This window comes from Pleurodeles waltl, chromosome 3_1 (genome assembly GCF_031143425.1).
Source record: "Pleurodeles waltl isolate 20211129_DDA chromosome 3_1, aPleWal1.hap1.20221129, whole genome shotgun sequence".
Lineage (NCBI taxonomy): Eukaryota > Metazoa > Chordata > Amphibia > Caudata > Salamandridae > Pleurodeles > Pleurodeles waltl.
The window spans coordinates 1,898,072,022-1,898,547,890 of record NC_090440.1 but is presented as its reverse complement, the minus strand read 5'-3'; the positions used below and the strand labels follow the sequence as shown (position 1 = coordinate 1,898,547,890).

At 46.2% G+C, this 475,869-nt stretch overlaps 1 protein-coding gene across 2 annotated transcripts; it reads right to left on the bottom strand.

Moving 5' to 3' along the window:
• Positions 1 to 86,949: 86,949 nt before the first annotated feature.
• Positions 86,950 to 457,012, bottom strand: ICA1L (islet cell autoantigen 1 like). 2 transcript variants are annotated; one of them, XM_069226037.1, is made up of 13 exons: positions 456,890 to 457,012; positions 384,264 to 384,432; positions 383,544 to 383,616; positions 381,687 to 381,810; positions 364,137 to 364,335; positions 312,910 to 313,035; positions 310,356 to 310,454; positions 307,393 to 307,469; positions 271,915 to 271,964; positions 269,662 to 269,736; positions 172,868 to 173,101; positions 130,547 to 130,645; positions 86,950 to 91,617 (listed from the first exon to the last, which is right to left on the bottom strand). In XM_069226037.1, the coding sequence occupies exons 2-13, from the start codon at positions 384,420 to 384,422 to the stop codon at positions 91,502 to 91,504; spliced, it is 1,431 nt and encodes a 476-aa protein (XP_069082138.1). In that variant the 5' UTR covers positions 384,423 to 384,432; positions 456,890 to 457,012; the 3' UTR covers positions 86,950 to 91,501. The 2 variants fall into 2 exon arrangements, with proteins under 2 accessions (XP_069082138.1, XP_069082140.1); XM_069226039.1 differs by lacking the exon at positions 456,890 to 457,012 and adding an exon at positions 421,340 to 421,466 and having other exon boundaries at positions 88,290 to 91,617.
• Positions 457,013 to 475,869: the final 18,857 nt, after the last annotated feature.

Here is a 475,869-nt window from a genome sequence, read left to right as displayed (position 1 = left end):
AATTTCCAATGTGTGACAGGTTCAATGGTGACTTAAGAAACATGGCTAGTGATGTCACAACCTCAGTGTGTTCCTGTTGACATGTTGCTGTTGTGGTGTATGTGTTGTGTGTCCTAGAGGGTTGCTGTGCAGTCAGTATATAAGTAGGCTTTTGTACTTACCAACAAGTAGTCCATTGCCATACCGTCCATCCTGGAAGTGTTCATTGATGGTGCAGTGACAGGAAGATGTATGAGTCATGTACACTCCCAGGATATTTAGCCACAATGTTGGTGATCAATCCCTGGTGATCGACTATGGCCTGCACGTTGATGGTATGTGTGCTTCCTGTTGCGGTAGAGGTGTTCAGTTGCAGCAGGTGGCAAAAGGCGTACATGTGTGCAGTTGATTGCACCAAGGACGTGTGGGAAGGCACTGATTGCGTAGAACCCCTGTTTTGTTTCCTGCTGCTTCTGCAGTGTGTTAGGGAAGCAGATGTGGCGGGGTGTCAGTCGAATGATGGCATCCAGTACTTTGGGCAAAAAGGCGGAGAATGATGGTTGTGATATTCCGCCAACCAGGGCACCAGTTGTTTGGAAAGAGCCACTTGCCAGCATATGAAGTACGGCAAGCAGCTTTGTTTCTGTTGGGATGGTGCGGGGTTTCACCAAAGTGGGGGCCAACTGCTGTTCAATGTTGCGCAGCAGCTGCTGAATGGCCTGCCAGTTCAACCGGTACCTCTGTATGATGTCCTGTTCCCTGAGGCCCTGAAGGGTTGTTCTTGGGCGGAATATCCTCTCCTGCCTTCTGCGCTGCCTTTGGGGTCCCTGCTGGTGTTGTAGCTGCGGTTGTTGCTGCTGGGCTCTGCGTCTGCATGCACGCTGGATTAGAATCACCTCCATGGCTCCCTGTTGCTGCTCTGCTGTTTGTTCTGTGTGTTCTGATTAAATACAGGTGTGTTTGCCTCATTTTAACGCCTGCCCTGACCCAGGCGTTAATTTTTGACACAAATCGGGCTGTGTGTCATTTTCTGGCTCCGCCTCCCGGCCGTGCGTCATTTTTGCCCGAAAGCATAAATACGACGCACGGCCCTTTAAGCCATTATTTGGACGGGAACGCCTACCTTGCATATAATTAACGCAAGGCGGGTTGCCGCATTCAAAAAATGACGCACACAGCGGAATTTTGTCATCTGCGGGCGTCAAAGTTTAAATACGGGGCAACGTATGCGCTGATTGTGCGTCAAAATTTTTTACGCACAATCGGCGCAGACGAAGTATAAATATGTCCCTAACTGTCAATGTGATGTGTTAGTCGGCGGCCTGTGGTCCTTGAAAGCATATTACTTAAGTCCCTAACAAATAGGGCGGTGTGTTACTCTAATGGTCGTTGCTCAGAGAATTCCTCTAAATCTATCAGACATGTCACTACCCGAAAGGACGTGACTGTGTGCTGAGACATACTGTGAGCGCCCTGTAGGTAATTGGAGCTGCCCGGAAAAATACATCTGACCATGCGCTGCAGGGATCACACTGCAGGAGCAGTGGAAATTAGAGTTGGGCTCAGTCAATCTCATCGGTCTTGGCCCTGCAGGGAGATGGCCCTGGGCCAGCAGGCAAAGATGGCCTGGGATCAAGTTCTTGGGATACCGGAGCGGATAAGCTCTGCTTCACGGAGGTCGGGTTCTTTGGAGACTGGAGCAGAGACGCTCTGCTTCACGAGGTGAGCTTAATAAGTTTTCAACAAATAAAGTAAAAAATAATATAAAGGAAGTGATCAGTTAACCAAGTAAATAAATATATCATAGAGATAATAATTGTACAGAAAAGGGTTCCATAAATTGAAATCCACATGACTAAACGTAAGAAAAGCAAAATACCAAGCATAAGTAAAATTTAATATAATGAGACATAATAGGGTACTTACCTACGAGAATCAGTATTTAAGCGGCAGATTATTCACTGCATGGACTTCCTATATGTAGTGAATGTTCTGTTCTGGAATGTTTCTATTATCATGTTAACTTCTTTCAAGTGCTGTTTGGAGTGGCATTAAAGGAATAATGCATAATGTTAGCCTGCGGTCATGTCATTAAATTTGTGAATTCTACTTTTCCAGATAAAGGTGTTACAGTAATATAACTTCTTGAGATAGGATAGGGTTGGAACAGTTTTTATTTTCTTATACAATGACAAAAATGCATATTTGAGTCGGACATCAAGAAATTCAGTCATGCCGTCTTTTTCTCAAGTAAACCATCCCCACGCAGCAGGCTACATCGGTGGGAAGAATTGGACCACTATGCATGCATGCTGTCCCTTTATCCTCAGAAGGTGGTGTCAGTTCAAGCTTATCCTGGGCAAAACACAGCTTTGTAGGAACTACTGATGGCCCAGTCATCACCTCCCGTTTGATGGTAGAGACCCACTCAATTCTGTCACTAGTGTATTCCAGCAGTAAAAAAAAAATCAGCGCCACCCAGACAGCCTGTCTAGATCTCCTTAAAACAAAAAAAATATTTTTAGTCCTCCTAGGACAGAATCTTATATGTCTCCAAAGTTTACTCCACTTGGTGGAAGCATGGGAAATTTCCCCACCTCTATCATTGGTATAAATCACCATTATGGCATGGGCTCTCTTCGAGGTATTGAAAGGTCTTGCTTTACCGCTGCTTCCATTCAAACCATCCCAGTCTGCATCTCAGGAACTTCTAAAGAGTTGGGATGGGGAAACGCCCTGAACCACGACTCCGTGACAACAAAGTCGTGGACAACGAAAGCGGAACAACGCTTTCGTTAACCACGACTTCATTGTTTTGTGCCTTAACCACGCACATGCGTGGTTAAGGCACAGAACAAGGGAGTCGTGGTTAACGAAAGCGGAACAACGCTTTCGTTAACCACGGCTTCATTGTTTTATGCCTTAACCACGCACATGCGTGGTTAAGGCACAGAACAAGGGAGTCGGCTGAGGAGGACGACGTGATGAGTCAGGTAAGTGGGGCTGTTTTAGGGGCTGTGGGGTTGGGGTATTTTTTAGTTTTCGGGGCGGGGTTGGGGTTTTAGTTTTAGGGGAGGGGTATTTTTAGTTTTAGGGGCGGGGCGGGGTGGGGGTTGGGGTTTTAGTTATAGGGGCGGGGTGGAGGGGTTGGGGTTTTAGTTTTAGGGGAGGGGTATTTTTAGTTTTAGGGGAGGGGTATTTTTAGTTTTAGTGGCAGGGTGGTGGATTGAGGTTTTAGTTTTAGGGAGTTGGGGGTCGGGTATTTTTAGCTGTAGGGGCAGCGTGGGAGGTTGGGGTTTTAGTTTTAGGGGCAGGAGCATCGGGCGGCTTAGGTTTAGGGGCGAGGGAGGGGAGGAATCTTTTTAGTTTTAGGGGCGGGGTTGGGGTTTTAAGGGCTGGGGTATTTTTAGTTTTAGGGGTGGGGTGGGGGTTGGGGTAGGGGTTGCGGTAATTTTAGGGGTGGGGGTTGGGGTGGTTTTAGGGGTGGGTTGGGGGGGTCGGTAATTTTAGGGGCGGATTGGGGGGGTTTAGGTTATAGGGGTGGGGGGCACGGGGTAGTTTTAGGGGTGGGGGTTGAGGTAGTTTAGGTTTTAGGGATGGGGGTTGGGGTGGTGTTAGGGGTGGGTTGGGCTGGTTTTAGGGGCGGGTTGGGGGGTTTAGGTTTTAGGGGCGGGGTAGGGGGCTCGCAGTAGTTTTAGGGGTGGGTGGTTTTAGGGGTGGGGTTGGGGTAGTTTTAGGGGCAGTGTGGTGGGTCATGGTAATTTTAGGGACGAGGTGGGGGGTTGGGGTAGTAGTTTTAGGGGCAAGGGTGGGGGGTTGGCATGGTTTTAGGGGAGGGGGTCAGGGGGTTGGGGTAATTTTTAGGGGTGGGGGTGGGGGGCCAGGAGGGACGCATGCTGGAACCATGCATGCCTATCATTAATGCCTTTACCAGGAATGCCTTTACAACGAAAAATCGTTGTTAAGGCATTCGTGGTAAAGGCATTAGTGGTAACAATGCGTAGTTTTTCCGACATCGTTGTTCAGGCATGCGTTGTTTCAACATACATTCCAACTTCCTTGTTAGAAGCAATGCTTAAGGCTTTCACCCCCATCCCGGATCTTTACAAGCGAACCAATTCCTCTTGCTGCAGAAAACGTCGACTATTGCACAGGAAGTGTCATCCACATCCTGACTGCAGCATTTCACTCCATGGTGGGAGGCTGCAGTATTCCTATCAAATTGAGGCTATTAAAGACACCAGATTTTGTGAAGAACTATTTATGACAACTTCAGATAGTAGCAAACTGTGAATAGTGACTGCAATAGAAACAGCAAGAAAGCCTTCAATATTCTATCTCCCTTGAAACACAGCCTGTTTTCAAGATTAACATGTTACTCACATTTTGGTAACACTGTTCATGGGCTTCATTTAGGGGCTGCTACGAGTGGCAGCTGTGATCCCTGGTACTGCCTTTGCCACCCTTGGTCTTAGAGGTGGCAAAATCAGTGCCAGCAACTTAGGGTCAGTGGCTTCTTATGGCCGTCAGGACGCCACCCTCTTGGATTTCTGACGATTCTTATTATACTTATTAAGACTAATACTCTTATTCAGTGTTGAAGCAATAAACATGGAGCACAATTAGCTGCACGCGATTTCGCTGCCAGTTGTGGTAAGAAAAAATGCAAACATAAACGTGTAAGAGTCAGTGATAGGTACTGAGTGAGACTGACAGACCGAGTTTCAATAGGTGTGAATGAGAGTCAGAATGAGTTAGTCACTGCAAGTGAGTGGGATTGAGTAACTGAAAATAAATGTGTGTAAATGAGAGTGAGAGTGTGTTGGGATGCGAGTGACAGTGAGTCAGTGTAACTGTGAGTGAGTCAGACTGAGTGTGAGTGAATGTAAGTAAGCGTGGATGAGACAGTAGTGTTATGCTCCAGAGTCTGGCACACGCATAGTAAATGTAAATTGTGTCCTGTGGAAGTACCCGTGGCACAACACTGGAAAAGGCATACTGGGGGTAAGTCCTGGCCACCCATTGTAAAGTATTGGTACAGTAAAGGTCATTCTTGCCATGTGGTGCACTTGTGGAATAATGTTGGCATGCTTGAGGAAAGTCTTGGCATAGTGGGTACAAATGTGGGTTAACTGTTGGCATAATGGAGGACAACCATGGGATATGTGACAGGGGCAACCAGGACAAAATCCTGGCCCTGACATATTGATGTAAGTTTTGACATAAGGGTCCTGCATGATATATTGATGCATTAATGTCAAAATTCGGACATTTACATTTTGTATGTCATTTTTGGCATGGGAGGGACACATTGCATATGGGGGGGGATGATCCATAACAAATTGTTGGCCCAGGCACGATGAGGGTCATTTTTGACATTTAGGGACAACCATGGCATATTCGGAAAAAATTGATTCCCCTCCTAGGGGAAGTCAGAATCATTGGCTTGTCACATTAAAGAACTTGAATATTTAATGAGAGCTCTGTCAGAGCCCATGTAATTTTAGCACATTTATGTGAAAATTGTGTTTTAAAATGCACAATTTCACTACCTTATCTTGCAAAACTTTCTCATGAGAGAATACCCTTGAACCCCTGTAAAAGAGGCCTGGCTCACTCGCTTTGTTCACTAGCTCTAATTCAGGGCAAGTACTGCACCCCACCACTTTTTAGAGGCCATGTGAGCACCCTAATAGAGGTGGCTTCTAAAATAGAGATTTGTCTGTGTTGTGGTGTGGTGTTAGTCTTACAGTTATTATGAACCTTCAGTTATTGTGATGTCTTCAGGGCTAAGCTCATGTGAAATGACTTCCTGGGAAGATTCAGGGTCAAAAGGTCATATGATGGCACTTTCTGTGATGTCATGAAGGGCAAAAAGTGTGTGATGTCATTTCTGCTACCCCTAATATCTTGATTAATTAATGTCCATAGCTCTTTCTGGTGGATACTCTAACTCAGGGTTCTGAAAAGTTGGTCCTGGAGAGCCGGGTCCATGCCAGATTTTAAGCATATCCACATTTAGAAAAATGTAGATTTCTGAAACATCTTTTTCCTAAATGTGGATATGCTAAAAATCTGGCATGGACCCGGCTCTCCAGGACTGACTTTGCAGAACCCTGCTCTAACTGAAGAGTTAAGAATATTCCTCAATCGCCGGACTGGGTCTGGAAACTTCTCAGCAATGTTTCTGCACTCCGTAAAGTGCACCCTACATCTCCATGCTGGCTTCATGCCACCCTGGAAATGTCAGAACGGAGCTGCTTATAAGCACCACCCATGCATGCTGCCATCAGTTTCTTGCTTGACTATTTCCATGCCCTCAGACAAAGAGCATGACACAATCATCAGTATCAGTGGTCAGAATCTGTTAGAAATGGGGTCTCTAGTTGACGGTCGGTTTGCACCATGTCCAAGTAGGGACCCTCACTCTAGTCAGGATAAGGGAGATACCTGCTGAGATAACACCTGCTCACCCCCTTGGTAGCCTTGCATGAGCAGTCAGGCTTATCTCAGAAGCAATGTATAAAGCATTTGCACATAACACACAGTAACACAGTGAAAACACTACAAAAGGACACCACACCAGTTTTAGAAAAAATAGCCACTATTTATCTATATAAACAAGACCAAAACAAGAAAAATCCAACATACAGTAATAAAGATATGAATTTTGCAAGTTCCTTGAAGTCGATAGCTCCACCTAGGGCTATCACGGCGTTGTGAACAACAAAACCAACAGTTCAGGCCGGCTGTGGCATTGTGTGCCAGCAATGGTGTCAGGAAGATCTGCAAACAGTACCTTGGAAATGCAGGGTTTTGTGAGCCTCACAATGAGATCTGGAGAGTGGCGTCGCAGACGTCGGTTCTAGAGGTCGGTGCGGGTGTCGTTGGGCCCTTGAAGTCACACGTGTTGCAGATCGAACTCCGGGCTGATGAAGTCAGGAGCACTGGCAAGGATGGCGTTGGGGCTGCAGTGCGAAGCGGGACGACGCGACGTGCGGTGCCCACAGGTCATGGTTCAGGCAGCGTCATCGTCGTTGCTGAAGCAATGTCGTTGGTAGGCCCAAGTTGGCGGTGCGGGACAGGCTCCGTGTAGTGTCCATGGGTCACGGTGTAGACAGGGATGCCTGGTGACGATACTGGAGTCGAGGGTGCTGGCGTTGGTGGACCTGGGCTGCGGTGTTTCGTGTATCACACGAGTGGTGTCCACAGGCCACGGTGCAGGCAGCGGCGCGGGTGTCAGCAGGAGCGACAGGGTCAGGGATGCCCAGGTTGCTGTGTGAGCAAGGTGATGCAGGAGTGTGGGTCCCAAAGGTCATGGTGCAAGAAGTGGCTCGGTGGCAGCATCAGATGGCGACGGCGAGACCATGGTTGCGGTGCACAGCGGGGCGGTGCGGCTCCGTGCGACGTCAGCAGGTTACGGGGCAGGCCAGTGGCATCATTGGTGGCGTCGCAGTGGCTTTTTGTCCTGAACAGCACAAAACATACAGTTCCAAGCACCGCAGGCCAACCCAACAAAGCAAAGGGGCAGTACTACTCCAGCTCTTCAGTTCTTATCCCTGGCAGCGTTTTCTCTTGAACCAGAAAGATTTTCAAAGTCTGGAGTTTTACCCCTTTCTGCCTTTGAAGTAGCCATAATTCAAAGGAAAGTCTTTGTGGTCAGGCCTGACCCAGACACACTCCAGGGGGTTGAGGGACTGCATTGTCTGAGGGCAGGCACAGCCCTTTCAGGTGTAAGTGACCACTTCTCCCTCTACTCTAGCCCAGATGGCACATCAGGATATGCAGGCTACACCCCAGCTCCCTTTGTGTCACTGTCCGAGGGAATTCACAACAGCCCAACTGTCAGTCTGACCCAGACGTGGAATACACAAGCAGGCAGAGGCACAGAATGGTTTAAGCAAGAAAACTGCCCTTTGAAAAGTGGAATTTTCAAACAAACAATTTAAAAAACACCTTTACCAAAAGATGTATTCAGAGACCCCAAACTCCAAATTTCTATCTGCTCTCAAAGGGAAACTGCACGTTAAGGGTAATTAAAGGCAGCCCCATGTTAATCTATGAGAGAGATAGGCCTTGCAACAGTGAAAACTGAATTTGGGAGTAGTTCACTGTTAGGACATGTAAATCATCAGGTCATGTCCCCCCTTTAACATAAACTACACCCTGCCCATGGGGTTACCTAGGGCCTACCTTAGGGGTGCCTTACATGTAGTAAAAGGGATGGTTGCAGCCTAGCAAGTGGGTACACTTTCCAGGTCGATTTGGCTGTACAAGACCCGCACACACAGACACTGCAGTGGCAGGTCTGAGACATGTTTACAGGGATTCTTATGTGGGTGGCACAATTAGTACTGCAGGCTCACTAGTAGCATTTGATTTACAGGACCTGGGCACCTCTAGTGCACTTTACTAGGGACCTACCAGTAAAACAAATAAGCCAATCATGGATAAACCAATCAACGGTACAATTTATATAGGGAGCACTTGCACTTTAGCACTGATTAGCAGTGGTAAAGTGCGCGGAGACAATAAACCAGGAGGTCAGAAGGCAAAAAAGACAGGGGAGACAGGCCAAAAAGCTGCCAGGTCTAACAGGTTCCTTACATGGATTTTTTTTAGATGTTAAAAAGAGGCCACTCAACAGAAAGGGGAGGTGACGAATATGCAGTTAGATCCACCAGAAGGATCGTTACTGAAGGAAAGTAACTTGTTCTTCAGACATATACTTCTCACCTCAGATTCCTCACCTTTAGAAAAGCAGTATCTATCCAAGGTGGAGGGTCTGTGAAGTGGACTCGGACCAAAAAGTGTTGCACGATCAAATGGGCAAAATATCCTTCCCGTCAGACCTGGCTGTCAAGACAGGAGTGTTTTGAGAATATGTGCCTAACGCCCACGTCGTAGTCTGGCTGATAACAACAGGAACTCAGGAGCCAACAGAGTGGTAGCAGCCTTAGCACTGGTGGAATAGGCTCTCACTCCTTCTGGAGGCAGCGTTTTGGCCAGTGCTTAGCAGATTTTAATGTAGTGGACTATTCACCTTGACAGAATCACCTCCTGCCCATCCTTCCTTTTCTTTGCCCCAGAGAACCCCACACAAAAAATGAGCGTTGGTGTGATTGAAGTAAAAGCTTAAATCTCTTTTTGGGCTGAAACGCTGGAGACTCTTTTCCTATTTCGAGTAGCGGCAAAGAATGCTTGGAGAACTCTGGATTGCCTAACAGACAGGAGTCATGGTTTTAGGCAAGGAAGCCATCCGAGTCTTTAGCATCAGTTTATCTGGAAAAAAAGGTAGTGTAGGGCAGTAGTACTGATGACTCCTAGAGTTCACTCATGCAACAAGTTGACATGACCACGATAAGGAAGCCAGTCTTTAAGGTCTGAAGGTGCAATGAGCAGCTGTACATCATATGAATGGGAGTACACATAAAAAAGCCAAGACCAAGCTAAGGTCTCACTGTGGCATGACAATGGGTTTTGGAGGAAACATGTCAAACCATCAACAAACTATGTCACAATAGGTGATTTAAACAAAGACGCTTGGTGCCGGTAAACATTAAATTGACAAAAGGGCAGACAACTAACCTTTATTAGAGCACACTGCAAGGTTTTGCTGGGCCAAACAATAAAACATCCAACACCAGGCCAGAAATGTGTCCCAGTGCCCGCCATAACTGGATTTTGTAGATGGACACTTGATAGCAACCACAACTTCAGGTGGTAGATCGAACGGAGTCAGTTGCCACTGCTCAACCCCACACATGGGGATGGAGCAACCGCACAGGTTTGTGTGCAAAACCCTGCCTTGCTGCTGCAACAGAAGATCCACCCACAGTGGCAACCTGATCGGGGACAGACGCTCATGCTCAGAAGAAATGTAACACACACTACTGGCCAAATCCAGAGCAACTAGGATAACTTGCACATGGTCAAGCCCTGCGAATGCAGGAGGGCTGCTGTAGTCTGAGGTAGGAGATGACAGACTGGGGGGAGCCCACCTTCAACAGCCAGTCTTCGAGGTAGGGGAAGACTGAAACCCCTAGCCAGTGCAGATGAGCTGCGACCACCACTATCACTTTGGTGAACACATGAGGGGCGCTGGTAAGGCCAGATGGGAGCATGGTAAACTGAAAATGCTTGTGGTCTACCCTAAACTGCAAGCAACATCTCTGGGCAGGCAGGACGGGAATATGGAAATAGGTGACCTGAAAGTCCAACTCTATCATCCAGTCGCCTGGGTCTGGGGCAGATGGAACCTGAGCCAGAGTGAGCATTTTGAACTTCTCTTTCCTGAGGAAGAGATTGAGGAACTGGATGTCTAGGATAGGGCGGAGGTCCTTGTCCTTTTTGGGCACCAGAAAGTAGTGGAAATAACAACCACAACTTACTTCTGGAACAGGGACACACTCTATGGCTCACTTGGCCAAGAGAGCTGTAACCTCCTCACAGAGAAGTGCCAAGTGATCCTCCATTATCCAGTCATAGGATGGTGACAGTGATGGAGGAGTAGTCTCAAAGGGGAGGGAGTATTCAGACTATTTGCAAAACCCACCTGTCTGACATGATGGACTGCCAGTGGGGCAAGTGATGGCGAATCCTGCCTCTGACTGGTCCCTGGTGGGGAAGCGTCAGACTAGGAAGGTTTGGAGGGTGCGGGGGGCAATGCCAGGCTGGAGGAGGAAAATGTTATCTTCCCAAGCTGATCCAGCTTCTTGGATTCCCTCTCTGGGGGTGCAGAAGGGAATGTGCCTGGCGACATGGAGCCTAGATAACCAAGCTCTCAGGGGTCGGTGTTACATCAGGAACACTGGATCCATGTTGGCAGGAGATTGTCTTTTTCACAGGAGCCCTGTGCTAGGTCTGGACCAAGTCCTCAGCTGGACATCAGTGAGGGCTGCATTAAAGGGCAAAAGGGGTTCAGAAGAAGAAGCCCCAGTCTGAAGCACCTTTGTCAGGAGGTTAGTCCTGACTGACACTAACGGAAGCTCGAGGCCCACAACCTCAGCCACTCTCCTTACCACCATAGAGTGGGACACTCCCTCCTCTGTAGCCACGGTAGGGGGAGGAAGCATGCCAGCGTCAGGAGAAGTGTCCAGACGACTTACCCAATCGTCCCAAGGACTTGGAGTGGGACAGTGAAAAAATGGGGGCTCCGAGATTGGGAGCAATACAGACTGGAGAGCTGGGTCACAAGTAGCTTTAGGGACTGCTCCCTCAAAGCTTTTGGATTCATGACCCGACACTTGGAGCACGACTTTGGATTGTGGTCGTGCTGCAAACAACACAAATACACAAAGTGCAGAACTGTCAGGGACATCGCCAATGACAGGATTTGCAAGGCTTGAACCCGGTCTTGCGTGACAACATCTCGATGCACCAGGAGTGAAAACACTCAAAAATCTTCAACAGTGTCGAAAAAGATCAGTCAAAAAGTGACTGGGGGTAGCTCTTCTTCAGATCTGCACTTGGCTGGTGCAGAAAGAAAAGAAATGATGTGAGCGTGCTGGGATGGCGCCTATATAGGTCCTGAGACGTCATATCTGGCACGCACGACAGCGACAGATGTGGAGCCGACTGACGCCACCTAGCGGCACACAGGGATACTGCTCAAGAAAATTATCCAGATCTAGACTGACGCCTGGGGGAAATTCTAAGATAAGGAATCTGCAATTAGAACTATCTACCAGATAACTCTAGCAAACAAACATTCCAGCTGTAATGGAGCAGGGGGGTCCTGCATGCTTCCTGCCTCTGCCTCCCCTGCACAGAGTTCAGAAAAAGATTGGGAATGACCGTGTGCAAGTCATCCTAGTAGCTCTGTGTAGGAGGCTGGCCTGGCTTGTAGTGGGTACCTTGGGTACTTACACCTTATGAAAAAAAGAGAGGGACTGGGAGAATTGTGGACCAGTGTACGATCTCCCTGAACATGAACCTCCAAATAAACTGAGTACACTGTTCCAAAAGATCTATACGCAGGGACGAGAGGAGTCAGTACTTAGCAGGAGAGCCCTCAAGCATCGACTAGGATGCTAGGCATCATCATTGGGCTGTCTCCTCGTCAGACCGGCACTGCAATGTCTGGCGGACCACCCCACATATAGTGTTGGCACTCAACCGGAGATGGTATGGCAGATCCAATTGGGTCTGCAGTACGTACTGACAAAGAAAGGGGAGGAGAGTGAAAGATAGGTTAAAATTGGCTCTGAGCCCCCGGCATCATAATTTAATCACTCAAAATGAGGATCAGGCCAAGATTAAATAACAAATAAAGGAGTTGTTGAAGGGAATAATGTCCCACTGTGCTCCTAAAAAGTGAAAGGAAAGGTGGTGTACCCTGTCCTAATACATCGTGGTCAACATGTTTCGCGCCTGCAGAAGTCTGCAGAAGAGCACCAAAGAAGATGGCGGCAGGTTCCTGCATGATGCAAAGGATGGCCCACGTCGAGATGTTGGATGCAGGCAAGTTGCAGCGCTGGATTCATCCAACAAGCCTTGGTTCAAGCAATGTTGCGGGTTGCATCAAAATTGCACTGCCTGGTCCCAGGAGGGACCTGGGGGCCTCAACTCGGACTGAGGAGGCAGAGTGGGCTCCCAACACCAGTTCCAGGTCTTGGCGGCGAGGAAGGAGAAGGATATGCCGCCAGAGGTCTTGCGCTGGATTCGGGGGACGATGGCGAGGGTGAGGTTGGCAGAGCGGAGTTGACGTGTGGGGACGTAAAAGTTGAGTCTGGTGTTGAGGTAAGTTGGGTCCGGTGTCGTGTAGAGCCTTGTGAGCGTGGATGAGGAGTTTGAAGGTGATCCTTTTTTCCACGGGGAGCCAGTGGAGGTCTTTCAGGTGGGGGGAGATGTGGCATCGGCGGGGTATGTCGAGGATCAGGCGGGCAGATGCGTTCTGGATGCGCTGGAGTCGTTTGATGTCTTTTGTTGGGATGCCTGTGTAGAGTGCGTTGCCGTAGTCAAGTCTGCTACTGACGAGGGCTTGAGTTACCGTCTTTCTGGTTCCTATTGGAATCCACTTGAAGATTCTGCGGAGCATTCGGAGGGTGTTGTAACAGGAAGAGGAGACGGCGTTGACCTGTTTGGACATGGTGAGAGCGGAGTCGAGGATGAATCCGAGGTTTCTTGCGTGGTTGGCTGGGGTGGGTGGGGGTCCGAGTGCAGTGGGCCACCAGGAGTCGTTCCAGGCCGAGGGGGAGCGTCCGAGGATGAGGACTTCCGTCTTGTCGGAGTTGAGCTTCAGGCGGCTGTTGTTCATCTACTCGGCGATGGATTTTAGTCCCTCGTGGAGGTTGGTTTTGGCGGTGAGAGGGTCTTTGGTCAGGGAGAGGACGAGCTGGGTGTCGTCGGCGTAGGAGATGATGCTGAGGTTGTGTTGACGGGCCACTTTTGCAAGGGGGGCCATGTAGACGTTGAACAACGTTGGACTGAGAGAGGAGCCTTGGGGGACGCCGCAGATGAGGTTGGTGGCTTTGGAGCGGAAGGGGGAGAGCCGGACTCTCTGGGTTCTGTCGGAGAGGAAGGATGAGATCCAGTTGAGGGCTTTGTCTTGGATGCCGGCTTCGTGGAGACGGGCCAGTAGGGTGCGGTGGCAGACTGTGTCGAAGGCGGCTGATAGGTCGAGGAGGATGAGGGCTGAGGTTTCGCCATTGTCTATTTGTTGTCTGATGTCATCAGTGGCGGCGAGGAGTGCGGTCTCGTTACTGTGGTTTCGTCTGAATCCAGATTGAGAGGGGTCTAGGATGGAGTTGGCTTCTAGGAAGTGGGCGAGCTGTGCGTTGGCGATCTTCTCGATGACTTTCGCTGGAAAAGGGAGGAGAGAGATCGGTCGGAAGTTTTTGAGATCGTTGGGGTCAGCCTTGGGTTTCTTGAGGAGGGGTTGGATTTCTGCGTGCTTCCAGCTGTCCGGGAAGGTGGCGGTGTTGAAGGAGAGGTTGATGATCTTGCGGAGTATGGGGGCGATGGTGGCGTCGGCTTTGTTGAATGCGTGATGTGGGCATGGGTCCGTGGGAGAGCCTGAGTGGATGGAATTCATGGTTGTTAGGGTTTCGGCGTCGTCCACTTGGGTCCAGGCGGTGAGGCGGCAGGCGTGGGCGTCGTCGTCAGGGGTGGGGTCTGGCGGAGGAGCAGTGTTGAAACTGTCGTGGATGGCTGCGATTTTCTGGTGGAAGAAGGTGGAGAGGTCGTCGCAGAGTTTCTGGGAGGGTGGGACGTCGTTGATGTTGGCGTTAGGGTTGGAGAGTTCCTTCACGATGCCGAAGAGTTCTTTGCAATCGTGGGCGTTGTTGTTGAGGCGTTCAGTGAAATGGGCGCGCTTGGCGAGTCGGATCCGTTGGTGGTGATCACGGTTGGCGTCTTTGAGGGTGGCAAGGTTGTCGGGAGTGCGCTCGAGGATCCATTTCTTCTTGAGCTTCTGGCAGGTGCATTTTGAGGTGGTCAGTTCTTCTGTGAACCAGGCTGGTTTTTTCTTTCCTTGGTTGGTGGTGGGTTTCTTGAGTGGAGCTAAGGTGTTGGCGCAGTCGAGGATCCATTGATGGAGGTTGATGGCGGCGGCGCTCGGGTCGTTGGAGTCGGGTGGTGGGTGTTTGACGAGGGAGCTGGTTAGTTGGTCTTTGGTGACTTTTCCCCAGCGGCGGTGAGGTGGTAGAGGGATGCGGTGGTGTTCGGTGTTTTTCTTGAAGGTAAAATGGACGCAGTGATGGTCGGTCCAGTGGAGTTCGGAGGTGTGGCTGAAAGAGATGTGGTTGCTTGAGGTGAAGAGGGGGTCAAGCGTGTGACCGGCGATGTGGGTGGGAGTGTTGACCAGTTGGTGGAGTCCGAAGTTGTGGAGGTTGGTGGTCAGTGAAGCGGTGTTGGCGTCGTTGTTGTTTTCAAGGTGGAAGTTTAGATCTCCCAGGAGGATGTAGTCTGGAGAGGCGAGGGCGTGGGTGCTTACGAGGTCGGAGATGGTGTCGCTGAAAGGGGCTCTTGGTCCTGGAGGGCGGTATATGAGGGTTCCTCTGAGGGTCGTGTTGGGGTCCGTGTGGATCTGGAAGTTGAGGTGTTCGGCTGTCTTGAGAGTGTCGTCCGTGTGGGTGTGGATCTTGAGGGTGGATTTGTGGGCGATGGCTATTCCTCCGCCGATTCCGTTGGTTCGATCTCTTCTGGTGATCTTGTATCCGTCCGGTATGGCGATAGCGATGTCAGGGGCCGAAGAGTCGTTCCACCAGGTTTCGGTCAGGAAGGCCACGTCTGGGGAGGTGGTGTCGAGCAAGTCCCAGAGCTCAATGGCGTGTTTTCGTGCGGAGCGTGTGTTGAGGAGGATGCAGTGCAGGTGGTTAGTGTTGTTTGTTGCTGGCTTTGTTGTTCTGTTGCAGGAGAAGTTGCAGGTGCGGCAGGAAAAAGGTCCTTTGGTGTGCTTCGGGGTGGCCAGGAAGCTCTCTATGGAGGGGCCAGGGTTGAGGGCGAGGAGATCGCTGGCAGAGTATCGGAAGTAGGAGTTGCGGGGGGCGTGAGGACCAGGGGGGGTGGTGCTGGGCGCGGTCCAGGCGCGGACGGGCGCAGACGGGCTTGCCAATGGTCAGAGGATGAAGCAGGAGTTGCAGAGGATTCCTAGAGGAAACCTGCAAGCTAAATCTGAAGATGAACCCACATGAGAGACCCTAAATAGCCCTGAGAGAGGGATTGGCTACCTAACCAGGTATGCTCCTATCAGGGGGTGTCTCTGACATCACCTGCTGGCACTGGCCACTCAGAGGTCTCCAGAGTTGTCTCCACACCTTGGAAAACAAGATGGCTAACGCCAGGGATACACTGGAGGAGCTCTGGGCACCACCCCTGGGGTGGTGATGGACAGAGGAGTGGTCACTTCCCTTTCTTTTGTCCAGTTTCGCGCCACAGCAGAGACTGGGGGTCTCTGAGCCGGTGTAGACTGGTTTATGCAAGGAGGGCACCATCTGTGCCCTTCAAAGCTTTTTCAGAGGCTCTGGGAGGCTACCCCTCCCAAGCCTGTAACAACTATTTCCAAAGGGAGAGGGTGCAACACCCTCCTCCCAAAGGAAATGCTTTGTTCTGCCTTACTGGGACTGAGCTGCCTACCTGTCTGTGAGGTGTCAGTAGCTGCAGTGCAAGCCTCAGAGAGCTGGTTTGGCAGTACTGTGGGGGTCCATGGTGGAGACCCCAGGATGCATGGGATTGGCCCCCCAATACCAGATTTGGAATCGGGGGGGGACAATTCCATGATCTTAGACAACTTACATGGCCATATTCGGAGTTACCATTGTGAAGCTACATATAGGTATTGACCTAGATGTAGTGCACGCGTGTAATGGTATCCCCACACTCACAAAGTCCGGGGAATTGGCCCTGGACTGCATGGGGGCACCTTTGCTTTGCACCTAGCCTTCAGTAAATGAAGGTTAGACATATAGGTGACTTATAAGTTACTTAAGTGCAGTGAAAATGGCTGTGAAATAGTGTGTGCACTATTTCACGCAGGCTACAGTGGCAGTCCTGTGAAAGGGTCTGGCAACTAGAAGTCTCTATCAGATAACTAACAAACCAACATTCCAGCTGTAATGGAGCACGAGACTCCTGCATGCTTCCTGCCTCTGCCTCCCCTGCCCAGAGTTCTCAAGACAATTGGGAATGACCGGACCCAAGTAATCCTTGTGGCTCCGGACCTGGCATGAAGAGTCTGGTATCACAAGCTATTAAGCATGGTCCTTGATCTTGTGTGGCAGCAGCAGGAGGGGTTCTTCACCAGAACCTGTCAAGTCTCCACCTTCTTGCATGGAGACTGAGTGACGGCAGTTGACAACTTTTGACCTTCTGCCCAAAGTCTGTTACGTTACCTTGGCAGCAAGGCGTCCCTCCACCAAAAAGGTATGCACCTGTCAATGGAACAAATTTGTGACATGATCAACAGACAAGTCTGTTGACCCCCTCTCGGCCCCTCTTTCTGGGGTCCTTTTGTTTATACTTTCTTTGGCCCAGCAGGGCTCTGCTTTGGGCACCTTCAAAGTTTATTTATCTGCTATCTCTGCTTTTCTGAGATTACCTTACCAACCCTCTTTGTTTAAATCTCCCATTGTTAGTAAATTTCTTTAAGGTCTTACCCATAAGTTTCATCCATCCCCATTCATAATGCCCCAATGGGATGTGAATCTGACTGTTACTTTCTTAATGGGCGCTCCATTCCAGCCGCTTCATAACTGTGCTCTCAGGCTTCTGATGTTAAAAAAAAGCCTTCCTTGTGGCCATCACATCTGCCCGTAGGGTGAGTGAGCTGCAGGCATTGTCATTCAAGCCACCTTCCCTTTCTATCTATCCTAACCTAGTGATGCTTTGCACCAGGGATTCCTTTTGACCAAAAGTGGTCATGCCTTTTCATGTAGGCCAATCCATCCCCTTGCCTACTTTTTATGCACCCCTCATCCTTGTAAGGAAGAGGAGAGACTCCACCACTTGGGCCCAAAAAGAGCATTGGCGTTCTACCTTGATGGTACCAAGGGGTTCCGGGTGTATGATCAACTCTTTGTTGGGTATGTGGGTGCAAAGAAAGGACTGACAGTGCAGAAGCGAACCATCTCTAGATGGGTTGTTCTCTGCATTCAAATGTGCTACGCATTGGCTAAAAAGCAACCTCTGGAGGCGTTCATTCTACTAGAGAGACGGTTGCAATCACTATGCTAGCATGCGGAGTTCCAGTCCAGGACATCTGACAGGCAGCAACATGTGCATCCCTGCACGTTTACCAAACACTGCTGCCTGGACATTCAGGTCCGTAGGGACAGGTACTTTGCCCATTCGGTCGTGCAGGACACCCTAGTATGATCTTGATACGCAGACCCTCCTCTGGGGATGGTATTTCTTGGGTATCTATTCCAAGGTAAGGAATCTGCAACTAGAAGTCCCTATCAGATGAAGAATTCACTTACCTTCGGTAACGCATTATCTGGTAGACATATTCTAGTTCCAAATTCCTTACCGAACCACCCACCCATCCTCCCTGCTCTGATTTCTAGGGACAGGGACTTCTTTTTCAGGGCCCTTGTTCTGCCACACTTGTGGTCAGTGTTCTTCATGGCTCAGCGCTTCTGGCGTGGAAAGTCGTGAAAAGAAACTGACGTCAGCGCACAGGGGCAACACCTTTATAGGTCCTACAATGTCATATCAGGTGCACACAACGCCGATGACGGATGCAGAGCTGACTAATGCCACCTATCGACACACAGGGGTACTGCTCGAGAAAAATCACCAGATCCGGACTGACACCCTGGGGAAATTCTAAGGTAAGGAATCTGCAACTAGAATATGTCTCTACCAGGTGGGGTGTTAACAAAGGTAAGAAACTTGTTCTTCACGGCAAGTCCAACGAGCAAGGGTTTTGATACTGCCAGTGTGATGAAAAGATCTAGTCAGGGTTGCCTCACTGTTGGAAGATGCCCTTTGCCACCTAGCGATGCAGATGCCTTTGTGATCCGCTAAAGCAGGGGTGTAGGAAAATGGCTCCCTGTTGCAGTTGCCCCCCCACACTTTTTGCCTGATATCGATGCTGACTTGACTGAGAAGTATGCTGGGACCCTACTAACCAGGTCCCAGCACCAGTGTTCTTTCAATAAAAATGTCACACAGATAAGTCCCTTGTAAAAGGTACCAGTGGTACCAAGGGCCCTGTGACCAGGGAAGGTCCCTAAGGGCTGCAGCATATGTTGTGCCACCCTAAGGGACCGCTCACCTAACACATGCACACTGCCATTGTAGATTGTGTGTGTTGGTGGGGAGAAAAAGGCGAAGTCGACATGGCATCCCCCTCAGGATGCCATGCCTTCAAAATACTGCCTGTGGCATAGGGAAGTCACCCCTCTAGCAGCCCTAAGGCAGGGTGCACTATACCACAGGTGAGGGCATAGCTGCATGAGCAATATGCCCCTACAGTGTCTAAGTCTATTCTTAGACATTGTAAGTACAGTATAGTGTGGCCATATTAAGTATATGGTCCGGGAGTTTGTCAAAAATGAACTCCACAGCTCCATAATGGCTACACTGAATACTGGGAAGTATGGTATCAAGCTTCTCAGAATAATAAACCCACACTGTAGCGTCTTAGAGATGCCCCCTGTATTTTACCCAATCCTTCAGTGCAGGACTGACTGGTCTGTGCCAGCTTGCTGCTGAGAGACGAGTTTCTGACCCCCTGGGTTGAGGGCCTTTGTGCCCTCTGAGGCCAGAAACAAAACCTGCTCTGGGTGGAGGTGCTTAACACCTCCCCCCTGCAGGAACTGTAACACCTAACAGTGAGCCTCAAAGGCTCAGGCTTTGTATTACAATGCCCCAGGGCACTCCAGCTAGTGGAGATGCCCGCCCCCTGGACACAGCCCCCACTTTTTCACTGGAAAGTGTAGGGATAGACTCCTCACAATCTCTGGTAAAGGTGTAGAATCTTATGACCTCATGAAGGCTACCCTGATTGAGGGCTTTGGATTATCCACTGAGGAGTACAGGACTAGGTTATGTGCCCATAGAAGTGGGTGGGACTTTTAGCTGGAGAAGGGTGGTAGTCAGTACAGACCTCCCCCTTGATTGTCTCCTTGGAAATGACTACCCAGAGGTTAGTCAGAGCCCAAGAGAGGAACTGGTCCAGTGCCAGCCCTCTCCCAAGGATTCTCGAGGTGCTACTCCTGCAGTAACTGCAAGTAGGCCCCAGAAGAAAAAGAAATAAAACAGTGTAGGAAAGGTGGACAACCTTTAGCCAAGGTTCCAGCAAGCCAAAGAGATTCTGCTCCAGTAGGGGAGAACTCCAAAAGTGGCACTGGTAAAGTCCATCCTGACCCACAAGAAGTCCTGGTTAGTCCGGCAACTGTTAAACCTGAGTAGGTGGCTCCTCAGTTAACAGAAGAAAGAGTGGAAGAAGGGTGTTTACTACTAGATGTAGCAACCCCCCACTCTAACACAGCAGACAGGCACCCTGAACCCAAAGAAGCCTGTAACTTAGCCCCGTCCCTTGTAGGTGAAGAGCTAAAGGTGTGGTTCCGGGCACTGACAGCTGTCAGTGGGCCCTGCTGGGTGTTAGCCTTTATGGCTGCACTATCCTTGGCATGGTGGTCTGACCCCATGCTAAATAGTAAGTTAGGTCCCCTGACCCTGTTGGTCATGGTGGGGTTACTCCAGCTCTGAGTAACCTCTTTGGATAAGCTAGGGGTGACCCTGGCTGAGATAAGATTAGCAGAGGTGGATACCTCTAACCCCAAAATAGAGAGAATGGGTGAAGACATTAAAGACACAGACAAGAGGCAATTCAGACTAGGTCCTATCACTGTGGAAGTGGGTCAGTTCCCCAGAGGGAATGACCTGAACAGGAGGATGTAAGGCAGAGTAAGCCCTGCAACAAACCAGCCTATGTTCCCTACTCTTCCTCGCATGACAGACTAGGAAGACTCTCCCAGCTTTGGCTGAGTCTCCTGGCCTGTGGGCTGGGGGGGGCTTGTGTAGGAAAATGGCTCCCTGTTGCAGTTACCCCCCACGTTTTGCCTGATATCGATGCTGACTTGACTGAGAAGTATGCTGGGACCCTACTAACCAGGTCCCAGCACCAGTGTTCTTTCAATAAAAATGTCACACAGATAAGTCCCTTGTAAAAGGTACCAGTGGTACCAAGGGCCCTGTGACCAGGGAAGGTCCCTAAGGGCTGCAGCATATGTTGTGCCACCCTAAGGGACCGCTCACCTAACACATGCACACTGCCATTGTAGATTGTGTGTGTTGGTGGGGAGAAAAAGGCGAAGTCGACATGGCATCCCCCTCAGGATGCCATGCCTTCAAAATACTGCCTGTGGCATAGGGAAGTCACCCCTCTAGCAGCCCTAAGGCAGGGTGCACTATACCACAGGTGAGGGCATAGCTGCATGAGCAATATGCCCCTACAGTGTCTAAGTCTATTCTTAGACATTGTAAGTACAGTATAGTGTGGCCATATTAAGTATATGGTCCGGGAGTTTGTCAAAAATGAACTCCACAGCTCCATAATGGCTACACTGAATACTGGGAAGTATGGTATCAAGCTTCTCAGAATAATAAACCCACACTGTAGCGTCTTAGAGATGCCCCCTGTATTTTACCCAATCCTTCAGTGCAGGACTGACTGGTCTGTGCCAGCCTGCTGCTGAGAGACGAGTTTCTGACCCCCTGGGTTGAGGGCCTTTGTGCCCTCTGAGGCCAGAAACAAAACCTGCTCTGGGTGGAGGTGCTTAACACCTCCCCCTGCAGGAACTGTAACACCTAACAGTGAGCCTCAAAGGCTCAGGCTTCGTATTACAATGCCCCAGGGCACTCCAGCTAGTGGAGATGCCCGCCCCCTGGACACAGCCCCCACTTTTGGCGGCAAGTCCAGGGGAGATAATGAGAAAAACAAGGAGTCACCCACCAGTCAGGACAGCCCCTAAGGTGTCCTGAGCTGAGGTGACCCCTGCCTTTAGAAATCCTCCATCTTGATTTTGGAGGATTCCCCCAATAGGAATAGGGATGTGCCCCCCTCCCCTCAGGGAGAAGGCACAAGGAGGGTGTAGCCACCCTCAAGGACAGTTGCCATTGGCTACTACCCCCAGACCTGAACACACCCCTAAACTGAGTATTTAGGGGCAACCTGAACCCAAGAAATCAGATTCCTGCAACCTGAAGAAACAAGAAGGACTGCTGACCTACAAGCTTGCAGTGAAGGAGGAAGACGACAACTGCTTTGGGCCCCAGCCCTACCGGCCTGTCTCCAACCTTGAAAAACTGCTCCAGCGACGCATCCGACAGGGACCAGCAACCTCTGAAGCCTCAGAGGATTGCCCTGGACTAAAGGACCAAGAAACTCCCGTGAACAGCCGCTCTGTTCAAAACCAGAACCAAAAACAAAGAAGCAACTTTCAAAGACTGAACGTTTTCTGCCGGAAGCGTGAGACTTCACACTCTGCACCCGACGCCCCCGGCTCGAGATTCAGAGAACCAACACCTCAGGGAGGACTCACCGGTGACTGCGAACCCGTGAGTAACCAGAGACGAGCCCCCTGTGCCCCTACAGCGACACCTGCAGAGAGAATCCAGAGGATCCCCCTGACCGCAACTGCCTGTAACAAGGGACCCGACGCCTGGAACCAACACTGCACCTGTATCCCCCAGGACCTGAAGGAACCGAACTTCAACGCAGGAGTGACCCCCAGATGACCCTCTGCCTAGCCCAGGTGGTGGCTGTCCCGAGAAGCCCCCCGCTGGGCCTGCCTGCACCGCTAGAGTGACCCCCGGGTCCCTCCATTGTTTCCTACCTAAAACCCGTCGCCTGCTTTGCACACTGCACCCGGCCGGCCGCCCCTGTGCCGCTGAGGGTGTGTTTTGTGTGCATACTTGTCCCCCCCCCCCCCAGTGCTCTACAAAACCCCCCTGCTGGCCCCCCCCGAGGACGCAGGTACTTACCTGCTGGCAGACTGGAACCGGAGCACCCCTGTTCTCAATAGGCGCCTATGTGTTTTGGGCACCTCTTTGACCTCTGCACCTGACCGGCCCTGAGCTGCTGGTGTGGTAATTTTGGGGTTGCCTTGAACCCTCAATGGTGGGCTGCCTTTGCCTCAGAACTGAGACGTGTAAGTGTTTTACTTGCCTCCTAATCTAACCTTTATTTACCTCCCCCAGAAACTGTTGATTTTTGCAGTGTCCACTTTGAAAATAGCTTATTGACATTTTAACAAAGACTGTATATGATATTGCTTTTATTCAAAGTTCCTAAAGTATCTAAGTGAAGTACCTTGCATTTCAAGTGTTTAATGTAAATCTTGAAGCTGTGGTTCTTAAAATAAACTAAAAAAATATATTTTTCAATATAAAAACCTATTGGCCTGGAGTAAGTCTTTGAGTGTGTGTTCCTCATTTATTGCCTATGTGTGTACAACGAATGCTTAACAAGCCTACTGCTCGACCACACTACCACAAAATAGAGCATTAGAATTATCTACTTTTGCCACTATCTTACCTCTAAGGGGAACCCTTGGACTCTGTGCACACTATTTCTTACTTTGAAATAGTATATACAGAGCCAACTTCCTACATTGGTGGATCAGCGGTAGGGTCTACGACTTTGCATTTGCTGGACTACTCAGCCAATACCTGATCACACGACTAAATTCCACAAATTGTCATTAGAAACTGATTTTTGAAATTTGAGCTATTTTTCTAAATTTTTAAAATTCCTGCTAGGGCCTTGTGTAAGTCCCTGTTACCATTTCTTTTAGAGTTAAACATTTTGTAAAAGTTTGGATTTAAGTTCTAGAAGTAGTTTTTAGATTCTTAAAAAGTAATCCCAACTTTTAGAGAATTAATGTCTAGCATGGATGAGATGGTGGTGGAACTCAACCTCACCCCTTACCTGCATCTAAGGATGTCAGAGTTAAGGACTCTCTGTAAGCTAAAAATAAAAGATAAAAACTGGGTTAACCCTACCAAAGCAAAGCTCCAGGAGCTTTTGGCAGAGTTCAAAAGGGATTACCCCTCTGAGGATAATCATTCAGATGGGGAAATTAGTGAACAGGAGGATGAATTCCCCCCTCCTGTCCTAAATAGGGAGAACAGGGTCCCTCAAACCCTGACTCCTCAAATCATAGTCAGAGAGACTGGTTCTTCCATAGAGGAGACCAATACCTCTGAAAACATTGAGGGCAGCCTCAATGAAGATGACCTCCTGTTAGCCAGGATGGCCAAAAGATTAGCTTTGGAGAAGCAGCTCCTAGCCATAGAAAGGGAAAGAAAAGAGATTGGTTTAAGTCCCATCAATGGTGGCAGCAACATAAATAGGGTCAGAGAGAATACTGACATCCTAAAAATCCCCAAAGGGATTGTAACAAAATATGAAGATGGTGATGATATCACAAAGTGGTTCACAGCTTTTGAGAGGGCTTGTGCAACCAGAAAAGTAAACAGATCTCACTGGGGAGCTCTCCTTTGGGAAATGTTCACTGGAAAGTGTAGGGATAGACTCCTCACACTCTCTGGTAAAGGTGTAGAATCTTATGACCTCATGAAGGCTACCCTGATTGAGGGCTTTGGATTATCCACTGAGGAGTACAGGACTAGGTTATGTGCCCATAGAAGTGGGTGGGACTTTTAGCTGGAGAAGGGTGGTAGTCAGTACAGACCTCCCCCTTGATTGTCTCCTTGGAAATGACTACCCAGAGGTTAGTCAGAGCCCAAGAGAGGAACTGGTCCAGTGCCAGCCCTCTCCCAAGGATTCTCGAGGTGCTACTCCTGCAGTAACTGCAAGTAGGCCCCAGAAGAAAAAGAAATAAAACAGTGTAGGAAAGGTGGACAACCTTTAGCCAAGGTTCCAGCAAGCCAAAGAGATTCTGCTCCAGTAGGGGAGAACTCCAAAAGTGGCACTGGTAAAGTCCATCCTGACCCACAAGAAGTCCTGGTTAGTCCGGCAACTGTTAAACCTGAGTAGGTGGCTCCTCAGTTAACAGAAGAAAGAGTGGAAGAAGGGTGTTTACTACTAGATGTAGCAACCCCCCACTCTAACACAGCAGACAGGCACCCTGAACCCAAAGAAGCCTGTAACTTAGCCCCGTCCCTTGTAGGTGAAGAGCTAAAGGTGTGGTTCCGGGCACTGACAGCTGTCAGTGGGCCCTGCTGGGTGTTAGCCTTTATGGCTGCACTATCCTTGGCATGGTGGTCTGACCCCATGCTAAATAGTATGTTAGGTCCCCTGACCCTGTTGGTCATGGTGGGGTTACTCCAGCTCTGAGTAACCTCTTTGGATAAGCTAGGGGTGACCCTGGCTGAGATAAGATTAGCAGAGGTGGATACCTCTAAACCCAAAATAGAGAGAATGGGTGAAGACATTAAAGACACAGACAAGAGGCAATTCAGACTAGGTCCTATCACTGTGGAAGTGGGTCAGTTCCCCAGAGGGAATGACCTGAACAGGAGGATGTAAGGCAGAGTAAGCCCTGCAACAAACCAGCCTATGTTCCCTACTCTTCCTCGCCTGACAGACTAGGAAGACTCTCCCAGCTTTGGCTGAGTCTCCTGGCCTGTGGGCTGGGGGGGGCTTGTGTAGGAAAATGGCTCCCTGTTGCAGTTACCCCCCACGTTTTGCCTGACATTGATGCTGACTTGACTGAGAAGTGTGCTGGGACCCTGCTAACCAGGTCCCAGCACCAGTGTTCTTTCACTAAAAATGTACCATTGTTTCCACAATTGGTACGCCCCTGGCACACGGATAAGTCCCTTGTAAAAGGTACCAGTGGTACCAAGGGCCCTGTGACCAGGGAAGGTCCCTAAGGGCTGCAGCATATGTTGTGCCACCCTAAGGGACCCCTCACCTAACACATGCACACTGCCATTGTAGATTGTGTGTGTTGGTGGGGAGAAAAAGGCAAAGTCGACATGGCATCCCCCTCAGGATGCCATGCCCTCAAAATACTGCCTGTGGCATAGGTAAGTCACCCCTCTAGCAGGCCTTACAGCCCTAAGGCACGGTGCACTATACCACAGGTGAGGGCATTGCTGCATGAGCAATATGCCCCTACAGTGTCTAAGTCTATTCTTAGACATTGTAAGTACAGTGTGGCTATATTAAGTATATGGTCTGGGAGTTTGTCAAAAACAAACTCCACAGCTCCATAATGGCTACATTGAATACTGGGAAGATTGGTATCAAACTTCTCAGAATAATAAACCCACACTGATGCCAGTGTTGGATTTATTACAAAAGGCACACAGAGGGCATCTTAGAGATGCCCCCTGTATTTTCCCCATCCTTCAGTGCAGGACTGACTGGTCTGTGCCAGCCTGCTGCTGAGAGACGAGTTTCTGACTCCCTGGGGTGAGGGCCTTTGTGCCGTCTGAGGCCAGAAACGAAGCCTGCTCTGGGTGGAGGTGCTTAACACCTCCCCCCTGCAGGGACTGTAACACCTATCAGTGAGCCTCAAAGGCTCAGGCTTTGTATTACAATGCCCCAGGGCACTCCAGCTAGTGGAAATGCCCACCCCCTGGACACAGCCCCCACTTTTGGCGGCAAGTCCAGGGGAGATAATTAGAAAAACAAAGAGGAGTCACCCACCAGTCAGGACAGCCCCTAAGGTGTCCTGAGTTAAGGTGACCCCTGCCTCTAGAAACCCTCCATCTTGATTTTGGAGGATTCCCCCCACTAGGAATAGGGATGTGCGCCCTCCCCTCAGGTAGGAGGCACAAGGAGGGTGTAGCCACCCTCAAGGACAGTAGCCATTGGCTACTGCCCCCCAGACCTAAACACACCCCTAAATTGAGTATTTAGGGGTCGACCCTGAACCCAGGAAATCAGATTCCTGCAACCTGAAGAAACAAGAAGGACTGCTGACCTACAAGCCTGCAGAGAAAGAGGAAGACGACAACTGCTTTGGCCCCAGCCCTACCGGCCTGTCTCCAACTTCGAAAACCTGCTCCAGCGACACATCTGACATGGACCAGCGACCTCTGAAGCCTCAGAGGACTGCCCTGGACTAAAGGACCAAGAAACTCCTGTGAACAGCGGCTCTATTCAAAACCAGCTACTTCTTTGCAACAAAGAAGCAACTTTCAAAGACTGCATGTTTCCCGCCGTAAGCGTGAGACTTCACACTCTGCACCCGACGCCCCCCTGCTCGAGATTCAGAGAACCAACACCTCAGGGAGGACTCCCCAGCGACTGCGAACCCTTGAGTAACCAGACACGACCCCCCTGAGCCCCCACAGCGACTCCTGCAGAGAGAATCCAGAGGCTCCCCCAGACGGCGACTGCCTGTAACAAGGGACCCGACGCCTGGAACCAACACTGCACCTGCAGCCCCCAGGACCAGAAGGAACCGAACTTCAATGCAGGAGTGACCCCCAGGCGACCCTCTGCCTAGCCCAGGTGGTGGCTGTCCAGAGAAGCCCCCCCCTGTGCCTGACTGCACCGCTAGAGTGACCCCCGGGTCCCTCCATTGTTTCCTACCTAAAACCAGACGCCTACTTTGCACACTGCACCCGGCCGCCCCTGTGCCGCTGAGGGTGTGTTTTGTGTGCCTACTTGTGTCCCCCCCAGTGCTCTACAAAACCCCCCTGGTCTGCCCCCCGAGGACGCAGGTACTTACCTGCTGACAGACTGGAACCTGAGCACCCCTGCTCTCCATAGGCGCCTATGTGTTTTGGGCACCTCTTTGACCTCTGCACCTGACCGGCCCTGAGCTGCTGGTGTGGTAACTTTGGGGTTGCGTTGAACCCTCAACGGTGGGCTGCCTATGCCCCAGAACTGAGACTTGTGTTTTACTTACCTCCTAATCTAACCTTTATTTACCTCCCCCAGGAACTGTTGATTTTTGCACTGTGTCCACTTTGAAACTGGCTTATTGGCATTTTTACAAAGACTGTATATGATATTGCTTTTATTCAAAGTTCCTAAAGTATCTAAGTGAAGTACCTTGTATTTAAAGTGTTTAATGTAAATCTCGAAGCTGTGGTTCTTAAAATAAACTAAGAAAAGATATTTTTCAATATAAAAACCTATTGGCCTGGAGTAAGTCTTTGAGTGTGTGTTCCTCATTTATTGCCTATGTGTGTACAGCAAATGCTTAACGCTACCCTCTGATAAGCCTACTGCTCGACCACACTACCACAAAATAGAGCATTAGAATTATCTACTTTTGCCACTATCTTACCTCTAAGGGGAATCCTTGGACTCTGTGCACACTATTTCTTACTTTGAAATAGTATTTACAGAGCCAACTTCCTACAAGGGATCCCCAACCTTTTCTGTAGTGAGAGCTACTTCTGATCAGTGAAAATCACTGTGAGCTACTGAAGGCCAAGCAACTCATGCACTGTTACTTACACCCCCATGCCCAGCTTCATTGACTTTAAGCCTAATGTCCATAGAGCCAGCTACTACGGGTTTGCACAAAATACTTTGACAAGAGACACTATGACAGGACTGCAATGTGTGTCAGTGAGAGCGTGGTCTTTCAGAATGCATGCACATTTGTGCGTATGAATGGGGTATGTGTGTATGGATGACTGGTGCCTGTGTTGCTGTTCTTGTGGTGGCACAGATCATAGTTTTAGTTATATATGTACCGTTACATGCATAGCACAAACGTACAACCATTTTTTAAATGGGAGAAATTTAAAGTGCAGAAAAATGTTATGCAAAAATGTACTTAATATGGAAAAACTTCTGCACTTTAAATTCCTCCCACTTAGAATAATGGCTGTATTTTTCAGTTATGGCACAGTGTCTACCAGCCAGTGGGAGCAAGATGCCTGCTCTGTCTAAAAGTGACACTTTGAAATGGGAGAAAATTAACCTGAAGAATTAACTTAATGTTTATATGTATTTCATTAAACTCATAATTTAAATTTCCTCCCATTTCCAAGTGTGAAATTTACAAACAGCAGCCATCTTGCTCCCAGTGGACTGTAGACATAGTGCGAGTTTGAGACAATTAATGTTGTGATCACACTTTACTTTCATGCCATTACATTCTTTCACTTCACAGTACACCCGTTCACAAACAAATGTGAATGCTGAACTGTTTCTGAGAGAGCATGGAGGCACTCTGGTGCCTCACTGTAGCTCTAGGGCACACCTACGAACTCCCACTTCACTTAGGAAGCTGAAAAAAGTTCTGGGCCTAATGCTGCAGATGGGACTAGTCCACAAACAAACAGTACTGTCCTATTGGTCTACTTTTGTTGTTTAGGTACCTGCCAGACGCTAGTTAGCCAGTTATCTCACCAGATTGACTAACCTGAGATCCTGAACCTGAGAAAGATGAACAAAGCCTGAACTTGGATTCCTAACTGCGCTCTCCGAATTGAGTACTGGATACGCTTAACCTGAAACAAGACGGAGGGGAAGGAGGTAAATGAGAGGAAAGAGAAGATATGACAACTGCTATGTTTCTTCACGCTGCCCTGCTTGGAGATGTCCCTCACTGTTTTTAATGTGCTGCCTCTCTTCTTTTCAATTAAATTCTCTGGGTGTATCACAAAGCCTCTTTTAGATGGTGGGCAAAGTATGAATGTCCAACCTCAAAAAGTTTTTCAACTGTAGATCCAAACTCTGTACTTGGTGCTTGAGAGTTTGCCAAATGCACCTTAGTCTCTGAGCACCTAGAACCTTGCACTCTCAATCATGCTAACAAGTTGTTAGGTTTATTTTGCTGTTAGCTTAGCTCCACACAATGTTCTCTTAAATCAAAGATTAGTCTCTCCTATTTCTAGTTAAGCGTGCATACTGTAGCTTAAGACAAATTGTATTCATTTGAGTGTTTTCTTTTGCAGGTTTCATAGTGCCAGAACTGGTAAAGATAGGGGATTCTTGTATGCCGTTCGCTGGGATGACTGGGCAATCAAGACTAAAGTCGTTCCAGTAAGCTGGACAGCGTTGTGCAGGTTAAGTGTGACAACCGAACCAGAGCTTTCTTCTGCTGCTGCTGAGTTCACAATTGCCAAGCAGGGAGTGGCAGATAGATGTTCCTTTTATAGGCTCTGAAATCAAAAAGGCCACTAAGGAGATTCTAGAAGGTTCCGGATTCAAAAATGACCCCTAGAAGATTCCCAGTGTAGGAAACCTAGTGCAAGTGGGCCAAATCGGAATGGTTTGTAAATTCTGTGGACAGATGGCCCTCTAAACTCTTAATAACGTAATTGCTATGATGTTAGGCCTGACCACTGTGTGTGCCCCAGGCTACACATGGGAAGACTATGTTCCTGACTGCACATACTGGCTATGACACTACCCCCTTGTTTTTGTGTGTGACTATTATGTTTTGGGGCCCCCAGGTGATATTTCAGGGATAGCAGCAGCAACTTGGGGCAGAGCACATGAGACTCTGGTGGTCATTACAACCCTGGCGGACGGTGTTAAAGCGGCGGTAAGACCGCCAACAGGCCGGCGGTAAAAAAATTGGAATTACGACCGTGGAGGAAACCGGCAACAAAGACAGCCACTTTAACACTCCGACCGCCACGGCGGTACAGACAAACAGCTTGGCGGTCACCGCCAACAGACAGGCGGGAGACAATGTACCGCCCACACTATTATGACAGGCCAATCCGCCACCTTTCCGGGGCGGATTCACCGCGGATAAAAAACACGGCGGAAACAGGAATTTCGAAGGGAAAACGCTCACCTCATCACACTCCACGAGGAAGGAGGGCACCATGGAGCCGCAACTCTGTACCAGGAGCACCAACGCCGGCGGCGAAGACCACGGTGAGTACTGCACCTACGACATAGGGGAGGGGGGAGGCAAAAAACAGAGACACACACACGCAACACCCCCACCCCCACCCTCACCCACTACAACACACACACTAATACAGCATGTCCAAACATTACAGTAACACCCCCCAAGCCCCCCAGAAGAATGCAAAGACAAAAGGAAATGAGTGTAACCATTGTATAATATCTAAATAGAGTAAGCAAAAATATACATATCTACACTATTAACAAAATATACACCACGAATAGTAGTCCAGGTAATACACCATTCATAGTTCGTGGACCACTGGGCCCAAAATGCATGGGCGAGGCCCACACAAGATACCCGAACATGACGGAGAGAACACTGCAGAGGCATCAGATAGAAATACAACAGGCACCTCAGGGGGAAGGGGGGGCACCTCAGCCGGATGAGTGCACGACGCCAGATCCACGAGGGGGCTCCATGCCCATTGATGTATCCTGGGGAGTGCAAAGCCACAGTCTCTCAAGTCTCTCCAGTGGGTGGTTTGCCCACTGCTTTATCCTGGGGAGTGCAAAGCCACAGTCTCTCAAGTGGATAACAGTCTCCACTGGTTCTGGAGGGGGACTGGTGCCCAGAGTGCTTCATCCTGTGCAGGACAGACGGAGTGGATGCACGTCTCCACTGGTTCTGGAGGGGGACTGGTGCCCAGAGTGCTTCATCCTGTGCAGGACAGACTGAGTTGATGCATGTCTCCACTGGTTCTGGAGGGGGACTGGTGCCCAGAGTGCTTCATCCTGTGCAGGACAGACTGAGTGGATGCATGTCTCCACTGGTTCTGGAGGGGGACTGGTGCCCAGAGTGCATCACTCACTCCGTGACGGTCCCTGTTGCGTCACTGCCCCTGCCGCTCATGGGCTAGCGGTGCTTGACTTGGCGGTCCTTGCCCTGTTTAGCGGTGCTTGACTTGGCGGTCCTTGCCCTGTTCAGCGGTGCCTGCCCTGTTCAGCGGTGCTTGACTTGGCGGTCCTTGCCCTGTTCAGCGGTGCGTGCCCTGTTCAGCGGTGCTTGAGTTGGCGGTCCTTGCCCTGTTCAGCGGGGCTTGCCCTGTTCAGCGGTGCTTGAGTTGGCAGTCCTTGCCCTGTTCAGCGGTGCTTGACTTGGCGGTGCTTGCCCTGTTCAGCGGTGCTTGAGTTGGCGGTCCTTGCCCTGTTCTGCACTTCTGGTGCTTGACAGGGGGGGGGGGACTGGCTGTGCTCTGGCTCCGTGTTACACTGGCTGGCCTGGTGGCCGGTGCACTCCACATACCTGTCACAACAGGCACCACTGGTCCCGGAGATTTTGTGGCTGAGGTGCTAGTTCGGGACCTATGAGTTGGACGGGGGGGGAATAGGTTAAGGGTGGACAGGAAAAGTTGTTTGGACACACTGGGACAGGTAGCTGGAGGGGGTTTGGGAGTGGAGGAAGAGGTGGTGGTTGTAGGAGGTGTACGTTTTGTGGCTTTGGGTGCAGGTGCATGCGCTGGAGGCTGTGGTGAGGTGGATGTATGTTGGGTGGGTGTGTGCCTGCGTTTGTGTATCTTCAGAGGGGGCGTCACAGACACACTGGGAGAGGACACAGGGGACGTGTGAATGGTAGTGGGGTGGTGACTGCACGTGAGCGGGGTGTGGTGGTGGGTGTGCTGGTGCGGGACGTAGTGGCTGTAGTGGTAGTGCATGCAGGTGTGAGTGTAGACGAGACTGGGAGGGAGGAGGTAGACGACGAGGAGGGGGACACAGTGGAGGCAGTGGATGTTGGTGTGTCTGTATGTGTGTGATGCTTGCGTGAGTGCCTGTGGGATGTGTGGTGCTTATGTTTGCCTGTGCTTCCCTTGTGTGGTGAGGTGTGTGCAGGCTGGTCTGAGGGTGTGCTTGGGATAGGCAGAGGTACAGGGGATTGGGTCTGGGTGGAGGAAGTTGGAGGGGGGAGGCTAGACACAGGGACAATGGCTGCCATCAGTGCTGAGGCCAGAGTTTGAACGGTTCGATGAAGGGCAGCCTGACCAGAATGAATGCCCTCCAGGAATGCATTTGTGTGTTGCAACTCCCTTTCTACACCCTGGATGGCATTCAAAATGGTAGACTGCCCAACAGTGAGGGACCTGAGGAGGTCAATGGCCTCCTCATTGAGGGCAGCAGAGGTGACAGGGGCAGGGGCTGAGGTGCCTGGGGCGAAGGAGATGCCCACCCTCCTGGGTGAGCGGGCACGGGGCGAAGGCTGAGGGGCTGCTGGGAGGGCGGTGGTGGTAGGGGGGGTGGCGGCTGTACCTGTTGAAATGGGGGGCACAGATGTTGCCGCCACCACAAGGGAGCTCTCATCGGAGGACGAGTCCATGTCGCTGGTTGCAGATCCTGTGACCGCCGTGGTGCTCCCCTCACCCTCCGTCCCACTGGTGTATTCCGAGTCCGTAGTGTGGGCCTCCATGGCCATGTGGGATGCAGCTCCCTCGTGCTCCGGTGCCACTGCTCCTCCGCCTGATGATGCTAATGCACACAAGAACAGGGAGACCGCAAAAAAAGGGGGGGGGAACAGAAGAAAGACAGGTTGAGTGCATGGCTTACCGCTACCGTTGGCGGACAAGACAGACACAGAAGCCCCCTGCACTACGCCGCGCACTTGGGCTCTACAGTGCACTTCCTGGGAAATGGCCTACAAGGCTATGGACGACATCTGCACACATAGATGGGACAGGGGCATGAATAGCTGTACTTGGCACTCTACAGAGGTGGGGTGGGGGGCCACAGGGCCATGCCTTACGAAGGGGCCTAGCCTACGGAACTCGCCCTAGCCCAGGGAAACCCACAGCCCTCCTCCCCCACCCAGACCCCTCCTCTGCGTGCAAAGTCAGCTGAATGAGAGTGTACTCACCCCCTTGTGTCTGCTATGATGCCCTCAAGCGCCCATCCAACTCAGGGTAGGCCACCACCAGGATCCGGAACATCAGGGGGGTCATGGTTCGACGGGCACCCCTCCCACGTTGGGAGGCCATCCCCAGCTGAGCCTCCGCCGTCTTCTTGCTCCATCGGCGAATGTCCTCCCATCTCTTCCGGCAGTGGGTGCTCCGTCTGCCGTGGACCCCCAGGGTCTGGACGTCCTTGGCGATGGCACGCCAAATATCCTTCTTCTGGTGGGCGCTGACCTACATGAAATCTACAGGGGAAGAAGAGAAGTCATTACCCACTGCACCGTCAAAGTGATTGCCCCCCATCCCTACCCTTGCCATGTGGCACATGCACCCACCGTCTCTCATGCACGCAGGACTCTGCCCCCTTCCTTCTTACAACCAGCCCTCTCCACACAGGCATAGCCCATACAACATGCTCCCTGTGTACTTACCTGTTGGTCTGGAGGACCGTAGAGTAGCGTGTACTGGGGGAGGACCCCGTCGACTAGCTTCTCCAACCCCTCCGATGTGAAGGCAGGGGCCCTTTCCCCAGACGCACGAGCCATTGTCTCTTCCAGACCGAGGTCACAACAGCACTTGCAGTGTAGGTCCTCTCCTGTCGAAGATCAGGTATCGAGTGATTTAACAGATAGAAAATGGCAGTCACGTCCGCGGCGGTGCGTACCATCACCGCCGGCGTACATCGTCATTGGCTCCTGGGACCCATAGGGTCCAATGTTAACCAATACAGCATTGCGCCGCGGTCTTCGACCGCCTACTGAGACGGTGTACAACGCCAGCGCAGTTACCTCACATTGTCCCGCTTTAGAGGTCAGGCAGCCGCCATTTCAGGGGCCCACATGGCCTAATTACCAACTGCGCCACACATACCTAGGCCTACTCTCAACACACATACAGGACAGATTTTGTGTATGAATCGTGTTCTGTGTAGACTGTGGGTACATACCTCTGAGTTGTTTGACTCTGTGCTTGCTGTTGTCCTTCATAGGCACCGTCCGCTGGGACATGTGAGGAGATGGCGGAATCCTCCGGTGTACCGACCGCTGGTGGACTTGTCGACAATGGAGGAAAGAAATGTGATCATCACCTACAGGTTTGACCGTGCCACAATCCAGGAACTGTGTACCCAGTTGGAGCCAGACCTGATGTCAGCAATCCGCCATCCCACAGGAATCCCCCCTCAAGTGCGAGTGCTGTCAGTGCTCCATTTCCTTGCAAGTGGGTCATGTCAAACAACTGTGGCCATGGCATCAGGGATGTCCCAGCCTATGTTTTCCAACGTATTGTCCAGAGTGTTGTCTGCCCTGCTGAAACACATGAGGAGCTACATCGTTTTCCCTCAGGTGGAGGATTTGCCTACAGTGAAAGGTGATTTCTATGCCCTTGGACATATCCCCAACATCATAGGTGCCATTGATGGGACCCATGTGGCTTTGTTCCCCCCCCAAAAGGAGTGAACAGGTGTACAGGAACCAGAAGAGTTATCATTCCATGAATGTACAGATGGTATGTTTGGCCGACCAGTACATCTCCCATGTGAATGCCATGTTCCCTGGCTCAGTGCATGACCCCTACATCATGCGGAATAGCAGCATCCCTCATGTGATGGGTCAACTACAGAGGCACCGGGTGTGGTTATTAGGTGACTCTGGTTACCCCAACCTGTCATGGCTACTGACCCCAGTGAGGAATCCCAGGACCAGGGCAGAGGAACGCTACAATGAGGCCCATGGGCGGACTAGGAGGGTGATCGAACGCACCTTTGGCCTCCTGAAGGCCAGGTTTAGGTGCCTCCATATGACAGGTGGATCCCTATTCTACTCACCAAAGAAGGTGTGCCAGATCATCGTGGCCTGCTGTATGCTTCATAACTTGGCTTTGCGACGACAGGTGCCTTTTCTGCAGGAGGATGGTCCAGATGGCGGTGTTGTGGCAGCTTTGGAGCCTGTGGTCAGTGATGAGGAGTAAGCAGAGGAAGAAGACATTGACAACAGGGACTCAGTCATCCAGCAATATTTCCAGTGAAACACAGGTGAGAATACATTCCTGCCTACCTCATGTACTTTTACACTTCTACCTCTATCCTGTCTGTCGTTTTCACCCAGTGTAAGGTCACTGAGTTGTCACTTTCCCTTACGGTTTCACAGATGTGGATCCCAACGTGTGTCATCTGCTTAGATTCCTCATGGACTAGAGCTGGGTGATATAGGTATGTTGACATTACTAATTCCTGGACATTTTGTCACTGTCATTGCAAATACACTATTTCAAAATCACAGACAGACTCCAGCTCTTTTGGTGCTTTAGGTGTGTTTATTTACATACAAGAAATTGGAGGGTGAAGTTAAATGGTGAGGAGTGATGGCGGAGGAGTGTCCATGGCAGAGTCCAGTCTATTTGTCTCATAGGTGCATTGCTCATATGGGCATGGGAAGTGGAGCTGGGGCAGTTCCAATATGGACAGGGTGACAAAGTGGGACAGTAGGATGACAATCAGGGTGGTCTCATTTCTTGGCGGGGGTCTTGGCATCGTGCTCTGTCTTGTTCCTGGATCTCAGGGACCGCTTGCGCGGTGGTTCTCCATCTGCAGGGGGTGGGGTGCTGGTGTGGTGATCCTGTGGCGGTGCCGCCTGTCCACTAGCGCCGGCGGAGGTGGTGGGCAGTTCATCGTCCATGCTAGTGTCAGGGGCCCCTTGTAGTGCCACAGTGTCCCTCCTGGTGTTGAGTATTTCCTTCAGCACCCCTACGATGGTGCCCAGGGCGGAGCTGATGGTTCTGAGTTCCTCCCTAAACCCCAAATACTGTTCCTCCTGCATGGCTGGGTCTCCTGAAACTTGGCCAGGACCGTTGCCATCGTCTCCTGGGAGTGGTGGTATGCTCCCATGATGAAGGAGAGGGCCTCGTGGAGAGTGGGTTCCCTGGGCCTGTCCGCCCCCTGTCGCACAGCAGCCCTCCCAGTTCCCCTGTGTTCCTGGGCCTCCGTCCCCAGGACCGTGTGCCCACTACCACTGCCCCCAGGTCCCTGTTGTTGTTGGGGTGGTGGGTTGTCCTGGGTTCCCTGTAGTGGTGGACACACAGCTGATTGACGTGTCCTGGGGACGGAGGTATGGGCCCGCTGGGTGGGTGCTGTGCTGGTGTTACCAGAGGGGGGTAGGTCTGTGGTGGCCTGTGCCTGTGTGAGGGGAACCAACTGTCCCGAGGCCCACGATGGTCCGGGCTGGTCATCTAGATCCAGTTGGACAGAGCTGCTGTCATCACTGTGGGCCTCTTCTGTGGGTGGAGTGGAGATGTCTGGACCCTTCTGTCTGGTGACGTTGGGTAGTGGTCCTGCAGGGGTGTAAAAGCATGATTATTGCATCTGTGTGTGTCATGGTGTGCAATGGGTGGGTGACCGTGTACCCCAGTGCTTGCATTCCTGTGTGGGGGCTTGTGTGATGCTGGTTTAGGGGGGTGTTTGGGTATGTGCAGTGGGCATGCTTTAGTGATGGGTGTCCATGCGTTGGTGTTGCATGCAGGGCTTAGTGTTGGGATGTGTGGTTTGTGATATTGGTACATTTGTGAGGAGTTGGAGTGATAGGGGTGGGGTCGAGGGTGGGGGTATGTGATAGCATGCAGGTAGGGTGGGGGATATGGTAGTTAAAGTGTTGACTTACCGGAGACCATTCCTCCACCGACTCCTGCGAGGCCCTCAGGATGCAGAATCGCCAAGACCTGCTCCTCCCATGTTGTAAGTTGTGGGTGAGGAGGTGGGGGTCTGCCGCCAGTCCGCTGAACCACGATGTGGTGTCTTGAGACCACGGAACGCACCTTCCCCCGTAGGTCGTTCCACCTCTTCCTGATGTCGTCCCGATTTCTTGGGTGTTGTCCCATTGCGTTGACCCTGTCGACTATTCTTCTCCATAGCTCCATCTTCCATGCAATTGAGGTGTGCTGCACCTGTGCTCCAAATAGCTGTGGCTCTACCCAGACGATTTCCTCCACCATGACCCTGAGCTCCTCCTCCGAGAAACTGGGGTGTCTTTGCCGTGCCATGGGGTGGTGTAGGGGATGTGTGGGGTGGTGTGTGTGGTGATAAGTGTGGTGATATGTAGTGGTGTGTGATGTTTTGTGCGTGGAAGTTGTGTGGGTGATGGTGTTGAGTGCCTGAGGCTGCTAGTTTGTGGATGGTGGTGTCTCTCTCTGTCCTTCTCTCTGTAATAGTGGTCGTAGGGGTTTGTGGGTGATGTGGGTGTGTGTTTTATATTGTATTGGGTGTGTGGGAGTGGTGTGTGTATGTGTATCAGGTGTGTGTATTTTGAATTGTCCAATGTGGCGGTGTTTTGTAGAAGTGTGTGTATTTTGAGCGCGGCAGTGTGTACCGCCAATGGAATACCGCGGTTGAAAGACCGCTGCGTGGATTCGTGTGTCGTGATAGTGTGGGCATATTTCTGTTGGCGTGACGGTGGAGGTTTTGTTTTCGCCAGTTTATCACTGACCTTTGGTGTGGCGGACTTGTGTGGGTGTCTGAATTTTGTTGGATTTCGAGACGTGGGTCATAATAGCTGTGGCGGAATTCCGCGGCCGCGGCGGTGTGTTGGCGGTCTTCTGCATGGCGGTAAGCGGCTTTTACCGCCAATGTTGTGATGACCCCCTCTGTGTGGTCATGACAGTAACACCCTGTTTTGCACCAGTCATGAGCAGAGACAGGTTTTTGATTTTGCACCATATGCTGAATGACAATTCTGCTGCACTGCCCCAGGACCACCCTGGTCATGCAAGGTTATTCAAAATTCGGCCTGCCGTTGAACATGTGTCTGCCAAGTTTCCAGAGATTTTTACTCCAGGAAAGAATATAGCAGTTGATGAGTCCTTGATATTGTACAAGGGAAACCACTGTTCAAGTTGTACATACCTAGTAAAAGAACTTGTTATGGCATTAAGATGTACATGGTGTGCAAGACCTCTAATGGTTATGTATACAACATGAGAGTATACACAGGAAAGAACTCAGCAATAAATCCTGCAGGTTGTCCTTCCACTGTAGAAATGAGTGAGAATATTGTATGGGAGCTTGCCCAATGTCTTCTCCAAAAAGGTCATAACCTGTTTTCAAAAAGGTCATAACCTATTTGTAGCTTACTTCTATACAGGAGTCCAGCTGTTTAGTCAACTGTGCTAAGCTGACACTGTGGCTTGCAATACCATTAGAAAGCACAGCAAAGGATTCCCCCAGGAGCTTGTTTGCAAGAAGCTCCAAAAAGGACAAAGCAGTGTGTTGTGTTGTAATAACCTGGTTGGTGTCAATTTCTCAAGACAGGCGGGAAGTATATGAGCTCACTACACTTCAAGATGAGAGCACTTCTCCCATCAAGGTTTGGGGGCAGTTGGCTCACGCCCACCTGGATACTCAATTACAACAAGTACATGGGTGGAGTGGATTAAAATGACCATGTTCTTTAAATATATAAACAGAGTCATAAAACCCACACATCGTATAAGAATATGCTACTCACCTAATTCAGCTGGCAACATACAATGCATGTTACCTATCTGAAGACCACCACAGGAAGACTGATGTCCTTCCTTGATATTTAGAACCAGATTTATACTCTGTTTGCGCCAAATTTGTGTCTTTTTTTTTACGCAAATTTGGGCAAACCTAACTCTAGATTTATATGGCGCTAGACCCGTTAAAGTAATTTTTTGCCTGCGGAAAACAAGCTTGCGTCAATGAGATGCAAGGTAGGCGTTCCTGTGCAAAAAAATGACTATATGGCCTTAGCACCATATTTATCCCAGTGCTAAAATCACGCACGGAGGAAAGGAAGCATTATTTAATGGCTGGATCAGGGCAGGCGTCCTTTTATATGACGCTAGCCGGGCCTTACCGCAGGCTTCCTGTACTCCATAAATATGACGCCCAGCCGGCGTCTTGGAATGGTGGTAAACTTTTTCATGCACAACTGTGTTAGCGCAGTTTTGCGTGAAAATGTATAAATCTGGGCCTTAGTTGTCTGTTACTGAAAGCCTTACTGCTGTAGAAGCAGTATCTTCTACTTTGTCTGCTGTGGAGGACGTTGCAAGACTGGAGGATGGGCACTTAGCTGACTAGGTTCCTGCAATAGAGCAAAAGATTCATCAATATCGCCTATGGAGAGTTTGTTCTGGGCAAGGAGAGAGGCAGGAGAGTAGATATTATTGCCCCCTATGCCCATCTCAGCCTGGCCTGTGTTTGCCAACTGGGTTCATTTTGTACCGTACAAAAGTGAAGTTCTGGAAATTGACGAAAGTGGAGCACGCATTTAGGAGTTACTATCTGCCCTAAATGATTATTTGTGGACCTTCTATGGACCATTACATGAGCAGCTGCATAGCCTTGAATATTAGTCCATCAAATTCTGAAAGAACTGTAATCTAAGATTTTTTCTTTCTATATTGGATTTTACCCACCCTGCATTTACTGACTACAGTAAAGAGGCACACATCAGTCTTGCCTTTGTCTGCTTGCCACTTTCATCTCCCATCAAAGATGTAGCGGACGTTCTGTCCCACCATATTACAAATGCATTCTAGTTAATACACTTCACCTAATGGTCAACAGGACATGCGCCATGTTTTGACTGAATACCGTGGCCACCAAACCGTAAGCCCCTTGGTCTTTCCAGAAGTATTCTTTAAGGAATTTAGCATAATCTGCCCCAGAATGTTTAGCCCCATTTTCAAAGGTAGATTTGCTGACACTGTCTGTGTAAATAGGCTGAAAACGCATCCTTAGACACCCCTCAACTTCCACACACTGGACGGAGTTGGATTTACTGCATTGTGTGCATGAAGGAACATGAAAGAAAACTCGTTCTGAGCCTAATAAGACTTCAACAGTGAGGCTTTAGCAAAGGTGCACCTGGCAACCTCGCAGTATTTGGACTGTGGGTGAGAATGGACATAAACAGGTAGTCAAGCCATAACTTAGGTTTGCTTTTTATGGGAATCTTGTGTAGGTAGAAGCAGATGTTTATGGTTGAAGTGAAACTGTTCAAGGCACTAACCCAACCACAGTGGGCAGTATGCATGTTGGGCCAATTGTGTGGTTGCTGGCTGGTGGAAAGTGTGACTGTTGGCTACTGGAAAGTGTGGCTATTGGCTGGCGGAATGTGTGGCTATTGGCTGTTGGAAAGTGTGGCTGTTGGCTGGCAGAATGTGTGGATGTTGGTCGGTGAAATGTGCAGATTGGTTTGCAAGAGGCGTGTTTCTATAATACGTTGCTGATGAGTGGTTGATTGGTGATTTATTGACCCTATAACTACTGGTAGTGCCAAAACCAATCAGTATGAATTTGTGTTTGAGTTCTGGATAAATTCAAAAGGAACATTTATGTCCCTGCACATTTTTGAAACTGGAAAAATGTTGGAGTCCAGGGTGGTGTGCCTTGTGAATCCCACAAAGTTTTCTAACCCCCCCCCCCAGTGCTTACAACCCTCAAACTGTGTCTAAAAAGACATATTTTCCTCACATTTCTGTAAGGGAAAAACTTCTGGAATCTGTGGGAAACCACACATTTCCTACCACCTAGCATTCCCCCTAGTTTCCCGATAAAAATGGTTCCTCAGTTCTGTGGGTAGCACTAATGGCCAGAACAAGAAAGGGGCCCAAAATGTGACATGGCTATACCACCCAGCGTTACCCCACTTGTTACGACTCCCACTGACCTTGGTTTGATCCCCTGTCATGGGCACTAGGCCCAGCCACACAAGTGGGGAAGGAGATTCTGTGGATTCCTGCTGATTCTGGAATTTTCCATCACAAAAATGTAAGGAAAATGCATAATTTTAGGGAAAGTTTGAGGTTTGCAGGGCATTGTAGGTATGAAAACCTTGTGTGGTTTAAACAAGGCCCACCACTCTAAAATCTCCTGGTTTGTCTACATTTAAAAAATGTCTGAGGTTAGTAGGTATGCATGAGTGGTGCCACAGTACCACCCCAAATACCGCAGCTACCCCTATTGCTTATCTCTTAGTGTGCAGCTTTAGGGCATTTTGTGTGTGCGGTCTCTTGAACAACCCACACAAGTGGGGAACTGTTCTTATTGAGAGATGTGTGGGAAATCGGGTGGTAGGAAATCTGTAGCTCCCCGCAGATTTCAGAACTTTCTGTCACAGAAATGTGAAGAAAATGTGCAAAAAAAAGGTCGGTTTTCAGTGGGAAAATGATATTTTTGGGGCTGTTTCCCGTTGTGGGGACAAGGCCTACCCACAGAAGTGAAGCATTATTCTTATTGGAAGACTTAGGTGAATGCTGAATGGTAGGAAATGTGTGGCTCCATGCAGATTCCAGAAGTTTCCCTCAGAAATGTGAGGAAAATGTGTATTGTTAGCCAAAGTTGGAGGTTTGCAAAGGCTTATAGGTAAGGAAACCTGGTGAGAGCCACACAAGTCACCTCCACCCTGAAATCCCCTAAGTGTCTAGTTCTAAAAAAATGTACAGGTTTGCTGGGTTTCCCCTGGTGCTGTTTCAGCTAGGGACCAAAATCCACAGCTACCGACATTGCATAAAAAAAGGATCAGCTTTCAGTGGAAAAATCTGGTCTCCTTGTTGGGATTTGGGTGTTTCTAGTTTGGGGGCACTAGGCATACCCCTCAAAGGTACCATTTTTATCAGAAGTCTTTGAGAAATGCGAGGTGGTAGGACGTTTGTGGCTCCCCACAAATTCCAGAACTTTCCATCAAAGAAATGTGAGGAAAATGTGTTTTTGTAGTCAAAGTTTGAGGTTTGCAAAGACTTAAGAGTAAGGAAATCTTGTGAGAGCCACAGAAGTCACTCTACCCTGAAATGCCCCAGGTGTCTATTTAAAAAAAATGTCCCGGTTGGCTAAGTTCCCCTAGACGCCGGCTGAGCTAGGGCCCAAAACCCACAGCTACAGACACTGTTCCCATGTTCCGTTTTGGGACATTTCCTGTAGCCTGCATTCGGCCGACCCGTTCAAGTGAGATACTATTCATATTGGAAGATATGTGGGAACACAAAATAGTAGATTTTTTTTATTATCAACTGGACTCTGCTTCATTTCTGCCTTCCAAATGTACGCCAGTGTGTAAGAAAGAAGACATTTTGAAAAATGCTTAGTCACTTGCTAGTATGGGTATCCATAAATTCAGAGATATAAATAACCACTGCTCCTAAACTTTATATCTGATGCCTATTTCAGAAATACATAGGTTTCCTTTATACCCATTTTTCATCCTTACATATTTCACCATATGAATTGGTCTATATTCAGTACAAAATAAAAAAGAAACATTGTAAGCTGCAGCTCAGTTGTTGGCTCTTCATATCTCGGGTTCTTGGACAACCTTCAAACCCAAATATACCCACAAGTAGAAGGGTCTAGCAGACGTAATGGTATATTGCTTTTGTGAATCAGCCATTGTGACAAAAAGTTACAGATTAAAACACTGCCACTAATGGCAATTTTTCATACTCATTCTCAATATTTCTTTATTTCAACAGTCATTTTCTTTGGACAACCCTTGAAATATCTACACATATGACCCCTTGCTGAATTCAGAATTTTGTTACTTTTCAGAAATCTATAGCTTTTCTGGGTCACGCCGGATTGCACCACAAACTGGAAGTAGGTTGAAAGAACAAAACATAGGTAAAATGGGCTACCTCTTTGAAATATGGCAAAACGTGGTTAAAAAAAGGTAGGCATTTTGATTGAGCTCTGCATGTTTCTGAAAACTGGGAAGATGGTGACTTTAGCACAGCAAACCTTTAGTTAATGCCATTTTTAGGAACAACTAGACACCTTTTTGCTGAGCCCTTTTTTCCTATTTTTCTCAAAAAACTAAAACTTTTGCTACATTTTTCCTATTTTCTTGGTCCCCTCGAGAAAAATCCACAAACCTTGGGTACCTTCAGAATGCCCATGATGTTTGGAAAATGACACGTGGATACCTTGTGGAAAATAGTTTATGGAGGCCTAAGTACAAACAACCCCAAATAGCCAAAAAAGGCTTTCGTGGAAAATGCTCAGCAGCTAAGGGGTTAAAGAAGTAAGTCAGAAGATAAAATCTTTAAATAGGGCAAACCTGGTTGGTGTATATGACCCCGCTGAGCCTCAAATTGCCAAGGTCGCAGTCTACCCGACCATTGAGTATCATTGGCACTTTGTGCTTCTTGATGCTATTCTCTCTTTAAATTAATAAAACTTCATATCTCTGATTCCCCTTATTTGATTTTTATCATGTTGTTTAAATTGTACTCTGTTTTTCTAATTTGGTTTGGGATATTTATTGTTTTGACTTTCAACTCTATTACTGTCTTGGTACTACGTAAATGCTTTACACGTTGTCTGAAGTTAAGCCTGTCTGCTCTGGACCATAGCTACCAGAATGTTGAGCTCAGGTTAATTCAGTAACTGAGGGTCGGGGAAGACTGGTGTCCGAATGTGACCACCACCATCACTTTTGTGAACACCCGAGGGACACAGGTGAGACCAAACTGTAAACGGTCCTGCCCTATCTTGAACCTCGGGGAACGTCTATGGGACTGCAGTGTTGCTACATGAAAATACGTATCTTGTAGGTCGCTACCATCCAGCTTTTCCAGGACAGGCAGAACCTGGGCAAGCATAAGCATTTTGAACTTGTCCGTCTGTAAGAAGACGTTCAGAGGATGAAGCCCTCTGTCATCTTGGGGAGGAGGAAATAGAGTGTGTACCAACCCTCTCTTATTTACCAATTCCAGAACCCTCTCGATAGCTTCTGGAAAGCAAAACTTGCACTTCTTGCAGCATAATAGACAGGTAGTCCTCTGAGATTTGTTCTGATGTTGGGGGAAGATTCAGTGGAGCAGAAATAGAGTCGTTTTAGTTGACACATCTGTCAGATGTGATGTATCGCCACCCTGGGATAAAATGCAGGATTCTGCCTTTAGGTAGGTGTGTGACAGACTAATGGCATCCATACTACATAAGGAATAGGATTGAAATCGGTCTGTATGCGCTTTGTGATTTAAAGCTCAATATCAGTCGAGACTGTTGTGATATCAGTTCATAATCAGACGTCCGAGCCAGCAACAGGCCTTCCACCGACACCAATAATGTCGGTACCGGCACCAACAAGCAAGGGACCCATGCAGGTCATAGTGCCAGGGTGGAAGTCCTGGCTGAAGCTCATATTGAGCATATGACAAATCCAAGGGGGTCAGTCAGTACTGAGGATGGAAGAGCCTGTGGTAACCTGACAGATGGCCCCTCCAAACACTTGGGTCCCAAAGGCATGCCAGAGGTAGCCAGAAGAGTGATAAATATCTGCAACGTGGCCTACTTAAAGGCTTCAATCTTTGGTGGCATCCCCTATGGCCAAGGGAATTTGGGTCACACCAGGACCAACTGGTGAATCAGCTCTGCAATTGGAGATTCACATAGAGACAGGCATCTTGACACGCTTCAATGAAGTTGAGTACTGCTTCACCTAATTGCGTTTGTTTGAACTTCAACTTACCAGAGGGCTTTGACAGCAAAGTAGACCTCTTGTGGTAACAACCTCTGAACCAGGAGTGGGTCTGCGCGCCACAACTTGGAAAATGATCAAGATCTATGCTAAGTACTCAACTTCTTGTGACATACAGCTTCGTCTCCTCAATCACTCTAGCAATCAACTTAGTATGTGGGCCTGGCAGGCAACACTCAGGTCAGCAGGGCCATCAGACCTACAATTCTCCTACATTTGTGGCAACAGCCACTAAGCTGTTTTACTTTGGCGTTAGTGTCACACACCAATCCTGTGTGAACGGGATTCAATGTTTCCTCCTAGGGCGGTGAGCCATCATGTCCGACCAATGAATCCTACAAATAGTTCAGCATTGGTATGCCCTACACTTTCCTTTTGTCCTGCTAAGTCTTTCCTGCCACATCAGAAGAGCACCTGCCCATTCTGTTACAAGAGGTGCATGTGTTATGCTCCAAAGATGCTCCTGAGAGGTTTCCAGACTTTGGAAAAGAAAAGGGTTGTTACTTTTGCTATTTCTTGTGTTGTAGAGGGATGGGAGTCTTTGACCTAATTTTCATCTTTGACCTCAGAATGCCTCCCAGTGGAAAGGGAAATTCAAAATGCTTACACTGGCCCAGACCATCTGTTCTGGACTCAGGGGACTGAATAGTGTCCTTGCACCTGCAGAACATGTATTTTCAGGAACCAGTCCTGCAGTCTCACATGTGTTACCTGTGTTTCAAGATAGGCCAGAAGCATTTTCAGTTTGTTGTACTCCCCTTTTGCTTCACAAGTATTCACAAAAGTGATGGTGGTGGTACAAGGTAAGGTGGCGCAGGACATCTTCCTGTTGTGGGAAGAGGCCTGGCTAGATCTTTTCGCCACTGTCAAGAACATACAGTGTCAAAAAATATGCATTTTGAGTTCCTAGTGGCTTTGGATTGGGCAAGTAGGATCTGGTACCTGGAATGTCTACTCCTGAGCACCTTCCCTCCAATCAGGCCACCACTTTGAGTCAATCTTCTATTGCAGCAGTTTGAAAGGGTCCTCCAACTGAACCTGTGCAATCTACACCCCCTGGTGAACATTGAGCGGCAGCAGTTGACTGCATTTGATCTTTCGCCTGAAGTGGTGGACAATATCACTGCCACCAGTTGCCCTTCCACAAAATGTATTTCTGCGCTGGGATGAATTTGAGGCCTGCTGTGGTGTCTGCAAGTTTCATACTTTACAAGACAAGCTGTTGGATGTTTTTTTGTTTGTTGTGTCTTTGGCCTACCAAGACCTTGCAATTGGACTATTAAAAGTTAATTGCTGTTGTTCTGAGGTTTGTAAACGGTTTAACACACGTTTGTTCTGAGACAACTTGTGACGCCACAGTGAGACCTTAATTTGGTCCTGATAGTTCTTGTGTACGCCCTTCAAGTTGATGCATAGCTGCTCATTCTGCCTCCTCCCTTTAAAGACTCTTTCGTGGTTGTTTGCAATCCATCAACCCAACAATAAAAAGTCAGGCTTCATTGGCTGGGCCCCAAAAGTGCTTTAAACTTTTATATTGATCCTATTAAAGACCATTTTGTGGATGATCACCTTTTTGTGGGGATCTTCAGTATGTTAAAAGGGAAGGCTGTGCAGAAGAGGACCCTGTCAAGATGAACAGTCCTGTGGATTAAGACATGCCTGTGCAATAGCCAAGAAGGCAGCCACCTGAATGTTTGAGAGCTCACTCCACCAGAGCTAAAACTGCTACCACTGTGTTGGCTTGTGGAGTGCCTGTCCTTGACATTGGCCAGGCTGTGATGTGGGCGTCAGTGCATACATTCAGGAAGCACAGTTGCCTTGACAGCCAAGTCTGGTGAGAAGGGCATTTTGCCAGGTCAGTACTGCAGGACTCCACTCCAAAGCCCACTCCAATGCTCTGGTGTCCAGTTGAAGGTTAGGAATGTGCAGTTAGGTGTATCCATCAGAAGAACAAGTTACTTACCTTCTGTGGTGCCCTTTTTGGTGGATACTCTATCTAACCACAGATTCCTGAACTCCCTCCTACCGCCCTGTTCTGTGGAGTGGCCTTTTTTTAACATCTAACTAGGTCCCAAATTAGAAATCAGCATACCAAACAATTGTTCATGCTCAGTGTCTGAGGGCATAGTAAAGGAAAAATAAGAAACTGACATAGGGAAGGTGCCTATATCTGGCTCTGTTCCGTTGATATGGAGCTAACACGGAGCCGCACTGTGTCACCTTGTGGTGCTGCATTCCTGGAGAAAGGTTATTGCCTCTAGTTTGGCTCCTATGGAGTATTTTAAAGTAAGTAACTAGTTCCTCTAGCACAGAATTCTCCAACGAGTAGCTTGTGAACTACTGGTAGCACTCCAGCTGCTTGCCAGTAGCTCTCCAGTGAGCAACCCAGCCTACTAAATTAAAAGCTTTTTCTCGTTTGAATCATTGTACATATCCCAAAATTGAAAAGCCACTAGTTGATTGTTCAAATATGTGTCTTTGGAAAGATTTATTATTCCTATTATTACATTGGTGCCAAGGGCATTAATGCTATGGTTATGTATTAATTATAAACAGGCCTTCCACATGCTTAAAGCATTTTTTGCATTACTGCTAGCAACCCTGCCTGATATGTGGTGATTGCTGCTGTTAATCTTGCATGGGTGGCAAGTAATAGCCTGTGGCCGTCCCTCTTACCACACTAATAATATTAGTAGCTCATGATGATTTTCATTTATCATAATTAGTTCTTATTACAGAAAAGGTTGGAGAGCCCTGTTCTTGCATCTTAAAGATCCTCTGACTTCAAGAGAAGCTCCTTCAGATCAACCTAAATAAAAACAAAAAAAACAACTTCAAATAAATTGCAAAAATGCCTATGTTTAACTACCATAAAGAGAACACACCCTAAAACCTTCACAACGACTTCATCTCATCAAAGGGATGGTAACACAGGGGAACTATAAACTAAGCCTCAATGTCTTAAATAAAATGTGGATTTTCTAAACAATGAAGTCTATGTAAATAGATTATATGCAAGTTGTTAGAAATGGGGTTTCTAGTTGGCTAGGGTATGCACCTAAGCGAGACAGAATCCACCCACTCTAGTCAGGGCGAGGGAGTTACACATCCAGGATAGCCCCTGCTCACACCCTTGGTAGCTTGGCACGAGCAGTCAGGCCTATCCCAGAGGCAATGTGTGAAGCGATTGCACAACACACACAATACACGTGACACACTATATACACCACAAAGGAAACACAACACCAAGTTATATAAAAATAAACTGTATTGTAGACAACATCATTAGACCAAAAAACAACATGTCAGTAATACCCTGCTACACAAGCAGTTGTCAAAACATTACTCAGTTTCTAGTACTCTGCACAAAACCCAGCATTGGTCACATAAAACTCATAGGTTACTGGTTATTCTGCAACATAAGCAGTAGTCAGGAAAACAATATCAGTAGAAATGCATGTCATGGAAAACACATCACCAGAAAGGTCAAACAACCATGACTGCACATATCATAAACAACATTGTGTAAATGTCACAACAACCTCATGAATGTGCACTAAATGAAACATTCTTATGTGTCATAAAAACCAGCGAGTACCATCTGCTACCCACCCACGCGTTAACCAAAGGAATGCTGGGCATAACGGGGATGTCCGTGTCCCAATCTGGGAGCTCCGATCCTGATACTTGTGGAGGCGGTAGATGTATTATTGGCAGGACCGGGGACTTCCATCGAGGGTCACCACCCCGGCCTGCTATATACCATCAAAAACAAGTGGGGATGGGCAGTGAAAATGGGGGACCTCCGATGAGGTTTCTTGCCCGCAAGCCACAATCCCTACCAAGGGGTGGCCCAAAAGTAACAGGGGAACCTCAGATGACGTCGCCTGCTCGCGTCTCTCGCTCACCAACAGTGGGCCCAGCAGGAACGGGGGACCTCCGATGAGGTCTCCCTCCAGTCTGCAAACTACAGCAGCATGGAGGAGGCCCGGCGGGAACGAGGGACCTCCGATGAGGTTTTCCTTCTTCCAAACAGCCGCTCTTGCGCCGGTCTGTCGTGCTCCCACACAGTGTTGCCAGATTTTACAAGCCTTCTATAGCCCAAAGCTGTTGAAAAACCAGCCCAAAGTAAGCCCAAATGAACCGGTCCCAGCCCAAAAAGTAGCCCAAACTTTTAACACTGAACTAATGCAATCGTAGGCAGAAGCAAACATTTTAAAGCATAAATCTAATTTCTATTGTAAGCAAATATGTGAATATGTTTCAGGCAGACAATTGACTCTTTGGATTTGTCATGTTTTGAAATGGGGAATGAGCCAAAGGATGGCAACTCCCTCGTATTCAAGGTTAAGTAAGAGGTATGCTCTAGCTTTCAAACTGGTTTTACAATAAAGCAACAATTCACCGATAACAGCAAAAAGTTATACATCTTAATGGACTACCCCTCATACTTACTCAACTTTTCATGCCGAACTCAAGTTTGTGGAAAGCAGACTCAATGCTGTTTTCCCTTTGCATTTTACAGTTCAAGTCCTGTTAATCCCAATATGTCAGCCCCAACATGCAAAGATAACATTTGCTACATTAGCTCAGTCATTAACCTATGATAATCAACACCCCCCAAATGGATTGAAAGCACAACCTTTGTTCTTTTCACTGCCTTTCAGATGCACACGGTAGATAAAGGTGAAATGCAAATAGCCATCTAGCATTCACAGTGTTTATCTGCAGTCTGCTCTACTACTGTTCTACTTTCTGGACTTTTCATTAAATGGGCAGCAGACCAACATTTCACTCATTTCCTGCCTCCTTCGGACGTACTCAGGCACTACCCCTACACTTGTTTTAGCGGGCTACCTCTACCCTGGACAGTGGAGGTCAACAGGGCCCTGCAGAAACATACATCCTTGTGTGAGGTGAAAAAGGCTGTTTGTGCGAGGCGATAAACACCCTTTTGCAAATTGCTACCACAGGCCAGAACACAGTGACCCAAACTCCGTGAACTTGAACTTAAATTATTGGTAAAGGCTAGTGTTTTGTGTCAAATGCAAGCAATGGCTACGCTGAGCAGAGCATGACTACAAGTGATGTCAATAATTTAGGCACTAAGATCACAAACAGAACCATGCAGTGAGGCTGTGCACTGACCATGTACCCTCATTTCGCTTAGCTCAGCCAATGAGACCACATTTGTGCTTGCACTGCCTGCAACTGGAGGGAAATAAATGGATAAATCAGCTGAGCACACAGCTCAAAGTGCATTAAAAAAAGTATGGGAACAGTGATGCTGCATGCAATGGGGCAGGGTTAAACGTGTGGCTAAAAAAAAATATATATATATATTCTGTTTTAGGCAGCCACATACATAACTCATGCCTTAAAATAAAAAAAGTTAAGTTAATCACTGTATATTATGAAACCTTTATTAGTTAATGCACTGAAAGGTCTGTGTGTAACCAAAAAGCCTCAGAATTAAATCTTCACTGCTGCAATGGAGAGTTGTGTATTGTGCAAATGTAAGTAATTAGGTTAAACTTGCATTACTGGCAGTATAAGACAGACTGCTACCAAACGTGCAAAAAAGTTTTAGATAAAATGGTTTAAGTAATACCCAAACTGAATGATTTATTTTTATTTAAATGCCCTGCAAAGCACACACTGCACAACTCAGCTGATAACCCCTTTGCATTACCAGACGAACACAATAACTCTTTGTCATCACCAACCTTCATGTGATTCCACCACGTGCTTAATTTGTGCTTGTTGTTTCCGGTGCAGAGTGCTGGCACTTATTTTTGAGGGACAGCACTCTTTTTTCCTGCCTGAAGCATTTACTGCAAGCAAAAGACACATATGGGAAAGACGGAGGAATGCAAAAATGAAAAAGAGCGCCAGAATGGGAGAGAGCAGAAAGCTGCAGGAGTGAGGTGAAATGGCTTAAAATGGACTAAAGAGGCCCAACATGGCTTTAGGATTACGCTGCCCTAGTATTCCGTGTCTGCAAATTTAATTGCAGCAGCTGTGTGTTTAAGAGGAGAGCTGTGGACACTGGCACGTTTTTATTTACAAATTAAGCACTGGCTGTGCCACTCATTCTTATTCAATCCTGCCATGCTTTAGATCCTATGCACTGTCAATCCACAATTAGTCCCTGAATATTAAAAATAAGGAACACATCTACTCACAACAAGTCACAAAGGTACAAATTGAAGGACACTTACCTTGTCTTACGCAGCTGCGCACCAACCGGCCGCACGTCAGTGTAGGTAGGGGATGTAGGTAGCACCTACACAACAGGAAGGGGCCAGGGGGGGTGTCTCCCCTCTACCGGGCCCCAATCACGCACTCTGGGGCTGGGCGCTGGCTTTAATTTGGGGTCCAAGACTGAAGCGCACAACAAAAGAGACTTTTCCAGGGGGTGTGGGGGGGCACCACACCTCTGCAGGCTGAGGGCTGAGGCTCACAGCAGGGCTGAAACAGAAAAGAGCCACATACCATAGTACACCACCACCTGCTCAGTGCAGCCAGTGAGTCAACAGTGTGCCACACACTGGCTCTCTCCTGGCTCACCACTGTTGGCACCCACCCACGCAGGCATTGTAAAAAATGCAGCGGGGGCAGGCCAATACTTCTTCTCAGGGCCATCAATTGGTAGCGCTTTCACGCGCTACTAGATTGATGGCCCTCTGCCCCCATCATCAGCTAATGTGGGGCGCGCTGCGCCCTGCTGCCAGCTGCTGTGTGGAGTGCCGGGCGGCGTGTGCGCCGCGCAGTGTCTCAGGTGGCTGTCAATTGGTAGCACTTTCGCGCGCTACTAGATTGACGGCCCTCTGCCCCACTGAGAGCTCCATCGAGCTCTCAGTGGGGCAGAAGGCCGTCAATTTAGTAGCGCGCGAAAGCGCTACCAATTGACAGCCCCCTGTGACACTGCGCGGCGCACACGCTGCTTCCTGCTGCTGTGTGCGCCGCCCGCGAGTCCCAAACTCGCTATCTCACGGACGGGGCCTGGCCGGGGCACCAGTATCTCCGGCGGCACCGCCCCGCCGTGATTTTAACGCACAAAGGGCTAAAAATAGCCCAACAATCGGGTCCCCGCAATTGGGTTTTTTTCCCGCACAAATGGGAAAAATATCGCCCATTTGTGCGGGAAACCGCCCAATCTGGCAACACTGCTCCCACATGACCTGGTGCGTGAGCCACCTTCCACAGCCCTCCCAGGCCATGGTGGAGAACGCACCAAAGCATGTACCTGCCGGTGCCCCAGGGGCACTCTCCCACATGCTCCTGTGCCCCGGGGGCACCAATCCGAGGGTGTACTTCATTTGCGCTGGTTTTCCTTGACCCAACTGGGTTGCAGCGGTGATCCTTCACTCAGGCAACGATAAGGTGATTTTAATGCACTTAAATCCATTAAAGCAAAGCGCTCTTCACGTGCTCAGGCCAATACAGCAAAACGCTTTTCCTGCGCTTCAGAGATTAATTCGGGCCAGATGAAAAAGCACCCTTCACTCGCTTAGGCAATTAAAGTGAAGTGCTCTTCCTGCGCTTCATGGTACAACAGTAAACGCATTCTTCCTGTGCCATGGCAATAAGGTCAATGGAGCGCTCTCCAGTGCTGTGAGGCAGGAAAAAGATGCAGGGGAACAGCGGATACACCACCTAGCCCTTGGGGACAATGCATGGGGGACAGGGTGGCAGGGCCCAAGCAAGCAGGCCAGCACAAAGGGTTGCAGTCAGTGGTAGTTCCTCCTAGTGACCCAGCAGGTCACAGGTCATCACAACAGCAGCAATCCAAGGCAGTTCCTGAGAAGGCCCTCCAGCAGCATCATGTGTCCAGCTTAGTAGTCCATTAATGTCTCTCCAACATGGGGAAACCCCCCCTGTACTTATACTCAGTTTTGCACAAGCTTTCACAAAAAGGGGATAAGAAGAGGTTCCAACCAGTTCCAACTGGTTCTAGGAGTGTCCCCTCTCTCCTCCAGCACAGGCTCCAGGCATCAGCTGGGGGGTAAACAAGTCCTTTGTGTGAGGCCAGGGCACAACCTTTACAAGTGCAGGTGTGCCCCGCCTCTCCTTCTCCCAGCACAGGAAGGCCATTCAATATGCGGATGCACTCTTGTTACACCTCCACCCTCCCTGTGTACAGACTGTCTGAAAAGTATGCACAAACCCCAGCTGTCCCTCTGCCCCAGACTGGTGTATTGCATCTTGACTCCAATCCACCTGAGTCATAAGCACAGATAAATGCCAACTTTCTAGAAGTTTCTCTAATGGTAAAAAACAAAATCCACCTACACCAGTAAGTAGCATTTCTCACTACCATTACAACCATACCAAACAAGCCTACACTACCCCTCATAGATCAGACAATACCCTCTAGACATAAGGCATGACATTTCCAATGGAATCCTATGAGTAAGGCAGCATTCGCAGCAGTGAGAAACCAAATAGGCTATTTTTCACTACCAGGACAGGCCACACAACCAGGCACATGTCCTGCCTTCCAATACATAGCACCCTGCCTATAGGGCTAACTAGGGCCTACCTTAGGGGTGACTTACATGAAGTAAAAGGGGAGTTCCAGGCCTGGCAAGTAAATTTAGATGCCAGGTCCCTGTGGCAGTAGACTGCACACACAGACCCTGCGCTAGCATGCCTAAGACAGGTTTGAAAGGCTACTTCTGTGGGTGGTGCAAGCAGTGCTGCAGGCCCACTAGTACCATTTAATTTCCAGGCCTGGGTATAGAGATATCACTGTACAACACCTTCTTGCAAAAAAACAATCTTAAATGGCGATTTGCCCTTTCTAAGTGTGCTGCAAAATGAAGCACACATAGAAAGAGCAAAAAATTAGAAATGCTGTGGTGGAGTTACGATTTTTGCGCTGCCTCGGGTTTACGAAAACTTGTAAATCTGAGGCAGCGTCAAAATGCTATGGGTGTTGCTGTGGCACGCCCACAACAACACCCACTGCATGCCCCTTCCAACACACACAATCTGCAATGGCAGTGTGCATGTGTTAGTTGAGGGGTCCCTTAGGGTGGCACAACATATGCTGCAGCCCTTAGGGACCTTCCCTGGTCACAGGGCCCTTGGTACCACTGGTACCGTTTACAAGGGACTTATCTGTGTGCCAATTGTGGAAACAATGGTACATTTTAGGTGAAAGAACACTGGTGCTGGGGCCTGGTTAGCAGGATCCCAGCACACTTCTCAGTCAAGTCAGCATCAGTATCAGGCAAAAAGTGGGGGGTAACTGCAACAAGGAGCCATTTCCTTACACAAGCCCCCCCCCCCCCAGCCCACAGGCCAGGAGACTCAGCCAAAGCTGGGAGAGTCTTCCTAGTCTGTCAGGTGAGGAAGAGTAGGGGAAATAGGCTGGGTTGTTGCAGGGCCTACTCTGCCTTACATCCTCCTGTTCAGGTCATTCCCTCTGGGAAACTGACCCACTTCCACAGTGTTAGGACCTAATCTGAACTGCCTCTTGTCGGTGCTTTTAATGTCTTCACCCATTCTCTCTATTTTGGGGTTAGAGGTATCCACCTCTGCTAATCTAATCTTAGCCATGGTCACCCCTAGCTTACACAAAGAGGTCACCCAGAGCTGGAGTAACCCTACCATGACCAACAGGGTCAGGGGGCCTAACTTGCTATTTGGCATGGGGTCAGACCACCATGCCAAGGATAGTGCAGCCATAAAGGCTAACACCCAGCAGAGGCCACTGACAGCTGCCAGTGCCCAGAACCACACCTTTAGCTCTTCACCTGCAAGGGAAGGAGCTAAGTTACAGGCTTCTTTGGGTTCCGGGTGCCTGTCTGCTGTGTAAGAGTGGGGGTTACTACATCTTGTAGTAAACACCCTTCTTCCACTCTTTCTTCTGTTAACTGAGGAGCCACCCACTCAGATTTAACAGTTGCCTGACTAGCCAGGACTTCTTGTGGGTCAGGTTGGACTTTACCAGTGCCATTTCTGGGGTTCTCCCCTACTTGAGCAGAACCTCCTTGGCTTGCTGGAACCTTGGCTAAAGGTTGTCCACCTTTCCTACTCTGTTTTCCTTTCTTTTTCTTTTGGGGCCTACTTGCAGTTACTGCAGGGGTAGCACCTCCAGAATCCTTGGGAGAGGACTGGCACTGGACCAGTTCCTCTCTTGGGCTCTGACTAACCTCTGGGTAGTCATTTCCAAGGAGACAATCAAGGGGGAGGTCTGTACTGACTACCACCCTTCTCCAGCTAAAAGTCCCACCCACTTCTATGGGCACAAAAGCCACAGGCCTATCAGTGTCCCTGTCTGGGCTAACTCTTACTCTGGCAGTCTCACCTGGGATGTACTGGTTTTAGAACACCAGCCTGTCATGCACAATATTGTGACTGGCACAAGTGTCTCTCAGGGCAGTGACTGGGATTCCATTCACCAGTAGGTGGTGGAAGTGACTACTTCCCTCTGGAATCTCCAACTCACCTGTTGGGCCCTTTTTCCAGTTAAAGACTATGAAGACCTCCTCATCTGAGGAGTCATCACCAATGGCTACACTGGTCACCCCTGGGACTTTGCTAGGGGGTTTGTTTTTGGGACAAGAAGTGTCCTTGGTGTGGTGCCCTGTCTGTCTACAGTTTTGGCACCATGCCTTAGTGGCATTACAGTTCTTACCCTGGTACCCACCTTTGTTTTGGGTTGTGTCTTGGGACCCACCCACTTGGTCTGGTTTTTGGGGGCCTACAGAGGACTCTTTTTCTTTGTTTCTAGTGTCACCCACTTTCTCCTGGGGAGACTTTATAACCCCTTTCTTTTGGTCACCCCCAGTGGAAGTTTTGGTTACCCTAGTCTTGACCCAGTGGTCTGCCTTCTTTCCCAATTCTTGGGGAGAAATTGGACCTAGGTCTACCAGATACTGATGCAACTTTTCATTGAAGCAGTTACTTAAAATGTGTTCTTTCATAAACAAATTATAAAGCCCAACACAGTCATGCACTTCATTTCCAGTTACCCAACCATCCAGTGTTTTCACTGAGTACTCTACAAAATCAACCCAGGTCTGGCTCGAGGATTTTTGAGCCCCCCTGAACCGAATCCTGTACTCCTCAGTGGAGAATCCAAAGCCCTCAATCAGGTTAGCCTTTGTGAGGTCATAGGTTTCTGCATCTTTACCAGAGAGTGTGAGGAGTCTATCCCTACACTTTCCAGTGAACATTTCCCAAAGGAGAGCTCCCCAGTGAGATCTGTTTACTTTTCTGGTTGCACAAGCCCTCTCAAAAGCTGTGAACCATTTGGTGATATCATCACCATCTTCATATTTTGTTACAATCCCTTTGGGGATTTTTAGCATGTCAGTAGTTTCTCTGACCCAATTTAAGTTGGTGCCACCATTGATGGGAGCTAAACCCATCTCTTTTCTTTCCCTTTCTATGGCTAGGAGCTGTTTCTCCAAAGCCAATCGTTGGGCCATCCTGGCTAACAGGAGGTCATCTTCATTGAGGCTGACCTCAATGCTTCCAGAGGTACTGGTCTCCCCTATGGAAGAACCAGTCTCTCTGACTATGATTTGTGGAGTCAGGTGTCACGGTTTACACTGGGCTTACCGTCGGAGTTGATGAGAGTTGGGGAACGACCCCGATTCCGGCAGGTTCTGCTCTGGCCGAAGTAGGGGCGACCCCTTCTGGTAGCCACGGTGCTGTTTGACAATAGCAAGCCACTACAGTCCGTGCCCCCCAGAAGGAGCCCCAGAGGAAAAACCCCAAAAGGGTAAAAAACCTCCAACAGGAACTCCCTGAAACAGAATGAGGACACAAGGACGTTAGAACTGAAGATCCATGAGTACAGGAAAACTGGAGACGAAGACAGGTCAAGAATAACTGGATCCACAGGAGGAAACCAGCTGGAGCGTGACTACCACCAAAGGAGTGTTGCAACGCAATGAACAAGAAGCTGAATTCCCCTTATATACCCCTAGACAGGAAGTAGAAAACAGGAAGTAGAAACACCACCATCTTGGATTGGGGAAGAGGTTATAACAATGAATAAAGAACATGGTCTAAACAATGCATTCTGGGAAGAGGGGAAGTGAGCAGCATGCTGGGAAAGAGAAGGATAGGCATAAAAGGGAGTCATGTGCAAAAATCCGTCTTTTGCTTGTGTGGCCGGTAAGTGGTGAAAAGGAGGGGTAATGGGAATCCCACTGTAAGAAAAATAGCACTAGCGCGCTAAGCGCGGCAAGTGCGGCGAGTGCCGAGACCCGATTCGGGTCTTTTGATCCTGCCGCGTCCTCCACGGAATCCACGGCCGCAGAAAAGGGAAGGGCGAGTGCCGCGACCCTTGACTGGAGCCGCGGCTTCCCCGGCGGCCCACCCGCGGGCCGCTGCAGCTGCAGAATGTTGCGCCGCCGTGGCGCAACAGTAGGTCCCCCCGCCGAGGCCCCAGGTTTGTGAGGAAAAAGCCATAAAAAGCGACGGACCAAAAGAGGGGCATGAACTGAATGGGCATCTTCCCAAGAACATTCACTCATCGGGTAGCCTTTCCAGTGAATAAGATATTGGAGACGTCCATGGAAAAACCGAGAGTCACAGACTTCCTGGACCTCGTATTCAGGCACATTATCAATCAACAGAGGGGGAGGACAGGAGAACTGTCTGTGAAAAGGATCAGGGAGGTAAGGTTTGAGTTGAGAGACATGGAACACGGGATGTATCTTCCAAGTCTGGGGCAGACGAAGACGCACAGACACTGGATTAATCTTCTGGAGAATCAGGAATGGACCATAATAACGAGGTTTAAATTTGTTCTGAGTAAGTCGGAGAGGTAGAAATCTAGAGGAAAGCCAAACTTTATCATGGACCTGATAGTGAGGAGCCTCACAACCTCTTTTATCAGCCATCTTTTTCATGCGTGACTTAGTGGCCACAAGGTTTGAATGGATAACACGTTGGACACCCCGTAACTGTCGAACATAGGAGGAGATGGCAGGAAGATTGGAAGTATCTTTCAGGGGAGTTGGGAAGGCCTTAGGATGGAAACCGTAAGAGCCATAGAAAGGGGAGACTTTCGAGGCACTGTTTATTGAGTTGTTGTAGGAGAATTCTGCAAGTGGCAAATAGGTAGAACAATTACTCTGCGTAGCATTGCAGAAACTACGTAAATATTGTTCGAGGCCTTGATTGAGTCGTTCCGTCTGCCCGTTAGTTTGAGGATGGAACCCTGATGATAAGGCCACTTCGATTCCCAAGGTCTTACAGAATTGTTTCCAGAAGCAGGAGATATATTGAGGACCCCTATCCGATATAATGACCTGAGGTAATCCATGGAGTCGAAAGATTTCTTGTGTAAAGATTTGACTTAATTCTTTTGCCGTTGGTAACTTTCTTAAGGCCGTGAAATGAGCCATTTTAGTGAAGGAGTCCACGGTTACCATAATTACCTGATTGCCCACTGAAAAGGGTAAAGAGCACATGAAATCCGTGGAGATAGTGTGCCATGGACCTGGGGGAGCCGGTAATGGGCGAAGTAATCCAACTGGTTTAGTACGGGGTGTCTTGGCTTGAGCACATATAGGACAGGATGATACATAATCTTCAGTATCTGTCTTGAGAGTTGGCCACCAGAAGGAGCGAAGCAAAAGTTCTTGAGTAGCTTTTATTCCTCGATGACCTGCGATGGGGGAATCATGGCACATTCGTAAGGCTTCAGTCTGTACTAGCTTATTGGGTAAGAACAGGGCTTTATCATGGTAATAATACCCTTGATCTATATGAAGTTGCGGACACAACTTATTCAGCTCTGTATCCTCTAGACGGGAATATTCGGACTTGACTTGGTTTAAAAAAGTCTGTACTAAACCAATGATCTTATTATTGTCAAATAGGTTCTGCACAAGAGAATCGCTACACTCAGGATAACATCGAGACAAGGCATCCGCTAGAATGTTCTGAGAACCAGGGATGTATGTGATATAAAAGTCATATTGGCTAAAAAAGAAAGCCCATCGAGCCTGCCGGCTATTCTGACACTGGATGTTTCTCAAGCATTGTAGATTTCTGTGGTCTGTCCGGGCTTCAAAGGGTTCTTTTGAGCCCATCAGAAAGTGTCTCCATTCTGTGCACGCGGTTTTTAAGGCGAGTAATTCACGTTCTAGCACGGAATAGTTCCGTTCTGAAACGGATAAAATGTGTGACAGGTAGAATACAGGGTGCTCTAAATTATCATCGTCTTGTTTTTGCAGTAAGGCAGCCCCAATGGCTCTTTCTGAGGCATCTGCGACAACAATGAATTGCTTGCTGGTGTCTGGGTGTCGTAGAAAAGGAGCTTGAATAAAGGCTTTCTTTAAGTCTTGAAAGGCTAACTCTGCTTCTTGTGTCCAACAAAAGCCCTTCTTTAGATGGTCTTTTTTAAGGGTTTGAGTAATGTAGCTGGTTCTCTGGGCAAAGTCTGCTATAAATTGTTGATAGAAATTGGCTAATCCCAAAAAACACTGAGTCTCTTTGATGGAAGAGGGTGATGGCCAATCCAATATAGCTTGCACCTTGTCTGAATCCATGGCGACCCCAGTTTGGTTAATGCAATATCCAGAGTATTTTACCTCTGTTTGATAAAACTCGCACTTCTCTGGTTTGCAAAATAAATGGTGTTGTCTGAGTCTCTCTAGAACTTGGAGAACATGTTTAGAGTGTTGCTCTGGGTGGACAGAAAATATTAAAATGTCGTTGAGATAAACAACCACTGTTTGTTGTAGAAGATCGGAAAAAATAGAGTCCATGAACTTTTGAAAAATGGAACGGGCATTGGTGAGTCCGAATGGCATTACTCGAGATTCGTAGTGACCGAAAGGTGTTCTAAAAGCGGTCTTCCACTCATCACCTTCTTTGATCCTTAAAAGATGGTATGCTCCTCTGACATCCAACTTGGTGAATCTCTTTGCCCCTCTGACCGCTTCCAGGATGTCCTTAATAAGGGGTAACGGGTACCGATCCTTAATAGTGATCTTGTTTAATCATCTGAAATCAATACAGGGACGCAAGTCTTTCGTCTTCTTAGGCACAAAGAAGAGGGGAGCCCCTGCAGGTGAAGAGGAGGGAGCAATCAGTCCGCTCTGTATGTTCTCATCAAGGTATTCCTTAAGAATCTGCTTCTCAGGTTCTGTTAGAGAATACATTCGCCCAAAAGGAACCACTGTATCTGGTTCTAAAGGAATGGCGCAATCGTATTCTCTATGGGGTGGCAGTTCAGGTTTTTCTGGCTTCTGGAATACATCGGCATATTCTTGATAATGACTGGGTACTCCCTGTAGGACGTTAATAGAACATCCCACCTTAGGGGGTGCTGCTAATAGACCTTTTGGGGACCAATAATCTCCTGCTACGTAGCAGTGGTGTTGGCAGAAGTGAGAGGATAAAGAAATAGTTCTTGTTTCCCAGTTGATGTAAGGGTTGTGCCGTGTGAGCCATGGAATTCCCAGGATCATGACGTGATGTGGTGATGAAATTAAATCAAACGAACGATTTTCTTGGTGTTTCCCGAATTGGGGACAGAAAGTAGGGGTGGTGTACTGTATGGGTCCTGAGGCCAAGAGTGATCCATCCACCGTGTGAACTTGTTCTGGTACTTCCTTAGGTATTAGTGCTATCTGTCGTTCCTTTGCCCATGCTTCATCCAAGTAGATACCACTGGCCCCGCAGTCCAATAAGGCCAAAGTTTTTTCTTCACGGCCATCAGTTAAGTGAAGTATAACTGGTAAAAGGAAAAGAGCAGTTCCCTCCTCCCTGGAAGAACAAATGGAAGGTATTTCACGATATCCCGTCCTCACCCTTCTCACTGAGGACGGGAATTGGCGTTTCCCAAAGGCTTGGCTGGACGAACGGGGCAGGTACGAATTAGGTGACCAGCTGTACCACAATACAGACAAAGTCCCTTCCTTTGTCTGTGTTCTCGTTCACTAGCTGATAAAGGTCCCCGAGCCGTATCGATTTGCATCGGCTCTTCCTCGGTAGCCCCCTTAGGTTCAGGATGGACTTCTTCGGTACGATGGAGGAAGGTGCGAGATGTCACTGAATGTGATGGCAAACGACTCTTCTTTTTCTCCATTCTTCGCTCATTCAACCGATATTCTATCGTCAGGGTCTGATCCATCAACCCTTTAAGGTTCTCTATTCGAGCAGAGTGCACCAGTTCATCCTTAATGTCTTCTATGAGACCCCTGCGAAACAGAGTCACCAAGGTACGTTCCACCCAGGACGTTTCTGCTGCCAATTGTCTGAAACGGGTGATGTATTGTAATACATCTTGATTTCCTTGTTGGATATCGCAGAGAGCTTCTTCTGCGGAAGACTCGAGTCCAGGGCGCTCAAACATCTGTTTAAAAGTAGTGACAAAGTTCGAATAATTAGACAGGCAAGGGTCATTTCTTGTCACTAAAGAAGTGGCCCACGCCAAGGCTGGCCCAGATAGGGCGCTAATCAAATACCCCACCTTGGTTTTGTCTTGCACAAATTGTGAGGGGCGAAAAGCGAAATAAACCGTCAAGGCATCCAGGAATTCTCTCAATTTGTTAGGATCTCCGGAGAAACGAGGTGTAGTGGCAGATCCCGAGGGAACATTAGTGATCCTGGATGCAAAGGCTTGTCGATAGACGGTGTTTTCAGTACGTAGCTGTTGGAGTTCTTGAGCCTGTTGTTGTATGGTCATGAGCAGGGTCTGGCTGGTTGGTTCTGTATTCACCACTGGATTATCCATGGTTCCGGACTGCAACTGGATTTTTGGACGTTGCAATCTGTCACGGTTTACACTGGGCTTACCGTCGGAGTTGATGAGAGTTGGGGAACGACCCCATTTTGGCAGGTTCTGCTCTGGCCGAGGTAGGGGCGACCCCTTCCGGTAGCCACGGTGCTGTTTGACAATAGCAAGCCACTACAGTCCGATCCCTCCAGAAGGAGTCCCAGAGGAAAAACCCCAAAAGGGTAAAAAAAAACTCCAACAGGAACTCCCTGAAACAGAAGGAGGACACAAGGACGTTAGAACTAAAGATCCGAGAGTACAGGAAAACTGGAGACGAAGACAGGTCAATAATAGCTGGATCCACAGGAGGAAACCAGCTGGAGCGTGACTACCACCAAAGGAGTGTTGCAACGCAATGAACAAGAAGCTGAATTCCCCTTATATACCCCTAGACAGGAAGTAGAAAACAGGAAGTAGAAACACCACCATCTTGGATTGGTAAGAGGTTATAACAATGAATAAAGAACATGCGTCTAAACAAGGAGAAACAATGCATTCTGGGAAGAGGGGAAGTGAGCAGCATGCTGGGAAAGAGAAGGATAGGCATAAAAGGGAGTCATGTGCAAAAATCCAGCTTTTGCTTGTGTGGCCGGTAAGTGGTGAAAAGGAGGGGTAATGGGAATCCCACTGTAAGAAAAATAGCACTAGCGCGCTAAGCGCGGCAAGTGCGGCGAGTGTCGAGACCCGATTCGGGTCTTTTGATCCTGCTGCGTCCTCCCCGGAATCCGCGGCCGCAGAAAAGGGAAGCGGCGAGTGCCGCGACCCTTGACTGGAGCCGTGGCTTCCCCTGCGGCCCGCCTGCGGGCCGCTGCAGCTGCAGAATGTTGCACCGCCGCGGCCCGCGTTCGCGGCCGTGGCGCAACATCAGGGTTCTGGGAACCCTGTCTTCCCTATTTAGGACAGGAGGGGGGAAATCATCCTCCTGTTCACTAACTTCCCCATCTGAGGGATTATCCTCAGAGGGGTGGTCCCTTGTGAACTCTGCCAAAAGCTCCTGGAGCTTTAGTTTGGTAGGGTTGGACCCAGTTTTTATCTTTTTATGTTTACAGAGAGACCTTAACTCTGACATCCTAAGATGCAGGTAAGGGGTGAGGTTGAGTTCCACCACCATCTCTTCTGTAGTAGACATTAAGGTGGTCATTAAAACCCTGACGGACGGTGTTAAAGCGGCGGCGGAAAAAAGTTTGGAATTACGACTGTGGCGGAAACCGCCAACTAAGACAGCCACTTTAACACTCCGACCTCCACGGCGGTACAAACAAACAGCTCGGCGGTCACCGCCAACAGACAGGCGGAGGACAATGTACCGCCCACACTATTATGACAGGCCAATCCGCCACCTTTTCTGGGGCGGATACACCGCGGATAAAAACACGGCGGAAACAGGAATTTCGAAGGAAAAACGCTCACCTCTACACACTCCACGAGGAAGGAGGACACCATGGACCCGGAACTCCAAATTCTCCCTGCAATAGTCTTCCTGCTCCTGTACCAGGAGCACCAACGCCGGCGGTGAAGACCACAGTGAGTACTGCACCTACGACACAGGGGAGGGAAAAAAGAGGGACACACACACGCAACACCCCCACTCTCACCGACTACAACACACACACTAATACATATTTATACATTATAGTTACACCCCCCAACCCCCCCGGAAGAATGCAAAGACAAAAGGAAATGAGTGTAACCATTGTAATAGATCAAAATTCAGTAAGCAAAAATATACATATGTACACTATTAACAAAATATACACCAAGATTATTAGTCCAGGTATTGCACCATTCATAGTCCGTGGACCAATGGGCCCAAAATGCATGGGTGAGGCCCACACACGATACCAGATCAAAACAGAGAGAACACTGCAGGGGCATCAGATAGTAATACAACAGGCACCTCAGCGGGAAGGGAAGGGGGGGCACCTCAGCCGGATGAGTGCACGACGCCAGATCCACGAGGGGCCTCCATGCCCATTGATGTATCCTGGGGAGTGCAAAGCCAAGTCTCTCAAGTCTCTACAATGGGTGGTTTGCCCACTGTTCAATCCTGGGGAGTGCAAAGCCATAGTCTCTCAAGTCTCTACAGTGGGTGGTTTGCCCACTGTGCAATCCTGGGGAGTGCAAAGCCATAGTCTCTCAAGTCTCTACAGTGGGTGGTTTGCCCACTGTTCCATCCTGGGGAGTGCAAAGCCACAGTCTCTCAAGTCTCTACAGTGGGTGGTTTGCCCACTGTTCCATCCTGGGGAGTGCAAAGCCACAGTCTCTCAAGTCTCTACAGTGGGTGGTTTGCCCACTGTTCCATCCTGGGGAGTGCAAAGTCACAGTCTCTCAAGTCTCTACAGTGGGTGGTTTGCCCACTGTTCCATCCTGGGGACTGCAAAGCCACAGTCTCTCAAGTGGATAACATTCTCCACTGGTTTCTGGAGGGGGCTTTGTGCCCAGAGTTCTTCATCCTGCCAAGGACTGATGTAGTGGATGTATTTCTCCACTGGTTCTGGAGGGGGATTGGTGCCCAGAGTGCTTCATCCTGCCAAGGACTGATGTAGTGGATGTCTTTCTCCACTGGTTCTGGAGGGGGACTGGTGCCCAGAGTGCTTCATCCTGCCAAGGACTGAGATAGTGGATGTATCTCTCCACTGGTTCTGGAGGGGGACTGGTGCCCAGAGTGCTTCACCCTGCCAAGGACTGATGTAGTGGATGTCTTTCTCCACTGGTTCTGGAGGGGGACTGGTGCCCAGAGTGCTTCATCCTGTCAAGGACTGATGTAGTGGATGTCTTTCACCACTGGTTCTGGACGGGGACTGGTGCCCAGAGTGCTTCATCCTGCCAAGGACTGAGGTAGTCGATGTATTTCTTCGCTGGTTCTGGAGGGGGACTGGTGCCCAGAGTGCTTCATCCTCTGGTGCCCAGAGTGCTTCATCCTGCCAAGGACTGAGGTAGTGGATGGATCTCTCCACTGGTTCTGGAGGTGGACTTGTGCCCAGAGTGCATCACTCACCCCGTGACGTCCCTGTTGCGTCAGTGCCCCTGCCGCTCATGGGCTAGCGGTGCTTGAGTTGGCGGTCCCTGCACTGTTTAGCGGTGCTTGCCCAGTGCAGCGGTGCTTGAGTTGGCGGTCCTTGACCTGTTCAGCGGTGCTTGAGTTGGCGGTCCTTGCCCTGTTCAGCGGTGCTTGCCCTGTGCAGCGGTGCTTGAGTTGGCGGTCCTTGACCTGTTCAGCGGTGCTTGCCCTGTTCAGCGGTGCTTGAGTTGGCAGTCCTCGCCCTGTTCAGCGGTGCTTGCCCTGTTCAGCGGTGCTTGCCCTGTGCAGCGGTGCTTGAGTTGGCGGTCCTTGAGTTGGCGATCCTTGCCCTGTGCAGCGGTGCTTGAGTTGGTGGTCCTTGACCTGTGCAGCGGTGCTTGCCCTGTTCAGCGGTGCTTGAGTTGGCGGTCCTTACCCTGTTCAGCGGTGCTTGCCCTGTTCAGCGGTGCTTGAGTTGGCGGTCCTTGCCCTGTTCAGCGGTGCTTGCCCTGTGCAGCGGTGCTTGAGTTGGTGGTCCTTCATTGCCCAACTCGGCTGGGGCTGGCGGTCCTTCATTGGTCAGCTGGGCTGTGGCTGGCGGTGCTCTCCTGGGCAGGTGGGCTGTGGCTGGCAGGGCTCTCCTGGGCATCTGGGCTGTGGCTGGTGGGGCCCTCCTGGGCATATGGGCTGTGGCTGGCGGGGCCCTCCTGGGCATCTGGGCTGTGGCTGGTGGGGCCCTCCTTGGCATCTGGGTTGTGGCTGGCGGGGCCCTCCTGGGCATCTGGGCTGTGGCTGGCGGGGCCCTCCTGGGCAGCTGGGCTGTGGCCTCCTGGGCAGCGACGATGGGGCTGGCGGTGGCCTCCTGGGCAGCGGCGATGGGGCTGGCAGTGGCCTCCTGGGCAGCGACGATGGGGCTGGCGGGCCCTACTGGGCAGCGGGGATGATGGCGGGCTTCTCCGCATTGCTTCTCCTCCCAGACTTGCCGGGTTTCTTGTGGCCCTTCTCCACCTTGGGAGGAGTCACAGATGAGTCCACACTCCCACCGGGACCCCTGGGAGCGTCTTGGGTGGATGGAGTCTTCCCCTCTCCCGCCGGGCACTGGCCAACTTCTGGTGCTTCACAGAGGGGGGACTGGCTGTGCTGTGGCTCCGTAACACACTGGCTGTCAGGGTGGCCGGTGCACTCCACATACCTGTGACAACAGGCACCACTGGTCCCGGAGATTTTGTGGCTGAGGTGCTAGTTCGGGACCTATGAGTTGGACGGTGGGGGGAATAGGTTAAGGGTGGACAGGAGAAGTTGTTTGGATACACTGGGACAGGTAGCTGGAGGGGGTTTGGGAGTGGAGGAAGAGGTGGTGGTTGTAGGAGGTGTACGTTTTGTGGCTTTGGGTGCAGGTGCATGCGCTGGAGGCTGTGGTGAGGTGGATGTATGTTGGGTGGGTGTGTGCCTGCGTTTGTGTATCTTTAGAGGGGGCGTCGCAGACACACTGGGAGAGGACACAGGGGACGTGTGAATGGTAGTGGGGTGGTGACTGCACGTTAGCGGGGTTTGGTGGTGGGTGTGCTGGTGCGGGACGTAGTGGCTGTAGAGGTAGTGCATGCAGGTGTGAGTGTAGACGAGACTGGGAGAGAGGAGGGAGACGACGAGGAGGGGGACACAGTGGAGGCAGTGGATGTTGGTGTGTCTGTATGTGTGTGATGCTTGCGTGAGTGCCTGTGGGATGTGTGGTGCTTATGTTTGCCTGAGCTTCCCTTGTGTGTTGAGGTGTGTGCAGGCTGGTCTGATGGTGTGCTTGGGATAGGCAGAGGTACAGGGGATTGGGTCGGGGTGGAGGAAGTTGGAGGGGGGAGGCTAGACACAGGGACAATGGCTGCCATCAGTGCTGAGGCCAGAGTTTGAAAGGATCGGTGAAGGGCCGCCTGACCAGAATGAATGCCCTCAGGAATGCATTAGTTATTTGTAACTGCCTTTCTACACCCTGGATGGCATTCAAAATGGTAGACTGCCCAACAGTGAGTGACCTGAGGAGGTCAATGGCCTCCTCACTGAGGGCAGCAGAGGTGACTGGGGCAGGGCCTGAGGTGCCTGGGGCGAAGGTGATGCCCACCCTCCTGGGTGAGCGGGCACGGGGCGAAGGCTGAGGGGCTGCTGAGGGGGGCGGTGCTGGTAGGGGGGGTGGCCGCTGTACCTGTAGAAGTGGGGGGCACAGATGTTGCCGCCACCACAAGGGAGCTCCCATCGGAGGACGAGTCTGTGTCGCTGGTTTCAGCTCCTGTCCCCGCCGTGGTGCTCCCCTCGCTCTCTGTCCCACTGGTTTATTCTGAGTCCATAGTGTGGCACTCCATGGCCATGTGGGATGCAGCTCCCTCGTGCTCCGGTGCCACTGCTCCTCCGCCTGATGATGCTAATGCACACAAGAACAGGGAGACCACAAAAAAGGGGGGGGGGGCAGAAGAAAGACATGTTGAGTGCATGGATTACCGCTACCGTTGGCGGACAAGACAGACACAGAAGCCCCCTGCACTAAGTCGCGCTGTTGGGGTCTACAGTGCAATTCCTGGGAAATGGCCTACAAGGATATGGACAACATCTGCACACATAGATGACACAGGTGAATGAATAGCTGTACTTGGCTCTCTACAGAGGTGGGGTGGGGGGCCACAGGGCCATGCCTTATGGAGGGGCCTAGCCTACGGATCTCGCCCTGGCCTAGGGAAACCCACAGCCCTCCTCCCCCACCCAGACACCTCCACTGCGCGCAAAGTCAGCTGAATGAGAGTGTACTCACCCCCTTGTGTCTGCTGTGATGCCCTCAAGCGCCCATCCAACTCCAGGTAGGCCACCGCCAGGATCCTGAACATCAGGGGGGTCATGGTTCGACGGGCACCCCTCCCACATTGGGAGGCCATCCCCAGCTGAGCCTCCGCCGTCTTCTTGCTCCAGCGGCGAATGTCCTCCCATCTCTTCCGGCAGTGGGTGCTCCGTCTGTGGTGGACCCTCAGGGTCCGGACGTCCTTGGCGATGGCACGCCGAATATCCTTCTTCTGGTGGGTGCTGACCTACATGAAATGTACAGGGTACGGAGAGAAGTAATTACCAACTGCGCCGTCAAAGTGAGTGGCCCCCATCCCTACCCTTGCCATGTGGCACAAACACCCACCGTCTTTCATGCACTCATAACTCTGCCCCCTTCCTTCTTACACCAGCCCTCTCCACACAGGCATAGCCCATACAACATGCTCCCTGTGAACTTACCTGTTGGTCTGGTGGACCGTAGAGTAGCGTGTACTGGGGAGGACTACATCGACGAGCTTCTTCAACTCCTCCGATGTGAAGGCAGGGGCCCTTTCCCCAGACGCACGAGCCATTGTCTTTTCCAGACCGAGGTCACAGCAGCACTTGCAGTGTAGGTCCTCTCCTGTCGAAGATCAGGTATCGAGTGATTGAAGTGATAGAAAATGGTGGTCACGTCCGCAGTGGTGCGTACCATCACCGCTGGCGTACATCGTCATTGGCTCCTGGGACCCATAGGGTCCAATGTTAACCAATGCAGCATTGCGCCGCGGTCTTCGACCGCCTACCGCGACGGTGTACAACGCCAGCGCAGTTACCTCACATCCCATTGTCCCACTTTACAGGTCAGGCAGCCGCCATTTCAGGGGCCCACATGGCCTAATTACCAACTGCATCACACATACTTAGGCCTAGTCTCAACACACATACAGGCCAGATTTTGTGTATGAATGGTGTTCTGTGTAGACTGTGGGTACATACCTCTGAGTTGTTTGACTCTGTGCTCGCTGTTGTCCTTCATAGGCACCGTCCGCTGGGACATGTGAGGAGATGGCAGAATCCTCTGGTGTACCGACCGCTGGTGGACCTGTCGACAATGGAGGAAAGAAATGTGATTATCACCTACAGGTTTGACCGTGCCACAATCCAGGAACTGTGTACCCAGTTGGAGCCAGACCTGATCTCAGCAATCCGCCATCCCACAGGAATCCCCCCCTCAAGTGCAGGTGCTATCAGTGCTCCATTTCCTTGCTAGTGGTTCCTTTCAAACAACTGTGTCCATGGCATCAGGGATGTCCCAGCCTATGTTTTCCAACGTATTGTCCAGAGTGTTGTCTACCCTGCTGAAACACATGCGGAGCTACATGGTTTTCCCTCAGGTGGAGGATTTGCCTACAGTGAAAGGTGACTTCTATGCCCTTGGACATATCCCCAACATCATAGGTGCCATTGATGGGACCCATGTGGCTTTGCCACCCCCCCCCAGGAGTGAACAGGTGTACAGGAACCGGAAGAGTTATCATTCCATGAATGTACAAATTGTATGTTTGGCAGACCAGTACATCTCCCGTGTGAATGCCATGTTCCCTGGCTCAGTGCATGACGCCTACATCCTGCGGAATAGCAGCATCCCTTATGTGATGGGTCAACTCCAGAGGCACCGTGTGTAGCTATTAGGTGACTCTGGTTAACCCAACCTGTCATGGCTACTGACCCCAGCGAGGAATCCCAGGACAAGGGCAGAGGAATGCTACAATGAGGCCCATAGGCGAACTAGGAGGGTGATCGAGCGGACCTTCGGCCTCCTGAAGGCCAGGTTCAGGTGTCTGCATATGACAGGTGGATCCCTATTCTACTCACCAAAGAAGGTGTACCAGATCATCGTGGCCTGCTGTATGCTTCACAACTTGGCTTTGCGACAACAGGTGCCTTTTCTGCAGGAGGATGGTCCAGATGGCGGTGCTGTGGAGCCTGTGGACAGTGATGAGGAGGAAGCTGAGGAAGAAGACATGCAAAACAGGGACTCAGTCATCCAGCAATATTTCCAGTGAAACACAGGTGAGAATACATTCCTGCCTACTACATGTACTTTTACACTTCTACCTCTATCCTGTCTGTCGATTTCAGCCAGTGTATGGTCACTGAGTTTGCACTTTCCCTTACGATTTCACAGATGTGGGTCCCACTGTGTGACATCTGATTTGTTTCCTCATGGACTAGAGCTGTGTGACATAGGTATGTTGACATTACATTTGAAAGAGCATTTTGTCACTGTAATTGCTAATGCACTATTTCGAAATCAGACAGACTCCAGATTGTTTTGTGCTTTAAGTGTGTTTATTTAAGTGCTCAATATTGGAGGGGGTAGTAAAATGGTCAGGGGTGATGGTGGAGGAATGTCCATGGCAGAGTCCAGTCTATTAGTCTCACAGGTGCATTGCCCATATGGGCATAGTAAGTGGAGCTGGGCCAGTTTCAATATGGACAGGGTGACAAAGGGGGACAGTAGGATGACAATCAGGGTGGTCTCATTTCTTGGCGGGGGTCTTGGCATCGTGCTCTGTCTTGTTCCTGGATCTCAGGGACAGTTTGCGGGGTGGTTCTCCGTCTGCAGGGGGTGGGTTGCTGGTGTGGTGGTCCTGTGGCGGGGTGTCCTGTCCACTAGCGCCGGCAGAGGTGGTGGGCAGTTCAACGTCCATGCTAGTGTCAGGGGCCCCTTGGAGTGCCACAGTGTCCCTCCTGGTGTTGAGTACTTCCTTCAGCACCCCTACGATGGTGCCCAGGGCGGAGCTGATGGTTCTGAGTTCCTCCCTGAACCCAAAATACTGTTCCTCTTGCATGCGCTGGGTCTCCTGAAACTTGGCCAGTACCGTTGCCATTGTCTCCTGGGAGTGGTGGTATGCTCCCATGATGGAGGAGAGGGCCTCGTGGAGAGTGGGTTCCCTTGGCTTGTCCGCCCCCTGTCGCACAGCAGCCCTCCCAGTTCCCCTGTGTTCCTGGGCCTCCATCCCCTGGACCGTGTGCCCACTGCCACTGCCCCCAGGTCCCTGTTGTTGTTGGGGTTGTGGGTTATCCTGGGTTCCCTGTAGTGGTGGACATACAGCTGATTGACGTGTCCTGGGGACGGAGGTATGGGCCCGGTAGGTGGGTGCTGTGCTGGTGTTTCCAGAGGGGGGAAGGTCTGTGGTGGCCTGTGCCTGTGTGAGGGGAACCGACTGTCCCGAGGCCCATGATGGTCCGGGCTGGTCATCTAGATACAGGTGGACAGAGGTGCTGTCATCACTGTGGGCATCTTCTGTGGGTGGAGTGGACATGTCTGGACCCTCCTGTCTGGTGACGTTGGGTAGTGGTCCTGCAGGGGTGGAAAGGCATGATTATTGCATCTGTGTGTCATGGTGTGCAACGGGTGGGTGACTGTGTACCCCAGTGCTGGCATCCCTGTGTGTGAGCTTGTGTGATGATGGTTTAGGGGGGTGTATGGGTATGTGCAGTGGGCATGCTTTGGTGATGGGTGTCCATGCGTTGTTGTTGCATGCAGGGCTTGGTGTTGGGATGGGTGGTTTGTGATATTGGTACATTTGTGAGGAGTTGGAGTGATAGGGGTGGAGGCGAGGGTGGGGGTATGTGATAGCATGCAGGTAGGGTGGGGGATGTAATAGTTAAGATTTGACTTACCAGAGTCCATTCCTCCACCGACTCCTGCAAGGCCCTCAGGATGCAGAATCGCCAAGACCTGCTCCTCCCATGTTGTTAGTTGTGGGGGAGGAGGTGGGGGTCCGCCGCCAGTCCGCTGAACCGCCAGGTGGTATCTTGAGACCACGGAACGCACCTTTCCCCGTAGGTCGTTCCACCTCTTCCTGATGTCCTCCCGATTTCTTGGGTGTTGTCCAACTGCGTTGACCCTGTTGACTATTCTTCGCCATAGCTCCTTCTTCCTTGCAATTGAGGTGTGCTGCACCTGTGATCCAAATAGCTGTGGCTCTACCCGGACGATTTCCTCCACCATGACCCTGAGCTCCTCCTCCGAGAACCTGGGGTGTCTTTGCCGTGTCATGGGGTGGTGTAGGTGATGTGTGGGGTGGTGTGTGTGGTGATAAGTGTGGTGATATGTAGTGGTGTGTAGTGTGAGGTGCGTGGAAGTTATGTGGGTGATGGTGTTGTGTGCCTGTGGATGCTAGTTTGTTGATGGTGGTGTCTCTCTCTGGCCTTCTCTCTGTAATTGTGGTCGTAGGGGTTTGTGGGTGATGTGGGTGTGTGTTTTATATTGCATTGGGTGTGTGGGAGTGGTGTGTGTATGTGTATCAGGTGTGTGTATTTGGAATTGTCCAATGTGGCTGTGTTTTGGAGATGTGTGTGTATTTTGAGCGCAGTGGTGTGTACCGCCAATGGAATACCACGGTTGAAAGACCGCCGCGTGGATTCGTGGGTCGTGATAGTGTGGGCGTATTTCTGTTGGCGTGACTGTGGAGGTTTTGTTTTTGCCAGTTTATCACTTTGGTGTGGCAGACTTGTGTGGGTGTCTGAATTTTGTCGGATTCCGAGATGTGGGTCATAATAGCTGTGGCGGAATTCCGCTGCCGCGGCGATGTGTTGGCGGTCTTCAGCACGGCGGTAAGCGGCTTTTACCTCCAATATTGTAATGACCGCCCAATTCTCTAAAAGTTGGGATACTTTTTAAGAATCTAAAACTATCTCTAGAACTTAATCAAAACTTTTACAAAACTTTTAAACTATAAAAGAAATGCTAACAGGGACTAACACAAGGCCCTAGCAGGACTTTTAAAATTTTTGAAAAATAGCTCAAATTTAAAAAATCAGTTTCTAATGACAATTTTTGGAATTTAGTTGTGTGATCAGGTATTGGCTGAGTAGTCCAGCAAATGCAAAGTCTTGTACACCACCGCTGATCCACCAATGTAGGTACTTGGCTCTGTATGTACTATTTCTAAGTAAGAAATAGCATGCACAGAGTCCAAAGTTTCCCCTTAGAGGTAAGATAGTGGCAAAAAGAGATAATTCTAATGCTCTATTTTGTGGTAGTGAGGTCGAGCAGTAGGCTTATCAGAGGGTAGTGTTAAGCATTTGTTGTACACACACAGGCAATAAATGAGGAACACACACTCAAAGACAATTCCAGGCCAATAGGTTTTTATATAGAAAAATATATTTTCTTAGTTTATTTTAAGAACCACAAGTTCAAGATTTACAAACAATACTTTAAATGAAAGGTATTTCACTCAGGTATCTTAGGAACTTTGAATCATCACAATAGCATGTACAGTTTTGGCAAAAATGGCTATACGTTTTTTTTTTAAAGGACACAGTGCAAAAATCAACAGTTCCTGGGGGAGGTAAGTAAATGTTAAGTTTAGAGGTAAGTACAACACTTACAGGGTTCAAAGTTGGGTCCAAGGTAGCCCACCATCGGGGGTTCAAGGCAACCCCAAGGTTACCACACCAGCAGCTCAGGGCCGGTCAGGTGCAGAGGTCAAATTGGTGCCCAAAACGCATAGGCTTCAATGGAAATAGGGGTGCCCCGGTTCCAGTCTGCCAGCAGGTAAGTACCCGTGACTTCGGAGGGCAGACCAGGGGGGTTTTGTAGGGCACCGGGGGTACACAAGCAGGCACAGAAAGTACACCCTTAGCGGCACAGGGGCGGCCGGGTTCAGAGTGCAAACAGGCGTCGGGTTTGTAATAGGATTCAATGGGGAGACACGGGGTCTCTTCAACGATGCAGGCAGGCTGGGGGGTGAGGGGGCTCCTCGGGGTAGCCACCACCTAGGCTAGGAAGAGGGCCACATGGGGGTCGCTCCTGCACTGGAGTTCGGTTCCTTCAGGTCCTGGGGGCTGCGGGTGCAGTGTGTCCAGGCGTCGGGTTCCTTGAAGCAGGCAGTCGCGGTCAGGGGGAGCCTCTGGATTCCCTCTGCAGGCGTCGCTGTGGGGGCCCAGGGGGTCAACTCTGGCTACTCATGGGCTCGCAGTCGCCGGGGAGTCCTCCCTGTAATGTTAGTTTTCCGCAGGTCGAGCCGGGGACGTCGGGTGCAGAGTGGAAAGTCTCACGCTTCTGGCGGGAAACGTGTGGTCTTTAAAAGTTGTTTCTTTGTTGCAAAGTTGCAAGTTGGTTGAACAGGGCCGCTGTCCTCTGGAGTTTCTTGGTCCTTTTAGATGCAGGGTAGTCCTCTGAGGCTTCAGAGGTCTCTGGACCCTAGGGGACGCGTCGCTGTTGCAGTTTTTCTCCAAGTGGGGAGACAGGCCTGGAGGGCTAGGGCCAAAGCAGTTGGTGTTTCCGTCTTCTCTGCAGGACTTCAGGTCAGCAGTCCTTCTTTGTCTTCAGGTTGCAAGAATCTAGTTTCCTAGGTTCAGGGGAGCCCCTAAATACTGAATTTAGGGGTGTCTTTAGGTCTGGGAGGGCAGTAGCCAATGGCTACTGTCCTTGAGGATGGCTACACCCTCTTTGTGCCTCCTCCCTGAGGGGAGGGGGGCACATCCCTATTCCTATTGGGGGAATCCTCCAAAATCAAGATGAAGGATTTCTAAAGGCAGGGGTCACCTCAGCTCAGGACACCTTAGGGGCTGTCCTGACTGGTGGGTGACTCCTCCTTGTTTTTCTCATTATCTCCCATGGACTTGCCGCCAAAAGTGGGGGCTGTGTCCAGGGGGCGGCATCTCCACTAGCTGGAGTGCCCTGGGGCATTGTAACACGAAGCCTGAGCCTTTGAGGCTCACTGCTAGGTGTTACAGTTCCTGCAGGAGGAGGTGTGAAGCACCTCCACCCAGAGCAGGCTTTTGTTTCTGTCCTCAGAGAGCACAAAGGCCCTCACCGCAAGGGGTCAGAAACTTGTCTTTCAGCAGCAGGCTGGCACAGACCAATCAGTCCTGCACTGAACAATTGGGTAAAATACAGGGGGCATCTCTAAGATGCCCTCTGTGTGCATTTTTTGAAAAATCCAACACTGGCATCAGTGTGGGTTTATTATTTTGAGAAGTTTGATACTAAACTTCCCAGTATTCAGTGTAGCCATTATGGAGCTGTGGAGTTCGATTTTGACAAACTCCCAGACCATGTACTTAATATGGCCACAACTGTATTTACAATGTCTAAGAATAGACTTAGACACTGTAGGGGCATATTGCTCATGCAGCTATGCCCTCACCTGTGGTATAATGCACCCTGCCTTAGGGCTGTAAGGCCTGCTAGAGGGGTGAATTACCTATGTCACAGGCAGCATTTTGTGTGCATGGCATCCTGAGGGGGATGTCATGTCAACTTTGCCTTTTTCTCCCCACCAACACACACAATCTGCAATGGCAGTGTGCATGTGTTAGTTGAGGGGTCCCTTAGGGTGGCACAACATATGCTGCAGCCCTTAGGGACCTTCCCTGGTCACAGGGCCCTTGGTACCACTGGTAAATTTTACAAGGGACTTACCTGTGTGCCAGGGGTGTGCCAATTGTGGAAACAATGGTACGTTTTAGGTGAAAGAACATTGGTGCTGGGGCCTGGTTAGCAGGGCCCCAGTACACTTCTCAGTCAAGTCAGCATCAGTATCAGGCAAAACGTGGGGGGTAACTGCAACAAGGAGCCATTTCCTTACACCTGCCCACACGATCATCAACAGCTCCGTCGAGACAGCCACCTTCCTGGAGAGCTGGAAACACGCCCATGTCAACGCCCTGTTGAAGAAACCCAAGGTGGACCAAGATGACCCCAAGAACTACCGTCCCATCTCCCTCCTCCCCTTCCCAGCAAAGGTCATCGAGAAAATCGTGAACGGCCAACTATCTCGCTTCCTGGAAGACAAGAAGACGCTCGACACCTCCCAATCCGGATTCCGCAAGAACCACAGCACTGAGACCGCACTCATCGCTGCTATAGATGACACCAGGACCATGCTCGACGAAGGCGAAACCTCAGCGCTCATCCTCCTGGACCTCTCCTCAGCCTTCGATACCGTTTGTCACCATACCCTTCGCACATGCCTCCACAATGCCGGGATCCGCAGCAAGGCTCTCGACTGGATCTCTTCATCCCTCTCCGGCAGAACCCAGAGAGTCCGCCTTCTGCCGTTTTTGTCCTAAGCCTCCAAGACAATCTGTGGCATCCCCCAAGGATCCTCTCTCAGCCCGACGCTCTTCAACGTCTATATGGCCCCACTCGCCAACATCGCACGAACCCACCACATCAACATAGTATCCTACGCAGACGACACCCAGCTGATCCTCTCCCTCACGAAAGACCCTGCAACCGCAAAAAACAACCTCCACAATGGAGTTCACGCCATCGCCAACTGGATGGAATCAAGTCGCCTCAAGTTAAACACTGACAAAACAGAGATCCTTATCTTCAGCACTGACCTCTCAGCTTGGAATGACTCCTGGTGGCCTACCTCCCTAGGAACTGCACATACACCCACCACTCAAGCACGAAACCTAGGATTCATCCTGGACTCAGCACTCAGCATGACTCAGCAGGTCAATGCAATCTCCTCTTCCTGCTACAACACCCTCTGCATGCTCTGCAAGATCTTCAAATGGATTCCCGTTGAAAGCAGGAAAACAGTCACCCACGCTCTTATCAGCAGCCGACTAGACTACGGAAATGTACTCTACGCAGGAACCACGGCCAAACTCCAAACGAAAATGCAACAAATCCAAAAAGCATCCGCCTGCCTCATCTTTGAAGTCCCACACCGCGACCACATCTCCTCCCGCCTCAGAGACCTACACTTGCTACCCGTAACGAAGAGGATCACCTTCAAGCTCCTTACCCAGGCACACAAAGCCCTCCACAACACTAGCCCGGCCTACCTCAACGACGGACTCACCTTCCACACTCCCACCCGCCATCTCCGCTCTGCCAGCCTCGCCTCCTTCCCCCACATCCGCTGCACCACTGCTGGAGGAAGATCCTTCTCTCACATCACCACCAAGACCTGGAACTCCCTACCGCTCCACGTACGCCAGACCTAGGATCTCCTGACATTCAGGAAACGCCTCAAAACATGGCTATTCGATCAGTAGCTTCCCCCTCCCCCAGCGCCTTGAGACCCTGACAGGTGAGTAGCGCGCTCTATAAATTACTTGATTGATTGATTAAAGTCTTGAATTGGGATTTACTTTCCAGTGTGAATCTTGATTTACATTGGAAGGAAGCCCTAAGGTAATGTAAAGTAGTGCTCCGTGCTACTTTGCATCAAGGGTGTGTCCCATGCTTGGTACATTGTTTCTCATGTAACTACCCATCGATCTTGATACAAAGCCCCAAAGGTAGACAAGGTTTGTGTAATGTAAAACAGATATAAATTGAGAAACGTTTTAAACTATATCTAAGGTTAGTATTCTGTATGCTCAACATCACACACCCTAGAACTATTATTCAAGGATGTGTGCGTGGCTCAAGGTAGCCTAAAGTGAGCAAGCACCTTTCATGCAATGCATCACAACAGCTTTGGTTGCTGCGCTGCACTGCGTCAATTGTAAGTACATTTGGTCCTAGATTTGTATTAGATGTGTAGCTGCCAGAACGAAGAGTTTGGAGATTAGTGCCAATATTAAAGAGTAGGATTAAGTACCAAGTCCTTCACTTGCTCCATTCCCAACACCTGGCTTTATACCAACCTCCTTCCATTGGTGAGGAAGAAATAACATTGGCTGGCTACAAATATGGGCTCACCCCCACTGAGGCCATGGCAATAGGAAGAATACTGCTTTTTGATGCAAGTTGGCAAGCTATCCTAGTAGGTGGCAAGACGGAGCCTACGAGTAGCAAAGGGACCATGGATACAACTTTACCTCTTACAGTTATGTAATCTCCAGCCATATGATCCAAAACCCAGTTTAGAGTGCTGTAAAAAATGTTCATGTCCTAGAATGGGATGGAAAGTTGGTATTCCTTCGTAAGACTGCCAACCAATTCAGGACACTTGTTATTAGTGTTACAACATATTGTCGCACAACATCCTGAACAAGCTTATCACTCACTTTCTTTATTCACTGCTGCAGGTACTGTTCTCAATCAACCAATCAGTTTTTGTAAAGCGCAGCTACTCACTGTGAGGGTCTCAAGGCGCTGTTCTCTTGTAGGCTGGGGTCTCTTGTGCAAAGTATCCCAGGTAACCCACACTGTAAAGATAGCTGAAAAGAGTGAACATTATTCTTTTACAAAATACAAAACACCTTCACTAGTGGTTCCAAAATATTTTTTGAAATCCTCAAATGTACAAAGGATAACACATCGAGTCCCCTTTCAACAAAAGATTCATAGCCATTTATTACATAGCCATTTATTACATAGCCATTTATTACATATCCATATGTTAAGCAAAAATAATTAGGTTTATTACAATATTATAGTCATATATTCAATGCAAAATGTTCCTGCCCTCCTGGGAGGAAAGCCACTAATAATAAAAATAAACAATAATAAATACATTCATACCATCACATGCATACAATTGAAGCCGAAAAGACACGCTTAAACAAAATGATGAAAAACACTCCTAGACCATCCACCGAAGAGGTCACTTACCTTCTTCAGGGCACACAGTCGTTATCAAATTATATACAACCATCCCAGGAGGAGCAATGATGGATATAGGTTCTACACAAATGTACAGTGGAGCCACCGTGCACTATGCTCCGCACAAGGGTTAAATTCTTCCTGTGTAGTCTTTTTATAATGCAAGGTCCTTAGATAAGGGATAATAGCTCATATGCCTTTATTATGGTGCTTCGGAGTCTAGCCCAGCAGGGTTCCTACTCTCAGGTCACGGAGACGAAAGGCACCGTCTGTGCCGTCGATCAAAGAGACGCCAAGCCCTCGCAGTGGTAGCCCGATTGTTCTTTTACAACCCTAAAAACATATTACAGAATCCAAAGAGTATCCTGCATCTTAGACAAAAAGTGGCAATGGTTGATGTTATTGGGAGACGATATATGCAAAAAAAATAAAGAGCAGAGGATACAGAATTTCCTTCTTCCTCCAATATTACTGATATCTCTGTATTCTTGGCTGCACTGAGATTTGATACTCCGAGAGGCGCGCACATGCATTACAAACATGGATAAAGTGGTGGAACTGTTCAATAATTGTCTGGACAGGGGAGAGTCTGGAACAGGTTGAAGGATTAGGAACGTTAAGCTCTTTTCCCCTGCCTAATTTTTGTACATGAGTTTAAATCACTATCTATTGTTGATATTACGGACTGCACTTTTAAGCTGGGTTTGTTCCATGTAGGTACCAGTATCAATAACTAGGCCACATGCCAGAAACTTTAGGCCAAGATCCACAGCCCACGTTCTTTCTCGTCTCATGCTTTGTACTGACTGATAGAGTGCAAGAACGTTTGGAGGATGTGGCTACAGCCTCTCCATCCCCTAGAAAAACTGTGACCCTCTGACCATTGGGAGAAAACAGAGCCATGAAGACACTTGAACTCTGCATGATGTGGTAAAGGACCTCCACCCCAGGATTAGCTAGTAATAACGAGGTACATGGGGCCCTTTTTGCACTGTTTAGAACATCATAAATCAAAGTCCTTAACTGCGCATTGAGGTACACTTTTAATGTCCATCCATGTCAAAGACTGGCCCTGTGTGGTATTTGCCATGTTGGAAATGCTCTCATTCAATATCGGACATGTTCTACCCATTATTAAGAAAACATAAACATCTATTTGAATTCTAAAAGAGCTAATTTTTTCGCAGATTTCCACAAAGCCATTTTTTCCCATTACAGGAAACTTTAGAAATGACCTTTGGTTTTTATTCATTAATCATACATGTGGAAATGTAGAAGGCACTAGTTGCGGTAAGCTGCATTCTAAGAGCCGCCTAACCTTTGTCCCCTAAACATTCCATCCAACAATTAAAATGCGTCCAGTCTCCTCTCTACCAGCCTGGTTGAGTCTCACCAATATCTAAAGATCCACACACAAGACACCATTCCAGGAAAATCTACTACTCAACCAGAAAACATGATTATGCACCAACCTCTCCAAATAAAGAACAATTTGGGCTCTGCCACCCCCTGCTACCCCTCCCCCCACCACACCCCTTTACTATGGTGATCCCATTTCAGGCACAAAATCATGTTTGTGCTTAAAACAAAAGAACACTTTGGGGTAAATTGCACTCCATACATATGTTCAACCTTCTAATGTGCAGCAAATTAGCTAGTGATTAATGTGCACCCACATTTTGCAAGACGTGCATAAAGAAGGCCTCGAACACTGAGTTCTCAATAAAAATGAATTGTGTACATCGAAATTACATTTTTATAAAACGCATAATTTGTCAGTTACTTTTAGTCTAATTTATTTTCAAATAGTGTTTTTATTGTACAGCTAATTTGTTATAGGCCCTATGATCTCATGAATGATTTGGACGCTGAATGGAGAGGGAAGATGACCTTTTTACTCACCAAAGAAGTAAACAAAACATTTATGCACTGTTGTAGCTTTATTTTTTTCAAGAAAAGAAACAACTAAAAAGACGAAAGTCAATAAATATTAAATACCCCAACTTTTTCTAGTTCATACAGTTTGTCCCCACTAAACAGTAACAAAGTAACATTCATAGAGTAAACTTAAGACCGTCTTTTGCTCTCTTTCTTGATATTTGTGCTTTGTCACATTAGCAGATTGCCCTAGTCTTTGTAGTCCAAAGTAGTGTTCCATTGCTACAAAATGTAAACAATTACAGTAAAAAAAAGTACTACATTCATAAGAACCATGTGCAAAGTGTCATCCCACCATCTTCCTCATTGGTCAAATCATACACAACACTGAACGGAGAAAATCTGTGTTAGTGAAGAGACTAGGCACAGGTGTCTCATAGGCGATAGTAGACCATTCAGGGCACGTGTGGTTACAGAGGCGTTTTCAAAACAATTAAATGCTGCAATGCACCATAATGAAACTTTAAGTGAGAAAGCTATTAGACTCAACAGAGTATCAAATAAAATGTGTATGTCATGCTGAAAGCCAACACTTGTGGTAGTGCTGGGGTTTTCCTAATTTTATCAGGCAAGACAGCTATTGTTGTTACTGCCAAGGTAGCTACAAATGTCCTAACAATAATAATTTGACAGTATTCTTATGATTTTGCTATTTACAAACTGGAAAGCTATTCCTCATATCACTCCAACGTGAAAGAAGAGTCAATTAAAATAGGTTCCACAGAGAGAGAAATCGAATATTGACTTGGACGCTAAAAAGCAACTAAAGTAAGTCATACAATTTGTAATCTACACCAAGCAGGTAGGTCATGTTGAATATTGTAAATCTTTCACGTTACGCCACAATAAAAATTCCATGGATATCTATTTAGTTATAAAATATAACTCTGTGAATCCAATAATTTGTATAAGTAGGATCAGCAACAATTTTTAAGTATTCCAGCACGGAATCCACTATAGACTGAAAATTCAATTATAGCCACACCCCCCTGTGGTGTTATTCCGCACATGTGAATCTACAAATGATACCCAAGACGGAGAAATAGTTGTTCACACAGGTATATTGTAGAAGAAACGGTCAGGTGGCAAATTCCCCATCGAGGGAGAAATGCTGCAGCTGCTGGAAGTGAGGATTGTTGAGTACTTGAAGCACACATGTCTCTGTTCTAAATGTAATGTTTGAAATCATAAACCCTCATAAATATTATTCAATAATTGTATCACTTGCTTTTAAGAGAAATACATGTTCGAAAACACATCCATGTCTGAGCTTTTTATTGCAATGCAATTTCTCTACTAACACGAGCTCCTTAAATTTAATCAAAGTCATGAATATGTTTGAAAGCATTTATACTTAAAAAATAAATGTCACCGTGTTACAAATGGTATTCACCCTAGCCCACTGGAGAGGCTACCTCTTTTTTTCCCTGTTTTGTGATGTGCAGTTCAGAACTAAATATTTTGCACAGGAACCACTTCATTAATCATTGTGGTGTGCATTAGGCGTTACTTACGTTATTTGCATTTAAGCCCAAAATATTTATTGATTATTCATCTGTGATCAACATTCCCACGGATATTCTTTGCAGAAGCTATAACCCCTCAAGCAGTGTTTAATATGTTTAATCAAAGTTATAAAAAAAAAGTGCTGGGGCCCAAACCTGTTTTAAGACGAGCAACAGCCTACAACTGGCCTGCTCACTGTCTGACCTAATAGGTGAAGGAAACCTGCAAACCTGCGGGCACCCAAAATCAGGTATGCAAAAACAGATGCAGTGACATATATGCACAAAGTTCTTTCAATTAACTACACCATTGTGCAAATGCAGAGTAAATCCGCTAGAAAAATCCATGAATAAAGAGCAAAATCGGAGATTTTGCCAGTTAGGGTGGCCTGTAAATCACCAGCACACCTTGTGACTAAATAGGTCTGTGATCCATGGTGGTGCAGGCTGTGGATGTTGCTTCTCTGTATGTAGGTAGCAAATGCCGAGGCTTCCAGAGCTTTAGTGGTCTTCGGCAGGGCACCTTCCTCGCGCACCCAGCTGCCTTCGTGGGCGAGGCTAGAGTAGGCAGCACAGCACAGACCTGATCATGTATGCAGGAGCAGGGAAGGCCACTCGGAAGTACACTGCACACATTAATGCCCCACCCCAGCTAAACCTGCCCAGCAGAATTTGTCAGCCAAAAGGAGGCTGTTTGGGTAGGCCTTGGCAACAGTCTTTCTCTTTACATACAAAGCCTTGGTGGTATGATCACAACCTTGACAGTCAGTGGTTGCAGGAGTTTATCATAGAATGTGAACTGAAATGAATGACTGCTCCGGTTCCACCCTAAGCAGAAGAATACGTCAAGTTGCCAAGAAACGAGTGCCACTGCCCATGACTATAAGGTTGAATAATTTGAACTTCATAAGTATGGTTTAATTAATTCTATCCCACTGATGATTTGATTTGTGCATTCTTTCGATGGGGAATATATCTAGTTCTGAGAGGAATTAAAAGGCTTATTGTAAGTCTCTCAGAAGCACTTTATGACATGGTTTGTATGTATTTTAATGTATTTTTAAGAAGTTTTAAATGATTGAATGTATTGGCTAGTTCTGCTTTGCAGAACCGAGGATTTGTGTGCATCCCTGTCAGAGACTTTATTTATATGGCCAAAGATATGTACTTTGTTATATAAAGCCTATTGAATGTAATTTTGTGATTCAATTTGATTGTTTTTAATGTACTAGTAGAAGACATTGTTAAGGTTTTTTAATTCGTTTTTATCACCTTGATTATAAAAATTTACTACTTTGTGATTTGATGGATGTAACTGTCGCTGGATGATCTTTTAATATGAACTGACAATAAAGATAACAAAGGCAAAGACTGACACAATGTAAGCACAGTCCTTAAGATGCTCCCTTTGTAAATTATTGCAATTGAGAACATGTTAATTCAGGTAATGAGTGCTATCAAATTGGGCAATAATAATCCAGGTAACACCAGGGCTACAAATCTGCATGACATGCAGTAACAAGCACCTTACAAAAGCACAAATTATTATTTGCATTTCCCTGGGTCAGCGAACTGTGAAAGGCTATGCTCTGGTTAGTTTCTCTAGCTGGGTTATTGGACCACAGGAAAGAATGGCACAGGATGTTTCTAGAATGTGCAGGAAAGGAGCAAATAATGTGATCATGTGTTGTACCAGCCTCAAACTCCCAGTTATAGGAACAAGCAGCGGCGTAGGCAATAGGTCTTGCCTTTTGGACCTTATAAGTGTTTAGACATGCAGCAAATTATCCAGGAATTTAAATGCTATACAGTTACTACACACTGGGTCATGCGGTCTGATTCAGGAATACATGCTTGCCTCAGGAAACATTTATGGACACATTCCAAGGATTTTTAAGGCACAAGACAGAAAGACAGGTGCCTTGATGCAAGCCAGCATCACTATAACATTCTGTGTACCACTGCATCAATAAACTATTAAACAGCCTAAAGAATCAGCGTCAGGTGTACTTAGAAACATATTAGATGGTGAAGTAATATATCTTAAGGAAAGGAAGAGGAGGTGGCCAGAGCTGCTGACGTGAGAAAAATGCATTGTTTTAGGCCTCTTGGTGCGTGCTTACTTCACCTTGTGACGGCGACCCTCATCTACTTCTGGTACAATAGCACAGCTCAAAAATAATTTATTTTTGAATGACAAATATGTACACCTCTATAATGATTCAGTTGAAGGGCACTGATTTCACACTTATTTGTATCCAAAACAGCCGTTTTCTTGACGTGACCACCCCAGATGTTCAGTCCAAAACATTTCAATAGAAAGGAAAATGCGATCAGCATTCTGACACCTGAACACACACAGATGGATGTTTTTGATACAAAACTCGATCAATCTCTTTACTCTGGAGTGAAACTGAAACCAGTAACATAACACAAAACCTTTGAGAAAAATTAGCATTGGGCCCGGCTTACAACATGATACCAGAGGTTAGAGAACGACAGACACGCCATGGCATCACACAGATTGTACAGAAAAATATATTCCTCCTTACTTCATGACAGGGCCATTGGAATTACGTGACAAGGGAGGAACAAATTATGTGGCAAGAAAAGGCAAATTATGTGGTATACTGCACATTTTGTGTTAGCATGATGCATTGTGCTATTTTTACACATTACAAACTAACTGGGCAAACATTTTCAGCCTCATTAGTACCAGTTTAGCACCCAAATACAGCAATAAGCAACTAAGGCCCTGATTTATACTTTTTTTGTGCCGCATTACTGTCGTTTATTGGTGCAAAAGCGGCGCAAACTTACAAAATACTGTATTTTGTAAGTTTTTGTGGCTGCATTCGTAAGGACCAATGTGGGCAAAATGGGCCTACATTATGTGTATATACATATATATACATATATATATATATATATATATATATATATATATATATAATCAATGTGTGGCTTTGATGTTACATAGATGGCAGGTGAAGTGTAATACAAGCCATTTCAAGTAAAGAAAGAAGCTTCTGGGACCCTGTCTCTGGCAGCATCCTATCTGCATATGATTTTGAGTTTGTCTTGTGTAACTGGGTGTCACAAGTGCTCGGGTGGCTGCTATCCAGTCTTCCCGAGCCACCAGGGGGGAAGGGGAGAGGGTGTGGGACAGGGGGGTGGTTTGGGACATCACGGATTTGCAAGAGCCTGTCTCCGGCCTGTAAATAAGATATTCTCTAAATACCCAGTAGCATAAATGTGTATTTGCCTTACAGAAACTCACGGTGCCACAGATACACTGAGTTATGTCTTATAACGTTCAGTTTGTTGATATGTTATGTATTTGTTTCCACGAGTGGAGCAGAGACTCGGTCTTGATAGCTTGCCAACCAAAAAATTAAATTAAGACTTTTGTAAATACCATGCTCTAAAAATATCCAATACTCTTTATGACTATCTTTGTATATATGAAAGCACCGCACGCCATCCAAAGGCACTTTAGGGGCCTAAGAGAGTGAAAGCAGACAATGTGTAAAACAACTGACAATGAATACTGAAGCCTTAGCTGCTGCCGCGACTGAATGTGTGGTCACCACATGCCTCCTCGTCTTGGTCACAGTTGTAAACCGATGAGAGAAAGAAGCTACAACCGACCCCAGCTAACACACCATCACACACCTTCTGCAAAGCCTACGAAGGTTAATGCTACTTCACACCTGGTGGTCATGTGATGCCTCGACGTCTACCGAACAACCAATCAAGACAGGAAAACTGTTGCTTGGTCCAGCTCTTTCACGTGATGATGTTTCTAGAGCAGGCAGAGCAGCAGTTATGCATATGTACATGCACGGTGTGGGGCCATGTTGGGTGTATATTACCTCACACGTATTGGAGCTTTCACTACACCTAGCATGTCCTTTAATATTGCGCTGGCTAGTTCTTAACATGTTATGCTGACCCTATGACTGATGTACCGAAATGATGAGAAGTTCAGACAAACCCTGCATGCGGTCTGTGTGTATAATCCAGATGCTATAGATGATATACAAATATGACTGTAGAGTACACGCAACAAAGATCAGTGGCAAACCTGTTTCATCCTCACAGGAGCGCTGAGAGAGTGCCGCTCCAGCTGTCAAATAACATTAAAATTCTCACAACATTCTACTGATGTTGCATGGGAGGGACTTACAAGCCAATGCCAAATGTCTGAAAGTCTCAAGTAAAGCAATGGAGCGGGAGGTACGGTAAGGATGGCAGCAAAAGCAGGATGAGGAGGGGACGGCAGGGCAGATGCAATAAAATAGAGGCACCGAAGCTGAAACCACCCATATGTAACAGAGCAGGAAAGAAATTTCAAAATAATTCTCCCTCTCCCTCAAACGACAGATAAACAACCAAGGTGTAAAGATACAGTAGTCGGTCCCTGCTCCATGCAAGGACACAAAATACAACAAACAAAAAAAAAGGGAGAAAGAGGCAAAACTGACCACTAGTAAGCCACGATTTTTAAAGGACACAGATAAACAAATGAAAAGCAGTAAATTCCACACAGAAGTATATAATAAAGTATACACAACAGGCCTTTAAAGCTCAACCTAAAAATGGCATGCCTGCCCAAGAAAATGAAACAGGCAGCAGGAAGATGACAGTCCCTCCAGAATTAATCACTCTATGTTGCCAGGCACGCAATTTTGCATAACAAACAATTGCATTCTGGGAGTTGTGTTCCTGGTCACCATCAACTAAACCAATTGGACTAACACATCTAATTATGATGATTTGAAAAAGAAAACCCAACCAGAAATGGAATATGGTCTCATCAGGTATAACGCTGGCAATTCTAAAACTCTGTAAAGCATTTTTTATCTTTCTGGATTTGTTTTAACTGATGCACACCTCCTGAATAATTGTGCTTTTATATTCTATTTTAAGTGCCAAGTTGCACACAATGTGGTGCTTGATTTTATGTAACCTTGTCAAACATACAAAACTGAGAATGGCTGGATGGAGAAGTTGAGGGATGTGCTCTTCTATGAGGTTGTAATGCTACTGATATCAACTCCTGGTGCTTGCAAGCCAAACTAAACTTCAGAAGTGATTCTAGATATATATTACAGGGGATCTGCCATAAAACACAAACTTTCATAGACTCTATAGTCTCAGGGACACTGAATCAGATGGTTTTCTCTATGCTGAGTGCCTACGTGGCAACATTTCTGACACGTGTCCCACGGCTTGTAATTCGGCTGGTAATTACATTTCAGGGAAAACTTGGCAGAACGTGTAATGAGAAACAACCACTGTAAAATTTCCAGTACCATAATTCTTGAGATACTCCAAAATCGACTTCACTTTACGTTTTTTACCTGTTAGAACACAGACTTCACTTACTGCTGAAATTGGCACACCCTAATTCTTTGCCACCTTGTGTTGAATATATATATGCTATGTCCAGCCAAGACTCACTTCAAAATGTTTTGTGAAAACAGCCTCTCATTTCAGTTGTCATGAAATGAACAATTGTTTTGGCCTAAGACACTGCTGGTAACAGTTCATTTTCACCAGCAAATCACAGCCATATACTTGGCTGCTTCTACAAATTGGTGATTCTTTTCTGTTTGCTGCACGCAGATGCAAATCATAAGGTTTAATTAAATTTTCCTTCTGCACCCACTGAAAGTGAAAAATCACAGCAATATTTTGAGAGTACATTTTTTTTGGAGCCAGGTCACGAAACAGATTTTGGCAGTTTATCATGCAGAACACCACTATGAAGGTTGCCGACCAAATGACATGAGATGGATTCATCTTTTTCACTTCTTGGTGAAAATTTTCAGCTGCCCCCAGTTACTTCAGTGACACCATAAACTAGATTGCCCCACAGGCGAACAAAGGATTTTCCAATGGTACTGTGCTCTGTGAACTGCAAAACAAAGGAGTATGCATTTTCAGGATATTCATTTTACGGGGCAAGCAAACTAAGGTCGGAATAGGGATTAAAGCCAGGGCAGTCAATATTGCTGCTGCCAGGACTAACGTTGGCCATTTAATCTTACCTACTTCACTCTCACAGTGAAAAATTGACTCTCCGCAGAGGCTGCAGAAGAATATGGCAGACATTTCTTTTTAGGTACACTGTAATCTCGAAACCTTCACTGTAGGTCAGCCTGGACCTCTTGGATTCTGCTGAAATACTTGCAGCTCAAGGGGCTGTCCTGTTTGGTCCATACAGAATCGACCAAAAGTTTCTTCTACACTTCTAAAAGCCAGGGAAAAGTTACTGCTCTTTGATGGACACTGGTTCATGGTCAGGAGGGCAGACTATCTTCAATCATCTTTATATTTCCCTCCTGTTCCTCTCATGAACAGTGTAGCAATTCAGGCTAGACGATGGTAGCCATGCTTAATCCAGGCAGATGTTGTGTGCATCAAAATACATTCCACTTTGCCCTCTAGCCGTATATCTTACATCCTTAAGTAGGCAGCCACAGTTGCAGACAATAGTTACTGGAAGGCTACAATTTAAACAAATCCTATTTCCATATTTGTACATTAGGAATATTCTGAATGGCTTTTTGCTAGCATCTGCTTGGTGTGTTGTGGAGTTACAAGACTCACAGAATATTAAGACAATTGCAAACTTTGGAAACAGTTCAGATGATCAGGCTGTAAGGAGTGTGCATTGTGTTGTATTTTGGTGTTAACAGGAAATGGAGAATATTTCAAGTCTAAATTAGAATATATGCACAAAGTCCTATTGCACTGAGGTGGCAACCATTAAAAGGATTAATTAATTGAGCCAGTCCTTTACTAAGGTCATTTCATAATCACTGTGTATGCTTACGTTAGTATAACTTATTAATGCCAAAAATGAACATTTTCATGAAAGAAATCTGCAGGTCTGGTAGACTGGCATCAATACATAGATTCAGCTTACTGTCATGGTTGCTAATGGTGGACCAAGTAAAACAGTGATGTCGGGTATCAATATGTCTTCCTTGCTTTCAATAATAGCTTAGAGATAGTTTGCTATTCATACTGGTGTTGAGACCTAGAATTGAAAGGAGAGTCATTGTGATCTCTGAAAGTGGCACTAAGGTCCAAAAAGGAGTGGGGTGGGGAGAAGGTATATAATGGAACTGTGGGGAAATGGTTTATGCTTAACTCACATTTTTATTATTGAAATGATAGATTTAAACAGTGGTTAATATGTTTTATCTCTGCAATGGCTTATTAAGAAATGAGATACCTTAAAAGCAACCAATATAAGGCTGTGGGGATCCATATTTAAGTTCCTTCACCATGGATCTTCATAATCATTCTTAAATATTAGGGTATTCCTGTGGCTCCAGGAGTATCCGAAACAATTATAAAAATCATACTGAATGCTAAAATAATGTTTGAAAATAAAATTAAATGGATACATAATGCAACTTAAGCGAAATGCATTCATGCAGAGGCTACATGTGAAATTTGTCGCTGTCCCTTTAAAGCCACCAGTGTCTCAACTCTACTGCAGCCACAGGCTTATGCAACAGCAGAGTCACAGCCTTCCATTTTTTGCTCAACCAGAGAGGAACCCAAAACATTCACTCTTTAAATGTGAGCCGAAGTAGTGAGAGGAGACTCAAAACTTGTATGAAGATAGGCACTATAAAGACAGGATGGGCCCATGGTATTTTGGGAATATCTCCACGACACCGATTACATTCGCTGAAAGAGAAAGGAAACAAATCGCAGGTCAGTCTCCTTGTAAAAGTAAAACAAGGGGTATCTCATCCCTACTGCTGCACTCCATCTAGACCCCCACAGATAGTCATCTGGGTTCCTGTCAAGATACTACAGTGGCCACCATTAGCCACGACCCTGTCACTTCAAAGCCATCATCAGTGACACCATTGTTCTTGAGATAGCCAATGACAATTAGACTACCTCGGTGCCCAGACTACTTTCGTCAGCACCTGCAAAGGTGAGCGGGCAGTCACCTTCAAAATCATGTTTAGCATAGAGATAATGGTCGATGAGATGTAAGGTGTAAGTTACTCAAGGTTGAGAAACAACGTCGATTTCGAGAAGACACTTGCCCCTCTGAGCCACAAACCCTTTACCAGACAAAGTTGTGTCTCCTTCTCACTAAAGCCAGGCATGTACTGTGGGGGGCTGAGTACTTAGTTTCTTGTATAGTGGGTTCCGTGCCCTCGAGTCTATTGGGGAATGTTTACTCTTGAATCTGGGAGAGCAGCTGTTGGTTGGGGAACAATGCGGTAGCAGCCCCTCTGGGTGACTGCCTTGTAACTTAATCACTTGCCACAAATCATTCACAACTTAATGATTTGGCTTTGCTATAGACATTGTAATATATGCTGCACTCTGTACAAAAAAGATCTTGGATTCTTCAGAGGACAGAAGACACCAAAGTCCTCGATCTTGATCTGAAAGCTACTCTGTTTATGTTCCCTCGGATACTGCAGATAGAGAAGAATACTGCAGTCACAGCATTATTTCCCAGTACCCAAGGGCCGGTTCACTGGCAAAGATGAAGTCACCAACTTGATGACAATCCTCGAAAAATAAGGTGAATGTAGAAGAAGGAGGAGGAGGCAATATGTTCTTGTGAAGAATCTTCATGGTTTGTAACCTAATCTGATAAAAATTCTTCCTGCAACCTTCCTCTATGGTGAGCTATTAAATATATCACACATGCTTTGTAAACGGGTATTTTCTTAAATTTAAAACTGCTAGCAGCATCCTTCAACAACTAACGAGCACCACTGGTGTAATAACAATACATCTAAAAGGTCATGGACTCGGCCTGCTGCAGAAGAAAAAAAATGCTCAGATACCGAAAGCAAAACATAGGAAGCAGCGTAGGAAACAGGCAGTTAATGCCAAATATTCATTACAGTATGACGTTCCGTCCCTTTGCGGTTCCTTCTGAGTATCACCGAAGTTATTTTTCCTTTCTCTCTGGGGAACACTGAATTGTCAGTTCTACGCATTTCAAACAGAAATATTGCATTTAAAAAAAAAAAAAAAATTACAATCTAAACTATCCTTCAAATAGCTTAGTGCTGAGAGGTTCACGCCTCAGCCCATTTCCAGTTTTGATCTACTACCAAATCCTGAGCATGCTAAATGTAGCCCCTTTGCCTTTTTTAAGTTTAACAAATAAAACCAATGAAACACAGGTATAAAGACGTTTTGCTGCACACATTGATGCTACAGCACACTGTCCCAAAACATCCTTCACTGGACCTTGAGACGAAAGTGTTGTTTTCCTAAACAAACATGAAGGCTGAACGATATGTAAATCAATATATTCTTATTCCACGTACCACGTAGCTGGCACGTATAATTGAGAAAGATGCTACTTACCAGCTCCATCTCCACAGTTTACCTCACTAGTTCTGGATGTGTCTTGATGAATATTTACTGTTGTGAGACAAATCTGCCACAACCGATTGCTGCTTATCTCATTAAATGGTTAGAATGAACACTTTGCCTATTGAAAAACAAATTTTGTGTGGTTTGCGGAGCACAGTCTTCTGTGTTCTGAACATCAATGTTGTATCGTTCTGACTGGTCGAAAGGTTCTCTGGTGGGTGATGGGATATGTTCTGAACCTTGTGCTGAAAAGTGCTTTTGGGGAAGATTCTCAAAATGTGTTTTCATTATTGTGCCTTGCAATCACTGTTAAATGTATAAAAAGGAACTTAGAGGCAAGACTCATTTGTCTGAAATGATGAGCATCCTCCCTTTGTCATGCTGAACAGGGCATTGAATATCTGCTCATCAGCTGTTCACATTATAGGTCAGTAGGTCACAATGTTAAAAGTCTAACACAGTTGTATTAAATTCTCATCAAACGCTAATAACAGGCAGACATTACTGGCCAGTGTTATCTGTGTCAGCGCCATCAAGTGTTGAGTGTCCGTGACCACAAGATAAGTAACTCATTGACTCTAACCTGAAAGCAACATCTGGTCACCCTAGGTAACACTGGCATGTAAAGAAGAATGTTCTTAAGGTAGAGAGTGGACAAGCAGTCATGTTAGTAACAAAGTGGTACAACGACCTTAGTTTACAGGAGGGTGAGGAATGACCTTTAAACAAGAACCAGTAAAAATTTACAGGAAAAGCCTTCCAGCTTTTTTAGTGTTGCAATGGTCCCTTCACATGGCTTTCTCTCTGCTTTCACTTCGACACCGGTGGAAGTGGAATGAAAAGTTCACCATTGACAGTTGCCTGTTATAACGAGGAGTAGCTCCTGTTGTACAATTTAAGCTTTTCTCTCCAATAATTAAAAACAAAACTTTACTCCAAGACCGTGGCAGTGATGTACATGTGTAGTGAGATGTTGTCTAGTAGACGTCATTATGCGCTGAGGAGGTCATCATCTGAACGCCCAATGGCATCTGGGTTTGAAAGTGGATCGAGGTCTGCAAACAGATCAAACCATGCCGACATGTCCTGCTCACCGCTCTTCGTGGCTGGAGGGGAGGAAGGCAAAGAAGCATTGTCACTGCTTTGAACAGCACAGTGTTGTTATTTTTACTCTTTTCTGACTAGCATCCACCACACAGAGTCTGCTGTCTTACTGGTTCACTTACAAAATAAAGGGTGCAGCGTACATCAAAAGGCTCGATAATCCAACGCACTCTTTGGTTGGACATATTCTCAACGACATAATGGCACAAGTGTCACCAAAAACTGTGAACTATAAGTAGCAACCATATTTAAAGTTTGTAGTCATTTCAGGTAATTGTTACCAACAAAAACAATACTTTCTTATGGAACACCGGATTTTAAATGCTGTTATTCAGTTAAAGTAGCAACAGTGGAAAACAAAGATGTTTCTCATGGCTGCTATGTCACATGGGAAAGTGCTGGCTTCCCCTGTGTTCCCCCACCTCACCCAGGTATCCAGAGACGAAAGCGCAGCAGCAGTGAAATGGCAGCTGGTAGGCTCAGCCTTCTTCTTACACCTCTTTCTGGTTTCCACAGACCAGATGGATTCTGGAGAAATCAGGTGGTACTCATCCTCCACCAATTGCCCCATTCCCGATCAGCCACAGGTCTCGGCTGACCCACGCTCATAAGGAATGGAGAATTGCGCAGACACAACTCTCAGGTCTATGTAGAGCAAAGAACAAGGGTTTGATGGGGAGAGAAAGCAGCGAGGGTGATAGGACTAGGTGGCAGGATGCCAGGTATTTTTGGGATGGATGGGGTTACATGCTGAGATTGGAGGGGATTTGTGGCAGGCAACCGGGTAAGTTAAAAAAAAAATGGGATCGGAAAAGGCAGGTATTGCTGACGGTAGTTCTAGAGCAGAGGTCTTCAAACTGGGGGGCGGGCCCCCCTAGGGGGGCCTCAAGTGGTCCCAGGGGGGGGCGTCAAATTCTGACCAAAAGAAGCATTATACAAATAACAGGCCTTTGTTTTAAACAAAAGCATGTTATTGCATTTAAAAAAAAGTAACAGTACCTAACTGCAATGTTTAAATAGGTCTGGACATATTTAAACATTGCCATCTTCATAAAATATTTGTGAATAATTCTGAGGGGGGGCCCATAGATTTTAATTTTTCAACTGGGGGGGTGTGGCATTAAGAAGTTTGGAGACCACTGTTCTAGAGGGTGGTGAATTGCCAGAAACGACTTTTAAAATTTGTGTGGTGGAGAGGAAGCATGGAAAGAGTGTGGTGGATGGCAGGACACCAGCTCTAAGACGGGGCAGAGGGATGAAGCAGTTAAAGCTATGTTTTTATGGCTCCTGCGTGACTCTTCTACCTGCCCACAGCTGATGAGAGCAGAAGATGAAATTGGGGGACCATAGCATAAAACTGCAGTTGGCCAACTGCTAATTGTGAAAAAAGTGTCAATATATTAAGACGGTCTCAAAGGAGATGAAGACTGCAGATACAGAATGCAGCAACAATATATGCTGATTTCCAGGGATTTTATACCACAATATCAAGTTTTTAATAATAACCTAGCACAATACTGAGTGCAGCATATCAACTACAGATACAATGTAAGGGAGTGATACGCTGGTAAGTATAGACTTACTATTATTAACCTGAAATCCACGTACCTGTGAAGATATACTTCTATATATTGGAGACACATAGATATGGAGTTACACTTTCCTACATATACTTACTTTGCAGATACAAGCCCTAATTACTAGTTGCATAGTGGGGCAATATTAGTGCAAGGTAAATCGCTTGCGATTTTAACGCTTCTGTGCAGTAAAATCGGCCACGCACAGTACATACACAATGGGAGGGTAATTACTGTCAGGGGCTGAGTTTCCCGGCAGTAAAACCTCACGGGATCCCCTACTCTATGTGGATTTAGCACATTCATTTACCACCTCTTATCAGCAGGTACTAAATAGAGGGAGAGAGAATGTGTAAAAAAACAAAAACAAACTACTATTAATCAATAATCAGAAGGAATGGAATAGACGCATGCGAGTAAGCATTACTTTCGTTCTGTCTGACATGTAACCAGGTCCAATGTGTAATCAACATTCTGCAATTATTAGACTATCAGTCAATTTTTTTGTAATTTAACATTGTGACTTAGAGTGATGGCTGGACTCCCAGTTGTGGAGAGCAGCTATAAATTATATCCACCTGTTACCTAGCTTAATGTCTAACATGGTCCATACGGATCACTAGCAGAACTCATGGTGGTTACAGGGTCCATCGCTGAAGGCAGCAGAGAACTTACTTCCGAAGTAGAATTTTGCATGGCGTTTCATAATGGCCAACGGTTGTTTGCACGATATAAAAAAACATAAAATACATACATTTATTTCTTAGGATTTTTTTGGTCAGACAGCAATGAACACATTTCAAACACACTTGCAAATTAATAATTTTCTACAACATATAAGCAAAGAGCCTGATTTATAGTTTGGAGTACCGTAATTACTCGGTCAGGGCACAGAGTAAATAAAACACTCCATTGTTCCTAGGGTGTTACCGGGCCCCAAATTTAGAGATTTCTGCCGGCCCAGCAGACAACTCTTAACAGAAATTCCTCTCAATGTATTAAAAGTTTGAAGGACAACTATGCCAACATGCCGGTACAGTCATCAAGACTTATGACATGTTTTTGTATGTTCAATCGGGTTTTGTTTTTGAAAATATAAAAATGAATGAACCCACACCATGGGAGTTGTATCCAATTGGTATGGGGACAATTTGCAGGTTCCACTGTCCCTTCCTGCCAGGATATACGCAGTGATGATGGACAATGAAAACTGCTCATTCGAGGGCCCACTCTAAATCGGGCAAGTGGTCAAATGGTCAGACCTCTGACGGTCCTTACTCCGTTGAGCCGTCTGAGGAGTATGTCAGTGACAGGGAAAGAGTAGTTTCCATCCCTGACATACTTAAGGTCCGTCGGTCTGTACGGCAGGTGGGGGGACCTTTAGTTTGGCAGACTGGGTACTCCGGTGCCCTTGTGATGGGAATTCCACCCCACACACCCCCAACAAAAATCTACATCAGCCCGAGTCTAGAAATGAGAGACCACCCACCTGATGGTAACATTTTTTACAATGTAGTCCATTCATTCTTATTGCTATTAGATTCACACACATTAAGGACGTGAGGCTTGTATAAATAAGGCTGAAGATAATTTTATAGATCAAGATTTTCTCTAAAGGTTACTTTTTGCACTGCTTTGTGTAATTCCCTCTTAACAGAACAAAATTATTTGTTGGCTACATGAGTACTTGTTTATCACTCATATACACTGGCTTCCTCTCCAGTTAAATACTGCCTAAGTACCTATATATCAATAGTATACCTTGGCTTCACTCCGGTCAAATATATTGGATAATTGGAAACCAATGAGAAATTCTTTCTCGGAAACAAAAGGATGAACTAAGGGGCATATCTGTAAAAGTAACTAACATTTTTAGGTAAACTAAACTAAACCATCACACATAAGTACTAAAATTCAGCCACAAGGGACGAACTATGTCAAATTAATTTAAATCCATTTTTACAGGAAGGTCATTTATCCCAATAGATTACACTGATATAACTCTGAAAGATAGTTTCATGAAGGGCCATCGGATACTTTCTCACAGGCTTCACTTGCACCTATAATTCTTTCGCCGTCCAATAGTGTGCTGCATCAGTATGTCTGCCAACATCACTTATAAAAGCTAAACTGTGAAACTTGTTTTGACTGTAGCCCACATTTTGGGGCATGTGATTCTTATTACAACTGTGCCTCCCAGATGGAGCAGAGTTACCTCTGAGCGCTTTCCAACGTTTGCCTATTTAAAATGGATTTGACCAATACTAGCTGCTGCGTGCTACCCACGCTGGAAAGAAAAATACATATAATTAGCATGCTTTACATCGCGAGGAGGCAGAGGATTTGCAGTATTGAGGTTATATTGTCAGATGGGAAACCGCAAGACCCAAGCTAAAATGCCAGAGTCCCCATATTGTGTGATGTTGGGCAAATCTTTTCATTTCCCTGGGCCGCCGTTCCCTTAATAACACAATTACCAGCCAGTACAAAGTGTCTGATTATAGGATTTGTTGTGCAAAAAACTGACAAACACAATACTTAGGTACTCTACACTTTTTGGTTTTCCAACTTAATCCGACCATCTGAGAGCAGAAGACCTCCATCTCTTAGCTACCCTCCGAGCACTCACTACTGAAGACACAGCACACACAAAAATAGCACACAATTACTTCCAACCAGCTGTCTCTTTTCTGTCAAAAATCTACCTTCGCTCGATGACTTAAGTCACACTATGATGAATATCCTTTTACCTCCCAAGCCACTGATCTTTCTACTATTGCAAGAAAACATGTTTGTACCATGTGGCTTTTTTCTAATACAACATTTACAAGGACTATCACAAGACATTCTGTAACACATTACACAAAGCAAACCAACAAACATTTGATACACACCTTAGCCTACACATATTCTTTCCATCTATTCCATGTCAACAACCCTGGGACACAATGGACTACTGCCTTGGACACACACTAACTCTTGACAATGCCACAGATACATACTTTCAAAACATCATCTCATCGCTATACCCTCATCCGCAACATCTCTCATGAACAATTAGTAATTAATCTCCCACAATTCCCTCACACACTCAACATACTTTGTGTCATCCTTTTCTCTCAAGACCACAAATGTGATTCCCCTCAACCTGCATCCTTCACCCTCACCACTACCTTCATTCAACCTCTCACATTTCTCTAAAGCTCATCTATAACTTCCCTTTTCAGTCACTCCCTCCTACGTTATTTACCTAAGCTGCTTTAAGTGCGTTGTTATCTTACCTCTACTAAAAAGAGGCTTAATGCTGACTTTTCCTCTCCATCCAGCTATATGGTATTATCATTCCTCCTTTTCTTCTCAAACATATTGGAGCACCTAGTCTTCAACCATCTTCTTACGTCCAATACAATAACCTACTCAACCACTTCCAATATGGCTTCCCTGCCCTTCATTTAATAGAAATAACATTCCCTAACGTCTTCACTTTAATTTCCTCTACAAACCTTGTGTCCTCTTCTTCCTGATCAATCTCAGGTTTTGACGCTTTGGATCACCTCAAATTACACTGCTACATCCAAATCATTGGTATCAACAATACGGCTCTTCAAGTTATTCTCATTTGAATAGAAATGTTCCCACCTTTATTCTCATCACTCAAATCACATATCTCGGACTGCATTTCAAACCTAATTGGCATCTAAGTCCCTTACTATGAATTCTTCCAAGTATGAAGTCCTCTACTTTCCCTCATACTTTACTCCTATAATGTCTCTAACGTCTATCTACTTCCCACCTGACAGTGTGACTTCATATGCTGAAAAAAGGGCGTACTATTCAATACTCCAATACACATGACTTCATTACTTCTAATGCTAGAGCAACATAATACCAGGTTATCAACATGCATAAAATTCACCCATGTCTCCCATTCCACACTAAAGCATTACTTAATTTCCCCCCACATAGCAAATCAGACTATTACAACAGCCTGCTGATGGGCTTCCCACAATAGCCTTTCTTTCAGCTGGACAATTCTGCAACCAGGACCTTATTCAACTTCCACAGATGCAAGCCCACAATTCCCTTTATCCAAAATGCTCAGTATTAATCACCCAAAAACTGGCCTTTTACAAACTCCTGGCATTTGTGTTCAAACTGATTCAGAGCAATTTGACTTGTTGCAAACCCCCCAGAAAACTATCATCCTTACACTACAAGATACTTGTCACACCAAAACCACCATATGTGGCATAGAGATTCTGGTCTCTTCAACTTGTAAGCCCCCTCACTGCAGCGCCTTAACTCCTGATATCTGTGCCTGAAACACACATGATGACTTTAAAATTAAACTTATAAACCTAATGAGAGTGGAGCGGAAAAATACCTAGACCGACATCATTGCCAATAACTACGTGTTTCAAGCTTGAGATAATACCATATAATCTGTCTATTTGTTGTTTAGTTTTGCTTACTTTTCACAAATCAGCATCTATATACAAATGCTTCAAGGTAGGCTTTCAGCCTATATTGCAAAGGGCTTGAGAAACTATGGGCCTTATTTACAAGCCCCTTGCGCGGCCATAGCATCACTTTTTTTTTTTGACATTCTGGCGGCACAGACTGCAGACCCATATCTATGAGGTCACCCAAAGTCACTTTGCGTGGCTTTTCATGGCTCATAGATATGGAGTAAGGCAAAGCAGTGCAAGTCGGTGTGTTGCCTTACTCTATGTCGTGGACGTTCCATGGGCATTGCAGTGGGTTTTCCCACGTAACATCCATGGGTTTCGACGCATTCCCAGATTTACAAGGACATGTAAACCTGGTAATGCGTCAAAACTGTACTCCTCCCCCAGGGGAGGCATAAGGAAGAGAAATACCTTTATTTCTCCTTGTTTTTTTCCTCTTTCTATGTGTTCTGCAGCACACATAGAAAGAGGAAAATGCCTCCATGGATTGTTTTTGAGCAGGAAGGTGTTGGGGCTAGGCACTGCCCTTGCACAGTTGTGCAAGAGTGCCTGCGTTGGGGCTAGGCAGCCAAAAGGGCACCAGCGCAGGGGGGACAGAAATGCACCATATTTTGTAAATATAGTGCATTTCTGCCCTTTCCATGTGGCGCAGGGCAGTGCAGGGCAGCGCAGTAAGATCACTTGCTGCACTGCCACGCGCCACCACTGCACCACCATTTAAGTAAATATAACCCTATGCATCAAGATGCTTATTTGTTATTGCTAGGCATAGTCATGTTTTCCACGTGTAGCCCAGCACTAATAAGTCTTCTACTGGTATTATGATCAATCGCGAAATACAGCAATAATTTCTCAGCCTGCAAGACAGTGGCATTCATACCCAACCAAACTGCCCACTCAGACTTACCCTGAGATAGTGCTATGGTCCTGCACTACTATTTTCTGTCACGCCTTTGAAGAAGGCAATACTGACGGTGATCAGTGTCCTATTTGGGTACCTTGTATTGCCACATATTCCTCAATTTATGGATATCTTCAAGATGCCATTCTGGATCCAGAACAACTTTCTTCCAAGCAATAGTTCTCCATTTCCTCCTGCAGCACCACACTACTCCGTTTGTGGCTCGTTTGACCAAAATGTTATAGCACTGGAGTATTTATGGCACCTTCTAGAGCACTTGCATCAGTTCATAGCATTTTCTCCATGCCATACTGAGAAGTGCAGAGATGAACCAAGAGGGCTTATCAACACCTATATTAACAGTAGAGAAATAATTGCATATCATGAAATCTTATAATCATGCCACTAACTCATGATGAGAGGAGGGTGGGTGAGGACAAATCTGTGGAAGTAGATAGTATCCACCAGAAGTATTGTTACCAAAGGTAAGTAACTTTTTCTTCTGATGGAGACTTGGTCCCATAGATTCCTGACCTTGTGGCAGAAGAATGCCTTCACAAGAGGTGGGAATGAGTGGTACTGATTAATCAGGGGAAGCATGCTATATGGTCCTGGCAAAGTATTTGTCACTGCATGCCCGAGCCTTCAGACAGTAATGTTTGGCAAAGGTATGCAAAGAACATTGTCGCCACTAAGGAAATATCAGATACTGAGATGCCCATGCTAAGAGCAGTAGGAGCCGCCATGGCCTCATAATGCACATGAATGCAGAAAGGAGGGTATTTCTGACCGAAGCATAAGAAATCTTAATACAAATAATAACTGTCAGACTGTGACTGGGGGCATCTGAGCAGTCAGGAACTATTGGGTCACAACTGAGGCGGTTGGGGCAATTTGCCTCTGGTGTTCTAGGATCATTTTTATTATGGTTCTGCAAACTGGGCCAAGTACACCCTTTCTCTAGTTGACTCTCAGGGTAGTGGGGAAGATCATTTAAAGGCCTTTCTGAGAGGTAGTGTGAGGAGCAGAGACTCAGAACTCCAACTGTGAAACAAGACCCCATTCATGCACTGTTCAGCCCAGTGCTGGTCTTTTAATAAAAATAAAGTATTTTAATATCACAGCTAAATGAAATACTGCACATTTAGACAGGAGGTACAATTACAAGGTTAGCAATCCCATCCACAGGCTCTTAGCTAAACATCACACCCCTCTATGGTGCCCTATTCACAAAATCCGTGGTGTTCCCTGAAGTCTATTGTGACTTCCCCGTAGTTCAGTCGAAGGCAAGTTTAGACTGAGGGGCATATTCAATAAGTCGTCACCACATCGTCAACTTCTAGGTCAGTCTGAATAGTTCTTAAGCCCAAAGTGTTTTTAATGGCAAAGTTAACTTCTTAAGGCAGGATTATCCCTGTGCATTTTTACCACATCTTTTGAAGTGATGCCTTGCTTTAGTTGCTCATCCGAGACATTTCTTAGCTGGTGTATTCATCAGTCTCCCACAGCTGGCATTTTCTTTGGCGCCGCATGATGGTATTGATTGACCATGACACAGGCCTAACTTGGGCTGCTGAAGGGAATGACAGATGCTTGTCTTCGGTCTTGCAGTCTCTGGGCGCATCCGCTTGTTTGAAGATGACAGCTCCTTAGGAGATTGCACCACAAATCAGTAGTAGCATCAGTCCATCTGGCATGCTGCAATGGTGGAAAATGTCACTCTTGTTTTGTAAAAAGTTCTTTTTTACAGTTTTCACATAAGCCACATTCTGAGAGATCAGCGTACTCCCCCTCTTAACTTAGGTCAGCTCCGGCAACGCTACCGCTTCACAGCTGGCTTCTTCTGTGTGCTCCGCACACCAGGACACAACTGGGTTTTACCTCTTGAAGTGTCTCTCCTCTTATAGGGCAGGCACTCACCTTACGTCTCTGAGTAGATAGACAGGCTTCTAGGTGCGCACCAGGCCCCCAGCTTCTCCAGCTCAGACTTCAGGTGGTGTCTCCACACCTCTGGACGACTGGCTGTCCTGCAGAAACCAGCAATGGTCACACAGCAGCTCTTTGAGTACTCTATGAAGCACTACCTTCCATTGTCAAGAAGAAACTGGAACAAAGTGCGGTGGTTTAGGAACCACTTTATACTCATTTTATAACCGGGAATGTGGATCCTTGGTCTAAGATTTTGGAATCAGTTTAGAGTGGGTCTCTCAAATGTAATTTTCTAGCTGTATTGCAGACATGGTCTTTTGCAATGGTATGGATCTCAAAGCAGATAGTGCTAATGCTGGCTCCAAGAAAGACTGGTTACACGCCTCTTTGACTCAGAAAAAAGGTCTGATCAGGAGTATCAACTCACACAAATTGATAAGCTGCCACCACTGCTGCATGCCAGCAACACAGGACATAGACAGTAGCCCCAGTTCGAAAGAAGGGTATGTTTGGTATGCCCTTCCAGACCACAGAACCAGTTCTGGACCTTGCCCTTGCCATGGACAGGCTTTGGGCTCAATGTGCATGCTAGGTTACTGCATTAGCTCGGCCGGTGGAGTCACTTAGTGCAGGTGTGCACTCACATGTACCCTGCAAAGGACATTCACTTCCCAAGTGTAACCAATTGTGAAATGGTATGCCTAATCATCACTTTGCCTCTCCTGACTGGTGAAGGTCACAAACAGCTGATCATCCACCCAGTTCTGTCTTTTACGATCAACGCAGTAAGAGCAGGACCCCTAGGGTCCAGTCTCTATTTCTTAGCAGTGTGAGGAGGTGGAAAGGATGGAAGCGTTATATATTGGCTCACGTGGAAGGCACATACAACTTTTAGCAGAAGGGACCGGCAGGTATGAACGACCACTTGTCTGTGTAAAAAGTGAATGATGGCCAGGATGATATTTGGCGACAATACAGACTGGTCATTGTTATTAGACATACATTTTTATGAGTAATCAGGCAAACTGAACTACTGTGAATCAGTTCAAACAGTCAACACTAAATTTAAATCCCACTGTGAAACAATAAACGGTCTGGGGGAAAATAGGTACAAAAGCCTTTAACAAATCGAAAAACTAAGGCTAACATCAATAAAGAGAGCTGATCAGGAGGGAACATAAAGGTGGAACAAGTGGCCAAATAACTTCAAGTTAGTTTGCCAAGTCTTGTTCAGCCAGGGAAAGGACAAAATGCAGAAAGTGAGATTTGTTGGGACTTAATCTTGCAGGCTTGCACCAAGAAACCTATTTAGACCACTGCACGTGTAGAACGAACTTGTAGGCCATTTTATGGCAGCCATGATGACATCCGCTACTCCTGATGGCTCGCAAACGCTCTCTAATTGACATAACGCAAGTGTGTAGATAAAGTGCCTGAGAACTGGGGTGGAGGACCAAACCATTCTGTTGTGTGGGAGCGGAAGAGAGGGCTGAATGACGAGTCCCAATAAATTTGCCACTTCAGGATGAAGTTCCCATTTGTTACTCACCAATGACGGGCATCTCAAGGTATCTGTCTTCACATTCAGGGTGCCCACCAGATAGGCCTCCACTGGGAAAATACCCTGCTTCAGAACTCCTGCCACAAATGCGAGGCTTCCTAATAGGGTTCAAGAATTCACACCACCACATCGGTCAATGTAATGGCTGGAAGTGACATTCTACTGATGTAATGGTCAATGGTGGTGTGCAAAAGTTTATCTGGCAAACTGTCATCTAATCCGATGCATTGTGGGCCAGAAGGATCTTGGAGAGTTAGGATTTCTCCTATCCATAACATAATTTTTGAGTCAAAGAGGCATTTTAAATGCACTCTACTTGATAGGCATCTATTGAAGATCAAAGTGTTCAGCTATGACATGGCTAAATTCATGCAGATTTTTGACAATATTAACAGAAACCTTATGAAACTTGAGCTCTTCTCAGCATTAGTTATTAAAGCAATCGAGGTGCTGCATAAAGTTCAGCCTGGGAGTTTGAAGCTCAAACTCTATGAGGAAACGGGTGGAATCGTAAAATAATCGAATACATGCCATAGAGTCGTGTCTGCACAAGTCAGTACACATTGATTTCTACTGGTGAGGCTGATCCGGTGTATTAACACTGGGCACCGCAGCTCATTTTTATTAAAACAAATAGTCATGCCTTTGTTCAGGTATGCCGTATTCTCGGCCTCTATTTCAGAAAAGTTGCAGTTTTTGAATCGCATGAGATATTCAGCCACACATTATAGATCTAACTGGTCTTCTACAAAGTTCAAAGTCCCTGCATATGCAGATACCGATGCCCATTGGTGAGGAACCCCTGATTTCTTTTCTTTATTACGAGTTTTGTTCCTAATATTAATATGAAACACAGATACACCTGCTGGTATCATTGTTTTAATTTTCTTTTTGTTAAAACCATGTTATGCACACTTACATATAATGAATTAAATCCAAATGTAAGTGAGAGACATCAGTAAGTAACAAGAAGTTATACAACAACTCTAAAAGTACATCCCTTGTTGGCACCTTTACTGATTCCACAATCTTTACCCAGCATTGCAAGGGCGACTGAGTCACAGACGAAAATCATCCTCATCTGGGCAAATCTCTTTCGGCCCTTGCGAGGTGCTCTGCCGAGGAAATATCATTAAAGTGCTCCTTTAAATTTCTCCTTGCCACACAGATTAAAAAAAAATCTGGGTCAGTACTAAGATAGGCTTCAAACTAAAGGTTCAACGCATTAACAGGCTTGGACTTTTTAGAAGAAGCAGGGTCGGTCCACAGACAGTGAAATGCTAACCTCACCTGCGTCAGTTTCTGCTTCAATGGCAAGGAGGAGTTAGGCGTCAGGAAACTGCTTCACATCTCTTCCTTCTTATGGTGCTTTCTGTGTTTTTGTATTTTTATGGAGTACATCCTCTATGAGCCATCTTCCTACGAACCTCAATGGGGAACAACTTGGCCTCCTGCTTCCTGATGGACCATGGGTGCAAAAAGGTACAAGAGTTGCAGGCTACAGTGTCATGTTCCTATCCAAGATATCACATGCAATTTCTTGCAACACGGCTTGAAATCCCCAAATTTTGGAGGAGATCTTAGACACAGTCACTGCCTAATGATAAGGAATTTCACTGGTGCGACACCAAAGCGAGGGCTTCAAACTTCGTCAATGAGGTTTGGAAATACAGGAATGAATGTCAGAGCACCAGTTTGCGTCTAATATACTCTGGTGTTATCATGTCAAGAGGTGATGTTAAGACTAGAGCCACATAGCTACACCTGGTGGCACTAAAGGGCTATTGCTGGGGGAAAAAGCTTTTCCATAGCAGTCAGAAGAAAAATTCTTATGGTGAGTAGTCGCAGGAAGATGCATTTATCAGAATGGTTGAAGACTGAATTGGGAACAGTAATTGCTTGCTTCTTAAGTGAAACATCATGGACAAATATGGCTCCTAGAGACTCAACACAGGAGGCCATGCCACATAGTGTTTGGCGTTCTTCCCTTTGATAAGCATCTGCCTCTTCCTCTGGTTCAGTTTCAGGTAATAATATCCCATTCCACAATCACAGCACAGAAGTTGGAGCCTGCTTGAGAAGCCTGACAATAAACATTCATAACATCAGCAGAAATAAACACCCTGAATATCTAGCAATACTTAATTACAAGGCAATGTACTGAAATATTCTTCAGAATGACACATTAATGATAGTCACAACATTTCTAAAAGAGATATTCAAGGTGCCTATGTGGGCTTCATAATGAAAAGTATAACTATGGCCCTTAAGAATAATATTTTTTATTTAAGGATGCTCTTTTTCTCCATCTTAAAGAGACCAGCATTGGAGCCACCTGTGCTCTGAGCTTACCATTCCTCTATGTTGGAGAATGTGAAAAAAAACACGTTTCCATCAAGGTGGTGTAATAATATGTAAGTTTTGACCACTGACTCCATGTTGCACTTAGCCTAGCTGTACACCATCACATTAGTGACCACCAACTTCATTTTACCTATTGACTTTATTTTAGCATTAGCCACTGCCACGTTAAAAGCTGCAAGTAGTTTTCCACATTGTACAATGTGCACATGTTTTTATTCTTCATGTTCTTTCCCACCAAGGGCTTAGGCTGATAAGAATGACAGCAGGGAATGGTCTTGTTTTGAATTGGCACCTTGGGATTGTGGCCAAGTCCTGAAGTGTTATTTTCAAAGCTGGCCTAAAGCAATCAGCATTTTTTGAGGGAGTTTCCAAAATGTTCCTCTCTTGTTTGTTCAAAGTATAAGAGGCCGAGACCAGATGGACCGGGGACAGTGTTTGCAGATCTCAGACATATCCAGGACGCTGGAGTGTGTCATCCTTCCCGTGAGGATAATTGGTCTCTCTCTCCTCGATCGATTCTGGGATCTGGCGATCTGATGTTGATTAGGAGGGAGATGAAGGAGTTTTGCCCTTGCCTCATGGTGATGCATATTTTATAATTCATTATTTGCTTTGCATTATAATATAGATACATATATTTGCTGTGTATATTGCAGTGGAGAATCATTTGTACACATTTTCATTTCATTGTTGTGACCATTTTAAAACGTGTGCTTTCAGCATGCTAATCTCCTTTTAGGAACCTTGCGTAGTGAAATGATAAATGTCTTCTTTGGACTAAGAAGCGCATTCCAGAGATTTTTGTCAGTGTATGGGTGTTTCAGCTCGGTCATTAGTGAAGCAAAACAGATGGCCCCTTTTTTTTAAAATGTGAAGTATTGGTCATGCTTCATTGATGATATATTTTTCATTTGAAGTGGGTCGTAAAATTTAGGAGATACTAGTATGAGGTTCAGCTACAAGAAAAGCAATGTAAAATATGAGTTTCTAGATATAACCACCAAACAGGTCTGACCATTAAGAGTTACATACTAAATCTATGGATAAGAACAGATTATTGCATTACAATAGTTAGCAAGAATATTTATATTTACTTATTTGTCACTGTCATAAGAAATACAATGGAGAAACTAGTCACAAATTGCATATTATAATTAATGATCACAAGTCTGCCATTAGGACTAAGAAAACAAACCCCATTAGTAGAACACCATTCTGAGAATAATCATAAAGACAGTGATATTAGTTGATTTATATTGGAAAAAAAAATGAAATAAAGAGTAGAAGAGATGAATGTTGTTTATGTCAACATTTAATTCATATAGATTGTAGTGAAACATCACAGGACAATAGGAGAGCATTATTCATTGAGAAGGTCCCAGGAAGAGGTTATTTATGGTGAGGAATGAATGAATAAATACAAGAACTAATGTCATTGCTAATGCTGAAGAAGAAGTCTTTACTTGAGCCACGGGATCGAATTACTCCTCCTCTCGGTGATAGTGCGCATGGTCATCGACTCCTTTGTTAGATTGTTTTCCCGCAGAAGGGTATAGGAAGGAGTGATAGAGTGAAAGAATGTAAATGTACAACTATATGTAATAAGTAAATAAGATGTCCATGCAAATATATATATATATATATATATATATATATACATATGTACAAATAAGTACTGCAACGACTACAGGCTTCCGGGGAGGATGCATGTGAATCTGCAGCACTACATGCCACGAACGGATGTACATGGCATTTTCCGTTCAATGACGTGTAGCTGCAGATACACATGCTGTGCATAGACTAAAAAACAGTCCTTCTCCCAATAAAGCGGTGGCTAGCCTGTAGGGGTTGTGGTTTGAAATAGTGTTTTTAGCACTGCTTGTTCAACACTGGCTTGTTTTGATAATACATCCACACAGTAATGCATTGTGCATGTATGTGGTGTGGACCATGTGGCAGCTTTGCATTTGTCTGCCATTGGTATGTTCCCTAAAAATGACATAGAAGCACCATTTTCCTAGTGCAATGTGCTTTAGGAGTTATCAAAAGTTGCCTTTTTGCTTTAATGTGACATGTCTGCATACATCTCACAATCCATCTAGCTAATCCTTGTTTTGAAATGGGATTACCTTTATGTGGTTGTTGGAAAGAGCTGTTTAGTTTTCCTAAAATCTTTTGTTCTGTCATTGTAGTATATCAGAGCTCTTATAAGGTCAAGGGTGTGTAGAGCTCTTTCAGCAGTTGAGTCTGGCTGTGGAAAGAAGACTGGCAAGTCCACTGACTGATTAATGTGAGAAGGTGAAACTACTTTTGGCAACAATTTTGGATTTGTCCTAAGTACAACTTTATGTTTGTGTACTTAGAAAAATGGTTCCTCTAGAGTAAATGCTTGTATTTCACTCACTATTCTTAATGAAGTAACTGCTACCAAGAAAGCAACTTCCCATTTGAGAAATTGAATATCACATGAATACATGGGCTCGAATGGTGGTCCCATTAGTCTTGTGAGTACAATATTGACATTCCATGCAGGAACTGGTGTAGTTCTGGGTGGAATAATACGTTTGAGTCCTTCCATAAAGGCTCTTATGACAGGAACTCTAAAGAGAGAAGTATGTTGTATGGTTTGTAGGTATGCTGATATACCTGTGATATAAATTTTAATAGAGGAAAAAGCAAATTTTGCTTCCTGTAAATAAAGCACGTAACACACAATATCTTGTATTGATGCTTTAAGTGGGTCTATATTTTTAGGTTGGCAGTAGAAAACAAACCGTTTCCACTTGTTTGCATAGCATTGTCTGGTTGTTGGTTTGCATGCTTGTTTTAGAACTTCCATATATTCTAAAGGAAGTTGTAAATATCCAAACTCTATGACTTCAGGAGCGAAATCGCTAAATTGAGTACACTGGGATTGGGATGCCAGATTTGACCTTTCTTCTGTGTTAATAGATCTGGTCTGTTTTGAAGTTTGTGATGGGGCACTACTGACAGATCCAGAAGTGTTGTGTACTAGTGTTGGTGTGCTCATGTGGTAGCTATGAGTAACATGGTGAGAGAGGTGTGACGCATTTTGCTGACCAGAAATGGAATTAACAGGAGAGGGGGGAAAGCGTAAGCAAATATCCCTGACCAGTTGATCCATAGAGCATTGCCCTTGGGAAAGAGGGTTGCAAAGTTTTGGCATTTTGCGTTTTCACTTGTTGCGAAAAGGTCTATGTCTGGTGTTCCCCACATTTGAAAGTGCTGCTGAAGTACCTGTGGGTGAATTTCCCACTCGTGAATTTGTTGCTGCGTCCTGCTTAGTAGGTCTGCTAACTGGTTGTGTATCCCTGGGATGTATTCCGCTAGCAAGTAAATCTGATTGTGAATTGCCCATTTCCATGTTGTTTGGCCTAGAAGGGACAATTGGGATGAATGTGCTCCCCCTTGTTTTGTCAGATAGTACATTGTTGTCATATTGTCTGTTTTTATTAAGTTTTGTGTGTGATCTGAGGTTGAAATGCTTTTAGGGCCAAGAACACAGCTAATAATTCTAAATGATTTATGTGATATGTTAATTGTGTTCAGTTCAATTCCCCTTGTGTGGTTAGGTTATTCAGATGAGCTCCCCAACCTGTCATTGACGCATCTGTTGTTATTATGGTCTGTGGCACTGGGTCCTGAAATGGCCGCCCTTTTATTAAGTTGTTGTGATTCCACCACTGCAGAGATTTGTAGGTTTGGCGGTCTAACAACACTAGATCCTGTAACTGACCCTGTGCCTGAGACCGTTCTTGTGAGAGACACTGTTGCAGTGGTCTCATGTTTAGTCTTGCATGCAGTACTATTGCTATGCATGATGCCATCATTCCCAATAGTTTCATGATAAATCTTACTGTGTAATTTTGATTGGGCTGTATTTGTGATATGAGGAACTGAAAAGCCTGTATTCTCTGTGGATTTGGGTAGGCTAATGCTTATTGAGTATTGAGAATTGCACCTAGATAAGGTTGAATCAATGCTGGTTGAAGATGAGATTTTTGGTACTTGATTATGGACCCTAATGTGTGTAGGGTATCTATTGTGCATTGAGTGTGTTGTTAACACTGTAGAATATTGCTTGATTTTATTAGCAAATCGTCTAGATAAGGGAAGACATGTATGTGTTGTCTTCTGAGGTGAGCGGCTACTACAACTAGACATTTTGTGAAAACCCTTGGAGCTGTTGTTATGCCGAAGGGAAGTACTTTGAGTTGGTAGTGTTTGCCTGCTATTACAAATCTTACGTATTTGCGGTGAGCTGGATGTATTGGAATATGGAAGTAAGCGTCCGTGAGGTCTAAAGCAGTCATGTAATCATGTTTCTGTAGTAGGGGAATAACATCCTGTAAAGTGACCATGTGAAAATGTTCTGTCAGGAGGTATAGATTTAGAGGTCTGAGCTCTAGGATGGGTCTGAGAGTACCATACTTTTTTGGTAGAAAGAAATATAGTGTTCCTTGTGATATTGGAACCATTTCTATTGCTCCTTTTAGAAATAGAGATAGTACCTCTTGTTTTAGCAGAACAGTGTGTTCTGGAGAGAGCCTGTGAGAGCGAGGGGGAATATTTGGTGGAGTAGAAATGAGTTCTAGGCAATAACCATTGCGGATAATTGAAAGTACCCACTGATCTGTGGTGATGTTTTGCCAGTGAGAGTGGAATTGCTGCAGTCGTCCTCCCACAGGAGACATGCAGGATTATGGGATGTTAAGGAACTCATTGTTTTGTGGGAGTGGTAGCACTTTTTGGGGTATTAAACTTTCCTCTGGCTCTAAGGTTTTGCCCTCTGTAAGAGCCTCTAAATTACCCTCTTGGATAATATTGCTGCGATTGTTTGGGATGGGAGGTGTTGTTTCCAAAAGGAACCCTGAAAAGATGTGGTATGTAGGGCTCCCATGGCTTTTGCAGTGTCAGAATCCTTTCAGAGTTTCTCAATAGTAGTATCTACTTTAGGTCCGAATAGATGCTGTTTATCAAAAGGCATGTTAAATACTGCCTGCTATATTTCAGGTTTAAACCCAGAGGATCTTAGCCATGCATGTCTTCGAATTGTTGTACTAGTGTTGATACCTTTAGCTGCAGTATCAGCTGCATCAAGGGCAGATCTAATCTGGTTATTAGTGATTGCTTGTCCCTCTTCAACAATTTGCTGTACTCTCTTCTGGTGCTCCTTGGGTAGATACCACAAGAAATCTTGCATTTCATCCCAGTGTGCTCTGTCATACCTTGCTAACAGGGCTTGAGAATTGGCAATACGCCATTGGTTAGCTGCTTGTGTAGCTACCCTTTTACCTGCAGCATCAAACATCAAACATCCTACATTCTTTGTCAGGGGGATGTGTATCCCCTGAAGACTGGCTATTAGCCCTTTTTCTAGCAGCACTGACCACAATGGAGACTGGTGGCACTTGTTGGGTAATGTAGATTGGGTCTGTTGGCGCAGGCTTATATTTTTTTAATCAATTCTTGGGGTTAAAACCCTAGCCTTGACTGGTTCCTTAAATATATCGTTTGCATGTCTAAGCAGACGATATATACCATGTAGAATTGGTAAGCACTGGTAGCGTGAATGGGCCGAGGATAATATATTGAAAAGAGAATCCTCCTCCAATGGTACTGCATGCATCTGAACCCCATGGTATGCAGCTGCCCTAGATATGACCCGAGTGTAAACTGTACTATCGTCTGGTGGTGAAGGTTTAGCAGGATAAAGATCTGGGTTATTGGACGGTATAGGATCTGAGTCATACAAGTCCCAACGGTCTACTGTATCTCCCTGTGAGTAAATGTGGGAGTGTGATGATGAAGGTAGTGGTGGGGTAGTAGGTGGAGGAGAAAAAGAAAGCTGTGGCGAATGTGGTGGTGAAAGCTGGAGAGGTAATGGCTTCTCCTTTCTCTTAAATATTTTTGCTGGTGTTGGAGTAGTGGCAAGAGTCTCTTGAAACGCCAGCTTCCTTTTGGTCTGTGGAGGTGGTGAAGCAATAATTTTCCCTGTCTCCTTATGGATATGTATCCTTCTCTGTTTACTGTCGATAACCTCCAAGATTGGTTGGCTATCAGAGTCCTCTGATTGATATTCAGATGGTTTTATGCCTTTAGAGGATTGTTCAGTAATTGTTTTTGTCATATGCTTTAGACGGCTCGAAAGTCCTGTCTCTTCTGTATAGAAGGATGCTTTCAGCTTCGAAATGGTACTGAGTTTTTTCGGTCCCGAAGATAGCAGCCGAGGTTTTGGCTCCGAAACCGGACGCTGTATTTTCAACTCCGAGTAGACATTGGCTCGGAGGTGGAGCTTTTTATCTTTTTGCTCGACTCCGGCACCGAAACAGGCGTGGCCTGTTGACGGGGTGACTTGGCCTTTTTCGGCGCCGAACACGATGGTTGACAAATTTATTTCGGGTGGGACCACGGCTTTCCGGCAGTGGTGCACACAAGGCCTTAGTAGATTTTTGGGAAGTGGGCGTAGGGGCAGGCGTACTCACATGCTCAGCCGCTGAGATAGGTTAACTGTCTTCCTCTGATCCTGCATCGGAGTCGGAGTCCTGAATCTAAACAGCTGTCTCTGTCTGTGCCTGCTCCTCCTCTAAGGTGTCGGTGGACTCAGTATATATCAACACCATTTCGAGGCTTCTTGCTCTCTGGTCACGCAGTGCCTTTTTCGACCAAAACGACCGACAGGCTTCACAATCTTCCTCTCGATGTTCTGGAGAAAGGCAAAGATTACATACAACGTGCTGATCAGTGTAAGGGAATTTCGCGTGGCATCGAGGACAGAATCGGAATGGAGTCCGATCCATCAGGCTATGGCGTGGTAGGCCTGAACAGGCCCAAGAAGGGTGCAAGCGCCCAAAACGGCGTTTTCTTGATCCTGACGGTACTATTGGGTCTATTGCAGATGTTAACGCGGTCGAAACAATACCGACTGTAGAATAAAGCGAATATAAAGTTTCCGAATCGAAAGTCTTGGAGCGAGAGGAAACGCGTCCGAGCCCGACGGCGGAACGAAAACAATCTAACAAAGGAGTTGATGCCCATGCACACTATCACCGAGAGGAGGAGTCATTCGATCCTGTGACCCGAAAAAAGACATCTTCGAAGAAAAACAAGTTATAACACTCCGAGATCAACACTAGATGGCAAGATAATGCACAGAATGTGTATCTGCAGCTACACATGCCATTGAATATGCTCAGTGCTCAAGGCAGGGCAAAAGGCAAGTTGCCACGAGTTCAGTGCATCTGACTTTTCCAGCAAGTCCATATGTTGTACAGACATCAACTTCTCCTGCTACTCACTGTCAAAAGTGTGATGTATTGGGGTAGAGATCAGTTTTTTCAGTAAGGGATTCACTACCCAAACTTTCACAGTTTCTATCCTTACCTAAGTACCTTCAACTAAGCACATATTAACAATAGTTATCACAATGCACTGGGAAGGTGATCCACGCCATACATCACAAGAAGCCCAAATCTTTTTCTTTAATTAGTTTCCAAACAGAAAAGGAATATAGGAATTCAGAGGATCAATTAATGGTAAATATCAGCAGTTACAATACTTGCAGGAAAATGTCTAAGAGGAATACAAAAAAAGAATGGCACATACAGAACATCACATCTACCCTTATGTGGAGAAATGGAACCAAGAATCATTTATATGAGAGTAGCAGGAAAACAGTGAAGCTTAATCAGAAAACAAGCCCACATCTGAAGATCTGTGGTACATATTTATTTTGTGTGCCTGCATTTGTTCACTAAGGGCATCCTTGAGGCCAGTCTGTGCACCAAAGGGGGCTAAATCCTCGCAGCACCAAGCTGTTAAGACAGTGAAGAAGGTTCCAGGCCTTTAAATGCTAGGCAGTAAACAAGTGGACACTCAGCACCTGTTGTGCTCTGCTCCAGAACATGGTAAGAGCTAAATCGGTGCTAGGAGCAGAACTGTAACAACATTATTTATGATGAGAAACAAATGCATTGCAAAAAAGAAAACAAAAATGTACAGAAGATAATGACAATGATTAAATTAATGGTCATGGGCAGGCAACACACAAACCCAGAGTTAAGAAAGGTTGGTAAACATTTTGCCAGGCTCTGCACTTTTGGTACTACTCCCCCTGAAAATAGCCTGCAGCCATATCCAATGGTTGTTAGTGGAGGGTCATGTCCTGCAGATAAGTCTCTACTTCCGAGCACCCTTTGGAAAAGCCTCATTGAACTAATTACTGATGTCCTTTGAAATTTCGTCTGATATTTTTTGAGGTTATGAGCATTGTTGGGAGGGTGTTATAGTTGTGATGGTCACAGTAACTTGTGAATTTCACAGTCTTTTGTTTGAATTGATAACATTAATATCTCTTTGAAAATTGTATGGAAATTGCAATGGTCATTTTGATTATTAACTATTTTTTTATTGCACGAATAAAAAGTGTACAATAAAACCATTACTGCAATTGAGCCAAACCTTGGTTGTTGAGGTACAGTAAGGGAGCGGATCTGCTGATTAAATCACATATATTATTGACTTGACATTCACTGGTCCATATTCATGACGGAAAGAGTTTTCCATCACAGTCTATAGGTTGTTGCATAATACCTACAGTCTTCTTAAATGATCGCCCATGCCAAGTACCCCTCAGACCTCAATGCAATGATTCAGTTCGGCATATACATTATAACAACACAATACACTCCCTGCTTGGGAAGTACTAGTGTTTCTCTTTGTATTTCTGACCAATAGTCTTTTAATAATAAATGTTATCCCTTAGCTTTGGATGTTCCATAAATTCATATTCTTTAATAATTCCTCTTTGTGAGGCTGAAAGTTTTCAGTACAAAAAAAACAAAAGAAAAAAAGTTAAAATCACACCATGGAATTCTGGTCAAGATGGCACCTGTAACGTAGAACCTTCTTGGAGCTCCTGATTGTCTCTCCAGTACAAAATGCACCAAATGCACCATGATTTGCATTGCCATTGACAGGATGGTGAACACAGAGAGTACATCACCCTTATAATGGAGCCTCATTGAAAGCAGATCTGTGAGGTGAGTTGAGGAAATGGACCTGACAGCAAGGAGAGGAGGAAGGACGTCAGCAGAAGATGCTGTGGTGCTCGGACTGTGATGGTGCTCAAGCGTGAGAAGGAGCAGTTGTTGTCCATTGAGGAGGGAACCGCAGTGATGGGGGCTGCATTAGGAGCTGATCACTACTGTGAGAACATCTGACAGAGTACAGCAAGACTCTGGCCAGTATGAAGTGGGGGCACAGTATATAGAAGAGCACACAGAGTTGCAACGCAAACTTTTGAAGAATGAGATTGAAGGTTTCTGGCCTACAGTGGGAATGGGGGAAAGCTTGGTCTGGGGAACAATCTAGAATGTGTTTCAAGACCTCAGATAAACTGGGGACGTGAATGGTGATGATCAACTGAGGGCAGAGGGAAAGAGGACGAGGCAAGCAGATAAAAGGCATGTGACCTCGAGTAACAGCACAGGGAAAATATGCAGGTTGAAGAGTAAGTAGACATGAATGTGAAGATGTGGTGAAGCATAGTGATGCTTCTCAAGTCAGGGGGGTTGTTGGAATCAAAGTAGCATGAAAATGGGGACAGGACACTATGGCACACGGCTGACAGCAGCATACAGACAGAGATTGACTAAGTGTTGTATTCTTATTGATCTGAAGCATCAAAGACTGGTGGAAGAGCAGATCTGAAAGCAAGCAACACCCCTACAGTAGTACTTGCATGGGGAGTTGCCCCTGCAATGTGCATGGCCTATATGGAGGATCTCATTCATACATCTGCCTATCTTAGATCTTAAGAGAATAGCAGGAAATGGTGAAACAGTGAGTCCCCTTGAAAATGTAATGCTTTGCCACTACTGCTAGAAGTGAGCCAGGATATAGGCACAGAAGACTTGAGTACAGATAAGCGAAGATTCAGCACAAAATTGGAATCCGAAGAAGCAGCATGCAGTTGCTGACATTCTTAGAACAAGTGGCAACAGCCAATGTACCCCACCCGGAATCTTAAATAAAACTGCTTTCTCATAAATGTGAAGATCTAGAAAATAGGTCATGAAGAAACAATGTGGTGGTCATTCTGACCTCGGCGGTAAAAGGCGCCTACCGCCGGTCAGAAATCCTCCATAATCCCGCCGCGGTCGCGGAAACCCGCCACGGTCATTCTGACCCGCAGAAGGCAAACCTCCGAAAATCCGACCGCCACAACAGACCGCCAGACCAGCGGTCGGCGGAAAGGTGGAGGTGACCAAACCTCCACCGCCACGCCAACAGAAATACGCCCATGCCATTACGACCCACGAATCCACGCGGCGGTCATTCAAACGCGGTATTCCATTGGCGGGACACACCGGCGCGGTCAGAATACACACAAACGAACAAAACTCACCCACATTGGTCGATTTGAATCCCACACACCTGATACACATACACACACCACTCCCACACACACAATACAATATAAAACACCCACCCACATCACCCACAAACCCCTACGCTTAAAAATTCGTAAAGAAGGCAAGAGCGAGACACCAGCATCCAAAACATAACAGCCACAGCCACTCAACACCATCACCCACACACTATCCACACACAAAACAACACACACCACCACACTCAACTCACTTAAATACACATACTCCACCCCACACATCATACACACCACCCCATGGCACCCCAAAGACAACCCCGCTTCACAGACGAAGAACTCAGGGTTATGGTGGAGGAAATCGTTCGTGTAGAGCCCCAGCTGTTCGGCACACAGATACAATACACCAGCATTGCCCGGAGGACGGAGCTATGGCAGAGGATTGTCGACAGGGTGAACGCAGTGGGACAGCACCCCAGAAATCGGGAAGACATCAGGAAGCGATGGAACGACCTACGGGGGAAGGTGCGTTCCATGGTATCCAGGCACAACATCGCCGTGCAGAAGACTGGCGGAGGACCCCCACCTCAACCCCCACAATTCACATCATGGGAGGAGGAAGTCTTGAACATCCTGCATCCTGACGGCCTCGCAGGAGTCGGCGGAGGAATGGATACTGGTAAGTTGAAGCTTCAATACTGCTTCCCCCCCACCTGCATGCCAAATCAGACCCCAACCCTCACCCCCATCCTCGAACCCCACCCTCACCCCCACCCCCACCCTCACCCCCACCCTCACCCCCACCACCATCCTCACCCCCACCACCATCCTCACCCCCACCACCATCCTCACCCCCACCCCCAGCACACCTATTCCCCGCCAATGTCTCACCATCACAACCCACACATCCCAAAACCTAGGCCTGCATGCGTCCACTAAGCATGGACACCCATCACCAAAGCATGCCCAATGCATATACACATCCCCCCCACAAGCCACCCTCACCAAAGCCCCCACACACGAATGCCAGCACTTGGGGACACGGGAACCCACAGATACACCCATATGCCACACATTGAAACTATAACCATACCTCTATACCCCTGCAGGACCCGACCGTCAACACACCGCGGCGGAGGGGCCAGAATTATCCACACCCCCCACCCAAGAGGCCGTCAGCGATGACAGCAGCTCTGTCGATCTGGACACCGATGACCAGCCCGGACCATCGGGGACCTCTGGACAGTCGGTTCCCCTCACACAGGCACAGGCCACTATAGACCCTAACCCCCCTGGGAACACCAGCACAGCTCCCACCCAGCGGGCCCATGCCTCTGTCTCCAGGGCGCGTCAATCTGCGGTGTGTCTACCACTACAGGGCACCCAGGATAACCCACCACCCCAACAACAACAGGGACCTGGGGGCAGTGGTAGTGGGCACACCGGCCAGGGGGCAGAGGCCCAGGGAAACAGGGCAACTCGGCGGGCAGCTGTGCGACAGGGGGGGGAGGAGAGGCCCAGGGAACCCACTCTCCACGAGGTCCTCACCACCATCATGGGAGCATACAACCGCTCCCAGGAGACGATGGCGACGGTACTGGCCCGGTTCCAGGAGATCCAGGTGCTGCAGGAGGAACACTATCGGGGGTACAGGGAGGACATCCGAGCCATCAACACCACCCTGGTTACCATGGTAGGGCTGCTGCAGGACCTCGTAAACAGCAGGGCGGACACTGAACAACACCCAAGGGCCCCTGCCACTAGCCGGGACCAAGAACAGCCATCCACCTCCGCCGGCGCTAGTGGACAGGAGGCCCCCGCACAGCAGCAGCCCACCAGACCCCCACCTCCTGCAGGAGAAGAACCACCCCGCAAGAGGGCCCTGAGATCTCGCAAGACAGAGTAGGATGTCAAGACCCCCGCCAGCAATGGATACCACCTGATGTCATCCCACTGTCCCACATTGTCACCCTGTCCATCCTCGAACTGCCCATGCTCCATCTCTCCACAGGCCTCTGGACAATGCACCTGTGTGACTGTTACTCTGGACTCTGCCATGGACATTCCTTCACCATAGCCCCCACCCACTTGAAACCACCCATCCCATTTTGAGCACTTCAATAAACACCTATTTTGCACCAAAATATCAGGAGTCTGGCTGTGATTTCAATAGATTGTAATTGACATGACAGTGCAAATATGTCCTTGTACATGGTGAAGTCAACAAACAGCTGCCACAAAGCTGTAGTCCATGGGGAAACGAAGCACAGGACTCGTAGTGGGGACCCCAGATCTGAAATAGGGAGGGAAAAGCCAAAACTCAGTCATCATACACTGGGGCAAATAGACAGGCAGCAGAGATGCTGCAGAGTAGTTAACATGTACTAAATTATCTTTGAAATGTTACCTGTGTCCTATTGGAAGTACTGTTCAATGATTCTGTCCCTGTTGTCTGTTTCAGCCCCGTCGTCTTCCTCCTCGTCACTCTCCTCAGGTTCCACAGCTGCCACAACACCACCGTCTCGACCATCCTCCTGCAGGAAAGGCACCTGGCGGCGCAAAGCCAGGTTGTGAAGCATGCAGCAGGCCACGATGATGTGACACACCTTCTTAGGTGAGTACATTAGGGATCCACCGGTCATATGCAGGCATCGAAACCTGGCCTTTAGGAGGCCAAAGGTGCGTTCGATCACCCTCCTAGTACGCCCATGGGCCTCATTGTACCGTTCCTCTGCCCTGGTCCGGGGATTCCTTACTGGGGTCAGTAGCCACGACAGGTTGGGGTACCCAGAGTCCCCCACTAGCCATACACGGTGTCTCTGTAGCTGTTCCATCACGTAAGGGATGCTGCTATTCCTCAGGATGTAGGCGTCATGCACTGACCCTGGGAATTTGGCATTTACATGCGAGATGTACTGGTCAGCCAAACACACCACCTGGATGTTCATTGAATGGTAACTTTTTCTGTTCCTGTACACCTGCTCCCTGTCTCTTGGGGGAACCAAAGCCACATGGGTCCCATCAATGGCACCAATTACGTTGGGAATATGTCCAAGGGCGTAGAAATCACCCTTCACTGTAGCCAGTTCGCCCACCTCAGGGAAAATGATGTAGTTCCTCACGGATTTCATCAGGGCAGACAACACTCTGGATAACACCTTTGAAAACATGGGCTGAGACATCCCGGAAGCAATTCCCACGGTTGTCTGAAATGACCCACTTGCCAAGAAATGGAGTACTGACATGACCTGCACCAGAGGGGGAATCCCTGTGGGTTGGCGGATGGGGGACATCAGGTCGGGCTCCAGCCGGGCACACAGTTCATGGATAGTGGCACGGTTAAGACGGTAGGTCAGGATAATGTGGCGTTCTTCCATTGTCGACAGGTCCACCAGCGGTCGGTACACGGGAGGATTCATCCGTCTCCTCGCCCAACCCAGCGGACGGTGCCTAGGAAGGACAACATGGAGCACACAGTCAGGCAACCCACAGGTACGTACTCACAGCTAGCACAGTATACGATTCTCTATGCAGTGAATGGCGTGTCTGAGTGGCTATGCAAGTCCTAGGCCTGTGTGACGCAGTTGAAATTGAGCCATGTGGGCCCTGGAAATGGCGGCTGCCTGACCTGTGAAGTGTGACAATGGGATGTGAGGTCAATGCGCTGGCGTGGCACACCGCGGCGGGCGAAGACCGCGGCGCGAAGCCGCATTGGTTAACATTGAAGCCTATGGGTTTCAGGAGCCAATGGCGAAGGGCGCCGGCGGTGGCGGGACGCACCGCCGCGGTACGCACCGCCGCGGACGTGACCGCCATTTTCTATCCACTTGCGACTTGAACTTTCACAGGAGAGGACCTATACTGCAAGTGTTGCTGTGACCTCGGTCTGGAAGGGACAATGGCTGCTGCGACTGGGGAAAGGGCCCCTGCCTTCACTGGAGAGGAGTTGGAGAAACTTGTGGATGGGGTCCTCCCCCAGTATGCGCTACTCTACGGTCCTCCAGACCAACAAGTGAGTTTAATTCTATCTGGATTTGGGGCCACTGGCTGGCTTGGGGGCCTGGCGGGGATGGGGGGCATGTTGGGGCTGGCGGGGGGCCTGGCGGGGATGGGGGGCATGTTGGGCATGGCGGGGGGCCTGGCGGGGGGCCTGGCGGGGATGGGGGGCATGTTGGGTCTGGCGGGGGGCCTGGCGGGGATGGGGGGCATGTTGGGCATGGCGGGGGGCCTGGCGGGGATGGGGGGCATGTTGGGCATGGCGGGGGGCCTGGCGGGGGGCCTGGCGGGGATGGGGGGCATGTTGGGCCTGGCGGGGGGCCTGGCGGGGATGGGGGGCATGTTGGGCCTGGCGGGGGGCCTGGCGGGGATGGGGGGCATGTTGGGCATGGCGGGGGGCCTGGCGGGGATGGGGGGCATGTTGGGCATGGCGGGGGGCCTGGCGGGGGGCCTGGCGGGGATGGGGGGCATGTTGGGCCTGGCGGGGGGCCTGGCGGGGATGGGGGGCATGTTGGGCATGGCGGGGGGCCTGGCGGGGGGCCTGGCGGGGATGGGGGGCATGTTGGGCCTGGCGGGGGGCCTGGCGGGGATGGGGGGCATGTTGGGGCTGGCGGGGGGCCTGGCGGGGATGGGGGGCATGTTGGGCCTGGCGGGGGGCCTGGCGGGGATGGGGGGCGTTGGGCCACTGGAAAGGAAAATGCTGAGTAACTTGAACGTGGTATTTCTCCCTCCCTGTACGTGTCACATAGGTCCGCGGCCATGAGAAGATCGGGATTTGGCGCGCCATCGCCAAGGAAGTCCGGGCCCTGGGGGTCCACCATCGACGGGGCACCCACTGCCGCAAGAGGTGGGAGGACATCCGCCGCGGGAACCAAGAAGACCGCCAAGTCTCTGCTGGGGATGGCCTCCCAACGTAGGCGGGGTGCCTGCCGTCAACTGAGCCCCCTGATGTTCCGGATCCTGGCGGTGGCCTACCCTGATTTGGATGGGCGCGTGAGGGCAGCACAGCAGACACAAGGGGGTGAGTCCAAGCATTATCTACTCTGTTGTTGCGCAGTGGAGGTGTCTGGGTGGGGGAGGAGGGCTGTGGGTCCCCCTAGGCCAGGGCGATATCTGTAGGCTGGGCACCCCTGTAAGCCCCTGTGTCCCCAGCCACCACCCTCAGTAGTGTGTCAGTACAGCCATCCCTGGGCCGTGTCATCCATGGGTGCAGTTGTCAACTCTAGGCGTGTAGGGCATGTTCCACGGAATGCGTAGCGGACCCCAAGTGCGCAACTTAGTGCAGGGGGCATCTGTGTCTGTCATGTCCGCTAACTGTACTGGAGATCCATGTAATCAATATCCCTTTATTTCTCTCTCCCCCCCCCTTTTTGTTTGTCTTTCTGTGCTTGTGTGCATCAGCATCATCAGGCGGAGGAGAAGTGGCATCGGGGCAGGAGGGAGCTGCATCTCACATGGCCCAGGAGGGCCATGCCACAGAGTCAGACTGGACCAGTGAGACGGAGGGCGAGGGGAGCTCCACGACGGGGACGACTGGAGCCTGCAGCGACACGGACACGTCCTCGGAAGGGGGCTCCCTTGCGGGGGTGGCACCATCCGTGCCCCCTGCCATTACAGGTACAGCCGCCACCCAGCGCACCATCTCCGCCCTCCCAGCAGCCCCTCCGCGTTCGCCCCGTGCCCGCTCTGCCAGGAAGCCGGGCATCTCCTTCGCCCCAGGCACCTCAGGCCCTGCCCCTGTTACCCCCGCTGCCCTCAGTGAGGAGGTCATTGACCTCCTCCGAACGCTCATTGTTGGGCAGACTACCCTTTTGAATGCCATCCAGGGGGTGGAGAGGGAGGTTCATCGCAGCAATGCGTACCTGGAGGGCATTCATTCGGGTCAGGCTGCCCATCAGCGATCGTTCCAGGCTCTGGCCTCAGCACTGACGGCAGCCATTGTCCCTGTCTCCTGCCTGCCTCTACTAACTCCCTCCTCCCAGTCTCCTGTTCCTCTGCCTGTCCCACCCACACCATCAGACCAGCCTGCACACACCTCAACACCCAAGAGAAGCTCATCCAAACATAAGCACCACAGATCACGCAGACATTCACACACGCAACATTCCGATGCAGACATGCCAACAGTCACTACCACCTCTGTGACCCCCACCTCCTCGTCTCCCTCCTCCCTCCCTGTGACGTCTACACTCACACCTCCATTCACCTCACCATCAGCCAGTGTTTCCATCACCAGCACACCCTCCACTCCAGTCCGCACACGTGCAGTCACCACCCCCACTGCCATTTACACGTCCCCTGTGTCCTCTCCCACTGTGTCTGTCACCCCCTCTTCCACACCACACAAACGCAGCCACCCACCCACCCAACAGCCATCCACCTCACGACAGCCTATCCCTCCTGCACCTGCACCCAAAGACAGCAAACGTGACTCACCTACAACCACATCCTCTCCCTCCACTCCCATTCCCACTGTACCTACCACTCTCCATTGTCCCAAGAAGCTCTTCCTCGCCACTACTAACTTCTTTCCTGACCCTGAGCCCCCCCCTCCTTCTCGTCGGGGTAAGAAGAGCACCTCAGCCACCACCAGCCCTGCAGCCCCCTTGACAAGGGTGCAGGGGTATTGGAGCCCGCCAGCCCGCATGTCTGGATCTTCGCCCAGCAGCAAGGGGACAGCCAGCCCACCCCCTGGGAAGAGGAGCAGAAGGCGGAAGGGGCGCCGCAGGAGCCCGCCTTCTACATCCCCCCCGGACACCACCCAGAGACAGTCACCAGCCACAGCTCCAAAGGGAGGAAAGGGCCACAGGCCGACGACTAAGGAGGGCAAGGGCAGCAAGTTGGAGAGGTCAGGCAGCAGGCCTGCTGCCCAGGAGGAGCCCACAACCCCCATAGCCGCTGCCCCGGGAGGAACCGGCACAGCTGCCCCGGGAGAGCCCACCAGCCCCATAGCCGCTGCCCAGGGAGGACCCAGCCCAGCTGGCCAGGAGGGCCCCACCACCCACAGCCCAGGTGGGCAGTGAAGGAGCACCATCCCCGCTGCCCAGGAGGGCACCACCAGGCATTTAGCAGTTGGCCATAGACCGTCCGCCGTCTCAAGAACCGCTGAACTGGGCCCTTCAAGGCAAGAACCGCTGAACTGGGCCCTTCAAGGCAAGAACCGCTGAACTGGGCCCCGCCGTCTCAAGAACCGCTGAACTGGGCCCCGCCGTCTCAAGAACCGCTGAACTGGGCCCTTCAAGGCAAGAACCGCTGAACCGGGCCCCGCCGTCTCAAGAACCGCTGAACTGGGCCCTTCAAGGCAAGAACCGCTGAACTGGGCCCTTCAAGGCAAGAACCGCTGAACTGGGCCCCGCCGTCTCAAGAACCGCTGAACTGGGCCCTTCAAGGCAAGAACCGCTGAACTGGGCCCTTCAAGGCAAGAACCGCTGAACTGGGCCCCGCCGTCTCAAGAACCGCTGAACTGGGCCCCGCCGTCTCAAGAACCGCTGAACTGGGCCCTTCAAGGCAAGAACCGCTGAACTGGGCCCTTCAAGGCAAGAACCGCTGAACTGGGCCCCGCCGTCTCAAGAACCGCTGAACTGGGCCCTTCAAGGCAAGAACCGCTGAACTGGGCCCTTCAAGGCAAGAACCGCTGAACTGGGCCCCGCCGTCTCAAGAACCGCTGAACTGGGCCCTTCAAGGCAAGAACCGCTGAACTGGGCCCTTCAAGGCAAGAACCGCTGAACTGGGCCCTTCAAGGCAAGAACCGCTGAACTGGGCCCTTCAAGGCAAGAACCGCTGAACTGGGCCCCGCCGTCTCAAGAACCGCTGAACTGGGCCCCGCCGTCTCAAGAACCGCTGAACTGGGCCCTTCAAGGCAAGAACCGCTGAACTGGGCCCTTCAAGGCAAGAACCGCTGAACTGGGCCCCGCCGTCTCAAGAACCGCTGAACTGGGCCCTTCAAGGCAAGAACCGCTGAACTGGGCCCCGCCGTCTCAAGAACCGCTGAACTGGGCCCTTCAAGGCAAGAACCGCTGAACTGGGCCCTTCAAGGCAAGAACCGCTGAACTGGGCCCTTCAAGGCAAGAACCGCTGAACTGGGCCCCGCCGTCTCAAGAACCGCTGAACTGGGCCCTTCAAGGCAAGAACCGCTGAACTGGGCCCTTCAAGGCAAGAACCGCTGAACTGGGCCCTTCAAGGCAAGAACCGCTGAACTGGGCCCTTCAAGGCAAGAACCGCTGAACTGGGCCCCGCCGTCTCAAGAACCGCTGAACTGGGCCCTTCAGGGCAAGAACCGCTGGCCCTTTGGCAGACGTGGCAGGGCAGGATCTATCTCGGGCAGGGCTGCAGGATGTCCTCTGGCCAACTTGCCTCCTCCAGTGGCAGTGGGGTCTGTTATGGACTGTATGGACTGTGGCTTTGCTCTCCCCAGGATGGCCCAGTGGGCAGGCCACCCACTGTATGGACTGTATGGACTGTGGCTTTGCTCTCCCCAGGATGGCCCAGTGGGCAGGCCACCCACTGTATGGACTGTGGCTTTGCTCTCCCCAGGATGGCCCAGTGGGCAGGCCACCCACTGTATGGACTGTATGGACTGTGGCTTTGCTCTCCCCAGGATGGCCCAGTGGGCAGGCCACCCACTGTATGGACTGTTTGGACTGTGGCTTTGCTCTCCCCAGGATGGCCCAGTGGGCAGGCCACCCACTGTATGGACTGTATGGACTGTGGCTTTGCTCTCCCCAGGATGGCCCAGTGGGCAGGCCACCCACTGTATGGACTGTTTGGACTGTGGCTTTGCTCTCCCCAGGATGGCCCAGTGGGCAGGCCACCCACTGTATGGACTGTATGGACTGTGGCTTTGCTCTCCCCAGGATGGCCCAGTGGTCATGGAGTCCCCTCGTGGATCTGGCGTCGTGTACTCAAGTGGCTGAGGTGCCCCCCCTTCCCTTCCCCCTGAGGTGCCTGTCCTATTTTCTTTCTGATGCCCCTGCAGTGTTCTCTCCGTGGAGTTCTTGTCGTGGGACTGGGCCTTGCCCCTTTGCACAGGACCCCTGTGATCCACGGACAGTGGTTGGACTACATTTAGTAGCTGTATATATTTTGTACATAGTTTATTTATTTTTTGGGATTAATGGCGTACATATTTCAATATATCTGCCCGTTTATGATCTCTTCTTTTGGTCTTTGCATTATTTCGGAGGGGGGTGGTTTGTGGGTTGTGACAGTGATCTGTGGAAATGCATTGATGTGTGTGTTGTAGTGGGTGTGGGTGGGTGGGTGTGTGCCGGTAATCTTTTCCCTCCCCTGTGTCGTAGGTGCAGTACTCACCGATGTCTTCCGCGCCGCCGGGCGTGCTCCTGGTATATGAGGAGGAATAGGAGTGCGGGGATGACCTGTAACTCTGGCTCCATACTGCCGGAATCTCGCCTGGAGTGCGTAGAGGTGAGCGTTTTCCCGTTCGTAGTCTGTTTCCGCCGTGTTCTTATCGGCGGTGCTCCCGCCCCGGAAAAGGTGGCAGATTGGTGGGTCGTAATAGGGTGGGCGGTACTTTGTCTGCCGCCGGGCTGTTGGCGGGAACCGCCGCGCTGTTTGTTTGTACCGCTGTGGCGGTCGGAGTGTTAAGTTGGCGGGCTGTGTTGGCGGTTCCCGCCAGGGTCAGAATGCCATTTTTAATACCGCCGGTCTGTTCGCGGTCCGACCGCCGCCTCTCCGCCGACCGCCAAGGTCAGAATGAGGGCCTATGTGTCCAAACATTACTGAAAGTCACAGAGAGTTTTATGCAAATGCCTACATTTACATAAAAAGACTGCTCAAAGTGGGCAGGTAAGATCCCAAATATACTGACAGATCTACAGATAGTATCATGACAACATAACCACTGAAAGGGCAAATAATCAAGACCTCCAAGAAAAGGGGGAATGTGTTGTAGTTGATGCCATATTCAACCAAATGCAAATCTGATACAGATGGATCTTAATGACATGGACGAAACCACCACTGTGTCAGCTAAAGGAGCAGTGTTAGACCTGACAGCCTTAGGGTGGTCTTCCCCCAACTTTTTGCCCTCCTCCCTCCATTTTTCTGATCTCATTTTTGCTGGATTTAGGACTCTGCACACTTTACCACTGCTGACCAGTGCTAAAGTGCTTGTGCTCTCTCTCTCGCTCCTAAACGTGGTAACATTGTCTCATTCCCAATTTCCATATTTCATTTTCCTGTAAGTCCCTAATAAAGTGCACTATATGTGTCTAGGGCCTGTAAATTGTTACTAATGGGCCTGCAGCACTGATTGTGTCACACACCAAAGTAGCCCCTTAACCATATCCCAGGTCTGCCATTGCTAGGCCTTTTGTGTGCAGTTATACTGCCATTACGACTTGGCATTTAAAAGTACTTGCAAAGCCTTAAATTCCCTTTTTCTTCCACATAAGTCACACTTTAAGGTATGCCCTAGGTAACCAATTGGGGGCAGTATGCTATGTAAGTAAAAGGCAGGACATTTACTTATAAGTTTTACATGTCCTGGTAGTGAAAAAAACAAACAAAGGCGTTTTTCACTATTATGTAGCCTGCTCCTCTAATAGGCCAGCATTAGAAATTCCCTTATAATCTTTTAAGTGGTAATTTCTGATCTGAAAGGAATAGACTTGTCATAGTTGGTAGGGTTGGAATGGTGGTAAGAAATCCTACTTACTGGTGAAGTTGGATTTTACATTACTATTTCAGAAATGCCACTTTTAGAAAGTAGGCATTTCCCTGCATTTGCTGCCATCAGTGCCTTACAGCCTGTCTCGAATCCAAGTCTGGTTGGTGCTGGTTAACAGCTCCCTTTGTGCATTCCACCCAGACAGCCATAAACACAGGACACTCAGCTGCATCTGCATCCATCTGCTTTTAGATGGATCTCGCTGGGTAAGAAGGGTGGAGGGGCTCTCTCTTACACTTCAAAGACTAGTGGCCCGCCTCAAACAAGGACTGATAACCCCCCACAGGGCTCCTGACAAACAGGGCTGGGTTGAAAGGGGAACTTGCGCACTTCAAAACCACTCTTTGAAGTTTCCTCCACTTCAAAAGACACTTTTGGGTATATATGCTGGGTCTGTGACCCCATCAAATCAGACACTTCTGTATCTGCAACTACACTCTGTCAGAAGGACTGCTGAGCTGCCCAAAGGACTAATCTGGACTGCTATGCTGCTTGTTGCCCGGCTGCTCTCTGACTCTGCCTTCCTCCACAAGTGCTCTTCAGGGGCTTGGATTGACATTGTCTCCTGTTGTGAAGTCATAGGGCCAACAAAGACTTCATCTACTAACTCCTAGCAAGTTCACTGACTTCAACGACTCCAGAACCAGCACCACTGTCCTACGCCACGTCGCTGCCTGCTCTGTGGACCTCGCTGAACTCTCAGACCGCGGCCGGCAACGTAAGACGCAGCTGAAGTCCTGCGGTGTGATCGTGACACTGAAGTCGACACATTACGTCTTGACCTGCTGGACTCATCAACCCCACTGGGTCACCGACGCCTTGCCACCAACACCGCATCACCTCCCCTGCAACCGGACGGAAACAACGCCACGCCACCCCTGCGTAGCAGTAAGGAACTGACGCCTCACCTCCCTGGCCCCAGCCAGGAACCGACGACACACCAGCCATGCCTCATCTCTCTGACTCTGTGCTACATCTTAGTCTCCTGGTTTATTAAAGGTACTGTGTCTGGGGTCCAAACTCCCTCGTAGGTGGCGTCGGGCTTTTGGGAACGACTCCATCAAGACGTCGTAATAGCCCCTGTTAGAAATATTGTGTTTCTAAGTGCTATACTAAGAGTTAATCTTGCAAAATTCATATGTTTACTTGTGTATATAGGATTTGCGACATTTTGGTCTATTTTATTCAGATACATATTATCTATTTTCCTAAACTGGTGTGGAGTACCTTTTGTGGTGCTTTCACTGTGTTACTGTATGAGCTATTTCCCAGATATTTTATACATTGCCTTTCAAGTTAAGCCTGCCTGCTCTGTGGCAAGCTACCGGAGGGAGAGCATAGGATAATTTAGGTTGTGTTGTGACTTACCCTGACTAGGATTGTGGTCCCTACTTGGATAGGGTGCATACCTCTGCCAACTAGAGACCAATTTCTAACAAGGAGCACTTCTAGGACTCACATAAGAGAATGAGACCAATGGCATCCTATAATATGAGGCAAGCAGACAGCAGAGCAACAACAGTTATGAGAACCAGTGACAAAGAAGAGAAACAGAAAGAGGCATCAGACAGATACAAGAATATTGGGGAAAGGTCTTACCATGAAGTGATTTTAGTTTACAGTGTGAGAGGGGGCAAAGTGACCATTGAGAAAGGGGTAATATGTCAGTTCCTACATATTTGAAGGGCTTAGAAAAGTCTCCTGTGAGATAGATTACACAGGAATTGAGAGCAGAGGAATTTGATCATTACAATTGTTTCAAAATTAAAAAGTTATAGTGAAATAGTTGTGATAACAGGTGGATGCGGCTAAAAGGGCCAAACGGAATTGGTAAAATCTGAGCCACGTTGGATAGGGAGTTTAATTTTGGGACAAATGAGAGTTTTGTGGTGTGTACACACTGCAATGTGGGAGGTTGCCTCTACCGAATTGTGTTGGGAATTTGTGCAGCATGAGCAGCTAGATTCAGACTGCTACTGCTCACTCAATGTGAAGGGCCTCAACCTGACACATAAATATCAAACAACTGAAGTTACCTGAAACCACATAGCCCTAGTGTAGTTTTCCTAGTGGAGACACAATCAAAGAGAATCAATTAGTAATGAGGAATAATGTTTCCCCAGTTCTGGGCATGCAACATAATTAAGAGTGCTGAAGAGGCCATTTTATACAACTATGAATCTTGCACCACAAAGATTAAAGTGAGAAGGGTCCAAGGGATGATATTATAGTCTGTTTGCAGTAGGTGTACTTGGACAAAAATAAACCTTCCTGAAAATGATACCTCCAAACATGACACAGAAGCATTTTCTGTCACAGACACAGAAGCAATGAAGGAAGATGATGGGGATCCTATTATCGGAGGAGATGTTAACTGAGTATAGGACCTGGCGTGCAAATGCATAGGCTGTGTGTGCTCGCATACAAAAATGGCCACATTGAAGCTAAATATGCTCTCTGAAATGCTGAGACAGACTGAAAAATCTCTAGGTCTTTTCCCTCATACATTGAGTGTATAGTAGTACACGCCACATAGTTGTGACCTGTTCAAACTTGCAGTAGGTACAGAGAGTTGGAATTGTGACACCGGCAGTCTCAAATCATACACACAGAGTTTCGAGGATGCTATGAATGGACTATTAAAATGCTGATCTAGGAGATATCTCGAAATCTGGTATGGATGAGCTATTACTGAAATCTGATTCTAAGCAGGTTAATAATTCATCATGACCGGTGTTGTAGAGCCATTTTAGTGATGTCTGCGGGCACATTATTTTAGCAACTAGTCCTGCTGCTTGTGCCCTTTAACTTAGTAACATTGTATTTTAATTAATCTAATTCTTTTACAATCAGCCACATTCGTGGTGGTGTTTCATTTTCTTTACCTATTTGTTCTTAGCATAGGAAAGCATTACATTTCTTAGCACAACATTCTTTTACTCTGTGCTGTCTTCAAGGCTGCAGCGAGATAGGATTGTCGGCACAAGTGGTACACTGTGCCTCTAACATTCACAGAAATACACACATTTTTATGTGGGGACACTCTCAAAACATCAGTTGTTTTATCATAAAAACATTTCCCTGTCCATGCATGTTAGAGAGAAGTTCCATCCAGATGACCATGGCTGCATGCTGTCTGAATTTGTTACAGCTGCTTGCTGAGACCACCGGTTCCCTAGCCCACATGGGGATGGTGTCTCTATAGATAACAGGCTACTGTCCTACTCAGGTATGGGGGATGATGTCTTCTCAGGGAGAATCCTGAAGTGCAGATTAAGGCTTATCCTGCTGTGCTCATAGCTTAGGTAGGAACGACATATATCATGCATAGTGACAGTATGGTGGGACTTTTCCTGTGTTTCACTTTTCTTGTCACTATTTTGCTTCTAGTATGTTTCTTCATTCTAATTATTGCATTTCATGTTATTTTATCTAAGACATAGCTGATTCAATAAATCTTATTGAACCATTTCCTGCCTCCATTTGTCTCTGCATGTGTGAGACTAACGTAACTGAAAGAAAAGGATGAGGTCTAATCCACCACGATGTCCCTGAGTAGTCACAATGTCATGTGCCCGGTTGCCACAAATCATTCCTGCTCTTGGGCAAAGATGAGGTGTTGCTAGCTGGCCGGAAACGGATTAGGCCGACAATTGTCACATGGTGTGGGATTTGACTCAGTTCCCCATAATTCTGGTGATGCTGCCGCCCAAATCCAGCAGCCTGGTACAATGAGAGCTACTGCGACACCTGTTCCCTCTGACAACTATCAACCATTATTTTATCTGTCTTAACCTTTATTAATTGATTAGCTGTCACTTTCGGTCACATCCTTGTCACAGATTTCGATGGCCTAAACCACAGTTATACATTTCTTTTAATGACATTTCTTTTAATGTTCATACCTTTTCAATTACTTCTTACTTTGTAACTGCGTTTTGTTCTGTGGTGGTATCTTCTTTACCCTTGAAAAGTGAGTGCATAACGCTCAGTGGGTACTGTCTCCACAGCCTTGTAATAACATGTGCGTAATGGCCATTTCTTATGAAAATACTCAATAAACATATTTAAAAAATTCACACATAGTTGGAATGGAAAGCAGGATCAATTACCACAGCTCCTCATTGGAAATAAATCAGGGGAATCTGAAGATCTGGCTCATAGCAAAATGATTTTTTTAGATTAATGAGACGGGGGCACACCAAAGACTAACAAATGCAACCATAACAAGTAAACCCATAGCCATGACTGGCAGTACAATTTGGGAAACGCTAGTGATAAGACCGGCTTATCATGGAAATCATGAAGCTGGTGCAGGCCAATACGTTCTTTCACTCAATAAAAGGGCAGATGCAGTTAACGAAGGCCAAGTGACATCCTACCCTTTTGTGCGCATTAGGGCTATACCCAGACCAAGTTTAAAGAATTATTTGATGAAAAAGGGCTCAGACTGAGATTCCGAGTGAAGCAAAGTGAGGCACGTATTGCCCATTTGATAGAACAAATAAGTAATCTCATAAGACGTTAAGAACGTCTGGGGAAATGTTTGCCTGAATAGTGCCAATCTAATATCTGAATACACCAATTGGTAACTGAAAGATGAACAGTTAACCTTAGCACAGAGCAACTGTGTGTAATAAAGCAACAAGTAATGGGTATTTTGTGAAATCTGCAACTGTGCCAGCATGTTGTGGATTATGACTCAAGTGTGGTAAATCCATAGTTATGCATAAGTCATTACATCCACAGAATCACATAGTTCCAGTGTCTAGCTCATAATAAAAAGATTCAAGAATAAAATGTCTACGTTTGCTGCAACTGCATTTTTTGGTTGCAACTAATATATAACTGAAGCCACCACTTCATAAATATTGTGAATAGAATAACGACTAATCTTGCATCTATCTGTATGTAAATAACCTTCTCTCACTCTCCAAAAGATTGTGAAGATTTTCCCACACATGATCATGCAATCATTTCTCGTGGTGCACCCAAATACCCAAAGAGGCAGTTCTCATAATCCTGTAAGACTACTTACGCTTGGTTGATCTTGCTGGTGGGTTCTGTGAAAGTACTGGTTGGCTAACAGACTGTAGTTGAGAAGGCTGAGGTGTAGAGACTGCCTGAGAGGACCAATCTAAGAAAAGAAAGCATCTAGTTATTAAAAATGTTATAGCAGAGAGAATACAATAACAATGTTTATTATTAATCCATAAACAGCAACCTGATTCTATTAAAAAACATGTACATTCAACCAAAAGTAGTTTTGTTCAACAGTTTACCAAAGATATCACATGTAATGTTGATGTGCATCATAAAGAATCCATGCTACACTGAAAAAGAGTCCATGAAAACCACAAAGGGAAGGCAAAGTTTTTCAGTAAATCAACAACCTGATGCAAAAAGTAAAATAACAATTCTCCATGGTAAGATTTTCTTATAATGCCAAAGCAAAAAATATCGTCATCTGTGGTCTCAAAACACAATAGGTATCATTTTAACTTTTAAAAATAATCCTATAAGGATTCTCTCAATACAGGAGTCAAAAACTATTTATGTCTTTTTTTAATAAAGCCAATTCAAATCATATATGGTCACTAGTACACTTGAATTAAAATGTCAATTTGAAACCGTCTCTGAACAAAAAAAACTTGTATTCGGCAACATATTTTGACCTCTCAAAGAAATAAATAATGCTCTTGTGCATTTGCTTACACTTATGGAATATTTGCCAGTCTAAGGCTTTGCGAACTGCAATGCCCCAAAATACATCATGAGCGATTCTATGATGATGTATTTTTTAATACAATCAGTCTATTTTAGGCTGGCCTATCAAAAGAATAGCCCATTGCGCTGAGAATTTCATGGTTTTAGTAGATGTGTTCGGGTATCTGCCCCCAAAATCACCCATGGGAAAACCTCTTTATAGCTTTTTTTTAAATCCACCTTGCCCTTTGACAAGTGTCCACCCTGTAATAAATTCTGGAAAGAAGACCACACAGTTGCTTGCCAGATTCTCACAGAGTTGAGGAGTGTGGCATATGTCATAAAATGCCTAAGGAGGCTGAAGGACAGAAATGGAGTTTGCATCAGGACTAAGCTTGACCTATTAGGGAATAGGAAATAGGAAGGAGACTCCTTTTAGGTCTCAGGCTAGAAAAGGGATCACAGAAAGTACTAAGGAAGATGATGTGTGCACCTAAGCAATTGTTCAGAGCAACTCTGGAACACCACAAGACCTCTCAGGGAAACAGCTTAATTAACTGCTCCATACTGAGACACTCTTTGTCAAGAGTCTCTCCAGTCACCGGTTAGATGTTGAAGCTTCATCTGTACGCAGGATCTACTAAACAGTTGAGGGTTTTGCTGCTGAACCACCAATCTTTCTCATAAACTAACACAACAACCAGTCAAAAAATCAGTGTCCTCACAACTGAGAAAGATGAAAATACTTTTTTTCACAGTCTGAAGCAGGCCATTTCAGAGAGACAATTCTAAAAAAAGCAACTGTATATCTCTAACAATGTAAATGCCTGTTTAAAATTAGGTATAACAACGTTGAACACTGACTTGTTTTCGCTTGTCCAAAAAAGCTTTTATTAGTTCTGTGGTGAAGTATGTTCCTCCAATACTGGTTTTTTTCTGCCTTATGGCAAATCTAATAAGTCGGTTCTTTGTATATTTAAGTCTTGACTATGAGATAATAAGTTAATTGTGCATGTCACAACAACATTCTAGTCATGAGCCTAGGGATGTTTATTACTCTCCCCCAGATAGGGTAATTAGGATTGTGTTTCAAACAGTCTTTAATATTCTGCCTCCCCGTCTTTCTGTTGTTCAGAAATTGGCAATGTTTGCATTTCTTGTTGCTTCTGCCCATTTCGGTACTTTCTCCCTACATATATGGAAAAGGTGAGGTGAAAAGAGTTCTCCATGTCATTGCAACATACTTCTCGGCCAATAACAGCAATAGGTTTGCAAATGTGCATTTTAGTTTTGTTTCCTTTTTTGGTGTGGGCATACGGCAGAGCAGACAAACTTGAGATTTCTAAATATGGGCTTTGCTGGTGAGATTTGTTACTAGGTTTGTGACCTTCGACCAATGTGGGTTTAGGGAAGGGGATGTCTACAACCTATGATAAAAGTCTGCCCTCTTTGGGTCACATCTTGGGCAAGTTTCCACTGCAGTCAGGAATATGTGACGTAGGCACTGCCGAACCAGATTAAGTTGGATTTATAAGGTTGTGCTGCATGAATTTGAATCTTACATTGGTGGAAAGCCTGGGTGAAAATCGCAACGTGAAGCACCAGTCACAGTCTATTTCACTATCCATTTATGCCTCAGTTGTTCTAGTGTGGTCTCATACCCTGAATGGCAGTATAAAGTTGTGATTAACTTCTTAGAGTCCCCAGTCTGAAGGGTAAGGCCAGGACACCATGTGTCGGGGATCTACTGTATGCTATCTCCAGTCCAGTTGGATCGACCCACTAAGAGAGGCGTACATTAAAACGTGGCCTGCAGGAACTGATTCTTGTTCCCTAAAATTGCTAAACTCGTTTGTGGCGTGTTAACAGATAAGTCATCTTCTCTGGAGACACCGGATTTAGTTCACAACTGCTTTTGCAGTTTCCCAAACCTATGGTAGTACCACTACAGTAAGTCTGTGGTATATGAAGGTGTGAATGTTTGAAGCACAGTCTCCAGCAACGACTGGCCATCTTTACAAGGTGAATGTGAAGTAAACATTTGCTCATTGAGTCAAATATTACCTCCAGGAGTGTTGCATTTCTGGATATTTCATTGAAATATATTTCTCTATCTTTATTTCTATGAACCATTTTCTTACCCAACGAAGTTGAGTGGCTAAGCAGCAAAATTAAGCATTTGGAGTACCAGGCCACCTTCCTTAATTGGTGCATGTGTCTTTTGCAATGTATTTTCATATCTTCTCCACTCCAGATCAGAGCAATCATTTTAAAGTTAAGAATCCGGAAATATTGGGGCATTATGAGGGGCGGATTTGTAAAGAAGTACAAAACCCTTGTTAGCATCACCATCTCTGAAATAGCAATGCTCCCAGTAGTCTTTTCCAGTAAACATAAATGTCCGTTTTGAGTTCAGTCTCTTGGTGATATTCGCATCTATTACCGTGGAGTCTAAATGGCAGATCTGTGCCTAAATGTTGTTTTTTTCAAATCTAAGGGGCAGTATATGGAGTTCTTGTCTGCCAGTAGTCGGAGTGGAAATAGACATGATTATTCCTTGTTCACTTGCAAGCTATACACTTTGGTTGGCTGGAAGCATCTGATGGCATCACAGGTAAATCAGTTCATCACCTGCTTATGAGATTGTGTGTGTGCAGCCATCCAACACCACACCCCTGTAAACTCCCTTTCCGCAAATTATTGACAATAGTAGCTCCATCGCGAGTGCTACTAGGGAAGTGACAGAACTGAGTTTCCTTTTCCACCTGTCATAATCATGTGACAACTTATTTGGGTAGTTATATACTCGAACATGGTTTCCTGGAAAAGTAGGTTGATCCATGCCATCATTTCCTCACAAAAGCCCACATCTTCCATAACCATGAACTGGTAATCCCATTGAGGTGTGTGAAAGGCCTTTTCTAGTTCAATGGAAATCACCACTGGTACTTGGGCCACAGTAGAAGGCTTATTTAAAAATTGGAATAAATGTCTGATGTTTGGATAGGTGTTTCTATTCAGCACAGAGCCTAACTGGTCGGAATGTATCAGTTGCAGAGGAACATTTGTTAATCTGTTTTGCTAGGACCATCCAAAGAATTTTACAGTCTAAGGGCCTCATTATGACTTTGGCGGTCCTGCTGCGGTGGAGGTTTGACAGCCACATTAAAACCTTGGCGGTCGGACTGCCAAGGGACTGCCGCCGGGAACATGGTTCCCGACGGGCTAATGGCGGTCAGAGTCGTGGTCAGCCATGGCGGCGCTGAAAGCGCAGATCACAAGGCCTGTTTCTGCCAGCTTTTTCATGGTGGGGACTCCCCCCTCCATACCCCGTCCACCCCCTCAAGGAGCATCACCACGACCAGCGATCACCCCATTTTATCCGTGATAGAGATCTGATACTGCAGGAGGTGCATCAGATGGGAGAGATTCGATATGATGACTCGAAGATAATGATATTCCATGACTTTTCCTGAGAAGTGCAGAGATGCACCTTCGACTCTTTCAAAATTAAGCTGAGAGCCCTCCAACTGCAATATATGATGCAGTTCCCAGCAAAGGTTAAGCTCCTATACAAGGGCAAATACTTCTTCCAGTCCCCGGAGGAGGCTTGGACCTGGATTGAGGAGCGGCTGCCACGGTGGACTGAGAAGGGGGGTTGGGCAAATCACTTAACGACGTTGGCAGAGGAAGCACAACCCAAGACATACACTGTGAGGAGAAGGCGCAAAAGCCGCACTTTGAAAAGGACACCTAATGGAACAGAAAAGAACCACGACCTGATCCCTCCTCTGATCCAGGGAGTGAACTAACCCGGCCCCCCAATTAACTGACCCACCCTACCATGCGAAAGCCTGGTACACCAGAATTGTCTGAGAGAGACTAGTCATCCGATTAGGATGGGGAACACTCCTTGATGGTGGACATTGCGGACCTTGAGAGGGATTCTGTGGGCCAGGTTTCCCCCTGACCTGATGGGGAAACCATACAAGATGGCTACCGCAGCTTGCTCCAGATACTGGGCCAGGCGGAGAAGAGAAAGTGGCCCTGTGTTTCTTCGTTCCCCCCAAAAGCCACTCTCACCTTCTAACTGGGAGTGCGTGTGTTTCTCTTTTCTCTTCTTTCCTTTTGTCTCCATTTTTCTTTTCTTTCTTTAAATGTTATTGCATACTTTGCAAGTATCTCCTCTTGGGTTTCTGAATACAGGGTGGTGGGCTACAGACCTCTCCTATCCTCTTCATGTCCAGTTTGGATCAGGTATTTTGATTCCGAATCATGGGGAGGTGCCAGGAGGTGGGGTGGGAGAGGGGTGAGGGGTTGGATGGCGGGTTGGTTTATTCATGTTTTTTCTTGTATTGTTTGCACTGGCAGAGACGGGCCGACAGGGATACTGGTTTGGTTCACAGCACCACATAAAACGGATCAGCAGCATTATAAACACTCCACGGGGATGGCACAACCTGGACAATTAGCAGATTCTTCCCTTATAATACGTACCTGGAACGTCAATGGTCTGGGGAACAAAATTAGGAGAGGGCCTTAAACAGCTACACCTGGATGTGATCTACCTTCAAGAAACATATTTGCAGCGAGGGAACAAACCCGCATGAGCCAGCATGGTATATGCACCCCTACTGACTCATGCAGGTTTTACCTCAGGATCCCGTGGTGGTGGGGATGGTGGGGGGAGGGAGGGTGCGGTGGTCATGGTTGCACGTGGGGGGGTGGGAGGGAGGGTGTTAATTCTACCGCAGAGAAACACCCCCCTTTCGAGTGTCCAAAATCTGGACTGACCCTAGCAGAAGATACGTGGGAGTACAGAGGTTCCAGGGACAGACTGAAATGACTCTGGTGAGTCTTTATGCTACACCCCGACTACAAACACAGACACTGGCCTTCTGGAACCCACCTCAGTGCTCCACATGGTGGGGGGTGACTTTAATGATGTTGTGGATGTGACTCAGGACCGTTCGGGCCCTCAATCAGCACCTCATCAGATGACTACACTTGCGCAATTCATGGACCGCATGGGTCTGAAAGACACATGGTGTACCCTACATCCCTCAGTCAGGGCAAATTCCTACTTCTCAGGAACCCACACGGTCTACTCCAGACTTGATTATGTCCTCGTACCAAGGGGCGTAGTGAGTGAAATTACCCTGGCCGAATATCTGGCACGGCGCTTAATGGACCCTTCGCCCTTACTGGTCTGCCTGGGTAGATTCAGAGGCAGAAGTGCTACTGGGTGGAAAATGAACGCATGGGATCTATAAGATCACGGAGTGGCTACGGGCATAAGAGTAGACTCAGAATTGTACTTTACAGAAAATGAGCACTCAGTCACCTCCAAGATAACACTATGGGAAGCATTTGAGACAGTGATTCGAGACCGAGCGCAAAACCTCATCACCCAAAAGAAAAGACAGGAACAAGCAGAACTTGAGGATTTGGAATGCCAGATCTGGCAGCTTGAAGGGAACCCCGACCTGGCCACAGATGTCCTGCTTTCGAGGCACCTAACAACCTGACAGGCAGAATATTGGGATGTAGCGTAAGGGAAAGCAAAGCTGATGATGGCCTCCCTACAAGGCCTGTATGACACGGGCTACAAAGCAGGCAAAGTCCTGGCTTGGATAGGACGCAGGGAACAAGAGGCCCGTGGGCACACAGCATAGTCTATCAGGCGGGAAACAATTGCGACACAGATGTCCAGATTGTCCACTAATTTGCCCGGTACTAGAAGGAGCATTACGCAGTGAAAACACTGTGTGGATCCTCTGAGATTGCAACCTATTTGACTAGAATACACACCCCAACCTTGGGAGCGGAAGAGAGGGAGGCTCTGGAAGAAGAGCTCATGCTGTTTGAAGGCCTCACGGCCATCGCTAAACTGAATTCAGGGAAGACGCCAGGCCTCAACAGCATCCTGGACGAATTCTTCAAGCGCTAAGCTAACATGCTGGGGCCCACACCTACTGGCCTTGATCTGTGAGGTGAAGAAAAAGGGGGTAGCACAAAGGGATGATGGACGGAGTGCTGAAACTTTTCAACCACTCAACCCCAGTCACATATCTGGGTTTAATCCATCGTTCTTCTGCTCACCATGCCACCCTAGTTTGGACCCAGCCATATGCAAATCAGTCTTGACCCTGTCCCCCATGGGAACAGTCCAGCTCGAACTGTCAGGCCAAGGTCTGGGGCTGGTGGAGGGCCTTTTATGGGCTGGAATCCACTGGGGCTGATTCAGGATTACCAACTGACAATACCCTTATGTGAGTTTCGGGACAAGGGGAAACATAGCCTATGGCTGTCATTGCTTTGTCCTGCACATATTTGTTGTTTTAGTGCCTAGATACTAGGCGCTTGGATGAAAGGCCTATTGTGTGTGCTGCGTTATTTGTGCTGCTGTATCAGAAAAGTGCTGATACTGGTGCCCGTTGGAGGTGGATTGAAAATAAAAATAAAAATATTGTTTTTAAAAAAAAGAATGATCCCCGAGGCTTCTGAAGGGCCGCAGAACAGTGGTGCCAAGATCTCAAGAGCCTTCACCAGCGAATCCCATTGCTGAACTTCATTGCCTGGCTCCTGGGTAAAAGCATTCATAATTTTCAGCTGAATTCATAAAGGAAGAGGCAAACCAGCCTTCTAATAGATAAACATACACCCTGAAGTGAAAGATGATGCATTTAGCTTTTAGGGAAGCAGGTGAATGCAAGAATAGATATTTGGGCCTTAAGGTTAATATGTGGCTAAATCTAATCTCCCATTTTCCTCTATATTTGGGTGCTGTTACCGCCTACTACACATCCCATTCTCAAGCACCTCTTTCACCATCGCTTTTTTCAAATATTTTTTTATTGGCATTTTATTAGTGAACATATACAATGTACACAGTAACACCGTCCATTATAACCAAACCTATCAATTTATTTTAACCAGTGTCACTGTGTGGATTTCCAGAACATGCCCCCCATAATGTACAACATGGTTCACTATCCCTTTCACCAACATTTTTGCATATTATCTGAGCCATTTAATCTGTCTTTTTTCCCGTAGTCCGACTGCTCTAGCATAAAGGGCTCACAATAAATTCAATGTTAAGAGCTTTAAATTATTATCTTGGTAAGATCAACAAGAGATCGTTATCAAACATTTTTAAAACTATGGATTTATGTGCGCTGGTTTAGCACAATCAAAACCATCTATAGCTAGCTAGCATTTTCGTTTGTTATCAGATAAACAGATCTACACCAGTTAGGTGTAAGGCGTATGCCTCATTCCACAAGACAAAAGTCAGAAGAAAACACTCTTATGCTCTATGTGCTCCTCTTATTAGGAATATCTCACTATCTGAAAAGATGAAAAGCACCCAGCTGTAACTTAGTTAACGCATTTTGCAAAATATTACCTTATGGATTGACTTCAGAATAGATGCTTTTGAGGGACAATCCTAAAGCAAAAATCCGAGAAAAACCCTTAAGGATAGTTACGCTGCTTTTGATTTAAAATGGTTTAAATGCAAGTTTTCTGCTAATTCGCGCATAAGACGTTCTTCAATATGCCCTTCTGAATGAGCTCCCCAGCCTGCATCTGTTACTATCGTGGCCTGTGACTGAAGGACCCAGAAACATTCCCTTTTAAAACATGAAACGTGTTAATTATCAGAAATGTCCCATTTGATAATTTCTTCCACAGCGGGCCCTTAGTCATCCCATCACCCTATCTCATCTGGTAAAAGGAGAATCAGTATGCTACTACTGTTTTGAGGGCCTTGCAAGGCAGGGTAAGCCGGAAATTAGCAACACAAAAGGATGATGGACGGATTGCTGAAACTTTTTAACCACTCACCCCCAGTCACAGATCTGGGTTTAATCCATCGTTCTTTTGGTCATTATGCCACCCCAGTTTGGAATCAGCCTTATACTTTTCAGTCTTGACCCTGTTCCCCATGGGAACAGTCCAGCTCGAACTGCCAGGCCATGTCCTCCCTGGACCATAAACAAGCATCCTGGGATCGGTTTCATAAGTCTGGGTCCAAACTGGAATGGCATGGGCAGCAACAAATCGATGGATTTAGGCCCAGATCTCTGTACTGGGGGCAAATGTTTGACATTGTGCAGCATTCCGTCCATCGCTTGTTTTTTTTTTTTTTTTGCATAAACCGGAGATTAGCCTATAGTTGGACAGATTGTGAAGGTCCAAGGAAAGATGTTTCAGCAAGGGTGTAAGGGCGTAGTGCTTCAGCGGTTAAAATAGGTTATTGCTGAATGTGGGAGGAACTGATTAGCCTGGTAATAAGTTGGAGCAATCTCCACCGATGAAGGTGCAGATTGTTGAGGTTCAGGTGAAACACTTGGCCTTGCTGTGGGAACAGATCGTCCCAAAACAGTACAGCAAGCATGAACAGTAGGAATGCGTAAAGGAGAGCTAAGTCATTTTGAAGATGGAACATGAGATTGAACATTTTCTGAACTAGTAAAAAGATCCTCTTGGGGCACACCCCACTGAGAGAAGATCTCTTTATCCACTGCCAGGTTAAGGTGCGAAGTATCATCTACCAGATAATGTTGACTGAACTGGTTTGCTTTTATGATGAAGAAACAAGCCACGGCTCCAACAGGTTTACGTGGTAGCATTGCTCTGATGGAGACCAAACTCCATGTCGTCCAAATGGGCTCTCCATCCTAGGGATGATGTACTGGACCCTAGCAAGGTTAATGGAGGAAGAAGGCCAAGGGCTTGCTATATGCCAGATTGTTGTTTGACATCCACCACTTCTGATTTCACATGTGCAGTAAAGCACATTAGAGTCCACATGGTAAGTAGTGGTACTCGCCCAAGGTCAAAGGATCTGAAAAATCTAGTCTTTTATAAAATAGCATACTAGCTATCACTAAACCCTTCACTGATCTAAAATGAATGGGTATTTCAGAATATTGTCCAGAAGGCTAGACATCAGTATATGGCTACAGACGACCCAGAAGCTTAGTTGAACATTGGTGAGTATAAGGCCACAGGGAGCAAATCATTTCACTTTGAAAGCCTCAATCTACTGCGGCTTCGACAATTGCCTGAAGAACTTGGCGTGAATAGGAGTCATATATAGCTTTGGTTACAAAGAGTAAGGCTAAGGCAAACTCTGGTTTCCAGACTGCAGACTGTAAGACCTCTCCCGAGAGCAGAAGTGCCTGGACATCGAACATTCTTGTTCACTCTATGTTTATTTTTCAACTTGTCCCTTCACTTTTGATCTACCTGAAGAGAGAGACCTGAACTATGATCAGCCTTGTGGTTTGGTATGGCCCCCTACTTGTGTTCAGCAACATATTTTGACTTCTCATACTCCTGTGATTCTGGGATGTATTGGGGAGCATGAGTCACTGAACTTTGAGTCACATTTGGTGCTGAGGCATGTTGCCATTCCTGGCACATATGCAGAGCCATGACCTACATCTGCTTCTGGCATGCATACCATGATTTTAAGTATTGCTAAAAATACATTTCAACACATGGTTGGAGTGGATCTTCTGATTCATGTCAAAGGATGCGTAACAATGGAACTAACATCAGTGTGCAGGAGTGGTGCTTATATGCAGCCTTGTGTAATCACTTCCAGAGGTAATACGAAGCAATGCTAATGGTGCCATCTGTCGGCATGCAGAAGCTACTGCAAGAGTTTCCAGTTCCACTCTTGCACCTGGGTAGATTCACAAAGCAAGGAATCTGTGGCTAGAAATTTCTGTCAAAATAAAAGATGTCTTCATTAATGTGATGGAAAGTTTTCAATTGATAGAGGCAATATTTTTCCCACCTGAGATGAAGGAAATGCAGAGGGAGCCATTTTCCTTCATGAGGAGTAATTATCTGGCTTTATTGCATGAAGGTATATATTTCAATGACGGGTATTACTCATTTTGTGCTTTGCTTGTTACACTAAATGGTATTTTGTTTCATTGTATATATAATATAATGGAAATTATATGAACTGTTTTTCAATGGTAGATTAAGACTAAAAAAGGGTGTGTCATTTTGTGGATCACGTATGGCCTATGAGGGCTTCGCCTAAGGTGATGTTTCTCCACAGCGATTATTTAGAGGAACCTGAGCTGCTGATTGTGTGAGAAGCCTCTTTCTGGACTCATGGCACTCATATGAGTTGTCATCCTAAAAGCATTTACTGTTTGATTAACTGTTCTATTTGCTACAAATTGCCTTGGATGACTGCTGAGAGAAACAAGCTTTTGCAATGCAATGGGTTTCGCATTTGCTCAAGTTAGAGATATTAGCGTTGTAAACTCCTTACTGGACTTTTCTTTTCTTGCCACATAAATTTTAAATTAAAACAGTTTCACATAAGCAAGCTGATTCACATGAGCATCAGCATGAAGGGGAGATACAAAAAGGAAACGAAGATCGCTCGGAGTGAAACTTATCGGCAAAAGTGCAATTAGCCATTTAACAGGGGCGAAGGCCAAGGCGGTAACAAAACCTCCCCAAGGAGGGACAAACGTAAACCATTTACCAATGTCATCAAAGGATTTTTGAAAGGCAAGCCCACGAATGAGTGGTAGTGATGGGCGTGGTTAAAAGCCCAGATACATACCAATACGTTGGAAAAGCAGCACTTGTGTGCTGCTATGCTCGACCTAAAAAGAAGAAAGTAAACTCATAATCCTCACCTCATTGTTTTTTGTTTTTTTTTACAAGAGTTGACACTTTCCTTCACTCAAGCTAGCAAATTTTAAAGTAGCCATAATATCTGGTGGTTTTGAGTGTATTTACTTAAATGTTTTTTTTTGTCTGAACTAGAAATATACAGAAAATCAATAGATACTAACACATTATACTATTCTGCATTCGTAAAGTCTCTTAAAAAAAACGGTATCCCGTCTGTGTGAGTGGGCCAATTGCATGGCATAGAAAACACCACAAAACATGACCACATATAGACATGAAATGATTTTCGATAATACTGACTACTGCAGTCGTGGTGACTGTTTGCTGTACGTGCGCCCCTAGTTGCTGGCACGCAGTGAATGAAACCTACAAAACTGAGAAGTCTACTGAAACTGACACAGGAGTTCGGAGTGGTGTGGATTGTGTGCATCATGGTATGTTTCTTATCCAGAATGTCTTTCAAACATCAAACGTTTTGGGTAAAGTCACATACTTTCTTTACATATGTTTGTGGGAAAAGTCCAGGATGTGCAGGAAACATCAAAAATGCTTCCACACAGCGTTTGCACACTTCCTCCCATAAATATGGCATCCCACTTGCCAGGGTGGGTCCATCACCTGGGACTGGACAGTCTCCAAAATGCACTATGGAAACATCAAGATCTTTGCTTTAATTCCATTTAATCTTGGGATCAGGTTTACTGCGAAATATGGTCCTAGGTCACTTGACATCCATTGAAACCTATAAACCCCAGACATTTCTAAAAACTGGGCACACAGGGAATCCAGGGCAGGGTGGCTTATGTGAATGCCCCGCTGTTTTTAGTTACCTAGAACACTGTGCAAACTTCAAACTTTGGGTAAAATCACCGAATATCTACACATTTTTGTGGACAAAGATATCAGTTAGTTACCTTTAACTCAAGTTTTCCAGCTTTGGTATCCTTCATAAATTCACATGCTTAAATCATTCCCCATCGACAGACTGGCCTTCCCTAGTAACTTTAAATAACAAAATCAATAACAGTGTTTCAATAACAGTGTTAAAATGGATATAGGCCCTACAACTTTATGTGTTTAGTAGCACCTACACCTCATTTGAAACAACCCAAACTTCAGTCAATAATGTGGAAGTGCTGGGCTCTCTACCCTGCCCTAGAGTCCAACGTAACTCGGAATTCACAGCACAAGTCTGATGAATGTACATAATAGCAATGAACTTCTGACTGGGCAGAAAGAATCAATGAAATCAATGAAACGTAACTCAGAATTCACAGCACAAGTCTGATGAATATATACAATAGCAATGAACTTCTGACTGGGCAGAAAGAATCAATGAAAGATATCAACGTTGGAGAATTGGAGTTACAGGCAAGTAACTAATTTCTTCTCTAGCACTGGATCTTTCATAGTTTCACATGTTCGAATCCGAATAGCAAACTGTACATAACATTTTGAATAAAGCGCAAATCATGCTAATTTTATTGAAATAGGTTGCGTAAAACTGCTTGCCCTTCTGATTAGTCGGCTGTTGCATTCATATCCAGGCAGTAGTGTTTGGTGAACGTGTGCCTGCTTCTCCACGTGTGCATAGCAAATGTAATTCAGAGGCCCTCCAGCGTAGACTGTCACTGTAGTCGCCATGCTTTTGAAAAAATGTGCCTTCACTGCACCAGGCTGATGCAGGCTGGCATGTGGAATGCATGTTTGGAAAAGAGGTGACAATTGCCTGAATGGCTGAATGGAGACACATAATAGACCTGAAATGCTTAAGTCCTTATTTCTGTCCATATAAAATTTGTGTGAGAACTTCCTGCTGAGAAGCATGGGTTAGAAAAATATGACCAAAGGATAACCAGCTCATTCAAATAAAAATCCAATGGGACTTTGGTGGCCATAAACCTTAGACTGGTGCACAAAAATACCCTGCCCTTAGTAAATTAGAGGAATGGCTCCATTATGGTGTATACTTGCAGCTCACTAATTATTTCAGCTGAAGTTAGACCCAGCAACAGTGCCATTTTCCATGTGATGTGCTTTTTTGCATGCTCTATGCATTGGTTTAAAAGGGAGCATCAAAATTTGCTATAGGTAGCACCAGATAGACATCCTATTCTGTCTTAGGGTAATAGTTTATTAATCTCATCCTCCATTTGACTTTTGATCTTGTTAATAGGTCCTCTCCTTGTAAACCTCCATGTGGTTTGTTTTTTCCTCTACTGGATGACGCAAGTAGTACCTATAGCAAATTGACAGTCCTGATGATGACCCCGGATAGATTAATCTACATAAATAAGGTCGAAATGTCGACATTTTGATATTGTGGATTTTGTGAGAGAGACTAAAAAGTGACTTCTGGAGTAATACGAGTCCACCTATGGAAGATCGCAGAAAACGTAAGTTTTAACCACATCTTGTATATATTGTACAGAGCACATTTGCACAAACAATTTTCAATTCATTCACTTTCACTGCACCGTCACTATAGGAGCACCCTAGTGATTGAATTCAAAGTATAAGAATGAATGTTTTTTACTAAAGAAATATGCATCTCTTATATGATAAAATAAGAATTTCTGACAAAATTTGCACCTTTGAAGATTGTTTAAAAGTTGTTTCCCATGAAGACAAAGGTCTTACTTACCCTATAAACTTTTCTGCCATCTGCTAGGATATCCTGATGGCCCAATTCTAGATGATCAGGAACCTATCCGTCAGGCTGAGTGATTATCTATTTTGATGCATAATTTCTAAGTTGTTTCAGGAGAGAAGCCTAGAACGATTCATGAGCTGTCTCTCTAAGTGAGCAGACAGTCCCAGAAGGTCACTGTACCAATATCGACATGGTCACGCCGTGGCAACTGAACTGGATCAAAGTCCAGTTTTCAGGTCCTCAGTACTGTGGGAATACAGGTAAATGGCGGATAGGTGTAAGTAAAGACATTCTGCCAAGTCTTTGAAAAAGCATTGCCCTAGGATACCAAAACCTACTGGTGTAGAACCACCATTTCTGTTGGGTAGGTTGGCAAACAGATCTAGCATCCGTTACCCCCATTTAAATAAAAACCTATACTTGGTCTTGATGGACCTCCTGCTCATGACCGTCTCAGAGTGTGCGACTGAGCACATCTGCCTGGTTGTCACAGCAATATCCACCTAATTCACAATGGCATCTGTGCTTCTTCTGACAGAGAAGGAGATCCCGTTTTAACCTATTTTACGATGTACTAGAGCAAGGTTGCGTTGTCTGTTTTGATCAACACAGCACAGCCTGCATGTCATGCTAGGAAAGCTTGAAGACCTAGCTGACGGCCTGTAACTCGAGGATGTTTACGTGGAGTGTTTCCTCCATCTCTATTTCTGATCAGAGATCATTTGTGGATAGTTCTTGCAAGGGCTCCCTATCCTTCCAACAATGTGTGTCCATTGTCTTCATTAACCTGTCAATTGTAGGCTGGAAAGGGAGCCCTGCGGTGAGACCAGTTGGAAATCACCACCATATTTAAGGTTGGTTTGAGCCTAAAAGTCATCTGTACTGCGTTTGTACAATTACATGCTCCTTGTGTCTACTGCAGATCCAACCTATGCTGCATATGCCTCATTCAGAGCCTGCAGAAAGAGACTAAGGGCCTGATTTAGATGTTAGCGGATAGAATACTTCGTCAAAAACATGATCGATATTCCGTCCGGCGTACTACAATCCCCATAGGATATAATGGGATCCTAATATGGCAGACGGGATATCCGTCACATTTATGGCAGAGTACTTCCCTTCGTCAGCATCTAAATCAGGCCCTAAATCAATGCATAATGACATGAGGCCCATCAGAGTTTTGTACATTCTGACAGAAAATACCTGCTGTGAACAAAAAGCATTTGCCATTGCTTGCAGTTTTGTCACTCTCTCCCCTGAAGGAATGACTTTTCCAAGTTGGATGTCTATGATGACCCCTAGAAATTGAAGTATTTTGGGTGATGGGATGACTTTTGGACATTTAGAGTCAGCCCCTTACACAATTGCTAAGTTTACCTGGGGACAATTACTGTTATCGCTATTACAATATGACCCTGTAAAGGATAGCAGGAGGGTATTACAGAATCCGATTTGGGAGTTGAAGGAGTGCATTACTCTCCTAAAGTTAACCTGTAGCAAATCTACTTCACTGTGGTGGAAATTATTACCAAAGTATTTGAATGTTTGTGGTTCCCATCACAGAGCACTCCCATCCCCCCTAGTGTCACTGTATATTGGGGTAGTAGTTCCAGGTGAATGCTAGCTCGATAGCCTTACTGAACTAGTTTTCCTAATAGGCCATTCATTAATTTCTTCGGGGAGGTGTCTACTCCTGGCGGGCAGCTGCTGGTAAGGTCTCTATATGTTCATTGAGGGATAGCCGATCCTTATCTTTCAGGGCCTCCACCAATTGCTCTCAAGTTTGTGCTAGTTCCGGCGAACCCCTTCCCTGCCTGGTCTCTCGTTTGAAGACTAAACTCTTATATTCCGCCCACCGTTCCAATTCCCTCTTCCAGCTAATTAGTCCAGGGCCAGCGGGACATTTCCAGTTCCTTGTTATTTCCCTCTTTGCCGGTATATACGCAAGGTCCTGAAGTCTGGTAGCAGCCTTCTTCTTGGGAGTGTGGGGGAACCAGTGGAGGAGACAATGTCCAGGCGTTCAAGTGATATCTCGGTCTAGGACCTCCACCATGTGGGTTGTCACCCCACGCCAATAGGCAATTAGGTTCGTACAGGTCCATCGCATGTGTATGAACTCTGTGGCTTCCACTCTGCAACGTGGACACTTAGCATCTATTACCTGAAAGTGTTCGCAGAGCCGTCTAGGGGTGAGATAGGCCCTATGCAGTACCTAGAAGTGTATTGTTGGGGATCTCTGGTATTGGAATCCCCAACTCTCTCTCCCACTTTATTTGCAGATCCTCCGGGTTGCTCTGTATAGGCAGGTTACTTCCTTGTAGGTACCTTCTGAGGTTATTATGTAGTTGCTGACTCCATGGGGCAGCGGTTCTATTCGTCACAAGTGCCAATGCTTTTGGATAGCAAGGGTAACAGCACGATGTAACAAAAAGTGACCTTGTGGGAAATCAAATTCCTGCCGGAATACCTCAAAGGGGAGAAGCCCCCCATCTCTGTACAGGTCCCCCAGCTGTGTAGCCCCTGCGTCCACTCAGGATGTGATGCCCCCCCCCCATCTCCCTGGGGGGGCACCCAGATCAGCCAAGCCATTGGCATGTCAGGTGAGTAAGGTGTACCCATGTTGGTTTTTAGGAGCCATCTCTTACAGTATTTGCGTATGACGCGGACCTCTTGGGGGTCTAAGGGAGTGGGTCCGGTGAACTTTAATAGCGTTCCCACCAGTTGAGGGAGATGGGGGACCGTTGAAGCCAAACCACCAGTTCACAGTCGACACCCCGCTATCCTCTGGGTCAGCCATTGTAGTTGGGCCGCCAGATAGTACGATTCGTAGTCTGGGACCCCAGACCCCGTCCGCCCTTGGTATTTTTATTATGGCAAGGGCCACTCAGCGCCTCCCAGTTCCCCAAATAAACACAGTGATCAGGGAATCTAACTCCCTAAAGACTGCAGCAGGTATCCATAGCGCCAGGTTCGCAAAAGAGTCTCAGCAAAGCCACCATTTTGAGGAGTGCTATTCTCCCCGCCACCAACAAAAGAAGTGTCTTTCAAAATTCCAGACTAGTTTTCAGCGCTCTAGTGGCATTGCCTATGTTACCTTCTAACAGACCAGCCCTAGTGTGATAGACTTTGACTCTCAGGTAGATGGGGGACCCAGGTAGGTCATGCACCTAGGTTTCCAGGGAACATGTTCTAAGCCCTCCGGTGGGTCACGGTCTGCAGATAGTGGGTAGAGTTGTGATTTTTGACAATTCAGCTGTGACCCTGATATCATGCCAAATTGTTCTAGGAGCGTCTGGGCCCCCCCTTAGTTCCGACGCCGTATCTCATAGGAACATAAGGAGATCATCTGCATACAGCGCTATACGGTGAGAGGTATCAGCGTGCTGTAATCCCTGATACCAAAGAGCTGTCCGTGCTTGGGCGGCCAATGGTTCCATTGCCAGCACAAATAGCAAGGGCGAGAGGGGACACCCCTGACGTGAGCCCCTCTCCACGCTATATAATTCCGATATTGTGGTTCCAGTTTGCAACAGGCTTTGGGATCTGTGTACAGCAACGTGCTCCATCTAATAAATCTCACCCCCAGCCCCATGCTTTCTAGGACCACACAGAGATAGTTCCATTCCAAGCTGTCAAATGCCTTTTCTATGTCGACGGCAAATACAGCAGCAGTTCTTCCTTTTGGAATATCAGCGTCTAAAAGGTTGATAACCCGCCGGATATTCTGGGCTGTGTTACATGTGGGGATAAACCCTGCATGGTCCGTATGGACCAGGCAAGTCATAAGAGGTAGCAGTCTCATTGCAAGGATCCAACTGAGAATTTTATAGTCCGTGTTGAGCATTGATAGTGGCCTGTTGGCCCTGCTGTGATGCGCCGGTTTGCCAGGTTTCAATAGCGGGACTCTCAACTCCTCCCTTGTCGTGTCTGGAAGTTGCCCCGATCTCTCGCCGCTTTATACAGTGTCACAAGTTTAGGGGCCAGATGATGAACGTATGTGACATAAAATTCAATAGGGAGTCCGTCTGTGCCCGGGGTTTTCCTTCTTGCAAGGACTTTTATGGCCTCTTGGATTTCCGTCTCTTCAATGTCCTCTCTTAATGCTTCTTTTTCTTCCCTAGTGAGGTTCCGGCGTGGCAATGGTTCCCGGAAAGCCTGTATGTCAGCCTCTCTACTTTGCGTGATGCTGGTGTATAGAGAGGTGTAGTATCTAAGAAAATGTTAGTTGATCTGTCTCTGTCGGAATAACCTCTGCCATTTTGAGGTATTAATTTCCATAGTGGGTGTCCCCCCTTTGAGGGATTAGCCAGCCACGCCAGGAGTGTTTCTTTCCCCACTTAACTTTCAACCCTAAAACTTCCACCACTGTCTGGAGATCCACGGCAATATCTCAGATGTACAATAACATATTATCTACAAAAAACAAGATTGTATGTCTTGTATCACCTAACGGTATATCCCAGGGCATTCCACTAGATATCATGACTGCCGCCAGTGGCACAATCATGAGGTCAAACAAAATGGGAGACAATAAGCACGTAGGAAAGTGCCCCTTTTGACATGGTTACCCCACCCCGCCACAAACACACACACTTTTTCCCTGCTATAGATGCTAACTTGACTGAGTGTGTGCTGGGACCTTGCTAACCAGGCCCCATCACCAGTGTTTTTTTCACTAAACTGTATAATTGCTTCCACAATTGGCACACCCTGCACACAGCTAAGTCCCTTGTAAAAGGTACCAGTGGTACCAAGGGCTCTGTACCTAGGGAGGGTCCCTAAGGGCTGCAGCATGTATTGTGCCACCCTAAGGGACCCCTCACCAAGCACATGAAAACTGCCATTGCAGATTGTGTCATCTGGTGGGGAGAAAAAGGTAAGGTTGACATGGCACCCCTTCCAGGGCACCATGCCCAAAAACCACTACTTATCGCATAAGTAAGTCACCCTCTAGCAGGTCTTATAGCCCTAAGGCAGGGTGCACTATACAACAGGTAAGGGCATAGCTGCATGAGCAATGTGCCCCTACAGTGTCTAAGTCCACTCTTAGACACTGTAAGTGTAGTGTGGCCATATTAAATACATAGGCTGGGAGTTTGTCATTACAAACTCCACAGCTCCATGATGGCTTCACTGAAGGCTGGGACATTTGGTATCAAACTTCTCAGCACAATAAACCCACACTGATGCCAGTATTGGATTTATTGCACAATGCACACACGGGGCATGTTAGAGATGCCCCCTGTATTTTACCCAACCTTTTAATGTAAGGCCGATCAGTCTGTGCCAGCCTGCCACTAACAAACACGTTTCTGACACCATGGGGTGAGAGCCTTTGTGCTCTCTGCGGTCAGGAACAAAGCCTGCTCTGGGTGTAGGTGCTTCACACTTCCCCCCTGCAGGAACTGCAACACTTGGCGGTGTGCCTCAAAGGCTCAGGCCTCCTGTTACAGTGCCCCAGGGCACTCCAGCTAGTGGAGATGCCCACCCCCTGGACCGGTCCGACGGGAAAATTAGGTAAAACAGGGAGGAGTGACCACTGCTGCTAGGACCACCTCTAAGATGTCCAGAGCTGAAGGGACCCCCACCTCCTTGCAGAATCCTCCATCTTGTTTTCAAGGATAGGGACCAATAGGGTTAGGAATGTGCCCCCTTCCTAAAGGGAGTGGGCACAGGAAGGGTGTAGCCACCCTCAGGGACAGTAGCAATTGGCTACACTAGAAACTCTAGTATTTACAAGCTACCCTGAACATTACTCACCAGATTCCTGGCGGCCTCAAGAAGAAAAAAGAAGGACTGCCAAGCCGACCCCAGCAGTGAAGACTCCAGACGACAACTGACTTGGCCCAGTCTTACCGACCTGTCTGCAGCTTCAAAGACCCTGCTCCAAGAAGGCGACACATCCTACAGGACAAATGACCTCTACAAACCCCCAGAGGACTGCCTGCCCAGCAGAGGTCCAAGAACTCCCTTAGACAGCGGACTTGTCCAGAAGAAACCCTTCAAAGGGACTCTAGAACCGCTCCCGATCTATGAGCCCTGCTCACTCTGCACCTGACGCTCAGTCCGTTGGCCCACCGGTTCAGAAAAGGTCCGCAAGCAATTCCGACCTTGAGTCCACCCTGTGTTGACCCCACCTAGCGAACACAATGAAACCTGCAGCCTGAATCTAGAGGACCCCCCTGACGAAGGTACCCATTGCCCAAGGAGACCCCTGCACCTGCAGCCCGCTGGCCTTAGGGAAGCTGACCAACAGTCCAGCAAAGTCCAGCGGGTGCCTCCCCTACCTGTCCACTATTCCCAGAACCGACCCCCTGAACCCAGCCTGCAGCATCCGAGGGTCCCCCCTACTGAGAGAGGTGCCTCAGAAGGGACTACAGTTTCCCCCACAAGATGTGGTGGACTATGTGGTGGGCCTCTTCTCTAGGATGGCAGAGTACATGGAAAAAGCATCCAAAACCCTTGAGACCAGCCAATAGCTCCAGAAGCAGAGGTATGACCAAAGGGCTGCACTGGTGGAGTTTACACCAGGGCAGAAGGTATGGATTCTGGAGCCTGTGGCTCCCAGGGCACTTCAGGACAAGTGGAGTGGCCCTTACCCTATGCTAGAAAAGAAAAGTGATGTCACCTACTTGGTAGACCTGGGCACTAGCAGGACACCCAAAAGGGTGATCCATGTGAACCGCCTCAAGCTTTTCTGTGACAGGGCATGTAGCCATGTTGATGGTTACTGATGAGGAACAAGAAGCAGAGAGTGAACCTCTCCCTGACCTCTCTCACAACCCTAAAAATGGGTCAGTTGATGGACTTATCTACTCAGTCACCCTAAATGCCCAACAGCAGGCTGACTGCAGGCAAGTCTTGTAGCAGTATCCAGAGCTCTTCTCCTTGACCCTGGACAAACACACTGGTGTGCCCATGATGTGGACACTGGAGATAACTTGCCTGTCAAATCCATGATCTATCGGCAGTCTGACCAAGTTAAGGAGAGCATCAAAGTTTAAGTCAACAAGATGCTGGAATTAGGGGTCATTGAACCTTCTGACAGTCCCTGGGCTAGCCCAGTGGTATTAGTCCCCAAACCTCATCCCCAAGGTGGAAAGGAAGAAATTAGGTTTTGTGTGGACTACAGAGGATCCAACTCCGTCATCAAGACAGATGCTCATCCTATTCCAAGGGCTGATGAGCTGATACACACATTAGGTGCAGCAAAGTTTCTTACTACCTTTGACTTCACTGCAGGGTACTGACAAATTCACATGGCGCCAGGAGCAAAAGAAAAGACTGCATTCTCCACACCTGATGGGCATTATCAGTTCACTGTTATGCCCTTTGGTTTAAAGAATGCCCCTGCCACCTTCCAAAGGTTGGTGAATCAAGTCCTTGCTGGCTCAGAGTGCTTCAGTGCAACATGTCTAGATGATATTGTTGTCTTTAGCTCCTCCTGGAAGGATCACCTGGTCCACCAGGGCAAGGTTTTGCAGGCTTTGCAATCTGCAGGCCTCACTATCAAGGAATCCAAATACCAGATAGGGTATGGCACTGTTGTATACTTGGGCCACCTTATAGGTGGAGGCCAAGTGTAACCCTTACAGCCCAAGATCTAGAAAATTCTGGACTGGGAAGCTCCAAAAACCCAGACTCAAGTCAGGGTATTCCTTGGCTTGGCTGGTTATGACAGGAGGTTTGTAAAGGGTTATGGATCCACTGTGACCCCCCCCCCCCCCCTCTCACGGAACTGACCTCTAAGAAGATGCCCAAGAAAGTAAACTGGACTATGAAAAATTGCTCTGTAAACTTTTGAAATAGAAAAGTGTTACTTACCTGTAAACTGTTTTACCTGCAAAAACCAAAGTACATTTGATACACATGCTTGATCCCTATTGACAGCTGTACTTACCTGCAACAAAGATCTTCTGGTTCTAGAGATAAAGTAGCAAAATATATTTTTGCTATATAAAAACAATTGGCCTGGAGTTAGTCATTGAGTGTGTGCCTTATTTTTGTCTGTGTGTACAACAAATGCTTTGTACTACCCTCTGATAAGCCTAACTGCTCGACCAGACTACCACAAAAGAGAGCATTAGTATTATCTACTTTTGCCTCTGTTAAGCTTCTGGGGAAACCTCTGGGCTCTGTGCACACTATACCCCATTTTGGTATAGTATATACAGAGCCAGTTTCCTACATCTCTGTCTTGTACCCTTGGCAGATTTGTATGTCTCTAATATGTGACCACCTGTTTGGACTCTGGCTCTCCCTTGCGCATAGAGTAGTCCATTTGATCATTTGCCCCACAGAATTTTTCAAAAACTCTCTGTATACCTCCAATTCACACTGTCAAAAGCTTGTTCCAAATCTATATCCACACAAGCAGATCTGGGCCAGAGGTGTGGGGTCTTTTCATGTATTTGATCAAACCAACAGATACTCAGGGATATGTTACGTGGTGGGATGAATAGGTTTTGGCCTGTATGTATTAGTTCAGGGAGGCTCTCTAGCAGTCTTCTTGCTAGTACCTTACTGAGAATTTTGTATTATGTGTTTAGCAGAGACAGTGGTGTGGTAGGAAGAAGGTAATGCTGGATCCCTGTTACGTTTTGGTAGTGCAGCTACCAACGCTTCACTGGTTGTCATTGGCTCTCTCCCCATCTCCTTAGTGACTACAAATTAGTTTCAGCATTTTAAGGGCCAATTGTATTTCATATGTTGCATAGAATCCAATGGGTAAACCACCCGTGTGTCTTGCCCCTGGCTAAAGTATGGATGGTAGTCTTCAACAGGAGTAGTGATAGAGAAGCATCTAAATTATCCCTAACTTACCTTAGCTTTTGGGGGAGTTAATTGTATTTAAGTAAGAGTTAGACCTGTGGGATCTGCATACATTTTATATAATATTGCTTGAGGACTCCATTAATCTGATGCAGAGTATGCTCCCTACCCCCGTCTGTTATTATCTTTTATAGGAAATATTGGGTTATCTGGTCTCAGAGCTTAAATTAGACAAGTAAATAGTTTACTAGTCCTATCACTTTCTGAGTGAGATCCTTGCGTAAATGTGGCTATGTCTATGCAGCATAAGCGTTCTAATAATTATGCATGTCTCTAGCAGCCTTAAGGTATGAACCTCAGTAGCATTTGTTTTAAGTTCTTCCTCTACCAATTTTCGTTCTCCCATCAGGGTTCAAATACATGTCCCCCTTATTATTACTTTAAAAGTCTCCCATTCTGTTAAAGGGGAGGATGCAGTGTTTTTGTTTTATATAAAGTAGTTAGTAATCGTGTTCCATGTAATAATGGGTGTTGGGTGGCTGCTCCAGTACAACCCTTCTAATGGGATGTGGTCTGAGAGTGTTTCCCCAAGTATATTGTATGGTGTATATATCTGACTGTACTGCCATCGAGCACTGTATGCAATCTAGTCAGATGTGCAGATTATATGATGTTGACTAAAAGGAGTATTCCCTCATGCCAATATTTCGAGTTCACCATGAGTCCCCCAATAACCACTTGCTCACTCAAGTGGATAGGGCTTTCGCATTATGTATGGCCAGTATATTGAGTGGTGGGAGTAACTGATTCAAGACGGTGCTTAAAGCACTGTTGTAATCCCATCTGAGTATCCATGAAATGCCCACTCATTTAGGTAATTAGTGCAAAATTCTAGCCAGGAATTATGGTTAAATGATGTTGGGGGTGTAAAGACAGTCCAATATTATGAAGTGCCCAACTAATTGGCCTTTAATCAGGATGTATCATCCTGCGGCATCAATGCATACGCCTCATTAGACATGAATGGGGTTCTAGGCCTTATCAAAGTTGCTGTTCCCCTAGCAAAGGCTGAGAATGTGTAACAGAACAATTTCTTCACCACTGTCATAATAATGCCTGTCCTTTTTTTGCAGTTAAATGCATTTCCTGGAGGAGGGCCATATTTGTATTGCGTCTTTGTAACTGTACCTGTATTTTATACATTTTGCTAGCTGTCCCTTTCTCCCAAACATTCCATGTTGTTATTACATATTTGCTAAGTGATCCATGGTTTGTATTTACTTGGATGGTGCCTGTCCTAGTGTCCATATTATTTAGCCACTTTGAGTAGTAGATGCCAACTATATTTTTGCATGTTACTGCTAGTGTGGTTTCCCACACTGGCCTGGAAGTTGTAACTGCATCCCTTAAACTCCCAGCCCAGAGCAAAATGATTATTCAGCCAAACTATTGTGATATACTAACAAACAACGATTGTTTAATTTGATAACAATAGGCTAGTTATGAAAACATGGCTCCATTGAGTCTGCAAGTTTCTGGGTGCATGTAGAGTCGCTCTGTATTGTTAACATGAACTCATGTTTGTCCCCAGCCCTTGGGGGGCAAGGTCCTGAGCAGCCATTGCTCTACTCTCCTTGATCTTCTAGGGCGTCTTCAGCTAGGCTGACTTTCCTCTCTCAGGATGCCACCTGGACAGTCTCGTGTAGCTTCAGGAGCTGGTCAATCCATTCTCATGACTCTTCTTGCTTCGAAAAGAACCTCACTGGTTTGTCATCCACTACCTGTAGTATAGCTCGAAGTAGCAAGGACTATTTGAAGCCAAGCTAGCTTAGTTTCTTTATGACACTCAAGAACGAGGATATATGACTTTGTATGGTGAGGGTGAAATCTGGGAAGATCTTCACCTTGGAGGCCTCCAGTTACATTGGCAACCCCTTCTAGTCTTCTTCAGGACAGCATCACAGAATCCTTGTTATGACTGAATGTGGCGGGGCTCCAGGTGGTAGTTTCCTCATTGGCCCTCAGTGCACCTGTTCCACTGCGTAAAATGGCTAAAGATCATGTGGAGCTACTATGTTTGGGAGCAATTCCTCAATATGTAGCATAGTGTGGCGGCGTTCCATGTTTTCAGGCATAACCACTATTCGGAGGATGCTTTGTCAGGCTAGTCCCTATGCAACATCTGCACAATCTTCCAAACAACAAATCCAGTCTGTGATATCCTTGACTTGGTTGGCTGTCAATGCTGTTTGTGGGACATTGGCAGCAAGAGTCAACTCGTTATGACAAACCTTCTCCTTCAGTTTACGCTGGTCCTCATGCACCAGGTTTAGGTCTATTGCTACCACATCTATTTTTGCTCCAAAAGCTGTTCTGGTGTTGTCAGTTGCAGTCAAGATTTGGTCAAATTTACTCAGCGCTGAATCAGACTCATCCTGCAGCTGCAGACTACTGTCCGGGGACTGTCTGCACACTCCCTGTTCAGTTTTTTCTTCTTTTCAGGTTCTGACTGTGATCTTGTGGTCTGTGTTTGGCTAACTGGGGTCGAAGTTAGTCATATAGATTAGAGGTTGGGTAGTGTAAGGAAATGCCTCCTTGGCATGGTTACCCCCTGACTTTTTGCTTTTGCTGATGCTAAGTTTTAATTGAAAGTGTGCTGGGACCCTGCTAACTAGGCCCCAGCACCAGTGTTCTTTCCCTAAGCTGTACCTTTGCTTCCACAATTGCCACAGCCCTGGCACTCAGATAAGTCCCTTGTAACTGGTACCCCTGGTACCAAGGGCCCTGATGCCAGGGAAGGTCTCTAAGGGCTGCAGCATGTCTTATGCCACCCTGGGGACCCCTCACTCTGCACATGCACACTGCCTCACAGCTTGTGTGTGCTGGTGGGGAGAAAAAGACTAAGTCGACATGGCACTCCCCTCAGGGTGCCATGCCAAACTCACACTGCCTGTGGCATAGGTAAGTCACCCCTCTAGCAGGCCTTACAGCCCTAAGGCAGGGTGCACTATACCACAGGTGAGGGCATAGGTGCATGAGCACTATGCCCCTACAGTGTCTAAGCAAAACCTTAGACATTGTAAGTGCAGGATAGCCATAAGAGTATATGGTCTGAGAGTCAAGCACGAACTCCACAGTTCCATGATGGCTACACTGAAATCTGGGAAGTTTGGTATCAAACTTCTCAGCACAATAAATGCACACTGATGCCAGTGTGCAATTTATTGTAACATGCACCCAGAGGGCATCTTAGAGATGCCCCCTGAATACCAATCTGACTTCTAGTGTGGTGCTGACCAGTTTCTGCCAGCCTGCCACAACCAGACGAGTTGCTGGCCGCATGGGGAGAGTGCCTTTGTCACTCTGTGGCCAGGAACAAAGCCTGTACTGGGTGGAGGTGCTTCACACCTCCCCCTGCAGGAGCTGTAACACCTGGCGGTGAGCCTCAAAGGCTCACCCCCTTTGTTACAGCGCCCCAGGGCATCCCAGCTGGTGGAGATGCCCGCCCCTCTGGCTACTGTCCCCACTTGTGGCGGCAAGACTGGAGGAGATAATTAGGAAAACAAGGAGGAGTCACCCACCAGTCAGGACAGCCCCTAAGGTGCCCTGAGCTGAGGTGACCCCCGCCTTTAGAAATCCTCCATCCTAGTTTTGGAGGATTCCCCCAATAGGATTAGGGATGTGCCCCCCTCCCCACAGGGAGGAGGCACAAGGAGGGTGTGGCCACCCTCCAGGACAGTAGCCATTGGCTACTGCCCTCTCAGACCTAAACACACCCCTAAATGTAGTATTTAGGGGCACCTCAGAACCCAGGAAATCAGATTCCTGCAACCTGAACTAAAGAAGAAGGACTGCTGACCTACAAGCCTGCAGAGATGACGGAAGACAACAACTGCTTTGGCCCCAGCCTACCGGCCTGTCTCCTGAGTCGAAAACCTGCAACCAGCGACGCATCCAACAGGGACCAGCGACCTCTGAAGCCTCAGAGGACTGCCCTGACCCCCAGGACCAAGAAACTCTCGTGAGCAGCGGCTCTGTTCAACAATCTGCAACAAACTAGCAACATTTCTACAACTTTAAAGACTTCACTCTTCCCGCCGGAAGTGTGAGACTTCACACTCTGCACCCGATGCCCCCGGCTCGAGATCCAGATAACGAACACCACAAGAAGGACTCCCCGGCGACTGCGACCCCGTGAGTAGCCCGAGATCACCCCCCTGGACCCCACAGCGACGCATGCAGAGAGAATCCAGAGGCTTCCCCTGACCGCGACTGCCTGTAACAAGGGACCCAACACCTGGACCAAGCACTGCACCCGCAGCCCCCAGGGCTTGAAGGAACCGAACCTCAGTGCAGGAGTGGCCCCCAGGCGACCCTCTGCCTAGCCCAGGTGGTGGCTGTCCCGAGAAGCCCCACCGTGCCTGCCTGCACCGCTAGAGTGACCTCCGGGTCCCTCCATTGAAACCAATACAAAACCCGACACCTGCTTTGCACATTGCACCCGGCCGCTGAGGGTGTGTTTTGTGTGCCTACTTGTGTACCCCCCCCACCCAGTGCTCTACAAACCCCCCCCTGGCTTACCCCCCAGGACGCGGGTACTTACCTGCTGGCAGACTGGAAACAGAGCACCCCTGTTCTCCATAGGTGCCTATGTGTTTTGGGAACCTCTTTGACCTCTGCAACTGACCGGCCCTGAGCTGCTGGTGTGGTAACTTTGGGGTTGCCTTGAACCCCCAAGGGTGGGCTGCCTATGCCTAGGAACTGAGACTTGTAAGTCTCTTACTTACCTCACAATCTAACCAATACTTATCTCCCCTAGGAACTGTTGATTTTTGCACTGTATCTACTTTTAAAATAGCTTATTGCCATTTTAACAAAAGCTGTACAGGTTATTGCTCTAATTCAAAGTTCCTAACTTACCTGTGTGGAGTACCTTGCATTTTATGTATTTGCTTCAAATCTTGAACTTGTGGTTCTTAAAATAAATTAAGAAAATATCTTTTTCTATATAAAAACCTATTGGCCTGGAGGTAGTCTTTGAGTGTGTGTTCCTCATTTATTGCCTGTGTGTGTACAACAAATGCTTAACACTACCCTCTGATAAGCCTATTGCTCGACCACACTACCACAAAATAGAGCATTAGAATTATCTAATTTTGCCACTATCTTACCTCTATGGGGGACCCTTGGACTCTGTGCACACTATTTCTTAATTTGAAATAGTATATACAGAGCAAACTTCCTACAGGTAGGTATGGCACATTACTTCAGGAGTGTTCACTGTTGATGACTATTGCAAGGCCCTGCCTGCCTGTCATGCCCTGTCTGCCTGCCTGTCACCTACAGGGCTATGAAGCTGCCATCAGTGCCCAGGGCTGGCTCGAGTAGCTGTCATCCCTGCCACCAGCTCACAGTTTGATGTTTATGCCCCTGCGTGAGGTGGGGCACCCCATCAAAATCAACAGAACTGTTTTCTGCCTGCATTCCGCAGGTAGCAAATATGTTCATGGAGTTCGGGGTAAGGCCCGCACCTGAAGAGAGCTTGAGGGGCCGGAGCGGAAACCCCTCCGAGGCTCTCGAGTAAAAGTGCGCTGGAATGGGGTGTGCAAACAAAAGGGGGGGGGGGGGCAGGAAGTGGTCTCCCCTCCTCTCAAATCACCCCCTGTCCCCCCCAGCCCACCCGTCCGACACCCCAGCACAGGGCAGAAGCAGAATTCCCCCTGCCGTGCCCCAAAGGCATAGGTCGGGGCTTAAAAGGAGGCTGTCCGGCACAGAACCCCTCTTTGTTATCAGGGCGGCCGGGCAACGACGCAAGGAGGACAGAAGGAAGGAGCATCGATCGGACCACCGACCGGTAGAACTGTGGAGGAGTGTCATGGAGAGGCTTACTTGCAGGCCTGGGAGGCATTGGGGCAGCAGAGAATCGTCGTGGACACCTGCGTTCTAAGAAAAGCAGCGATCGGAACAGCATCCGGCAGAACAGCAGAGGAGTGCTGAGGAGAGCCTTACCTGCAGGCTCTGTTTGAGCAGCAGGTACGGGTGCGGGGGACGCACTTAAGCAGGGGCCCGGCACAGCATAAGGGCCCTCATCGAAGATCTCAGTAGGTATCGGCGGCTCAGTGAAACAGGCAAGGAGCATTGCCATGCCCCCTCCCACAATCTTTGTAGTTAACCTGGGGCACCAAGAAGAGCAGCGTGTGGCCCGGCAATAAAATCGGCGGCGCAGGAGAGAAAGAAGAAAGGAGAGCGTGGACAAGACCAGGCCCCCTCCCCAGCCAAAAGGATGTTAACCCCTCGGCCACCTGCGTGGTACAATAGCGGAAGGCAAAAATAACTTACTGGGCTGAAAATCCGACTGAAGCTCACTTGTCGTTCGAAAAAAAAATTGGATTTTATTTGCCTAATAAAAGGGACTGAAGCCCACTTGTAAAAAAAAAAAAAAAAAAAAAACCTTGTGATTGTACAGCGAGCTTGCGGTGGGGCTGGAGAACATTTTATGCACAGACCTCCAGCCTTCCCCTCTTTTACCGATCACTGCAAACAAATTAAGAACAATAACATTGTGGGGCAACGTGACCCGAGTTGACCAGGCAGCATAACAAATTAGGTGGCCAGGGACAGTCCAATGGGCGACGCGACCTTGCCGCGACCACAATCGCAAGCTAGGAGGGACAACACAGGGAGCAGCAAATCAGAGCGAGCAGCCAGGGACAGCCTGGGGGCGACGCGACCTGGCTGCAACCACAAGCACAAACTCAACCGTGGACAGCACAGTATGCGACGCAACCCCACGTAGAGCGACAAGCAGTAACAGGGGACAGCCTAGTCGGGGTGACGCAACCCTGACAACGGCAAGCCAGGAGCTGGCAGCAACACAAATCAGCATGGAGAACCACGGCACCAACCAAGAACTAGACATAGAAGAAATGATCAAGTCAGCAAGGGAAGCGGCAACAACGCACAGCCAAGACTGGATACTGAAACAGATCAGGGGAGTTGGAACAGGCGAGGGTCCAACGCAGGAAGAGCACGCCAGTGACAGACTCAGCGGCACAGCCAGGGACGAGGAGGAGACACCTAGCAAGTCAAAGAAGCGTCAGTGGAACGCAAGCAGAGGTGCCAAAAAAGGGGACAAGAAAGAAGCATACGAGCTCCTGGAAGTAGGGGCCCCAGGACCAAGCAAGCGAGTAAATCGATGATGGTGAGCAAAGAACAAGTTACTTACCTTCGGTAACGAAGTATCTGGTAGAGACTCTATCTAGCTGCAGATTCCTTACCTTAGAATTCCCTGGAGTCAGCTTCGAATCCGGAGTTTTTTGTGAGCAGTACACTGCGCGCGCTGTCGGACATCACGGTTGTCTATATAGACGGCGTCTCAGCGCACGTACTTCAGTTCTTTTCCACAACTTCCCGCGCCAGAAGCACAGAGTCATGGAAGAACCAACTAATACATTTTTAACCTCTTTGACTGTTTGGAGAAAAACACTATCATGCCTGTAAGAAAGGCAAATGTTGCCAAAATGAAACATATATATACATATATATACACATATGCATATGAGAAAAAATTTCCCCAGAGCGGGGAGGCTTGGGAGGTGTAAGGAATCTGCAGCTAGATAGAGTCTCTACCAGATACTTCGTTACCGAAGGTAAGTAACTTGTTCATCTGATAGAGACTTCTAGCTGCAGCTTCCTTACCTTAGAATAGATACCCAAGCTATAACCCATGGTGGTGGGTCTGAAGGAGATTATTATTTTTTTTTTTATATAAGGAAGTCCTGCAAGACAGAACGGGCAAAATGCCCCTCTCTCCTCACCTGGCTATCCAGGCAGTAGTGCTTCGCAAACGTGTGTAAAGAAGCCCACGCAGGGGCCTGACATATGTCCACCACCGGTACGCCACATGCTAACGCAGTGGTAGCAGCTTTCCCCCTAGTGGAATGAGCTCTCAAGCCCTCAGGAGGCTGCTTCTTCGCCAAAGCGTAGCATATTTTTATACAGAGAACGACCCAACGCGAAATGGATCGTTTCTGTACTGCCCGACCCTTCTTTGCACCAACGTACCCCACAAAGAGTTGGTCGTCCACCCGGAACTCTTTAGTGCGGTCAAGGTAGCTCGATAATGCTCTTTTTGGGTCCAGTCGATGGAGACGCTCCTCTTCCTTAGAGGGATGCGGTGGCGCAAAGAAGGTGGGCAGGGTGATACTTTGACCCAGATGGAAAGGGGTCACCACCTTGGGGAGAAAAGAGGCACGAGTTCTTAACACCACCTTGTCAGGATATATCATTAGATAAGGGGGTTTAGAAGATAAAGCCTGCAGCTCGCTCACTCTCCTGGCAGATGTAATTGCCACCAAAAAGGCTGTCTTAATAGTGAGCAGCCGGAGAGGACAGTTGTGCAAGGGCTCGAAAGGAGCACACATAAGGAAGGTAAGAACCAGATTAAGATCCCATTGGGGCATAACGAAAGGCACAGACGGGAACAGATGTACAAGCCCTTTCAAAAATCTCTGTACTATAGGTGATTTAAACAGAGAGGGTTGATCAGGCAACTGAAGAAAAGCCGATAAGGCTGCAAGATAGCCCTTGAGAGTCCCCAAGGAGGAACCCTGCTGGGCGAGAGACAAAATAAACAAAAGGATGTTAGACAGAGAAGAAGAAAGAGGATCAATAGACCTCTCTGAACAATAAGAAACAAAACGTTTCCAACGGCAGGCGTAGATCGTCTTAGTAGAGGGACGCCTGGCTGCCAGAATGACATCACAGACTTCGGGAGGGAGGTCATAAACCATCAACTGTCGCCCCTCAATCTCCACGCATGAAGGCGCAGAGTTGACAGGTTCGGGTGGAGAACCTTCCCCTGCTGCTGCGACAGAAGATCCTCCTGAAGAGGCAGCATGATTGGAGGACCGATGCTCATTTTGAGAAGCTCTGGATACCAAACTCTCCGTGCCCAATCCGGAGCCACAAGGATTACTTGGGCCCGGTCGTTCTTGATTTTCTTGAGAACTCTGGGCAGAAGTGGTATAGGCGGAAAAGCGTACAGGAGGCCTGAACTCCACTTGCGTCGAAAATCGTCGCCTAGCGATAGCCCCCTTGGAAACTCCAACGCGCAAAACTGCTGACATTGCGTGTTCTCTGCGGAGGCGAACAGATCTAACCAAGGCTCTCCCCACTGCTGAAAGAGTCCTTGCGCCACCTCCGGATGGAGACACCATTTGTGATCCTCTAAGTATTTTCTGTTGAGTTCGTCTGCTCTGGCGTTCAGAGAACCTGCCAGGTGTTGAACCACCAGGGTCATGCCCTGCTGTTCCAGCCATGTCCAGAGGCGTAAAGCCTCTTGACAAAGGGTCCACGACCCCACACCGCCCTGCTTGTTGCAGTACCACATTGCGGTAGTGTTGTCCGTGAACACCTGCACCACCTTCCCTTTCACAACAGGAAGAAATGCTTTTAATGCTAGCCGGATCGCCCAAAGCTCCAACAAGTTGATGTGGAGCCCGGATTCCGTCGGAGACCAGTGACCTCTGATCTCCACCTCCCCCAGATGGCCGCCCCATCCCAGAAGTGATGCATCTGTCACTACCGTTAGATCTGGTTGGGGAAGGGAGAGGGGTCTGCCCTTGACCCACTCGCAGTTCACTAACCACCACTGCAGATCTTCCGCAGTCCTCTCTGAGATCTGAACCACGTCGGTAAGATTTCCCTGATGCTGTGCCCATTGGAACTTCAGGTCCCACTGCAGAGCCCTCATGCGCCATCTGGCATGCTTGACCAACAGGATGCAGGAAGCCATGAGTTCCAGCAGCCTCAGAGTCTGTCTCACCGAGATCCAGGATAGAGGCCGAAACATCGGAATCATAACCTGAATATCCTGAACCCGCTGAAAGAGAGCTTCTGAGAGGGAGTCAGGTGTGACTTTGGCACATTTATAGTGAACTCCAGCAAATGCAAGAGGTCTGCCGTCGTCTGGAGGTGGGTGACGAGAGCCTGGGGCGTAGAAGCCTTCAACAGCCAATCGTCCAGGTAGGGGAAGACTGAAATCCCTGACCTGCGCAAATGAGCCGCCACCACCGCCATCACCTTGTGAACACCCGAGGGGCACTGGTGAGACCGAAAGGAAGCACGGTAAACTGAAAGTGCTTGTGGGCCACCTTGAACCGCAGGTAACGCCTGTGGCTTGGCAGGACAGGAATATGCAAATACGCATCCTGCAAATCCAACGCTACCATCCAGTCTCCTTGGTCTAGGGCAGACAAAACCTGAGCAAGAGTGAGCATCTTGAATTTCTCCTTCTTGAGGAAGAGATTGACGTCCCTCAAATCCAAAATAGGGCGAAGGCCTGTTTTCTTTTTGAGAATCAGAAAGTAGCGGGAATAACAACCACTGTCTATTTCTGATATCGGGACTCTTTCTATGGCTCCCTTGGCCAAAAGAGCCAAAACTTCCTCGCGGAACAAAGCTAAATGGTCCTCCATCAGCCATTCCTTTGTCAGAGGGAAAGACTGGAAGGGAAGGGAGTAGCCCTTCCGTATGATCTGCAGGACCCACTTGTCAGTGGTGATGGAAAGCCAGTGAGGGAGATGAAAATAAATCCTCCCTCCAACTGGACGGACGTGATCCCGCAGAACCACACTAGGAGGGCTTGGGCGCAGTGGAGGGGGGCTGTGTGGCGGTCGACCTCTGGCCAGACCCTCTGGGTTTGATGGTACCACGAGCACGTCCTCTTCCGGGATGCTGTGAAGCCTGAGGACGGTGGCTAAATTGTGTCTGGCGTGGCACCACGCCCCTCCCGAAGCCTCGGAAGGGGCGAAAGACAGACTGCTGTTGTGCCGGCATTGAAAGGCCCAAGGATCTGGCCGTGGCTCGAGAATCCTTGAACCTCTCAAGCGCGGAGTCTGCCTTTTCGCCAAAAAGGCAAGAGCCATCAAAGGGCATGTCCATCAAGCTGGACTGGACATCCCCTGAAAAACCAGTAGACCGTAGCTAGGCATGGCGACGAAGGGCCACTGACGATGAAATCGCTCTGCCCAGCGAGTCGGTCGTATCAAAGCACACCAGATTGTAAACTTGGCTGCATCTCTCCCATCCTTTACAGCCTGGGTGAGAGTGTCCCGTACGCCCTCTGGGACCTGGGGCAGCACTTGCGCCACCGTATCCCATAAGTATGGGAATAACGGCCCAATAGGCAAGAGGTGTTTACAGACCTCAATGCCAGGCTGGAGGAAGAAAACATCTTCTTCCCAGGCTGATCCAGCCTCTTGGATTCCCTAGCCGGGGAGCGAAAGGGAAGGCACCACGTGAAGTAGAGGCTTGGACAACCAAGCTCTCAGGAGTGGGGTGTTGTGTCAGGAAACTAGGGTCGCTGGGAGCGGGTCTATGGCGGCGGCCGACCGTCCTATTCACAGGAGCCCCTGTGCTGGGTTTGGACCACGTACCCAGAAGGACATCTGTAAGAGCCTCATTGAAGGGCAACAACGGTTCCGATGTTGACACCCCCGGCTGAAGCACTTCTGTCAGGATATTTGTCCTGGCTGGCACCGTAGGCAAATCTAGGTCCAAGACCTCAGCTGCCCTACGCACCACCATAGCGAAAGAAGCCCCCTCCTCCGTAGCCACATTAGGAGGAGAGAGCATACCAGTATCTGGAGATGTGTCCAGTCCAATGGCCTCCCCTAGATCCACATACCAGTCCTGCTGCAATCCTGATTCTAAAGGGTCCTCAGACCCCTCCCATTCCTCTCCTGCGGAATAAGGATGGGGCTGCCACCGGTGGGCGCCGATGGCGGAATCGTCGATGTCAGACCCGGCGCGAAGGAGGTCGACTGTGAGAAACCGGCGCCGGTCCAGATCTGTTATCGGATCCTGAGGTCCCCAACAACGCCGAGGCCAAAGCCGCCGGCGTCGAATCAGAAGGGGCCCCTGCTGACCCCGCGGGGCCCGAAGACCCACCCGAGGTACAGCCCGCTCAAAGACGAGACGCATGGCCTCGTAAAATTCTTTAATTTGAGCGGGGGTCGATCCGGTCCCCGGAAAGGGGGGAAGACGCAGAGTCGACCCTGGCGACGGCTCCGCAGAACCGCGCTCGGAACGTCGACGTTCCCTAGACGCCTCGTCGGTCGATGGGCGTGGCGAAGACGAAGTCCGCTTGGACTTCTTCTTCTTGTGCCTCTTACCTTCCGATGACCTCGAATGCGAGGAAGAGGACTTGGGGCTCCGGGAGCGGTGCCGCGACCGCCTCCTACTGCGAGACCGTGACCTCCGCGGAGTCGCGCCGACCGAAGACGAATGTCGGGCCGCAAGAAGCTTAAGGGATCTCTCCCTCAAGGCCTTCGGCGCCACGGCCCGACAATCGGAGCACGAGGTGGAATCGTGGTCCTTGTCCAAGCACCAAAGACAAACTTGGTGCGGATCCATCACCGACATGGTGCGATGACACGCACCACACGGCTTGAATCCTGTCTTTCTCGAAGACATGACTCCAAACAGTCAAAAAAGCATCGACAAACCGTCTAAGCAGGGTAGCTCTATCTAAAACTGCGCTTAACCAGCGCGGAAGGAAAAGAACTGACGTACGCGCGCCGAGACGGCGTCTATATAGACAACTGTGACGTCATAGACGACTCCAACGACGCACGCGGATCCGAGCGACGATGTCCGACGGCACGCGCGCAGGGTACTGCTCACAAAAAACTCCGGATTCGAAGCTGACGCCAGGGAATTCTAAGGTAAGGAAGCTGCAGCTAGAAGTCTCTATCAGATTTAGTGTGATTGTCCAAGAATTTTTAAAGTCAATGGCGCCATTGCTATTTGCAATATCAGGGGGAGCGCGCAAAGCAAAAGGGTCCGGGGGAACAGAACCCAGGGGGGGGACAGGGCCCCTATTGACACTCGGGGTGAAAGGGTCCCAAGCGGCTAGAGCAGAACTGCCACGCGAGCGATGCCCATCACCTGACCGGGGGAGGAGGATTCAACATAAGAGCACCAGGGCTGGCAAGCATGATACCACTAGCGGTAAAAGAACAAATATGGTGTAGGGAGTTTATTGACATATTCTCGCTCCTAGAGATTCAGGTCGAGGGTTTAGATTTGACCACAGTTAACAAGAAGAAGAGAGGAGGGAGCGAAACAGGGTGAGGAAAGAGAAGAAGTTTGATAACTGGTTGAATGCTTTTAGAATCATGGTATGTATCATAGTGGAAAAATTTCCACATTGTGCGAACGATTTATGGCTCTACGAGTCAAAAATACACAAGGCGCAGAGGCAATTCATTGGGGATGCCTGGCTTGATCATGACAAAGGTTTCAGGCTAAAAATACAAGCTCACCCAGACATGGAATGGGATGAGGAGGACGTGGCAGGTTACATGCACAAAATGATGATAGCAAGAGATGCCAGGAGCTGAGCAGGCAAAGGCGAGCAGCCCTTTTGCGGGAGCTACCAGAAAGGAAGGCATGAGAAGACGAAGCCCTTCTACAAACGGTAACAGTACACACAGTGGAAGGGGCCACAGGCTGGGAAGGGAGCAACAGCGGTATGCTTCAAGTATGATAAAGACGAGTGCACCTGGGGGGCAACGTGCAAATTCAGACATGTGTGCTCCACATTAAGTGGGGGGGGGGCGGGTGAGACATCCCACAACGGAATGCAAAAGGGGAAGAGGAAGTAGCCACAAGAGGGATAAAGAGAAAAAGAAATAGACAAACCAGCACGGTAGCCTAGCTGCGGAGAGAAGTATAGTTGGCTAGATCCCCCATAAACACAGGCAGATTGGGGCAGTTGGCCAACGAATACGACAACAAAAAGGACGCAAGCTTAATATGCGAAGGTTTTGAACAAGGTTTTAGAATCCTATCTAGGGGAAGAACACAAAGTAGAGCCAAGGAACCTACGCTCAGCAGGCGAGCACCCCACAATAGTAAGAGAAAAAATTGACAAGGAGAAGGAGCTGGGGAGGGTGGAAGGCCCACTGCAAGGCCCAACCCCCCCGGCCTGATCATTTCACCTTTGGGAGTTGTCCCCAAAAAAGAGCAAGGTAAATTTAGGCTTATTAACCACCTGTCCTACCCAGAGGGAATATATCAGTGAACAATGGCATTGACACGGATGACTGCGCTGTGGGGTACGCGTCAGTGGAGGATGCAGTAGATATAATGCGTGCAAAAGGGGGTGGCACGTTGATGGCAAAAAGCAGATATAGAATCAGCCTTCAGGCTACTCCCTATGCATCCTGAGAGCTACCACCTACTAGGCTTCAAGTTTTAGGGAAAAACATACTTCGACAAGGCCCTGCCCATGGGGTGCTCCATTTCATGCGCATATTTCGAAAAATTCAGCACATTCATAGAATAAGCGCTGCACAAGCAACACCCAAGGGGTGGGAAGCTACACTACTTAGACGATTTTCTATTTGTAGGACAGCCTAGCGGATCAGAATGTCAGGATTTACTAGAGGCATTCCAATCCTTAACAGCGGAACTAGGGAATCCGCTGCAGAGGACAAAACCACGGGCCCAACCACCAAGTTAGTTTTCCTAGGCATAGAGCTGGATTCCGAAGCAGGCACATCCAGCATGCCCCAAGACAAAGTGCAGGACCTGGTAAAGGACATCAGGAGGGGCAAGCAGAAGGCCACACTAGGAGAGCTACAAGAGTTGATCGGGAAATTGAATTTTGCAGCAAGAGTCATCCCAGCAGGAAAGGTTTTTCCTAGGCGGATTTCACTTTTGACTAGGGGGCTAGAGAAAAAAACACCACCATGTCAGGTTGACCACAGGGGTGAAACAGGATTTGAGGACCTGGCTGACCTTCTTAGTGGACTTCAATAGCACTCTAATATGGAGAGAAGGCTGGGTGTCCGCAAAGCAGATCTAATTGTACACCGACGCGGCAAGCAGCCTAGGATTTGGGGCCATATTGAAGGATAGATGGTGCGCCAAGAAGTGGCCCCAGTCTTGGGCAGCACTGGGTCTCACAAGTAACATCACGCTCCTGGAAAAATTACCCATTGTAGTGGCACTAACAATCTGACAAGAACAGCTAAAAGATATGAAGCTCACACTATGGTTGGATAACCAGGCGGTTGTACAAGCGATCAATAGAGGGGTATCACAGTGCGCATTAGTATCAAAGTTATTGAGATACATGCTAAGAATGCAACTAACAAGCAACCTAGACATTAGGGCGAGGCACGTGCAAGGCGTCATTAAAACTAAAGCAGATGCACTCTCTCGATTCCAGATGACGAGATTCAGGAGCCTAGCTCCGGGAGCAGAACGAGAGATGACACCATTTCCCCTCAGCCTGTTGGGGCTGGTGGAGGGGACTTGTTAACACTAATAGAACACGCCCTAGACGCTATGCTGCATGCGCGAGAACAGTGCAAGAGGTCCTTTGAGAACCACGACGAGACGCAAAAAGCAGTGGAGAAATTCATACAATGGGCTTTCTCGCAGAAAAAATCCAAGTCTTGGGCGCAGGCACATTTAACCATAGTGGCGCATTTTAGCAAGTTGATAACAGGTAGAGATCCCTCCAACTCCCATTACATAAGGGCAGCAATGAAAGGGTGGCGCAAGCTAGAAGGGCCCACTAGGAATCGGCGGCGCCTGATTGATTTCAACACACTGAAACAGCTAATGGGGGTGCTAAATAACCTATGCCAGAGCAATTCGAAAGCATGCCCTTTAAAGCGTTTTCACCCTGGCAATCTTCGGACGTTTAGGATAAGCGAGCTAGTGGCCCCCTCCAAAGCAGGGTACACAAAGGCATGCATACAAAGACAGGACGTACAGATAGGCCAAAAGAGCATGCAAATATTACTAAGGAGATCCAAAACCGATCAGCTTGGAAAAGGGCCAAAAGTGGAGCACAGATGCCTGGACGACCGTAACGTATGCCCAGTGTGCAGAAGTTCTTAGAACTGAGACCGGAGAGGCACGGGGCGCTCCTCAAACACGAGAATGGTGAATGCTTGAGCACATTCCAATTCCAGGCAGTGCTCAAAAGGGCACTGACCATGGCAGGGCTCACGGCAAGCGAATTTGGCACACACTCGTTCCGGATAGGGGCAGCGACATCAGCAGCACAACACGGCATGTTGGCGACAGGCATAAAAGCAAATGGAAGGTGGAGTTCAAACGCCTATAAAGGCTACATCAGAAGGCAACATACAAACAAGCAGGAAGAGAAGCCCTCCCTTTGCACCCCCTCCCCAAATGGAGCACAAAAAAGGCTGGGGGCATAGCAGCAAGAACCTCACTGTCCCCTTCCTCATACAGGTGTGGAACACAGAACGGCATGGGTAATCCGACACTCCTTTGTACACAGAGCCCAAGTTTGGTGGGAGTCGAGAGGTCCCACAAGGGAGCAATGCCCACAGCAGACAAACATAGAATGGTTTGGTTTCCCGGGCATGAAATGGGAACACCTCCACAGGGCCTGACATGGTAATAATACACCTGGAGGGCAACGACCTAGCCCAACTTGGTAGGAGAGGCTTACTTGAAAGCATTAGGGGAAACCTCACGGCGGCTTCAAGGCGCCTGGGCAACACCATGTTGATATGGTCATAGATCATTCCCAGACAAAAGTGGAGGGGGGCAATTTCAGCAGGGGCATTAGACAAGTCAAGGAAGAAACTAAACGTGTCAGTGAAAACGTTTTGCGTCCAAAAGGGCTGGGAAAGCATCAGACATGGGCTAATCAAATTGCAGAGACCAGAATACTTTGGAGAAGACAGGGTACACCTGTCCCCACCCAGAGACAGAGGTGTTTTGGAATAACTTATGGGCCACCTTGCGGCTAGCAGGCTGCAAATAAGATGGATCGAAACGGGGGAGCCGCCTATTGAGCAGTAACCCAAAGGCGGCGTGACTGAAAAGGAGAGATAAAGAACAACGAAGGCCACACCCAACACAGTGGGGTAACAGGGCTACTTACCTTGGGATGCCTCATTCGCAGCCTGGGTCCGCCGAAGAGCTGGACACAAGGACTAAACAAGGTAGCGAGTTAAGCCTAAAAGGAAGGGGGTTTGGGCGAAGGCCCGCACCAGAAGGGAGCTTGAGGGGCCGGAGCGGAAATCCTTCCGAGGCCCTCGAGTAAAAGTGCGCCGGAATGGGGTGCGCAAACAAGGGGGGAAGAGGTGGGTGGGGGGGGAGAGCTGGAAGTGGTCTCCCCTCTTCTCAAATCACTCCCTGCCACCCCACCCCCTGCCCTTCCGAGCCCCTGGCACAGGGCGGAAGTGGAAAGGGGGCAGTAAAACTGGTTGGCCAATGGGGGCCGAAGTATTATTTGAATTTCCCCCCACCATGCCCCAAGGGCATAGGTGGGGGCTTAAAAGGAGGCTGCCTGGCACGGAACCCCTCTTCGTTATCAGGGTGGCCGGGCAGCGACGCAAGGAGGACACCCACACCTAACACTAAGCACCCAGATCGTCGCAGGCTGGGACGAAGGGTGAAGCATAAAAGGAGAGATAAAGAACAATGAAGGCCACACCCAACACAGCAGGGTGGCAGGGCTACTTACCTTGGGATGCCTCACGGCAGGGTAAGGCAGTCGGGGGAGGTACACGAAAACACAGCACTCACAGCCCAGGTCAGCCGGAGAGCTGGACACAAGGACTTAACAAGGTAGCCAGTTAAGCCTAAAAGGAAATGAGTACATAAAAAAGGAATAACGGCAACACCAAGGGGCAAGATACACAAATGACTAAACGCGAGAGTGACTTGTGGCAAATTGATTGATGGGCATGTGACAGAAAGATATCGACAATTTATGGGGTTGTTAATATGCAAAGTGATTTATGACCCAAATGATCAATTTAAGCATAAACCCATGGGCCTTCAGCCTCATGGACGATAACGTGATTTATGACAACCTCAGGACCTCTACTGCATGTACAGGTGATATGACACAATGATGTATGGGCCTCATAAAAGCAGGGCAAACATGCTGTACATCAACGCTAATAAACTGCAGCCAACATTTCCCAAACCAAGGCACCAACTTATGTACTATTTATAAGTATTTGCGGGAATGGCCCGTCTGTTTTTTTTTTTTGTCTTTGAGCCCTTAGACCCCACTTCAGACAGTAGGCCCCAAAACCCAGCCCCGTGGCTGAGCAGCGTCAAAACCCGTAATCACCTCTCACTGACCCTGGTGCGCCCCGACATACAGTGTCCGCAGTGTCAGCATCTAGTGATACTGTCCCTACCAGGATCAGCTGTTCTATCAAGGGCATCCCTTCACACTGCCTGGAATCAAAAGGAGGAGGGCCTATTCTCTTGGGTGGGAGTCTGTTGTTTTTTAAATTTGTATTTTTTTTTGGCGGGGCGGCGGAGGGCAATGTGACTCGCATGTCTGTCAATCAATAAGCTCTCTAAGTGGGCCTTCACTCAGGTCGCCTGTGCCAAACAGCATGCAAACTAGCTTTTCGGGAGTCGGCTCTCCCCTACTGCAACAGCCTCTGTAGCCAGGCTATTACTGTGATCCAGTCACTAGGCCATTACTGTTCTCTGGGGGACAGTTCTCACAGTACTTCTGTAAATGAGTGCTCCAGACAGAAGTTTCACTATTGGCAGAGAGGGTAAGCACTCCAATCAAAGCTCGGCTGTGCTTCTCTGGCCCTGCCTAGGCTTTTTACCCCAGGAGTTTATTTCTGCTTTTCCAGGCAGCGTGGGCCAGCCCTTGGACATGGTATCCCTTAGCAGGTATTCAGTAGTCTTTAGGTAGGCCACGTTCTCACGCTCGATAATGCCAGAACTTTGCAGAAAGACAGGATACTTTAAAGGTGTTGACAGCCGATAACAGCATGAGTACAGGAAAAGATGAGATGGAAAGGCTGAACTGATTTTAATGGCTTGAGACAATTTGTTATTTACTACAAACCAGCAGAACCTGACACTGTATTGGGATTCAAGGAATACAAAATACTATATAAAAGAAATATGAAATAGGTCTAATGATTTTAGGATATGGTATCACATACTGTGGTCTACATAAAATATAGGGTATGTGGTAGAAGCACACTGAATCAAATGGAGAAAGTGAGAGGAGAAAGTGTCTACATTTTTTTTTGTTCGTAACACTATCCAGGAAAATAATTAAAAAAAATAAAACCTTAACTTAAAGAGAACTTGTTATAGCTTTTAAGAAAACAAGCATATGGCTTCAATTCCATACTAAATATAAATATTCACATTTCTAGCTAATGACAGCAATCAAATGCTAGTTTATTTGAAAAGTTGCCAGGCAGGGTCTTATGTGAAGCAACAATATTCATATTTTTGCCGTAGTATAGGGGTGGACACAATTTTATTTTAATATTCATACGATGCAACAAAACCCACTCATTTTCAATGGCTTACATTCTGGTTTAGATAATGATTAATTGTCTTTCTTTTAAGCAATATGATCACCAAATGAAAACGAAAATGATCATTTCATATATATAAATCAGCTAAGGCCAAATACTTCAGGTCAAAGATCTGAGAATACTCTGCTCATCGGCCCCCAAAATGATGTATTTCCAGAATTCTTTGCATACTTACTGCTGAAGTCACTGGCATTGGACAGTCGCAGATCAAGTAGGTGGGATGGTAGAAAGCCTGATGAAGCAGGTACTCCAGGGTCTTCCAATAATGGGCTGGCATCAAGACTGTCAAACATTTTCTGATATTCGTTGTCTCCACACGGTGCTGGATTTGGAGTTAGGACATTCAGAAAAGAGAACTCTTTCTCAAAGTCGTTTCCCTCAAGGGTCTCCAATAGCAGGTCCTTTTGGGCTGTGGAGCAAAAGGATACATCAGAAAAGAGCACTTAGGCGCAAAACAACAAACACCCCAGGATGTACCAGATCAAGCTTATTGTGTAACCAGGGATACGATACCCTAGCTTAAAAACATGGTGTCAATCACACTATTTTGTAAAGCTGGGAAGGCCCTTCCTTCAATCTTTTACCTCCTATTGCCAGTCCTGCAGCGCCACAGCCACCCCAGGTTTGTCAGCAAACGTTGCAGGACAAGATGGGATTAGCCTTGTAAATTTAAGGAATGCCTACAAACCTGTACATTTGTGGGCACTCTTAAGTTCCTATTTGAACACTTTCCACCATGGAAATGGTCACAAATCTATCCAAGACGAGGACTGGAGAAACTCTCTATTTCTGGCATGGGGAAGGGAAAGGTTTCACCTCCAGATATGGTGGGATGCAGAATTGCTTTCTCCACAAGGAAAAATGTTTCCCTGTGGAGTAAAAAAAATTTCATTTGCACAGCACGCTTAATTGACCTTGTGCTTAAGTCTAGACTAAGCCAGAGCCGGGGCACATGTCGCATAAGCATTCTCAGTACTCCACCTGGAAACATGTGTTTGATGCAGCTTTCCTGGCATAGTACCTGAACTGATTGTGAAAGAGAAAAAGTGGCAAATCTGTAAAAAGAGTACTTTTAAAGATATTAATTTACTATTTTATTTGTGAATTGCCCGTTAAAAAAATAAATAAAAAAACAAAATCAATGAACAGTGCAAGTGCTCTACACGTCGAACCTAAAAATGAGCACAATATTTGTTCTTGTTCACATATACATAAAAGGGTGGTGCTTTGAGACAGGACATCATTCAGAGCAACAATTAATGCTTTATGAGTAAGCAAAGGCAAAAAATACTATGCTACAACATTGATACAAATAAATATGTGCAGAATATGCTGTCCAGATGACTAATCACAATAGTAATCTTTAGCACAAGAGTATAAATATTACCAAACCACGCAAACTAGCAACACTGCAGTGATCAGCTGCAACTGTCCGCTTTCTTCATGGTGTGTGAATTGAACAAACCATTTTTCGCTTATAAAACACATGTAGTCAAGTAGTGGGATTTGTTTACTGAAAGGTGGTATTATGCAACATTCAGGAAAAAAAAATATTAATGGTGGATGACAGACCTTCAAGGTTGCTCATGTCTCACACTCTCACTGTAGACTATGTTATTCCAAACTGTCTCTGTAATACCTAGGAGTCACTATCTTGTATATGGTATGAAAGGAGATACTTGGCAGATGAGATTTATTGCTCTTAGCCAAGGTATTTTGTCAGCATTCCTGCATGTATAATTAGTCTGTGTGGAAATATTTTTCTGAGTTATAGCCTGTGTGACTGATGTGAGGGTTTCTGTGTTCTGGGCACGAGTTTTCTGGGATAGCCTTTGCTAGGTAATTTGTGATGTCATCCTCAAACTGTTGGATGTTTGAAGTATGAGAGAAAAGCGCTGAGAGATAGTGTCAGCGGAGAGAGAATGTGTTGAGGGTATGCTAGCCAACTGGTTTTAGCCTGATGACTGGAAGGAGATGCGGACAGTTTATCACAAGATAGGATAGAGTTTTATTTAAGTAAAGGTACACAGGGCCTAGATTCTAGTCCAGACCCAGATTACCAACCATTACATAAATATGGTGCTGTAAAGTGTGAGGCAGACACCCTATTGTAAGATGGAGGCTTTCAGGATCCTTGATTTAGGCAACATTATTCCACTTACCACTATAGTTGCTGACGACCATGCCAACAGGTAGGACACGATGAATGGGCAAATGAATGCTGTTAAAAGGTTAGCTATCTTAGTTAATGTGATTTCCCAAAAGCCTTATAATAGTCATTGGACTGCTCTTATGGAACACAGCTACAAATGTGTCTGGGATTCCTCTAAACAGAATAGATATTCTTAGAAATTCTCAGACAAAATATCTTTAAACTTTCGAAAAGGTCAAATATATACTAGAATGGAGCAGAGGGCAAGAAACACTCGAACGTAAGCATGATCAATACCAATATTCTGAACGAGTTAAACCATGAGCATGATCCTCTAAATGAGTCTCGAGATTAAAACATGGTATGATTCACAATGTTGTTTATAAACTAATATTACTGGAGAAAGCATGATATTTAATATGTTGCAGGGAAACTTAAGATAAAGAAAAAGACAAGACTCCTTTCGGGCAAGGCAAACACAGCTTTTTACTGTTGTGGCAGGGAGAGTAGCTATCTTCATATAAGTGAATAGCTGGTCTCAATTTGCTGCTTCACCGACAGCCACTTATATAGTACCATGAACAATGCTTATTACAAAAGGTCAAATAATAACCTACTTAGCAGTGACATGTTTGTTGCAAAACGTCACATCACCCAGTGTCCATAAACCTTTTAACCTATTTCTTACACATTCTTCATGGCAGTTCTAACAATGCTTAACAAACTAACTATTCACGACTCCTGAATGCATGTGTATTTGCATGCATGTTTTATTGCTCTGCTCCCAAGAGCTCTTATCAGATTTTGTGTACCCTTACCTAATTCAAACACCTGCTTCTATTCTTCAGTTATGTTTTTCATTTACTGGACCAACAGAATACATGCCTGTGTTCAAAGATTATAAATTCCTTTAAGCTTACAAACACAGGGTTTCCTTTAACTAAGACCTTGCTGGTCATGCATTCTGTTTTCAAGTGAACTTTTCATCTTTCTGGTATCAGCACAGATTTTAGGCCTTCACTGCATATAATTTTATATTGTTTTCTACCCATGTCTGATATAGCGTAATTTCTTCACATTTCATTTCCTCTCCAACATTACCCTCTCTAACTGATATTTCAACTACTGGGTCTAAACCTTGGTCTGCACTTGGCACTAGGGGGGTCATTCTGACCATGGCGGTCACCGACCGCCAGGGCCAACGACAGCGGAAGCACCGCCAACAGGGTGGCGGTGCTTCCTGGGCCATTCTGACCGCAGCGGTAAAGCCGGGGTCAGAAAAGGGGAACCGGCGGTTTCCCGCCGGTTTTCCCCTGGCCCAGGGAATCCTCTATGGCGGCGCTGCTTGCAGCGCCGCCATGGGGATTCCGACCCCCTTCCCGCCATCCCGTTCCTGGCGGTTTTTACCGCCAGGAACAGGATGGCGGGAACGGGTGTCGTGGGGCCCCTGCACTGCCCATGCCGTTGGCATGGGCAGTGCAGGGGCCCCCTAACAGGGCCCCATAATTATTTTCAGTGTCTGCTTTGCAGACACTGGAAATCGCAACGGGTGCCACTGCACCCGTCGCACCCCAGCAACTCCGCCGGCTCCATTCGGAGCCGGCTTCATCGTTGCTGGGTCTTTCCCGCTGGGCCGGCGGGTGGCCTTTTGGCGGTCGCCCGCCGGCGCAGCGGGAAAGCCAGAATGGCCGCCGCGGTCTTTTGACCGAGGTGCGGTCATTCGGCGGTTACCGCCGCCCGCCGCGGTTGGAATGACCGCCTAGGTGATATATAATGCCCTGGGCCTCTCTTACTCGTGTTGGTGTCCTCACTGGAAACATCCCTCTCACCCTAGTACTGATCCTTCTACAACATGCTAAAATGAATTGAATACTGTTGCACCTGGCCCTTTTTGAAGGGTCATCCCCAGTCTTTTTGCCTCCTTCCTCCTAATTTTTATGACCAGCTTTTGTTGGCTTTAGGACTCTGGGCACTTTGCCACTGCAAAAACAGTGCTAAAGTGCATATGCTCTCTGTGTAAATTGTACTGTTGATTGGTTTATCCGTAATTGGCATATCTGATTTACTAATAATTCCCCAGTATAGTCCACCATGTGTGCCCAGGGCATGTAAATCAAATGCTACAAGTGGGCCTGCAGCACTAATTGTGCCACCCACATGAGTAGCCCTGTAAACATGTCTCGGACCTGCCACTGCAGTGTGTGTGTGTGTGTGTGTGCAGATTTACCTGCCACTTCGACGTGGCAAGCGCACCCACTTGCCAGGCCCAAACCTTCCCTTTTACTACATGTAAGTCACCCCTAAGATAGGCCCAAGACAGCCCCATGGGCAGGGTGCAATGTACTTAAAATGTAAGACATGTACTGGTGTGTTTTACATGTCCTGATAGTGAAATACTTTAAAATTTGTTTTTCACTATTGCAAGGACTCTCTCTCTTAGAGGTTTACATGGGGTTGTGCCGTGTAATATCTTTTAAGTGTAATTTCCCATTGGGAGCAGATAGAGATGTGGAGTTTGGGGTCTCTGAACTCACAATTTAAAAATACATATTTTGGTGTAGTTGGTTTTTGAATTGTAAATTTGAAAATGACACTTTTAGAAAGTGCCATTTTGCTGCTTAACCATTCTGTGCCTCTGCCTGGTTTTGGAACACGTGTCTGGGTCAGGATAAAAGTTGGGTTGTTTGTGAATTCACTCCAGAGAGTCACACAAAGGGAGCTGAGGTGTGCCCTACATATCCTGATAGGTCTTCCTGTGCTAGAGTTGAGGGGGGAGCTGACACTTGCACCTGAACAGGGCTGTGTCTGTCCTCACACAAAGCAGTCTCCAACCCCCTGGAGTGGGACCAGGGCAGGAAAGACAGGGTCTTGTGCACTACAAGGACTTTCATTTGAAGTTTACCTACTTCAAAGGCAGAAATTAGTATAAGTATTGGGCCTTTGAGACCACAACTTCAGAACACTTCTGGACTGAGGACATTCTGCCAGAAAGAGCTAGATGCCGTAGGAGGGTCTGCCACTCTGCCTGTTGCTTTGCTGTGCTGGCCTACTGCTTGCTGCTTCTGTCCTGGGAGGACTGGACTTTGCTTTCTACATCCTGCCTTAAGAGGTTCTCCAATGCCTTGAACTGAGCTTGCCTCCCGTTAGAAGTCTCAGGGATATCAAAGACTTCATCTGCCAGCACCTGGGCTCTCTTATGAGAGTACTGACTCACCACGTGGTGCCAAATCCAGATTCTGGGCCCTTGGGAGTGAGTTCTGGTGCAACCAAGAAGAAATCAAGTGCATTGACTCAAGAGTGACTTCGGAACTGGTGTCGCTGTCAAACTCCACTGCCTAACAGGAGCCGTGGTCCCCGCTGAGTGCAATGACCGTGACCGATGCTGCAGGCCCGACATCGCTGCATCGCCTCTGAAGTCCTATCACACCATGAGTCCTAAGTGCAGTATCCCCAACATCCAACTCAGCCACAGCACCTGTGGCCCCGTGGTGTGATTGTGACACAGTGAAGTTGACGCCTCGAGTCTTGACCTGCTGGAATAATTGACCCCGCAGGATCGTAAGGAACCAACGCCTCTCCACCGACACTGCATCACCTCCACTGCAACCATAAGGAACAAACACCTCACCTCCCCTGCCTAGCAAAAAGGAACCAACGCCTCACCTCCACAGTAGCAATAAGGAATTGATGCTGCACCAGCTCCACTGATGCCTCACCTCCCCGACTCCGTGCCACAACCTTGTTTCATCGTTTTCCAAAGGTACTGTACCTGGGGTCCATGCGACTCCGTGACCGGCCTGCACTCCGTCGCGAGTGGCGTCGGACTGTTGGGAACAACTGCGTCAGGATGCCGTAATAGCCCTAGTGGGAGCTATTGTGTTTCTAAGTGCTTTACTGAGATTTAATCTTTAAAAATTCATATATTTGCTTGTGTATGTTGGATTTTTGTTGTTTTGGTCTTGTTTTATTCAGATAAATATTAGCTATTTTTCTAAACTGATGTGGTGTACTTTTGTAGTGTGTTCACTGTGTTACTGTGTTTACAAACACTTTACACATTACCTCTAAGATAAACCTGACTGTTCAAGCCAAGGGGTTATCTTAGCTATGTGACTCCCTTACCCTGACTAGAGTGAGGGTCACTACTTGGACAGGGCGCAAACCATTGCCAACTAGAGACCTTATTTCTAACAGGTGTGATTCAGCCATATCAGTTGTATGGTATCCAGGTATTCTGTGAGCTCGGCCCTGCTGAGTACTGGGATGACTGTGTATAATTGAGCATAAAAGGTGGACATTACTTTTAGTATTTCCAGTGTGGTAGTCACAAGGTTCGAGTCAGAGTCTTGGAGTTGAGCAAAATAGAAGGTGGCCCTTGCAGGGCAGAGTAGTCCAGCAAGCTTTTTGCCTGGCCGGTCCCCTTCGCTGCGTCGGGCCTGTGATTCATGGTGTAGAAAGCAATTTTCCCTGAAGTGCCTCCTCTTGGAATTCCAACAGTTTATCTTGGATGCTGGCCATGATAGCAGTGTACTTAGGTTGGAAGTACTGGGCCTCTAGGGTGCGAATTTCTTGTTCAAGTCTGGTCAGAGATCCACAGATCATCTTTAGGACCCTGGATTGTTTTGCAATGCAGGAGCCCCTCTTTACTACCTTAATAGCTTCCAAGACTGCAGAGGGCGATTTTATCAAGTCTTTGTTGTGGGTAAAGTAATCAATAATTTCAGTGCGTAGTTCCTCTCGGAATACAACATCCTGCAGCGCCGTCGGTGGTTAGTGCCATGTGAAGGTGCGGAGGATCACCTGAGGTACTTCACCAGTAGTACGGGAATGTGGTCAGAAAGAGTGCATGGGAGGTGAGGTAGCCAGTTCGTCCAGGTCAGGATATCCTTGGATAACAACAAGAAATCTATCCTGACCAGGGATCGTGAAAGGCAGACAGGCAGGAACCCTCGCAAACACAGGAATGAAAGTGGCACCAGACATCCTGGAGGAAACTGTCACATACTAATGTATTGAGCATCAGTGCTGAGGGTGGGTGTAGCCTCCTGGAGGAGCGGGATCTGTCCCAATTGTCATCCAACACCACATTGAAATCCCCTCCCCATAAGAGAGCGCGTGGATCAAGAATGACATTTTAGTCCAGACCTCAGCAAAAAAACCTCAGGGTCAATGGTATTAGGGCCGTATATCGCTACCGTATATAGATGACGTAGCGACCATCAAGGTCAATGTAAGAGCAGGACTGTAGGAAAGTGCCCTCTTTTTGGCATGGTTGCCCCCACTTTTTGCCTGATGTCAGTGTGTTTTGACTGTGCATACTGGGATCCTACTAACCAGGACTCCAGTAACTGTGCTCTCTCCCACTGGATTTGGTTTCCCTAACTTTTTACACCCCACCATTGGCATACTGGTGCCCCCATATAAGTCCCTAGTATATGGCACCTAGGTACCCATGGAATTGGGGAATCAGGGGTTCCCCATAGGCTGCAGCATATTACGCTACCCACGGGAGCTCCTGCAAAGTGTGTCGGCAGGCCTGCCATTGCAGCCTGCACGAAAGGGTGCATTCACCCTTTTCACCACAGGTCACTGCAAGTCACCCCTATGGCATGCCCTCCTAGCCCAGAAGGCAGGAAGCAAGTACCTGTGTGTGAGGGCACCCCTGCATCAGCAGAGGTGCCCCCACGAACTCCAGCTCCATTTTCCTGGACTTCATGAGAGTGGGGAAGCCATTTTACCCGTGTACTGCACATGGGTGACTACCTACAGTACAAAGGATTTCCTTTGAGAAAGGGAGGCAACACCCTCTCCCTTTGGAAACAGGTGACACATGGTTTGGTAGGGGTAGCCTTCCCAAGCCATTGGTATGCTTTGAAGGGCACATTTGGTGCTCTCTTAGCATGAACCAGTCTGCACCGGTTCAGGGACCTCCAGACCCTGCTCTGGCGCGAAACTGGACAATGGAAAGGGGAGTTACCACTCCCCTGTCCATCACTACCCCAGGGGTGGGGCACAGAGCTCCTCCAGGTGCCCCCTGAGATTCTACCATCTTAAAACTAAGGTGAGAAGAGGCCTCTGGGAGCATCTGAGTGGGCAGGTCAGGCAGGTGATGTCACAGCCCCCTTCTGATAGTGGTCACCTTGCCAGGTGACCAATCCCCCTCCCAGGGCCAGTTAGGGTCTCCCTCTTGGATGGGTCCTCAGATTCGACGTGCAAGATTCCAGCAGGACTTTTCTGCAATGTTTACTTCGACTTCTGGCCACTGGAACCGCAGCTGGACTTCATAGGAACCTACAATCTGCAGCTCCAGCGACGAATTCGCTCTGCAAGATTGTTTTTCCAGCTCCTTCCAGCAATGCCTGTGCATTGTCAGGGGGCGGCTAGTCTTCAGTCTGCACCAAGAAGCAAGAAGGAATCGCCCTTGGAGTGAAGGAGTCACTCCCCTGAATCTGCAGGCACCAGCTGCAACTACGACCGGTTGCGTGGGTCCTCTCTCCTGCAACTCTGCATGGATTCTGCATCACAGGTGGTGGTCCTGAGTGGTCCCCTCTACCAGCTGTCCAATTTTGGAGGTGGGGAGTCTTTGCCTCTCCTTGCAGGACAGTACCCCTGTGCACAGGAACTTTTGCAGCTACCAAGGCTTGTTGGCTCTTCTCCAGTGGGATCTTCAGGCTCTGTGTAGCCCCGGCCTGCAGCACTTTTCCCTGCAATGCGTGGTCTCCTGCTGCACCAGCGACGTGGGACTCCTGTCTAGGTGTACTGAGTGGGCCTAACTGTGACTCCTGTACCTGCTGCCTGTGGGGGGGCTGCATCCACGACTTCTTGCTCTCCTGACTGCTGGGGGATGCCTGGGACTCCCCTCCATGGGTTGAGTCCCCTCGGACCTTGCTGGTCCTTGGCAGCTCTGCAAATCTCCTTGTGCAACATTTGCCTTTGAAGGCTTGTTCTTGGTTTTTCCATACCACGGACGGACTTCAACTCTTCCTCCGGCGTGGGACATCAACTGCATCACTTCTGGAACTCTTCATCTGCTTCTGTGCTGCATAGCAGAATCCTGGTCTTCACCGTCGACCTGGTGCTGCATCTCCAGAAGGGTGGGTAGTGGCTCCTACTCCAACTAGACACTCCAACTAGAACTGGATATGGTCCCCTTCATTTGCAGGTCCTCTTCTGTCTGGATCCATCTTCTGTTTCGTGCAGTCTTGTTTGGGTCTTGCACAGTCAAAAGTTTCTCTGTGGGTTTGGGCAAAAACATGTACTTACCGGTTCTCTCCTGAGTGCGGGGGGGCACTCTGGTACTTACCTTTTGGGGTTCCTAGTCCCTCCAGCTCCCCTCTACAGATTCCACTTACCTCATTTGCATTCCATTTTTTATTATATGGTATGGGCTCCCCCTAGGGTCACTCTTATCTATTTTTATTGCATTGTTTTCTATTGCTTTCTATGGTCATTCCTGACAACTAAGGTATATATAATAGTGTGTTTACTCAGCTGCTAATAAGAGTATTGCCTATATAGTATTTTAGTATTTGTGTCACTAAAATAAAGTACCTTTATTGTTGTAAAACTGTGTGGTTCTTTCATGTGTGTAAGTGCTATGTGACTATAAGTGGTATTACATGAGCTTTGCATGTCTCCTAGATAAGCCTTGGCTGCTCATCCACAGCTACCTCTAGAGAGCCTGGCTTCCTAGATACTGAATACACCTCACTAATAGAGGATACCTAGTATAGGGTGATAACACCATAGGTGCTCACCACACACCACACCAGCTTCCTACAGGGCTAGTTGCCAAGGGATTCCTCTACCTAACAGGATTGAGATGCCCTGGGTATAGTCAGAGTAAATGGAAAAGCAGGTGTCTCCACACCATCTCGGGCGTAGGCCAGGTGCTGAAGCAGAGGACATGTGGACTTCTTGGAGGAAGCATATGTTTATTTCATGTCTATTGAAGTATGAGTGTAACAGTCACGCCTTGCTATGGTCGTTTATACCCCGGATGTTCCATGAGATGCAGTTTGTGGTTGCCATAGTATTAGAGGGTCAGGGCGGCGTGGTAGATGGGTACGTGCTATGTGGCCTACAGTGAGCAGTGGTGGTCAGTGGGAAGTGTTTCTTGTGGCTAGGACACAATCTTGAACCCCCATGTAGAACAATCGGGAGACATCCCTGGGGACAGGGATGCACCTGGCAACCCTGCCATAAATAGCCAGGATGGCCCAACGAGGATGGTGAGGGAACAACCCATATAAAGGAGTATAACATTATAGATCACAGAAAATGTTATGTAGTAAAACAAAATGTGCATGTGGCAAGAGCCCCCAGCGGCCAGGAGTTTAGAGATGTGAGCAGAGGGCACACCAGCACTGACGAGGGCACTTAAGCGGGACAGTAGGTGGTCGCCTTGCCTGTTAATCGTTGTCTCTCATGAGGTTTGCCTCCATGTCATTGGATGAGCCTGTATTGCAGAGATTATGAAGGCGGGATCTCACCTCCAGGTCCTCATTCTTGGCCTTGATCAGGTCTACTACTTTGTCCATGCGGAGTAGGTGTTCTTTGGAGTCTGCCTGGAGATCTTTGTCATTGGAAATGCGTTTTTCTATTTGTTCAAGCCTGGTTTTGTGGTTGTCGACGCATTCTTTAACCTGATCTAGGTGATTAGTGAGTAGGTCCAGTTTGGCGTCAACATCTTTGAGGCTTGTCTTGACATCCAGTAGTAGTTCTTTCAGATCAATCTTGTGCGGGTCTTATTCCTCTGACTGTGTCATCGCAGGCGTTGAGTCCAGATCCTGCTCAGCCTGTCGAGTGAGGTCTTTACTGTTGAAGGAAAGTTTTGTTTGTTTAGCCTTGTGTTTGCCCATGTTACAGCCTTACGTCACAGTCAGTGCGGACAGAAGTTGGGTGAACCCCTAGAGCTGAGTGCGATGAACCAAGGTCTGGGGTGGTAGGGCCAACCGAAAGGACAGCTCCTCTTCAGAAGGTGGTGTCAGTAGCTGAAACTGGGACCAACTCCACTAGGCACTGGAGCCCCACCACACCCTGGATAGCAGATATGCTGGGGGCAGAAGCAGAATCTGGGAGCGGGGTCCGCAGCTGGGGGTGCGAGAGGTATTGTATCAATAGGTAGATACAGATTGCTGGTGAAGCGGCATAGTAACGTTGACGGCGTTGTACTCCTTCAAGCAGGTATCTAACCAAAGGGCTAGAATGCTCAGATCTAGGTGTGTTCCTAAGGGAGAACAGTGTCAATTGTAAGCGATACAACCACTTCTTATTGAACGTGGCACATAGTTTGCTGATCTTATTCTTCAGCAGGCCATTAACAATGCCACTGCTCTGGGGATGATAAACAGATGATAATTTATGTTTTACCCCAGGCATTGTTGTGAGATGTGTGAAGATTGCATTAACAAAGTATGTGCCACTGTCAGATCTTATCCCTTGGAATTCCCCAGCAGGGAATCATTTCACATTTCAGAAAAGTAGCAGCTGACTTAGCATCGCAATGGATGCACAGGCCTGCTTCAATTCATCGAGAAAAAAGGACAAACTATAACTATGAGATACTCGTTGCGGCTTTCTAACATGTCTACAAAGTCAAGATGGAGAACTTTAAAAGGACCTTGTGGTCGTGGAATGGTCGAATTTATCACCTTCAATGTGTGATTTAGAGAGAATTGTTGACAAACTGTACAATTATGAAGTTAAATGGTAAGCATATCATGTCCATTGGGAACAAACCAATCTTGTTGTATTTGCATGGACAAATTATCTTTTCAGATGTGAGCTGGTAAACACAATTGATCAAGAGCTACCATAAGTAAAGCCTGAGGCATCACTGGTTTACCTGTAAAACAAATCAAAGTTCCATCAGGCTCAAAATGAATAGTCATATATAATTTGGCCATACAATCTCTCCCCAATAAATTAGCTGGGGCAGCTGGAGAGAGCAGTACACAGCCATCAATGTACCTCCATCCTATTTCCATCTCAACTGGTTTAGTAAATGGAACCCTCATTTCTGTCACAGAGAATCCTTGTGTGTCCACTGATCTATTCGAAATTGGAAGGTTTCCCTCTCTAATACAAGATCAGGTTGCTCCTGTATCTATGAGGAATGCATACCGTTTGTCTTTGATAGCTACCGTCACAGTGGGTTCCTCATCTGTCCAGTGCGTCACTTGACAATACCCTACACATGGAACTACTCTGTGGGCACCTTCATTGTGTGTGTCATCCCACATAACCTGTCTGGAAAGGATTTCCTCCTCTCACAATCACACCTCCCTGTCCACTTTGGAGTTGCCAATGGGGGTGCTTGGTAACTTTGCTGTGGAGGCATTAGTTGCAACTGAGACATTGCTGGTTGCTGCACATTTTGTGGTGGTGTCCGAGATACATATATTATTTGTGGATTTGACTGTGGCTGCACTACTGTACTTCCTGGCTGATCGCAAACACCTGTCCTTCATCCCCTTTTGTTCATCCCATCCCTTAGTTCTGCAATCTCTAATCAAATGCCCATATCTGTGACAATAATGACATTTTTGATCCATCCTTTGGGGCCTATCCTGCCTCATCCTATTCCTCCTCGTCTTCCTCTGCTACTTCCTTGTGCTCTTACATTATCCTGCTGTTGCGGGTATTGTTGTTGGGTGGTCCCTGGGACCTATCCAAAAAACACTGCAGTCATCTGAGTGATGGCTGCTACTACAGCTCTTTCCACTGCTCCTCTCTTTGCCAATATTTACTGTGATAACTTGGTTGCTGCTTTCTTTGTCACCTCCTGCTTGGTTCTCGTTCTCCTGCTTCTTTTTACAAGAATGGATTATATATGCCTATATGTCTGTCCAGGGCTTGGCTTCCAATGCCACTATATGTTCAAGGTTGTCTTGTATGTCACTGGATAAACCCTTTTTCACTACATTGTAAAACAACATAGCATTTCCCTCTATTACTCCCCAAACATGACCTACTTCTCGAGTCCACGTTTCTTTCATCCTGCTGAAAAACTGAGCAGGAACATCATCTAGCTGAATTGATTGAGTTATGAGGGACCCAATGTCTGGACTGTCAAGATACATTTTCTTCAACCTATCCCAAACTACTGTCCGAAATAATTTGAATGGGGAACCATCATACCTAGTCTCAGTTAGGGTAACATTTGTCATTCCAGCTTTTTGAAAAACAATATCTGTCGCATCTCCTATAAGAGAGCTAAATAAACTGTTTATATCACCTACTTCCTGGGTGATACCTGCTGTTTGCTTTTCAAAGGACCTAATCCATTTCCCTGCTCCCACTGTAAGTGGTGGTAATGTTTTAAGATTCTCTTTGTCTATTTGTGGCCAAGAAATATGAGGTGTCCCAGGTCCCTTACGTATCAGGGGCATCTGATATATGGGAGTGACGGAATATTGGAGGTTGTGCTATCTGGCCAATTTTTGCACACATGCAAACATTTCCACATGTAGGGATAATCTCAGTCTGCATCCCCCTCACCATAAAGAATACAATCCTCAGCATTTGCCATGTCACGTGGATCAAAAGACCCTTCTCATGGCCATGGACTCATCTGTGGGGCTAAACCTTCAGTCCATCCTGCTAAATTATCCACATAAAGTACAACACTGTAGCAACTATTTTCACATTCAGCAACTATCTTACTGCACAAAACTGACTGAACACTTATTTGCTGCATTGGTTCATCATGAAGTGTCAACCCTCCCATAGCTTTACAAGATCTTATCCTGGGGTCTGGCTGGCCATGCGTTCCCTGAAACCGCAACCACTCAAGCTCAGTCGTTCAGGGTTTCCTGGCTCTCGAGAACATGTCCTGCTCTCTTTCTCTAGTGTCAGTGTGATTAGGGAATCCCATTGTTCCCTCTGTATGGTCAAGAGCAATAAGGGGCCTTTCTTGAGTTCCAAGTATCTACATGCCTATGTATTGACTCTACTCTATTTGCCATCCTCCCAAAATGCCCCTGAATATGCCCTGAAAGATTATCATAATATCATAATATTCTTCTCTCCTTGTTCTCTCACACCCCTCCTGTCCTCACTTTGTGATAACCATTCCTGAAAGCTTTTTGGGGAAACTATTACATTCCCCTTCTTCTTCTGCCAGGGTGGTAAATTATCTTCAGTCCTCCTAAAATCTCATCTCTTTCTTGGGATACTGGCCATCGCGCCATACTAACAGCACTGTCTACATAGTAATTCCATCTAGCATCAATTGCATATCTTCATTGAGGGGTAAACATCCATTCCCTACCATTCCTGTTAAAACCCTCTTCTGTAATAAATGTGATGTTGCTGATGAAGCATACTGTCACTGTCTCCTGGACCCTGCTCTTCACGTCTATCCTCCTGGGGAGAAGCTGGATCTAAATGCAATATAAACTGTGCTTCTAATTGTCCTGAGAGTTATCCAACCCTACTTGTAGTCTGGAAGTACTCGTGTGTCTTGGCTTTAATATCTGTGGAGCAACATTATTGTGAAAGGGTGTCAACTTCAGGAGTCTTTGGTGTCTGCTTATCTCATCAAAAATAGACAATGATCTATGCAGAGGGGGTAGGCAGTATTCCGCTGGCAGCAGTCAGGTGAGGGCAAAATGGACTCCTATGCTGGCTCTCTAAATGTTGCGAGGAAACTTAAGATAAAGAAAAAGACTAGACTCCTCTCAGCAAGGCAAACATAGCTTTCTACTGCCGCAGCAGGGAAAGTAGCTATTTCCATAAAGCTAAACATCTGGTCTCAGTTTGCTGCTTCACAGACAGCCACTTACATAGTAACATGAACACTGCATATTACAAAAGGCCAAATAATAAGTTACTTAGCAGTGACATGTTTGTTGCGTAACGCCACATCACCTGTGTTCCTAAATCTTTTTACCTTCTCCTGTATTGTTTCACTTTGAACACATCACCATGAAGCTGAAAAAAGGGAAAAGACACCACAATTCTTCCATGTTGTCAATGATGGCTTTTGGTAACCAATGTGAGGGGGTATGAGGAGTAAGGGAACTGATCTTACACTTGCTTGAAATGTAGCTGCCCACTTGTGTGCTGAGCTGCCAGTCCAAAGTAGGTGTATGATATTCCTCAGTTTATACCACCAAGAAGAGAAGTGCCTTTTCCTCTGATGCAAGAGGTTTGTTACCTCACTGGAATAAATGTGAGCCACTATGGGTAGAAGATTAAGTATAAAAGTTGTGTGTTCCAAGAATCATAATGCCTGACGTAATTACTCCACTGCTTTTTAAGGATTGCTAAAAAATCTATTTATACCCGTCATGATGAAAAGCATGTTCAATAACTCACTGAGGTTGAATCATCAACATTACTGTCCTACTCACAGTCAAAAGAGTTTTTTAAGAGAGTATTCAGAGATTCAGTCCTGGTCTCATTAAATGGTCAATACCAAATGCACCTTTGAAACAATTGATCACTGGTGCTGTGACATCTCTTTTACATACACGAAGAACCTACTGAATTGCAGTTTAAATATACTTGTAAAAACACATCACTTGTATACTTTACCTGTTACTTTAAATTAATTTGTATACTGTGTACTTTATTATTCCAAAGAGCACCCAAATGACATTAGGTAGGTTCCATGATTTCTAAATATTGACTCAATCAACCCAAAGAAACAAATGTTTCCACTTTCCATTTTATAGCCCAGGTTCCTAGGGACACATTGATACCCCTGCGGTCTTTAAATGAGCATTGATTTAATCAGAGACACTGGAATGGGCATGAAGCAGAACAAGAGTACTCTAATCTAACCTTTTCGGTAATCAGAGTAGGTATGCAGCTTGCATGGCTTATAATGGTAAATGTGCCTGCAAGTTCACTTTCCCCTGACTGGCAATGGTCAATGGTCCTAACTCAGGGGTAGCTGCGTTGCCCCTGTTGGAATGAGCTCTTAAGCCGTAAGGAGGCTGCTTCATGATCAACGCGTAGCAGATCTTAATGCAGAGCAGGACCCAGTGCAAAATGGTCGCTTCTGCACTGGTCAACCTTTCTTTGCTCCCACTTACCCCACAAAGAGGTGGTCATCCACCCAGAACTCTTTTGTGCGGACAAGGTAGACTGACACTCTTTTTGGGTCCAGCCGGTGAGGTTGCTCCTCTTCTTCAGAGGGATGCAGTGGAGCAAAGAAGGTGGGCAGGGTGATATTCTGACTCAAGTGAAATGGGGTCACCACCTTGGTGAGGTAAGAGGCACAAGTTCTACGTACCACCTTGTCCGGAAACATGGTGAGATACAGTGGTTTAGATGAGAGAGCCTGCATTTAATTCACCCTCCTGGCAGAAGGTATTGCCACTAAGAAGGCTGTCTTGATCAAGCCCAAAGGAATACCGATAAGGCAGAAAGATACCCTTTGAGAGTGCCCAATGCAGAGCCCTGCTGGGCAAGGGATAAGACAAAGAGAAGAATGTCAGAGAGAGAAGCAGAAAGAGGATCAATAGATCTTTCTGTACAATAATATACAAAGTGTTTCCAACAGCAGGCGTATACCATCTTAGTGGAGGTACGCCTGGCTGCCAAAATAACTTTACAGACTTCGAGAGGAAAATGTTGCCACTCAATCTCCATGCATGAAGGCGCAGAGTTGACAGGTTGGGTGGAGAACCTTTCCATACTGCTGCGACAGAAGATCTTTCCGAAGGGGCAGTCTGATTGGAAGATTGATGCTCGTTTTCAGAAGCTCAGGATACCAAACTCTCCGTGCCCAGTCCAGAGCAACCAGGATTACTTGGGCCGGTCGTTCTTGATCTTCTTGAGAAACCTGGGCAGAAGTGGTATGGGTGGAAAGGCGTACAGGAGGCCTGACCTCCACTCGCGACAAAAAGCGTCTCCGAGTGAGTGTCGTCTTGAAAACTCCAACAAGCAATACTGCTGACATTGTGCGTTCTCTGCGGAGGCAAACAGATCTAACCAAGGCTCTCCCCACTGCTGAAATAGTCATTGTGCCACTTCTGGATGAAGACACCACTAGTGATCTGCTAGGCTGACGTGTTTGTCTGCCCTTGCATTCAGAGAACCTGCCAGGTGTTGAACCACCAAGGTTATGCCCTGCTGTTCCAGCAATGTGTAGAGACGCAAAGCCTCATGGCAAAACGTTCACGACCCCACACCGCCCTGCTTGTTGCAGTACAACATTGTGGTGGTGTTGTCCATGAACACCTGCACCATCTTCCTTTTGACAACGTGAAGAAATGCCTTCAATGCTAGTCGGATCTCCCGGAGCTCCAGTAAGTTGATATGGAGTCTGGAACAGCTCAGATGAAATGGAGCGTTTAAAAGGGAGTCAGGTGTGACTTCTGCATGTTTATAATGAACCCCAGCAAATGCAGGAGGTTCACCGTAGTCTGAAGGTGGGTGACAACAGCCTGGGGCGAAGGAGCCTTAAACAGCCAGTCATCTAGGTAGGGGAAGACTGACACCCATATTCTGTGCAGATGACTTGCGACCACCGCCATCACCTTGCGGAACACCCAAGGGGCGCTGTTGAGGCCAAAGGGGAGCACGGTAAACAAAGTGCCCATGGCCCACCTTGAACCGCAGGGAGGGAGGCAGGATGGGGATATGGAAATACGCATCCTGCAAGCCCAACGCTACCATCCAGTCTCCTTGGTCTAGGGCAGACAAGACCTGAGCCAGGGTGAGCATTTTGAATTTCCAGGCAATTACTTCTGGCCAGACCCTCTGGGTCTGAAGGCACCACGACCGGGTCCCAGCACAAGATGTTGGCCTAGTGGAGGACAGTGGCTGGTCTTTGCATGGTGTGGTACCTCGCCCGTTCCGAAACCTCAAAAGGGGCGATAGACAGACTTGGCGAGGGGTCGCTGAAAGGCCCAAGGACTTGGCCGTAGTCCGGGAGTCCTTGAAGAGCTCCAGCTCGGAGTCTGCCTTTTCCCCAGAAAGGCAGGTTCCATCGAAGGGCATGATTCAAAATTAACCAAGGCACTTGTGTACGTAACAAATATTAGTGTCCATGTCTCATGTTGCATTCCATCTTCTTCATGTTATTTGGATTGTCCCAAATTAGGAATATTCAACAGTCAGCAGCTTGAATCCAATCTTCTGTTTATTTTTATGGAATTGTTCCCAACATTATGATCAACAAACAACAGCAAACACGTGTTTCGTCATGCGAGAAGATACTCGCAATAACTGTCTCAGGGCTGAATACAATTACCCATATTTACAAACATGAAAATCACAAAATCTGCCATTTGACAGATTATTATGGTTTATCCCATCACCATCACCCAAAAGGTGTTTCATAGTACTTGTTTAGGGTAAATTCCAATCCTAAACTACAAAACATGTCGCATTTTAAACAACGAAACGTTGAGTGGAAACAAACATACTATTTGATGTGTAATGTGACTTAACGCCAGTATTTCCCAACAGAGAAAAGGGAAATCCCCTGAATGACAACTTGCCTAAGAGTACTCGTGAATTGGAAAGGACACCAAGACAGCAAAAAAGCAAAAGGTAAATTTAACTAAAAACCAGGAAACCCAAAACCATAAATTAACACCAAATTAAACTATAAAGCGTAATCCCATCAAGTTTGAGTCTCCATACCGTAATGAATACCTCCAAAAATACTTTTCCGGAGTGATATTGATCCAAACAAATAAGAAGAACTTCAATCCGAGCTACACACGAGATCCCTTTACGATCGTCTATAAATAATAAACAAATTGCTATAACCACACTATAACCTCTAGTCATAACCATATCGAGTAAATCTAATATAAGGGCCTACCGTGAAGTATATACAAACGGAGACATCGAGACAGGAATTTTACTTTCACTCCCATAACGGCGTGTATGCAAGGGCTATTGAGCCCGACTCGTGTAACAGTACGCATTTTAACGTTGTGAACAGAAAAAGAAAAGGGACTAACAATCCCCCATTTCGAGCACCATATTAGTGGAAATGAAAAGCATCAACGCAACATATCAGTAACCAACAAACCAATTTTCTTTTAGTGGTATAATCACAAAACTTCCCACTAATGTCTAAGTAATAACGCGCAGCTATTGAGTAATGATGAATAGTTAATCCACACTTGTAAGGAAAATATATGGCAACTCCCGTACATTAATTGGGGGCGCCATATTGGTAGAAATTATAGTAGGTGTAGCAAAACAAACTTCGCTAAATAACAAACAATAATGTTCACAGTCTGATGAAAATTAGCCTTATAATAATAGCTGAGAGTGCCCTCAAAGTAGTGAATAGCAGTATGTGACTTGTGTATACGCCAAACTTAATATAATGGGCAATGATCTAATGTCCAATTCACACTGTATCGTGCCATAGGATCAAGCCATAGGGGGGCATCATTAATGAGTTGACATAGTCACTTATTCTAAAAAAAAGCCTGACATAACCGAATAAAGCCAATATATATGATATCCAAGTGTGCCTCCAGTCGAATAACCGGTTATAATGATGGAACCTGAGCTAGCCAGACAAAGACTAACGTGGAAAAAGGTATGGTAACCATCGAAGGGCATGTCAATAAGGTTTGCCTGAACATCCCCCGAAAAGCGAGAGGTATGTAGCCAGGCACGAGGAAATAGCCCTGCCCATCGAGTCTGTCATGTCCAAACCACACCTGATGGTAAACTTGGCTGCATCTCTCCCATCTTTGACTGCCTGTGAGAGAGTGGCCCGCACGTCCTCCGAGACCTGAGGCAGCACCAGCGCTCCGTATCCCATAAAGTATGGGAAAAACGGCTCAATAGGCATGAGGTGTTTACCAACCTCAATGCCAGGCTGCAGGAAGAAAACATCTTCTTCACTAATGGGTCCAGCCTCTTGGATTCCCTATCCAGGGGAACAGATGGGAAGGCACCATGGGAAGTGGAGGCTTGGATCACCAAGCTCTCCGGGGTGAGGAGTTGTGTGAGGTAGTTAGGATCGCCCGAGCCGATCAATGGCGGCAGCCAACTCTCCTGTTTACAGGCGCCCCTGTGCTAGGTTTGGACCACGTCCCCAGCAGGACATCAGTGACGGCTTTATTAAAGGGCAACATCAGTTCCGATGTTGAAACCCCCGGCTGAAGCACTTCTGTCAGGAGGTTAGTCCTGACTGGCACCGTAGGCAGATCTAGGTCCAGGACCTCTGCTGCCCTACGCTCCACCATTGCATACAATGCCCCCTCCTCCATAGCCACAGCAGGAGGTGAGAGCATGCTAGTAACTGGAGAGGTGTCTAGTCCACTGGCCTCTCCTAACTCCTCATACCAATCCAAAGGTTCTAATTGGGACTTTAGAGGGTCCTGAGACCCCTCCCATTCCTCACCAGTGCCTGGCTGTTTGTAGAAATACTCAGGCAATGATCTGGCACTTGTGAGCGCCAGCAGCACTAGAAACTGCATTTCAGCTCATCTGCAATAAGAATGGGGCCGATATCGGATCCAAGAAACCCCATTGGCGCCAAAGCCGCTGGGTTGGAACCTGATGGGTCCTCTGCCGACCCTGTGGGACCTGAAGGCGCACCGGCAGCCACCCTACTCAAACATGAGTTGCATAGCCTCGTAAAACTCTTTAAGTTGAGCGGGGGTGGCTCCGGCTTCCAGAAAGGGGGGGAGGCTCGGAGTCAGCCCTGGCAATGGTTCTGTGGAACCGTGCCTGGAACGGTTACGCTACCGACTTGCCTCATCGGCTGACGAGTGAGGTAAAGTCGAAGTCCGCTTGGACTTGTTCTTTTTGTGCCTCTTCAAGAGTGCTCAGAGGACCTCGAGTGGGATGAAGAGGACATGGGGCTCCTTGAGCAATCCTGCGATCTTTTCCTCGACCGAGAGCTCCGAGGAGTCGCTCCCGGCAACGTTGACTGCCAGGCCACCATTAGCTATAGGGACCGGTCCCTCAAAGCTTTCGGAGCCATGGCCCGGCAGTCTGAACACAAATTTGAGTCATGGTCTCGGTCTAGGCACCAGAGACATATCTGAGGGGGGTCCGTCACTGACATGGTGCGGTGGCAGGCGCCACACAGCTGAACCCTGTCTTCCTCAATGTCATAGTGCACATGATGAAAATAGTCTCAACAAAAAGGTTTTTAAAAGCCTGTCAAAAAAGACAGAGGGTAGCTCTATTACAGATCTGCGCTTTAACCGGCGCAGAAGGAAAAAGAAGTGACGTACGCAGGCCTGGGTGGTGCCTTTATAGGTGACCGTGATGTCACAGATGGCTCCAATGATGCCACGCAGATCCAAACAACGCCACTCGATAGCACGCACAAGGGTATTGCTCTGCTAAAGTTCCAGTTTCAAAGCTGACGCCAGGAATGTCTAAAGGTAAGGAATCTGCAGCTAGAAGTCTCTATCGGACTGAGGTAATTACCCCTGAACTGCCCCCCCGAGTGGCGGGGGTCAGAAAAGCCACTGCATGGCAGCAGTATACATATTTAATATAATAATAAGCTGGGTCTTTCCCAGCCTAACATCAGGCCCCACCTTCACCCATAAAACTTCAACAGTCTTTCTGCTCCCCTGCGAATTAAAGTATCATATCACAATGGGAAGTGAGAGGACATTTGATTCTTTTGGCTGTTGTTTTAGCCAGGAGATTGTGGCTAACTCCCAATATCGTCCCACATGCAATGGTGAAGGGCTGCATTTTTTGGGCTTGGGTAGGCTGCCACCTGGAAAAATTTACCAGAACCAGACAATCCTGAAAACTAGACATTTGGGGGAGTCCAGGGTGGTGTGCTTTGCATGCATCCCACATCATCCATCTTCTTACCCACAACGCCCTGCAAATTTCAAACACTGATTAAACAAAAAAACACACATTTTCTTAACATTTCTGTGAGGAAAACTTCTGGAATCTGCAGGGAGCCACAAACTTACTTTCACCCAGCATTCTCGTAAGTCTTCTGATAAAAATGGTACCCCGCTTGTGTAGGTAGGCCTAGGGCTCGTGACAGGAAAGGACCCAAAACGCAACATGGACACATCACATTTTTCCACTCAAAACTGACCCGTTTTTTGCAAAGTGGGTAGCTGTGGATTTTGGTCCCTAAGTCAGTTGACACTTAAGGAAACCTAGCAAAACCCGCAAATTTTTGAAAACTAGACAAGTAGGGGAGTTCAGAGTGGTGTGCCTTGTGTGGATGCCATGAGGTTTTTCTACCCACAATGCCTTGCCAACCTCATACTTTGCCTGAAATCACACATTTTCCTTACATTTCTGTGATGGAAACTTCTGGAATCCACAGGAATCCACAAAATTTCTAACACCCAGCATTGCTCTACTTGTGCCGATCTGTGACAGTGAAGGATCAAACCGAGGTGAATAAGAGTCCCCACACAAGGGCTCCAATTGACCTTGGTTTGATCCATCTTTGTCATAGGCACTAGGGCCCAGTTACACAAGTGGGGCAATGTTTTTATCAGCACAAGCGGGATACTGCTGGGTGGTAGGAAATTTGTGGATTCCTGCGGGGGTTGGCCGCAGGGCCTGGCCTGGCCCATGGTCAGGCCCTGAGGCCAGGCCCTGTGGCTAACCCCACCACGGTTCATGCACGAAGTCTGTGTGTGGTGCAGGGTTGGAGGCCTCAAGAAACTATAACTCGTGCCCTAAGGTAATTATAACTCGCACCCTTGCAATGCACTGTTACTTACCCCACATGTTACATCAATAATGACATCATTTATAATATAACTGCAACATTTGCAATAAAATTACTGATAAGAAAACTGCATGGCGGGGTGGCGAGTTATAGTTTCTTGAAATAAGTATAACTATAACAGTTGAATTTCTATGGTTTTGAGTGTGTAAAATCAGAATCTAACTATAACGTCCCTCTAAGCTTTGTTTCTTTTAGTGAAAAAAAAATATATATATATATATATACATATATATTTACACATATATATATATATATATATATATTTACACACACACATATATATATATATATATATATATACATACACACATACACATACTGACCAATAATACTTTATTTCGGCTTATAAAAACCAGAAACAGTAATACATGCACAAATAAATTACATGTTTTAATCACATTTGAAAATGCAATAGACAGTACTAGAATACTTTTAGAATATTTTAAAATAATTTAGGCTAGCAGCAGAACTAATTAAAGTGCCGATACAGCTTGTGAATGAAAGTACACACATTAAACCCAAAAAGCTTTCAGGTTATATTATTAGGCCTCACTGATAAATTGTTTGATCTAATGCTCCTTGCCCAAGATAGAAACCTGGAGACCGTAAACACGATATGCTCCTTTGTGTCACATCTAAGGATCCTAAAAGCTTCCCAATAATGTGCTGTGCCCGTGAGCTTGCACACTGCAAAGATCTGCCTCCTTCAGGGTGTAGCGCAGCTTGGGTAGAAGAAGAGGAAGTGTTCCTCTGTCTCTTGAAGCAGGGGGCAAAAAGGGCAGTGTAAAGGTAAGAATCTGATTTTGTTCCATTTATATGTAAATGATCTTAACAGCAAAATGCCAATTCTAAACTTTACATTCAGGCTTTTAGCTTGAGAGGGTCGAATCCTGTCCAAATATAACTCAAAACTGAAAAAACATTTGTGACTTGAGGAATTGTTTGGTTATGCTTCCCTCTTTTTGGTCTTTCCAAATTTGCACTAATATGAATTCCCCAAAAGCTTGCTTCAATTTAGTTAGAGTGCTTTTCTTAATTGCAGCTGCAGAGTACCAAACTTCCTCCATTTTGATGGCTTCACACAGATGTTTTATTTTCCTGACCCACGTAATACTTAAACTTTTATCCATGCTAATTAATTCCACCAAGGCTTCTCTGTATGAAGCCAATCCCAGCGTGGTCCACAAGCGCACACAATATGTCAAAAGATTTCGAAGTACCACATGATCAATTCTTTTTAATGCTAGATCAATGCATAGAGGTATGATGGGAGTATATGGGGAGCACGTTTTTGATATGTGCGAGCAAAGACGCATCAGCACAGCCCAAAGTTCTACTCCATATGTAGCCCCTGCCATAGCAGCGGCCATATATACTTCAAGAGATGGCGATACTGCACCACTAGAGGTGGCCTTGTATTTCCTTCCTATGGCCGACACACTTTGCTGTAGACAGTGCTGCTTTTTCCTATCCTATATATGTATAGATCACAAAACCTATACAAAATTTTATAAAAAAATATAATTGACAAAAGAATATTCCAAACAATAAACATTCCAAGTTATTTAATTATGCATATTGTACAAACAATTAAAACCCCATAATTCAATAAAATTAATATCAATTCTAACTGACCACAAAAACAGGGAAAATGTTGGACTTTTAAAAAGTCTGGTTTACTATTCCCACTTCAATTTTAGAAACAGCATGGACAGTGTTGGATTTGGAAGGGTCTGAATTACTACTCTCACTCCAACTAAAGCAAATGTGATATATTGTTGGACTTTGGAGGAGTTAGATTTACTATTCCCACTCCAGCGAAGGCAAAAGTGGGAAAAGTGTTGGACTTTGTAGGGGGTCAGATTTATTATGCCCATTATAGCATAAGCAAAAGTAGGGTAAGTGTTGGACTTGGGGATTCTGATTTACTATTATCACTCTACCATAAGCAAGGGAAGGAAAAGTGCTAGATGGAAAGTTCTAGATTTCAGAGAGGTCAGATTTACTATTTCCACTCCAATCCCAGCAACAGTAAAGAACTACTGGACTTGGAGGGATGAGATTTACTATTCCCACTCCAATCTAAGCAAACATGGGGAAAGTGCTAGACTTTAGAAGGGTTAAATTGATTAGTTCTGCTACACAGTAAGCAAAAGAAGGGATAGTGTTGGACTTCGAAGGGGTCAGATTTACTATTACCACTCTTAACTGTTTTTGAATGAACTAAAATATTAAAATATAGACCGAAAAAAGTAAACCATATTTAAAATAATAAATGTATTAATTAAATGTAAAACAAATCAAATTCAATTAAAAAATATTAATTTTACAAATGAACCTATAAAAAACCTTAAAAAAGTAATTTACAAAAAGCCTTCCCTACCACCCTAAGAAACTAACACCAGTAATTACAATTAATAACAAAATAAACATGACAAAATATGACTATAATATAAAAATTAAAGTTAAATTTAAAAAACACACATTTTAATGTTTATCAATCTAATTCAAATGATATTCTATACCACTATATTAAATAATGCTACATATACTACTGTAGTAACAAAATACCTAGAAAAACGCCATATTTACCTTCAATATTGTCTCATGATAATTTGGATATCATGATATTCTAGTCACGATATTTGTGACCCATGATATTTTTTATTAAATATTTTGTAAAACACCATCATAAATACACATAGATGTATAACTTGACTTGCCCATGTTGCAACAATCAGAATGAATGCTTGTAACATATTTCTCACTATGAACAGAACCACAGGTTTTGGAGAAAAAGTTTAGGCAAATATCTCTGGTCAGTTCATCCATAGAGCATTGCCCCTGGACTGTGGATGTGGGTACCTTAAGTCGAAGTGTCTGCATTTGCATTTTCTGTGGTGGCAAACAAACTAAGTGTAGGCGTTGCTCATTTCTAAGAGTATTGCTGAAGTACTTGGTGATTCATTTCCAACTCGTCTTTGAAACCCCACTAGACACCAGGGATTTTTTTTTTTTTTATTGTTATTGACAAAAGGGAGCGACCCCTTGGGCAAGGGTCGCTCCCAGGGGGGGCATATTTTCGGGAAGGCCTTTTCTGCCCCCGGGTGGCGGGGGGGCACAAACCTCTAGGCACCAGGGAGCATTTTTTTTTTTATGTTTCCTTTTTTTTTTTTTTGGTGGGGAGCGACCCCTTAGGCAAGGGTCGCTCCCCTTGGGGGAAAATTATATTTTGCCCATTTCTGCCCCCCTTGGGGGCAGATTGGCCTATTTTGATGAGGCCAATCTGCCCCCAAGGGGGGGTAGAAACCACTAGACACCAGGGAGTTTTTTCTTTGCGGGAATTTCACGCAAAGGGAGCGACCCCTTAGGCAAGGGTCGCTCCCTGGGGGGGGAGGGCAATTTATTTTAGGCCATTTCTGCCCCCCCTGGGTTTTTTTTTTGTTGTTTCTTTTTTTAGAGATGGGGAGCGACCCATCAGGCAAGGGTCGCTCCCCTGGGGGACAAATTGTATTTAGACCATTTCTGCCCCCCTGGGGGCAGATTGGCCGATTTTAGGTCAATCTGCCCCCAAGGGGGCAGAAACCACCAGGCACCGGGGATTTGTTTTGTGGCGCCAATGTCACGCAGGGGGAGCGACCCCGTAGGCAAGGGTCGCTCCCTTGGGGGGGGGGGGGTTGGGGGGGCAAATTTATTTTAGGCCATTTCTGCCCCCCCGGGGCAGATCGGCCTAATATTAGGCTGATCTGCCCCTGGGGGGGCAGAACCCTCTAGGCACCAGGGCAAATTTTTTTGTTGTGTTTTTTTTTTGTTGTTTCTTTTTTTTAGAGATGGGGAGCGACCAATCAGGCAAGGGTCGCTCCCCTGGGGGGCAAATTGTATTTAGGCCATTTCTGCCCCCCTTGGGGCAGATTGGCCGATTTTAGGTCAATCTGCCCCCAAGGGGGCAGAAACCACTAGGCACCTGGGATTTGTTTTTTGGCACCAATGTCACGCAGGGGGAGCGAGCCCGTAGGCAAGGGTCGCTCCCGGGGGGGGGTGGGGGGGGGGGGCAAATTTATTTTAGGCCTTTTCAGCCCCCCCGGGGGGCAGATCGGCCTATTATTAGGCCGAACTGGCCCCAGGGGGGGCAGAACCCTCTAGGCACCAGGGCAAATTTTTTTGTTGTGTTTTTTTTTTGTTTGTTTGTTTTTTTCGAGATGGGGAGCGACCCATCAGGCAAGGGTCGCTCCCCTGGGGGGCAAATTGTATTTAGGCCATTTCTGCCCCCCATGGGGGCAGATTGGCCGATTTTAGGTCAAGGCAGAAACCACTAGGCACCTGGGATTTGTTTTTTGGCGCCAATGTCACGCAGGGGGAGCAACCCCGTAGGCAAGGGTCGCTCCCGGGGGGGGGGGGGATTTATTTTAGGGCATTTCTGCCCCCCCCCCCCTCCCGGGGCCGGCTGAGCTAGAGGCCAAACTCCACAGGTAGGCACTTTGCAAAAAACACCTCTGTTTTCTGTGAAAAAATATGTTCTGTCCACGTTGTGTTTTGGGCCATTTCCTTTCGTGGGCGCTAGGCCTACCCACAGAAGTGAGGTACCCTTTTTATTGAGAGACTTAGGGGAACGCTGGGTGGAAGGAAATTTGTGGCTCCTCTCAGATTCCAGAACTTTCTGCCACTGAAATGTGAGGAACATGTGTTTTTTTAGCCACATTTTGAGGTTTGCAAAGGATTCTGGGTAACAGAACCTGGTCCTAGCCCCGCAAGTCACCCCTCCTTGGATTCCCCTAGGTCTCTAGTTTTCAGAAATGCACAGGTTTGGTAGGTTTCCCTAGGTGCCGGCTGAGCTAGAGGCCAAAATCTACAGGTAGGCACTTCGCAAAAAACACCTCTGTTTTCTTCCAAAATTTTGGACGTGTCCACGTTGCGCTTTGGGGTGTTTCCTGTCACCGGCGCTAGGCCTACCCACGCAAGTGAGGTATCATTTTTATCGGGAGACTTGGGGGAACGCTGGGTGGAAGGAAATTTGTGGCTCCTCTCAGATTCCAGAACTTTCTGCCACAGAAATGTGAGGAACATGTGTTTTTTTAGCCACATTTTGAGGTTTGCAAAGGATTCTGGGTAACAGAACCTGGTCCGAGCCCCGTAAGTCACCCCTCCTTGGATTCCCCTAGGTCTCTAGTTTTCAGAAATGCACAGGTTTGGTAGGTTTCCCTAGGTGCCGGCTGAGCTACAGGCCAAAATCTACAGGTAGGCACTTCGCAAAAAACACCTCTGTTTTCTTCCAAAATTTTGGACGTGTCCACGTTGCGCTTTGGGGTGTTTCCTGTCGCCGGCGCTAGGCCTACCCACGCAAGTGAGGTATCATTTTTATCGGCAGACTTGGGGGAACGCTGGGTGGAAGGAAATTTGTGGCTCCTCTCAGATTCCAGAACTTTCTGCCACAGAAATGTGAGGAACATGTGTTTTTTTAGCCAAATTTTGAGGTTTGCAAAGGATTCTGGGTAACAGAACCTGGTCCGAGCCCCGCAAGTCACCCCATCTTGGATTCCCCTAGGTCTCTAGTTTTCAGAAATGCACAGGTTTGGTAGGTTTCCCTAGGTGCCGGCTGAGCTAGAGGCCAAAATCTACAGGTAGGCACTTCACAAAAAACACCTCTGTTTTCTTCCAAAATTTTGGACGTGTCCACGTTGTGCTTTGGGGTGTTTCCTGTCGCGGGCGCCAAGCCTACCCACGCAAGTGAGGTATCATTTTTATCGGGAGACTTAGGGGAACGCTGGGTGGAAGGAAATTTGTGGCTCCTCTCAGATTCCAGAACATTCTGCCACAGAAATGTGAGGAACATGTGTTTTTTTAGCCACATTTTGAGGTTTGCAAAGGATTCTGGGTAACAGAACCTGGTCCGAGCCCCGCAAGTCACCCCTCCTTGGATTCCCCTAGGTCTCTAGTTTTCAGAAATGCACAGGTTTGGTAGGTTTCCCTAGGTGCCGGCTGAGCTAGAGGCCAAAATCTACAGGTAGGCACTTCGCAAAAAACACCTCTGTTTTCTTCAAAAATATTGGATGTGTCCATGTTGCGCTTTGGGGCGTTTCCTGTCGCCGGCGCTAGGCCTACCCACGCAAGTGAGGTATCATTTTTATCGGGAGACTTCGGGGAACGCTGGGTGGAAGGAAATTTGTGGCTCCTCTCAGATTCCAGAACTTTCTGCCACAGAAATGTGAGGAACATGTGTTTTTTTAGCCAAATTTTGAGGTTTGCAAAGGATTCTGGGTAACAGAACCTGGTCCGAGCCCCGCAAGTCACCCCATCTTGGATTCCCCTAGGTCTCTAGTTTTCAGAAATGCACAGGTTTGGTAGGTTTCCCTAGGTGCCGGCTGAGCTAGAGGCCAAAATCTACAGGTAGGCACTTCTCAAAAAACACCTCTGTTTTCTTCCAAAATTTTGGACGTGTCCACGTTGCGCTTTGGGGTGTTTCCTGTCGCCGGCTCTAGGCCTACCCACGCAAGTGAGGTATCATTTTTATCGGGAGACTTGGGGGAACGCTGGGTGGAAGGAAATTTGTGGCTCCTCTCAGATTCCAGAACTTTCTGCCACAGAAATGTGAGGAACATGTGTTTTTTTAGCCAAATTTTGAGGTTTGCAAAGGATTCTGGGTAACAGAACCTGGTCCGAGCCCCGCAAGTCACCCCATCTTGGATTCCCCTAGGTCTCTAGTTTTCAGAAATGCACAGGTTTGGTAGGTTTCCCTAGGTGCCGGCTGAGCTAGAGGCCAAAATCTACAGGTAGGCACTTCACAAAAAACACCTCTGTTTTCTTCCAAAATTTTGGATGTGTCCACGTTGCGCTTTGGGGTGTTTCCTGTCGCGGGCGCTAGGCCTACCCACACAAGTGAGGTATCATTTTTATCGGGAGACTTGGGGGAATGCTGGGTGGAAGGAAATTTGTGGCTCCTCTCAGATTCCAGAACTTTCTGCCACAGAAATGTGAGGAACATGTGTTTTTTTAGCCAAATTTTGAGGTTTGCAAAGGATTCTGGGTAACAGAACCTGGTCCGAGCCCCGCAAGTCACCCCTCCTTGAATTCCCCTAGGTCTCTAGTTTTCAGAAATGCACAGGTTTGGTAGGTTTCCCTAGGTGCCGGCTGAGCTAGAGGCCAAAATCTGCAGGTAGGCACTTCGCAAAAAACACCTCTGTTTTCTTTAAAAAAAATGGGATGTGTCCATGTTGCGTTTTGGGGCGTTTCCTGTCGCGGGCACTAGGCCTACCCACACAAGTGAGGTATCATTTTTATCGGGAGACTTGGGGGAACATAGATTAGCAAAACAAGTGTTATTGCCCCTTGTCTTTCTCTACATTTTTTCCTTCCAAATATAGGAGAGTGTGTAAAAAAGACATCTATTTGAGAAATGCCCTGTAATTCACATGCTAGTTTGGTCACCCCGGAATTCAGATATGTGCAAATAACCACTGCTCTTCAACACCTTATCTTGTGCCCTATTTGGAAATACAAAGGTTTTCTTGATAGCAATTTTTTACTCTTTATATGTCAGCAAATGAATTGCTGTATACCCGGTATAGAATGAAAACGCACGTCAGGGTGTAGCTCATTTATTGGCTCTGAGTTCCTTGGGTTCTTGATGAACCTACAAGCGCTATATATCCCCGCAACCAGAGGAGTCCAGCAGACGTAACGGTATATTGCTTTCGATAATCTGACATTGCAGGGAAAAGTTACAGAGTAAAACGTAGAGAAACATTTATGTTTTTTTCACCTCAATTTCAATATTTTTCTTTTTCAGTTGTTATTTTCTGTAGGAAACCCTTGTAGGATCTACACAAATGACCCCTTGCTGAATTCAGAATTTTGTCTTCTTTTCAGAAATGTTTAGGTTTCTGGGATCCAGCATTGGTTTGATGCCCATTTCTGTCACTGACTGGAAGGAGGCTGAAAGCACGAAAAATTGCAAAAATTGGGTATGTCCCAGTAAAATGCCAAAATTGTGTTGAAAAATTGGGTTGTCTGATTCAAGTCTGCCTGTTCCTGAAAGCTGGGAAGCTGCTGAGTTTAGCACCGCAAACCCTTTGTTGATGCCATTTTCAGAGGAAAAACCACAAGCCTTCTTCTGCAGCCACTTTTTCCAATTTTTTTGAAAAAAACAAAATTTTCACTGTATTTTGGCCAATTTCTTGGCCTCCTTCAAGGGAACCCACAAAGTCTGGGTACCTCTAGATTTCCTAGGATGTTGGAAAAAAAGGACGCAAATTTGGCTTGGTTAGCTTATGTGGACAAAAAGTTATGAGGGCCTAAGCGCGAACTGCCCCAAATAGGCAAAAAAAGGCCTGGCACAGGAGGGGGAAAAGGCCTGGCAGCGAAGGGGTTAAGTAGTCAATAGGCTGGGCATGGTCACGCTGTGAGGCTCTGCAGGGCAGGGGCATAAATCCGTCCATAATCCTGACGGATCAAATGCCCGAGGCGCTTTTGCATATTCGCCTTATAGGCTGAGGCCCTGCAGGCTGCAGGAATGGAGCAAGCCCGGCAGTAGCAGATGCGAGGCACCTGCTCAGGTCGCAGGAGGCGGTGCTTGGCGGGACCTGCTCAGGTCGCCGGAGGCGGTGCCTGGCCTTGTGCGCTGCTTGTGTGGGCTGCGTATGTACGGGCCCCGGCGGTTGACGGGAGGTCGCCGCGGATGGAGTACGATGTGGTGAATTCCCCCCCCTGTCCGAAGACACCCGTCCTCTTGGAGGGGGAGCGGTTCTACGGGGGAGAGCTCCGTGAATGGCTCCAGTCCCAGTGGGGCTTTGTCTGTTCCATGGCTGCATGAAGGGGTGCGGGGGGGGGCTCTAGGCTGTGTCAGCAGAAAAGTCGGTGAGACCCGGGGCCCTGCTGTGGGTGAGAGGCACAGTGTGGTGACCCCCCCAGTTCAAACTGCTACATACAACTGGGTGGTGCGCTTGGGGGTTTCAATCGAGGATTTCGATGGTGCGCCCCCCCCACCGGGGTGAGCTCCTGATACGATAGGAAAAGCAGACTAGAAACAGCCCAAACTCACGTTTGAGGGGAAGAAAAAATGCAGTCAAGCCAGCAAGTCAGTGGCCGATTTACCTCAAGAAGAAGACACTCAGTCGACCACAGTGAAGGCTATGATCTTGGACCTTAAGCATAGTCTGGCCGGTATCGACGCTAAGCTAGATCACCTGACAGAGAAGGATCGTTTAAAAGAAAGGGTGGATGGCCACGACACCCGTCTTGAGCAAGTGGAATCTCGCACTTCTGACTTGGAGGATGGTCATTGCGGGGAAGGAAAGAAGCTACTACAAATGGAACGGGTGTTAGATGTAATCCGGAACGAAAATGACCTTGAAGCCCGCTCTAGACGCAATAATATCCGTATTTTGGGTCTCCCGGAATCAACAGCCATGGGATGCATGGAGGACTATGTGGAGACTATGCTGTCTGCGCTGTTCCCTGGTGATCTTTCTCCGGTGTTGGTGGTGGAGCAGGCGCATAGGCCAATTGGGCAGCGGCCGCCAACTGAAACGCCGGTGCGCCTAGTCATTGTGCGCTTATTGAACTACAGAGATAGAGACACGATACTTGGCCTTCCTAGGGAGCGCCGACCCGTGGTTTACAATACCAATGAGCTCAACATCTTCCCTGATTATACCCCTGGCATGCATGCAGTCAGCAGGGCGTTCCTCCCGGTCAAGCACACTCTTAGCCAGACAGACGCTAAATATTCCCTCATCTATCCGGCCAAATTACGTGTACAGCACAAAGGCAAACTACATTTTTTTACTGACCCGAAACAGGAAACTAAATATGCGAAAACTAACCCAAAAAAAGCGAACCCGGGGTGCTCACAAGATACTGGAGAGGGTGGCGACACTCTTAGTGATAATGACTGGGAACAATTGTTTCTGGGAGACGCCTGCTGTCCTCAACTGTGTTTTCTGTCCTGTTGGGCCTTGTGTGATGTAGGAAGTTGGCTCTGTATATACTATCTCAAAGTAAGAGATAGTGTGCACAGAGTCCAAGGGTTCCCCTTAGAGGTAAGATAGTGGCAAAATTAGATAATTCTAATGCTCTATTTTGTGGTAGTGTGGTCGAGTAGTAGGCTTATCAGAGGGTAGTGTCAAGCATTTGTTGTACACACACAGGCAATAAATGAGGAACACACACTCAAAGACTTATTCCAGGCCAATAGTTTTTGTGCAGAAAAATATATTTTCTTAATTTATTTTTCGAACCACAAGTTCAAGATTTGAAGTAAATACATAAAATGCAAGGTACTCCTCACAGGTAAGTTAGGAACTTTGAATTAGAGCAATAACATATACAGTTTTTGTTAAAATGGCAATAAGCTATTTTAAAAGTACACAGTGCAAATATCAACAGTTCCTGGGGGAGGTAAGTATTGGTTAGATTGTGAGGTAAGTAAGACACTAACAAGTCTCAGTTTCTGGGCATAGGCAGCCCACCGTTGAGGATTCAAGGCAACCCCAAAGGTACCACACCAGCAGCTCAGGGCTGGTCAGGTGCAGAGGTCAAATAGGTGCCCAAAACACATAGGCGCCTATAGAGAACAGGGGCGCTTCGGTTCCAGTCTGCTAGCAGGTAAGTACCTGCGTCCTCAGGGGGCAGACCAGGGGGTTTTTGTAGAGCACTGTGGGGGGGGACACAAGTAGGCACACAAAACACACACTCAGCGGCACAGGGGCGGCCGGGTGCAGTGTGCAAAGCAGGCGTCGAGTTTTGTATTGGTTTCAATGGAGGGACCCGAGAGTCACTCTAGCGGTGCAGGCAGGGTACAGGGGGGCTTCTCGGGCCAGCCACCACCTGGGCTAGGCAGAGGGTCGCCTGGGGGTCACTCCTGCACTGAGGTTCGGTTCCTATAGTACCGGGTCAAGCCAAGGAATGCAGTGACTTGAGTCTGGGTTTTTGGAGCTACCCAGTCCAGAAAAGTCTGGATCTTGGGTTGGAGTGGCTCAACCTGGCCTCCACCTACAAGGTGACCTAAGTAAACCACAGTACCCTGCCCTGACATTTAAATGCCTTGATAGAGAGGCCTGCTGCTTGCAGGGCCTGCAAAACCTTCTTCAGGTGGACCAGGTGATCCTGCCAGTTGGAGCTGAAGAAAGCAATATCATCAAGAAAAAGCTGCACTAAAGGACTCCAAGCCAGCAAGGACTTGATTCACCAACCTTTGGAAGGTGGCAGGGGCATTCTTTAAGCCAAAGGGCATCACAGTAAGCTGGTAGTGCCCATCAGGTCAAGAGAATGCTGTTTTCTCATTTGCTCCTGGTGCCATTCTTATTTGCCGCTCCTGGTGCCATTCTTATTTGCCTGTACCCTGCTGTTAAGTCAAAGGGACTTCAGTATTTGGCAGCACCAAATTTGTCTATTAGTTCATCTGCCCTTGGAATGGGGTGAACATCTGTCTTGGTGACAGAGGTAAGCCCTCTGTAGTCCACACAAAACCTCATCTCTCTCTTGCCATCTTTTGTGTGAGGTTTGGGGACCAAGACCACTGGGCTAGCCCAGAGACTGTCAGAGTGCTCAATCACTCCCAACTCCAGCATCTTGTGGACTTCCACTTTGATGCTTTCTTTAACTTGATCAGACTGTCTAAATATTTAGATTTTGACAGGCATGCTGTCTCCTGGGTCCACATCATGGGTACACAGGTGTGTCTGACCATGGGTTAGAGAAAAGAGCTCAGCAAACTGCTGGAGGACTTGCCTGCAGTCAGCCTGATGTTGGCCAGAGAGGGTGTCTGAACAGATTACCCCATCTACTGTGCCATCCTTAGGGTCAGTGGAGAGGAGATCAGGGAGAGGTTCACTCTCTGCTTCCTGGGCCTCATCTGTAAACATCAACATGTTTACATTTGCCCCATTATGGAAGAGTTTGAAGCGATTAACATGGATCACCCTCTTGGGGGTCCTGCTAGTGCCTAGGTCCACCAGGTAGCTGACCTGACTCTTCTTTTCTAGCACTGGGTAAGGGCCACTCCATTTGTCCTGAAGTGCACTGGGAGCCACAGGCTCCAGAACCCAGACTTTCTGCCCTGGTTGAAACTCAACCATAGCAGCCTTTTGGTCATACCACATCTTCTGGAGCTGTTGGCTGGCCTCAAGGTTTCTTGAACGTAGGCCTAGTACATAGTCCACTATATCTTGCTTAGGCTCATGAAGAGGTCTCTCCCTACAGGATGGCCAAACAGAAGTTCAAAGGGGGAAAACCCTACTCCCTTCTGAGGCACCTCTCTGTAGGCAAAAAGCAGGCATGGCAAGAGGACATCCCATCTCCTTTTGAGTTTTTAAGGGAGCCCAATGATAATGCCCTTCAATGTCTTGTTAAATCTCTCAACAAGACCATTGGTTTGTGGATGGTATGGTGTGGTGAATTTGTAAGTCACCCCACACTCATTCCACATGTGTTTTAGGTAAGCTGACATGAAGTTGGTACCTCTGTCAGAAACCACCTCATTAGGAAATCCCACTATGGTAAAAATACCAATGAGTGCTTTGGCTTCTGCAGGGGCAGTAGTGGACCTAAGTAGAATTGCTTCAGGGTACCTAGTAGCATGATCCTAGTAGCATGATATACTGATTCCCTGATGCTCTGGGAGGTTCACGTGGACCCACTATATCCACTCCCACTCTTTCAAAGGGGACCCCCACACATAGAAGTGGAATAAGGGGGGCCTTTGGATGGCTACCTGTCTTACCATTGGCTTGACAGGTGACACAGGAGGTGCAAAACTCCTTTACCTTCTGGGACATATTGGGCCAATAGAAATGGTTGACTAACCTCTCCCATGTCTTTGTTTGTCCCAAATGCCCAGCAAGGGGAATGTCATGGGCTAAGGTCAGAATTAACTCCCTAAACTCCTGAGGCACTACCACTCTCCTAGTGGCACCAGGTTTGGGATCTCTTACCTCAGTGTAAAGGAGTTCATCTTCCCAATAGACCCTGTGTGTTCCACTGACAGTTCCTTTTTCTTGCTCAGCTGCTTGCTGTCTTAGGCCTTCAAGAGAAGGACACATTTCTTGCCCCTTACACAGCTGCTCCCTTGAGGGCCCCCCTGGGCCCAAGAGCTTAACCTGATAAGGTTCCAGCTCCATGGACTCAGTTCCCTCAGAGGACAGAACTTCTTCCTGGGAGGAGAGGTTCTGTTTCTTGTGCTGTGTTGAAGCTGGTTCCCCAGTCTTCTTTCCTTTTCTCTTGGAAGGTTGGGTCATTATTCCAAACTCCAATACTTATTTTCCACCCTGAGCCCTGCACTGTGCCCTTGTCTTGACACACACCAGTTCAGGGATACCCAGCATGGCTGCATGGGTTTTGAGTTCTACCTCAACCCATGCTGAGGACTCCAGATCATTTCCAAGCAGACATTCTACTGGTATGGCAGAATAGACTACCACCTGTTTCAGGCCAGTGACCCCTCCCTATTCTAAAGTTACCATTGCCATGGGATGGACTTTAGTCTGATTGTCAGCATTGTTGACTGGATATGTCTGTCCAGCCAGGTATTGTCCTGGGGAAACCAGTTTGTCTGTCACCATAGTGACACTGGCACCTGTATCCCTCAGGGCTTCTACTTTAGTCCCACTGATTAAGAGCTGCTGCCTGTATTTTTGCATGCTAGGCGGCTAGGCAGCAAGTGTGGCTAGGTCCACCCCAACCTCTGAGAGTAATGTAGCTTCAGTGTGAACCCTGATTTGTTCTGGGCACACTGTTGATCCCAGCTGGAGACTGGCTATTCCAGTGCTAACTGGAGTAGTAGTTGTGGGACTTTTCTTGGGACAGGCCTTGTCTCCAGTTTGGTGTCCATGCTGAGTACAGATGCAACACCAGGCCTTTTTGTGATCAAAGTTTTTACCCTTATACCCAAATGAGGACAGTGAAGAGGCTTTGGACCCACCCTCCTGAGCAGGTTTTTGGGGCCCTGTAGAAGACTCTTTACTTTTTCCCTTGGATGTCTCAACACTCCTCCCCTGGGGAGGCTTTGTGACCCCTTTCTTTTGGTCACCCCCTGTGGAAGTCTTGGTCACCCTTGTCTTGACCCAGTGGTCTGCCTTCTTTCCCAATTCTTGGGGAGAAATTGGACCTAGGTCTACCAGATGCTGATGCAGTTTATCATTGAAACAATTACTTAAAAGATGTTCTTTCATAAACAAGTTATACAGCCCATCATAATCATTCACACCACTGCCATTTATCCAACCATCTAGTGTTTTGACTGATAAGTCAACAAAATCATCCCAGGTCTGGTTCTAGGATTTTTGAGCCCCCCTGAACCTAATCCTGTACTCCTCAGTTGAGAATCCAAAGTCCTCAATCAGGGTAGCGTTCATGAGGTCAAATGATTCTGCATCTTTACCAGAGAGTGTGAGGAGTCTATCCCTACACTTTCCAGTGAACATTTCCCAAAGGAGAGCACCCCAGTGGGATTTGTTTACTATTCTGGTTGAACAAGCCCTCTCAAAAGCTGTGAACCACTTGGTGATATCATCACCATCTTCATATTTTGTTACAATCCCTTTGGGGATTTTTAGCATGTCAGTATTTTCTCCGACCCTATTTATATTGCTGCCACCGCTGATGGGAGCTAAACCTATCTCTTGTCTTTCCCTCTCTATGGCTAGGAGCTGTCTCTTCAAAGCCAATCTTTTGGCCATCCTGGCTAACAGGAGGTCATCTTCATTGAGGCTGCTCTCAATGCTCCCAGAGTTACTGGTCTCCCCTGTGGAAGAACCAGTGTCTCTGACTATCACTTGTGGAGTCAGGGTTTGAGGGACCCTGTTCTCCATAACTAGGACAGGAGGGAGGGAATCATCCTACTGGTCACTAGCTACCCCCTCTGTAGGATTATCTTCAGAGGGGTGGTCCTTTGCAATCTCTGCCAAAAGCTCCTGGAGCTTAACTTTGGTAGGGTTGGATCCGGTTTTGATATTTTTTAGCTTACAGAGAGTCCTTAGCTCTGACAACCCTAGATGCAGGCAAGGGGTGAGGTTGAGTTCCACCACCATCTCATCTGAGCTAGACATTATTTCTCTAAAAGTTGGGAGAACTTTTTAAGAATCTAAAAACTACTTCTAGAACTTAAATCCAAACTTTTACAAACTTTTAAACTCTAAAAGAAATGCTAACATTGACTTACACAAGGCCCTAGCAGGACTTTTAAAAATGTAGAAAAATAACTAAAATTTCAAAAATCAGTTTCTAATGACAATTTCTGGAATGTAGTTGTGTGATCACGTATTGTCTGAGTAGTCCAGCAAATGCAAAGTCTTAGACCCCACCACTGATCCACCAATGTAGGAAGTTGTCTCTGTATATACTATCTCAAAGTAAGAGATAGTGTGCACAGAGTCCAAGGGTTCCCCTTAGAGGTAAGATAGTGGCAAAATTAGATAATTCTAATGCTCTAGGTTGTGGTAGTGTGGTCGAACAGTAGGCTTATCAGAGGGTAGTGTTAAGCATTTGTTGTACACACACAGGCAATAAATGAGAAACACACACACAAAGACTTAACTCCAGGCCAATAGTTTTTATATAGAAAAATATATTTTCTTAATTTATTTTTAGAACCCCAAGTTCAAGATTTGAAGTAAATACATAAAATGCAAGGTACTCCACACAGTCAAGTTAGGAACTTTGAATTAGAGCAATAACATATACAGTTTTTGTTAAAATGGCAATAAGCTATTTTAAAAGTCAACACAGTGCAAAAAGCAACAGTTCCTGGGGGAGGTAAGTATTGGTTAGATTGTGAGGTAAGTAAGACACTTACAAGTCTCAGTTCCTGGGCATAGGCAACCCACCGTTGGGGGTTCAAGGCAACCCCAAAGTTACCACACCAGCAGCTCAGGACTGATCAGGTGCAGAGGTCAAACAGGTGCCCAAAACACATAGGTGCCTATGGAGAACAGGGGCGCTCCGGTTCCGGTCTGCTAGTAGGTAAGTACCCACGTCCTCGGGGGGCAGACCAGGGGGGTTTTGTAGAGCACCGGTGGGGGGGAGAGGGGAGACACAAGTAGGCACATAAAATACACACTCAGCGGGACAGGGGTGCAGTGTGCAAAGCAGGCGTTGGGTTCTGTATTGGTTTCAATGGAGGGACCAGGGGGTCACTCTAGCGGTGCAGGCAGGGCACAGAAGGGCTTCTCGGGCCACCCTCCACCTGGACTAGGCAGAGGGTCGCCTGGGGGTCACTCCTGCACTGAGGTTTGGTTCCTTCAGGTCCTGGGGGCTGTGGGTGCAGTGCTTGGTCCAGGCATCGGGTCCCTTGTTACACGCAGTCACGTTCAGGGGGAGCCTCTGGATTCTCTCTGCAGGAGTCACTGTTGGGGTCCAGGGGGTCGTCTAGGGGTACTCACGGGATTGCAGTTGCCGGGGAGTCCTCCCTGTGGTGTTGGTTCTCTGGATCTCGAGCCAGGGGCGTCGGGTACAGAGGGTGAAGACTCACGCTTACGGCGGGAAGAGTGAAGTTCTTTAAAGTTCAAGAAAGTTGCAAAGTTGTTGTTGAAATTGAGCAGAGCCGCTGCTCACGGGAGTTTCTTGGTCCTTTGGTCCAGGGCAGTCCTCTGAGGCTTCAGAGGTCGGTGGTCCCTGTTGGATGCGCCGCTGGTTGCAGGTTTTCGAGTCAGGAGACAGGCCGGTAGGGCTGGGGACAAAGCAGTTGTCGTCTTCCGTCATCTCTGCAGGCTTGTAGGTCAGCAGTCCTTCTTCTTTAGTTTAGGTTGCAGGAATCTGATTTCCTGGGTTCTGGGGTGCCCCTAAATACTAAATTTAGGGGTGTGTTTAGGTCTGGGAGGGCAGTAGCCAATGGCTACTGTCCTGGAGGGTGGCCACACCCTCCTTGTGCCTCCTCCCTGTTGGGAGGGGGGCACATCCCTAATCTTATTGGGGGAATCCTCCAAAATTAAGATGGAGGATTTCTAAAGGCAGGGGTCACCTCAGCTCAGGGCACCTTAGGGGCTGTCCTGACTGGTGGGTGACTCCTCCTTGTTTTCCTAATTATCTCCTCCAGCCTTGCCGCCACAAGTGGGGACAGTGGCCAGAGGGGCGGGCATCTCCACTACCTGGGATGCCCTGGGGCGCTGTAACAAAGGGGGTGAGCCTTTGAGGCTCACCGCCTGGTGTTACAGTTCCTGCAGGGGGAGGTGTGAAGCACCTCCACCCAGTACAGGCTTTGTTCCTGGCCACAGAGTGACAAAGGCACTCTCCCAGCAACTCGTCTCGTTTTGGCAGGCTGGCAGAAACTGGTCAGCCCCACACTAGAAGTCGGATTGGTATTCAGGGGGCATCTCTAAGATGCCCTCTGGGTGCATGTTACAATAAATTGCACACTGGCATCAGTATGCATTTATTGTGCTGAGAAGTTTGATACCAAACTTCCCAGATTTCAGTGTAGCCATCATGGAACTGTGGAGTTCGTGTTTGACAAACTCTCAGACCATATATTCTTATGGCTACCCTGAACTTACAATGTTTAAGGTTTTTCTTAGACACTGTAGGGACATAGTGCTCATGCACATATGCCCTCACCTGTGGTATAATGCACCCTGCCTTAGGGCTGTAAGGCCTGTTAGAGGGGTGACTTACCTATGCCACAGGCAGTGTGAGTTTGGCATGGCACTCTGAGGTGAGTGCCAGGTCGACTTAGTCATTTTCTCCCCACCAGTACACACAAGCTGTGAGGCAGTGTGCATGTGCTGAGTGAGGGGTCCCCAGGGTGGCATAAGACATGCTGCAGCCCTTAGAGACCTTCCCTGGCATCAGGGCCCTTGGTCCCAGGGGTACCAGTTACAAGGGACTTATCTGAGTGCCAGGGCTGTGCCAATTGTGGAAGCAGAGGTACAGTTTAAGGAAAGAACACTGGTGCTGGGGCCTGGTTAGCAGGGTCCCAGCACACTTTCAATCAAAACTTAGCATCAGCAAAGGCAAAAAGTCAGGGGGTAACCATGCCAAGGAGGCATTTCCTTACATGTGTGAACTGTACTTCGGTGCAGTCTGGCTCGTGGTACTACTGGTGATATGGAGGCTCCTGCCCACCCATATCAGGGTGGAAGACAGATGGCCATGCCGGCGCCCCATTGGATGAGTCCAATCAAGTTGTTTGTTGATATGCAGTGGGATCTGCATTTGGGTGGGTTTGTAGGGCTGACTCAACTGGGGGGGGGGCAGCGTGGGTGGGGGGATGGTTATCATCACATTGAATGCTCTCTCTTTACCTTTGCTTATCTGTATCTGCTTGTCCTCACTGCTGTCTCGAATTGTGGCTGGATGGGAAATGGCTGCAGTGCAGTTGAGGTGTTTGCTATGATGGCTCCCAGGGGGGTGACATATGTGAATTGTTTGACCTGGAATGTGCGGGCTGAATGATGGGCGCAAGATGCGATTAGTATCAGCCTATATGCAGTGTCATGTGATAGATGTCTGCATGCTCCAAGAAATTCACCTGACTACTGCTACGAAACATAGGGTGAGGACTGGCTGGATTGGGGAATTACATGTTGCTGCGTATTCGAGCTATGCGAGGGGGGTAGCCATTCTGATCAGAAAGGGGCTGCAATGGCATACCTAGAAAGTGAATATAGACCTGCCTGGTCACTATGTCCTATTGCAGGGTACATTACACGACAGGCCGTTTCAACTGGTGTCAAAATACGGTCCCAATGTGGATGATCTGCATTTCTTTGTGGCTCTTGGTGTGCTCCCTGGGTCGCTACTGTGGGGAGGAGACTTCAATGTAGTTCTGGATACTGTGGTGGACCGTGAGAGCCGGGCCCGGCCTCAGCCTCATCACGTGGCAGCTGCACAGGCGCTTTCCCGAATTATGGCGGAGGGTGCTGTTGTAGATTTATGGAGGGTAAAACATGGTGCTGAAAGAGAGGGAACATGCATCAACACAGTACACAACAGCTGGACGTGTATTGATAGATGGCTCGGCACCAGAGACCTGGAGCTTTGCACGGAGTCTATTGAACACATGCCTCGCACCTTGTCGGACAATTCTCCAGTTCTTTTGAATTTGGGACTTCCCGGGGGCGAGCACCGTGACTTCCTGTGGAGACTGCCACGCAATGCATTGAAAGATCAAGCTTTTAGGGAGGAGGTTCGAACCGATTTAGTGGAATACTTTACGGTTAATAAAGGATCAGTCTCATCGGCAGGCACCTTGTGGGAGGTATTTAAGGTTGTGATCCGGGGGCTCTTCCTAGCTAAGCAACACAGCGTTCTCAGGGCGATATGTCGGGAATTGGCAGACCTGGAGGCCCAGCTGATCATGCTGGAGAAACGACTGTGCGCCGACATGTCCAATGCCCTCCTGGCTGAGGTCCAGGAGAAATTGTCAGAATACGAGGAGGCGGCGCTTTGTGAGATCTGCTTTCTGGGTAGAGAGGCTAAGGTAAGAAGGTACAGAGGGGGCGAGAGGAACCGGCAGAATGTTGGCGGCAATGCTGTGACATCCGTGGGCTGGGAATTATATTGTGGAGCTGCTGGACTCCGCTGGTGAACGTCGGGCTGGTGCTGACGAGGTCAAGAAGGTGCTAACTGATTTCTATGCCTCCCTTTATTCTGCAAGCGGAGAGGCCGTGCCCGGAGACATACACAGAATATTTTGAGGACATCAGCCTGTTCTGGCTAGGGAACACGCACAGGTAGTATCTGGACTGTCCGTTCTCTGTTGAGGACATCATACAGGTCTTCCGTAGCCTGCCGGGAGATAAGGCCCCTGGCGGCCTTCTATAAGGAATATGCAGATTTATTGGTGCTGCATTTATTAGATGTGTATGTCGAGGCGCTTTAGAATGGCATCCTCCCGCTGTCGCTGCGCGAGGCCCTCATAGTTACTATATTGAAGCCTAGTAAAGATACAGGTCATTGTGACTCGTATAGGCTACTATCGATTATAAATCTGGATAAGATATTAGCTAAGCTAATAGTGATGCGTCTGCAGCCCCTTCTCCCGTCTCTGGTGATCCCAGAACAGTCTGGTTTCGTGCAGGCCGCTCGACCCTGTATAATCTCCATGCCTTCTTTTCGGTATCTCGAATGGTGAATCCTGAAGACCGTGCTGCAGCTGTTTTTTCTGGACGCCACTAAGCGTTCAAGTCCTTCGAATGGCCATATATGTTTGGCTCGTTATCGAGGGTAGGTTTGAGTCCCAGATTCATCCAATGAATCCGTCTGTTGTATTCGGCTCCGGTGGCGAGATTGAGAATTAATGGAGTGACATCGGATCCCTTTCTGGTGTCTAGGGGTACTCGGCAGGGCTGCCCCCTTTCGCCCCTGCTCTTTGCGATGGCATTTGAGCCACTTGCTGCACATTTTAGGCAGCATCATAATCACAAGGGATTGGTGTTTAGACAACGCCCAATCCTGGTCTCTATGTACGCTGATGATGTTCCTTTATATGTACAGGACCCCCAGGTTCACCTCGACATACTAATAGATGAGATTGTACGTTTTGGTAGGATCTCTGGGATCACAATAAACTGGTCTAAGTCTGTGGTTCTACCTTTGTCGGCTATTACAACACAGTACCGCTCGAGATACCCCCTGAGTTGGGACAATTGCCGGGTACAATCTTTGGGTATGTGGGTGTGCAGGGAGTTGGATGAATTATGGTCGGCCAATTACGGCAGGGGCATTACGTGGTTAGAAGACTGGGTGATTGCAGGTGACGACCCTGGGGTCTTGGTAACCTGAGAACTCATTTATTTCTCCAGAAGCAGTGCTCTGTGTGCCGCATGATACCACGCAATATTGGCTCACTTACCTACAATCAGTCACGTCTTGGAATTACTGTACAGGTCGTCCCCATCTCCCCGCGGCCTTAACACAGGCCTGTATGTGTGCATTAAGACGACTGCACCCATGGTGTCACCTAGGGCAAGAGCGCAATGGGAGATAGATATAGGGGAGACCCTGTCGGATGATGTATGGCGTTATTGTTGTGCGCACATGCGCGAGCTCTCCCCCAACTATAGATTACGATTATTACATTTTAAATTTCTGCACTGATTGTACTACATGCAGCAATGTCTCAGGAGGATGGGCGTCCAGTCCGACAACAGATGTGATAGGTGCGCGGAGCCGGAGGCGGATTTCATACACCTGGCGTGGGGTTGTGGGGCGCTGAAGGGATTCTGGATGGATGTGCTGAGTGCGCTGGAGGAAATGGTCGGGCTTGAGTTGCAGAGGTCCCCTAAGTTTGCTCTTCTGGGATACGTCAGGGAGATTCCCCTTGAAAACAGGAGATTGGTGGGATTGCTTCTGGTGCTGGCGAAGCACAGAGTGGTGATGTTTTGGGGTTGAGGGCAGACACCCCATTGCCAGGATTGGTTGCAGTATGTTGCGAACTGCCAGGAGCAACTGGTTGCCTACTGGGAATTAATGCCACCCAACTCTCGGCCGCGAGAATTGTGGTCCTCCCTGCGGGTCTACCTTGAATCTGGGCCGCAGAGATGTACGGCGGAAGCCGGTGTCTAAAATTAACCGTAGCCGCTGCCCCCCGCTATCCTCTGAGTTGTTGCTTCTCAACAGTATTGCAAACAAAACCATAATGATGCGCAATGCATAAGTGTGTAATGTTGTAGTTAGAAAATGAATCAGGGCAGACCATGAGATCTAAGTAGCACATATCAATCTGGTACGAACTGCCTTCATGGCAATGAACACCTACACAAAACGTCACAGCAATCACAGAGAGGAATGTGTCTGCACAGGTGTGTGCAATAATTCCCCCAAATATTGAAAGCATCAACGGAAACAGCGTACCCAATCTGAACCAAACAATCCCATGATAATGTAACATTTGCACTACAACATGCGACAGGTGGGTGTACACAGAATGTATTACCAATCTTAACGCTAAACTGCAAACATGGCAGAGATGTTTAAAGGTCACATCTCCTTGGTGTGTGTAACATATCTCCAACATTAGATGTCACTCCACTGTAAAGTGCCAGGTTCTGTGTGTAATGCACATGTGCACACCATGTCAAAATAAACACACATGCATTCGCCAGTCAGAACAACAGAAACACATATAATTTTGGTCTAAGTGTCCAGTAACAACATAAATGCTTACACCGAAATTGACATGACCATCACAAATGTCCAACACTAATGTATGCAATTTTATAAAATTAACTACAGTCCACAAACTGTGCTGGTCACTGTCATAAATGAGAGTAAGTGCATGGCACACACACCAGCAGAAATGACATTATAAGCAAACAATTAGCATTCATCAAATAAGGCCAGGACAAAGGCACTCTCAAAATAAAAATATTTTATAAACATATGATAATTCTCCCATACTAATTAAAGAAAGTGTACATAAGAAAAACAAGGCACTAGTTCTGTAGTCCAGAGTATCGATGTATGCCCCTAATGTAACTGCCAAAATAAACCTCCTCTGGAAGAGGAATCTATGGGGCAGAGAGCAGTCACCTCAATAATCTCACTGGGAGGGAGGGGGGGTCCTTGGGATTGGGAGGGGTGGTTTGGGGTTCAGGAAGGGTGGATTTGGTAGGGGTGGTTTGGGATTTGGAAGGGGTAGGATGGGATTTGGAAGGGGTAGGATGGGATTTGGAAGGGGAGGAAAGACGTTTGGGAGGGGTGAATTTACATTTGGAAGGGGTGAGGTTGGATGTGGAAGGGGTGGTTTGGGAGGTGGAAGGGGTGATTTGAGAGGTGGAAGAGCTGGAAAGACATTTGAGAGGGGTGGATTTGGGTTTGGAAGGGGTCAGGGCCAGGGAAAAAGTAGGGCTTCCTTAGCAAAATGGGTAGGGTGGTCTTCAGGGAGTTTGGGTTGGGAGGTAGAGGAAGTGGCTGTGTCTGCTGTGCATGTGTGTGTTGAAGGTGTGGGTGCCTGAGGGTCTGATGTATGTGCTGTATGTTTAGATATGTGTCTCTTACTGATTGTCTGTTGAGTGGGTGAGTGTGGGCGTGTGGGTTCAGAATGTGTATGTGTGGATGTGGATGCTGTGTCTGTTTGTGTGCTAGTGCATGCTTGTGTGGTGGTGGGTGCACTGACTGGGGATGTGCTTATGGTGAGTGTGTGTTGGTGTAGTGGTGGGTATGCTGACTGAGGGTGTGCTTGTGGTGTATGTGGGTGTTGGTGTGGTGATGGGTGCTCTGACTGCGGGTGCGCTTGTAGTGTGGTGGGTGATGGTGTAGTGGTGGGTGATCTTACTTGGGGGTGCTTGTGGTGTGGGGGGGTGTTGGTGCGGCGGTGGGTGCACTGACTGGGGGTGTGCTGCTTGTGTGTGAGGGTGTCGATGTAGTGGTGGGTGTTGTGTCTGTGGGTGTGCTGGTGATGGGAGTGTGTATTTGTGTTGTGGTGAGTGTGATGCCTGTGGGTAGCCTTGTGGTGGTGGGAGCGTGTGGTGTCTGCTTCTGTGTGACTGTGTTTTTGCTGCTTCGGTGTGAGGATGTGCTGGTTGTTGTAGTGGGTGTAAGCAAATATTTGTGTGTGATTTGGATGGGGCTGGGTTGAGGGATTTTGGATGGGGAAGGGGTGGGAATCTGGGTATGAGGTTAGGATGGGTGGGAGGCTGCGCCCAAAGGGGAGGCCAGACCCTGGAATGACTAATGTAGCCAGACAGGGCACCGTGAATGCCATCCAAGTAAGCCAGTATTCTGAATGTTCTGGCCAGCCAGACCCTGGATGGCATTCAGAAGTGCGGTCTGACCTACAGTGGTAGTCTGTAATAGGTATACAGCCTCTTGATTGAGGACAGCCTGGGACACTATGGCAGGGACAAAGGTGCCTAGAGCAAAGGAGACGCTGCCCCTTTTAGGGAAGCTGGTATGGCCAACTGAGGGGGGGGGAGGGGAAGAGTAGTAAGCGGGAGGGAGGAGCTTGGAATGTAGGTGGCAGACAACAACGCAGGTGTCAGAGTCGCTGCAGGGTCTGCGACCACTAGGGACTGGTCTTAATTGGAGGCCCCTGAAGAAGATGTTGAGTCAGTTATGGCTTCCGTGCCAGCCCTCTCACCATCCATGCCACTGCGTCGCTCGGTGTCAGTGGTGTCCACACCCGATTCCCTGCCAATGTGGCCGCTGTCACCTCTGCCTTGCCAAGATGATGCTGAAATCACAGATACAACAGTTTGAGGGTAACTGTGCAAATACAATTGGACATTAATGTTCATCACAGAACATTTGCGCAAAGTTCAGTAATCCCCCATGCCAGCTCCCATATCATGTATGCCTTTGAAACTTATACACTTGTTGTTCCCTCTACGAAAAAGGGTTTCACCAGCATGAATAAACACATGGGCCTTGAGACATCTCTGAACCACTGCAGAGCAGAGCTAAAATGTATTCACATTTTCCAAAGGGCCAGGTGTTGGCTTTGCAAGATGGGACAATACAACATCTATGTGATGTAACCTTCCATTTGCAAATGTCCCTTCAAGTATCACACTGCTCGCCATCATGTATTTCTCCTCTGGACAGAACTAAGGACACCAAAATGTTTTTGGGGGGAAGTGTGACTCTCTCAACAATGTGGACACATTCCTGTCTGTTGCAATCAATACAGTTTGGCATACAAGTGCACACTGCTTGACACATATTGGCTTACAGGCACATTTGTAAAGGACAAAGGCCTCAAGTCAACCTGCTACTGTCGACATGAACTGACTAGAAGTTTGCTGGACAAACTGGTTTCAAACATGTTTCAGATTAGGAATGATGCCACTGTACACAGAATTCCAGTCCATTTGGTGCAGATGCACATTCTCATATTGTCACAGTACAAACTTACCAACGTTAAGTCTGATATATCAACTGCATCATAATTGCACAGTTTCCCGTAGTCACAAGTATTGCGGCCTACATTACCTACTAACACTTGCAACGAAGCATCCCACCTGACCCAAGCATGACACAGGGCACGTTTGGTGCAACTGTCCCTCATAACATTTAGAACATGCAGGCACCCCATTTATTTGCATGCAGCCATGTGTCTGCTCACAACAGTACTTGATTTGTGATGAAGAATCTATTGGCAAACTTCTGCACAAATACACTACACACACATCAGACACTGCCTAACTCACACCCTCAGAGATCCACAAGGGCTCTGGGTGTGTGTCAACCTTAATGTTGATGTCATACAACATTGCAGGAAATGAAAAAGCTTAGACGACAACAATACCTACAAATAATGACTTACCCACTTGATGCTGCTAGTGGGCCCTCAAACTGTCCATCAAGTTCTCGGTAAGCTAGGCAAGGATACGGGCCATTAGAGGGGCAAGGAAGCGGTGCACCCGTCTGGATCACTGGGAGGACTGCCCAACTTGGCCTTCAGTAGATTTTCTTGCAGCTCGACGCAGGTCCTCCCACCTCTTCCAACAGTGCAGGCTGCGCCGCTTGTGGACTCCCAGGGTCAGCATCTTCTTTGTGATCGCCTTCCATATCTCATGCTTCTGATGGGCATCGACCTGTATGGATGACAGAAAAGAACAAGAAAATAAATTGAGTGATTTTGTTTAGCAGTACTGCTATGACGTAAATTGCACACATGCGTTCACCAAACAGTAACTCAATTTTTTCCAAATAAATTTAGATGTAGTTTGGAAATACTGAGTTACACGAATCTTATGAGCACCCTCAACACTTTCTAGCTCCTCATTTTACTAAATCAGGCCTACAACATCATCTAGGCCAGGGCTATGAAAACTGTCCTGTTGTGAGAGTCACCCCTGATTACTCACAATAATTGTGAGCTACTAAAGGCTCAACAACCTGTGCAATCCGTGCACATAACCCCACGCACAGCTACATTGGCTTTACGCCAACTCCCAAGAGTCAGAACCCATGGTCTGTATTGAATAGAGGGACTGATGGCAGTATAGAAGGGCAGCTATGTGTCAGCGAGAGCAGGGATTTGGGGGATGTATGGACAAGTGTCTGTTGGAAAGGGACATACTGGGATGGATGATTGTGAATCAGTCATCTGAACTTGCAGTCCAGGGATTAAATTTACCTGTATGTGGCTCCATTACATATTGGAACCATACAGAGCATCCAATTACACTATAAGGGCAGGAATCTCATTTGACAGGACAGCATCAGACAACTCCAGGCCCTCAAATTGTTTTTACCACATCACTGTCATTTTAACAGTGGTTGAATGTTGTCACTCATACTACTGGTACAATCTCTACTGAAGTTTGTCTGATGAAACAGGAATTGCAAGTTACATGGACACATATTACAGCTTCTCATTTCGGGTGACTTAGCACTCCAATGCAGATATTTCAGACAGTGTAAAAAACATTCTGCCCCAGCTAAATCATTCTGTTAACTCCAATCAAGACACTTCCCCCATTAGCAAAATAGCCTGTGGATCAAAAAGAACTTAGTCAACCACACATTCCCCAATCACACATGTACCTGTTCCTCTGGGCTCCCACAGAGCTGACTGTACAGGGATAGGACCTCCCTGGCAAGGAGCTCCAGGTCCTCCGTGATAAAGGCAGGGGCCCCGTCACCTGCTTTTCCTGGCTCCCAGAGGACGGTAACAGCAGCAAAAAAAAAAAAAAGGCGTCTTGTTGGCTGCAATATGTGCCACTTAACTTGCTCAAACCATAAGTGTATGTCAAGCCCTAGCAAACTGCTGTACCTTCACATTGGCTAAATCTTCAATCTGTGGAGAGTGGAGGTAGCTGTTGATGTGTCTCCTCATAGTTGATAGAACTTTTTGTTAGCACACCACTAAATGGTGAATGTGTCACTGCACCAGATACTGTCACAGTGTCCTGCAATGGTTATGTGGCCTCAAATGCTCTTACTTCCATGATGTAGACTACTGGTGATACTGACCTAGAATTCCTATTGTGAGGGCAGGATGTATGGCTCCAACGGAGGTCATACATCAATGATAGTTTGCCTATTTCATTTAATGCCATCAAATATTCCCTCCCTTTCCTCTATGTTGACAAGGTCGTGGAGGATCTAAACCAGTATGGCACAGACTATTGGGGTTCGGCATGGTTAGTGTAACTCAGCTCTGATTTCTTCATGGACTTGCTAGCTACATAGGTATGCCCCCTTGACTAGGTGGGTGAGAAAACAGACACTCTTTTTGCCATTTTTACAATTGCTTTTAACAAACTTGCTAATATTTGTATTATTTTAATCCTTTACCCTAAGGCCCGTGTTCAGAGGCCAGGGGACAGTGATCTACTCATGTGCTTATGTGCTAGCATTTGCTAATCATTTTTACTTTTTACGGCTCCTTCTGGGTTCTCCTCGCACAATGCTAATCGGAGGTACCGATACGAGATCGGTCGCCATTTTTCCCCCTTAGTGGTGGCACGTTTTTCGGCCGCCATCTTAGGAGGTTGGCAGTCTTGCTGTTGCTAGATCCTCATTAAACCCTTATTTAAAGAGCGATGTTGCGGGCGTGCAGTGGACCGCTCCTTGACTAGGTGGGTGATTGACCTAGTTTTTAGCAATTTAGCAGGCTTAATTACTAATCCCCTGCTTCCATTAGCCTGGACAGATTACTTTCTAATTTCATTAGACCTGGCCATACCCTCCAATGGCAGTCCAAATCAGGTTGTAGGTCAACCCTCCAGGCAATGGCATAATCTCAATGCTAAGGACTGGAATCATACTCTGACAGACCACACACCTGTTTTTCTTGACATAAACAACACAAGTATAGACTTATTTTATGATTGGATTAAAGATGGTCTAGATACTTTCCTACCCTATAACAAGAACACGAGGAGGCGCCGGAAAGCCGATGCTCCATGGTTTACCTCCCACCTGCGAAGCCTAAAACAGAAATGTAGATGCTTAGAAAGAAGCTGGAGGAAATCCTATGACCCGGTTTTAAAGGAAGATTATAGGAAAGCCATTAGACTCTACCATGTAGAAATTAAACTAGCCCAAAGTACCTATTACACTGCTAGGATTAAACAATCCCCTAACTCCTCTAAAGAGATATTTCAGATATTTAAGGACAGTTTACTCCCACCTACTAAGAGCAAATCTATTGAAGCCTCACAAGAACATAGTAATAATTTAGCATCATTCTTTCAACAAAAAATTGTAGACATCTATTCTATCTTCTCAAATAATGAACCTCATTCGGAGGATATGAATGACTCTCATCCTAGCGGCGCTGCCTCCCTTTCACAATTTTCCTTCATGTCACATGAACAGGTTGCTGCCTCTTTGACAGCTCTCAAGTCTGGATCCCCCCTGGAACCTGCCCTTTCATCGATATTGGCCCTAGGTGGTGCAGTAATCGTTCCGGTTCTGACTGACTTGATAAATCTCTCTATGTCGAGAAGCTGTGTCCCCAATCAGTGGAAACACGCGATAATCAGACCTTTATTCAAAAAAGCAAACCTGGATGCATCGGTGATGAAAAATTACAGGCCCATCTCACTTCTCCCTTCCCCGTCTAAAATATTAGACAACACATTAATGCCCAATTATCCGCAGATTTAGAGAAACACAATATCCTTCACCCCACTCAAATGGGTTTCAGGCCTTTATATAACACTGAATCTGCTCTTATCACTGTCACGGAAGAGATCAGGAAGCGCATGGATCAGGGTCGCCCTACGGCAATCATACTCCTTGACCTCAGCACGGCATTCGACAAGGTAGAGCACCATCTGCTGTGTCAGAGGATGAAAGGAATTAGAATTGAGGGAAATGCACTTAAATGGCTATCCTCTTTTCTGAAGGGGAGAACATTTCAGGTCCTAGATCGCTCTTTCCTCTTCAGTGAATTCAAATGTAGTTGCGGGGTGCCACAGTGCTCATCCCTTAGTCCAACACTATTTAATATATATATATATATATGGCTCCACTGGCTCAGATAGTAGAGCCATTTGGGATTTCGCTAGTTTCTTATACTGACGATACCCAGTTGGTGGTGTTGTTCTCCTCGAATTCAGATTCTGATGAATGCCCTCTACCTCGTTGTTTACAGGCAGTATCTAGATGGATGAATGATAGCAAGCTCCAATTAAATACAAACAAAACTGAAGTAATGATACTTGGTCAGAACTCTCGTTTGAGTATGAATTCTGGGTTACTGACTTCCTTGGGAGAGTTGCCTGCACCTAAGAAGTATGTAAAAAGCTTGGGAGTTTGGCTGGACCACCAACTCACCATGGAATACCAGGCTAAGAAAATCTCAGCCACTTGTTTTGGTATAATGAGGCTCCTGAGAAAGGTCTTTGCCATACTTCCTTTTTTGGCCAAAAGACTTATCGTCCAGGCCCTCATTATCTCCAGGTTGGACTATGGTACTGGACTTCTGCTTGGTTCACCAAGATATGTTAAAAGAAAGCTACAAGTAGTACAAAATGTGGTGGCTCAGCTCATCTTAGATACACCAAGGCATATCTCGGTTAAAACTGCCCTTGTTGATTTGCACTGGCTCCCAGTGGAACAGCGCATAGTGTTTAAATCCCTGTGCTGTATGCACAGATCATTATATAACAGAGGCCCTAGTCATTTAAGGACTCTGGCAGCTTTTTACAGCCCAACTGTAGGAGGCTGGACTGGCTTGTAGTGAGTACCGAGGGGTACTTACACCTTGCACCAGGCCCAGTTATCCCTTATTAGTGTATAGGGTGTCTAGCAGCTTAGGCTGATAGATAATGGTAGCTTAGCAGAGCAGCGTAGGCTGAACTAGGAGACGAGTGAAGCTCCTACAGTACCACTAGTGTCATATGCACAATATCATAAGAAAACACAATACACAGATATACTAAAAATAAAGGTACTTTATTTTTATGACAATATGCCAAAAGTGAGTACCCTCAGTCTGAGGATAGCAAATATACACAAGATATATGTACACAATACCAAAATATGCAGTAATAGTCTTAGAAAACAGTGCAAACAATGTATAGTTACAATAGGATGCAATGGGGACACATATGGATAGGGGCAACACAAACCATATACTCCAAAAGTGGAATGCGAACTACGAATGGACCCCAAACCTATGTGACCTTGTAGAGGGTCGCTGGGACTGTAAGAAAACAGTTAGGGTTAGAAAAATAGCCCACCCCAAGACCCTGAAAAGTGAGTGCAAAGTGCACTAAAGTTCCCCAAAGGACATAGAAGTCGTGATAGGGGAATTCTGCAGGAAAGACACAAATCAGCAATGCAACAACGATGGATTTCCAAACGAGGGTACCTGTGGAACAAGGGGACCAAGTCCAAAAGTCACAAGCAAGTCGGAGATGGGCAGATGCCCAGGAAATGCCAGCTGTGGGTGCAAAGAAGCTGCTACTGGACAGTAGAAGCTGAAGATTCTGCAGGAACGACAAGGGCTAGGAACTTCCCCTTTGGAGGACGGATCCCTCACGCCGTGGAGAGTCGTGCAGAACTGTTTTCCTGAAGAAAGTTCCGCCAACAAGCCTTGCTAGCTGCATGTCGTGCGGTTAGGGTTTTTGGATGCTGCTGTGGCCCAGGAGGGACCAGGATGTCGCCAATTGCGTCTGGGGACAGAGGGGGCGTCGAGCAAGACAAGGAGCCCTCTCAGAAGCAGGCAGCACCCGCAGAAGTGCCGGAACAGGCACTACGAAGTGGAGTGAAACGGTGCTCACCCGAAGTCGCACAAAGGAGTCCCACGTCGCCGGAGGACAACTTAGAAGGTCGTGCAATGCAGGTTAGAGTGCCGTGGACCCAGGCTGGACTGTGCACAAAGGATTTCCGCCGGAAGTGCACGGAGGCCGGAGTAGCTGCAAAAGTCGCGGTTCCCAGCAATGCAGTCTGGCGTGGGGAGGCAAGGACTTACCTCCACCAAACTTAGACTGAAGAGTCACTGGACTGTGGGAGTCACTTGGACAGAGTTGCTGGATTCAAGGGACCTCGCTCGTCGTGCTGAGAGGAGACCCAGGGTACCGGTGATGCAGTTCTTTGGTGCCTGCGGTTGCAGGGGGACGATTCCGTCGACCCACGGGAGATTTCTTCGGAGCTTCTAGTGCAGAGAGGAGGCAGACTACCCCCACAGCATGCACCACCAGGAAAGCAGTCGAGAAGGCGGCAGGATCAGCGTTACAGAGTTCCAGTAGTCGTCTTTGCTACTTTGTTGCAGTTTTGCAGGCTTCCAGCGCGGTCAGCAGTCGATTCCTTGGCAGAAGGTGAAGAGAGAGATGCAGAGGAACTCGGATGAGCTCTTGCATTCGTTATCTAAGGAATCCCCAAAGACAGAGACCCTAAATAGCCAGAAAAGAGGGTTTGGCTACTTAGGAGAGAGGATAGGCTAGCAACACCTGAAGGAGCCTATCAGAAGGAGTCTCTGACGTCACCTGCTGGCACTGGCCACTCAGAGCAGTCCAGTGTGCCAGCAGCACCTCTGTTTCCAAGATGGCAGAGGTCTGGAGCACACTGGAGGAGCTCTGGGCACCTCCCAGGGGAGGTGCAGGTCAGGGGAGTGGTCACTCCCCTTTCCTTTGTCCAGTTTCGCGCCAGAGCAGGGCTGAGGGGTCCCTGAACCGGTGTAGACTGGCTTATGCAGAAATGGGCACCATCTGTGCCCATGAAAGCATTTCCAGAGGCTGGGGGAGGCTGCTCCTCCCCAGCCCTAACACCATTTTCCAAAGGGAGAGGGTGTAACACCCTCTCTCTGAGGAAGTCCTTTGTTCTGCCTTCCTGGGCCAGGCCTGGCTGGACTCCAGGAGGGCAGAAACCTGTCTGAGGGGTTGGCAGCAGCAGCAGCTGCAGTGAAACCCCGGGAAAGGCAGTTTGGCAGTGCCAGGGTCTGTGCTAGAGACCCGTGGGATCATGGGATTGCACCAACAATGCCAGGATGGCATAGAGGGGGCAATTCCATGATCTTAGACATGTTACATGGCCATATTCGGAGTTACCATTGTGAAGCTACATATAGGTAGTGACCTATATGTAGTGCACGCATGTAATGGTGTCCCCGCACTCACAAAGTCCGGGGAATTGGCCCTGAACAATGTGGGGGCACCTTGGCTAGTGCCAGGGTGCCCACACACTAAGTAACTTAGCACCCAACCGTTACCAGGTAAAGGTTAGACATATAGGTGACTTATAAGTTACTTAAGTGCAGTGTAAAATGGCTGTGAAATAACGTGGATGTTATTTCACTCAGGCTGCAGTGGCAGGCCTGTGTAAGAATTGTCAGAGCTCCCTATGGGTGGCAAAAGAAATGCTGCAGCCCATAGGGATCTCCTGGAACCCCAATACCCTGGGTACCTCAGTACCATATACTAGGGAATTATAAGGGTGTTCCAGTAAGCCAATGTAAATTGGTAAAATTGGTCACTAGCCTGTTAGTGACAATTTGAAAGAAATGAGAGAGCATAACCACTGAGGTTCTGATTAGCAGAGCCTCAGTGAGACAGTTAGTCATAACACAGGTAACACATTCAGGCACACTTATGAGCACTGGGGCCCTGGCTGGCAGGGTCCCAGTGACACATACAACTAAAACAACATATATACAGTGAAAAATGGGGGTAACATGCCAGGCAAGATGGTACTTTCCTACACAACCCCCCCCCCCAAACGAAGGACAATAAGACTAGCCATGACCTGATGAGTCTTCATTGTCTAAGTGGAAATATCTGGAGAGTCCATCTGCATTGGAGTGGCTACTCCCAGGTCTATGTTCCACTGTATAGTCCATTCCCTGTAGGGATATGGACCACCTCAACAATTTAGGATTTTCACCTTTCATTTGTTTTAGCCAAAGTAGAGGTTTGTGGTCTGTCTGAACAATGAAGTGAGTGCCAAACAGGTATGGCCTCAACTTCTTCAGTGCCCAGACCACAGCAAAGGCCTCCCTCTCTATGGCAGACCAACGCTTTTCTCTAGGGGTCAACCTCCTACTAATAAAAGCAACAGGTTGATCCTGGCCCTCAGAATTAAGTTGTGATAGGACTGCCCCTACTCCTAATTAAGATGCATCAGTTTGAACATATAATTTTTTAGAGTAACAACGGCTTTTCAGGACAGGTGCAGAGCACATGGCCTGCTTCAGCTCCTCAAAAGCTTTCTGACAGTTTGCTGTCCATAATACCTTTTTAGGCATTTTCTTGGATGTGAGGTCATTAAGAGGGGCTGCAAAGGAGCCATAGTTCTTAATGAACCTCCTGTAATACCCAGTGAGGCCTAGGAAGGCTCTTACCTGAGTCTGAGTAGTAGGGGGAACCCAATCTATAATAGTTTGGATTTTCCCCTGAAGTGGAGCAATCTGTTCCCCACCAACAAGGTGTCCCAGATAAACCACCTTCCCCTGCCCTATCTGGCACTTTGAAGCCTTGATAGTGAGGCCTGCCTTTTGCAGGGCCTCCAAAACTTTCCATAGGTGGACCAGGTGATCATCCCAGCTGGAGCTAAAGACATCTATATCGTCCAGATATGCTGCACTAAAAGCTTCCAGCCCTTGCAGGACTGTGTTCACCAACCTTTGAAAAGTGGCAGGTGCATTTTTCAATCCAAAAGGCATTACTGTGAATTGGTAATGGCCTCCAATGGTTGAAAATGCAGTTTTTGCTTTAGCATCTTCTGATAATTTGATCTGCCAATACCCTGCAGTCAAGTCAAAAGTGCTTAGATACTTGGCAGATGCCAGTGTATCTATGAGCTCATCTGCCCTGGGTATAGGGTGAGCATCAGTTTTGGTTACCTGGTTGAGACCTCTGTAGTCAACACAAAACCGCACTTCCTTCTTTCCATCTTTGGAATGAGGTTTTGGTACAAGTACCACAGGAGAAGCCCATGGACTTTCAGAGTGCTCAACCACTCCCAGTTCTAACATTTTCTGCACTTCTTGCTTTATGCAGTCTCTGACATGGTCAGGCTGCCTATAGATTTTACTTTTGACAGGTAAGCTGTCTCCAGTATCTATAGTGTGCTCACACAAAGAAGTGGTACCTGGCACAGTAGAGAAGAGTTCAGAAAACTGACCCAGGAGATTTATGCAATGGTCTTTCTGCTCAGCAGTAAGACAATCAGCCAAAACTACACATCTTGTTCTGTGGAAGAGAAGAGATCAGGGAGAGGGTCACTCTCTTCTTCCTGTCCCTCATCAGTTGCCATGAGCAGGGTGAGATCAGCCCTGTCAGTAGGGTTTCAGGCGATTGACATGGAGCACCCTAAGGGGACTCCTGGCAGTGCCTAAGTCAACTAAGTAGGTGACTTCACCCGTTTTCTCAACAATTGTGTGGGGTCCACTCCATTTATCTTGGAGTGCTCTTGGGGCCACAGGCTCCAAGACCCACACTTTCTGCCCTGGTTGGTACTGAACCAAAACAGCCTTCTGGTCATGCCATTGCTTTTGGAGCTCTTGGCTGGCCTGAAGGTTTTTACTGGCCTTTTTCATGTACTCAGCCATCCTTGATTTGAGGCCAAGTACATAGTCCACTATGTCTTGCTTTGGAGCTTTTAAAGGTTGTTCCCAACCCTCCTTAAGTGTTAGAGGACCTCTCACAGGGTGTCCAAAGAGGAGTTCAAAGGGGCTGAAGCCCACTCCTTTCTGGGGTACCTCCCTGTAAGCAAAAAGGAGGCATGGTAAAAGGATATCCCATCTCCTGCGGAGTTTTTCAGGGAGTCCCATAATCATGCCTTTGAGAGTTTTATTAAATCTCTCCACCAGTCCATTTGTTTGTGGATGATAGGGTGTAGTGAACTTGTATGTCACACCACACTCCTTCCACATGGCCTTTAAGTAAGCAGACATGATATTGCTTCCCCTGTCTGATACCACCTCTTTTGGGAAGCCCACCCTGGAAAATATTCCCAGGAGGGCCTTTGCCACTGCAGGTGCTGTAGTGGTCCTTAGAGGAATAGCTTCAGGATATCTTGTGGCATGGTCCACTACCACCAAGATAAACCTATTGCCTGAAGCAGTAGGAGGGTCAAGGGGGCCAACTATGTCAACCTCTACCCTTTCAAAGGGAACCCCAACCACAGGTAGTGGAATAAGGGGTGCCTTTGGAGTGCCACCTGTCTTGCCACTGGCTTGACAGGTTTCACAGGACTTGCAAAATTCTTTTGTGTCCTCTGACATTCTAGGCCAATGAAACAAGGGAACAAGCCTGTCCCAAGTTTTCATTTGTCCCAAATGTCCAGCTAGGGGAATGTCGTGGGCTAGAGTTAGGAGGAACTTCCTGTACTCCTGAGGAATCACTAACCTTCTGGCAGTTCCAGGTTTAGGATCCCTTGCTTCAGTGTACAAGAGGTTGTCCTCCCAGTAAACTCTGTGTGAGTCACTGACATCCCCATCAGCTTGTTTGACAGCTTGCTGTCTTAGACCCTCTAGTGTGGGACAGGTATGCTGTGCCACACTCAGCTCCTCCCTGGCAGGCCCCCCTTCACCCAAAAGCTCAGCAGTGTCTGGTTCCAGCTCCTCAGGTGTAGGTTCTGCACAGGGTGGAAATTCTTCTTCCTCAGAAGAGGAATCCACTGTAGAGGGAGGGGTAGTAGGTAGTGCTTTACTTCTACTAGCCCTTGCTTTAGGGAGCACTTGGTCCATTGTTCCAGGATCCAAGTCACCCTGTCCTTTTTGCTTTTTGGCCTGAGCCCTGGTTAAAGCAGAAATATGCCCTGGGATGCCCAGCATTGCTGCATGGGCCTCCAACTTGACATCTGACCAAGCTGATGTCTCCAAATCATTTCCTAGTAGACAGTCTACAGGTAAGTCTGAGGCTACCACAACTTTCTTTGGACCAGTAACCCCCCCCCCCAGTTGAGATTTACAACAGCCATGGGGTGGCTAAGTGTGTTGTTGTGAGCATTGGTTACTTGGTACTGGTGACCAAGTAGGTGTTGTTCAGGGTGGACCAGTTTCTCTATTACCATTGTAACACTGGCACCAGTGTCCCTGTAGGCCTGAACCTCAACACCATTTATTAGGGGTAGTTGCTTGTACTTATCCATGTTAAGGGGACAAGCAACTAAGGTGTCTAAATCAATAGCCCCCTCAGAGACTAACACAGCCTCTGTGGTCTCCCTAACAAGGCCAACCCCAACTAAGTTACCAAAAGTGAGCCCAGCTACTCCCTTGGATTGGCTATTAGTAGGTTTGCTCCCACCACCACTGCTATTAGTAGGGACACTAGGTGTAGCAGTAGGGGTTGTAGTGGTAGGAGGCTTGGTGCTTTTCTTTGGACAACTGGGATCTGTTGTCCAATGGCCTTTTATTTTACATAAATAGCACCATGGTTTCTTTTCTTTGTTTTGATTAGAAGAGGATTTGGGCCCACCACCCCCACCAGAGTGTTTTTGTGGGCCTGATGAAGACTCATTTTTAGATTTGTCCCCACCCTTGTCAGAAGACTTACCATCCTTCTTCTTGTTGCCATCTTTGTCACCCCCTGTATGAACTTTTCTGTTCACCCTTGTTCTGACCCATTTGTCTGCCTTCTTTCCCAATTCTTGGGGAGAGGTCAGATCAGAGTCCACCAGGTACTGGTGCAACAAATCAGACACACAGTTATTAAGTATATGCTCTCTCAGGATCAAGTTATACAGGCTTTCATAATCAGTAACTTTACTGCCATGTAACCACCCCTCCAAGGCCTTCACTGAATGGTCAACAAAATCAACCCAGTCTTGTGAAGACTCCTTTTTGGTCTCTCTGAACTTCATCCTGTACTGTTCAGTGGATAAGCCATAACCATCCAGGAGTGCATTCTTAAGAACTGCAAAATTATTGGCATCACTTTATTTCACAGTATGGAGCCTATCCCTACCCTTTCCACTAAATGATAGCCATAGGATAGCAGCCCACTGCCTTTGAGGGACATCCTGTACAACACAGGCCCTCTCAAGTGCAGCAAACCACTTGTTAATGTCATCCCCCTCCTTATAAGGGGGAACTATCTTGTGCAGATTCCTAGAATCATGCTCTTTTGCAGGATGACTATGGGGAATACTACTGCTGCCACCCTGGGTTTCTAAACCCAATTTCTGTCTTTCTTTTTCTAGTTCAAAGGATTGTCTATCCAAATCCAGCTGTTGCTTCTTGAGCTTCAGTCTGGTTTGTTCCACTCTCAATTTATTGAGCTCCCTTTCTAACACTCTGTCATCAGGGTGGGTGGGTGGGACATTCCTTGAAACAGAAGTATGGTGAGAATGTACAGAAGGAGAACCATCCCTTACAGAGGGCATCCTAACAGCTTGGTTAACAGAAACATCACTTCTACTATGATGTGAAGGAATACTCTTGCTATGATGTGAGACAACACTATCAGTATGGTGTGACTCTACATCAGTACCAACTATGCTAGGCTGTCTTGTAATGGGCAGGCTAGGAAGTTTCTTTCCTGACTCTTTTTCTAGGGGTGTCCCTGGATCAGATTGTGAACCATTAGCTACTTTTTCAACAGATGGGGCACCTCTAGCCTTATCCTGTTCTATAAGCATGTTAACCAATAGTTCTCTGGGGGGATTCTTCCCTACACTTAAACCTCTTTCTATGCAGAGACTCCTTGCTCCTTTCCAGCTAAGGTGATCATAAGCAAGTTTGGACAGATCAACAGTTTGGCCTGTGCCAGACATTTTAGAAAGTGTTTTAGTGACAGAAAAAGGAAAAAAGTTTGTCAGAACTTTTAGAAAGACAGGAAAAAAAACTTTTAAAACATTTTAAGAATTTTTTGAAAGTTTAGAAGTACTTTTCAGCACTTTAGAAAAGAAGTGAGAAAAGAAATGCAAAACTTTTTGGTTAGGTGTACATACACTGAACTTGTTTTGTATATTTTTCTCTTATGAAAAGTACAATGACAAAAGTGGTAAGTAGTTACAGAGCACTTATCCCACCACTGCACAACCAATGTAGGAGGCTGGACTGGCTTGTAGTGAGTACCAAGGGGTACTTACACCTTGCACCAGGCCCAGTTATCCCTTATTAGTGTATAGGGTGTCTAGCAGCTTAGGCTGATAGATAATGGTAGCTTAGCAGAGCAGCTTAGGCTGAACTAGGAGACGAGTGAAGCTCCTACAGTACCACTAGTGTCATATGCACAATATCATAAGAAAACACAATACACAGATATACTAAAAATAAAGGTACTTTATTTTTATGACAATATGCCAAAAGTATCTCAGTGAGTACCCTCAGTATGAGGATAGCAAATATACACAAGATATATGTACACAATACCAACATATGCAGTAATAGTCTTAGAAAACAGTGCAAACAATGTATAGTTACAATAGGATGCAATGGGGACACATAGGGATAGGGGCAACACAAACCATATGCTCCAAAAGTGGAATGCGAACCACGAATGGACCCCAAACCTATGTGACCTTGTAGAGGGTCGCTGGGACTGTAAGAAAACAGTTAGGGTTAGAAAAATAGCCCACCCCAAGACCCTGAAAAGTGAGTGCAAAGTGCACTAAAGTTCCCCAAAGGACATAGAAGTCGTGATAGGGGAATTCTGCAGGAAAGACACAAATCAGCAATGCAACAACAATGGATTTCCAAACGAGGGTACCTGTGGAACAAGGGGACCAAGTCCAAAAGTCACAAGCAAGTCGGAGATGGGCAGATGCCCAGGAAATGCCAGCTGTGGGTGCAAAGAAGCTGCTACTGGACAGTAGAAGCTGAAGATTCTGCAGGAACGACAAGGGCTAGGAACTTCGCCTTTGGAAGACAGATCCCTCACACCATGGAGAGTCATGCAGAAGTGTTTTCCTGAAGAAAGACCGCCAACAAGCCTTGCTAGCTGCAAGTCGTGCGGTTAGGGTTTTTGGATGCTGCTCTGGCCCAGGAGGGACCAGGATGTCGCCAATTGCGTCTGGGGACAGAGGGGGCGTCGAGCAAGACAAGGAGCCCTCTCAGAAGCAGGCAGCACCCGCAGAAGTGCCGGAACAGGCACTACGAAGTGGAGTGAAACGGTGCTCACCCGAAGTCGCACAAAGAAGTCCCACGTCGCCGGAGGACAACTTAGAAGGTCGTGCAATGCAGGTTAGAGTGCCGTGGACCCAGACTGGACTGTGCACAAAGGATTTCCGCCGGAAGTGCACGGAGGCTGGAGTAGCTGCAAAAGTCGCGGTTTCCAGCAATGCAGTCTGGCGTGGGGAGGCAAGGACTTACCTCCACCAAACTTGGACTGAAGAGTCACTGGACTGTGGGAGTCACTTGGACAGAGTTGCTGGATTCAAGGGACCTCGCTTGTCGTGCTGAAAGGAGACCCAGGGTACCGGTGATGCAGTTCTTTGGTGCCTGCGGTTGCAGGGGGACGATTCCGTCGACCCACGGGAGATTTCTTCGGAGCTTCTAGTGCAGAGAGGAGGCAGACTACCCCCACAGCATGCACCACCAGGAAAGCAGTCGAGAAGGCGGCAGGATCAGCGTTACAGAGTTGCAGTAGTCGTCTTTGCTACTTTGTTGCAGTTTTGCAGGCTTCCAGCGCGGTCAGCAGTCGATTCCTTGGCAGAAGGTGAAGAGAGAGATGCAGAGGAACTCGGATGAGCTCTTGCATTCGTTATCTAAGGAATCCCCAAAGACAGAGACCCTAAATAGCCAGAAAAGAGGGTTTGGCTACTTAGGAGAGAGGATAGGCTAGCAACACCTGAAGGAGCCTATCAGAAGGAGTCTCTGACGTCACCTGCTGGCACTAGCCACTCAGAGCAGTCCAGTGTGCCAGCAGCACCTCTGTTTCCAAGATGGCAGAGGTCTGGAGCACACTGGAGGAGCTCTGGGCACCTCCCAGGGGAGGTGCAGGTCAGGGGAGTGGTCACTCCCCTTTCCTTTGTCCAGTTTCGCGCCAGAGCAGGGCTGAGGGGTCCCTGAACCGGTGTAGACTGGCTTATGCAGAAATGGGCACCATCTGTGCCCATGAAAGCATTTCCAGAGGCTGGGGGAGGCTGCTCCTCCCCGGCCCTAACACCATTTTCCAAAGGGAGAGGGTGTAACACCCTCTCTCTGAGGAAGTCCTTTGTTCTGCCTTCCTGGGCCAGGCCTGGCTGGCCTGGCCCATGAGGGGTTGGCAGCAGCAGCAGCTGCAGTGAAATCCCGGGAAAGGCAGTTTGGCAGTGCCAGGGTCTGTGCTAGAGACCCGTGGGATCATGGGATTGCACCAACAATGCCAGGATGGCATAGAGGGGGCAATTCCATGATCTTAGACATGTTACATGGCCATATTCGGAGTTACCATTGTGAAGCTACATATAGGTAGTGACCTATATGTAGTGCACGCATGTAATGGTGTCCCCGCACTCACAAAGTCCGGGGAATTGGCCCTGAACAATGTGGGGGCACCTTGGCTAGTGCCAGGGTGCCCACACACTAAGTAACTTAGCACCCAACATTTACCAGGTAAAGGTTAGACATATAGGTGACTTATAAGTTACTTAAGTGCAGTGTAAAATGGCTGTGAAATAACGTGGACGTTATTTCACTCAGGCTGCAGTGGCAGGCCTGTGTAAGAATTGTCAGAGCTCCCTATGGGTGGCAAAAGAAATGCTGCAGCCCATAGGGATCTCCTGGAACCCCAATACCCTGGGTACCTCAGTACCATATACTAGGGAATTATAAGGGTGTTCCAGTAAGCCAATGTAAATTGGTAAAATTGGTCACTAGCCTGTTAGTGACAATTTGAAAGAAATGAGAGAGCATAACCACTGAGGTTCTGATTAGCAGAGCCTCAGTGAGACAGTTAGTCATAACACAGGTAACACATTCAGGCACACTTATGAGCACTGGGTCCCTGGCTGGCAGGGTCCCAGTGACACATACAACTAAAACAACATATATACAGTGAAAAATGGGGGTAACATGCCAGGCAAGATGGTACTTTCCTACACCAACCAGAAAACTCAGGTCTACCTCGGCATCTCTTGCCACGGTACCCTGAGTTAAAAAACCAAGATGGGGAGGGACCACAATGCATATCTTGGAGCCAAATTGTGGAATTCTCTCCCACAAGGTCTTCGGGCTACGAGCCACGAAATGAACTTTTGGAAAAAACTAAAGACCTGGCTGTTTTAATAGGCTTGGCCATCTATCCCCCTATTCTGGAGAGTTGTTCTCGAGCGCTGGGAGGCCTTCGGGTAGCCATGCGCTATATAAGTATTATAACAGAACATAACATAACATACATTATGAATTGTGTTCGTTTTGGTTTAATGAAAAGGGTAACATTTCACCTCTTTGTCATTTCTAATTTATTTTCATTAGCAAATAAATGTTCAAAAGAACATGATGGTGGAAGACAGACATGGCAAATGAAAGGCCACAAAAAATCCAACAAGTCTTGTAGTCTGTGTCCATACCATTTATTTGGATGACAGAAAAGACCAGGTGAATCGAAAAATGTGGAAATTAACCAAAAAGGTTAATCCAAAAACAGTCTGGAGTCCAGAGTCAAAAACAGTTTAGAGTGCAATGTACAAAATACAACTGTCCTCAGAAAAGGTAAATGTGTCCATGAAATTGTCCACAGAGTGAACGATAAACACACACTGGAAGATATTAGGATTGGAGTCTTTTGGAGGTGGTGGTGGTCTTGCCATCCTCTCACAGGGGTCCGGCTGACCATCCACTCTGGAGGGCAGGGGGACTGGTGCAGAAACTGGGGTGTTAGGAGCAGGCTCCTCATGTGGCAGGGCCTCCCTGTCTGTGGCTGGCAGTGGTGTACTTTGCACAGATGTGGAGGGACCACAGAGAGGGGCAAATGGATGGAAAAAGCCCTGCTCACATGGTGGGAGATGTCGTAAAGCAACCCAGTCAGAGAGATCATTTTGTCATTGTGATTGTGTATGTCCAAAATGAGTTCCCTCTGCACCTCCTTGATCTTCAAGAGGTCAGTTACAACCTGGTCCATCAGGTCTTGAGACTGTTTTACTGATCCCAAGACTTGGTCAATGGTGGTCTGGTTGAATAAGATCCAAGTGGCCTCACTTTGCTGGACCACAGATTCCCTCCCATGACCCCTAAAACCCACTATTCTGTGCCCTTGAAGAAGTGTGCCCATCCCACTGGTTCCTGGCAGAACTGGATGCTGTGTTGGTGTTGTCTCAACAGCAGCTAGCACTGGGGGGCACATGATTGGTGTGTACGGCCTTTGTACGCAGGAAGTGGAGGTGTCCTCATGCTGAGATAGTACTGCAGCTGTGGTGGGAGGAGTAGGTGAGGGCCGAGTGTGAGTCACTGGAGCGGACTGGACAGAAAGACCAAATGGACCAGCTGGCTCCTGATCATCCGTCTGAGCAGCAGTGGAGTCCTCACTAAAGGCTTGCCCCTGGTCTGGATTGGACGTGACTTGGCTAGCAGATGGTGGTCCACTGTGCCGCGTGGTTGGACCTGTGAAGGTTGCACAGGATATGTAATTATTAGTATATAGTTTGTGGATTTTATGTGTCTGTCTACAAATGAGCCAACCTAAAAAAGTAGAAACAGTGATAGAATGATTAGGCCTTTGTGTGATTTTCATTATTTTACACATGCAGCCTGATTTATACAGATGACAACTCCAGTATCGACGTTGTAGAGATGTCCTGAAATGCAAAAGTGTTATTACAGAATTGTACATTAAGGGGGTCATTACGACCTCGGCGGTCTTTTTGCAAGACTGCCGAGGGACCGCCGTGCGGAAGACCGCCTGTGCATGCGGTTTGCCGCTCGGCGTATTAGGACTGTTGGCTGCTCTCCGTTGTTATTCCGACGGAGAGCCGCTAACAGCCATACTTGCGGGCAAGTGGAGGTTGCTCCACCTCCACCGCCACGCCAACAGAACACCGCCCAGCGAATCACATCCTGTGATTCGCTGTGGCGGTGTTCGGTTGGCGTGGCGGTGTCGGCGGAGCTGCCCCCATGGCTCCCGTCCCCTCCCGGAGGATCGACGGAACAGGTAAGTCAATCGTACGTTAGGGGAGGTGGGTGGGGGGTGTTGTGTGTTGTGTGCGTGCATGGGGGTGTGCATGTGTGTATGTAGAGGGGGTGTGTGAGTGCGTGTATGCTTGCGGGGGTGTTGTGTGTATGGGAATGAGTGCGTGTATGGCTGTGGGTATGTCTGTATGGATGTGTGCGTGTATGTTTGAATGTGGGTGGGTGTGCGTGCCTGACTGTGTGTGTGGCTGTGGGCATGTAGGTCGGGGTGTGTGCATGTGTGTGTTGGTGGTGCCTGCATGCGTGTCGGGTGTGTGTGAGTAATGTTATGTTGGGGGTCGGGGTGGGGAGGGTGGCCCTGCCACCTTTGGGGGGTGGCAGGGGTGGTGGGTGGTGTAGGGGAGGGAGTCAGGGTGAGGGTGGGGGGTGGAGGAGACCCCTATCAGTGCCAGGGAAGGAATTCCCTGGCACTGATAGTGCTTACCGCCATGGATTTCATGGCGGTTCAAACCGCTGGAAATCCACGGCAGTAAGCCAGGTCCAAATACGGCCGGCGGTATACTGACGGCCGCAGGGCTGGAGACCCAGGTCTCCAGCCCGGTGGTCGTTTCCGCCCTGGCGGGCGGGACGGAGAACCGGTGGATGACCATGGCGGTAAGCGCCATGGTCATAATTCACCATGTTGGCGGTCTTACCGCCGGTTCTCCGCCATCTGCCAGGGTTGTAATGATCCCCTAAGTTTAGCTGACATTCAACCCAACATAGTGGCGAGTAAACTGGAGTACTGGACCGTTCCAAGGCCTAGCAGGCTACAAAAAATTGATTTAAAGTGGTTCAACTTACACATAAAACTGTAATTGGTCATCATATGGACCATGCAAATTAACTTGTGTGTGGCTACTACTTCTGTTCAGCATGCCACAGCACATTGTTGGGAATCGTGGATTCAAAAGACAATGATTTATTTAAGAATTTTCATCACTTCAATGTAGCTATGAGAAGGTGTCAACATGCTTGAGATACACAAGAAGTGACATTTGAATCCATAGCATGACATGGTGACTGTCAAATGCACTAGTTTTTTAGATGTGTGGACATATGGAAGTAAAGGAAGGTGGAAAAACATTACATTGCACTATTGATTTGCAGATCCAAAACAGGGCATCCTGGTAGTTGTAGTCATCTGTTGACACCAAAGGCAATACATGTTTGAAAAGTGAGTTACACATATCTATTTCAATGACAATAGTGGAGATGAACACACATTTGCAACATGTACACACATATCAGTATGATGTGAATGGGAGAAAATACTACTTACAAACACCATGCCTTTCTGTGCAAATGGATAGAGTTTTTGACCTGTGTTTGGGAGAACAATTAATATCAAGGGGCTGAGCAAATGCAAGGGATGATCCATGGGGAACAAAAACACACAATCTGACTAAACATATTGTACATCGTTAAAAGGAGAGATACAACCATGTTGCTAGTAACTGGTATAAAACAAGAAATTTTGTGGAGTCAAGTTTAGATATATCTGTATTGCTAAGGGTGTTAAAGCATTCTAAACGTGAAACTTGGGGGAAGGTTTCATTTGTGATTTTTGAGACATTTCTAAGTGTAACTCACCAGACTACAATCTACCAGGGATTCCAGTCAAGTCTTCAGGATGTAGGATATGCAAGACCTTTTCCTCCCAGGGAAAGAGTTGTAATGGGGGGGGAAGAGAGAACCACCACCAGTCCTCTGGGGCTCCAGGTGATGCTTGGAGTCCAGTGAACGGACTCTCCCCGCAGGCCGTTCCATCTATTCCCAATCCCCCGCTGTGTGCACGGATTGTTAGATACAACATTCACTCTGTCAACTATTCTGGACCACATATGCCTCTTCTGGGATACAGTTGTATTTTGTACTTGTGCTTCAAACAATTGTGGGTCTACTCTTATGAGTTCATCCACCATGACAGACATCTCTCCCTCCGAAAAATGGGGATTTCTCCTCCCTGCCATTGTGAAATAGTGAACATTGGAAGAGTGGGCAGATAGGGGTGAAAAATTAAAACACATGGGGACAAAAAAACCACAGGGACAGCAACACCGAATGGGAAAAAACATGTGTCCGTGTTGTGAGACTCAGCTTCAAAATGGTGTTCTGCACTGCAATGGCAAAGGATCATGGTCTGAAATGGAGTGTGTTTTATAGTGTGTTTTGCAGGTGTTTACAATTGTACAAAATACAACAGGTGTGGGTTACTAGCAGCCAACCAATAGCCACAGCCATAGTACTATACTGAACAGGTCCTGTGACGGACTCCCGCTATCATGAGCCCGCCCACTGAAATACAGGCAGCACAACTGTGTGATCTAAATGGGCTCTGCTGGATCCTGCTGTCAAGATGGTGACAGAGGGCCTGCTTGTCAGCTTTGGAGTCCGCCACATCAGCTGCGGGATGCAGCTTGTCCGACAGAGTGGACTAGATCATGCCGGTCTTCAGCTCAGCTCCAATACATCTAAATATGTCGGGAGGAAGACCATCAACTCAATGGTCTTTTCAGGTCCGCGCCCAACACGGCATGGCAGTGCGACTGCCAAGACCTAAATCAGGCCCTTAGTCTTAAACAAATAAAGAAATCCTGCATCTGTAGATATTTAAATCCTCTATTTGAGACATGGTACTGTGTAGTTAGGCGACTCAAAGAACAGAAAATAGATTCTTCATATAGCTGACTTAAATATTGTCTGGAGCTTGACCAAAAAGGCACAAAACCGTTGCATGTAAATGAATTTACTTACGCCTACTATCCCTCTTGAGGTATAGGCCATCAACCAGGACTCTACAGCCATCTCTGTCTTGAGCTTTCCTTTCAAACTGCCCATTTGGTGTAGCCCATTTACTTGCAGTGAGCTTTGAGGCTTAGGCACCAGGTGTTTCCTAGCCTTCCTCTTTTCCCTTTCCTTTGAGGGTTCCAGGGTTCCAAGTCAGGGTTTTCTTGGTGGTGTTTTATGCAGGCTTCTGAAGGGTGTGACCTACCTAGCCCCAGCTTCATTCATGTGTAGGGAGTTGGAAGAAGTCTGCTGCCATAGGTCATTGATAATGATGGTATTTGGCCAGTGGACATGGATGATTTTCCTCAGCAAGGTGTTGATTAAGGTCTGGATTTTGTTCGCGGTGGTCACTGTTGTCCTCCACATTACAGAGACCAATTTTAGGTCAGTGTTAAAAAGCCTGATCTTGGTTTGCCGTGTTAAGTCTTTGGAGCTCCAGCTCTTCTTAGGCTGAATGAAGGCAGCTCTTGTGTGTAAAGTCAGGAAATAATGGATTATCCTAAAAGGGTATTGCAATTATTTTTAGAATTCTTTAAATAATGGGCAATCGATGCATAACTTGCACGTAAAATGCTAGGGTCTTTATACTTGTTCTTTTTGAGTATCAGCGATAGAATTAAGATATTATAATCCTTTTTGAATACCCTTCAGTAATATTTGTTTATTAACAAATTCAAATAATCGTGATAGACTAGAAGAGAATGCTGCCCAGTAATAAAACTTAAAAGCAAGGGAGAGACCATCCTCCTCGAGAGAGAAGAATCTGGACAAAGTAAACTGCCCTAAGTGCCTTTTTTATATTGTCATATAAAAACACAAGTTAATTACCTGTACACTGTAGTTCTCCAGCATTAATATCTTTCATAGATTCGCAACCTTGAATCTTCCCAGTTATCAAAGTGAGAGTACTGCGATAACCGCAACAAGCAGTTAGAAGGAAGTATTGCATATAACAGTTTTAAGGAGTGATATTGCTAGACAATTCACATCAATTTAATAATGACCAAACTCTGACCACTCAGAAAGCATCCCCCTGCAGCACTCTTCCCCTGAAGGGCCAACATACCTCAGATTTTTAGCATAAGTGTTCTACAATTAAAACAGCTTGAAAGAAGGTGAGCTCCCGTCGAGGAGGGGGAGTATGTGAATCTATTAAAAGGGTCAATACTGGAGAACTAACATGTAAAAGTAAGTAAACTTGCTTTTTCTCCACCACTGAAGTAGTCATAGATTTGCATGCTTGAATCTGAATACAAAGCAATAGTTTAAAAACCAAGTAATCATATTTTATGTGGAGGTGGGAAGTACAAACAAAATCATGTTTTAACATAGAGATAGCTCACCTTATTTAAAATGATGATGAAGGACTTCTTGACTCACAGCTGTATCCTTGCTTAGAATGCTTTCCTGGCAATAATGAAATGTAAATTTATGCCCGTTTTTCCACACTGCAGCTTTGCAGATGTCGGTCAAGGACACTCCTGCAAATAAAGCAGCCTATGCAGATATTTTCTCTTTGAATTAGCCTTAACTTTCTCATTTAAAGGATGATCCAGCCTTCAGATGATTAAATGATTGTTGCGGAGGCCCACCTTGAAATGCTGTTCTATAATAAGGCATACTCATTCCCTCCTAGACCACAGGCTACAAGGAGCCGATTGACCTTTCTAAAATCTTTTGTCTGATTGAGAAAGAATTTTAAACAAGGCATCACATCCAAAGTGTGTAGCGGCCTTTCCATTGCTGTAGATGTGTTTTGAAAGTATTTCTTGAGAACAATCAATTTGTTAAGATGAACATCTGATGGAACCTTAAGAATAAAAAGGGGGTTTATCCGCAGAATGACTATCATTCTTTTTTTTAAAAGTCTTTTTATTCAGCATTTGCTCAATGTACAAAAATTGGTACCATCTTGGACAAATAAGTTGAGACATCACAGAGAAAAGCACAATATCCTAACAATCACAGCGAGTGTCAAACAATAGTATGAGTTGTATGTGTGCACACCTGATCCAGAACAGACATAATCTACATTAGGCACACTCTTAAACCATGAATGCTCCCCAACTTCCCCCACTGATCAAGCATGTTTCCCTGTAAGTGTTCCATGCATTCCAGACCTTCTCATATTTTTTCGGACAACCCTGACTTTTATATAACAACTGTTCCGTTTGCTTGGCACCGATCTAAATCATTTTTCCCAAATCTTGGACATTCGGGGATCTATTTGTTCTCCTTGCCTTCACAATGTTCCTCTTAGCCACCCCATCCACCAGCATCAACCAGATCCTCCGATATCTGGGCCACACTTCTTCCTCCATTATATGTAATATATGCCATCTGGCCTCTGGTGGCAGTGTGAGACCCATAACTTGGCTCATCATTTGTGTCACCCACCACCTTCCTGTATTGCTGAATTATGGGACATTCCAATATGGAAAAAGGACACCATCATACCACACCCTCTAGCACACAAATAGAGTCACATCGCCTCAAACGATGTAAAAGTGACCTAGAATAGTATGAGCTGTGTAGTATCCTGAGCTGTATTAAAGGAAAGCAAGCTTTTAATGCAACCCCTCTGGGACTCTGAAGTGCCTGCATCAGTCATCATCTTCATTAAGTCCAATATTGCCCTCCCAGGCCTCTTGCAGAGACCGCAGTGGGTTAGGGGAATTGTTCATTAATTTTCTGTATGTCAGGGAGCTGGCTTTGTCCGTTCCTCTAATGGGGTCTACCCAGGCACTTGCTCTCCCTCCATTATGACGTCTCAACCCACGTCCTAAATGCAAATGCTAAACCGTTCAGATTCCCCCACCTCGTAGTCTCTCTTCAGGTCCTCAAAGGTCAGTAGAGTCCCTCCTCTCCAAATATTTCCAAGACGTTCAACACCTATCAGCCCCCATTTATTAAAATCCTTCAGGTTACTGACTCCCCTCAGCTGGTCGCTATCCCAGAGCGGGGTCATGTTTGCAAGCTTGTGCTCCCTTCCCAGAAATTAGGGGGGCTTCCTCCACGCCCTCACTACTGATTAAATGTGTACCTGTAGCTGACCCTCCTGTTTCCTGATGTATAAGATTGATGGGTTGCCGCAGCTTCCCATAGCCTCTGTTGACTTAATAACCAGGGTCCCCCATCACCAGCCACGAACACCCAGTCGTTAATTGTATGTCAGGGACTGCCAGTCCAATGACCATCATTCTTGAACAATAAATATTGTTCTTTTATAATGAAATCTTGGATTTGTCTCACCCTTCTAGCCAAGGTCATAGTTAATAGACATCTTGCAGGAGAGACATTCGATATCTGCTCTATGACTAGGGGACCACTTGCACTTGTGAAGGAGGGATGGGAGAGACCTCTTCAGGAACCCAAGCAAGATGTGGTGGACTATGTGCTTGGCCTCTGCTCTAGGATGGCAGAGTACATGGAAAAAGCATCCAAGGGCAGGAGCAAGATGGCTGACGCATAGAGAGGGGGCAGGCTCTGCTGCCACGCCCACCCCGGATCTCGGATGCCAGCCGGCGCCAGAAAGCAGCAGCAGACGCGGATGCAACGAGAGCGGAGGAAAGCTCTCCCCTCCATGGATTATCGGAGCTATGCCGCGACTCAAGGCGGAGAGGAAGGAAGCGCCGGGGCGGCCCCACGGGCATAATCTGGAGCTGGAGAGCGCTCCGTTTCTGGTTACGCGAACGCGCACTGAGCACCAACGACAGCCATGGGGGGGAAAGCATATGCTTCCCTCTAATCTTTGGAGCGATGCAGGAGAAGATAAGGTGGGAGTAGCTTGGAAGCTACCCCCATGCCTGACCTGCTCTTCATTTTCTACTTTTGACTTCACAAAAAAGAGGAAAAGAAACTCCAAGGAAGAAAAGTTACCCCCACTCCTGACCTGCTCTGCACTTTTTGACTTTGGACTATGCCAACAGGAGGAAAAGAAAGTAAGAAAGGGGGGGAAAGTGGCTTGAAATTACTGATTTAGACCCTTGAGAAACATGTTAGCAAGATTTTTCTTCTTCACTTCTTCAAGTAAAAACCCTAATAGACTTTAAAATATAAACATAAGCTGTGGGGCACCTACCCTATTGAACTCTGTGAGCATTTGAATGATAACAAAAATTGAAGATTAGAAGTTTTACGGTGCGCAAGTTTAACAAGGACTGGGTGCCCCCAATGCTATTGATCACCAAGGCAAGTACTGACCGCTCTTGTACCCATTTTCGGCCCGCAACGGGCGTTATTAAAAGGGTAATATATGACGTGATACATGATGTGATAACAGTAATAGTAGGGCTAGCCGGATTTGTGAGAGCAAATTCCCTGAAAATAAATATGGCGCCAAAAATGGCTCGGAACTCTGGAGATAAGGCTGACAGCACAAAAATACTGCGGTCGGGAAAGGATAAAGGGGACCCAACCGGGGCAAACAGACGACCCGTCTCAACAATGGATAGGCAAACCGGGAGAAACATAACTAGCCAAGGTAAAGATGTAAAGGTGGACGATAACATAATCCCCCTCCCGGAAAATAGGGATAAAAGTAAAACCCAGGCTACCATCACGTCTTTTCTTGCAGGAGGGACACAAGAAAGTGGAACCACACTATGGGAGAAGGTCAGACTGCCACAGAAAACTCACTTAGGGGAGCCTCCAGTGAAAAGACTTTTAAGGGAGCAGCACCCCAACCCAGCGGTGGAGGATTAGTAGGCTCAGACACCTGCGCAATGGTAAGAAGGAAGGAAAAGGATCCCCCCATTAGTCAGGAGTGTCCCCTTGTACAGCAGCATGCAACCACAATGCAAGGAGAAGACTTAAGTAATATAAAACCTACACGGGATATCACAGATGTGCAAAATATTTTGCAGAGCCCAGGAGGGGGTGATAAGGAAAATGAAAAAGAGATGAAAATCTTGGACTGGGCGAAAGATACTGGTGACAAATTCTACTCATGGACAGAGGAATCGGACTTCAGTAGTGCTGACGAGCATAGCCCTAGTGAATCTGGTAGTAGCATATCCTCCGAGAGGGGAAATGCTTCATCAAGTAATGAACCTATAGTACAGCGGAGGCGGCGACAGCGCAAGTGCACCAAAACAAGGTCTGGATCACAGGAGTGCACCAAATTTTCCGCATCAAGCGGGAGTAAGACTTTAAAATGGGATTATTCCAGCATTAGTTTAACGGATGTAACACGCACAACAGATATATCTGCCATGGGTGTTCAGCAGTTGGTGAACAACGAAATAGGAGAAAATAATGGGGGTACGAAGAGTGATACATGCGCAGCAAGTACTGACTCTGGGATGTTACAATCAATATTTAATTCAATTAAAGAATTCCAAACGGAAACCCGGATTGAAAGTCGTCGAGCCAGGGTAGCCACAAAGCGGCTGCAAGGAACAGTTCGTAAGGTCGCAAAATCATGTACTGAGATAGAAGCCAAATTAGGCACAATGGACGAGAGGATAGTAGCAGTTGAAGAGGATGTCGACACGCTGAAGCAACAGAATACTATGCAGGAGGGTCAACTGACTGACATAATGTGGAAGCTGGAAGACTTTGAGAACCGGCAGAGAAGGAATAATCTACACTTTTTGGGCATAGAGGAAGGGCTGGAAGGGAACGACATCCGGACTTACATGATTAGTTATTACAGGTGTTGAAGTAAGCCTCAGCAAGGCCTACTAGTGCAAGGGGTTCACCTTTCTCTGCACAAAGTCCTCAGACCATGTAGGAAGAAGTTGGCACAGAAACTGGAATAAAAGACAAAAGTTTATTAACCTCATGAGGTGGTACTACAGTTCAAACAGCACCCTAGGGTAATGTCTGAAGTAGCATACTGAACTGAGAGAGCATGGTCCTTTTATACCCACGCAGGGGCTAAAAGGAGATGGTACAATTATGGAAACAAGACTTGTATACATGTAAGGTCATGTGGAAAATGCACAGTCGACAGGTAGGAGGAGCTAACAGTTTCCAAGGACTAACAGCTGCAGACCTTACTGAGCATGTGCGAAAGTAAGAGATGCTAAATATAACTTGTCACTAGGCAGATTTCAAGAGCAGTTAACAGAAAGGTAGGACAGAGCACATGGTGAGCACATGGCAGCATGTAGCAGAGAAAATGGCTGCCATGAATACAAAATGGATTCCGGAAAATGTTCATAATAGTTACTAAAGACAAGATGTCTTCTGCTAATGCTTAATCTAATCACTGCTAAATTACAACACAGGGGGCATTTCCCGAATTGAATCATTGGGATTGTGATAACGAGATTCAGCGTGTCCACAGATTTCCCCCAACCAGGAGGGAGGGGGCACACTCAGCTGTCTCAAAATGTCCTAGAGCTGTTTTGGTGTTTTTTGGTAATTATCTGCTGCGCCAGGCTATTTTTGACAAATCGCGCCCTAACGCCCCGCGCAAGATGGAAGGGGTAACTTTTTTTACTCGTCCAGACTTTTGTCATGCAACTGTGGAGCGTAGATGGCGGCTCCGACAGTTGATCAAACCGTTTTTTGACAAGGGAGGAGAAGCCTATTTGATCTCCCCCACTCGTCTAAAAACGGTTGTGAATGGGAAAGTGAGATGGTTTGTGTCAGAGATTCAAGCAAAGGAATATCTGACGGGGCTAAAATGATGATGTGTTTTCAGATGACAATGATCGCGGTGGTGGGCGGCCCCCCTATATCTACGTTACGCCAACATTCGGGCCAAAGGTGGCTCGATTGCTCTACAAGAAGGGGGGGGGGGCTGGTTAGGATGAGGGGACCCCAACCAGCCCTTGTGGGGAGGGAGGAGGGTGGATGGGTGTGGTGTGGGGAGGGGGATGGTCGAAAGGGGGGGGGACGGGGAAGGAAGGGATAAAGAGATTGGAGCAGAATACAAGGACTAGAGAAGGAGAGAGAAAGGGAAGTCTATGTAAGATTGCATATAGCCAGGATGAAAACCAAACAAAGAGACTAGGAGGTTGGGAAGGAGGGGTAAAAAGAGATAAATATGACTAGACTCCGAATAGCTTCTATTAACATCTGTGGTTTAAATGACCCCGGAAAAAGAAGGAAAGTCATGGAAGATTTAAAAACCCTCAGGGCAGATATTTACTGCTTACAAGAAACTCATGTGGAATATGGAAACCGTGGGATCTTAGGGTCGCTTGGTATGAGAATGATAGTATGTTCAAAACAAGAGGTGAAAAATAAAAGGGGTGGCGATATTGGATCGGAGCAATAGAGTGAAATTTGCCAGGCAGAAGGCTGACAGGAATGGGAGATGGGCAATTGTAGAATGTTTCTATGGGGGAGGTAGATTTACGCTGTGTTCTGTATATGGGGCGGTAACGGATGATCCAGTTGTAATGGATACTATGGCTGGAGAATTAACTGGCTGGCCTTCCCCGTATATTTTATGCAGGGACTTCAACTTTAATGGCTCTTGGGATGGCCTGCAGGATCTCTTAGCGCCCGCAGCAAAGAAATATCAGGGGCGGAAGCCTCATGTATTCAAGGCAATGGTTGGTCTGCAGAAAGAGTTAGGACTGGTGGATGCTTGGGTTAAGCTATGTGATTCAGATCCTGGGTACACTTATTTCTCTGCCCCTCATGTGAAATTGGCTCGATTAGATTTCTTTTTGACATCTCCTGAATTGTTAACACAGGGTAGCATGGAATTATACCCACTAATTATGTCTGATCATAACCCACTGGTATTGGATTTGGAGTTAAATGGTCTCGAGTACAAAACCAGGAGGTGGACTTTCGAAAGTGGGCTTCTCAATGACTTTAAATACCTTGACTACATGAGGAATTGGATAGTGGAATTTTTAGAGATTAACGTAGGGTCTGCCCCTATAGAGATAGTCTGGGATACTCTGAAGGCAGGGGTACGGGGAGCAACTTTGAGCTTTAGCCTGAACAAACAAAAAAGGGCTCAAAGGAAAATAAGAGACTCGCATGTGAAGCTCAGAGATCTAGAAATGCAGTTGATTGCAGCGATAGAAAGGGGGGAAGATACAAAGAATATCCAGGAGCGGATTGCTATAGCAAGGGCAGCAATAAATAAAGGTAATGCAGAGAGAGTAGTGGGAAAATATCTTGCGCAACGCTCTGAAAGGTATGAGTTTGGAGAAAGAACTGGTCACCTGTTGGCGGTAAGGGCAAGACAGAAAGCAGCAGCGGGGGTCATTAGAGAGATTCAAGACCAACAGGGACAAATAGTGACAAATGCGGATGGTATTAGGAAGGTGTTCCAGGGATTTTATACCGACCTCTATAATGATACAGCTGGATTTTCATTGACAGAGATGCAGGAATTTCTCAGCCCCATCAGTTTTAACAAAGTTTCAGAAGAGGATTATTTGCAACTGGAGGGACAGATTGGTAGTCTAGAAATAGACAAGGCATTAAGCGAACTGGCCACCGGTAAAGTTTATGGCCCTGATGCGATCCCGTTAGAGTTCTACAAAAACTTTTAAAATATTGTTACGTCCATTGATGCTCGAGCTGTTTATCCAGGTACAGAACTGTGGAGAAACCCCGTCATCATGGGGAATGGCCAACATAGTAGTCTTTTTAAAGAAAGGGAAGGCCCCACAGACCCCGGCCTCATATCGACCGATAACATTATTTAATAGTGATGCTAAAGTTTATTCTAAAATATTCGCTGCCCGCTTATCCTTGGCAATTAAGAAATTGGTAATACCTCGACAACATGGATTTGTTCCTGGTAGAGATACGGTGGAACACATTCAAAGAGTCATTACGCTGTTTGATGCAACAGAAGTGGCAGAGGAGCCCATGGCTGTCGCCCTGTTAGATGCTGAGAAAGCATTTGATCGAATGAGCTGGAAATATCTTTGGCAGGTCATGGCGAACTATGGCTTTCGGGAAAAGCTTATCGTGGCAATAAAAGCCATGTATAAATCCCCGGGAGTAAGAATACAATTAATGGGAGGGCAGTCTGGATGCATTCAAGTCGGATGAGGTACTAGGCTGGGATGCCCATGTTCTCCGCTATTGTTCGCTTTATACATAGATCCTCTGCTCAGACAGCTTGAAGGGAACAAGCAGATTATGCCGGTACGCAGATATGGGTGGGATACAAAAGTCCTGGCATATGCGGATGATATAGCCATTATAACTTCCAATCTGGACGCAGCACTGAAAGAAATCCAAGAGGTCACGACCAAGTTCGGGATATTTTCTGGGTATTTGTTAAATAGAACCAAAACTCAGCTATTGGTTAACCAACATACGAATTCACAGGACAATCGGAGGGTGGAGCATGCAGTGTACCTGGGTATCAATATTTCACCAAGAGTAGGAGAAATCATCAGTCTGAACTTAGATCCAATACTTGCGAAGGCTAAAAACTATATGCATAGATGGAACAATTTGCATATGACTATAATAGGGAGGTGTAATATGGTCAAAATGATTCTCCTCCCCAAATTATTGTATTTATTCCGGACCATACCCTTGAATTTAATAAAATCTCGGTTTGAAGATATGGACCGGTTAATTATGAGATTTGTTTGGGCATATGGCAAGTGTAGAAGATCGGCTAAATTTATGTCTTTACCTCGTGAAAACGGGGGTGGGCTTTGCCTAATATGAAGTTATATCAAATGGCAGCTGCATTTCAATACATGCACCCATTGTGGGGGGGAAAGACCAGGGGAGAACGAGGGGGAGAATGAGGTGGAAGGTAGCCCCAATATCCCTAATATCTATGAACTGCTCGTGGGTTCTGCCTCTAAGGGGTGTTTGTTAACCTTCCATGAATCGGGGTATTATAAGAAATCCCGATATAAGGTACTAGAGGCGGCCTGTAAATGCTGGCGGCTGTGGTGCACAAAGAACGTGCTCGGAAGATTTAATTACTATACCCTAATTAAGAATAATCTGTCGCTCCCGGAAATATTTAAGGATAAATATATGGTAAAATGGGCCTCCAAAGGTATAGCGAGGTTAGGAGACTTATTTGACGACTTGGGAATAAAGACATTTATGAGTCTTCAAGAACGGTACGGCCTAGAACAAAGGGATTTATTAAAATTCTTACAGGTACGAGACTTCTTGGGCAAGAAAACGGGCGGGCCACAGGGGTTCAAAAGCAATCAATTGTTAAAAGGTATTCTGGGAGAATCTAATATGACTATTAAAGTAATCTATTCCTCATTGATGGCTGAGCAACCTGACGATTTGGGGAAGCATAGTGAAAGGTGGAATAGTAAACTGGTGGATAGAAGTGCTAACTTTCTCAAATCACTTGAGTTAGGTCATACTATGTTACTCTCTTCGTCTTTACAAGCACAACATTATAAGACCATGTTTGATTTGTATTATACACCGGCCCACCTTGCCAAGTGGGGGGGCATACAAGGAATCAATTGTCCAAGGTGTGGGGTCCATGGAACAGATATAATCCATATGTTTGCTACGTGCAGGGAATTAACGACATTGAAAGATGGTATGCAACACATGATAAAAGAAATATTGGGGTATGACGTGGTCCTCACCCCGGAGATCATGGTCCTAGGGGTAGCTGAACAAACAAGGGGACGACAGAGGGCATTTATTTTCCTTGCCAGGGCGGTTTATCGATTATGTATCTCCTCTTCATGGTTGACCACGCAACCACCATCATGGCAGCAGTGGATGGGCCGGTTATTATCAGTGTATCATCTGGAGATTGCCCTGTATGAACGGAAGGGGAGATTGGCTAGGAGGAAAGGGAATACTATTTGGGGACAATTTCGGAACTGGCTTATGGCTAATGATTGACGTCCTAACTCAATGTCTTTTTGTTCGGGATGAAAAACGGGGGAAATGTCCCTCTCCAGTCGAATGAGAAGTTGTAATCATATATTTTACTTTATTATGGTGTTTTCTCTTTTCCCACGAATTGTTTGTTCATTGGCAATGATGTATGAATGTAATCATTTCTCTACCTTTTCCCCCCCCAAAAAAGACAAACAGAATACAGAGCTCATGAGGTAAATTCAACTTCCATCCATGGAGTAGCAACTTTCTGGAATCTCGAATACCTTTTACATCTTATGGAATTGCATTCCACTAAAGGGAAGGTAAGCAATGCAACACACCTCTAAATGTAGAGAATGTCTGGAAATTGTTTTAAGGACTTCAATCAATTAAAAAGCTTGCCCAAAACTGATTAGACTAAAGAACTACCTGTTTTCTAACCTATGTGCCTAACTAACACACCTTTCCCCATAAAGAGGAGTTACCCTCAATTTTTACTGAGGTGTTCAGAAAGAATCACTGTATAGTCTGACAATCCTTCCTCTTGCGCGACATTTTTTTAAATCAATTTCTCCGATCAGTCATTTATGAAAGAGCTTGGAAACGGGCGGATGCCAGAAGCTTCTGAAGGTTTGGGTGTTGTCATCTTAGCCTGATCTAGAGAATAAACAGTGGGCTCAGGTCAGCTGTGACCATACCGTGCCCAGGACTAAGGAGCCGCACCCCTGCTCACCAACGGGCTGTAGACAGGACTCACCACTTCCATCTCGTATCCTGCAGCACGTTTAAGCTCCTGGTACTCCCCTGGCCAGTCAACCCAGTTATTAACATTCTACCTCTCGCAACGCATTATGAGTCATGGCCAATTATGACCAATCAGGTAACGTTCTATTACGTCCCTGCAGCCAGTCATTGTCCCACACTGGTCAGCCAACCGCAGACAGCCAAAAACATCTCTTGCATAACTCATGTCGCATTTACTTTATCATGCTGTATAACTTACTAATTTAGTGGCAGAAATAATGAATTACAGTCTGTGTTCATCTACTTCAAGCGTCACTACAATTAAGTCATTAAAGCATCGGAAGGACACTTTTTGGATATTTGTTTATGCGTTAACTGGAAAAAAACTTTCCCAAGTAAAGAAGATGTACGCAAGAAATACTTTTCTTGAGATGTAATTAGACAACTTATCCTTCATAGAATACCATGTATGATACTCCGCTCGACTCAGATGGGGATTTATATGCAGAAAATCTGTCAGGAAGACTTGCTAGCGCGACTGTGCACGTGCAGCAGGAGGCGTGCTTGTAGACAACTGCTCAACACACCTGAGAAGTTAGAAGTTAGAAGCTTTCCCGCTTCGATTGCTTGCTGAGAAGATGGAGAGACGTTCCATGGACTATGGTGTCTCGTTTGACATCTCGCCTATGAGCTCCTTTTTTTTGCAACACAGGGAGCACAGGTGTTGTGTCTAGGTTGCATTCGATGCCTAATTGTGGGAACTCTCATTAAGCAACGAGATAGGCTTTTCATAGCTGGGTAATGAATGAGGAATGTGGTTTAGAGGGCCATAAAACATGGCTGGTAGCCTGGCCAGCCATCAGGCCTGGCATGTGTTTTACTGTTTGCTACTTGCCTAAATAGTTATTACATTGCATAAACAGGAACGTTTTTTGGGTATTGTTTTAGAGATTAATCCTGATATAGAGCTGTCCATTCTATGAGGATAGAGTTAGAATGAAAGCAAAATCTGTAAGCCAACGAGGAAGCTGTTACTTTTCTACATGTGTGCCTAGTATGCAACTCAGATTGTGGCGGGGTGGTTCCTTTTGCACTAGCCTGCACCCATCCCAGCCCTCGAATCCCCAGCTCTGGTGATGGACAATAGCATCACAGACAATAACGTCAAAGCCAATATTTGAATAACAAATAATTTTGAGCAGTAGAGAGTTATTAGTGATGCTCTTTCTTTGAGTGACTATGCCAGAGACAATCTTTGCTTCAGGGAACAATTAGATTATTCAACAAAAATGACATTACTGTATTTGAAGGCAGAAAATGTCCAGCTGATGTTTGGGGGCAAAATAAATTTGTTTGCAAAAAAAAAAAGGAAAAAGCATCCAAAAACCTTGAGGCCAGCCAACAGCTCCAGAATCAGTGGTATGACCAAAAGGCTGCACTGGTGGGGTTTACCCCAGGGCAGAAAGTATGGCTTCCAGGGCACTTCAGGACAAGTGAACCCATCCTAGAAAAGAAAAGTGAGATCACTGTTGGGTTCTCTCTCAGTTCGTATGTCGAGTCTTGTAAGGATTCGAGAACCTGGTCTCGAGACTCGACATACGACGGGAGAAACGGTTGGAAGGGCGTTGGTGGCGGAGGTATTTTGCTGTTCTGCATTATTGTACATTAGACTTGAAATAAAGAATATTTACAAGCAACTACGACTTTTCATTGGCGACGAGGGACTGCAGGACAGCTGGACCTACGTGTGCACCTTTTCAGTCCGTGATGTGGAACTTTTGAGGAGTTCAACGCACGGTGTCTTCAACCGGCCTTCAGTGTTTCGATCCTGCTGAAAGGAGTCTTTGCGTCTCCGTTCTTCGAGGAGCCTGCAATCTGTCTGCCTTGATTTTCATAGATTTTTGGGCTGTTTGACATGAGGAGGTTTCTGCGCGTGTCGGATCCGGCGCGCGCCTCCTCCTGTCGTTATTCACGCGTCCCATCACGTGCCGGCGTTGGGAACCTAGTTGCTAAGCAACGAAGACGCGTCTTATGATTTACTTCGTTTCCTGGCAACGGAGACGCCAGGAAACGAGTGAACCGGCAAATTCTTTGTGATTCCTCATTGCTTAATTTTAATTAACATTTAGTGTGGTTACATTTAATATGCAGCAATCCATTCTTCCTCCTCCTGTATTCTCTTCGGATCCTGTTTCTTCAGAAGCGGATTGGGATTCCTGGAAAGAAGGTTTCGAGGCATATTTAGATGCCATTGACGGTGACTCTTTTACTCATAGGAAAAAGTTTGCTGTTTTACGTCATTATTTAGGTCCAGAGGGCCGCAAAATTTTAAAACACATTCCACAGGTGACTGTTGCATTAGATGTGGGTGAAGGTGATGGCGGTATTGATGAATATGCTTCTGCCATTAAGTCTCTTGAAAACAGATTTAGATTGTGTAAAAATGTTATTATGGAAAGACACAAATTTTATAAAAGGGAGCAAGTTCCTGGTGAACCAGTTGCTAACTATGTGGGGGCTTTAAGAATGTTAGCGGTTTCCTGTGATTACAAGGCATGTGAGGATGAAATGATTAGAGATCAACTTGTCGAGAAAACCAATAATAAGAAAGTTCAAGAGACACTATTGTCTACACCGAATTTAACTTTAGAAAAGGCCGTGGAGATAGCCAATAGAATCGAGAATACAACAACGTATATGCAACAGATGAATATAACTAGTCAGAAAGATTCTCATCAGAAAGTGGCTATAATCAAACAGAAATTTAACAAATCCCAAGCAATTGCCAAAGCTGAAACATCAGTTAGGAAGGAAAATTACAAAAAAAGGGAATGTTTTAGGTGTGGTAGTTCCACCCATTTAGGTAATGCAAGTAATTGCCCTGCAGTAGGTAAAAAATTAGCAAAATGTTCCAAAGTTGGGCATTTTGCTAGAGTGTGTAGGGCTGTTAACATATCAAGTTCCAGTTCAAGGGATAAGGTTTTTAAGTTACACAATGACAATTTGGATGGATCTAATTCTTCCTCTAATGAGGATGACGAAATTCTTACTGTTGTGAGTTGTTCTAATGAGAGTGATGTTGTTATGTTTAACAACACTAAAAGGCCTACCTGTAAATTGTCAATTAATGGCCGTGAAATAATTGATGTAGCAGATTCTGGGTCACCTTATACACTTGTTAGTCAAAAGTGTGGAAGGAAAATTTCAGCCATGTTGGACTCAGGAAGTCTAGCATTAAGCCTGTGGGATATGGTGGCAAACCAGTGGAAGTTTTGGGGGAGTGTGAAGTCGAGTTGAGTTTCCAAGGTAATGTGACTAAGGGAGTAGTGTATGTAGCTAATGATGATACTTGTCTTTTAGGTTGGGAAGACCAAAGAAAGTTGGGTATTTTGTTAGATCCCAATAACCCCGAACAAGTTATACTGAGCAAGAATTATAACCAGGTGTTATCTATTAGTTCTATGTGGGTCGATGCATTTCCAGGTGTTTTTAAAGAAGGAATTGGTATGTTCAAGGGATTTGCACACAAGATAAAGTTAAAGGAGAATGCAATTCCCAAGGTTCATAAAGTACGTAGAGTACCTTTAGCGTTGAGAGCAGAGTTGAAAAAGGAGCTAGACAGATTATGTGATCAACGCATAATTGAGAGGGTGGATGCATCAGATTGGGTGGCCCCCATAGTAATTGCTCGTAAAGCCAATAACTCTATTCGCATGTGTGTTGATTTACGTGATCTCAATGCACAAATTTGGGTGGATTGCCATCCATTGCCTAACATTGTTGAAATCCTATCCATTCTAGATGAAGCCAGCGTGTTCAGTTTGTTGGACATGACATCGGCTTATCATCAAATTAATCTGCATCCTGAGTCAAGACATTTGACAGCTTTTGTTACTCCGGAAGGGTTGTTCCAATTTAGACGCATGCCATTTGGTTTAGCTTCAGCCTCTGCGGTATTCCAAAGGGTGGTGGATAGTTTATTTGGAAGTATGGAAGGTGTAATTGCTTTCCAGGATGACATTCTAACCTTTGGCAAGGATCAGGCACAGTATGATGAAAGAATGGAACAGGTATTAACTTTGTTGAATAAAAAGGGGATTGTACTAGGGGCAAACAAATGTAAATTCAGTGTATCTAGTATTGATTATCTAGGGTATAAAATTTCTAAGTGTGGAGTGGAACCAAAGAAAAAGCTGGTTGAAGCTATTGAAGATTTTCAGTCTCCTGGTAATAAAGACCAAGTCAGATCCTTCATGGGTCTGATTGAATTTTATTCAAGGTTCATTCCTAATTGTGCAAGTAAAACTCATAGAATCAGATCTCTTTTAAAGAAAAATGTCAAATTTGATTGGTGTCTGGAGTGTGAACGGGAGTTTGCAGCCATTAAAAAGGAAGTAGCAATGGCAGTTCCGTTGAAGTCTTTTAACACAAGGGACGAAATAGTAATAATGACGGATGCCAGTCAACTTGGATTAGGTGCTGTTTTAATGCAGAAGAAAAATGGTAGGGATGAAGTGGTAGCCTTTGCTTCTCGTAGTCTGAGAGGTGCCGAAGAAACTTACTCAACTATTGAAAGGGAAGCCCTTGCATGTTGGTGGGGCATTGTGCATTTCAAATCGTATTTGTGGGGTGTGCACTTTACAGTCAGGATGGATCACAAACCCTTAGTGCAATTGTTTTCTACCTCTGGTGCGCATCGAGCCACTCCTAGAATAGCTAAGTGGCAGTACAGATTACAAATGTATAACTTTCATGTGGAATATATTCCGGGTGCAAGGAATACACTTGCTGATTCTCTTTCCCGTCTTCCTTGCAAGAATGAGTCAGATGAGGAGGAACCAGAAGATGATGATGTACTGGTATGTTCTATAGAGTTTCATTTGGGTGGTGCGGTGACGGAAGATGAGTGGAGGCAAGCATGTGGAAGTGATGATCAAGTGAAGGAGGTCATGAAGGGCATAGCACAGGGATGGTCGGTATGCAAGTCTGAACAGTGTGAAGTGTACAAACAAGTTTTTGAGGAGTTATCTATTGTAAATAACGTGTTGATGCGTGCGGATGCAATGGTTGTACCTAAGGATTTAAGATACAAAGTATTATCCTTGGGACATGAAGGACACATAGGTATGCGGGCTATGAAAAGGAGAATAAGAGAGGATTTCTGGTGGCCTGGACTGGACAGAGATGTAGAACACTTTGTGAGAGATTGTTTGGCCTGTGCTATCAGTGACAAGTCTCAGGTTGTCCTGCCATCCCCTGTTGAAGCTACAGGGAGTGCAGAATTATTAGGCAAGTTGTATTTTTGAGGATTAATTTTATTATTGAACAACAACCATGTTCTCAATGAACCCAAAAAACTCATTAATATCAAAGCTGAATATTTTTGGAAGTAGTTTTTAGTTTGTTTTTAGTTTTAGCTATGTTAGGGGGATATCTGTGTGTGCAGGTGACTATTACTGTGCATAATTATTAGGCAACTTAACAAAAAAAAATATATACCCATTTCAATTATTTATTATTACCAGTGAAACCAATATAACATCTCAACATTCACAAATATACATTTCTGACATTCAAAAACAAAACAAAAACAAATCAGTGACCAATATAGCCACCTTTCTTTGCAAGGACACTCAAAAGCCTGCCATCCATGGATTCTGTCAGTGTTTTGATCTGTTCACTATCAACATTGCGTGCAGCAGCAACCACAGCCTCCCAGACACTGTTCAGAGAGGTGTACTGTTTTCCCTCCTTGTAAATCTCACATTTGATGATGGACCACAGGTTCTCAATGGGGTTCAGATCAGGTGAACAAGGAGGCCATGTCATTAGATTTCCTTCTTTTATACCCTTTCTTGCCAGCCACGCTGTGGAGTACTTGGACGCGTGTGATGGAGCATTGTCCTGCATGAAAATCATGTTTTTCTTGAAGGATGCAGACTTCTTCCTGTACCACTGCTTGAAGAAGGTGTCTTCCAGGAACTGGCAGTAGGACTGGGAGTTGAGCTTGACTCCATCCTCAACCCGAAAAGGCCCCACAAGCTCATCTTTGATGATACCAGCCCAAACCAGTACTCCACCTCCACCTTGCTGGCGTCTGAGTGGGACTGGAGCTCTCTGCCCTTTACCAATCCAGCCACGGGCCCATCCATCTGGCCCATCAAGACTCACTCTCATTTCATCAGTCCATAAAACCTTAGAAAAATCAGTCTTGAGATATTTCTTGGCCCAGTCTTGACGTTTCAGCTTGTGTGTCTTGTTCAGTGGTGGTCGTCTTTCAGCCTTTCTTACCTTGGCCATGTCTCTGAGTATTGCACACCTTGTGCTTTTGGGCACTCCAGTGATGTTGCAGCTCTGAAATATGGCCAAACTGGTGGCAAGTGGCATCGTGGCAGCTGCACGCATGACTTTTCTCAGTTCATGGGCAGTTATTTTGCGCCTTGGTTTTTCCACACGCTTCTTGCGACCCTGTTGACTATTTTGAATGAAACGCTTGATTGTTCGATGATCACGCTTCAGAAGCTTTGCAATTTTAAGAGTGCTGCATCCCTCTGCAAGATATCTCACTATTTTTGACTTTTCTGAGCCTGTCAAGTCCTTCTTTTGACCCATTTTGCCAAAGGAAAGGAAGTTGCCTAATAATTATGCACACCTGATATAGGGTGTTGATGTCATTAGACCACACCCCTTCTCATTACAGAGATGCACATCACCTAATATGCTTAATTGGTAGTAGGCTTTCGAGCCTATACAGCTTGGAGTAAGACAACATGCATAAAGAGGATGATGTGGTCAAAATACTCATTTGCCTAATAATTCTGCACTCCCTGTATTGAAGTGCCTGGGAAAGCCTGGAGTAAGGTTGCAGTGGATTTGATTGGACCTGTCAATTTGCTCAATGGGCAAGTGGAGTATGGTATAGTGTTAATAGACTTTTATAGTCGTTGGCCCGAGTTTAAGTTGGTAAAAGTACTTAATTCGCATAAGATCATTGAATTTTTGGAATCTGTTTTTCTCAGAGAGGGTATTCCTGATGAGATACTTACCGACAATGGTAGTCACTTCACATCTTCTCAATTTTCAGATTTTTTGGTGCTCATGGGCATTAAACATGTTAAGACTTCACTTTATCATCCTAGGAGTAATGGTCTTGTTGAGCGCTTTAACAGAGTGATTAAAGAAAATATGCAGTTGGCCAAAGCTGGAGGGTTAAATTGTAAGGATGAACTTAAAAAGTTGTTGTGGGCTGTGCGGACCACACCCAATGCAGATACTGGTGTGTCTCCTTTTATATTATTGAAGGGAAGAGCTCCTGGTACTAAGTTGAAAAGAAAGTGGATGGGTGAAAATGGAGTTGATGAGGGATTGATTGAGAAAGTGAGTGGAAAAAGGATTTCTGCTCAGAATAAATACAAAGGTGATTCTAGAAAAACAATTTGTGTAAAGTTGGGTGATTATGTCAAAATCAAGAGTGCCCGCATTGTTCAGAAAGGTGAATCTAGATTTTCTTATCCTAAGAAAGTCAAAAAAATTTGTAAAAATGCTGTTAAATTGGAAGATGGCAATCGGTGGAATAAGGAGAGGTTGTCCTTGGCTCGTGATGTGGAACTCTTGAACAAATCTTTGAAGGAATCCACCAAAGTAAATCAAGAAGCTAGAAATGATCCACAGAAGGACAAGGATTTGGAAGGTCCTATTAAGAAGGAATGTGAGTTGATGGACATGGAAAGGAAATCCTCCACTAGGAATAGGAGGCTTCGTACGAAGTTCCGTGATTATGTACTTTTAGTTTAGCAAAACGTGTTACGTATTTTGCAACTGTTGGGTTTAACTTTGTATGTGTTAAAGGGAAGGATATGTTGGGTTCTCTCTCAGTTCGTATGTTGAGTCTTGTAAGGATTCGAGAACCTGGTCTCGAGACTCGACATACGACGGGAGAAACGGTTGGAAGGGCGTTGGTGGCGGAGGTATTTTGCTGTTCTGCATTATTGTACATTAGACTTGAAATAAAGAATATTTACAAGCAACTACGACTTTTCAATCACCTACTTGGTAGACCTGGGCACTAGTAGGACACTCAAAAGCGTGGTTCATGTGAACCGCCTCAAGATTTTTTGTGACAGGGCTGATGTAACCATGCTGATGGTTACTGATGAGGATCAGGAAACTAAGAGTGAACCTCTCCCTGACCTCCTCTCTCACAACCCTAAAGAATGTTGAGTTGAATGAGTTGTCTACTCAGACACCCTCACTGCCCAACAGCAGGCTGGCAAGTCTTGCAGCAGTATGCAGAGCTTTTCTCCTTTACCCCTTGACAGACACACCGGTGAACCCATGATGTGGACACTGGAGACAACTTGCCTAGCAAATCCAAGATCTATCTGCACTCTGACCAAGTTAAAGACAATATCAAAGTTTAAGTCAATAAGATGCTGGAAGTAGCGATTATTAAACCCTCATACAGTCCCTGGGCTAGCCCAGTGGTCTTAGTCCCCAAGCCTCATCCACAGGGTGGAAAGAAAGAAATGGGATTCTGTGTGGACTACAGAAGTCTCAACTCTGTCACCAAGACAGACGTTCATCCTATTACAAGGGCTGATGAGCTAATAGACAAATTAGGTGCAGCAAAGTTTCTCAGTACCTTTGACTTGACCGCAGGGTACTGGCAAATTCGCATGGCACCAGGAGCATAGAAAAGACTACATTCTCTTCACCCGATGGACATTATCAGTTCACTGTTATGCCCTTTGGTTTAAAGAATGCCCCTGCCACCTTCTGAAGGTTGTTGAATCAAGTCCTTGCTGGCTTGTAGTCCTTCAGTGCAGCATATCTAGATGATATTGCTGTCTTTAGCGCCTCCTGGCAGCGTCACCTGGTTGGTCCACCTGGGGAATGTTTTGCAGGCTCTGCAATCTGCAGGCATCACTATCAAGGCATCCAAATGCCAGATAGGGCAGGGGCAGGGCACTGTTGTATACTTAGGCCACCTTGTAGGTGGAGGCCATGTGCAACCTCTACAGCCCAAGATGCAGACAATTCTGGACTGGGAAGCTCCAAAACCCCAGACTCAACAAGGCATTCCTTGGCTTGACTAGTTATTACAGGAGGTTTGTGAAGGGGTATGGATCCATTGTGACCCCCTCACAGAACTGACCTCTAAGAAGATGCCCAAGAAAGTAAATTGGACTGTTAGTTATCAACAGGCCTTTGAAACACTGAAGGAGGCAATGTTCTCGGCACTAGTTCTCAAAGCTCCAGACTACTCTAAGCAATTCATTGTACAGACAGGTGCCTCTGAACATGGGATAGGAGCAGTCCTGTCCCAGACCAACGATGATGGCCATGACCAGTATGTTGTTTTCATTAGCAGGAGGTTACTCCCCAGGAACAGCGTTGGAGTGCCATTGAAAGGGAGGCCTTTGCTGTGGTTTGGTCCCTGAAGAAGTTGAGACCATACTTGTTTGGTACTCACTTCATTGTTCAAACTGACCACAGACCTCTCAGATGGCTAATGCAAATGAAAGGTGAGAACTCTAAACTTTTGATGTGGTCCATCTCCCTCACGGGAATGGACTTTACAATGGTGCATAGACCTGGGACTGCCCATGCCTTTCCAGGTTTTTCTACTTAGACAATGAAGACTCTCTTGGGAATGGTTAGTCTCATCCTCTTTCGTTTGGGAGGGGGCTGTGTAGGAAAGTGCCCCTTTTGGCATGGGTACACACTCTGTCCCCCCCCAACTTTTAGCCTTGTATTGATGCTAACTTAACTGAGTGTGTGCTGGGTTCCTATTATCCAGGTCCCAGCGCCAGTGTTCTTTCCCTAAACTGTACCATTGTTTTCACAATTGGCACCCCCCTGGCACACAGTTAAGTCCCATGTAAAAGGTACCAGTGGTACCACGGGCCCTGTGACCAAGGAGGGTCCCTAAGGGCTGCAGCATGTATTGTGCTTAAGGCACTCCTAAACAAACACCTGCACAATTGCAGATTGTGTGAGCTGGTGGGGAGGAAAAGGTAAAGTTGACATGGCATCCCTCTCAGGGTGCCATGCCCACAAACCACTGTCTGTGGCATAGGTAAGTCACCCCTCTAGCAGGTCTTACAGCCCTAAGGCAGGGTGCACTATACCACGGGTGAGGGCACAGCTGCATGAGCAATATGCCCCTACAGTGTCTAAGTTTATTTGTAGACATTGTAAGTTCAGTGTGGCCATATGAAGTACATGGGCTGGGAGTTTGTCATTACGAACTCCACAGCTCCATGATGGCTTCACTGAAAACTGGGAAGTTTGGTATCAAACATCTCAGCACAATAAACCCACACTGATGCCAGTGTTGGATTTAGTGTGTAATGCACCCAGAGGGCATCTTAGAGATCTTAGAGATGGCCCCTGTATGTTAACCAACCCTTTCGTGTAAGGCTGACCAGTCTGTTCCAGCCTGCCACTAAAAGATGAGTTTCTGACCCCATGGGACGAGGGCCTTTGTGTCTTCTGGAGTCAGAAACAAAGGCTGCTCTGAGCCCCCTGCAGGAATTGTAACACTTGGCAGTGAGCCTGAAAGGCTCAAGCCTCCTGTTACAGTGCCCAAGGGCACTCCAGCTAGTGGAGATGCCTGCCCTCTGTACAAAGCCCCACTTTTGGCAGCAAGTCCAGCTGGAAAATTAAGTAAAACAGGTAGGAGTGGCCACCCCAGATAGGACTATCCCTAAGGTGCCCCAGAGCTGAAGTGGCCCCTCCCTGCAGGATCTTCCATCTTGGTTTGGGGGACAGGGACCAATAGGGTTAGGAGTGTGCCTCTGTCCCCAAAGAGAGTGGGCACAGGAAGGGTGTCTACCCTCTGACCTCTGTAACACCCCCAAATCTAGTACTTAGGGGAACCCCTGAACCTAGCTCACCAGATTCCTGGTGACCTCAAGAAGAAGGACTGCTAAGCCGACCCGCCAGCAGAGAAGGCTACAGACACCAACTGACTTAGCCCCAGCCCTACTGGCTTGTCTGCAGCTTCTGAAGCCCTGCTACAAAAAGGCGATGCATCCTGTAGGATCAGCGACCTCTCCAAACCCTCAGAGGACTGCCTGCCCACCAGAGGACCGAGAACTCCAGAGGACAGCAGCCCTGTCCACAAGGAACTCTAACAAGGACTCCAGAACCGTTCTGGATCTGCAAATCCTGCCCATTCTGCACCCAATGCCCATGGTTTGTGTCCAGGTGTTCCACCGGTCAAGAGCAGGTTCCCAGGCAATTCTGACCTTGTGTCCACTCTGGGTAGTCCCCTCCTGGCCAAGACAATGACACCTGCAGCCTAAATCCAGAGGATACCCTGACCGCAAAAGAACCGGACAAAGATTCCCAACGCCAAAAGCTACCTCTGCACCCGCAGCTCCCTGGCCTTGGGGAACGGACCTCCGGTGCAGCAACGTTCAGCAGGTGGCCCTCCTCCTCATTCAGCCTGTGTTTTTCCGGAACCGACCCGCTGGACCCAGACCGCAGCCTACTTGTGACCCCCGGGGTTTCCCTACTGGAAAGCATTGGGAGCCCGATACTGTGTTTGCACCCTGCACCCGGCTGCCCCAGTGCTGCTGAGGGTGTGGGTTTGGTGGTGACCTGTCGCCCAACGTATATAGCTCATAGCGCTGGAGAAATTGTTATCTATTTTTCCCCCAGAGTGAGCGGGAGCCATGGGTTGTTAATCAGTGGAATATGGGGAGAGTAAAGGGGCTCGCCTCCTAGTAGTCGGCAGAGATTCTGCTAACCCCAGCAGACGGAGGGGAGGGGAGGGTCTGGATATAATAGGTGTGCAAGGGGAGTTCCTCCAGAAAAAGAGAAGAGAGGGGGAGCTCATAGGCTTGATCTTTTATAGGTTTAAGATAGGGGATCCGGGCATCAGGATGATACCAGCAATGCGCGTAATGAGAGAGCTCAGCAAGATAATAGAACAAAGGGTCAGGGACTCCAAATCCCCCGCATTGATAGAGAAGGGTCATGATTTCCCAACGATGGGGGGTCAGGCGGTCCGCCCATATTAATCGTAAAAACAGACTACAGAGTGTATGAAAGAATCGCCGCAACAGGGGGATGGGAATGTTTATAAAGAGGTAGAGGAGGCGAGGGAGGATGACCATTTTTAGGATGGCTATTCGACCTTCCATGGACAGCAGGAGCTTAATCCAGGAATTAATCTGTGTGGAGAGTTTATCGATAATGGGGCCGTAATTGAGTTGTATTACCTGTCTTCCGAGGTATTTCACCTCTCTGTCAGTCAGGTCAATTAATTCAGACATAAGGCTTGTACGATGGTGCACCCGAGGGGATTCCTGTGCTCTTGGTTGTCAAGAATCTGTAGTTCAGTTTCAAGCAGTTTCATTTGCGATCGAATGTTGCGCAGTATTCCAGCGTGTTTGGAGATACATATGGGGAGGACTTACATCTTAAAGGGCTCCCAGACAATTCCCTGGGAATCAACCGTTCCCACATTGAGGGAGAAATATTCCTCTACAGCAGTATGGAATTCAGAGCGAAAAATAGTGTCAGGCAGTACCTCGTTGGAGAACCGCCATGTTCGCTCCAATCCATCCCCCATATGGAAACTGCATTACCAGTTGGCCTGGGCAATGGTCTGATAGTACGCATCTGCCACGCACACTATCTAGAAACCAAGGTATGCACCTGGCAGAGAGAAACCAGTAGTCTAGTCATGTCCAGACATCATGGGGAGAGGAATAAATTGCACATTCTGACGTTGTAGGGTGGTGTGTGCGCCATGTGTCTAGCAATACGTAAGTGCCTGTGATGTCTGAAAGGACTGCTGATGAATGGGGCTTACCAGAGTCATTGGAACTGGTGGTATCAGTGTGAGGTTGTTGTGTCATATTAAAGTCGCCTCCCAAGATTATAATATCGGCATCCACATGACCGATAAGGGAATGTATGGATTGAAAGAAATCAGGTGTGTCAGTGTTAGGTCTGAATATATTAGCTAAGAATTCCTGCCAGGACGCCAAGGAGTAGTAGGTATTGACCCTCAGGGTCTATGTAGCTAGTGCGAGGAAAAAAGGGACACTTTTATGGATGAGGATGCAGACCCTCCAAGCATAAGAACTGTAGCATGAAAAGTAGCGATGATTTCCCCAGGAGGCTGCAAAAGAGTGAGAGGGCTGGGGTGGTAGATGTATCTCTTGGAGAAATGCAACTTTAATCCCATGGCAGGAGAGATAAGCGAGGACCTGTTCCCTTTTTGGGGATTGCTGAGTCCCCGAATATTCTAGGTGAGAAAAGTAGCCTCTGCCTGGTCTTGCCTATTATTGTACAATATCATCTATGTGCATTGTGTGGTTGACAGGATATCTGGCATAGATCGTGCATTATGCTCCCAAAGGTGATTTGGTACAGACTAACAATTATCAAACAATAAACAACCCCACCGTCAAAACCAAACAACATAACATCTAACGATCCCCTAATCCCAACATAAAGCAATTCCAACACAAATAAAAAGAAACCAACAAGGAACAAGACGGTGTACACCATTAAACTCCGGCAGTGCGGGACTACTGTATAGTGAGTTGACAAAAGAGGGAGGTCTGCAGTGCTATCAGAAATGAGTACATTGTGGCAAATGATCAAAGTTACAAGTTCCAGAGGAACAACAGAGGTACAGCAGGGAGCTGTCTCTTAAGATGCGGGGAGCTGTGACAGAGGAGGCGACGAAGCAGACCTGCCAGGATCATGTCACGCAGCAATCCACCCATTGCAGCTTATTGTTTGCAGAAATCAATGGCGTCAGCAGGGGGGTTGAAGATCCGGTTTCGCCTTCCAGTATCAACCCATAGCCAGGCGGGATATAACAGCATATTTGAGACCAAGTTTAGGCACAGTAGATTTAACATCAGTGAACTTTCGGCGGGCCCCCTGCACAACAGCTATAAAGTCAGGGTAAATAGAGATCGAGGAGCCTTGGTATTGCAGTGGTCCTTGTTCACGGGCAAGCCGTAAAGTGGCATTGCGGTCTCTGTGATTAAGTAGGCACGCTATAATTGGAAGGGTAGGTGCTCCAACATGCGACCCAGAGATCTATGTGCAAGCTCAATCACGAAGGTGGATGAAAAATTGTCCCGTTCAAAAAAGTTCTGTAAGGAGTTGTTCCACAAAAGTCTCCGGGCATCCCATTCTGGTGGTTTCCGCTATGCTCATGTTGCACACATTCTTTCGGTGCAGGCACGCCCCAAGATCCTCATTCTTGGCCACAATTGTTTTCAGAATGCACTCCATTCTCCCCAAGCGATTTTTCATGCTGCTACCATCATCCTCCAGGCCTGATATTCTTTCTTTAGCACCCTCTAATCTGGTGGATTGACGCTCCAGCTGCTCGCCCATATGGTCAGGGTGACTACTGAGTGTTTCGAGTTAGGCAAGTATGGAGCAAAAGCCGGAGCTTGGCTATTATGGCTGTCACGTCTGCAGAGGTATCCAATCCAGCATCCCCATCCCCTGGGTCCCTCGCAGTGGCGAGTGAATCCGGGCGCCTGTGGGATCTAGGCTGTTCAAAGAGTAATTTACGTTTCTTTGGGCCTCCACAGCCCATTCTGAGAAAACATGGAGACTTGCCCAGGTAAAGTGACATACCAGCTATGAAATTGCGTCAGCCAATATACAGCAGGCCGGTGGGGACAGCAGCCACCTATGTGGGGAGAGGAGAGCAGCTCCCACAGTGGCGGGAGTGTTATGCCATTAATTGTGTTTGACCAATGACTTTGTGTTTCACCACTGCGCATATTAGTTGTTCAATGTTCATCAAGAGCACATTACATTCTGTATTCAGTTTAGCTGCCTATTGGCTTTAACGTGGCATTAGACATGACATTTGGTATTTAGGTTAGCTGCCTATTGGCTTTAACATGGCATTAGACATTACATTCTGTTTTCAGTTTAGCTGCCTATTGGCTTTAAAGTGGCATTAGACATTACATTATGTATTCAGTTTAGCAGCCTATTGGCTTTAACGTGGCATTAGACATTACATTTGGTATTTAGGTTAACTGCCTATTGGCTTTAACGTGGAGTTAGACATTGCAGTTGAGACATTGTGGATGAGCTGTGTTTTTCCACATGGTAGACCAAGCTGTTTTTTTCAAATTGAATTCACACAAACCCTTACGTGATAAGAGAGCGTATATTTGGTGTTTTCCTTTCTGCTCAGCCTTGGGAAGAGGGGAGGCTTAGGAGATCTGGCCAATCTCCAATGGCTTGTTTATTTCCCAGGTCTGAGAGGAAAGGGCCAGGTTTTTTTAACGGTGTCCCTGGGCAGCAGCAAGGGGAGATTTTCCAGGACTTCAGTCAGGAGCGGACTTCAGCTGCCTGGCCTCCCGTTTGGGTAGAAAGTCTCTTTCTCGCAGTTGAACAGGAGTCATCAACTTAAAGACATGAGAAAGATGACAAGCAGTGATGCGCGCTACGGTGATGCAATTTTGACTTTTATTCTTTGCTTTGAAGTTATGCTATAATATAATCACATGTATTTGCTGTGTACATTGAGAAGTACTTTCATATATTTTGCTTTCATTGCTGCGACTACTTTTAAACGTGTGCTTCCAACCTACAAATCTTGTCTTTCAGGAACCTCGTGGTGAAGTAATGATAATAAATGTCTCCTTTAAACTAAGAAGTGCATTCCAGAGAAGTTTTGTCAGCTCGGTCATAAGATAAGGAAAGCAAAACAGGGAGTCTCCGCGAGGGCCAAATGCAGAGGATCAATTGCCATGATGGACAAACAAGGTAATAGTAAAGACTTCCCAAGCCTGGGGAAATGTAGGCTACAATATGTCCAGCGTATAAATATCTCCTGGATATGGCCATCGGCAAGTCTGTATACAAAGTGAGATGGTCAGGCGGGGGTCAGTCTAAAAGTGTAATGCCTGTTTCTGTGCTATTTCAATAGAGAATAGTAGTCCCGGGCCCTCACCAAAGGCACCTCGTCAACGGCACCAAACAAGGGCAGGCCGCAGCAGGTCAGGAAGGCCAGGCTCAGACTATTGGCCTTCGGCGCCACAGGGGTATACAGCCGGAAAATGGAAAGGGCCTCCAGGCAAAGCAGTAGGAGCGAAAGCGCCAGTCGCAGTCCAGAGTGATCGAAACGCAACCTCCCCCCAGCTGGTGATAGAATTGGGTGGAGTGGAAACTTAGCCACTCGCGCCCCCAGTCACCCGCTCAGAACATACCTCTGGGTCCGACGCTGGCAGCAGGGGCGGGGCCGCTACCCAGGCCATCAGTGCAGTCCACTTCACAGCCACAGTGTGGCAATCAAGGGGTCACTGAGGAAAGGGCCACTCCACTGCTTGCACATCACCAGGTAGGCTCAGCGTGCACTGCCAGGAGCAACACAGCAGGCAGGATCGCCAAACAGTGCAGCCCACGAACCCCAGATGCAGGCTGGAGACCGGCAGCGAAGGAGGGGGGGACCGGACCAGCGGTGGCAGGACTTGGTTATCCCGGCCTCAGGCTCACCCACGGCCCCTGTTGCACCAGGGCGGTGCCCATTTAAATATAGATGTTAAGGTGCCCCTTGCAGGTCATCTGCCGCTCCTACAGGTACAGCTCTCTGCTCCCACTATTATCTAGGTTACTTTCACTCAAAATATATGTCCAAAACCTTCTCAGAAACTCTACATCAGACCTGCACATCCACCTATTTACCTTGCATCCATAACTGAGAAGCTGTACTTAAACAAAACAGTGAACACAGATTTGACATGCTCTCTGGCAGAGAATCAAAACACCCAGATTGTATAGCCTTGTCTAAGGCTTAATTCTTCTTTTGGCATTGATTAATCCTACCTGTATTCGTTTGTTTTTAAACCTTATGAAAATCAGTCCTTTGGCGGGCAGTCTCCTTTCTTAAGCAGGATTATATTTGTAAACTGAATACATTGTTTTAAAGGACCTCAATTTCTGGATGGAATGGAATAATTTATTTCAATCTGGATAACAAAGTGCACTTACCGTTCTCCATTTCCAAAGTTAGGCAGTCCCCAAAATCACTTAATTCGCAGTTGGTTGCATCATGATCTTTACTCACTGAAACAATTAATTAAATATTGCTAATTAACAACAGTTCAATACCGATACACTGACTGGAGCCTGGCCAGTATGAATCAAAAATGGCAACATAACACTGAAAAACAAACTAGATAGTCCCTTCCAAAGATGTATTACTTTCCAGATATCTATTTAACATTTTTAATGTAGTAACTACAAACAGAGATTTTCAGAGAAAACTCCTGTACATGTGCCTTCCAAACTGTGACACCAAAAGGATAGACAAACACTAAGGACCTCATTAGGACCCTGGTGGTCATGAGACCGCCAGGGCGTTGGTGGAGGTCGGACCGCCGCCAAAGCAGCAGTCCGGCCTCCACATTACGACCATGACGGAGCCGCTGACACTGCCAGGTTGCCGCCAGCCTGGTGGCCTCAGCAGTTTGCAATCCGCCAGGGTGGCACTGCATGCAGCGCCACCCTGGGGATTACGACTCCCCAGTCCGCTAGCGTTTTCATGCCATGGAAAGGCTGGCGGAATGGGTGTATGGAAGGCCCCCTGGGGGCACCTGCACTGCTCATGCACTTGGCATGGGCATGCAGGTGCCCCCATGGACAGCCCCGTCGTGCTTTCCACCGCCCGAATTATGGGCAGTGGAAAGTGAGACAGGTGCTGCTGCACCTCCTGCACCACCACATCGCTGCCAGCTCGATTAGGAGCTGGCATCAATGTTAAACCCTGTTTCCCGATGGGCGGAAACAGCCGGCCCAGCGGGAAACTTGTATTAGGGCCGGTGGTGTCCTTGCTGCACAGGGAGTCAGATGGCAGGACGAGTTTGGTGGGCGGCCTCTGCCGCCTGCCAAACTCATAATGAGGCCCTTAGTTCTTATAGTAAGCCAAGACAAGCTGCTCCCTGCCAATCCCGGGAAAGGGTTAATCTATCTTAGCTTATTGGCAGCACTTACACCCTTTTCAATAGCTTAATCTTCTAATGTACCATCAACCTCCAAATGCCATAATCATACACATCCCACCACCATCCTTACTTTGCTTTTTGTGTCCACACTGCACTATTTTACCTAATCCACTACTTATTATTATGGGTCATAATTTAGACCCCTTTCAGGCTAAACTATTCCCAAAAGAACTGAACAATCTGCTGCACTACCCATGCAGCTCCTCAATTTATCATTCTGACAGTCAAAGATTTTTTCTTTTGGAGAAGACCCATGTACCTGGAATGTCCTTTAATAGGTGGCCCACATGTTTTAGATTGTTGATAACTAACAGAATTGCTAACTTTGTTGTAAAATGGGGGTAGATGCACAGTGTTACTGCTCTTATCAAGGGTATCTACTTTCTCAATAATAAAGTCATGTCATAAGAAATACTTGGTGGGAGTTGATGAATAGCCTGGGTACAGGATATTTTACCTGCACTCCAGAGGAAATACTGCCAAACTGCTTTCACTGTTTAAATCTGCGTAGTTTATAAGGAGTGTGTCACCCAGTACCTCCTGAAAGCATGAGGTGTGTGCACAAGTACTGCTTGGGTACATGTAAAGTGTGGTACCCCTAGATGGACTATGCCTCTATCTTTGTAGCCCACATGGTTGGCTGGTGTTCCCTAAGGTACAGTGTGGCAAAAAGAGCTGTCACCAGGTCCCCAGCCAGTGCTCCTTTCCCTCCTCTCTTAAGAAAGCACTGAAGAAATAAGTGGGTCTAATTTAAAAACTATATAAACTTGTATGTAGCATTAACTATTATTTTGGTTAACACAGGTACAGGAGGGTCAGATTCATGAAAGATTATCACGACTATTGAATATGTAACAGGATACAATAAAATGACACGAAGTAAATTTAAATATATATGGATATCTCAAGAATCTGGCATGAGTCTAACCCTCTTGGACCTACTCTGGATACCCCTGACCTAGCACAATGTTTCTTAAGTATTTATATCCAAAAGCAGCATCTCTTTGGGGTGATCTATGGGAGCCATTATCCAAAGATATCAGTAAAAATAAAAAATAGGGTGATATGACATCCACAGGTCATCAGTATGTAGATCTGAGATCTCAGTTTAAAATCTGCTTCACCGCAGGTCAAGTAAGCTTCTCCAAGACAATGTACACTGGGAAATATATTTTCTACATCTGGTGGATTTCTTTAAAGATTAGCAGATAAAAACACAAATACAACTGTTAACTCCTACCTGCTTTAGATGACAGATCTTGACAGGTGTCTTCGTCCAATGCTATGAGCCTAAATAAAAAAGAAAAAAAGTCTGAACATGAAACACATGTTTGAAACTGAATGCTATCAGAAGGGATAAGCCTGCATGACGGGAAACTTCCCTTAACATACAATAGCAAATTTATTTGACTGGAGTAACTATATGCAAAACATGTGTGTGCGCTATCTAGAATGTTTTTTTCAATGTGACTGAAGTTTTTCTTCATATAATAGAGATTTTCAGTGGCTAGAACTGTACAAAATGTGCTGTTGGCAAAAGTAAATACCAGACTGAATAGTCCTGTCCGGAGAACAGCTTCTGCTTTTAACAGGCAATATCCTGCAGCAATCAGGAGACTGCTGAAAGATGCCAGCCTGCTGTACAGTCAAGGGCAGTCCATGCCACATGTTTTCTGATTAGCTTTCAACAGCCAATCAAAACGGTCCCCACCTCTGGGACCTTTTCTGATTGATTGTAATCAGAATAGGTTCAGAGACTGCTAACAGATGCTGGTGGGTTTGAGCTGAGGTAAGTTTATGTCATAGGTAATTTGAATACAGAACACAGTCTAGGGACATGCAAGCTATCCACGGTTATTTTGAGTAACTGTCACTAGCCAGATAGACTGGTTATAGCAAACAGGACCTATTTGGATTGATTGTAAGAGTCAAAAGTAATCTGATTGGTCCATCCTTACAATCAATCACAACTGGCGCGGAAGTTAGGACCATATGCAAAATATCCAGCAAAACAGCATTTTGGCTGTCTGACTATCTCACAAGGGCTAATAGCTAAGGATGAGGAAAGAAAAGGAACAGATCTAAAAGAAAAGACCATTCTTAAGGGGTGGTGGATTCCAAATTTGTAGAATCAAAACCAAAAATAATCTCCTGCAGCAATCGCAGTGCTAAAAAACACCTAGGCAGTAGAGTTTCTAACAGGCTCTGAAAAGACAAGTGCAACCAGAAACTTTTCACTGGAGTGTGTTCCAGATATATACGTCCCAATCAAAACACTGTCATTTGAGCAACACAAAGGGCTTTGAACGGGAATCCTCTGACAAACTGGGAGCCAGGGTAATGGGGTACCTCTGAAACCCAATCAAATTTCTGTAAGCCAAAATAGCCATATTCTTGGTGCACTGGAATTTTTTAATGATGGTGGTGGCAAGGCCTAAGTAGCAATGCTACACATGTGCCCCAAGATGCTGCCCCAGCTTAAACTCCTCATCAAAGACAAACACCTAAGATTGTTATCACGGACTAAGATGATGTTAAGAGCTAATCCAAATGGTCAGGCATAAGGAGTTCACATATTATCCTGGCAGAGAATCAGCACCTCCATCTTGATGGCATGGACCTTCAGGAGGTCGGTACTTATCCAATCCTGGAATACAGACAGGTATGCTAGGGGAGCCTCCTGGAACTCAGACGGGGCCTAATGAAACCAAGGATCGGTTGGGTGTCATCACTGTAAGACAACTCCATCCCAAACAACAGAATAATACTGGCCTGTGAAGCAGAGAATAGGGGAGTGAAAAGACCCCTTGAGGAGACCATAAATTATCTCTATTCACTAAGATCAATAGGAAGGGAAGCTAGGGTCGATCATCACTCAGATTGAAAAGAGGAAAGCTAGCCAGGCGTTTAACAACTGTCAGGGCTGGTATTCTTCCACACTTTCCACTGACTTTCCCTCTGCATATTATTTGTTGCATTATATTGACCAGGTCCCACTCTAATTCAGTCTACTAATAAATTAACTTTATTGTTCCAGTAAAAACCAGAACAAGACTGTTGCATGCTCTTTAGAATGGAAAGATGGCATTAATGACACTGTATAGAGGAACCTGAGAACGTTTACTGTGCTCGTTTTCAGATGCTGGACGTTCTAATATCTGTGAATAATCGCCAAGCGTTCAGGGGTATAGCACATTCTCATTCACAGGCATGTGCTATTCTTTTGTTTAATAGGTCTGCACAGTGTCTGCATTCACATTCAGGACTGCAGAGGGATATGGGTCCATAGCCCTTATGGTGTTTATTCTCTTTCACATCTACGCTTTCCCTTGTAGTACCCCCAAAAAGGTACAGATTAATGCAATGCAAACCACAGGTGCATACCTAATAGTATATAAAACATACTGTGGTGGTCGGATGAAGCAGTGAGAGACATTTTCAGGGGAGTTTTCCCCTATGACCCACACTGATTCAGTTAGTGGTTTGCAACTCCATACACTTAAATCCACAACACTTAAGTGAGGGTTCTGACTGGTTTGCATTGCTGATAAAATAGTATATTTGCAGAGGAAATGATGGTGAGATTACTGTTACACATCTAGTTCTAACCCAGGCACTTTCAATTTGCAACCTATATTTTTAGCCCTTTCTGTTGTTTTTTGTTTCGCTGCTTACGTTTCCTTTCCCTCTCCGATTTAAAGTTGTCAGATTCCTTTCACCTGTCCTGAGTCCCTTGCCTGCCTTCATTTCCCAAGAAGTGCAATTCTGTTTGTGCAAACAAGGAGCAGCTGACTCCTGTTCCATTCAGGTCACTCTTCCCTACCTAATCCAACCTCTCTCCCTAGAACCACCATATTGTAGTGATTGGACAGGGAAGTGAGAGAGGCTTACATTGGCCTTTTCTACCTTCTCGGGTCACCTTCATTCAACATGATATGTAGAACTGGGCAGAGTTTTATCCACTACAGCAGGAACTGGGCTTCTTAACACCCATTCACTTCAGCGATCAACACTGCATCTCAAAGTAACCTTTCCTCGCAGGGCATCCATTCCAGGGGTCCAGTTGAAAGGCAGAGATGTTAAAGAAGTTTTCCTGAAGTGTCATCACTGTTTGGGACTGAGGGACTGGAAAGTGCTAAAGGGCCACTTATGAGTTGTGCCCTTTTGCTCCTTGATACCATTTTCTTAATATGTTTCTCTCATGCCTCTCCCTTCCTTTCCATTACTCTAAAAACATTTCTTCCATAAGTTTCCTGAATCTCATCCAGAGAGGTGGTCTGCACATCCACTTTCTAGGTTGACCGGCTGAACCACAGATGTGGTGGTTGATTCTCAATGAGTTGCACATTCATGGCTTCTGGATTTACCACATGATCCCACTAATGTGGTATCTGTTTATTCTTCTTTGCTTGTACAGTTGACACTTGTGGAGTGATTTTTGACACCAAATACTGTGAGGTCTGGTATTCTTGTTGGGTGGTGAATTAGCTGCTTCTGATTTGACACAGTACGTCAACATTATAAAACATAACAATGGGTATGGCATATCTTTCTCAGGAAATACCAAAGTATTGAAAACCGCAGATCATATTTTTTTTACTCTAAGTAATTCTCTGACTCTTAAGAATTACGTGCTAGTGGTGGCTAGATCTTTTCTACTCTTGTCAGGAGTGTAACTACATTAAAATTTCTGATCATTTTTAATGTATACAAACAAAGAGCCTGATTTATGTGCTGCGGAAAGGGCACTCCGATGCAATAGCGACAGACTACCCTTCCCACCAACATAATGGTCTGCTCGCCAAATAAAAAAATGGACGCACCATAGTTTGGCGAGGGCAGAGACATCTCCAAGCTGCTCCGATGGCCCAAAAGAGTAAGGGCCAGCTGAAAATTGGCTATATATCCACCTGCCAATTTAGATGGGTGGCCATATAGCCATTTTTCACTGCCCATCAAGCTCGGGGAGGCAGCCATCCAACATCTAGATGGGGCCTCTCTGAGCTCTGTGCACGTTTCTATCATTGGGTGATCCAGGTAATTCATTCAATGTCATTCTCTTTCTATGTCCACCTCCCCTATCGTGCACCCATATGCACTGAGGCTCCTCTCTCACCAACAATGTGATTATACTGGTGCGCCATAAAGAACCTACACAAAGTCATGCATTGATTTAAGCTTACATTCCTGCACAATATTGCGCCAGGTACTTTGTTATTCAGAGTCTCGCATTGGTACAGATGTATTGACTAACGGCTTTCTTATCACGTATTACTTTGTTACAGTGAATGCTTTGGGATGAAACAAGTGTCACTTTCTGTGATTAGATGCCATGAATGAGACTTTCTGTAATTTAATATGTAAAGAAAGCTTAAAGTACAACTTTTTTGTGTTTGATGCCTTAAGATGCTGTACATGCTATTTTCCGAAATTAAATACTAAGGAGGTTACCAGTGCTCATTTCTAACATTAGATGTCTCTGGATTTAGCTGTTCCTCTGCGTTAGGGTGTTGTTATGTAGCACATTCTAAAAATGCATTTCTTCTAATGTTATCATTTCCACTGACTGGCGTTGTTTCTTGTAATGTAATAACAGCCCTTCTCTGGCTTTTAGTATCTCAATTTTATAAATGCTTAGCCAATATGTCTCACCTTTGGGACCTTTTAAGTGTTTAACCGTGCAGCAAATGGGCACATGGTTAAGTGTTTAACCATGCAGCACAGTAACATGAGGGTGCTGATCCCTAACCCTAAGCTCTTTAATTTCACCTTTGACGAAAACGGGAAGAATATGACAGAGATCACAAAACCTTTTGTGGAAAACTATAAGGATCAGAAAGTTCTTGAACTGTAAAACAGATGTAGGAAGTTGGCTCTGTATGTGCTATTTCAAAGTAAGGAATAGCATGCACAGAGTCCAAGGGTTCCCCTTAGAGGTAAGATAGTGGCAAAAAGAGATAATACTAATGCTCTATTTTGTGGTAGTGTGGTCGAGCAGTAGGCTTATCCAAGGAGTAGTGTTAAGCATTTGTTGTACATACACATAGACAATAAATGAGGTACACACACTCAGAGACAAATCCAGCCAATAGGTTTTTATATAGAAAAATATCTTTTCTTAGTTTATTTTAAGAACCACAGGTTCAAATTCTACATGTAATATCTCATTCGAAAGGTATTGCAGGTAAGTACTTTAGGAACTTCAAATCATCAAAATTGCATGTATACTTTTCAAGTTATTCACAAATAGCTGTTTTAAAAGTGGACACTTAGTGCAATTTTCACAGTTCCTAGGGGAGGTAAGTATTTGTTAGGTTAACCAGGTAAGTAAGACACTTACAGGGCTTAGTTCTTGGTCCAAGGTAGCCCACCGTTGGGGGTTCAGAGCAACCCCAAAGTCACCACACCAGCAGCTCAGGGCCGGTCAGGTGCAGAGTTCAAAGTGGTGCCCAAAACGCATAGGCTAGAATGGAAAGAAGGGGGTGCCCCGGTTCCGGTCTGTTTGCAGGTAAGTACCCGCGTCTTCGGAGGGCAGACCAGGGGGGTTTTGTAGGGCACCGGGGGGGGGGACACAAGTCCACACAGAAATTTCACCCTCAGCGGCGCGGGGGCGGCCGGGTGCAGTGTAGAAACAAGCGTCGGGTTCGCAATGTTAGTCTATGAGAGATCTCGGGATCTCTTCAGCGCTGCAGGCAGGCAAGGGGGGGGTTCCTCGGGGAAACCTCCACTTGGGCAAGGGAGAGGGACTCCTGGGGGTCACTTCTCCAGTGAAAGTCCGGTCCTTCAGGTCCTGGGGGCTGCGGGTGCAGGGTCTCTCCCAGGCGTCGGGACTTTAGGTTCAAAGAGTCGCGGTCAGGGGAAGCCTCGGGATTCCCTCTGCAGGCGGCGCTGTGGGGGCTCAGGGGGGACAGGTTTTGGTACTCACAGTATCAGAGTAGTCCTGGGGTCCCGCCTGAGGTGTCGGATCTCCACCAGCCGAGTCGGGGTCGCCGGGTGCAGTGTTGCAAGTCTCACGCTTCTTGCGGGGAGCTTGCAGGGTTCTTTAAAGCTGCTGGAAACAAAGTTGCAGCCTTTCTTGGAGCAGGTCCGCTGTCCTCGGGAGTTTCTTGTCTTTTCGAAGCAGGGGCAGTCCTCAGAGGATGTCGAGGTCGCTGGTCCCTTTGGAAGGCGTCGCTGGAGCAGGATCTTTGGAAGGCAGGAGACAGGCCGGTGAGTTTCTGGAGCCAAGGCAGTTGTCGTCTTCTGGTCTTCCTCTGCAGGGGTTTTCAGCTAGGCAGTCCTTCTTCTTGTAGTTGCAGGAATCAAATTTTCTAGGGTTCAGGGTAGCCCTTAAATACTAAATTTAAGGGCGTGTTTAGGTCTGGGGGGTTAGTAGCCAATGGCTACTAGCCCTGAGGGTGGGTACACCCTCTTTGTGCCTCCTCCCAAGGGGAGGGGGTCACAATCCTAACCCTATTGGGGGAATCCTCCATCTGCAAGATGGAGGATTTCTAAAAGTTAGAGTCACCTCAGCTCAGGACACCTTAGGGGCTGTCCTGACTGGCCAGTGACTCCTCCTTGTTTTTCTCATTATTTTCTCCGGCCTTGCCGCCAAAAGTGGGGCCTGGCCGGAGGGGGCGGGCAACTCCACTAGCTGGAGTGTCCTGCTGGGTTGGCACAAAGGAGGCGAGCCTTTGAGGCTCACCGCCAGGTGTGACAATTCCTGCCTGGGGGAGGTGTTAGCATCTCCACCCAGTGCAGGCTTTGTTACTGGCCTCAGAGTGACAAAGGCACTCTCCCCATGGGGCCAGCAACATGTCTCGGTTTGTGGCAGGCTGCTAAAACTAGTCAGCCTACACAGATAGTCGGTTAAGTTTCAGGGGGCACCTCTAAGGTGCCCTCTGTGGTGTATTTTACAATAAAATGTACACTGGCATCAGTGTGCATTTATTGTGCTGAGAAGTTTGATACCAAACTTCCCAGTTTTCAGTGTAGCCATTATGGTGCTGTGGAGTTCGTGTTTGACAGACTCCCAGACCATATACTCTTATGGCTACCCTGCACTTACAATGTCTAAGGTTTTGTTTAGACACTGTAGGGGTACCATGCTCATGCACTGGTACCCTCACCTATGGTATAGTGCACCCTGCCTTAGGGCTGTAAGGCCTGCTAGAGGGGTGTCTTACCTATACTGCATAGGCAGTGAGAGGCTGGCATGGCACCCTGAGGGGAGTGCCATGTCGACTTACTCGTTTTGTTCTCACTAGCACACACAAGCTGGCAAGCAGTGTGTCTGTGCTGAGTGAGAGGTCTCCAGGGTGGCATAAGACATGCTGCAGCCCTTAGAGACCTTCCTTGGCATCAGGGCCCTTGGTACTAGAAGTACCAGTTACAAGGGACTTATCTGGATGCCAGGGTCTGCCAATTGTGGATACAAAAGTACAGGTTAGGGAAAGAACACTGGTGCTGGGGCCTGGTTAGCAGGCCTCAGCACACTTTCAATTGTAAACATAGCATCAGCAAAGGCAAAAAGTCAGGGGGCAACCATGCCAAGGAGGCATTTCCTTACAACAGAGTTTTGTGCTATTTTGCCCTTGTTGCAATGAGTACAATTCTCCCGGTACACAAGTGTATATTCCAACATCTTAGAGCTATAAAGAATAATGATAGCACGTAACCATTGGTCGAACCTTTTTATAGAATGCATGGGTGAGATCATACTCTGTTATCCTACAGTGCCATAGACCATGTACCTAAAAAACTCAGAGGAGGGGACAGGGAAAAAGACCTTCATAGGATGGAATCAAACAACATATTAGAACTAAATAAAGAGAACCATTTGGGCTCAATAGAGACAAGGAACTTTATGTCCAACTCTGAATCTATAATACTGGATTTTGATATAAAGTTCGCTTACTTGCCATCTCTAGTTTGTTAGAATGTACTGAAATAAGGATGTTCTTAATATGGATTTAATTCTTTGATTTGCTTTTATATGTCTTTGCAGGGGCAGAAAATGGCAAACAGGATACAAATGAAATATCCTTCCTTATCATCAATAGTGGTAGAAGATCATTATTTCACTTTTAATACAAATAATAGTCAGGTATCACTAGGTTTCAGAGGCTTATCAGATGTAAAGTAACAATGTATGTGTTACCAAGAAGTTGTTAGATATAAAAGCTCACTTTGGTGTAATTAGCGTGATAAATTCAGTAATGTGAATTATGATTCTTTGAGTACATGGTATTGGCAATGTTATTTTTTTATTTTGCATCAAGTATAATGTGAAATTATGTGATTAATTTTGGACAGTACATCTTTTTACCAGTATTAAGATAAAGATGTATAAATACAGCTTGGCTGCAAGTGGTAATGGTCATTTGAAGTAGGCTACATTTAAAAATAGTGCTGCCCTTAGCTATAAAGTTTTTGTCCATTTTTGTTGTTGATTATCACTAAGTGTGTTTATATATCATGTTGATATGTTGATTGCTGACAAATGTCATGACCAAGGCACGGAGTGCGCCGAAACGCACCGACAGTCCTTTGCCAATATATTTTTACTCAGTTTCCAAGTGGAGTGCTGAGATTTCTTCATTTTATGAAAGGAGTCTATCTTTGGAAATATATATACACACACACACCCACATATATATATATCTTAATCTGTGAAAGAAAAGCTTCCGATGCCCGAAGCACAGTGCAGAAGCCAGCGGTCAGTGTAATTTAATGTTGGGATACCACAAGGGATGGTAGTTTTCAATCTACTACCAGACACTCCCTGTCCCTTTTTCTCATATATATATATACATATATATACACATATATATATATACACACACATACACACATATATATATTCATTAGAAAAAAAACAAAAGTTATAGGAACATTATAGTTAGGTTCATGTTTTACCCACAAAAAAATCACAGAAATTCAGCAGTTATAGTTATACTTATAGCTATACTTATGTTAAGAAAATATAACTTGTGGCTTAGAGTAATTTAACAGCAGAAGTTAAAGTTTCTTCAGATAAGTATAGTTCTTCAGTGAATTTCTATGGTACATAAATACTGTTCGTTAATACAGGAAGGAGTGTAAAACCTGGCTCTTCAACTGAAGCTCAGAGGACAAACCCCCTCATTGCCTTGAGACCCTTACGGGTGAGTAGCTGCGCTTTATAAACATTGATTTGAACCAACGCCGTGCATGGCCTTTGGCCGTGAGCACCAGGGGTTGGTCGCAGGGCAGGCGGCCAACCCCCTGCATGCACTCAAAGGCCATGTGCGGCAGGTGTATGGTATGTATTTTTTTCCCCATTGGGCTTCGGATTCGTGGGTCCATCACGGATGCGCCCTAGTGGATCCATAGATAAGCCAAAAAATAAAAACTGCTCAATTCTCAGAGACCCCTTCATGTTTGCTATGGGGTCAGGATGACTCTATCCTAAGCCATAGTGTGTGTTTTTATTTGGGGTTTCTCCCCAGGGGCCCAGTCAAGATACAAAATGGCAGCTGCAATTTTCCTTTCAGGTTGCGGCCAGCCAATCAGATCCTTGCTTTTTGCCCTGATCTGCCAGTCCACCCCCAGGTAACTGCGGATATCCTGTGGGTAGATCAGCGAAGAATACGTGTCCCTAGATAGCTATTTTTGTTGCCTTTAATAACCCCAAAACTACTAAATAGATATACACAAAATTACAAAATGGGCTGTTTCTAGATGAAGATCTAGCTTTCTCCCAATTTGTATATATACACACACACACCACCAGTAGGCAATGTATTATATATATGCAATGTATATGTACACACAAGTACTTTCTCTCTTTCAATTTGTATATATACACACACACCACCAGTAGACAATGCATTATATATTTGCAATGTATATGTACACACAAGTACTTTCTCTCTTTCAATCTCTTTCTCCCAATCACACACCCAATCAGTCCCACTTAGACACTCACGTACTCACAGACCCACTCAGATCCTCGTGTACCCACCCACAGCCCTAGTCAGACCTTCACATGCCCACTCACAGACCCACTCAGACACTCATGCGCCCACTCACAAACCCATTCAGACTCTCACTCACAGACCCACCGAGACTCTCATGCACCCACTCGCAGACTTGTGCAGACTGACGCACCCCACTAAGACACTGATGCACACACTCTCACACCCAGACAAAAACTCTCACAGCCTCTCCCACCCCCAGATACACCCTCTTACACCTATTCTCACACCCAGAGAGATAAGATGCAGCCAAAGGGCTGTGTGTAGAGTAGGGGTGGGTGGTTAGCCGCAGGGACTGGCTGCAGGCCAGACCTTGCAGGAAACTACTGCTGCGCACTGGCAAAGGCCATGCACAGTGCATGGTTGGGTTCTTAACGGGGGTTGGCCTTCGGCCATGCACAGCGGCGGGTGGATTAACATATAGTAATGGAAATTGCTATACGTAAACAAAACATAGAAAGTCACTGAAAAAAACAAAGGTAACAGGGACGTTATAGTTAGGAAATATAATTGAAAAAAAAACATAGAAATTCACTGAAAAAAACCATGGGATGTTATAGTTAAACTCACATTGTAAATGTAAAAAACAATAGATAATCACCTTTTATAGTTAAGAGCTATCTCAAGTAACTATAGCTCGTACCTTAAGGTAACTATAACTTGTGCCCTCGCCATGCACTGCTAAGTATCCCACGAATTACAGCACTCATGACATCTTTGATAACATCATTGATAATATCAATGTAATATTTGCAGTAACATTTTTTACAAAAAAAACTGTGCATGGAGGGGGCACGAGTTATAGTTACAGGAGAATTTCTATGATTTTGTTTGTTTAAAATGTGGGCCTAACTATAACATCACTGTAACCTTTGTTTTTGTCAGTGAAAATTATAGTTAGGTTCCCATAGGAAAAGTGTTTTTGTTTTGCCAATAACTTTGGCACCGTTTGACAAATCTTCACAAATCTTCACAGCCCCAGGGACCATCACCTCCCCGGGGTCGACTCATGCAAAAATAAAGGAGGTGGGGTCATGCAGCGCCCCTCCTGGAGCCATTAAAGGCCCTGGGGACAGCTTCCCCCCAGGGCTGGCTCCTTATCTCCATAGGTGCCCATCCTCAGGAGATAGCTGTTTGCTGCCGCTTAGCGGGAGTTTTGACAGCTCCCGGCAAGCCGGAGCAAACTGTAAGTCCACTCCCAGTGTGTGGGAGCAGGAAAACTGTTCCCGCTTGCTGGGAGTGGCTTTTCATCTTTGACAATGGGCAGGAAAACAAATGAAAGGATCGCTCCCGCACACAGGGAGTAGCAGGCGGAGAGCCAGAAGGGAGCGCGGGGGCATTAAGGCTCCCCGCGGTTGAAAACCAGAGGAATACGAGCACATCTATATAAAACAAAGAAGCACTTAATACATATAATTAAGAGGTAGTGCCCTTCTTCAGTGGAGATTAAACTCTTCCCGTTGTTTTCTCCATACTAGGATTCGTGTCAGCACAGATCTTTGTATGTCGACGCTGGAGCAACTATCTCATTGCCAAAATTACAGACACAGAAGGTCACTGGAGACATTACCTTGTCATCCTTTACACAGTCATAGTGTAGAATATGCACTAAACATTTACCCAATGAGGTAGCAGTTACTAATTACCCATTACAAAGTAACCAGTTGGGTAGACATTTTGAGCTAAACTGTGGCCTAATCTTATATAAATAAGCAGGTTACAATACATTCTGGCACTGATGCTCATTTCTCAGAAATTAACCCTCAACGAGAAGCACTTACAAATAAAAACAAAGCAGGTGCCCAAGCTGAAGCTCCACTATTGTTAAGTGCAAATCACTAAAACATTTGGACAAGTACTTGTGTTCTCTCTGAACTTCAAACATAGAAGCTGAAATTGGCCAGGGAGGGGGGCCTTGCGGCCAATGCCTGAAGCAGGTGGCACAGCGTTGGATGCAACTGCCAGGCTCTGCGGCCAAACCCCGCTGCGCACTGCCGCAGGCATGGTGTGGCACAGGGTTGGGTGCTTATGGACGGTTGGCTGCAGCCAAATGCCATGAGGGGTGGTGGTTGGATTAACTTACAGTAATTAAATGTTACTTCTTGTTAAAAAAACATAGAAATTCACAGATACAAACAGAGGTTACAGGGACGTTATATAGGTAGGAATTAGCATTTAAAAAAGCATTTAAAAAAATTAATTCTCAGAAAAAATAGCAAAGGTTACAGGGACATTATAGCCAAGTTCTAAATTTACATAAACTAAACCATAGAAATTCAGCATTTATAATTATTTCAAGTAACTATAACTCGCGCCCTCACCATTCACTGCTAATTACCCCACACATTACATCACTCATAACATCTTCTTTGACTTCATTGCAACATTTGATGTAAAATTATTGATGATAAAACTGTGCATGGCAGGGGCGCGAGTTATAGTTACCTTGGGACATGAGTTTTGTGCGTGTAAACTATAACGTCCCTGTAACCTTTGTTGTTTTCTTTGACTATATATGGAAAATGTCACTTACCCAGTGTACATCTGTTCGTGGCATGAGACGCTGCAGATTCACATGCTGTGCATTATCCTGCCATCTAGTGTTGGGCTCGGAGTGTTACAAGTTGTTTTTCTTCGAAGAAGTCTTTTCGAGTCACGAGACCGAGGGACTCCTCCCTTTCGGCTCCATTGCGCATGGGCGTCGACTCCATCTTAGATTGTTTTTCCCGCAGAGGGTAAGGTAGGAGTTGTGTATATGGTAAAGGTGCCCATGCAATGGAGTAAGTATGTAAGTACACAATGTGATTAAAAGTGATATATATTTACAAATTTACAAATGTACAAGTTTCATCAACATATAATATACAGTTTTCATCAACTTAAAACGGTTACAGGGTCCCGGGAGGCGGGAAAGAGCATGTAAATCTGCAGCGTCTCATGCCACGAACAGATGTACACTGGGTAAGTGACATTTTCCGTTCGATGGCATGTGTAGCTGCAGATACACATGCTGTGCATAGACTAGTAAGCAGTTACTCCCCAAAAGCGGTGGTTTAGCCTGTAGGAGTCGAAGTTGTTTGAAATAATGTTCGTAATACTGCCTGTCCTACTGTGGCTTGTTGTGTTGTTAACACATCTACACAGTAGTGTTTTGTGAATGTATGAGGCGTAGACCATGTGGCTGCCTTACAGATTTCTGTCATAGGTATATTTCCTAGAAAGGCCATTGTGGCGCCTTTCTTTCTAGTGGAGTGTGCCTTTGGGGTAATAGGCAGGTCTCTCTTTGCTTTCACATAGCAGGTTTGAATACATTTCACTATCCATCTGGCAATGCCTTGTTTGGATATTGGATTCCCTGCATGAGGTTTTTGGAAGGCTACAAACAATTGTTTGGTCTTGCGAAATTGTTTTGTTCTATCAATGTAATACATTAGTGCTCTTTTGGCTACTGAGTCTGGTTGTGGAAAAAAGACTGGGTGTTCCACTGTCTGGTTTAGGTGGAACGGTGATATAACTTTTGGTAAAAATTTGGGATTTGTGCGTAGAACCACTTTATGTTTGTGTATTTGTATAAAGGGTTCTTGTAGAGTAAGTACTTGTAATTCACTTACTCTTCTAAGAGATGTGATAGCTATTAGGAAGGCTACTTTCCAGGTTAAGTATTGCCTTTCACAAGAGCGCATGGGTTCAAATGGTGGACCCAAGAGTCGTGTTAATACAATATTGAGGTTCCATGAGGGAACTGGTGGTGTTCTTGGGGGTATGATTCTCTTTAGACCCTCCATAAATGCTTTGATGACTGGGATTCTAAAGAGTGATTTTGAATGTGTAATCTGCAGATAGGCAGATATTGCTGTGAGATGTATTTTAATGGACGAAAAAGCTAGATTTGATTTTTGTAAGTGCAATAAGTAGCTTACAATGTTTTTTGCGGACGCATGTAGTGGTTGCATTTGATTATTATGGCAGTAATAAACGAATCTTTTCCATTTATTTGCGTAACAATGTCTTGTAGTAGGTTTTCTTGCTTGTTTAATGACCTCCATACATTCTTGTGTAAGGTCTAAATGTCCAAAGATTTCAGGAGCCAGATTGCTAGATTGAGCGATGCTGGATTCGGGTATCTGATCTGTTGTTTGTGTTGAGTTAACAGATCTGGTCTGTTTGGTAGTTTGATATGAGGTACTACTGACAGATCTAGTAGTGTTGTGTACCATGGCTGGCAAGCCCAAGTTGGTGCTATTAGTATTAGTTTGAGTTTGTTTTGACTCAATTTGTTTACTAGATACGGAAGGAGTGGGAGAGGGGGAAAAGCGTAAGCAAATATCCCTGACCAACTCATCCATAACGCATTGCCCTTGGAGTGAGGGTGTGGATACCTGGCCGCAAAGTTTTGGCTTTTTGAGTTTTCTTTTGTTGCGAATAGGTCTATTTGTGGTGTTCCCCAGCTTTGAAAGTAAGTTTGTAGTATCTGGGGATGAATTTCCCATTCGTGTGTTTGTTGGTGATCTCGACTGAGATTGTCGGCTAACTGGTTTTGAATTCCTGGGATGTACTCTGCTATTAGGCGAATGTGATTGTGAATCGCCCAATGCCAAATCTTTTGTGCTAAGAGACACAGCTGTGATGAGTGCGTCCCTCCCTGTTTGTTTAGGTAATACATTGTTGTCATGTTGTCTGTTTTGATAAGAATGTGTTTGTGGGCTATTAACGGTTGAAATGCTTTCAATTCTAGAAATACTGCAAGTAGTTCCAGATGATTTATATGAAGTTTGCTTTGTTGAGCGTCCCATTGTCCCTGGATGCTGTGTTGGTTGAGGTGTGCTCCCCACCCTACCATGGAAGCATCTGTTGTGATCACGTATTGAGGCACAGGGTCTTGGAATGGCCGCCCTTGGTTTAAATTTATAGGATTCCACCATTGAAGCGAGGAGTGTGTTTGGCGGTCTATCAACACTAGATCTTGAAGTTGACCCTGTGCTTGTGTCCATTGTGTTGCTAGGCACTGTTGTAAGGGCCGCATGCGTAGTCTTGCGTTTGGGACAATGGCTATGCATGAAGACATCATGTCTAGAAGTTTAATCACAAACCTCACTTGATAGTGTTGGTTTGGGTGCATGTTTGGTATTACATTTTGGAATGCTTGTACCCTTTGTGGACTTGGAGTGGCAATCCCTTTTTGTGTGTTGATTGTTGCTCCTAAGTATTGTTGTATTTGACACGGTTGTAGATTTGATTTTTGGTAGTTTATAGAGAACCCTAGCTTGTGAAGGCTTTCTATGACGTATTTTGTGTGTTGAAGACCGCGGTGGGTATTTTGAGGTTTCCCCTGGGCTGGCGGGCGGCCTCCAAAAGGCCGCCCGCCAGCCCAGGGGAAAACGTCCTTCCCACGATGAAGCCGGCTCGTAATCGAGCCGGCGGAGTAGGAAGGTGCGACGGGTGCTACTGCTAAAGCAGACAGTGAAATACAAGCGGGGCCCCCAGGGGCCCCGCGAACCGCCAGGAACAGGATGGCGGTAGGGGGTGTCAGAATCCCCTCGGCGGCGCAGCAAGCTGCGCCGCCTTGGAGGATTCCAACAGGCAGTGGTAAACCGGCGGTTTACCCTTTCTGACCGCGGCTGAACCGCCGCGGTCAGAATGCCCTCGGGAGCACCGCCAGCCTGTTGGCGGTGCTCCCGTGGTCGGTGGCCCTGGCGGCCACCGGCCGCCAGGTTCAGAATGACCCCCTTAGTGTTCTGAGGTCTAATATGGGTCTCAGTGTTTTGTCCTTTTTTGGAATTAGAAAATACAGGGAGTAAACACCTGTTCCTTTTTGATGGTTGGGTACTAGTTCTATTGCTTCTTTTTGTAACAACGCTTGGACTTCTAGTTGTAACAGATCTAAGTGCTGTTTGGACATGTTGTGTACTCTTGGAGGCACATTTGGTGGTATTTGTAGGAATTCTATGCAATAACCATGTTGGATAATGGCTAGGACCCACGAGTCCGTAGTTATATGTTTCCAATTCTGGTAATAATGTGTGAGTCTCCCCCCCCCACTGGTGTTGTGTGTTGGGGGTTTGTGATGTTGGAGTCACTGTTTAGTTTGTGGGGGTTTTTCGCTTTGGAATTTCCCTCTTGTTTTAGGGAACTATCCACCTCTATATTGTCCCCGAAAGCCTCCTCTTTGATATTGGCCCTTGTATGTGGGTCTGGCCTGTGAGGTCGAAGGCTCTGTGCTTTGGGCCCGAAACCCCCCTCTAAAGTGTGGCTTCCTAAAAGTGCCTCTGCTCTGTGGGGAGTAGAGCGCGCCCATGGCTTTGGCCGTGTCAGTGTCTTTCTTTAGTTTGTCTATTGCTGAATCCAACTCCGGCCCAAACAATTGTTGTCCGTTGAAAGGCATATTCAGCCCAGCCTGCTTGATCTCTGGCTTAAATCCGGAGGTACGTAGCCACGCGTGTCTCCAAATGGTGACCGCCGTGTTTACTGTTCTGGCCGCCGTGTCTACTGAGTCCATAGCCGACCTTATTTGATTGTTGGAGATGGTTTGGCCCTCCTCTACAATCTGTTGGGCACGCTTTTGGAACTCTTTTGGAAGGTGTTCAATGAAATGTTGCATTTCGTCCCAATGTGCCCTGTCATATCTTGCCAATAGAGCCTGCGAACTGGCAATTCGCCATTGATTGGCTGCCTGTGCTGCCATCCTTTTGCCTGCAGCATTGAATTTCTGACTTTCTTTGTCGGGTGGTGGTGCGTCCCCAGAAGTTTGTGAGTTTGCCCTTTTCCGGGCTGCTCCCACTACCACTGAATCAGGAGTCAGCTGTTGCGTAATGTACACAGGGTCCGTAGGGGGAGGTTTATATTTCTTTTCCACCCTAGGTGTGATGGCTCTGCTCTTGACTGGGTCTTGAAACACCTGTTTGGCGTGTTTTAACATGCATGGTAACATTGTCAAACTCTGATATTGGTTGTGTATTGATGACAGAGTATTGAATAAGAAGTCATCTTCTATAGGTTCTGAATGCAATGCTACGTTATGAAAAGTAGCTGCCCTGGAAACCACCTGCATGTAAGCAGTGCTGTCTTCTGGTGGTGATGGCCTTGCCGGGTAGCAATCTGGACTATTTTCAGAGACTGGTGCATCGTACAGATCCCATGCATCTGGGTCATCTTGGCTCATCCCTGTGTGCGTTGGTGACTGCACCATTGGGGGTGTTGCTATTGGGGACAGATGTGGTAAGGGTGGTGGTGATGGCTGTGGAGAAAACTGTGGTGTTGTTTTTTCTTTAGCCACTTTTGCTTTTGGCTGCATTTCTGCCTCATGGAATGCGAGCTTCCGCTTCATCTTGTACTTATTTTCCCTGTGTCTTTCTGTACATGGAGCCTCCTCTGGGTATGGTCCGGCTCTCCCATCCCCAGTTCTTGTTCAAAGCTGTGGCCTTGTAGTTGTGAGGAAAGGCCCTGTTCGTCCGTATAGGAGCTTTGTTTCGGCTCCGAGGCTGGGTGTTTCGGCACCGAAACCTTTTCAGCAGTCTTTTTCAGCTCCGAAGAAACCTTCTTGGATTTCGAGGTGCCGATTTCGAGGTGCCGAGTATATTTAGTGCCGGTATCTCAACCGGAGTCGGATGTCTTCGGCTGCTGTGAGGCCTTTTTCGGTGCCGATGCTTGGTCACCGTGCTTTCGGGTAAAGCCATGGCCTGTCGGCGGTGGCGTCCCCTGGGCCTTCATGATTTTCGAGTGAGTTTTTGCCGGGCTGGTTTACTCACAGTTTGTTGCCTCGTCGGCTACTCACTCTCGGGCTCGTCCGAATCTGGAATGGAGAATGTCTCCTCTTCTTCGACGTCGGTGTGTCCGGCCGGTGTCGACGCCATTTGAAGTCTTCGAGCTCTCCGGTCCCGCAGCGTCTTCTTCAACCGAAATGCCCGACAGGCCTCGCACGTATCCTCTTTGTGTTCGGGGGACAAACACAAATTACAGATCAATTGTTGGTCTCTATAAGGATACTTAGCGTGGCATTTGGGGCAGAAGCGGAATGGGGTCCGTTCCATGAGCCTTGAAGACGCACGCGGTCGGGCCGACCAGGCCCCGCCGAGAAGTGGAAGCCCCGAAGGGCTGCCGGAGCTCTTCTTTTCTTCGGTGTCGATGTGCTATCACTAACCCTATACCGAGCGCAAACAATACCGTCGAATTTTCCGATTGTTAACTAACTTTTCTGAACCGAAACATGGAGCGCAGAGGAACACGTCCAAACCCGATGGCGGAAAAAAAACAATCTAAGATGGAGTCGACGCCCATGCTCAATGGAGCCGAAAGCGAGGAGTCCCTCGGTCTCGAGACTAGAAAAGACTTCTTCGAAGAAAAACAACTTGTAACACTCCGAGCCCAACACTAGATGGCAGGATAATGCACAGCATGTGTATCTGCAGCTACACATGCCATCGAACATATATATACATACACACACATATATATATATATATACACACACATACACACACAAATATATATATATATATATATATATATATATATATATATATATCAATAGTTTATTCGGTCCAGGTTTGGACCATTTGAGAAATTAAAAAATAATCATACATACAGAAGGATAAAAACCATAGACCATCAGGTAAAAAGAGACATTAGCAATTAGTACACTGCTTATATAAAAAAAGGGTTCATAAAACTACATAAAAAGTTTCATAAATAATTAAGACAAGACTCTTAAAATAGTGTCTGGATCTTGCCCTATAAAAGAAGCTAAATGCTAAAATAATACGAATCAATTGTTAAAAACATATAAACTATTCTAAGACGGATTTGTACATAAGATAAGACATAGAAACTACATACAATAGGTCCTGTTTACAAAAGTTAGAAGTCAATCAGTGGAAAATGGAGCCCTAAGTTAGTCAGTTCTCTTAAATAAGTTGATCAGATAAATTGCATCTTGCCATTTATAAAATTATATGCGCCAAGGGGCTTATGAGTCACTTCAATTGGGGTAACCCACTAGACAACATGCTCGGAGATACAGTCTTATGTCCTTGATAGATCGCACTAATGATTTCGCCCAGACTATTATGACAGGATGCTAATTCGCTTACTTCTAGACCGTTCTTCAACCAGTGGATTTAAGATCTATATATATATATAGATACACAAGGGACATTATAGTTAGGTTCTGAACTTAATCGCACAAAACCACTGAAATTCAGCAGTTATAGTAATTTTTAACTCACGTAACTATAACTCACATCCTAAGTTAACTACAACTTACGCCCCTGCCATGCACAGGTTTCTCATCAATAAAGTTATTGCAAGTTATTGCAAATGTTGCAGTGATAATATCAAGATGCCAAAGAAGGTTTAATCAATGATGTAATATGTGGAGTAATTAGATGTGCATGGCAAAGGCGTGAGTTATAGTTACCTAAGGGCGGGAGTTATAGTCACTTGAGTTAACCATAACTGCTTGAATTCCAATGGTTTTGTACAAGTAAATTCGGGACCTAACCATAACGTCCCTGTAACCTTTGTTTTTTTTCAGTGAATTTCTATTTTTTTTAGCACGCACATTACATTTTGGCCGTGTGTGGTGGGGGTTGCACGAAGGGCCTCGCCAATGGTCAGACCCAGTGGCCAACCCTCCTGCATGCACCGAAAATTTGGGTGCAGTGGATGTTTTTTTTTCCCCAATCTGTCTCCGGATCCACTGGAGGATCTGGGGATCCATGGATCCACACGTAGATCCTATGGAAACTAGAACTTAACTATAACTACCTACTGGCGACGGCCATTGAGTAATATATAATCACACCTAGTGGCGATCGCCACTAGTTATCACCATGTTTCCATAGAAAAAGCATTTTTTGACTTGCCTTTATCTTTGGGATCGTTTGACGAATCGTCATGAAATTTTACAAAATAAGTGCCCTGGTGATTCGTAATCAACACAGAAAGTTTTGGGGTGATTCTTCAAGCGGGGCCCGAGTAAAGGGGAGGCGGGTTCAAAAAAGTTGTTTTTCCCATATTAATTCCCATAGGACCTTTAGACCTACAGCCCGAATCACTGGATGGAATTACACCAAATTTGACAGAAAGCTAGCTTTCGGTACGCACATTGTGCTTTTGCTTATTTGGTGTAAATTTGTTCAGTAATTTTGGGGATATTAAAGGGAAAATAAGCTTAGATATCTCTGGCCGTGAGGACTTCACAAATAATGAAGAGCTTGTGCAGGAGAATGTACAGCTCTGCTTGGCTGACCATCACCTCCCTGGGGCTATTTACATTGGAGGGGGGCAGTGCGGCCCCCCCTTGAGGAGCCACCAATTGCCCTGGGGACCCCCCAGGGATAGCTCCTGCTATGTCCCATGGTGCCCACCCCCACGACATAGCTGTTTACCGAGGCTTGGCTGCAGCTTTGACAGTTGCAGCTAAGTCACAGCAAACATAACTCTGCTTTCTGACAATGGGATCTTTCGAACAGGTCCCGTTGTCAGAAAGTGGAGTTTTCATCTGTCTTCCCTGCACGTGAAAAAGCGTGTAGGGAAGACAGATGAAAACACTGCTCCAGCAGGCAGGTAGCTGCTGTTAAAAGCAGCTGCCTGCTTGCTGGACCAATGGAACAGCGGGGAGGCATGGAGGCTCCTCCTTTGGTCACAGATAGCCCTTAAAGAGCCAAAAATAATTATTTTTAAAAAATGAGCAGGGACCGTGGGGGCCTTGAGGCTCCCACCGCGATCCCAGATGGCCCGTAAAGGGCACAATATATATATATATTTTTTTTTTAAAGGCTGTGCCCTAATGGTGAAGGTCATAGAACTTCACACCGAGAGTTGAGGGTTCGACTACTGGTGTATCCTTAGTCATTTCCCTCCTTTAATTTATTTTCAACTGCAAATGTTTAAAGCTCATACTTAAAGGTGATCTTACTGTTTTTAATTGACCAATACATTTTTCTCTTCAATTTGTGCAGAAATATCTCATTCTAAGTATATCATCCAATAAAAGCCTAAAACCTCTCTATCTTCTTCTCCCTCTCTTTTTTAATCTTTCTCCCACTCACACACCCACTCACCTGTACACACCTACTCACACACCCACTCGGATACTCACCGACCCACCCAGACCCTCGTGCACTCACTCACAGCCCCACTCAGACCCTCACAGATCCACTGACACCCTCATGCACCCACTCACAGACCTGCGCAGACACTGATGCACCCACTAAGACACTGATGCACGCACTCTCGCCCCCAGATACACCCTCTTACACTTATTATTACACCAAGAGAGACAGGCTGTGGTCAACTCCTACCGCACACGGCCAAAGGGCTGTGTGCAGAGTAGGTTTGAGTGGTTGGGGGGTTGGCTGCACGGACTGGTGCAGGCCAGGCCTTCTGGGCAACCCCTGCTGTGCACGGGCAAAGGCTGTTCACGGTTTAAGATTGGGTACTTATAGGGCTTGGCCTCATTTTGTTTTCACTGAAAAAAATCAAAGATTATAGGGGCGTTGTAGTTAGGCTCTGAATTTACTCGAACAAAACCATAGAAATTCACCTGTTATAGATAGAGTTATCTAAAGTAATTATAGCTCATGCCATAAGGTAACTATAACTTGCAGAATTCTAATAAGTTATTGTAGGAGGCTGGCCTGGCTTGTAGTGGGTACCAGAGGTATTTACACCTTGTGCCAGGTCCAAGGCATCCCTTATTAGTGTAGAAGATGTGTTTCTAGCAGCTTAGGCTGAGAGAAGGTAGCTATGGCAAAGCAGCTTAGGCTGAACTAGGAGACATGTAAAGCTCCTACTATACCACTGGTGTCATTTGCACAATATCATAAGAAAACACAATACACAGAAGTACTAAAAATAAAGGTACTTTATTTTTATGACAATATGCCAAAAGTATCTCAGTGAGTACCCTCAGTATGAGGATAAGTTATATACACAAGATAAATGTACACAAACCAAAATTATGCAGGTAATAGCAAAAGGAAGTAATGCAAGCAATGTAAAGTTACAGTAGATGCAATAGGAGCACATAGGTATAGGGCCAACACAAACCATATACTCCAAAAGTGGAATGCGAACCACAAATGGACCCCAAACCTATGTGAGCTTGTAGAGGGTCGCTGGGACTGTAAGAAAACAGTGAGGGTTAGAAAAATAGCCCACCCCAAGACCCTGAAAGGTAGGTGTAAAGTGCACCTACTACCCCCAGAGAACACAGAAGTCGTGATAGGGGGATTCTGCAGGAAGAACAAACACCAGCAATGCAACAACAGTGGATTTCCGGACCCGAGTACCTGTAAGACAAGGGGACCAAGTCCAATAGTCACAACAGTGTCGAGAGTGGGCAGGAGCCCAGGAAATGGCAGCTGAGGGTGCAAGAAAGCTGCCACTTATTGGAAGAAGATTGGAGTTCTGCAAGAACGAAGAGGACTAGGAACTTCCCCTTTGGAGGATGGATGTCCCACGTCGTGAAGAGGCTTGCAGCGGTGTTCCCACGCAGAAAGACCGCAAACAAGCCTTGCTAGCTGCAAGGGTCGCGGTAGAGGTTTTTCGATGCTGCTGTGGCCCAGGAGGGACCAGGATGTCGCCACTTAGATGAGGAGACAGAGGGGGCGCCCAGCAAGTCAGGGAGCCCTCACAGAAGCAGGCAGCACCCGCAGAAGTACCTGAACAGGCACTTGGAAGAAGAGTGAACCGGAGTCCATACGAAGTCACAAAAGAGAGTCCCACGACGTCGGAGGACAACTCAGAAGGTTGTGCACTGCAGGTTAGAGTGTCGGGGACCCAGGCTTGGCTGTGCACGAAGGAAATCCTGGAAGAGTGCACAGGAGCTGGAGCAGCTGCAAATCACGCCGTACCCAGCAATGCAGTCTAGCGTATAGAGAGGCAAGGACTTACCGCCACCAAACTTGGACTGAAGAGTCACTGGACTGTGGGAGTCACTTGGACAGAGTTGCTGAGTTCCAGGGACCACGCTCGTCATGCTGAGAGGGGACCCAGAGGACCAGTGATGCAGTCTTTTAGTGCCTGCGGTTGCAGGGGGAAGATTCCGTCGACCCACAGGAGATTTCTTCAGAGCTCCTGGTGCAAAGAGGAGGCAGGCTACCCCCAGAGCATGCACCACCTGGAAACAGTCGAGAAAGCCGGCAGGATGAAGCGATACAAGGTTGCTAGTAGTCGTCTTGCTACTTTGTTACGGTTTTGCAGGCGTCCTGAGCAGTCAGCGGTGGATCCTTTGGCAGAAGGTGAAGAGGGAGATGCAGAGGAACTCTGATGAGCTCTTGCATTCGTTAGCTGAAGAATTCCCCAAAGCAGAGACCCTAAATAGCCAGAAAAGGAGGTTTGGCTACCAGGTTAGGAGGATTGGCTACCAAGAGAGGTAAGAGCCTATCAGAAGGAGCCTCTGACGTCACCTGCTGGCACTGGCTACTCAGAGCAGTCCAGTGTGCCCCCAACACCTCTGTTTCCAAGATGGCAGAGGTCTGGGACACACTGGAGGAGCTCTGGGCACCTCCCCTGGGAGGTGCAGGTCAGGGGAGTGGTCACTCCCCTTTCCTTTGTCCAGTTTCGCGCCAGAGCAGGGCTGGGGGATCCCTGAACCGGTGTAGACTGGCTTATGCAGAGATGGGCAGCATCTGTGCCCATCAAAGCATTTCCAGGGGCTGGGGGAGGCTACTCCTCCCCAGCTTTTCTCACCTTTTCCAAAGGGAGAGGATGTAACACCCTCTCTCTGAGGAAGTTCTTTGTTCTGCCTTCCTGGGCCAGGGCTGCCTGGACCCCGGGAGGGCAGAAACCTGTCTGAGGGGTTGGCAGCAGCAGCTGCAGTGGAGACCCCGGAAAGGCAGTTTGGCAGTACCCGGGTTCTGTGTTAGAAACCCGGGGAATCATGGAATTGTCCCCCCAATGCCAAAATGGCATTGGGGTGACAGTTCCATGATCTTAGACATGTTACATGGCCATGTTCGGAGTTACCATTGTGACACTGTACATAGGTAGTGACCTATGTACAGTGCACGCGTGTAATGGTGTCCCCTCACTCACAAAGTGTGGGGAATTTGCCCTGAACGATGTGGGGGCACCTTGGCTAGTGCCAGGGTGCCCACACACTAAGTAACTTTTCACCCAACCTTCACCAGGTGAAGGTTAGACATATAGGTGACTTATAAGTTACTTAAGTGCAGTGGTAAATGGCTGTGAAATAACGTGGACGTTATTTCACTCAGGCTGCACTGGCAGGCCTGTGTAAGAATTGTCAGAGCTCCCTATGGGTGGCAAAAGAAATGCTGCAGCCCATAGGGATCTCCTGGAACCCCAATACCCTGGGTACCTCTGTACCATATACATACTAGGGAATTATATGGGTGTACCAGTATGCCAATGTGAATTGGTAAATTTAGTCACTAGCCTGCTAGTGACAAATTTGGAAAGCAGAGAGAGCATAACCACTGAGGTTCTGGTTAGCAGAGCCTCAGTGAGACAGTTAGGCATCACACAGGGAACACATACAGGGCACATACTTATGAGCACTGGGGCCCTGCCTGGCAGGGTCCCAGTGACACATAGACTAAAACAACATATATACAGTGAAATATGGGGGTAACATGCCAGGCAAGATGGTACTTTCCTACAGTTATTTTTTGAAAACCCGATATGCTACCTAATTCACTTGGCAAATCATGCTCCCACAGTAGTATTTCAATTGTTATTACCCCCTTCCACCATAAGCATTTGTTTGTCTTCCTCAATGTTTCCAATACCAATTGCGTGTGTGTGAGCAGAGTTTTCATTTTCTTATCCTATATGGTATCCTCTTGGTCTCTTGCCATGTCACTCAGTCCTCAGGGAATGTCCATCTTGTGGGAAAAACATCCATTCTTTCACTTCCATCAGCCAGGCATACCAGTATTACTTTTGTATATTTAGGGGGTCAATTTTCCTATCATAAATGACCCTTGTCAATTTCTTAACATTATTCGTGAAAGTTTGCTGTTGAATAAAATCAGTCTAACTTCTATCTCTAGTTTCCTAATAAATACACCTGGTACACATTAGAGGGTATTTTGGAGGAATGCATATGAATTTTGGCAGCACTATCATTTTAAACCGTGCTGTCCAGCCCAATAGGTAAAATAGTAGCTTTCTCCAAAGTCTCACGTCTCCTTTAAACGTATTCAGTAGAATTGATAAGTTGCTGTGAAGGCTAATGGATTACATCTACACCCCGGAATTGAAACCATGTAGACATACAATTAGTGGGTACAGGTACAATTTATGTGGCGACCATTTGTTTGAGGGATATAAGAGTGGGTGCACTGATTCCTGCCCTTTCCTAGCCCCACCCTCCTCCTCCTCCTAGGACCTACTTAATGGCAGTCGCTGAGCGGCCCCACTGAGCTGGTACCTAGTCCCAGCTCCTACTTCCCTTGCACTGGTCCTCGAATCAGTCTTAGGCCATTTCAGACCCGGCCTTCTAACTCGAGGGCCTGCCTTGCTGCGCTCCTTCTCTGTCTGCTCTCACTCCTCTCACACTCTGGCTCTTCTTCCATCACTTGTACCACATTCTGCTGGCTTTTGTGCCTGCTTTGTTGCTCTGTAGATTTTTGTGCCTGTTTTTGTGCTCTTTCTCCTCTTTGACCTGTGCTTTGTCTTTTGTGCCCATTTTGTTGCTCTGTCCAGTCTTCTGTGCCCATTTTTGTGTTCTTTCTAGTCTTTTTAACCCTTCTTGTTGCCTCGACTTGTTTCTGCTGACTGCTTTGCCTGCTTTTATCCTCCTTTCTCCCCCGCTTCTCCCCTCTCTCCAGGGACTACCCCCACCTCCACCTTCTCCTTACCTGGTTCTCTCAATTTCTTCCTTGTGCCTTCTCCTGCTTTGGATTACCATCCCTCCATAGCGCCAATCCTGCACTCGTCCCATTCCTAGGACCTACTTAATGGTGGTTGCTGCACGACTGTGCAGCGGGCGTCCCAAAGGCAAGTTCATCTGCGCCCATCCACGCCTGGACAATGCCCAGCGCAACGGATCCTGGTCTGTCCGATCACTACCACCATCACTACACCTCATCCAACTTGCTAGCACGCAACACCAGTCGCCAACACGACTGCTGCCCCCACTCCACACCACATTGCACTGTAGGACCCTTCTCATGCGCTCACTTCCGCTTCGATTGCATCGCCACTCCTATTTCACCCACCACACACACTTTACCCCAGAGGTGGGGCTGGACCCACACCCTCAGATCGGACCAGTCTATCCTCACAGGTGACCTACAGAATGACTTAACCACCTTCAATAACTGGATCTCAAACTGCGCAAACACCATCGCTCTTGTGAAGAAAATCAAGCAAAAAAAGAACTCGCACTCAAGCATTCTGATACACAGAAAACCTAAGAGACTCCAATCACTATTGCAAACAACGAGAAAGAAGATGGAGAGCCAGCCGAGATAACACCTCTACAGGTACCCACTCCAACTCTGGCAAATAACTGTTCAACATCATTGGAGATTTATCCAATCCAACGGCAGTCACCCACCACATTATTCCCTCACAGAACCTGTGCCACGGTCTCTCTGATTTCTTCCACAGAAATATACTCATGATCTACCCCAACTTCAGACCCCAACCCACCATAAAATACATTATCACACAACCTCCCACCACCAGGAACACTCACCAAACTGGCAACCACTCACCACAGAAGTCACCACCGGAATTATGCAGACCATCAACTCAGGGTCCCCCACAGAGCCCTGTCCTCACTACATCTATAACCTGGGAAGAACACTGATCAGCGCCAACCTCACCACCATCATCATTAACTCCTCCATCATTAATGGAACTGTCCCATTTAGCTGGAAAATGCAGAAACTCTCATCAAACCAGCAAGAACTGAGCAACTACAGACCAATCTTACTCCTTCTTTTCCCATCTGAAAAGATGCCACAATATAGGAGAAGGTTTAAACCAGATAAGGTTTAATGAACTTCAATGTACACGACTACGGCTAGAAAATAGAGCAACTGACAATTCAAATAGTAACCTTTCATCCACCCCCTCATTCTAATTCCAAAATGGTGCTTGAAATATTCAATAAGAAAAATCAACACATCTTACCCCCCACATGAACATCATATAAGATATATAAATAACAATAACTCATATCTAACATACTTAAAGACTAGAAATGAAAACTAACAATAACCCATACTTAACATGCTTAAAGATTATTCCACAAAATATCAAATTACTTTTAAATATTCCTAGATTTATTTTTTTCAAATCAAATCAAATCAAATCATTAGCATTTATAAAGCGCGCTACTCACCCGTGCGGGTCTCAAGGCGCTAGGGACAAAGGGGGTGGTTATCGCTGCTCGAACAGCCAGGTCTTTAGGAGTCTCCGGAAAGCGGAGTGGTCCTGGGTGGTCCTGAGGCTGGTGGGGAGGGAGTTCCAGGTCTTGGCCGCCAGGAAGGAGAAAGATCTCCCACCCGCCGTGGAGCGTCGGATGCGAGGGACGGCGGCGAGTGCGAGGCCAGAGGAGCGGAGGGGGCGGGTGGGGACGTAGAAGTTGAGCCGTCTGTTGAGGTATTCCGGTCCCTTGTCGTGGAGGGCTTTGTGTGCGTGGGTGAGAAGTCGGAAGGTGATCCTTTTGCTGACTGGGAGCCAATGCAGGTGTCTCAGGTGTGCGGAGATGTGGCTGTTGCGGGGTACGTCGAGGATGAGGCGGGCTGAGGCGTTTTGAATGCGTTGCAGGCGATTTTGGAGTTTGGCGGTGGTCCCAGCGTAGAGGGTGTTGCCGTAGTCCAGGCGGCTCGTGACGAGGGCGTGGGTCACGGTTTTTCTGGTGTCGGCGGGGATCCAGCGGAAGATCTTGCGTAGCATGCGGAGGGTGAGGAAGCAGGCGGAGGACACGGCGTTGACTTGCTTGGTCATGGTGAGAAGGGGGTCCAAGATGAAGCCGAGGTTGCGGGCGTGGTCTGCGGGGGTCGGTGCGGTGCCGAGGGCCGTGGGCCACCAGGAGTCGTCCCAGGCGGACGGGGTGTTGCCGAGGATGAGGACTTCAGTTTTTTCAGAGTTCAGCTTTAGGCGGCTGAGCCTCATCCAATCTGCGACGTCCTTCATACCCTCTTGTAGGTTGGTCTTGGCGCTGGCGGGGTCCTTGGTGAGGGAGAGTATAAGTTGGGTGTCGTCGGCGTAGGAGGTGATGATGATGATGTTGTGCTTGCGTACGATGTTAACGAGGGGGCTCATATAGACATTGAAGAGTGTCGGGCTGAGTGATGAGCCTTGAGGTACGCCGCAGATGATCTCAGTGGGTTCTGAGCGAAACGGAGGGAGGTAGACTCTTTGGGAGCGGTTTACGAGGAAGGAGGCAATCCAGTCCAGGGCCTGGTCTTGGATCCTGGTGGAGCGGAGGCGGGTGATTAGGGTGCGGTGACAGACGGTGTCAAAGGCAGCCGAGAGGTCGAGAAGAATGAGGGCGACTGTTTCACCGGTGTCCATCAGGGTTCTGATGTCGTCTGTGACTGAGATGAGGGCGGTTTCAGTGCTGTGGTTGGTTCGGAATCCGGTCTGTGAGGGGTCGAGCAGGTTGTTGTCTTCCAGGAAGGTGGTCAGCTGTTTGTTGACGGTCTTCTCTATTACTTTGGCTGGGAAAGGCAGAAGGGAGATGGGGCGGAAGTTTTTCAGGTCGCTCGGGTCAGCCGTAGGTTTCTTTAGTAGGGCGTTGACTTCGGCGTGTTTCCAGCATTCGGGGAAGGTAGCAGAAGAAAAAGAAGAGTTGATGACGGTCTGGAGGTGCGGGCGATGATGTTGTCGGCTTTGTTAAAGATGAAGTGCGGGCAGGGGTCCGAAGGGGCGCCGGAGTGGATAGAGTTCATGATGGATTCAAAGGACTACTACAATGATTTAACACATAATCCTATAACTTTAATGGAAGACTTGAAGTTCTGCCTGATCTTCTCAAACTAACATTAGGCACTGTATCAACTCTCCGTCCAAATACCACAGGATCATGTTGTTCTCGAACATTCAACAATTTATCCTTGTTCCAGCACCTCCTGTCATCCAAAATTACAGAATGTTTATTTACACTAATAGCCTCCTTCGGCACAGAATATCAAGATGACTTCTTCTCTCCCTTGAACGGTGCTGTCACTCTCACATAATCTATTTACTTAACATCGAGGACTCTACCTTAAACAGTAGAATACCTTCTACGAGCATCTTTCTGTTATTCACTCACACACTGCAACACCTGATCTGAAATCATTTTCTTCTTCATTCATAATCAGTTCATTTTTGATCCAGGCAACCTTCCTTTCAAAAACACAAGAGGAGAAACCTTAGTCTCTAAATTAGGTGCTGTGCAACCAGCCCCCACTAAATTCCTTATTTCTTGCACTCAGGTCAAACCATTCACTAGAGACAACTGTATGATTTCCTTAATCACTCTGTTGCAGTGTTCTACTAAACCATTATCCTTGGATGATACAATGAAGTAGTGATATGTCTGACACTCAAACAAGACAGGAAAACTTCAAACTCTTGAGAAATGAAGTGAGGACCATTATCAGTAAGGATCTCATTCAAAACCCATTCCCTGAAATGTTTTTTTTTCCAAAACATCCTTAACTACAGAAGTAGTGATATTATTTACAAACGTCTGCTTCCAATCACTTAGAAAAACAATCAATCACTACAATGCTGTATTTCACCTGACCATTGCTTATACGCACTGGACCAATGACGTGGATGGCCAATTTGGACCACACCTTCTCAAGAACAGGAGCAGCTGTTATCAGACTAAGCACGATGACCGGAGTCTTATCACTTGCAAAACAAGACTTACACTGCCACACAAATTGTTCAACATCCTTGTCCATTCCCGGCCACCAAAACAAATCTCGTATATTTTTCTTCATGGCTGTCATGCCAATATGTCCTTTGAAGGGCAAACGCCACAACCTTTGGTTTCAAAGACACAGGAACAAACAAAGGATCAGACCTGCAAATCAATCGATCAACTATGGACAATTCAGACTCAATTTTTCAAAAAGCATCTACCAAAGAATCACTAAGTTTTCCCCTGGGCCAACCTTTTGTTACTTCTGTCAAAGTGATATCTTGACTCAAAGCCACTAACGATTCTGACTTTGAAATGGCATTACTAGTGATGCATGACAACTCACTAACCACTATTTCTTCTTCTTCTTCTGTGATACTCACAGTCTGATCCTCATTAGAATTTACAGACAATCTCAATAAACAATCTGCCATAATGTTTTTTATTCCTGGAATGTACTCAATATTGTAACAGAACTACTGCATCCTATATTGCTACTTACCTATTCTAGGGGATGCTTTTCCAGCACCTCTGGTGGCAAACATGTCAATCAAAAGCTTCTTATAAACTCTCACCACAAACTCTGTGCCTCACAAATAACAACGAAAATGACTGACACCCCACCTGCAACCTAAAGCTTCACGTTCTACAATCTAATATAACACCTCTGCACCCTTTAGACTACGGCTAGCAAATGCCACCACTTCTTCTCTTCCATTTCTTTTTTAAAACTAACTATCCTGACTAGAATCCATTATTACAATACTTGGATCTCTAGTATCAAAACGTTTGAGAGGAACAGCATTTGCTATACTTTTCTTTATGTCCTCAAACTCTTGTTCACGTGCACCACTCCATATGAACTTCTTGTTTTTCTTCAATAATTGACACATTGCATAAGTTCTTTATGCACAAGGTGTTATAAAACGGGAATAAAATTCCATCAGTCCCATAAATAATTGCAGCTGATCTTTCCCTTGTGAAACACAGGAGCCTCAACAATGTCTCTAACCAAAAACTCCTTTGGTTCCATGACAACAGCTGATAATTTATGGCCTAAATAATTTAACATACATAGGCCAAATGTGCACTTGTCCACCCTAGGAGTAACTAATCTTGTATTAGAACATTTAATGCCAGTGCTAATTTCCTGTCATGGCTAGTTTTGACATTTCCATACACCAACACACCATCTTGAAAACATACAACTCCCTCCACATCCTTGAACAGCATTTCCATGAGTCGTTGGAGAACAGCAGATGCAGGCTCTTATCCAGAGGGCATTCTCTTAAAATGAAAAACTCCATTGGATGTGACAAATGAGGTTAAATGCCAGGGAATCCTCATGCAAAACTATTTGGTGCTACAAAGAAACCAAATTGAGTGTGGAAAAAAGTTTGGCACTCTTAATCAAGGATAACATTTCTTTATATTGGGAAGTGAGTGACGGTCCATCCACATTTTAAAATTCAGATCTCTAAGGTAAACACACATTTGAAGATTGCCATTAGGTTTGCGTACTAAAACAATGGGACATAACCATTCTGAACCCTCTATGGGTTCAATAAAGTCTCAAGGTTGTAATTTGACACGTTCCTTCCATAACTCTGCTCAGACCTTAAATGGTACCCTTCTCCCTTTGTGGACTACCAGTTCTGCCCCCGATTCAAGCTGAATTTTGTGTTTGAATTCTTTTAATTTCCTAAGCACCTCGGTAAAAACTTTCAGAAACCTCATCTACCACTCAGAAAGTTGCATTGCCCCCACGCCTGAACATTCTCGTTTGAGAAAATCTTGTTCAGGACTGTTAGGATCCAACATAATTTCTACATTCTGTTGTTCCAACCATCCCAACAATGATGAACCATGCTTGGCCAAGTACAAAACAGCAGATGTGGAATTGCCCTTAAAGGAAACAGTGGTATTAAATTCCCCAAGTACCTCAATGTGTTTCCCTCCACATGCTACACAGGTCTAATCATAGATTTTCTCAATTCCACATTGCTAAACTTTTCCAATCCTCCACCCCAATTAGGGTAAAAGGAGATCCAGAATCCGCCATTATGCTGACATCAACATCGCCGCCAGCCAATACTTGACAGTATGGCCTTTTAATAGTGATAACATCCATATGCATAATTTCAGCTTTGTCACCCTGTGGATTCTGTGAAACTTCAACACACAAAACAACGCTTTCAACACTTGAGTCTGAAGACTTATGTTCAACTTCTTGTTCACTTACACTGCTCACAACTTTGGATTTGCCATTTTTCCATTTAGACTTGCCCACTTTTACAAAATGACCCTTTTTCTTATAACTCGCACGTACTTTATGATGTCCAGCACACAACAGTGAATTTCCCAAATGATTAGAACTTCCCCACTTATAACACAATTACATTTTTGCTTTAACATTATTTTCAACTCTCTTCTTTTTGTCTTTTGTGCATATATAATCAATCAATTATTTGGTTTCCAAAGACTTGTGAACAATGGACATTTGAGACATGAAAGATGCAGTACTTTCAATCAGAATTTATAATTACAAAAACTATTCCCTATTTATGTCTGAAAATGCCTTAAATAAGTTTGTTCTTTTTGAAAAAAATATACTGAATTACGGTTCAATATTTTTAAATCACATTGATAAATGTCAAGTGTTACTATTGTAGGTACTGTTACACAATGAGGGCATATGCTTTGTATTATCTGCATATCGCGTGGTAGTAGTAATAATTTCTTTCGATATAGCACTCCAAATCACAGCTTTTGACATTTCTGGGCACTGTAAATCAAACATGAAAATGCTTTTCTAAATGAAGGTATACTTATCAAACTCATAGAGAAGAAATGATGCCCTGGTCTTGCCAGGATTCAAACTGTGACTAGTAGACCAAGCCAGATATCAGCCACTAACGATCTTAGCAGCTACAGAAATTATAAAACAAATATTAAATCTTACTGTTGCTTAAAAATACTTCTAAGGCTTGTGAAAAAAGTAAAATGGCCCCAGTTGTGGCTATACCTTTTAAATGATTAATATAGTGCATGCCGTCTTTATCTGGCATTTAACTGTTTGTAAGATTAAGGGCCTCGTTAAGAGTATGGTGGTCCACGGACCGTCACACTCGCGTTGGCGGTCAGACCGCCGCAACTTTGGCGGTCCGACCACCCAATTACAACCCTGGAGGGCAGACCCACCAGGGGACCACCATCTCCGCTGGGAACGTGGTTCCCGATGACATGGCGGTGGTCAGGCTTGTAACCAGCCAGGGTGACACTGAACTCAATGCCGCCTGGCTGATTACCACTTCTCTTCCCGCCAGCCTTTTCACAGAAAGCCAGTGCCTGGGGCCACAGGAGAGTCCCTGTACTGCCCATGCCTATGCCTGTGGCATAGGCAGTGCAGGGGTCTCCCTGGCCAGCACCGTTGGAATAGTGGCCTCGCCTCCCTTAAAGGAGTCGAGATCAATATCCTAACACTGTTCCTGCTGGTCAGCCTGGCGGGAACGCATATTACAATGTTCCGCCAGTCATCTTAGTGGAAACATTATAATGAGCTCGGTGGAACGTCACCGTTATGGCAGTGGCGTCTTCCCTGTGAGTTTGGCAGTCCCCTGGTGGGACCACCAAACTCATAGCGAGGCCCTAAGTCTTTTCTTATTAACACTCAACATAATTTAACATTGGAAACAATAGCAGCAAAGCTATAATAGAATAAGGCATGTCACAACTTATGACCTCTGCTTCCCTGACACAATTAAGTCATTAACATAATTCCATAACCAAACACTGACAATAATCCCCTAGTATATTACTCCTCAGTATCTCAACAGGTCCAAATGAGGAAACAGAAGCAAAGAGACAAAATATACACTTTAAGAACAATATCAGTGCTATATTAGCCACCTCAATCCACAGCCTCGCCTCGGTCATAGACTATATAATAAAACTGCTCGTAGCCCACCAAGAATGTAAATCCCAGCCCTCAGTGCCCAACCATTGCTTGAAAAACAAATAAACACTGTTCCATGGTTAATGATCCCCACAGTCCTCCTTCAAGCTTTCTAGGAAGGATCCAGACAGGTCACATTGAGCCTGGGTGGAAATCCCACTGATGCAGTTATCCTTTTAACTGCACCTGTTTCGTCTTAGTCACTTTCATGTCATTGTCTCAGGTTTAGATACGGAAGAAATGGAGCTAAGCAATACTTGGGGTCTGCCTTATAGCTGCTCTCAGAAACATTTCTCTCTACTGTGCTGCCTAGATCTAGCATCATGGTGCTCCCTGCCTCTGTGTTCTCCCTACAAGCCCTGGTGGGACATCTAGTATAAACCAAGCAAGTAGAGCTCACTCCCATTTGCATCCAGATATCTGTCTGGCTATTCTTTCATAGCATAAGGGTCTTTGCACTGAGCAGCTAGGTTGTGGATCAAGTGAGCTTCTATGCCCACCAGGAAAGTGCTCCTTCTGCGGACAAAGTGGTAATAGGCCTCTTCCCCTGGTCTCCTGACCCCTCAGGATTCTCTGGAGCCTCCAGCTGTGGGCTAACCAGTTGACCAACAGCACGGTAGGAAGATGTACCTGTGGCGCTCACCCCCTGCCAGCCAAGAGAGTAGGTAAGGGACTCTCCTCTTCACCATGTCAGATCAGCAGGCTCAAGCTCCACAGGGGACACTTGGCCCAGAGCCTTAAAATTATATCTCAGTTAGGAAGCCACTCCCATCGGTCACCTATATACCTGTGAAAGCCTCAATCAATTAGCGAAGGAGGACTTTGGCTAAGGGCGCGAGCACAGTGCAGTCATCTTAGACTCCGGTCAGGCATTTAATAGATTTAGGGCCTGATTCTAACTTTGGAGGACGGTGTTAAACCGTCCCAAAAGTGGCGGATATACCACCTACCGTATTACGAGTTCCATAGGATATAATGGACTCGTAATACGGTAGGTGGTATATCCGCCACTTTTGGGACGGTTTAACACCGTCCTCCAAAGTTAGAATCAGGCCCTTAGTGTAACTTTTAGGTTTCATTTCGTTTTTATGAAAGTAGATGTTATTTGTTGATGTGGTGGTACTCAATGGAGAAGTACCAGTCTGTAAGTTCAAGGTGATTCATGTATACTTAGATCTGTCAAAAGCAGTACTTATTTTGTAAAATTATTATTATTACTATAGCTACTACTACTACCACCACCACCAATACTCCTGCTACTGGCACACGGGGGCCAAAAATTGTCCTTAGGAGCCTACCTCCAGTGGTGCAAAGGCCAGGGTTGTCTGTTGTTTTTTTCAAAATAGTGTCCTTTTCTTCCACCTCACAACACATACTGTTTCTTTCTTACTCTTGAAACGGTTTATTCCCCGCTTTCTCAATTTACACTATTTTCTCAATTTTATCTTCTTTCTCCATTTTCGGCTTTTCTTGCTCTAGGTCTAACAATAAGGGCTTGATTTAGATATTGGCGTATGGGCAACGATGATGGATATCCCGTTTGCTGAAATCTCAATCCCATTATTTTAGGGATTTAGATTTCGTCAGACAGGATATTCGTCACGGGTGTGACAGAGTAACCCATCCGCTAATATCTAAATCAGGCCCCTAGTCTTGCTCACCAAAAATTACGGATAGGGTACAACACCAGCAAAGTAAGCGGTGGTTATGATTCTATCAACTGAAAAAGCGCTACATAACATGCTCACCAAGAATCTTAAAGGCAGGAAAGGATTTATGGAATAGCAAGCCTAGTGACTCAACATTTCAGATGATGATGAAATTGTACAGGGATAGGGTCTATTAAACATTTTGCCCTCAACAACAGCAAACTCACTTAGAGTCTCAAAACTAAGAAACCCCTGTTTGTTTTCTCCAGCTGTTTACCTGTCCCAATTGGCATCCTCCACCACTTCCCCCTCTCTCAGTTGCTCAGTGGAAGAGTTCTGTTGCTCATGCAGGTGCTGCAAATAAGGAAATAAATCTAATGATTAATGGGGAGAATCAGAACTACATTGCCCATCCACACGCTACACCATCATTATTCATCACCCTATACCATATTAAACCTTACTATTCTATGGAAAGTAGAGGAAACAAATGACCAGAGATGCAAGCAAAATCTTGATAATTTTCACTGAACCTTAAAGAGAAAACGTCATACTGTGACAAAGAAAAGAATAGTTGAACAGTGATGCATGCTACAAAGTTCTTCAAGTGAAAGACATAAAAGGAAATGGACTTTCTTTAAGCCACAGCATGAAAACAGTTAGAAGAAAAACTGGCAAAACTAACAAGGGGATATGTAGTTACAAACAGATGTAGTTTCCGTCTGAAGCTGGATGTAATGAGGGAAGGGAAGTATGCCACGTAATGTCATGGCATGAATGAACCCAGGTTCTTTCACCTAACTAAAAAAACTGATTGTCTGACAAAGTCATGGGGCTAATTAATCCCCAGATCAGGAGACGTGCACAAAGAGCTAGAGAGACATCCAACATAGCTTTGGCGGAGTTAGAGTGTGGTCTGCAGCACATAGAATTGGAAGATGAGAGGAAAATAATTTTGGGTGACGGGTATTCAAGTTTTTAATGTGCTCCCATTTGTACAAAAATAAAGTATTTCGGTGAATGTGGGTCATGACTCATCCTTCTGTGTTTTTAGAGAAACACAACTAAAACTATCAGGGCTAGCCAACAATAAGTGATGCTCAGGGCTTTTCAGTGAGATACTCTGGTGGGGGAAGCCCCCAATCTAGAGATAAATAACCTGCAGGTCTCTGGTTCAAATTCTGTTTGGTCAACTCAACTGGAGTGAAATAAAAGTGTCCTATTACTAATGCCCAAAATACCAGCTCTTTAGAAATGGTTAACATTATTATTTTAAGATTACATGCATCTACAAGGTACATGTTCACAACCTCTCATAACATAAGAATGCTTTAAGATTAAACTAATATAGGCAGGGAATCAGTCATGACTGAGATGGCAAACCCTGACGTTGCTGCACGAAAAAGGCGGCTTCACAGTGACAGATCTACAATTATATTACTTATGCGCGCAAGCGCAACATGCACACTATTGGTACGGCCCGTCCGAATAAATACTGAATTTGGCTGTTGAAGCGGAAGAAGTACACCATAGGCTGTGACGTGCTGCCACGAACATGTAGGGATACGCCTCACACAGAGATTAGCACAGTAGAATGCACAATCATGGCCTGGCATGCACTGGGGGCGCGGGTGAGACGACTGCCCTTGTATACCCTGGCATTACCTTTAGAGTTTTGTTGGTCACACATGAGACAGGAGCACTAACAGTTGAAATCAGCAGGAATTGTCACCATGTGAGATATGTACTTGAGTGGGACCTTTGTGGGCCTGGCGAATTTGCAGCACATATACAACGCCACGTCACTTTTTAATTTTTATTATCACTGCCTCACGCATGCCATAAGAGCACTATAACTACACATTCCCGGCTGAGCCACCAGTGCCGGGAGCACTTCAGACCATACTTATGAGCCCAGATAGGAGACACTTAGTCACCAAATTATATGCAGCCACAAGACTGACGCACCATTGTCGACCGACAAAACACTGGCACGCTGGAATGCTGACCTCCCCACCCCCTGACGCAAGGTGACTGGAAATACTGCTGCTCACTCATTAGCTATCTCACCTCTAACTGCAACCTGTGCATCATTCACTACAGATATTTGCACCAGATGTATTACAAGCCACTTAAAATGCAACAGTGTGGACTGCGGGTGGACACACAATGTGTGCTTGCTGCGGGTTGACAGGGGCGGGATTCATACACTTGGCGTGGGAATGCCCCCAGATATGGGAGTTCTGGGTGGAAGTGGTAGATACCCTGTGCGACAGAATTATGGAACCAATGCAATGTACGAGTCAGATGTGTCTGCTGGGCATGGTGAGGTCATTGCAGCCAGTGGCATGTTGATTCACAGCCATAGCACTGCAGCTGGCCAAACAACAAGTGGCCATGCATTGGGGAAAACGATCATACCCTACATATGCAAAGTGGCTGAAAGAAGTGACTTATTGCCAAGATGTTTTTGAAGATTATGCAGAGGAACTGCCCAAGGCGTCCCATCCTAAAAATATATGGACCCCTTTAACAACCTATTTGCTAAGAAAGCAGGGATCTGTGCCACTAACACCATGAAAGCGGGATTGAAAGCAACATAGTAAAATATTCATGACTGAAGGTACTGAATCCACGTGTGCGCACACCCTATCACCTACATTGTCTTAAGTCTCTGATGGTATGTACTGCGATGTTAGCTGCCAGCTTAATGTTGTGTTTCTGTTGCATATAATGAAAAATACAAATACAAAATAAATCAAGTATGTTTCTGGATTCCACATAACTGCTGGAGTGAATTCTGTCAAAAACTAGCCCATATTTTACCCTCAGAAATAGATTAGCTGGGATGACAAATATAAAATCATGCACATCACCAAACTGATCTGCTTATTTTATATTAATTAATTACATCGTTACTACTGTTGTAGCATAGCCACCAGGAAAAGCATGATTCCTATCTATGGAACTTGGGTTGTCTATGTTGTGTTCAACTGACCATCCAGAGGTGTTGGCTCATTTATTTTATAAGTATCTGCATGAATATGCACCCTAGGTGACATCTTTCCTATCGCCATGAAAAAGTATGTGCAAAGATAAAAGCAATAGATGAATTGAACAACTGTGGACTAAAATGATGCAAGAGTATTACAATGAAGACACACAAAATACGACAGACAAATAAGAGGCAAGTAGAACAAATATATCTCAATTAGTAACACTAATATTTGGATACTATACCTTCAATGCAACATATCCAAAGGGCTGGAACTCTTTAAACTCCTCCTGGATTTCAGACATCAACTTAGATGTCTTTTCCCAGAAATGCAGAAGTGTAGTCTGTAAAGAACAAGGTGAATCATGACACATTATAAGTACCTGTCCAACATCACATTTTTTCTCAATCACACCAATATGATGTTAAGCTGCTAATTTAAAGAAATATGCATGTGTAGAGATATCAAAAATAGACTTCCAATAAGAGGGTTAGTTCAGCTTGAAGCACTCTTCCTACTTTAATGATGAAATCTCTATTTGACAGAGGCACAGCAATTGGCTACTGATGAAGAAACATTATAGAGCAGTGCTTCCAAAACTTTATAGAACCAATACCCAATTTTTAGAACGACAATCTTTGGGGATCAACCTACCTTTACTGGACACGAGGAAGGCAATTATTTTATATTACTAAAGCATCATGGGGTAAAGCATTGTCATTTACAGATAGCACATTTTCTATTGAAATGGCCATTAAATTCGTACAGACATGCAGTTTTACTGATAAAACTGTATAACACACAAATAATAATTTGCAGAAAGTGAGTTTCCCCGAATATCTATCATTTGTGCATCACCAAGTAAAGTGTCTTAATTTGTTTTGGTGCTATTAGCATGTATGTTTCTGAAATACTTCAGAATTACATTAAAATGAGCTTCATGCTTGCTTTCTTCATTGCTGAATGTATACAGTTCATCGTTGTTTGTTGAAAAAAACAACATCCTACACCCTTTCCTTTCACACTCCCTGGACTCCAGCAAAATCATCACATAATTCACTTTCAAAACTTCTCTCACTTTGCAGTCAGAGAAAGAAAAGTAAACGCAAAAGCCAATGTTAAAAGAATAAGCAGCAGTTTATCAGATGACAATCTGACGTTTGAGCTTTGTCTTTGAAGCACTGGCAAATGTGACAAGATAAACACAGAAATTAAAGGCATCTTCATTAATTTCTAGGACTTTCCCTGCCCACAAAACGTCTGGTCACAACCAACAGTTTAAAAAACGCTGTTCTAGAGTAAGGGGCACCAAGACAACTTAATTCATCTCCCTACCTCCTTGAAAGCCTTTCAATACCACATTATATAAAGATGAGATCAATGTATGGACTTTTTAGTAGAGAGGATGCTACTTCAAATAAAATGCATCACACCTTTTAGTAGGAGGTGCAGTCTTCAAAACAGAGCAACTGGTGGATCAAGGTTATGATTTGCTCTTTCACATTCCCAATGATGCACGCCAGGAGCTGAAGGAACTCAAAACAATTTGTTTCACTTGGGAAGGATTTGTCACCTTTCTCACATTATGACTCACATTAAGAACTGAGAGCCTGATTCACAAAGGTCCTCCACACTCATGGCCTTGAGTGCGGAATCTCTGCAATGAGAATTCTCATTGAGGAGATGCCATCCTGAGTGCGGAGTCTCCCTCGTATCTGCAGGTCCTACGCCAAGAGTCCGAAGGCCCTTTGTGAATCAGGTCTTCTGTCTATAACCAACCACACAACTAAGTAATAAACCTTTCACCCAACATTTAGGGGGTCATTATAACCCCGGCGGTCGGTGCAATAGTGAAGGTATTACTGCCAACAGGCTGGCGGTACATACCTCCACTATTATGACATTGGCGGTTTGGCCAAAGCCAAACCGCCAAGTTAACACACCGACCGCCACGGCTGTAACGACTACAGTCTCCAGCCTGGAGGCCGTCACTAGGCCGCTCATGCATTTTGACCCTGCCCACTGCCATGGTTTCCGTGGTTTCTATACCGCCACGGAAACCATGGTGGTAGGCACTATCAGTGCCAGGGAATTCCTTCCCTGGCACTGATAGGGGTCTCCCCTGTCCTCGTCCCCAGAACCTTCCCCCTCCCCCCTCCCCCTCCCAACCCCCCCACATACACACGCACATACATACACAGTCATATACACATGCATACACACACTCACCCACGCATGCATACATTCATACACACTCACGAACATACATACATCCAGGCACACACGCAATCACACGACAACATGCACGTACACACACACCCACTCATGCACACGCATGCATGCATTCAAACACAGTATCACACACACGACCACTTCCAACTGCCCCCCTCCTGACGGAGAACCCGACTTAAATGCTTCCAAGGGGTCCTCCGGCAGGAGACGGGACACAGCGCTGCTACCAGCAGCAGCGCCTGCCAGCAAAATACCGCCAGGCTGTATCATGGGGCATGATATGGTAGGCAGTGTTATGCTGGCGTGGCGCTGCTGCTGGCTGCAGAGCCACCTTACCGCCGTCCACCACCATGACCGTAGATGGAATTCCACCAGCCTTCTGGCGGAATTCCGGCTACGGTCATAATTCGATGGGCAGTTGGTAGCCACAGCGACGGTATGTTGGCAGCCATCGCTGTGGCAGTCAGCGGCATTTACCGCCAATGTCATAATGAGGCCCTTAGTCTTGTCATTCAAACATGACCCTTATGTTTGAAGGCACTGTAGTATGAAGAAGGAATGGATACCTGATAAGTGCCAAGGGAGTGAGAGAGTAAATTACATCGACTAGCTCCAAGCAGGTCCACCTTCTGACACACATCCATCTTTAATTTGTCAAATAGAGATTTGGTGTTTTTCACTTGCATCTGAACCTAGAAAACACAAATTCCCCCAAACAGATCATGGTTAGTTTAAGTGAATATACAAATGAAATACAAGAGTTTGTATCATTAACAATGCATACTTAAGGGCATCACATTTCAAGGTTTTCACAAAGTCAGAAATTAGTATTGCGTAGACTTGCAGCCCCAACCTTTACCCTTCTTACCCACAGTGCCTTTTTAGTAATTGCTGGATTATCAGTTGGAAAACTTCTTTATACTCCTTAGGGGTCATGCCAAATCCTTCTCATGGGTTAACGAGTATTGTGGTGAGTGTTTTCCTGTTGGTTTAATACTGTATCCTGGTGTCATTATGTCGAAAATGCATGTAGAAAAAGAGATCCAATTTTGCACAGTTGCTGGTCTAGTCAGCGTTTTTATTGTGAACATAGTATTTGAAGACTGTCCTGCATCTTCTTCATGCTTAATTTATTATAAACGATCCTGCTGTGAAGCCTATACGATCCTGCTTTTCAGCCAACATGTTTCACCTCTTACAATGCCTTTTGGGCGGGGACTTTTTTCAAGGCTGTAAATTCAATACAATCATTGTTTTGTGAATAGCTCTTTTTCTTATACTTCACACCTTAGGTGAGCTATGATATTTAAAAGTGCCCATACGCCTAATTCTGGTGATCGTGCTCAAAATGTGGGAAGGGGTAGGGGAAAGATGCCCAAGTCACCATTCAAAATAGAGAAAAAGAAGAATTCAGGAAATTTGAAAAAGAAGGGGGTTTAGTCCCTTAGATGCTTATACTAAGGATCCATAAGGTTTGGGTATGTATAGGTAACGTTCACTGGCATTTTCGAAAGTCTAATTACCTCTTAAAGGAAAATTCTTATGGTTGTAGTGCTATGTATATCCAGGTTTATATTGAGGTCTTGGGTGAACCCTGGTTATAGTTCAATCTGTAAAAGTAAGATTAGACTATGCCATGGGTATGGAGAGGCACATGATGTACAATAAATAGTCGCCCAATGACTAGTTGCCCATGTGGGAGGATGCGAACAGCAAGCTTAGAAATGCAGTAGTCAAGTAGTTAGATTACCCATAACGATCCTGCACAGGATGCCCATTGCAAGGATACTTGCAGAGTGGGAGCCCACATTATATTTGTGATTAAGATAGTGATAACATTTAAGCATGTTGATTTTTTACACCGTTTTTCAGGCGGTACGGTTGTAAAATCTTAGTCCAAGTACATCTGCCCAAAATGCAAGAAACATCTGAGTGATTATGTTTAGTGAACTCACACTGCTGCTGATAATGCTTGCTCAGTCATGGTATATCCTTGGCAGTAAAAGAAAGGCAAAAACGAGGCATGTACTATCATGCATTTTGTGTCAAAGCGATACATAAAAAGTCAGAGTAAGGGAGGACTACAAATAGGAGTGCAGGCCTATACCACGAGCAACAGAGGCATGCAGCATTACGTACTTGGGAATAAAGTAAATACATTTTAAATAAAGCATGCAGTTGCGTACGACGTGTGAACAACGGTACACTTTCAAAAAGGGTTAGAGAGGTCTATATTTAGATACTCCTGCCAAGCTTACAAGAAGAAATGTGGCTGATGGCCCCTGCATATTATCGTAATGAGTAAGCAAGTCTGACTTCTCGTCGGGCTCAGGCAGGGTGTGCCGCAGGTATTGTTTCCGACAATATGGTAGTCTCCGGTATCACATGAATATACAGAAAAATAGTAGTTGTAATAACATTTCTTGGAGGGGGGGGGGGGGGGTATTTGGGCAAAGGTCTAATGCACAGTGCTCAAATATCTTCCCCAAAAATGTTATTCCCAATACCATTTTTCTGTATAATCATGTGATACCCGGGGACTCCCATACTGCCCGCAACAATGCCTGCAGCACACCCTGCATGAGCCCCATGGGAAGTTAGACTTGCTTACTTATTATGATAATATATATATATATGGGCCATCGGCCTCAGTTTTTGCCCTACTTTTTCTGCCGAGGATATACCATGATTAAGCAAGCCTTATGGGCAACAATGTGAGTTCATCAATCATAGTCACTCAGTCGTTTCTCGCATATTGGGCACATGTACTTGGACTAAGATTTTACAAACGCACTGCCTGAAAAATGGTGCATTAAATTGGCATGCTCATGCTTAAATGAAATTTCTATCTTAACCATATAATATTATGAGGGCTTCAACTCTGTGAGTATCCTTACGATGGGAATCCTTTGCACAGGCGTTATGGATAATCTAACTACTTGACTACCACTTTTCTAAACTCGCTGTTCACACCCTTCCACATGGACGACCATATATTTTATATTATGTGTCTCCCAATAACCATGGCACATTCTATAACAGGGTTCACCCAAGACCTCAATATAAACCAGGATATACAGTACATAGGACTACGACCTTAAGAATTGTACTTTAAGAGGTAATAAGACCTTGTAGAACTCCAATGAGCGTTACCTATTCATAGCTAATCTCATGGATCCTCAGTATATAAATATTTAAACGACTAACCATCCATCTTCCCTTCTTTACTAAATTTCCTGAATTTTTCTTTTTCGCTATTTTGAATAATGACTTAGACATCTCCCTCCCACCTCCCACATTTTGAGCACAATCACCAGAATTAGGCATCGGACCACTTTTAAACATCATGGCTCACCTAAGGTGTGAAAATTAAGAAAAAGAGCAATTCACTAAGAAATGATTGTATTGAATTTACAGTCTTGAGAAAGTCCCCGCCCCACAGGCACTGTAAGGCGTAAAGCACATGTTGGCTGCAAAGCAGGATCATAAAGGCTGCATAGCAGGATCGTTTACAATAAAATAAGTATGAAGAAGATGCAGGAAGTCTACAAATACTATGTTCACAATAAAAAGTTGAACAGACCAGCAACTGTGCGAATCTGGATTTCTTTTTTACATGCATGTTCAACATAATAACATCTGAGTAGAACATAAGACCAACAGGAAAACAGTACACTGAGCACAATACAATGTCCGACATTAATAATGGACAAGAGCACAGGGATTAAGGGCACTCGTGCAACAACTAGTAAGATCATTAGGCCTCACCTTTAGACAGCTTTTAGCTGTCGGTTATTAAAAACTTATTGTATACTATGTCAATACTTAAGAGTGTGCCCAGCTTATCATTTGTTAGTTTACCACTGCTTGCAGTGGGCAGGTTCCGCATTTGTTTTCTTAATTGATTGCTTTCCTTCCTCTTGTGCTTGTTACGAACATGAATCATAGCTTCTTTACCATTCTTTTGAATGGATTACTTGTATCTTTTCATGGCTCAGGAATTGCATGTTTCTTTTTCTTTGAGCACTCCATGGGAGTGCGAATATTTTCTTGCTCTCTCACTCATGTACAACTTCTCCATCTCACACATCCAACCAGACTCCACTCTAAGTGTTGCTTCCCACCCCTCATCTGTAAGAGCAGATCAATGGGTATATGTTTCCAGGGTTTAACAACAAATCAAACTGTATCTGGTTGATTTTGTTTTATCTCTTCCACTCCACATGTTGCAAGACAGCCCAGACCTTGCCACACAATGGTAGCCTTAATTGTGCTGTAGGAGATATAGGCTGCTATAAACCTGCTCATAGACTAGAGACAGATTTTTTGTCACTTTTAAGTCATTTGGAGAGTAAATTAGGCTTTAGCGAGTATTTCCCTTTAAATTCTGGCACTCCCTATTCTTTTTAAATTCTGTTCAGTTCCAGACTAATCACATTTAGCTTGCAGATCGTTCATGCCAAATAAGAGGTATACACCACAGAATATAAAAGCGAAGGCAGAGCAGTCTCTCTAACTTGGCACACCCAGACATTTATTTATGGCAGCAGGTAAGGAGTCTATTTCACTCTAACATCCAAATCGCCACCTTAAAAATTACAAGCTGCATGTTATATTTCTTCAGTGACAGTGAAAATGGACACCTTTTAATCTGTAACGTGCAGTGTCTTTTAAAGTGTTTTTACACTGAGTTACTTCCAAGTTCCTTATTCCGTTTATGTGGCTCACAATAGGTGAATTTGAAATTTAAACATTCTTTCCGGTTTCACATGAGTAATACAATTTATGATAATAATGACTTGCTTAAAATGTTCAAGCAGTCAGGAGGCTGCCACAAGCAAATAAAAATTTAGTTCATGATCATCAGTCTACTATGCCAGGCCACACGTGTTTTTAAATGTATTTCGGACACCAATTTGAGGAGTTTGAAAGAAAAACAATAACACTACTATTCAATCAATCAATGTTATTTGTTAAAGCACTCTGCTGCTTCAGCAGAATCGTCCCGGCACCCAAGTGCAGAGACTGAGAAAGTGGCTGGGTTCATACATCTACTTTTGGTCACAAAGCCAGGTTTTTAATTCTTTAATGAAGGATTGCTCGGCCATGCGAAGTCTGATTGGCAATGAATTCCAGAGCTTTGCTGTTAGTACTGTAAATTACCTACGTCCATGACCATCTTTAGCAAATCTGGGGATACGCATAAATCGGAGGTGATTGGATTTCAATATCTCTCTTGGAACCTGCAATGTCTGTTTCGCATTTATCAGGGACCTCTCCCCTCCCAGGCTCTGAGCGCGAAGGTGAGAGCCTTAAATTCAATCCGTCTAGCCACAGGGAGCTGCTGCTTTAAATGAAGCAAAATGTGCTGACGGAAATGAACCTGTCAGATTAGCCAAGCAGCCGCATTCTGTATGATCTTCAGTTTTTGGATCAAAAAAGCTGGAAGACAGAGTTAGAGACAGTTGGCATAATCCAGGCGAGATGTTACAAGAGCATGAATCACCATTTTGCGGGTCTCAACTGGTAGCAGATGTAGCAGCTTTCTGATAGATTTAAGGTTTGGGAAGTAGATTAAAGAAATCTGCTTAATCTGGGCTGCAAAGGAGAGGTTGGAATCGAATACTATGCTTAAATTATTCGCCGTAAACCCCGGCACTGGAGGAGGACTCAGTTCAGCTGGCCACCAAAGATTTGCCGGGGAAGAGGGGTGTTCTGGCTGAAAAAGAAAACCTCCATTTTATCCGTGTTTCATTTTAAAAAATTGCCATCCATCCACTTTCTATACCTTTAAGGCACACTTTAAATTTGAGAAAGGTTACATCTGAATGTTCGCGAAATGAGGACAGCAGTTTCGTGTCATCCACAAAAGAGACTACCTTTACTTCCCAGGTTTCAGGGAGCGTGGCCAAGGGAGCCAGGTAGAGATTAAAACACAACGGACTGATTGCCAAGACCTGAGGCTCGGGGGAGGACGAGAAAGGATGAAGGAAGACCCATTGCAAGTGCTCTTACAAGAAAGATCAGATCTGGAATAGAACTGGTCCCTGGAAGCCAAGTAAGCTTAATCTGCTCAACAATGTGGAGTGTGCCACCGTATCAAACGGTGTTGACAAGTTTAACAGCACTACTACAGCAGAGGTCCCAGAGTCCAAGGACTCTTTTACAGACTCCGACACTTCCAGTAAGGCAGTTTCAGGGCTATATCAGGCACAAAAGCGGGACTGAGTACCATGCAGCAAACCATTTGCCTCACTGAAGGATGAGAGTAGTCGTTTTAGTAACTTCTCCAAGATTTAGCAGTCATGAGTAAAACTGGTCTGAAGTTGCTGAGTACACTCGGTTCAGTGTTGAGTTTCCTCAGGAGAAGAAGCAGAAATGCCTGTTTCCAGATAGCAGGAAACATCCCAGATGTCAGAAATGTGTTACAAACCTTGTTGAGAAAAGGGTTTACAGATTAAGCCACCAGTCTGAGAGTATAGGGAGGGTAAGGTCCTCCGGAGAGCCTGATTTGCAATTCAGAAGTTTCCCAAGCGATTCAGCTGTTGATAATGGGTGGAACTCAGAGACAGCAGGTCAGAGACTGTCAGGTGGGGTTGTGGGATCTAGTGTACCGACTTCACCTGGAAAGGTGGAGTAAAGCTTTGGAATTTTCCCATTGAAAAAATCTGAGAGCCTGGTACAAAAATCCGATGAGGGGTGAAATGCACTATTATTTGCATCAGGGGAGATAAAGGACTTGACTTACGGTACATGGCTTATTAGCGAGATTTATTTGTTTAATGATTTATGTTTTAAAATTACCTGACAGGTCTTCTCACGTATATGGGGTTAGCTATAGAAATATGTTCACTTATAGGAGTGCAATATCAGCAAGTACTTTGCAAAATATATAATTGTTAATGATATTAATAAAGTACACAATACATAGGATATATAAATAACTTGCAGATTTGCTTGTGCGTGTTGTGTAGGAGTCGGTGAGCAGATTCATGCGTGCATGATGCAAAGAGGGGGACGAATGGGTGTACTTTGGCTTTGCCTAGGACTGCAAAAACCTTGACTGGTTGGAATGGTTGAAGTGAAAACCTAAAGAACAAGTTACTTACCTTTTGTAACGCCTTTTCTGGTGGATACACTAGCTACCTGTGGATTCCTCACCTAACATCTCCCAATGTGCCAGCATTAGACGGAAATTTTCTTCCCAGCTCTGCACGTCGACTAGGACGTCACTATTGCCCGACTCCAACACGACTCCGTCTGACGTCATTGTGGCAATAAGAGGACCTCGCCGGCGTGCTGACTGCAGTTTTCACCATTGTTTACGTGCCTTTGAGGCAAACATGTGATCACCTGACATCACATAATTGACATGACTACATCAATCAAATATAATACGCAATATTTAATAAAATATAAACAGCAAAATATACAAATATATATATATTTCACACATAAATGTACATATATATACATATACAATCAAACATAAATACACATCCTTATATACATACACCCTAGGAAATCTTGGTAAGACCAACCAGGCAATGGGGAGGCGGGTGGGATCCGTGAGGAATCCACAGGTAGCTAGTGTATCCACCAGAAAAGGCGTTACAGAAGGTAAGTAACTTGTTCTTCTGATGGATCCAACTACCTATGGATTCCTCACCTAATGAATAGAGTCCCAAAGCAGTACCGCACTCGGTGGCGGGTGACTGAGTGGTCACACCAAGAAATCCTGCAGCACGGACCGTGCAAAATGGCCATCCCTCCGAGTCCAAGCAATAATGCTTTGCAAAAGTGTGGAGGGAAGCCCAATTGAGGCCTTACAAATTTCAGCAACAGGAACACCTCTAGCCAAGGCCGAAGAGGCCGCCTTAGCCCTGGTGGAATGGGCTCTAATTCCAACAGGAGGAACCTTCTTTGCCAAGGAATAACATACTTTTATGCAAAGAATGACCCACCTGGACAGTGTTCTTTTGTGGACAGCCGTGCCTTTCTTCTTCCCCACGTAGCTGACGAAGAGCTGATCATCCACCCAGAACTCTCTTGTTCTCTCGATGTAGAAGCTTAAGACTCTCCTCGGGTCAAGCCAATGCCGTCTCTCCTCCTCTTTTGATGGATGAGGAGGAGGGTAGAAAGACGAGAGCGTTATAGATTGTCCCAAATGGAAAGGTGTAACAACCTTCGTTAGGAAAGCCGCCCTGGTCCTCTGCACCACCTTGTCCGCATGAAAAGAAGTAAAAGGGGGTTTAACACTAAGCGCTTGAAGTTCACTCACTCGCCTAGCCGACGTGATGGCTATGAGAAAAACAGTCTTTGATACCAAAAACCTTAATGGACATGAACGTAAAGGTTCAAACAGCGAACCCATCAGGAATGTGAGAACTAAATTCAAATCCCACTGAGGCATAATAAACAGAGTGGGAGGAAACCTATTGGTAAGACCCTTTAAGAACCTTATAACTATAGGGGACTTAAATGAAGAGGGCTGATCAGGAAGGCACAGAAAGGCTGACCGTGCCGACAGATAGCCCTTAACAGTTGCAACTGCACAACCCCTCTGCGCCAAGGACAACGCAAACAATAAAATGTCTGACAAATGGGCCCGTAAAGGATCAATTTGCTTCTCTCCACACCAAGCAACAAATTTTGCCCATCTGCCAGCATAGATAGATTTGGTGGAGTGTCGCCTGGCAGATAAAATAACGTCCACCTCTTCTGGCGGGAGAGAAAAGGAACTCAGATTGCCCCGTTCAATCTCCAGGCATGAAGTTGCAGCTCTGGAGGTGGGGGTGTAGAACCTGCCCCTGCGACTGCGAGAGGAGGTCTGCCCTGTGAGGGAGACGGAGCGGAGGGCACAGTGAGAGTTGGAGAAGGTCTATGTACCACACCCTTCTTGGCCAATCCGGAGCTATTAAGATGACTTGGGCCCGATCTTGGCGAATCTTCCTCAGAACCCGAGGAATCAGGGGTATGGGGGGAAACGCGTAAAGCAACTGGCCGTACCTGACATCTGAAACGCGTCCCCCATCGCTCCTTGCACCGGACACTGGAGGCTGGAGAACGACAGACAGAGCGCATTCTCCCGAGTGGCAAAGAGGTCTACTGAGGGAATCCCCACATCCGGAAGATGTGAAGGATCAGGTCTGGATGGAGACGCCACTTGTGATCGACCGAGAAGTGCCGACTGAGACTGTCCGCATGTATGTTCAGAACTCCGGCCAGATGATTTGCTACTACGCAAATATGATGGTCCTGTGCCCAGGACCAGAGCCGCAGAGCCTCTTTGCAAAGAAGGTACGACCCTACTCCTCCCTGCTTGTTGATGTACCACATCGCTCTAGTGTTGTCTGTCAGGACCTGAAGCGACTGACCGCAAAGGGAATGGAGGAAGGCCTTGAGAGCCAAACGTATCACCCGCAATTCTAACAGATTGATAGGAAACATCTGTTCCACTGGAGACCAATGACCTTTGACCTCCAGGTCCCCCAGATGAGCTCCCCACCCTAGAGTGGAGGCATCCGTTATAACCGTGGCCACTGGTGGTGGTAGCGAAAATGGCCTACCTTGGGAAAGGTTGCCGTCCGCAGCCCACCATCGTAGATCCGCTGCAGTGTCTCTGGAGATCTTTATCGACTCCTCAACATCCCCTCTGTGCTGAAACCACTGCCTGCGGAACCACCACTGAAGAGCCCTTATGTGCCAGCGTGCATGAGTGACCAACAGAATGCATGAAGCGAACAGACCGAGCAGACGAAGGACCTTGAGGGCTGGAACAAGAGCTCCACTTTGAAACATTGGAATCAACGCCGGAATGTCCTGAATCCGCTGAGGCAGAGGATAGGCCCGATTCAATGTTGTGTCTAGTACTGCCCCTATGAACAGGAGGAGTTAAGAGGGCTCCAGGTGAGATTTGGGCACATTTACCGAAACCCCCAGATCGAACAACAACTGGGTTGTCATCTGCAGGTGATGCAGCACGAGCTCCGGAGACTTGGCTTTGATCAACCAATCGTCCAGGTAAGGGAATACCGATATTCCTTTCCTCCTGAGATTTGCTGCAACCACCGCCATCACCTTCGTGAAGACTCGAGGTGCTGAAGTAAGACCAAAAGGAAGGACCGCAAATTGGTAGTGTTGCGACCCTACCACAAACCGGAGATACTTCCTGTGCAACTTCAGAATAGGGATATGAAAGTAAGCATCCTGTAAGTCGACAGACACCATCCAATCCTCTTTGTTCAACGCCAGAAGCACCTGCGCTAGGGTCAGCATTTTGAATTTCTCCTGTTTGAGAAACCAATTCAAAACCCTCAGGTCCAGGACAGGCCTCAAACGACCATCCTTTTTGGGGATCAGGAAATATCTTGAATAACAACCCTGACCCCTTTTCTTGCCCTGGAACCAACTCCACTGCACCTTTCGATAAAAGGACTAGAACTTCTTGCTGCAACAACGGGAGATGGTCTTCTGTGCAAAAGGATGGACGGGGAGGGATGGGAGTAGGAAACTCCCGAAAAGGAAGGGCATAACCTTTCCCCACAATATTGAGGACCCAGGAGTCCGAAGTAATCAATTCCCACATGCAGAGAAAATGAAACAACCTTCCCCCTACAGGAGAAGCATGGGATGCATTGGATGGAGGTCTAAGGCTGCTTTCCCTGTTGCACCCCCCCGGAGGAAGAGGAAGAGGCGGGGTGCAGCTGGGTGGCCCCTCTCGTTCTAACCCTACCCAGCCCTCTATAGGACCTGTAGGGAAGACTAGATGGTTGTTGGCTTGCCGGCTGGGGTCTCCCCCAAAAGGAAGTTCCTCATCCAAATCCCCTGAATCTTCTAAAAGACCTGAACGGGCTGGTCGTAGAAGCCTGCAGGCCTAGGGACTTGTTGGTGGCCCTGCTCTCCTTAAAGCGCTCTAAGGCAGAGTCAGCTTTGGAACCAAACAATTTGTCCCCATCAAATGGCAAGTCCAATAGGGTCGTCTGTACATCTGTTGAAAATCCAGAAGACCTCCACCATGCATGTCTCCTGGTGACAATGGATGTGCCCATTGCCCTGGCCACCGAGTTCGACGTATCCAGCCCAGACTGAATAACCTGAGTCGCTGCCGCTTGCGCATCAGATAGGAGACCCCGCATTTCCTGAGCCTTGGCCGCGTCCATCAGGGCATGAATATACCTGCCCAAAACACAAGTGGCATTTGCAGACTTAAGTGCCATACTGCACGAAGAAAAAGTCTTCTTGGCAGACTGCTCCATTCTTTTCGACTCCCTGAATGCGAGGAGCACGAGGCCTGAACCACCAGACTCTCTGGAGTCAGATGCTGAGAGAGGAATTCTGGGTCCCCAGGAGCCACTCTATATCTGCTTGCCACTGATCTGCTTACAGCAGTCGAAGATACAAGTTTCCTCCAGACTTCCAGGATTGGTTCTGTGAGAGCCTCGTTGAACGGAAGGAGTGGCTCCGCAGCAGCCGAAGCAGGATGCAAGACTTCCGTCCGAATGTTCGTCTTTACCTCAGCTGCCGGTAGTGTAAGGTCCAGAAAGTCCGCCGCCTTCCTTACCACCGTATGGAACGAGGCAGCCTCCTCAGTAAATTCCCCAGGAGATGATAAATCCCACTCAGGGGAAGTATCGAGACCACTTGCGGAGTCCTAACCCTGAAAGTCCCCCAGGGGCTCAGTGATCTCTCCTTCCTCCAGGAGCTGCCTTCGATACTCTTGATCCTCCAAAAGCCTCAGAGCCTTTCTTCTTGAGCACAGCCTGGCCCCTATCCTCGGCGTCGACATAGAATTGGCCAACGTCGACGACCTCGTCTGATGCGGCCCAGGAGACACACCCCGGTCTCCGGATTCGTCCGAAGCCGGATCCATCAGTGCCATGGATAAACAGGCTCTCTTGCCCGCCGTCGACTGGATTCGTGGCGAAGTCATCGGCGCCACCCGATCAACAGAAGCTACCGGCGTCGAAGGTCTCAGCAACGCCAGCGGCACCGGAGCCGGACCAGCACCCTCTGCTGGACAGAAGGGCATGAACGGCGTCGGCTTGAATGGAGCCGGAATGCCCAATCCAAAAGCCAAGGCACCTGAGGGACCAGCCGGTGCACCGCCAGGGGCCATGGAGCTAAAGATATTAAACATAGCATTCAGGAATGCTGCCGGATCCGCTCCTGGAGCCGGGAATGCTGGATACTCCTGCGGCGTCGGCGCTGGATTAGGCACCTCCGACTGCGCTGCAAGCGAGAAGCAAGGACTCTGGTGAGGCTCGACGACCTCGAAGACCAACGGCACCGGAGAAGCCTGAGGGCTCTCAGGCTGAGGAGTCACCGTCAGACTGACATCCCACGTTGGACGACGCAGAGTAGATGGTGACCTCGACCGGGATCGGTCTCTCTCCGAGCGGCAACAGGAATTATGTTGACGCCGTCTCTTATGCGACCTCGAGGACTTCCCTGAAGATGACCTCCGATGCCTATGCTTCTCTTTCTTTTTAGCCTTGGGCAAGAACAGCTTGGCCTCTCGCTCCTTGAGCGTCTTCGGGTTCATTTTGTGACACGAACCACACTCCTCCCCATCATGCTCAGAACTCAAACACCACAGGCAGTCATTAGGCGGGTCCGTCACCGACATACGACCCCGCACTCCCTACAAGGCTTGAGTCCGGATTTACGAGGTGGAGACATTTTAACAAAGTAACACCTTCGAGAAACAGTAGCTCCCCAAGAGCCAGGAAAAAACCATTATGCTTTGAAGGCATGGAAAGAAGGGAACTGACGTCAGAACGCCGGCGAGGTCCTCTTACTGCCACGATGACGTCAGACGGAGTCACGTGGGAGTCGGGCAATAGTGACGTCCTTGTCGACGTGCAAAGCTGGGAAGAAAATTACGTTTTATGCTGCCACATTGGGAGAACTCATTAGGTGAGGAATCCACAGGTAGTTGTATCCATCAGAAACCTGGCTTATTTAAAAGCAGTGCAGTCAAGAAACACCTTCTCAGAATAGAAGAGCAGAAATACACTTACTTATGTTTCAGAGGTGTTGGCGAGAAAAAGAGAGGCATTCAAGAGTCATAGTTTTAAAGACATTAATCTCTACGGGAGGGCTCAATGCGAACAACCAAAACAGGTTCCCCTTCCAGGCCGATGGTGACTTATTATTGAAAGGTTGAACAAATTAAGACAATTCATGAACCATCTAACTTCTAAAATAAAAGCACAAAACTTGTTAAAAGAATGGTTTAACCTGTGCTAAACAAGTAGTCCTACTGTGCAAAAGACTCAACAATTTGCCTAAACAGTAAAAGTTGAATATCATTTAGTACAAGCAATTCTTGTAGAAGGCTTCTTTACCTGTATGTATTTATGCATGGTTTTCCATAGCATGATTGTGGCTGCAAAGCATTAGAGAACTTTATAAAAGAGAAGGAATCCAACTGCGAATAACAATCAACATATACAAACCATTAAGCATTTGAACAGAAGAGACACATCAAATCATCGAACGTTAGGCCATGGAGTTTGCAGATGGGATGAAGCGTTAACAGACTTAGCTAAAGTGTCTTTGAAATAATGGATTCTGAGACCCCTTTAAAGGGCACCAGGGGGTGACGTGGCTTAAGCGTCAAGATGGTGGTCACACTCTAAGAGTGCTCCGGACCCCTCCATCATCTGTTCAAAATCCACAGCCATCAGCCAACACCAATTCCATCCCTGACTGCCTGCTGATGACCTGAGTCCCCTGCAATAAGCTGCAGGCGAGTGCCGGAGCAGCTCCTTCTTCCACCGCTTTCAGCGGTGCCACCGATTCAAACTGGTGGCCGTTGTTGAAGCTTTAGTGAATTGTTCTTGGAGGTCCCCACAACGAGAGGCACACTGTCGGGACCATTTACCTGTTTCGGCCCCCTGCGATGTACAGCGCACTCCTGGGGTCCCATTTGACTCAACTGCTGGCCTAGATATTAGCGGCGTGGGGGAGAAGAAGTGTGGGCCTTCTGGTGTTTCAGCAGCCCCGCCTTGGCATGCGGTGAGTGAAGCACCGCCCTCTACTTCCCTGTATTGTCAATGCGGCACTTGAGGGCACCCTGATAGATGAGAAGCATGCTTCTGGCTCCTGTGACCCCCATACCCTTGCTGCGGAAGAACCAGCAACCAGATTTGAAGGGCCTGTGGCTGCCACGGAGTGAACTGCCTGAGCCAACTGACAATCCCAGGGCCCGCCGCGCTGGGGGAGAAGGCGGCGCGGGCCCCCAGAGATGAAAAGGCCCCCATGCTGCAACCGCCCCCCAATATCACCTGGAGTGCCACCATGGAATGTGGAGACGAGCCGACGGTGGCCAAGTAGTCCCAACGTTACTTTGAAGCCCCCCACCCCCTGTAAAACATCAGAGGCAGAAGCGGTGGGACCCGCAGCTATGGTGATGAAGGCCGGGTAGCCCTTGTGAGGTACACTAGGCCCAAGTGAGGTCACTCTGGACTCTTAAGTGCTTCACTGTGAAGCAGACAGAGGGGCTCTCAGCCCATGTTGTGATGGGGGGGTCCCCCTTTGCTCCAGCGTTGCACCTGATGAAAGACGCTGCCCTGGGGTGCAGGGGCATGAGACGGTGAATGTCCCCGGGTGCTGTGCGGCTCCGAGACCTCTCCTGTGGTCTATACTGAGATGCTCAACCAATATTACAGGTTGGTCAGCCCATAAAGAGGGGGGCTCCCGACGGGTGATCAATATCAACTGAATACCAGAGACTGCTCATCCTCCCCTTCTCATTGCAGCTGGGCCAACTGATTCCCAGGGGGCCATGATCTGAGCAGCACTCTAATCTTCAAGGTCCCATCTACACAAGTCCTCATTCAGCCAATGAGACAGCTGCACACAGCTAAATTACCCTTCCTCCCCGATGTCACTTGGGACTTTGGCTCTTTCAGGAGCAGCGGTACCTAGAACTTGTTCCTCATAATTAGGGACCCCCACCCGCAATCACTTGTTGAGGAGCCTCCCAATAGGAGCTACACACTAAACTCTCTTAACTCTTGGACTCGGTTGCTTGTGCTGCCACGGGCTGTGGTAAGCGGGCTGTGCTACAGGATGTGACATAGACGCCTGGAAATTCTGCTACTGTCATGGGTAAGGACGCACGGACCCGGGTAGGTCTTCACACCGGTCTCGGCAGCATTTGAAACTTACAACTGCGCCCGACCATTGGTTCGCGTGGTCCTATGGAGCACATTCCCCTAATGGGGGTGGGCTTTAGTTAGGAAACATATGCACCTGACTAATGTAAGTGATCTGATGCTTGTTTCATATTTTTTCAGCTACCTGTAATACTGGTATTCTGATTAAGAAGACACATTAGTCCCTTTCGATTAGGAGACATAGATAGTCAACTTGGTCCTGACGAAGCATCAATGGACCCGTATGGGCCGCTAGGATGCGAAACATGTTGACCCATAAAAAGGGTGGTTTGAAAACTGGCCTACCTCCCTCCCACTCTTAGATTCCAATAGAGTGATTGATCATTATTTCTATTTCACTCGTTTGACTACACTTCTTCTTTTAATCTTGGTCCCTTCCTTCCAACTGGTTCAATAAATTATTTACCCATTGGAGGTTGTGAGAGCCAATTTTAACCATTTTTCACTTTGATCTCCTGTTTTCTTCTCCCCCCACTCAATCCTGGGGTCACGGCACCATCATTGTAAAAGATCTCCGGCAAAGAGCCCCCCCCATCTGGGGTGGAGCCCGTCAGACATTGCAGCGCCGGTCTGACGAGGAGCTGTACCGATGATGAAGCATGACATCCTTTTGGATGTGTGAGGTTATTTGCTCCTAAAATTTAGGACCTCCCTATGTGTTTTCCTTCCTCTCTACTGGAACAGTGTATTGATATTTTTCTATAGCTTTACTGGGGGATATACACTGGACCACAATACCCCCCTATCCCTCTCTTTTTGAACCTAAGGACAGGGCTCGCCACTCCTCGACTGCCCAAACTTGTATGGAGCAATATATCACTGGACTGGCCACTGGGTTCACAGCAGACACCGGGCGGGCAAAGCAGCCTCACCATCAGGAGACCTTGCCACAATTCTCCAAGTGATCCAGACCTCACAGGAAGCGGTGGAGACCAAAACCTAAGTGGTGTGAGTTGATGTGGCACTGCTGCGCCAAGACCTTTGCAACGCTACGGCCAGAATTTGCGGAAGCTGAGTCTAGGTTGTCTACTGTGGAAGATGAACTTAAGACCTCCAAATGACAGGTCTCTTCACATGCACCACAGAACTGCACCAGTGTGCCAAAAAATCGCTCTTGGTGCAATAATGTGCATATAACTAGTGTAAGGAAATGCCTCCTTGGCATGGTTACCCCCTAACTTTTTGCCTTTGCTGATGCTAAGTTTTGACTGAAAGTGTGCTGGGACCCTGCTAACCAGGCCCCAGCACCAGTGTTCTTTCCCTAAACTGTACCTTTGCTTTCACAATTTGCACAGCCCTGACACTCAGATAAGTCCCCTGTAACTGGTACCCCTAGTACCAAGGGCCCTGATGCCCGGGAAGGTCTCTAAGGGCTGCAGCATGTCTTATGCCACCCTGGGAACCCCTCACTCAGCACATGCACACTGCCTCACAGCTTGTGTGTGCTGGTGGGGAGAAAAAGACAGTCGAAATGGCACTCCCCTCAGAGTGCTATGCCAACCTCACATTCCCTGTGGCATAGGTAAGACACCCCTCTAGCAGGCCTTACAGCCCTAAGGCAGGGTGCACTACCCCACAGGTGAGGGCATATGTGCATGAGCAAAACCTTAGACATTGTAAGTGCAGTGTAGCCATAAGTGTAAATGGTCTGGGAGTTTGGCAAACACAAACTCCACAGTTCCATAATGGCTACTCTGAAATCTGGGAAGTTTGGTATCAAACTTCTCAGCACAATAAATGCACACTGATGCCAGTGTGCAATGTATTGTAACATGCACCCAGAGGGCATCTTAGAGATGCCCCCTGAATACTAATCCGACTTCTAGTGTAGGCTGACCAGTTCCTGCCCGCCTGCCACACACCAGACAAGTTGCTGGCCACATGGGGAGAGTGCCTTTGTCACTCTGTGGCCAGGAACAAAGCCTGTACTGGGTAGAGGTGCTTCACACCTCCCCCTGCAGGAACTGTAACACCTGGCGGTGAGCCTCGAAGGCTCACCCCTTTTGTTACAACGCACCAGGGCATCCCAGTGGAGATGCCCGCCCCTCCGGCCACTGCCCCCACTTTTGGGGCAAGGCTGGAGGAGATAATGAGAAAGACAAAGAGGAGTCACCCATCAGTCAGGGCAGCCCCTAAGGGGTCCTGAGCTGAGGTGACCCCTGCCTTTAGAAACCCTTCATCTTACTTTTGGAGGATTCCCCCAATAGGATTAGGGATGTGCCCCCCTCCCACAGGGAGGAGGCACAAAGAGGGTGTAGCCACCCTCTAGGACAGTAGCCATTGGCTACTGCTTTCCCAGACCTAAACACACCCCTAAATCTAGTATTTAGGGGCACCTCAGATCCCAGGCATTCAGATTCCTACAAGAAGGACTGCTGACCTACAAGCCTGCAGAGAAGACAGAAGACAACAACTGCTTTGGCCCCAGCCCTACCGGCCTGTCACCTGATTCGAAAACCTGCAACCAGCGACGCATCCAACAGGGACCAGCAACCTCTGAAGCCTCAGAGGACTGCCCTGGACTAAAGGACCAAGAAACTCCTGTGAGCAGCGGCCCTGCTCAACAACAGCAACTTCTTTGCAACAAAGAAGCAACTTTTAAAGACTTCACGTTTCCCGCCGGAAGCGTGAGACTTCCCACTCTGCACCAGACACCCTCGGATCGAGATCCAGAGAACAAACACCACAGGGAGGACTCCCTGGCGACTGCGACTCCGTGAGTAGCCCGAGAAAACCCCCCCTGAGCCCTCACAGCGACGCCTGCAGAGTGAATCCAGAGGCTCCCCCTGACCGCGACTGCCTGTAACAAGGGACCCGACGCCTGGAACCAGCACTGCACCCGCAGCCCCCAGGACCTGAAGGAACCGAACATAAGTGCAGGAGTGATCCCCAGGCGACTCTCTGCCTAACCCAGGTGGTGGCTGTCCTGAGAAGTCCCCCCTGTGCCTGCCTGCACCGCTAGAGTGATCCCTGGCTCCCTCCATTGTTTCCTATCTGAAACCCGACGCCTGCTTTGCACACTGCACCCGGCCACCCCTGTGCCGCTGAGGGTGTGTTCTGTGTGCCTACTTGTGTCCCTCCCAGTGCTATAAACCCCCCCCCGGTCTGCCCCCCGAGGACGCAGGTACTTACCTGCTGGCAGACTGGAACCAGAGCACCCCTGTTCTCCATAGGCGCCTATGTGGTTTGGGCACCTATTTGACCTCTGCACCAGACCGGCCCTGAGCTGCTGGTTTGGTAACTTTGGGGCTGCCTTGAACCCCCAACGGTGGGCTGCCTATGCCCAGGAACTGAGACTTGTAAGTGTCTGTCTTACCTCACAAACTAACCTTTACTTACCTCCTCCAGGAACTGTTGATTTTTGCACAGTATCCACTTTTAAAATAGCTTATTGCCATTTTAACAAAGACAGTATAAAATATTGCTTTTATTCAAAGTTCCTAACTTACCTGTGTTAAGAACCTTGCATTTTACGTGTTTACCTCAAATCTTGAACTTGTAGTTCTTAAAATAAACTAAGAAAATATATTTTTCTATATAGAAACCTATTGGCCTGGTGTAAGTCTTTGAGTGAGTGTACAACAAATGCTTAAAACTACCTACCCTCTGATACGCCTACTGCTCGACCACACTACCCTCTGTGCACACTATCTCTTACTTTTAGATAGTATATACTGAGCCAACTTCCCACAACTAGCATCTCCGAAAACACAGAATCACAGCCAGTGGTGGATTTTCTGGACACCTGGATCAAGACCTGGTTGCCCTCCGCCCAACTTTCACCTTGGTTCACGACTGAGTGGGCCCACAGGGCTCTGACCCCTAAACCACCCCGGGTTCTTCACCCAGACCGGTGATAGCCGAATTTTTCAACATTTGGGATAGACATGCCATTCTTCAGGATCCCGCAATCCCTGTACCTGCTCCAGCCTCTGCTGTGGAGATGCCAAGGTTCTTCTTTTTCCTTAATATATCTGTGAGGTTCAGCAGCAGTGCTGTTCCTATACAGATGTCAAACAGAAACTCAGACCAATGTGAGGAGTACAATACCCTGCCAGGTTCCGAGTCATTCATGCTAACAAGAATCACTTCTTCGACATGCTGGCATCGGCCTGGTTATGGATCACAGAGAAGCGTCCACTTACCATTTCTCGGCAAGGCTCTCCACAAGGACCTCACCCAACTGACATGGGTCGATCTGATCTCAGGCCCAAATCCAGGAAAAACGCATGCACTCACGGAAGCACAGGCAAAACCTACGATCTGCATCAGTTTCACCGTAGCCCCAGATCCGCAGACAATCTCCACCATTGGCGACTGCTGAGCTCACTGATGCAATCGTCTCTGGCTCTGCTTGGGGGGACACCTCTAGATAGAGCCTCTCCCATTCAGGTCGAGGTGCGCAGTGATACAGACCTTTCCCGGAGCCACACAATTTGCACTTTTCCTACGGTCAGTCTAAGAAATCTGGAGATATGCACACTTGAACATGAATACTTAGTTAATGTCTATACATTATCCTAAATACTGGAGGGGTATGCCACTGTCCATCGGTTCTGCATTATGTTTTATTGTTTGTACTTTCTTTACAGGGAGACAGATGCTTCTTGAGAGGAATTATGGGGAGGGGTGGGAGTTGGGGGGGGGGTTGGAAAGTTGTATGTTTTTCAGGTCTATTCTGTTGCTGACTTGGGTATATGGGTTCCTTTTTTTCTTTGAGTCTTCCACATGTATGGGTACACACCGCCACAGGGGCTCAAATACCTTGTTTCCTGTGCACAGCAGTGACAATTATCACCAACCAGATGTTGGACCGATGGGCAGGGAAGGGGGATGGTCTTTCCTCACAGTGCCTGGTTGTACCTGTCGGATCCCATGATGGCAACTATATGCGCCTTGTTCTGGAATGTTAATGATCTCCTGGACAGAATGAAACGCATGGTGGTGCTGACCTTTGCTCAACAATATCTTCCGGAGGTCCTCTTGCTCCCAGAGACCCACCTCCTGGGCGATTGTTCCCCCTTCCTAGCAAGTAAGGGATACAACAGATTCTCCCATTTACCAGAGGGTCTAGAGGGCTAGCCATATTACTACGCTGCTCCTTTCCTACGACGGTCTCCCGAGTGGTGAAAGATCCACACTGTAGTTTTTTGGTCCTTACTTGTATACTTGAGGGGCACTATACTTAAGGAGCAGGCTTGACAGGCACCCCTTCTAATGGAGATTTTGTGCAAGAGAACTCCGTTAATCTGGACTTACACTTCCCCAACAGCCCTTCACACCTTCCTAGGAGATATCTCCAAAAAAATATTGGATCCTCCACATGGTCCGACCTGACAGGCAGTGACTTCAACGCGGTCCCTGCACCTGAGATTGCACACCTGGGCCCCCTTCCGCCTCTAGACACACTAAGGCTTATCACCTCTCTGATTAGCATACCTCCCTGGGACTATGTGATGTATGGAGGACTTGGCACCCGCAATGTCTCTACAGCAGGGGTTTACAGTTGGAGTGATAAAAACAGGAAACTACTTTATTGGCTGATCTCTCATCAGCAGCTATCCAGAACTGTACCTGAGATTATCAATGAGGATGAGACTAAGTAGCATACTTTCTCAGAGGTGGCGGGGGCTTTTGCCTACTACTACCACAAACTTTACATAGCCTCCTCTGCAGTTGACTCAGCATACTCCACCCAATTCCTCAACAATATATTCCTTCCTCAACTTTCGCGGGTGGAGAGACAGATGTTGGGTGAGTGTTTCACAACCACGGAAATGGATTCAGTGATTTACACAAAGCCTCGGGGAAGACTCCTGGTTCTGATGGCTTTCTTGCAGAATATTATTGGGCTTTCATAACATTCTGACCCCTCAACTTCTGGCCCTATACAACGAGGTAGATTGGGCACCTTTCCACCTGAGGTAGGTATGGCCACTACAGCTGTTATTCCGAAGACCCACCCTCCTTCTACCGCCCAATCTCTCTCATTAATGGGGAAGTTAAGATCTACACTATGTTGCTCTAAACTCGTCTGAAGAGAGTGCTACACACCTTGAGACATCCCGACCAGTGCTAATTTATGTCGAATTGCAGCACAAGACTTTGTATACGTCGTCTTCACGTAGCCTTGGCCACCCGTCATTGACTGCCTTCCGACTTAGTGCTGTTTTTTATTGACTTCAAGAAGGCGTTTGACACGGTGGACTGGGGGTATCTGCAACAGGTACTGTGGTGTGTGGGGGCTGGTTCCTGTTTCTACAGACTGGTCCATAACATACGTAGTGACCCCACAGCCAGAGTCCAGATTAACGGAGTTCTCTTGCACAAAATCTCCATTAGAAGGGGTGCCTGTCAAGCCTGCTCCTTATCCCCCCATTCTTTTTGCTCTGGCAATTGAGCCATTAGCGCAATTGATCAGAGGCGATCCTCTCCTTCGTGGGTTACGAAGACATATAGCCCTATATGCAGACAATGTCCTCCTCTACTTGGTGGACCCAGCCAACAGTGGCCCCTGCTGTTTTCAACTCCTCTGATGTTTTGAGGATGCCTCTGGCCTCCGAATGATCCCCTCTTGCACCATCCGGGGACTGCTTTGACTGGCAAGACGTTGTGCTCATTCGTCGGTTGAGCTTTAGGTACCTGGGCATCTAGGTGGCGATTCTCCCCGAACTTGCTTGGTCCTTGAATCTCACACCATTGACTCGGAAGGTCAATGCTGACCTTGCTAGGTGGGAGACCTTCCTCTTGAACGCACTGGACCGTATTGCCTTTTACAAAATGAAGATCCTACCGAGATTTTTATTCCTTTTCCAAAATATACATTTTCTCCTGCCAAGTTCTTGGTTGCTTGCCTTGAACAGGACGCTGTGGTCATTCCTCGACATGGCACTGCGTTTCAACATTACAAGCGTGGCCCTTAAGATGGGGGATTGGGAATGACCAATCTCTATCTTTATTATCTGGCATCCCAACTTCTTACCATCCACGACTGGTTCAATGGGGGACGGTCAGACCTTTCCTATCAGCTTGAGCTCACCCAGCTTACCTTCCCTCAGATACTGGGCCTGCTTTATGGCTCCCTAATTCCTAACAGCACTGCCTTGGTGACCAGAGTGTTTTTCTGGCCTCGAGGAAGGCCTTGCGACATACCCGATGGGCCAATACCCTTACCCAACAGACACCCCTTTGGCATGGCACCTGGCTACCGAAAGTGGCAACACTGAAGGGGTTTGATAGGTGGGACCTGATAGGTATATTAGACCTTGGGGATGTCTGGGTAGGTTCACACATGTGCTGCTTTCAAGATCTTCAAACCACCTACAAGCTCTCAACTACCCAGTTCTATAAATATCTTCAACTACGCCATGTCCTTCATTCGCATCTCTCTCACACAGCTTCATTCCCGGAGTTCAGTCGGCTTGAGGCCAAACACCTCATGGGGGGCATGGGGGAAAAAGGGTATCTCCCAAATATATAGAATGCTGATTATCAATGTCCCTGGTGACCTGGACCACATTAAAGGCTACTGTGAACACTGGATGGGCCCTATCGAGGATGATGACTGGCTAGATGTCTTAATGGCGCCAAGAACTATAACCATATCCTCCCGCTTGCATATGGTGCAAACATACTAGCTCTATGGAGCATGTCTCACATCAGCTAGGCTGCACTGTGCGGGGCTCCTCCTGGATCCTGCTTGTCTTCGGTGTGAAGGCACACCCGACAACTTCTACCATATATATGGCTATGCCATCCAATTCAGAGGTTTTGGTCAGCAATGTTGGACGAAATTGCAGAGGTATTAGGATGGGAAATCCAACTGTCCCCTTTGGTGGTTTTTCTGGGAGTTTTGGATGGAGTTGGAGGCACACAAGCAGAAAGCACTTTTTTAAGAACAGCCTTGATGGTGGCCAAGAGAGACACTGCATCACACTGGAAAACTCCTACACCTCCCACCCTCTCTAACTGGCATCTAGGGGAGGACTGGTGAGCACAAAAAGAACAGCCAGTCTATGAGGCCCGGGGCTGTCCTCGTAAGCATGATCAGCTGTGGAGGAAATGGCTGGGACAGACCCTTTAAGTACTCTGTGGAGCTGTGAGTCCAACAAGTCTACTGTGTTGTTATCTGATTATTACATGCTGGCTGATATTGTAGTGTGCTTGACAGAGTATGTTGTAATGTTGCTACCCAGTATTGTCTGCGCAATTACTGACCTTTTCAGTGAAAACTCAATAAAAAAATCAATTCTCCCTGTGACGGGCTGGAACCTGTTCGCCCATACTCAGACTTCACTTGTGCTGACACTGCCACTGGTGGGCCCAGGCAGCCCAGTTTACCTTCCCGTGATTGGCTGGACGTTTTCAAGCGGCGGGATGTCAGGAAGTTAAAATCGCCGCTACCGGAGTTTACGGCGTCCGGGGTTTGTGAGGAAGGAGTTAGAGGCGATCGAGGACCAGTGAACGATCATCAAAACGAGGAGACGGGCGGAAACCATACAGACGTCGGGAGCGGAAGACGGAGCCAAAGGACTACACGGAGGCAGGTTGAGCACTCGTATCCTGGAGGAGACGGCTGCAGACGAGCATCGGACATACTGAAGCCCAGAGACCGGGAGGACGAGCTGCTGCATCCCGCCACGCTTCCGGAGAAGCATGGCAGTACAGGTGCGTGGGATCACGAGCCTGAACCTGAGTAAAAGCGGGGAGAGAGAGAGAGAGAGAGTTGAACAAGGGCACAAACACAGCACAACAAGGGGAGAAGGAGTGAAAGGAAGGGAGGGGGAGGGCTGGAAAACACTTACCACTAACACCGTAGAGTACAACAAGAGTCTAAATCACCGAAGTCATCGCGCACAGGATCATGAGCACTGTAGGAGGGGGGGGGGGGAGAGAACAAAACCATAGAAAGAAAGGATGTTAAACATAAAAACACTGGAATGACTAATATCAGGAATAGAAAGTGAGGATAAAAGGATAATAAAAGCAATACTTACCATACGACAGAAGTGCCTCGTCCACTTACCACTACTGTTCTCTTCTTTCTGCATGTACCTCCCGGGGAACCCCTACGAAAGCGGAACAGAAAAGAAAAGAGGAGAGTGAAGACCTGACTACAGACAACCCCATACCACCTTATACCCAGCAGTTAATGACCATAAAAACGTACCTGCACTTGCTTCATTTATAATATTCCAATAAAAATTCTTCGTTTTCACATTTGGAACTCTGTCGGAGTGATTTATTCCCTACCATCCGGTCACAAGTGGTGTCAGAAGTGGGATTTGAAGGAAACCGCCACCATGGAAGAAAAAGCGACAATGGCCGATGTTATCGCCCAGTTGGCTGAGGGGCAACGGCACCTCCAATTGATATGGGAGCAACAAATGAAAGAAGCCAAAGAAGAAAGAGAGGCGTTACAGACTGCACTTAAAAGCCAGGCAGCAATTATGGCTAATAATCAGCTGGTACATGAAACCGCATTAGGCAAGCTCACTGATACCATTGTTCATACTAAAGTACATCCTACGGTGCCCAGTAGTGTGTTACAAGAGTATCAGGAACAGGAAGATCCGGACTCTTTTTTCACAAACTTTGAAAGAGTGGCCAGCACCGCTAACTGGCCTGAGGACAAATGGGGTCAGTACATCGCCCCCCTGCTCACTGGACAATTACAAACCACATACCAAGCCATTAATCCAAGTGGTACCTTGCCGTACAAGGACATTAAAAAGACTATTCTAGAACGAGTGGGCTTAGATACTGAAAGTTATCGCACCAAGTTTAGACAGACGAAATGGCAGCATCAGGAGAACCCCCGCACTTTATATTACCGAGTTCAACATGCTGCCGGGAGATGGTTACAACCCACGGAAAACACAAAAGAAGATATGTTTAAAGTCATAGTATTAGAACAGTATTTGGATGCTTTACCACCCACCACCAGGAACTGGGTAAGACAACATCCCGGGCTAACGAACAAAACTGCGGTAGATCTTGCCTGTGCCTATCATAGAGATTCAGATTTCCGTGCTACCGCTAGTCGGGTTCCCACCCCTCCTATGCGACCGACCATATCGAGAAATAATTTGGAGCGACCTGTATTGACTCATGGTACAGATAGATCATCCGCAGCAGGCCCAGGGCTACCCGGATATGCGGGCCCTGGCCCCCAATGCTACAGTTGTTCGGAGTGGGGACATATTGCCCGTAATTGTCCACATAAGAAAGAAACCGAAGAACCCATGGAGATAGGGCTGACTAAGGGAAGGGTGTTCTGGTCTGGAGGAGACAAACCCAAATATATCCTTCCCATTGTCATCAATAATGTGAAAAGAACAGCCCTCATTGACTCCGGTTGTAGTCAAAGCGTGATAAGAGGAAATCTAGTATTGCCAGGACAAATAGAAAACGGGCAACAAGTCCTAATCACATGTGTACATGGAGATCAGCGGTACTATCACTTAGCTACAATAAAATTGCAGTGGAGAGAGCGGTCCGAGGACCTCAGAGTCGGGGTACTCTCCAAACTTGAGGAGGACATAATCCTTGGTACCGACTATGAGGATTTTCCCTCATTATAGGAGCGAGCAGGGCAAGAACACATGCTGACGTCTTGGTGGGCGGAAGCACCCGAAGGAGAAATTACGGAGGAACCAGGAAGGATACGAGTTACCCTCAGTAAAAGACAAAAAAAGAGAGCAACGACACTCATATTTGCAAAACCTCCCGTCCGATGAAGGTTCTACTCTGTCTGGGAGAATTTGCACGATTACAGGAGATTTCCGGCGGAATCAGAATGAGGATCCCTCCTTAAAACACGCATGGCAGCAGGCACAGTCTGGGGCAATACAAGGGGTAGGTCCCAGGTTCATACTTCGTAACCAACTACTGTATCGCAATCCCACACCCACCCGGGGAAATGACCTTCAGTTAGTGGTACCCAAAAGTCATCGTCAACAAGTGTTACAAATAGCACATGGGGATAACGGGGAAGGACACTTGGGAAGGGAGAAAACTGAAGAGGCAGTACTTAGACGGTTTTATTGGCCGGGGGTTTATGGTGAAATACGTAGACATTGTGCTGAATGTCCCAAATGCCAATTATACAACCCTTCTTCACAAATCCCTGCTCCACTCCAACCCCTTCCGATTTTTGATATCCCCTTTACCCGAGTTGGGATGGATCTCATTGGTCCCCTCACGCCCTCCACTCGGGGTAGACAATACGTCCTTGTGTTGGTAGATTATGCTACACGGTATCCGGAGGCCATAGCTCTTCCCAGTATACACACTAAAACTATTGCCCAAGCAATGATTGAGTTTTTTTCAAGGGTGGGTTTCCCGAAAGAAATATTGACAGACCAAGGGACCCCATTTATGTCCCGACTGATGGCGGAAGTATGCCACTTATTAGGGGTCAAATAAATTCGTACCTCAGTCTACCATCCGCAAACCGATGGACTGGTCGAAAGATATAATAAAACCATTGAATCCCTCCTCAGAAAAAGTATATCAGACGCGGGCAAAGATTGGGAGAAAAAGTTACCGTTAGTCTTATATGCCATCCGTACACATGTACAGGCGTCCCTAGGTCACAGCCCATTCGAATTACTATTCGGCCGCCAACCTCGTACATTGTTGGATATGTTAGCCGAACAATGGGAGGATACGGAGGAAGAAGTAAAAGATTTGTTAACCTATACCCGGGAGTTAAGAGAGAATTTACATACGGTTTGGGAAGAAGCCCATACTGCATTACGGTAGGCCCAGAATAAACAGAAGAGACTATATGATACCCGAAGCACAGTGCGGACCTTGACAGTAGGAGATAAAGCACTGGTGTTACTCCCTAGTACAGATAATAAGTTGTTGGCCCGATGGCAAGGGCCATTTGAAGTGACAGCTCAGATTAACCCCACCACTTACAAATTGGCCATACCCCAAGGAAGTGGCAGGGAACAGATATATCACATTAACCTGCTTAAAAAATGGTTAGATCCTACAGAGGACCATAATATTCGGTACATCAATACTGATGTTAATGAAGACATTCCATACCCCACACTAACCAAGCCTGAACTCCCTAACCAGTCCTTACCCTTGATCAATCCTGAACTTACTGGGTCTTATCACAACCAACTAACTCACCTAGTACGTCACAATCATGATGTCTTCTCCAAATATCCAGGGAGAACCCCCCTAGTCCAGCATCTCATCCCCCTTAAAACAAATACGGTTCACCGCCAAAGACCATACCGCATCCCTGAAGCCAAACAGACGATTATCGAAAAAGAAGTCCAAGCCATGTTAACAGCAGGAATTATAGAACCGTCAACCAGTCCTTGGTGTTCGCCAGTCGTATTGGTACCTAAGCCAGACGGCAGTACCAGGTTTTGCGTAGACTATAGGGGGGTCAATAATGTGACCTATTTTGATGCATATCCTATGCCGAGAATTGATGAACTCATTGAGAGATTGGGTCAGGCCAAATACTTATCCACCCTAGATCTTACGAAGGGGTACTGGCAGATACCTTTAAGAAAAGAAGATAAAGAGAAAACCGCGTTTGCTACCCCTTCGGGATTGTATCAATTTACTATCCTCCCTTTTGGGCTCCACAGGGCTCCTGCCACCTTCCAAAGACTCATGGACGAAATCCTACGACCCTTTAGACAGTATGGCGCAGCCTATCTGGATGACATTGTTATCTATAGCAATACCTGGGAAGAACACATGACCCATCTCAATACCATTTTACAGGCTTTACGAAACGCCCAGTTAACTGCCAATCCTGAGAAATGCCGACTAGGTCAAACGAGCATCAGATATCTGGGTTACGTTGTAGGGGGTGGTAGGATTTTCCCCCAAGTCGAAAAGGTAGAAGCTATCTCCAATATGACGTTCCCCAAAAAGAAGAAAGATGTTAGCGCTTTTTTGGGATTGGTGGGTTACTATAGACGCTTCATTCCTCACTTCTCCACAGTAGCAGAACCCCTTACGGAATTGTTAAAGAAATCCTATCCCAACACCCTGGGGTCCCCTTCAGTGACTGCGCTGCGAAGCTTTAACCATCTTAAAACTGCTCTTATTTCTGAACCTGTATTATATTGTCCAGATTTCAAAAAGCCCTTTGTGTTACTCACTGATGCCTCCGACGTGGGTCTTGGGGCTGTATTGTCACAACCCCAAGAGGATGGCACACCCCACCCCATTCTCTACATCAGCCGGAAATTACTGCCACGTGAAATACATTATCCGATTATTGAGAAAGAGTGCCTGGCGATAAAGTGGGCTGTGGAATCTCTCCGATACTATCTATCTGGCAGAACCTTTACCCTCATCACTGATCAGGCTCCTCTTACATGGCTCGCCCATAATAAGGACACTAACTCCCGCGTTCTCCGGTGGTTTCTTTCCCTACAGCCTTTCTCGTTTCGGATTCAACATCTTCCCGGGAAACAAATGGTGACTGCTGATTTTCTCTACCGCTATCCGGTCTCTGAGCGGCTCGACAGGCCGCTCTCTAGGGGGAGTGTATGTGACGGGCTGGAACCTGTTCGCCCGTACTCGGACTTCACTTATGCTGACACTGCCACTGGTGGGCCCAGGCAGCCCAGTTTACCTTCCCGTGATTGGCTGGACGTTTTCAAGCGGTGGGATGTCAGGAAGTTAAAATCGCCACTACCGGAGTTTACAGCATCCGGTGTTTGTGAGGAAGGAGTTAGAGGCAATCGAGGACCAGTGAACTATCATCAAAACGAGGAGACGGGCGGAAACCATACAGACGTCGGGAGCGGAAGACGGAGCCAAAGGACTACACGGAGGAAGGTGGAGCACTTGTATCCTGGAGGAGACGGCTGGAGATGAGCATCGGACATACTGAAGCCCAGAGACCGGGAGGACGAGCTGCTACATCCCGCCACGCTTCCGGAGAAGCGTGGCAGTACAGGTGCGTGGGATCACGAGCCTGAACCTGAGTAAAAGCGGGGAGAGAGAGAGAGAGAGAGAGAGAGAGAGTTGAACAAGGGCACAAACACAGCACAACAAGGGGAGAAGGAGTGAAAGGAAGGGAGGGGGAGGGCTGGAAAACACTTACCACTAACACCGTAGAGTACAACAAGAGTCTAAATCACCGAAGTCATCGCGCACAGGATCACGAGCACTGTAGGAGGGGGGGGGAGAGAACAAAACCATAGAAAGAAAGGATGTTAAACATAAAAACACTGGAATGACTAATATCAGGAATAGAAAGTGAGGATAAAATGATAATAAAAGCAATACTTACCATACGACAGAAGTGCCTAGTCCACTTACCACTACTGTTCTCTTCTTTCTGCATGTTCCTCCCGGGGAACCCCTACGAAAGCGGAACAGAAAAGAGGAGAGTGAAGACCTGACTACAGACAACCCCATACCACCTTATACCCAGCAGTTAATGACCATAAAAACGTACCTGCACTTGCTTCATTTATAATATTCCAATAAAACTTCTTCGTTTTCACATTTGGAACTCTGTCGGAGTGATTCATTCCCTACCATCCGGTCACACCCCCCAAAAAAAAAAACAACAGAAAAACAGGTAGCAAGACAGAAAGTCATGCGTAAAGCTGGTGGGAGTTCCAAATTCTTGTTGCACTGCCTAAGAAAGCATATCTAAAACCTCCTAAGAATGGTCAATATTTCCATAATCTAACCTTTCAAGAATTAATAAGAAAAATTCAAAAAGCTCTCAATGGGTGGCAAGTCTATGGGTGGAGAATCCATGATTTTGCAATAGAACATACCATGGGGTTCAAGAGTCATCAGCTAGTGGCCTTTGAATAAGTGGAATAAACATTAGCAACAAGGTGAATTACAATGGATTTATCTTCTGCTGTACTGTTCAACAAGTCACTAAAGGGAATGAATACAGGTGAAAGCTTCTTATCAATCCATGCACTTGAAAGTCAAGGGTGAAAATAAGTGCCATTCTGCAGTCTGTATCAATTTTCCGAATTAAGCATTAATTCAAGCTTTGCTTCTTCTCTTGCGAAAGAAATTGAGGTGCTGAAATGCTGAGGCTGCAGCTTTGAATGCCTATCCAAATATTTAGCAAAGACTCAATCAGTGATAGCCGCCTGCAAAATAAAATAAGTATCACTGAAGGACAACTACAAGCAATAAAAACTAAATAGTGCTAGTTAGGATTACTAGGTAATAGCAACTTGTTCGAGTTTTGGGGAAATAGCGTGCACATTTTGGTGCCATGGTAAATACTTTATTCTCTTCTCCTGCTAGTTCCAACATGGTCAACCTGATGAAATTTAACAAAAGGGTGAGGTATTTATCGCACCCACTACTTACAGAGTGCGGTAAATACTGTACAGCTCAGAACTCCTACCCATGTTCTAACAGGGGTTTGAGCAGAGGTTGGAAAATAGTGACCCACTCATAATCAGGGCCAAAGAGGTAAACCCTGAGAGTGATGCCATCCAGTTCCTTGCAAATGATGTGGGGAAAAAAAACATTGCACCAACAGTGATCTAATTTCTGATAAAAAGAAACAAAGCTACACAATCTGAGGGGAGAAAAGTATGCTTTTATTGGAATGATAGAAAATAATTCCACCCGTCAAACAACCATGTCGTTATTGCAAGAAATGGTTTTAGCAGCTCATGTGCACTCTGGAAGAAGAGGGTGGAAAGGCATGAGTGAAACTGGGAAACAAGTGGGACAACCCGCAATGTCATCTTGTGCTCCATCCATTTTCCCGACCAACAACATGATATGGAAGTAAAAAGACGGAGCTCAAAAATTAACTCAGTACTGGCGACCTCATGCAGGAAGGATGTGAAATGCAGAAATAATCTGGGGGAGTAATCAAAGGCATCAGAAAAAAAACGTTATTAAAGGTAAACAACTAATTGTTGTCTCCCACAGATAACCTGCCTGAACACCCCACAGGCCACAGGCCATGCCCTTAAACACCATCTTAATCTTTCAAGAGTCAAACAAAGACTGAGAGTTCAGAGGTTTTAGTGAGATACACCACCCTTCTTAGGAAAATAAGCCCTTGGACGGGTCCAAGACAGAGCAAAACTCAGCCAAAAAATAATACCAAGACAGCAAGTCCAATGTGGAGAAAACAAATCACCACTGATCGAGGAAGGCAAACCTTATGAATGATTCTTTGCAGCTGAACTGGTGGAAATGTATAACGGAAACTAAAGGACAGTTACAGGGAATATGCATCCCCCACATCAACTCTCCTAATGTTAACTTCTTCAAGCAAAACCAAAGACAAGGAGGTGACAAAAAGACCTGTTCCTGGTATTCGCCAGACTTTTAATATTTTGGTCACCACTTTCTGGTGAAGATGCCACTTGTGGGTAACCAAAGTCACCCTTATTACAGAGCATATTTTCTTGTTCGCCTTTCCCAACAGATAAGTTGCTAACAGCCCAAAATCTAATGCAGTGACCCAAAGAACCTTACCTCTGTAACTCTTTTTCTGGTGGATACAGTATCTACCTGTGGATTCCTCACCTTTTGAATGCCCCCAATGTGCCAGCATTCGACTGAATTTTTTTCTCTCTAGCTCTCCATATCGACAAGGACGTCACAATGGAACAGCTCTGCATGCGACTCCGTCTGACATCATCTGAGCCATAAGAAGTCCTCACCGGCGTGCTGATGTCAGTTTTTCCCAGTATGTGCGAACCCAACTCAAAGATTTATATACATTCATATATAAACATACATTCTGTATATACAATTTGTAATATATACAATATATACAAAAACATTTCCTTCTTGGTATATCCAGACAGGCAACTGGAAGGCGGGAGGGTCAGTGAGGAATCCACAGGTAGATAATGTATCCACAAGAAAAAGTATTACCGAAGATAAGTAACGGATACATCTACCTGTGGGTTCTTCACCTTTTGAATAGTGTCACAAAACAGTCCTGCACTCGGAGATGGGTGCCTCTACCAAGAAGTCCTGCAAAACATAATGGGCAAAGTGACTGTCCCTCCTCACTTCTGAATCCAAGCAGTAATGCTGTGCGAAAGTGTGGAGGGAAGCCCAAGTCGCTGCCTTGAAAATATCAGCAACAGGAACACCTCTAACCAAGGCCAATGTAGCAGACTTAGCTCTGGTTGAATGAGCTCTTACACCCTCAGGAGGTTCTTGTTTTGCCAAAGCATAACATATTTTGGTGCAAAGGATGACCCACCTTGACAATGTTCTTTGTGGACAGCTTTGCCCTTCATAGCCCATGAACAGCTGATCATCAATTCTAAATTCGCTCATCCTGTCCACGTAGAAGCTCAATGCTCTCTTTGGATCCAGACGAGACGGCTTTCCTCCTCCTTAGAGGGATGGGGAGGAGGCTAAAAGGTCAGAAGGGTGATGGAGTACCCTATAAGAAAAAGAGTCACTACCTTTGGCAGGAAACCCGCACTGGTTCTCAGAACCACCTTGTTGACATAAAAAGTGGTAAAAGGGGGTTTAGCACTCAGAGCTTGCAGCTGGCTAACACGTCAAGCCAACAGGATCGCCACTAGAAAAACAATCTTTGTCGTAAGGAGCCTCAACAGCCAACTATGTAAAGGCTCAAAGGGTGTACCCATGAGGTATGTTAAAACCACATTTAAATCCCACTGAGTCATGATGAACGGAGTGGGGGATACATATTAGTCAAACCTTTAAGAAACCTTAAAACTATAGGGAACTTAAAAATTGAGGGTTGGTCAAGTAAACAAATAAATTCCAACAGTGCAGACAAAGAGCCCTTCACTGTCGCAACTGCACAACCTTGTTGTACTAAAGAAAAAGCAAATTTGAAAACTTTGGCTAAGTGGGTCTTTAAAGGGTCAACGTGTTGCTCTTCACACCATTTGACAAACTCTGCTCATCTACCAACATAGACAGTTTTGGTGGAGTGTCGCCTGACTGATAGAATTACATCCACCACTTCAGCAGGAAGAGAAAAGGAATTCAGGTTGCCTTGTTCAATCTCCAGGCATGTAGATGCAGGCTCTTGAAGTGGGGGTGTAGAACCTGCCCCTGCGAGTGCAAGAGGTCTGTCCTGTGAGGGAGATGGATCGGAAGGCTGTCCCAAGTACTGAATCGGACAGAAAGGGCTTTGACTAGGTGTCCTTTACCTAGACAACATTCTTAAAAGGCAGGATCCCATTCACTGACTGCTTCCCTTTTAAAAGCACTACATAGAGTGACGACGTGTGCATTTGTGTGAACAGAGTTACAATTAGATAAATAGAAGCTTTCCTTATAACCAAAGCCAAGCGAGCAGGCTCTATAGATGGAAATCATGCATCTGATAACTTTGTCTTACAGGACGTTTCAAAGCCACAGGCATTCTTCAGATTAGCTAACAGTATAGTGTAAAATGAAAGGTGGTTTATTGCTCCCCCCCCCCAACAACACACACACAAACCAAACCCAAGAAATCAGTCGTCTGTGGATTTGAAAATTCCAAAACATCAAAATTAGGGGCAAAGTGCTCTTGCATACTCAGAAAAGCTGTTGCTGAAATAAAGGTAGGCATGCTCAGAAACTGTTTTGTTAAATAATTCCTCAGTCTTTCTCTAAACACAGGAAAATAATCATCTAGCCAAGGATGCCTCCTACCTAATGTTGACCAGCATCAAACGAAACACCAACCTTGATCGCGAAACAAACCTCCTTCAGTGAGGTCAAAGGCATCTCAGAGTGAGCAGAGACAAATATCCTTCCCATAGCCTCTTTAAACTCTTCAATCTGCATAGCTGAAGAGCTAGCAGACAGAAAACTTACCTGGATAACAAGCTGAAGGGTTGGAATCGACTCTCAAGAGGAGCTGGGAGCATCAAACCCCTTCTCTATCTCTTCTCAGTACATCTCTTTTCTATTTTTGTCTCTAGGGCTGACAAAAAGGTGAAGCCGACCTCAACCTTGTTATAGACCAATGCAACCTTTACTGGCATTTGTTGAGAGAGACCAACATCTCGAACTGACTTGTTATGGGTTTAGAACCATGTTTGAGATTTTGAAAATAGAAACTGAATTCACTGGCACAAGTGGTCCCTTATATGGCCTTTGGTAACCACTTTCAGTAGAGTGGCAAAATGACGACGACAACACATTGTCAAATTCAGTGACACTAGTGATGGTAAGTGATGTGGAACAATTTTCCAGATTGTTTGAAGCATGAAAGGGGGCATAGAAGGGGTTCAGGTAAGTTTAAAAAAATAAGTAAGCAAACAAACTAAAAAGTTAATACAAAACAGTTTGAAGTTATGTGGTGACAGTCAGTAAGTTTACATCAGTGTAACTGCACTGCACCTCTTAAATCCAAAATAACTTATAACTGCAGGATTAAACCTCAATTTTTTGACTGCAAGTTTCTAATACACACTACACTTTGTGATTTTTCATCTAGGTCACCACACTGGTCCCCTGTAACCAACAAATTGTTTGTTAAAACAAGAAGGCTTTACTCCACAATATATGTGAGGAAGAAATTAAAAACCTACACCTTTACCTCATTTCCAATAGACCTTAAAGATGTAGGGGTCTGAAACTTTACAGTGCAAGAGACTTATCTATGTACTCAAGTTATTTTTAGATGCAGCATGGAAATGTCCATCTTTTTTCAGATATAACAAAGAGATGTTACTTCATTACTCACCTTATAAGCATACTGACTCACAGCCATGTCCATCAATGCCTTGGGAAAATGTTGTTTGGCTTAGTCATGGTCATTCCTGTACTAAATTGGGTGTGAAATGACGTTCCTGACAGGGGAAGGCAGAGAGGAAGGAGACAGCAAGCCTTGGTGGTGATGCTGAAAGCCCTGAGGTGGCAAGATCAGTGGGCATATGATCTTCAGGTCAGGCTAAATGGATTTGATCAGTCTTGTCATCTTTCACACCAAACGCGGTATAATATTCTTTATCCAAGGCCAGGGCTCAAGTTTAAGTCTGGCTGACACCCTGGAGTTCTCCCCTTGCTTCAGGGGCATTTTCTGCTGTGTCTAGCTCCAGTTCAGTAACCAGTAGTCAATGACGGGGCCTCAGGTGCACCTCTATGAGTGCCAAGAAAATCCTCTCCAGGAAGGGCAGCTGCCTGTATCAGGGGTCCAGAAAAAAAATGACCACTCACCTGGGCCTCTTTGACTCTAATTGCATTACAAACTCCTGGCAATTCCAGCAAAGTGTCAAAACACAAATGGAGAGATACAAAAATAATTGCAATGCATGAAGTCTTATCTGGAATACACGCAACTCAAGCAATTCAAACAGAAACATTAGATCAGTGGTTCCCAGGCTGTTATGGGGACCCCTGAGGGTCCGCAAAGACTCCTCAGGAGGGCCGCGACTGCTTAGAAAATTAAATATTATTAACAGATTAGGTCCCCAGCTTTCAATAATCACTCAGTGGGGGTGTCCCCATATTCCCATAAAGATTCAGTGGGGGTCACTAGAATCCAGTAATGTTAAATTGGGGGTCCACAGCAGTCAAAAGGTTGGGAACCACTGCATTAGATCAACTTTGACAAGTAGAAGCACAATTGAAACATCTCTTGAAGCTGGTCAACAAAGGCATAGAGAAAGGGCAGGAGGCCAATGTGCCTGTTCAGGGCAAAAGACATGCCCGGTTTCCTAAGGAAGTGAACCAAGACAGGAATGTGGGAACCAAGATGGCCATGTCTGCAGCTGTTGGTACATATGTATCCAAGTCCCCATTAAAAATGTAACTCTGGATGTTCCCAAGGTAGCCATCTCCAAGCCAGGTGTTGTGGTGGGTGGTCATGAGTCAGTTTTAGAAGATGAGACCCTAGTGCTGCCTGGTGCAGAGACATTTCATTGCCCTCAAGCCCTAACAAAGAAACCTATCCCGCCACCTGGTCTCTCCAGCTAGACAAAGGTTTACCATGGCACCTGCAGCATGCTTAGGAGACATGTGCCCATAAGGCTGTCCAGTATGATGACTTGGAGCAATCAGCAATGCCCCAGCAGAACTGTAGTGCTGGGGTGATTTGGGCTAGAATCTAGAGAACAAAGTATCTCTTTAGTAAGCAGGTATTGCGGGGGATGGACTCACAAACACTTATGTGGTGCAACAATTGGAAGTGTTGGATGTTTTGGCCTGCAAGATCAGCTTCCATTAGCTAGCGCCTTGTTCGGCCCCCCAACTCCTTACGACTTATGACTACAGCCTTGGGATTACAATAACAGTGCGCCTGGTCTTGTGCCTTCTCACACACGTTTTATCCTTAGTGGACACCGATGGGAAGTGGCCCATAAATGTGGATGGATTTGGTAACAGGGTTGCCGTGTCTATCAAATAATCCAAGTTTTCTCAAAGCAGCTGAAAACTCTGTCTCAAAGCCCAGAGGCAGAAACACATTTCCCCCAAATTTGAAATTCCTGTTTAGAATGTAACAGTAATTTGTAAGAGCCACTTTTACTGTAGCCCCTCGGTGGGAGTTGCCTGCTTGTCCGTGAAAGCTAAGCTGGGTTAGTTGATACACAGAGAAAATACTCTCTATTACAGCAAAAAAGGCCCATGTTGCATCATCCCAATAGGTACTATCCAGTCTCCCCTGTGATCAAATACATCTCTGATCTGCTAAAGGTGTGTTTATTTCTGTTCACTGTTAGCAGTTCATACCATCCCATGGGCTATAATAAGGCAGTCTAAATACTCAGTAATGTTTCTCCTTATCACAGACTGATGATTTCACAAAGGAGGCGGATGCTATAAGAGTTCATCATTTATGATCTAAATCGTGTTATATGTTGCTTTAAATAAAATCCACACATCACTCTTAACCTCTTCAAAATCTCTATTTTGCTCCAAAATAAACTGAACCTCATCTTTTTCAAAGTCAACAAGACTGTCTGAATTCATAGTTTTAATTCTGTCCAGCACAGTTTAAATGACAAAAAGAAACTCGCTTGAGTTGATGTTTATGATCTGCTTAACACTGTGCCGTTAAACACACAGTGGGCTATCAGGGCACTTCAAAGAGTACATCATGAAGAGGCAACGATGCCTAGCACATTGCAGAATAACAATAGTTTAATTATGTAACACTGGGGATAAAGGAGAAGGGACATGGGGCTGAGGATGTACGGCAGTGGGGATGATAGAATGGGGAGAATGGAAAATCATGAAGTAAAGGGGAGTGTGTAATGTCTCCCAGGAAATTCCTAATAAATGTGCCATAGTTCAATTAAATACAAAAATAATAAAAATGCAGAAATAAGTAACTAGTACAAAAACATAACATAAAACATTTAAAGCTATTGTGTTACCTGCCACAGTTTTACAACACTACCTGTTGTTTTGTAATACACTTAACAGGGTCACAGTAACAATGCATGTGACTTCTGAGGAAGGCCTTCCCAGGAAGTGTTGTTTTTTACTTGGACTGGTTAAACATGCTGACTCATAAAAAGCTAGGGACTTTAGATTTAATGTGTATGTAGGAAGTTGGCTCTGTATGCACTATTTCAAAGTAAGGAATAGTATGCACAGAGTCCAAGGGTTCCCCTTAGAGGTAAGATAGTGGCAAAAAGAGATAATACTAATGCTCTATTTTGTGGTAGTGTGGTCGAGCAGTAGGCTTATCAAAGGAGTAGTGTTAAGCATTTGTTGTACATACACACAGGCAATAAATGAGGAACACACACTCAGAAACAATTCCAGGCCAATAGGTTTTTGTTATAGAAAAATATATTTTCTTAGTTTACTTTAAGAACCACAGGTTCAAATTCTACATGTAATATCTCATTTGAAAGGTATTGCAGGTAAGTACTTTAGGAACTTTGAATAATCACAATAGCATATATACTCTTTACATAAAACACATTTAGCTGTTTTAAAAGTGGACACAGTGCAATTTTCACAGTTCCTAGGGCAGGTAAAGTAATGTTAGTTCTTGCAGGTAAGTAAACCACCTACGGGGTTCAAATTGGGGTCCAAGGTAGCCCACCGTTGGGGGTTCAGAGCAACCCCAAAGTCACCACACCAGCAGCTCAGGGCGGGTCAGGTGCAGAGTTCAAAGTGGTGCCCAAAACGCATAGGCTTCAATGGAGAGAAGGGGGTGCCCCGGTTCCAGTCTGTCAGCAGGTAAGTACCCGCGTCTTCGGAGGGCAGACCAGGGGGGTTTTGTAGGGCACCGGGGGGGACACAAGTCCACACAGAAAGTACACCCTCAGCAGCGCGGGGGCGGCCGGGTGCAGTGTGCAAACAAGCGTCGGGTTTCCAATGGATTTCAATGGGAGACCAAGGGGTCTCTTCAGCGGTGCAGGCAGGCAAGGGGGGGGGGGGGGGCTCCTCGGGGTAGCCACCACCTGGGCAAGGGAGAGGGCCTCCTGGGGGTCACTCCTGCACTGGAGTTCCGATCCTTCAGGTCCTGGGGGCTGCGGGTGCAGGGTCTTTTCCAGGCATTGGGATTTCAGAGTCAGGCAGTCGCGGTCAGGGGGAGCCTGGGGATTCCCTCTGCAGGCGTCGCTGTGGGGGCTCAGGGGGGACAACTTTGGTTACTCACGGTCTCGGAGTCGCCGGAAGGTCCTCCCTGAGGTGTTGGTTCTCCACCAGTCGAGTCGGGGTCGCCGGGTGCAGTGTTGCAAGTCTCACGCTTCTTGCGGGGATTGCAGGGGTCTTTAAATCTGCTCCTCTGGATACAAAGTTGCAGTCTTTGTTGAACAGAGACGCTGTTCTCGGGTGTTTCTTGGTCTCTTGGAAGCAGGGAGGTCCTCTGAGGATTCAGAGGTCGCTGGTCCCAGGGAAAGCGTCGCTGGAGCAGGTTTCTTCTGAAGGAGGGAGACAGGCCGGTAGGGCTGGGGCCAAAGCAGTTGGTGTCTTCTTCTTCTCTGCAGGGTTTTTCAGCTCAGCAGTCCTCTTCTTCTGTAAGTTGCAGGAATCTAAATTCTTAGGTTCAGGGGAGCCCTTAAATACTAAATTTAAGGGCGTGTTTAGGTCTGGGGGGTTAGCAGCCAATGGCTACTAGCCCTGAGGGTGGGTACACCCTCTTTGTGCCTCCTCCCAAGGGGAGGGGGTCACATTCCTATCCCTATTGGGGGAATCCTCCATCTGCAAGATGGAGGATTTCTAAAAGTTAGAGTCACTTCAGCTCAGGACACCTTAGGGGCTGTCCTGACTGGCCAGTGACTCCTCCTTGTTTTTCTCATTAATTCCTCCGGCCTTGCCGCCAAAAGTGGGGCCGTGGCCGGAGGGGGCGAGCAACTCCACTAGCTGGAGTGCCCTGTGGTGCTGGAACAAAGGGGGTGAGCCTTTGAGGCTCACCGCCAGGTGTTACAGCTCCTGCCTGGGGGAGGTGATAGCATCTCCACCCAGTGCAGGCTTTGTTACTGGCCACAGAGTGACAAAGGCACTCTCCCCATGTGGCCAGCAGCATGTCTCGAGTAGGCAGGCTGCTAAAACCAGTCAGCCTACACGGGTAGTTGGTTAAGGTTTCAGGGGGCACCTCTAAGGTGCCCTCTGGGGTGTATTTCACAATAAAATGTACACTGGCATCAGTGTGCATTTATTGTGCTGAGAAGTTTGATACCAAACTTCCCAGTTTTCAGTGTAGCCATTATGGTGCTGTGGAGTTCGTGTTTGACAGACTCCCAGACCATATACTCTTATGGCTACCCTGCACTTACAATGTCTAAGGTTTTGCTTAGACACTGTAGGGGCACAGTGCTCATGCACTGGTGCCCTCACCTATGGTATAGTGCACCCTGCCTTAGGGCTGTAAGGCCTGCTAGAGGGGTGACTTATCTATACTGCATAGGCAGTGTGAGGTTGGCATGGCACCCTGAGGGGAGTGCCATGTCGACTTACTCGTTTTGTCCTCACCAGCACACACAAGCTGGCAAGCAGTGTGTCTGTGCTGAGTGAGGGGTCCCCAGGGTGGCATAAGCTATGCTGCAGCCCTTAGAGACCTTCCCTGGCATCAGGGCCCTTGGTACCAGGGGTACCAGTTACAAGGGACTTACCTGGATGCCAGGGTGTGCCATTTGTGTAAAACAAAAGTACAGGTTAGGGAAAGAACACTGGTGCTGGGGCCTGGTTAGCAGGCCTCAGCACACTTTCAAATCAAAACATAGCATCAGCAAAGGCAAAAAGTCAGGGGGTAACCATGCCAAGGAGGCATTTCCTTACAGTGTATTACCTGCAATAAATTGCAGAAACATCCATTTAGATTTAGATTTTCTTTAAAGTGTTAGAATGTTAATGAAAATCCAAGAGGAGCATTGGTGCATTTATGCCAGGAAAAAAATTCACCATAGCTTTCATATTTGGAATATGAAAAAGTTACTTACCTTTGGTAATGCTTTTTCTGGTGGATATCTGTAAGAAGATGGGTCTATATGTACTATAGCAAAATGAGTTATAGTGTGTGTAAGGAAATGCCTCCTTGGCATGGCTACCCCCTGACTTTTTGCCTTTGCTGATGCTAAGTTTTGATTTGAAAGTGTGCTGAGGCCTGCTAATCAGGCCCCAGCACCAGTGTTCTTTCCCTAACCTGTACTTTTGTTTCCACAATTGGCACACCCTGGCATCCAGGTAAGTCCCTTGTAACTGGTACCCCTGGTACCAAGGGCCCTGATGCCAGGAAAGGTCTCTAAGGACTGCAGCATATCTTATGCCACCCTGGGGACCCCTCACTCAGCACAGACACACTGCTTGTCAGCTTGTGTGTGCTAGTGGGGATAAAAAGACTAAGTCGACATGACACTCCCCTCAGGGTGCCATGCCAACCTCACACTGCCTACAGGTATAGATAAGTCACCCCTCTAGCAGGCCTTACAGCCCTAAGGCAGGGTTCACTATACCATAGGTGAGGGCATAAGTGCATGAGCACTATGCCCCTACAGTGTCTAAGCAAAACCTTAGACATTGTAAGTGCAGGGTAGCCATAAGAGTATAGGGTCTGGGAGTCTGTCATGCACGAACTCCACAGCACCAGAATGGCTACACTGAAAACTGTGAAGTTTGGTATCAAACTTCTCAGCACAATAAATGCACACTGATGCCAGTGTACATTTTATTGTAACATACACCCCAGAGGGCACCATAGAGGTGCCCCCTGAAACCTTAACCGACTATCCGTGTAGGCTGACTAGTTTTAGCAGCCTGCCACATACCAGACATGCTGCTGGCCACATGGGGAGAGTGCCTTTGTCACTCTGTGGCTAGTAACAAAGCCTGTACTGGGTGGAGATGCTTATCACCTCCCCCTGCAGGAACTGTAACATCTGGCGGTGAGCCTCAAAGGCTCACCCCCTTTGTTACAGCACCCCAGGGCATTCCAGCTAGTGGAGTTGCCCACCCCCTCCGGCCACGGCCCCACTTTTGGTGGCAAGGCCGGAGGAGATAATGAGAAAAACAAGGAGGAGTCACTGGCCAGTCAGGACAGCCCCTAAGGCATCCTGAGCTGAGGTGACTCTGACTTTTAGAAATCCTCCATCTTGCAGATGGAGGATTCCCCCAATAGGGATAGGAATGTGCCCCCCTCCCCTCAGGGAGGAGGCACAAAGAGGGTGTAGCCACCCTCAGGGCTAGTAGCCATTGGCCACTAACCCCCCAGACCTAAACACACCCCTAAATTCAGTATTTAGGGGCTCCCAAGAACCTAGGAACTCAGATTCCTGCAACCTAAGAAGAAAAGGACTGCTGAGCTGAAAAACCCTGCAAAGAAGACGGAGACACCAACTGCTTTGGCGCCAGCTCTACCGGCCTGTCTCCCCACTTCTAAAGACACTGCTCCAGCTACGCTTTCCACAGGGACCAGCGACCTCTGAAGCCTCAGAGGACTGCCCTGCATCTAGAAGGACCAAGAACTCCCGAGGACAGCGGCTCTGTTCACCAAAGACTGCAACTTTGCAACAAAGAAGCAACTTTGAAACAACACGCGTTTCCCGCCGGAAGCGTGAGACTTGGCACTCTGCACCCGACGCCCCCGGCTCGACTTGTGGAGAACAATCACTTCAGGGAGGACTCCCAGGCGACTGCGAGACCGTGAGTAGCCAGAGTTGACCCCCCTGAGCCCCCACAGCGATGCCTGCAGAGGGAATCCCGAGGCTCCCCCTGACCGCGACTGCCTGCTTCAAAGACCCGACACCTGGTAAAGGCACTGCATCCGCAGCCCCCAGGACCTGAAGGATCCGACCTACAGTGCAGGAGCGACCCCCAGGTGGCCCTCTCCCTTGCCCAGGTGGTGGCTACCCCGAGGAGCCCCCCCCCCCCCTTGCCTGCATCGCTGAAGAGACCCCTTGGTCTCCCATTGCTTTCTATTGAAAACCCGACGCTTGTTTGCACACTGCACCCGGCTGCCCCCGTGCCGCTGAGGGTGTACTTTCTGTGTGAACTTGTGTCCCCCCCGGTGCCCTACAAAACCCCCCTGGTCTGCCCTCCGAAGACGCGGGTACTTACCTGCTGGCAGACTGGAACCGGGGCACCCCCTTCTCTATTGAAGCCTATGTGTTTTTGGCACCACTTTGACCTCTGCACCTGACCGGCCCTGAGCTGCTGGTGTGGTAACTTTGGGGTTGCTCTGAACCCCCAACGGTGGGCTACCTTGGATCCAAACTTGAACCCCGTAGGTGGTTTACTTACCTGCAAAAACTAACAAACTCTTACTTCCCCCAGGAACTGTTGAAAATTGCACTGTGTCTAGTTTTAAAATCTCTATATGTCATTTATGTGAAAACTGTATATGCTATTTTGCTACTTCAAAGTTCCTAAAGTACCTACCTGCAATACCTTTCATTGGAAGTATTACATGTAAATCTTGAACCTGTGGTTCTTAAAATAAACTAAGAAAATATATTTTTCTATACAAAAACCTATTGGCCTGGAATTGTCTCGGAGTGTGTGTTCCTCATTTATTGCCTGTGTGTGTACAACAAATGCTTAACACTACTCCTTTGATAAGCCTACTGCTCGACCACACCACCACAAAATAGAGCATTAGAATTATCTCTTTTTGCCTCTATCTTACCTCTAAGGGGAACCCTTGGACTCTGTGCATACTATTCCTTACTTTGAAATAGTGCATACAGAGCCAACTTCCTACAGTGTGCACAGCGGCTTAACAGAGGTTAAAGAAGATAATACTAATGCTCTCTTTGTGGTAGTGTGGTCGAGCAGTTAGGCTTATCAGAGGGTAGTGCAAAGCATTTGTTGTACACACACAGTCAATAAATGAGGCACACGCTCAATGACTAACTCCAGGCAATGTATTTGTATTGGAAAAATATATTTTGTAACTTTATTTCTAGAACCAGAAGGATCTTGTTGCAGGTAAGTACATTTGCAAGTAAATATCAAGCATAAGTATCTAAGACACTGTTTAGATTTTGTAAGTAAAATGGTTTACAGGCAAGTAGTACTTCTCACTTTTAAAAGTTGAAAGGGGGGAAGTGTTAGTGTAGTTTTGAGGTAAGTACTCAACTTACACTTCCAGTGACTGGGGGTTAGGATATCCACAGGTCAGGGTTCAGGATGACCCCAAACTTACACAACCAACAACACGGGGCCAGTCGGGTGTAGAGGTCAAAGTTGAAGATAGATTTAGAATGGGATCCTATGGAGACTGGGGGCGTTCGGAAACAGATCTGCTAGCAGGTAAATACCCGCAACTTCAGGGGACAGCGGCACAGGGGTGGCCGGATTGCAGGGTGCAAACACAGCGTCCGGGTTCCCGAGGGTCACAAAGATGCTGCAGGCTGGGTACAGGGGGTCGGTTACGAGTAACCACAGGGTGGACAAAGAGGGCGGCCTGCTGAACGGTGCTGGACTGGTGGTCGGATTTTCCAAGGCCAAGGGGTTGCGGGTGCAGGGGTACCTTTAGGCATTGGGAATATTTGTTTGGTTCTCTCGCGGTCAGGGGGGTCCTCCGGACTTAGGCTGCAGGTATCGTCGTGTTGACTAGGAGGGGTCAACCCCCGGTGGACACAAGGTCGGAATCGCCTGGGGACCTGCTCTGGACCAATGGGGCACCTGGACACGGGCCGTCGGTGTCGGGTGCAGAATGGGCAGGACTTGCGGATCCGGGGCAGTTCTGGAGTCCTTTAGGATGGTTTCTTCTTGACAGGGCAGCTGTTCTCTGGAGTTCTTGGTGGGCAGGCAGTCCTCTGGGGAATTGGAGAGGTCGCTGGTCCCGCAGAATGGGTCGCCTTCTGGTAGTAGAGTCCTTGAAGCTGGAGACTGGCCGGTAGGGCTGGGGCTGGGTCAGTTGTCGTCTGGAGTCTTCACTGCTGGAGTTTCAGCTTAGCAGTCCTTCTTTCTTCTTGTTGTTGAGGTCGCCAGGAAACTGGTGAGCTAGGTTCAGGGGAGCCCTTAAAGACTAGATTTAGGGGCATTACAGGGGTCAGAGGGCAGTAGCCTTTGGGGAGTGGGCAGTCCTAACCTTTTTGGTCTCTGTACTCAGAACCAAGATGGAGGATTCTGCAGGAAGGGGGTCACTAGCTCTGGACACCTTAGGGGTGGTCCCAGCTGGAGAGTTCACTCCTCCCTGTTTTACCTAATATTTCAGCCAGACTTGCAGTCAAAAGTGTGGCTTTGTCCGGGGGGACGGGCATCTCCACTAGCTGGAGTGCCCTGGGGCACTGTAACAGGAGGCCTGAGCCTTTGAGCCTAACTACCAAGTGTTACAGTTCCTGCAGGTGAGAGGTGTGAAGCACCTCCACTCAGAGAAGGCTTTGTTTCTGGCCTCAGAGAGCACAAAGGCTCTCACCCCATGAGGTCGGAAACCTGTCTTTAGTGGCAGGCTGGCACAGACAGGACAGCCTTATACTAAAGGGTTGATTAAAATACAGGAGGAACCTCTACAATGCCCTCTGGGTGCATTGTACAATAAATCTGACACTGGCATCAGTGTGGGTTTATTGTGCTGAGAAGTTTGATACCAATATTCCCGGCGTTCAGTGATGCCATCATGGAGCTGTGGAGTTCATGATGACAAAAACTCCCAGCCCATGTACTTAATAAAGTCACACTGCACTTACAATGTCTAAGAATGGACTTAGACACTGTCAGGTCATATTGCTCATGCAGCTATGCCCTCACCTGTGGTATATTACACCCTGCCTTAGGGCCATGCCAAAAGGGGCACTTTCCTATAACATCTACTTGCAGATTCCTCACCGTCTGAATATCCCAGAGTCATTCTGATTTCGGAAACTCTTCGATAGATCTCTCAAGCCGGTAGAGGGACCTTTCTCAACTATGATACCCTACGTGGCGTCCCTGCGACATCCTGGGGCCATGAAGCACCCCTCACAAACCGCTGACATCTATTTCCATGCCTTTGAGGCAGATGCTTGAACTAACGTCAGGTAAAAAGGCACAGTAATTTGTAATATGTTGGGACCACATCAAGAGGATATGCAACAGGCAGGTGGGTAGGTTGGTGAGGAATTTGCATGTAGACAGAGTATCCACCAGAAACAGTATTACAAAACATAAGTAACTTTTTCTTCTGATTGATACTTGCGCCTGCGGATTCCTCACCTTCTGAACAGATTCCCCAAGCAGTCACCAAACCAGGGGTTGATGCATGGCTATTCATATAAAAAAATCCTGTAGGAAGGAGAGTGCAAAGTGGCCATCCCTTCTCACTTCAGAGTCCAAACAGTAATGCTTTGCAAAAGTTTGGAGAAAAGTCCACATTGCCACCTTAGTGTATATATATATATATATATATATATATATATATATATATATATATATATATATATATATATATGTCACTTACCCAGTGTACATCTGTTCGTGGCATGAGACGCTGCAGATTCACATGCTGTGCATTATCCTGCCATCTAGCGTTGGGCTCGGAGTGTTACAAGTTATTTTTCTTCGAAGACGTCTTTTCGAGTCACAAGACCGAGGGACTCCTCCCTTTCGGCTCCATTGCGCATGGGCGTCGACTCCATCTTAGATTGTTTTCCCCGCAGAGGGTGAGGTAGGAGTTGTGTATTTACAGGTTTTATTCAACTTAAACGGCTACAGGCTCCCGGGGAGGCGGGAGGGCGCATGTGAATCTGCAGCATCTCATGCCACGAACAGATGTACACTGGGTAAGTGACATTTTCCGTTTCGATGGCATGTGTAGCTGCAGATACACATGCTATGCATAGACTAGTAAGCAGTTATCTCCCCAAAAGCAGTGGCTTAGCCTGTAGGAGTTGAAGTTGTCTGAAATAATGTTCGTAATACAGCCTGTCCTACTGTGGCTTGTTGTGTTGTTAACACATCTACACAGTAATGTTTTGTTATGTATGAGGCGTAGACCATGAGGCTGCCTTACAGATTTCTGTCATAGGTATATTTCCTAGAAAGGCCATTGTGGCGCCTTTCTTCCTAGTGGAGTGTGCTTTTGGCGTAATAGGTAGATCTCTTATTGCTTTAATATAGCAGGTCTGAATACATTTCACTATCCATCTGGCAATGCCTTGTTTGGATATTGGATTTCCTGCATGAGGTTTTTGGAAGGCTACAAACAATTGTTTTGTTTTGCAAAACTGTTTTGTTCTATCAATGTAATACATTAGTGCTCTTTTAATGTCTAATGTATGTAAGGCTCTTTCGGCTACTGAGTCTGGTTGTGGAAAAAAGATTGGGAGTTCCACTGCTTGGTTTAGGTGGAACGTGATATAACTTTTGGTAAGAATTTGGGATTTGTACGGAGAACCACTTTATGTTTATGTATTTGTATAAAGGGTTCTTGTATAGTAAATGCTTGTATTTCACTTACTCTTCTAAGAGATGTGATAGCTATTAGGAAGGCTACTTTCCAGGTTAAGTATTGCATCTCACAAGAGTGCATGGGTTCAAATGGTGGACCCATGAGTCGTGTTAATACAATATTGAGGTTCCACGAGGGGACTGGTGGTGTTCTCGGGGGTATGATTCTTTTTAAACCCTCCATAAATGCTTTGATGACTGGGATTCTAAAAAGTGATGTTGAATGTGTAATCTGCAGATATTGCTGTGAGATGTATTTTAATAGAAGAGAATGCTAGTTTAGATTTTTGTAAGTGTAATAAGTAGCTTACAATGTTTTTTGCGGAAGCATGTAGTGGTTGAATTTGATTATTATGGCAGTAAAAAACAAATCTTTTCCATTTGTTTGCGTAACAATGTCTTGTAGTAGGTTTTCTAGCTTGTTTAATGACCTCCATACATTCTTGTGTAAGGTCTAAATGTCCAAATTCTAAGACTTCAGGAGCCAGATTGCTAGATTGAGCGATGCTGGATTCGGGTGTCTGATCTGTTGCTTGTGTTGAGTTAACAGATCTGGTCTGTTTGGTAGTTTGATATGAGGTACTACTGACAGGTCTAGTAGTGTTGTGTACCATGGTTGGTGAGCCCAGGTTGGTGCTATTAGTATTAGTTTGAGTCTGTTTTGACTCAATTTGTTTACCAGATAAGGAAGGAGTGGGAGAGCGGGAAAAGCATAAGCAAATATCCCTGACCAACTCATCCATAACGCATTGCCCTTGGACTGAGGGTGTGGATACCTGGACGCGAAGTCTTGGCATTTTGCGTTTTCTTTTGTTGCGAATAGGTCTATTTCTGGTGATCCCCAGCATAGAAAGTAAGTTTGTAGTATCTGGGGATGAATTTCCCATTCGTGTGTTTGTTGGTGAGCTCGACTGAGATTGTCGGCTGACTGGTTTTGAATTCCTGGGATGTACTCTGCTATTAGGCGAATGTGATTGTGAATCACCCAATGCCAAATCTTTTGTGCTAAGAGACACAGCTGTGATGAGTGCGTCCCTCCCTGTTTGTTTAGGTAATGCATTGTTGTCATGTTGTCTGTTTTGACAAGAATGTGTTTGTGGGCCATTAGTGGTTGAAATGCTTTCAATGCTAGAAACACTGCTAACAGTTCTAAATGATTTATATGCAGTTGTTTTTGCTGAACATCCCATTGTCCCTGTACTGTATACTGTGCTGATTGAGGTGTGCTCCCGACCCCATCATGGAAGCATCTGTTGTGATTATGTATTGAGGCACTGAGTCTTGGAATGGCCGCCCTTGGTTTAAATTTATAGGATTCCACCATTGAAGCGAGAGGTGTGTCTGGCGGTCTATCAACACTAGATCCTGAAGTTGACCCTGTGCTTGTGTCCATTGTGTTGCTAGGCACTGTTGTAAGGGCCGCATGTGTAGCCTTGCATTTGGGACAATGGCTATGCATGAAGACATCATGCCTAGAAGTTTCATTACAAACCTCACTTGGTAGTGGTGGTTTGGGTACATGTTTAATATTACATTTTGGAATGCTTGTACTCTTTGTGGACTTGGAGTGGCAATCGCTTTTTGTGTGTCGAGTGTTGCTCCCAAGTATTGTTATATTTGACATGGTTGTAGATGTGATTTTTGGTAGTTTAAAGAGAACCCTAGTTTGTGTAGGGTTTCTATGACGTATTGTGTGTGAGCGGTCGGGGTTTGTGACATTGAAGTCACTGTTTGGTTTGTGGGGTTTTTGGGCCCTGGAATTTCCCTCTTGTCTTTGGGAACTGTCCACCCCTATATGTTCCTCTAAAACCTCCTCTCTGATACTAGCCCCGATATGTGGGTCTGGCCTGTGATGTGGAAGGATCTGTGGTTTGGGAACGAACCCCCCCCCCTAAAGTGCGGCTTTCTAAAAGTATCTCTGCTCTGTGGGGAGTAGAGCACGCCCACGGCTTTGGCCGTGTCCGTGTCTTTTTTAAGTTTTTCTATTGCCGTATCCACCTCCGGCCCAAATAATTGTTCTTGGTTGAACAGTATATTTAGCACAGCCTGCTGGATTTCAGGCTTAAAACCGGAGCTCCGTAACCATGCGTGCCTACGAATGATTACAGCAGTGTTCACTGTCCTTGCCGCCGTGTCTGCTGAGTCCATAGCCGACCTTATTTGGTTGTTCGAAATAGTTTGTCCTTCCTCAACAACCTGTTGGGCACAATTTTGGTACTCCTTGGGAAGGTGCTGAACGAGATGTTGCATTTCATCCCAATGTGCCCTGTCGTATCGAGCCAGTAGAGACTGGGAATTGGCAATCCGCCATTGATTGGCTGCCTGTGCTGCCACCCTCTTGCCTGCTGCATCGAATTTCCGACTTTCCTGGTCGGCCGGTGGTGCGTCCCCTGAGGATTAGGAGTGCGCCCTCTTCCGGGCTGCTCCCACTACCACCGAATCAGGAGTTAATTGTTGTGTGATAAACACAGGGTCCGTTGGGGGAGGTTTATATTTCTTCTCCACCCTAGGCGTGATGGCTCTGCCTTTTACCGGGTCCTGGAACACTTGTTTGGCGTGTTTTAACATGCCTGGTAGCATTGGCAAACTTTGGTATGAGCTGTGAGTGGATGCCAATGTGTTAAACAAAAAGTCGTCGTCTATGGGTTCTGCATGCATTGCTACATTATGAAATGTAGCTGCCCTTGAAACCACCTGCATATATGCAGTGCTGTCCTCAGGTGGTGACGGCCTTGCCGGGTAGCAATCGGGACTTTTGTCTGAGACCGGTGCATCATACAAGTCCCATGCATCCGGGTCATCTTGCGTCATCCCCATGTGTGTCGGCGATTGCATCATTGGGGGTGTTGCTACCGGGGACAGGTGTGGCGAATGCAATGGACATTGCTGTGGCGAGAATGTTGGTGGTGTTTTGTCTTTAGCCACTTTTGCTTTTGGCTGCATTTCCGTCTCCTGGAAAGCTAGCTTTCGCTTGATTTTTATTGGGGGAAGAGTTTGGATTTTCCCCGTGTACTTTTGTATGTGCAGCCTCCTCTGGGTATGGTCTGGCTCTCCCATGCCCAGTTCTTGTTCAAATCTGTGCCCTTGCAACTGACTTGAAAGGCCTTGCTCTTCTGTATAGGAGCCTGGTTTCGGCTCCGAGGCTGCATGTTTCGGCACCAAAGCTTTTTGTACAGTCTTTTTCGGCTCAGAGGAAACCTTCTTGATTTTTGGGGTGCTGAATGCCCGACAGGCCTCGCAAGTATCCTCCCTGTGGTCCGGAGACAAACACAGATTACAGACCAAGTGTTGGTCTGTATAAGTATACTTTGCGTGGCAGTTGGGGCAGAAGCGGAAGGGGGTCCGGTCCATGAGGTTTGAAGATGGACGCGGTTGGGCCGACCAGGCCCCGCTGGAGAGTGGAAGCCCCGAAGGGCCGCCGGAGCGCTTCTTTCTTCAGTGTCGATGTGCTAACACTAAACCGGTACCGAGTGCGAACAATACCGTCGAATTTTCTGATAACTAACTAACTTTTCCGAATCGAAATACGGAGCGAAGAGGAACACGTCCGAACCCGATGGCGGAAAGAAAACAATCTAAGATGGAGTCGACGCCTATGCGCAATGGAGCCGAAAGGGAGGAGTCCCTCGGTCTCGTGACTCGAAAAGACTTCTTCGAAGAAAAAACAACTTGTAACACTCCGAGCCCAACACTAGATGGCAGAATAATGCACAGCATGTGTATCTGCAGCTACACAGGCCATCAAACATATATATATATATACATATATATATATATATATTTTTTTTTTGGGAGGTGGCTTCTTGTGTGCTAAAACATAGCACATGTATAGTATATACCCAGGATTATCTACCTGGACAATGTCATTTTATGTACTATATTGGTTTTCATCTTTCCCACGTATCCAATGAAGAGCTGGTAAGGCAGTCTGAATTCTCATGTCCTATCCACATAAAAGCTGACTGCTCTCTTGGAATCAAGGCAGTGGAGTCTTTCTTCATAGGATGTGGCAGAGGGAAGAGGTTGGCAGGGTGATGGATTGGTGTCAGTGGAATGGGGTAACCACTTTCAGCAGGAATGCAACCCTGGTTCTTAGCATCAACTTGCCGGGAAAGAAAGAGGTGAATAGAAGATTTACATCCAATGCTTCTAACTCGCTTATATGCCCAGCTGATATGATACGACTTAAAAAGACCGTTTTGAAAGTAAGGAGCTACAAAGGGCAACAGTGTAATGGTTCAGAAGGAGAATATATTAAAAATGTAAGAACAACATTGAAGTCCCATTGAGGCATTATTAAAGCAGGTGAGCAACATGTTCATAGGCCACTTCAAGAACCTTATAACTAAGGTTGACTTAGAAAGAGACACCTGGTCAGGTAGGCAGGAGGAGGCCAACAAGGCTTATAATTAACCCTTAACAGTGGACATTGTGCACTCCTGCTGGGCAAGCGAGAGGACGAAATGTATGATTTCAAACAGTCGGAACTGAAGAGGGTCTACTGAGTTGTCACATATCACTTAACAAACTTTCCCAATCTGCCTGAGAACATTATCTTGGTGGAGTATTTCTGAGAGCAGAAGGATAATATTCACCTCTTCAGGAGGTTTAGGAAACTGATCTCAGGCTACCTAGCTCAATCTCCAAGGATGGAGGTTGGGGAGCAGAACCAGCCCGCAACTTCAAAAGGAGGTCTACCCCGTGATGAAGGCAGAGCAGTGGGCAAGGTGAGAGGTGAGTGCAGTCTGCATAACACTTCCTTGGTTCTACATCATGCCATGCAACTCTGTGCTGTAACAATAAGATAAACATGGAATGTCTAACCTATGTTAAAACGATTGATTAATCAATACCTTTCTGAACTTTTCCATCTGCTTGTAGGTGTCTGGGTCCAGTTCCTGTGACACATCCTTCATCCAGAGCAGAGCACCCCTATATTCTGTGCGTGCTTGTTCCATTCGATTGATAGTCACAAGTGTGTCTGACACAGCCCTGCGGCTAAAAGTAGAGACTTCCTGCTCAAGGCGATGCAATGGGGCACGTAAAGCAAGCCTGGTGGTGAAATGAAAAGAGACGTTAGTGACGGTGGTATTTATTAGTTCAACACAATCCTTTGTATGCAGATTTGAGAGTACAACATCATATTAATGGTCAGAAAAGCAAAGCAAAGACAGGAAAGCAAAAAATGATTTAACAACACTGCATTAAATAAAACAAACTGGTGTTTGGGAGGTTACACATACATATTTCCAATGATTTAACTGAACAGGCAAGAATTCTGCACAGATGTGATATACACCGAAGCTCTAAAATTACGTCTGTCAATTGGAAATAAATGCTCCTGTAACTGATGGCACAAGCTACAACTCCACAGTTTATGAAGGACTCAAAATTATATCTTAAATGGGATTAAAGGCTGACCTAAGAATGTCAATGTGTTGAACACAGTGTTTGAACCAACTACTTTTACTTCAAATATTGCCCTGGCGTAAGATGTATTAGGTGTACATGTGCCTTGAGAGTTCCACAATGGAGAATGATCAGTCATCATCAAAATCATGTCTCGCACCATATGCTACTTTATTGTGAAAGTCTCAGTTTTAGCCTGGAGGCTTGTCTTTATGAAGATACTTTAGCTCTTGACTCACTTCTGCAGAGAACTAGATGACCTTTATCTCAACATTATGTTCTGGAACTAGGTAGTAGCTGTTAGCAACAGCCACATTTTCTATTCAGAAGAACATAGGATCTACAACTACATGTCACACTATTCTTGAAGACAAAAACACAAAGAAGATGAACCACTGATTTATTGGGACATTGCAAAGCATTTACTAAAGAGGTCATCAGGCCCTGATGTTATGATGATGGAGGTCAAAAGACAACAAACGTATGAAGCTCTGAAACACAATGCATTTTTAGGAGGGTCTTGGATAAATCATCTTCCCAGCAGTAACAGCAAGATGGTCCTATTTTCTGAGGCCTCTCAAAAAACTAACGTATTCACTCGATTGCAAAACTAACCTGTCTGGCTTCTGCAGACAAAAGAGGACTATCGACATAGTTTAAAAACAACTACAACAATATAAGATACAATCTGTGGATTATTTGAAGACTACTCGGATGTGCACATTAGTATGGTTAAGTAATCATACTACTTAAAACCCAGTGCTGGCCTTTAAATTTGATTGACTTTGTGTCAAGGTAGAGAAAAGGAAATATTAATTACTTGCAACAATATGTTTTCAGTGTGTAGTGGTGTACATTTACATGCTATGCACAGTCCTGCTGGCACATGATGGGTGTGGATGCTGCAAGTTGTTTTTTTATTTGAAAAAGAGGTTTTGATTTCAAGGTGACTCCTGATACCTCTCCTGCAACCAATGATGCACTTGGCCTAAACTCCACCTTCGATTCCCCTGCAAGTAAGAGTATGCGTAGAGATGCCAAGATATAAAGTTTAAATGTTCTAGTAGAAAAATGTGTCCTTAATAAGACAGTGATTTCCAAATGTCATACTGTGAGCTTGCGTCCAGGGAGATCAGAACGTGCATGTGAACATACAGCACTCCAAGCTGCAAACAAGTTGTTACAGGTTAGAAATGTTTTTCATTTGCAATACGTGCTTCTGTAAACCACATGTGCATAGACTATGAAGCAGTGCCCATCTCCTTAAGCGGTGGCTTGCGAGCAGCAACAGGAGAAGCCTGAAACAAAGTTTTAAGTAAAGTTTGACCGACTTGTGCTTCTGCTCAGGCTTAGTGAATGTGAGGAGAGCAGCTTTACAGATGTCTGCAAGCAGACTGCTGCCTACACAGTGGCTCGTTTTTGAGAGCTGAATTTGCTCCCAAGGATGATCTTGTTCACTTATTTGACACAAGAGACTGAAACGTCAACCACATATCCACTTTTACCATTGCTCGACCACATATCACATTTAATGGATAATTGCTATTGAAGTATTTCTCGATGGACTAAAATTAGTTGAGTGGATCACCCGCTTGTCATTAATCACTACCCACTGAACGGTGATCTAAATATTCTGTGACTACTGTGCAGGAGGTGGGCAACTTTTATTCATGATCCTGCCATATGTTGAAAATCGACTGATAGTTCTGCATTAAAAAATACTGTAGGTGCTTCATAACGTTATCCAAGTACGCTTCATTAAATGACATATTTATGTTGATGATTAATTCAGCACAAATATGTTTTGTTGCTTTTAGTGGATGGATTCCTGTAATATCACCACCTTTACTAAACTAAAATTCAACACATATTACTCTGGCATGGGCCCTTTGTGTTGTGGCTTTGGTTGGTACCCAGTCTTCTGGGAAATTATTGGGTTCTCCAATTACATACAGCGCTGAATTTACACTGACATAGTGTAGTCTTCGTTTGGCTTTGGCACCACATACACAGCATAAGGATAATGTTCGCATACAGTGACACAAATGGTAGCAATGGTGTTGGAACAATTCTTTTAAAGGCTTTCTATAAAGACTTTAACAACAAGGATTTTGAAGATGGACTGGTGTTCCATATTTTGTTAGTAAGCGGCTGTGATTGTGAGATGTAGGTGTAAGGTATGGAGAAGCAGGCTTGTTCTGCCTTTTATAAGTGCAGTAAGTAATAAGCAATTTCTTTCAATGTGGCCTGCAAGGTTGTTTGTGTAGATTGGTAGAATAACTGACACATTACTTTTGTTTATCTGCATAACATGTATATGAAGTGGGCTTCCGGGCTTCTTTTAGAGTTTGCATGTACTTCTGTGTGATTTGTAGAAAAGCAAATTATAAGATTTCAAAATTTAAATTTCAAAATGTAGTGCCCTGGCGGTTGGAGATATGGGTGCAGGGTTAGTTTGTTTTGGTTGTTATGATATATCCGTAGTACTGTGTTCCCACAGCAGTCAAGAACAGGTGGAAGGTATCAGGATTAGTCTAAATAGAGCATGCTGCACCTTTCTCATTACACAGGGAATCAGCAGTAGTTGCGGAAAAGCGGAAGCAATTAGTCCTCACCAACTGATCTATAGTGCACTCCCCACGGATTGTGGGTACCTTTAGACAAAGCTTTGGCATTTTGCATTCTTGTGAGTGATGAACACTGGGGTCCCCCAATGGTGAAGGTGTTATAGAGGCACCTAGGCATTAATTTCCCCATGTGTATGTCTATTTGTGTATGCGTCTGAGAAGACCTGTGAAGCTTGTGTCCACTCACAGTAGGTATTCCACTAGTGGGAGGACCTGATTACAAATGGCCTAGTACTAAACTGTCAGTGCCAGCCTGAACAACTGAGGCCAGTGCGAACTCGCATGTAATTGTAAGTAATTCATGGTTGTTGTGTTGCCAGTCTTGTTGCAACTGGAGCCAAGAAATGCTCCCAGCAAGACACTGATGTGTAGATGTCCTGACTGCAGAAACCACTGGTCCTTTATTGTTAGCTGGCCAACGTGCACTTCTCACCACATAAGGGAGGCGTCTGTACTGAAGATCTCTTGCAGGTGGGGTTTGCCGGGGGAGGAATAGAGGAACAACCTGCCTAGTAACAAATTCTTGCTGCGCCACCACTGCAGTTTGTGATCAACACTGGGCTCCATCAGACAAGATCTTCACATTGACCAATCGCTTGTGGCCATGGTCTTGCAAGGCCATGTTGCAGAGTGTGCATGTGCAGCCATGTTTGGGACAAGTGAAATGCAAGATGCTATAGTTCCCAATCGCTTCATAATCATTCTCACTGTTAGAGGATGCGACACTTGGTAAATGAGAAGTGGACTCTGAAATGCCATAATTCTCTCACTGCTTGGTAAGGCTTTGGCTAGCACTATATTAAGTAAGGTCCCCCGAGAACGGATGTATTAATTAGAAGTAAAGATGAGATTTTTTGGCTCTTTGTGCTTCTTCTTCATTGATCAAAAAGGTGTTCATAGTTTAAGGGCGGGCCGATGAGTTGTTGGACTTCTGGGCAAAAGCCGGACACTTTTAGTCAAGCATGTCAGTGGAGAAAGTAGTGTTTGTCTTTCATGTGGCCTTATCAGTAGAATCAAGGGTAAACACAATGTCAGAGTTTGAACCTAACTTATCTTCCTGCACAATTTGCCTCTATTTTTATATGCATCTGGAAGGTGCATGAAGAGCTCCTCCAGTTCCTCCAATTGGTATCTGTCTTGTATAGAAAGCAGGCTGACAGAGTTGCTGATGCACCATTACTTGCCAACTCCCACTGCCATCCGCTTGCCAAGGTAATGCATTTTCTTGCCCTCCTTATTGGGCAGAAGGGTATGGTGCAGGCAACGTGCTGTGTGGGTTACCTAGACTTTTTGTCTGGATTGGGGAAAACCCAAAATTCCACCCAAAATAGCTCTTCAAAGGTAAGATGCCACTGTTTGGCACGGGCTGACTAGTTGGTGGAGGCCTTGCAAGGATGTAGCAAGAGACTGAATCTAAGTAGTCTCCTCTGCTGCAGAATAAACTGTTTGTCGCTGTTTCCTTCAAGAAAGGGGTCTTGTGTGGCTGAACCAAAACTGGCTTTGAATTCAGCTTCAGACTCAACCTCTGTTCAGAGGAGGGCTGTGCAGTTTCTTAGTAAAGAGGAAGTGTGTCTTGTATTTGCAGTTTAACTTCAGAAGTCAGTCGTCTCCAGCGCCAATGTTCCCTTTCAGAGCAGAGGCACCTCTGGACCAGTAGGCGATGTGTACTGTTGAGGCATTCTTGGGGGGGTGTTTGAGGCTGAAAACACGGCTCTCTCTGTGTTGCTACGTGCCACGGGGCCAAGGCTCCGTTCAAGGTCAAACCCCAGAAAAAGATCCTCAGAGTATGGAATTTGAGAAACCCTTGGTGTGTTCTTTGTCCTGGGTGTGAGTTTTGGTAAGTGCCTGGGAGAAGGATGATCTCTGAAGCCAGAGTCTTTTGAGGGCACGTATTCTTTACTCTGCTTCCCATTAACCCCGGGCTACCAGAGGGCCCACCACTTTCTCCATTGGAATGAATTAATTCAAGTTCCTTAACACTCTGTTTGGACAGTGGCTCAGCAGAGCCTTGATGCTGCATCCAGATAATGCACCCACTGTCTATTCCTTAAGCAAAGGATTTTTTTGTGCCCAAAAGATTTACACGCTGAGCAGGTAGACTTGTCAAGGCCTCCCTGGAAACACAGGTAACCGACTCATGGCAATCCGAGCACAGAAACTTACTACTGGAATAAGAGCAAAATTTAAAGGGTGTATTCCACCACATGAATCTTTCTCATTGGAACTGGTACTCGTTTTCCCAGTCCAATTCATCTTCAAATCAATCAACAGTTGCAGGAGGTTCTCATGTGGTGTAGCTTAGTGTTCAGTCATCAAATTACTCATCTTCAGTAGCATGACAAAACCAGAGAATTCAAAGACACGACCAAACCCAATGGCAAAAGAAAACAACCTAAGCTGAAGTCTATATCCAGATACATTGTGGGTTTGTAGAATGTGACCTTGAAATAGAACATTTTCTTAGATGAAAAACAACTTTCAGCATCCGCATCCAGGACGAGAAACCAAGACTGTGCACAACATGCTACAGAAGCACATGCATCAAACAGATGGTTACTAATACAGAGGTTATAGGACTATTTTGGTTGACCAATGGACTTCAGCTTGTACCCACCTCCTAAAGCAGGCATCCCGCATTAGTAGTTGCGATGACTGGGGACTTGGGTCACATATTTAGCCATTCTTTGAGTTTTGCTACAGCGAATATAGCTGGGCTGCACGCTTATGGCAGGTGGAGGGAAGAAAAATGACATTTCCGAACTTTACTTTTAAGGATCTACACCATGTGGTAGTCTTGTAAGATTTGTGTAGCAGACAGTCTCTGTGCTGAATGATCTGAGGTTCCTTATTTGAAAAAAGTGGTTAGATGTTTTTTGCATGAATACCTGCACTTGTTTGAAACACTTTTGCGTATGATAAAAGACCGATATTTAATGGGAGTGAGAGTTCTGCTTTAAAGTGTGGTTTGATATGGTAAATTAAACATGTGACATTAGAAAGAAACAGAAAGCCGTGCACCAAGATGGCGAATTAGTGAGCTCCGTTGGCCTGACTACGTAAAGCAGATTTCTTTTTTGCCACACTGGGTAGCCAGTTATTATAACTTATTTACCCATGTTAGCTGTGGCACACCCAGGTTTCGATTGCAGGGTCAAAACACAGTTGATCGACGGGCCTCCTGACGGATTGCACTGACGAGGCCCGCATGGCCTCATGGGGCCTGCATGTGTGCTGAGCTGGTGACCTTGTTTGGTGATTATCAGGACCGAGCCATCGCTATCACGTGGCTGAACTGTGGGCCCGTGACCGCTGTTACATGAGACGGGCCCCCTCCTTTGCACCCAGCCTAGATTGCTGCAACCAGAGGTGTTGCCTCGCAGGAAGGGGAGGCCTCGACCATTGACCGATGACGCAGGGCCTACTGGAACTGTGCCTGATGCACTGGTACGCCAGTAAGTAATTGGCTGGATCTCCTGCTGAGCGCCTGGAGGCCGAAACCGATTGCAGCCTATTGGCATTACCAGTTGGCAGCCGGGGAGTGGGCCCTTACTTTTCAAAGCTCTGGGGCGTGGTGATACGGCCACCGTTAGCCACAGCTGAATTCATAGCTTTGCTCACTGCTACATGGTCCTGAGTTGCAGTCTGGGATGTGATCCCCATGGCGTGTGGTCCATGCCTCTCATAGCGGAGAAGAACAAGTTACTAACCTTCAGTAACAAATTATCTGGTAGAGCCTCTATCTAGCTGCAGATTCCTTAACTTAGAATTCCCTGGCGTCAGCTTCGAATCTGGAATTTTTCTGCTGAGCAGTACCCTGCGCGTACCGTCGGGTGGAGTCGTTCGGATCTGCGTATGTCGTCCGGCTCTGCATGCGTCGTCAGCATCATTGGAGCCATCTATGACGTCACGGTAGTCTATATAGACGCCGCCTCGGCATGCGTACGGCAGTTCTTTTCCCACAACTTTCCGTGCCACAAGCGCAGAGTCATGGAAGAACTAACAGTTATGGATTTTATCTTTTTCACTTGACTGAAGTAAAAATTGTTACATGCCTTTAAGAAAGGCAAAAATGCCAAAAATCATATATACATAATTATATATATGTATAAAAATATCTGCAGAGCGGGGAGGCTTGGGTGGGTGTAAGAAATCTGCAGCTAGACAGTCTCTACCAGATAATTTGTTACCGAAGGTAAGTAACTTTTCATCTGATAGAGACTTCTAGCTGCAGGTTCCTTACCTTAGAATAGATACCCAAGCTATAACCCATGGTGGTGGGTCTGAAGGATATATTTTTATACTAGAAAGTCCTGCAGGAGTGAGCGGGCAAAATGCCCCTCTCTTCTCACCTGGTTATCCAGGCAATAGTTTCTTGCAAGGAAGCCCACGTTGCCGCTTGACAGATGTCCACCAAGGGTACACCACGCGCTAACGCAATGGTAGCAGCTTTCCCTCTGGTAGAGTGAGCTCTTAAGCCCTCTGGAGGCTGCTTCTTGGCTAAAGCGTAGCAGATCTTTATACAGAGAATGAACCAGCACGAAAAGGACCAATTATGTACTGCCCGACCATTCTTTGCACCAACGTAGCCCACAAAGAGTTGGTCGTCCACCCGGAACTCTTTTGTGAGGTCAAGATAGAACGATAAGGCTCTTTTTGGGTCCAGCCAATGGAGATGCTCCTCTTCCTTAGAGGGATGCGGTGGTGCAAAGAAGGTGGGCAGGGGGATATTTTGACCCAGATGGAAAGGGGTCACTACCTTGGGGAGGAAAGAGGCACAAGTTCTTAACACTACCTGGTCAGAATATATCGTGAGATACGGCGGTATTGAAGATAAAGCCTGCAGCTCACTCACTCTCCTTGCAGATGTAATTGCCACGAAAAAGGCTGTTTTAATAGTGAGCAGCTGGAGAGGACAGTTTTGCAAAGGCTCGAAGGAGCACACATTAGGCAGGTAAGAACAAGCTTAAGATCCCACTGGGGCATGACGAAAGTCACAGGTGGGAACAAATGCACAAGCCCTTTCAAAAATCTTTGTACTATAGGAGACTTAAACAAAGATGGTTGATCAGGCAAGCGTAAGAAAGCCGATAAGGGAGCAAGATAGCCCTTAAGGGTCCCTAAGGAGGAACCCTGTTGGGCAAGAGATAGAATACACAAAAGGATACTAAAAAGAGAAGAAGAAAGAGGATCAACAGACCTCTCTGTACAATATGAAACAAAACGTTTCCATCGGCAGGCGTAAATCAACTTAGTAGAGGCACGCCTGACCGCCAGAATTACATCACAGACTTTGGAAGGGAGGTTATAAACCATCAACTGTCGCAGCTCAACCTCCACGCATGAAGCAGCAAAGTTGACAGGTTCGGGTGGAGAACCTTCCCCTGCTTCTGCGACAGAAGATCCTCACAAAGAGGCAGCCTGATTGGAGGACTTATGCTCATTTTGAGAAGCTCTGGATACCAGACTCTCCGTGCCCAATCCGGAGCCACTAGGATTACTTGGGCCCGGTCATTCTTGATTTTCTTGAGAACTTTGGGCAGAAGTGGTATGGGCGGAAAGGTGTACGGGAGGCCTGAGCTCCACTCGCGATGAAAAATGTTGCCTAGCGATAGCCCCCTTGGAAACTCCAACGCGCAAAACTGCTGACATTGTGTATTCTCTACGGAGGCAAACAGGTCTAACTAAGGCTCTCCCCACTGCCCGAAGCTCCAGCAAGTTGATATGGAGCCCAGATTCTGCCGGAGACCAGTGACCTCTGATCTCCACCTCTCCCAGATGGCCGCCCCAACCCAGAAGTGACGCATCTGTCACTACTGTGAGATCTGGTTTGGGAAGGGAGAGGAGTCTGCCTTTGACCAAATCGCAGTTCACTATCCACCACTGCATATCCTCTTCAGTCCCCTCTGAGATCTGAACCACGTCGGTAAGATTTCCCTGATGCTGTGCCCATTGGAACTTCAGGTCCCACTGCAGAGCCCTCATATGCTATCTGGCATGCTTGACCAACAGGATGCAGGAAGCCATGATTTCCAGCAGCCTCAGAGTCTGTCCCACCGAAATCCAGGATAGAGGCCGAAACATCGGTATCATAACCTGAATATCCTGAACTCGCTGCTCGGGAGGATAGGCCTGATACTGCACTGTGTCCGGAACAGCTCCGATAAAAGTGAGCTTCTGAGAGGGAGTCAGGTGTGAATTCGGCACATTGATAGTGAACCCCAGCGAGTGCAGGAGGTCCGCAGTCGTCTGGAGATGGGTGACGAGAGCCTGGGGCGTGGAAGCCTTCAACAGTCAATCATCGAGGTAGGGGAAGACTGAAATCCCTGACCTGCGCAAATGAGCTGCTACCACCGCCATCACCTTTGTGAACACCCGAGGGGCACTGGTGAGACCGAAAGGGAGCACGGAAACCTGAAGGTGGTCATGGCCCACCTTGAAAAGCAGGTAACGCCTGTGGGCTGGCAGGATGGAAATATGAAAATACGCGTCCTTCAAGTCCAACGCTACCATTCAGTCTCCTTGAGCTAGGGCAGACAAGACCTGAGCAAGAGTGAGCATCTTGAATTTCTCCTTCTTGAGGAAGAGATTGACGTCCCTTAAATCCAGGATAGGGCGAAGGCCCTTGTTCTTTTTGGGAATCAGAAAGTAGCTGGAATAACAACCACTGCCTACTTCTGAAATCGGGACCCTTTCTATGCCTCCCTTGGCCAAGAGAGCCATAACTTCCTCACAGAGCAAAACCAGATGGTCCTCCATCAGCCGTTCCTTTGTCGGAGGGATCGAGGGAGGGAAAGACTGGAAGGGGAGGGAGTAGCCCTTCCGTATGATCTGCAGAACCCATTTGTCCATTGTGATGGAAAGCCAGTGAGGGAGATGAAATTGAATCCTCCCTCCAACTGGACGGACGTGGTCCTGCAGAACCATACTAGGAGGGCTTGGGCGCAGTGGAGGGGGGCTGTGTGGTGGCCGACCTCTGGCCAGACCCTCTGGGTCAAATGATACCACGACCACGTCCTCTTCCGGGATGTTGTGAAGCCTGAGGACGGTGGCTAACTGTGACTGGAGTGGTACGAGGCCCATTCTGAAGCCTCGAGAGGGGCGAAAGACAGACTGCTGTCGTACCGGCGCTGAAAGGCCCAAGGATCTGGCCATAGCTCAAGAATCCTTGAACCTCTCAAGCGCAGAGTCGGCCTTCTCACCAAAAAGGCAAGAACCATCAAAAGGCAGGTCCATTAAACTTGACTGGACATCCCCCGAAAGCCAGTTGAACGTAGCCAGGTGTGGCGACGTAGGGCCACGGACGATGAAATCGCTCTGCCCAGCGAGTCGGTCATATCCAATCCACACCTGATCATAAACTTGGCTGCATCTCTCCCATCCTTGACAGCCTGTGTGAGAGTGTCCCTTACGCCCTCCGGGACCTGGGGCAGCACCTGTGCCACCGTATCCCATAAAGTATAGGAAAAACGGCCCAAAAGGCAAGAGGTGTTTACGGACCTCAATGCCAGGCTGGTGGAAGAAAACATTTTCTTTACAAGCTAGTCCAGCCTCTTGGATTCCTTATCTGGGGGAGCGTAAGGGAAGGCATCACGGGAGTTAGAGGCTAGGACTACCAAGCTCTCCGGGGTTGGGTGTTGTGTCAGGAAACTAAGGTCGCTCGGAACGGGTCTATGGCGGGCAACCGACTGTCCTATTCACAGGAGCCCCTGTGCTGGGTTTGAAACATGTACCCAGAAGGACGTCTGTTAGGGCTTCATTGAAGGGCAACATCGGCTCTGATGTTGTCACCCCCGGTTGAAGCACCATAGGCAAGGCTATGTCCAAGACCTCAGCTGCCCTACGCACCACCATAGCATAAGAAGCTCCCTCCTCCGTAGCCACATTAGGAGGAGAGAGCATGCCAGTATCCTGGTATCCTAGACTTCATTTATCTGCATCTTCAGCGTGAAGACACTCCAAGGTCAGCTTCTGTCAGGTCGGCCACTTCTAGGGCTGGTCAGGCACATGGTGACTCCAATCTCAGTGATAACGGTTGACTGCATTGTTTTATGTGCCTCTATTACATCATGACACTACTCATATGCTCTTGCATGCTAATATTGGCTTATTTCATTATGTGGTGCTGTTCTAATGTTTAATACATGTTCACAAATTAGGTGTTGCTGGCCTTTTGCTGCAGCACTGCTATGGCGAACCTATTATTTGCCTAAGTAAACTGTATGATCTAATACAATTGTGGGTTTCACACAGAGAAAGTCGGTGCTCCATGGTATCCCCTATCCGTGGATCACACAACTGCATCAATGCACTTAAGTTGCCAAAGGTCTGTTTGCTGGTATTTGGGCATTCGCCAACATTTTGGGTTGTCATGTTGGCTTTCTATACCTACATTGCAGTAATAACATGTAAAAGCTCACCAGTCTGACTCTGATTATTCATCTATTGGGCGCAGTGATCCACAGTACAGTCATATTAAAATTCCATTTCTATAGCCCCCATGGTTCGATATATTAGGTGGAATATCCAAGGGCTGAACAAGTCTTGCAAGGCTCGTCAGATACTGGCCTACCTGGACAGGCACAGGCCTGACATTGCTCTACTCCAGGAGACCCACCTCTCTCATCAGGCAGCACCACATTTGCATCCTCATGGGCCCCCATCATTACTTTTCCTCATACTAAACATATTCCAGAGGGTTGGCCATACTTGTCAGGAAGTCCCTGGGGTTCACATTCACAGACCATATTGTTGACACCAGCGGCCGGTAGGTTTTGGTGGTGGAGGGCCTACCCGATATCCAGCCAATACTGCTGATTAACATTTATGGTCCGAGTCTTGACAAACCCAAATTCTTTGACGAGGTCATGATTAAATGTGTGAAGTATATAAACTGGTCCATCCTTTCAAAATTGTACTATCTACATGTATAGATGGGAAGTCTGAATCTTGTAAATAATCGGCGAAGGCAGGAGTAGCTCTGCAACATGTGGTGCAGCTATACGGCCTAGTCGATGCCTGAAGGGCTCTTCACCCCTCTTAGGGGGAAAACACATTATTTTTCTGTACATGACGTCCTCAGGTATAGGTTTATGGCTGTTGTACCATGCTCTCCTGGCTCGGACACGCACAGTCAGTAATCTTTCCAGAAAACTGATGGACCACTCGCCAGTTCTCCTGATTATGGACAATGCTCCACCTCCTATGGCTTTACAGGTTGGTGGCTGAAAAGAACTGAAGTATGGAACCTGGTGTTCGGTTGCAAGTCAAAACTGCAATATTGGAATATGTCTGACTCAATGAACACTCTGTACTCTGGTGTGGAGACTTTTGGAAGGCCTTTAAGCTCTATATCTGTGAGGTCTGCATATCTAAGGAAGCAGGCATCCTTAAACCCTTACGTGGGTCGCTGGACCGCCTCAAGCAGAAACTCAAAATGCTGGAAACCCAATACATTAGAACCAGATCTAAACTCACACTTACTAAATGTCAGAAATTGCTGGCTGAGTCAAATAAGGTGGGAAATATTATACCTTGGGAAACACGCCTCAGCCCCTTGGTTTGGTGAAGGGGACTGGCCTGGGTACTTAGGTCCACTACTGTCAATTCCCAAATCTCTAGTATACAAACAAACAATGGTATCATTTTATCCCCCGTCATACATTATAACAGTTTTTGCCTAGTAATACACCCAACTCTATGCCACAGGTCACACAGTGCCCCCCTCAGACAATGTGTCTTATTTGGATGATGTGGCTTTGGCCTGGGTGGAGGGAGAGGTGCGGGAACTGCTTATCTCCCTGCTGATGATAGAAAACATCCTAGCTGTTATTAAAGATCTCTCCAGTGGCAATGCTCTTGGGAGGGGGGGAGAGGTCCCTGCTGAATTCTACAAGGACTTTGCTGATATTTTAGCTCCTAGTTTACTCCATGTCTACCATGCCGCTCTCAATAAAGGCTGTCTACCGCCCCATGCTTGAGCCGCTTATAACCATATTGCCTATGCCAGGCAGGAACCCAACACTATGTGCCACGTATATGCCGTTATTACTACTAAATACAAATAACAACATTTTTGCAAAATTATCCCGAAGAACTTGAAACCCCTTATGCAATTCTTGGTATTACTAGACTAGGCTGACTTCATACCTCGGAGATCCACAGCTTTCAATCTATACTCCCTGATGGCCATACTACATTGACTAGACCCATGTCTGTCTGTCATGGCTGTTTCTAGATGCCGAAAATGTGTTTGGTGGCTTGAAGTGGTCATTCATGCACTGAGTCTCCTGGGACTGAGCGCCCTCCTCTTGAATATGATCACTCTACTGTATACTGCCCCTATGGCCAGAGTCAAAATTATCAGACAATATTTAGGGCTAATCGGAAGGCCTTGGTGGTGGAGCACCTTGCCTACTTCCTCTTTGATTTTCACATGTGTCAGGGGCTGTGGTTTGGTGACTTCTCCCTGATACTGTCTCCACACGCAGATATCATAATTCTATACATTCAGGAGCCTGAAGTAAAAATCTCACCAATGATTAGGGAAGTTATAAAATGTGGCAGCTTCTCCGGACTCTAGATGAACTGGAACAAGTTTGAAATGTTCCCAGTAACAGATGGCACGATACCAGAGGCAGAATACACCCTGAAATGGAATAACTGTATAGTCAAATACTTAGGTATTCATATAACTAGGGATATCCCTGATTTGATAAGCAGCAACTTTGAGGTCACACTAGAACAGTTCAAAAGTTGCGTTGAACAGTGTTTATACTTGCCCACTTGAATGTGTGGACACATCTCCCTGATTAAAATGATAATTGTACCAAAGTTTCCATAACTTTTTGCGCATATCACCGCCTGGCTCTAGATGGAGTTTTTTAGCCAGTTGCTACAATTTCTTACATATCTGATCTGGGTGGGAGGGCAACCATGTATGCAACAGTCTGTCCTATGAAAGACAGGGGCCTGTCAGTCCCTGTCCCTTTCGTACACTATCTGGTGGCACTAGCCCATTACTCAAAATGTTACAACCGCAACCAACACTCATGCATGTGCGCCTAGAATACACCTTGATGTGCCCCACCTTCATGTTTTCTGTCTGTTACAGGCCTCAGTCACTCAGAGACACCATGAGCGGGCATGCATGATATGCAGAGCTTGGTGGGACAGAGCACATTATCTCTAGTGTGAGTTCCCCATTCTTCCCATTTCTACCCACTACAAAAAATCCCCTACTCCCCCTGATGAAGGAACATAGGGCAAAGATATTTTTAACTACTGCAAGAGTACTGGGAGATCTGTTTCCCAGTGGTGATTTTATGTCCCTTTAGGGACACAGGGAGAAGGGCAGAGGATCTCCATTAGCTGTCCTATACCAATACCAGAAATGCTCTGTGACAAAAGCGGCTTTCCCAAGTTTTCAACGGCCCTCAAAGAAGCTCAAGCTACTTACCAAGTATATACAGCGGGCTGACTGGTAAATCCATCCCCCTCCTACAAACAAAAATCATGCTGGGAAGGCCCCTTGACTCGACGGGAGTAGTAAAGGGAGCTTGGTCTTTCATTACTGGATACAGTGTGGTCATACTACAGTGCACAAGTTAAGCATGTACTCTGTAATTATATCCATACATAAATTACAACATTTTAAGTTCTTGCACTGCTGGTCCTACAGCCCGGAACTTATGACAACATTTACTCCCAACACAAATATTGCTTGTAAACAATGTGGCTAGATGAAGGTAGGCTTTATACATATGGCATGGTCCTGCACTAAAATATTTACATACTGGGTCCAAATATTTGCAATGTTACAATCCGTGACCAACATCCCTTTGGCACAGCAGCCACTGCTGGAAATACTCGGAGCCACGGCCTGAGTTTCCACCGCAGACGATTTATCAGCATGTCCTTACTGATCACAAAGAGGTTGGTGGCGATGTTATGGATGAGTGCATCAGTCCCGAAAACTAGCCAATGGATTGAGGACATGCTCTACTTGTAGAGAGCATCAAATAGACATTTATGCAGAGGGGCTCCATCCTAAATCAAGACCTAGAGGCTTTTGGGTCCCACTTCATTCATACTTATTGACACAAGAACCACGGACACATCAGTAAGCAATTACCTATTACGTTACAGTTCTGATGACGATGTCTTTATTTGTGCATTCATAACACTGAATTATCGCTAACAGGCTATTCATATTTCGCTGCATGTATCCTGGACCTTACTGAATGTCACTCTGCACCATTATTCTTTGAATTTCCTTACTGTCATGAATGATCCTGTTTTTCTTTAATTACTCAATAAAACTCATATTAAAAAATTTTAAATACACAAAACAAACATCTCCGCCTTTTTCTTTTTGTTGCTCACCGAGTCATTAACACAAGTCCACTTGGAACGGGCCTGCAACTGTGCATACTTGACTAGTGGTATGTCATGTCATTTAGGAGCTTAATTAGTTGATCACCTAGGCAAAGAGATAAACTGTTCTGAAGCAAATCTGAGGTATGACACCATGAGCATCAAGGGGAAAACAAAAAGACAAGGGAAAAAGACGTGGAAGCAGGAGAAGCACTGTGAAAAGGAATGCAGAAGCACCATGTGACAGGGAACAAGGAGGTACAATGTGATAAAGAGGGCGGAGAAAGAGCACAAAGTGTGAGGCAGCGAGAACAAATGACATTGTGGAGGGCAGCAGGAAAAGGAACAAAAGAAAGAAAGGGAACGGGCAGAATAGGACGAGAGACAAACATACAGAGTATGGGATGGAGCACTGTGGCTAAAGGTCCTTTAAATAGCAGATCAAGAAGACACACACACACACACATATATAGAGGATGGTTGGGGACAGATCACTGAGGCTTCTCCATACCCATCTTTTACATAAGGCTTTCATGGCAGGCTTTTGGTACAGTTGGTTTAACAGCATTGGGAGAAACTTGTAAGAATGTTAGATAAAATTGCCCTAAACTTTTATTTAGTGCTAGCTTTTGTACAAAGAGTCTAGCAAGAGTTTAACCACAGCACACACCATGCAACTCTCTCAATCATGAATTAAACTTTCAAGAAATAACTTAAAAGATTTACTGCATCTGGATTTCGGTTCCCCAAAGAGGTGTGGAGTAACACATGCACACTTGATCATTTTCCTACAGAGGTCTCAGTCATTATTTTTCCTTGGCTTACACATACAGCTGTCAGGCTAGCATATTACCATGTGTATTTCGTTTAGAAGACCTATGGTAAAAGTTGGGGTGAAAGGTTCCAAAACGTTTATGCAAAAGACCTACCTGAGGGGAGGTTAAAGGAGAAAATGGTGCAGAAGGGATAAAGACAGTTTGTACAGCAAGCCAAGGATCTTAGTAAAACCAAATGAAAGAAAAGAAAAGCAACTAGAAGTCTGTGATACACTGCACTCCTGACACCATCCGAAAAAGAAATAACTTAAGAGTGGTGTCCTCCATACAACTCTCTCAGGTAAAACACGGCCATCATTTTCTTACTAGTTCTTTGTTGACTTCAACGTGCATAGTAAACACGTGTTTGACACAAAACATGCCTGTGCTGTGTGCTTAGTTTCTTGAATGTACATACCCAGATCGACGAAGCTGTTCAGAAATGAAATAATACACAAAACTAAAGTAAAAACACCACATAATTAACCAATAACTATACACTGGCAGAAAGAGATTATTTGCGATAATGTTTTTTCGAAGTCTACCTTCTCGTCACTCAGCTAGAATTCAATGAGTCTTTCATTTCCGCTGCGGGAATTAACTAAACATCCCATAATTCAATTAGCTACCCCTTTTACCATCGGCACTTCAGCCTTTTGTTGACAAAAACACAGAGATACTCAGAACGTAACTAAATGTCGAAACCCTGTTTTATCTTTTTAAAAAGCATCGGCTCGGGAATGTATGTTATGTCCAACCCTGTTCTGGCTCTTCTCTTCGGCACCTTCTCAAGGAATCTCACACTGGACTGTTCCAATTTTTTTGTAAAATCCATGGTCACAAATCAATGCTATACAACTATTTTAAATAAAATTATTAAATTAACTGTTTTTTGTTAGGTGGTCATGGCAAACAGCAGCTGTCAAAACCTCAGTGGTAAAATGTTAACAGTCCTTCTTCACCCAACTTCAGGTGTTATTCCACAGACTACAGTATAGTACATTGCGGTTTTGTAACTCTAAAGGGACATCGGCCATTCTCTCCTTTAATCTATATTACACAGACACGCATATTGTGAATACATTGATACACACTGTTCCATGCACAGTAAGGTCTACCTCCACACAATGCATTTAGTGGTGATGCTCGTACTATTGCACAAAAGGTAAAGGGCCCAAACCTTTCTCTGGCAGATGCGCAGAGGGCGGTTCCAGTTGCATGCATCATCTTTCCTGCATGTGTTCCATTTTTCTCTGCTTGGGACTTTAAGAGGACCCCCAGGTCATTCTCCTCTTCGGACAGCGCTGGGGAAATTAAGTATAAGTTACGAGTTAAAAGGTGCCAGCAATGACTTTTCTTCTACTGCGACCAAACATACACCCCCAAGCTGTTCACAGTACTTATTTTCATGACCCTGTCGTTTTTGTACACCAGTCTTGCACCAGCATCATTTCACCAAAACCAAAGAGCTGCAGACAGGCAGAGGCACGAACTAAGCTGGCTCTGTTAACCTACGTTTTTCAAAGGGATCTGTAAGAGAAGAGGAAACAGAGCCATCTTCCAACCTTAGACACATACGAAGGCATAGTGCATTTTCAAACATATTGGCTAAGCAGCTGATCTTTTCTAGAGAGCGTCCCGAAATTGAGCTAATGAAATAATCTTCTATTTAGGGTTCTGTAATAATGGCGTCAAAAAATGATGTCCCTGACAGCACAGTTGTAAATCTGCTGTCTGAGGAAATGGGACTGGGGTACAACGGGACACAATTAAGTTGCAAAGGGACACAGTGTCGCCACCATGCTTTAACGCTGCAAAATTGTTAGAATAATTTCTCCGTAACAGGACACCCCATGAAGCACACACGTGCTCTCATTTCCGGTCTCGATCTCAATGCTAATGCAGGAAGAACGCGGGGCGTTTCAGATAACCTGGCTGGCTACAACGAAAGGAATGAAATAAGACCCTGCGTCATGGCCAAATGATTGATCAGAAATTACCCAATCAGTTGGCTGAAAGTGTTTAGGGCTTTTAGAGACTGCAAATGGGGGGAAATCCTAGTGGGTGCCTGAATGATGAAAGCGTAGTTCCTAAGAATCTGTTTTGTGGCAGGCAGAACAGAGTCTAGCAAATTCTGCATCGTTTGCTTCACATAGAATAATTTTGCCCACCCTCACGGAATAAATGGGTCAATTGAAAGCAGAGTTCTCAAGGGCTGTCCAGGGAAGCATTGGGATCACCGAGGAAACAGCGCAGTAGAAACTCTGACCCCTAAATAACTCGAACCCTAAATGATAACTCTGCAACCCTGTGTCTCAAACACACATCCCGGTATTTGAATTGTTCGTTGGGTGTGAATGAACTCTTTTTGAACTTTGCCTTTTTATTTAACGGTTTGGAACAAACGCACTGCATTTCTTGAACTCCGACACTAGCCCCAGCATAGTGATAAAGTACGTAATGGTGGCAAAAGGCGAAAGTGGACGACTTATTAAACAAACTATGTGTAAGTAAACATGCTTTGTTTAGATGTCTTCTTCCCAGAAAATCATTTTGTTGGCAGTTTTCGTTTTTCAAACTTTTCACGCCAACCAGAGATCCATACATTTGGGCGAGTACTCTGAGAACTCGAATACGCTGTATATATATTGTCAGAGCTGAGCTTGCTTACTTAAGATAAAACACCGCCTTTTTATGTTTGCCGCTGCAACCTCGAAGTTTGTTCACCATATCTCCAATTGGAAACCATCTTGAGATTGAAGTTTGTGCTCCAACGGAGTCAGTCTGTAAGAAATACCACCCGACTCTCTCTGAACTGCTTATATAAAACATTTAAGCGCAAACCACTTCCACCTAATCTAAAAAATAAAAAAAGTTAACCCTCGCCCACTCCAATTCTTTCACAATCACTGGGACTACGGTGTTTGCCGTCACACAAGCAATCACACTGTTAGAAATTAATAAGCACATGGAACGGCCTGCCCAAGCTCATACAAGAAAAGCTCAAATGCTACTGGTGTGATTGTCGGGTACTTACCATCGACTCTCTGTAGATATTTTTCAATGATCTTTAAAAGGTCTGAACCAGTCACCTGGACAGAGTGAAAAATCTTTAAAAAAGACAACAGAACAAGCTTGTGTTTAGAATCAGCTGCAATTGTGCTATTTACTGTAATTTAATAATAATCAACCATACCCTACGGTGAGTGGGTACCAAAATAGAGAAAGAAAATAAAGTAAAACAGATATTAGAAAGAGAAAGTGAACTTTAAAATCAAAGATTAAAAGAAAACACACATGAATCTGGTTAATGAGGTGACAAACGCTCACATGCACGAGAAACGAAAGTAATAACTAAAAAGAACCACTTAAGCAATACATCTACATGTAATGCTAGTTTATCATATCTTTTTGCAATAGTAGTTCCGGTTAACTCATGTTTTTCAGCGGGAAAAATATATTTAATTAATCTTTATGTTTTCAACTGTACGAATACAAAAGTTAACTTCAAAAATATTGTGGAGACTTACAAGTTTTCTTCCACTATAATCCTGCAGTGGCGAAAGGCCATCATCCTCTGATCTTAAATGTCAAAATAATGTGTCCCTTCAAAGGCGCATTATTAATAAAAGAAAATATGATTTTAAGTTTTCTGATAGCAGATGATGCCTTGCTTAAACCAACCTGCACTGCAGACCCCTTCCAAACATTTATCTGCGAAACAGGAAAAGCATTATTTGCTAATGGGTTCCCATACCTCGAGTTTGGCATCCAGTTCAGCATCAGATGCCACCACATGTTCATCTTCCTTCTTGCCGGTCACTTTGATTAGCACTTGTTTGGTTTTCCAGTATTTTTTCTGCATCCGGCTGACGACAGACTGATCCTCTAAGCGATGCAGTCCATACGTATCCATCGTGGAAAAGCTGGACACAGAAGAAAATTTACGATCAGATCGTGTTCTGTGTGCTTTGAAAGGAGATTACTTGTCTATAAACGTACCACAGGAGTTAAAAAGAGGCTTACTCAGTTACGAAGGATATGACAGCGGAGGCTTTTGTAAACGGCAGGTAATGGATGTGTTCTGCTTGCACTTTAGTTAAACTGACAATACGTTGCACACTAAACTCTTTAACAAGCTAAGAAACCTTGAAATCTGACCAAGGGTACTGGATAATGAGGACGGGAAACGAAGGGTGTGGATTAAATTTTTTTTTTAAAAAAAATAATAAAAAGCTCTGTGACGGGGGAACTAAAAAACAAAAAGCGCTTTGAGACGAACGAAATGGCCACGTTACAGTGCTCTTTTAGGGTAGCGCACGCGCAAGCACTCTGGACCATGTTGTAATCTCTATGTGGGCTTCTAACCACACCAATGTCATGCCCGTCATTTTCAATAGTTTGTGGGCTTGCCTTTTAAAAATCGATTGATTCCATTTGTGGAAGGCATGCATACGTCATGCCTTTTCCGGTGTCTAGCCCTCCTCGAGCGCACCAGTAAACTACTGAAAACATACTAGGCTTCATGTTTTCAGCTGGTTTTTGGACTACTTTATCTTTTCATTTCCTGCACAGCACGACCCAGAGAAGGGTAGGTTCGAGGGGTAAGAAGAAAACTGGACAAGGTTGGTAGGGAGGGGTAAGAAGCAACTCATAGAGGGGTGGATGGGAGGGAGGGGTAAGAAGCACAGCAACCCAAGAAGGGTGGGTGGGAGGGGTAAGAAGCAACCCGAATAAGGGTGAGTAGGAGTGAGGGGGAAGAAGCAACCCAGAAAAAGGTGGGTGGGAGAGGGAAGAATCAACCCGGAAAAAGGGGGGTGGGAGAGGGAAGAAGCAACCCGGAGAAGGGTGAGTAGGAGGGGGAAGAAGCAACCCGGAGAAGGGTGGGTGGGAGGGGGAAGAAGCAACCCGAAGAAGGGTGGGTGTGAGGGGGAAGAAGCGACCCGGAGAAGGGTGGGTGGGAGGGGGAAGAAGCGACCCGGAGAAGGGTGGTTGGGAGGGGGAAGAAGCGACCCGGAGAAGGGTGGTTGGGAGGGGGAAGAAGCGACCCGGAAAAGGGTGGGTGGGAGGGGGAAGAAGCGACCCGGAAAAGGGTGGGTGGGACGAGGGAGAAGCGACCCGGAAAAGGGTGGGTGGGAGGGTGGAGAAGCAACCCGGAAAAGGGTGGGTGGGAGGGGGGAGAAGCAACCCGGAAAAGGGTGGATGGGAGGGGGGAGAAGCTACCTGGAAAAGGGTGGGTGGAAGAGGGAAGAAGCTACCTGGAAAAGGGTGGGTGGAAGAGGGAAGAAGCTACCTGGAAAAGGGTGGGTGGAAGAGGGAAGAAGCTACCCGGAAAAGGGTGGGTGGATGAGGGAAGAAGTTACCCGGAAAAGGGTGGGCGGGAGGCAAAAGAAGGGAGAAAAGAATCTGGAGAAGTGGGATGGGAGGGGAAAGAAACAACCCGGAGAAGGGGTGTGGTAAAGGAAAGAAGCAACCCGGAAAAGGGTGGGGGGGAGGGGAGGTTGGGAGGAGAAACAAGCAACTCAGAAAAGTGGGAGGTGAGAGGGGAAAAAGCAACTCAGAAAGGGAGGGAGGTTGGGAGGTGAAAGAAGCAACCCAGAAAAGAGGGGCTTGGGGTGGGGGGATTAATAAGCAACATGGAAAAGAGGATAGGAGGGTTAAGAAGCAGCACAGAAATGTAAGAAGCAACACAGGAGTGAAGATTTTCTGCACTTTGTGTGGCAGTGCCCTGCAATAGCTGAATACTGGTACGATGTGAGCCGGGTGCTGACTGACATGGCAGTGGAGTTTGCAGCACTGACCCCAAAGGTTGCCTTACTGGAGTACACTGGGGAAGTACCACACACGCTGCTTCATCTCAGTGGCACTGTTATTGGCAAAGCAATGTGTGCCCATAGTGTGGGACCAGGAACATAATGGGCAACCACATATTACTAGGATTCTGTCCCCACTACCGCTTCTATGACTGAAAACATTCATCTACATATCAGTACAGGACACCATAAAAAACACAACTCAAACACCATCACAATCACCAGAAAGCAAAGCAGAATTAAGTCCTTCCATTTTTAGGTCACATTTGCCAAGTCTACAGCACTGAGTGCTTTCAACCCAAATTTAAACCAAAAGGATGATAGAGTCATGCTCCAGAAATTAACACACATGATGCCCTTGTTGATTTCTTAGACATACTACCTTACACATTTTTAAGCAGATTTTTGTGCAGGCTCAATAGAGATAATCCCGTGATCCATTTCAGTCACCATTAACACTAAGCTCTGAATCTGCCACCAAAATCCAAGCTGATTTTTAGTGGAACATCTAACTCAGAAGTTGGGTTCTCAATCTCAGATTTATACATTCCCAGTAAGGCCCACAAAACTCCAGGGTGAAAACCTCACCTATAATTACCAGGCCCACCCTGATAACAAGAAAGTAGTGGTTACTCTCCAGCTGGAGAGAAACTCTTTCCACATCCCCTATTTTTATTAATTTTCACCTTGTTTAGATAAACATTTCCCAAGACAATATGCAGGTTATCAATCTTCATTAAGTAATATACATAAGAGTAAAGGGGAACCAAGTAGAAAAGATATAAACAAAGTAATTAAGCAACAATTGTGGTGCAGTAGTACTTAGACTACTTTACAATCTTTACATGTTCTAAGTGGTGTTGATCACGATGAGCTCATGCTAACAGAAAATATATCAAATAGGAATTATACATTCAGTTCAACAACATTTTCATCTTTGTTATCGCAACTATCAGCCTAGAATAAACTGGCCACAAAATGTTTTCAGTAATATGTATTTAGGCATTTGTGACAAATTGTAGATCAAGAGGGTGGGTTTTGGCTCATCACTTTCTCCTCTCTTTTAATAGAACAGTAGTTTGCTACGAAAGTGGTCATTCTTGTCAGCCAACCATTTGATTAGAAACCTGACCCAGGCTATTTGTTGTTGTAGCTCACTGGACCCCGTTTCCTTCAGTTTTTACCCAATTGCTAGTCTCGTTCTTTAAGCTCATTACAACCGGGCCATATTGGGTTTACAACTCATCAAATTTTACGCATGGCAATTAACATGGGCAAATAAATGAACGTACATTCAACTTTGGGCATTTTTGTGTGTGGTATTTTCATGTATTCAGCTTGGGTGCCAGGTGAGCTTTGATGGAGCTATATTGTGCTACATGCTCCCTGGAACTGTCCCATGCTGATTTTGTAAGGTCATGACTTCTGTCTGTCTTCCATGTCAACTTAGCTTGGTCTAGTATTACATTATCTAGACTCGTGAAGGCCATGCACAGCTGAGTTATGGGTTTCCAACCTTTGCCTAAGGTAAGCATCAACCGCGGGGTAAGCTGTTGCAGCTACAGGTGCATGAAATGTGTTGTATTGGTAAGATGGGCATGCATTAAGAACTGTCCAACTAGAATCTCTTCAAAGGAGAAAAGAAAACCACTATAAAATAGATGCTCAACTGCTAAGGTTTCATTATGGGCCCATTTTTAAAATTTGTTATAAGAAAACAATGAAACTGAATTAAATAGAAAAAAAACCTACTGAAAGTTTGGGGGGTGCAATATATGGTGTATGTAAATACAGCACGCTAGCCTGCAGAACAACTTACTCTCCAAAGAGATACATATGCATATAGAAATTGAGTTCAGAAGAAAAAAGGAGCAAGCAGAAGAGGTGTCTGGTAGTATAAAAGGGTTAAACCTTGTGTTCTGTTCTGTTTAGGTGCAGCTCCCAAACAGATGCACGTTATCAGATCGTTATCACAGATACTGGGCGAGAGCTGAACATCTCAAGGTTTGTAATTTGCTTTACCTATTCAGGAAGTTGTCTGTCACCATCAGGGTGACAGAAAGGTGGGAGAGGAGAGTCAGAAGCCAGTAAAAGAGTTAAGTCTTGAGGGCTTTGCATCAGAGTCAGTAATTTGACTGCCACTCATGGTTGTGCACTGATCAGTTATGCCAACACTACACCTCTAGATTCAGCTGCTTGTGCCAGGGTTGGTCTACCAAGCCATTTTCTAGATCTGGTCTTTCTCCGTCTGTGCTACTATCAAACAGGCTCTCTGTCTTTTCTTACTGTTCCACAATTCTTCTATATTTGTTTCTAGATCCATTTTCAGTGCCTTCAGCTCTAAATTTGAGATATCTGATGTGTTCAGTGATGTCTTCCATTTGCTTGTACATCGTCACCTCAAGTGTGAGTGTTGCCATGGATGCTTCTGTTTCTTTGACCCCGTCTTTTAATTTGAGGCGCTCTGTCTTAAAAGGTTAACAACTGTAGCCTTTTCACTCATTTTAATTTCCATTACAACTCTGGTGTCATGGAATGGCTCGTAGAATTTGGTTGAATTTGTGGTAATCTTGGGCAGCTTGCTGTGATGTCTGGGCATTTGACTAGTATCTGCTGTTCCATTGTGTAGTGTCAGGGAGTAAGACTAGCTTATTATCAGTATGACAGCTTGGGTTTTGGCCCCTGTGGCCTTGCCCAATATCATGCAAAAGGCAAGTAGTGCTTCTACCAATCCATAAGTACAGTACAGTAAGAAGGTGTGATCGAGATGCTGGTAAAGATCTCTGCCTACAGCATCACACTGAGGAGCCGAACAAATGCAGTTCCAGTTGAGTTTCTATTTGAGTTCGCAATACAATTGACAGGGTATCATTCAGCATATCTGCCACAATTGCAGCAAAAAATTAAAATCTGGAAGCTCACTCCCAGCGCAATAACATAAGGATCAGTGGTGTGGCAGTCAACAAACATGGGGTGCCCAGAAGTCTACATTAAAAACTTTGCTGCTTCAGCTTTTCGGCAAAACTGCTTTTTCAGGCACATTCCTAGTAGACTGGTTGTTAAGCCCACACTCCCTGCTAGGAGCCCTGCCCAATCCCCTCAAAGTCAGAATCCCAAATTTCAACAACGTGAACAAGCAGTGCCCAGAAGTCTACATTAAAAAAAAACTTTGCTTCTCAAGCTTTTCAGCAAAACTTATTTTTCTAGTGGACTGTTTGCTAAGCCCATACATGCCCGCTAGGAGCCCTCTCCAAGACCCTTAATAGCGAGAATCTTAAATTTCAACGACTGACATGATTCTGTGACTGGCCCCACGAGCAAGCACCTCTGCAGCATTAGGGAGCTAATCCATATCCCCTGGCTTCACACTGGTGGTGCAAGAGGGCTGGCATGAGTTTGTCATGCTGAAGGCAAGAGCACACTGAGGGCCAAGTTTTAAGTATGCAATGTTCTACTCTGCTAAGTTCAGGGCACAACTGGGTGGGAAGGCCAGATATTCTCATCACCAGATGAAGCCACAAAGGTGTGCAGCAAATACTTAAAAAAAGGTGACCCCTCTCAACAGTACTGTTCAGAGTCCTAGCCAGAGAACCAGTCCAACTTAGATCCAAGGCATACATGATGCAGAATTATGTGATAAACTCTTCGTACATTATTGCACTGACTGCAACATATTAGGGCATGAATGCCATCTACGACTGGCCCTCATACATGCATCTATGTGTTCAGACAACTGTTCATGTCCCTCATGGAAAAACAAAGCTATCAATTACCATCCCAGCCATGGATTCTCTCTCGCATGTCCTTATGCTTAATAATCATCAAAATGTATGGGTGACAGGGATTGGTATGTTGGCTGCCCCTAGGTGTGCATTGTTGTTCAATTTGAAGTTCATATTCAATATGGTATTGGGGGAATCTAAGGCATTGGAAGTTGGGGTGACCAGTATGTGGGAGAAGGGAGAAGCCGTTTTGAGGGTGTTCAACTAGCTAAGACGACACAATTCACTGCGGTTGCATGCAAGAGAAGGCATACAGAGTGAAATACTCCTAGCTACCTCAGTCACTGTTGTAATATATTATGTCGGGCTAGCAAAACCACTGAAATTAATATCCTGGAACATTAGAGGACTTAGGGCCATATGTACGAACACTTTTTCCCATAGACACAGAATGGGGAAAAACCTTTGCTACATCTGGCCCTAAATCACCTGCAAAAGACAAGGTGAGTGCGGTCATACTTGAACAGGAACAAAATAGACCTGGTATTGTAGCAGGAAACATGCATAAGCCCCATAGAAGACACTATAATAAATGGGGACTACCTAGGTACTTTTCATCATACAGCTCATACTCATGGGGGCATGAATACTGTTCCACTGAGGCATGGATTTTTTCTGCAGCATATCAATAGAGAGGACCAATATATAATACTGGAAGGATCGCTTTCCAATAGAAAATCTTTGCTAATCAACAAATGCATGCCAAATATTGATGCTCCCGAGTTTTTTCAGGAAACCCATGCGATGCTTAGGGGAGTGGACAACGAGACTATACTTTGGAGAGGAGATTTGAATCTTAGTCTAGACTCAGTACTCTATTACTGTGGGGAACTGCAGGCCCCTTCACTTGGTAGTGTTCTAAGAAATCATGGATATGAGTAGTATGATAGTTATATGGCGACAATGAACTAAAGTATTCATTTTTTTCATACCCAAATGGATCCTTTTTGCTCAGTGACAACCGGTTTGTCATAGGTGGCATGGGCTCTTGTGTGATGGATGTGAGGTACCTCACACATTATCCAACATTGCTTACATTCACAATCTCACACTCTAGGTTGCAGAGCCACCAGTTGAGATTCCCTGTAAGGGCTCTTTGCTACCCACTGCCCCAGGTTTAGGTGCAAACAGACTGAGGATTATTTAAAACGAAATGAGGGTTCCGTGGCACTGGCAGCTACCCGGTGGGTTGCGTTCAAAGTTTTTATCAGGAACCCCGTGGGTTGCGTTCAAAGCTTATATCAGGGACAAAGTAATAGCTAAGCATATGGGTATCCTCACTGATCAAATCAAAACTGATCTCAAAGATCACAGGGGCGGGGCATCTACACTCCCAAAGGCACAATTCCTCATAGAAACGCATGCCCTACTACAAACAAATTGTGATTTGGCCGATAAAGAGGTGAAATACTTGGGGAAGTATGCCCAAGCCAGGTTATATAGAGAGGGTGAGAGAACGGGCAAGACTTTGGCTTGGCCTTTACACTATAATAGATGATACAGAAACATACTGCAGCTAGTGAACGGCTCTGGGGACTCACTTATGACAACCAAAGTTATACTGGAAGAACTTGTCATTTTTATGAACACCTCTACACACCCAAGGTAACTGAGAACCACAAGCATATCCCAAATACCTAGACAAAATAGCTTTGATCTAGTTGGAAAAGTCAACATATGTTATTCTTAAGTGAGCCAATCACATCCAATGAAATTACAGCAGCAACAGAGCGACATGTTGGGGGCAATGCACCGTGTTTCCAGTCATACAGGACTATAATCTTCCCCGATTATACAGCAAGAGTCCAACAACAAAGAAAAACCTTCTTGCCATTCAAGGTTATGATGGAAGGGATGCATGTCACCTATAGACTATTCACCAGGGCAAATGTCACTACTTTGACATGGCAGAGAAGGCCTGGGCTTGGACTGTGGAGAGGATGTCACGGCGACACCCATGGCAAACGGTCTGACCTACAGGACGGAGATTGCGGGTGTAGAGGACAAACTGCCTCAGCATCCGGCAGGAGAGCAGGTGGTGGAGCAGACAACGCCTTGTCTTCAGAGGGTCGAGACCCTGCCCATCAGAATCAGCAGGAGATCATTGACATCTTAGAACAAAGGTGGGTGGCATCCTCGTCCACTCGTGGGGTGAGACATGATGATCGCTGACCATTGCATACTGACCCTCATCTGCAAGCAACAAAAGTTATGAACTCCACCTGGGTTTGGCATGGCCCAGGTGGCAACATTCCACTACTTTATGGGTTTCTTTCTTTCTTATGGGTTGTGGCACCTTGTTGCCTAGTGGCTGACCCAACAGCCTTTTAGGGATGCCCTTAGAGAGGGGTAAGCTCACTTCTTTGAAGACAAGGTTGGGTCAGTGGATTCTACAGGGGCATTGTGGGGGGCCTTTGGTGCAGTAACACGTGGAATACTAATATCAAACTTGGAATATCAGAAGAGGGGGGCAAGCGGCACAGTCCCCAGAACATGAATATGCTGAGCATGTCATGGCTAAGGCACGTCACAAGCTGAAGCGAGCAACTCTTAAACGGGAAACAGCATTTACCACGAAGACAGAACCCCGCATGGCTTAACCACACAGGCTTAACCACGCAGGTGTCTTTACTACACGTCTTTACCACACATGTATTTAAAACAAATATGCCTTTACCATGCATGCCATTGCAACGAATTTGGTTGCAAAGGCATAAATGGTACAAGCATATTCGTTGTAAGGGTTTTTCAGGTAAGTATTGAGTTTTTATATGGTAATGGTATTTTCAGGTTTTAGAGTGGTTATGGGTTTTGGGTTGGTAAGTGTCTATTTAGGGTGGGTATTGGTCTTGGGTGGTAAGGGTAGCTTTAGGTTTTAGAGTGGTTATGGTTTTTTGGGTGGAAAGTTTTTTTAAGGGTTTAGGGTGGGTATGGGTGTTTGTATGGTAAGGCTATTTTTAGGTTGGTTATGAATTTTTGGGTGGTAAGCGTTTTTAGGGTTTAGGGTGGGTATGGGTTTTTGGGTGTTTTTTTTAGGGTTTAGGGTGGGTATGTGTTTAGGGGTGGTAAGGGGTTTTTGGGGCTTAGGGAAGGTATGGATTTAGGTTGATATTTTTATATATATATATATATGTTTACATGTATGTATAATAATATATATGAAATTATATACACATATAGATATATATAGATACATTTTTATTGATCTATTTGTGTACTGATATATATATATATATATATATATATATATATATATATACACATATATATATATATATATGGAAAATGTCACTTACCCAGTGTACATCTGTTCGTGGCATGAGACGCTGCAGATTCACATGCTTTGCACATCCCGCCATCTAGTGTTGGGCTCGGAGTGTTACAAGTTGTTTTTCTTCGAAGAAGTCTTTTCGAGTCATGAGATCGAGGGACTCCTCCCCTTTCAGCTGCATTGTGCATGGGCGTCGACTCCATCTTAGATTGTTTTCCCCGCAGAGGGTGAGGTAGGAGTTGTGTATTATAGTAATAGTGCCCATGCAATGGAGTAAATATGTATGTACATAATGTGGTTTAAAGTGATATATTTACAAATTTACAAATGTTCAAGATCAACTTTGAAACGGCTACAGGCTCCCGGGGAGGCGGGTGGGCGCATGTGAATCTGCAGCGTCTCATGCCACGAACAGATGTACACTGGGTAAGTGACATTTTCCGTTCGATGGCATGTGTAGCTGCAGATACACATGATTTGCATAGACTATTAAGCAGTTATCTCCCCAAAAGCGGTGGCTCAGCCTGTAGGAGTTGAAGTTGTTTGAAATAAAGTTCGTAGTACTGCTTGTCATACTGTGGCTTGTTGTGTTGTTAACACATCCACGCAGTAATGTTTGGTGAATGTATGAGGCGTAGACCATGTGGCTGCCTTACATATTTCAGTCATTGGAATGTTTCCTAGAAAGGCCATAGTAGCACTTTTCTTCCTAGTTGAATGTGCCTTTGGTGTTATAGGCAGTTCTCTTTTTGCTTTGAGATAACAGGTTTGAATACATTTAACTATCCATCTGGCAATGCCGTGTTTGGATATTGGATTCCCCGTATGAGGTTTTTGAAAAGCAACGAACAGTTGTTTTGTTTTTCGTATTTGTTTTGTTCTATCAATGTAGTACATTAAAGCTCTTTTGATGTCTAATGTATGTAGTGCTCTTTCAGCTACAGAATCTGGTTCTGGAAAGAACACTGGTAGTTCTACTGTTTGATTTAAGTGAAACAGTGATATGGCTTTTGGCAAGAACTTTGGGTTAGTTCGTAAAACTACTTTATGCTTGTGTATCTGAATAAAGGGTTCTTGTATGGTAAATGCCTGTATTTCACTTACTCTTCTTAGAGATGTGATGGCAATGAGAAACGCTACTTTCCATGTTAAATATTGTATCTCACATGAGTGCATGGGTTCAAAAGGTGGACCCATGAGTCGTGTTAAGACAATGTTAAGGTTCCACGAAGGAACTGGTGGCGTTCTTGGTGGAATAATACTCTTTAGGCCCTCCATAAATGCTTTTATGACTGGGATCCTAAATAATGAAGTTGAGTGCGTAATTTGCAGATAAGCTGAAATTGCGGTAAGATGTATTTAAATGGATGAAAAAGCTAGCTTTGACTTTTGTAAATGCAGTAAGTAGCTTACGATGTCTTTAGCAGATGCGTGTAATGGTTGAATTTGATTATTATGGCAATAATAAACAAATCTTTTCCACTTATTTGCATAGCAATGTCTTGTGGGTGGTTTCCTTGCTTGTTTTATGACCTCCATACATTCCTGTGTAAGGTCTAGATGTCCGAATTCTAAGACTTCAGGAGCCAAATTGCTAGATTCAGTGATGCTGGATTTGGATGCCTGATCTGTTGTTTGTGTTGAGTTAACAGATCTGGTCTGTTTGGAAGCCTGATATGAGGCACTACTAAGAGGTCTAGTAGGGTTGTGTACCAAGGTTGTCTTGCCCAGGTTGGTGCTATTAGTATGAGTTTGAGTTTGTTTTGACTCAATTTGTTTACTAGATACGGAAGGAGTGGGAGAGGGGGAAAAGCGTATGCAAATATCCCTGACCAGCTCATCCATAACGCATTGGCCTGAGGTTGATCTTGTGGGTACCTGGATGCGAAGTTTTGGCATTTTGCGTTTTCTTTTGTTGCAAATAGGTCTATTTGTGGTGTTCATCATATTTGGAAGTAAGTGTTTAGTATTTGGGGGTGAATCTCCCATTCGTGGATCTGTTGGTGATCCCGAGAGAGATTGTCTGCTAACTGATTCTGAATCCCTGGAATAAACTGTGCTATTAGGCGAATGTGGTTGTGAATCGCCCAATGCCATATTCTTTGTGCCAGGAGACACAACTGTGTCGAGTGTGTTCCTCCCTGTTTGTTCAGATAATACATCGTTGTCATGTTGTCTGTTTTGACAAGAATGTGTTTGTGGCTTATTATGGGTTGAAATGCCTTCAACGCTAGAAATACTGCCAGTAGTTCTAAGTGATTTTTGTTAAACTGTTTTTGCTGAGTATCCCATTGTCCTTGGATGTTGTGTTGATTGAGGTGTGCTCCCCACCCTATCATGGAGGCATCTGTGGTTATTACGTATTGAGGCACTGGGTCTTGGAAAGGCCGCCCTTGGTTTAAATTTATATTGTTCCACTATTGAAGCGAGGTGTATGTTTGGCGGTTTATCAACACTAGATCTAGAAGTTGACCCTGTGCCTGTGACCATTGTGATGCTAGGCACTGTTGTAAGGGCCGCATGTGCAACCTTGCGTTTGGAAAAATGGCTATGCATGAGGACATCATGCCTAGTAGTTTCATCACCATCTTGACTTGTATCTTCTGTTTTGGATACATGGCCTGTATTACATTGTGAAATGCCTGTACCCTTTGTGGACTTGGAGTGGCAATCCCTTTTGTTGTGTTGATTGTTGCTCCTAAGTATTGCTGTGTTTGACACAGCTGAAGGTGTGACTTTGTGTAGTTGAGTGAGAAACCTAGTTTGTGGAGGGTTTCTATGACATACTTTGTGTGTTGTGAACACCGTTCTTGCGTGTTGGTTTTGATTAACCAATCGTCTAGGTACGGGAACACATGTATTTGCTGCCTCCTGATATGTGCAGCCACTACTGCCAGGCATTTTGTAAAAACTCTTGGCGCAGTTGTTATCCCGAATGGCAACACTTTGAATTGGTAATGTACCCCTTGGAATACAAACCTTAAGTATTTTCTGTGTGAAGGATGTATTGGTATATGGAAGTATGCATCCTTTAAGTCTAGTGTTGTCATGTAGTCTTGTTGTTTGAGCAATGGGATTACATCCTGTAATGTCACCATGTGAAAGTGATCTGATTTGATGTAGGTATTTAATGTTCTGAGATCTAATATAGGTCTTAGAGTTTTGTCCTTTTAGTGTATGATAAAGTACAGCGAGTAAACTCCTGTTCCTTTTTGATGAATTGGTACCAGTTCTATTGCATCTTTTTGTAACAACGCTTGGATTTCTAGTTCTAGAAGATCCATGTGTTGTTTTGACATATTGTGTGTTTTCGGTGGGACATTTGGAGGGAATTTGAGAAATTCTATGCAATAACCATGCTGGATAATTGCTAGGACCCAAGTGTCTGTTGTTATTTCCTCCCAATGTTTGTAGAACTTGGTTAGTCTCCCCCCCACAGGTGTTATGTGTTGGGGATTTGTGACGTGGAAGTCACTGCTTGTTTTGAGGAGTTTTGGGACTTTGGAACTTCCCTCTACTCTTTTGGAATTGGCCCCCTCTATATTGTCCCCGAAAACTTCCCCGCTGATATTGGCTCTGATAAGTGGGCCTTGTTTGTGAGGTTGAGGGTTCTGTGCTTTGTCCTCGAAACCCCCCTCGAAACTGTGTTTTACGAAATGTGCCTCTGCTCTGTGGGGAGTAGAGTGCGCCCATGGCTTTGGCCGTATCAGTGTCCTTTTTAAGTTTTTCGATAGCAGTGTCCACCTCCGGCCCAAACAACTGCTGTCCGTTAAATGGCATATTCAGCATGGCTTGTTGTATTTCCGGCTTGAATCCTGATGTACGCAGCCATGCGTGTCTCCTTATGGTCACTGCTGTATTTACTGTCCTAGCAGCTGTATCCGCTGCATCCATTGCAGAGCGTATTTGATTGTTCGAAATGCTCTGTCCTTCCTCCACCACCTGTTGTGCCCTTTTGGAACTCTTTGGGTAAGTGTTCAATGAAATGTTGCATTTTGTCCCAATGAGCCCTATCATATCTCGCCAGCAATGCCTGTGAGTTGGCAATGCGCCATTGGTTGGCCGCTTGTGCTGCAACCCTTTTCCCCGCAGCGTCGAACTTGCGACTCTCCTTGTCTGAAGGTGGTGCGTCTCCCGAGGTGTGTGAGTTCGCTCTCTTGCGAGCTGCCCCTACTACCACAGAGTCTGGTGTTAATTGCTGCGTTATGTATACAGGGTCTATTGGCGGTGGCTTGTATTTCTTCTCCACCCTTGGAGTTATAGCCCTGTCCTTCACAGGCTCCTGAAACACCTGTTTGGAGTGTTTTAGCATTCCAGGTAGCATGGGGAGACTTTGGTATTGGCTATGTGTGGAGGATAGTGTGTTGAATAAAAAGTCATCCTCGATAGGCTCTGCATGCAGGGTGACATTATGAAACGCTGCTGCTCTTGACACCACCTGTGTGTAGACTGTACTGTCCTCAGGTGGCGACGGTCTCGCTGGATAACAGTCTGGGCTGTTATCTGATACTGGCGCATCATAAAGATCCCATGCGTCGGGATCATCCTGACTCATCCCAGTATGAGTTGGGGACTGCATCAGTGGTGGAGTGGCTACCGGTGATGTGTGCGTTGAGTGTGGTGGAGATGGTGGCGGTGTTACTTGTCTTGCCACCTTTGCCTGTGGCTGCTTGTCTTTTTCTTGAAAGGCAAGTCTTCTTTTCATCCTAATTGGGGGAAGAGTACTTATCTTCCCTGTGTCTTTTTGGATGTGGAGCCTTCTCTGAGTGTAGTCTGGCTCCATTGACTCCAGTTCTTGTCCGAACCTATGTCCTTGCATTTGTGAGGACAGTCCCTGTTCCTCTGTGTAGGAACCTGTTTTCGGTTCCGAGGCCGGATGTTTCGGAATGGAAACTTTTTCGGCTGTCTTTTTCGGCTCCGACAACACTTTTTAAATTTTTGGCGTTCCGGTCACTCGGTGCCGAATCATTTCGGTGCCGCCCTCTCGGTGCCGAACTTGCTCTGACCCGCTGTCTCGGGGTCGAGTATGCTCTGTGCCGGTATCTCGACCAGAGTCGGATGTCTTCGACACATGCGTGCCCTTTTTCGGTGCCGATGATCGGTCACCTATTTTTCGGGTTAAGCCATGGCCTGCTGGCGGTGGCGTCCCCTGGGCTTTAGTGGTCTTTCCGTGAGTTTTGTGTGTCAACGTCTTACTCATTGTTTTCGGCGTCTGTTCGGGATCGACCTCGTCCGAGTCCGAATCCTCGATGGAGAAGGTTTCTTCTTCCTCCTCCAAGTGTTTTTGTCCTGTCGGCGCCGACGCCATTTGTAGTCTTCTCGCTCTTCGGTCTCTTAATGTCTTCCTCGACCGAAACACTCAACAGGCTTCACAAGTATCTTCTTTGTGTTCTGGAGACAAACACAAGTTACAGACCAGATGCTTATCTGTATAAGGATACTTGTTGTGACATTTGGGGCAGAAGCGGAATGGGGTCCGTTCCATTAGCCTTGAAGAGACACGTGGTCGGGCCGACCAGGCCCGACGGGGGATCGAAAACCCCGAAGGGCCACCGGAACTCTTCAAAATTCGGTGTCGATCTGTTGTAACTAACCCGATACCGAACGCAAACAATACCGACGATTTTTCAGGGATTCTAACTATCTTTCCGAACCGAAACGCGGAGCGAAAAGGAACACGTCCGAACCCGATGGTGGAAAAAAAACAATCTAAGATGGAGTCGACGCCCATGCGCAATGGAGCCGAAAGGGGAGGAGTCCCTCGATCTCTGTTCGATGTTCCTCAGCGCTCCTCTCTGAGCCCCACCCTCTTCAACATCTACATGACACCCAGGTGACTCTCTACCTCACAGAAGAACCTTCAGCCGCTAAAAGCAACTTTCACAACGGGAAGAACAGTCACCATCTGGATGAAGGACGGCTGCTTCAAACTCAACTCCGACAAAACCGAAGTCCTCATCCTGGGACGACTTCTGGTAGCCTGGAATGCTCAGAACTTCCACCCCCAGGCCCACAGACCACGCTCATAACCTCAACATCATCCCCGACTCCTTGCGCTCAATGAACAGCCAAATCCACGCAGTCTCATCCTCCTGCTTCCACACGCTCTGCCTGCTTCGGAAGATTTTCAAGTGGATCCCCACCCAATCCAGGAGAACTGTCAACCAGGTGCTTGTCAGCAGCAAGCTCGACTACGGCAAAGCACTCTACACTGGCACTACCCAAAAACTCCAAAAGAAATTGCAGAGAATCCAGAACGCCTCAGCCAGACTTATCCTGAACATCCCCTGCCGCAGCCACATCTCTGGTCACCTGAGAGACCTTCACTGGCTCCTGATCAACAAAAGAATCACCTTCAAGCTCCTCACGCACGCCTACAAGACTCTCCACAACATCGGACCTGCATACCTCAACCACCGCCTCTCCTTCTACACATCCACCAGACATCTCTGCTTGGTCTACCGGGCGCTGGCTACTATCCCAAGGATCCGCAGGACCTTGGCCGTAGGAAGATCCTTCTCCTACCTCGCTGCACAGACCTGGAACTCTCTACCGCTACATTTCAAGCAATCACTCTCACTGCCTCAATTCAGGAAGGACCTCAAGACCTGGCTCTTCGACTGAACTGCACAACCCCACCCAACCCCCAGACCTTGAGACCCTAACGGGTGATTAGCCATGCTCTACAATGAACCATTGAATGATATACATACACACATAAACTTTTACCATGCATAGACCTTTACCAAACATCCTTCTACAACTAAATTTTCCTTGTATAGACCTGCATAATAAAGGCATATTCATGGTAAAAATAATCGTAAAGACATACGTGGTAGTGACGAGGTTGTTGTAATGACCGTGGAGTAAAGGCATGCGTGGTAAAGGGTTATTTGTGGTAAAAATTATCATTGTAAAGGCATGAGTGGCAGTGTTGCAGTTGTTGTAATGACAGCGAAGTAAAGGCTTGAGTGTTAAAGGCATGCGTTGTTCGATCATACAACCCCCTTAAACAACTATGAACAGATGCAGCCACCAGAAAGCTCTGGCAGGAGTCTGTACAAACATGGCAACTAGACCAGCAAGTTATTGCACTGGCTTAGCCGAGCATCAGAAAATTGACACAATCAGGGCACCCTACAGAGGACTCTCAATATTATGGCTCACTTTGTGGACATGTTCAGGGTTGCCCCACTGAAGAGATTGACATATATCTCTTCAACCTCCAACTGCTACGGATACCAGCTTATTAGCTCCTCACTCTTTGATGGCGTGCTCAAAGCCGGTGAGATAGCTCCTGCAATCTCATAACTTCCCAGTGGGAAGAGCACCAGCCCCTAGGGACTCCCTAAGCAAATTTTTAGCTGCCAATCTGACATTCTTACACAGCCCTTATTGTAATTATACTCCGAAGCTCAAAGAGTGGGCCATCTCCCCCATGACTTGGAGGAGTCACTGATCTTACTGATCAACAAGGCAGACTGTCTCCCTCACTCCCCCTTTGTTCTTCATTCAGGCCTAGCTCACGGATAAAAAACTAAAACAAAATACATCCCAAAATACTGTTGAAGTGCCTACTGATGGTTATCACCAACCTTGTACAAAAAGATCAAAGTGGCTTCATGCCATCCAGATCGACACGTCACAACATTTGCTGTCTACACAACGCACTGGTAGCTGCCCACCTCCTACAGAAACCCTTGGTGATAATGTTCGTAAACTTGGAGAAGGTCGTTGAATGTGTGTCATGGGCCTACCTGTCTGCATTAGTTTGACACATGGGTTTTGGCCCCCCGGTTCCTATCATACATTCAACTCTTATATGCTAGCCACATGTCTGAGTCAAGAGTCAGGGGGAGAGTGGCATATCCTTTATGTTTGCGATGGAAAGAGGGAGATGAGAGTTGTCCTTTGTCACCCTTACTAATCGCCCTTGCAGTTGAACCTCTAGCCCAGGTTCTCCATGCAAACCCACGTCTACAGGACTTTAAAAGGTCTGATGCCTGTGAAGAATGTGTGTCCCTCTATGTGGACGTCCTGCTGATTTACCTAGGAGACCCTCACACATCCAGACAGATAGATATAACCATCCTTGACACCTTTGGACAGTATTCTGGACTTACGATCAACTGGGGGAAAACAAGACTGTACTCCATAGGATCATCAAAGTGCATGGTAGTGTGGCCTCAAACTGCAAGGTTGACTGTAATGACCGCTGGCTTTTGATAGCTAGGTGTCCATGTCCTGCCCACGGTGGAATGGGCAATAACTGAAAATCTCATTCCCATGCTTTCGATATAGTGACAATGATGATCCTCCCTGAATTACTGAGCACAACACAAAATTACCCATATTATTTCTCTAAAGTGAACATAACGCCCTTTCAATCAGCTGTCAACTCATTTATCGGTGGCCCAACAGGTGACGTTCAGCAAGTGTGGCAAGTCTACCTATGATAGTGGCCTGGCGATGGTCGACCTACTATCATACTATAGTTCCTCTCACCTCCTTTTGCTAAACGACTAGATCTACGGTGCGGAGGACAACCCAGCCTATAGAGTCGAACACTGGTACATGGGAACTAACTCTCCTCTTCACTATATCTACAGCAGCTGACTGCCATTATAGGCCCCCAACTGACAAAAGCTGCCCTGCAAGTTTCGGGGGTGGCTCTGAGACACCTGGGGTGGGTGGGAGAATGATGCAAGAGATGCTCCTGAGGAGGTTACGTCCCTGGGGAGGTTCCGAAGATGGAAATGCCATGCACGTCTCTTCACTGAGCTAAGAGAGGTTCAACATTAAATTATACACGGATCTCCAAGGTGAATTTGACGAATTCCACTAGAACATACAAATTCTATTGAAACCTACAACTCAGACATGCCCTTAGACCCTACCACATCAAACTTAACAAGGTACCAGGATACAACCCCCAGGAAGCGTGACTGACAATGGACGCCCTTCACCCTAGGAGCCGAATATCTGTAATTCATAAGTCCCTCCCTGGTAGTACATTTGCCCGGGTCCTTGCCGAGGCTGCGAGAATAATGGGAGGAGGCCCTGCGCATACTAGATGACACTGATTGGGCGCTGGCCCTGATGGGACCAAGGGAAGCGGCAGTGATGGCACTATTTTGCCTTATACAGTTGAAGACCTGAACAGCATGTACATGATCCTACCCCCCCCCCAAAGAGCTCGTGGTGCATGGGCAGAGCCCCTGCTGATTGCCACTGCCTTTGCTGCAGAGATGACGTGGGTGACTTTTTACATAAGGTGTGGGACTGTGCAGTTCTTTGACCCTACTGGGACGCAATCGGGGCCACTCCAGAGACCGCTATTGGTAGCTTTCTAGATCTAACTCTTTAGATGGCCCTAGATGCTGAGGGGTTCATGCATGCAGAGAGGATACAGCGGAGACTGGGACTAGTGACAGCCAAAAGAGATATAGCACACGCCTGTGGCAGCAGGCTTCGGTCCCAGGCCCGGAACACCTGAATAACAGAAATGGACCTCTTTTTATATGGGAAAAGTCAGTGTCTGAGGCACAAAGATGCTCAAAGAAACACAGAAACATGCAAGGGTTTTTGGGCTATAGGAGCGGTATCATTGGTGGTGGTAGGGGGGGTAACAAGTTATTATTGGACAAGCCTACAAGGGCACTGTATTACAATAGGATGAATGGAAATTGACTACGACTAGGTGTTGAGCGAGCATGTACTTAATGTGTTCTTTGTTTTATATAATGGTATTGCCTAATCTAAAAATCAATAAAAAAAAATACTTACAAAAAAAAAATGGTGATTATTCTACCAAAATCTTTTTTACCCGTTTATGAGCATCCCTATTCCATTTAGCAAAGCCTTTTTCCATGCCCTCAAAACACATTTATCTATGTTTATTTGGTGGGGAAGAGACCCGAGAATTAAGTGGCTCCAGATTTAGAAGGTCATTATGAGTGTGGTGGTCTGTAGACCGCCACACTCGCAGTGGCGGTCAGGACCACTGCCAATGCAGTGGTCCGACAGCCACATTACAACCCTGGCGGCCCGACCGCCAGTTACGCCATGCGGTTTGGAGGTGGCGGAGATCCTAATCCGCCAGGGCAGCCCAGCAAGATTACGTTGTTCTCCGCCAGCCTTTTCATAACTATAACACCGCCATGAAAAGGCTGACAGAGAATAGGTGCAGGGGGCAACAGGGGAGCCCTTGCACTGCCCATGCACTTGGCATAGGCAGTGCAGGGGCCCCCCTGCCGAGCACCCTTGCAATGTTCACTGTCTGCTTTGGGCCCCTAATTAGGTCTGGTGTTAACCAAGACCTTTTGTTTTTATTAAAATTCTATCTCTCTATCCATCTGTCAGTTGGCTTCACTGTGAATGATTGCTGTCAGAGTTGCAGCGGCACCCGTTCTAGGGCCTGCCCCCACTCTGTCATATCGCAAATCGCGAGTGGTCTTGTGCGCTCGCCAGACTGTTAATCCCTGCAGTGGGAAAAGACATGTTTACTATGACGCACATTAGGGATTAAAATGCCCTAAACCATGACGCTGTTATACGCAGTTCAAATCACTGTTTGATCATGTATACCTCAGTGTACCCTATGTTATACCAATGTTCGGTTTGCTTGTAACATATCTGATACCAATGCTTGTTTGCAAACATCCTCAATTATACTCTACCAATGTTTGTTTTTTCTCTGTGCTATACCTGATGCCAATGCTTGTTTGTTAAAGCTTGTGGGATGTATCAGCAGATGTGATGATTGACAGCATCTTGGGTGTGGCCCCAGTCTATTTAACCAGCCCTTCCCAGCGGGGAGCTGTTCACTATTTCTTTGGCCCTTGGAAGAGAAGGATCTCTTCTCAGCAGCTCTAGAGGGTGATCGGGCGGCCCCTGGGGATTTCATTTCAGCTGGTCGGTGAGTGGTTTTGGAGGTCAGGCTTGTCCTCGGATCTCGTTTTTTTCCAGCCCTTTGGGACCCAGCGGCCGGCTCTTTCTACGTGCAGAATTCCACAGTAGTCTTCGGAATTTCTCAAATATCGATCTCGCTGTTTCTGGCACAAACCATATGGTTATCTCTGATCAAGGTCTCAGAGCGAGTCGCGTACTGTCAGGTATGCGCTTCCACAAAGCGGCCAATTGTTTCCTTTTACTTGAGGTAATTATTGGCAAGGATTTAGCAAAAATTAGAACTCCTATGATATTGTTTGTTCAAGATTTCTTCCATTATTTCATAATAACAAATTTCAGTTTTAATTCCGAGCTTCGGAATATTATAGGGGGAGCCTGATCTTTTATTTTCAAAAGATTTGTTGGGGTATTATAAGAGAAGAGTTGAGTCACAAGGCGCATTTAAAGAAATATTGCACAATATTTATTTTAAAGGCATTCTTCATGCCATATCCTGTTATGAGAGAGATTATAACGGAAATTATTATGACGTTTATAGCAGTGCATAGTATTGTTTTGGTGTTTAACTAATTTTCCTTTTAGGTCTCCTTCCCCGTGTTCCCTTCCCAAATTCCCTTCCCCTCACCTGGCCTCTCTAATGCTCAGTATTATAAGAGTAATCTGACTTGGAGCTGCCTGGAGATGAGCCCATAATCTTCTCGTGCGGACCCTGAGGAAGTTTGGCAACTGTTACAATTGCAATCTGTTCTTTCACAAAGAGCAAAACTGCACATAAAGTAATTTTGTTCAGTGCCAGAAACTACTGTGGTAATGTGTGCTCTTTGAGACCAAAAATATTTTTGCTTTTTGCTAATATTTGGTACAATGGTGAGGGCCCAGCAGCTGCAGCAAAAATAACGTTTTAAAAAAGCCATGTGAAAACAAGACACACATTGACAATACCAAAACACCTGCCACCAATGTGGGACCTATCAGCTTTGCCAATGCTTGTTTATATTCATGTTTACCATTGTTTTGTTGAAAGTGGTTACACTGACTCTCCATTAAAATGATTTCTTTGAATTATTAGCTTGCATCTGCAAATTTTACTAAAATGATGCTTCAACTAAATGGTACCTAAAATTTCACAGTAGTTTAGCAAAGCGTTTTTTTCACAATTGCATTTTTTTTCAACATTTTATTTTGAAAGAAAAGAATCACCAATCTTGATTTCAAGCGGCTGCAAATATTTACATCTAATCAGAGAGCTGTCTGGAAGCATTATACATAGCCTTATATTGTTAAACTTTGGAAACGTGTATGCATATTTTTTTACTGGAACCACTGACAGTAGTGCAGTCCGAGCTTAAATGTATTTACAGTGCTCACCTCAATAAGAAAGGCTTTGCATTAATGAACCATTAATACAAGTTCAAACATCATTAACATATGGACAAATATATTACCTCAACTGCAGACAATTCCCTTCTCTGCTCCAAAATGTGGTTCTGTAAACTTGCAGCTAAAGGGGGTTGGGTCTACTTGTCCCAAGGACAAACTAAACCTGGAAACATATTGTCCTTGACCCCAAACAATTTGGCCTGGGCGTCGGGCTATAAGAATTCCACACCCCTGAGTATGAGCCCTGGCATAATCAGAGAGGCTATTTATTATCAGAGCTCTTATATAATGAGATTGCTGCCATCATTCATCGCCACACTACGTGGCACCAAAAGGACAAGTGGAATTCTTTTACAGGACATGTAGGTATATGAACCAACCTGTTCCATGGACAAGTAGATATATTTTCATAATAGATTTTATTGTATTTTATGACCTATACAGCCAGTTTAACATTGAATACAGTAAGCAACATCAGTGGTAACCAATAATACATAAAAGGTGCGATTAGCCATTCCTCCGCCACCATCCCCACAACTAATCCCATGCAGCCACAGTTCATCAACATAAATGTATAAAGTCCGACCACCTTAGGAGGCCTGAAAGTTTCTGACCTCATCCTCCAACAGTTGTGCTTCATTATGTACTGGAGGCAGAACTATCTCTCTATATTCAGCACACCTCAGCTAGATTTTGGAGTGCTTCTGTGGGCAGCCTCTGGCTTGATATACCGGTAATTCAAGCCCCATACAATAATCCATACTCTGCTTCCATTCAGAGATGGGGGGCATTGGCTGATTTCCACGCCCTCACTATATCCCTCTGGACAAGTGTAATTCCCAGGAAGAGAAGTGTTTGTATGTATTGCCCCCAGGCCATCAGAAATGTGTAGGAGTATCAGTCAGGGATCCAATTTGATGGACAATTCAAGAACCTCCCCAAGGCACCTTGGCACTTTGAGCCAATTTTGGGTCAGCACTGGGCAGTCCCATATCGTGTATAGAAATGTACCCTCTGCTGTTCAACAGCGGAGACACGAGGGGGAAGGGATCTTGCCCATGTGCTACAGGAGGTGTCTAGTGTAGTAAGCCCTGTGGAGGTATTTCAGCTGTATCAAGTGAAGACGTGCCAAGATAGCCGTTGTTTGCAGCACCTTTATGGCCTCCACCCAGTCTTCGTCCTCCAGATCATTGAGCTTGGTCTTCCATGCTCACCGGAGGGTTGTCAATATGGATGGGCTGTTGAATACTGAAGAACAGTATATTTTAGTCAGGCAGTGTGTCTAGATTTTTAATGAATGGGGTAATTGCATGTTGAGTTTGCAGATATCTATGGAACTGGTGGCGATGTAATTTGTTTGTAAGTCTTGAAAGGTTTTTAGTGTGGTGCCATCTAAAATGTCCCCAAGGAGCAAGATTCAGATCATGTACCATTTCTTGAACCCTGCCAGTTGAGCCACCTGCAGCATGACAGAGCCATGCCAACGGGGTGCCATCTCGGTAAGACTATCCCACTAGCCCAAGAGCTTCAACATCCTTCGCCACGTGATAATGACCACCTGAGTTGCAGGGGGAAGCCAGTCAGTTTTCATGGTGCTATACAGATATGCAAGAAAAGGAGTGTTACCCATCGTCCATATCTCAGTCATGTATGCTGAATCATCACGTTGGCTGCACCACCAGTCAGTAATAATCCACAAATGCACTGCTGCATAATAGAAGTCATGTCAGCTGCAGCTATGCCCCTGCCGTGGGTAGATTGAAATCAGGCAGTTAGGGGTGCCTGCCATTCTAGAGGAAGCCGGAGAAGGTAGTGTTGATCTGGCAGAACCACCTATGTGGGATGTTGTAAGTGTAGTTCTGCTCTCTGTATAATAGTCGCCAGTGGGAGAACATTTTAAATATTGATTAACGGCTAAATAGCAATACAGGGAGGAGCAAATATGCTTTAATTTCTTCTTGAAACTTAGCAATGACCAATTCAATATTCCTGGCCCAGGACAGTTCCTGACTAGGAGATAGGAATATGCCTAAATATGTGAAGTCTACTCTTGTCAGCTGTAGGTCCGAGGGCCACGTGAACGGTCCATCACACCCAATTAAGGCCAGCAGGATGGACTTGGACGTATTAGGAAAGAGACCTGAAGTTTCTTTGGAAATTGTAATAATTTGGATACGTCGGGACCATTGGTGTCAAGCAATGTCATAAAGAACAGGATGTCATCCGTATATAATTCAGCATCTAATTATATCACTGTATGCTGATGACATTCTCTTGACTATCACAGTTCTGGTGGACACATGGGTGAACATAGAAGTCACTATAAATGAAGTGGGGTGCCAATCAGGATTTAACCTTAATGTTAATAAGTCTGTCTTATACTCCATGAATTATGGACTCTTGGTTGAGGGGAGTGCCTACGGTTATAATTCAAACTTCTCCAATTCGGTATTTAGAGATACTAATGAGTACTGATTTTCATGAAAGGTATAAATGCAATGTTAGTGCCCTATTAGAGGACCAAGAAAAAAGTATAACTGTTTGGTTACATTTCACGATGTCCATGATGGGTCGTATATGCTTAATAAAATGATAATGTTACTCAGGGTATTATAAATGCTTCAGCACATGCCTATGTATATACCAGACTCGGGCTTCTGCAAGCTGAATCAGCTGCTGAGGCCATTAAACTGGGGGGGTGGAGCCTCTGGGTAAGGTCAAGTTGGGAGCCGCTCTGAAGGCACATCCTCACTCCATGGCTGAAAGCTTTATGGCCCACTCCATTGGTCTTTCCCCTTAAACAAAAAGAAAACTCCATTGTGCCTTCTTCTTGGGCAAATCCAAATCTGGAGTCAAAAGCTTCCACTCCAGCCTCTTCAGCAGACCCTCTTTTAGACCTCTCTCACTTACAATCCTCTCAGCCCCAGCTCATTAAACGTGACAAAACCCTGCAGTCTCAAGCACAAGAAAGATTAAATATGATCCTGGGGACAAGAAAGAGAGAAGATTGCGGTTGATTTCTCAATAAAGATGGTTTGCTGAACCACTGACAAACACTCTAATGGACCTACAAAAAGTCTATTCCTCACTTCACAGAAAAAAAACAGTGACCAGAAATTTCGTAAGATTAGAGTCTCTGAAAAATACAGCCTTTAAGGTGTTTCCCAATCAACCTGAAGGTCTTAGCTAAGACAGACAGATGCTGCATGACACAACCATTGAGCACTCGCCAGTCAACCTCAGAAAGGCACCCTCAGAGATTATATAGAGCTAAAAGTGCAATGCAATCAAGATTAGAGGTAAACTCCACTATCCTAGTCACAGACCTTAAACAAAATGTTCCTTAATGTGCTGCCTTCTACATACTAGAGAACCAATGTCAAATACTGGTAATCAACTCAGTGCTGGTAGAACTCAGGCGCAGTGTGGACCAGGGTATGTGATTGTTCTTATCCTTTAAAATCTTTCTGCCTCATTTGATACCTTTGACCAGGTCTTGCTTGTGTCATGACTGGAAGTCTTGGGCTCTTACCCGTAATCTCTAAAATGATTTAAATACTTTTTGGCTTATGACTCCAACCACTCACGTTGCCTTTTTTTCTCTCCGAGACATAATCTATCAAATACAGAGAGCCTCCAGTCTACCTCCTCTTCTGTTTAACATTTATGTAGTAGCATTGGTAAGACTGTTTAAAGACAGAGACTTCATTTTTACATGTATGTGGTTGCATCGGACAATTAATATGGCCTTCGACAGATGCCTAGCTCCTTGTCTTGACTATTATTTATCAGTGGATGACAGAATTATTTTCGAAAATCAAATGCTTTCAAGACAGATTATTTCATCACCAAATACACACAGACTACATCCTCTTACTTCCTGGCTAGAGTTAATGGGCCCCAATCTGCCACAATCAAAACAAGTTTGTAATCCAGAGCATATTAATAGGAACTCAAAATTAATTCACAAGTGGCTAAATTAGCTGCCTCAAACTTCTCAAACACCTATTACCTTTCATTGATAAGACCTTCTAAACACCAGTGGTCAACAGTGTCATTCTGCCAGACAGGGCTGCATGAATGCCTGTTTTCTGGGTCTCCCTGACATTTTTCCCAGGCACTTACAGGCAGTCCAGAAGTTAACTTCTAGTTTACTCAATAGTGTGCAACGTAGGGAGCATATATCTCCCAGTCTTCGCAATCTGGACTGGCTGCCATTTAAAAAAAAACAAAAGAAAGCTGTTTAAATATCTATGAAGTTAATAGATATGGTAATACACAGTACTGCCTCACCGTTCCTGAAAAACAAGTTACTGACAAAAAACCTTCAAGATCTTCAATGCCGAAGGGCCCAATTTTTTCTACTTTCCATAACAAAAACAGCAGTTTTTGGAGATCGCACATTTTCAGTCACAGTCATGAGGGAATGGCACAAACTACCTGGCCATCTCCACGCCCCTTAATTCAAAAACATCTGAAACCTTATCTATTTAATTTCATTCGATTTTAGCACTAAGACATTAAGAAGTTTTTTTAATACCACATGATTAATAAATAAAAACAATACAATACAAACACTACAAAAGTGACTGGACCCGAAGAACTAACCAAAACACTAGATTAGTCCAACACTGAGACCATATGCTCATTAAGTCCCTTTTTTTCTACAGACAGCCATGATGAGGACCTCACAAATGTGTGACAACCTACTTCAGCCCATCTTCCCTCCCCATCATTGTTTTCTGTGGCCCCCATCCAAAGGCCCCTCTGCCCCCAAACGAAGAAATTAAACTGATCTCATATGCTTTTGCCAGTCCACTGCACCAAATTGAAGTAGTGCTCTGGGAAACCCATTTACTTAATCGCTGAAACAACAAATGTAAATAATCTTCTCTACAACTGCAGATTAGCTATAGCCAAACACAACCGGCTGCAAGTCTCAACAAATAACAGTATTTTGGGATTCTAACCAAAACGTGGTTCAACCCCAAAAAATTTAATTTTGCAAACTTGCTACTTCATCGTGGCTTATGTATCATATGCCTGGAACAAGAGATTAGGGTGGCAAGGGGTGGAAGTGGGTAAGATCCATTGAAAATGTTTGTTGTAAAGAAATATATATTCACACACATATTAGCAGAATTGGATGTACAGACTTATTTAAAGTATGGAAGTAAATAATATATTTATACAAAAATCAGCAGATATTCCTGTCTGCCTAACTCTAAATTCTCCTGCTGTATCAGGAGGTGGGTGAACAGCTGTGTTTCAGATGGTGGAGTCCACTCCAGCTTCGTTGACAGAAACAACCTCACTGTGGGTTAGCTGTCAGGATTCGGATGCTGACATTTTTTTTAGGGTAGCACTTCCAACGCTTTATACGCTTCCCAGAAATGGCCACTGAGCATGGTAGTCCCAGGCAGGAAAAACCTATCAATGCCACTCTCATCTGGGCAGAAATCTCAAAGCCTTTAGAGGGACATTGCTTATTTTACTGTTCCAAAAATACAGATCGTTCCATCTGAGCATGATTCGACAGCAGGAATTGTATGGTGTCATGGAAAGGACTCCTAGTGTTTGTAAAGAAATGTCTGGCAAACATATGCTGATGGCACACAAATTATTGTGACACTTGACAGGACTAATGATGTTGCTGGTTCTAAATTTACTAACAGAATAAAAGCAGTTGCCAGATGGATGTCCTCCAACTTCTTTGAAATAAAATTCGGACAACAGGGAGGTACTGATTTTTGGAGGACCATTCCCCCACTTGCTGGTCTGTCAATTGGTAGTCTCTTGAGTTGGGACAATGCCTCTCTCCAGTTCACACTGTTTCAATATGGGGTTTATTATGGATAGCCCTCTATCTTTGCCCCCTCAAACTAAGAAGGTTACTTTCTCATGTTTTCATTAACTGAAGGGCTTAAGGAAAGTCCTACCTCTTGTTCCTAAATCTTTTCACCACGCCATTCTTAAAGTTATGGTAGAATCGTATCTGGACTATACAAATTAGATGTAACTCGGGCTTCTGGCTTACCTAATCCATCATCTACAAGTGGTCCAGAACTGCAATGCCCAACTTCTTCTTAATTTAACACGATATGCACACATCTCCACCCCCTTTAAGTTTTATATTGGCTGCCTGTGTCAAAATGTATACTTTTCAAACTTTTGTGTATCTGTTTTAAGACACCTCATGAAATTGGTTCAGCATTCATTAGTTATTTACACAATATGTCCCTTCTGGACCCTTACACTCTTCTTTAACCTATCTTCTCTAAGATCAGGAAAGCTCGTCTAGGTGAAAAATTGTTTTCCTACTTAGTGGCTACTAAATGGAATTCTCTTCCACTTTATCAGAGAAGCCAAAATAATCTGCTCATGCTTTGGAAGATGCTTAAAACTTTGTTTTTATGCTTTACATTTTTGCCTCCTCAGTTAGTTCAGTATTCGGTATAGTGCCATGTCACCTGTGGATAATCAAGCGCTTGATAAATACAAATCACTAAAATAAATAATAAGCATGTGCTGCACAGGGAGAACCAAGTCAAAGTTGAAACTAGTGGAGGGAAGACACACTAGCAGGTGTGTACACAAAACAAGGTAGCACAAATGCCAAAACAGAGGAAGAAGACAAAATAAAGAAATGTATATTCTTCGTATACAATTTTTTAACAACTGTAGATAACCCAAGATCCTTATGGGACAACTTCAACACGTGTATGCAGCTGTCCTTAATGACACAGGATACACTGACAGTTCATATTTTAGAAGTTAGAAAGCAACAGACCTCGAAAACCGACAACATATTCTGTGTATCCTAATGATGTATTCAATAAACTGTCTAGTTGTAACTTCCACTTGATTCGGTACGAAGAGCCCAAAATACATCAGCTTTTTAAATCTTGTGCAAATTAAACAGGCAGCCTAGAGTAGGCAGACAGTACTTTAAACTTGAAGAAGTCATCTAATAGGAATAATGATCAACAAACACATTTTTAATTCCTGGAGGAACTTTTTATGGCTTTTGTTGAGTCATAGGTAGGTATAAAACCAACATTATATTCAGGTATGTGCCAGAGAAGGTATATTTGTCAAAGGTCAGTAGTATAACATCCAGATATGACAGCAGATAATGCCTGAAGATGACCAAGTAGACAACTACTGACACAACCAAGTCTTGCTGTGCCAGGTGTCCTATGAGGTTTAGCACCCTGTATATGTAAAATGTTTTAATCAAAGCTGATACAAAATTTACTCTGCGTAAGCTAGGTTTATCATTATCACCCAGCTGTAATTGGTTTCTACAAGAGCAATGGTGAACGCCAGTAGCAGGCGTGCATAATCTCCAAAGATAGACGATTTCAAATACTGAAATGCAGTCTAACTGTTTCTGGCAGGAGTGTCTCCTCCATTATAGTGGAGGAACGTCGCCCACTCAAAAAATGTCCCGCAAAAGCCACAGAGATGGAAAATAAAATGGTAATAACGTTTATTTATTACCATTTTATTTTTCACCAGCCCGTCTCAAACAGTGTCAGGACGAGGCGGGCAATTGCTTTTGAGTGGCCCATTTGCCCGCCCCACCTTTCTCCTTACAAGCCAGTCGCCACTGATTTTTACTACCTATCATACCTACTATAAATGGCCCAGTCAAAACAGCCTGGATGCCACTATGGAGGTGTATTTGTCTTTATGTCACAGAAGCCCTTAGGGTGTCTTGTCATGGAAACAGGATGTCATCTCATTGTCCCATAAGGTGGCAAACATTAAATAGATAGAGAGGTAAGCTTTGTCATAAAGAAGGCTACATAGGCAGTCTTTAGCACAACCTCACTCTGTCCAACAGAAAAGGGATGGTCCCTTCTTTCTTCCCTGAACAGTCGACCACAAATATACTTATGCCTACCGCCTCACCTCCTTCCCACTAGTCTGAGGCTACTCCTTTGGGCTCTCCAGAGGAGGCACATAAAATTGGTTTATGTGATTAGAACAATGACCTGATGTCATATTTAGGAGTGTCTCACCTCTATGGCTTAACCAGAAGGTGCTGCGGGCAATGTGAGTGGTGCAGGTCTGGCATGTGTGGCAGCTCATGTGTAGACGGGTCTGTAAAAACTGAATTGTATGGATACAGTGGGAATGTGTTCTTTCAAACATGCTGACAAATCCTTCTGATGATCAATGACTCCCAGATCAACATTATTACCTGTTTACTAACAGCTGATGCATGATAGCAAAAATGCAAATAAGTACTGCCAGGACCAAGGTTTTTCCCTCTAATGCAAAGGCAGCAACACTAAAACCCCAAGAAACTCGAAATGTGCCCCAATTCGCCTTCCAAGATATTGAATCTTATATCATAGAGCTTCTTGGCATCCCTGACAGTCTAAATTACATTAAACACATGCTGCACCATTTATCTAGGCTGATGCATGTCATTCCCATGATTCCATTTAATGTACTCCCATAGGATCAGTAGTGATCTACCATCTTCACTAAGCACATTTTGAATCTCATGAAAGCAAAACCATTTGAAAGGAAATCATGTGTGGCTTGGATTGTGGGAGTTAGATCAGCAACTGAAATACTTAGAGAGTGATACTATTTCATTCCGAACAGCATAGGATCGAAATCAAATAGATAAATCTATTCAATAACAAAAGCATCATCCATTTAAACTAAACAAAAGAGGCTCTTCCAAACCCGTAGGTTTTGATCCATCTGCCTCAAGTACATGGGCACATGGGTCCTCTGGAAAAGCCCCTGTACTGGTCCAGTTCAACGTGGATGGCTATTGGCAGATCTCAGATTGTAATCAACTGATGCTACTTTCTGCTTCCCTCCTTACCGAAAACCTGAATTTTGATGTCTGATCTACGTATAATACAGTTCTCCCAACGCAATGCAGGCATTTTCCAGTTCACTCCCCTCAGATTAGGTCTGAAAAGATTTTTAAATGGATGAGTGACAATGCTGTGAGCCTTTGAGGTGACAAGTTCTTGGGGCAAGATTATCACATTATGGGACGCAATTTAAATTGAGTTTGTAAAATGATCAAACCAGGTGTGCCACCTTGTGGCTGCCTATTTGTTCTATTACGATAAGGTATACGCACAGCAAGGCACCTAGCTTGACTTATTTGAGGCACTGGTGGTTAACCTCCAACGTAGATCTACTGGTGAAAGTGTGGTTGGGTGGGGTTAAGCTTCAGGCAGGTGGTGTACATTCAGATGTGGATGAGGTGCAGTTAATGTTTGTGGAGCTGGATATCTGAAGCAGAGGAAATTTTCAAATACATGCTGGTGAATTTGGAAGTTCTTGTCTTTAAACTAGTGCCCCAAAGGGCTCACTCTAAGGTTTGAAGATGATAGGTGAAAAGGTGCAGCCCTGTGACCACAGGTGATCAGGATCTTCTGGGACCTGGAAAATTCTATGTGAATAACTGGTGTTGGTTTCATCTATAGAAAGAGAATCCGTGAATAACCTTTCTAGTGCATACCATTCACGATCTCAGAGTGAGTATGAGGATAGGTTGGTCAGTGGTGTCGAACAAAGAATGTCACAATTCAGAAGAAAAACATAAATAAAATTGTATAAGCCTAACCTTAGTTAACAGGATTCTGAAGGATTAGAGACTTTCTCTGTATCTGTCAAGGAATATGCATTATTAAACATCAAACCTTCAGTTAATAGTACGTTCTTCCGATAAGACATTACCTTTAGTACAGGAGATGCCAGCTAGGATTTTCAGTGATTTAAACTGAGACATAAAATAATAAACAACTAAGAGTTCCAGAAAAGAGTTCCCAGAAAATGTACTAATAACATTCAGACTCAAATAAAATTCAGAGAAAAGAGAAGAAAATCCTGTGCTAACACTAACCACTCTCTTACTCCGCAGAGAAGTGAAGGTGAGAAGAGAATTCAAATCAGTCATCAATCCACATACTGACCAAGCTCTCATAAACAACATTAAAAAGAGTCCGGCAAGACAAGGTGGCAAACGCATAACACATTCCTCCTCCACCTTCTTCGTCAACCGGCTCTTGAGCCTCAACACTAAACAGCTAGCTGCCTGGGTCATTACAAAGACAGATTTTAGATAACTGGAAGCAAATACTGCCCATTGGTGGCAGCACAGCATAGCGCCCACTCCTGCCAAGAACGTAGCCCGGGGCAATGTGACTCAGTGCAGTGCGGTACGGACACTGTGAATGGGGATCACAGAGAATGCACCACTAGTAAGAGCTCTGTGGTGATCCCTGGTGCCATGGGTGACAGCCACACTTGGCTGTGGAGAGTAATTGGGCAGCACCTGCTTTCCCATTAGAAATAAGCAATGGGCCCCGAGATGGGGCAGCTTCTGCTGCAACCAACACTTCATGGGCTAGCGGCTGCTTCAGAAGATTTTGGGTCACAGCAGGCTCTGGCTCGAGGAACCGTGTGGGACACCTTACTACACATGCGGAGAGGAGGGGGCAGGCCCCCAACGTGGTGGTCGAGGAGCAGAGACCGGTGAACTAAGTGCCAGGACCGAGCAGGGGAGACAACTGATATCTCCTAAGGGAACATTTCCCTTTGATGACTTCTCTAATACATGGCCTCTTAGTGTGGGGGCCTCCTGGGAGATATCAGATAGTGGGCCCAGGAAGGAGGAGGTAGGAAGGAAGGCCGAAACACTCCTCCCCCCCCTCCTCAATATGGCATTTGTCTTTCTGGGGCTATTGGCAACTTCCACGCCTGCCAAGCTGTTGATTGGGGGTTGAAGTTACGAATGGGGCAGAGGCCTGCCGCTGGGCTGGAGGAGCTCTCCGCCAGCCGCGTCGGAGCAACCGCCCGCATCAGGCAGCATTGTGGCTGTTTGGCTTCTGCCAAACCCCACAACTTGTAATGCGGCAGTCTTTACCGCTGGGTCCACGGCGGTAGGACTGCCACAGCGAGGCTGGCAGTCTGATAACCGCCAGCCTCATAATGTGTGTCTCTGTGACCATGGTCCACTTCATCCAAATGTAAGGCAATGAGCTAGTGCGGAGTTACAGTCTACAAGGGCATAAGGCAGTTACACTACAGGACAATGTGCAAGTGCACTAGATTCCTTTGCCTTATGCTTGGGAGAAGCTGACTTTTCTTCTACCAAAAACAGATAATAACAGAAGAAACATTAGGCCATTGCCTGTCATGGACATTTTTATCTGCATGTATACGAATACCTAATTTAGGTGAGTGCTCAATATGAGCCACTTATATCAAATTACATATCCACTGCCAACTACACCGCCACAGTGTCAGAAAGTCCACAGATTCAACAAATATGTTAAAACTGGTGGCAGAGACCACAATCTCAAAGACTATCAAACCACAGGATAGAGGTCACACAGTCCAGTCTGTGCACCCATGTGGTTATAAGAAATGACCATACCAACAGACAGAAAAACCTGACAAAACATTTAGGAAACCAAGAGAAGTCACCAAACAATCACAAATGCTTGCTACAAATTAACAGTGTCAGACAAACAGCTACTTGTGTGAAAGACTCACGCTATCACACCCAGCTACCTGACTAATAACTATCAAAAACAATATTGTCCCCAGGGATACACTAATTGTTAGAGAAGCAATAGCTCAAGTCAAACCCCTCCAGGGTCAGATTAGGAGGGGTTTCCGTAGGTGCCTACTGTCTACATTTACAACCCATAAAAGAAAATCAGGACAATCAACAGTCACATTTGTAACCAAATCCCTATCCCTCTTAGAGAGCATGACATCAATGCCCTGAAATACACAGCATGATACTCAAGTGTAGTAATTAAGCAATCAATCATGGTAGGGGCCTCACATATGTTCCCTTGTTCAGACTAAAGCAGACAGCATTCAGGAAGGCAGAGAAGCGTATGCTAAATATCAACAACTGTCGGACAGTCAAATGACCTTTGGGCAGTCAAAACCTCCTGCCATTTCTACGGAACCCTGATACTAGTTGATTAGAGTCATCACTGCAACACTATGACGAACAAATCCTAAATTGGGTGTAGGTTCACATACTCTGATTATCACTTTTTAACTTCAAGGAGGCCAAGGTAATTTACAAACCCTCAGGGGCCTACAGTGGTAGATTAGATTATGTAGGTCCTGATGAAACACCATTGATCTGCTTAGGAACAGAGCAGGAACGAAACTTGTCGACCCTTGAATTTAGCAATCTAGGAACCATCATTTTTCCAGAGATTCGCACCCTGTGTTTTTAACTGTTGACAGAGCCCCTGGGAATAATCTGCACATATAGGGGATCCCTAGTCAATTTTAACAGTAATAAGTCACCAATCTACACTTTTCTGAAACGCACAAGTCACCACAATTGTGTCACTTGACAAAAAATGCAAAACAGAAAAAGATCCCTGGCAAAGTGCCCCCTCAAGGGGCCTGCTGGACATTGCAGCTTGGCCCAACGTGGAGCACAGCCCGATGATAACGCATGCTACCATTGGTGGGTTAGAGCTTGTGCTCCTAAAGGGAGCTAACCTTGATGACCAGGACGGGTCCAGTACCTAAACATAGTCTCCAGAGATCACTCTAGGACAGCACACTATCATTTTTGTAATTGTATTACGTGACGAAGACTGTGCTGGACCAATATAGCTCTGCCCCTCTTGGATTTTGTAAATGAAGCAAACAACCAGTCAGCGACACCACAGAAAGCCCAATCCAGCATATCTGTGCCATGTACCTCTGATCTCTGGCATGCTGTGCTTCAATAAGAGCGTAACAGAGGACAGAAAATGAGCTTGGGTTTGATGGAAATTTCCCAGCCCAAAGTACAGCCAAACCTTTCAATGGGTTTAAAGGAATGAGGTGAATTCTCTGAAACCTCATTCGGAAGTACCACCTGCATCCAATAATGCTGTGACATTGAAAGCACATATTGTTTTCTTGGATTGTCATTCACCTGGAAAAGTGGTTGAGAGGTGTGTTCCAGTTAGGTCACAAGCAGCTACATGTGGTTACATGTCCAAGAAGGAAATGTAAACTCTTAGCAAACATGAATGAATTGTAACTGCTAGAGACAGTTTAGTGCCCACTGGTGAGAATATGAGGGAAGTCTGAAAATAAGGGGACTGGGAGTAGGATGTAAAAGAGACTACATGTTCAGTGAAAACCTGGAGGATAAATGAAAGACTTAAGCGAGGAACCAGGCAATATGTAAAACTGCGCCTTAACCCAGACCAACCAGACAAGTATATTGAAAATACATGTAGACTTAAATAACCAGCTTTAAAAACACAGAGGTAGAAGGAAGCTGCTCTTTAGTTTGACATTTGATGCAGGCAAAAACCAGTGATACAGTAAAGCCATTTTCAATCTAGTGATAGGAAAACGCCATGAGAAGAGAGAAGATTGTCTTCTACATCCCTCAGAGTAGTGGACTGAACCTTGGACAGCTACAACCCTTTTGCAAACGAGAGATTTCTATGATAATTACATTAATGCAAGTGGAAGTGAAGCACTGCTGTGATTATAAAGAACATAGAAGCATCACTGGAGAAATCACTGAAACCCAGAATTGATTAAGGGTCCCAAAATATATAGCCCTTGAGGAATAATGTGCATGCCACTGTAAAAGAAATACTACAAATCCTATCATTAGAAAATGACAGACCTATCACTAACAATACACATTTGTTCTGTTAACAATACACTTTCTACAAGCAGACTGGAGATATTTAACAATTTCTATCATGTGTGAAGAACAGACACTCTATATATTGTACCTTTTACACCACATGCTTATTGCAGCCAGATACTAGCTGTCAACAATGTGGGCACACAGACTAAACATAAGCACTACGCTATTTGTATCACATGCTTAACATAGAAATTCAGTCCATAGAAACATAAAACTAGTCTGCCTATTACTAAAGACTGTCTTATGCAAAAAAAGTCCTGCATTACTGCTTCCCTTCCTCAAAGTCCCCTTATTAGCACATCATTAGAATGCGTGATAAGGCCAGCACTTCCTTAAGGTGGTCAAAGTAAAATGCCATGATTGCTTTTCATGAAATTCCTGTCTAGTATTTTTTTTTCATTTAAATTTACGGCAAGTTTGGGATCTACGGTGGGCAAGGTTTACCAAAGTCATCCACGGATGGCTAGATTTGGAAAGATGCACAGTTCTTGGTCTGTAGACAAAAAGAAAACACTGCACTGGAAAAGGATGTTTCCATGGAGGTTTCAAAAGGAAATTGGAGTGCGAAGAACATCCTTCCCAGACCAGGGTTTAAATGATCAGCGCTTTCCTGTTACCAGCGTCACACGCTTGTGTTCTGTGGGTGCACAAGAGGTCAAGGAAAGCGCACATGAAGCATCCCACACCAACCATGGAAGGAGCACCCATGCTTAAAAAAACAAATTAAAAAAAAACCTCTCAAGCATTCAGCCCATCTCAACATTTAACCAAACAAAATAAGCAACTCGTTGATTTCTTAAAAATTCTTCTTCCAAATCAAAATGTAAATACCAAAATATGCTTTTATTAAAAGAAACAGCGAAACTCAACAATATAAGAAAAAGAGACACACCGTAAGGCTTTACGGTCTGACAAGAACAGGTGACGTATTGCGGTGTTAAATCCAGGTGAGGACATAGACTTTTAAGTCAAGTAGGTGAGTCGTTATGAGGGGTCACTGGTATTATGTGGCAGTGGAGCATCAACTTATAAGGAACAGTTATTAAAAAAAAAGAAAAAAAAGAAAAGAAGGAGCACACTGCCTCACACTCCAGCAAAAAGTTAGCCCCAATGCATCTTGGTGAATGCAGTCAGATTCGTTTTACATTAACAAAAGTAATCAAAGTCTTTCACCTTAGTAGGTGCAGCCAGTGCTGTGTTATCTCTGGACACGTGTTTCTGGGTTTTGCCCGTCATCAGCAGAGGGCAGCATATTTTGTGGGGTTGCTTGAAATGCCACCAAAAGTCTTCTCAGTTTTATGTACTACCCGGGCGCACAGGTGCCTCACCAAAGCTCGGCAGCCCGTTAGCTCAAGGGAGCCGTCATTCGACATAGTGCAAAAAAAAAAAAAGGGAGCACACTGCCTCACATTCCAGCAAAAAGTTAGCCCCAATGCTTCTTGGTAAATGCAGTCAGATTCGTTTTACATTACCAAAAGTAATCAAAGTTTTTCACCTTAGAAGGTGCAGCCAGTGCTGTGTATCTCTGGACACATGTTTCTGTGTTTTGCCCGTCATCAGGAGAGAGCAGCATATTTTGTGGGGTTGCTTGAAATGCCTCCAAAAGTCTTCTCAGGTTTATGTACCACTCTGGCGTACTGGTGCCTCACCAAAGCTCGTCATACCGTTAAGCTCAAGTGAGCTGTCATTCGACACAGTGCAAAAAAAAAAAAGGAGCACACTGCCTCACACTCCAGCAAAATGTGATGCGGAACAGTCGACTATGCACCGAGGAAACGCAAAATAAGAGATAATTACGCCGCCCTTGTGTTCAATAAGACAGCTCTGCAGAACAGTTCAGTGCATTTCATATTCATAAAAAACATCTCTTCGTAAAAGAGTTAGGGCAACCTGCAATAACAAAGAATTCGCAAAAGCAGTAAAAAAAGCCTGAACAAAGCAAAGCGGCTCGCCCTGAACAAAGGAAACATTAATACCATTGTCCTCGCTTACCTTACTTTCTAATGCCACCAGCTGAGCCCTCAAAAAGATCACAACCTCAAAAGAAATAACACTAGCAATATTTAGAGCGAGGATGTGGCATAACATCCAGCACTGCCGTCTTTGGAACTGGGAAGCCGGTTTCGAGTCTTGGCGTTGGTTCTCCTACGCCTAAAAAAAAGATTTTAAATAAATTGCAAATGTTAACGAAACGGAAACAAAAAGACAAATGCACAATGGCTGCAATCAAACTCCCGTCGGCGTAGAGGAAGAAAGGCGACATTTAAAAAACAGGGACACAAGCTGAGCATCAGAACACAAGCAGAGGCAGGAAACAATTAAAAAAAGAGTTTCCCCCAAACAACAGATAAACAATCAAAGCGAAAGGAAACTGTACATGGATGGTGCTCCTTAGCCAAGAACAGAAGTGAGGTATCGGCTGCTCGAAACAGTTAGAAATCAGCAAAGAAGAGCTACACTGCAGTCAAACTATAGTAAGTAGCGGGGAGATCAAAGTGCTTTTACTGAATACAGCAGGTCTTGCAGACAGCACATGCACACTGCCTAGGGTTGACCTAAAAAGGGGCTCTTTTGACAGTAACATTTGACACCCCATTTTAAGTAAGAGTAAATAAACTGAAAGTAAGATTGGTTTGTGGAGGAGAATTTCTGACCCTGACTGCCTTTATAAAAGTGTCAAGGAATTGTTCATCTTTAGGAGCCAACAGACATGTAAGGCCTGATTTATCAAGGAATTTTAGTCCAGATACAGACAAAAGTCTATAAACCAGGCTCTCCTATCTACCCTAAAGCAGTGTTTAGTCTCTTAAGTATGGAAAACACCTCAGTATATCGAGTCTTAAGTGGCAATTTTTGAAGCTCCTACGAAATTTCGAATTGAAGGCACTAGAACACACTGCTATGCTCCAAGCGGGTGGTGAGCTGGTGTCAAATATTTATATCACATCATCAACGCAGGGCAAACATAAACCTGAAGTGGTGACTTTGCACTTGGAAATAGTCTCAGATGCTAAGACAGATGATGAACAGCGGCTGTACATTTGTGGCTAGTCAAAACAAGTCACAACGTGCTATAAATTAAAGCGGATACTTTTCAAGTTCATTCATTTAGTTTGCCATATGCACCAATTACTGCATAAGATCTAATCAGATCTTTTGGATCCCGGCTCCAAATATGGTGCAACTGCAGCTGACTTTATTAACTTAGCATGGTGGTTCTTGGCAGGGTACATGTTCTGGAGTTCTGGGCAAAAGTGTGCCAGATTTCTACTCTTTAAATTATATACAAATGATCTCTACAAGCTTCAGAAATCTACTATGCTCTTTCTTGGATTATGTAGCCATAGCCTGGATAAAAGATCTTCTTCCTTTGGAAGATAAATGACTACAGGATATACCTCTTGGCAATGATATGGAAGAGGTACACTGCAAAATGATTCAACTAATAAGGACAACTAAAACTACTTGGAGAGATTCTGACATATACTTGTTTATTTCTCCTAGTTTCCATGAAGTATTAATAATATGTTATCAAATACATAATGCAGAACACAGAATAATGATAGGCCCTCCTCTCCACAACACTTTGTTGCTATCCAGCTGGGTTGGTGCTTTATAAATGCACTAACATATATACATATGTATTTGATTCAGTATGTCTTGCCTTTTCTTACTGCAGTTTATAGCAGCTTTCTGTTTAGCTCTGGATACAACTGAAGTCTGAACTGAAAAACAGACAGGACAGCAATTTCACCATGTCATAAATGAGAAGGAATAATAGATCTTCCAATTACAGAACGCACATGTGGACCTTGAAAATAGAAATTGAAAAAACAATACTCAGAGGCATGGCCTTGCAGAGGGAAGGAAAAGGAGGATCTGTTCCAATAACTACAAAAGAGCCTGTCAATTATTTGATCAACAAATATCTGTTTAAATAATCAGCACATGCACAAAGTCAGACATATCATTGAACGCCAAATCTAGAGAAACAGTGTATTTAGTTGATTTCAATCATGCAATAAAGGGGCCTCATACAGCAAGAAAACAGAAAAGACAATGAAACGGCCATGCTTTGCATCACAAAATACAGTCCAAGTAACTGTACAATGCAGCAGAGTCTCCACAGATCTTTACTGGATTATTGCTGTGAACACAATCTATACAATACCTCAAAAATAGTTTCTTGCCAGTGATTCTTGCAACTAACCATTTGCAATCTACAATCTACTACAGAATCCATAATTCACAATTTGTGAAAGGGAATGTTTACCAAAATTATCCTCAATGACTCGAAAACAACAGAAAATGATAACTCTCAAACATGGTATCTATTTCCAAGCTAAGACGCTTTAAAACTGACAAATCTCTCAGCAGGACGCACTGTGCATCCAGGTTTGTTTTCCGGCAAATGTTTTGGTTGCATCCCAGTTTTAATACGCAATTTAATATTTCTCACCCAGTCTCTTCTCAGTAATCAAACAAATAGGCACATATATATACTAGTTTCTGTCGCAGCATGGAACATATAAAATATTCAAAAGCTCTACTGACAGCTACAAGTCCCACTAAGAAAGAATGTGAATAACACTTTAGGTTTACAGGTTTTACTTAATTACACTATATTGTGTCACTCAGAATATTAAAAGGCATCAATCATCTTTCATAAATACAAATGATCCTGATCAGCTACAGAAATTAAGATTCTCTGATCCAGGAAACTGATCTTGATAACAATAAATTTGGAAGACTAGGGATCTGATTTAGAGTTTGGCGGATGGCCTTCTCCGTCACAAACGTGACAGATATCCCGTCCCCCATATTATGATGTCCATAGGATATAACGGAATCGTAATACGGTGGAAGGGATGTCCTTCAAGTTTGTGATGGAGTAACCCTATCCGCCAAACTCTAAATCAGGCCCTAAATAAGTTTCAATAAGTGATTTGGCCAACAGCACTTCAAGAAAAAGTATGCCACAACCCTGATCTGTAAATCCATGCACTAATCTCAAGCTCTAAAATAGGAGATGGAACATACATCATGTTTGTCATAACTGTAAAGACCAGATCTTCACACTTATTAATTTATGTGCACTAATATAAAGAGTCCCAGCATTTGATTAAACACTGAAGCCAAATAAGATACTCTTCACAACAAACTGTAATGCCTAAGGTTGTATTAACACGTATGCATGTAAACATTAAGTCAGGAAATCCACAGCATATTAGCTCCCCAAAAAAGGACTGAAGCCTTTCTATAAACTATTGCATGAACAAACCCTGGTGCATGGCCACTGCCAGCCCAGGGAACTTAAACTAAGCATTCTGTGCTAATTCACAACAGGCACACACAAGATTTGATTATCTCCTACTTAAAAGAGCTACTGAACAGGCTTGTTCTAATTAACCTCACATTGTCTGGGTCTAATATTAGCATGGTCATCCTGTTTGACCATGGTCATGCAACAATATCAGAATAAGGCTAGGCCCTTCAAGATGGAGCTATAACACAGATCTGCTCTGCAAACCAAGCTTCAAGCTGCACATCAAAACTCTTACAGGATAGATTTTCTCTAAAAGTGATTCACAGTGTATCTCCATGGAATACGCTTGAGAAGACTTACAAGGTGAACATTCCTAAACATGAGTAATGTTGCCTGGCCAGATGGCCTGTTTTAAAGCCAGAGCTGGTTGGAGATTCACCTAGTACTGCTTTAAAAACAGTGGCAGAAGTTAAAAATAGATGTGGAATAAACAACTGGATCGAAATGCCATCTGGCATGCCACTTGTGTGAAGACTTTACAGACCCAATATAACCTTGTTATGGTTTAACATGTTTTTCAGTCTTTTGAGGGAATATAAATAACATATACCGTTGCCTACAGCCCACTGGTCAGCAAAGAGGTCGCTATGCGAATGCTCATTGGAACTTAATAAGAGAAACAAAAATACATAAAGAAGAAAAGGAGAAAAGGGAAAGTACAACAGCACAAACGTAAACATCCTTCCCCATCCCATCTTTCCCTGGTCTCTAACATCTCAAGTCTGTGTGCTATCATTCGCCGAACACTGAATGAAAATATCCTTGGATAAGGTTGTCAGCCCTCGGCCTGCTGCAGTCCAGCATCCTCTCTTATGCAACTGTAAGCTCTCCTGGGATGGGCTAACAAACATAAAGATGCCTCAGACACTTCAGGGTTTCAAAGTCTTGAGATAGTAAATCAATTATAGCCCAGTCTCTTTTTCAAGCTTTGTTTTCTTTCTAGTATCATGGAGATCCACCCCACTATTAACTTGTCTCACAGTCTATGTAGCCACTCCTCTACTGAAGTAACCGTGTTTGAACCCCAGTGTAGCAATTTCTCTTGAGTTCCCACTAGTAGTGACATCATAAGTTGTTTGCCCCGCAAGACACAACTTTGTTATATACTCCTGTGGAGAAAGCAAGGAATCTTTTATAAAGAAAGACCGGATATGCTTGCATTGTCTCCTTGCCGCTCAAGCGGAATGTTTTCATCTATTTCCTGCTAAAATGCTGAGATGTCCAAATGAATGTTTTCATGGCTTTGCGCAGTCAAATGTTTTTCTGTGATGTTAGTGATTAATTTTCCCATGCTAGCCTGAATACAGACGATGTTCATAAAACAAAGCAGTTCACTTTCACTGACTCTTGAAGCGGTCTCATTATCCCCTTTTCCAGGATTTTACTGGTCCATGGAAGGTTAGTGTGCAGCTTGGAATAAGCCAGAGCCTTCTAATCTGCCTATGCTTTTTCAGGAGAATAGCAATGACAGCAGACTTCAGGCAACAGGCACACTTCATCTTACAAAAATAAGTAGAGTGGCACTGATGAAAATGGTAGTCCTCCCAAGACTTGTGTATTATTTCTTTAATCCAATGGGGAAGGATGTTTAGGTAACTGGATATTGTCCTGCTGGGTGGCATTCAGCAAACTCCATCTCTCCATCTCAGCAGGGGGTCTTGGAGACAACGGCTGTGAGTTATGCTACCAGCCACGCAGTTACAGTGAGCAGCCGGTGGTTTGCAGATGAACACCTGTGTAGGTAAACTATTCGCTGACTGTCTGCTTCCCAGATAAGATCCTGGGCATGATACTGAAACCTAGAACACTAGGGAAGCAGCTACCATACCTATAGAAAAAAGCCCAGTACTGCTAAAAGTCAAGCATTAATAGAGCTAGATCCAAAGCTCTGTATACACCAAGTATCCCACTCTAGACAATATTTGACCTGATAAGTGGCAAGTACCCAAACTGAGACGCTTAAGGTATCACAAGAGTAGGTATGCTTTGTAACTTAGAACTCTTGAGACGTTTTGTGACATGATATGAGAGTATGGTATACCCACTGGCCATTTCTTGGCATTTGGAGGACTAGAGAGGATGCTGCTTTACCCATGGGGAAGGGATAGCACCAAAGAACCATTTACATCAACATTACTACAGAGGTCATTATCCAGAAGGAATGGAAGGAAAACAGTGATTCTCCTATACAGGATGCATATCAACACAGCCAAGACTGCCAAGAGCTATTTGGAAGGAGAAGTCCGCCATCATGAGAAATGTAAAGGCGAGGGTAGCATGGAGTCCACAATGGCTTTATGGTAGCTTTACATTAATCCTCATCAGCAAAGGTTTTGTGCAACAGATGTTTAAGGTTGTCAGTTAAGACTGCTATCCATTGTGCCATTTGTTTGTTGATCTTGACTGCCAGCTTTCCTGTTCTAATTTTATGTGGGGCCAAGTTGTCTATAGAATTTGACAGGCTGCAGTCCAAGTTTTTCTGCATGATTTAGGACTTGAGGTATTCAGAGGATGTATTTTAACTGCTCTAAAAGCGGTTTTAAACTACTTTCTGCTTGAATTTTCAAGTGCCTGACTTGAATTGGTTGTGGAATCACTCAGCCAATTAGGGTGCATGATTTTACATTATGTTTACAATACAGAGTAAAAGGTGGAGGAAAATAAAAGAAAACCTGAACTAGGTCAGCATTATCAGAGTCTTGGAGTTTTATAAAATACCTAGATGTCTAGCTATCTGATAATTCAGAAACCTACTTGTCCAGTAAAAAAAGTCCACTTGTCCCTTTCAGTGCCATGCAGTGAGATGATAAATTATGGCAGGGTTCTTATTATATAAGAGTTCTGATAATAGTTTCTCTGATTATGCCAGGCCTAATATTATTTCAGGGTTTGGATTCTAGTAAATTTCTTATTTAGCCACCTTTCCGCAGTATTACATACAGGGGCTGGAAGTAGGCAGGAAGCTGTACTTCCAGGGCTGGACTGCCATGTGATTCAGTACACACCCACAAATGCACATTTAAGGGTATTCAAAAACTCCTCTCCAATACCTTTCTAGACTGGACAAGGTTGGAAATGTGCCTCCTGACAAGTAGAAGATTAAAAACACTTACCCTGGTGAGAAAAAAGGGAGTGAGAAAAAGTGAATTTGCAATTGCTGTGCAGATATTCACATGAGCAAATATATGTAGGTGTATTTGTTCATGCAAATGTTTACTAGAAGCAGGATTCCCAGACCTACTTTGGTAAACTCTTGTGAATTCTTAAAGTCGTAAATCTGCACAAATAAAAGAGAGCATATATATATCATATATATATCTGCAGATGCACTATTGTGACTTTTAAGAGTTGGGATCCTATTTATTTTCATGTTTCCCCTAATGGTTTTACACCTATTATCCATGATTAATTCCTTTTAACAACAAAATCAGCATGCATGAAACACGTTACTAAACAATTCCTCTGACAATTAGCATCTAAAGTTGCACAATAGTTCAGCAAAATGTTTTTTTTCCATTTTGCATTTTTATGTACATTTCATTTTCAAGGCAAACAGACACCAATCTTGTCTTCAGCCTTCTACACCTAATTGAATGTAACTAGGGAACATTTTAAGCAACCTTAAATTGTGCAGATGTGTACACATTGTTACACTGTAATGCAAGCAGAGCGCACAACACTTCCTTAGAGTGCTCAACCCAAATGTGCAGACATTTTCATTATTGAACCATATATACAGGTTTGAACAGTGTATACATATGGGTACATAGCTGGACTTAGTTTCAGGTAATCGTCTTTCACAGACTGAAGCTGTACAACTGGAAACCAAAGGGTTTGTGCTGCAGGGGGTTATGGGTAGTCTCCAGTGGACAACATAAACATGAAAAGTTTTCCTTGAACCTAAACAATGTGCCCTGTGTGTTGGGTGATATGAATTTCACACACATGCAGCATTTGGATAGTCATTTTGAAGGTTTTCCGATATTTGTGAGGACTGGGGCAAATGTGTATGTTGGGATGCTCACTATTTAATTAGGTCCAGTGTAGGCAGTTTGCTAGGAAATTTGTTGGTGGTTTTAATTTTTAATGCTGGCTTGTCAATCCACAGTTTGTACAGACATGCAATCAAAAACATTTTTGCTTAATTTTAAAGGAAAGTCGGTACTAAAAATTCTCCACGAATGCAGCCTGATACCCAGGACAAAGATAGATCATGACAGCAAAGAAACAGTGGATCAATTTGAATGTGCGGTTGGCAACTACACATTCAAATGACAAATACAAGATATCAGCTAGTTTTATGCAAACTAACTTGGAAATGTGCAATTAAGTTACCCCATACCCTCTTTTAACCTCCTGTTATCAGTACATTATTTTAAATTCTGGGGGAAATAAACTAATCTTTGACAATGGTGACTGAGCTGTCTGCAGACCTTTTTCAAGGTCAAGAGCATGAAATTCAGTTTCAGCTACACCGATGAACAAGACAAATAAGTCCCCTTTCAACTCTCTTCTTTTTACAAACGAAGCCCATGTTGAGAAAAAACACCTGGAGCAGCTAAACTTAAACTGTATTGCTGCTTATCTTATCTTTGTCCCATTCAAATGTAATCCTTTAGGTATTAAAAAAGATTATTTCCTATTCTAGATTATCCTGTTAGAAAACCAAGCTGGATGACACTGAGATAATTACATTTGTAATGCTTGCACCACGACAGGGTTCACACCAATAGAATCATACTTTCCAACCCCTAATGATTTAGGCAGTAAACCACCACTTTTAGTGATTCCTACTGCCTACCTATAATGAATATTATTCCTATGATTTTTATAAGCCTCCTGCCAGCGGATCAGATTTGAGTGGGAGCACATGCTGCGACCTTCTTTCAGCTATAAACAAAGACAGGTGTGCGCTGTCTGAGGCTCAGCTGAGATGTATAATGTGACTTGCTGCAATGCCAGTTAGTCAAATGATGTAATTCCCAGTGACGTCAACAATAAGCAAATGAACAGCTACAGAAGTAGACAATACTACCTATTTTTGATTCTAGATTGTGGGCAGGTATGCAGCAGACCTTTGCTGGAATTGTACTATGAAATATTGTTAAGTTTAACTTACAAAACACATTGATGATTGTGGGAAGCCCAACCAGAGTCAAAGCAAAAAGGCAGTGGATGAAAAGACACAACCCCACTGTATTTGGTGCTCCTAGGGTTTTACACCATGGCCTTGGTCCCACTGTGAAGTGGCGCTTCCCCCATGACCTGGCTGCCTGTGCTGTTCAACTGTGGTGACAAGAGGGCTAGGTCCTCATCTAAGCGAACTCCCAATCTTCATTACTGTCATGGGGAAGGATAAGCCCAGTCGCCGGGCATCCTCTCAAGCTTAAATTGACCAATACACTATGGGTCCTGGGTCCAGAGGGACTGTGTCAGACAAGACAACACCTTAGGAGAGGGATCTGGCCACAATCTTGCAGACCATACATATATTTCAAGTCGCTGTTGAATTTAAAATTGGTGAGGTCCATCTGGATGTGGCCCTCATGCACCAGGATCTACGCAATGCCCAGACAGGGTTCACACCAATAGAATCATACTTTCCAACCCCTAATGATTTAGGCAGTAAACCACCACTTTTAGTGATTCCTACTGCCTACCTATAATGTATATTATTCCTATGATTTTTATAAGCCTCCTGCCAGCGGATCAGATTTGAGTGGGAGCACATGCTGCGACCTTCTTTCAGCTATAAACAAAGACAGGTGTGCGCTGTCTGAGGCTCAGCTGAGATGTATAATGTGACTTGCTGCAATGCCAGTTAGTCAAATGATGTAATTCCCAGTGACGTCAACAATAAGCAAATGAACAGCTACAGAAGTAGACAATACTACCTATTTTTGATTCTAGATTGTGGGCAGGTATGCAGCAGACCTTTGCTGGAATTGTACTATGAAATATTGTTAAGTTTAACTTACAAAACACATTGATGATTGTGGGAAGCCCAACCAGAGTCAAAGCAAAAAGGCAGTGGATGAAAAGACACAACCCCACTGTATTTGGTGCTCCTAGGGTTTTACACCATGGCCTTGGTCCCACTGTGAAGTGGCGCTTCCCCCATGACCTGGCTGCCTGTGCTGTTCAACTGTGGTGACAAGAGGGCTAGGTCCTCATCTAAGCGAACTCCCAATCTTCATTACTGTCATGGGGAAGGATAAGCCCAGTCGCCGGGCATCCTCTCAAGCTTAAATTGACCAATACACTATGGGTCCTGGGTCCAGAGGGACTGTGTCAGACAAGACAACACCTTAGGAGAGGGATCTGGCCACAATCTTGCAGACCATACATATATTTCAAGTCGCTGTTGAATTTAAAATTGGTGAGGTCCATCTGGATGTGGCCCTCATGCACCAGGATCTACGCAATGCCCAGGCAGGCCTACTGAGGCTGAAGGCTGTCCTTCCATGGTGGAATATTAAGTCGCTGACCTGAAGTCGAAAGCCTCCCACCTTCTCTGAGACACGGCAGAGCTCCATCATCGCATAGAAGATGCCGAAAACTGATTGCTGCGTAATAATGTTCGCTTTGTGGGATTTCCAGAGAGCGTGGAGCCACCGCAAGCCACAGAATTCTTAGAACATTGAATAAAGTCCTGGATGCCGTCTGATAAATTGTCCCCCTGGTTTGCTGTTGAGAGCCCTGACAACCAAGCCGCCCCCAGAAGCCCCACACCGAGATTCCATGCTAAGAGAAACCTGGTCCCTTCTGGACCCGAGGTACAAACACAGAGCCGCTCATATGAAGCCGTCAAACAGAAACTCAGGGCGCTCAATCTCTTATATGCTTCTGCTCCCAGCTCAGCTTAAAGTCATCCAAGCCACTAAGACACACTTCTTCAACAACCCGGAGGCTGCCTGTAGTGGCTCACTGAAGAGAAGCAACTACGCCGGCTGGGGACGCTTCCACTTCCAAGCGGATTACCTCTGCGCAAATACACCTGTGTCGCTCTGAGACCGAAAAGAGTTTGTACCTGCTCCCATACGGGCCATGGTGCGGCAACAACAGACTTGCCATTCATGAGCCATCTTGTGTGTGAGATGCCAGCATGCAACTCAGATTTCCCCCCCCCCATACAAAGGAAACGCAGATGCCCTGCCGGGCCAAGAAAAAGGCCTTGTTTGACCCCCAAACCTCACGCCCCACCCACACGTGCCCACGGCTGATTCCAACTTGCCCCAGAGACCTGTGCTGTAAACTGTTGCTACATCCCTGATTGATGTTGTGGGAGGGCACGGAATTGTTCTGTTCAATATCTTGTCAATTTCCTGTTGGTCACCATTGATCCTGTATTGAGGAGTGGTCCACCACTCCACGCCTGTCTACAAGTTGTTTTTTTGGTTTAGTTAGTAGTTTGAGGGTGACAGATGCTTCTAGGATTGAAGTATCGGGTGGAGGGGGTGTTGGGGGAAAGAGTTTTAGTATTGTTGTGTTTATGATTTTGTACTGTTTGTTTGTTTGTCACTACGCTCAGATATTTAATCGAGTCCCACCACTGCCACCATGACGTTGGGTACACTACCACTCAGCACAAACACCAGGCAACTCCCTATGGGTGGTTCCTCCTGGCAATCCTGGTGCCCCCACTGAACAGCTTCTACAGCACTCCCTCACTCAGACTTGATGGCCTTTCACGTTATGTCCTGGAACGTTAATAGGTGATGCCATCCTGTGAAGCGTTCTGCAGTCCTGCGCTATTCCCACTGATTCCTTCTTGCCATCCTGATGTTTCAAGGACATACCTCATGGGTTACAATTACCCATTCCTGCTACGCCAAGGCTATGATGCGGTATATACCTCTGGGTACACTAGAGGTTCTCGTAGGGTGGCAATCGTGCTTCATCACTCCTTTCCTATGGCCGTCACCCAGACAGTGAGAGACCCTCAAGGACAGCACCACGCCCTTACTGGCAGTGTTGAAGGGTGAACCATCAACCTCATATGCACATATGCCCCGCCCCCAACTCTCTCCACCGCCCTAGACCCCTTTCTCAGTGAGCTATCAGCGGTGATACTGGCGCTTCCTGGAGGCTTCACAGTGGATGGAGCAGACTTCAATACAGTCCCCACCCTGAAACTGGCACCCCTTGTGTTTTACGTTGCACTGGCACTCAAAGCCTCTCAAACTGGGCACCTGCTCTGGGTTTCTGCAATATTGAGAGTATATGAAACCCCAGACTGCAGCAGTATACCCATAATTCTGCAGTGCACCACACTTACTCATGCATTGACCTTATTTTCATGCCAGCTGCGGACTGCCTCATGGTGTCCCAGGTTCAGATTCTCCCACACGGGGTCCTACTCAACCCTGGGTCAGCTACCAACGCTCTGTGCCCTATGTGGAGGCTCAATGCCTGGTCCCTTCAGGAAAATACTAACACACAGGCACTTGAACATGAATCTAAGGTTCATTTCAAAACCAATGAAGGCTCTGAGGGCCCACCAGAACGCTACGGGCAGCCAGTAAAGCCACCATTAGAGGCCATGCCAGGAGAAAACTCAGAGAGAAAGCAAGGTCCCAAACCCAACACATAATTTAACTACAGGCTTGCGCCCTTCACTTAGAGGCACATCTTCCCACTGACCTCCAAGGTGATACTCTTAGACATCAAAAACAAGAAAAGGGGGGGCTTGAGAAATGTGGGAGGTCCGGAAGTCGAGTCCTACATTTATTAGTTGTACAGGGGATCCTGTACGTACATACACTACACTCCAAATTGAGAGGGTTAGTGGCAGTTATCACACTTCTTCTTTTTTGGGGAGATTAGACCTGATCTTGTTTTCTCCCCCCACTTTTGTTTTTAATCATGACAGGGGTCAGATGTCTTAATAAATTGTGAGTTACCTCTAGCCATTTTTAACAGCACTTTTTTTCATATCAATCCTACACAACAATATACACTGACCGGCAATTCATTTCTGTTAAAAGATCTCCGGCAAAGAGCCCCCTTGTGCGGCCCGTCAGGCATTGCAGTGCCGGCCTGACGAGGATTATAGCCCAATGATGAAGCATGTCACCAATTGGTGAGTGAGGGCTCTTGTTCTGAATTATTTGGATTTTTAGGGACCTGCTTCTCCCTTTGAGGTATAGGGACCCCTTTCCCAGTGGAACTATGTATACTTTTTGATTTGCAGATACTCTTAGACAACCTGAACTGATACACAACAAGATCTGCCTTCCATTGATCAAGGCAGCGAAACAACTGTGGTGTGACTCGACCTCCCGAGTTTATGGATGGGGAGACAAAAACGGCAAGCTGTTATACTGGCTTGCCACCCGATCTCAGGCAAGGAGGGGGAGAACAGAAATCATCGATGAGCACAAATGTCTCCACCGCACCCTCTGAGGTACACCCCAAATCTTTGCTGCTTATTATGGTCACCTTTATGCCACGGCCCCCAAAATTGGGATGGAGCCTGACCCTCATTTCTTGAAGGAAGTGGCCCTCCGTTGATTGTCACAGTCTGAGGTCCTGATGCTAGATCAGCCCTTATCAGTTGAGGAGGTAGGGGCAGCCATTTCAACTGTGGCACCTGGGAAGACCCCTAGACCCGAGGTTTCCCATGGATTATTACTTCGCATTCAGAGAAATTCTCACCCCCTGGCTGCTTGCTCTCTACAAGAAGGCTTCAGAGACTGGCTCCTTTGCACACAAAATTGACACTGCAATTATCGTTGTCATCCCAAAGACCCATGTGCCTCTTGCGCAGATTAATCGCCTGATCTCTCTCATCAACGGAGAGATCAAGATCTTTGCCACAACCGCGATCACTCGTCTCAAATGGGTCCTCCAAACACTCATTCACTTGGACCAATGGTGCTTTATTCTGACTAGGAGTATGAGACACTGCCTCCGGTGGCTCCACATCATTTGGTCTATCGTCATTTGCTTATGTTCCAATTAGCTATACTTCTCATTGATTTCGAGAAGGCATTTGACATGGTGGACTGGGGATACATTGACCACATCCTGCAGAGGGCCAGAATCGGACCCAGATTTTGCAGTCCACACACTCCACTCTAATCCAACCACATGGGTCCAGATAAGCGGTGTAGTCTGATGTCTTCCCCATACGACGTGGGACCTGGCATGGCTGCCCGCTGTATCCTCCTCCTTTTTGTGCTTCCCATTGAGCCCTTCCCATTTCTCTTCCCAGTGAAGCATGAGTGAGGGGATGGATGTGCGACACCAAAAACGAAGACCGCATAGCACTCTATGCGGACGGTGTCTTATTTCTTGCAGACCTTGAGACAAGTGGCCCCCATTATCTTCAGAGCCTTCAGCTCTTTAGGAGAAGGCCTATTAACTCTATTGCCCCTATCTCACTCCAGGTCGACTTCACTGGACAGGCCTCCTACTGAGTCTTGACTGTTAATGTCCCCACACCCTTACGTTTTATAATGTGGTCTGGCTGTGTCCTGTGATTCAGAGCTACAGGGCTGCTGTTGTGGGAGAGTTATCAGAGATACTGGGCTGGGAGGTGCACCTTTCACAGTTGCTGTTGCTGCTGGGGGTCCTGGAGGGCTCGGGGGGGGAATCAAAGGTGGATCAGGTGTTTCTGGGAATGGTTACCATGCTGGCCAAATGAGACACTGCAACCCGCTGGAAGAGTCCTGTGCTCCTACACCATTGCAGTGGTGGTGAGGGGTGAATTGGTGTGCGCAGCAGGAGAAGCCAGTGTTTGAAGCCAGAGGGTGCCCCTCTAAACATGATAAGTTCTGGGGGAAATGGTGGGGACGCCCGGATTAGAACCTGTGGATGTTAACGTTCCTTGTGAGACATTCTTTTGTTAAATGTGCCTGTTTCACTGTATTTGACAAATCTGACTCTGTGTCATTTCTTATGTGTACTATAAATGTGACCACAACTGAGTGCATTACTCTTGTGTATCTAAAACTAATAAAATTGTTTGTCAAAAAATAAAGTAGTACCTGAGACTGCAGGACAATGCTACTTGTTGCAAATTCTACACACTTATATCCATATTGATTTTGGTGAATAAACCAAGAGGATGGGCACTTTTCCATTCCCCAAGTTAATGTCCAGTCCATTTTTTAATCACATATTTACTGCCAGCTTTTACACAGATTCTAAATATTCTCAGTCTAGCCAAAAAAGGAGCAGGGGAAGGAGTGCATAAGATTGCCCAAGACCACACAATTATGTCCAAATGGAAGGCAGTGATGAAATTCTGTGGTGTCTCGTTCCACATACCCAACAAGTCCACTAGTGAAAGTGAAATCTTTATTGCTTAGTTAATTAAAACCAGAACAAAATTGGAACATCAGACCTAAAATCATAGCACTTTTCATCAATCATAAAAGGTAAAAATAATCAGTCATTAAAATATATCGAACTGATGTATAACTGAAACAATCATTCATGGTTAGCTTACTTGGTGGATTAGTTAATGATAAAATCAATAATAAAACTGATAACACTTTTCATCAATCATAAACGGTCTAAAATCAGCTGTTAAAATTCATCAGCCCAGTCTACAGCCAGAACAATCTTCCATAATTAGCTTGTTTGTTTATAGTTATTGCACGCTAAATTCAACAGATTTGGTGCTATCAGGCTTTTTCCATTATTCCTGCTTTGCTTTAGCTTTCATGGCCTTTTGCTATGTCTGCAGAAATGTGATTAATTTACAGATGAATTGAATGTCTTCCAGATTAAGGCTGCAGATCATTGCTGACCTACACGTGCAAATCCCTTTGTCCAGAAAACTTTTTTTAAGTAAGGCGACCCAGCTTGCATTAACAAAGGACAGATGCAAATTAAATGTGTAAAGTCCTCTTTTTCAGATCCATATAATCTGCATCTTTTCCGACCCTTATATTTCCAAGGTGGTAGGTCTGCTAGGGCTGAGAGACTGCCAAAGCATAGCCCCATCAGCTTTCACTTACTAAGGATCGAAAATGTCTGGGTTAAGTATACAGCTGGTTTCATCCTATCGTAGTTGTAGATGATCATCCAGGCACTCAATCGTTTACTGAAGATATTCTTGTCATTCATGACTGAGTGGAATTTAGCTGCTCTATTAACTACTTTCTTGAAGGCAGAAAAAGGTAAATTATTTTCCGAAAGGTCTAACATGCTTGACTGTTTTACCAAGGAGAAGAGGTATTTGTGATGGCTAGAGGAAGGATCATTGGCCAGGGCAGACCACCCAGCGTCATTTTGCAAATTGCCCTGTGTTACTCTGATTTTATACCAATATTTTATTGCGGCATACTTTCTTCCCAGCAAATGGGTTGTAAGGCCAATTTCCAGGAGAATTTGAGCTGGAGAGACATTTTTGGGGAGATCCAATACTGCCTTATACATTTTAATGTGCAGATTGTCCAAGAGTGATGTGTCCTTCCTGTGCAGGGCAACACTTGCGTTTGCTACTGTCAAAGAAATGTAGCTGCTACTATAGGCAGGAGAGGCTTAAAGGAAAGACAGTCCAACTTTTTACATGGGATGCAAAATGAATAGATTAGCGCCTTTGCTTTCTTGATTACGTGGCATTTGTGCTCCCTGAAGTTTAGCTTATTATCCAGATAGACTCCCAAGTATTTATAACACTTAACTTCTTCTAGAAACTTAGAGTCCAGACCAGTCTTGGCCTGCTGTTCTGCTCCATTTGAGATCATTTTTGTTTTTGTTTTGGAAACATTTATTTCCAGTTTATTTGCCTTGACGTAATTATTTAAGTCAGCGAATAACCTCTGCATACCGATTTTAGTAAGACTCAGCAGTACAACGCCATCTTCGTATGCAAGATGAGATGAAGTAAAAGAGCCCAAGCGTGGTGGGTGCGAGTTTACACAGTCTGATCTTATAGATAGAACTGCCATGAACAGATTAAAAAGGTGAGGAGCCAGCACGCACCCTTGTTTCAATCCCTTTTCTACTGGGATTTTCCTTGCTAATCTAAAGCCATCGCCCAATTTGACCTGAATCCATGTGTTTGTATAGAGGTCTTCTATGGCTCGCAGAAAGGTGGTAGGAATACTCATCTCCTTTAACTTGCATCACAGTATCCTTCGGTCAACTCAGTTGAATGTAGTCTTAAAGTCAATAAAGCAGAGATACAATTTCTTCCTTAGCTGCTTGCATTTATCCACTAATACAGTCAATGCTAGAATGTTTGTGGTTGTGCAGAACCCCTTCTGAATCCTGTTTGATTGACTGGCACTAGGTTATTTGCATTCAAACATTGTGTTAATTCTTGTAAAAGCAGGGAAGCGTAGTACTTGGCTTCAGCACCTATTAATGCTATAAGCTTATAATTTGCTAGAACTAAATCGGTCCTGCCTTTAAAAATCAGGTGGATTACTGACCCTCTCCAGTTCTTCTCTATATAAAGGTGATAGTACGTTGACCCAGTACTGAAGGTCTGTTTTAAAAATAGCCTGTGGAATGCCATTTGGTCCAGGTGCTCAATTGCTCCGCCCCACTATTATTACCTTTTCCACCTCTTCAGGAGGGAACGGAATAATGAAACAATTGCCTTGTGCACTGCCAGTAAAATGTCTCATCACCAAGTCATTCTTGAACTGGTTATTTGGCTAGGAGGATTGGGTGCCGATTACACTGAAACATTTTAGTTGTTTATTAGCTTGGGGGATCGTACTAGGGCATTTACAGTCTCCCAAAAGGAGCTGGTGTTGTTTACTTGAATGGAGTTATAGATAAGCTTTGCCCGAAATATGTCCTTCTTGATCCTCTGATATTCCCAAACCTGTTTTTTTGTATTGCATTCTAAGCTTTTTTATTATCTCCCATGATGTTTATTGGGTGTTTGTTAATCTGGATATCCTGCTTGCCTTTTTAAGCTCTTTCTTTAAGGTTAGGCTTTTTTGTGAGTGTTGGTGTGTGCCTGCTGGCTTGTCGGCTTTTTACAGAGGGAGTGTTTGATAACAGTTGACACAAAGACCTTCCAACATTCCTTGTGTCTGACTACTGATGGACAAGTTTTTTCTAAAAGGCTCTTGACCCGACTCAACAGTTCAGCTATTGTGGCGATGGTCCTCTTTAATCTTTTTAGATTGACTGTTTTGAGGAGACCATTGTCAATTGGTGATTGCTCATGCTTCTGGGGTTTAAATTGAAGGTAAATAGCTGGTAAGCGTGATCACTTAATGTGGTGGATGTAATCTCGAATTTGCTTAAATATGGCATTAACGTAAGAGATAAAACAGTGTAATCCAGGTGTGAGCGTGCCTTTGCACTGTAATAGGTATAGTTTGGGGGCATCATCCTGCATCCTGCTATTAATTACTCTAGAGTCCAAGGTGCTCCACAGAGGTGACGAGGCGCATGCCTTTAACATCACAGCATTTTCCTGCTATGCGGTGCTGTGCTTGAACATTCCAGAATGCATTACCGGCGGTTATTTTATCGTCTTCTTCTGGGCAACAGAATAAGTTGCCATTAAAATTCCCCCATCAGCATTAGGTCCCATGTTGGGTTTGTAAAGCATTTCTCTGTTAATATAGATATCAGATCTGAATAAAGCGTTTGTTCCTCCTCTGAGTTGGGATGTGAGTAAACATTACATAACACCATTGAGGTTATTTCATGAGTTTTTAATTTGCTAAGTTTTATGATTTGGATGCCTGAGTTAGGAGAAGGCAGCTGTTCAGCAGTTATATTTAATGATGTTGCTATGTAAACCGATTGCCCTCCCTTCGGTCTACCGAATCGTTGCATTTTTTCTACATTGAGATGCTAGTGTATGTACAACCAGATGCAGAGGCTCCAGCAGCCAGGTTTCTTGCAATACAATTATGTCATATGTCTGCCACTTGTGAAGCAGTGTTCCATCTTGAATTACTGTTTTGGCACCTGCTATATTCCATGAGAGGAGATGGAGGAGGGCTTCTGTTTTTTTTTTTTGCCCCACCCCATGTGTTCGAAGTCAAGCTAGCGAGGCCCACTGATCTTGGCAAGGCTTTACATCTGATGCTGATTCTGCTGCATCTTCTGGGGTTGTTGGGGTTGTGGGTGGACCTGTAGGATTGAATAAACTAAAGCTTTGGAAGCGAGTTTAGTTACTTCTGATCGCATTAAAGGGACAGGGTAGTGAGACGTTTTATAGTCTGAGAGGGTGATACCCCATAATTCAAATTGATTCGTACATACTAGAATTTAATGTGCTATATCCTCAGACCGCCATTGTGCGAGGATGTATTTCGAGGAGTTGGAGTCTTCGCTTGGAAGGAATCTGAGACCAGGTCTGGAGATTTGAGGTACGCAAGGATGGTATTTCAGCAAGTAGTCGCATTATATTACCTCTATTTAGAATATCTTGATTACCCCACAAGATGTATTTAGGTTTCTTAAGGATACAGGTCTTGGGGAACGCCCTTGTGGGTGAGCATTCCAGACTCAAAATTGTTCATCTTGATTGTAATTTCTAGTCTCTTTGATTGGGGGATGTTCTATCCTCAGAGGGAAAGGACCCTGACTTGTTGTCCTCTTTATCGCCAATCTGAGGGGCTTCCCACTTACTCCATTGCAGAGTCTTTTGGATGTTCTGGTTAGAGCCAATGGAAGTGATCTTTTGAAATAGTGGCATCGTTGGTTGTGGGCAGCTATTTGCAGCAGAACCACTGTATCTTACTGCCATTCTAGGGGAGGTTTGCTGGACTATCTATCCTTCCTCCGCTTTGTGGAGATTGTAGATGGATTGTACTGTCCCTGCTTTAGACTAATTTGTCATATTGTAACCGTTGAGGTGCCGCTTATTTTCTGAGTGAATCTTCCACTTTTGTCCTGTACGTCTTCTTTTCTTTTAATGTATTTTTTAGGTCTCTGCGGGTCTCTTGAGGTGTATAGGTAGTAGTTACTGTGATTGTTCTGCGTTTCTGTTTGGGCTACCGCTGCGGCATACGAGATTGCAGCCTCTTTTAAAGCTGTTCGAGCTGGTGGCTATGGTGTCCTAGCTTCAAGCTCTTCAATTGATGAAGGGACTTCTACCAGTTCAGTGCCCATAATGGCTTGTACTTGAATGAGTGCGGTAGAGGTTATTTTTCTATTCTGCTTTGCTGCAAATATTGGCAACATTCTCGGTAACATTTCCTTGGTCTGATGGGGCGGTTTATTCCTGAACGTCCTAGCTCAATTCCTCTGATGCTCGATTAAGTAATTTTCATTGAACGTGTTGTGATTAGGAGTATTTGATGGTATCTCAGTTACAATCAAGGCTGTGTCATTAGATTTTTGTTGAGTAGCCATATTGGAGGGATCCATTTCTAACGTAAGTTGACGATTGGGTGATGGTGTTTGAGTCAGTGTGTCCAGCAGTTTGATTTTATTATCACAGGTAGCTACGTTTGGGGGGTGGGGGAGGGTCAATGATGCTTCCCAGAATAGTGGGAAGGATGCTTAGTTTATTGATAATTGGACCGCATGTGCAGCAGAATTGAAGAGGAGGATTGGCATCTTGGACCCGTGTTATTAGGTCAGTTAGTTTCTCCAACTTGGCACATATGTCCACAATATGCAATGCCATTATGTTCATGAGGTCCACTTGAATATCCTGCTTACCTGACTGCATGTTAAGTGCCTCTACTGAAGTCTGCATTATGCCTAGTAACGCACTGTAGAATTTTGATAAGCTCTCCAGATTTTCACGAGCAGGCCCATGTTGTTGTGCTCTGATGATGGCTGAGGGGATTGCATTCTCCCACTTGTGTTTAATTGAGCGCAAAAAGAGGTGAGTGTTTGGACTAATTCTGACTTATGTTGCCTTTGTTGCTTATGCATCTTGTGGGGCCTTGTGGCAGAATAAATGGGAGATATTTCTTGACGTCCTTCTTCGGTGGTACTTAACAAGGAGGTTTCTAGTTGCTGTTGAGTAATAGAAGAGCGGTCCAGGTTGATCGTTTTAACTTCCATTGCCTTAATCTTATAGGTGTTATTCGAAAGCGAAATTGAATGGAGCCAAGAATTATCTTGCTCTTCCTGATCGATCCCACTGGTGATCATGACAACTGTCCTCCATTGAGCCTGGCATTGGCTCCTTTGAGCTGTATAAAGGTGCGTCTATTAAGAAAAATGTCACTGTGTATTGGCCCCTACCCAGCTTTAGAATACAGTGTTTATTTAAAGTGGTAAAGCTGAGCTTAGATGTCAAGAATCCTAATTCTATGACTAAACATACACACTGGACCAGGTTCTGTAGCAGTAGATGGTTACTGGGCAATATGTAGATACTGGTATGTGCCAGTGGTGTTTTAAAACTCATGCGTAAAGCTTACATTTTAAAGCTTAATTACATTTTAAATCTTAAAACTATATAACTTGAGGTGGATACCAGGGTTGTTCATTTTCCAAACTTGTTTCTCAAAAACTGCAATAGCGAGCAGTCAAGGCTTGCTCCAGTGGTAAAGGGATTACAACTCAAATACAGCATAAATAGAAATCACACTCAATAAGCTCACTCTACGGCTGAGTTAAATCTTTAAAGATGGTCTGATTTAGAAGAGGGGAATTGAGAATGAAACCCCAAAAACGTGCTAGGTGACTGTAGGAGGCGGGCCTGGCTTGTAGTGGGTACCAGAGGTACTTACACCTTGTGCCAGGTCCAGTTATCCCTTATTAGTGTAGAAGAGGTGTTTCTAGCAGCTTAGGCTGATAGAAGGTAGCTATAGCAGAGCAGCTTAGGCTGAACTAGAAGACATGCAAAGCTCCTACTATACCACTGGTGTCATATGCACAACATCATAGGAAAACACAATACACAGATATACTAAAAATAAAGGTACTTTATTTTTATGACAATATGCCAAATGTATCTCAGTGAGTACCCTCAGTATGAGGATGCCAAATATACACAAGATATATGTACCAAAAAATATGCAGTAATAGCAAAAGGAAGTAATGCAAGCAGTGTAAAGTTACAATAGATTGCAATAGGAGCACATAGGTATAGGGGCAACACAAACCATATACTCCAAAAGTGGAATGCAAACCACGAATGGACCCCAAACCTATGTGAGCTTGTAGAGGGTCGCTGGGACTGTAAGAAAACAGTTAGGGTTAGAAAAATAGCCCACCCCAAGACCCTGTAAGGTAGGTGTAAAGTGCACCTACTACCCCCAGAGAGCACAGAAGTCGTGATAGGGGGATTCTGCAAGGAAAACCAACACCAGCAATGCAACAACAGTGGATTTCCGGACCTGAGTACCTGTAAGACAAGGGGACCAAGTCCAAGAGTCGCGACAGTGTTGAGAGTGGGCAGGAGCCCAGGAAATGCCAGCTGAGGGTGCAAGGAAGCTGCCGCCGGATGGAAGAAGCTTGGTGTTTTGCAAGAACGAAGAGGACTAGGAACTTCCCCTTTGGAGGATGGATGCCCCACGTCGTGAAGAAGCTTGCAGAGGTGTTCCCACGCAGAAAGACCGCAAACAAGCCTTGCTAGCTGCAAGGGTCGCGGTTAGGGTTTTTGGATGCTGCTGTGGCCCAGGAGGGACCAGGATGTCGCCACTTGGATGAGGAGACAGAGGGGGCGCCCAGCAAGTCAGGGAGCCCTCACAGAAGCAGGCAGCACCCGCAGAAGTACCTGAACAGGCACTTGGAAGAAGAGTGAACCGGAGTCCACGCGAAGTCACAAAAGGGAGTCCCACGACGCCGGAGGACAACTCAGAAGGTTGTGCACTGCAGGTTAGAGTGTCGGGGACCCATGCTTGGCTGTGCATGAAGGAAATCCTGGAAGAGTGCACAGGAGCCGGAGCAGCTGCAAATCACGCGGTACCCAGCAATGCAGTCTAGCGTGGGGAGGCAAGGACTTACCTCCACCAAACTTGGACTGAAGAGTCACTGGACTGTGGGAGTCACTTGGACAGAGTTGCTGAGTTCCAGGGACCACGCTCGTCGTGCTGAGAGGGGAACCAGAGGACCGGTGATGCAGTCTTTTGTTGCCTGCGGTTGCAGGGGGAAGATTCCGTCGACCCACGGGAGATTTCTTCAGAGCTACTGGTGCAGAAAGGAGGCAGGCTACCCCCAGAGCATGCACCACCAGGAAACAGGCGAGAAAGCCGGCAGGATGAAGCGATACAAGGTTGCAGTAGTCGTCTTTGCTACTTTGTTGCGGTTTTGCAGGCGTCCTGAGCAGTCAGCGGTCGACCCTTTGGCAGAAGATGAAGAGGGAGATGCAGAGGAACTCTTGCATTCGGTATCTGAAGAATTCCCCAAAGCAGAGACCCTAAATAGACAGAAAAGGAGGTTTGGCTGCCTAGGAAGGAGGATAGGCTAGTAAGAAAGGTAAGAGCCTATCAGAAGGAGTCTCTGACGTCACCTGATGGCACTGGCCACTCAGAGCAGTCCAGTGTGCCAGCAACACCTCTGTTTCCAAGATGGCAGAGGTCTGGGGCACACTGGAGGAGCTCTGGGCACCTCCCCTGGGAGGTCAGGGGAGTGGTCACTCCCCTTTCCTTTGTCCAGTTTCACGCCAGAGCAGGGCTGGGGGATCCCTAAACCGGAGTAGACTGGCTTATGCAGAGCATCTGTGCCCATCAAAGCATTTCCAGAGGCTGGGGGAGGCTACTCCTCCCCAGTCATCACACCTATTTCCAAAGGGAGAGGGTGTCACACCCTCTCTCAGAGGAAATCCTTTGTTCTGCCTTCCTGGGCCAGGGCTGCCTGGACCCCAGGAGGGCAGAAACCTGTCTGTGGGGTTGGCAGCAGCTGCAGTGGAGACTCCGGAAAGGCAGTTTGGCAGTACCCGGGTTCTGTGCTAGAGACCCGGGGGATCATGGAATTGTTTTTCCAATGCCAGAATGGCATTGGGGTGACAATTCCATGATCTTAGACATGTTACAAGGCCATGTTCGGAGTTACCATTGTGACGCTGTACATAGGTAGTGACCTATGTACAGTGCACGCGTGTAATGGTGTCCCCGCACTCACAAAGTCTGGGGAATTTGCCCTGAACGATGTGGGGGCACCTTGGCTAGTGCCAGGGTGCCCACACACTAAGTAACTTTGCACCCAACCTTCACCAGGTGAAGGTTAGACATATAGGTGACTTATAAGTTACTTAAGTGCAGTGGTAAATGGCTGTGAAATAACGTGGACGTTATTTCACTCAGGCTGCACTGGCAGGCCTGTGTAAGAATTGTCAGATCTCCCTATGGGTGGGGAAAGAAATGCTGCAGCCCATAGGGATCTCCTGGAACCCCAATACCCTGGGTACCTCAGTACCATATACTAGGGAATTATAAGGGTGTTCCAGTATGCCAATGTGAATTGGTGAAATTGGTCACTAGCCTGTTAGTGACAATTTGGAAAGCAGAGAGAGCATACCCACTGAGGTTCTGGTTAGCAGAGCCTCAGTGATACAGTTAGTCATCACACAGGGAACACATGCAGGGCACACTTAGGAGCACTGGGGCCCTGCCAGTGACACATAGACTAAAACAACATATATACAGTGAAATATGGGGATAACATGCCAGGCAAGATGGTACTTTCCTACACAACCCCTCCCCCCCCCCCCCCCAAACGAAGGACAATAAGACTAGCTATGACCTGATGAGTCTTCATTGTCTAAGTGGAAATATGTGGAGAGTCCATCTGCATTGGAGTGGGTACTCCCAGGTCTATGTTCCACTGTATAGTCCATTCCCTGTAGAGATATGGACCACCTCAACAATTTAGGGTTTTCACCTTTCATTTGTTTTAGCCAAAGTAGAGGTTTGTGGTTTGTCTGAACAATGAACTGAGTGCCAAACTGGTATGGCCTCAACTTCTTCAGTGCCCAGACCACAGCAAAGGCCTCCCTCTCTATGGCAGACCAACGCTTTTCTCTAGGGGTCAACCTCCTGCTGATAAAAACAACAGGTTGATCCTGGCCCTCAGAATTGAGTTGTGATAAGACTGCCCCTACCCCTAATTCAGATGCATCAGTTTGAACAATGAATTTCTTGGAGTAACATGGGCTTTTTAGGACAGGTGCAGTGCACATGGCCTGTTTGAGCTCCTCAAAAGCTTTCTGACAGCTAGCTGTCCACAATACTTTTTTAGGCATCTTCTTGCTAGTGAGATCATTAAGTGGGGCTGCAATGGAGCCATAGTTTTTAATGAATCTCCTGTAATACCCAGTGAGGCCTAGGAAGGCTCTCACCTGGGTCTGTTTTGTAGGGGGAACCCAATCCATGATTGTCTGGATTTTCCCCTGAAGTGGTGCAATCTGTTCTCCACCTACCAGGTGTCCCAGATAAACCACTTTCCCCTGCCCTATGTGGCACTTTGAAGCTTTGATAGTGAGGCCTGCCTTTTGCAGGGCCTCCAAAACGTTCCACAGGTGGACCAGGTGATCATCCCAGGTGGAGCTAAAGACAGCTATATCGTCTAGGTATGCTGCACTAAAAGCCTCCAACCCTTGCAGGACTGTATTCACCAACCTCTGAAAAGTGGCAGGTGCATTTTTCAAACCAAAGGGCATTACTGAGAATTGGTAGTGCCCTCCAATAGTCGAAAATGCAGTTTTTGCTTTAGCATCCTCTGATAATTTGATCTGCCAATACCCTGCAGTCAAATCAAAGGTGCTTAGATACTTGGCAGATGCCAGTGTATCTATGAGCTCATCTGCCCTGGGTATAGGGTGAGCATCCGTTTTTGTTACCTGGTTGAGACCTCTGTAATCTTCACAAAACCTCATCTCCCTTTTTCCATCTTTTGAGTGAGGCTTTGGTACAAGCACCACAGGAGAGGCCCATGGGCTTTCAAAATGTTCAACCACTCCTAAGTCAAGCATTTTCTGAACTTCTTGCTTTATGCAGTCCCTGACATGGTCAGGCTGCCTATAGATTTTACTCTTGACAGGCATACTGTCTCCAGTATCAATTGTGTGTTCACACCAAGATGTGGTGCCTGGCACAGTTGAAAAGAGTTCAGAAAACTGACCTAGGAGATTTATGCAGTTGTCTTTCTGCTCAGCAGTAAGACAGTCTGCCAAAACTACACCTTCCACTAAAGCATCATTTTCAGTGGAAGAGAAGAGGTCAGGGAGAGGGTCACTCTCTTCTTCCTGTCCTTCATCTGTTGCCATGAGCAGGGTGAGATCAGCACTGTCATAGTAGGGTTTTAGGCGGTTGACATGGAGCACCCTAAGGGGACTCCTGGCAGTGCCCAGGTCAACCAAGTAGGTGACCTCGCCCTTCTTTTCAACAATGAGATGGGGTCCACTCCATTTGTCTTGGAGTGCTCTTGGGGCCACAGGCTCCAATACCCACACCTTCTGTCCTGGTTGGTACTGAATCAGAACAGCCTTCTGGTCATGCCATTGCTTTTGGAGCTCTTCGCTGGCCTGGAGGTTTTTACTGGCCTTTTTCATGTACTCCGCCATTCTGGATCTTAGGCCAAGTACATAGTCCACTATATCTTGCTTAGGAGCTTTTAAAGGTTGTTCCCAACCCTCCTTCACAAGTGTTAGTGGACCTCTTACAGGGTGCCCAAATAGGAGTTCAAAGGGGCTGAAGCCCACTCCTTTCTGGGGTACCTCCCTGTAAGCAAAAAGAAGGCAAGGTAACAGGACATCCCCTCTCCTCCTGAGTTTTTCAGGGAGTCCCATTATCATTCCTTTGAGAGTTTTATTAAACCTCTCTACCAGTCCATTTGTTTGTGGATGATAAGGTGTGGTGAATTTGTATGTTACACCACATTCCTTCCACATAGCCTTCAAGTATGCAGACATAAAGTTGCTACCCCTGTCTGATACAACCTCTTTTGGGAAACCCACCCTGGAAAAGATTCCCAGGAGGGCCTTTGCCACTGCAGGTGCTGTAGTGGTCCTTAGAGAAATAGCTTCAGGATATCTTGTGGCATGGTCTACTACCACCAAGATAAACCTATTGCCTGAAGCAGCAGGAGGGTGAAGGTGGCCAACTTTGTCAACCCCTACCCTTTCAAAGGGAACCCCAACCACACGTAGTGGAATAAGGGGAGCCTTTGGATTGCCACCAGTCTTGCCACTGGCTTGGCAGGTCACGCAAGATTTACAAAAATCGTGCGTGTCCTCTGACATCCTAGGCCAGTGAAACGGGGGGACAAGCCTTTCCCATGTTTTAATCTGACCCAAATGTCCAGCCAAAGGAATGTCATGTGCCAGAGTTAGGAGGAACTCTCTGTACTGCTGGGGAATGACCAATCTCCTGGCTGCTCCAGGTTTTGGGTCCCTTGCCTCTGTGTACAAGAGGTTGTCCTCCCAGTAAACTCTATGTGAGTCACTGACATCCCCATTTTGCTGTTTGACTGCTTGCTGTCTGAGACCCTCTAATGTGGGACAGAATTGCTGTGCCACGCTCAGCTCTTCCCTGGCAGGCCCCCCTCCACCCAAAAGCTCCGCAGTGTCTGCTGCCAGATCATCTGGTGAAGGTTCTGCACAGGGAGGAAATTCTTCTTCCTCAGAAGGAGAATCATCTGTAGAGGGAGGGATAGTGGAAAGGGATTTACCCTTGCTACCCCTAGCTTTAGGGAGCACTTGGTCCATTGTTCCAGGATCCAAGTCACCCTGTCCTTTTTGCTTTTTGGCCTGAACCCTGGTTAAAGCAAAAATATGCCCAGGAATGCACAGCATTGCTGCATGAGCCTCCAACTCCCCTTCTGCCCAAGCTGATGTCTCTATTTCATTTCCTAGTAGACAGTCTACAGGTAAATCTGAGGCAACCACAACTTTCTTTGGACCAGTAACCCCACCCAGTTGAGATTCACAACAGCCATGGGGTGGCTAAGAGTGTTGTTATGAGCGTCTGTCACTTGGTACTGGTGACCAAGTAGGTGTTGTTCAGGGTGTACCAGTTTCTCTATTACCATGGTAACACTGGCACCTGTGTCCCTGTAGGCCTGAACCTCAACACCATTTATTAGGGGAAGTTGCTTGTACGTATCCATATTAAGGGGACAAGCAACCAAGGTGGCCAAATCAATGGCACCTTCAGAGACTAGCACAGCCTCTGTGGTCTCCCTAACAAGACCAACCCCAACTAAATTACCAAAAGTGAGCCCAGCTACTCCCTTGGATTGGCTATTAGTAGGTTTGCTCCCACCACCACTGCTATTACTAGGGGCACTAGAGGTTGCAGTAGGGGTTGTGGTAGTGGGAGGTTTGGTGTTTTTCTTTGGACAACTGGCATCAGTTGTCCAATGGCCTTTTACTTTACATAAATAACACCAAGGCTTTTTTACTTGATTAGAAGAGGGTTTGGAAGTGTGTTTTTGTGGGCCTGATGAAGACTCATTTTTTGATTTGTCCCCACCCTTGTCAGAAGACTTACCATCCTTCTTCTTGCCATCCTTGTCACCCCCTGTATGAACTTTTCTGTTCACTCTTGTTCTGACCCATTTGTCTGCCTTCTTTCCCAATTCTTGGGGAGAGATCAGATCTGAGTCCACTAGATATTGGTGTAACAAGTCAGACACACAGTTATTCAGAATATGCTCTCTCAGGATAAGATTATACAGGCTTTCATAGTCAGAAACTTTACTGCCATGTAACCACCCCTACAAGGCCTTCACTGAACAGTCAACAAAGTCTATCCAGTCTTGTGAGGACTCTTTTCTGGTGTCTCTGAACTTAATCCTGTATTGTTCAGTGGTTAAGACAAATCCATCCAAGAGTGCATCCTTAAAAACTGCAAAAGTATTGGCATCACTTTCTCTAACAGTAAGGAGCCTATCCCTACCCTTTCCATTGAAAGATAGCCATAGGATAGCAGCCCACTGCCTTTGAGGGACCCCTTGTACCATACAGGCCCTCTCAAGTGCAGCAAACCACTTGTTAATGTCATCCCCCTCCTTGTGAGGGGGAACTATCTTGTGCAGATTCCTTGAATCATGCTCTCTCACAGGATTGCTATCAGGAATACTGCTGCTGCCACCATGGGGTCCAAACCCCAACCTCTGTCTCTCCTTCTCCAGGTCTAGGGATTCCCTGTCTAGAGCCAGCTGTTGCTGTTTAAGCTTCAGCCTGGTCTCTTCCACTCTCAACTTTTTGAGTTCCCTTTCTAACATGTTGTCTTCAGGGTGGGTGGGTTGGGAATGTTTAGACACTGAGGATATATTGGAACCAACAGAGGGAGACCTGTCCCTAACAGCTTGCACTCTAACAACCTGGCCTCCAGGAACAAAAGCATCCCTACTACGATGAGAGCTTCTATTACTACCAGCATTGCTAGGTGGTCTGCTAAGGGGCAGATTTGGAAGAGAACCCTGTACACCTACCTCAAGGGGCTCCCCTGAGTCAGAGTGTGAGCTATCTACTAACTTCTCAGATGAAGTGCCACCCTGGGACTTATCATTCTCTATGAGCATGTTAAACAGAAATTCTCTAGAAGGGTTCTTTCCTACCACTAAACCTCTATCAATGCAGAGACTCCTTAGGCTCTTAAAGTTAAGACTGTCATAAGTAGTATTGACCATTTTAAGAGAAGTTCCTGCATCAGACATGATAGAAGAAGGTTTAGGGACAGTGAGAAGAGAGAAAAAGTTTCAGGACTTTTTAAAGAACAGAAAAAAAACCTTTTTCAAACTTTTAGAATGTTTAGGAGTACTTTTCAGCACTTAGCAGAAAGTGTAAGAGAAGAAAAGCAAAACTTTTTGGTTAGGTGTACATACACTGAACTTGTTTTGTATATTATTCTCTTATGAAAAGTACACAATGACAAAGTGGTAAGTAGTTACAAGTACTTATCCCACTGCTGCACAACCAATGTAGGAGGCTGGACTGGCTTGTAGTGGGTACCAGAGGTACTTACACCTTGTGCCAGGTCCAGTTATCCCTTATTAGTGTAGAAGAGGTAGCAGCTTAGGCTGATAGAAGGTAGCTATAGCAGAGCAGCTTAGGCTGAACTAGGAGTCATGCAAAGCTCCTACTATACCACTGGTGTCATATGCACAATATCATAAGAAAACACAATACACAGATATACTAAAAATAAAGGTACTTTATTTTTATGACAATATGCCAAAAGTATCTCAGTGAGTACCCTCAGTATGAGGATGCCAAATATACACAAGATATATGTACACAATACCAAAAATATGCAGTAATAGCAAAAGGAAGTAATGCAAGCAGTGTAAAGTTACAATAGATTGCAATAGGAGCACATAGGTATAGGGGAAACACAAACCATATACTCCAAAAGTGGAATGCGAACCACGAATGGACCCCAAACCTATGTGCGCTTGTAGAGGGTCCTGGGACTGTAAGAAAACAGTGAGGGTTAGAAAAATAGCCCACCCCAAGACCCTGTAAGGTAGGTGTAAAGTGCACCTACTACCCCCAGAGAGCACAGAAGTCGTGATAGGAGGATTCTGCAAGGAAAACCAACACCAGCAATGCAACAACAGTGGATTTCCGGACCTGAGTACCTGTAAGACAAGGGGACCAAGTCCAAGAGTCGCGACAGTGTTGAGAGTGGGCAGGAGCCCAGGAAATGCCAGCTGAGGGTGCAAGGAAGCTGCCACCGGATGGAAGAAGCTTGGTGTTTTGCAAGAACGAAGAGGACTAGGAACTTCCCCTTTGGAGGATGGATGTCCCACGTCGTGAAGAAGCTTGCAGAGGTGTTCCCACGCAGAAAGACCACAAACAAGCCTTGCTAGCTGCAAGGGTCACGGTTAGGGTTTTTGGATGTTGCTGTGGCCCAGGAGGGACCAGGATGTCGCCACTTGGATGAGGAGACAGAGGGGGCGCCCAGCAAGTCAGGGAGCCCTCACAGAAGCAGGCAGCACCGGCAGAAGTACCGGATCAGGCACTTAGAAGAGGAGTGAACCGGAGTCCACCCGAAGTCAGAAAAGGGAGTCCCACGAAGCCGGAGGACAACTCAGAAGGTTGTGCACTGCAGGTTAGAGTGTCGGGGACCCAGGCTTGGCTGTGCACAAAGGAAATCCTGGAAGAGTGCACAGGAGCCGGAGCAGCTGCAAATCACGCGGTACCCAGCAATGCAGTCTAGCGTGGGGAAGCAAGGACTTACCTCCACCAAACTTGGACTGAAGAGTCACTGGACTGTGGGAGTCACTTGGACAGAGTTGTTGAGTTCCAGGGACCACGCTCGTCGTGCTGAGAGGGGACCCAGAGGACCGGTGATGCAGTCTTTTGTTGCCTGCGGTTGCAGGGGGAAGATTCCTTCGACCCACGGGAGATTTCTTCCGAGTTCCTGGTGCAGAAAGGAGGCAGGTTACCCCCAGAGCATGCACCACCAGGAAACAGGTGAGAAAGCCGGCAGGATGAAGCGATACAAGGTTGCAGTAGTCGTCTTTGCTATTTTGTTGCGGTTTTGCAGACGTCCTGAGCAGTCAGCGGTCGATCCTTTGGCAGAATATGAAGAGGGAGATGCAGAGGAACTCTGGTGAGCTCTTGCATTCGGTATCTGAAGAATTCCCCAAAGCAGAGACCCTAAATAGCCAGAAAAGGAGGTTTGGCTACCTAGGAAGGAGGATAGGCTAGTAAGAAAGGTAAGAGCCTATCAGAAGGAGTCTCTGACGTCACCTGATGGCACTGGCCACTCAGAGCAGTCCAGTGTGCCAGCAACACCTCTGATTCCAAGATGGCAGAGGTCTGGGGCACACTGGAGGAGCTCTGGGCACCTCCCCTGGGAGGTGCAGGTCAGGGGAGTGGTCACTCCCCTTTGCTTTGTCCAGTTTCACGCCAGAGCAGGGCTGGGGGATCCCTAAACCGGTGTAGACTGGCTTATGCAGAGATGGGCAGCATCTGTGCCCATCAAAGCATTTCCAGAGGCTGGGGGAAGCTACTCCTCCCCAGCCATCACACCTATTTCCAAAGGGAGAGGGTGTCACACCCTCGCTCAGAGGAAATCCTTTGTTCTGCCTTCCTGGGCCAGGGCTGCCTGGACCCCAGGAGGGCAGAAACCTGTCTGAGGGGTTGGCAGCAGCTGTAGTGGAGACCCCGGAAAGGCAGTTTGGCAGTACCCGGGTTCTGTGCTAGAGACCCGGGGGATCATGGAATTGTCTCCCCAATGCCAGAATGGCATTGGGGAGACAATTCCATGATCTTAGACATGTTACATGGCCATGTTCGGAGTTACCATTGTGACGCTGTACATAGGTAGTGACCTATGTACAGTGCACGCGTGTAATGGTGTCCCCGCACTCACAAAGTCCAGGGAATTTGCCCTGAACGATGTGGGGGCACCTTGGCTAGTGCCAGGGTGCCCACACACTAAGTAACTTTGCACCCAACCTTCACCAGGTGAAGGTTAGACATATAGGTGACTTATAAGTTACTTAAGTGCAGTGGTAAATGGCTGTGAAATAACGTGGACATTATTTCACTCAGGCTGCACTGGCAGGCCTGTGTAAGAATTGTCAGATCTCCCTATGGGTGGCAAAAGAAATGCTGCAGCCCATAGGGATCTCCTGGAACCCCAATACCCTGGGTACCTCAGTACCATATACTAGGGAATTATAAGGGTGTTCCAGTATGCCAATGTGAATTGGTGAAATTGGTCACTAGCCTGTTAGTGACAATTTGGAAAGCAGAGAGAGCATAACCACTGAGGTTCTGGTTAGCAGAGCCTCAGTGAGACAGTTAGTCATCACACAGGGAACACATACCGGGCACACTTATGAGCACTGGGTCCCTGCCTGGCAGGGTCCCAGTGACACATAGACTAAAACAACATATATACAGTGAAATATGGGGGTAACATGCCAGGCAAGATGGTACTTTCCTACAGTGAGTCAGTCCACCCAGCACTCCAACAAATGTCTTCTGATGTCTCCAAGCATATTAAGAGTCTCTCTGTGTACAAAGTGTCCTACAAAGTGATAATGGAAACTTGGTCACTGTAAGAAATCCACCTTTTCTGTGTGCTCACCCTGGATTTCTGCCTTTTGCTGAACCCTTTATTTTGGCTGGTTTAGAACTCTATGCACTTTTACCTTCATGACCAGTGGTAATCTGCCTGTGTTCCCCCTTGAAACATGGTTGAATTGGCATATTCCTAATTGAGATTTTTAACTTACCTATAAGTCCCTACTGTAAGGTAAAAGATGTACCAAGGGCCTGAAAGTTAAATGTCGCTAGTGAATTGCAGCACCTACTGTGCCATCCCTGTACAGTGACAGAGTAAAACATGGCTTCGAGGCTACCACTGTAATCGGACTGGGGAAGCTTAAACACTGCACTTTGACTTGTCAAAATAAACCCTTTGAACAGGTCAAAAGTCCCTTTTAAATATTAATAAGTCACTCCAATGTAGGCCTTATAACCCACCAGGCAGAGTGCATGGTATTTAAAATTAGGACATTCAAAATTGTCTGTGTTATAAAAAGTAGGACATGCAGAAACGTAGTGTTCTTTTAGTGACCAGCACCCAAAAGCCATTTTCCACTGTGGCAGCCATAGATGTCCTATATAGAAAACCAAAGTATAGGGTATTTTGGGAACGGAACTAGCTAGAAAGTTAAACAACTTTTTTAAGTTATGAAAAATCCAGTTCAATGAAGAAGTTGATATTTCAGAAAATACTAAGGAAAGTTACTTTAGAACGTTACCTTTTCCCTGGCTGAATTCTTGCAAGCTAATTTGCATTTGGTCTTTGGGATTAGCATATGAATAGGTGTGAAACGCCTCCCAGGAGCTACACCATAGGTCACTGTGTTTGATATTTTAATGGACATGGATGACTCCTTTGAGCTCAGCAGAAGGGTAGAGGTCATGAGCATAATTTTTTACATTACAATGTCTAATTATTTTTTTGTGTTGAATCCTTTGTGACAGGACTGCGGGTTTACCTATAACACTTAGGGCACACTTGAAAGGACACAAATAGGATGCCAAGATAATTTTTGTGGATCCACTGTCTGGCTGATGGAAAGTCCTACTTTTTTTTAATATCCCACTTCTGTCAATGGGTTTATTGTGGATATACTATGTGTCCCAAACTGGATTTTAAAGTTAAATGTGAGAGGACACTAGGATTACCATAGAACACTACCTATATACATCCCTTGCCCTCAGAACTCCTGTTCAGTGTGTCGGAAGAGTTTAGTCATCTTGAAACTGCCCAAGGTGCATAGGTCTGGCCCAGGGAACTTTTGGTTAGGGTGTGCCCAAGAGTCAATCCAACCCACTAGCTCATGCAATGCATAAACATGACATCTCGAGTCGCCCACTTCAGAATACTCTCTGGAGCTAAGAACATAAAAACATTGGTGGGTCTGAGGGGGAACAGAAGAGGACTTGATCTGGTGTCTGTGATATGAGAGGAGCCCTGAAGGACTAAGCCTGCTCTCTCTTTTACCAAGGACAAAGAAGTGGACTCCATGGGTCATAAGGCTGAACTCGTGTTCAAGCTATAGTGATATAATAAGCTATGAGGCCTTTATTGTAACTGCCCAGTAGACCACTGGCAACTAGTCATGGACTGGACTCTGCTATTGGCCTCTATTCACACCCTAGGAGTCTCTATGTGCCTCCTCTGAGGTCCTGGGGGGGCTTTAAATGTGTAATCTTTGGTTGATTGGAACTTGAAGGACTAAAGTTAGAAGGTACAGTCTTTGACTATGATGAACCTGGCTGGTGCATCCAGCCCGCACTCCACTGTGGTGAGCCTCATATTACACCTAGGTCCCGGTCTACCACAACTATTGACTATCACATTTTAAAAATCCATATTTCTTTTGTTTATTGTACAGATAATAAAATCTAACACAAAAAAAGAAACAAAAAAGCAAATCGAACGTGAATACCCTCAAAGACTAAATTCATGCTAAAAACACACCATAAATTAAACACACTTGACATATTAAAAAAAAAAAAAAAAAAAGACATTCCTGCCTAGAAGCGCAAGACAATCCTGAAATATAAAAATAAAACAAGCCACCAAACCCGGAACCTCGCATAATACACAAAGAAAAAATACATAGGCACAGCCCAGAAGTGCATGGTGCACTAAATAGTAATTGCACTAAACATCAGCATATGCCGTTACAACTCCTCGACCAAACCAATGACGTGTAATATGGCAAGAGCATTAAAGAGATTCCAGTTATACCTGTTCATTGCTCTCAGTGCAGTTGAGTTTAGATTGTGCAATTTTAATAAATTTAGTCAATAACACATTTAGCGTTGGGTTCCCTGGGTCCAAAGTAAGGATGATAGTCTGTCGACAGGAACAGATTCCCAATTCATTACATTTGCTCTGAAGCAGAAATCTACGCTCCTTCAGTAAAGCTGGGCACAGGCAAACCACATGATCAATGGTTTTGTCCGCATTACTACAACCTCTACATGTCACACCAACCGCCGGTGGTAGCTGGCAACGGGGAGATGTTTTTTTTTTTTAAAACAATCGCCCATCCTTAAGGCCATAAAAGCCTTTTTCAACCAAAACCCATAAGGGCAAGAGAAAAAGCTAGAAGACGTTCCTGGCATAAAAGATTCAACTACTGCCCAGGCATGCTTCCGTTGAACGAGGAGGGATTTTTGTCATTTTGGTAGGTTTTTTTTATAATGAATTTTAACCTATTTTTCTAATTCAGCTGGGATTGGTATTGTTTTGCATTTTGATTCTATTACTGTTTCGGTACTGCATAAATACTTTACACATTGATCTACATTAAGCGTGTCTGCTCTGTGCCATAGCTATCAAGAGATTGAGTTGAAGCTCATATAGTGACTTTAGGGGTTCGCCAAGACAAGGATTGTGAGTATTCTTTACGGGTTGGGTAATTACCCACCCCAAATAGTAAACCAATCTCGTACAGTCTCCTTAATTCCAACTTCCATTCGAGTGTTCTGTGTACTGACTAGAGCAAGAGTCAAAAGCCTCTCAGCCTGGTATGCATTTCTTAAAATGCACTTAAACAATCATATTGGCCCAGACTTTGGACACCTTAGCAATTGTTTTCATAATCATAAAGCATTAAAAAAGTCTTTCTTTCTAGTGAGTCTAGCTAAATATCGCCTTGCTGCTTTCTCTAGATCGATCCCTATATTCAACTTAAAGAAAAATAAATGACAAAGTATTATACACATACTAGAGTCAATGTATACACAATAAATACATCCGACATATTACTGGCAAATAATGCACTATGACATCCTAGACGAATAATACATCTTTTGTGGACACAAGTACTAATTGTAATCATAAAATGCAGTGAGACGCAAAACAAATGACTACCTCTCCTCTACTTACAGAGATCGTCCGTAAATTCAGCCCAACGTCCGTTATCTCTTATTAATTTTGTAAGGACATTTGTCGTAATTTCAGTACTTCCGGGTCGCGTGACAGCCACTCCGACGGCTGAACATATTCTGATAGTCGCAGAGTAGTGGAAGGAAACCGGAAAGTGCAAATCGACCTGGGATTGGAACATTATCCTCACCTCAGCCAATCCTAGTACGCTAGCCGAAATTTCATTGGCCGCGATGTCCCCATGCGCCTCTGTTGTGTATAAACACTGCCTTGGCCTTTTCCTTTGCGTTCTTGCGTGCAGTGCCGCCTAGTTAGCCGAGGCTGGAATTTTGTGGCGGGTTAAATGAAAGGTATTGAGGCACGCGTGGGCCACGCTTTACAATTTGCCCTGAGCGGTGACGTTTGGTTTCTACCACCCATGATTCTAGTTGTGATTTCTCTGGATAGTACCATTGAAAGAAGTTTGGAGTTGTAACGTATTGCCGCGGGAATCGAAGGATTAAACAGTGGTGGCCTATCAGTTGTTTCGCCTGTGTTCCGAAAACGGCTGTGAGCCCCTGCTATCTGCAGTGGTGTTTTTGTTTCTGGTGCTCAGTCCGAGTCAGTGTTTCACCTACGAAGTGCACCATGGATCCCGGCAGGCTGTGGGGGAAGCTCTCAAGTAGCAAGCGGTCGCAGTGCATTAATCAAGCAAAGCCAATAGATCTTCTCTCTGCAAAAGTTATGGGCTTTCCCAGTGTGTGTTAGCCATGTTGTACACCAGCATGGCTAAAGGTTAGTAGTGTGGTGAAGAGTGGCGTGGAGTGTCAGAGTGGAATAGTGAAGTGTAGAGTGTTGTGGAGTGCAGTGTCGGGTATTGGAGTGGAATAGTGTGAAATTCCAGCCGCAGCTAACTAAAGCGTGGCCCACGCATGCCTCAATACCTTTCATTTAACCCGCCACAAAATTGCATAGAGTGGCATACACTGGAATGGCGTAGAGTGCAGTGACATTTAATTCACCGGCATACAGAGCAGCTTCAGTGGAGTGGCGCAGAGTTAAGTGAGGTAGAGGGCAGTGGCATAAAGTAGAATCAAGTGGCATAGTGTACAGTGGCCTAGAGTACAGAGTAGAGTGCAGAGTGGCATAGAGTGCAGTACAGTAGAGTAGTTCACTACAGTGCAGTGGAGTAGAGTGGCGTAGAGTTGAGTGATGCAGTGGTGCAGAGTAGAGTCAAGTGGCGTAGAATGCAGAGTAGGGTCACACGAGATAGAGTGCAGAGGCATAGAGTAGTGTAGAGTGTAATGCCATACAGTGCAGTGGCGTAGAAAGGAATAGTGCAGAGTAGAGTGTCATAGAGTTCAGTGGTGGAAAGTACAGAGTATGTCAGATTGCAGTGGAGTGCCGTAGAGTACAGTAATGCGGAGTAGAATGCACTGCCATGGAGTGCAATTGTGGAGAGTGAATTGGCGTAGAGTGCAGTGGTTAACAGTAGAGTGGCATAGAGTCGAGTGGTGCAGGGTAGAATGCAGTTGCGTAGAGTGGCATAGATTGTCCTGGTATACAGTAAAGTGGTGAAGCATGCAGTGGCATGGAGTGCAATGGTTCAGAGTAGATTAGAGTGGTGTACAGTGGATTGGTGTAGAGTGCAGGGGCATAGAGTTAAGAGTTAGAGAGGAAAGTGCACTGTAGTAGAGTTTTTGGCATAGAGTGTGGTGTTGCAGAGTGGCGCTGTGCAGAGTAGATTGGTGTTGCCTAGACTGGAGTGCTATAGAGTTAAGTGGTAAAAAGTGTGGTGGTGTAGATTAGAGTGGCAAAGAGTGCATTGGTATAGAGTAGAATAGGGTAGAGTAGCAAGGCATAGCATAAATTGACGTAGAGTGCAATGGAGTGGTGTAGTAGAGTTGAGTGTTCATTGTGAGGTGGCACACTGTCGATAGAGAAAACACATTTTCAATTGAAATGACCATTACATTTGCCCACACATGCAGTTTTACTAATTAAACTGTACAGTGCACAGACAAAAAGGTGTGGAAATTGCATCACCTAGTTGAATGATTCGTTTTGATCTTATTAAGGTATTTGTTTCCAACACACTTCAGAAGTAACAAAAAATGTGCTTCATTTGTGCGTTCTTAATTCTGAAATACTTACACAGTTCATTGAAATGTTGCCTTATGTTAAAAAAAAACATTTTGTACCCCAACTATCTAACAAGATTGTCACATAAATCCTCTCACTTTGAAGCCAGGGAAAGAAAAGTAAACAAGAACCCTTGGAAGACAGCACCTGGAATTTGACCTCAGTCTCTGAATGCACATCAAATGTGACGAGATAAGAACACAATTCACATGCCTGTTTACAGAAATTGGTCACTCGGAAGGATTCTGTGATAAAGGTTTTGGCAAGAGAAGGACCAAACTCAATCTGGCCAGCCTAAAACAAATAAAGCCAGCAAATGGAAAGCAAGAAAATATGTTACAAGCCAAAAAGCTACAGGCTGAATGCATTCCTAGCTCAACTTTCTAAATGTCCCCAAGATGTCTTTAGCATAGCTGTCTGGTAGGCTGAGACCTAAAAAGTATGGGAACTACAATGCTGCATGCAGTGGTAGTGGGATTAAAGGTGTGGTTAAAAAATATTTCTGCAAGTGTTTTTTAGTCTTTCAGCTTCAGGTAACTACAGATGAAAAACCAGGGCCACTTGAATAATGCAATTTTGTGGGCGTGCCAATTTTCACATAATTATAGATTTGACGCATTTGGCACATGATCCATCACCTGCCCCATAATCTGCAGATTTTAAAAAAAAAAATGTTTCTAGCTCAAACGGTAAAAAAGTTAGTAAAAGTGCAGCAAAGTGTTGCTGCGCAGTGAAAGACCTATTGCAAAGCTAAACTTGTCATATTTGTGTTACCTATTGCTAAACTTGGGTACTAATGAGGTGCAACCAATGCCCAGACAGTGTTACCAAGTTTAAAATGACTAATTAAGTAATACTACTACAAAATGTGACATATTATGCCACATAATTAGCCTTTTCTTGCCGCATAATTTACTTAATCCTGCTGTATAATTTGGCCGCATCCTGCGCATAATTCCAGTTCCCCTGGAAATAACACACAGCTTAAGTTAAAAGTAAATACAACCTAAATTGATCAGTGGAAGTGCAATAGCCTGCATTATTAAACCTATATTAATGTACTGCAGAGATCTGTATGTGTAACCAAAGAGCCAGAGAATTGAATCCTTGTTGATGCAGTGGAGGATAGTGGCTTGTGTATTTTTTGTGCTACGAGGTCCCAGCATGTGACAGAAAGCACTATGAACATGTAAGTCATTAATTTATACTTGCATTACACACAGTATAAGATAGACATCTACAAAATGTGCAAAAATGTTCAAGATAGAATGATGCTCCAAAATGTAGATTTTAGAAATTCCCACACTGTATGTAGTACATTTTTAATATAACTTCCCCTTAAAAGAATGTGCTTCACAGCTTAGCTGGTAACTTTGTTACAATACCAATCAAAAAGAATAAGTATGTGTTATCAGGAAGCTCCAAGTGCTTCAATCAATTAAAGCCAATACTGGCTTCCAAGCACCCTTTACATTTGCAGATTAACCAATTGTGCACATTTGCAATTCTTTCAGGCAAGTAGGCATCATGGCAATAAGGCTGGTTTCTTTTTTAGCTGCCTGCCTTACTTCAGCTCAAGCATTCAATCTATCGGAATTAACCGTCCCGGGATGGTTGTGTTTTCACAAAAAGTAGGGGAACTGTTTTTCATAAATTTAAAATGTATGGGCACGTTAAGCTTTCCACCTCTGCATGTAGCATATGTAGTATATAAATAACCAGAAGTGCCAGGAAACTCACACTTGGGAGGCAGTCCTCTCAAGCAATGGAGTAAAATAATGTGTGTGCTGCTTTCACTCATCTGCTGCAATGTGTAACTTGTGCAAGTTGAAGCGGTCATGAAGCATGAGTTCTTGGTGGTACATGTCTGATTTGTGAAACAGGATTCATGCAGAAAGAATGACAAAAGCATAAAACTGGGGTTAAGAGGAGCATTGGAGCTAAATCTGAAAAGGAACTGAAAAAATATCTGACAAATCGAAGTAATTGAGTGCAGGGAGCACAGAGTTGTAAACTTTCTTGCTGTTGCAAGAAAAGGGCAGGCGCAACAGATAGCCTGGCAGTCATAATCCCATCATCCTAATCTTGTGGTTTTCTATGTCACTGTACTCTAAAGAACAGTAAATATGTGCACTTTGGGGGAGATTTACAAACATTTTGCGCTGAGTTAGTGATTCGAACCACCACACATTTTCCCCCCTAATTTATTTTCCAGTGCATAACTTGTTTTGCACTGGAAAGTATCCTAAAAGTAATGCAAAGCACTGCTTTGTGTTACTTAGTGCCAAGAGGGCATTACGTTGTAGAAGGCTGGCTCTCTATATAGTGTACAAAAATTATGTGCCCTGTGCAGAGAGTCCAAGCAACTCCACCCTAATTTACAGAGGTAAAAACTAGACCACCTAGTTCTCTAATTTTTATGGTAGCTTGGTCGAGCAGTGAGGCCAATCTTGGAGAATTGCAAAGCATTTTTGCACTCACAGTATCAATACAAATGGGCACACACTCAAAGGAATAACTCAAGATCAATTTACAAATATACTTCAGATCTTTATAAAACTTTTAAGACCAAGATCATCAAAATCGTGTAAGTACTTCTTCAGTTATGATTTTTTCAATGTATAGAAAATGTCTTGCTTTTGTCTGTAAGTACGCACCATGCATATAAAATCAGGCAATGCATTTACTAGTGTGTCCTTCTGTTTTTCGGTTGAGATCGTCAAGAGGTTTGGCGGGAGCAGCTGCTGAAAAGTCTTTGGAGCAGGTGCAAGACCACCACTTGGAAAAGCAATGAGCAATGCACAGGCGAACTACACGGGGAGTCTGATGGGTCCCCTTGGAGTGTAGAGGTTGCTAGGGGTGGGGAACCCTTAGAGCACAGCTGGTCTCCAGTGCAGGGCCCAGGGAGGCCGGGTGCAGTGCAGATAGGTGAGCCAAAAGCTTGTGCGTAAAGGTGCCCTTGGAAGCAGGAGACAAGTCACTTTAAGGGTGGATTGCAGGTTGTAGGGCCACTCTGGGGGTGGTTCTTACGTGTCCTGGAGTCCCTTGACTGGGGCTTGCTCCTGGTCCTTTGGGAGTCTGGAGTGGACTTTTCTTCTGGGTGTCCAAAGTTTGGGGTCCAATACATTAGACTAATGCACGGTTCAGCCACTGGAGGTCACAGTGCCACCAACCTCGGCACACTTGCAGGTTTTGTCCTCCAGGTCCCTCGGGTGAAATTTAGTCCGGCTGCTGTGTCCGGTTCCTTGGTCAGAGGCCGGTCAGTGAACTGGATTGCACTGGTCTTTTGCTTCTTCGTTGCATGGAGTGATGTCTTCTCTCTGGAGGGAGATCTTTTGCAATTTTCAGAAGGGTGGAGTTCCTCTGGGGTTTTGTATAGTCCGACCGATGGTCATGCAACCCTTCAGCGGCGATTCTCGAGTTTTGGGTGCAGCGGGCAGAGTTTTGCGCCTTTTTCTTTGCGCAGCAGAAATGCAGTTCCCAAGCCTTGGGTCTTCTTTGTTGTAGGCCTTCTTGTGTCCTTGGAAGTTGATCTGCAGCTCTATGGATGGCCACTAAATACTGCATTTAGTGGGTGGTTAAAGGAGTACTTAGTAGTGACCAATGGGTCATCTACCTTAGGGTGGCTACACCCACTATGTGACTACTGCGACGACATCGCTGACACCATCAGCTCCCAAGCCCTCGCCTCAGTGGACTACATCCTCCTAGGCGACCTGAACTTCCACCTGGAGAATAACAATGATACCAATACCACCAACCTAATTGACAACCTCGCCAACCTCGGCCTCAAGCAACTTGTCACTTCACTGACCCACTCCGCAGGCCACACACTCGATCCCATCTTCTCAACCAGCAACCACGTCTCCTTCAGCCACACCACCGAACTCTACTGGACAGACCACCGATGCATCCATTTCTCCTACCAGAAACCAGTCACTCACCACCACCGCACTCAACCCCCCCCGACGCAACTGGAGCAAAATATCCACGAACCAGCTGATTTCCACCCTCGCCCAGATCCCCCTCCCCCCGGAACCTCAGATCCCAACACAGCTGCCACCAACCTGCAACACCCAAACACCCCGCACATAAAGGCCAGCTGGTTCACCCCAGATCTACAGGAATCCAAACGACGATGCCACAGAATAGAAAAAAGCTGGCGCCGTGACCCTAACATTTCCAATCGCACCGCCTTCAAGGAGACCCTACGCAGACATCACCAAATGATCCGCACCGCCAAAAGGACCCACTTCAAAAACCGCATCGACACCAACGCTCACAACAGCAAAGAACTTTTCGGCATCATCAAAGAGCTATCCACCCCCAGGGCCTGCTCCAACGAACCCCCGCCATCACAGGAGCTCTGCAACTCACTTGCATCCCACTTCTGCCGAAAGATAGAAGAAATCCACAACAGCTTCAACTCCCAATCCCACCAACTAACTACAAACACCCACGAACCCTACGGTCCAAGCAACACCCACCTCCTCCACACCTGGACCCCTGTCAACACAGAAGACACCGCGAGCACCATGGCCACCATCCACTCCGGATCACCATCGGACCCATCCCACACCGCATCTTCAAAAAAGCTAACACCATCATGGCCCCTCATCTCTGCCACACCATCAACAGCTCCCTCGAATCAGCCACCTTCCCAGAGAATGGAAGCACGCAGAAATCAATGCCTTGCTAAAGAAACCAAAGGCAGACCCTGATGACCCCAAGAACTACCGACCGATCGCCCTCCTCCCATTCCCAGCCAAGGTCATTGAAAAAATCATGAACAATCAACTATCCCGGTTCCTGGAAGACAACAGGGCACTCGACACCCCCCAATCCGGATTCTGAAAAAACCACAGCACCGAGACTGCACTCATTGCTGCCACAAACGACATCAGGACCATGCTCGACAAAGGAGAAACCGCAGCACTCATCCCCCTAGACCTCTCCGCAGCTTTCAACACGGTATGTCATCACACCCTCCGCACACGCCTCCACAACGCAGGAATCTGCGACAAAGCACTGGACTGGAGAGTCCGCCTCCCGCCATTCCTGTCAGAAGCCTCCAAAATCATCTGTGGCGTCCCTCAAGGATCTTCACTCAGCCCCACACTTTTCAACGTGTACATGGCCCCCCTCGGCAACATCGCACAAACACACTACATCAACATAGTCTCCTACACTGACGACACTCAGCTCATCATCTCCCTCACAAAAGACCCCACTGCTGCAAATGACAACCTCCACAACGGACTCCACGCCATCGCAAGCTGGATGGAATCAAGCCACCTCAGATTAAATGCAGACAAGATAGAATTACTCATCTTCGGCACCAACCCCTCAGCCTGGAACAACTCCTGGTGGCCCACCTCCCTAGGATCCGTACCCTCACCCACCACCCATGCACGCAACTTGGGCTTCATCTTGGATTCCACACTCAGCATGACTCAGCAGGTCAATGCCATCTCCTCTTCCTGCTACAACACCCTCAGCCTGCTCCGCAAAATCTTCACATGGATTCCCATCGAAACCAGGAAGACCTTAACCCACGCCTTGGTCAGTAGCCGTTTGGATTACGGAAACGCCCTATATGCAGGAATGACAAACAAACTCCAAATAAAGCTGCAAAGAATCCAGAACGCATCCGCCCGCCTCATTCTGGACATCCCACGCTGCGACCACATCTCACCCCACCTCAGAGAGCTACACTGGCTACCAGTATCAAAGAGGATCACCTTCAAAATCCTCATCCACGCACACAAGGCCCTCCACAACACAGGTCCCGCCTACCTCAACGACAGACTCACCTTTCACACCCCCACCCGCAACCTTCGCTCCGCCAACCGCGCCCTCGCCTATGTTCCTCGCGACCGTTGCACGACCGCCGGAGGAAGATCATTCTCTCACCTTGCCGCAAAGACCTGGAACTCCTTACCGCTCCATCTCCGCCTGACCCAAGACCTTCTATCATTCAGGAAACACCTAAAGACTTGGCTTTTCGACCATTAGCTCCCCCCCCCCCCAGCGCCTTGAGACCTTACCGGGTGAGTAGTGCGCTCTATAAATCCCTGATTGATTGATTGACTACTTCCTGTGGGCAGAGGTCACTTCCATATCCCTGATAGGCTATTTTTCTACCATGCAAGATAGAGGAAAATGAAATGAAGAGGTCACCTCGCATGCAGCACCTTAGGGGTGGGGTAAGCTGAGGGTGGCCACTCCCCGTCCTTTGTTGTTTTTCCCATTGTTCCCACCAAACGTGGGGGTTTGCAATGAGGGCGGCCATCTGCTGTTAGCAGCAGGGCTGGGGGTCGAGTTTCAAGGGCAGTAAGCCCTTTGAAGCTCATAGGCAGGGCTTGACCCAGAGAGCAAAGGATCTCATCCCAGGGTTCCCTTATCAGGTGGTGGCAGGCTGGTTGCGACCAGCCAGAAACCATGCCAGGTGTAGTGAAATATGTGTTTTGACCACTGACTTTGTGTTTCACCACTTTGCACCTGGATTAGCTGTCCAGTGTTTACCAATTACAGACTACATTTTGTATTCAGATTAGCCTTAGATTAATTCTGCCTATTGACTTTATCGTAGCATTAGATACCGCCATGTTAAAGGCTGCCCGTAATTTTCCACATTGTAAACTGTGCATTCTGTCTTGTTTTCGGGCTTTTTTTCACCAAGGGCTTTGGTTGATAAGGATGCACTCAGATGGCAAGGAACTGCCTTGGTTCGACTTGACATCTAGGGATTATGGCCAAACCCCAACGTGATATTTTTAAAGCATGCCTAAACTAGCCAGCATGTTTGAATTGCAAAATGAGAGGTTTTTCCAGGAAGCTCCTTTGGTTTTTTAAGATATAAAAAGACCCAGTGCGACAGTGAGGGTTGGAGTGGCCTCAATCATGATTCAGACGTCGAATGCCTGATACAGAGTTCCCGTGATGGCAGAGACCTCTGTTTCTCTCAGTCGAACGGGGTCATCGGCTTCCCGGCATGAGAAAGATGAAGCACCTGACAGGCCCTACAGTGACGCATTTTTAATTCATTATTTGCTTTGCATTATAATATAGATACATATATTTGCTATGTATATTGCAGTGGAGAATCATTTTGGTATGTTTTCCTTTCATTGCTGTGACTATTTTTAAAAGTGTGCTTTTAACGTGCTAATCTCATCTCCTTTTAGGAACCTCGCATAGAGAAATAATAAAGGTCTTCTTTGGATTAAGAAGTCCATTCCAGAGATTTCGGTCAGCTCAGTAAATTGAGGATGTTACTGATATATTCAGACAACTTTTGCAGAGTACGATGTGTACAATTAATTCAGACAAGACACGGACTGTCGCAAAATGTGCAGTTTCTAGGAATTCAGTGGAATCCAGAACATAGACAGATGATGTTATAGGTAAAACAAAAGATTGTGGAGTTTGCAACTCCTCACACTAAGCAAGAGACACAGAGTTTCATGAGATTGTTTGATTTTTGGAAACAGCATGACCCTCATCTGAGTAAAATCTTAACCCTTTGGTACAAAGTAACCAGAAACAAACATGAGTTTGAATGGGGTAAAGAGCAGCAGTATGCTTTTGATTTGGCAAATGAAATAATTCAACAGACTTTAGACTCGTAGCCAGTGCAAGAGGGAGACATTGAGTTACATGTAACTGTTCAGGGACAATATGCAAATTGGAGTGTGTGGCAGAAACAGGGAAAGACGAGGGTGCTCCTGGGGTTTTGGACTAGAAAACTGGTTGACTCTGGGGAGCGCAATACTTCTTTTGAAAAACAGCGTTTGGCCTGTTATTGGGCTCTAGTTCATACTGAGCAAATAACACTAGGTCATAATATAATTCTGAGACCTGAAATACCAATCATGCAGTGGATGATGAGTTCACCTAAATCTTACCGTATAGGACATGTACAAGAGGCTAGTATCATACGCTGGAAATGGTACATACAAGACAGGGCTCGAGTAGGACCGGCAGGCACTGCAGTCCTACAGGAACAGGTGTCACAAGCCCTTGTACAGGATAAGGAGAAGGGTACCACATGTAAAAAGAGTCACCAGTGAAATGGGGCGTGCCATTTGAATCCTTGTCACATGAGGATAGGAAGCATGTTTGGTTCATTCAAATACGTGGGTACCAAAAGACATTGAAAAGCAGTTTCATACAATTCAGTTAATAAAAAGTTGTTGAGCACCACAGGAGAAGGAAAAAGTAGCCAATATGCAGAGTTGTATGCTGTGTATCAAGCTGTAAAGCAAGAGCTGCTTGGGACTTGTCATATTTACACTGATTCTTGGTCCACTGCCAATTGATTAGCCATTTGGCTTCCTACATGGCATGTACATAACTGGTTCATTCACACGAAGGAGGTGTGGGGCAAAGAGTTGTGGCAGGAAATTTGGGAAATGTTAGAACAGAGTAAAGTCATAGATGCTTATTGTCCCATTAACTCACTAGAACACTGGTTCAATTCCCTTGCAGAAGACAAAGGCAAAATTTCAGAGGCAGAAGTGTCAATACAGAATTCTGACTTGGTAGGGATGGCTAAGTGGGCGTACCAGAAATGTGGACACCTGGGAGAAAAAGCCACTTACAGGTGAGCAGAGATTAGAGGGATGCACATTCCCCTAGATTTGATAAAAATGTGATTTTGCAATGTCCTATTTGTCAGCACACACAACAGAGATCTGTCCCACAAACAGTCAAAGGTCAGTTGGGGAGAGGAAAGTTACCAGGACAGATAAAAATCAAAGCTATTCTGTTAAATAGTGGAGAAGCTTATTTATTCATACAGATTGGAGACAGAATTGTCCAACTTGTCATAAGTTCAGTGTATGGAGGATTGGTGAGGAAGGGCACTTCCCCAGCCCTTCTGCCAGTGCAAGGAAAGGGAAGTTGTGGTTCAGATGATAACAACCCCATTGCTAAGATGTGGATGGCCCCAAATGGCCCACCAGAACCTGCAGAAATTATGGTCAAGGGCCCCAATAAAACATGAAAGGAAAAATGGGAGCACATTTCAAATGACAAATTTTATTTGCAAGAAAAATCATACTTGTTTCTTTTACAGATCATACTACGACTTGCCACTGACCATGAGTGTGCTGTGTGGTCTCCATTCGGGCGTTTGTATGTGGGATTGGGGGAAGGACAGTACCCCCAAATTGGACATGATTGATCACCTTTGTGCAACGCTTCTGCTGCTTTTAAACTACAAAACCTATGGATCCATTTAGCGCTAATTGTGCTTCACAGATCAGAGCCGTGCATGGAAACAATGCAGAGTACCATGGATGTTCTGTCAACCTGTTTGATTACATTTTTCCTCGAACTAATACATGGCTTGTTATCATCAGGTGACTGCTGTCAGTCTCATTAAACAAAGTTTCCAGTTGTCTGACTATTCTCATATGGGAACACTTATATTCCAGAAAACATTACACAGGTTTACTGTGTACCTTTACATGATTAGAATTAATGATGCTTCCATCTAATTCTATACCAACTTGCTATCCTAGAGACACTATTCAATCAGTTATTATCCCAATCAGAATATATATGCTTCAGTCTTTTTATTGTAGGTGTGTCTGGTTTAACTGTTTATAAGATCAATATGTTAATCCACTTCCATTGCTTTATAGTGATTGTTTTTATCATTATGTTGCTGCGTACAATGCATACCTGATTGGCTTGTAATTTATTTTTTTCAAGAGGAGAAAAAAATAAAGAGAAGTTGATTTTCAATCTGTAGTTTACACAAAGTCATTGATCAAAGGGCAGAATGTAGTGAAATATGTGTTTTGACCACTGTCTTTGTGTTGCACCAATTTGCACCTGGATTAGCTGTCTAGGTCCAATGTTCACCAGGTACAGACTCCATTTTGTATTCAGTTTAGCCTTAGATTCATTCTGCCTATTGACTTCATCGTAGCATTAGACACTGCCATGTTAAAGGCTGCTCGTAATTTTCCACATTGTAAACTGTGCATTCTGTCTTGTTTTCGTACCTTTTCTCACCAAGGGCCTGTGAGGGCGGAGACCTCTCTTTCTCTCAGTCGGCTTGCTGGCATGGGAAAGATGAAGCACCTGACAGGCCCCATGGTGATGCATTTTTAATTCATTATTTGCTTTGCATTATAATATAGATACATATATTTGCTGTGTACATTGCAGTGGAGAATCATACTGGTATGTTTTCCTTTAACTGCTGTGACTATTTTTGAAACGTGTGCTTTCAACATGCTAATCTCCTTTTAGGAACCTCGCATAGTGAAATAATAAATATCTTCTTTGGATTAAGAAGTCCATTCCAGAGTTTTTGTCAGCTCTGTCATTAGTGAAAAGCAAAAAACCAAGGTAATTAGCTTTTGCAGGGGACACCTCTAAGGTGGTCCCTGTGTACATTTTGCAATAAATCCAATAGGGGTACCGGTTTGGATTTATCACCCTGAATTGTTTGATACCAAACAACCCAGTGTGCAGAGTGGCCATCATGTAGCTGTGAAACTCCTACTGACCAGTGTCCAGAACATGCGTGTAAAATGGCTGCTCTGTTCACTTATTATGCCCCAGGTTTGGCAGGGACACCGTAGGTGTATATTGCTCATGCCAACACATGCAGTATTGTGCACTGTGCTGTAGGGCTGGAAGGCCTGCCAGAGGGGTGACTTACCTATATTGCATGTAGTGGGCAGGACACACTGGCTGTGTGCCCTGTCAGTTTAACATTTTGGGGTTGTACCAGGACATTCAGCCTGCAATGTCAGTACTGGGTGCACTCGGATGCATGGTCCCTGAGCGTGGCACAATCTGTTCTGCTGCCCTCAGGGGCTTACCCTTAGTACCCCATGTCCTTGGTACTGAAGTACCATTTACTACGGACTTATAGTGGCAGCTAACAGTGTTGCCAATACTTTTGCTTGTGAGAAAGAACACTGGCATCCGGGACCTGGTCGGCTGGATCCAAGTGCACTCCAGTCCAAGTTGCATCCAGAGCCAGTCACACAGCACAGCTCATTTTTGGCTGCTGCGCTGCGTTCCGTGCCTTTTCTGTAAATCTGGGCTTTAGAGGTTTTTTTTTTACTTAAAGCGCGCCCCTCCTGCTCACATTACTCCTCCTCTCTCCCATAAGTCATGGTAGAAGCCCTCCTATCTCGCAACCTCATTGTCCCTGCCCTCCCAGTGGCCAGAGTCTACCGCTTTCCATCTCCTTTTTCTGCTAAGCTCTTTAGTTCATGAGCGGGCAGACTGTTGGACACTGAAGAGTGGGTGGAAGGCCTCTTGCTTCCCAATTGCTCATGTTTGCCTGACCTCACGTATTTATTTTAAACAGTGATTTCTACTTGCCTGCAATTGAGTCTAGTGACATTCATCCATTTCTGCCTTTTCCTTCCCTCTCGCTTTTATTTCTCATTGTCTTCCGTCCCTTCCTGTTGGATAATTGCCTAAAGGTGGCTTCCCATGGAGCACTGCTCTGGCCTGTGAGCTATCAGTATCTTTGAAAAGACAACCCCACTCTCAAGGCTCCTTCAGTCTCTATTGTGTCTCCTCCTTTCCTGGCCTCTGCCGTTTCTCCTGGTCATCAGCTCTTTAAGGTGACCGTATAGTCACTCAAAGAACCATACAAAGAAGCATCATAACCTCTTAAGATAGCCACAACAAATAATCAAAGACCCTTTGCACTGCAATTCTGAGTTAACTTGTTCTTTGAAGGACTACTGGGTTCCTCTCACTCGCTTTCTCACTCTTGGTCTTACAAAGTCTGTTGAGGTCTCTTTCTGTGTCTATCTTTTGAAAATTCTTTTGGTTTATCTCTTTGAGCCTAAGTTTCTTTCTACCGCTCTTTCTGGGCTTTACAGCTTACCTGATGAATAATGACCAGCGGGCTTCAGCAGGATGGAAAACTAGGGGGTCATTGTAGGAAGTTGGCTCTGTATGTACTATTTCAAAGTAAGAAATAGCATGCACAGAGTCCAAGGGTTCCCCTTAGAGGTAAGATAGTGGCAAAAAGAGATAATTCTAATGCTCTATTTTGTGGTAGTGTGGTCGAGCAGTAAGCTTATCAGAGGGTAGTGTTAAGCATTTGTTGTACACACACAGGCAATAAATGAGGAACACACACCCAAAGACAATTCCAGGCCAATAGGTTTTTATATAGAAAAATATATTTTCTTAGTTCATTTTAAGAACCACAGGTTCAAGATTTACAAGTAATACTTCAAATGAAAGGTATTTCACTCAGGTATCTTAGGAACTTTGAATCATCACAATCACATGTACAGTTTTGGCAAAAATGGCAATAAGGTATTTTAAAATTGGACACAGTGCAATTTTCAACAGTTCCTGGGGGAGGTAAGTTTTGGTTAGTTTTGCAGGTAAGTAAAACACCTACAGGGTTCAAAGTTGGGTCCAAGGTAGCTCACTGTTGGGGGTTCAGGGCAACCCCAAAGTTACCACACGAGCAGCTCAGGGCCGGTCAGATGCAGAGGTCAAAGTGGTGCCCAAAACGCATAGGCTTCAATGGAGAAGGGGGTGCCCCGGTTCCAGTCTGCCAGCAGGTAAGTACCTGCGACTTCGGAGGGCAGACCAGGGGGGTTTTGTAGGGCACCGGGGGGGGGACACAAGTCAGCACAGAAAGTACACCCTCAGCGGCACGGGGGCGGCCGGGTGCAGTGTGCAAACAGGCGTCGGATTTGCAATTGGTTTCAATGGGAGACCCGGGGGTCTCTTCAGCGAAGCAGGCAGGCAAGGGGGGGCTACTCAGGGTAGCCACCACCTGGGCAAGGGAGAGGGCCACCTGGGGGTCGCTTCTGCACTGGAGGTCGGATCCTTCAGGTCCTGGGGCTGCGGGTGCAGTGTCTTTACCAGGCGTCGGGTTCTTTGAAGCAGGCAGTCGCGGTCAGGGGAGCCTCTGGATTCCCTCTGCAGGCGTCGCTGTGGAGGGTCAGGGGGTCAACTCTGGCTACTCACGGTCTCACAGTCGCCAAATTCTCATTCTTCCGGCGGGAAACGTGGAGTCCTTTTAAAAGTTGTTTCTTTGTTGCAAGTTTCAGTCTTTGTGGAACAGGGCCGCTGTCCTCAGGAGTTCTTGGTCCTTTTAGAAGCAGGGTAGTCATCTGCGACTTCAGAGGTCGCTGGACCCTGGGGGATGCGTCGCTGTTGCAGTTTTTTTCGAAGTGGGGAGACAGGCCGGTAGGGCTGGGGCCAAAGCAGTTGGTGTCTCTGTCTTCTCTGCAGGGCTTCAGGTCAGCAGTCCTTCTTCGTCTTCAGGTTGCAGGAATCTATCTTCCTTGGTTCTGGGAGCCCCTAAATACTCAATTTAGGGGTGTGTTTAGGTCTGGGGGGTTAGTAGCCAATGGCTACTAGCCCTGAGGGTGGCTACACCCTCTTTGTGCCTCCTCCCTGAGGGGAGGGGTGCACATCCCTAATCCTATTGGGGGAATCCTCCATCTGCAAGTTGGAGGATTTCTAAAAGTCAGAGTCACCTCAGCTCAGGACACCTTAGGGGTTGTCCTGACTGGCCAGTGACTCCTCCTTGTTTTTCTCATTATCTCCTCCGGCCTTGCTGCCAAAAGTGGGGCCGTGGCCGGAGGGGGCGGGATGCCCTGTGGCGCTGTAACAAAGGGGGTGAGCCTTTGAGGCTCACCGCCAGGTGTTACAGTTCCTGCAGGGGGAGGTGAGAAGCACCTGCACCCAGTACAGGCTTTGCTACTAGCCACAGATTGACAAAGGCACTCTACCTATGTGGCCAGCAAAATTTCTGGTGTGTGGCAGGCTGACAAAGCTAGTCAGCCCACACTGGAAGTCGGTATGTTTTCAGGGGGCATCCCTAAGATGCCCTCTGGGTGTATTTCACAATAAAATGTACACTGGCATCAGTGTGCATTTATTGTGCTGAGAAGTTTGATACCAAACCTCCCAGTTTTCAGTGTAGCCATTATGGTGCTGTGGAGTTCGTGTTTGACAGACTCCCAGACCATATACTCTTATGGCTACCCTGCACTTACAATGTCTAAGGTTTTGCTTAGATACTGTAGGGGCATAGTGCTCATGCACCTATGCCCTCACCTGTGGTATAGTGCACCCTGCCTTTGGGCTGTAAGGCCTGCTAGAGGGGTGACTTATCTATGCCATAGGCACTGTGAGGTTGACATGGCACCCTGAGGGGAGTGCCATGTCGACTTAGTCATTTTCTCCCCACCAGCACACACAAGCTGGCAAGCAGTGTGCATGTGCTGAGTGAGGGGTCCCCAGGGTGGCATAAGACATGCTGCAGCCCTTAGAGACCTTCCCTGGCATCAGGGCCCTTGGTACCAGGGGTACCAGTTACAAGGGACTTACCTGGATGCAAGGGTGTGCCAATTGTGGAGACAAAGGTACAGGTTAGGAAAAGAACACTGGTGCTGGGGCCTGGTTAGCAGGCCTCAGCACACTTTCAAATCATAACTTGGCATCAGCAAAGGCAAAAAGTCAGGGGGTAACCATGCCAAGGAGGCATTTCCTTACAGTCATTCAGAAGCAAAACGTCGATAGAATATTTAATCTCTATTGCCCTCAGTCCTAGAATCCTTTGTAGTGTAGCCTTTTTTAATATAGCTTCATGCACGTTAGTTTAACATACTAGGCCGCTGCGCACTTTGCCCTAGATACATTTTATTTAGCCTCGTACTGTTATTTTACAATAACCAGTTTTACGGTCTTGTTTTAATTTCCTTCTATCACACTGTTTAGCTTAGTTCAGCACTGTGTTCTCAAATAATGCATTCTTGATCGCCCTGTGCTTCAGTCAAGGCTACAGTCTGGTACATTGCCGGTAAACGTGGTAGAAGTTTAGTCTCCAGTATTCGTAGAAAATACACATCCTTACGTAGGGAAATTTTCTTAGAACATCTGTGAGTTAGTTATAAAAACACTTCCTAGTCCTAGTACACGTTAGAGGGAGATTCCGGCCAGGAACCTACAACTTGATGCTGACTGCCCCGTTGCAGATGCTGATGCAGATTACAGGCCTTTGCTCAGGTATGAGGGTTGATGTCCTCCCGGGGGAACCTGAAAGGCAGGCTTAGAGCTTCACATGCTGTGCTCGACATATCACTTAGAGAGAACATAATCTAGCGGCACTATGATAGCTTTATTCTTGTGCTTCACTCTCATCGTTACTATTTTAATCCTACTGTGTTGTGTAGTTCTGGTTGTTGTAGCTCACGCTTTGCTATCTAAAATGCAGTCGTTTTATTAAGCCAATCTTTAAAACTTAAACTGCCTTTGTCATTTCTATGTGAGACCGTACTGTGAATGAGAGAATCGGTAGGGACCTGAGTGACCACGACTTCCCTGGGAAGTGCTAAGATGTCATGCGCTCGGCTGCCCAATTGTCTCTTCCATTTGGGAGAGATGAGGCACTGCTAGTTAGCCGGAGCAAAACCCGGATTTAGAGTGACAAGGGTCCTTCACCGTGGGTCAGACTTAGTCCCCCACACTGTGAATGATCTTGCCGCTCAAAATCCAGTAGTCTCATTAGGATAATGAGAGCCTACACGACATGGCGCCGCCAACGTTTGGTCAGGCTCTAATTTTCGGGTACAGCGGTATATCTCGGTCTCATATAATATAATGACTCCTCAGTTCCATATACGGAGACGTCCGTGTGCTGAGGATTTCCACCACCGCCGTATAGGTAACCCTATTTTACAGCGGGTGGTTGTTCAAGTTTGAACCTTAAAAGGAAGAAAAGACCCTGTCTTGGTGTGCCTTCTCTGAACCTTTAGTGCTTTATAATGGAAAATCCCCAGGCTGTACAAATAGCTCTTAATAGGAGACAACCGCTTACGACACATTTATTAGCACATGGACTTACAGCACAGGGAGGTCCAGTCACATTTGTGGTGGACGCTCACGCAGCCTATAGAACAGAACTGTTCTATTCTTGGGTCACATTTCCAGCAGTTGATGGGAAAGCAAATACATTTCATACATATACAGTTGCGAACGCGCCTGGGCAGTACAGGGCGTACGCATGCTTAGAGATACCTCTATCTTATCAAGAACATAATAATTGGCTTGATGGCGCCCTACCCCATACAATATTACCAGTAAGGTTAGGTCCACTGAGTAATGAAGGTCCTACCTGGCCTTTATTGGCCACATATACACCTCATCGTGCAGTTGCGAACATGGCGGTGGCTGAGGTTCGACGCTTATATACTGAATTAACAGCAATATATAGACGATTGGTACAATTTGTGATGCAAACACTAAATAAAAACCCAGCGCGTGCTGCTCCAGCACAACCACATGCAGTAACACCAGATATAAATCCGGTGACTGTACACTCTATTATGGGTAAGGTCCCAGCAAAACGAGAGGAGACTCCGTTTTGGCTGGCACAAAAAAATGAATACGCTGGAGGCGGTATTTCCCCATACGGGACCTCAGGATAAACATAGAATATTAACTATGTGCTTGCCCTTTGGGATGGTTCCTACAGTTGAACACTGAAATACATGGGGCACGTTTTTTGCCGCGCTCTATACAACGGCACACGGTACACCGACATTAGCCAACCTACCGGAAGTGCTTAAACAAATTCAAGATGAATACGGGGCTGCCCCGGCCTTAGATTTAGGAATGCAACTGATGGGCAACTTTGCCACGGTTTCTTCAATTATCCTAAGTAATATTAAAGGGGAAGCAATTGCACTTGCAGTGCGCATGCGTCTTCGTGACGTTCCGCAACAAGATCTGGAGCGGGAACTGCCTAAGATAATAGCGGAAACATATTCCAATATCGGTCGATATAGCCTTGGTGCCAGACCACAAAAAAATAAATTTCAGGGTAAAATCAATAAAGA

What these genes read in the sequence shown, in the direction of transcription:
- ICA1L (XM_069226037.1), bottom strand. Translation starts at nt 384,422, where the DNA reads ATGGATACGTATGGACTGCATCGCTTAGAGGATCAGTCTGTCGTCAGC. An exon ending in AACTGGATGCCAAACTCGAG is followed by an intron (nt 383,617 to 384,263) that starts GTATGGGAACCC and finishes TCTTTTTTAAAG; the next exon opens with ATTTTTCACTCTGTCCAGGT. An exon ending in TGCGCATCTGCCAGAGAAAG is followed by an intron (nt 364,336 to 381,686) that starts GTTTGGGCCCTT and finishes TTTCACCACCAG; the next exon opens with GCTTGCTTTACGTGCCCCAT.